The 516890-nt window shown below is 39.7% G+C and overlaps 2 protein-coding genes across 2 annotated transcripts; one reads left to right on the top strand and one right to left on the bottom strand.

Moving 5' to 3' along the window:
* Window positions 1-33353: 33353 nt before the first annotated feature.
* On the bottom strand, window positions 33354-398924 carry LOC124774951 (mediator of RNA polymerase II transcription subunit 12). The gene is made up of 41 exons (XM_047249660.1): window positions 398766-398924; window positions 398428-398676; window positions 397156-397273; window positions 396883-396984; window positions 383296-383487; window positions 383050-383209; window positions 375283-375530; window positions 362828-363081; window positions 341372-341492; window positions 335460-335611; window positions 325638-325911; window positions 322762-323011; window positions 310170-310435; window positions 307927-308022; window positions 307687-307839; window positions 283109-283262; window positions 259568-259714; window positions 259316-259416; window positions 250430-250559; window positions 245610-245903; window positions 243184-243363; window positions 242937-243062; window positions 235707-235781; window positions 224464-224574; window positions 224167-224294; window positions 203220-203419; window positions 200004-200193; window positions 191755-191847; window positions 173458-173710; window positions 172829-173025; window positions 152547-152731; window positions 152328-152459; window positions 133762-133933; window positions 117126-117368; window positions 114683-114835; window positions 107189-107495; window positions 88201-88351; window positions 71640-71743; window positions 58182-58477; window positions 46507-46677; window positions 33354-37100 (listed from the first exon to the last, which is right to left on the bottom strand). The coding sequence occupies exons 3-41, from the start codon at window positions 397243-397245 to the stop codon at window positions 36918-36920; spliced, it is 6834 nt and encodes a 2277-aa protein (XP_047105616.1). The 5' UTR covers window positions 397246-397273; window positions 398428-398676; window positions 398766-398924; the 3' UTR covers window positions 33354-36917.
* Window positions 398925-399172: 248 nt separating this feature from the next.
* LOC124776314 (presenilins-associated rhomboid-like protein, mitochondrial) lies at window positions 399173-505667 on the top strand. Its single transcript, XM_047251247.1, has 9 exons — window positions 399173-399388; window positions 406459-406660; window positions 426377-426502; window positions 435386-435548; window positions 451207-451302; window positions 466936-467060; window positions 484939-485040; window positions 493020-493117; window positions 505398-505667. Exons 1-9 carry the CDS (start codon window positions 399339-399341, stop codon window positions 505489-505491), a joined length of 1056 nt encoding a protein of 351 aa, XP_047107203.1. The 5' UTR covers window positions 399173-399338; the 3' UTR covers window positions 505492-505667.
* Window positions 505668-516890: the final 11223 nt, after the last annotated feature.

Here is a 516890-nt window from a genome sequence, read left to right as displayed (position 1 = left end):
ATGTTAGAGAGAACAGCCAAAAGTTTCTCAAAAGAAAATTTAAAAATCTGTTTGGTCTGCCAATTGCTAGTGAACCAATTCTCTCTTGCAAATGACATGTCACTATGATACGGCATTTATTGGAACCAAGGGAGGGCGAATCAAATTTCATTTGTTTTTTTTTTAAACAAAAATGGGTCATGGTACAATGTAGTAATATGTACATGATCCTGTCACATTAACGTGACCACCACCTACGTTCAACGTCAGTGTGCAATAACCACTCGCAGATGACAGGTGGTAGCACTAGCAGTGAAGGATATAAAGTGTGTCTGGGGTGTAATCGTCGTATTGTGGAAACAAAGTGATTTGTCTGATGTCCAAAATGGCATGATCATTGGCTTTCAGACCGAGGGTGGAAACATTTCCGGAATGGCCAAGTTTGTGAACTGTTTATGTGCTGCTGTGGTTAAAGTATACTGCACATGGCAAAATGGCAGTTTCCAAAACCAGCACCAAGGCAACTGTGGTGCATCACAGGCCATAGCCAACTAGGATTAATGACAGCTGTGAAGGTATGTATGGGTAAATAGACATGCAACTGTTGAGCAACTGACTGCCCAGGTGAACAAAGAGGGTACATACAGTGTCTCCACAAAAAACATGTGCCCCTAGCCACCTAACTTGGCAGATTTAAACCTAATCAAGACTCTGTGGGACCACCTCAACCGAGCTGTTCAAACCATGTATCCTCAACCAAGAAATCTAGCACAGCCAGCCACAGCACTGGAATCAGCATGGCCCCATATCCCTGTTGGCACTTTCTAGAATCTCTCTGACTCTTCCTGCAAATGTTGCAGCTTTCCAAATTGCAAAAGGTGGTTATTCGGGCTTTTGACAGGTGGTCACATTAATTTGATTAGATATTGTAATAATATTGATAATAACAACAATAAACAACAATATATTTGTCTGATGTGGCTTCAGGTCAATAATGGTGTTTACAGTGATGGCGACAAAGCCAATGAGGCCTAATGGTAGTGTAGGCGTGGGATAACGACACTGTGTGCAGTGATGGAGGATTGGCGCCAAGCTGCTGAGTGGGGGTGTGGGGTGGCAGTGCGGTGGCCAGTCTTTGTGTGTAACTGGCCGCAGGGCTGTAATACTCCAAGGAGTGGGCACTTTAGAGGGGATCAGGAGGCAGATTTCAGAGGAGGAGGGAGCTGACCAGTTAGACAAGAGCTTTTCTTTATATTTAACAATGAAGATTAAAGTTAATGAAACATGAAAAGTTGATGGTTCAATTTCTAAGCTCCTATAGAAGAATGATCTAATTGGCCATCGGACCAGGTGGTTTAATAGTACAATATCCCATCTACAGTTGATGTTAGTCTGTAGCATGTTTGCCCTGAAATTCACCATATTTAACCCCATTGTAGTATCTCATCCCAGTTACATATCACAGTATCAATTAAAAGAATATACTGTTATTACAGAATCAGTCTTTTACCATTAACACATCAGGATCAAAGTACAGTTAAAAAAATAAAAACATTACTGTGAATTATTGTTCCCAAACACACAATGGAAGCAATACTGATGTACCAGCACCTGAATTCTATGGCCTAACATTATTTGGAGGGCCATCCCTTCATGACAGTCCTCCCTATGGCTAGTGTTACACATTTAAGTGTGGTAGTTGCCCAGAGGTTGCTGTTCGGGGATGACAGGTTTTGGCGATCGTAGTCATTTACAATATCCCCTTTTATAAATGGTCCATACGGCCAGTACTAAGTCGGCTAGAGTGAGAGTAACAGATACAGTGCTTGGTACGATCACTATTCATGTATTCATTCATATACCTTTCAGCAATGGATTCAGTGGCATAACCCACCGTAATTTTTCACTGTTTGTGGGCTAAAAGCTTATTGATTGACTGAAGTAGGAGGTCATTTGAATGATTAGGTAGCATAGGTCAGCTGTCAGGCTGTGGCAGGACACAGGTAAATGCAATAGAAAAGACTATACAGGCATTTTGCACATAATTTAAATGAGCCGATAATCTAGCAGAAGGCCCTCCAGTATCTCCACCATATGATGGGTAGCAACTGTCCTTTTCATAGTACTGTCAATTTTTGTGATTAATTATGTGACTCCCTTGTTAAGTTCGGCTAGCTGCTACTTTCCTAGCTTTTACAGAAGTACAGGTTGTGCAGGGAAGGTTGCGTAGTACAGTGTATATTCCACCGTTTGTGCCTTTCCCTCTTTGCACTCTTCTTTCTTGCAGTGGTACTATGCCCAAAACCCAGCACGGTAGTCGTTCCATTGTGGGAGGGGGGTCAAGTATCTGGACATTGCTAGCCCTCCTGACCATTCAGGGATTGCACTGTTGGTGATTGAGCTGGAAACTCCCCACACATGCCAAGGAGTATTTGCCTGTCATGGCTGGGGCAGGGACTATGGGCAATAGTTGGCTAGATGGGGAGAGCACCTGTTCAGACTGGGTGGTTCCACGGCAGAAGATTCACGCATAAAGTGAATTAAACTTTCTTCCACTGGTGGCTGAACAGCCCCAGCAGTCTCTTCTGAAGCTAAGACATATTCCAATGCATAGAGATATGTGCCTTTCCCTGGACAGAGACAAAGTGAGAAATTGTCCCCAAATACTGGTTTTTTTCTAGAATGGATGGGTATTCCTTTTTTAATACAAAGCAATTGTTCTTCATTGAACACCTAGAGGACAGGTTTGCTGAAATGGCATCAATTTCAAAAATGAAAAGTGACTCAGTTCTGCTTAAAATGGCCTCCCCTGCTCAATCATGGGCACTGCTCACCTATCACAAACTGGATTACATCCCTGTCACTGTAACTCACCCATAAAAGCCTAAGGGTAAAAGCCTAGGGTATCATTGTCGACCGAGGTCTCATTTTACAGACTGATGACGAGTTGTGTGCTAATTTGGAGTGATAAGGTATGCATTTTGTCTGTCGGTCCTGTGGGGACCAAAAGATAACAGTGGATTCTAGAGCTTTCATGTTGGCCATTGAAGGTGACTCGTTGCCCGAGAATGTCAAGATGATGATGTATTGCTGTGATATCAAGCCGTATATTCATCCTCCCTTGCGGTGCTACAAATTTATGTGATTTGGGCATAAGTCTTTGCTTTGCAATGCCAGCCCCATCTGTAGGGATTTTTGCTGTCAGTTGCACACACACTCCTTATGCTCCACCACACCCACCCTCCCATTTGTGGCAACTGTGGGAAGCACCATTCTTGCTGTTCACCAGACTGCACTGTTTTAAAAAGAGGAAAGAAAATCCAAGAATACAAGACCCATGACTGCCTCACATATCAAGAGGCCAAGGAGAAATATGATCACCTACAGCCTACATGTATGACAATGACATATGCTACTGCTGTGATGACATCATCATCTGTAGTGACTGTACCATCGCCCTCTGTGTCTTCTACATGTGTCCCTCAGGGGCTGCTCGACTACATCTGCTCCCCTGGTGGTTGGAGGTCCTCCTCCTACTGCTTCCCCCCACACACATTTGGGAGTGTCGACTCACTATCCACCAGGGATGTCAGTCTGGAGGAGCATTGCCCTCCTTCAGCAGTTCTTACCAGGAGGAGTCCCACAAGACACTCCCTTCCCAGGACTCGGCTGACCTGCAACTGGAGTCAGCCAGTGGCTGAAGGAGCCACAGACTGCAGGTCAAAGGACTTTGTGTTCCTCGTCCGTCTCAGAATCTAGGGAAAAAAAGCCCTTGTGGAAGTCTCAATGGTCTAACAACAAAAAGAACTAGAAGAAGTCATCTGAAAAGAGGGCGACTGTTGTGGCTTCCATGCTGCAGACACCACATTTCACCTGTATATGCGAGGCAGCATTCCTGATGGCCCCAGAATCCCCACACATACCCTGATTAGGAACAAATATGTGTAGATGGTGACTCTTGCAATGAATGGCAGCAGGTGGCCCTGAGGCATGACCTACCTCCTTGGTCCCTTCACACCCCCGCAGGGTACTGATAGCATGATCCTCCAGTGGAACTATTTGCGGTTTTCTCCACCATTAGGCTTTTCTGTGTTTCTCGTTTTTTTTGCATCGCCCTCCAGGAGATGTGTTTCCCTGCAATGCGGACCCCGTCCTTCCGCAACCACTGAGGCTGTTTTAAGAATTGCACTGACTGTGAAAGAGTGTCTGATGGTATTTGCACGTATATTCAAGCATCCATCTACAGCAAATACATGCTTTGGAGGCTGTGGCGGTTCATATGAAGACATCTCTTGAATTTATCATCTGTAATGTGTATCTCACTTCCGACAATGGAGTATCTCAAACACGTTGCCTCCACTGTTTTTGGCATTAACATCAATGACGTGTTATCAACGGATGCAAATGCAATTGCCAAGGCAGTCTGCTGAGCACTATGCTCGAGCCTCTGTGTCAGAGAATTACCCCCCCAGCCCTCTGCACCCTCAAACGATGGATGGCAGGAAAAGTCCTCTCCTTCACTGAACGCCACAGTGAACCATTTACTGAGTGGGAAGCTCCTCAGCATCCTTGCACGTTGCCCCGACACAGCTCCTGGGCCAGATCGGATCTACAGTCAGATGATTAAACATCTCTTGTCCAATGACAAGCGACATCTCCTCATCATCTTCAACCGGATCTGGTGCGATGGCATCTTTCCATTGCAGTGGCAGGAGAGCACCATCATTCCAGTGTCAAACCTGGTAAAAACCTGTTTGATGTGGATCGCTATTGGCCCAGCAGCCTCACCAAAATTCTTTGTAAGCTGCTAGAACCATATGTTGAGTCGGTGGCTGTGTTGGCTCCTGGAGTCGTGCCTACTGGCTCCATGCCAGGGCGGTTTCTACCAGGGTTGCTCTACCACTGATAACCTAGTGCCCGTCAAGTCTGCCATCCGCACAGCCTTTTCCAGACGCCAAAACTTAGTTGCCATCATTTTTGATTTACAAAAAGCTTATGACACAATGGGGTCTCCGTGGCTCGCTCCCTATTTTTATCCAAAATTTCCTTTCGCTCCGTACTTTCCGTGTCCATGTTGGTGCCTCCCATAGTTCCTCACATGTGCAGGAGAACGGGGTCCCGCAGGGCTCCGTATTGAGTGTATCTCTATTTTTAGTGGCCATTAACATTCTAGGAGCAGCTGTAGGGCTGCCTGTGTCTCCTTCTCTCTATATAGACGACTTCTGCATTTCCTGCTGCTCCTCCAGCACTGGTGTTGCTGAGTGACACTTACAGGGAGCCATCCACAAGGTGCAGTCATGGGCTCTGGCCCATGTCTCCCAGTTTTTAGCCATGAAGTCGTATGTCATGCACTTCTGTCGGCGTCGTACGATTCATCCGGAACCAGAACTTTACCTTGATGACGATTCCTCACAGTAGTGGAGACATATTGATTTTTAGGACTGATTTGTGACGCTTGATTGACTTGGCGTCCTCATCTTTGTCAGCTGAAGTGGAAGTGCTGGCAGCACCTCAATGCCCTCTGCTGCCTGAGCAACACCACCTGGAGTGCAGATCGCTCTACACTGTTGCAGCTCTACAGAGCCATTGTTCAATCCCACCTTGACTATAGGAGTATAGTTGATGGTTCAGCGGCACCCTCATCATTGTGGTTGCTCGACCCAGTGCATCACTGTGGTATTCGACTAGCGACAGGAGCTTTCAGGATGAGTCCAGTGACCAGCGTACTGGTGGAGGCTGGAGTCCCTCCATTGCAGATCAGGCGTGCACAACTGCTCGCCAACTACTTTGCACATATTCATAGTTCTTCTGGGCATCCAAATTACCGTCTGCTATTCCCAACCATGGCAGTTCATCTCCCACATTGGTGTCTCAGATCAGGGCCTACAATTGCGGTTTGCATCCGATCCCTTCTATATGAACTGGAGTCCTTCCCTTTACCACCTCTACTCAAGGCACATTCATATACTCCTCCATGGTGTAATCCTAGGCTGCAGCTTCGTCTGGACCTTTTGCACGGCCCTAAGGACTCAGTTACTCTCGTGGCTGTCCGCTGTCATTTCCTCTCGATTGTTACCATGTCCCATAGCTCTGAAGTGGTTTACACTGACAGGTCCTTGCTAGATGGCTGCAATGTTTTCGCTGCAAAGCTGGTAGCCATATCTTGTGCTCTTGAGCACATCCGCTCATGCCCTGGCGAGTTGTTTCTTCTCTGAACTGACTCCTTGAGCAGCCTCCAAGCTATCGACCAGTGCTACACTCGCCATCCTTTGGTAGTGACAATCCAGGAGTCCACCTGTGCCCTGGAATGATCCAGTCATTCAGTGGTGTTTGTCTGGACCCTGGGACACGTGGGCATCCCGTCAATGAGCTTGCTGACAGGCTGGCTAAACAGACTACATGGAAACTGGTTATGGTGATTGGCATTCCTGTAACTGACCTGTGTTCATTATTACGCCGTAAGGTTTTTCGGCTTTGGGAGATGGAATGGCATAACAATGTGCACAACAAACTGTGTGCCATTAAGGAGACTGCGAGCCTCTTACAGGGACTCTGTGGTTCTCTGCTGGCTCTGCATTGGCCATGCTTGGGTCACCCACACCTATCTCTTGCGCCGTGAAGACCCACCTCAGTGTCGGTGCGGCACGCGATTGACAGTGGCCCATATTGTGTCGCGCTGTGCTACTTTGACTGCCGTGCGACGAAATTTTCGGTTACCGGCTTGTTGCTGTTAATTTTGGCTGACAATGTCTCATCGGCTGATTTAGTTTTACACTTTATACGTGAGGGCGGGTTTTATCATTCTACCTCATTATCAGCGCATGTCCTTTGTCCCTCTGTGTCCTCCACCCTAGTGCTTTTAGGCTGGAGGTTTTAATGTATTGCAGAATGGCTGGCATCTCCTCTTTATTCTCGTGGTCAGCCAGCCATGGTAATCTGCTTTCTTGTTTTAATCTCTTCTACCTGTTTCTTGCATCTCTGTGGTTTTCTTGCCCTCTTATGTTCCTTGTAGTTTTTGTTGACCTCCTGTCATTCATGTGATTTTTCCTTTCTCCCAGTTTTGTGTTGTAAGTCTCGTTTGTTTTATTCTCCATCTCGTGGAATTGTTTTAATCGGAACAAGGGACAGATGACCGAACAGTTTGGTCCCTTCCCCCCTCTTTAAACCAACCAACCTCCACTGTTTTCTCAGCTCTCCCTACCGTTATGGTGTATTGATAATTTTTACTTATGGACCGTCTGACAGCAACTGAATAAAACACAATTTTAGTGCCATACGCATTTCGCCTTTATTTTGTGCAAGGCATCATCAGTGGCAGGATGCATGAACAGAACAGAAACCAAAACATTGTGTTGAAACAAGGGTTCAGTTCTTAGTGCTGTGGAATGTGGGAAGAAAACTGCAAATTGGCATTCATAAGAAGAAGAACAACACCAAAAATGCAACGGGAGCGTAATATGTAAGAAATTGTCCATGCATCCTACCACTGATGATGCCTTGCAGAAAATAAAGGCAAAACACTTATGGCACTAAAATTGTGTTTTATTCAGTTGCTGTCAGACGGTCCATAAGTAAAAATTCTCAATATACCGTAATATGACATGCAACTGAGGAAGACAGGACTAAAAAAGTTGAAGATGTCTCCCTAGCATTTCTAATACTGGGTGACTTCAATGCCAGCAACTCTTAGTGTGGTGGAACTATGACCACTGGCCATAGTAAAGCTGTTAAAAACTTGCTTGCAGAGCTTGAGCTTTAATACTAGTGTTCCCACACACTTCACTGTGGCCTATGGGTCTTATTCGGTCATTGATCTTTGTACTCATAGTCCAGTTCTTCTCCTGTCCATCCTCTGGAGAGTCCATTATGACATGTGCGACAGCGATCATTTTCTGTTCTTTTTGACCCTGTCTCGGCATTACTCACCTGGGCGTCCAACTAGATGGGCTCTCTCCAAAGCTGATTGGGATGCTTTCACTACTCCCACTATGCTTTCACTACTGCCACTGCCCTTCACACCCTGCCGCATGAAGTTATCATTGCTGTTTTCAGAGCACAACTGCAGCCGTTCAGTTGGCAGATAATTTGAATTGGCAACCTCCTCTTCCTTGGGACCCCCTACCCCATCAGAAGACAGTACCTTGGTGGACACCTGAAATTGCCAAGGCCATGAGAGATCACAGGCAGGCTCTCTAATGCCATAAGTGACATTCCACAATGGAGCACATCATTGCCTTTAAATGGCTCTGTGCCCAGGTCTGCCGCCGGCCGGAGTGGCCGTGCGGTTCTAGGCGCTACAGTCTGGAACCGAGCGACCGCTACGGTCGCAGGTTCAAATCCTGCCTCGGGCATGGGTGTGTGTGATGTCCTTAGGTTAGTTAGGTTTAATTAGTTCTAAGTTCTAGGTGACTGATGACCTCAGAAGTTAAGTCGCATAGTGCTCAGAGCCATTTGAATCATTTTTGAACCCAGTTCTGCCACCTCACAAAACTACAGAAACAAGAATGCAGAGAATGGTATGCTGCTACCATTTGACAATGTACCCCTCCTTTGTAGACTTGAGTGAGGATTCAACACCTCTATGGACACCAGTAACCTGCAGGTGTACCTGGTAGCTCTTTGAGTAGAGATGTCTACACTGACCCAGACACTCTTGCCAAACATTTTGCTTTTAATTGTATTCAAGCCACTGTATCTGAGAATCATCAGCCTGCATTTTATGTCCTCAAACAGTGGGAAGAGCAACTCCCTTTACCATTTACTACATGTCACCTGGAACCTTATAATGCTTCATTCAGTGAGTGGGAATTTCTCAATGCCCTAGACCTTTGCCCCAACAAGGTTCCAGGGCCAGACTGCATCCACAGTGAAATGCTCAAACACTTGTCAATGAACTGCAAATGTCACATCCTTGCCATTCAATTCCCGATTTTTGTCTGGAACTTTCCGTCTCACCATACTCTCCGGGTTCAAGTTGATGCATTCCATGGTACTCTCCATGTACAAGAGAATGCCCCACCCTTCCATCTCTTTATTGAGTGTGCCCCTTTTTCTAGCATCTATCAATGGCCTAGCTGCGGCTGTGTGGTCTACAGTGTCACCCGCCCTACAGGCTGATGACCTTTGCATGTACTATTGCTCCTCAAATGTGGGTGTTACTGATCGCTGACTGCAGGGGGCCATGAGAAAGGCACTGTCCTGGCCTCTCACCCTCCATGGCTTCTGGTTTTCTGAAGCCAAAACATTTCATGCACTTCTTTTGCCGTCATACTGGCCGTTCCCAGTGCACTTCTGTTGCCGTCATACTGGCCGTCCCCAACCAGAACTCTTATCTCGATGAGCAAATGCTCAATGTGGTGGAGTCCTATCGTTTTTTGGGATTGGTCTTGTATGCCCGACTGACATGGCTTCCATATTTTGACATCATAATACTCTTTGCTGTCTCAGTAACACCAGCTGGGGTGCAGACTCGTCTACACTTTTATGGCTGTACAAAGCTCTGATCCTGTTGTGTCTTGATTGTGGAAACATGGGGTATGGTTCAGCATCACCTTCAACACTGCGTATGCTGAATCCAATACACCAGTGTGGGGTCCACCTTGCAACAAGTGTCTTTTGGACCAGCCCCGTTAATCACCTACTCATGGAGGCTGGCACCCTCCATTACAGATCAGGCCCTAACAGCTGCTGTTCAACTATGCAATACAAATTTACTTCTCTTGAGCATCTGAACCACTATGTCCATTTTCCTGGTAGGGATATCTATCTCCCCTAACAGAGGCCAAGGTCTGGAGTTACGATCGCAATTTGTATACAGAGTCTCTGCTCTGAAATCTATCTTTCCCCACTGTCACTTGTGATGTAGAAATCATGTGCATCCCCACAGTGTGTACCCTGTCCTCGGATCTGCCTCGACCTCTTCTTTGGACTGAAAGATTCAAAAGACCCTAAGTTTTTTGCCATCTTTTTCTGAATGTTCTATACACATTTATGGGCTCAGATTTGGTATACATTGATGGCTCTATAGTTGATGGATGACCCAGTTTTACCTACACACATGCAAGATGCAGTGAACTACACTCCATGCTGATTGGATGCAGTGTATTCACTACAGAATTGGTGGCCATTGCTCAAGACCTTATCCATCTTTGTTGTTGCACTAGTGAGTTGTCATTCATTGGCAATGACTTCTTGAGAGGTTGTCAGCCTGTCAACCAGTGCTACGCTCGGCAGCCATTGGTCGTGAATATTCAGAATCTCCTGCATGACCTCCACCTCTTTGGACCTTTGGTCGACACTGCACCGGCAATTGTTGGAGGCGTGGAATGCGGATTAGCATTCCCTGGTTTCTCCAAATAAACTGTGAGCCATAAAGGAGAACACAACCATGTGGCAGCCTTTCCTTCATGCTAGTGTCCTCTGTGCTTCGCATTGGCCTTACTTGGCTGATCCACTGCCGCACTGTCCGACGTGAGGATCCTCCCCACTCTGTCAGTGTGGTGCCTATCTCATGGTGCTCACATTTGAGGGATTGGAGGGCTGCCCCATTGCCTGCTCTGACGCAAGAGGCACATGGTTGCCCTTCCTCAGTGTATGGCCTGGTTCCTGCCCTTCTCACCTTTTTCATTCTTCTTCTTTTACATCAGTCATTAGTTGACAGACTCGTCATTGTTGTTCCTGAGATTTTATCTTGTCTGTGTAGCTAGTTTTCTTATGGTAATGGATGGTACCGAAGCACTGGTTGGATGCAGAAGGTGTTTGATTGCATAACATGCCGGGGGGGCTCCATCTGCTTTCTGGACAGGGCAACTCTCGCACCTTCACCCTTATACTCTATCTCACTTTTGTACCCTTCCTTGATGGGAACTATTCCCAGCTTGACATACAAAGGATTAGGGGACCGATGACCTTGTAGTTTGGTCCATTATCCCATCAATCAATCCAACAGAAGGTGCGATCAAGTCACTGCTGGGACTGTTAATTAAGAGTCCACTGTTAGTTAAAGTTAACGGTAGCTCTGAGACACAAAAACATGGCCATAACAGAGGAGTGCCACCACAGTGTTCTGTGGTACATTGTAAAAGCTATTATTGATACAGTGTACAATAAGATATTATTGACTGTCATGAACAGTGGAATGTGCACTGATACAATGATGCGAGAGTAAGTGGGTGTCCTTGTTTTTGCAAGGAAAAGGTCAATTTGACCATTTGTGACAACACACACACACACACACACACACACACACACACACAAAATCTGCTAAAGTGATCAGCAAAAAGATCTGTGCATTTAAGGTGCCAAGTTCAGTAACGTAAGGTTAACATAACCTATTGTTGCAACCCGATGAGGGATATACAGTAGATTGTTCGCCTGCTCGAACATTACACCAGTAATTAAATGATGATTTTGGAATGGTGGAGCACCAAGAAGAATGAAAACACAGTAGACAGAATAGACCTCATCTCCATTGACTGGTGACAGTACGCAAAGACAATACATCTCAGGCAGTTGAATCAAGTAAGGCCAGTTTTGGGTATGTTGGTAGTGTCACTTCTGTGAACTGATTACTTGGAAATGTACTAACATACAGTGTTAAAACATAAAAAGAAACTCTCAGGACTGGTTTACATTTAAAACAATAAAAAGGTGTATTCTCCTAGAAGACATCTGGCAGTAAATGAAGATGTTGGTGCTTATCTGTAGTGTTTTGTGGTGAGCAAGTAAAGATGGTTCAATGATGGTAAGTTTGTTGGGGTCTTGAACTTGAGTACTTGATCAATTGATCAAGAACTAGACACCATTTGTAATATATGAAAGGAATTTAAGGCAGCATAAAGGAGGAGGAGGGGGCACTTTCTTACTGAATAAGTGACAGTTGGGTTAACTGGATAGGTCAGGACAACTGGTCTTTGCTTGTAAATTGTAGTGGAAGTTGTTTCCTGTGTCTTCTGCCAGATGGCTCAAGAAACTAGTCAGATCAAACACCTTAAGCTATTAGAAACGGGTGAAAAGCAGCAAGCACGGTTTTGAGTGGCTTCGTTTGTTTCCAGAGATCAGAAGTTTTATTCCTGTTCATTTTCATTAATGTTTATTTGTTATTTCAAGAAGAGCATTAGAGAAGCCAAATAAACAACAAATAATTTATGTTTCTACTCTTTACATTAGACTGTTCTGGTTTTTATTAACTCCAGTTAAACAACTGTTTTAGCAAGTTAGAAAGAAAAAATGCGTGGTTAGGTTAACGGGGCACCAAGGCAGTTAGGTTATGTGGGCCGGTCCAGTTAACCCCAATATAGTTCTTTACTTTTGTGATTTACAGATCATTTTAATTTCAAAAGATTTTACATCATACAAATTGTGATAAAGTGTATTTTAGACCTATTTTAGTTGTGTTATAAGTGTTTACTTTTAGATGTGACATGTCAAACATGAACGACCAGGCAAAGAAAAGACTAAACTGCTTATCATTGACAATCATGAAAGCCACATGTCAATAAGGGCAATAACATTTATCAAAGAAAATGGCATAGTTTTATTAAGGATAGTACCTCACTGGGACCATAAACATGACCTCTGGATGTTGCCATTTATGGGTCTTTCAAACCCTATTTTGTACAACAAAGCTTGTGACAGGTGATTACTAAATCATCCTGGTCAGACACTTCGTTGCTCTGGTGTAGCAGGTTTAGTGGGTGAAGCATTTCCATGTGCTTTCACTCCTAGTATCAGCAAAGATTCAAAGCTACAGGAATAATGCGTTTCAATGATGAAACATTTGGTGAAACAGATTTTCTGTGTTTGTATGTGACAGACCAGCCTTTTGAGCCATCTGAGAATGAAAAAGTTGTTTCAGAATGTACTAATGTCCCTATTACAGTTCCTCCATATTGTCCAGAATCTTCTTTCTAGTGAGCTAGTTCCTTCAACTTATGGTACCTCTGCTGGTAAATATCATTCCTTCTTGTCCTCATGAACCAGAACTCGAAGCAGAATTTTTTCTACCTCCTTAAGCCTTGCTTCTACTCCCACAGTGCGGTCCCAAAAAAAGGGATAGTCACGGCCAAAGAAGGGAAAATCTCGTACTCTTACAAGTTCACCTGTGATGGCATGCCTGGGAGAAGAAGCCTCTGTCGGACTTTCAAAGAAAAATAAAAACGTGAAACATACTCCACAAAAACCAGATTCATTGTCAGATGAAAGTGCTCACTTGGTATTAAAAGAATCAGACTGTTCTTGGAATGAAGACTTTAAAGAAAAAAAGGATTTTTTCATAAATTAAGTCGGGGTTTCATAATAGTTAAAGAGCATGGAGTAAAAAGAGACTCAGGTTGCAATTTCATAGCTGTTGTGAAGAAATCTCTTCGTTCTGGCATTCAAGTGACTTTCTATAAGTGGCACATACCTTCCTCATCTACATAAGGACTAATGTCAAAGAAGACGATGATTTATTTCAGTGTTGAAACTTCCTGGCAGATTAAAACTGTGTGCTGGACCGAGACTCGAACTCGGGACCTTTGCCTGTTGCGGGCAAGTGCTCTACCAACTGAGCTACCCAAGCACGACTCACGCCCCATCCTCACAGCTCTACTTCTGCCAGTATCTCATCTCCTACCTTCCAGCAAAGCTGTGAGGACAGGGCGTGAGTCGTGCTTGGGTAGCTCAGTTGGTAGAGCACTTGCCTGTGAAAGGCAAAGGTCCTGAGTTCAAGTCTCGGTCCGGCACACAGTTTTAATCTGCCAGGAAGTTTCATATCAGCACACACTCCACTGCAGAGTGAAAATCTCATTCTGGAAACATCCCCCAGGCTGTGGCTAAGCCATGTCTCCGCAATATCCTTTCTTTCAGGAGTGCTAGTTCTGCAGGTTCGCAGGAGAGCTTCTGTAAAGTTTGGAAGGTAGGAGACGAGATACTAGCAGAAGTAGAGTTCTGAGGATGGAGCGTGAGTCGTGCTTGGGTAGCTCAGTTGGTAGAGCATTTGCCCGCGAAAGACAAAGGTCCAGAGTTCGAGTCTCAGTCCAGCACACAGTTTTAATCTGCCAGGAAGTTTCATATCAGCACACACTCCGCTGCAGAGTGAAAATCTCATTCTATTTCAATGTTGATCTGTATGAATAGAGCTTTCGCTAAGACTGCTCTTATTTAAAATTTCAGTCAGTTTTATTTGATGCGTCGACAACTAAGTGTTGTTGCATTGCACCTTTACAATGTTTTGAAGTTAAAATCTAATTTATTCAATGCATTTCCACTGATTTGACTAGCTAGACCAGTTAACCTTGCTGGTAAGGTTAAATGACCACTTTGCAAATAAATTAATTAGATCAGATTTAACAAAAGCTGGAAGTAATACAAAATCCTTGAACACTTCATTGTAAAATAAACATGTAACACATACGTCCCATAAAATTTAACAAATTGTAAAAAAATTAGCTGAGTTAACCTAACTCTCTCCTATGTTTACAACTATGGAACGGTTAACACTGAACAGGGGTAGCAGTTGTAACAGGATACATGGGGTCTGATCAGTCCTTGGGCCCAAATGACAGGTCAGCAAAATTTGTGATAAAACAGAGACCTTTAGAAATTCCACACTTAAACACGATGTCCACATAGCCTTACAGGGTTTATATTTATATAGAGCTTGTGAAATTCACACAGTCCTACAAGCAAGCACACTTAAGGCACACATGACTGCAACCTGCCAGAAATGGTGGTCTTTTGTGTATGAATGTGTGTACACTTTCTTTTCTGAAGAAAGCTTTGGCCAAAAGCTAAGTGTGTAACAGTCTTTTTGTTGTGCCTGTCTACAACTCAGTGGGTCATCTTCATGCTGCGTAGTGATCTATCCTGTGCCTAATATTGTTGAACTTTAAACCTTCTGTATCTACACTTTCTCTTACAAAAACCCTTGTATACAAAGCAGTTTGACAGATATTTTTAAACTGATGTTGCTCTGACAAGATCAAGACAAGAAGTTTTCTTTACACCAGCCAGTTCAACAGTCATTTGTCACGATGACCGTTGTAGCCATGATCTTTTCTCTTTTTCTCCTTGTCTTCTAAACACCTTCAAACCATGACCCCAAGAAACAAGCGGCCCTGCACAGCAGGTGGAGACGCTCACTCATCGCCCCGCCTTTTAGGTGTGATGGGTTTGAGATGTTCTCCCATCTGCTCATGTCATAATACTCTGGCATGTCCCAACACTTACTTACTGCTGAATGTCACAAACATTTGTCGTCACAGAAGCCTGGAAGTGGAACGTCATTTCATAAAAATGTCATGTCACACTTCAGTACTATTAACAGTACAAGGCATATTGAACCAGAGAAAACCATAACTGACTTGCATTTGTCTTTTATTTTAATCAGCATTTTAAAATTTGATCAAAGTATGAAGTCCCTTAAAATAACCATTGGACCAAGTACTGTATTAGGAGTAAATTCTTGGATTTTTTCTCTAAGTTTGTTTAAAGGTTCAATTGTTGGGTGCTATATGATTTACTTGTGACACGGGGGCCATCAACTGATTACGATAACCTGTTGACACGCTTCAAATACAGCTACATCCAAGTCCCTTCCCATTTACACATATAAAATTTTGCAAACATTGTGCCATCATTTCTGATGGGAATGCAACTGATAATGACGCTGACAAAATTTGAGCAAAAAAGGGAACTATAATATTGAGATTCATTAGTAAATTGATAGTGATTAGTGAATTGATATCATCATTTTTAGTAGAATGCTGGGACTAGCCTCTCCCCGCCTGTAAATAGGCTGCATGCAAAGTACGTACCAAAGTGACCGGTCTTGTTAAGAACATGCTCCTCTGCCAAACATGCCTGTCACAGGGGTAGCGAGACTGGTCGAAATCCAATAGACAGCGTTGCTACTTACTGAGCCTTTGGATTTCCTTGTCACCTAATATAGTTGACAACTTTGTCAGAGTAATAGAGAAGTAGTTGACAGTCACTATTCAATGCTCTAATAAAACATTTATATGGTTAGTACAGAATGAACCATTGACAAAACAGGTTTAACTAAATTCCTGTTTCTCTATCTCCTTCATTAGAGAGATCAGTAGGGTTACCAACCTAAGGAGGCAACACTAATTTTTACTACTGATAGCACGAACAGGTTTACAAAACTGAGTATTACATAGTATAACTGAAAAGCACAAGTGATTTTCATGTCCGTATGTGGAAAATCGGACGGTGACAAAGTAAAACAGTTCAGATAGCAACACAGGTGGCTGGGGCAGAGCACACCTATGGCTTCAGAAAAGTAATCCCCTGGACTGATTCATTCAATGGATACATCTCACTATGGGAAACTGCAATTATTTATTCCCATAGTCACACTGTAGGGTTACTTTTCCAAATCAATTACAGGCAAAGTTCAAAAGTTCCCAACAATGCCTGTTTTATGTAAACATGGGTCAGATAGTGGATTTATGTTCAGAAAACCACATAGCTATATTGTGCAAAAATTTCATTCCAGATCCAGCAGACCGTGTGCTTGAGTGAGAGGTGACACTTAGCGACGTGCAAGCTTATCTAATGCTCTCCGATTAGCCGAGGCCGGTTAAAAGCATGCCTCCCCAATATGGCCAATGGGTTGGCTGTGTGCTCTGTTAACAGATATCATCACGGCCGTCCATGTTTTAGTTCACCGTAACTGTTCTTATTTACCATTCTCTAACAACTTGCAAGTTTCCCTTCAGTGATTTATCACTATTTTACAAAAAACTGCAGTCTTCAGCCACAGATCATAAAGACAAAGACTTATCTTTGTTGTGTGTACTTTCATTTGTGCACAGAAACAAATACTGCACAGCAATTAGGATTATACACAAGACAACTTTGCTGTTGTTAAAGTAATGCTGTGTAAGTTGTTCAATGTCTGCTGAGGATCATCATGGAAGCTATCTAGCATGTACTAAAGAAAATCCTGCATATGTGTCAACAGCTGTGTTTCATGAGTATCACAAAAACATAGTGTATGTGATGTCGCTGACTTCATTCTCCTGTGTTGGAGATCTATGATTTTCACTGCACATAGCCAAAAGTAAGTGTACAGAAAATTCAAAGAGTACAGTGTAAAATCCCTTTATGAGTGCAATATAAATCTGGTCAGTGAACCTTGTATTACTACTATGTCTCTCATCCTTATGAGTGTAACTGAACTCCTAAAACTGTGTAAAACCATCACATTGTGTTTTTGTGGCATCAGCAACACACCCACATTTTCTATAGACCACTTACTAACAAACAATGTAGGAAAAGATAGACTGTTACTTACATGTAACGATAACATGATGAGTTGCAGACAGGCAAGCCACAACCTTCCCAGAAGAAGAGAAACACACACCATTCATCCACACAAGCAATGCATACAACTGCTAACTCTGGCAGCTGTGTGTGTGAGGTGTGCTTGCTTGTGTGAATGAATGGTGTGTGTTTCTCTTTTTCTGATGAAGGCTGTGGCCAAAAGCTTTGTGCGAGTGGTTTTTAATTGTGCCTGTCTACAACTTTACATGTCATCTTTACGGTAAGTAGCAACCTAGCTTTTCCTACATTGTAGACATTTACATCATAAGTATTCACTTCGCCATCACACATTAGACATCAAAACCAAGGGACGAGTCTCGACTCTTGTCACTTATAACTTATAGTACAGCATGACACAACACATTTACAAAACAGTTCATAAAAACTCTTTATCCTATGAGACTATCCTTTTTTTAGGAAAAAGGCAGGAGACTGATGGTAGCAACTGAGCTCGCTGAAAAACTTGCGGCTATATCACTTTCTTTACGATACAGGAGCACAACAGAATCACTAAAGCCACAGAAAGATCATTCACAATAAAACCAAAGAAGCAGGTTACACCACCAAATCAAATCACATCACCTTGTAACACAGTCAGAACAGTAACCATGACACACACAAAGCAATAGGTAGCAAAACTTATATGGGGATAAGGTGTATTTTCAGTCTCTTGACCTCAATGCCTGTGGACATGTGGACCTCAAAGCATATTTTGATGTGCAGGAGACAGTTAAATTGTCTTTTTTCTGTATTTTCCTTACAACAGAATCTTTATCTCGAGACAGTCCCACAACTGCAGCAGGAGATGGTGGAGCTTGTCAATGATATCGCTTTAATCTATCAAAATGGACAACTACAGTGTGGCTAGACAGTTGAATTTCCACATTGACAGTAAATGTTAAGTGTACGAGTGGATAAGGCCCTCCATGCAATGGTGAGAATTTCTTTGTTGTTCCTCTTTTTAATGGCTGGATTACGAAGCAAAACTAAATAACCCAGTCTGTAAAGGACAAGTATAGTTCCTTTATTACTTCATTGGACTTTCTTGGTCATGGCCCTGGCATTGTTTTGTTGCACTTTTTTCCAAATGGTTTCAAGGCATGTGCCACTCCTTTGACTTCTGTAAGTTTTATACCAGGTGGCAGCTTATAAAGTTTGAACGGAGAGTTCATTGGTTGCCTGTATACCACCTCATACAGTGTGTACTCAGTTGATTTGTGGATATGACTGTTATATGTAGAAACCACATAAGGAATACACTGGTCAGCCAGAACACTGTGACGATTTAAATCCGTCCAGGCGATAGCAGTGTCGCCTGGTGAGGAATGACTGCCAGCCAGACCAACACACAATGCATGTAGTACCAGTGAGCATGCTGTCTGTGCGTACAATGGGGAAGGCACACGATTTATCTGAGTTTGACCAAGGGCCATGGTTTGGAGGCTCAGCACAAGCATTTTGGAAACTGCATAGCTGGTTGGGTGTTTGAGGAGTGCTGTGGTGAGTGTCATCACATGACGAAACCAAGGTGAGACCACATCCAGACATTGTGGAGTTGGGTCCCCATCCATCATTACAGATGTTGGGCCTCATAGGCTGGGCAGACTGGTAATACAGGACAGGCGATGAACTGTGGCGGAACTAACAACCGACTTTAATGATGGGCAGAATACAAGTGTCTCTGAACACACATGCAGTGAACACTCCTATCAACTGGCCTCCACAGTCAATGACCCATGCCTGTGCCAGAGTTAACACCACAACGTCGGCAACTGTGGTTGAAATGGGCATGTGACCATCAGCACGGGATAGTGGGGCAGTGGCAGAGTGGTAAATGAATCAGGATACCCTCTTCATCATGCCGATGAGAGGGTGCCATTCCGTTTTCTCCCTGGGGAACAGCTCCTTGACACCTGTACTGCAGTATGGAGACAAGCAAGTGGCAGATCTATTATGCTCCAAGAAACATTTACTTGGGCATCCATGGGTCCAGTGGAGCTCATGCAAGTGTACACTGGTTGCAGACCATGAACATCCTTCACGACGGTCATGTTTCCCGACAGCAATCACATTTTTCAACAAAATAATGTGCCCTGTCACAAGGCCAGGAGTGTGATGGAGTGGTTCGAGGAACACAGTGGCAAGTTACAGTTGATTTGCTGATCCCCCAACTCACCAGATCTGAATTTAGTCAAACACATCTAGGAAGTGATTGGACATGGCATCCAGAGCTCATTGCCCCCTCCCTGGAATTTATGGGAATTAGGCGACTTGTGTGCAGATGTGATGCAAACTCCCTCCAGTGACCTACCAAGGCCTCATCACTTCCATGCCATGATGCTTTGCCACTGTTACCCATGCCAAAGGTTATTAGATGGGTGGTGAAAATGTTGTGTATTATTAACATACTAAGACAGCATTCAAACTGTAGTTTGATGGATATGTTTTTGACAGCCATTTGCTTTAGGATGAAAGGGGTTGTTCTCCGTTTCTTCACTCGCAACAGTTTGCACACCTGTACAAACAAGGCAAGCATGAAATCAGCCCCTGACAACTAAAAACAGCATAAGGCCTTCCGAATGGCAAGACTAACTGATTGATTAAGGCATGAGCTACTGTTTATGCAGCCATGTCCACAAGTGGTACCAAGATTAAATACCTGAAAAATGGTCATTGGTAGATGGAATATACTTACTTTCTTGTGCATTTTGCAGAAACGGTCCTACAATATCCAATGCAACAATCTGAAACAGTTTTGCAGCCTCTGGAAGTGTTTGCAAAGGGATCCGTGTTCTTGGGGGTTGTGCACAATGCATGTAGTCCCTTATATATTTCTCAACATCACTCTGTCTGTTTTTCCACCAAAAATGGCATAGCTATTATAGCATTTGTGGTTCTTTGTCCACTATGTCATGCTTATAAACTGTCATGACACTCTGCTATTATACATTATTGCAATTCTTTAGGAATTACTATTGTGTTCCCAAGAGGAGTCTTTCGGTATAAAATGCCACCCTCTGTAATAAATCTAGAAGGGAAGCATGTTGATGACACTCTATGTCTCTTTGCTGTGTCTCTTGCAAGTTTTCTACTGACACATCATTTGTGTGAAATATCCTGATTTTCTAACAAAGTGCATCCGCATTTTTGTGTAACCCACCCAGTTTTTTATGCAAATCATAATTATATTCTGACAGTTTTAAGGCCCATCTGGTTAAGTGACTACGGGGTCTTTCAAACTTAGCATCGACAAAAGAGCAGCATGGTCAATAACCTCAGTGAATTGTCTCCCATTCAAATAACATTTGAAATAGTTCACTCCAAATACAAGCACCATTAACTCTTCCTCTGTAATTCATGTCTCCTTGATTAAGTTGGTCACCATTTCTTGCCATTACATTCTTGACTAAAGATAGCTCCGACAGCAAGATCTGAGTCAGTTGAAAGGATAAAAGGCTTTGTAAAATCTGTATATATTAACAGTGAAGAATTTTTAAGGATAAACCAGCCATAAAAATCATGAAGGCATGCCAATACTTGGTTCCGATTTCTATGTTCATAAAAATTTAGTAGATAACATTACAGAATTCAAATCCAGTTCGGAAAGACTATCTCTTCTCACAGTTAAATGCAAAAATAAACAGTATACCTTTGTTAATTGTCATGCTCCAATCAATGTTGACAACAAGAAAAATCCAAGTGAAGTTGAAGCATTCTGGGAACTTCCAGAAGAAGAAATATCAAAAATTCCAAAATTAAATGTTATACTAATGGGGGATTTTAGTGCACAAATAGGGAGGGAAAAATTGTTTCAGAAAATAGTAGTATATTATCCAGTTCATAAAGGAACAAACAAAAATGGCACAAGACTAATCAGTCTTTGTAGAACGTTTCAGTTGAAGGTAATGTCAACTTTCTTCAAAAAAATTACGAAAAAAGGCAAAAACATGGATCTCTCAGAATCCAATGCTAGAGGAGTTCCAGTTAGATCACATAGCTATTTCTAAATGCAATTTTAAAGAAATCATGAATGTAAAAGTAGCAAGAAACAAGGAATTTGATTCTGATCATTACCTGACTAAGAATAAACTGAAACTTCTCTCCAGTAAAAACCAAAAGAGACAGCAAAAATTAATTAAATATAATAGAGACAGGCTCAGCATCACCAAAGAGGTAATACAAAATTTTCAGGAAGAAATTAAAGGAACTAAATCAGGGAAATGGGAAGAAATATCAAAAGAAATCAACAGGGCAGCGAAAAATGTATTTGGAACAACAAAAATGAAGACAAAAGTCTGGTGGAATGAAATCTATGAAGAAGCAGTTACAGAAAGAACAAAACAGTGGGATAAATTAAAATGTTCTGGGTAGCCTGAACACCTTAATGCATTTAGAACGCAAAGGAAAGAAACGGCAAGAATAATAAAGAGTGCTAAAAGATATTTTGAAAAATCACTTCTTCTTGACATACAAAACAACTTCGTAAAATATAACTCCCGGAATTTACATCAGATGTTTAAAAGTCATCTAAAGAGCTGCCAAGCTCCAAGTATTTGCTTCACTGATGATAATGGTAAAGTAGGCCTAAGCAAAAGCCAGAATTGTGAAATATTAAGAAAGTACTTTGAAAAATTATTGAACTGTGAAGAACCAAACTGTAAGCTAGAATTTCCAGATCTCCGTGAAAATACAGAAGCAGATCCACCACCTACAGCTGAAGAAATTAAAAAAGCAGTAAGTACCCTGAAAAACAACAAAGCCAGTGGACAAGACTCAATTACAGCTGAACTTATTAAATGGTCTCAACCAAAAATGATAGCTAACCTTTAGCTCATGTTTGAAGAAATATGGGAAACTGAAAAGATACCAGAAGACTGGAGAGTGGCTCTCATCCATCCCTTGCACAAGAAAGGTGATAAGCAAAAAGTAAATAACTACAGAGGTATATCTTTGTTGCCAGTGGGTTATAAAATATTTTCTACAATACTACTAAACAAGGTAGAGGCAACACTTGATAGCCAATTGGTAGAGTATGAGAGTGGATTTAGAAAGGGTAGATCTTGTGCAGAACAGATTTTCAACCTAAAGTCCATAATTCGTCACAGACTTACAAACTCCAAAGATATAGTTGTAACATTTATAGATTTTAAAAAAGGCATTTGACTCAGTTGATAGGGAAACACTAGATAAACTGATCAGAGAATTTGGCATCAAATCTAAATTAGCAAACTTCATTTGTGAAACGCTCACAGACACCAAATCAAAAGTAAAGTTTCAGGGTGAAATATTGAAGGCATTCAACATAAAAACAGGTGTAAGGCAAAGTGATGGCCTGTCTCCACTCTGCTTTAACTGTGTACTAGAGAAAATAGTAAGAGAATGGAAACAAAAACTAAAAGAAGAGAAGCTATCACCAATCACACTGGGAACTAAAAACAAAGGTCTGAAATTCACTGTTTAGCATTTGCAGATGATTTTGCCATTCTTTCTGAAAACCTAACAAATGCTGGTATACAAATCAATCTCTTAGAAGAAATAGCCAATAAAGCAGGTTTAAGAATATCTGTAGAAAAAACAAAATTTATGACAAATATAAAAAATGCTCCGGAATCTCTAGCAACAGATATTGACTAGATAAAGAGGATAAATAAATTGAAATATTTGGGAGAAAGAGTACATAAAATGGAGAGAGCTTATGGAATAACTAGGAATGTCTACAACAAAAGGTGTCTGTCTAAAAATTTGAAGACACAGCACTACAACACAGTAGTAAAACCAGAATGTCTTTATGCAAGTGAATGTTTAGTACTGAACTACAAATTACACAACTTGAAGTCCTAGAAAGAAAAATCATTCGAAAAATACTTGGACCACCAAAAAATACATAGGTATGGAAATTAAGAAGCAGTGAAGAAGTTTATAGCAACCTAGAAAACATAAATGAAACACTACGAAAGAGGCGACTGCTATTTTTTCGATACTTATACAGAATGAACACAACAGGTTAACCAAAGAGATTTTTAAATATCTTTGGCACAAGAAGTCAACAATAGCTTGGATTCAAGAAGTTAGGAAAGATTTGGAAAGAAACAACATAAGTGAAAAAGATGCAACGGAAAGAGGGAGTTTCAAGAGGAAAGTGTTAAAAATGGAAGGACTCCAAGGCAAGAGGGAGAAGAAGACACGGTCAAAATGGTCCGAGGAGAGAAAAAGGATACATAGTGAATAGATGAAAGAATATTGGAGGAAAAAGAAAGAACAACAAAGAAGGAAGCATTGAAATTGGTGTGTGGTCCTTAGATGACCCAAAGAAAGAAAGAAAGAAGAAGAAGAACAGTGAAGAATTTGTCAAAACATCCTAGATTTGCCTCATAGATCACTCACAACTCTTATGTCTACTCAAAAACTGCACCCCTTTTCAGCAACTTAGTCACTGGTTTAGCTGGCTTGGCATAGTCCTTCAAAAATCAATGGCTATAATGTGTGTGTCAGAGAAGTTTTGCAATTCTTTAACATTAGTGAGTAGTGGGAAACTCTGCTTCTGCTAAATGCTTCTGGGAGTCTGGCTTCATTCAGTATGAGATAATGATATGATATGCCCCAGGTACTGAACCTGTGACTCTTCAAAAGAACACTGCTCTGTCTTAAAACTTAAATGAGCACCTTTCAATGGCAGCTCATGCAAAATTTTACCAATGTACTATATAGCCTTTTGATCTGCAAGGGTGGTAATTGTAACTAAACTGAATATATTAATTTTGTGTGTATGAATTGAACTGTTTAAATACATTTATAATTAATAATTTAACATTGCAAAGAATAAAAAAAAGGAAATGGTGGTAGCAGTAGGAATCAAGCCTAAGCCTAAATTGCCAGTCAGTGTGCTTGACCACTCCCCCCCCCCCCCCCCCCTTTCTTTTACAGGGCCATGCTAATCTTCTCTGTATCATTCCAATTTTAGTACATGATGTACTGCCGAAGTGAGTACAACTTGTACATTAAATGTTCCTCAAAAATCTCTCATATTCTACACTTACACTTTCAAAGAAAAATACTGACCAGGTGCTGAGAGGAACAAAGCACTCGTAGCAGCAGAAGGATGATGTCATGTCAGAGCATGGCAGTTGAAACCAGTCAGCTTCATTCCTTTTATGAGTTGATCATAGTGTGGCTGACCATCATTTCAGCATTCGACATTGGTTTCTAGTTATCATGGAGAGTGTGCTACAAAACATATTTTCTCCTATTTTATTTGCATACCAACATGTATTCGAAGAGCTCACATTTGAAGGGAAATTGCGTAATTTCAGTGTGATATTTACAGTGTGCTGTACCACATGATAACTGAATGCCACAAGCACCTTGTAACCTTGAAAATATGTTTCTCAGCCTTTCTACATATTCCTCAATAGTCCGGAAGAACACAATAATGTAATCTAGATGAACTAAACAATAGTAGGCTTCAATGCTTGCAGCAACTTGAAATGTGACAGATGTGTTGAGAAGACCAAAAGGCATGCATAAAAACTCTTACAACCCCCCACAAAAGTGATTTTTGGCCAGTCTTGGAGAGCAATTGGAATCTTGTGGTAGCCAGAAACCATATCTCCAATGTTTTGGTGATTCCTTTGGCCTGAAGGCTGTATTATCCCTGCATCTAACTGTTGTCTGATAGTATTTTTTCACAACAGATTGTATATGATTAGGAATTTAGTATGGTTTCTGCACTACTGGCCTAGCATCTTCAGTCAGAATTTTGTGGTGCAAAAGGTCAGTTCCTGGCAAATATTGCCGTTTCTTGAACAACCAAGCAAATTACTCTAAAACAGGTTATAACAGATTTCGTTCTGACTGGGATAAATGCACTAACTTCTCATACATCTGATTCCTAGGCAGTGGCAAAACTGAACACATTTTTATCACTAGTAACCGCTTCTTTCTTCTACTTCCCAATCACTTACAAGTACTGTTCCACAGGGTATCTCTATTTCTCTCTGCCCAAAATTCAATGCATACTGGAACACACTATTTACTCACTACCGCTTCCACTTTGCTTATACTTCTCTTTACATGTATTTGTAACCTATTGAGAAAGTTATTTTAGCTAAACAAATAAACAAAAGAGACAGATCCTATCTGTTTTCAGGTTTTGATGCTTATCCAGAGAACTTTACCCAAGAAATCACTGATTGTAACAGGGGTGGTAGTTTTTAACGCCTGAGTTTTTGGTTGTGTGGAAACCTGGAAAACAGGCATTCTTTTGCAAGTTCCTCATGATTGTGAGGCATGACTGCTGCCAAAAAAACCGAGCTGCCTCACTGAATTGAACAGTTTGTGTCCTATAATCTATCACATCCTGATAATGATGTAAGAAATCATCCTTAGGATGACATCAAAATACTTTCTGCACTTCCTCACATGTTAAAACTGTAACTCCTACCTTCTATTTGCAACTTCACATGACACATCCCTGCTGACTCTATCACTTCCTCACCCAGCCCACTAATGCGGCAACATAGCAACTACAATGCCCGCTTGTCACAGTGAGAGACAAACAAACCACTAGTTTGTGCATCTGTATCAACTAAACAGCCCTATAATGGACAGGGTGCGCGCCACTTGTGGTTGTGGCGGAGAAAGAAAAGTCACACTTTTCCTGAGGCAGCAGGCTGCAGAGCTGGCAACCCTAGGGAGGAAAATAATCAATCTCATTACTTTATTGTCGCACCTCGGGAAGTTATTTTGGTTTGTGGTGTCCTTTATTCAATGGGGTGTGATTAGTTTATTTGTGTAGTGTTGTTTCGTTTTTTAATTCATTGTTATTAAGCTTGTGGCAGATCAGTAAGGTACAATAGTAATTTTGAGTTTATTTAAAGGAAAAATTAGTTTGTTTGCTGAGGCTTGTACATGACACCAGTCATCTGTTTAGCATTCTGAGTATTATTTGTGGCATATCTTGATTTCATTTTGGTTGGAGAAACACTGTCTTGATGATGTACAGTTGCAGTGGATTGGGCTAGGTGTGCACAAATAGTGGCCTGCAGGCCAGATGTAGCCCACCAATGGTTTTTGCGTGGCCTGCCTAGACAGTCAGAATTTTTATGTAACAATTTATAACTTTTCTAAAACGCTAAGTTAACTAAGGCATGCAGTCATTTTAAAAGGTGCGGCCCTTGAGCGAAACTATTGTCCACCCTGGTTTAGTCCATTCTGATCTCGAATGAAACGAGTGTTGCTACCGAAATGAAATTATGTACTTAGCATGCATTCTTCGCAAACACTATGCTCTGTGACCACAGAATGTTGATTTTTGTTTGTTTATTGTGTTTGTCAGACAAGTTTTGTGCAAGCACACCCACACAAAAACAAGAGTTCAGAAGCATTAGTTTACTAGGATCTATTTTGCTGTTTATGTTTTATTTACAGATACGTTCTGACTTTTTGGTATGAACACAGAGACATATATTCAAATAAGTGTAAGATAATTTTTAGGGTAGAAGATGCTGCTGCATAACTTACATGATAAGTTTTCTTAATTTTTTTCTGTCAAAAGATTTGAATATAATTTTGTGCGTATGTCACAGTTCTTGGTACTACTAGTGACACAGTTCACTGTGTTTGTTGAGTAACAAGTGGGGTTGAGAGAGTATGAACCTCTATGAATGACCACAAACTGTTAGAAAGGCAGATGCAGCCATGCATGTGCTTTTTGTTGTGATGTGAGGAGCAGGCGCGGCCAGACTAGTGTGTTTTGACCATTGAGACAGCATGGAGGCCACATTGGGCTGAACTCAGAGCCCTTTGAGTCTCAGTCATTGGCAGACACGCTGAGTACGAGTATTACTAAGTCCACAGAATGGCTAGCAGATGAACACATGCACTGGCAGTGTGGTTGGGAAAACCTGGATGTCTGGCTGTTATTGAGAAACATGGAAAGGTTAATTACCATGAATGGAGTGACCAGCATAAATATTAAATAAAACTAAATTCAATAAATATTGTACCTGACAAGTTACTGATAGGCTAGCAACATGGATATAAAGACAAAATTAAGATGCATATGTGGGTAAAACACACCCTCAATTGCTAAAGCAGTTCTGAAGTTATCTAGTATTAAATGTTTTGCATCTAAAATGATCTTAAGAAATTAATATCTCAACAATCCTTATGCAATTTTCACAAACGAAGTGTCTACAGACAGGTCTCATTGAGCACTGTTGAGATTGTAGTAGATTTTTTGTAAACATTACTATTTTAAATTAAAGTCATGTACATTCTGCACATAAAAACATGAATTTTCACTCAAATAATAAGTAAAACATCGAAAGTGGCAGCAGCTTTATGTAGTAAACATATATAGGGGTGTACGAATGAATTCATTTTAATTTTTTATATTTATTTGCAACAAAACAGCATGAAGTAATGTTTACCTTGACAAAATAGATTTTTGTTGAGGTATTATTTCTGAACAAACTATTTAAGTGAGGGAAAATCCAAGCTCAGCAACAGACAGCTGAGGAAACTTGCATACAAACTGTTGTATGATACATGAGTATAATGTTTAATTTATAGTTTTAAGCATGCTGTTGAAGTCTTAAGTGTGTACACTTGACTCACATCACAGAGAGGGCTCAAATAAGGGCAGCCATTTTGCGAGTGGCACTTTGCTTGGATTTGTGGAGCAGTCAGCTTGCAGATATAGCAGAGGCAGTACATATGAGGAGCAGCAGGTCATGTCTCTAGTGTGTTGAAATTTTCCTAAGTTTTGAATCTGGTACTTCTAATATTCGCACCTGATGCTAGTGAATACTCTGAAATATTTTCAACTTGTGGTCTTTGAATGTTTCACATTATTCTTAATTCTAAAACTTTACTGCGGATGTTTGTGAGTGATCTGCACTTTGAATGTAACTAGTTCACAACTGTAATCTTTTAAACTTGCACTAAACAGACTTTGATTTAATTTCCAAGATTTTTCTGGAAGTTTGTGTGATACATAATGTGGGATATGGCTCCACTTCGGTTTAAGCTCTCACGTAGACATTCATTAATAAACAAATATTAACACATGATAAGTGTTACAGTGAACTGAATAAACTAAGTTTTGCTGAATCCTAAAAACACTGTGAGTAATGAACACCACAGACTCTTGCCTGCATGTATTAGAACTTTGTTACTATTTTTCTAGTTGTATGTTGTTGTTGTTCTTGTTGTGGTGGTCTTCAGTCCTGAGACTGGTTTGAGGCAGCTCTCCATGCTACTCTATCCTGTGCAAGCTTCTTCATCTTCCAGTACCGACTACAACCTCAATCCTTCTGAATCTGCTTAATGTATTCATCTCTTGGTCTCCCTCTACGATTTTTTCCCTCCACGCTGCCCTACAATACTAAATTGGTGATCCCTTGATGCCTCAGAACATGTCCTACCAATCGATCCCTTCTTCTAGTCAAGTTGTGCCACAAACTCCTCTTCTTCCCAATTCTATTCAATACCTCATCACTAGTTATGTGAGCTACCCACCTAATCTTCAGCATTCTTCTGTAGCACCACATTTTAAAAGCTTCTATTCTCTTCTTGTCCAAGCCATTTATCGTCCATGTTTAACTTCCATACATGGCTACACTCCATAAAAATACTTTCAGAAACGACTTCCTGACACTTAGATCTATACTCGATGTTATCAAATGTCTCTTCTTCAGAAATGCTTTCCTTGCCATTGCCAGCCTACATTTTATGTCCTCTCTACTTCGACCCATCATCAGTTAGTTTGCTCCCCAAATACCTAACTCCTTTACTACTTTAAGTGTCTCATTTCCTTATCTAATTCCCTCAGCATCACCCGACTTAATTCGACTACATTCCATTATCCTCGTTTTGCTTTTGATGATGTTCATCTTATATCCTCCTTTCAAGACACTGTCCATTCTGTTCAACTGCTCTTCCAAGTCCATTGTTGTCTCTGACAGAATTACAATGTCATCGGCGAATCTCAAAGTTTTTATTTCTTCCCATGGATTTTAATACCTACTCCAAATTTTTCTTTTGTTTCCTTTAGTGCTTGCTCAATATACAGATTGAATAACATTGGGGAGAGGCTACAACCTGGTCTCACTTCCTTCACAACCACTGCTTCCTTTTCATGCCCCTCGACTCTTATAACTGCCATCTGGTTTCTGTACAAATTGTAAATAGCCTTTCGCTCCTTGTATTTTACCCCTGCCACCTTCAGAATTTGAAAGAGAGTATTCCAGTCAACATTGTCAAAAGCTTCCTCTAAGTCTACAAATGCTAGAAACATAGGTTTGCCTTTCCTTAATCTATTTTCTAAGATAAGTCGTAGGGTCAATATTGCATCACGTGTTCCAACATTTCTACGGAATCCAAACTGATCTTCCCCGAGGTCGGCTTCTACCAGTTTTTCCATTCGTCTGTAAAGAATTTGTGTTAGTATTTTGCAGCCGTGCCTTATTAAACTGATAGTTGGGTCATTTTCACATCTGTCAACACCTACTTTCTTTGGGATTGGAATTATTATATTCTTCTTGAGGTCTGAGGGTATTTCGCCTGTCTCATACATCTTACTCACCAGATGGTAGAGTTTTGTCAGGACTGGCTCTCCCAAGGCTGTCAGTAATTCTAATGGAATGTTGTCTACTCCCGGGGCCTTGTTTCGACTTAGGTCTTTCAGTGCTCTGTCAAACTCTTCTCGCAGTATCATATCTCCCATTTCATCTTCATCTACATCCTCTTCCATTCCCATAATATTGTCCTCAAGTACATTGCCCTTGTATAGACCCTCTATATACTCCTTCCACCTTTCTGCTTTCCCAACTTTGCTTGAGGGTGCTCTTGATAATCATACAAGTGGTTCTCTTTTCTCCAAAGGTCTCTTTAATTTTCCTGTAGGTAGTATCTATCTTACCCCTAGTGAGATAAGCCTCTACATCTTTACATTTTTCCTCTAGCCATCCCTGCTTAGCCATATTGCACTTCCTGTTGTCTCATTTACAGAACTTTTATATTTTCTCCTTTCATCAATTAAACTCAATATTTCTTCTGTTACCCAAGGATTTCTACTAGCCCTTGTCTTTTTACCTACTTGATCCTCTGCTACCTTCACTACTTCATCCCTCAAAGCTACCCATTCTTCTTCTACTGTATTTCTTTCCCCCATTCCTGTCAATTGTTCCATTATGCTCTCCCTGAAATTCTATACAACCTCTGGTTCAGTCAGTTTATCCAGGTCCCATCTCCTTATATTCCCACTTTTTTGCAGTTTCTTCAGTTTTAATCTACAGTTCATAACCAATAGATTGTGGCCAGAGTCCGCATCTACCCCTGGAAATGTCTTACTTTTGAAACCTGGTTCCTAAATCTCTGTCTTACCATTATATAATCTCTCTGAAACCTTCTAGTATCTCCAGGCTTCTTCCATGCATACAACCTTCTTTCATGATTCTTGAACCAAGTGTTAGCTATGATTAAGTTATGCTCTGTGCAAAATTCTACCAGGCGGTTTCCTCTTTCATTTCTTACCCCCAATCTATATTCACCTACTACGTTTCCTTCTCTACCTTTTCCTACTATCAAATTCCAGTCACTCATGACTATTAAATTTTTGTCTCCCTTCACTATATGAGTAATTTCTTTTATCTCATCATACATTACTTCAATTTCTTCGTCATCTGCAGAACTAGTTGGCATATAAACTTGTACTACTGTAGTAGGCGTGGGCTTCGTGTCTATCTTGGCCACAATATTGCGTTCACTATATTGTTTGTAGTAGCTTATCCGCACTCCTTTTTTTTTATTCATTATTAAACCTACTCCTGCATTACCCCTATTTGATTTTGTATTTATAACCCTGTATTCACCTGACCAAAAGTCTTGTTCCTCCTGCCACCGAACATCACTGATTCCCACTATATCTAACTTTTCTTAAGGGTAATGAAAAAATGCATTGGTTGGCCCCAAGAATTTAGCACAGCCAACTCTTAGAAATACAACCACACATTTGGAGGCCCTATAAACAATGGCTCTATTATTTATAATTGATAACTCGTGGAGGTGCATGTGGAGACTCATGAGCTAATTTCACAATGGAAGCAATAAAGAAAATCATTTTAGGGAACCATTTGCTTGCATCTAATTTATATACATGATGCAGAAACGAGCAGCAGCGCACAAAATTTCACAATTATTTGAGTGAGACAGTACTGCTTCTTGTCACAAATACACAAAGCTACATTCCAAGATGTAAACAGTTCAGTCACATTAAATGTGATGACCACCTATGTTAAACATCAACATGTGATAACCACTCACAAATGACAGGAGGCAGCACTAGCAGTGGGGGGCATACAAAGTACATTAGGGTCACAGGAAACAGTTCAGCTATCATCATCATAATTCGGAAACAGAGCAATTTATCTGGTATCCAAAAGGAAATGTCCATTGGCCTTATGGGCCAAGGACGGAACCATTCCCAAAAGGGCTATGTTTGTAAATTGTTAGCACACCACCGTGGTTCAAGAATACAGTGCATGGCAAAAGGCCACTATCCAAAACTGGCACAGAGGCAACTGTGATGCACCACAGGCCACAGACGACAGGGGTGAATGACAGCTGCGGAGATGTGTATGGCAAATACACTTGGAACTGTTTAGCAACTAACTGCCCAGATGAACCAAGTGGCTACCAACAGTGTCTCCTCAATGACAATGCAGTGAATGTTGCTGCGTACGGGCCTCCGTAGCAGGGGCCTGGATCACATACCCATGCTGATTAGTGACACAGGCTGGAATTTGCGTGCCAGTACCACAACTGGATGTTCAGTGAGTGGCAACAGACGGCCTTTTCAAATGAATCACATTTTATGCTCCACTGGACAGGTGGCTATTGGCTTGTATGGCATTGCAACAATTGTCATAAGGATTTAAGCTGGAGGAGGGAGAATTATGGTCTGGGTAATGTTTTTGTGGCATTCCCTGGATGATCTTGTCATTCTGGAAAGCTCACTGGATCAACACAAGTCCGCATCTATCCTTGGAGATCATGCTCACCATCTACATGCAGTTCATTTTTTCCTCGGCAGAAGGTATCTACCAGCAGACAATGCAATGTGCCATACAGCTCGCAGCATATGTGCGTGGTTTGAAGAGCATCAGGATGAGTTCCCCATACTTCCCTGGCCATCAAACCCCGTGGGTCTAAACCCAATTGTGGATCTGTGGGGTCACCTCGGTCAGGTTGTTTGTGCCATGGACCCTCAACTGAGAAACCTAGTACAGCTGGCCATGGTACTGGAGTTGACATGTCTCCAAATCCCTGTCCGTACCTTCCAGAATCTCAGTGACTCCCTTCTTGCACATCTGCACTGCAAAAGGTGGTTATTCAGGTTTTGACAGGCGGTCACATTAACATGACTGGACTGTGTAGTAGGAAGAAAGAAGGAAGATTAAGGTTTAACATCTCGTCGACATCAAGGTCATTAGAGATGGGCAACAAGCTGAAACTGTTTCAAGGTTAGGAAAGAAAATTGGCTGTGCCTTTTCAGAGGAGTCCAATGTGCTAACCCCCCCATCACTTTGCTTGGTGATATAGGAGAATGCCCTCAACCATCACACTGTGTGTTTTAACCATCACGTAAGTCTCAAATGAAATAAGTGATCTATTGGCAACTGGCACAGCATGGATAAGATCATGGAAGCCACTGAAGTGTTTGGTGTGCCAAGCAGCTTCCTGTGGGAAAAAAGTCCCAAATAGCCTGCAGTTTCAATATAAAGCAAACCAGACACTTCACAGTATTCTTGGCATGTCAATTTTTCCATGACTTTCTCCATCATTTCTATGAGCTTTCAGTAGGTCAGCAAATATAATGTTCCAAACAGCCTACTCAAATCTCCTGACGATGATGACAAGTGAAGTCAGTGAAAGCTTGAGACTGAATACAAGTCTGACACCACAATAACTCCATGAAACCTTTATTTAAGAATGTACCTACAAAAAAATATGTAGCAAATGACATTCACAAAATTCAGGCATTCAAACCTTGTAACTTGGTCAGCCACTGTCTGACACTGGCAAGACATAGTGTTCTGTTTACATTTAACTCCTGGTAGAAAGTGACACACAATATTCAGTTGCCTTGACATACACCTATGGAGGAGTTCTGAGGGCACTCACTGTGGTTACATACTTCAAATTACCTGTCACAAGCTGTTTTGAATGCAAAGGCTACGGTCTATTTAGGGGTTTGTCTAGAAAGGAGAGTTTCAATCCCAAAGGAAGACCAGTCTTCCTTTGCTTACATATAATCAACTAACAAGTACAGTTTGTGTGTCATTCTATTTCCATAACAAATTTTAAATACGAGCAAATGGAGATAAATAAGCAGAATGTATTGAGAAGCAATTTTTTTTGTAGTAACCTTTCTATCAGTAATTACACACACACACACCTCAAAATTGGAACAAAAAAGAGAAAAATATTTTTATTGGCAGTAATATGTTAAAGGATCTGACATGTTGTACAATGAACAGTTTAATGGTTTTCTTTCATTGAACTTTATTAATTGACATTGAGATCTGTTGCATCAAAAGGTCTTCTTAAATTTCATTAGTTATTTGCACTTTTCCCCATTATAAGAGAATAATCATAGGAACTGCTGTGATCTGATACATAGCTTGCTCAAAAGCAAGTTACCTATTTTAGAAAAATCTTGTGAAACAAAGTTACCTGCTGTATTACTTATAGCACACTCTGTACATTAACTGAAAAGAGGGGAGGGCTTATTGCTCAGTGTATGAACTTGGCTTCCTTGATAGCTATGCAGCTTTAGAACAACTGGTTAGAAAAAATTAAATATTCTGTGACCTTAACAACATACTGAATTTGTTACAAACTGATCCCTTGATAAATGTATGTGGAAAATAAATATTTACTTAAATACAAGAAACTCTCAGTATATTGACGCTATACATTAGTTTTTTTCCCCCACGTAGACTCTGATTTTATTATATGACTACTAACACATAAACGACATAACTACACAAATGTCATTAAATGAAGCCATACAGCTAACCCTTGCAATGGAGAATTGAAACAGTCAAACAATTCAATGCAAATTTTGGAGAATAATCTACAACAGCAGTTTCATGTTATGCTTTAAAGACAGAAGTACAGTTCAAAAAGCTCAAATGAAATTTAAAGATTTTTTAAAAGAAAGAATAGTATTGCTAATACAGACTGCAATAATGACACAGTTTGATTGAAAACTGTGTGTACTTAACTGCTAGAAATATGTCACATTGATAAATACATGTCTGAGCTTCAAAATGACTTTACAACAAGTCAACAAAAATAATCCATTTTTGAAAATATAATTCAATAGATAAAAAATCTGCTAACCAAGTGGCGGCAAGAGAAAATGCACACAAAAGTTAAGGGAATGTGCAAGCTTTCAGAGCAAGTGGCACCATCTTCTGGCAGAAGGGTTGAAGGCGGATGGAGGGAAAAAACTACTGAGATTTAGGAAATGGGGAGAGATTGAAAAGTCATCCAGAATGCTGGGTCAGGGGAGGGTTACCAGATGGGATGAGAAGGCTGATGATAAAGAGGCAGAGGCTGACAGCCAATCAGCTGTTGGTTTAGCAGCTTTTATATCAGAGAGACCATTTGATAGAATTATTGATAAAACAAAGCATTTGTGAACAAAGCCTTTGGAATGCTCTTGTTTTAATATGGAGGAGCTACAGTTGTGGACTGGACCAACACACTGGAAACTGCCAGAAGCAAAATGCTTTTATTTCAAAGATGAATGGCTGAAAAGGGAAGAAGTAGTAATCAGTCTTTCCCTCGTCATGTCAGGTAAGTCTGCCCTGACGTGGGGTTCTGAGTGACTTTTCTGTAACTTTCCCCATTTCCTACACCTCCCCAGTCCGTTTCCTTGATCCATATTTCTTCCCTTTCAACCCTTCTGCTAGACGACGGAGCCACTGAGTCCGAAAGCTTGTACATTTCCTTAACTTTCATATGTATTGTCTCCTACTGCTGCTTGGTGAGTAGATTTTTTAACTCTCCAGTTATATTTACAACAAGTCAGCATTGTTAAAACAGAAACTTGCGTGCACACCCACACACATATTTAAACTTGCTGATGTGGCAAATGGAATGACTGACTGGTTTAATCAAGACTGGGAACTGCAAGTTTATATGAGAATAAATTTTAGCAGTGGCCTTTCCATTCTACTAACACATGTCCAAGATGTGTCAGAATGGCTATTTGCTTTTAAATAAATAGTAGAGAGGATAGTTGAAAAATTAACACAACAGGATCTATCCTGGCAAGCACTATTCCATTCACATTATTGCAAAATGTGAGAAAATTAACTCTTACAATTCAATTAATGTTAGAGATGACCAGTATGAACAGAAATAAGATACACAAATGAACTATCCATCCATTTAACAATTAACATATTGCATAATTTGGCCTATCTAGCTGGATAAGTTCTTTTATCCATGTAGTGCCCCTGTCCTAACTACTAATAGCTCCCCACACCTAATGTGGTGCATGTAACACAATAAAACAAAATACTACTTTTTTAAAAAAAAAATATCACATTGTAATGACTTTGTTCTTAGTTTAATAACAATTATTTTGAGTTTTAAGATAATCAAGATTGAAAAGTTAGGTCTCATATGTATTAGCTGTTTCCACTATCACAGAAAAGGATGATGTACATTGCTTTACCCACTGATTAGTGAAAATTTCAGTTTTGAGTCCATACTTAACAACATCTGCTGATACAGACTGAGTGGAAAAGTATATTACAATCATAACAATAAGCGACTATTGGAAGAATTTCCTTACTACAGGTTCCACTTCCCAAGTGTCCTAACTGGGGCACTACATCTTCCACACAAGTAGTAGTTCTCCATCCCTAAATGTTTCAAGAGGCCTTACCTTCTTAAATCAGGTAGCGAGGGAAAAATTTTCATATATACAAAAATATGCTCCTCTAAATTATTTCTGTCACCAGAACATGTGTTTTCTCAAAATGACCTGAGTTTACCCAAATGTGAATCTAGTACTGTGTTCTAAAACTACAATACAGTGTCACTTGAGTGTAAAGTTGCAATAGTGATACTATAATGGAAGACAGTACTGACGTTTCTAAAATGAAGTAAATTCTTCATAGAGGACAAATTTCCAAAGTACAGACCTAGTGAATCTTTTCTTACAACAAAGTTAAATATGAAGCATGATGTTACCTCCTGCCATCAGAATGCTGTTTGCTTAATATAAATCAGAAGCAATAACTGTTTATATTGTTGAAGTAAATCGTTCACTGTCAAGAAATATAAATAAAATAAAATACCATGATCTTCACAATGTAAACAACGTCAGTACATAAACAGACATAATTCCTGCAAACATTTAAAATCCATCAACAAGTTTCTTTATCTACAATTTTCTTGATTCCCACTTCACGTCAGAGTCATGAACACGTAATGGTAAAATGATCCTTCATTCCTGCACCATTCTTCATACACTTCCCCAGTAGTATGGCATATAAAACAATAAAATTTGTTATGTATGTAGTTCAATAAGGTGGGGGTTGATGGGAATACTGATTAGTAGCACCCTGTGCTAATTGCCGTTGTAAATGTGCCACAAGTGCTGGTGTATGGCCTTGCTGAGCCTGCTGCTGCCCAGATGCTGCCACTTGCTGCTGCTGCTGTTGCTGCATCTGCTGCATCATCTGCTGCCGCATCCGCTGGTTAGCCTGTAGATATGCGCAAATGAAGAGAGTGATAACATATATTAACTGAAAAGAAGAAGTTGGATCGAATATCATAAAATATAAATAAGTAAATCAATTTGAATCAAAAACACAATAAATGTGTAATGTACTTAGTTTAAAAGCAATAGCTCTTAAGTACATAGGTAACAAAGGAAAATGTGGTAAATTAAATGATCATACGATACAGCTGGATACAAAGTGTTTCAAAGCAAGATTTTAAATTTATTTTAACGAAAATATGGTTCACTCATAAGTTTGAAAGGTCCTTTGCAAAATAAATGGTCTGAAGAGTTATTTTAATGGTCAGTTTATGACCTCAATGAAGAAACTAAGGATTAATTACAATGGACAACATTATAGAATACCTGAGAAATGACTAAAATGGTAAATTTTTAAAATTCTGGATGGGAGACCCAAAGTTTCAGCCAAATGATTTTGATATTAGGAAAGGAAGGACAAAATAAGGAAAGGGGGCATTGTGGTATTTTTTGTGGCGTATTCAGGGCATATACTGTGTAAGTAACAGTTTTTGTTTAAGAAATTGTTGTTACGGAAGTAATGCTTCAATGAATATCTTACTCAATTCATATTTAATAAAATGTGTTCAGGATGTCATGGAAATAATACAACTCACAGAGGTATGAGAGGAGGATGATCAGTGTCCTACAGCATTCAATCTGCAGTCTACTACAGATGATTTCCACCACAATTATTAACATGTATTTTTTTAATGGATGACAACTGTATTACTACCAATACTAACAGATGTACAGTTATATAAAAATGGTTAATAATGTATTAAAAATAATTACTATGTGGTTTTCTACAAAGGGCTCATCAGCAGCAATAATTACAATTATTATTATTGTTATTATTATTATTATTATTACTGCTGATGAGACCTTTGTAGAAAACCACATAGTAATTATTTTTAATACATTATTAACCATTTTTATATAACTGTACATCTGTTAGTATTGGTAGTAATACAGTTGTCATCCATTAAAAAAATACATATTAATAATTGTGTTGGAGAATAATAATAATAATAATAATAATAATTGTTATTTCCCGTGTGGAGTTAATAGTCTCCCATCCGGCGCCTCCCCACGTGGCGGATAGGGGAATGCTCTCCAGATATGGAGGGTACCAGGGAAATAAAATACCCGGGGTGGACCAAAACTATCAACTGAAATCCACTAACGTCTGCCAGGTATCCAGCGGTTAGGGGTCAGCGTCTGTTCGCCTAGATGGTGCGGCTGCAGCAACCTTCTTGATCTCAACAATCAAGTCGTATTCCTCGTGATCTTTCCTCGGAAGGACCACCACCAAGTTAGTTTTCAACTTGAAAACTAAACATGATGATAACACAAGGAATGAATCCACTAGACCAGGCACCAGTCGCAAGGCTGGCTTTACCTGGTCATTGGATTCCGGGGGACCAGAAGCATCATGTTACGCCGAAGGTTGAGAACCAGACGACGTCCGAATTATTACACACAAAACAAAGACACTTCATCGGTACACTTAATACTAATACTCTTTTCAAACTGGGCAAGATCAAACAACTTACAGACGTGCTGCAAAAATTCCAGATCAAAATCCTTGCAATCCAGGAAATACGATTTATGGATGAAAACCATTTTGATACAGACAACTACAGGATCTACAAAGGAAAACTAGCAGTTAAAACTAATGAGAAAGGACTCAAACAGTTTGGCACAGCATTTTCAGTCCACAAATCTATCAGCGACTCTGTCACTGATTTCCAGTCTGCCTCAGAATGTATATAAACGCTCTCCGTCAAATCGGCCAACAAAGCGTATACCTTGATCAATGCACACCCACCCACAAATAACTATAACAAGAAGAACCGCCAGAAAGTGGATGACTTCTGGAATGACCTTGAAGAGACGACAAACGAAATTGTTAGGCGACTTTAACGCACAATTAGGTAAAGGGAAAAAATACAGGAAAATCACCTGAATCCATACAGCTCACAAGAGAACTAACAAGAATGGGGAAAGATTGGTAAGCTTTTGTGAAAATTTCGGCCTCGTAATTATGTCAACACAATTCAAAAAACCCAACAAGAAACTGTATACTTGGAAGTCGCCCAACACAATGTTGGGTGAATTCCAGATAGACCATGTGGCCATCTCCAAGAGTAACACAGCAGAAATTCTGAATGTGAAGACGAGAAGAGGATTTTTTTTAACTCAGACCACCATCTTCTACAGATAAAGACCAGATTACAACCCAATAGAAAAAAGCCAAAACTAAACAAAGTGCTGAGACCAGACCCCGAATACATAAAACTCAACAAGGAAAACATCTTACAGGAAATTAGTCAGAGAAACACCACAAACTGGACAGAACTTGTGGATGTCCTCAAATCCATGATGAAATTGGGTCAACCCCCAAGAAGGAGAAAACACAGGTGGTGGAATATAACATGTGACCAAGCAATAGAAGAAAGGACCAATGCCTGGAAAAACTTCAATAGTCACAAAACACCAGAAAAATGGCAAAAATTTCTAGTAATCCGAAAACAAACATCGAAAACTATTCGGAGGGAAAAAAGAAATTATGACAAACGGCGACTATATGAGATAGAACAAGACTTTAAGAAGAACAACACCAGGAATTTTTATAAGACGTTTAAAGAACATATTGCAGGATACCAGCCACCCAATCTTTGCTTCAAGTAACCGGATGGTTCACTAGAAACTAACATGAAGAATAACTGCCAAATCCTCGCAGACTATTTCAACAAACTTCTCAACTGTGAAAGACCTACAGAGGATATTCACTACGAGATGTCTACACCAAATCCTGACGCTAAACCACCAACCATCAACGAAATAGTAGAAATTATCAAGACACTGAAAAACCATAGAGCCCCAGGAGAAGATGGAATTATTGCAGAACTATGGAGACTAAATGATGAAAGATAAACAGGAAAAATTCACAAAATCATATTAAACTTTTGGGAAACAGAACAGATCCCTTCTGAAAGGAAATGCACACTCATCCATCCACTCCACAAAAAAGGGGACAAAACTGAACCAAATAATTACAGGGGTATCTCACTCGTACCGGTCACATATAAAATCCTATCAAAAGTTCTCATGAATCGATTAGAAGAACAAGCTGACCCACAAATAGGAGACTACCAGGCTGGTTTTCGCAAGGGACGATCATGCATAGAGCAGATTTGGAATCTGAAAATGATTCTCCAGATGAGAAACACCCGAAACACAGTGGTTACTTTTGTAGATTTTAAAAAGGTCTACGACTCAATAGACAGTGTAGCGCTCTGTAAGACGCTGGAAGAATTCAGCATTGACAGAAAGACAAGAGCAATCATTCGAGAAACATTAACTGACACAGTCTCCAAGGTTAAATTTATGGGGGATATCTCAGAACCATTTGAAATCCAAACTGGAGTGCAACAGGGTGACGGACTTTCACCATTACTCTTTAATATCATTCTTGAAAAAATTATCAGGACATGGGAAAAAGAAGTCAAAGAAATCCAAATTGGCATTAGAAAAGATAATAGATTCAATGTGAAGTGTTTAGCTTTTGCAGATGACCTTGCAATCCTCACAAATAATAGAAAAGAAGCCACTAACGCCATAGAGAAGTTACACGAAACTGCACAAAGAACTGGCCTGCAAATCTCATATGAGAAAACTCAGTACATAGAAAGAGTGCCACAAGACAAATTGCCTATTGTGACAACCCATGGGAAAATCGTACAAGTACTACATTTTAAGTACCTGGGAGAAATCATCCAGCCATCAGGGACCAACCTAAAGGCCAATGAGGAAAGAATAAAAAAAACTACAGAAAGCATATAAACTCACGTGGAACTATTATAACAAAAAGTCCATATCCATTAACGCAAAATTGAGGCACTACAACACTGTCGTACTTCTGGAGGCACTGTATGCATCTGAAACAACACAAATAGGTGGGCAAACTAAAATCAGAGAAATAGAGAAACAAGAAAAGAAAATTCTCAGGAAAATTTTTGGCCCGATACAAGAGCAAGGAATCTGGAAGAAGAGGCCAACATCAGAATTATATAAAAACACAGACAAGATTACGGATACAATAAGGAAAAGAAGAATGCAGTTCTACGGACATATCCACAGGATGAATGAAAACAAAATTTCAAAGCGAATTCTTAAAGTCATCAACTCAGGCAGGGGAAAAACAAAATGGATAAAAGAAGTTGAAGAGGACCTCAGACAAGCACACATAACAGTAAACGATGCAGAAAATAGAACTGAGTTCAGGAACATCATCAAAAAACATAAATTTGACACCACAACACAGAAGAGACAGTGGAGCGAAAGAAACAACACAGTGAACACATGAAGAAAATTTGGACTCAGAAAAAACATAAACAATCATCATAAAGGAATTCAAGTTCAAACGCTCTCTTAAATGGGAATAATCGAAAATAATAATAATAATAATAATAATAATAATAATTGTTATTTATTTATTTATTTACACGTCAAGTTCCATAGGACCAAATTGAGGAGCAAATCTCTAAGGTCATGTTATGTGTCAGTACATGAAATTACAACCTAAACGTAATAACAGATGAAAATAAAATGTTTATGAACCTAAAAAAGAAGTCAAGCCATAAGTTTAAGTAAACACAATCAACAATACAACAAAAATCAGCTTAATTTTTCAAGGAAATCCTTGATGGAATAGAAGGGATGGCCCATGAGGAAACTCTTCAGTTTTGATTTGAAAGCATGTGGATTACTGCTAAGATATTTGAATTCTAGCGGTAGCTTATTGAAAATGGATGCAGCAGTATACTGCACACCTTTCTGCACAAGAGTTAAGTAAGTCCGATCCAAATGCAGGTTTGATTTCTGCTGAGTATTAACTGAGTGAAAGCCGCTTATTCTTGCGAATAAGCTAATATTATTACAAGAAATGACAGTATAAGGGGTTGACAAGGGGTTCGTGAACTTACGTCACTCATTGCCCGAATCACCCACTTCTGAGCCAAAAATATCCTTTTAGAAAGGGAAGATATACCACCATATGACATAAGCGAATGAAAATAAGCGAAGTAGACTAATTCTCATGTTGAACACTCACTTACTTCAGATACCACTCGAATAGTGAAAATGTCAGCATAACGTCTTTGAACAAGATCCTGAATGTGGGTTTTCCACAACAGTTTACTATCTATCTGAACACCTAGAAATTTGAACTGTTCTGTTTCACTAATCATATGCCCATTCTGTGAAATTAAAATGTCAGGTTTTGTTAAACTGTGTGTTAGCAACTGTAAAAACTGAGTCTTAATGTTATATTGTTATAACTATAATAAAAACAATAATCATAGTGTAGGTGGTAATAAGTAGAGCAGCATCCTTAAAAGTTTTTTGGTGTATGGATGGATGAGGATCGAAATTTTTAAAAAATGTGGCTTTCTAAACAACTATTTTCAACAACTTATCCACTCTTATCACAATGACTGCCTGAAAAAATACCAATAAGTTAATATATTTTATATTCACCTGAACATCTCAAATACTTCATTCTTAACACCTGGAACATTTCTACATTGCATCTAAAGTGCATCTCAAAATTTAAGAAAACAAACCAAATGTTACATGCTGCTTCTCCCATCTCTTTTTTTGGTCACTATATGAGTCTCTTCAAAATGCAATTCTATTTTAATGGAAATTATCTTTTTATTGGTGAGAAATTTTGATATGCAAGATTTAGTAACTTCATTTTTTTTCCTTTCAACCTGTATATTTTGCAGGAAAATCAGTCCTTTCCCTTACACTTTTCACACAATAAAACTGGGAACAGAAATTAATGAAACAGTAAAACTAGGAAGTATCTGTGAAATACAGTGTTTACGACTTGCAGAGGGGCACAGGTTAGTTTTGACATTTTGTTACTTCATCAATAAACTCAATCTTTTTGCTTCTCTTGTATTACATACAAGGACAAGTTGAAAAGTCCTCAGCCTGTCACTGTGATAGCACCAACAGCACAGAAATTTTGCATCTGTTATGTTGGTACATGTTGAGTAACAAAACTCGTAATGTATAAAATAGTTTTAGAAAATAGTTTTGGTTGTAAAGCTTTTTGACATCAGGCATGTAGTGTGTATTTCATGGAAATGACTAAATTAGAACACTGAGTTACCATCAAATTCCTTATTTTGGACAATTAATTGCCATCAGAAATTCATCTCAAGTTAGTGAAGGTACATACATACAAGGATGCATCTCATTTTTCAACAATTAAGATATGGTTTATTGAATTCAATCATGATGTACTTCTCTTGAACAAGATACACATGAAGGATGTTCTAATATTGCACACAGATATGAAAGTACTGTCAAATTACACAGTATGGTATTGTATGATCAGTGATTAAAAGGTTCATGAAATAGATGCTGCCAAAGACATATCAGAAGAAAGAGTACAGTACATTTTACACGAAGACATAAGTTTGAAAAATCTTTGTGCAAATTGGGTGCTGGAGTTCTTGAATTATGAGCTATAGCAAATGTGGAAACAAATTTCTCAATAATGTTTGGACTCCTTTAAATAGATTCCAACTACATTTTTGCACCAATCTGTTACAGACACTGGCACAGCACTTAACGCCAAAAATAAAACAATAACCAAAGAAATGGGTGGAAGATGGTGGCGCTACAGCAAAAGGGGCAAATATAATTTCATATGCCAGAAAGGTTGTAGTTATTGTTTCCTGGAATACAAAAGGGATTATTCTAATAAGTTTATTTGCAAAGGAAGGAAAAAACAACAAATGATTACCTAATGGATGACAAACACCATGAGAAGAGATCTGGACTGGTGAAGACAAAATAAGAGGAAACAATCTGCCATAGAGACAACACACCTGCCTGTAAATGTGAAAAATGGGAAACTCAAACAATGGAAAGTCCAAAATGGAATGTGATAATATTACGAAAAGGGTAGTTGCTACTCACAATACAGCGGATATGCTGAGTTTCAGATAGGCATAACAAAGAGACCGCCAGCTGGTAAGCTTTTGGCCACATGGCCTTCATCAGAAACAAACAATGTACACACACACACACACACACACACACACACACACACACACACACACACACACACACACACACGACCACAGTTTCTGGCTGCTAAGACCAGACTGAAGGATTTGAAGTACCTACTGTTGGGAGGTTCATATTATTCACCAGATGTGACATCCCCTATCTCACATACATTCTCACTTCTAAAGAAATTTATTGTTGGAAAATATTTTGAGTCCAATGAAGATGTTATGGCAACTGTAGATGACTTTTTATTTATTTTTTTATTTATTTATTTTTTCATAAGGATTACACTTGAGGGTTTGAATTAAGTCAAAAGAAAAGTATTTAACATATTTCATTGTCCTGAATGGGAAGTATATTGAAAAGCAGATGCATTTTTACTTAAAAATAGTAGTCCAATGAAATGCTAACAATCTGCTACCTTTCTTAGTATATGGACTGAATGAAGTGGTCATATTTAAACAAGCCATGTTACACAAACAAGCATCTGATTCATAAGGAACAGAGATTTAAATATTTTCAATGTTACTAGTTCAATGTAAACAACTCTGTCCCACCCCTCGCCCTCTCAAAGAGAAAGAGAGAGAGATTGTTGCATGTGTTTCCTATTATGTTGTAATGCATTAGGTAATGAGAAGAATGACCATAATAACTGCTGGGTCTTGGGGGAATTAATTTGGCATGCAACCAATGCTCTTCTTCTTATTATTATTCTCCTCCTCCCCCTCCTCCATCTTTTTCTTCTCCTGTTTAGTATGGGATCTATTTGTTTGTGATTTGGCAAATGTTTTGTTATTATTTAATTTTATGTTCGCATACCCTTCCTGATGCTACTGATGTCAAGGGAGAACAGTAACACAGTAACATGCATTATCTGTCCGTGAATCAAGAACACTTTGTCCTGTTTGCTATCATATTTTAACTGTTTGTGTATCATATCCTCTGATGTAGAGTTTGGAGACCAGCCCAGCCTTTGCCTACAAAAGTGTGGGAAACCACCAAGAGACCACACACTCAGGCCAGTCAGTTTACCAGCCCCCAGTTGTTAATCATACCATCCACCAATTAAACATTAATGCCATCCACATCATATACTGTGTGACTCATTACTCTATGAAACCTTATCCAACTGCTCCACTGACAAATTAAAATATTGTTCACACTCTCCAAGCAAATGTCACACATTTATTCTTGTAATAAGTGCCTTCTGACCAGCAGCTAAAAACCAAATGTTCTCTGATATCCAAACTGATATATTACTGATGGGTCGTTCTATCTCTGACATCAGTAACTGAGATGTAACAAGAGCCTCTGCAATAAGTGAAATGCATGTCAGACAATTGGTTTACAGCTTTGGCGGCCAGTGACAATGGTAGCTATGTGTATGTGAGTAGTGGTTGTGTGGATGTGTCTGGGGTTTTCTACTTCTGGAAATGAAATTTGTCCAAAAACTGAATATCTGTAACATTCTTTTTATTGTGCCTGTGTGTGACTTAATGGGTCCTCTATGTGGTGAGTAGCAATCTATCCTTTTCACATAGTTGTTAATTAGTTTATACAGTGTGTTTTAGGTTTCAGCAATTCCTATATGTTTATTTCTTTGACATACAAGAAAGATGATAAGATTAATGGTTCCTTAATGTCTCCATCCTGCAATAATTTCAGTAGCAGTGGACTTGGACTCGTTTATCTCCTATGTAATCTTTCTCATGGAATGATCAAACCTACGGCTTCGGCAGTAATTAACTTATGTGAATGTGTGGTGTCTGTCCTTGTGGACATGTTCAAAAGAACAGACACAATGCAAAATCTGCAGCTATGATGCCTTCATTTACATAATAAGTAATTACCTTCTCATAGTTGGTGTTGACAGTGAATAACATTTATGTTGGACATCACAGTCCCCTTTGACTGTAAAATTATTTATTTAAAAAATCCACTATTGCAATTTCACCCATGTGGCCATTATCAAGTACATTACTGTACACTTTTTCAATACTCCATTTGATAATGGCCACATGGCCAAAATTGCAATAGTGCATTTTATAAATAAATAATTCTACAGTTAAAGGTGATCATGATATACTTTAAAAATTCCACAGTAATATGTCATTTAAACTGACCCATTCTGAAAGAAAACACATGTGAAATGTTGATGCAATGCAACTCCCTTACACTCATGGAATTTTTCCAGTAGTTTGTCAGGACAGTTTTGGCTGCATGGTGCATAGTTATTTAAAAGCACAAATATAAGCAACATGATGTGCATGGCTTACCACTTGCTGCTGGAACTGTTGAGTCTGTTGCTGTGAAGGATGTGGTTGTCCTGGTCCCTGGGCTGCACCAGGGCCACCTGGGGTCCGGCCATATGGAGGAGCTGGTTGTCCCTGTGCTTGGGCCTGCTGTGCCATTGGGCCACCCATAGTTGTCATTGTCACATTTGGAGCCTGTAAGAACGAATAACAATAATTTCTTTTTTTAAATCCATAGCTATCAAAAAATATAAGGGCCTGATTCTTCATCAATACAAAAAAATAAAACAAGTTAAAGTGTTACTAACCACAGAGAGGAGCAGATAGACACAAAAAAAGAATGCTAGAAATATTATTCCGGCTTTAATACCTGGTGACATTGGCCCTGAAAGTGAGAGCCGCCTTTGTGTGTGTGTGTGTGTGTGTGTGTGTGTGTGTGTGTGTTCTACTTCTGAAGAAGGACTTTAAAAGCTGAAATATTTCTTGCATTCTTTTTCATTGTCCCTTTCTTTGACACAAAGCCACCCACATTTGGTGAGCAGCAATCTCTCCTTTCCAAACTGTTGTCGTTTCCATCTTGGACTATCTATTATTTAAATTATCAGATTAAATGAATTATGATAAACTTCGATATTATGACAAGTATAGATTGCTACTCGCTATATAGCACAGGTGTTGAGTTGCAGACAGGTACAACAGAAAGACTACTAAACAAGAAAACTTTCAGCTAGAAGCCTTCATTAGAATTAGACAACACACACACAGACACACACACACACACACACACACACACACACACACACACACACACACACATATATTCATGCAAACACAGATCACACGCACATTATGTGTGTGAGCTGCATTTGCCTGAATATGTGTGTGTATGTTGTTTAATTCAGGAGAGATCCTTCTCGCTGAAAGCTTACATGTTTGGTAGTCTTTTTGTGGCTCCTGTTGCTACTCATCTCCGCTATATGGTGAGTAGCAATGTATCCTTTTCATAATATTGTCATTCTTCCATCCTGAATTGTCTGAAAGATTGGCTGTTAAAGAAAAGTCATTTTTAAAGATGCTCATTGTTGCTCAAGACCACCTTTGTTCACAGTAAGTAATTATCTGTCTTCATTGATATTTGGTTTTCATACTGTCCACACTGCAAGTTCCTTTCCCACTGAGGGATGTGGTTGAGTGGTTAAAGCATATTCACGAGTTTGTTAGTTGACACCGTGTTTATTTTTCACATTTAAACTTTTCTCGTTTGCTTATGGACCCCACGTCACCTTTTCTCCCTACTTCTCTAAATATCCCTCACTGCACTACTCTCTTCATTCTTCCCTTTCAAAAAAGATGCGCACTATTTCTGACTAAACTGATCTCCATTTATCTTTGAGCTATGAATTCTCCACAATTTTCTTTTCAATTTTCCATAATTTCAAACTGCTTAGGCCATGTAACTCTGCACCAGCCCAGAAAGATGTGACCTCCTCTCACCTCAGAAAAAATATTTAATGATTATTTAAAATTTCTTTTGACTTTTCTTGTATCATTTTTACCCTCCCTCTTTCTGATGCAAGCTACTCAGAAATCACTAGATTATGCCAACCATGATGAAGAACTTTTGAAACAATTCATAATGGGTGATGAATCATGGATTTATGAATCTGCAGTATTGCTCTCACAAAAAATCCTTTTTTAGCTACACTGCATAAAGGTTGAAAAGAAACACTGAAGAACAAAACAAATTTCCTCAAAAACAGTATCATAGTCAAGAGTGAGTTGCATAGTGACCTATGCAGTTTAGAACCCATACCTCCTTTCTGTGATATCTGCTGGTTAATTACACCAGATTTCCATATGGCCCGGCACTCAGAAAAGTGGCTGAACCTTCCCTACTTTGCAGCAGAGGAATAGACTTAACCTGCTGTCTACAGCTGCAATGGGTACTCCTCAGGAGTCACTTGATTAAGCCAACAATGATGAACTTTTGAAGCATTTCATAACAGGTGATAAAATATGGATTTATGAATCTGGAGCTTGTTACCATGGACTCGGGGAATCTGATTGGATGAGCAGTTTTCACATCTGATCACATGTGATAAGCTCTGATACCATATGTATTGTTTAATGTTAAGTACAGTGCATTCATCAGGTAGGTGAATACTAAGACCATAGTCAGTTGAACTGATCTATCTCCAAATTATAGCAATTACTTAAAATATCATAAAATTTTATCTTAAACACTGAGCGTGATATGCAGAAAAAAATCTACACTCCAGAAAATCTAAAGTGACCCTGTATCTTATCAATAAGGAACTTTGATATTTGCCAGCCCGTTTGGTCAGATGGTTCTTTACTAGAGTCCCAAATGGGCTTGGGTGATCTGCAGATATGCTAGATGCCAGTAGAGGTTTAACAGTAGCTCCCTTGCCCTTTGCATACAGGTTACATGTGGAGCTAGTTCAATAAGGCTCAGTAAGAGATCTGATGTCTTCATCATTCAACTGATCCCAGCATTTTAAGGTACGGAGAACACACTGACTGCAATTTAACACAGCTATAAGCTTCAAGGGGTATGTGATTTGGTGCAGTAAATGAAGCATGAAAATAAGCCTGTTTGTGCAGAGTTAATAGTAATGTGTAACATCTTACAACTGAAGGCAGACAACGATACACACACAGAATAACCAGCAAAAGCCAAAGCATCTACAGAATGGAAGATAACACAAATCAAAGAAAAACAGTGTTGCTTCTTTAAGATAACATTAATGCTGTACCATTAACACCCTCCCTCTTTTGTTAATTATCAGTGTTACAACAACAAATTCTTAGCTCTAAGTAAGTCCTAACAAGGCTCTAAATTTTTCAAATTTTATTTTGACCTTGGGGCTTTGTTAGAACATCAGCTTGTTGGCCATTTGTGTTAATGTGCTTTAAAATAATTTTCTTAGTAAAAACTTTCTCTCTCACAAATAAAATTTTTGCATCTATAAGCTTTAGTTTATGACAGAACTGTGGGTTCTTGCAAAGGCTTATTACTGGCATATTGTCTTCATAAAGTACAACAGCTCTTTGACTGCCAGAAAGACTATGATACAAATTGCTGAGCCAAAGGCTTCACTAGTTACCATGCTTAAGGCTACAAATTCAGATTCTGTTGATGACAGAGACACTGTGGGTTGCTTATTAGATGCCCATGAAACACTACAACCCAAAACTTTGGAAAGATAGCCACTTGTGGACTTCCTGTCTACTCTGTCACCAGCCCAATCAGAGTCTACATAACCAATAATAGGATCAGTACACTTTTCTTCCCTAGCATATGACAGACTCAGTTTTAGGGTTCACTTAGTGTAATGCAAGACACGTTTCAAAACAATCCATAAAACCAGGCTTGCACATGATTGGTACCTGCTTAGAACACATATAACTACACAAGTATCTGGTGTGGAGCCTAGTACCTGCTTAGAACGCATATAACTACACAAGCATCTGGTCTGGAGCCTAACACAGCATAAATCAGTGACCCTATTAATTTTCTACACCTTATTCTCAATGTCTTCATCTTCAGGTTTTTCTCTTTTTAATAAACTGTGAGCAAAATTTTCCTCCATGGAGTTTAAACAGAATTACATTCAAACGTATCAAAAGCTTTCAACACTTTTTCAAGATATGTATTTTGGCAAATAGTAATAGTACCTTCCCTTAAATTGTGAACAATATTCAGTCCCAAACAGTTACTAATCATGCCCAAATCTTTCATTTTAAAGTTATCACTGAACAACAGCTTTAAATTGTCAATTTCACTCTGGGAAGTTGAAGCTATCAGCTGATCGTCAATGTAGACAAGTATGTATGCTTTATGGTGATTTTCTGTTTTAACATCCAAGTAATACTCAAAACCAGTTCTTACAAATCCTACGCCAGTTATTACTGTGTGAAATTTAAACATTCCAATTTTTGGGTGAGTCCTTTAAATCATACAGGGCCTTTTTAAGTTCACAAACTTTAACATTAATTTTACTGCAACATCCAGTAGGTAGATTAACAAAAAAGTCTCCAACTACCTCTCTACAGACAAATGCACTACAAACATCCAGTTGATAGATGGGAAAGTTATTCTCATTACAAAAAAACCAGAAAAGGCCTCACTGAAGTTAGTTTTGTACTGGAAGCTTCGATGGAAACCTTTTGCTACAAGATGAGCTTTATAAGAAACAACATTACCTTTTTCATCCCTTTTTTGCCTAAAAACCCACTTTGTGTCAATAACATCACACTCATTTGGCTTATGTACACCATTCCATGTGTTGTTTTCTTCCAGGGCTTTCAGCTCTCTTGCTATGGCATCTTTCCAATTTTTAGCTTCACTACAAGACACTGCTTCAGCATAGGCACTGGGGTCTTTATTATTCACTGCTGTCAACAGGCCCAGCTAATAATCCTCCAAGTAATCATGTGTTGAATTTTCCTCCTGGGTATGTCTTCTTGTCATCAAAAACTGCATCTTTTTCTGCATCCTCAAAAGACATGTCTCTGTCTTCACTGATTTCTTGTTCTTCTCCGGGCCGATTTGCATTTTGCCCCATCACTCCAGTCCTCATTTCATCTTTCTGTTTCTCTGAATCTGAAGCTTTATCTATGTTCTCTTCATCACAACAAATAGTATCTGATTCTTTTACATGAAGATCAGTTTTCTTCTCCCTTCGGGTACTGCTGGTGCCAAGAAAACTACATCTCGACGCACCTCAGTCCTCTTTGTGGAAGGTATAAATATTCTGTACCATTCACATCATTATCATAACCCATAAACATACTATCTTGTTTTTGGGGTCTAGTTTCAGACTCTTTTCTTTTGATACAAGGACAGGCACACAAGTTCCAAATATTTTCAAATATGCTACGGGTAATTCTCTGCCATTGAAAGCTTCAAAAGGAATTTTATCTTCTACAGGACTTGGACCAGTTCAATTTAGTACATAAGCCACTGTGTTGACTGCTCGAGCACAGAAATGTTTGGCTATTCCTAAAATCACTGAACGAGCAGCTTCAACCAAGGTGCACATTTCCCTTTCGGCTCTACTATTTTGCTATGGTATGCACACAACACTTCTTAGATGGATTATGCCATTCTCACTCAAAAATCTACCAAGTCAGTATTCATAAACTCCACTCCATTATCACTCAGTTTTTGTAGTGAAAGACCTAATCAAATCTTTAACTTCATTCTTCTGTTTCATTACGAATACTTTATGATAACCAGAATAGTCATCCTTCAAAAGCAAAAAATATCTTGCTCCTCCATGCAAATGCACCTCCATGGGTCTACGGATATCTGCATGAACCAGCATGGCATTAGCTCTTGACGAACTGACAGGGAAGGGCAAGCGATGTTGTTTACCTGCCAAACATTCTTCACAGGTGAAAAACTTGTCAATGAAGCTCACTCCTTCATGTGACATAAACTCTTTCCCATGCATAATGCTCTGATCACAAAATTTTGGTTGTCGTTTTGAAACCAATATTCGTTGGTCACTTCCATTTCCAGGAAAGATATTTGAAAACACAGCATATCAGGAACAGTAGAGTGACATGCAAGCTCTTGAATTTTGTAACTTTACCAGCAATAAATACATTTATGGAACCTTACTATGAGGAAACACAAAAATCGGTGTCACTGCAGATGAATGGCAATCAAACAGCTACACAATTATTGAATCTCTTTTCAGAATCATACCTGTGAAAGTATAAACACACATACATATCAAAAGAAAGATTTATTACTGGTGTATATACACTGATGGAAAAAAAATCACAACACCAAAAAATAATTAATGTTCTACATTAATGAAACATCAGAAACTCTTTTGTCTAGGTAACATATTTAAGTATGGATATAATGGAGGGAAACATTCCACGTGGGAAAAATATATCTAAAAACAAAGATGATGTGACTTACCAAACGAAAGTGCTGGCAGGTCGATAGACATACAAACAAACACAAACATACACACAAAATTCAAGCTTTCGCAACCAACGGTTGCTTCATCAGGAAAGAGGGAAGGAGAGGGAAAGACGAAAGGATGTGGGTTTTAAGGGAGAGGGTAAGGAGTCATTCCAATCCCAGGAGGGGAAAGACTTACCTTAGGGGGAAAAAAGGACAGGTATACACTCACATACACACCCATATCCAACCGCACATACACAGACACAAGCAGACATTTGTAAAGGCCATATTTAAGTGATTAACATTGCCAGATGTTGGTGCCAGGTGTCAGTTTGTGGGATAGAGTTCCTTACCTGTTGCATTTGGTTGTTCAAGAAAAGGACAGTTAATGCTATTTGGGGATGATCTGGAGTCGTCATCTGACAATGTCCCTTATGTGCACGAGTGGAGGCAGATCTGGTAATTGAGCAGGCCAAGGCGACATGTCAACACTCTGCAGAGCATTTTGGGTTATAACAGCAGTACGTGGGTGAGTATTATCCTGTTGGAAAAAAACCCTCGAATGCTGGTCATGAATGGTGGCACAACAGGTTGAATCACCAGACTGGTGACAAATTTGCAGTCAGGGTGCAGGGATAACCACAAGAGTGCTCCTGCTGTCATACAAATCACATCCCACACCATAATTTCAGGTGTAGGTCCAGTGTATCTAGCGCATAGACAGGTTGGTTGGAGGACCTCCTCCTAACCAACACAGCCATAACTGGCACTGAACTTACAATAGAACACAAGACAGACCTCCACCCTGCCCTCCAACATGCTCTCGCTTGACATCACAAACGATGGTGGTTTGAGGTCAGTTTTATGCATGGTACAGGGAGTCTAGCTTGAAGCTGCTCTTGAAGTAACCCATTTGTAACAGTTCATTGTGTCACTGTCATGCCAACTGCTGCTCAAACTCTGGCAGCAGATGCAGTACAATATGCTGTAGCCACACACCAAACACAGTGGTCTTCACTCTCGGTAGTGCCATGTGGCTGTCCAGAGCCCAGTCTTCTTGCGGCCATACATTCTCATGACCACCACTGCCAGCAATCATGTACAGTGGCTATATTACTGCCAAGTCTTTCTGCAATATCACAAAAGGAACATTCAGTTTCTCGTAACCCTATTACACGACCTTGTTCAAACTCAATAAGGAGTTGATAATGGTGTCTTTGTCTCCTTAAAGGCACTGCTGACTAACATCAACTCACCATGTCCAGTCACAAAGGTAACTAACACTGATGACTGTTACAGTGTGTATTTAAAAAACAGACATGATATGCATCTTCACAGTGGTGCTAATAGTGTCACTCTTAATCGACTCGCATGAAATTTAAACAGAAACCATCTTTCAGATGCAGAAACACGTCTGCCAAGTGTCATTTATGTCACACAACTCCTTCTTGGTGCTGCAATTTTTTCCATTAGTTATTTATGCCACATTCAATGCACACAGTCCAAGAAACACAAAGACAAGTACAGCAATATAAACCATTTCAGGGGACCACACCCTGCCTATCTAACCCGTGTTAATTTAGGCAAGTATATGACCCATTTCTGAAAAAAAACTATTTGATGCAGGACCTTAAAATTTTTACTATATGTTACATGGTGCTAACAGAGTCAATTGTACTAAAATCTACTTTAACCATTTTATAGTTTTTAAGGAATTCTTTTTTTAAATTTACTAACAAAAAATATAAAGTTTTTTCTGCAGAAAATATTTTTTTTGTGAACTTCCTAATGGGGGCTTTTTATGTTATGCAGAGTCTCTGAAAATTTCATTCATTCATCTATGATAGTTTCTGATATAATGGGGCATATGTACTGAAAATTTTAGTCTGTGGGAAATTGACTTTAAAGAAAAAACTTTTGAAATTTGTTACTTACAGTTAATTAAAAGTGTCCTGCTGCATATGATGGTCCTTCTTTGGCCTCTAGCAGGTCTTCCAGATTCTTTTTCACCTTCCTGGATGTTTGTCTTGCTTTCTTGGCCATATTAGATGCAGACCTGCCTGCATCGGTTATCCTCATTTTATCACAATGTTGCAGCCCAGTAATCATATTTTCACCAGGATTAATTCCCAACTTTTCCAGTACCCAACACTTTCCAATATTACCACAATTGAATGTAATAACAGCATCATGAACTCCTAGTTTCATTGTATGCATGCCTACAAATACAGTTTTAGGAAGGCAGTTCCAAATTATGCAGTTGAAACATTCATTTGGGTTCTGTGTCTCCCTACGGAGACATTTCCTTAGAAGGTCAGGATGAGCCAAGTGTCTGAAAAGAGGTTTAATTGCTGTAATAACAGCAGCAGGAAGAGAATGCTGATGAGAGTAAGATTCTCCAGTTGCCTGAGCCCTATTGTATTTGCACCACGAATTTTCTTCTGATGGACACAATCCATGACATGGCTTAACATCAGTAGAGGACTTATGGAAGAAAATGGCCCAAACATCTCTCTTCATTGCCTCCAGATTTTCTTTATTTCTCCTAATTGCCTGCCCATAGTATAACTGCAAGTTTTCTATTTCAGTTTTAGTTAACTGACCCTGTGCAGTCAACAATTTTCCATCATCTATTTTTTTCCTCTCATATCAGCCTTGTTCCCAAACGTTTTTGAACATGGCCTACACATTCTATTTTGCTAATAATGGCATCTCCATGTGGCTTAGAGTTCACCACATTGTTGTATGCCTTACTGTCACCATCGCCAAAATATTTGGTGTACCATGTGCTTCCTGTTTCTACAGAGCGATGAAATATTTGTTGTACTCCATGAACTTCCTCTAAAATTAGCCACACAGTTGTGTTCTTTATGTTCATCGACTTTACAACATTTGCAATATTTAGACATTATCTCCACATCTAACACTTTAGCGGTGTCTACACTCGTGACAGTTGCTACTCCAGTCAAAGAAGTATGTCCTCTTTTCCGCCAACTTCCATCAAGTGCAACTGCAACATCTGAACATCCATCATTTTCTTCCACTGCTTCCCTAGCAGCCAGTTTCATGCATTCCTCACTGACCTCACATACAGCTTTCTCTAATATTGCAGTCAGTTTTTCAAATTTATTTGGTGGTTGATGTAAGTTCATCACTGAACAAAGTGTTCTCCATGCAGCCATGCCCTTGCCAGTGGATCGTAAGGCATAAACTAATCTAGTATTGATTTCATAAAGGCCACTTGCATCTGGTTTTGAAGAACCCATAAATGAAATCACAGCTGAGCATTTAGTGCAAATTAAATCCAAAGCAATTGCTAGGCCTCTTCTCCCACTGGCACTCTCACAAATTTTCACACTCTGTGCCTCACCACATTGTCTACATTGCACAAATTTAGAAATTACATCTGATAATATTCTCAAATTTATAACAACATTACTGCACCCCTTGTCACTTACAGTAAATTCATTGTAACTCTATTGAAATGGTGAGAACTTTTTTGATGATGCACTTGTTGAATAATTACAATTAGAAACATAATTGCCAGGTGACATAACATCTTGTACAGAAAGCTTTCTAAACTAGTTTCCTCTAAATTGTCGTTTCTTGAAAATGGCTTTACGTTTCATTATCTTCAATAAACACAACAAAACACACACAAACAAGCACTGCAAATGTAAGCATAACAACTACTCGCAATCACACATGAACAAAACTGACCGTGTGTTTGAAAGCGTGTTGCTTACAAACAGCAGAAACAAAAGAATACCGACTGTTGCATTCCAAAGATAGCCAACACACTCGGGAGTAAAAAAGAAAATCCCTAACGTGCAATGTAGGTGATATAAAGATCTAAAATATATGCAGAAAAGTGGGCGCGGCACATAAACACACTTGGTAGGAAAATGCTAAAAAAAATTTTTTTTCAGCAAAATCCTTTTCAGAGTACTTAAATAAAACCTTAATCTATTGAAATATGATGAAAACTGAAAATCAATTTTTTTCGACCTGAACCACGGTGTGACCCCCTCAACTGTATGACGAAAATTATAAAAGTTACAATGTATCTAATCAGACAGGCAATAGCCAATAAAATTAACGTCACAGCTGCTAAACTCATGAAGCTAAAGAGCAACGAAATACCTTAAATTGAAGATCTCAACAAGATTAACTATGTATTGCAGAATCAAATCAAATGGTAGTACGGTTTGAACATGTGATTCGGAATTATACTATGACAAGCCTCAAACACTCCACTTACACAGCAGAGACAATAATACACATACCAGGCAACCATATGATTTACATACTCCCAGTTTGTACATTAAAAGCTTCTCTGTACAAATAGAGAGAGAGAGTATGAAAGCATTCTTGTCCAGCAGACCTAGGTCAGTTATTCACGTGCAGTCATAGGCAACAGAACTATATGACTTTTGTTTCATGATCTGGAATCTAATCCTGGGCCATGGCATGCTGCACTGCTATGGTGGTAGACTATTCCATGTAGCGGGACTTAAGAGACAGAATGATGATCAGCTGACATGCAGTTTAAGCACTACCTCGTATTATTGTTTTGAATGAGGTGGTGTGCTTTATAAAGTTATGTGCTGATTCCACATTCTGGATCTTTGATATTTATTAATTTGGGGCATGGGTCATCAATGTTAATATTTCGCGAAGTACACCACTGACTGAATTTTACTTACTGCATTCCAATACTTTTATTAAATAGTACTGAACTTTTCTATGAAATCACAACTAGACATCATGGTGCAATTGCACACAATTGCTGGACAGTAATTTGCTGAGTTTATGAACCAAACCCCCTTTCCCAATTCCTGACATAAAATAACAAAGCTAAATAACATTTTTATCAGTGGTGTAAACTCACAGCACTAAGCTGGTGGTGATCTTCTTCCGAGGGAACTTGTCTGCAGACTGATTCCCAACTCTGCATCCATAATAGCACTTTGTGATACAAGGATCCCAGTAGCTAGAGGAGGAGACAACAGGAGCCCTTTATAATGAAGCAAAACATGATTACTGAGTAATGTCATACACCTGGGGAGATACAAAAGGACCTTTAAGATGATATATGCACAGAAACGAATCTTGTATAGCCACCTCCAATAGTGCCAAACTGCTTAGAGGGGAGCTCCCTGCTTCTCTGTTATTGCAGAGCAGCACTGCTCATTCCAGCACAAGACAGGCTTTCTTCTACAATGTTCCAAAGTTTTCAGTGTTGATGGCTCGGCAACCTAGTGGAGTAAACTTTCAACAGGTTCTGCACAAGCTTTATGACTGTATTGCTATTCAAATGCAACCAGTTGGTTGTGAACAGCCCCAATTTCCTTACTCAGGATACATTTGGGCAGTCTGCTTTCAGGTTATGCTCTTTCAGGAAGGCTGCCAGATTGGCAAGTGATTTCTAAAGAGTATGTCCTCCATCACTTTCCATCAAACAGTATTTGTGAGAGAATGAGAGTGGAAGGTGGTACCAACTGTGCATGTGAGCATATCTGTATGTACGTGTTCACGCAAGCACTTAAGTGTGTATTAAAAGTAGAAAGAAGATCAGTCAAGGCTCAGAATCTAATGAGTTTGTACAACCTTTAATAAGTGTGCTTATGCGCCACAAATGATTCATCTGCAAGAGAATTTTCGCTTTTTGTCATTTTGGTATATTCTTCTCAACCTGGAATTTTCATCACTACTGTAAAGCCAGTATATACGATTTTCATATGATGCATACCTGCAGATAAGGAGGGCGTGCATTTGGTTGCCCAAGAGCTCTCTGTTGTTGTGCAGCGAGGGCACTCTGTGGACCAGTCATGTAATCGGCAGCAGTGCGCTGCCCAGCTATCATAGACTGTGGAGGTTGTTGCTGGGCCTGTTGCGGCTGTTGTGGTTGCTGCTGCTGCTGTGTTACAAAGCCTCCACCCTGGAATCCTGCCATCATTCCTTGTGGCTGCTGGCCCATCAACTGCTGCTGAGTCACCATTTGAGGAGCACCTTGTCCAGCATAGCCACCATATCCTTGATTCATGCCTGTAATCAGAAGTATGACAGTTTACAAGTATGTTCATTAGGGTTGGTAGGGAAGTGTAGGAAAAAAAATCAACAAAGCTCTTCTGCTAAATATCATACTGTCACCAGTTCACATAAGTTCTGACACGTGACAAGAAATCTGTCTGGTAAGGGGCTGCCACGACTCAGCTGCAACACCAAGTGGCAATGCATCACTTGTAAACAACTGTACCAACTGTAAATCAGCTGAAGTGATAAATGGGAATCATCTTGTTGAATATTCAGCATATAATACAGCTTTGAATTTTCATGTTGACTCTGAAAAACTATAGGACTGCCGCTTACTCATGTATATTTCAAAGCAAATGAACACAATGAGAGCAGCTGCCTTAGCAGATAGTGGTAGGGAGGGGGTAGGCAAGGACAAATGTGGAGAGGAAGGGGTAATGACATAACCCACTTCCCCTCCTCCTCTTTCTCCCTCCCCCTTTCCCACCCCTCTCCCTTTATCTCCTCCCTACCTACCTCTCTCATCTCCATATTCCTCTCCTTTCTTCCCCTCCCGTCCCCCCTCTCCCACTCTCTACCTCTGATATGCTCTCTAACTCAGATATGCTCCATATACTCCATTCCTTCTGTCTTGTTACGCAACCACCGAATCATCTGTTGAAAGACCTACCTCAGACTATCCCGCTGCCTCCTTCTTGCGTCGCGTGCCCTTCCCTACACCTTCTCACCTCCATCTGCCCAAGCAACTGCAATTGATAATCGACAGTCAGTCTCACCAAGGCTATGGTTGTGTGCGTTTAGGTGTCTGTGGGGTTGTGTGTCTGTGTGAAAGTGTGTACTTCCACTAGTAAAAGAGCAATAGCTTAAAAGTCAGTATAAATACTGTTCACTGTTGTGAGTTTGTGTGTGCCACCCATCAGTCAGCTATAGTGAGGGGTTGTCTTTCGTTTATTTTATGTAGTAAGTAAATATATCACTTACTTCTATCAATGGAATGAATAAAGATAATCACTCATAACATAATTGATGCACTGATTAGTGGACAGACTTATAAACAATATTTGGTACTTAGCTTTATGGAAACGTCCTCCTTTAGAGCTATAAAACAGGATTTTTCCTAAATCTAAGGGCCAAATCTGGTTTCGGAACCTGTTTACTACTCAACACATCAACTATACACTGAGTCGTTATCCATAATCCTGTTGTTTGTATTCCACCTGGGATGTTGCAGTACGGCATCAGTATCATGTACTTCTTTGTAGTGTACACCGGTCAAATAATTCTGACATTTTATTAGAATAAATCTGATTCATGGAAGTGAACATTATGTTAAAATGGTGGTGTGTTTACACAGATGCTAGGATAACATCTCAAGCTTAGCACAGTACTGATGGTGAAAGTGAGGTTATGAGATACTGTCAGTCAATGTCAGAATATAGCAGCAGCATTAAGGAACTAGCTATAATAGTAGAGTTTATTGATGACCAAAGAAAAATTAATAATTATTGTTTCTGAAAAAGTTATATGGTAAATTTTCACACAGCTGAAATGTGTCGACAAGACAAAAACTTTTATTAGCTTGTGAAAATACATACACATAAAAACACATCAAAGTGTCAAACAATGTAAAAAGAACAGTATTTTTCTCTTTTAACATAGCTAAATTTTCTCCATTAAAAATGATATATGGAGTAATCAAAAAGTTTCCATTCAAAGGCCGTACATTCCAGAATTGGTATTCCAATCAGATAAAAAAGCTTTAAGAATTAAGGTAATCATCCAACTAAGGTGCCGTATCCCACTATGTGAAGAGGTCCATTACTGCCTGCTGTGTATCCCAGTGTGACTGGAATCGTCAACCCTTCAAGGCCTTTGTTAAGGAACTGAATGTGTGATAATCACATAGAGAGAGATCAGGACTACAGGGTGGGTGCTCAAATGTCTCCCACTTGAGTTGGCATAACTTCTGAGTGACAACATTTGTGATATGGGGATTTGTGTGATCATAAACCAGCAGCACAGAACTTGGTGCACCTTCCACAATGGTGGTTTCCGACAGACATGCAGCCCCATACAAATTTTTTCTTCTCTAATGAATGGCTACTGGTGTTTGTCCTTCGGCAACTAAGATTTATTTATTTCATTTCATGTTCCATAGATCCTTGTAGCGAGTGAACCGCAAGGATATGGAATGTGTCAGATTCTACATAGTTCAAATATAACTTGTATAAATACAGTAGAAAGATACAATGTAAATAAAAATAAACTAAACCATAGCAGAATCAACTATCTGAAAATTGTGTTTCACATGTTAAGGATGAGTAATATATTTATGATATGGAATGTGTCAGATTGTACACAGCTGAAATATATCTTACATAAATAAAAAGATACAATGTAAATCCCCCCCCATGAACCATGGACCTTGCCGTTGGTGGGGAGGCTTGCGTGCCTCAACGATACAGATTGCCGTACCATAGGTGCAACCACAACGGAGGGGTATCTGTTGAGAGGCCAGACAAAAGTGTGGTTCCTGAAGAGGGGCAGCAGCCTTTTCAGTAGTTGCAGGGGCAACAGTCTGGATGATTGACTGATCTGGCCTTGTAACATTAACCAAAACGGCCTTGCTGTTGTGGTACTGCGAATGGCTGAAAGCAAGGGGAAACTACAGCTGTAATTTTTCCCGAGGGCATGCAGCTTTACTGAATGGTTAAATGATGATGGCGTCCTCTTGGGTAAAATAGTCCACAGGTAAAATAGGCCCCCATTCGGATCTCCGGGCGGGGACTACTCAGGAGGACGTCGTTATCAGGAGAAAGAAAACTAGCATTCTACGGATCGGAGCGTGGAATGTCAGATCCCTTAATCGGGCAGGTAGTTTAGAAAATTTAAAAAGGGACATGGATAGGTTAAAGTTAGATATAGTGGGAATTAGTGAAGTTCGGTGGCAGGAGGAACAAGACTTCTGGTCAGGTGAATACAGGGTTATAAATACAAAATCAAATAGGGGTAATGCAGGAGTAGGTTTAATAATGAATAAAAAAATAGGAGTGCGGGTAAGCTACTACAAACAGCATAATGAACGTATTATAGTGGCCAAGACAGACACGAAGCCCATGCCTACTACAGTAGTACAAGTTTATATGCCAACTAGCTCTGCAGATGACGAAGAAATTGAAGAAATGTGTGATGAGATAAAAGAAATTATTCAGGTAGTGAAGGGAGACGAAAATTTAATAGTCATGGGTGACTGGAAATCGACAGTAGGAAAAGGGAGAGAAGGAAAGATAGTAGGTGAATATGGATTGGGGCTAAGAAATAAAAGAGGAAGCCGTCTGGTAGAATTTTGCACAGAGCATAACTTAATCATAGCTAACACTTGGTTCAAGAATCATAAAAGAAGGTTGTATACATGGAAGAATCCTGGAGATACTAAAAGGTATCAGATAGATTATATAATGGTAAGACAGAGATTTAGGAACGAGGTTTTAAATTGTAGGACATTTCCAAGGGCAGATGTGGACTCTGACCACAATCTATTGGTTATGAACTGTAGATTAAAACTGAAGAAACTGCAAAAAGGTGGGAATTTAAGGAGATGAGACCTGGATAAACTGAAAGAACCAGAGGTTGTACAGAGTTTGAAGGAGTGCGTAAGGGAACAATTGACAGGAATGGGGGTAAGAAATACAGTAGAAGACAAATAGGTAGCTCTGAAGGATGAAGTAGTGAAGGCAGCAGAGGATCAAGTAGGTAAAAAGACGAGGGCTAGTAGAAATCTTTGGGTAACAGAAGAAATATTGAATTTAATTGATGACAGGAGAAAATATAAAAATGCAGTAAATGAAGCAGGCAAAAAGGAATACAAACGTCTCAAAAATGAGATCGACAGGAAGCGCAAAATGGCTAAGCAGGCATGGCTAGAGGACAAATGTAAGGATGTAGAGGCTTATCTCACTAGGGGTAAGATATATACAGCCTACAGGAAAATTAAAGAGACCTTTGGAGAAAAGAGAGCCACTTGTATGAACATCAAGAGCTCAGATGGAAACCCAGTTCTAAGCAGAGAGGGGAAAGCAGAAAGGTGGAAGGAGTATATAGAGGGTTTATACAAGGGCGATGTACTTGAGGACAATATTATGGAAATGGAGGAGGAAGTAGATGAAGACGAAATGGGAAATAAGATACTGCGTGAAGAGTTTGACAGAGCACTGAAAGACCTGAGTCGAAACAAGGCCCTGGGAGTAGACAACATTCCATTAGAACTACTGACGGCCGTGGGAGAGCCAGTCATGACAAAACTCTACCATCTGGTGAGCAAGATGTACGAGACAGGTGAAATACCCTCAGACTTCAGGAAGAATATAATAATTCCAATCCCAAAGAAAGCAGGTGTTGACAGATGTGAAAATTACTGAACTATCAGTTTAATAAGTCATGGCTGCAAAATACTAACGCGAATTATTTACAGACAAATGGAAAAACTGGTAGAAGCCAACCTCGGGGAAGATCAGTTTGGATTCCGTAGAAATGTTGGAACATGTGAGGCAATACTGACCTTACGACTTATCTTAGAAGGAAGACTAAGGAAAGGCAAACCTACGTTTCTAGCATTTGTAGACTTAGAGAAAGCTTTTGACAATGTTGACTGGAATACTCTTTTTCAAATTCTAAATGTGGCAGGGGTAAAATACAGGGAGCGAAAGGCTATTTACAATTTGTACAGAAAGCAGATGGCAGTTATAAGAGTCGAGGGGCATGAAAGGGAAGCAGTGGTTGGGAAGGGAGTGAGACAGGGTTGTAGCCTATCCCCAATGTTATTCAATCTGTATATTGAGCAAGCAGTAAAGGAAACAGAAGAAAAATTTGGAGTAGGTATTAAAATCCAGGGAGAAGAAATAAAAACTTTGAGGTTTGCCGATGACATTGTAATTCTGTCAGAGACAGCAAAGGACTTGGAAGAGCAGTTGAACGGAATGGACAGTGTCTTGAAAGGAGGATATAAGATGAACATCAACAAAAGCAAAACGAGGATAATGGAATGTAGTCGAATTAAGTCGGGTGATGCTGAGGGAATTAGATTAGGAAATGAGGCACTTAAAGTAGTAAAGGAGTTTTGCTATTTGGGGAGCAAAATAACTGATGATGGTCGAAGTAGAGAGGATATAAAATGTAGACGGCAATGGCAAGGAAAGCGTTTCTGAAGAAGAGAAATTTTTTAACATCGAGTATAGATTTAAGTGTCAGGAAGTCATTTCTGAAAGTATTTGTATGGAGTGTAGCCATGTATGGAAGTGAAACATGGACAATAAATAGGTTGGACAAGAAGAGAATAGAAGCTTTTGAAATGTGGTGCTACAGAAGAATGTTGAAGATTAGGTGGTAGATCACATAACTAATGAGGAGGTATTGAATAGTATTGGGGAGAAGAGAAGTTTGTGGCACAACTTGACTAGAAGAAGGGATCGGTTCGTAGGACATGTCCTGCGGCATCAAGGGATCACAAATTTAGCATTGGAGGGCAGTGTGGAGGGTAAAAATCATAGAGGGAGACCAAGAGATGAATACAATAAGCAGATTCAGAAGGATGTAGGTTGCAGTAGGTACTGGGAGATGCACAGGATAGATTAGCATGGAGAGCTGCATCAAACCAGTCTCAGGACTGAAGACCACAACAACAACAACAACAACAATGTAAACAAGATATCAGCTAAACAACAGCACATTCAATTAAAAGAACATTTTTGTTTCACATGTTAAGGATGTGTAATATATACAGGAGTCAAGATAAACTAAATATTCCAAAGGAAATACAGGAATACCAATAAATAACTGTCATGTGCCTATGATAGTACTCAAAATAAAATTAATTATACTAAGTTTACAACACTTACAAATTTATAGATTATACACATTTTCTTTCACATATTCATCAACTGTATAAAAAGATTTCTCTATCAGGTACTCTTTAAGAGTTTGTTTGAATGCTGGCAATCTTTTATGAAGGCATTTGATGTGTGGTGGGAGAGCATTAAACAGCTTAATGCTGGAGTAATAAGCTCCTTTTTGAACCATAGTGAGGCTTTTCAGTTCAATTTGCAGACTGTTATTGGTTCTTGTGTTATAATCATGAAATTGGCTGTTATCTTTGTCGATAGAAGGGTTTTTACAAAAGAAAGTCAAGAAGGAAAAGATATATTATGAGGAGGTGGTAAGGATCAAAAATTGTCTTTGCGAGAGGTTTGTTCCCCCAGAATATAATAGCACATGACATTAATGAATGAAAATAGCTGAAGTACAAAGCCTTAATGTTGTCTACTTCAGCCCCTGAAGCAATAATCCATAGTGCAAATATTGCTGAGCTAAGTGTTTTATAAAGATGAAGGATGTGTGCTGACCAGTTACATTTGCTGTCTATATACGCACCCAGGAATTTTGTAACTTCAGCTTTTTGTATTTCTTGACCTCTACACTTAATGTTAATTTCTTCCAGATTTCTTTCTGGAGTATGGAATCTCATATAAAGGATTTTATCTGTGTTGAGTGAGAGACCATTTGAAGAAAACCAGTTTACAATATCATTGAAAACTTTATTCGTAGTTTGTTCAAGATTGTTGTCTGTAAAATCGTCAATTATAATTGTAGTGTCATCTGCAAAAAGAGTAAATTTATTGTTTGTATCAGAACAAAGTCGGAGATCATTAATGAAGATGAGAAATAGCAGTGGCCCCAAAACAGAGCCTTGTGGCACACCACAACTTACTGAGCCCCACTCAGATGAGGCAGGTTCTCTGGATGAGCCATTCAGCATTACAGTCTGCTTTTGGTCCTTTAGGTATGATTGGAGCCACAAACCAACGGTACCACCCAAACCATAATATTCTGCCTTTTTCAAAAGGATTAGATGGTTTACATAATCAAAGGCTTTTGAGAGGTCACAAAAAATACCTCCTGGAGACATTTTTTGTTCATGGCTTCCAGAATTTGATTGGTGAAACAGGATACTGCTGGTTCTGTAGAAAGACCAGCATGAAATCCAAACTGACTCTCATTTAGGATATTGTGAAAGCTAGGAAGATTGACAATGAACCTGCGCATGAGTTTTTCAAGAATTTTTGAAAAAATGGTTAAGAGGGAGATTGGGCGATAGTTTGTAACATTGTTTTTCTCACCTTTTCTAAAGAGTGGTATCACTACAGCTAGTTTTAGCCATTTAGGGACTATTCCTTCTTGCAGAGATGTATTGAAATGGTGCATAAGACTGGACTTATATATTTACAGCAATATTTCACTACTTTACAGGAAATATTGTCCATACCACAGACTTTATTTTTTAATGAAGTAATAATTCTTTCAATCTCGTTTACTGTAACATGAGGTAAGGATAATTGTGGGGGTCTATTACTGATAGCTTTCTGTAGAAGAGCCAATGACTCGTCCCCAGAAACTTTACAGCCTGTCTTCTCTGCTGTTGACAAAGAGTGCCTGTTGAAGATTTCTGTAACCATTTCGGGTTTCTTTACAACATTGGTACCTGTTCCCCGTTTTTTTGCCAGTTTCCCGCTTTATTACATTCCAAATTGTTTTTATTTTGTTGTCAGACTTATCAATTTCAGACTTAATGCACATATTTTTTGACTTATTTATTACCTTCTTTAAGATGCTACAGTAAAGTTTGTAGTGGTGACATTGCTTTGGATCATTACAAGTTCTGAGGGAATAATAAAGCATCCTCATTGCTCTGCAGGATGTTTTTATTCCTGCAGTGATCCATGACTTATTGACAGTGCTTACATGACTGTTTCTAATTTTTTTTATTTTTTATTTTTTTTTTTTTGGGAAATGTGGCTTCAAAGATAGCCATAAATTCATTCAGAAATGTATTATACTTTTTGTTCACATCTGTTTCATTGAAAACTGGACTCCAGTCTATCTCTTGCAGGCTGGTGTTGAAAATTTGGAGGGTTTCACCATTTATTATCCTAAAAGATTTCCAAGAATTTTCAGAACTGTTGCACAGATTGATGTCAGTGAGAGTAAGCAATTTATCAGCATGATCAGAAAGGCCAAGAATTGGATGTACACTGATATTGTTGACTCTTGACTTATCTATAAATACACTACTGGCCATTAAAATTGCTACACCACGAAGATGACGTGCTACAGACGCGAAATTTAACAGACAGGAAGACGATACTGTGCTATGCAAATGATTAGCTTTTCAGAGCATTCACACAAGGTTGGCCCCGATTTATCATACACAAACAGCAACCAAACTGCGTTGCTTGGTGAAACGTTGTTGTGATGCCTCTTGTAAGGAGGAGAAATGCGTACCATCACGTTTCCGACTTTGTTAAAGGTCAGATTGTAGCCAATCGCGATTGCGGTTTACCATACCGCGACATTGCTGCTCGCGTTGGTCGAGATCCAATGACTGTTAGCAGAATATGGAAGTGGTGGGTTAAGGAGGGTAATACGGAATGCCGTGCTGGATCCCAATGGCCTCATATCACTAGCAGTCGAGATGACAGGCATCTTATCCGCATGTCTGTAAAGGATCGTGTAGCCACATCTCGATCTCTGAGTCAACAGATGGGGACGTTTGCAAGACAACAACCATCTGCACGAACAATTTGACGAAGTTTGCAGCAGCATGGGCTATCAGCTCGGAGACCATGGCTACAGTTACCCTTGACGCTGCATCACAGACAGGAGCGCCTGCAATGGTGTACTCAATGACAAACCTGGGTGCACGAATGGCAAAACGTCATTTTTTCGGATGAATCCAGGTTCTGTTCACAGCATCATGATGGTCGCATCTGTGTTTGGTGACATCGCGGTGAACCCACATTGGAAGCGTGTATTCATCATCGCCATAGTGGCATATCACCCAGTGTGATGGTATGGGGTGCCACTGGTTACATGTCTCAGTCACCTCTTGTTCGTATTGACAGCACTTTGAACAGTGGACGTTACATTTCAGATGTGTTACGACCCGTGCCCCTACCCTTCATTCGATCCCTGCGAAACCCTACATTTCAGCAGGATAATGCACGACCGCATGTTGCAGGTTCTGTAAGGGTCTTCTTGACACAGAAAATGTTCGACTGCTGCCCTGGCCAGCACATTCTCCAGATCTCTCACCAATTGAAAACGTCTGGTCAATGGTGGCCGAGCAACTGGCTCATCACAATACGCCAGCCACTACTCTTGAAGAACTGTGGTATCGTGTTGAAGCTGCATGGGCAGCTGTACCTGTACACGCCATCCCAGCTCTGTTTGACTCAATGACCAGGTGTATCAAGGCTGTTATTATGGCCAGAGGTGGTTGTTCTGGGTACTGATTTCTCGGGATCTATGCACCCACATTGCGTGAAAATGTAATCTCATGTCAGTTCTAGTATAATATATTTGTCCAATGAATACCCGTTTATCACCTGCATTTCTTCTTGGTGGAGCAATTTTAATGGCCAGAAGTGTATTTTGTCAATCAGACTTTGACAGTACTCGGTAGCTCTAGTTGGAAAATTTACAACTGTCATCAGATTATAAGAATCAAATAGATGTTTTAGATCTGCTTTACCATTGTTTTCATTTAGGAAATCTACATTGAAATCATTTGTAATTATTAGATCCTTGGATTCTGAGTTCACTTGTGATAAGACAGAATCTAACTGCCTCAGGAACACCTTTATGTTTCCTGAGGGAGCTCTGTATAGTGCTAACACTACAACTGTATGGTCACTTACAGTAATTTCTTTGCCACATATTTCAATATCTTGTTGAATATAGTGACTCTTTAAATTCAATGTTCAATATGATATGTTATTTTTTAAGTAAATTACTACTCCATTCTTCATGATAGATCTACAGTATGTGTTGCTAGACAGTAACCACTGAGCTGCAACATTTCAACATTTCTCATGTGGTGTTCACTAAAGCATAAAACATCGGCATTCTTTATCTCTTGTGGGTCATCTAAAAGAACAGAAATTTTGTTAACTTTGTTTATAAGTTCTCCTACACTATGGTGAAAAATTTTCATAGCTTTGGTATTTGCCGAAAGCAGCTGCTTTCACCTAAAAAATATATGTGGGCTAGGAAACGATAGGCTCATTGTTAACTGTTTCGTGGAAATTCTGAGCTTGAAAATTAGTCTGATGGGATTGCTGGAGCCATTAAAGGGAAATAGGTACCTAGTGAGGAGATATTTTGTCGATTTCTTTCATGATTGCTGCATTTAAAAGAGTATTTAAGGTTTGTTTACCTGACCTGTTAAGGTTCATGCCGTGTCTGGTAAACAACTCTCTTCGAAAATTACTCGTAGCTACAACACAAATATTGATAAACTGTTTACAAGTCTAACAGCATGTTTGTCCTGTTTGGATGCATTTTGTAATAACATCACCATAGTTCATGTTTCTGCATTTACTGCCTGCACATCAGAAAGACACGAATGCAACACTAATCCCTTGTCTATACATCAGTGCTTATATACGCACACTGGAGTCATGCTACGTTGCATATACACTGTGGCAACATCCTCAGATGGAAACTTTGTGATTGCCCTTAACATTTTTAATGAAACTTTTTATGTTCTTGTTTATGCACAGTGTAACCTTCTCTTTGACCAGACAGGGAAAAATGCTGCATCCTTCTAGAAACAATACCCCTGCTGCTACTTGACCACAGTTCCTCAAGTAACTTATCCTTGTCTTACATGAGTAAATTCTCCACTTTTTTGTACTGTTGGTTTTTGACACTTCTGTTTTGATAACACAATAAACTATTCACAAGTTGAAAACTTGGAGAACTGTCATAATTACAGAAAAGAGGTTTATTTACGAAAAAGATGCTATCCTGGAAGAACATTATTCTTGACAAACAGGTAATTCTGTTCCTGTTTTTGTTGTGATTTACATATTGGACTTCTTATAAATTATTTTAGAAATGCACAAAACCAACTGTTACCATAAATATCACTATGCATTATAATTTATTGCAGTTGTGGTAGATAAACACCTACTGCTGTCATCCACAGAGTTCAGATAATGTGCAAACATGTTATTCATCTTTCTGGTGTAATTAAGCAATGGTCAGCAAAGAAAAGTTGCAGTGTATTTGCTCTATAACCCAGCACAAAGATACTGTCAAAATGTATCACACACCAAAGCTAAACCACAACCAAGTACCAGCCGTAACACCTTCCACAGCAGCAGCCTGTGAAAGGAATTTTAACAATCATCTACTACTCCCTCTACACATTTCTTTTTTAACAACATCAGTACCTCTGGATAACGCTTGTAAAAAATGCAGAGTACTAAAAAACTATCACCACTTTTTCACATCCAAAAGCACAACAGAAAGAGAAAACTTCACGCTGTAAAACTTTGGATTTATTTCTTGATTGCTTTTGTCCAGTGGAGCTTCCACAAGTCATTGAACGTTTGATCTTTCAGCCAATCTGCTCTTTATTTAAACTGTGATGGACACTAATCTCAAAAATGAACATTTCTACTTGTTGCTGCCTCCTGTGAAGATTGAACACCCACTGCTTGTCATCCACTACTATTTACCTTGCATGAGTGCCGAGAAAAATTTCCGTTGACATTATGGGAAATCCTCTGATGCTTAAATAGCCCGGAAATGCCTGTAAAAGTATTCAGCTTGCTCTGAGAAAATACCCAGGTGTCACCTACATTTAAGCTTAGAGGAATACACCCTTTATTATGATGGGCCAAGTGCAAATGTCTCCTCCAGAAATGACTTAAATGCTTTCTTTCCAATGACTGCCAGCTGCTGTCTGAATATCATAGATTATTCTTCTGTGGCATCTTCCTTAAAAGCAAGGTAAATGAATGAAAAAACATCCCCCCTCAAATTAAAACATGGCTGCAGTAATCCACTACTGTGTATGCTTGTTCCTGTAATGCACAGAAACTGTATGTTCTGATACAGCTACTCTCCACAAGCCACATACGGAGTATGACAGAGGGTACTTTGTGTATCACTGTCACTCCTCCCCTTTCTCGTTTCTGTGCAGGAAGAATGATTGTTGGTAGGACTCCATGTGAGCTAGAGTCTCTCTAATTTTACATTCATGGTCCCTTTGCGAGACCTACATAGAATGAAGCAATATATTGGTTGACTCTTATAGACATGTATGCAATCAAAATTTTAACAGCAAACCGATGCAAGACATCTCTCTGACAGCGTCTGCCAATGGAGTTGGCTGAGCATCTACACAATGCTTTCTTTTTATGTCCTACACATGAAACACACTCTCAACTGAACTGACTAATTGTTTATTCACACAATTCTTATTATATCAACAAACAATTTAAATGTACCTGGAGATTCTTCTGGATTAAACACCAAATAAACAAACACTTTTTCCATAATTCATAGACGGCATAAAAGGCCATCCTTGCTACTGCCAAGAATGAAGTCACTTAGTGGGAAGAAAAGTTAAATTCTGAAATGCTATTAGTCGACTCATCTTTAATACTAAGTTCTTTTATGTGTATGGGTGATGTAAAAAATTTCCTCACTAAAATCCCCAGAATGATGTCCTGGACCAGACTCACCTAGCTGGTAGGGTACAGTCCCTAGTAGCACATCGTCTTGGTCAAAAAAGTGGCGGTGAACACTGGACTGGACGATGATAGCTACAGTGGCAGCAGCTCTGGTCATGATAATCAGTTCCAGGCAGGTGATGTCACTGCTTTCTGCTGCTTCAGCGAGAGCTTAAATCCTTGCTTCGTGGAGGATAACTTCATTTTGACTGGCTGCAGAGCTGGGCTGTGGAAGCACAACATAGTTCTAATCTGTGCACACAGATTCTAGCTGCATGCGACGATTGTGGAGTCAGCGTGACTACCGGAATCGCCCTCTGCTGGTCTCCCTGCTGACTTCTTTGTCCACAGCACTTTCGCACTTACTAAACTAACCTGTGATAAAATGCACTGCTCTTCTTTGACTCTTCACTACTTCCTGTATTAGTCCCATCTGGTAACAGTCCTACTCTTTCAAGCAATACTCAAGTTTTGGTCAAACTATGGTCTTGTATGCTACCTTCTTTCTTCCAATGAATCTATGTTTCCTTTTTAACAGAAAATCAATTTGTCTCACTTTCTTATGTTCGTTACTACACATTTGAAGTCATGAATATTACCTTGTTGGATACCACTGTACAGTGGCCCCTGCTGCTGTGGGAACATTCCCTGTTGTGGAGGTGGCTGCAAACCCGGTCCCCCATGCTGGGCTCTCAGTTGCTGCCTTTGAAAGAAAGACCCACCAATTAAATTTTGGTTATAATAAACAAATATTTACGTCACAAATTGCATTTGGTTTCTATTAACTCCAAATGGTATACAATGAGAAATGGAATGTGAGAATAAAGCAAAAGGGAAAATGGAATAAGATAGATCAGCAGGTGCCTATTAACAGAAGAATGACTACTTATCTGCTCAAAGGATTTTGAACACTAGTTTAAGAATTCATCTACCTTTTTAAAAAAAGAAAGTATTCCACAGATGCTAATTACTGACTGCATTTATCTGGCATGCTGGTTCCTAACAAGACAGTATACAGCTTATTTCAGTTTCTATAGTAATGTGTCACATCACCAACAACTTTAATCTTGGCACAATTCAGTGCACTTTTAACCAAAACGAACACAGACTCGTTTATTTTACGATTCCTTGTCCTAAGAACCAAAGACATTGTAGACATATAGTAAGATGAACCACAATCTCTGTTATACACTTCACATATCTGAAATGTACGATAAGCAATAACTTCTTGGCTGTTAAAAGTCTCTAACCCTGATACTCTCTCCACTTTACCACCACAAACTAGAGCCACAGTAACCCAACCATTACCATGTGCACTAGCATCAGTATTAGTAAGTGTAAAATTCAGTACGCATCCACAGAACACTGAAGGACGAAGAATAACTTGCGCATCTACTGCACTCTTCGTAGTAATAGATATATTATCAATAGCTTTATACACACGTGCGATGCTAAGTAATACTAGTAGCGTTGCGCTAGAATGCCCAATGGGCAATGCAAAGTACCTAGAATGCCGCACATAGTACACTAGCATATCGATGATATATATTATAGCAACCGGCAGCAAATGAATGTTTATACATATATAGTTTTGATTATACTGCGGCTCCCCCTATTGTCATGGTTCCCCTCTGAGATGTCAGTGGCTGTTGGTGAATCTGTATCTGGATGACTTGGGATGGGTCATTTACCATGACCCAATAGGTTTCTTTTTTGCTGTATTGTAATATTTCTTGGAACAGAACCAATTAATGATAGTAACAGTTACTCAAAACATATTAAATCCCTCTTTTAAGACTCCTAAAAACTCCAGAAGATTGAATGAACAATGGTGTCATGGAAATTATACCAAATGTCTCTCTTCCTTATTTTTTATATGCTTAGCATTTCGGAGTTTAAATTTGACTATCGTTTAGATATTTTGTAAAAGGGTAACAATTAGTGGAAGTCAAATGAAACCAAGACAGATGGAAAAATAGTAAGTAAACTGTTTATTATTTCAAAAGTAATCACCATAAATCTTAATACATTTATCTCACAATGAGACAAGATGCTCAATGCCGTCATCAAAAAATATTTGTGTTTTCCTGCAGAACCATGACTGTATCCAGGCATGCACCTCTTCATCCAAAGCAAATCGACAGCCACACATGTCTTCCTTCAGGACTCCAGAAATATGGAAATCACATGTGGAGACACTGTGACTATGTGGAGGATATGCGAGGGCTTCCCAGCAAAACTTTTGCAGTGTACTGGAAACAACCTTGGCAACATGGGTGGACCCACAAGCTTGTTGCTGCCTGATGTGAGTATATTCCTTGAGTTATCTATTCTGTGTGTCTTTAAATAATGGAAAAGTCTACCGGTACTGTAAACTAAAGTCACATCATATTCTCTAGATGTTTATAAGATTTTTTAATGTATAGTGTTTCTAAAAAAAAGAAAAGGAACTATGACACAATACAGGGTATCCCCAAGGACGAATAGTCAATATTCAGGGATATGACAGGAACATACATTTTGAAACAAAAGATTTCATATGGACATATTCTCTATTCTGAATGGTTTCCAAGATAGAGTACATTTAATATATATTTGTTTCTGGTCTAGTGGCTTGCACATATGTGTCTTACATGAACAGCTGGATTGGTCTTGGTAGTACAATTAACTGCCCACCAATATCGCCAGACCTTACACCATTTTTGTTTATGGGGTTGAATGAAATCTGCTGTGTACAAACAAAAGGTAAATAACACAAGATGAAATGCCTGATCACGTCAAGGACACTGCTGCCCTCATTAGGACATGTGCAGCGGTACTCAGATAAGCAACAGATGTTCTTCCAAGAGTGCATAAATGCAGTGAAGCTGATATTGGGATATCTAAACATTTCTTGTGAACTGTACAACAGCTGTAATGTGATAATGTATATGAAAATGCTCAGAGGTGAACGTGTTAAAGACATGTGCTTTCCAATTGATACATTGTAAAATGCATATTATAATGTTTACTATATGTTGTACATGTGTAAATCTGACACTGTACTGAATACTAACAATGTACATTAAATGAGTTCGATCTCAAAAACCATTAGGAACAGGGCATATGTCCATATGAAGCTTTTTACTTCTAATGATTGTTCTTGTCAGATCCCTGAATACTGACTATTCCGCATATGACACCCTGTATATGACTGTTCCTTAACATATGGCAGCAATTCACTTTATACCATCTTAAATGCATATAATATTAAACACAAAACACTTCTTAATGTTATGCAAAATTATATTTAATTAGTCACAAACCAGCTATCAGTTTCTTACCCCACCTTCAGGTGACAACTGTAGATCACTTAAGAAGCCAAAAGACAGTTCACACTAAAATAAATATAATCTGGCAAAATGTTAGGAAGTGATTCCTATTTAACCCTTGAATGGGCATGCCTATCTACAAAATGGGTCAACCACAAATATCATTGTATTGTACCATTCTATTGTTGTTTTACAACTGCAAGCTCATACCTATTCCATCACTACTGCTTCAGCTTACATAGTGCTAAGTTATCCTGTCATACATAGAAGAGAGCAGCAGTAACATAAAATAAACAGTGAGCAAAGTGAGGAAAAATTTGTGATCCTTGCAAGAAAATGACCCAGATTCTGAGCTGCCACAATGAGGCAGTAAACTACAAGATAATTAGCAATTGAAAAAGTGGTTGGCTGGAATCTGATGCAGCTGCACTGTTTAATCCTTCGAGTGGGTCATCACTGTGGGGTAATACTTGTATGGGGCAACAGAGTGATATAATGAAAATTTATTTTACTATTGTTTAATTCAACTATGTTTAGCTCATATAAGATGTGTTTATTTTATTATTGTTTAATTAAACTAAGATTCAGTTGTGATTTTGCTCATACATGTTTACCTTGGTAACATAAAGACAGCTATTCTTTACATGTGTACAAACTACACCACACACTCACTCGTGTTATAAAAACAGCACGCCTGCTCAGGTGTTAATATCATTATCCTGTTCTGCCAAGCACCAACAGAAAATTCAATTCATGTTAAATGCATAGCTTTATCATTTGATTTTAATCTCCATCCACATCAGATGTCTCACTGCTTATTTATTAATAATTACTCTTGTTCATAAGCACTACCCCTTGGTGACATGGAAAATGTCAAGAGATTTGTTGCTACTGTGGAATATGAACTTTAATGACTATTGTATTACACATTTTTATTCTATTTCCTCCTGCATCTGGGCTCTCTTCTAAGCAAACATCAAATATTTTCCAATACTTACTCTGAACTATTAGGTAAAAGTGCAGGTTTTCAGGCCTGGAGCATTTAAACACCTAATCCAAACAATGTGGGCTTATAAAGAGCTAATGAAGTCTATTACAGGCAGTGCATGTGTTACTGAATGTAGCAGGAATGTTTTGCCGCACCACCTGAGTTTACAGCTCTTCTTCCACCATTTAGTGAACAGTGTGAAGAGTGAGACAACACCAACAACTGTAATTACATTTTCAGGCTTGTCAAATTTCTGACCCAGAAAGACAGGAAACCCTGAACTGTACCATCTAATACAAAAATTAGAGACATAAATAAATCTGTTGGAATGTGAGTGCCTACATTGTTTTATATGCTGGAAGAACATCTGTTATCAAAGACACATATCACTGCAGTCAGGTCAGAATTTTGGTAGATGAGAAAGGGTCCCAATAAAATGTGTGCTGGCCTCCCAGGGTTTAAGTAGGAATTGAAAATATAAATATTTATGTGGACACAATTATGCAGACTCTCTAATCAGGGACATTATAGTGAGTGTTACCCCTAATGAAGAAGTGGTGAACTACATACTGATGAAATCAGGTCTGCCTCTGGTAGAAGCAATGTGAGCAGCTCACGCCTATGAAACTACCCACGTAGCCCAGAGTTTGTTTATAATGGAAAAAGATGTCGTAACTGTCAGCTCTTTGGCACCGGCCACGCAGGACATTACGCCACTTCTGGCTGGGGGCCCACCTGTTCTGCAGCTTGGACAACCTTATGAAGAGCCATGCCAGTGGTGGTGATCCATGCTGGCAGCAGAACCATTACCTAGCTGTAAACATTGCTTTATATGCCACACATGCTGTGTGCGCTGCCAATGGCGCACAAAATGTCACAGGTGCTGCAAAAAAGGGCATATGCAAGAGATAGTTTTTAGCAAGTCTAATGCAGATACATCCCAACTGATGGCAGTGCATTAAGTGAGCAATAATTTATGGAGGAGCAGTCTTCTCACAACAAAAGCCAGCACAGCAAATGTAGTTGAATGCATTCATAGCCAATACCCTAAAAAATTAGTTCTGGACTCTGGTACTTTCATGTCCTAGGTAAACTAATCTTAAACTGACTTATTTTTAGGGCAGCCACCCTTGCAAACAGTCTAGACAAATCTGTGGACCTAGGGATATCATAAGGTGGCTTTGGGAGGAAATTTTCCAGTTTTCTTACTTAGAACAAAGTCACACTTCCAGTACCTTTCCTTGAGGTACCTGACCCCACAGTGGACAATATTTTCGAGATAGACTCTTTTCATTCTTTGGAATATATGTTTCGTGAAACAGTGAAAGGACTCAAATGCAACTTGAGCAACAGCCAGTGATAGACTTGGATTTCAACTCTCAGCCAGTGGACTTAAACAGGTGGAAGATTAAGTCATGGCCACCACTTGTGTGAAGATGTTGCCCAAAACCGCACCTAAAGCACACTGCAGTCTTCTATAGTTGGAGTCACAAATGATAGAGGTCCAGTTTAGGCTTGTTCTGCACCTACATCATGCATTTTCCAACAGCCAATGAACATTCAGTAGTTTTCTGAGCACTCTGTTATGAATCTTTAGTCAATGCCAGCATTAAACCTGAGCACAGCAAATTATCTAGTGAATTTTTATTTCATTTGTTGCAAACTGTCATTGTTGGTGGTGGTATGCAACAAGTTCTACATACGCGAGCAAAAGAGATAGATTGTAGGATATGTACTTTCTTCAGCTGCAAAGCACTTGTATGTGCATACCACAACAGCCACTTGGAACTGACAACAATGCAATCTCTGACCATGCCTCAATCTGTGCAACCTGCCACCGTTTGTGAATTGGACTATAGCAACTTGCATAGTGCTTCATGCCTGCCCATCACCATACCATCTTGGCCAATGCAGCTGGTCACCAAGGCTTCACCATTACAGTTGGGCACCTCAGCATGGGCTTACAAGCTCATATGCTCCTCAACTAGTATCTGCAGGACAATCATCACTCGCCAAGGGTCCATGATGTGTCCCGTCACCTCCACCCATGGGCTTCTGCGGCATCAGCTACATCTACATCTACATCTATACCCACGCGTCACCATGCAGTGTGTGGCAGAGGGTAGTCTGTGTACCACTGTCACTTCCCCCCTACTCTGTTCCAGTTGCAAATACTTCGTGGTAAGAATGATTGCTGTTAAAACTCCATGAATATCTCTAATTTTATTTTCATGATCTTTTCACAAGACATATGCAGGAGAAAGCAGTATATTTGTTGACTTTTCTAGGAAAGTATACTCTTGGAACTTTAACAGTAAACTAAACAGTGATGCAGAACACATTCTCTTGTAGTGTCTGCCACTAGAGTTGGCTAATCATCTCTGTGGCACTTTTGTGTTTACTAAATGAACCTGTAACAAAAGATGCTGCTCTTCTTTGGATCTTCTCTATTTCCTCTATCAGTCCTATCTGGCAAGGATCCCGTACTGATGAGCAATATTCCAAGTACTGGTCGAATGAGTGTTTTTGAAGCTACTTTTTATGTTGACAGACTACCTTTACTGAAGTTTTGTCCAATGACTCTCAGTCTGGTATCTGTCTTACTTGTGATTAATTTTATGTTGTCCAGATTCCTGTAAATTTTATGAAAGTAACTGCTTCCAGTGACTGTCCCGTAATTATATAACCATACGATAAAGGGTCTTTCTTCACTATATTCACAATACATTACATTTGTTTATGCAGAGGGTCTACTGCCACTCCCTGCACCAAGTGACGATCCTCTGCAGGCCTACCTGCATTTTGCTTAAATTTTCTAGTAATAACTTATCAGTATACACTAACAATTTACTGAAAATATTTTGACAGTACAAGTGTCTGTACTCTGAACACAGTCTGATTTTGCTGCACGTTGATTGGCAAGTGTTCATCGGAGTACCCCAAACTACTGCCTAGCCTAAAAGACCCCCATGTGCACTCCAGAAGTACTCTGCTACCTGAGAAACTGCTTCCTTTGGGTAGTAAACACCTTATCTCTATCAAGGGGAGTCCTAAAATTCTTCACTCGATAATGCAGGTTCAAAAATCTGCAGTCAAGACCGTTGCAGAGTTGACAAAGCCTTTGGATGAGACCCTCCACTCAGCTCCAAACCAAAGGACCTCGATCAACTCTTGGAACAATGCTGCAAATTGCAGAGTCCACTTGCACCTCACACATGAGGCCAGCAGACTTCACTTCCACTGGCTGATGGTATGAACTGAGGATGGCCTCAGAACCCAAGTGACAGGCCACAACTTGCAGACGACAGCACCCTGCACGTTCAATAGCCATAAAGAAGGCCTCCTCCACATACTGACAGACATGATGAGTGCATTGTGGATTTCTTTCCATCCCTGAATGCTGTTTGCTAAGGGGCTCCATAAGGCACCAGACACCGGAGCTCTCCATAACTAGCAAAAATCCTGCCCCCCCCCCCCCCCCCCTCCCCATCGTGTGCCTGCTGAAGGAGTGACCACCTGTCCATGCACAGGGTGAATGGGTAAGGTCAGATGGCCAGCCTCCAGACTGACCCGCGATCCACCATGTCGGGTGCACTGGAAGGCGTGTTGGGTGAAGAGGCCTTAAATGAAATAAGCAGCACTTGAGGTGTCCCATGCGACACACAACATTTTCAACCACCACTATACCCTGAGGCAGCAGCCTGAAGATAATTGACTGTAGACGAAATAGTCTTCAGTTGTTCAAACTGTGGCTAGCTCCTCCTGCATCCGCACATGACAGGCACATTTCCTATTCATCCCAGCACGACTAACTTAAGACATAAATTATAAAAGCACACAGAGGAACCCAATTACCCAACTTGCTACCCTCCTAATGTGTCACCAATGGAGTCTGATGCCTTACTGAACTGTGTAGCTAGCTGTTCAAAAGGAATGATAACTGTGCTACACACTGCGCAAATATGCACTTCACAGTTTCTAAAACATGAGATTACACCACTTAAGTACAAATACAAGCATGGACTTTAATAATTAAATTATGAAGAAAACACAGAAAAAGCTAAATGTAACTTCTACTTTGCTGGGTAATAACAGGTGACTGCTGGAACCTGACTGGACCCCTGCAACTTGACACTGTATATAACAGGATGTACATGTGAACAAGGAAAAAAAAAATCCCAGATATCCTGGTCAAAAATACATTTTTTCCTTGGTGAAAATACAAATTTCCCAGGTGAAAAAACATATTTTCCCAGTGAAAATATACATTTTCCCACATGAAAATGCACTTTCTCTGTGTTAAGTGACAGCATACTTTCCCTCAGAACCGTAAAACTTATCAATCATTTGAACTGTAAAGGTTTTACACAACAATGTAGAACTTCCTGGCTCTTTAGGAAACAAAACCCAGCAAAAAGACAACATGTTTTGGGAAGATCCTTGATGTATGATGCATATTTTATTATTATGAAAGTATAAATACGAATTCCACCAAGCAAAGTATGTCAGTTTCCGAAGCACTACAATCTAGATTACAATGCATTTATGTCGGCCAATCATAGCTCACATCTCGTTGTTTCGCCAGCAAATGACAGCAGATATTCAGAGCATAGGACATGTGATGTAGTCAGTCAATAGCAACATCACTGTTAACCACTGTGAACACACAAACAGATAATGTTCATGGTTTAAATTAATGTGCATATACTACTGCTACAAGAAAAGCTAAGCTTTCACATATAATGATTTTGTTTTTGCTTGTGTTACCCTTTAAGTGCCAGAAAAATTTTAAACAGTGACATAAATGTCTGGTCTTCCAGACCCAAAATTTTTCTAAGAGGCTTGTCCTCAAAGTCTTAAATTTTTAATGAGAGTCAAATGTTCTGTGATTTAAGGAATTCATTGCACATTCTCACACATAACATAATTCATCTTGTGACAAGGAAATTTACTTTGCAAGTAATGCTTCTCAAAGCACAATCTTTAATATTTTCAAGCAACCTGTTAGGAATAGGTCATTTGCACAGTTGCCAGAGAGTATCAGAAGACAGGCGTTACTCTGCATGTGCAGCTACGATGACATAGGAAGCCCATGCCTGGTGTTTGCTCTGCTCATACACCTTTTGTCGCATTTGTGTTTGGAATTTTTTGTGTAGTAGGGCATCACGTGACCACATGCAGGAGTGCAGCATGCTATTCAGAGAGGGCATAAGGAGTTATTGCACTTAGGGCAACTGTTTTATCCTATCCTCTCCAGATAAGGAATGCAAAATTAGAAAGCAGTCCTTGGCACAATATTCGTTCCAAAACTAGACTTTACAACTGAAAGTATCCTAATATTTTGCTATATGGTGACTTTAACATAGATTTTTTTAAAATTCGTACTCAGCAATACTGTTACGTAGCAGGTTTACATTCACACAGCACTGAAAAAACTAGTAAGATGGAATGAATACAAATTCCTTGGGAAAAAAAACCAGTTGTGTGTGTACATCAGAACTAAGAGTCTGTATAAAAATTAACAAGGTTACCTGTGAAGCCAAGAAACTGAATAATTCGCACTTTACATTCTATTGCGGGAATACAGTGGTAAAACATGGTGTGCTTCCAGTCTATAATTTACTGAAGAATGACATTCTGTAAATTTAATATGTAAACAACACAAATTAAGAAATAACGTCAAGCCTAGAAGAGGTATCAGACAAGAGTTATAACATGTCTTATGATCGAAAAACACTGTGTTTCACGGAGAGTAGATATGTAAAATTCTGCTAAAGTTCTTCAGTGTGGTTCTTGGGGAGTCAATTTTGAATTATCATTACTGTATTACCGGTATCTCACGCTTGATGACATAATGCCATACATGCCATAAGATGAAAATTTGTGCTTGAAATTCAGCAAACAGTTCAAAGTAGCTAATAGTGTGGAATGAAATGCTTCATTTCAAATAAATTGACACTCTGAAGGAAAGATGAATAAAAGCCAAATTTCTTTAGCAAACTGACAAAAATAGCTACACTGTTCTGCAAAGCGATTAATGCTCGATTGGCAATAATTTGGAAATAAAATAAAATCAGAAAACTGAACTGTATTTTAGTCTTCTGTAATTATGTGAATATATTTTAATTCATCAGATAGCTTCCAGCCACAGAAATCCATTTTGTTTTCATTTGATGTGAGAGCTGTAAAAGAAGAGAGAACAACAAAACCATGAAACATAAATGTGGATCAGATGGAGAGTACTCCCCACAACAACTCGAACTTCTCTGTGCATGTGGAATCTGGTTGCTTGGACGCACCGGAAAAGTTTTTCCGGGTAGCAACTTGCTGCTTGCAGCTACTGCTTGTACATCTAACAGGCACACTTAAGCAGCAAGAAGCAGGCACAGTGCTGGTCATCTGTGACTTCAGCTCTGTGCATGCGCATGAGCCCGATGGCAATTGCTCAAAAGACCCTAATTTAAACAGTTGTGATGCCACGCTAATCGAAAGCAGTTTGTCGTTACAAAGTATTGCATAGTCTTTGTCCTAAAGACTTTGAAGCATTTTGCTGTTGGCAAATGATAATGTGTGCACTGTTTTTGTTGTTATAACAGTGCATTTTCTTTGCAACTTGAGTTTTATATTGGAGTCTTTCTCTCGTTTATGTTTTATTGCTGCAGTATTATTCTGCAGTTGACAGCTAAAATAAAATCCTTCGTTACAGTATCAGTTCTCACCAGTCAAATTTAACTCAAAACCAAAACAATGAAAAATTCCCAGAATTCAAAAAAATTCCCAGGTTTTTCCCAGGGTGTATACACCCTGTGTAGGTACTTCATATTTTCTGTTTCTAAATTATTGTTTTACAGCTGCAGTTAAAGAAATGGTTACATTTAAATAGCAGTACACACTACATCGCTCTAACAAGGAGAGATCCCTGGTGGTAGGATAGACTTTTTATAGTCATCTATATGGTGATGTAGGTTAAGATCCTGGCTAGAGCATCTTAACCATTCACCCTGGTGGGCCCTCATTTACAAGTTACTGACAAAAAGAAAAATTTCAGATTTTTTCATGACATTCAACAGCATAAAAAAAATAGTATCACACGGACTGGCTGCATGATGTAATGGATAGGGTAAGGCCTAGTTGTGCAGAAAGTTGTGGCTTCAAATCTCATCGGGTACTTTAAATTTATTTTATTTTATTTTTAAATTTTTATAGTAATTTCTTTTATCACTACTTTTATTCAATTAACTGGTTTAAATGGAATTTTTCATTTCAATTCCTTTGTCACATCATTTTAATCATCATATCAACTTCTCCTTTTGTGCTCATTTTTCTTACCATAATTCTTTTTCTGTGTGAAATCTTTGTTGATGTGATTTTGATTACTTTCACACATTAATTTTGATTTAATTTGTTTTGTCTTATCATCCTATTTTTTGACCATGTTATTGCATTCATTATATCTATTTCTCATTTTGCTTGAATGTCATTTAAATTATAATCCTTTCTTCTGTTTAAATTTTCATCTGTGTTCATTTGTCCAAAGTGCAGTAGGAATTTAGGCTATGTTTTAAATGTTCATACAACAATTACCATACAAAAAATACTCATCTTTAACCAAAAATACCTTTTTACACCACTGCACATTCAATATAAATAGATTATTTTACACAATATTGTGAACAGTATTCACTCTGAAATTTATGTTACAGTTTCAACCTAAGACAGTTATTTATTCATTCATTCACACATCGTATTCCATAAACTCCATCATGAAGGAGAGACTTCAGATATGCAGAATGAGTCAGGTTATACACTAACAGGCAAGAGAAACCACTGCTGACTAGTTCTGTAAAGTTTACCAACAACAAAAAATTGTGACTAGAGCTAATCTACAAAAGCTGATAATTCTGGTAAAATCAAACAAGGGAAAGACCACAATGTGAAGACTGTAAAATATTTCTACTTTTGACCAAAGTCCTTCTTCCCAAATAGAAAACACATGCATGCCCAATCACGTGCCCCCCCCCCCCCCCAACACACACACACACACACACACACACACACACACACACACACAAGCATCACATATTCACACTAGTGCAACTCACACAAACATGACCATTATTTCTGTTTCGGAAGACGCACTTTTTTTTGTCCAAAAGCTAAATGGTTAGCAGTCTTTTAGATTGTGCCTGTCTGTGACTCAACAATTCCTCTATGTGGTGAGCAGCAATCTGTTTTTCTCATATTGTTGATAATTGTGGTAATTACTTCTTTATTATTTATAAACAGCTACCTCGAAAAAGCTTTCATGGCCTATATGAGGACACTGTACACAAAATCTGTTTGGGTACTAGGTTTGGGAGGTAGGCACTCATGAGACATTCAATATATTGAGAACAGGAAATTCTCGTCACTGCAGGTACATCATCCCTGGGTGGCCAGGCTTTATGGAAGTGATTTTTTGGTGTGGAAGGGGTGACAGCTGACAAAATGTAGGTACTGTTGGTGGTTAGCGAGCCAATTATGGACAGAGGTGAGTCTTTGGAGCCATCAAAGATGCGGACGTCAATGTCCAGGAAGATGGCACATTGCATAAAGGAGGTCCAGGTGAAGCAGAACGGAGAGAAAATGTTTAGGTTGTGAACAACTAAGGATATGGTGTCTTGGCCCTGAGTTCAGATCTCAAAAGTTGAAATCCTTCGTGGATGAGCATCCCAGACACTATTCTCATAAATTGTTCAAACTGTTGACATCTTACTCCCACCTTGGCCACCACTACTCATCAACACTCACAGTGAACCCCCCTCATCAAACCTTCATTAGCATCCATATCCTGCCTAGCTGATCTTTTCAATTTGTCACATCCTCCAAAATTTCCTCCCAACATTCCATGAAATCCAGAACCCCAACAAACATAAAACACTGCTCTTAAACATTCCACCACAATCCTCAATCCTACATAAGTTTCACATCTACATCTACATCTACATCTATGTGATTACTCTACTATTCACAATAAAGTGCGTGGCAGAAGGTTCAATGAACCACCTTCAAGCTGTCTCTCTACCGTTCCACTCTTGAACGGCACTCAGGAAAAATGAGCACTTAAATTTTTCTGCGCGAGCCCTGATTTCTCTTATTTTATTGTGATGATCATTTCTCCCTATGCAGGTGGGTGCCAACAGAATGTTTTTGCAATTGGAGGAGAAAACTGGTGATTGAAATTTCATGAGAACATCCCATCGCAACGAAAAACGCCTTTGTTTTAATGATCTCCCCTATTTCTCGATAATACAAAACGAGCTGCCCTTCTTTGTACTTTTTCAATGTCATCTGTCAGTCCCACCTGATGTGGATCACACACCGCACAGCAATTCTCCAGAATAGGGCGGACAAGTGTCGTGTAAGCAGTCTCTTTAGTAGACCTGTTCCTCCTTCTAAGTGTTCTGCCAATGAATCGCAGTCTTTGGTTTGCTCTACCCACAATATTATCTATGAGATCATTCCAATTTAGGTTATTTGTAATTGTAATCCCTAGTATTTAGTTGAATTTACAGCCTTCAGATTTGTGTGACTTATCGCGTAATCGAAATTCAGCTAATTTCTTTTAGTACTCATGTGAATAACTTTACACTTTTCCTTATTCAGTGTCAATTGCCACTTTTCGCACCATACAGATATCTTATCTAAATCATTTTGCAAGTAGTTTTGATCATCTGATGACTTTACAAGATGGTAAATGACAGCATCATCTGCAAACAATCTAAGATGGCTACTCAGATTGTCTCCTATGTTGTTAATATAGATCAGGAACAATAGAGGGCCTATAACACTTCCTTGGGGAACTTCTGTTTTACTCGATGACTTTCCATCTATTACCGTTAACTGTGACCTTTCTGACAGGAAATCACGAATCCAGTCGCACAACTGAGGCGATACTCCATAGGCATGCAGTTTGGTTACAAGACACTTGTGAGGATTGCTGTCGAAAGCCTTCTGGAAATCTAAAAATATGGAATCAATTAGACATCCCCTGTCGAAAGCACTTATTACTTCATGAGTATAAAGAGCTAGTTGTTTCACAAAAACGATATTTTCTAAAACCGTGCCAACTATGAGTCAATAAATCGTTTTCTCAGAGGTAATTCATAATGTTCAAATACATAGTTTTAGTCTTATCCAAAGGCCTGATCTTCAGCCCTACACCAATGTTTAATCATGTTGGACTTGTCAAAGACCTACTCTTCTTCACCTGATTTATACATTGGAAACATCTCTTTGCTATCAATCCCTCCAATCAAAGCCACCCTAACCCTGAAATTGAACCTTGCCTCTCTCCCAGTTCATACCACCATTCAACTAGACCTTCTCCCCCACTTAACAACCACTCGGTAACCTCCCATGACCTCAACAGGACAAAGGTTGGCCATTCACATCCTCAAAAAAGATCTTGACATTACCAACCTTCCTGCAAAGGCTTCACCACTGCCATGATGAATCACCTTGACTACTTGACAGAAGGCTTCCACTAACTATTTGGCTCCTCCACCTCCAAGTTCTGCCATAGTGATCCTATCCCAGAAGTCCGACATAACCTCCAATCCCTGATGAAATCCTTGGGCCATCCCAGAACCTCTGCACTGAGTCCATTTCGCTCTTGATCCCAACAACAATCTGCACATCCACCTTTTACATGCTCACAAAGATCCACAAACCCAACAATCCTGAATGCCCATTGTAGCTGGTTATTGCTCTTACTTAAAGAATTTCGGCTTTTATTGACCAACATCTCTAACCAATTGCCTGAAGCCTAGCCTCACACATCAGTGATGCTAACCACTTTCTCCACTGACTCTACAACATCCCCCTCCCTTTATCTCCTGTATCCCTACTTGTCACTGTTGATACCACCTACCTGTACACCAACATCTCTCATGCCCATGGCCTTGCTGCTATCGAACACTACCTCCCCCAACATCCTACAGTCTCCAAACCCCCTACCTCATTACTCATACAAATTACCAATTATATTTTCACACACAACTACTTCTCCTTAGAGAGGAAAATACTCAAACAAATTCGTGGCACAGCCATGTGTACTCATACTGCACTCTCCTATTACCACTTTTTTTTATGGGGAGACTTTCCTAGGCTCCAAAATCATTAACCCCTTGTTTGGTTCAGGTTCACTGATGATATTTTAATGAAATGGACTCAGCACCAAGACATCTTATCGTCATTCCTCCACAACTCCGACACCTTCTCACCTGCCTGCTTCACACGGTCCTCCTCAACCATTACAAGCAACCTTCCTGATGTTGAACTCCCTCTCTTTAATGGCTCCATCCACATCAGTGTTCATATTGAAGCCACTAACACAACAACAGTAATTGGATTTCAAAAGCTGCCACCCTTTGCACATAAAAAAAATCACTTCCATTCAGCTTGGTCACGCAGGGACGGTGTATCAGCAGTGATGAAAATTTCCTGAAGGTCTCATGAGGGCCTACGCCAAAACCTAGTGCACAAACAGATTCCCCTTGGCATACCTTCACACACCCCTAATCCTCCCACCAACCCCAAGAATCAGCTATAAAGGAGTGCCCCCCCCCCCCCCCCCCCAAATCACCCTAGGCTGGAATAACTGAACCATACCCTTTACTAAGGGTTTGACGGTCTATAATCATGTACAGGAAAGAGGGAAATCCTACCCAAGATCCTTCCCACACCACCTGAAGTGGCATTCCATCACCAACCCAACCTACACAACATCCTTGTCCATCTCTATGCCACTTCCACACCCAAACCCTTGTCATGCAGGTCATAGCCCTGAGGAAGACCCAGCTGCAAGACCTGACTAATACACTCACCCAGTACTTCCTACTCCAGCCCTTTCACTGGCCAATCCTATGTCATATATATCAAATCTGCTGCAATCACTACAGTATTTCAGTATGATAATCAGCCAGCTGTCCACCAAGATCAATGTCCACTGCCAAACTGTGGCCAAGAACAAAGTTGACCAACCGGTGGCACAACAGGCAGCTGAGAACAACATGTTCAAGTTCAGTGGTTGCTTCACAACTTGTGTCATCTAAACCCTTCTGTCCAGCATTAGCTTTCCTTAACTGCACTTATTATAGGAGATATCCTTGCAACATATCCTTGGCCCCTGCCTCAGTCTCTGCTAATTTGCTGTCCCCACACCCACTAACCATCAGTTTTCCCTGCCCCTGTCATGTTACTCCCTCCCTATCCGCACCAAGTCCAAATATCTACTATCACATGCCTAGCCTGTGCACCTGCCACTCTTCCCTCCCGCATTCCTCGGTAACAATTCTGTTGCCTCCCTTTGAGGTGCCAGCTACCCAACCCAACCCCTCTTCCTGCCTCCCACCTCCCTTCCCCCCCCCCCCCCCTCCCCCCAAATGGTTTCTTTTATTCCCAAATCATTTACTCTGGCAGAACTTTCTCAGATCACTTCTAAATATCGAGCACTTTTGTGTGTCCCTTCACGAACTCCAAGTCATTAAAATAATTCAATTGGGGTCACAGTTGTTGAACATTCTTATTGCAGGAATCATAAGTGTAATGAGAATTACAATCCAGAGGAGAAACCTCCAAGTATCTTAAGTCTGTCTGTTAATGTATAACTTAACACATTCCATGCCTCCGAAACACTTACTTTCTCTCTATCTTGCCCTCTCAGCTACATACGTAGGACAAAGGAAGTATAACTGGAATTTTGACTTAAATTTTCATTTAATAAATAAAATACGCTTATGGTGGTTGTCATACCAAATTTCTTTTTACAGGCTTTAAATTATTCACTCTTGTTAACCATTCACACATGGAGAACTTTACCTGATGAATTGCTGGCGCTGCATGATTTGTGGGAAGCCAGGTGGTGGCTGCTGGGGACCCATAAATTGGGTTGAAGGCATACGGTTGCGCAACATCTGCGACAGTGCCTGCTTCGATTGGTTTAGAGGCCGTTCAAATCGTGGACCGCCTACTGGAACAGAGTTCACTGTTCACTAGTATCTGCACCTAATTAGTCTTATTAGTGACAATATTTATAAAGCCTTGAACCTGAGACTTTTGCCTTTTGTTGGTCAACACTGTAACGACTGCGTAATACAACTAAGACTCACAACCTGCCCTCACAGCTTTACTTCTTTTAACTCACACATCTTTTCTCCCTGAAGTGTTAGTCCTGCAAGGTGTGCAGGAAAATTATTGTGAAGTTTCAAAGGTAGGGGAAGAAGTATTGATGGAAGCATAGCTGTGAGGCTGGGGTGTGAGTAATGCTTGGATAGCACAGTTAGTAGAGCACTTGCTGCAAAATGCAAAGGTCTATGGCTTTAGCCCTGGTCCGGTACATAGTATTAATTGCCCAAGAAGTTTCAAAACAACACACACTCGAGTGCAGGGTGAAAATTTATTCTAGAAACTGTTATATTACTGACAACAATATCAAAAGGTACTGAAAACACATGTGACATGGAGTTCACTTTCACAATGTTACCAACACATTATTAAGGAAAGAAATAAGTAAATAAATAAAAATAGTTAACATATTACACACATGAGGATTATTTACTTACCACCTGTCAAAACAGGATAAACTGAAAAAACCTAGCAGACAAACAAATTCAAATTGTGCTCATATGTTTAATTTTAGCAAGTTAATTCCATCATTAGGAAGAAAAGTGGAAATAGAAAGAACTAAATGGTGCAATACACATATGCTGAAGTGAAGGAAGAGTCACTCCCTACCCAAAAATCAGGAGAGCCAAAGTACAAGAAATCATTTGGAAGTGACAGTCGAACTGGTTAGTTATCATTATACAATATGCCACAATAACGACTTCACAACTTTGGGACTGCATAGAAATTTACTGCAGATCTATTTTTGGTGTAATTCATAAGCAAAACATATCAAGTAGTTATTGATGTAGTAGCAAAGTACCATACCAGTGTTATTAAGCATTTGCAGCCATTGTTTCGATCACTACGTTCACTAGTTTTTCATAAGTCTGTCATAACTGTGAAATGTAAATGTTGTAGGAAAGTTCTCGCAGAAAATGTAAATGTTGTAGGAAAGTTCTCGCAGAATACACAAGCCTATGCCCCTACATAGAACCAGCTAGACTGACAGTGGCAATGCTGTTTTGTGCAGGTGGGCCGGTTGTGGTGGGGGCAGTGTCGAGTTGGGTGGGTAGAGGGAGAGGGTGGGAGGAAGCAGGGAAATGGACTGCCAGTGGGGGGCTAGTGGTTTGGAGGGAGGCCAGTTTGCCAGCTAGGAATGCAGAAGAGAGGGTTGGCAGGTATATGGGCCAGTACAATTGTAGTGGCTGGTGGGGAGCAGCACATGCTGAAGTCGATGTGGGGTCGTTAATTGGAAGGGGATAACATGGCAGAGGGAAAGGGAGCTGTTGGGTGGAGGGTGCGGGGCTAGTGGATTACGTCAGATCAAGGCCAGAATGATTACAGGAGCAGAGGATGTGTTGCAAGGATAACTCCCATCTGTGTAGTTCAGAGAAGCTGGTGGTGGTGGGAAGGATTCAGATGGTTCAGGTTGTGAAGCAGTGATGGAAATGAGCACATTGTATTCAGGTGGATGTTGTACCACTGTGTGGGCAACTTTGTATTTGACAACAGTTTGGCAGTGGCCATTCATCCTGCTGGACAGCTGGTTGGTAGTCACACAACACAAATGGCTGTGCAGTGTTTGCAGCAGAGTTGGTATATGACATGGCTTGCTTTCACAGGTGGTCATGCCTCTGATAGGACAGAATAAGCCTGTGATAGGACTGGAGTAGGAGGTACTGGGTGGGTGGGCTGGGCAGGTCTTGCACCTTGGTCTGTCCTGAAATGAGGAACATCTTGCTCAAGATCATTCCCACCCTCCAAAAGTGGTATTCCATCTCCCACCCTTAACGGCATCCTAATCCATCCTTGTGCCACTCCTAATCTCAATCACAACCCCTCGTTACAGGGATCATATCCCTGTGGCAGACCTAGGCGCAAGACCTGTCTAATTCACCCATCCAGCACCTCCTGTTCCAGTGCTGTTCTGGGCTTATCATACTCCCTCAGAGGACAGACCATTTGTGAAAGCAGACATGTCACATACCAAATTGCAAACACTGAGGAGCCCTTTATGTTGGTATGACTACGAACCAGCTGTCCACAAGGGTGAATGCCACCACCAAACTGTTGTCAAAAACAAAGCTGACCATCTGGTGGCACAACATGCAGCTGAGCACAACATGCTCAATCTCCACATCTGCTTCACAGCCCTAGCCAACTGGATTCTTCTCTCCACTACCAGCTTCTCTGAACTATGCAGATGGGAGTTACCCTTACAACACATCCTCTGCTGTTATTGTCCTGGCCTCAATCTCAGGTAACCCACTGTCCCTGCACCCTCCACCCAACAGTTTCCCCTTCCTCCATCCTGTCATCCCCTCCCAATTCATGTCCTCATGTCGCCTTCAGTGGTTGCTGCTTCCCACCGACTGCTCTAACTATGTCTGCCACCCCTCCCTCCTGCATTCATAGCCAGTAACCTGGCTTCCCTCTGAACCACTAGCCACTCACTCCTAGTCCCTCTCCCTCTACCCCAACTGACACTATCCCCACCACACTCAGGCCACCTGCCACAAAACAGCATTGGACAATTAGTCTCGCAGGTACCACATGGGGGCACAGGCATGTGTGTGTGTGTGTGTGTGTGTGTGTGTGTGTGTGTGTGTGAGAGAGAGAGAGAGAGAGAGAGAGAGTTTACTCAAGTTTGTCAAATGATAACTCTGAAAGCTGACACGTTTTCCTTCTTTTGTGTGTATCTATGGACAACTCAATACTTCTGCTTTTTGGTGAGTGGTCTCCTTTTACCCTAAAGTATTTACAACTGTACTATAGATTGCTTTGTAGTACATATAGTAGAGGTCTTCCCAATTACATATTGTTTTGGAATGATGTAATTGTTTTGTTGCAACCACCTGTTACATTCATCATAACAAATCCTTATGGCATCTTCAAGTGTTTAAGTGTCAAATTGTGTTGAGCAAGTACCAATCTTTGGCATGAGACAAGCTAGTACTTTCGGCTTAAGCTTTATGGATGTATGATAGTGCAAGAACTAAGGAAAACAAGTCCATCTTTTGTGATGACTCCAGTTTCCATACAAGACAAAAAGTGAACAGAAACACCTATCGGACTTGAAGCAACGAAATTCCAAGGACTTATTTGGAACACATTTACATCTACATCTATCCTCTGAAAACCACGGTGAAGTGTATGGCACAGGGTACATCACACTGTACCAATTATTAGGATTTCTTCCTATTCCATTCACTTATGGGGTATGGGAAGAATGACTGATTGAATGCCTCCGTGCATGCAGTAATTATTCTAATCTTATCCTCATGATTCCTATGTGAGCGATACATAGAGGATTTCAGTCTATTACTAGAGTAAATATTTATAGCCAGTTCTTGTAACTTTGTTAACAGACTTTCTTGGGATAGTTTACATCTATCTTCGAGAGTCTTCCAGTTCAGTTCACTCGATACCCGATATGATTGTACTTTTGACAATAAGTGTAGTTGTGGTACTGAGTCAAATGTATTTCAGAAATCAAGAAATACAGCATCTACCTGATTCCTTTGATTATATGAGAAAAGTGCGAGATGGGTTTCACATGTCTGATGTTTTTGGAATCCATGCTGGCTGGCATTGAGGAGGTCATTCTGTTCAGGATACCTCATTATGTTTGAGTTCAGAATATGTTCTAAGATTCTACAACCAACTGATGTCAAGGATATTGGACAGTAGTTTTGCGGATCACTTCTACCACCCTTCTTGTACACGAGTGTGACATGCGCTTTTTTACAAGAACTGAGCAAGGTTTTTTGTTTGAGGGATCTATGATAGATGATATGGTAGTTAGAAGAGGGGCTTAACTCGGCTGTAAATTCACTATAGAATTTGATAGGGTTTCCATCGGGTCCTGGAGCTTTGTCCAATTTTAATGATTTCAGCTGTTAATCAACATGACTGACATTAGTAATTATCTCGCTTTTTCATGATACGAGGATTAAATTGGGGCAATTCTCCTGGGTTTCTGTTTGTAAAGGGACAATTGAAAATGGAGTTAAGCATTTCAGCTTATGCTTTGCTACCCTCAATTTCAGTTCCTGTCTCATTCATTAGGGACTGGACAATGACTTTGGTGCCACTAACAGCCTTTACATACAACCAGAATTTCTTTGGGTTCTGCGAAATATTAAGATTATTTGATAACATTCTGCTATGATAGTCATTGAAGGCATCACACATTACTCTCTTGACAACCTTTCATTCAATGTATCTCCAGCACTACGCCTTGTTTTACATTTATTATGCAGTAATCTCTGTTTCTTTACAGAGATTGTATACCATGGAGGTTCCCTCTCATTATGAACTGTTCTACTGAGTACATATCTATCCAGCGCATGCTCAACTATTCTTGTAAACTTGAACCACAGTTCCTCTGTATGCTCCTGCCCTATGCTGAGTTCCAAATTCCTCTTTAAGGTATGACAATACTGATTTTTTTATCTAGTTTACTGAACATACACGTCTTTCTGCTTGCTTTAGTGTCCTTTGTACTTTGGTAATCATTGTTACCACAACTGTGTCATGTTCACTGATACTGGTTTCGATGTGGATATCCTCAAACAGTGTAGATCTGTTTGTTGCCATTAGATCCAGTACACAGTATTTCCATCATGAGTAGGGTTCTTAATTATCTGTTCTAGACAGTTTTCAGAGAAGGCATTTAGTAATGCTTCACAGGATGTCTCATCATGCCCACTACTAACAAAACTGTGATTTTCCCAATTGATTGTTGGATGATTAAAAGTCTCCACCAATGATTACAGTATGATTGGGGAACTTATATACAAGCGAATTGAGGTTTTCTCTAAAGTTTTTGGTTACATCAGGAGATGAATCTGGTGGACAACAGAAGTATCCATTTATCATTTTATGCCCACTCCTGATACTGAGTCGTGCCCAAACAATCTCACATGCATCCTCAATTTATATCTCAGTGGATTTGAGTTTCTTGTCTGCTGGGACAAATACACCACCTCCATTTCCCATTTGTATATCCTTTCAATACACACTTTTATTTTCCCCAAAAATCTCACTACTTTTCATGAGAGCTTCAAACTCTGGCATTTTGTTGTGAATGATTTGGTACTTTACCATTAGGATTTTAATACTCTCACTTGTGGGAGGCATTTCTTTTGCTCTTACACTGATACTTCTGGGTTTTCTACAGCTATTGTTATCTGGAATGGATGGAGAATTGTCTAATCTAAAAAACCCTTGTGTGCACCTCACACACAGTCAGCTACCTGTGTCACAGCCTCTGATGTGTGGTGCACACCTGACCCATTGGGATGTAATTTTCCTTCTTTCCCTGCTGTTGTTTATTTTGTGAGATTATGCCAGCACTAACAGGGAGTTGCATCCCTGGCCGATATAACAGAGCAATATTTTGCCAACTCCAATACACTACCAGATGAAAGTAGCATTACCTTTATCCTCTCTTCTCAAAGTGTGCCAACTCCCTGTCAATCCAACTGTTGTTGAGATCCCTTGAATGCTTCGGTAAGTTCTCTCTATTTGCTCTACTAAATAAATAGCCACATTTCTCACAAACAGGGGTATATTTTGCCCAACATTTTCATTATTACTTTTCACAACACAATTAACAATTGCTATGGTAATACCACTCACTTGAGTACATTCAAACGTCTGTACATGCATACTGTAGGACCCGAGAGAAAAACCAGAAAAAAAGCTACCACTCTCTAATTGTTCATTACACTCTTGTTGGTGCGTCATTTACTTTATGGCTCTCAGATTCCGGCACTTGCTGCACCATGGCACAAATGACTCCTGGATGATCAGTGGTTGTAATACCATTTTTACTGGTACCCTTCTTGCCAGCTCCATCACTACTCCACATTCACAGCACACAAGGAAGGAAAATACATAGTTTCCCTTTCCTACTACATTTATCATTATTCAATTTACTCATGAACATCTCTTGTTGATGGTTTTCCAATGGTGTGTTGGGATGTTTACAAACATCCCAAAACACTACGCCATTTAGGGGCATCCTATAGTTCTCCTATGGCACAAATCTAGGAAGTCGCAGTCTAACTTGTCACAGAACCTTCAAAGTCTCTGGTTCAGCCCTTCCACTTGACTCAGAATTAAAAGGCCATGATCAGTGCTGGGGGCAATGCTGCAGATTGTGAGCTTTGTTAAAACTCCATGTGCAAGGCTGGTCTTCTCAACCTTCTCTGCCAGTCACTGGAATGACCCACATATGATCTCGGAGCTCAGACGATAGGCATCATTTTTCGAATGTGTACCAAACTCAGCAGTTGGCTGGATCCTATTCCCTCAATGGTCGCTGGAATAGCCTCTTGAACATGTTGAATGGGGCCCCCAGGAATACACACTGAGTGAGTCTAGTGTCCTTTTCTGTCCCTTGCTGTGGTTTCCCCCTAAGTGGTAACACCATTCGCTGTACGTTTGAACTGCCTACAATTAATAGACCACTACTCTTTTGCATTTGCCTCCTCCTGAAAGCTGACAAAACAGGTTTCCCCAAAACAGACTGAGTCCCACTGGTTTAGTTTGAGTGAAAGACAACACCTCAAACTTGTTGTTTAGGAGGATCGAAATAACATCCTAAGTCCTCCCTGGTCCCTGTCCATCCTGTAAAGGACACCTGGATCTGCTACTGACATACCACTTTCAGTCAAGTGGACGAGTAATGACAGATCCACAGAAGAGGATAGTACTTGAGGTAGGTACCTATGGTACTGGTATTACAGGTATGACTCAGGGGATTTCTTCCAACACACCGATTCACAACAGTTGCTAACCATTTGACAGTAATTAGGGTGATTTTCCAGTTGCTTATGAATGTCAACCAACTCGTCCTGTGTTCGAGAACTGCATTCACAGTGGGGCTGCATTTAAGCTGGCACAATGTCTTACAAGGCAGTGAACAAATAACTATAAGTCTCCATTGATTATCTTTTATTCTATTGAGCTAAGAAGCTGCTAATTCCCAATAAGAATTGAAGCACATACACAAAATGAAATTCCTTTTAAGCTAACATAAAAGCCTGTGGTAAAAAATACTAGTTTCCTAAAATGTTTTGAGGCTAGTTATAGTTTTTAACAAACATGGAAACAGAGTTAATTGATAATAAATGCAGATAATATATAGGGTTATTCCTCAGTAACAGACAACTAGATGTAACATAATATATTAGTTAGAAAATCTGTGACAGGAACTAAATCACAAATGCCAATTTACTACAAATTGCTCATAGATTATGCAAAGGACAATGGTAGCTTCCAAAAATTCCCAAAAACACATGTTTATTTGCTCTGATACACAATGAAATTCAGGGGTGACATATTCTCTGGCTGAACTGTAAATCACAAATGCTGATTTGCTATGAAATAAATTATGTGTGGAAAACACTTGTATAGATTCGTAAGCGTCTGAAAATTCTCAAAAATAGCCTATTTGTAGTGTAACTGCACAATGAAATTAGAGAATAATTGTTTTGAATGGGGATAGGCCTATGATTCTCAAAAATTTTAGAAGAGCACTATTAAGTTTAAGCCTACAATTGGCGATGCAGAAGTGACACGGAACAGAAAATATGCAACTCTAGAACTTCAAATTGGCACACATATTGTGCACGCTGTCTCACACAAAGGAAAATTCTGAAGTTAACTTTGCAAATTGCTCAGATTTTCACTTAGCTGATTCTGTGCACACTTCTACACTGGCATGACAAAGAAGAACACTGCAGCATGAGTTTCTCTTGGACAAAATCACTAAAACGTGCAGCACCAACAAAGCATGTCTTCTACCTGTTGTAGCTAACAATTTGTGACATCTCAAAACTGCTAAAATTACTGTCAACTGAAGATGATGAAAATCTACGCCACCCAAATGTCGCCAAGTTTTAATAATGCTATCCAAAGCATTACCTATGTATCTTAGCAACAGATATTAGATTACAACAATCCTTGACAGAGAAGTCCAAGACCCCACACTGAACAACCTAAATACAGGGGGAGAAGGAGAAGAGCAATATTATGATCATAACATAGGTCAATGCAGATGAAACACTACTCCATTCATGAGGAAGACTGGGTCAATGTCCTGTCAATGATGAAGTCATTAACGATGGAACACAAGCTCAGGTGGTAGAAATGAGTAAAGGAAATTGGCTCTGTCTTTAGAAAAGGAAACAGCCCAATATTAATCTTTAGTGCTATTGTCTTTTGTGACATAAGGGTGAGCAAACTTTACAAACTGACTTCAATTAAGAGACTCATGTACCTCAAGCTTCAAGAAGTCTTTTAATTTCACATGACAACGATGATGATCAAGAACGCTGTATAGATGTCCAACAAAACTGTACAGCATTGTACTATCCTAACAATGGTTTCCACAGTGATCAATTTTCAAGTCAGTGTACAGTGCTTGACAATCTCATATGCTCAAACTGACATCACTTAATTTCTGGGGATTTATCATAAAAGATTTAGCCCAAACTGTAGAGACAAGATCACTGAACTTTAAAAAATGATGAGATACAAATTTAATGTATCCTGTTTAAGAAAAACTCTGTGAATCATCTCAATAAATTTAAGTGCAATTGCAAAATTGCAGTACCATTATTGCAGGATTTTGGATAGTTTTATAGCATTTTGGGCCATACTTTTGCAGTATTCATTATTTTGCCTGCATTTAAAAAATACATTGTAGGAAAAGCAGAAAATTATTTCTCTCAGTTATTCTTGATGCAATTCTCCTCCCTCCTGTGAGTTTTTCCATTCAACAGTTGTGCACTCATGTGCCACAAAGCTAAAACAGTGAAATGCCTTCTTTCAATGAATTTAGACACCTGGCCCCAAGTACCTCTGCTTTTTGTAGTGGAGAAGTTTTCTTATGGATCCTCTAGTTAAACATTTATGAAATGAAATATCAGTGGTTCAAGACAAAAGATGTGTTGAATACATTATTATGTATTCTGGAGTAATGAACTGCCTAGCATTGATACAGCAGAATATCGTAGGGAAAGAGGCGTAGCCACTATGCAGTATGAAGGCAAATTCTGAACATAAGAGCACTCATTCAGTACAATGATGCCATGTAATATATCTACCAAAGGGAAAACACTAGCCAGTTTGTCTCTCATAAATACTGATTGAATCAGAACCTCTCTCTCAGTACACATGCTCTCACTCAGTATTCAGATGTGTTTGTGTTTGTGTGTGTGTGTGACACCAAATGGTGCAGTCTATGGCAGCCATTAACTTTGAGATAGAGAGACCACTTGAAGTACAATGCAGTCAGTCACCTACTTCAGACTTTGGGAGCCATGGTGGCTTTTCAAAAAGGTGAGAAAAGTGACACATTACTTGTATTTCAGTAAACAGATATGGCACAAACAAACTGTTTTTATTTTTAATAATCCCATGCCAAAAGAGTTATCTATTATGATTCTGGATGGGATATGGCCATTTTTTTCCTTCACACAAATTCGTTACTACATGCAGGTACATTGGTAATTCAATATTGGTAATCATAAATCACAAACAAAATCTACAGTCTGTTTTTACAATGATGTTCTACACTACAATACTGGAAAAAGATTAGCAAAATATTTTTGAGTGACTGTTCCTTATGAATCTTAGAAAAAAATGAAGTAATCGTGCTCGATTTTCTTTTCTCAAGGTTTCTCTGAATGGTTTTTGCCTCCCTTTTTTTCATTCTATCTTCTACTTTTATGCTTTGTGCACCCTCAAGCATACTGTGGGCTGATTTTGCTGCCTTTAAATCATTTTAGTGCTTTTCCAGTTTAGCTGAAGCTTGAGAGAGAAGTTCTCTTTGTGCCTCCTTGGATAGCTGGTGTTCTTTTCGCCTTTCGTTCAGAGCAACAGTCTCATAGTCAACTGAGTTTTCATGTTAATCATCTTTTTAATCTCTTCTTCAAGATGCCTTTTGGTTTTGTTCCTCTTTTGGTTTTCTTCAGATTCACGTTTTCTTTTCCTTTCACATTCTACCTTAGAAACAGCATAACTTGCATGTGCTTGCTGTCCTTACCTTATGAGCTGTGAGTCATTGGGCACAAAAAGGAAACGAGGGTATTGTTCCAAAGTGTCCCTCATAGTCAAAGCACTGTTTGAATATATTTCAGTGATCGCTGTCTTGTCTTCTCCTAATGTGTGCTTCGAAGTGGAATACCTTCTTTCTATGTTTGCTTTTCCATGGGAAAAAGTAAGAGAAGCCTTAACAAGTTTTGAAACATTTGAATACCTTAAATCTATGGATCATGTTTCTCTTTTTGAGATGTGCTGCTGCCAGTAAATGTCAATATTGCTGTTGTCTAATGCTAGGTCATCTTTTTCAAACTGTAGAACCTTTCATTTGTCTAATAAGTAACCTTGCCAGATATCGAAAGGCATCATTTTAGATACACTTACCATGTCACTGCAGTTTCTGCTCTTTATTCTCTCTTGGGATCTAAACACATAAAACTTTTCAATGGCACACTTGATAAACATGTCTTTCCATCACATGTTTGCAAGCTGTGATGTAACATTTCTGGGAATTCTTTAGAAATCACGGCTTGTCATATTCTTCCAGTTTATTACGCTCTTCAGTTACCTGCCCATCAACAACTAGCTGTTTATGAGGAAGCAGATTCTCCAATGTAAAGAGGTCATTATGAAGCACTTAAGAAGTACTCTCAATTTTTCTCAAAGCAGAAACCTTCAACACATGACCCAAAAAACCTTGAAGTATGGTTTCTATTTTATGCAACTTTTGAATCAAAGGCGTTTGGCTTTCAAGTGTTTGTTAACTTACTGAATAGCTCTGCAGATGAATTCATCAAATGAAGTTCTGCTTTCATTTGAGACTTTTTTAAAGCACTCACAATGACACCGTGCAATTTGGACGGAACTGTAAAAGAATTCTTTTTTAGAAGTATATGCTTAAGAAAGTAATACTGAATACTATCCCAATGTTCCAGAACCCTGTTGGCTGAAGGTCATAAAGTAAGCCACCTTGTTGCTGTATGCCTCAAAACTTGTGATGTGGAACATCAACTTTGATTGAATTCCTTCAAATTCTTCCCAGCAAACAGGCCAACCATCAAAACAATGTTAAATATTAATCAAAAATTTCCGTGCTCCTTCATCTAAACACTCCAAAGGCTTCATACAGGCATTATGCAGTGAATGAATGTTGCAACTTTTGATGTTTATGAGTTGTTGCCTCAGGTATCCTGGCCATGACTATCTAAAAGCCTAAAAGCCTAAATGTTGGTCTGTATGATCCCAGCACAAGTCATTTATTTAGGGACAAGTTGGATTCAGAAGGTACTTTAAATAATTTCTGATGTAATGTCCACCGTCTGCTTTGCTGATAAAGGTAGTTCTTAGGTGATGTGTTGCTATGCAACACTTACTCTCCAACCAAAATGTAATGGTTGTTCGCAATTTTTTTTTCTTTAACATTGTAGTTTCATCAAAACTAAAGAATATAATGAGCATGCTTCATGCATAAGGTCCACGAAATACAGTGCCAGTGCATCAGTTATTGGTTATCTCATTTTCTTAGTTGTTGTTGTTGTGGTCTTCAGTCCTGAGACTGGTTTGATGCAGCTCTCCATGCTACTCTATCCTGTGCAAGCTTTTTCATCTCCCAGTACCTACTGCAACCTATATCCTTCTGAATCTGCTTAGTGTATTCATCTCTTGGTCTCCCTCTACGATTTTTACCCTCCACGCTGCCCTCCAATACTAAATTGGTGATCCCTCGATGCCTCAGAACATGTCCTACCAACCGATCCCTTCTTCTGGTCAAGATGTGCCACAAACTTCTCTTCTCCCCAATCCTATTCAATATTTCCTCATTAGTTATGTGATCTACCCATCTAATCTTCAGCATTATTCTGTAGCACCACATTTCGAAAGCTTCTATTCTCTTCTTGTCCAAACTATTTATCGTCCATGTTTCACTTCCATACATGGTTACACTCCATACGAATACTTTCAGAAATGACTTCCTGACACTTAAATCAATACTCGATGTTAACAAATTTCTCTTCTTCAGAAACGCTTTCCTTGCCATTGCCAGCCTACATTTTATATCCTCTCTACTTCAACCATCATCAGTTATTTTGCTCCCCAAATAGCAAAACTCCTTTACTACTTTAAGTGCCTCATTTCCTAATCTAATTCCCTCAGCATCACCCGACTTAATTAGACTACATTCCATTATCCTTGTTTTGCTTTTGTTGATGTTCATCTTATATCCTCCTTTCAAGACACTGTCCATTCCATTCAACTGCTCTTCCAAGTCCTTTGCTGTCTCTGACAGAATTACAATGTCATCGGCGAACCTCAAAGTTTTTATTTCTTCTCCATGAATTTTAATACCTACCCCGAATTTTTCTTTTGTTTCCTTTACTGCTTGCTCAATATACAGATTGAACAACATCGGGGAGAGGCTACAACCCTGTCTTACTCCCTTCCCAACCACTGCTTCCCTTTCATGTCCCTCGACTCTTATAACTGCCATCTGGTTTCTGTACAAATTGTAAATAGCCTTTCGCTCCCTGTATTTTACCCCTGCCACCTTCAGAATTTGAAAGAGAGTATTCCAGTCAACATTGTCAAAAGCTTTCTCTAAGTCTACAAATGCTAGAAACGTAGGTTTGCCTTTCCTTAATCTTTCTTCTAAGATAAGTCGTAAGGTCAGTATTACCTCACGTGTTCCAGTGTTTCTACGGAATCCAAACTGATCTTCCCCGAGGTTGGCTTCTACTAGTTTTTCGTCTGTAAAGAATTCGTGTTAGTATTTTGCAGCTGTAACTTATTAAGCTGATAGTTCGGTAATTTTCACATCTGTCAACACCTGCTTTCTTTGGGATTGGAATTATTATATTCTTCTTGAAGTCTGAGGGTATTTCGCCTGTTTCATACATCTTGCTCACCAGATGGTAGAGTTTTGTCAGGACTGGCTCTCCCACGGCCGTCAGTAGTTCCAATGGAATATTGTCTACTCCGGGGGCCTTGTTTCGACTCAGGTCTTTCAGTGCTCTGTCAAACTCTTGACGCAGTATCGTATCTCCCATTTCATCTTCATCTACATCCTCTTCCATTTCCATAATATTGTCCTCAAGTACATCGCCCTTGTATAGACCCTCTATATACTCCTTCCACCTTTCTGCTTTCCCTTCTTTGCTTAGAACTGGGTTTCCATCTGAGCTCTTGATATTCATACAAGTCGTTCTCTTATCTCCAAAGGTCTCTTTAATTTTCCTGTAGGCGGTATCTATCTTACCCCTAGTGAGATAGGCCTCTACATCCTTACATTTGTCCTCTAGCCATCCCTGTTTAGCCATTTTGCACTTCCTGTCGATCTCATTTTTGAGACGTTTGTATTCCTTTTTGCCTGTTTCACTTACTGCATTTTTATATTTTCTCCTTTCATCAATTAAATTCAATATTTCTTCTGTTACCCAAGGATTTCTACTAGCCCTCGTCTTTTTACCTACTTGATCCTCTGCTGCCTTCACTACTTCATCCCTCAAAGCTACCCATTCTTCTTCTACTGTATTTATTTCCCCCATTCCTGTCAATTGCTCCCTTATGCTCTCCCTGAATCTCTGTACAACCTCTGGTTCTTTCAGTTTATCCAGGTCCCATCTCCTTAAATTCCCACCTTTTTGCAGTTTCTTCAGTTTTAATCTACAGGTCATAACCAATAGATTGTGGTCAGAGTCCACATCTGCCCCTGGAAATGTCTTACAATTTAAAACCTGGTTCCTAAATCTCTGTCTTACCATTATATAATCTATCTGATACCTTTTAGTATCTCCAGGGTTCTTCCATGTATACAACCTTCTTTCATGATTCTTAAACCAAGTGTTAGTTATGATTATGTTGTGCTCTGTGCAAAATTCTACCAGGCGGCTTCCTCTTTCTACATCTACATCTATACTCCGCGAGCCACCTTACGGTGTGTGGCGGAGGGTACTTATTGTACCACTATCTGATCCCCCCTTCCCTGTTCCATTCACGAATTGTGCGTGGGAAGAACGACTGCTTGTAAGTCTCCGTATTTGCTCTAATTTCTCGGATCTTTTCGTTGTGATCATTACGCGAGATATATGTGGGCGGTAGTAATATGTTGCCCATCTCTTCCCGGAATGTGCTCTCTCGTAATTTCGATAATAAACCTCTCCGTATTGCGTAACGCCTTTCTTGAAGTGTCCGCCACTGGAGCTTGTTCAGCATCTCCGTAACGCTCTCGCGCTGACTAAATGTCCCCATGACGAATCGCGCTGCTTTTCGCTGGATCATGTCTATCTCTTCTATTAATCCAACCTGGTAAGGGTCCCATACTGATGAGCAATACTCAAGAATTGGACGAACAAGCGTTTTGTAAGCTACTTCTTTCGTCGATGAGTCACATTTTCTTAGAATTCTTCCTATGAATCTCAACCTGGCGCCTGCTTTTCCCACTATTTGTTTTATGTGATCATTCCACTTCAGATCGCTCCGGATAGTAACTCCTAAGTATTTTACGGTCGTTACCGCTTCCAATGATTTACCACCTATGGCATAATCGTACTGGAATGGATTTCTGCCCCTATGTATGCGCATTATATTACATTTATCTACGTTTAGGGAAAGCTGCCAGCTGTCGTACCATGCATTAATCCTCTGCAGGTCCTCCTGGAGTACGTACGAGTCTTCTGATGTTGCTACTTTCTTGTAGACAACCGCGTCATCTGCAAATAGCCTCACGGAGCTACCGATGTTGTCAACTAAGTCATTTATGTATATTGTAAACAATAAAGGTCCTATCACGCTTCCCTGCGGTACTCCCGAAATTACCTCTACATCTGCAGATTTTGAACCGTTAAGAATGACATGTTGTGTTCTTTCTTCTAGGAAATCCTGAATCCAATCACAAACCTGGTCCGATATTCCGTAAGCTCGTATTTTTTTCACTAAACGTAAGTGCGGAACCGTATCAAATGCCTTCCTGAAGTCCAGGAATACGGCATCAATCTGCTCGCCAGTGTCTACAGCACTGTGAATTTCTTGGGCAAATAGGGCGAGCTGAGTTTCACATGATCTCTGTTTGCGGAATCCATGTTGGTTATGATGAAGGAGATTTGTATTACCTAAGAACGTCATAATACGAGAACACAAAACATGTTCCATTATTCTACAACAGATTGACGTAAGCGAAATAGGCCTATAATTATTCGCATCTGATTTATGACCCTTCTTGAAAATGGGAACGACCTGCGCTTTCTTCCAGTCGCTAGGTACTTTACGTTCTTCCAGCGATCTACGATAAATTGCTGATAGAAAGGGGGCAAGTTCTTTAGCATAATCACTGTAGAATCTTAAGGGTATCTCGTCTGGTCCGGATGCTTTTCCGCTACTAAGTGATAGCAGTTGTTTTTCAATTCCGATATCGTTTATTTCAATATTTTCCATTTTGGCGTCCGTGCGACGGCTGAAGTCAGGGACCGTGTTACGATTTTCCGCAGTGAAACAGTTTCGGAACACTGAATTCAGTATTTCTGCCTTTTTTCGGTCGTCCTCTGTTTCGGTGCCATCGTGGTCAACGAGTGACTGAATAGGGGATTTAGATCCGCTTACCGATTTTACATATGACCAAAACTTTTTAGGGTTCTTGTTTAGATTGTTTGCCAATGTTTTATGTTCGAATTCGTTGAATGCTTTCATTTCTGTCCCCCAATCCATATTCACCTACTATGTTTCCTTCTCTCCCTTTTCCTACACTCGAATTCCAGTCACCCATGACTATTAAATTTTCGTCTCCCTTCACAATCTGAATAATTTCTTTTATTTCATCATACATTTCTTCAATTTCTTCGTCATCTGCAGAGCTAGTTGGCATATAAACTTGTACTACTGTAGTAGGTGTGGGCTTCGTATCTATCTTGGCCACAATAATGCGTTCACTATGCTGTTTGTAGTAGCTTACCCGCATTCCTATTTTCCTATTCATTATTAAACCTACTCCTGCATTACCCCTATTTGATTTTGTGTTTATAACCCTGTATTCACCTGACAAAAAGTCTTGTTCCTCCTGCCACCGAACTTCACTAATTCCCACTATATCTAACTTCAACCTATCCATTTCCATTTTTAAATTTTCTAACCTACCTGCCCGATTAAGGGATCTGACATTCCACGCTCCGATCCGTAGAACGCCAGTTTTCTTTCTCCTGATAACGACATCCTCTTGAGTAGTCCCCGCCCGGAGATCCGAATGGGGGACTATTTTACCTCCGGAATATTTTACCCAAGAGGACGCCATCATCATGTAATCATACAGTAAAGCTGCATGCCCTCGGGAAAAATTACGGCTGTAGTTTCCCCTTGCTTTCAGCCGTTCGCAGTACCAGCACAGCAAGGCCGTTTTGGTTATTGTTACAAGGCCAGATCAGTCAATCATCCAGACTGTTGCCCTTGCAACTACTGAAAAGGCTGCTGCCCCTCTTCAGGAACCACACTTTTGTCTGGCCTCTCAACAGATACCCCTCCGTTGTGGTTGCACCTACGGTACGGCTATCTGTATCGCTGAGGCACGCAAGCCTCCCCACCAACGGCAAGGTCCATGGTTCATGGGGGGGATTTTCTTAGATGAATGTGAAAAATGTTCAGGAAAATTATCAGGGAAAATCATTTCAAAAACATTACAAATATCATTTGGTGCACCGCACAGTAATTCAAAATCACTGACTTCATTGTGCAAATCAATTCAGCAATGGTGTCACTATCCTTTGTATTTAACATCCGTATTGCTAGCGCATGTACAGGAACTTGAGGCTGTCTTTGAGCTGAAGGTCTAAATTTAACTGATGAGGTCCACACTTTATTTCACAGTTACACTTACATTTTGTTGAAAGTGAGTTGTTAAAAACTGCCTGAAAACCTTTTGTCTCAAAGTTAACAGAGCAACAAAATATTTCACTTTCACTAATTTTTTCCCCTATTCCGAGATTTTACTTTTCAAACTGACTATCTTTTTAAGTTTATTTTCAAAATTGAACAAAATGTCACAGCAGCCATTTTGTTTTTGCAGCAAAATTAGAATATTTATCGAAAATAGAAGCAGTTGCAATAGAGGAATAGTTGACAGTAATAGCAGTAGTGCAAAATTTTATAAAAACTCAAAAAATCAAAAAAGAATAATTTATCTCAAATTTTAGAAGCCCCTTGGTTTAAATTTATCTACTTTTACCGCTGGAGCAGTACAAAAAGTTAAGTGAATCAACCTGTATATAGAAAATTGGAAGTAAAAGCAATACTTATTTTTTCCTTGGTGGCAAAAAAGGTAGAAAAAAGTGACAAAAGTTTAAAAAGCAGACTAAAGGTGAGAAAGGTGACTGGCTCCTGATCCTGAGTTTTAGGATATAATCAAGCTAACAGAAGGGACGGCTGCATAGCATCTTCTATTTATCAACATAAAGGAACATAATAGGGATAAAATTGCACTCGGAATGAAAAGAAGGTAGTAATGGACTCAGACATTCAGTCAACAAATGGGAAAAACTACAGGCAGATTAGTGGTGCAATTGCAAACAATATTGCAGATGTAAATAAATCACAAACATGTTTTAGACTATGCTATTTAAGGCTAACATTTGATAGTAAATATTGCCGAAGCCCTTATGTGTTATATTAACGGAATCTTCCGTCGGTTCTTGGTAGAACAACATTATATTAAATGAAAAGCACCAGTTTGCTTTTGTTCTACAATATTGTAGAACAAAAGCAAACTGGTGCTTCCCTTATGTGTTGCTAAAATTCATTTTGGCAGAAGATTAAGGTGATGACTGAAGACGATAAGCATTTGTTCCACTGAAATGTTGCAAAGTTTAAATAACAGCATCCGAAACAGAACCTATTGGATTGTGATAGTCTTTTCCAGAGAAGTCAGAGACATGACATCAAACAAGAAAATGTTGCTGAGATGTAAGAGGATGACAAAAATGTACAAGGGTTGTCTGTAAACAGATAATATATACATCTTGACATTTGACTATAAAAGCTAAATATTGGGGAGAAAGGAAAACAGGAATAATAAGAGTTTAACATGGGCCATTACAGATAGAACAGCAGTCCATTTTTAATAAGGATTGACGTTGAATGTCCTGTCAACGACGAGGTCATTAACAAAGGAGCACAAGCTCGTACAGCAGGAAATGCAGAAGGAAATTGGCTCCATCTTTTTTCAAAGGAAACAGCCCAACATTAGTCTTTAGCAATTTAGGGACGCTACAGAAAACCTAACGGTGGGTGGCCGGGCAAAGATTTCAACCATAGTCCTCTTGAATCTGAATCCAGTGTCTTAAGCACTGCACCACCCATTCGGTTAGCTCAGTTGGAGAAAGGATGATTTAAACTTGCTCAAAAAAACCAATCCATTATTTTCCAGATGTGATTTCAGAGACTACAGATAATGTTACCCTTGAAATAGATCCTTTCTTTTTTTGGTAGATCAAAATGTGGGCACTTGCATTTTACATTCAATATTTAATTGCATACCTATAATCTTACTGACTTTAAAACAGCAGCAGAATGTAATCAATCATTTGTTTAAAGATCACAGTGTATAATTTGCCACAAGACTAAGTAGTTTGCTTAATGGTCATAATGTGTAATGTGTCACAAAACCAACCTGGTGGTAACTGCTGCGAATAATACCCATGTTGTTGCTGCTGTTGCTGCTGCTGCTGTTGTTGTTGCTGCTGCTGTTGTTGTTGCTGCTGCTGTTGCTGTTGCTGCTGCTGTTGTTGTTGCTGCTGTTGTTGCTGCTGCTGCTGCTGTTGCTGCTGTTGTTGTTGTTGCTGCTGCTGTTGTTGCTGTTGCTGCTGCTGCTGTTGTTGCTGCTGCTGCTGTTGCTGATTGTATCCCCACTGGGGCTGGGATGGAAACATGCCTGGCTGACTTGGGTAGTTCATATGTTGAACCTGCGGTTGTGGCTGCTGTGGTAAATTAAACATCCATCTGCCATAAATCTCAACAACATTTTCAATCTCTATTTATAAAGATTTATTATGTGATGCTGATAAATCATAAGAAGAGTTAGACTTCACAAAATTTAGTAAAGCAGACAAATTTGTGATAGTTACAGCAAAATTTATGATATAGCAGCAGGGATGCAATAAAAATATTTTATAAATGGTGGTCCTTATACATCATGACAACAAAAGTCACAACCAGCCACAAGAAAAAAAAGAGAGCAGAAAAGTATGTGGAAAGAGTGCACAAACTCACAGAAAGAGGAAAATCAATTACACCTCTTGGTTAAGAGAGAAAAAAAAGTACAAGAGCTGAAAATATGAACAGAATCAAACAGATTTCACAGAATCTGAGTGTCCGTAACACCCATATAAGTCAAATAACATAAACAGGCAGATTTTTTCCTTTAAGTTCTACACAAGCCTCTTGTTTGTACAAACTTATGTATGGGAACTTAAAATGTCAAATAAATTTGAAATGGTGAAGTTTGATAATAGTATTGATAATTATGCAATGAAAAGGACATTACTGAATAAACATTAATAATGGAGATATTATAGGTATTTCACATAAAGTAAGTTCCTACATTACCAACACAATTGGGATACAATCTGGAATGACTTCTGAAGATATTGCGTGATTTTCATTTTACAGATCCAGTGTCAAACCTATTTACATCACTGTGCCATTAAAAAAATTATGTTTTAAAATAAAGTTAATGCAGGTAAACTGAGAGATGTGAGCAGAAGAACAGTGTGCAGACTTGTTTTCAGGTATGCAGTTAATGAACTAATATTCATTAGGACCCGGAGTTGCCTTTCTCAAGTGTTTTTCATGTTATGTTTAATTACAATATTATCTCTGCTGGCATGCTGGCCGGTATATTCAAACATTCTTGCTATGGAAATTATTGTAGTCAAACATTTCATATTAGTTTTCTTATGCTGATTCTCCTTTTTTTTTGTTTTCGCATTTGCCACACAACAGGGAGTCATTTATTGATAAGTGTTGCTCTGCCTCCTGTCAAAAACTTTGCTATTCATTGCTATGTAGAACGCATGGAGCAACGATCAACACATCTGATGAAACATACTGTCAGATTAAAACTGTTTTCTGGGCCATGGCCTAGAGTTAAAACCTTGCCTTTCACAGGCAATACTCTTATCAACTCAGTGTGCAGACACAGACCAATAGGCCCCCCACCTCTTATTTACAGTTTTTCTTCAGCCAAGAGCAGATGCAAGGCCAGGTTGTGAATCATGCTTGGAAAGCTATTTGTAAGACCATTACCTATGAAAGAAAATGTTGCGGGTTTGAGTTCGAGCGCATCAAACACTTTTAATATGCCAGGGAGTTTCTAAACGATGTACAGTCCACTGCAGAGTGAAACACTCATTCTGGTAAATTCAATGATGTTTGTCAATCTGAAATTGCACTATTCAAATAATCACAGGGAGAACCTCATAAAATAATAATATGTTATTGGCCAAATGTCAAGAATGGAAAAAACTATAATAGTAATGCAAATTTTTTTTACTATAAAGGACACACTGCTCAATTTTTTTATCTTACCATTTGTGTTGTCAAAAGGCAATCACAGACCTTTGTTCTTACTCATTCTGTAATACTTTATGTACAAATGAATGTTAGTTAATTTCACTCGAATGACTTGAGTGTGAATTCAAGTTTTCATCAAGCTGAAAATATTTGGGAAGGAGAGTGGTAGGCGCAACATTAATTGTGTAATTACACCAACAAAAATAACCAACTTTTGAAAATATAATATAATTTGATACATAAAAAAACGTACTCATGAAATGGCGGAAGGAGAAAACACGTACAAAAGTTATGGAAATTTACACGCTTTCAGAGACAGTGGTTCCTCCTTCCGGCACAAGAATTGAAAGGGAAGGAAGAGGAATGAAGTGAAAGACTGGTCAGTTTAACAAATGAGGAAAGTTATGGAAAAGCTGTGCAGAACCCCAGGTCAGGGAAGACTTACTGGATGGGATGTGAAGGAAAGACTCACCGTTCCTTCTCATCCCGTATGGTAATCTTCCCCTGACCTGGGGTTCCGGGCAACTTTTCTGTAATTCTCTCCATTTCCTAAATCTTGTCAGTCCTTTTCCTTCATCCCCCCTTCCTTCGCCTTAAACTCTTCTGCCAGAAGAAGCAGCCATTGGCTCTGAAAGCTAACTCATGTACATAACTTTTATATGTCTTTTCTCCTGCTGCTGCTTGGTGAGTAGATGTTTTTATCTATCCAATTAATTATTCACAGACAGGCACAACAGAGGCAGTGTTAATGTCTGTGTGATATGCATTCCTGTGAATATGTGTGTGTATGTTGTCCAATTCAGAAGAAGGGCTTTGGGCTGAAAGCTTACTTTTTTTACCAGTATTTTTGTTGTGCCTGTCTACAACTCAATATCTCCGCTATAAGGTGAGCAGCAGTCTATCATTTTCATAATATCATCATTATTCCTTCCTGCAGTCAATTAATTATTCATTGTCACAGCAACTGCACCTAAATTTTTGGCTTTTTAGTAAAGCACATAGAACCTAAGAATTATGGTTGCAATATATTTTTTTTCTATTCTAGATTTGAAACACAGCTGGCAATGAATATTCTACTTATTTTTTAATATAGAAATAAAAATGCTTTGTTAAGGAGATTAGCCAATTTTCTTATGTACCTGACACAATATAGCATAAATGTGTTTTAGAAGTGGAGTGAGTGTCTCATGTTGGTGAATTATTTATGGAAGTACTGAGAGCATACAGGGTATGATAATTACTAATTAGTGACTGGACATTGCTGAATGCATTATTCTGTTAACAGTTCAACATTTTATGCCACAAAAGTGACAATGTTCATGCATGCAATACATTGCTAATAAACATCTCATTCAATCATTTAATTTTATTTATGATTTATTTACACAAACATTCCACTGGATGACTGAAATAGGACAAAAACGCCCAGTATTAATAATTTCTATATTTTACTTTCTTTATAGCACTATTCCTATCAAAATGTTGTCTTTGTCTGGTGTGTATACTGAAAACTGAACTGAAACTTGTATCTTTGGTTGGGTGTCTTTCCAACAGCCACAATAACAGATTAATGTAAAGAGAGGAGCATTGTTTACAGCATCTGTGCATGAATTCTGTAAAGTCTAAAACATGTTTCTTTCTTTAATGGTTTGAATGTTGGTTCTTTTTAAGATATGAATCAAAGAGGGCTGGATGTGTTCTCAGAGAACAATCAGACACGTGATTTATAAATGAGTACATAAAGCATCAACAGTGTTTGCTGGAAGACTGTGACAAAGAAGTTTTTGACCAATTGTATCCATACATGTTTGGCTGTGTTCACAAGGTATGTACCGATGTCCTTTATTCTCCAAATGAAGTTAGTACATTCCTCCTCACACACTGCTGCAAACAGTGCTGCTGAAATATGACATGTGGCAATTCCTGAAGTAGGAAATCATCCAAAAGACATACAATTTGTCCCTTAAGACATCACTGATTGTGTTCATATGCTCATTGCAAGCCTGTACTATGGTCACATAGTGTGGTCCTGTGCTTACTGCACATATGACTTTTTTTAATCAATCAGTTCCACACATGTATCAATGTTGTAGCGGCATGTCCCTTACAAGGTGAAATGTCCTTGCTATGACAGAAATTTCCCAGAAACTAATCACTCTGCTTTGTTCGAACTCACTTGCCTGCTAATATTGCACTATTTGACATCAAGAGGCATACTGATACTTGCTTCCAAGGTCCAATTTCATTTCATACCTCTTCATTCACTGTACATGAAATAACATTATCCTTTCTGGTCTCAAAAGAGATGACACTGCAGTACATTTAAGTATGAAATTTCTTTGCAGTCTTATTGACTTCCTGTTAGTACAATATTTTACACATTCCCTGAACTTGTATTTATTCAGGCCATTCTTTCTGGAGTACGCAATTTTGATTTCAAATTTTTTAAATGTATTTCAATATACCTCATAATACAAATAAACACACTGGTTATTTGAGCTCTAAAATACCATTGAGAAAACAATAATGGAAATCTGAATTGCTCAGTCTTAAAGAATAAACTATTGCCTATTATGCAGCTTAGTAAAAAAGAAAAAAAAACTGGAAGATACAATGTATTGGAGTTTAAGTTTTGTATGATTTTTGTTGAACTAATAATGAAACAATAAATCACATACATGGTCACTTATGGAAACAATTAACAAATATAAGAAGGCTAACCCTGACAGAATACTTAATGAACAAACTGATTTTGTATCTAATGCATATTTTGGCATATTTGATAGCATATTGATGAAGTACCCAGCTCTTCTCTTGACTTCAGAGTCATAACGAGCAAGTAATTAAACTTACATATCCACCAACGGTATCTGTTACCAGGTTGATTTCAGTGTGTATTTCATTGATTACTGTGGGACACTGTAAGACAATGGTTGTATGACTACAGGTTTCTAAAAATGTAGCTTTTTGTAATTTATGTTTAGTGAGTTTCTAGATTATTCATGTGAATCTCATCCTGTCAGATTTTATACATCTTATTGTTTTTAGTCAATCTATTTTCTTTATATTTGTGTCTAAAATTGACTGATAAGCCAAAACACACCTGCTTAATAGCTTGTCTCTCTCTATCTCTCTCTCTCTCTGAAACAAAATACATCACTAATTCTGCATATCAGGATATCAGAGATCCTATAGTTTGTTGGTAGGTTTGTGGAGGTATGTGGCATTAGATGTCTATGTGCAGGTCATGTAATTCATGTAAATAATGGGCTGCTGATTTGTGTATGCGGTGATGGTGCCTGACAGCAACATAGATGGGTTCCATAGGATTACATCAGGCAAATTTGGTCACCGAGACTTCAACATGAGTTCACTATAATGCACCTTAAATCAATGTAGCATGTTCTGGCTCCGAGATGTGGACAATTATACTGCTGAAAGATGACACTGCCGTCGGGAAGACATCATGCGTGAAGGGATGCAGGTGATTTGCAGCTGTCAGAATGTCTTTGATCACTACCACAGTTCCCATGCAAGCACAGGAGTATGTCTCTCATAGCATAGTACTACTCCCACGCCCATGGTGCACTGCACATTCCGAGCCACCGTTCACCTGAGACTGGAATTTGTGGAGACAATTAGCGAGCGACCTAGTGTAGCAACATGTTTACATTGATGGTTGAATCCTGATTGTCCCATGTCCACTTCAATCATAAGTGACGATGCCACTGGGTCAATATATGAATATGTTGGCAGAGATGCCACAGATCACCATCTATCCTACTTTATGGAGCAGGTAAGTCTCCGAACCCCACATTCTGTGAAGAGTTGTGGGCATCCCACTATTTAGCACTTGGTGGTAGTTTCACTGTCCACCTACCTCTTTCTGTAGATGCTTACGACAGTAGTACATGAACATTCACCCAACTTCACCATTTGCGAGATACTCGTTCACAAGCTCTATGCAATAATGATCTGCCCTTTGTCAAAATCTCTTACATCAATGGATTTCCCATTTGCAGCCCCTATCTTCACCACAGTGGTTTTCCATCCACGTCTACACCGCTTACATACTTCTGTTACCGCATCGCATGCTTGCAATGTCACCAAGTGGCATCCAACATCACAGTGGGCAGTGTTTTGTGTGTATCATGTGAACTAATGCATACAACAGACAAACTTTAATAACTGTTAGCATATGAGCATTTGCCTTTTCAACTAATAGTCTGTCTATGTCATCAAGGAGAACGATATTTAATAGACTGTGATGTGCGCCAAATATCAGGTGATTATATATTGCCCTTTGTATACACTTCACCTATATTTTTTGTTTCATGCTACAGTTCTGTTAAGCAGAGTGTAAACATATCAAACCTCTAATACAATTTTGCACAGGCATAGTTTATGAGTTTGCATTTTATAGCTGTTTATTTAGTTATTATTGGAACTCCAGTCCACAGTTGCTGTAAACAACTGGCATGTAGGGCATTCATGCTAAATATAAGTTCTGTTGACAGTAGCCTCTCCATGCCATCTTGCATTCATGATATAGATAATTCATATTACTTTTTGCCAAAAGATAGACTCTCTTACTGTGCTAGTCCTACATGAAATCTTGGCCCATGATTAGCTGTTACATTGTCAAAATAAATCTTTTTTTTGAAATTGTGCTCATATTGTATTAAAATTGTTGCTTCAAATTGGCTTTAATTAAACCACTGATTTAAATACTGTAGTGTTATACTTTAACAGTCTGTTTTACAGTATTTGTTAATTCTATTCAATAAAGACTCTTTCCTCTTTCCAATTTTTTTTTTATATTATAATATGCTAGCATTCTGGTTAGCACATTTGTAGAAGGTTTTATTGACTCTTATTGAAACTGTTTCACGCATCTATTTACTCCATAAATTGCTAATGTATATTTCATGTAACCTGGACGAGCAATGGTGCGTTGTGCTGCAGACATGTCAATCATTGCTGCATGTCAATCTGCTAAGTTTATACAAATTCAACATGTTTGTTAGAGTAATGTATGTGGTGCACATAATTTTACATAAAATAATTAAACTTATTTGGCTTATTACTTTGACTGTACTGTATTTACATATGTTGACTAGATGTGATCAAAAAATTATTTGTACTTGGGTGTGTGAAAGAGTTATATACCCATAATTTGATTTTTGATATCCCTACTTGCAAATCTGATGCACTTTTTATGGCAAGATGCCCCCATCTTACTGTTTTGTGGGTCTGGAGATAGTCATTATAGACCAAAATTAATAACCTGATGTATAACTGGAATAATTGTAAAAATATCCATGTGGTCCATTCCATTGTCATACAGCACATAAATTTATGCACAGAATGTGCGCCTACTGCCACTCTAGCCTGTGGAGCTCTAATACAACCTATCACTCAGGTTCTCAGTTATTTAGGGGGAGGCAGAAGGGTGTAAGAGCAAGGGAAATATGACAGGCAATGTGAAGGATGGATAGGTAGTGCTGTGGGTGATACAAAAAAATCAAGGACGACACTGTAACTTGTAATATTGAATAACAAACATTATGCATGCTAAAAGTACAGCACTAACCTGAACTGGCTGCTGAATTGCTCCCATAACAGGTTGTCCTGGCCCAACTTTAGCACGTCTCCGATTGCGCTGTGCCTTCGGTCGTTTGCCTCCAGTTCCCCGCGGTGACTGGTCCGCCGAATTTGGTGTGTCTGCCTTGCCCTCATCCTTCAACTGGGTGCAGTACACACATGAACACTACACTTCAGGATTAGAATGAGTTCGCCCACACGGAAGCACACTACGCATTTCACACTGGTGCAGAGAGAGGAGCACAACACAAAAGCAGCTGCCTGAGCAAATGTTTAGCAGGAAATATTTAGATGACATCAAGAAGATAAGAAATATGTATCTCAAACACAAGTAGCTCTTCTAGAATGCAAAATGAAAAAGACACCAAATAAAGCCCGTACACTACTCCAAATTCAGGACAAGCCGTATGGGCAACACAGAAAACTTAAATGTGAAAGTCTTTTACAATAACAATCAAACAATAAAATAAGGAATTGAAAGCATACATGCTGCACAAAATTCAAATGAATAACACAAAGAAAAAACACTCACAGAATTTGTTTCACTATTTGGCAGATAAAGCAATAACTAGAACATTAGATGGAACACACACACACACACACACACACACCACACACACACACACACATGAATGGATTGTACAAATATAAATGAAATACATATAATTATCAACATGATGCATATTGTGTTAAATAACAGTTTTGTTCATTTCTTATTTTTTTTAAACAACCACCTCAACACATATAGGCAAAATGGAAATTGAACATTGATTTTATTAAAGTTAAGACCATATGCGTCCCTAGGCCTGCAGGCCTGCAAACATTTCACCTCAAAGTAACATTTCCCAATCTAGTTTCAATATTCTCTATTCACTAATTGTATGCAATAAACAGCTGTTACATAATGAGCTCTCACATCAGTATAACAACTTCAGAGCCTCTGCTAGCCATTTGGATGATGATAGCAAAATATCACTGGAGAATAAAGGAGAACTGAGAGAGATTACATCAGAAATTCTCCTACTCACCAGATTATGACTATAAGCCTTATATCATATGGGAGACTAATAAAAAATTTTTTGACACACAAGAATTACTGTAATGAATGAAAGTTTTCATAATATCACAGAAGCTGTTGATCAGACCACAAAAGAGCATTCAAACCAAACTACTGTCACTGTCAGTGTGATGACCAAAGGGAGCAGTGGGGGCCTAAATTACACACATTAACAGGTTTACAACTGCTCCTTCTCAATGGATTCTCCATTTTTCACAATATTTGACATTGTAAGAGGTTGTGACATATTCCAATGTGGCAAACTGTCACCTGAAGAAATCTTCCTTAATTTTTTCAACTTAATAAAAAGATACAGGGCAATGTCTTGAAGATATTTTCGTTCTCATACTTAAATCTACAAAATCCTACATGATCTGAGAATCTACTGAATTAACTGTCTCAACAGCTGCATAGGGAAGATCTACACTCAATTTCAGACTTGATTTAGGAGGTGTCAATCACCTGAATTGGTGAAGACCTGTCTAATTGTGTGGAGATTTGAACCATATTCAATCTGAATATACGTTGATTGCTGTCACTCAGCTAAGTATGAAGAAATTCAGGTTTAATGATAATGAAAATGGAATAGCACATGTATATGATCAAAGAGGAACAATAATTATGAAGTTAACATACTAAATAGCAACTATGTGCCAGCCTAGTTGTGTGCAGAACAACCATCAGTTTAATGGCAGCAGCAACTCATCATTGCACTGGCTGCACAAGATGATGTGGAACCATCCTGATTGATGAGCACATAAAGACAACAAAAAAGTAATGAAGGGTGACTGGATCTAATGCACTGTCAGACAGTCATAAAACATCATGTCCATGGAGAGATCAAATGAATGAAACATTTCCCAACTGATAAAATTGTATGTTGTTTTGCGCAATTTACGTTGTTAACAAGTTGTATGAAAAAGTAGAAGTGCTCATCATATAACAGCAAGTACTTGTATTATTTGTCTGTCAGCAACAACAGAAGACATATAAGTGTTACCATGCTATCTTATTTAAATATTTCCCATGTGAGGAAAAATGAAATTCCTCCCTGCTTGGTGAAATCAGGTGTATTGCCCAGCCCAAGCATAGGGTCTGAAATCCTCATAGTCCTGTGCAACAACAAAGTATTCCATTTTATGGATTGACTAGCCTGCTCTCCCTCCAATTTCACAAATACCTCTACTTTAACTATCCGCAATATATAATTCAAACCAATATCAGCCATTTACAGTTGATTCAACCATTTACTGTTAATTCAGGTTGCTACTGGGATTCCTGATTTTGCTGTATTTCATGAGCTCCTAAAAAACTGTTGGTGGTAGTTGACAATTAATCCATAAAAATAAAATATAACTAGAAGGCAGAAACTTACTGGTTTTTCCTGTGGTGGTTCCAAGTCTTCGGGTGGCAGAGGTGGAGCATCAAGATAATACGATACTGGCCAAGCAATAGCATGTGTATGATATTTAAGAAGACGATGTGTATCTTCATACAACAATGGTTTCCTTTCCATGCGCACTGCACCAAACCAAGCCCAAGATAAAGGAGCAGGATTTTTATGGCCTTCAAGAAGATCCCACGGGTTGACACGTTGTTTCTCAGCCACTTGAAGTCCCTGTGGAACCATTTTGCATAGTATACATGTATTAGAACAATTACATAATATAAACTATATATTTCTTATATATGATTTATATTTCACTGGAAACAAATATTTGGAAGAAAAGTTATTTTCAAAAGATAAAGATCTGACATCTTCCAACATTTGGTTTCTATGTTACCATTTTGGCAATTTGTACACTTAACAAAACAAAAATTTGCCAGACAAAGTAGGAGTCCTAAACACTGATATGGGTAAAATACAGCATTCATTTTTTTTCCTTTTAGTTTGTATTGAAGAAATACAAAAGTGGTAACATTACTTGAATATTATGCAAAAATGCTCAGGTTAATGTCTGAGACCTGCATTCAGAGGACAAAAGTGTATTGGTAGATGGAATACACAGACATTATCTACAGAAACAATTTATATCAACAGAGTAGATGGAACAGGTGTTATTGTCACTGGTGGATTCTAAAGCTGAATGCTTAACATTGAAAGTGATGCCCTTCCACACAGCTGACAATAAATCTGAATATACTCTGAGTTTGTCCAGGAATTGTAGGTTGCAGCCATTTGTATTGGAAGCTCTTGTCTTCTTCACGTTATTTGTAGCTATATCCAACAATGCCCTTCTATACAGGAGCAGCAGTAAAAACATCTAAGTTCGGTGTTCGGACCAGTCACGTTGAAATAATATTTTACACCATATTTCATTTCTACATGTTAAATGAAAGTGAGTGCTTAATGGAAGGACAATTATAATTAATTTCACTTTATGAAATGTTGGTGAGAGGCAATTTTATCCAAAAATATTTTCACAGTGAAGTTCTTGAAGGCATTCGGTTCTCATATACCTTATCTTCCAGAGATCTCCCAGATCTTATCTCCCAGGTAGCTGATGTCACTTGATCACTTGTGTAGTACATGGGTATTCTCTGGCACTGTAATGACAATCTTTGGCCATAAATGTGAGTCAGTACTCATTTTTAACTTGGGCATAACATGCATTATTGTTTTGCATGTAAAATGTCAACAATAAAACAAATATCAGCCAGTAAAAAAAAACAAAACTGTAAAGCTGGCCACGGTGGCAGCACTGTCATGTTTACACCCAAGAAACAGAAGTGTGTGTGTGTGTGTGTGTGTGTGTGTGTGTGTGTGTGTGGGGGGGGGGGGGGGGGGGGGGGACAGTGTATACAACAGTAATTCTTACAATTCAAGTGCTATCATACACTATTTCACATTGCACAGCATAATATTTAAAAACCAACTAGCACTTTCATTTGAGAATACTTCTTGTACACTGTCACTACAACTAATAACCTATGAAATATTGGTACTGTGCACTTTGTTTGTTATATTTTTGGGCATATACTGGAACCTCATTCCATTCAGTATTATGTCCCTATTGCGCGTGCGCGTGGGCGTCCGTATTAAACAGAACAGTACCTGCATATTGACAGCTGTCTCTCCTTTCACACCAAAAAGCCCCTCACATACAGCATGGTCACTCATCGATGGTTTATCTCCAGTGATGAGAATCCCTTGCCTACTTTACTGTAGGTTTCATGAGCGCCTTCACATAGAAACACTATCCCCAAACTTAGCAAGCAAACAGATTTCCCTTGCCATCTCTTCACACATGCCTAATCTTCTGACCACGCCTTTTATCATTCCCTAAAATGAGGGATATCCTACCCAAGATCCTTCCCACACTTCCTAAAGTGACATTCTGTTGACCACTCAACCTATGCAACATCCTGGTTCATCCTGATGTCACTTCCACTTCCAATCCCTTGCCACAAGGGTCATATACCTGTAGAAGACCCATGCGCTAGACCTGACCAATACAACCACACAGGACTTCCTACTCCAGTTCTGTCACAGGTTAACACTAGCCTTCAGAGGCAGGGCCACCAGTTACAGCAGCCATGTCATATACCAACTCTTCTGCACACTGCACAGCTTTTTATTTTGGTATGACGATCAACCAGTTGTCCACCAAAATGAATGTCCACCACCAACCTGTGGACAAGAACAAAGCTGACCATCATGAAACAACATGCAGCTGAGAACATGCTTGTGTTCAGTGCCACCTGGATCCTTCACTCCAGCACCAGCTTTTCTGAACTAAATAGGTGGGAGTTATCCTTGGATCACATGCTTGGCTTCTGCATCCCTCCTGGCCTCAGTCTCCACTAACCCATTGTCCCCACACACTCTGATCACCAGTTTCCCCTGCCTCTGTTCTTTCACCCTCTCCAAAAACCAATGACTCCTTTCATCCCTCTTGTGTGCCGCACCTCACCGGCTCACATGCCTGGCCCGTCCACCTGCCATCCCTAGGCAGCAAAGCTGCCTCCCTTATAGCCACTAGGTACCTGTTTGCTACCCCTCCTCTTGCTTCTCACCTTCTCCCTCTATCCACCCTACTCAATAAGACCCCCATCCCAGTCCACCTGCCGAATTGCAATCACAGTATTCGAATAGTAATCCTGGTATTGTCTATCCAACTGGCACAGTATGTGTGTGGTGTGTGTGTGTGTGTGTGTGTGTGTGTAGGGGGGGTGCACGCTCTGATAATTTGACATTTCTGCTATTCAGTGAGTGGTCTCCTTTACTCCTAAAGTATTTACTAAGTGATATGACAGGTATTCAACTGTATTTCATTCATACATATGTAGTTTGAAAGCTACCTTGTTGCTGTCAACAAGAGCCTCTAAGGTGGACATCAAAATAGAAATCTCCCCTTGTGAAGTTTTGTGTCTTATATGAGAAGCCCTGCAGGACTATCACAAAAATGTAGAAAAATGTACAAGAGCAGACATGTTAAGAAACTGAAGTACCAAACAAGTTATGCAATGTTTTTCAGCAATCACAAACTGAATGTTCACAAAAACATAAACTGAAAATTTTATCAGCTTATGCAGAAACAAAAAAAGTGTAGTATCCTACTGCTTTATGACTTTTGGGCAAAATTGTTTTGCACTTTCTTTTGCTTGAATAAACATTTGCTGTAAGCTAATAGTGATGCACCATGCAACTCATTTGAATATTTTATTCAGTTTAAATTCCAACATTGGATTACACAAAACTTACTGGCAAACGGAATCTTTGCCTTTTGCAGACAATGCTCTGACAAATGAGTTATTCAGGCACCACACACCACCCACCCTCACTGCTTTACTTATGCAAAAACCTCCTTCCTTTCTTCAAAAATATTTGAGAGTTGTGCATGGACAGCTCCTTCAGTACAGTTACTTGCTCGGGAAAGGCAAAAGGTTCTGAGTTGAAGTACCAGTCCACAACACAGTTTTAATCTGCCAGGAGGTTCCAAACTGGTGCACACTCCATTGTAGAGTAAAAATTCATTCTTGAAACTCCCCTAGACTGTGAAAAAGCCAGTTTTCCACAGTACCCTTTCTTCCAGGAATGCAAGCTATGCAAAGTATGCAGAACTGTGAAGTTTGGGAGTGTAGGTGAGGTGTCATCCAAACAGCGAGCTGCCAAAGCAAGATTGGCACCTCGCAATGAAACCACAGAAAATGATAGTCGCTGCATGCCACACCTACAAATGAGCAACGCCAGCATTGCCACACCCCCCAGAGCTTCGCTATGCCACCGCAATCAATGTTCTATTTACGGCTGAGCACAGGAATGCTCAGCCCAGTTTTTAGTCACTGTTCAAGATTACAGCATCATCTTAGATTAGGCCACCAGTGCGTTCTATGTCTTAGGCAGAACTATTTGTGAATGTAAGGTCAAATGTCCTGCGGGAGAAAAGTCTTGTAAGTCATTTATATCAAGTGATACGTTGATGTTCAGCGAAGGCTGTAAATATGCACAACATTCCTGTGGAAATGAATTGTACAAAATTAAGTACATCTTCTTATTATTGTTGTAATAAAGTGGACTAACATTTGATGTGTTGTAGTTTCTGCTCAGTCTCCTCTTAGAGCAAAGTATATAACCCATCATTTTACCAGTGAGAATATTTTTGTCTGGCACAAAGAAAGGCTATGACACTGCTCGTACCATAAGTCTTCACCTGATGTTTATTGAGTGCGCATCATACATGTGCTTTAACTGCCTGGTGTTGCCTTCACTCTGTTCTTAATATCTGTGTATCATATCAAGTGGTTAACTACGTCTGAGCTGCCACAGGAAATGTCTCTAAACGAAATTGTACAGTTTCAGGTGCAGCAGATTGAACACCTGTGGCTCAGTGTTCAGCAAACGATGACAGTACTCTCTCACCACACGGCACCACCATGGGTTGCTGCACCTAAATTTCACTGGTACCATGTAAGGAAGAAAAATGGTCAGAATATCAGGTGCAATTGGAGACCCATTTTGCAGCATACAACATTACAAATATGGAGCGCAGTGCATTCTTTTTGTTCACAGTAGAAGCCAACATTTACCGTGTGTGCGTAAAATTGTGTGCAGATACTTGTCCTGAATCAGTCAGGTACAATGACCTTGTTACGCTGTTAGACGATCATTATGGTAGTCAGATAGATATCACAGCATCAAGGTTTAAATATTTGATCTAAAGCAGCAGTCTTCTCAAATTCTAAAACAGTACAATGCCAAACTCAGAGGACTACCAAGGCATTGTAAGTTTAAGTGTTCTTGTGGAATCAGTTATAGTGATATCATGAATGTGACTCAATCACAAAGAACATATCAGACACGCGCATTCACACTGCAATTCTAAAACTGCAAGCTCCTGATCTAAGAACTGTTCTGTCTCTTGTGGAATATTAAACTATTGTGGACTCAACAGAGGTTGATTCTGTGGCTTCTTGTATTTATGCTGTCTGTAGTGCACAAGGCACTTTGTCTCAAGTACTTGGTAATGTTAAAGTGATTAAAAACAGGGTTCAGATAAACAGTAAATTTATAAGTAAAAATTTTCAGTCTTGTGGTGCATGACATGTACTACAGAATTCTGTGAGGAAGTCTTGCCCTCAGTGCTTTTCAAATCATTCTGGATGCAAAATGTTACCTGTGGGGATGGCATGGTCGCAATGAAACAGTTTGTTTACAAGGCAAACCAGGCACAGGCAATGGCTGCCACTGTGCGAGTGCACAGGCACAGCAAAGCTATCAATGGTGCATATGGTTATAGCAATGCCATTAACAATGGCACAAGCCAAGCCTCACACTTCCTCAATTCAATTACACTTGGACATTTGTGCTTCTGTTTCATGAACTAATAAAGACACATATGACACAATCACTAGCCCACTGTTACAACAATTACTTCTATTTTGTCTGCCTACAATGGGCATGAAATTCCAGTACTTGGCGTGTAGTTTGCCTGCAACTTTCCGTGGAATGATAAAATGTGTTTCATTCCATGTACCCTGTCCTAGAGACAGTGCAAACATATATGAGTTAGATTTGTTTGATGATTTGTGCAACATGTGCATAAACAACAATGCATTACAAATCAGTGCTTCAGTGCCTCACACTAATGTTTCTGATTTGTGTAGCAAGTACAAGAAACTGTTCCAATCAGGCTACGGAAGGGCTCAAGATTTTGAAGTGCACATTACAGGGAAAGACAATGCACAAATGCAGTTTTTTTTACACAGGGTTTGTTGCCCACACAATCTGTGAGCAAGCTGCTCAGGAACTGCAAAGATTGAAGGACAATATGGTTATCCAACCAGTTTCTGCAGGCAACTGGGTCTCAACCTTGTTCATTCTGAAGAAGCCATCAGGCAGTTTACATCTGTGTGCTGATTTTAAAGCAACAGTAGACCCACAAACAGTCACGGATTCCTTCCTCTTCCACATCCATAGGAACTGAGGGACGGATTGGGACGGGCAGATACTTTTCGAAGATTGATTTATGTGAGGGGTATTTACAATTACGGCTAGACAAGCAGTCAATGCAATACTTTATAATAAACATTCAACTACGTTTGTTCCTGTATCAAACACCACCATTCAAAAATGCTTCAGCTCCTGCAATTTTTCAACTGTTCCTGGAACAGTTAACAGCAAAAATCCCTTCTCGTACAAACTATTGGGATGATATGGTAGTCGTGCATCATACGCTGGCTGAACATTTAAAAAGTTTACACTGTTTGTTTTAAGTTCTCTCTGTTCTTGGCTTAAAGCGCAACAAAGAAGAGTGCTCCTTCTTGCAGGAAGAACTGAACTACTTAGGACACGTAATAAAGGCAAAGGTTATTCATCCTGCTACTTTGCACCTGTCTGCAATTAGAGATCTGTTGGTGGCCTGTAAGATTAAGGAGATCCAGTCAGTGATGGGGAAGCTCATCTATTGTATCAAATTTATTCATAATGTAGCACAAATTGCTACACCGCTCAAACTGACTGTTCCAGAAAAATGTTCCTTTTATGTGGTCCCAAGAATGCCAGAATGCATTTCAGCAACTGAAGGACACATTGTTAACGTGCATGCAGTAAAGGCGGAAACACGAACTGTGGTGATGTTATTACCAAATGCATCCAAACAGGATCAATGTGCTGTCATTTTTTTCTTGGATGCCAAAGGACAAACACCGGTACACATCGATCATAGAATGATGGATGTGCACTGGGCGGCATGTCTGTTGAAAACCACCACTGAGAAATGGTGTGTTGGTTCCATGCTGGTCATGATTTGACACATGATGCTGGTCAATCTAGGAGGCCAATATAGAAAAGCAGAAGTTATGCCAACTCAAGTGGGAGACACTCAATCTCATGCCCTATAGCCCTCATCTCTCTGCTAGTGATTATCACATCTTTGGTTCCTTAAAAAAAGGCTTTGAAGGGTTGTCAATTCTTGATGGATGATGACGTTAGGTGGGTGATGGAGTCCCTTAGGGAGATAGCAGAAAGGTTGGGGAAGAAGGCCAGTGTTCACTCTGTCTGCTTGCCAGAGGGTCTCATCCGAGATGTGGAGGAGGCCCTGCCAGTGGCGACAGAGAGCATTGGGTGCACCCAACTGCAAATCTTTGCTCATGTCGGCACCAATGACTCCTGCCGTCTGGGTTCAGAGGTCATCCTCAGTTCATACAGGCGGTTGGCGGAGTTGGTGAAGGCGGAAAGCCTCGCTCACGGGGTGGAATCTGAGCTAAGTGTTTGTAGTATCGTTCCCAGAACCGATCGCGGTCCTCTGATTTGGAGCTGAGTGAAAGGCTTAAACCAGAGGCTCAGACGATTCTGCAGAAATCTGGGGTGCAAATTTCTCGACCTCCGCTATCGGGTGGAGAAATGTAGGGTCCCCCTGAATAGGTCAGGCGTGCACTACACGCAGGAAGTGGCTACAAAGGTAGCGGAGTATCTGTGGAGTGCACATGTGGGTTTTTTAGGTTAGAGAATTCCCTCCCTAGGCCCGTAAGATGCCTCCTGAGACACGACAAGGTAGTAGTAGGCAAAAAACAACAGGGAATAACAATATTAATGTGCTAATAGTAAACTGCAGGAGCGTTTATAGAAAGGTCCCAGAACTGCTCTCATCAATAAACAGTCACAACGCCCACACAGTTCTAGGGACAGAATGTTGGCTGAAACCAGATGTAAACAGTAATGAAATTCTAAACTCAGATTGGAACGTATACTAAAGAGACAGGCTGGGCAGTGAAGGGGGAGGCGTGTTTATAGCCATAAAAAGTACAATAGTATCGAAGGAAACTGACAGAGATGCGAAATGTGAACTAATTTGGGTGAAGGTCATGGTTAAAGCAGGCTCAAACATGGTAATTGGATGTCTCTATATGCCCCCTGGCTCAGCAGCTGTTGTGGCAGAGCACCTAAAGGAAAATTTGGAAAATATTTCGAGTAGATTTCCCGACCATGTTATAGTTCTGGGTGGAGATTTTAATTAGCCGGATACAGATTGGGAGACTCAAACGTTTATAACAGGTGGCAGGGACAAAGAATCCAGTGACACTTTTTTAAGTACATTATCTGAAAACTATCTTGAGCAGTTAAACAGAGAACCGACTCGCGGCGATTACATGTTAGACCTTCTGGTGACAAACAGACCCGAAATATTTGAAACAGTTAATGCAGAACAGGGAATCAGTGATCATTAAGTAGTTACTGCATGGATAATTTCAGCCATAAATAAAAATATTAAAAAAGGTAGGAAGATTTTCCTGTTTAGCAAAAGTGACAAAAAGCAGCTTTCAGAGTACTTGACGGCTCAACAGAAAAGTTTTGTCTCAAGTACAGATAGTGTTGAGGATCAGTGGACAAAGTTCAAAACCCTTGTACAATATGCATTAGATGAGTGTGTGCCAAGCAAGATTATAAGAGATGGAAAAGAGCCACCGTGGTACAACAACCGAGTTAGAAAACTGCTGCGGAAGCAAAGGGAACTTCACAGCAAACATAAACATAGCCAAAGCCTTGCAGACAAACAAAAATTACGCGAAGCGAAATGTACTGTGAGGAGGGCTATGCGAGAGGTGTTCAATGAATTCGAAAGTAAAGTTCTATGTACTGACTTGGCAGAAAATCCTAAGAAATTTTGGTCTTATGTCAAAGCGGTAGGTGGATCAAAACAAAATGTCCAGACACTCTGTGACCAAAACGGTACTGAAACAGAGGATGACAGACTAAAGGCTGAAATACTAAATGTCTTTTTCCAAAGCTGTTTCACAGAGGAAGACTGCACTGTAGTTCCCTCTCTAGATTGTCGCACAGATGACAAAGTGGTAGTGGCAATATCAAAATAGATGACAGAGGAATAGAGAAACAAGTAAAATTGCTCAAAAGAGGAAAGGCCGCTGGACCTGTTGGGATACCAGTTCGATTTCACACAGAGTATGCGAAGGAACTTGCCCCCCTTCTTGCTGTGGTGTACCGTAGGTCTCTAGAAGAGCGTAGCATTCCATAGGATTGGAAAAGGGCACAGGTCATTTCCATTTTCAAGAAAGGACGTTGAACAGATGTGCAGAACTATCGACCTATATCTCTAACGTCGATCAGTTGTAGAATTTTGGAACACGTATTATGTTCGAGTGTAATGACTTTTCTGGAGACTAGAAATCTACTCTGTAGGAATCAGTATGGGTTTCAAAAAAGACAAGCATGTGAACCCCAGCTCGCGCTATTCGTCCATGAGACTCAGAGGGCCATGTTTCTTGACTTCCGCAAGGCGTTCGATACAGTTCCCCACAGTCGTTTAATGAACAAAGTAAGAGCATATGAACTATCAGAAAAATTGTGTGATTGGATTGAAGAGTTCCCAGATAACAGAACACGGCATGTCATTCTCAATGGTGAGAAGTCTTCCAAAGTAAGAGTGATTTCAGGTGTGCCACAGGGGAGTGTCGTAGGACCGTTGCTATTCACAATATACATAAATGACCTTGTGGATAACATCGGAAGTTCACTGAGGCTTTTTGCGGATGATGCTGTGGTATATCGAGAGGTTGTAACAATGGAAAATTGTACTGAAATGCAGGAGGATCTGCAACGAATTGATGCATGATGGAGGGAATGGCAACTGAATCTCAATGTAGACAAGTGTAATGTACTGCGAATACATAGAAAGAAAGATCCTTTATCATTTAGCTACAATACAGCAAGTCAGCAACTGGAAGCAGTTAATTCCATAAATCATCTGGGAGTAGGCATTAGGAGTGATTTAAAATGGAATGATCATATAAAGTTGATCGTCGGTAAAGCAGATGCCAGACTGAGATTCATTAGACGAATCCTAAGGAAATGCAATCCGAAAACAAAGGAAGTAGGTTACAGTACACTTGTTCGCCCACTGCTTGAATACTGCTCACCAGTGTGGGATCTGTACCAGATGGGGTTGATAGAAGAGATAGAGAAGATCCAACGGAGAGCAGCGCACTTCATTACAGGATCATTTAGTAATCGCGAAAGCATTATGGAGATGACAGATAAACCCCAGTGGAAGACTTTGCAGGAAAGATGCTCAGTAGCTCGGTACGGGCTTTTGTTGAAGTTTTGAGAACATACCTTCACCGAGGAGTCAAGCCGTATATTGTTCTCTCCTACGTATATCTCGCGAAGAGACCATGAGGATAAAATCAGAGAGATTAGAGCCCATACAGAGGCATACTGACAATCTTTCTTTGCATGAACAATACGAGACTGGAATAGAAGGGAGAACCGACAGAGGTAATCAAAATATCCTCCGCCACACACTGTCAGGTGGCTTGCGGAGTATGGATGTAGATGTAGATGTGCAGTGGGCAGTTGTGGCCTTTTTACACAGCAGGACATGGTATTTTACCAAATGCAAATCTGGTGCGTCGGTGGGGTGATTGCCTCAAATGCTCATGGTGATACTGCGTGATTGTCATAAAGATTCTGGATTGAGCTGTCTTCAAATGGAAACTTTTTGATTGCCCTTATATTACCGAGCTTTGATTAGCTACATACATTTAAAATACAACTTTTCAAAAATAACAGAGTAATTGACCACAAACACTGTGCTTATGCACTTATATGGCCTCTGGCAATGGACTGTTCAAGTGGCAGGGAACTTCCTGTACTACCAAAGCTGGACGGCCTACAGCAACTGACAGACTAAGAAAGCTCTGATAGTGGCCAGCCAGCAGCAATGGGAGAAAACTGACCTCTAATTGTCTGTGAATAGGTGCCACTTGATAAGCTTAAATCAGCAGTACAAACAATTTCAGGAATATGAATATGATGCTCACTACGCCAGTAGAAGTAATGTCTACCATAAAATCTTTAAAATACATGAATTCTTGTGGTTATAATCAAACATCAACAATGTTAATTAATGAAATTAATGAGTGTGTCTCTGAGTTTAATAACATATTAGGAATCTGAGTAACTAGTCATTATTCAATGGAACATTTCCTGAATGGTTGAAATGTGCTGAAGTTAAGTCTTTGTTTAAGAAATGAATGTTTAAGAAATGAGATAAATAAATACCATCCAAATTCAATCCAATTTCACTTTTGTCAACATTTTCAGATATTTTGGGACAGGTAATATACAATCGGTTTCCTAACCATCTGACAATAAATAAGATTTCTGAAGGGTTCTGATACTGGGAAGGCAATCCACACATACAGCAGAATGTACTTAATTCATTAGACAAGAAATTACTTGCCACTGGTATATTTTGGGTACTGTCCTTTCAAATAAATTACACTGAAGAGGGAAAAAAATAAAAAAAAATAAAAATGCAGGTACAACTGCCTAATATCATGTACGGGCCCTGCGAGCACGTAGAAGTGCCGCAACACGACATGGCAGTGACTCAACTAATGTCTGAAGTAGTGCTGGAGGGAAATGACACCATGAATCCTACATGGCTGTCCATAAATCTGTAAGAGTATGAGGGGTCCCATATCACTCCCATCACACATGCCCCACACCATTACAGAGCCTCCACCAGCTTGAACAGTCCCCTGCTGACATGCAGGATCCATGGATTCATGAGGTTGACTTCTTGCCCACACACGTCCACCCGCTTGATGCAATTTGAAACGAAACTCGTTCGACCAGGCAACATGTTTCCATTCACCATCAGTCCAATGTCAGTTTTGATAGGCCCAGGCAAGGTGTAAAGCTTTGTACTGCGCAGTCATCAAAGGTACATGAGTGGACCTTTGGCTCCAGAAGCCCACATCAATGATGTTTTGTTTAGTGGTTCACATGATGGCCCAGCATTGAAATCTGCAGCAATTTGCAGAAGGGTTGCACCTCTGGCATGTTGAAAAATTCTCTTCAGTCATTGCTGGTCCTGTTCTTGCAAGGTCTTTTCCTAGCTGCAGCGATGTCAGAGATTTTATATTATACCAGATCTCTGATATTCATGGTACACTCGTGAAATGGTCTTACAGGAAATTCCCCAGTTCATCATTACCTCAGAGATGCTGTGCCCATTGCTCGTCCGACGACTATAACATTACGTTCAAACTCGCTTAAATCTTGATAACCTGCCATTGTAGCAGCAGTACCTGATCTAACAACTGCTCCAGACAATTGTTGTCTTATATAGGCGTTGCCGACCACAGTGCCATATTCTGCCTGCTTATATATCTCTGTATTTGAATATACATGCGTACATCAGTGTCTTTGGTGCTTCTATGTAGAATATTATGGAGTAAGAGGAAATGCTACAAAATGGTTCAAATTATATATCTCTGACAGAACGCAAAGGGTGTTATTAGCAAAGAGACATGAAAGTTATCAGGAATCCTCCAACTAGAAACTAGTTACATATGGTGTCCCACAAGGTTCCACATTATGGCCCTTACTTTTTCTTGTGCATATCAATGATCTGTAACACTATCAGATGCCAAGTTGTTTTGTTTGCAGATAATACATACATTACAATAAGTAGCACATCATATACTGTTTTGGAAAGATTGGTTAATTAAATTTTATAGACCTTAATAAATACTTCATAGTCAATTCTTTATCACTAAACTTTGAAAAGCACTCTATATGCTGTTTAGAAATTGTAAGAGGTCTCCTGCAAAAATACGATGACAAACTGATAGATGAAGTTTACTGTGTTAAATTCTTGGGATTACAGCCTAATAATAAATTCAACCCGGAGGAGCATAGCACAGAACTGCTGAAGTGCCTAAACAAATCTCTATCTGCGGTGTGAATGCTGCCACACATGGGTGATACAAAAATAAAAGAAGTTTGCATACTATGTTTACTTTCATTTAATAATGTCATAGGGAATTATTTTTTGGCAAAACTCATAAATCCAAGCTAAAGTTTTCAAGAGCCAACGATGTGTAACAAGAATTATTAGCGATGTGAATCTAAGAACATCTTGCAGAGACCTTTTATTGGAATTAGGGATAATAACTACTGCTTCAGAATATATTTATTGCTGGTGAAATTTGTCATTAAAAATATATCCAGTTTTCAAACCATCAACTTAGTCCATGGAATCAATACTAGAAATAAGAATAACAACAATATTACGGAAAGGACAGATTGCTATTCACCACATAAAGAAGGCATTGAGTTGCAGACAGGCACAATGAAAAAGATTGCTAAAATATTTATTCGTAAGCTTTCAGGCAATGTCCTTCTTCCAAGCCGGCTGGAGTGGCCGAGCAGTTCTAGGCGCTGCAATCTGGAACCGCGCGACCGCTACGGTCGCAGGTTCGAATGCTGCCTCGGGCATGGATGTGTGTGATGTCCTTAGGTTAGATAGGTTTAAGTAGTTCTAAGTTCTAGGGGACTGATGAACTCAGCAGTTAAGTTCCACAGTGCTCAGAGCCATTTGAATCTTCTTCCAAACTAGAAGACACACACATTCACACAAACAAAATTTATGCACACATGGCCACTGTGTCCGGATGCTGGGGCCTGACTGCACCTGTGTCTGATGTGAATAGCAATCTGCTAGGAGGGGGTGGTGGGGATAAGGAGGCGGCATGGGGCAGGGAGGAATAACAGGGTGGGGGTGGTAGTTTATGCTGTGCTACCTGTAGGATCATATAGGGATGTGGAAATAAGAATAATCTTCACAAAGATTTAAAGTCGCTTACTTCAGTCCAGAAAGATGTCCATTATTCAGGAACACAAATTTCCAACAACTTGCCAACAGCCACAACAAGTTTAACTACTAAAAAAATTCAGTTTACTAAAAGCCTGAAGGATTCATTGGTGGCCAACTCTTTACACTCCACTGATGAATTTCTTAGTAGCACCAACTGATGCTTATATGTTATTAATAATATTTAATAATGCAAGTATAATCTGACTTTCTGACTTTGTACAAATTAAGTGCAGTGATGTGAAAATTTGTAAATAAAAGCTGTAAAATGATTTTTCTATTTGATGATGCATGGCTACAATAGTGTACGAATTATCATATGCACCTCAATGTACTGCACATTTACATGTTTTGTGCAAGTTATTTATTATTTTCTAAATGAAAACGTGTCTAAGAATTTTTGACTTTTTCCACATCCATGAGGATCATTTCTCTTGGCATCCATACATTAGCATATTATTTGTTTATGTATTCTGAAGTGTTCGACATCCTGGAGGATCTCTTCGGCATAGATCCCTTGAAATGAAAATTACATTTAATCTAATCTACAGCAATTTGTTGTCCACCTCATAGACTAATTTTCAAGGAGTATGCAGCTAATTGCTAGAGTCCAAGGCTTTTTATGAGATATTACATGGTGAAAAAATCACATGCTGTGCTCTCCCAAAATATCTTCCTGTAATGCTCTCTAAATTCTGCATTACCTATAATGAAACATACTGAAAACATGATAAAAGAAATCACTTGAAATGGGATCAAACCAAATACAGTAAAAAGTGAAATGGTAGAAGCCTGATGCTTTCTTCACTGAACTACTCGCGCATCACATTTTCCAGGACAACATCCAGGTGCTTTGTTCCACTGTTCATCTTTGTCTCTACCTCATTACATTAAGTGCATCCAGGTTGGAATCCTAGGAATCAAATGGCACAGAATTTCTTCCTTGTACGTTTTTACAGTTTGTGTCTTTATGGCGAGAATCAAAGTGCAGCTCCTTTAGTCTCAAATTACCAGTGCTCTTTACTTTTATTTACATAACTGTATTCATTATCATTTGCTTCTTAGTAACAGGGCATATAGCTCAAATTTCAGCTCCAGACAGTATCTGTGCTATTAAATGTAGTTTAATGTCCTTTTTATGTTTAACAAGGTGAATAATCACCATCTATAATATCCACGATGAATTTACTTTACTATCTTTATTTTGATAGTTTAAGTTCTCTTCAGTAGATGAATCTTTCTGTTGCACACACTGTTCTAATGATTGCCACTATGATGTCAGCAATGTTATGGCACTGAGCACATAATCTGTACCACAAACATCTAATGACAAGGTGCATTTGATTGCTCATTACTCATTATTCTTTGCTTTTATGCATCTCACACCACTTTTATGATATTATGAGTGCTAATTTGAAACAACTACTTGAAAAATTTATTTTGTAACAACAAAGTGAAGCTATGTGTTTCATATTTTGCTATTTGAAATACCACTTTAACTGAATAAGTAATTAAAAAAAAGCACTCCATCTTCAGGCCACAAGTGGCCCATCGGGACCATCCGACCGCAATTCAGAACCTGTAAGAGGTTGCCACCCAGCATACGCATACAGTACGAAGAAGAGCAGATAGAAGAGGTTGACACTCTTAAAATTCCTGGGATTACAACTTGATAATAAATTCAGTTGGGAGGAGCACACCACAGAACTGCAGAAACGCCTTAACAAATCTGTATTTGCAATTCGAGTGTTAGCAGACATAGGCGACATAAAAGTGAAAAAGCTTGCATACTTTGCCTACTTTCATTCCATAATGTCATATGGTATAATATTTTGGGGTAACTCTTCAAGTCAAACAAAAGTTTTCAGAGTCCAAAAGCGTGTAATACGTATTATTTGTGGAGTAAACTCACGGACGTCTTGTAGAAACCTCTTCAAAGAACTGGGTATACTAACTACTGTCTCTCAGTATATTTACTCCTTAATGAAATTTGTCCTACATAATATATCTTTTTCCAACAAACAGCTCAGTTCATACATACAATACCAGGAACAAAAATGATCTGCACAAGGACTTAAAAGCACTTACTTTAGTTCAAAAGGGGGTCCACTACTCAGGAGCACTCATCTTCAATAATTTGCCAGCAAACATAAAAAATTTAGTTACAAATAAAGATCAGTTTAAAAGGAGCCTGAAAGACTTACTAGTGGCCAACTCCTTCTACTCCATTGACGAATTTTTTAATAGAAACAAATGATGTGTTGTATATATTCATAGTATTAGTATTGTTATTTCAGCTTTTTTTTTTTTTTTAAAAAAAAGAGTAAGTGACATGTTACACATCCACGAGGATCTCCTCAACAAGGATCTATGGAACGAAAAACTAATCTAATCTAATCAAGTGTCATCCTCAGCTGAGGATGCTGATAGGAGGGGCGTGTGGTCAGCACACCGCTCCCTCATTATGATGGTTTTCTGTGACCGGAACTGAATAAGTAATAATCAGTTTCAGATATTAAATGATGACAATAGATTACAAAACAATGGTAAAAAATAACAAATTTTTCTGACAATATTCACAATAATGTAATATGACAAAGTAGAACAGAAAAAAAATTGTTATAATACCTATTACCTGAAATATACTGTCTGTGCAGTATAAGAAGTGTCTACCACATGCAAAATGTGCAAGTAGGCACAATAAAATGACCTATAGTTGATAAATGGAGAAGTCACAAAAAATCTGACACCCAAAAATAATGCATTACCTGTCTTTGCAGAGAGCATATGGAAACATAAAAAGACAGTATAATTAAAAATAAAGCACGTTAAAGTATTTCACGCCTTCCCTCACAAAAAAGGAAATGTTACTATATCTGATTTATTTACCTGTTTCTTATCGATGGAGTCAAATCCTGTTATTTTGTTACCCTTTGTGTCTGTGAGACAGCCCATTGGTTCACAAGCTACAACTTCTGCTGATACTTTTGTTAAGGGCAACAACTGTCGCACATGCTGGATAGATGGAGATGTTCGCTCCCCAAGTTCCTGAGGCAGATCACTGAATGAATTCTCATTTGTTTAAAAATACCTTGATAATACAAGTGTATTCATCTAAAATCTTGCATAAAGCATTTAATACTTACTTGATTAATTCAAAATATCACTTATATTATATTATACAGCTTTGGAAACCTTGCCAGCAACTGTAGTACCTTTGACCAGAATGCACACACTGACTGGATTGGGAAGGGCTGCTGTATCTCTTCCTGAGGCAATCTGTTTCACGGCTGATGTAACTGGACCTGATGTGTGAATTGGTCCCACACATTCTATTGGGGACAGATCAGTGATCTTGCTAACCATGGGAGTACTTCAGCATCACACATAGTTCGTGGAGATATGTGCATTGTGTGAATGAGCATTGGCTTGCTGACAAATGGCACTATGATAATCCTGCGCAAGAGGTAAGATGTGTGATACAGCTGTGCCTCTCCAGAATACTGGTAGAATGGGTCCTCTCCCCAGGTGCTGCCATTCTTGCTATCTGGCATAGTGCAGAACTGTGATTCATCACTGAATACAATGCATTGGCATTAATAAGCAGTCTATGCTTCCCAGTCACGGCTTCACTCCAAATGCAGTCATTTGTGTTGTGGTTCGGTAACTGCCTAACTCTGGTTGACACTACTCTCTGACAAACAGCGTGAGGTGACACAGAATGTTGCAGGAAGTTCTTTATTTGTTCTCGGATGGCATTCTCAAATGTGAATGGTTTATAATGTGGTTGGTGCACAATATGCTGATACTTCCTTGTGGTGGACATGCATGGTTGACTAGAACATTGATAATGAGTATGCTTATACCTACCTTCACGGTCCCATACAGAGCAACATTGGGGCTCTGTAACATCTAAACGCCACACAAATAGGGATATTGCACGTTTCAACTAGCTAACCAAATGGCGACCTACAACGAGGCCCCTTTCAAACTCTGTTAGGTGCTGATAACGTGGTCTCACACAAGTATGTGGCATCGCTGTACCCTTCACAGTGATCAATCAATGTGTGTTGTTCACACTCTGTATGTACCTCACGAGGCCGGATCACAACACTGAACATGAACAACACTAATGCACTCTGGAGGCTGTTCTATTTGTCACAGAGAAATGAAACATACTTGCCAAAAGTGTATACATGTACAAACTTACAATGACATTTGACCATGTCTTTTGGATGCTTCACTTTTTTTGACAGCAAAAGATTTTTGTGGCTTATTATGAAGTTATCATGAAGCACTTCAATATCAGTGTAAATATATCTTCAAAAAATAATTATCTATAGTTTATAGGAAGCCATCAGTTGTCATCTTACAACTGCTCAAGAGAGTTCAGCTGAAACCTTATGAAAATTTAACAACTTAATATGTAAAGGTCGTAGCCTAAGATCAAATCATCTTGGACAACAATTTCAATAACTTGTACAGTCTCTCCTAGTTGCAATACAATACTGCATTTGTATATAGAAACAATCACAAAGACATCAAATGTATTTTTGGAAGATATTATTCTACACCGCTTCCATTTTTGCTTTAAGCAGTCTAGGGATGTTGTCAGTAATGAAGAGAAAACAAGATGGTGGCCCACACAAACTTAGTGCGGAAAAGGTTTAGTGATTGTTGTGAACAATGACTTTGACGAATATATTGGAGAGAGGAGGAAAGAAGATTAGCCTTTAACATCCTATGGACCATGAGTTTGTCAGATACAGAGAACAAACTTGGATTGGACAAGGGTGAGAAATTGGCTGTGCCCTTTTCATACCTTTCCAAATACTTTCATTTAATTCAGTGTATTCCATTATACTCTTAATATCATTTGAACTCTCGTCATTACTTTATGGTTGCCTTGTTTTTTTGGCTTCTTCCATCTCTGCAACATTTTTTGTTGATACATAAGGACCTTCTTCTTCTTCTTCTTCTTCTTCTTCTTCTTCTTCCACTTCCTCCTCCTCCTCTTCATCTTCCATTTGAAGGAGCGGGTGTTGGCATTGTCTCCATCTTTTTGCTAGCCATCCTATATCCTGTCTTAGAGTTTAGTTGAAATGTAATACCTAGTCTCTTCAGTCGTTGTTTTTTCATGTCTAGTTGCTGTCTTATGTCTTCATTCATCACTCCATCTCTTAATGTTAGTCCAAGAAGTGACAGAAATCTCCCGTCAGCTGATTCAATCCTTTGTCTCTTTCTCTTTCTTAGAATTCAATTTTCACTACCATACACAAGACTAGCCTTAGCCACTGCATTGTGTAATCTTTGGCCTATCTCTTTTATGCAGTAATGCAAAGTTACATCCTTATAAAACCATTTACAGCATTATATTTCTGCAAATTTTGAATCACATCTGAATTAGGTTTGTATACTAATATCTCTGTCTCAAGATATTTAAATGATCTTACATATTCTATTGTCTTACTGTTTATCAGTATTTTTGATCTTTTGTGTTTTCCTTCCATTGCCACAACTTTTGTTTCATTTACACATATAATCATTTGATAAGTTTATAAAACACTATTATATTTACACACATTTTCTTGTAAATCACATACACTCTCTCCTTGGAGAAATAAAATAGTGTTAATAAATTTGTTCCTTCCCTTGCTCATCTTCCTGGGGCTTTTAAAATTTCATTGTTCTAAGACTTTGTTGATGTATATATAAAAAATGACTGGTGAGAGGCTACACCCTTATTTCAATCTCTGGGTTACAGTCAACAACTCTTTGTTTATACTAATTTTAGTGTTATCATAGAGTATAATTTCATTCTTCTTACCTTATTGTAAGCCTTCTCATAGTCTAGGATGAGCAGAAAAGTGGCTTTACTGTTTTCTATGAGTTGTTTTAAAACAAATGTTGCATCTGCAGAGGACTTGCCTTTACAAAAGTAGCATTGCTCCAATCATAAAAATATTTCTGCTATTGGCTGGAGTTTCCTTTTAATAATAGATGAGTATATTTTATAAGCAGCATTTAAAATGAATATACCACTGTAATTTGACCATTCTTTTTTTTAACTCTTTTGTTGTATATGCTTATTATTTTTACTACATTTCATTCCTCTGAAATTTTCCCCAAGCACCAAATATCATTCAGCAACTGCACAAATAACTTCTTCCATTTAATACTGGCACATTTTATAAGCTTCAGATTTAATTCGTCTGTATCTGTAGCCTTCCTGTTCCTGGCCTTTAAATACTTTCAATGTCTGACAGTTTGATTACATTGTATTCTCCAACATTCACAATATTTGCATATTAAGGCTAATCTTTCTTGACTAACAGTGCTTGTAATACTGTAACAATTCCTTTCCTGTTATTGTATCTGTCTTTGCTTTGTCATGGTTTTCACAACATAATATTTTGAATCCAAATTTTTGAGCCGAAGTAGAATCATACTCTTGTCTTTTACGATTTCTCTCTGTTTGTTTGCCTACCATGATTGCGAACTAGCTCTCTCCTTTTTTTTACTGTGTCATATCTTTCACTTTCTCCCTATTAATCCAAATCAGACATAGGTCCTTTTTTCCATTACAACTTTCTCAAGTTCATTACTACTTAATTTCAGCCAAGTTGATTTTGTCATTTTTTGCACCATGTGTACTTAGCTGTCTTAATTAAAATTTCCTTTAACTCATTTCAGCTCTGTTCTATATCTTCTGTCCTCCCTCTGACATAATTCTCCATTCTCATATGATACAGACGTCTGATTCCAGATTGTTCTAATAGCTGACCTTTACGTAACTGTAATTTTCACATACATTTATATGATCTTCATTTCCCAGAGCATCCAACTTATTGCTTAACTTAAGCGGGTACACCTCCCTATTCTTATATAAACTCTTGGTAATCTAAATCTCTGATTTCCTGTCTGGTTAATATGCATCTTTCCCGCTCTAAATTTATTTTTTCTTTGCATCTTACAAGTCTTATGATCATTTGAAATTCTAAAGTGGTTTATGACCATCACATCCTAAATAATTTCTTTATTTATTCATTTTTTGACTAAATATAATTGATTTAATTTTTATATAATAGAAAGAAACATTCCACGTGGGAAAAATATATTAAAAAAAAGAGATGCTGTGACTTACCAAACGAGAAAGCGCTGGTAGATAGACACAATAAAAATCACATTTATTGTGTCTATCTACCAGCGCTTTCTCGTTGGTAAGTCACAGAATCTTTGTTTTTTTAATATGATCTCAATTTTAGTTTTATGTAGGTCTTAGCAAGTCCTTGTTTACTACTAGAAGAATGAGTATGCTCTCTACAAATTCTACTTATGTAAGACCTCTACCATTTCTGCAAATATACCAAAATTTTGCCCTTGAAGAATCATTATTTACATTTTTCACACTTTTGCATTAAAAATATCCATTATAGGCTCCACTGTCCTAGATACAACAATAAAACAACAACAACAATCCAACAGAGGATTTTACAGTCATTTATCAGTTTCTGTAACTCTTCACAAGTCTTGTGCCTTCTAAAGAGAATACAAATAGACTGGTGATTTTATTCAGGTGTGTAAAACTTAAGGATGAAAGTAACTTTCACATGATGTGTAATGTAATGCGAGGTAACTTGGGCCATACACAGAAGAACTGCTACAGTGTAGCACAGAAGGTAACTCATGCAATGAGACGAACAGAAATGTCACTTTTATTCAAAGACACTAATTACATTGAAGTCGTCATGATGGAAATTACTAAAGGCGGGACACGGTTCTCAGTAGGGTGTGTGATCACCATGGACAGCAATGCATGCTTTGTAACATCCTCCCATGCTGGCCACAATCTTGGTAAGGCTTTCTTGTAGTAGGGTGTCCCATTCCTTCACCAGCGTATTTTTATGGATGGCAGTTCACAATAACGCTGAACAGACCCAGTGGAGGAGCTCTTAGAATGAGAGACTATTCGACTATTGGACTGGCTTGCCCATTCCCCTGACTTAAATCCCATTGAGCACATGCAGTAGTTGTTGGGGAGATGCATTTCAGCATACCCACATGTACCAATAACCATCCAGCAGTTGTCAGCCATGCTGGTGGAGAAAAGGAACACCCTACCAAAAGAACTCATTGCCAACCCTGTGGCCAGTACAGGAGTACACTTCAGAGCATTCCCTGATACCCATAGTGATCACACACCCTATTAAGAACTGTATCACACATTTTGTAATGTTCAGTGGACCATCATAAACTGCAATGACTTCAGTGTAATTATTGTCTTCAAATAAAAGTGACATATCTGTTTGTGTCACTGCATACTTTTTTCAGTTACCTTCTGTACTATAAAATAGCACTTCTTTCCACATATAGTCCAAGTTTCACTGAGCTATGTTACTTTCACAGTGACACATCATACAAAAGTTACTTTATGTATACATGATACTACAGTACCAGTGTTGCTCAGAAGTATGATGCAATGTTTCTCTGGACATGTCTGAAAGAACAGGCACTGTGGTGACTGCAGCTGTTATGAAATATGTGAAATGTATCGGCAGTTGTGAGTATGGACAACCATAGCTACATCATGGTAAGACAACTGCTCACAATAAGTGGGAAATTCAGGATCAAGTCTCAGTACAAAAAAAATTTCCATTGTTGTCATTCCACTCTACAGCTGATGGTTATCCACATTCACAACTGTGAATAATATTTGATGAAAATTACTTTCATTCTTATATTTTGCACACCAGTGTAAATGAATAATTTCCATGAAATATCTTTTGTTTATCATTAACACAAATATTGTTATTCTGTCTGTAATATTATTTTTAATTTTCTTATCCACAATGACGCCTATACTTGAATTGCTTCCCTCCTCTGCCCCTTTGTAATAAGACACTTGTCTTGAGATTCACATTACTGTTTACTTAGCAGGTGCAGGTGCAAAAATGGCTAGATTGGCCCCACGGACTAAAGCCATTGTCTGAGTTTCCGCATTCCGCTTTACCCAACGTTCTTTCCCCCCAAGCCAAAATATACTTACCCAAGAAACATGCACTTGGCAATAAAGGAACGTGAATGTGGCAATAGGCTCCTATCAATCCCACCCTTGGTACAATAATCTACCTGGGTCTAAAGAGTCTGTTGAGATACACAAATAGTGTTAAACATTTGTAGAGCAATGTTCACACTAGTCTCAGCCAAGTCCCGAGTGCCTTTAAGTCTTTGTAAGTGGAATCAACTAAATCATCAGTCCATATATTGATCATGGGACCGAAAAGCCACCACAAACTCACCTCATAACCCTCTCAAGTTTCAAGCCAATATTGTCACTTAACAGTCAGTTCCTCTTTGTGCGAGGCATAAAGCAATCCAATCAAGAGAGTTGCAAACACTAACTCCCCACTCAGCCTGCAATGTAAGTATGTGAGTAGCCCATCTGTATTGTTCTACACAAAGGTTTCCATCATTACAGTTACTTCACAAATACTAACAGATGAGTGGCATGACTATCTGGATTGCACAACAGGATGTACCCCAATCAGTTAAATTAATCCTTGCTAGGATTTCAATAACAATTCTAACCTGCTCAAGTTGTTAGTAGACAAACCTTTCACAGACTTCCAAAAGAAATCGTTGGTAGTTAGTGCATAACATGAACTATTGTAAAGATCGGGTTATATCGTGACAATATTTCATACAAACTACTGATCAATTTCTGCCCTATACCACATTAATTTGTCCCTCAATATTATACTTCAACTGTTTGACTCTCTGCATAAGTCTTCCAAGTCATCACACTAAAAATGCCATGGTGGTCCATTCCGACATTTCAAAACACATCTTGAAAATTTTCACGCAGATAGAACACACTGAAAGAAGTGCACTGCCAAAATTTTAGCTGCTAAGGTGCACTGCAAGTATTTTTTTAAAATTTAAAGTTACTCATTTTTGCCATACAAAGAGCCTCTTATAGCAGTGGCTTGTACAGCCCTTCTTGCCTAGCACTCAAATCAGTGAATAAGTAGATTGAGCTGTGAAAAGAGGATGTAGCACCATATAGCATGAAGTTCAAAGTGCACACAAGCAAACTTTAACCATTTAAATCATACCACTTCATTAGTTTTTCTAATAACTCGCAGTTCATGTAACAGCTAAACTGCTGGAGATGTAATTGTTACAACAGCGACTAGCAGAGGAAAGAAAATCAAGGCAGTGTATGATGTTACATTACAAACAACTTCCACACAGCAGGACTATAATTTGTCGTGATGCAAACTGATAATGCAGATACGATTGAAGTTAAACAATACTGTTCCACTGAAAGGCCTTAAAGACAAAGAGCTACTGGAAATTATACTGTCCAACAATGATCTGAAAATTGCATTAAACTGGTGAAAAATGTATTTTTTCAAGAGTCTGAATCACACTATTGGTTTTGGGTAGAATATCTGAATTATATTGACAGGCCAAGAGTCCAACAACAGCAAGGAATTATTATCTGCAAAAGTTAAGAAGACACTTTGAATGTAACACTGAAAATTATTCTCCCTGATTTTTCCAGATTTTGCTACGTCAATTAAAAGACTTTTACAAGTAAGCAATCTTGGTTTTTAATTTTTTCTCCTAAGTTGCCTAGATGTTCCTGGAAACAGAGATAATATTGAGAAAACAGTAATCCACTGACACTTATCACAAAAATGCTGTATACGAATGTGTCATAGTACTCATCAACTGCACAAGTGACTCTCTTTTTTTGGTTCGAAGTGATAAAGTGTGGTTTGCATGAAATCAGGCAGACTGGCTTTATATGCAGCTTTTAGGGAAAAGGAGAAGCTATGTCTTCCTGTCAGTTACGAATTTCTCTACAGTATCAACAATTAATGACATTTCCTCTACACATTAACTTTGGGTAACATTCATAATTTTGCAGCTTATTTTTCTGAATCTGTTTAACAACTTCAAAGAAGTCTGGAAATTAGTAATGTTCATTTCACTTGCAACAGAGCATCAAGTCTCATAGATCTCTCTCACTAATGGTGTACTGACTCTCATGTGCAGTTCTAAATCTTTTGAATAGCTTTTCTTTCTCACTTTTCTGAGTTTGTGTAAATCTTTCTTCCATTTATAAAACTGATGTTCAAATTTTATGAAATGAAACTGGCTTTGCACACTGCTTAAGTTTAAGCATTTTCTTTCTCCTTCATTTAACCAAAAAATTTAAAGTCCTTTCTTTGTCACTGAAAGCTATTGCTGTACATGTTTCTTTTGGGTTTGGAAGGTGCTCTATTTTTGTTCTGGAATTTAATTAGCACAATTATCATTTGATCCACAAGTCATGGAACTGAGTCTTTTCTTGCTCCTTCTAATGTTATCACAATTTCTAATGAAATGTTGACGTCACTGGAATGAATGTTCAAGAAATTAAGTAATAAGTAACACACATGCAGGTCTTCAGTAGGAGTGGGTGATTTCGACTGAATACCATTCTTCATATTATACCTTTGGAAGATTGAAAATATTAATTGGATTCCACTTTACCGCGAAACTTCAAAACATGCACAAAGACAGATGCTACGTTCAATCATACACCAAGAAATCACAGAGAAAATTAATTCAGTTTTTATCTCCATTGTTAACACTTAGTGATACCACAAAGGCAACTGCTAATTATTATGGATATTGAATGAGCTGCAAATTCGAGTGAATACTAACAGTGAACAGGAAACTGAAATTCGCTTTACAAATTATGAACGCTTTGTGCCATGGTATCTGTTCACCGATGTGCCATGTATCAAAGATATGTGACTGCCATGTTGCGCATGCACTGTCTGCTACAGCTATGGTAAGGATGTACATTTCTCGAGCTGCCTAGCTAACTAGGAATTTGGGAAATTTCAACATTAAAAAAAATACTTGCAGTGTCTCTTAGCAGCTAAAATTCTGACACTGTGGTTCTTTCAGCCCATTCTTCCTGTATAAAAAAATTCGGGGCCAGATTCGACATGTTGTATCAGACACTTCCCTAATAAGAGTCACACGGGTTTCCCAGAAGAGTAATTCCAAATCATGTCACAGATTACTGCAGTTGGCCTTGATATGAAGGGATGATTGTTATCAACATGCAGAATTAGCATTTTCATTGTTGGATGCAAGCATTATATTCTGGATGAGATCTTTGAGTCAGCATAGCAAATACTACAGTTTTTTTACTATATTCCTCTGGCACTATTTTTATGGCATTCCAATACTTAAGCATGGTAAACCATTTATCAATCAATACTGCACAACTGCATTCCACAAACCACAAAAATCTTTTTACATTTCTTTTCTTGCCCAAACATGTTTAGACGCATGTGTTGCATAATAAATGTTTTCCTGGAATCTAAAAATACATGCTTAACAATAAAATTCACAAGTGGAAAATTAGGCCTTACGGTGTACAGCAATATGTCTTTTAACATTTTATATCTGTTCCAAACCTTACCTTACATACTAATTGGTAAGACTTTGGAGGATCGTATTTAACTGAGCAGATAAATTGTCATCCACAGCAACTTGATGTTTTTGTGACAGTACATGGTCAGCCAACAAAATCAGATTTTTATTAATGTATTTTTGTTGCACAAGAATATTTTAAGAGTACTTTCTGTTAAAATGGCTATCATTGCCACCTTGTACATTTTCCTCTCTTGCAGATATGGATGCAGAAATAGTGAAGATTTTATTTTTAGTATGAGCACTCATAGCTTTAACCACTGAACTTTCAAAGACAACATTGATATTCATATTGTAAGCATGATCCCAGTTGATGTTAGACTGTTCTCCTGCTGGATCTACTGCATAATTTCAACCTATGTCCTAGTGTCATTTTCTCAAATATCCCCGAACATCTGGATCGCACAGTCAAACAATGGAAAATCCAGGATGGAATGTAACAATAATAGGAAAAGGGTAGTTGCTATACACACACAAACACCACACACACACACACACACACACACACACACACACACACACTTCTACAGTCTCTTGCCACTGAGGCCAGACTGCAAGCAATAGTGACTGGAGATACTGTTGCATATCTTGGGATGGGGTCACTGTGGCAGGAAATGTAGGTGGATGAATCAGACAGGTGCCGAAGTCCTATTTCCAAGTGATCCTTTGTCAGCAGGTAGGATTATAAGGTCAGGATCAGTTGTTGGGTGGTCAATTGCAGTTGTTTCTGCGAATGAAGCTGAGGCAAGTTTTGAGGTCAACAAATTCTGGGAAGTTAACAGGAGGTGATCTGGGGGGCAATGTGGGTGGATCACAGTTGGGTGGAGGAGTGAACTGAGTCAAGTAGGGTTTAACATTGGTCTTTGGTTGAGTCTCATTGGTAGGTTGGGGGCAAAAAAGTGTTCGCACTTTATGGTCCAGGAGAAGGAGTGGTCTTTGACAAGTTCTGCAAGGTTGAACTTGGGAGTAGGGCAAAAGGTGAGGCCTTTGTAAAGGACTGATACTTCTGCAGGGCTAAGGTTTTTGGACAAAATGTTCATGACTGTGTTTCGGGTCTGTTTAGATTCTGGATTCTGTATGGCAATGGGAAGGAGTTTTTGAGGATGGGGTAAATGTAGCATGCCTGTGAGGCAGAGTTTGTCAGCTATGAGGAGATTTTTGGGGAGGGGGGAGGGGGGGGGGTTTGGAGGATGTTGTAGAGGTGATGGATAGTGATAGTCCAAGATGGGAGTATGAAATGAACAGGGCTGAGACTTTTTTTGAAGTGGCGTAGTGCATGTTGCTCTAGTTCTTGGAGGGCAAGAGTTTCAATGTGTGACATGGGATCCATGAATTTCAGATTGCATAGCAGAATTTTCCGCATGGAGAGGAGGTATTGTAAGGAGGGTTGGGCCTGATTGGCATGTTTTTGCAGGATTATGTTGGTGAGGGTTAAGGACTGACAAAATCTGAAAAGGTGGAGGTCATTGTGGGAGAAAGGGGGGCACTCGGAGATTGGTAATTTGATTGGATTCCATGAGGCAAGCAACAACGCAGGAACAGTATGTGGACAGGGTTCTGGCTAGTGATAAGGAAACTTTCTGTACTGACGCAGATGGAAGGAACAAGGACCCAGGTGGAGACAAAAATTGCATAAAAATACATAAATAATGTAGAAATATGTCTGCGAAAATTCGCAAAAATATATCCAAACATTTGGGAAACAACCACAAAAAAAATCAAATGGATGAAGTAAGGGGGAAACAAGATGAAATCTGAGGGAATAGGCTGACAGTGAAAGGTGTCCGCCAACTGAAATTGGCATGAATACACAATGAGACCAAAGAAAAAAATAAAAAGATAGTAACATGGGTTGCAGGTCTGTGAGTGGATATATGTGAAGAAGGGGGACGGCAGATAAGACTAGTAGATTAGGTGAAGTTAGAAGGTGTGAGCTGGAATAAAGAGGAGAATGAGTGGGGGGGTGAGGAGGTGTTGATAGGATGAGACACAAGTTCGTGTGGTACAAGAAGGTCCAGGAAATAACATGTGAAAATACATGAGAATGATCAATTTGAAGGTATGTGATTAATGATACAGGTGGGAGTACTGTGGAACATGACATGTTGCACCAACTATCGGCATGGTCTTGTAGCCCTCTGATATCTGCAACAAAGACAGTAGGTACAGTGTGGCTCATAAGTACAGTATGTGGTGCAGCTTGTAAGGTGACAAGAGAATCACAGGAAGAAAAGGAAGAAGGGCAGACACTGAGTATAGGAATGCATTAGAAAATAGTAACAAAGGAAAGCAGCTCTGGGTTACAGGATGGAAGAATAGCTGTCAGGCAAAATCAACCAATAAAAAATCCGGGATGGAATGTATCAATATTACGAAAATGATAGTTCCCACTCACCATATAGCAGAGATACTGAGTCACAGAAAGGCACAACAAAAAGACTGTCGGGAAGTGAGCTTTCTGCCGACACACGCGCACGCATGCGCACACGGCCACAGTCTACAGCTAATGAGGCCAGACTGCGAGCAGCAGTGCATGACGGGAGAAGCAACTGGGTGGTGGGAGTAAGGAGGCTGGGGGAAGGGGGGCTGGGGAAGGGATATAAGGGTAGGGTTAGTGGATGGTAAAGTGCAATATTTGTGGGAGCAGACAGGGATGAGGTGGAGAGAGAGTAGGACAGGTAGGCGCAATTGGGAAGTTAGATGGAGGGCATGCGGGGGGAGGGGGTAGCAGAAAAGGAGAGAAGTAAAATAGACTGTGAGTGCTTTGTTGGAATAGAGGGCTGTGTAGTGCTAGGACGGGAACCAGGTAGGGGCTAGATGGGTTAGGACAATGACTTATGAAGACGGAAGCCAGGAGGGTTACGGGAACATAGGGTATTCTGCAGGGAGAGTTCCCACCTGCGCAACACGGAAAAGCTGGTGTTGGTGGCAAGGATCCAGATGGCATGGGCTGTGAAGCAGTCACTGAAATGAAGGTCATTATGTTAGGCAGTGTGCTCAGTAGCAGGGTGGTCCAGCTGTTTCTTGGTTACAGTTTATCAGTCGGACAGACAGCTTGTTGGTAGTCACGCCCATGTAGAATGCAATGCAGTGGTTGCAGCTTAGCTTGTACATCGCATGACTAGTTTCACAGGTAGTCCTGCCTCTGCTGGGACAGGTGATGCTTGTGACTGGACTGGAGTAAATGGTGGTGGGAGGATGTATGGTCTTGCATCTACGTCTATTACGGGGATATGAGCCACGAGGCAAGAGGGTTGGGAACAAGGGCACGACAAGAGGTAGTTGAAACCCTGGCAGAGGAAGTGATTCAGCTGCACCAGTCCAGGTTGTTACTGAGCCACGAGGGGAATACATCTCTATGGCTGGACAGTGGGACTTTGGGAGGTGGTAGGTGACTGGAGACATAAGGCATAGGAGATCTCTTTTTCTACAAGGTTGGGAGGGGAAATTATGGTCTGTGAATGCCTCAGTGAAACACTCGGTATATTTCAAGAGGGACTGCTTGTCACTACAGATGTGACAGCCATGGCTGGCTAGGCTGTATGGAAGGGACTTCTTGGTATGGAATGGATGGCAGCTGTCAGAGTCCAGGTATTGCTGGTGGTTGGTAGGTTTGATGTGGACAGAGGTATTGATGTAGCCATCCTTGAGGTGGAGGTCAACATTGAGAAAGGTAGCTTGTTGGGAGAGGTGTTGAGGTTCTGGGAGAATGTGGATCGGGTGTCCACATCCTCAGTCCAGATTGTGAACACGTCATTGATGAATCTGAACCAGCTGAGGTGTTTGAGATTCTGGATGTGAACTCCTTCTGCAGTATATCCTATATTCCTGTAAAACTCCTGGCCTCAACCTTTGTCAATCATTTACTTCTCTCTTTTCCAGTATCTCCCCCCCCCCCCCCCCCCTGTCTGCTCGTCTGCTCCCACAAGCAGCACTTATTATCCATCACCCCTACCCTACTATCCATCTCCTTACTCTCACCACCCTGCTGCTTCTCCCATCATGCACTGCTGCTTGCAGTCTGGTCTCAGTAGACAGACACTCTGGTCATGGGTGTGTGAGATGTGTTTGCATGAGTGTGCATGTGTGTATGTTGTCTATTTCTGACAGAGGGTTTGTTGGCCGATAGCTCATTTTCTGACAGTCTTTTTGTTGTTCCTATCTGTGATTCTGCATCTCCGCTATATGGACTGCTCAATGGTATATACTCTAATCAGTTATATTAATCCTTGCTACAATTTAATTAACACACATACGTGTGCACGTGTGTGTGTGTGTGTGTGTGTGTGTGTGTGTGTGTGTGTGAAGGGGGGGGGGGGGGGGGGAGCGTGAGTGCATGCGTGCGTGCATATGTGCGCACATGGGGACATGTGTGCTCATATTCTACCTCTCTCTTTTTTCTGTTAACCGTTTGGCTAGTCTTTTCATTTAATGTGCTAAACGATGAGCCACTGCATAGTGCGGTGTAATCACTTACAATATGTTTTCCTGCTGCTACTGCTCATCATGGGCAGAACTTTCCTGTACGGTAAACCTTTCGTGTAGGCTGTGACTGGATTTAAATATTTTTAAATTTGTTTCAATTTTTGTTGGATAGTCGTAGTGGGCAACTGGGTGGCCTGCAAATTTTGAATGTGAGCTGTTGCTTTTTAGGGTGCTGAAATGTTTAGTATAACTTACTTTAAATTTTGTACATGTGTGCCACACATTTACTGATTGACATATGTTACACATTAGTTGACAGATACTCAATTTGTTGGGAATGTAGCAGTGTGTCATGTGTTCAGAGTTTTTCTTGCATCTTGTTACATGTTAGGTATCTATCATATCTGAAGTACCAGTTTCTTTAACAGGTTGCTTATTTTTTTTATTGTAGATGACCATGTGCTATAGGTTTCGCATGTAGACTCCTGTTCTCCCTTTGACTTAAACAGGTGTGTTGTTGTCTTCATGTTGGGTTCTCCTGTGTACAGTCTTGTGTATCATATGGCATGTTCCTTCCTCATCCGTTTGCGTATTTTATTGTTGAGTTTTTTTACCCAGTGAGTGTTATAACCGCTTCTACCGTTCTTAATGTTTTATTGTGTTTAGTTCTAGTGTGTAGATCTGTTTGTTTCTATGTGTTCTGTTTAATTTGTGGATCACATACATGAAACTTTCTTACCTGTGCTGCACTGGATGATCTGTTTAGTTTTGTATGGTTGTGCATGTGATTGTGAGTTTTTATAGGAAAGTAATGTTATTATGCCTAAATTTTCACTCATGAATTTTATCATAAAACCTGTTTATTTTCACATTTCAATAAAATGCACCCTACTGATGATGTCAAAAATGTTCTAGAACATATTTGGGTAAGAAAAGTAACAAAAATATTTTGGGAAATGCATAAATGGATGGAACACAATTACCAAATTTGTTTAGCAAATACAGGTCAAGTTACAGCAAATCAAACAATGACTCTAACACGTCTCACAAAGAAGTGATCACTTTTTTTAAGCAAGGAAGGAATATTAGAGTTTACTATTCCATCAATGATGAGGTCATTAAAGATAGAACAACACAAACTTGGATTAGGAAAGGATACAAGGCAAACTGATCATGTTCTTTACCAAACAAATTATCCTCATATTTGTCTTAAATGATTTAGGGAAACCACAGACAACCTAAATCGGGGTGGTTGGACAGGGATATTTGAACCACTGCCTCAATGAATGTGAGTTGAGTCTCTTAACCACTAAGCAAAACTGTTTGGTTTAGTCTTTTCTGAACATAAAACTGCATGATTAATACAGCACAACCTGCTTGCTGAGCATCAAGACAGTCCAAGGACGTGGGCAGTTACACTGCCTGAAAAAAATAAAAAAAATGTAAAGTACTCACAAGGTGTTGAGGATTGAGAGGGTATGTTATGCTATTTCAGCAATTACAAAATTGAGTCAAATTTACAAAGAACTTGGCAGTAAGAGCTTACTTATCAATATGATACTGCATGCCCTCCGGCCTGGATGCATGCATCATCATAACAATTTTGTATTTTTTCCTGAGACACTTTTGTAATTGGTCCTTGATATCCTGGGTACTGACACAGGGATGGAGTTGATGTCTAAGCTGGATACACACATGTTCTATTGGGGACAGATCTGGGATCTTGCTGGTTACGGGAATACATTCATGTCACACAGACAGTTCATAGAGACAGGTATCTATCGATGAACATTCTCCTGCTGAAAAATGGCAACACAATTCTGTTACATAAGGGGGTAACATAAGGATACAGGATGTCCATGTTGTGCTGTCAAGATTTGCTCAAGTACTACCAGCCCTGACCTGAAGTCATACCCGATGGCTCACTTCATCATGATGCTAGGACTGACACTGTTGTGCCTCTCCAAAACACTGGAAAAATAGGACTTCTTCCTCGGTCAACATCATATTCACCAATGATGGCTATCCAGGGTAGTGCAGAACCACAGTTCATTGCTGAATGTGATGTCTCACATCTGCAGTCTATGTTTCCCTGTTATGGTACCACTCGAAACACAACCACTGTTTATTTTGTGGTGTTAATGGCCTCCTGGGACAGTAATTCCTTAGTCCTGTTAATACCAGTCTCTGACTAGTGGTAGGGGTAACACAGACTATTTTGGCGAGACCATTACTTGTTCTTGGATGGAAGGCACAGACACCAAGGGGTTACAATGTGCTGGGTGAACAATATGATGACTCTCCCTTGTGATGGTAAGATGCGGTTGAACGGAACCTTGACAATCAGCATGCATGTCCTCACATTCCCATGCACTCCAACACTGGGCCACTGTCACAACCGGACACCCCACAAATCTGGATTTTGCGTGGCTCAACCAGCTGGCCAAATGGAAACTCACAATGAGGTGTTGATAACGTTGTCTCACATGAGTACACAGGCTCCGTTTAAAGTCCAAGCAGCACAAGCTGCCACATGGGACAACTAGCTGAGAGGGGCACCAGGGGTGTAATAACTGTAAGGTATCTATATAGGATGTGTCACAATTAGTAGTAGATGCTTGGGGCACAAATGTGAGAGGGGCACCAGGGTTGCCCAAGTGCAAGATTTGAACACAGTGCTTATCACAATTAATATCAAAAACTGCTATTGGAAAAAGTGTACAATGGGAAAAGGGAACGGGTGGGGGGGGGGGGGGGGGGGGGCAGACGAAGAGGGGCACCAAATATGATAAATTGATTTATGAAAATGTCCTTCACAGTGATCACTCAAAATATGACACTGTTCACGCCCCTTATTTACCCTAAGAGGCGTAGTACGAGGGTTGTTTTTTAAGTAAGGGCCGTTTTTATTTTTAAAAAAAGATACAAATACTTTTGTAAAAAAACTTTTATTTTCTGATTCTACACACTTTTACCTATTTTTCTACATAGTTGCCTTGTTTATTTAAGCACTTGTCATACCGTACAACTAAGTTTTTAATTCCCTCTTCAAAGAATTCGGCCGCCTGCTCCGACAGCCAAGAGTCCACGGCCGCTTTCGCTTCATCGTCGTCATTGAAGCACTGCCCACCAAGATGATGTTTCAGGTACCGGAAAAGGTGAAAATCACTAGGAGCAAGGTCGGGGCTGTATGGTGCATGGTCCAAAACTTCCAAGCCAAAAGAATCAATCAAATCCCGAGTCTTTTGAGAGGTGTGAGGCCTAGCGTTATCGTGCAGGAGCAAAACTCCTTTTGTCAGCATGCCGCGCCTTTTGTTTTGAATTGCTCTGCGAAGCTTCTTTAGAGTTGCGCAGTAGGCATCTGAGTTGATTGTCGTTCCTCGTGGCATAAAGTCCACTAGCAAAACACCGCGCCGGTCCCTGAACACAGTTGCCATAATCTTGCGCTTTGACAGCGTCTGTTTGGCTTTGACCTTGACGGGTGAGGTTGTGTGTTGCCATTCCATCGATTGTCGCTTGCTTTCGGGAGTGATGTGGGATACCAATGTTTCATCTCCAGTGACAATTTGACTCAACATGTCATCCCCTTCTTCCTCGTAACAAATCAAAAAGTCCAATGAAGTGGCAAATCTCTTCCCTTTGTGGTCCTCTGTGAGGAGTCTGGGTACCCACCGAGAACACAGTTTCTTAAAGTTTAGGTTTTCAGACACAATTTTGTACAAAACCGATCTTGAAACTTGTGGAAATTCCAAAGAAAGAGTGGAAATTGTGAATCTTCTGTCCTCACGAATCTTTGTTTCGACTGCAGCCACCAAATCATCAGTGATCACAGAGGGCCGGCCTGAGCGTTCTTCGTCATGGACATTTTGATGGCCATTTTTAAGCTCTCTAACCGATTGACGCACTTTACCTTCACTCATTGCATTCAAGCCATAAACTTCTGTTAACTGACAATGAATTTCTGCAGCTGATAGGCTTCTCGCAGTCAAAAAACGTATCACTGACCGTATCTCACACGGGGGCGGGCGATTCAATAATCATAAACATTATAAAGTAGCACAGCGATGCGTACACATCAGCTACAGAGCTGCAACTTGCATCAGTGTGAATGGGAAGGATGCCGGCAAGTGGCGTGGTGGCTCGTTGCGGCGTCCGCGCGAACTACGGGACTATACGCGCGAACGGACCTTACTTAAAAAACAACCCTCGTAGCAACACAAAAATCAAACATTTTGATGGCCATTCTACCTGTCAGAGAATTGCAACTCTATAATCATTTAAATATTCGCATAGTGTGTACATGAAAGAAGTTACATTGACATCCTACCATGTCTTTTGGGTGCTTCACTTTTTTGTTCAGGTTTAGTATTTACATGGAACGTGATCCAGGCTTTTTGTTATATATATATAATAGAAAGAAACATTCCACGTGGGAAAAATATATATTGTGTCTGTCTACCAGCACTTTAAATTCAGAAAAGTAGACAAGAGAATATAAAATAATCATTTCTCATCACTTTATTTTATACATACCTTCTTTAGTTTTTTTCATTAGATTCTGATAGTGTTTTCGATTTTCATCTTTTTCAGACTGGTTGTCTGACACCAGTGTAGAATGGATAAGTGTTGCCAACATGTCAATAACAGTTGTGAACAGTTCCCTATAAGTTGAATACATTCATGAGAAATTTCTAATAAACACAATGCAAACATTTGAAAACAGTAAAAATAAAACATTGACATCTTACGCATTATTATTCAGATCAATGATTCCATAGCTGATAAGCTGCACAAGCAGAATTGCCCAGTCTGTTGTAACAGTTGTATTACGTTGGATTGTATCAAACATGCCACCAACAAGGCTGAATCTCAGCTGCAAGGCTCCTTGCATCATTGCTCTGCCCTTTGGATCTTCAAGAATCGTTAGACGTTCCTGAAGGAAACATACATATTAAGAAAGTAACAAACACATTAATTAATTAAAACAGCTGTACTGCATTTCAAGTCCAGCTATCAGTAATTAGTGGGATGTGGAAAAAGTCAGGTCAGTTGTGTTTTGGGACTATATTATAGTCGGAGTCACGAATGATGGCAGTCGAGTTTAGGTTTGTTCTGCGCACCTATGTCACGCATACTCTGACAGCCAATGAGCATTCAGTAGTGTTCTGCTCTGAATGCTGTAGCTAATGCGAGCATTAAATGTGATTGTAAGGAATTGTTTAGTGAGTTTCTATTTCGCTTGTGAGCTATCATTGCTGATGATGATAGTAAGTGATAAATTCTGCATAAGCGGGTGACACACATAATCTGCAGGATATACGCTTCCTTCAAGCACATGCGTGTACAGCAAGTGTTGCTTGTAATCGTTCCCATCCATGCCTCGACATGTGCAAACCGCCATCATTCATGGATCAGACTATAACACCCTTCATCCTTACAACGCTAATTATAAGTTTCCTTTATGGACATCCACAATTTCAGTACTATTTGTGCCTGGTGATACTTTTGAAGGAATATAAACTGAATTTATACTGAGAAGTCAGATGATAGGGGTTACTAAGTTTCAACTCTGTTACTTATAAAGTTGAAATACTTATTTTACTTTGAGAATAATTTTCCCAAACCCTCAGCAAGGATATGTGTTGACAGTGAATGATATGAGTTCCTGGAGAATTTAAACTTCATGACAGATTAAAATTGTATCGGGGCTCAAAACTTGGTGCTTGTTTTTCCACGTGCTGATGAGGCTATTTGGGCAATTTGGTTGTATTTTACACTTACTTTTTACCTTTTCTACAATTGTTTCTAGTCCTTCTCTCCTTCTTTACACCTCTGAAGCAGGCCATGAAGTACGTTTCGCTACCTCAATCATAAGAGAATTATCTAAGAAAGGAAAGGATCTACAGCTGATACCCAATGAAGCACCGTTTTAACCTATTAGAGAATTTATAACAACATATACTTCACTGGAGAATTAAAGATTAATCCTCAGGAAGTATTTTTTGTCAAGTTCTCTAGGAACTGGAAAACAACTGTTACTTTCCTGAAATATATTTACTCTAAAATTGCTGTATCAATCATTCCCACTTAATAGACAGTTTACTGAATTATGTGAACTTAATTATGATTTGTAATTTACATAGTACTGTTAACCATTTGAATGTGTCCATTTACATTCCACTCAGAAAAGATGGAATAATATAATGTACTACATGTCAATTAATCTTGTTTTCAAATTTACATTTATTCTATTTTATTTATTATTGGTTCAAATGGCTCTATGCACTATGGGACTTAACATCTGAGGTCATCAGTCCCCTTGACTCAGAAATATGTAAACATAACTAACCTAAGGACATTACGCAAATCCAAGCTCGAGGCAGGATTCGAACATGCGACCGAAGCAGCTGCGTGGTTCCGGACTGAAGTGCCTAGAACTGCTCGGCCACAGCCACCGGCTATTTAATATTCACACACACACACATACACACACACACACACACACACACACACACAGACAGAGAGAGAGAGAGAGAGAGAGAGAGGATGAAGCAAAATTCGTGCACTCGGGCTTTGCAGTGTGACTCCTCACGTGCCAGTGATACATAAATGCCAGTCTCACAATTTCGTCCGGCGAGTACATTTGGCAGGATGTTAAAGAGTGCAATCTGACAACACTGTAACCACATGTATGGTAACTACCTCTGTCAGCACATATTAGTTGTGCTGTACAGTTGGTGCAGTGGATAGAGTTTTGGGTTAGCATGCAGGAGGTCGATGGTTCGATCCTGGTTTGAGGCATATGTTTTTTATTTGGTAAATGTAGTCAAGGTGGTACACTATCTGGCATCTTAATCATCAACAGCGATTGCAGCGGGTCCTCTAGAAAACATTTGCACTTACATACTACAATCGTAGAGATGGAAGATTAGTCAGCTTTGAAAAAAGCCCTTTCCACATGTGGGCTTAAACTTATTTACACCACTTCATATGTGAAACCTGTTTTCTTTGTAACCTCCTCCAATGGTCCCATAGATTAGTACCAACTATTATTCTTGCCTTGTTCAGGTCTATTACATTTCATTAGGGCTTTACGTTACCAGTAGAACTAACAACGTGCTTTGTGAATAACATCCAAACTCGGTCATTATTTGTATGTGTTATCACCATAGTCTCACTAATGCCTTTCAACACCGAGTCTGGTAACTGCATGCTGTTTAGTGTGTATCTCAATGCATTATTATTACTATTATTATTATTATTCTTTCTTTCTTTCTTTCTTTTCTCAGATGTTATGTCTGGTCAAAAATGGAAAGTGACGCGGACTTTGATCAAGTGTGACTTCCTTTTAACTGTACGGTATATGTTATATTGCATTTAGGAACTTTCGGGTAATTGAACATGTATCAATAATTAAAGATTTCTGTAGTCGTAAATATAAGTTTGGATGTAGCTGTATTGCGTTGATGTACTGGTGGATATTGTGTGGTATGACTCCTGTAGTTGATAGTATAATTGGTATAATGTCAACTTTATCCTGATGCCACATGTCCTTGACTTCCTCAGCCAGTTGGATGTATTTTTCAATTTTTTCTCCTGTTCTCTTTTGTATATTTGTTGTATTTGGTATGGATATTTCGATTAGTTGTGTTAATTTCTTCTTTTTATTGGTGAGTATGATGTCAGGTTTGTTATGTGGTGTTGTTTTATCTGTTATAATGGTTCTGTTCCAGTATAATTTGTATTCATCATTCTCCAGTACATTTTGTGGTGCATACTTGTATGTGGGAACATGTTGTTTTATAAGTTTATGTTGTAAGGCAAGCTGTTGATGTATTATTTTTGCTACATTGTCATGTCTTCTGGAGTATTCTGTATTTGCTAGTATTGTACATCCGCTTGTGATATGATCTACTGTTTCTATTTGTTGTTTGCAAAGTCTGCATTTATCTGTTGTGGTATTGGGATCTTTAATAATATGCTTGCTGTAATATCTGGTGTTTATTGTTTGATCCTGTATTGCAATCATGAATCGTTCTGTCTCACTGTATATATTGCTTTTTCTTAGCCATGTGTTGGATGCGTCTTGATCAATGTGTGGCAGTGTTAGATGATACGGATGCTTGCCATGCAGTGTTTTCTTTTTCCAATTTACTTTCTTCGTATCTGTTGATGTTATGTGATCTAAAGGGTTGTAGAAGTGGTTATGAAATTGCAGTGGTGTAGCCGATGTATTTATATGAGTGATTGTTTTGTGTATTTTGCTAGTTTCTGCTCGTTCTAGAAAGAATTTTCTTAAATTGTTTCTCTCTCTCTCTCTCTCTCTCTCTCTCTCTCTCTCTCTCTTTCTATTCGTTTAGTCGGTTCCGACTCTTCATGACCCCATGAACCAAATCACGCCACTTTTTCCTGTCTTGCACTTTCTCCCGTAGACCTTCCAGGTTGGAACACATTGCTTCTGTTATGCCATCGATCCATCTCATCCTCTGATGTCCTCTTCTTCTAGTTCCTTCAATCTTCCCCAGCATTAATGTTTTTTCCAGCGAGGCATGCCTTCGCATTGTGTGTCCAAAGTAGGTCAGCTTTTGTTTTAAGATTAGACCTTCCAGGGAGAAATCTGGTTTAATTTGCTCCAATATTGATCTGTTGGTTCTCTTTGCCATCCATGGAACTCTAAGAAGTTTCCTCCAACACCACAATTCGAAGGAGTCAATTCTTCGCCGTTCAGCCTTTCTAATGGTCCAGGTCTCACATCCATACATCACAACTGGAAAGACCATAGCCCTCACAATACGGATCTTTGTTGCTAGTGTTATATCTCTGGACCTTATAACCTTGTCAAGGTTTGACATCGCCTGTCTACCGAGCAACAGGTGTCTCCCGATTTCATGGCTGCAGTCACCATCAGCAGAGATCTGGGAACTGAGATAACTGAATGTGGTCACTACCTCCATGGTTTCTCCTGCTATATCCCATGAATTGGTAGGTGTAGTTGCCATAATTTTCGTTTTCTTCACATTCAGCGTAAGACCAGCCTTTTCACTTTCGTCTTTTCATTTCAACATAACTTTGCTAGCATGTGAAATAAGTGCGATTGTTAAATTGTCTACCTGTCCATAATGTAGGTTTTTTATGTCGATAAATCCCCTTCCTCCTTCCTTTCTGCTTAATGTGAATCTTTCTGTTGCTGAATGTATGTGATGTATTCTATATTTGTCGCATTGAGATCGTGTACCCCAAATGAGTAGGTCAATATTGGTATAGCATAAGTATTTATAGCTTTTGTCTTGTTTCTTGCTGTCAATTCTGTTTTCAGTATTTTTGTTAGTCTTTGTCTATATTTTTCTTTTAGTTCTTCTTTAATATTTGTATTATCTATTCCTATTTTTTGTCTGTATCCTAGATATTTATAGGCATCTGTTTTTTCCATCGCTTCTATGCAGTCACTGTGGTTATCCAATATGTAATCTGCTTGTTTAGTGTGTTTTCCCTTGACTATGCTATTTTTCTTACATTTGTCTGTTCCAAAAGCCATATTTATATCATTGCTGAATACTTCTGTTATCTTTAGTAATTGGTTGAGTTGTTGATTTGTTGCTGCCAGTAGTTTTAGATCATCCATGTATAGCAAATGTGTGATTTTGTGTGGGTATGTTCCAGTAATATTGTATCCATAATTTGTATTATTTAGCATGTTGGATAGTGGGTTCAGAGCAAGGCAGAACCAGAAAGGACTTAATGAGTCTCCTTGGTATATTCCACACTTAATCTGTATTGGCTGTGATGTGATATTATTTGAATTTGTTTGGATATTAAGTGTGGTTTTCCAATTTTTCATTACTATGTTTAGGAACTGTATAAATTTAGGATCTACTTTGTATATTTCCAATATCTGTAGTAACCATGAGTGGGGTACACTATCAAAAGCTTTTTGGTAATCAATGTATGCATAGTGCAACGACCTTTGTTTAGTTTTAGCTTGATATGTCACCTCTGCATCTATTATCAGTTGCTCTTTACATCCTCATGCTCCTTTGCAACAGCCTTTTTGTTCTTCATTTATATTTTTTTTCTGTGTTGTATGTGTCATTAATTTCTGTGTAATGACTGAAGTTAATATTTTGTATATTGTTGGTAGGCATGTTATGGGGCAATATTTAGCTGGGTTTGCTGTGTCTGCTTGATCTTTAGGTTTCAGATAAGTTATTCCATGTGTAAGTGTATCAGGGAATGTGTATGGGTCTGCAATGTAACTGTTAAATAATTTAGTTAGATGTGAATGTGTTGAGGCGAACTTCTTTAGCCAGAAATTTGCTATTTTATCTTTTCCAGGGGCTTTCCAGTTGTGAGTAGAATTAATTGCTTGGGTGACTTCATGTTGCAAAATTATCACTTCAGGCATTTGTGGTATCATCTTGTATGTGTCTGTTTCTGCTTGTATCCACCGTGCATGCCTGTTATGTTGTACCGGGTTTGACCATATGTTGCTCCAGAAGTGTTCCATGTCTGTTATGTTTGGTGGATTGTCTATTTTAATGTGTGTGTTGTCTATTGTCTGGTAAAATTTCTTTTGGTTTGTGTTGAATGTTTGGTTTTGTTTCCTTCTATTTTCACTTTTTTTTGTATCTTCTAAGTCGTTTGGCCAATGCTTGTAATTTCTGCTTCTTTTCATCTAATTGCTCTATCGCTTCTTGTTGTGAGATTTTACCTAACCTATTTCATTTTTTCCTGACATTTCATTTCTTATAAATTGTGTTAGCTGTCCAATGTCTTTTCTCAGTTTTTCTATTCTGATCTGTAGCCTGTGTTGCCATGCTGGTTTTGTGGGTTTCTTCTGTGTGTTGGTTGGCTCTGATCTCTGCCTAGTGTGTAAATTTAGTGTAGTGAGTGCTCCTATATAAACTAGTAGTTGTAACTCTTATTATTATTATTATTATTATTATTATTATTATTATTATATCTAAGGGATTGTGGAAACATTGCATCTATATTATTACTATTATTATTATTATTATTATTCTATCTATGTGATTGTGGAAACATCGCATCTATTACCGTTAGGGAAACAGTGTAATTCTAAACCGAACATTTCATAATTAGCGGTATCTGAATGAATCATGCGGAATGATATCTGTCACAGGGATGATGCGCATTAGGTGGAACAGTATGCAGGACTAGTTGCGGGCGGAGTAACACGCCCATGACAGACTCCAATGTACATGCATACACTTATCAAATTTTCTCATTATAAACCTCTAAACCAGTATGGAAGACATATGGCAAACACAAACGATGGATATGTGGATATGCTTCTGGTCCTTGGTACATCTGAACCGGGCTGGTGTTGCAGCTAGCCAATATGCTGCTAGATATCCTCGTCGATGCTATCCAGATAAAAATGTGTTTCATCGTCTTGAGCTGTGCCTTTGGGAGTCACATTCTCTCCTTCCACAATCGCATGACGGAGGTCAACCATGGACTCGCCATACTTCAGCTACTGAGAAAGCTATTCTGGAGGTCATACACCAAGAATCTCAGCAAAGTACAAGCAGCATAGCAAGGCAGCTGTGTGTCTCATAATGCATGGTCATCAATGTGCTGCACGAGCTTGGGTTGCACCCCTATCATTATGCTTTCACGCAACACCTGCATCCTGCAGATGGCCATCAGTGGATGCAATTCTGTGTATGGTTCCAACAACAACAGGAAGCCAACGATAACTTCATGAACACTGTAATCTGGTCAGATGAAGCAGCATTCACTTGTGAGGGTGTCTTCAATACACACAATCCCCACCATTGGTGTGAGGTTAACCCGCATGTCACCTGTGACCATGGATATCGTGTTCGATTTGGTATCAACGTCTGGGCTGGAATATTGGGCGACATGTGTTTGGGCCCCTACATGTTGGCTGACCGGTTGACTGCACGAAGGTATCATGCATACCTCTCAAACTATCTGCCTGAAGCGCTGAAAGATGTTCCACTACATGTTCGGCAGAGGGTATGGTTCCAACATGATAGTGCACCTCCACACTCTGGAACTAATGTGCGACAGTATTTGGGCAGAACATTTCCAGGGAAATGGCTTGGATGTGGAGGTCATACACCAACCACACTCACCGGACATAAACCCCTTGGATTTTTTCCTAAGGGGACACCTAAAGGAGCACTTGTACTCTACTCCGGTGAAGAATGTGGAAGAATTGGTAGCACATGTTCATGCTGGTCTTGTTACTGTGGATACAGCTTTGCTGCAAAGGGTCCAGAGGTGTATGATCTGATGGGTTGCACAACGTTTGGACATGTAGGGAGGTCACTTCGAGCATCTGTTGTTCTGAGGATAACATATTCTGTTGTGAAGGTCATGTGGTCATTGATATGGCAATTATTATTTTCACTGGTTGCTAATGTACAACATCTGAGCGCTCATATTACATGTAGTATAAATGACAAGTAAATGTTGCGTTATTGTAATGTGCTATCACCTTTAGCATCTCAAAACTGATATTGTTTTGTAGTTATTCTGTCCTATGACATGGCATTTGTTTCAACTGTATATTTCTTATTTGTCTAACCCTGTATTTGCTATGTTCAGTGTTACAAAATGTTGTAAATTTAGGACACATGTGACCTAAGAAACGGTGTATATTACAGTATGAAAAGAAGGCTGCATGTGCAGAGAGCCTCAGTAATTAACAATGCTTCTAAGACAGCATTACATCACATTTCAGCAGCCACTTTCATTGTGATGCATGGCTAGCTGATCAAAGGGAGTGCTGTGCATGTACAAAGACTTGGTCTCTTTTGGCTCCACATTTTAAATCCCCATAAAAGTCTATGAGGCAATGCTATCATGAGGCTGAGATCAGCAAACCAGTGTTCACAGAAGTTTGCAGAGTCAGAGATGAAAGCCTTACATTCCAACACATCTCTTTACTCAGAACGAGGATGAACTGATAAGTGAATTGAATTTTGTTAGTGGTTCATCAACATGTATGAAGAAGATCTAGATTTCCAAGATCTAATTCTTTAGTCATATCAAGTGATCTTTAAACATACAGGAACAACTAACTGCCATAACTCAATGTGCTGGGATAGCAAAACTCCGTATGTAATTGAAGAAAAGCATGCTAATTTACCAAAAACATCTGTCTCTTGCCTGGAGGATTATTTGGGCCATCTTCTTTGAAGAGACTGTCACAGGCGACTATTATGTAGAAGTATTGCATGTAATAACTTCATCAATGAAGGTTATTACTTTCAGCAGGATGGAGAGCCAGCTCACTTTCAACTTGATGTGAGGGGCTTTCTCAACTGTACGTTTCCTGTAAGATGGATAGGATGTGGATGAAGTACTGTGGAGTATTCACCATGGTCATTGGATTTAACCCCTAAGATTACTTACTATCTTTGGGGTACTGTTAAGAGCACAGTATACGCCGTAAAACCACAAAATACTTGATGGTCTAAAAGAGTAAACTGAGCAAGCCTGTGACACTATTCCATTAGAAACAATACATCTAGTATGTCACTCTTTTCTAAGTCGTCGTCAACAATGTGCTGCAGTGGAAGATGGACGTTTTGAGCATATACCACCTTACATTACACCTTAATGTATAATACACCAATAACCTTTCATTTCTATCTGCTTTAATTACAGGCATATCAAGTTCCAAGGAGTCACTGCATTATTTTGGGGCACAGCACTGCCTTTTAACTTGAAGCAGAAGACATTAATATAATTATTTCCAAAAGTCTTTCTTTAAATCAATTTTTCCACAGGTATGACATTTATTCTGACCATGACCAAAGGATGTGTACACCACTTAATGAGATCCTCCCCCCCCCCCCCCCTCCTCCTGCCCCCTCCAATCCCTGCCCCCTCTCCCTCTCTTTCTCAAGGGTTCTGGGATGTCAAAGCATGAACTGTTCACCAACTGGGCTATGTTATCAGCTGCAGTCATTCTATATGCAACATGTACACCACAAACTGTTTAATTTTTGAAACAAACTAGCTGACGAATGATGATCGTGACAGGTGATGGATATTTATTAGTTAAGGCTGGACGAGGATTGCAGTCTACTACGCATTATGATACTTGCTGGTCTGGCAATTATTCCATGTTATAGTGTCCCAGCTTGGAGAAGCAAGGTATGCCATCAAACAGAGTGCACTGTGACAATTCTGCTGATGTCACCAAAAACATAGGATGAGGAGTGTTGTGTCAAATCTGAGAAAACTGTCACATGATTCTGTCAGAGAGAGTTTACAAAATGTCATTTCAAATGTATAAACACTAATAATGTATAAGCATGGTTCTTCATATTAACCAAATGTAACAGAAGAAACAACAGTTCTACGAAGAACAACTTTGTATTATTTAGTAGAAAGTTGCACACTTAACAAAGCTTTCAGATTCCAGCACACAGCTGCAATGGAGAAGAAGTCCAAGCTAATTTGGTCTATATGATTTCATCTGAACATTTATTCAAGATGCAGCACTTCAGAGCTGAAATGCAACAACATACTCAGTTAGTACAAGCACATATGTTACTCAAAAACTAACGACAACACTGAGTTCTCACATACTGCTGCTGGATTGAGAATAAATTTGTGCTGAGAATCAATGAAATTGCAGAAATCAATCAATCAACACCAATTACATCCGAGAAGAGTTTATAAAGTCTTTGACTCGCGTGATTGGTGGCCTATGTCATCTACTCCATAGCAACGCCACATCAGCCAGTGGTAATAATGTCTGCTGCTTACCATCCTACAGCGACACAGTTCACCCAGGGCAACAATCTGGTTTCCCAGTGGACACCATGACGCAGAAAGCTGCTGAACTGAGTTTGGTGAGCTGTACTAAAGCCAAATGTTTTGTTTTCCTTCCCACACATGCTTTCTGTCCAATGGAGACAAAGTTAATTTATTGTTAATAGAAGTTTTTTAGAGCATTTTTATGGCAACTGAAATTTGAGGTAGTGGTATTCAAGTATTAGGACTTTATGCCAGTGAGAACCAAGAAAATAGAAGTGAAGTTGAAAGGTATTGCCAACTTCAGTGCTAAACTAGATAAGTCAACTGCTGATTTAGATGTGAATTTAAAGGTCGAAGGTATCAGGTTTGAAGAAGTGCTTGACGAGACAAATGCAGAATTAAACAGGCCTATAAATACTCATGGGGTTGAGGTCGAGTAAGCTAGTGCTAAAATCAGTATGAAGTCAGACAGTACTAAATCGTTAAAATGGCTCTAAGCACTATGGGACTTAACATCTAAGGTCATCAGTCCAGACAGAACTAGTACCAACCTAGAAAAACATAAAATTGACTCACGCCAAGAAAAAGTAGAAATAAATAATATGATTTGTAAATCACAATCAGCAGTGTCAAATTTAGCAGGTGAGCTACAATAGGAGATATTACGCAGTATGATTTAATAAGGAATAAAGTTAATGAACAATATAGAGATGTGAGTAAAAATTTAAAACAAATTAAATATTTTACTGAACAAGAGTTTACAGAAGTGCATAAGCAAACCTAGGATGTGACTGTCTATTAAACATCTTAGAGCATAACAAAGATTCAGATGTAAGTGCAATATCAGTTTCCACTAATGCAACTTTGGAGGAATGTGCCTGATTTAACTGGCAAAAGGTTCAGGAAAAGAATGATTCATGTGTGGGAACAACAACTTTGTTAGTGGAGGCAGAAAGAACGAAATAAGAATTTAAAAAGTTATGGGATGAGTTGGCTAAAACAAGGGATGATGTTAACATAGAGAAATTTTAGGATAATCGTAGTTCTCTTATAGAATTAGTAGAGGAATTACACACAGAAGATGGACAATTTATCTATATGGTTCCCTAGATTTATACCAGAAGGAAATATTCTTCCTACTTATTTTTCAGAGGATTTTCTAAATCTTTGAAGAGTTGGGATGACTCAAAGAAAACTGATTTTGTCCTTGGCTATTTAGAATGGGATCCTACTAAATGGGAAACTGCTTATTCAGAATAATTCTCTTCTTGGGGGAGGGAGGTTGAGAAAAGTTTAAAAAGAAGTATTTGTCAGCAGGTATTCAAGAAAAGTTAAGGTACTATAATAACAGTTAGAGAAGGTAAAAAAATTATACTGAATGGCTCCTGACATGATCTAAATTCTCAGAAGATTCAAAAGAGGGGAGTGGTTTAATAAAAGCATTTTTTCAGCAATTACCCTGCGATATGAGGAAAGATATATGGTTTCAAGATTGGTCTATTTCAAATTAATTATTAAGATTTATAGAAGTATTACTTACATTAAATAAAGAATGAGGGGATTATAGTCATGAGGAAAACAATGGAAATCATTATCCACAGTATTTCAGATGTAAAAATGAGACAAAATACCATAATATCTGCAGACCTAATAACAAAAACAGAACAATTAATCAAGAAAGAAATAGAAGTGCAGTGTTTGTTCACAATAATGAAAACAGTGGATGTATAATTAAGCCTCCAAATAGGCAATTTGTACATTCAAGTCTGGAAAAATACAGGTTCCGTGGCAGTGATGATAGAGTCAAAGACCCACGAGTGGAAAAGTTAGTAGTCCTCACCTGTCTGATGTCTATGTATGAGTAGTTTCTGAAAGAAGAAAACCATAACATGGAGGGACAATTAAAACTGATTGTATCTCTTAAAAATTTTGGAATGGAGGTGTATTTTCACTTAGATTCAAGTATTGATATATCCCTAATATCCCAGGAATTAATACTAACAGTATGAAACAAATGTTTGCCTGACACCATGATCAGATTTTATGTCACACATGTAACAGGAAGTAAAGGGAAGCCTATAAATGAATAAACGAGATTACTTTTTATCAAACTTCGTTGACTGTTCGAATCTTAACTTAGCCGTACTTCTAGTTTTACATTGGCTACTTACCAATAAAGTGTCACTAGATTCTAATGAGAACAGAGTACTATGGAAAAGAGAACACAGTTCCTACAGAGTACTATTTAAAAATAATTCAGTACTTTTTAAACAAGAACATCAAATGGTGAAACACGTGCATTTTGTGGCTACAGCTAATACTGTAGAAGTGGAGGAAAAGAACACAGCAAGGAAAGAATTATTCGGAAGTTTAAAGTTAAAATTGTAGGAATATAATATACTGACAGTGGAATAGTAGAGATCTTAGTACCATATAAAGTAATATTTTTGATAAACTGAGTTTTATTGGCGAATATGTGTGTAAGAAGAAAAACCTTTCTTCTGTAAACCATAGTCTATCACTCTTAAGTCTTCGAGCAGCAGTACAGGAAGATGGTCAATAATGGTGTTATTGAATGTAATCTAAAAGGCTCCTCACAAGCTCAGTATTTGTTGTGCCATAATTTTGTGTCAACAATTTGTGTGAAAGTATGAGGCTGAGAATGGAAAAATTATTCTGCAACATTTATGCCTGGAATGTATAAGTTAGAACTCTGTCTCCATAGCGAATAAATCAGTACTCGATGTGAAACTTTCACATATCGGGATTAGAATCACGATGAGAAACAAGAGGAAGAAGCGACGGGTAAAAAAGTGGCTTGCAAGGCATTCTACACAGGACCATATTAACATGCTAAGAGAATATGCAGCAGAACCAGAAGGCTATTGGTATTTTTTAAGGATGAACAAGGACTGTTCCAATGAAATGGGGAATGTCATTACAACTTGTTTACACATGAGAGATACTGTTCACATACTCGTTGAATTCCACTTTTCACAATGCTGGAAATAGTCTATAAACCCGAAAAGAATAAGATCTGTTATTGTACAGGACTGGTAGACAGTGCTGTTAAGCTTTTCTACAATAACTAATTCATGCTTCTGAAACAAGCACGTAAGCAGTTGCAGTGTTATTTCCCTGCACTTAAACACTTTTGCCGAATGTTTCTATGGATAATTACTGAATAAATATTAAATATATAATCAAACTAACTACTCTTTGAATGCAATTCATCTGATGACTTCTTTCATCTGTCTTTCCTCATGTTCAAATTCATATGGCATTGCTATATCAGCTGCTTGCATGTCCACATATCATGAAGTCTTGGCAGGAACTGCCATGTATTGCACAATATCGCCCTCAAACAGTACTATATATTGAGCGAGTGTCAACATGTTTAGAGTTCTGCAGTCTCCTTCAATGTTGTTGTCTTCAGTCCAGAGACTGGTTTGATGCAGCTCTCCATACTACTCTATCATGTGCAAGGTTCTTCATCTCCCAGTACCTACTGCAACCTACATCCTTCTGAATCTGTTTAGTGTATTCATCTCTTGGTCTCCCTCTACAATTTTTACCCTCCACACTGCCCTCCAATACTAAATTGGTGTTCCCTTGATGCCTCAGAATATGCCCTACCAAGCGATCCCTTCTTCTAGTCAAGTTGTGCCATAAATTTCTCTTCTCTCCAATTCTATTCAATACCTCCTCATTAGCTATGTGATCTACCCATCTAATCTTCAGCATTGTTCTGTAGCACCACGTTTCGAAAGCTTATATTCTTTTCTTGTCTAAACTATTTATTGTCCACGTTTCACTTCCATACATGGCTACACTCCATACAAATAGTTTCAAAAACGACTTCCTGACACTTAAATCTATACTCGAAGTTAACAAATTACTTTTCTTGCCATTGCCAGTCTACATTTTATATCCTCTCTACTTTGACCATCAGCAGTAATTTTGCTCCCCAAATAGCAAAACTCATTTACTACTTTAAGCGTCTCTTTTCCTAATCTCTTTCCCGCAGCATCACCCAATTTAATTCGATTACATTCCATTATCCTCATGTTGCTTTTGTTGATGTTCATCTTATATCTTCCTTTCAAGACACTGTCCATTCCATTCAGCTGCTCTTCCAGGTCCTTTGCTGTCTCTGACAGAATTACAATGTCATTGGCAAACCTCAAAGTTTTTATTTCTTCTCAATGGATTTTAATTCCTACTCCATATTTTTCTTTTATTTCGTTTAGTGCTTGCTCACTATACAGATTGAATAACATCGGGGATAGGCTACAACCCTGTCTCACTCCCTTCCCAACCACTGCTTCCATTTCCTGTCACTTGACTCTTATAACTGCCATCTGGTTTCTGTACAAATTGTAAATAGCCTTTCGCTCCTTGTATTTTACCCCTGCCACCTTCAGAATTACAAAGAGAGTATTCCAGTCAACACTGTCAAAAGCTTTCTCTAAGTCTACAAATGCTAGAAACATAGGTTTGTCTTTCCTTGATCTATTTTCTAAGTTAAGTCATAGGGTCAATATTGCCTCACGTGTTCCCACATTTCTATGGAATCCTAACTGATCTTCCTCGAGGTCAGCTTCTACCAGTTTTTCCATTCGTCTGTAATGAGTTTATGTTAGTATTTTGCAGCCATGGCTTATTAAACTTATAGTTCGGATATTTTCACATCTGTCTACACCTGCTTTCTTTGGGATTGGAGTTATTATATCCTCTATATACTCCTTCCACCTTTCTGCTTTCCCTTCTTTGCTTAGAACTGGGTTTCCATCTGAGCTCTTGATATTCATGCAAGTGGTTCTCTTTTCTCCAAAGGTCTCTTTAATTTCCCTGTAGGCAGTATCTATCTTACCCCTAGTGATATGTGCCTCTACATCTTTACATTTGTCCTCTAGCCATCCCTGCTTAGCCATTTTGCACTTCCTGTCAATCTCATTTTTGAGATGTTTGTATTCCTTTTTGTCTGCTTCATTTACTGCATTTTTATATTTTCTCCTTTCATCAATTAAATTCAATATCTCTTTTGTTACCCAAGGATTTCTATTAGCTCTCATCTTTTTATCTATGTGATCCTCTGCTGCTTTCACCATTTCATCTCTCAAAGCTATCCATTCTTCTTCTGTATTTATTTCCCCCATTCTTGTCAATCATTCCATAATGCGCTCCCTAAAATTCTCTACAACCTCTGGTTCTTTCAGTTTATCCAGGTCCCATCTCCTCAAATTCCCACCTTTTTGCAGTTTCTTCAGTTTTAATCTACAGTTCATAACCAAAAGATTGTGGTCAGAGTCCACATCTGCCCCTGGAAATGTCTTACAATTTAAAACCTGGTTCCTGAATCTCTGTCTTACCATTATACAATCTATCTGAAACCTTCCAGTGTCTCCAGGCTTCTTCCATTATATAACCTTCTTTTATAATTCTCCTTCAATATATTGTGCAAAATATCAATACTGCTCTCAGATAGTCAATATTATTGTGCACTACTGATTACTGCACAATAAATACTGAGTGTATGATGACCTCTTAAGTGTGTGCAATAATCCTTTGCTGGTGATAAAAAACCTGCGGAGGTGTTTTGTTATTGTTAGATGTGTAAACTTCAAATAAACACATTGAAATGGAATGGGATAGGCCTGTCAGTATAGAATAATTATTATAGGAATGTACACGGATGATTTGCTGCTAGTTTCTAAGACCTGAAAGGATCGTCAAGCATTATTTATTATAACTTTAAAAAGATTACAGAAAAAATAAATAACAATAACACTGTCTAAGCCTCATTTTAGAAGGCAGGAATTAAAATTTCTGGATCACATAGGGGATACAAATGGGATCCCAACCAATCAGGATAGAATTCAAGCAATAAAAGAATGTTCTGAACCATGAAATGTAAAACAATTATGTGCACTTCTGGCTTTGTCTGGTTTCTACAGACATTTTTAAGTGTACAGGCAATGAACAATCTATGCCTACTTTGTCTACTGAAACAACACTCTAAGTGAATGTGGGATGCTGAAGCGTTAAATAATATCAAGCAAGCACTGTTAGATGCCAAGATTTAAGTCATCCTAGGATCCATCAAGCCTTTAAATTTGGCACAGATGCATCAGAACATGGATTAGGTTGTGAACTGAAAGGGAGAATATAGAAATATAGCCTTTGCCAGTGGAAGCCTTACTAAACATTAAATAAATCATACAGCTTCTGAAGAGGAATTATTATCTATTGTTTGGAGTTCACACAAGATCCAAACACTAACCTGGGATTCAAACAAAATAATATATACAGATTACCAAGCATTGCATTGTTGATGAAGAGTAGGCTACTAGAATGTAGGATAATGCAATGGGTTATATCTCCACAAGAATTTTACGTAGAGATAAATTATATTAGAAGTTCACCTAATATAATGCCCAACACTCTTTCTGTAATACCTATAGGCATGAATAAGGGAAGCAAAATAGAAGATCCTGGAGTAATATCAGAGTCAACTTTTTGCCTATTAGTTACATTAATAAGAAGTAAGATTACTAGTGACAAATATTAAAGAAGGATTAGAGATGGACAATTATTTTGGGGATACTATCAGGTCTTATGAACAAGGAACATCAAAAGAGACACATAACTGACACATTATGTGAAGATACTTCGTTTTGGAGAGTAAACAAGAACCTTGTGCCACTGGATGTTGTGTATTCCTCAAATAGTGATAGAGGATTTAATTTGGTTTTTAAATATGGGGCATGGATATTTTGCTACATGAAACTGTATTACATGTATGATAAAATAAAGTAGAGAAGTACGGAGAGTTTTTAGAACATGTAAATGATATCAAAAGGTTAAGAAAGACAATAGTTAAGTGACTTTATAAAACGTGTCCAGTAATATTAAAAGTTTTAAATGATTCAAAAGTGGTGGAGTTATTAGGATCTTTATCCAAAGGTAGATATGGGATACTGTTTATATTTTTTGCAGCGGAATGTTTGTCAAAATATGTTCAACTATATCCCATAAAATTGACAAACATGGCCACTATAGTTAATTGTTTAAGGGGGGTATTCTGTGTATGTAGGTGAGCCCAGTAGATGCTCACTGTTAATGGAATATAAATTATAAGTAATAGTTTCACAGAATTTTTAGCACGGGAAAGTATAAGACATATCACTGTTTTTACAAGTGCGCGCTGAAAAGTGATGCTTCCGATATTTGTATTCCGTTCTGAAGATTGGGTGATGTATTACACATTGTGCATATTATTCAGTCAACTTTCCTGCTTTGCTGATGGAAGTTGCAAGCCTTTGCCACAAGAGGACTCTGAACTGTAGTGTGTAACATGGTGGTGTGTAATCTATGTCAGTGTACTGTGAGACCTTCAGAAAACTTAAAGCATGAGTTTGAAGAGTTCATCCACACATGGAACAGTCTCTCCTTCAGTATGGCAATGCCAGACCACACATGAGCACTTTAACATCTGCAACGATCCAATGTCTTGAGTTCACTGTCATCGATCATCCTCCTAGAATTGGACTGACCCAATTTTCATCATTTACAAAGCTTAAAGAAGACCTCTGAAGACATCATTTTGATAGTGATGAAGCATTGTATGCAGAGGTGAGGTATCAACGAACTCATTTCCCATTGAGAGAAATGTGTTCATTGCCAGGATGACTATGTTGAGAAATAAATAAGTAGACTTGAAGAATAAAGTTGTAGAATGTTAATAAAGCTTGTTTTACTTAAAAATCTTCCAGAGTTTTCATATTAAAAATTCAGAGGAATTACTTTTCAGTACACCCTCATAAGCATCACTGCCAAAAAAAAATCTCTCAGAGAGGGTAGCAATACGGATTGGAAGATTTTGTTATACACTGTTTTACTAGGCATATACTACCTGGGGTCAGATGATGCTGAAATTTCAGGTTATTTTAAATGAACTGCATAATTTATCTACAGGACTATCACCAGTCAAGGTAGTAAACACAAAAATCCTTACGGAACCCTTATTAAAATTATTTAATTGGTCATACAGTAGAATTCAAGATGAAAGTAATATGCATGAGAACTTAATCAAAATGTTACAGTGCTTAAATTCCAGGTCAATGATAAGGTTCTAGTCAAAGCTTACCATCCTAATTCTAATGTGAAGAAAGAGACTAACAAGTTCTTCCACCAAATATGAAAGTCTCTGTATGATAATGAATGCATATTCCAAACACTAAAATGATATTTCTAATGGACCCACCAAATGGTAAAGAAAAAGTGTTGTATAAAATATACATGGAAAAAAAAAGTGTGTAATATACGGTACAGACCTCACAGGGTTCATGCCTTGTATGAACTTTGTAGAGTGATATCTTCAAGGCCCCAATTGCCTGTTATATTATCCCCCATTTTGGTTTCCATATAACGGTGTCTTCATCTTTTACTACTCTGTCTTCTTTAAATTATATTTCCTTTCACTATCCTGCCTATAATTATTAAATACCTGGAAGCTAGCTAAAGATACAGTAACAACACAGCTACTAGCAGGTTGCTTGCAGGTGTTTATTCAATGGCAACAGTTCACACATAGTTCGAGTATATCACGCAGTGTATTTGTGTGACCATTGTACTTATTACGGAAGGTGTGTCATCACTGTACATATCTGTGTGCTAGTAAGTAATTATAAATAACATATTGTTACATGAGCAGACACATACATTTTTACTATTCGAACGGTATCTCAAGTGAGTGATCGTTCGACACAAAAATTAGTCTATTTTGCTTATTTTCATTCACTTATGTCATATGGTATTAGATTTTGGGGTAACTCTTCCCATTCTAAAAGGATATTTTAGGTTCAGAAATGCGCAGTTCGGGTAATAAGTGGTGTAAGTTCACGAACCTCTTGTCAACCCCTGTTCACGAGTCTGGGTATTTTGACATTGGCCTCTAAATATATATATTCCTTACTGTCATTTCCTGTTAACAATATTAGCTTATTCCCAAGAATAAGCAGCTTTCACTCAGTTAATACTCGGTAAAAATCAAACCTGCATTTGGATCGGACTTGTGCAGAAAGGTGTGCAGTATACTGTTGCATCCATTTTCAATAAGTTGCTACTCGAATTTAAAAATCTTAGCAGTAATCCATGCACTTTCAAATCGAAACTGAAGAGTTTCCTCATGGGTCACTCGTTCTATTCTGTCGAGGAGTTCCTTGAAAAATTAAGCTTATTCTTGTTGTATTGTTGACCGTGTTTAGTTAAACTTATGGACTGATTTCTTTACGGTTCATAAACATTTATTTTTATCTGTTATTACTTTTATGTTGTAATTTCATGTACTGAAACGTTCCATGACCTTGGAGATTTGCTCCTCAATTTGGTCCTATGGAACTTGATGTGCAAATAAATAAATAACAGTGCAGGAAAAGACAGATTGATACCTACTGTAAAGAAGAGACGTTAAGTTTCAGGCATGCACAATTAAAAGACACTAACATAAAGTTTTCGGCCACAGTATTCACAGTAAAAGAAAGACACACACCACTCGTGTGTATGAGCGGTGTGTGTATTTCTTTTACCGATGAAGGCTGTGGACGAAAGCTTTATGTAAGACATTTATATAAAGCTTTCGGCCACAGCCTTCATCAGTAAAAGAAAGACACACACCATTAATGTGGTGAAGGCTGTGGCCAAAAGCTTTGTGTAAGTGTCTTTTAATTGCACCTGCCTGCAAATTAACGAGTCACCATAATACTGATGAAACTGCATAGAGGTACAGACAGTTTTCATGAATGGTCTCCAGTGTGCCATCAGTGTCAGCTGTGACTTGAGCAATGCCATCTTTAACAGGTTATGGTAATAGAAATTACATGCTGGAATTAATACATACAAATGGGGATAGACACACACTCGCATGAGGCTCTGTTTCTTATGATTAACAGGGACTAAAGAAACTGTGTTCTATGTGCTTTTTATATATGAAACAATACTTTTGTACCTTGTTTTTGCTGTACCTAGAGCAATAGAAACATTTAAAATAACAATGGAAATTCCTGGATGGAATAACACGCACAGAAAAGGAAAGGCAACCAAAACATTTACAGTTTCTCAAGAGCCCAGTATGATATTTTGAGGTTTGAAACTGGTTCTGTAACTTTTATATTTGCATTGCATTTCAGTCCCAAGAGACATTTACATGCAAGAAAATCAAATTAGTTTGATGGTATAAAGAACAAAGCAAATCTGCTGAACTTACTTCTTTTGTCTGTGAAAGCTGTGAATGAAGAGATGTCAGCAGACCCTCCCGCTGATCATCTTGTCCTTTAAGGCATGTGAGAACAAGTGAAAGGAAGGGCTGATGGCTGAGAAGAGAAGAACTTCGAGTAGTGCTTCCACTGCTACGCTCTTTTTCACTGCGGTTTTTTGACCAGCTGCCACTTTCCAACACTTGCCCTTAATTTTTAGAAAATCAGTGACATTAATGCCTGAAAAGACCTGTCAATAGTATAGCAAACTACTGTGTGTGTGTGTGTGTGTGTGTGTGTGTGTGTGTGTGTGTGTGTGTGTACATGCAGGCACAAGCATGTTAACACAGTAGAGGGAAATAATAGGAAACAAATTCTGTAGCTTATTTTCTCAACAGATAACAAGATGAGGCAAGCATTAAAGTTGAATTATATTAAAAACACACAACATTGATCCATTGATAAAATCATGAGCTTTGAATTTTCACTAAGTTAAGAGTTACCTCAATTATATGACAGGTCAAGTCTGTTTTCTCATCAATGTGTCATTATTTGTTATTTCCTTTTGCGTATTCCTTCTTTTTGTATTATTTCATATTAATGTAATGTGACTAAAAATAACTAGTATTTGAATTTTTACCTGCGACTTTAAGCACACGGCCCTGTACAGCACTGGGTAGCCGAGCAACAAGTGGTGCAACCAACCATATTGATCCTGAGCGCTGAGGTACAGTTGGTGGTCGCTGTTTATCTTCAGTCAACTGGAAAACATCTATGACGGCTTTAGCAACTGTATCCAACCAATGGTTCAATTCTGGTGAGTTGCTGGGAAACTGTTTGAACATCAACTGCAGATCCAACCATGACATGCGGAGTGTCCATAGGTCCAGATTCTGTACAGGCAACAACTACCATGAGTGGCAATTTACAATAATTTTTTAGTGTAAAAAATGACTTATGTCAAATGTGAGAGAAATCTTTTTATACAACAATGTGTAAGGGTGTGTTTTTGAACAATCAAAGTTTTAGTTGATGGTTATTTTGAAACTGTAGCTTTATGTGTGTGTGTGTGTGTGTGTGTGTGTGTGTGTGTGTGTGTGTGTGTGTGTGTGTGTGTGTGTGCGCGCGCACATGTGTGTTAAATCTCTCACTTGAAGATTTAAAGTGCATTTTTTTTTTCTTTTCTGCAATCCAAAATATGGCACATGTCCCAATACGTAAGCCTGTAATATTATTTGTTGCATAGGAACATAGACTGAAACCTGAAAATGAAATAAGCTCTCTTAATAAAGCAGTATGATTAAGAACATGCTACTTGAAAACAACGACGACAAGTCAGGTAATCCCCTAATTTTTTCCTGCTTAAATTCAGGGGCGTGTCCTCAAATTTTCAAACAATATGTTTGCAGTGTGGTTACACTGCTTTGTTCTGAAAAATGTGGAATATGTGACATGCAAGCAAATGGTTTAATTGGACAGGTAAAAAATCTACTCACCAAGCAGCGGCATTTGACAAAATAATTATTTTGTCAAATATTAATTCTTTCCATTGTTATATAAGCAAATGGGTACCATACTGCCTTAACCCTTCTCAAATTGTTGATGGAATTTATTTTATTTACTAGTTACAATCTGAGATCCTCTACAACTAATGATATTTATGAAATGCACACATGCTGTATTCATTAGATAGTGGTGAATTTGGACATCATATAATAAACTTTACGCTTTACTTTACAGTTTGTTTCTACTAAAATTTTATTTCTCTACTTTTTGTCTGTAGAACAGTCAGTTGTTGACAATGTCATAGCTTTACTTTACGTATGTGACAGGATACAAGGTTGTACTAATTGTACTTCTCTTTCCAGTAAAAAAAAAAAAAAGAGTTTAAAAAGTATAATGGCTTTACTCAGTAAAAAATTTAGAATGAGACATGACAATTTGAAATCTTCTGTTGAATATAAGCTTTTCTCTATCATAAGTGCTTTAATTTATTTTTAAGGTATTTAAATTAGCTAAAAAGAAAAAAGTTGGTATTGTATGTCTGCAGCCTTTTTATTCTTTACAATTCTGTGAATTCCTTCCACATATGTTGTGGTTATGTATATCACTGTTCATGCATGTTCTGGATTTAGTTTCACAAACATGGTTGCCTGTAGAGTGTACATAGAGTAGATAGTAAGTATTCTATATTGCCTCAAAATATATCTAAAAGGCTGTCTTTTTGTTTACTTTAGATACCACGTGCTGCAACACTTTTCATAATACTTGGATGTGCACCAATGCACGACACTGCTGGCGCACTGCACTCTGAATAATCTACCAACAGCATCTGCGTGAGCTGGCCATCAGAGGCCGCCTGTGGTGGACCACATGACTTGTGCACAGGGCACAGCATCAGCCACACTGTCTACTGGATGCCTCCTCCTTATAAGCACAGTGCAGCCAGCACTTGCTGTGACATTGTTTTCTTACATATCGTCAGTAACTGATTATATCAGTACCTGGATTGTTTCTACACTTGTGGCTATGTTCTCAACTGTTGTTCACTTGAATGTGGAAGAAGAATAAATTTTGGTTCATTGTGGCTGCTGTACAGTTATTTGTGTCTTCTATTGCCTTTTTTTTTGTAGTCGAGAAAGCCTGTCTATGTAAATTACTAGTGTCACACTGCGAATCTCAATACAGTACTGCAGATGCAGATTTATCAGTCCAAAATATACATGCCATAATGTATTCTGGTTTTGGTAGGCTAATACCAATTTTAATGAATACATGTTTGCACTGACTTTCTCAGAGATATAATCTACATGCTACAAGACATACATCTGCCCACAAATATTCTCAAAAATTATTAATATTTCTATAGATGAGAGGTAATGGATGTGTAATGGAGTGACATATTTAGATTACAGTTAAGCAGCCAAATGCATTGTCACTTCCTTCTCTTTATTTACTACAGGTTTTTTGCTATGAGGTAAGTTGACAGAATACTGAAATTGATTTCAGTACATATAAATGTAAACACAATGTTCAGTCAAGCTGCACTTGTGATGACAATTATTTAAGAGTTGCACTGACATGAGAAAATGCAGTAAACTCTTAAGCTCACAATCCTACAGCATTCATATATGAAAAAGTGTGCAATGATGTAGGGCTTTCTTGTAACATAAATAACACTTACATATAAGAAGATACTGTTTAAATTAACTTGCCTCCAACAAAAAGATGACAAATGTAAAAATCTTTTACATAATCATCCCTGGATCCAGTATTCTAATAAGTAGCACTGTGTATTTGAATGATTTGAAGAAAGAGATGTTTAAAGTATGATGGCGGCCTGCATCAGGAAATAAAACTTTAATTAAGCTATGGGGTGTCCCTGAAGTATAAGAAAAATTTCATTGGTTAGCTGCAGAGAAAATGAATTTCAGATGCGTTTCATTCTGAAGAAAAGCTATGGGAATTTGTATGCCTAATTATTGTCTATTTGCTAAGAGTTGGCATTACATTCAAAATTAGAACTTTCTGTAGTATGGAATTACGTAACAATTAGTTTGCTATAGCTGTGCAGTGTAACATTTTGTTAACAAGTGTTAAGAACAGTCCATTACTAAAGTCAGTTTATCCTTTGGTAAAACTGATTCACTGAAACATGTCAGCTGGTGTCTGTAAAAAGATGAATGGACAACCCAGTACGAGTAAGGAATACATTCACACTCGCACTATAAAAATTAGTCAGTGAAAGATCCTATAAACATCAGACGTCGTAATGATACAGACACAGCACTGCACAACAATGTAAAGATAAGTCACTTGAAGTGCAGCTTCTGTACAAAGTATATGACGATAAGAATTTTGCATTTTATTGTTGATGTAACAGTTCATGCAAAAACTGCTAAATTTTTTAGTAACAAACTAATATCTCATACTAATGTTACAACATTCAGATACAACTATTGAATCAGGGGTGCGTGGACACTTAAAGATATTTAAATTATTTGATATTTTGTATACTGTGACTTTCAAAAATTAATATGACACATATTGGCACTGAGGGTATGAAAGCTGAATATGTGGAGGTAGTTTCTAATGGCTGAAATAGAGGATGATTCTGATAATCTATTTTCCCTTGCATGACAAATCTCCAAAAAATAATTTTTTGAACTTAAGTTCAAGTATATCTGACCAAAAAGGAGCTCCACAGATGAGTTGGCTAAATGTAGCAGGGAACAGATAAGGACAGTAACGGTTTACAGTATGTGGTTCTTCAAAAATTAGCAGCAGCACATGGCAATTTGGGATGGCCTTAAATACAATGGTTCAATTCATTGCCTCTGATCAAAAAATGATTAGGAAGAGAAAATTATACTATTTGGCAGTTCACTATGCAAAAGTATCTGAAACATAAGCAATTGTGGGACTGTGTCAATGGCAAAGTGATAGATGTAACTAAAGTGTGCAAAGCAAGAGCCAAAATTATATTCTCCATCCATCTGTCAATACACGCTGATTTGCAAGACGTCTGACCAGTTAAACAAGTGTTTGACAAGCTAACACAAGTGTTATGAAGACTCTGGCCTCTTCCGATGAATATGGTCACTAAAGACACTGCTGTCAATAAAACTTGAAAATTGTTCATCAGTAAAAGACTATGAGTTGAAGATAATTTCTGCATCACTGTTTGGTCCCCTCCCCCAAAATCAACCAATCAACCAACAAATATTAAATAGCCTGAGCTTTGAAGTCAAAGAAGAATGACTTAGGTGTATTCTACTTCCAGGACTACCAGACCTTTGATCATGAGCTTAAAAAATTCAAACTTGAATCATGGGACACTCCATAAAAAATAAAATACTGCAAGAAATAAATGACACTGCCTCTAACAAACCATCAACTAGTGGCCCTGTTTTGCAAGTTCACAAGAAAATCCAGATCTTTTTACGTTCAAAAAAAGCTCCCACATGCTATAATTAAAAGTACAGGCATCTAGCAAAAAATTGGCACAGCAGGAGCAGAACTGATGGAAGAACTAAAGCCACGACAGCAAGCTACCAGGCATTCTTTCAAGCATGGCTGCAGGTACACAGATGGAATGGTACATGGACTCAAAAAATGGATAGTCTAGGACAGAATAACAACGAGTGCTGTTTCTGGCTGCTGTGGCCAAACTGTGTCGTAACTGCTCCTGATGGGAGTGGCAGAGTGAAGGATGAGACATGAGTTGAGGGGTGGGGTGGGGGAAGGATAGTGCTACTTTTGAGAGCACGTAGAGTTGTGCTGGGGACAGACAGGGCTGCTAGGTGCAGTCAAGAGGTTTGGAATGGCGGGGATGGGGGGGGGGGGGCGAGGTTAGCAGAAAAGGAGAGAAATAGACAAGGGGATGAGGACTATGAGTGTGTTGGTGGAATAGATGGCTGTGCTGTGCTGCAGTGGAAGAAGGGAAGGCGATAGTTAACTTGAGGCTAGGGGCATTACACAAACATAAAACATATTTCAAGGAGAGTTGCCATCTGTACATGTTTGTCCACCCTATTAGCTGAGTGTCCAGTGCTTCTGACTGCCATACAACGGACCCAGATACCACTCACCATCACTGACATGCATGTCACCCAATGTGACATCAACTGAAAGGACTTGCAACTCGTCGGCCAAACTTCCCCAAGTGGGGATTCTCGGCCATCGAGACCATATGATAATTTAATTTAATTTTACATGTTTTTATCCTTCACTACAGATCCTTGCATCTTCCATCAGCACTAATACAGAAAAGTTTTCCTATCCCTAGCAAGAGTACAGTCCCACATACTGTTCTTGATTTGTTGCCTAGCTCATTGAATCCCCCAAAATAACCTGACCATCAAACTAACCATCTTTGACTGCAACTCCTCCTTCCACAATGACCATTACTGTTCAAATTCTGTCAGTCCATAGCACTCACCAACACAGTACTCTAAAACCATGTAATTCACATCCAAGCCTCTTTCCAATACGTCCTCTTCACCCATAAAATTCTCCTTCTCTGCAATACCACATTTTCACATCCCATCTTTCAAACTGAAAATCTTGCCCTGTAGGAACTAGAGCAGCATGTATAATGCCATCCTGAAAAACATTCCAACCTGTTCACCTTCAACTCCTGCCTTGGACTACTATCTATCCACCACCTCTACAAGAGCCTCTGAACCTCCCCCATGTCCCTTCATAGCTGACAAAACCTGCCTCACAGACATACTACATTCACCACACTCTCATAAACTCACTCCCACCACCTTATAGAACCGAAAATGTAAACAGACCCAAAATATAGTTATGAACCTTTCCTCCAAAGGCCTTAGTTCCACAGAAGTAACAGTCCTTACCACAGGCCTCACCTTTTGCCCCGCTCCCAAATTCAACCATGGAGGACTTTTAAAGACCTTCTCTCCTTCTCCAGATCTCTACAGTGGAAATTTTTGCCACCAATTCTACCAATTGGACTCAACCCAAAACCAATCCTGAATCCTGCCTGACTCAGTCCACTCCACACATCTCTGGTCCAACACCACTGCCCCCTAATCACCCACTGTTAACATTCCAGGTTTCATAATCTCAAATTAAACCTTGCCACCATTCCCCAAATCTGTAAACAAGGAAACGAAACTTCCACCCACAGAAAGAACTGCAATGTGCCACCTAGAAAATGATCCTCACCTTATAATCCTACCTGACGACAAAGGCTCTACCACAGTGGTTTTGAACCTCAAGGGATTACCTGGTGGAGGGACTCTGTCAGCTGTCCACCTAAAAAAACCCTGCCCCTGTGACACCATTCCAGAAATCCAACAGGATCTCCAGTCCCCTCTCAAAATCTCAGGTCCATCCCAGAATCAGTCTCTCTCTCTCTCTCATTCTCTCTCCCCCCCCCCCTCCCCCCCCCCCCACCGCCACCACCACTTGCGACTTGCCACACTCCTACCACTCTTATCTTCTACATGCTTCCGAAAGTCCATAAACTTAATCAACCAGGATGCATCATTGTGCCTCACTGCTGTGGCCTCACTGAGAAAATCTCTGTTCTTGTGGACAAACACCTTGAGCCTCTTACCTGTAACATATCCTCCTACATAAAAAACACCAATCACTTCCTCCACCAACTACTCACAGTTCCTGTTCCTTTACCCCATGGCACCCTGCTCAACACTGTTGATGCCACCACACTTTACACTTCTGCTACTGAACACTACCTTTCCCCATGCCCAACTGACTCCAGTCCTACCACCCTCCTTTCTGGTCACCATGACCAACTACATCCTCACCAATGATTACTTTTCCTTTGAAGGCATCCTCTACAAACAATCCATGGTACAGAAATGGGCACTTGTATGGCACAGTAACCTATATTTATGGGCCATCTGAGGAATCCTTCCTAACCACGTAGAATCCCAAAACACTCAACTGGTTCTGATCCAGTGATGATATCTTTGAGATCTGGACCAAGGGTGAGTACACTCAATCCACATTCCTTCAGAAACTCAACATCATCTACCCTATTCACTTCACCTGATCCTCTACAACTCAGCAACCCACCTTCTGTGATGTTGACCAGCACCTCAAGGATGGCTACATCAATATCTCCAGCCACACAAAACCATCTCCGTCCATATCAAATCTACCAACCACCAGCAATACCTCCACTTCCCACAGGTGCCAGCCATTCCATATCAAGAAGTCCTCATACAGCCTAGCCATCTGTGGTTGTCAGATCTTCACTGATGAGCAGTCCTCCTCCAAATATACCTAGGACCTCATTGAGGTCTTCACAGACCAAAATTACCAACACAAACTTGTACAGAAACAGATCTCACATGCCTTGTCTCTCCAGTCATCATCTATCCCTCCACCCCACATACCCACCATCCAGTCAAAAAATGGTTCAAAGGGTTCTGAGCAGTATGGGATTTAACATCTGAGGTCATCAGTCCCCTAGACTTAGAACCACTTAAACCTAACTAACCTAAGGACATCACACACATCCATGCCCGAGGCAGGATTCGAACCTGCGACCATTGCAGTCGCGCGGTTCCAGACTGAAGCGCCTAGAACCACTTAGCCACTTCAGCCGGCCACCTTCCAGTCACAAAAGAACACTCCACTTATAACTCAGTACCACCCAGGACTGGAGCAAATCAATCATATTCTTTGACAGGGTTTTGACAACCTCTTGGCATCCTCTCCAATGAGGAATATCCTACTCTCTGTCCTTCCCAGCCCTCCCTCACTGATTCCACCACCCACTAGACCTATGCAATATCCTTGTCCATTCCTACTCCACCCCTATACCCAACCCCCTTGCCTTTTGACTCATTTCCCGGCAATAGACCTAGATACAAGACTTGTCCCATACATACTCGCACCGCCACCTACTCCAGTCTGGTCACAAGTGTCTCCTATCCCATCAAAGGGAGGGCTACCTGTGAAAGCAGTCATGTGATCAACAAACTAAGCTACAACTACTGTGCTGCTTTCTATGTTGACATGACAACTATCAAGCTTTCTGTCTGCATGAATGGCCACTGACAAACTGTATCCAAGAGATAACTGGACCACCCAGTTGCTGAACATGCCATTCAACACAATGTGCTTCACTTAAATTACTGCTTCACAGCCAGCACCATCTAGATCTTTCCTACCATCTCCATCTTTTCTGAACTGCGCAGGTGAGAACTGTCCCTAAAATATATCCCACTTATCTGTAGTCCCCCAAACCACAACCTCTGCTAATCCCTGTCACCTATCACCTTCCATGCTGCCATTCCAGATAACACAGCCTCCTATTCCATCAACACACCCACAATCCATTTCCCCTTCTCTACTTCTCTCCTTTTCTACCCCCTCTCCAAAAAAAGAAGAAAGCCTCCCGACTGTACCTAGCTACCCTACCAGTCTCCACTACATCCCTGCACACTCCTGCAAGCAAAGCAACGCTACTCTTTTCCCTGCCCCATCTTGCTAACCCCCTCTTCCAGTTCCATGCCTCCTGCATACCTCCACCACTGGATTGCTACTGGGATATGGTCACCATGCACACGTACACAGGCTGCACAACGGGTTGGCATACTCTGGATCAGGTAGTCGAGCAGCTGCTGGGGTATAGCCTCCCATTCTTGCACAAGTGCTTTATGGAGCTCCTGAAGTGTCGTAGGGGTTTGAAAACGTGCAGCGAACATCGGCCGAGAGCATTCCAGATGTGCTCAATGGGGTTTAGGTCTGGAGAATAGGCAGGCCACTCCATTCACCTGATATCTTCTGTTTCAAGGTACTCCTCAATGATGGCAACTCGGTTGGGCCGTGTGTTATCATCAATCAGGAGGAAGGTGGGACCCACTGCACCCCTGTAAAGGCAGACGTACTTGTGCAAAATGATGTCCCGATACACCTGACCTGTTACAGTTCCTCTGTCAAAGACATGCAGGGGTGTACATGCACCAATCATCATCCCACCCCACACCATCAAACCACGACCTCCATAGAGGTCCCTTTCAAGGACATTAAGGGGTTGATATCTGGTTCCTGGTTCGCACCAGATGACTACCCGGTGAGAATCACTGTTCAGACTATACCTGGACTTGTCCGTGAACATAACTTGGGACCACTGTTCCAACGACCATGTACTGTGTTCTTGACACCAGGATTTACGGGCTCTCCTGTGACCAGGGGTCAGTGGAATGCACATTGCAGGTCTCCGGGCAAATAAACCATGTCTGTTCAGTTGTCTGTAGACTGTGTGTCTGGAGACAACTGTTCCAGTGGCTGCGGTAAGGTCCCAAGCAAGTCTACCTGCAGTACTCCATGGCTGTCTGCAGGCACTGATGGTGAGACATCGATACTCTTGTGGTGTTGTACACTGTGGACGTCCCGTACTGTAGTGCCTGGACACATTTCCTGTCTGCTGGAATCATTGCCATAATCTTGAGATCACACTTTGTGGCACACGGAGGGCCTGTGCTCCAACCTGCTGTGTTTGATCAGCCTCCAGTCGCCCTAGTATTCTACCCCTCATAATGTCACCAATATGTGTTCCTTGAGCCATTTTCAACACATAGTCACCATTAGCACATCTGAAAACATCTGCACACTTACTCACTGCACCATACTCTGACAGGCACCAACACACCTCTGCATATGTGGACTGCTGCCAGCGCCACCGTGTGATGACAGCAGGTCAAATGCACCGCACTGTCATACCCCGAGGTGATTTAAACCCGCAAACCGCTCACCTGAGTGTTGTTTCACCATGTACAGCATTATCCTTAATTTATGAGCATGATTGCATATGGTGAATAGCAATCTATCCTTTTCACAATATTGCCGGTATATACACTCAGGCGTGTCAGTGTACATCTCCAAATATCCATGTAACAAAAATAGAGTTAAAACAATAGTAGCAAATAATGACACCTTATGTGTAAAAGGACTAGGATCTTCACACGTATATGTTCTGACAGGCAACAAAAAAAGTTAGAAGTAAAGTAGAGGATATTCTGTATGTCCTTCACCCAAGCACAAATCTACTATGTGTTGGTAAAATAGTACAACAAGGTCATAAAATTTTATTTAGCAGGCAAGGTTGTCATATTTACATCACATCAAAAATTTGATTGCTAGTGTGTCATTATCAAATGGAATGTACTCCTAGACCAACCACAGAGCAGAATTTTGAAGCAGAACTCATATTGCAATGAAATAGTGCAGACTTGCTGCATAAAAGATTCTCCTGCATAAAAGATTCAGTCATTTGCATTCTGAAACTATGCATGCACTACGCAAAGGTCTAGCTAGTGAGATCTCATATAAGAGCAACTTAAATAAACTAAGAATAATTTGCACAGGGACCACATGAACAATACCTCCCTTTTCAAGATCCAGCTCTAGGGTCACAAAAATACTTGAGCTGGTACACAAAGATTTGTGTGGCCTGATGCGAACTAGGTCAATTGGAGAAGCCAAATAACAGGTGATGCAGATGAAAGTAGGCTGTAGCACAAGTAAAGGAAATGCAGGGAAATTACAGAAACGAGGAGTTGAAATGTGCTTACCATCTATTTGCAATGAAAAATACAGTGAAAAATGCATTTATAGAAGATGTTGAAAGTGGCTTCCGGCAACATCAGTACACAGCTGTGTATGTCTAAGCATATTCAGATACATCTGGCATAAAGTTTGGATATCAATGGTGGCAACTTCATAGCTGATGCTCACTTTCAGTTCCTGCATTGTGTGTGGATCAGTTTCGTAGAACTTGCTCTTCATGTGTCGCCACAGGAAAAAATCACATGTTAGATTTGAGGAATGTGGTGTCATAAATGTTTGCTGACAGTGAGACATCATGGACTCATTCCGAGGCTACCTTAGCTGTGTGACACATTGCCCCACCTCACTAGAAGAATCAGTACTGTCTTTCATATACCATCATTGATGTTATTCAAACACTATGTTCAGTAATCTACATGTTTCTGACTGTCATATTTCTGTAATTGCTGTACAACCATTGCACAGTAGGGCTTCAAATTAAGACTTTTTCAATATCTGCTGGCCTGTTGGACCAATTTATGTATGGACTTCTTTGGCGCTGAATAATTCTTTGGCGAATGTCTGCAATAACTTCTGGTGTGTGAACTGAAGGAATTCTTTGTCATTTTACATTTTGCACAGATCTACAAGTACACCAATTTTTATAGAGACTCTGTATTGCTCTCTTTGCTTTTAGCCCTCTATCTGGATTCTTGACCCTGAAAATTTCCGAGTTTCCTTAATCGAACATTTCCACAATTTCAATTCTTTCTTCTATTGATAAAGTCATTTCGCAGACTGCAAAGAGGAACCTCTAACTTCACTGACGAAATAAAATGAAATGCTGACATAAGAATGCTAACAATTGATTATTCCATAAAACTGTCCATTGTTGTAGCTGTTTACTCCACTTCAGAAGCTGAAATATTGCATTTGGGGGTGGAGGCTACTTTTAATTAGCACCCTGTACTATGTTAATTTCATTGATGACTACTCCAGGAAAGTATTTGTATATATTCACAAAAATAAAAATCAAGTGCCACAGGTGATTAGAGATTTTAAAAATCTAGTTGAAAGCCAAATTGGAAAAAGGATCTGCACTCTATGCACTGAGAGAAATCTGATAATTGTTTCCAGACAAGAAGGGGTCCAACAATAGACTACAATGCTATGTACGCCAGAACAAAATGAAGTAGATGAGCACCACATCCATACAACAGTAGGAAAAGGAAGTTGCTTGCTCTTTAAAGCAAATTTGCTAAATAAATTCAGGGCAGAAGCAGTCTTCACTGCAGTCTGTCTAAGTACCAGATTGTCAACTAAGAAACTATAAAGCAAAACTCAACAAGAAGCGAGAAACAAGAAGCTGGATGTCCAACACCTCAAAATATTTGGAACTGGAGACTTATGTTCAAATTCTGTCAGCCAACTGTCCAAAATGAGACAAAAAAATGTACTGAGTGTTTCTTGGTAGGATACTGTGAAGAATAAAAAGCATATAGGCTTTTTGAACCTAATCACCAAACAACCATAAAAATCAGGGAAATTACTTTTGACGAAGGAACTTCTAAATAGTATAAAGAAGAAGCCGAGCCACAGGAACCAAGCAAATTCACAGAACACAAACAGAATGAAACAACATGTGAACTAAAAGAAATAGAACACAAAACTAAGACTATCACATAAGGTAGTAATTTAATGAATATTAGATGCAGTGAGGAATCAAGTCCATACAAAACAACTAATGATAATGGGCAACCACATAAATGTGAGCCATTATGAAAATCAACATAAATTGCAGTGCTAAAGAAGTGGCATGACTTAATTACTTTTCAGTCTAAACAGTCAATTGACTCCAATCCTTTGCCATTGGATAAAGTAATGACGTTGGACAAAGTTGAAACTGGTTGAAGGCAATATATGAAGAGTTACAATCTCACAAACAAAACGACACATGGGAATCTGCCATTTTATTTTCAAATAACAAACCAATAATTGCAAAACTGGTTTATAAAACCAAGGAAAAATCTGATAGGTCACACTGTACATTATAAAGTACTGCTAGTAATAAAATGTCATGCTCTGAAGCAAGATCTAGAATATGCGAAACATACGCATCAGTTATAAGGTACAGCTCATTAAGGTACTTATTTGATATGGCTGCTAAAGATGACCTTCACATTGGTCACATATTTGTTGTCATAGCCATCTTACAAGACAACTTACACGAAGAGATTTATCTGAACGCTCCACAAATAGATCCAGTTATGAAGACAGTACAATATACTGGTATTAAAAGACTACAGGAGGCAGTGTATGGGTTGAAGAAAGGTGACTGCTGCTGGAACTTGAAATTAGACAGTACACTGTTGAATCTAAACTACAGCAGCTGACCCTTGTGTTTATTACAAAACTCAGGATTCAGAGATTTTAATAGTTGCTGTGTATGCCGATGATATGCTAATTTTCACTAACAATACATGAGAGAGACGTTTTAAAAAAAAGTTAAGAGAATAATTCAAGCTGAAAGATCTTAGTGAAGCTGATAACTGTATAGGCATCTGGATTTGTAGGAACAGTGAATAAGGTTGTTTGTGGGTACAGCAGATACACTATGTGATACAAAATTCTCAGCAGATTCAATATGAAAATGTGTAATCTGACATCTATGTCACTGGACAATGACCAGGTGCACACTCATGATACAAGTTCAAAAACAGAACAAGAGCAAGAAGCTATGAAGACCGTACCCTATCATGAAGCAACAGAAAATTTGATGCATACTTAATTACAAACAAGTGTCGAGTGGACAGTTTTATGGAATAATCAGTTTTTACGATTCTTCTATCAGCATTTCAGTTTATTTCATCAGTGAAGTTAGAGGTTCCTCTTTGTGGTCTGCAAAATGACTTTCTTGATAGAAGAAGGAATTGAAATTGTGGAACTGGATCCCTAATTGTCACTGTTGATGCCACCTCCCTATACACCAACATCCCTCATACCCATAGTCTTACTGCTATTGAACACTACCTTTTCCAACATCCTTCAGACTCCAAACCCACTACCTCATTTCTCACACACCTCACTAACTTTATCCTAACCCACAACTACTTCACATTTGAAGGGAAGGTGTATAGACAAATCTGCAGCACACCCATGGATACCCTCCTAAACCAACATTTTTATGGGCCATCTAGAGAACACCTTCCTAGCCTCCCAAAACGCCAAACCCCTAGTCTGGTTCAGGCTCACTGATGATATCTTCATGATCTGGACTCATGGTCAAGACACCCTATCTTCTTCCCTTCACAACCTCAACACCTTCTCTGTCATCTACTTCACTTGGTCCTCCTCAACCCAGTGTACCATCTTCCTAGATGTTGACCTCCTCCTCTCTGATGGCTCCTTCTGCACCTGTGTCCAAATGAAACCCATCGACCACCGACCACCAACAGTACCTGCATTTTGACAGCTCTCATCCCTTTCACACCAAAAAATCCCTTCTATACAGTCTAGCCACCTGGGGACAGCACATCTGCAGTGACAAAAACTCCCTTGCTTAGTACACTGAGGGTCTCACAAAGACCTTCATAGACAGGCACTATCTCCCAGACCTAGTCCACAAACAGATCTCTTGTGCCATTTCCCTTAACACCCCCAATGCTTCCACCACCCCCAAGAAACAGCCACAAAGGAGTGTCTCCTTCATTACCCAGTGCCACCTCAGATTGGAACAACTGAATCACATCCTTTTTCAGGGCTTTGATTACCTTTCATCATGCTGTGAAATGAGGGACGTCCTAGCCAAGATACTTCCCACCCCTCCTAAAGTGATGTTCCATCCCCAATGCAGCTTCCACAACATCCTAGTCCATGCCCAAGTCCCTCCCAATCCCAAAACCTTGCCACAAGGACCATATCCCTGTGAAAGTCACAGGTGCAAACCCTGCCCAATCCAATCACCCAACCCCCTTAACCTGGCCTACCCCACCATGGGCTGGGCCACTTGTGAAAGCAGCCATGTCATTTATCAGCTCGGCTGCAATCATTGTACAGCTCTTTATATTGGTATAACTACCAACCAGCCATCCACCAGAATGGACAGCCATCGCCAAACTGTGGCCAAGAGCAGAGTAGACCACCCTGTGGCACAACATGCACCTGAACATAACACACTTGATACCAATGGCTGCTTCACTGTCTGAGGTATCTGGATCCTTCCCTCCACCACCAGCTCTTCTGACCCATAATTATCCGGGCCTCAGCCTATGGTAACATCTGCCTCCACCCCCTCCACCCAAAAGTTTCCACCTCCTCTGTCCTATCATCTCCTCCCCATTCTCATCTTGCACCCTGTTCATTAGCAGCCCTTCATCAACACATCTGCCTGGCTATCCTCTCCTGTTTTGCTCCTTTTTTCCCCACCTCCCTGCCCCACAACCTCTTGATGCTGCACCTGTTAGTAGTCTAGTCCCTGCACACTCCACCAGACAGGTTTGTCTCTCTCCCCATGCATACACTATTATCCCTTCCTCTTCCCTGCCCTCTCCAGGTTGTTTCTTGCATCCCACATGATAGTTGCACTCTGGTTCAACATGCTGGAGTTGGTAGTCATGAATGCGTGAGGTATGCTTGCTTGCTTGTGTGTGTGTGTGTGTGTGTGTGTGTGTGTGTGTGTGTGTGTGTGTGTGTGTGTTTTTGAAAGTTCTCGGAATCACTACGAGAGGTCAGCGCTAGCTAGAGTTGTTCACATGATATTCATTGGACTGTTGCGTGTAAACACGTGCCATGTCAGTGCTCTTGGAAGAGAGCTGTGGTAGTGATGTGGCTATGTTGTTGTTCTCATGAAGTGATTTGAGATGATGGAAAAAAAAATCAAGATTCGAGCAGTGATTAAGTACTTCGTAAAGAAAGGTATGAAAGCAAAGAACATTCATGCCGATTTCCAGAATACACTGGGGGACTCTGTTCCTTCATATCCAGCTATTGCCAAGTGGACAGATGAATTTAAATTTGGTTGGAAGAGATTAGCCGATGATCTGTGCAGAAGTCGGCCAAGATGTGTCTCTACTCCAGAAATCACTGCAAAAGTGCACAAAATGGTCATGAAAGTGAGTGAAATTGCTCACGCTTGCCAGATGTCATCTCAAAGGGTACATCACATTTTAACTGAAGAATTAGAAATGAAAAAATTATCTGCAACAAAGGTGCCGCAACTCTTGATGCTGGATCAATAACGCATGAGAATGGGCATATCAGAACAATGGTTGGCCCATTTTAAGAGAAACAAACAAGATTTTTTGCACCGGTTTGTGAAAACAGATGAAACTTGGGTGCACTACTATACCTCAGAGACAAAACAACAGTCAAATCAGTGGAAACATGCTGATTCTCTGCCACCAAAGAAAGCAAAGACAATTCCTTCGGCAGGAAAGGTCATCACATCATTGTTCTGGGATGTGAAGGGGATTCTGTTTATAGATTATCTCCCCACTGGGCAAACAATTACTGGAAAATACTATGCTAGCCTTCTGGACAAATTGCAACAAAAGATACATGAAAAAAGGTCAGGTTTCGCAAGGAAGAAAGTCATCTTCCATCAAGACAATGTGTGCCTGCACACGTGCTGTCGTCATGGCAAAATTACATGAACTAAGATGTGAATTTTTGTCACACCCACCTTATTCACCTAATATGGCTCCGTCAGACTTCCATCTCTTCCCAAAATAGAAAATTTTTCTTGGTGGATGAAGATTCACTTCAAACGAAGAACTGATAGCCAGAGTTGACAACTATTTTGCAGGCTGGGGGAAACTCATTTTCGAGATGGGATCAAGGAACTAGTACATCACCGGACCAAGTGCATTAATCTACAAGGAGACTGCATTGAAAAATAAAAGAAGTTTGTGATGTACGTACTTTTTTCTATTTCGTTCTGAGAACTTTTCAAACCACCCTCATAGCAATTTGTCTTTTCCTACATTGTTAATTAAGAACAAGGCTACACCTAGCTTAATTGATAGAAATTGTCAGCTGTTTCTGCAATAATACACATATAAAATACTGCCAGGCAGTCAAAAGTTTTCTAAAGCAGGGGACTGCCACATAATAGGTTACTGTGATGCACGTTAGGCTGGTGATGCCAAAGACAGAAAGCTGACATCTGGATATCTGTTTTAATCTCAAGGAGCAGTGATTTTCCGGCAGAGAAAGAGCCAGCCAGCAGTAGCATTATCTACAAATGTGGGGTGGGGGTGGAATGAAGACCCTCATCTCAATACGTCAGAAGGCTCTGAGTCTTCAAAGTTTAGACAGGGAAGTATTACCAAATTCCAAGAAGGATCCTGTCAAACTATAAAGTTACAACAAGGCAGCAATGATTTGTCTCAGAATAGTGGCTACATGGGGTAAACTAAACATATAAACACAAGACATGACTCTGAGAAAAAACAAAGTCTGCCATGTCACTGTCGAGCATATACATTCAGGCCAAACACTGGCAGACATGATGACAAAACTTTTAGCAAAGCCTTACCATCATCTGCTGCTACAAGATTTTGCACTGAAAATATAGGTTTTTTAATTCTTTGTTCGTGATCTTCTCAGGCATGATTCTATTGAGCGTACACAAATTTAGAACATATGCCTTGCTTCTTAAGTGTATTTAGTGTTGTTATGGTGTAAGACAGGGTTGTAGCCTCTCCCCGATGTTGTTCAATCTGTATATCGAGCAAGCAGTAAAGGAAACAAATGAAAAATTTGGGGTAGGTATTAAAATTCATGGAGAAGAAGTAAAAACTTTGAGGTTCGCCGATGACATTGTAATTCTGTCAGAGACAGCAAAGGACTTGGAAGAGCAGTTGAATGGAATGGACAGTGTCTTGAAAGGAGGATATAAGATGAACATCAACAAAAGCAAAACAATGATAATGGAATGTAGTCTAATTAAGTCGGGTGATGCTGAGGGAATTAGATTAGGAAATGAGGCACTTAAAGTAGTAAAGGAGTTTTGCTATTTGGGGAGCAAAATAACTGATGATGGTCGAAGTAGAGAGGATATAAAATGTAGGCTGACAATGGCAAGGAAAGCGTTTCTGAAGAAGAGAAATTTGTTAACATCCAGTATTGATTTAAGTGTCAGGAAGTCATTTCTGAAAGTATTCGTATGGAGTGTAGCCATGTATGGAAGTGAAACATGGACGATAAATAGTTTGGACAAGAAGAGAATAGAAGCTTTCGAAATGTGGTGCTACAGAAGAATGCTGAAGATTAGATGGGTAGATCACATAACTAATGAGGAAGTATTGAATAGGATTGGGGAGAAGAGAAGTTTGTGGCACAACTTGATCAGAAGAAGGGATCGGTTGGTAGGACATGTTCTGAGGCATCAAGGGATCACCAATTTAGTATTGGACGGCAGCGTGGAGGGTAAAAATCGTAGAGGGAGACCAAGAGATGAATACACTAAGCAGATTCAGAAGGATGTAGGTGCTGGGAGATGAAGAGGCTTGCACAGGATAGAGTAGCATGGAGAGCTGCATCAAACCAGTCTCAGGACTGAAGACCACAACAACAACATGGTGTACCTAGGGATGATCTGTTTCTTTACTCCATGTAATATATTGTGTTACCACATTTACCTTTTTAATGTTTGTGAAACAATGTATTTATTCCCATTAGATACTGCCTCTACTAACTGATATAAATATAGAGACTACAAGAGTAATTCAAGTATCTGACAGCCTTCACAGAAAAAACCAGAAATACTAGTATTAGCTTGCTTTTCTCCTGTTAGATACGTAATAAATCTGGCATCACATTACTAAAGTATTTGTGCTCAGAAACTGTTACATGTAAGAGAGTGAAAAATGTCAAATTACAGTACCTCTAGAATCCTTGTAATTATCTGCCGGTGGTCTAGGTCTTCATTGGCAGATGCAGTTTCCGGGTAACAGATCATGTGCAACAATCTTTGAGCCTGCAAGACACAAAAACAATTATGAATCTTCCACAAAATTTTTCTTTATGTGGTGAAACATTATTATTGCGCACTTTTTTCGTGCTGTGGTGATGTACCTAACAATATGAATGAATGCTTGCATATATTAACATAACTTAGCCATGAACTTAACCCTCAGATTTTTAATTACTTTTTAAAGCTCATTGCATCTTCACAACCCACAGAATATATTTCTATCTTGATTACAAAATGTTCACGTCAATGCTTCCTAAATGTATGTTTCTACTTCATGCTACTTTTTTTGGAAGTGCATTTAATACTATACAACTGTCCTTGGTGTCTCCTTATTCTATTCTTTGGTTCCTAGTTAATTTCGCATAAAGCATATGTATATATTTATAATCAATACCCAATACATAAATAAGCATTTGGTATGACCTACAAGGGTTGTTTCAAAAATAAGGTTCCACATTTTTTTTTAGACACAAGGAATTTTTTATTCGAAAAAACGATTACACCATTGGAAATGTTGATCTTTAAGCTATTTTTCCACATAGTCCCCATTTTTTTTCTATGCATTTTTTCTGTCCAGTAATCCACTTTTGCATTCCCACCTCAAAGAAGTCTGCCACCAACCCGTTGAGAAACTTGGAAACTTCTTCTTGCAACTCCTCATCTGTCTGGAATCGTAGACCGCCTAGGTGCTCCTTCAATTTTGGAAAGAGATGGAAATCGCTTGGTGCCAAATCAGGGCTATAAGGGAGGCGGTCAATGACATCCCAGCCAAATTTGTCGATTAACTCCTTCATTTGTATGACACATGTGGATGGGCATTGTTGTGGTGCAGCCTTACACCTTTGCTGAATTTTCCCCTATGATGATTTTGGATTGCCCGTTTGAGCTTTCTCAAGGTCTCGCAATAACCTGTTGAGTTTATGGTGGTCCCTCTAGGCATAAAATCAATGAGCAGTACACAATGCCAGTCCAAAAACACCGATGACATGTTTTTTCCTGCTGACAGCTGCTGCTTAAACTTCTTTGCTGATGGCGATCCGGTGTGTTTCCCTACTTTGCTGGTGGCGATTTGGTGTGTTTCCATTGGTGCGATTGTTGTTTTGTTTCCGGAGTAACGTAATGGCACCACGATTCATCCCCCATAACAATGGAATCAAGGAAATCTTCCTTATTCTTGTCACATTCTCCAGAACTTCCAAGCACAGTCGACGTGCTGCTGTTTGTGAACTTCTGAAAGCATGTGTGGCACCCAGCGTGTGCACACCTTGTGGTAGTCTACCTTTTCATTCAATATCCTGTCAACTGAAGCTTCAGAAGCCTCAGGAATTTGAGCAGCCAGTTGCTGGATGGTGATTTGCTGATCTTCGAGAAGGATTTGCTCAACTTTTGTCACAACTTCGTCGGAGATCGAAGACCACCCTCTTTGTTGTTCGTCGTAGACGCCCGTACAGCTGTTGGCAACCTCCCTACACCATTTGCACACATGTTGAATGCTTACACATGTTTCCCCATACACTTCACCCAATTGCTGATGAATTTCTACAGGTGGTAACTTTCTTGCATGCAAAAATCGGATGACTGCACGAATTTCACACCTGGCAGTGACGGCGATGACGGGCTTCATCGCTTATGGCTGTCAGGCTGGTACTGATCGTTGCAGAGTCACGCTGTTTGTTGGAATTGGTGGTGGGGGATCCGGCAAACATGGTGGTGTTGCCAGATTTTGCACTGCACCATGCACGGTAAGTGTACAAAGTTGGAAACCTTACTTTTGAAACAACCCTCGTATTTACTGTATATTCAGTTCTACCTGTGGAAGAATGTAGCCTGTTCCTGACTGACAGATTTCACATGGACTGCTGATGTACTTTTTGCTTTCTCTCCTTATCTCCCACTCTGGCAATGACATCCTACTACATTAACTCCAGCCAAAATATATTCTTCATGTGCTGACTGTCAACTATAAGTTAATTTGCAATGAGTCTATACATAAAATAAAATACCGAAACATTCATAGCAAATACAATCTACAGGTTGTATGTGTCAGAGACAATATAGTAAATCATACAGGCAAAATGGAGAAAAAATTTTTCTCAGGGAGAATAAAGCATACTTACTTCGGACATATATTCTTTTATACATAATGGAAACATAAAATCACTGCCAGCACTAAAATATAAAGTTTTAAAATTTTTTTTTGATGATGATGATGGGCCCTTAACCCTTGCAATACCAATATATTTTCAGTTATGTGTATTACCAAGGTTACTTTATTCCCAACATAAAAAATTTGTTGATTGAAGCCTCGAAATATCAAAGGGGCTAAGTGCCATTGTGGTCAACAATATATATTACCACATAGCTAGGTGCGATGTACCAATGCACACTACATATCAATTAAGTCAAGTGCCATGAGCCTTGTACGCTGTCGCACCGGCAAGGATGAAAGGCTTGTGTGCATAGTTCACAGGTCTTTGTAGTTTTGAACAGGGCATGTACCACTGTGCTGGCTGTTATATTTAGTGAGCTATAGAAATAGACCTGTCGGTAGTAAGCTTACTTGCGTTGATAACCAGCTTGTCAGGGACCACATTTAGTCCATTCCAAGAGATATCAGTCATAACATCACATCAAAAACAGAAAGAGTATGCCTTAGATCTGATTTACACATCAGTTGATGGTATGCAGCTTTCAAGAAAATACATCCAAGCTCTCTTTTGTCCTTTAAATGTTACTACACTGTACGAATGAAGGATTTTCTGAATCTGTCTTTTAAGAAACCTAGAATGGACACATGGAAGCTATGTGATTGTTTCCAGTGCCAAATTAGACTTCGAACCACAATGAGTCTGGAAGCTAAAAGAATCCTGGAATTCATCTATGCAAAACTGAATGAGCAAAGAAATGGTGAGAGAAAATATGGCTGCTTCGAAACAACCAGGTAGTGATGTATACTCTATCTATATTGACTTGGAACAGATAGTATACATGCCTATTCCAATGCTCTGTGAAATGTTTTCTGGAAGGCAGATTTCTTGATTCAACTTCTGTGTTAATATAAGTGATATCAGGCACTCATACATGTATGTATGGGATGAGCCTATTGATGGAGGAGGAAGCAATATGAAATAGCCTCTTGCCTTTTAACTGTGGTGAAAATGGGAGTCACCACAAAGAGACAACTGGCTATTTGGAGTGATAACTGCACAGATCAGAACAAGAATATAATGCTAGTATTTATTCTGGTGTACATTGTGTCTCTTGACCTGTTTGAATCTGCTGCACACAAATTCCTTACCATGGTCCACAATTTGCTCTCATGTGATCATGATTGTGGTATTACAGAGAAGCACAACAGAGTCACAAAGGTATACATACCTGGTGACTTACAAGATGTCATGACATCTGCAGAACTTTTCAAGCCTTTTTGTCTTTTGACACGAGTTATAACTATCAGTACTCTAAGACACATTCTGTGGTGTTTGTATACTTTCACTGGATAATTTTGATATTGCTCAGCTTCAAAGGAATGTGGGATTTTTTAAACTAATCTTTTGTACCCTGGATACTGGATGATGGTTAATAACTGAATCTGGTAGATGACTAATGGGACAAATAAACAGCTGATGGTCAAAATGCATTTTAGAAAACATATTGGTTTTGTTGTGATTATATGGATATCTTAATAGTTGCACACTTATCGGACCTCAAACATAATAGGATTTTGGATAATTTTGGCTAGTACAGGTAGTTTTCCACCATGGATTGTGGAGTCGTTATGATCAGTTAGAAGGAGCACTGGAGAACCAGTCAAAAAATGGCATTTCCTTCCCCTTAGAGATGCTACCGATATCTTCATATGCCACTTGGCCTAAAGAATGCACCAGCCATATTTCAGCACATGTAACATGGAGCTTTGCAAGTTATAAAACTGAGGCTATGTATTGTATACTTGAATGACATAACTGTTTTGCAAAGGATATTGAAGAACATGTGCTGTGGCTATGGGAAGTGTCCCTTCACAATTTTTAACTCCACACTTACCAGCAATACTAAAATTATGATTCCTTGATGTCTCTGAATGTGTCCAATCAAATGAAACCCCCCCCCCCCCCCTCTTTTATCAAGTTGTGCCACAAATTACTTTTTTTGCACAGTTCTATACAGTACCTTCTCATTAGTAATACAATCTACTCACTCAATCCTCAGCAGTTTTCTTTAGCACCACATTTCAAAAGCTTATATTCTCTTCTTGTCAAATTGCTTACCAAATAACATTATTTGTGGTAAATAATTTATGACTAAAGAACACCACTCACCAAATAGTAGAGGTGTTGAATTGTCAACATGTAAAAAATAATAATAAATAAATAAATAAATAAAAAACCTAGATATCTTTCAGGAAAATCCTTTGATGAGCACACAGGGACAATGGAGCTAGTCAGTCAGTGTGGTGTATGATGACATGGGGGTGTGGATTGGGAGAGTGTGACGGAACAGGAGGAGGACAGATTGCTCTGTAAAGAGCATGGGAACAGAGTATTAACAGAGATTAAGGCCATGAGGATCATGGAAGCGAAGGATGTGTTGCAATGCTAACTCCCATTTGTGTAGTTTAGAAAAGTGTGGAGGGAAGGATTGAAATGGAATGGGTTGTATAGCAGCTTTTGAACTTAAGCACATTGTGCCCAGCAGCATGTTCTGCCACAGGAAGAGGTCAACTCTGTTCTTGGTCATAATTTGGAAGTGGCTATTTATTCTAGTGGACAGCTAGTTGGTTGGCATGCCCAGCTGTGGAAGAATAGCAGCTGAGCCAGTATATGACACACCTGCTTTCATAGATGGCCCTGCCTCCACTGGGACAGGATATGCCTGTGACAGGACTGGATCAGGATATGCTGGGTGAATGAATTGGGAAGATCTTGCAGCTGGGTCTTCCACAAGGATATGTCCCTGATGATAAGATAGTTGTAGCCATGGCGAAGGACACGATTCAGTAGCTATGACTATATATAATTACTATCCCCCACACTCCAGCTGCTTCCCTCTGAGCCACCAGCTATCGCTCCCCATCCCTCCTTCCACTTCTCACCTCTTTCTCCCTCTACCCATCACATGCGACACAACACAGCCCCTTAGCCCAGTCCACTTGCCTAACTAGTCTTGCATGTTAAGAGGGCACAATGTAGCTGTGCAGCTTTTTTTTTCTTCTCTCTCTCTCTCTCTCTCTCTCTCTCTCTCTCTCTCTCTGTGTGTGTGTGTGTGTGTGCGTGTGTGTGTGTGTGTGTGTGTGTTGTGCCCATTATCAGCTTTTTAACTGCATATGTAAAATAACTTTTGAGTGTATGATCAGCTACCAGAAATCTGTGTAGTAGCATATGAACCCTGCGTAATGGACAAGTATGGTGCTAAAATTTCTTCCATGTAGTAAAAGTTCCCTAAAATGTAGGATTCCTAAAAGTATATGCCTAGTTTAGTTTCTCTCATGACAGTTCAAACACATCATACAACAAAACCAGTTATACTGTCTGTGACTCAATGCTTCCTCCATGTGGTGAGACGCTCTTTATCTATTTCATATCATTGTTAAACAACAGCAACAGCAATATGATTAATAAATTACATGCTCAATAATACTGGAAAAGATAGATTGCTCCTTACTGTAAAGAAGACAAGTTGCAGAAAGTCACAACTGAAAGATACCTACATAAAGCTTTCGGCCACAGCCTTCATCAGCATAATAGAAACACACACCATTCATACACACAAGTAAGCACACCTCATGCCCCCATGATGGCCAACTCTAGCATTATGATCTGAGATGCTATGTAAGTGTCTTTTAATTTTGCCTTTCTGCAACTTAACATGTCTTTTTTACTGTAAGCAGCAATCCATCTTTTCATACAGTGTTGATAGTCCTACCTGCACTTTCCATTGTTTAAATTATATCTTACTAACAGAAGGTCTGAACATTGCGCTTAGGCTTTGGACAGGAGATCAACAGAAACACCAAAATACCTACAGATTGTACTGGACCAACATTTGTAATATTTAGTAAATATTTGTACAAAGATATTAGTCAGACAAAATCTTTTGTCTCCGCTAGACCTTACAACAGATAGGCGTCTAGGATATGAGTGACTTGTCCATCCTTTCCAACTATGCCAAATTTATGCCTTTTTGCAAAAGCTAGTATAGTTGTTTCCTCTACTTTCAGCAGTATGTGGAATTTAGCCTCTTGAAGTTAGGTACCGGCCAGTCATTTCGACTCCTTATAATTTTAACAGCAGGATGAACCAGAAAGACATTACATAGAAAAGATTGGTCAATATATCAACATACTTCATAGGCACTAAAAATTTTTTGATAATGATAGCAAAGCATGAACTGTTCATAGTTACACCACTTAAATTACACATCATTTGCCTTTATAAATACATTAGTACCTGCATAATTCTTATATGTTTGCAATGCGATGAAGGGACTGAAAATTAAGCCCCAACAATGAGAATCAAATTAATGATGTCAAATTTATGCTACAATTCAGTAATCTTGCCTATTGTGCTACAGACACTCGACAAAATGCATAACATATCAGCTAAAATCTACACTGTAAGAAAAAAAAGGGTAAGAAAAGACACACACCATGAAAGAATTACCTGAATGAGACAGAAATCAGTAGATGTGATGTACATGTACAGACAAACAATTACAATTTCAGAAAAATAGGTTGATTTATTCAAAGGAAAGAGCCGCATAAATCAAGTAAGTCAATAATGTGTTGGTACAGTTCTGGTCCTCATGCAAGCTGTCATTTAGCTTGGCACTGATTGACAGACTTATTGGATGTCTTCCTGAGAGATATTGTGCCAAATTCTGTCCAACTCATGTGTTAGATTGTTAAAATCCTGAGCTGGTTGAAGGGCCCTGCCCCTAATGCTCCAAACATCCTTAACTGGGGAGAGATCTGGCGATAGGGTTTGACATGCACAAAGACAAGTAATAGAAACTCCTGCCTAATATGGGTGGACATTACCTTGCTGAAAAGTAAGCCCAGAACGACTTGCCATGAAGAGCAACAAAACAGGTCATAGAATACTGCTGATGTTTTGCTGTGCTGTAAGCAGCCGCAGATGACAACCAAAGGAGTCCCGCTATGAAAAGAAGTGTCGTCCCACACCATCACTCCCCAGTGTTGAGCTGTATGGTGAGAGACAGTCAGGTTTATAATCCAAAACTGTCTGGGCCACCTTCAGACATGTTCCTGGCATGCAATCTCATTGATTGGAGAATTGTTTTCAATGATGAGTCTGCTTCAAATTGACCCTTGATTAACACCTTGAGCAAACAGTGTCAAACTGATACTACAGTACCTCCATGTCAGTGGCATATGTTGATAAAAAATTCCTTATTCTAGCTTATTTTCAGTACAGAAAAAATCCATTCCTGCAGTTTCAGTGGGCCATTTACTGCTGACACCATACCACAGACAAACTTACATGGCATAGAGCCAGAGTCAACTGAGACATTTAGTGGTATTCTGTGGTATTTAGCAATGTGTCTAGTTCTGGTAGTGGTGGTCAGATCGACACAAATGTAACCATAGATAACTGGTCTAAATGTTACAGGAAACAGCGAATCTCAATACTCATACCTGTCCAACTCCTGGAATCATGATATGGGAGGCTACTGGATATGACAACATAACTGATTTGGTAATTGCTGAATGGGGTCTGAATGCTCACTAATATATTGAAAGTATGATAAACCCTATTCTCATATCCTTCATGATCAGGGCACCAAATGGGATATTCCAGTAGGACAATGTGAGACACAACACTGTAGTTCACACTACAAATGCTGTGAGTAAGTGGTCTTTTCAGTCGCCTGATTCGTCATCCATAGACCATGTCTGGGATGCAATGGGAAGACACACACTTTCACATCAACCTCCAGCCAGTGATCTTCATAAACTGACATGACAGTCTTTCATGCAGGGCAAAGAATCCCTCAAGATAACAATTGGAGGCAATTTCTTTCTATGTCCGAATGAATACAAAAGTGTATTTTTCCATAAATCATTACAAAAGTTCATCTAAACCTTATATGTTATGACTGAAATTAAATTCAATTAATAGAATGTCAAACTTTTGGCTTACCTGTTTTGGAGTTAACATGCTATCAAGTAACATATCCTGATGACACAATTCTTCAGGATTCTGTAAACAACGTTCAAGGACCCACTGTTGTGAACAAATCTGACGCAATACATGTTGAGCAAAGTGTGATAGACCAGTGTTAGCCGATTCTGGACCTGATGACACACCTTGCAATGTTGTAAGTGATCGACTGCAACAAAAATTATTTTAGTAAGGGCAATTGTTTCTGGAGAAAAACTGTGCATGTTGACAGAATTGAAATGGAAATAAAAAACTGGATGTTGTGCTACATTAATACTCCTAAATATAAACAGCTAATATGGAATACAAAGGGAAAACAAATAAAAAAGAATACATTGAACTACACAGGCTAGTACTTGCAAAAAATGACAAGGTGGTGAGGTAGACAAGGATGAACGAAAGAATACTGACTTACTTAAGGTTTTGGAAATGATATTCTAACTTCTGGCAAATAAGAAACAGGAGAAGAATGTGTAAACATGAAGATTTATTCATTTCAGACACAACACACCACTTCTCTTTTCCATTCATCTGCCTTTACTTTCCTCTTGATTCTGTTTCTTTCCTCTTGGTTCTGTTTAGTAAAGTAATCATAAACATATTATTTATCTACTGCTTTCACCCTATTACTATTCTAGCCTCACACACTTTCCTTTAGCACAGCTTTTATTCCCTGAGATGGCAATCCCCTCCCTTCAAAAAGCAATTGATATCATTTTCAAGAATCCAAATCTTGGCTGTGAGACTATGTTGTTTGATTACACGGTACAGTCCCATTAATCAGAACTAATTGGGACCGGACCTTGTTCGGATTACCAATTTGTTCGGATTAGCCGGAATTATGGTGATGAGTTTCTAGAATGAACTATACCAAGCAGATAAGTAGGTGTACCATGGCAACAAATGGGAATAAGTGTGGAAACAATGGCTCAATCTCACTCCCTGCCCTTGTTTTGTGCAGTGTTGAGACCTTTGTAGTGTCTGAGGTCAGTGCACTGACAGTTGGCTCACAAAGCACTTAGTTATGTTAGTTATCGATTGCTGGTACACGTAACATTTGTATTGTATTTGTTCAGGTGTAGTGGTGTACATATCTTCGTCATGAGTTAACAAAAACATACAATGTTGACTCTCAAATAAAAACTGAATGCTTTGAAGCAGACAGACAAAGGTGAGAATGTATCTAAACTGACAACGGAGCTGGGTATTGATAAAGCAACCATTTGTCATTGGAAGAAGAACTGAATGAAGCTTGAACAGTCCTGTGCAACGTCTTCTGGAAAAACACTTGAAATTCAGCAGACTTTGAAACAGTCCCAGTACGATAAAGTGGACGAAGCTCTTTTCCTTTGGTTTACACAGGAAAGAAAAAGGGAACTCCTTTGAGTGGAGAAATGGTTCGGGAGAAGGCTGTTTACCTGAACAAGTTAATGAATGGTGATGAGTCTTTTAGTGAGAGTACGGATTGGTTGGACAGATTCAAAAAATGTCATGGAATCTGCAGCTAATAATTACTGGAGAGCAGCTTTCTTCTGACCGTGATGCAGCAAAGGAATACTGGGGTGGGTTTGAAAAAATGATAACAGAGGGAAAGTATTCTCCCCAACAAATTTATAATGCTGACGAGACTGGCCTTAATTTTAGGGCATTGCAAACAAAAAGCCTGGCATCAAAAGCAGAAGACCAGGCTCCTTGTTTTAAAATGTGCAAAGATCATGTTACTTTATTAGCGTGCAGCAATGCTGCTGATAATCACAAGTTGCCTTTAATGCCAATCGGCAAATCTGCTAGGCCCAGAGCTTTTAAAAATTGCAACTTGAAGTCCTTGCCCGAATATTACCACAACCAGAAAAAAGCATGGATGGATGGTAAGCTGTTCAAAGAATGGTTTCACAGACAGTTTGTTCCATCTGTTTGATGGTTTTCTAAGGAAAATCATTTGTCTCCTCGTGCAGTCCTTTTGATTGATAACGCGCCATCTCACCCCAGCACTGATGAATTATGCGATGGAGAAATTGTGGCGAAGTTTTTGCCGCCAAATGTTACACCACTTCTACAACTGATGGACCAAGGCGTATTTAAAACATTAAAAGTGATTTACAGAAAACAATTTTTAAGAATGTTGATCCAAGATGATAGCATTCCTTTAGTGGACAAAATAAAAAAGACCAATGTGAAGGACGTTGTTCATTGGGCGGCTTAGGCATGGCAGAATATTTTAGAAAATATTCTGAGAAAATTGTGGAGAAAACTGTGGAAATCTCTTGAATTTCAGGACAACCTACTTGAAAATTGAGAGGAAAATCTATTACAAATGATACAGACAATCCCTGGCTGTGAAGAAGCTAGTGGAGGAGATGCAGATGAGTGGATGGCAGCAGATGGGGCATGTCTGGAGAACCTTACTGACACTGATTTAATTGCTGCTGTGACTCAAGACCAGGAAGAAGTGGACTGGTGTGACGGAAGTGACAATGAGCCTGAAAGTGACAAAGGAGAGCTGGTGTCACCCCACTGCTACACCTGCTGATTTGATGTTTATGAGACGATGACACAACTATGCATCATATAACAGACTGTCTTCATTATGCCAAAAAACAATGACTGAGTTTTTGTCATCTAAAAAGTAGGGATACAATGTCCACTGTATTTTAGTAAGTTTGACAGCTTTTCTTTCATTGTTATGCATTGTTTAAACATAATGTTTTCTTGCCAATTTTTCCAATACATGTTTACTGTACTGTGTAAATTAAAATAATGTGTATGTACAGCAGTTTATTGCACAGTTTTCCATACTTAGAATAACATTTTTCATGTTCACATTAACTGAACATTCGGATTACTGGGGATCGGATTAGCGGGACTCTGGTGTAGCTGAGGTGTACTACACAGATTCTTTTTAGTCTTGCATTTCGTAAAACCTATCCTCTGATTTATCAGCTTCAACCAATTTTCATTTGTTTATTAGTTCCAGAAGAAGTAATGTCAGCTTCCAGAAGATGGATTTCTTGATCTTTCTATTTTTCTGCCTCAAACTTTTGCATGTCACTTCAACAGCAGTTCTTATTTAACATAATTTATCATCATTTGAGTTTGATTTTGAATTTCTGAATTTGTGAGCAGTGTTTTTGAGGTTATTGAGTTAGACAGGTGAATAATAGCATAGGCTTTATAACATAATAGTGTAACACTTACGCCAAATCCATCAATGGATCATCTCCACCTCCTAAGATGTCACTAGTGCCCAAAATATGGCTGATGCTTAACTCAGCTGCACTGCCACCTTGCCCAGGAGTCTTATTTCCTACAGACCCATGGCTCTGTTGTGTCTGATCTGACTTCTTGCTCAGCATTTTGGAGTCACGAGCAGTGGCATCAGCCACCACAAGTATTGCCTAAAGTGAAAAATAAAGCCAAACAACTATGAAACATTCAGAAGAGAGCTTCAAAATAAAATAACAACATATTTGATCTCTTGTTTTAAATAAAAAGACAGTGATCAAAATAATGTATTAGAAAGTATACAATACCTGAATAACTCTGCTACTCAAATAAAGTATCTGTAAATGGTATACGAATAATAGTTTACCTCTAAATTAATATCTCTTCCTCACCTATGAGGGCAACATGAAAGATTCCTGCCCTGCCACATAAGTGAAATTTTTTTACTGCTGCGTTGATATGTGGGCAACAATGTGGTCACATTTTAACTTTATACGTGGAATAGTTTTGTTTGTGTGGCTTTAAAGTCCATGTGTTGTGCATGTTTCATTCAAACAGTTAAAATGGAAATTCGTCCAAAGTTGATGTGCAGGTGTATGATGAATATGCTCCATAATATTCAATGGTTAAGAAATCTGTTGTTTAATTCAAATATGCAACACTGTGTAATTCTTCAGGCTTTCTGGCGAGGCATTGTCATGCTGATTAATCGGATCTCTGCCAGTTAGTCACGTCTTTCCTGCACGATATTTCAACTGCATGACTCGCAATCTTCTTCAGGTGATGTCCGATTCTGATTCTAGTGTGGAATGAGTCCGGTATTTATGCCTATGTTATGCTAGGTGTTCCCTCTGCAGTTCGCACCACGTCTGGTGCTATGTCTGTGGTATGCACCGACCAATAGCAATGGCTGTAGCATTTTCTTCTAGCTGTGGCTGTTCCGAACACTGTGCGTGTAATTTTTGGTTATTATCCATTGTTAATATAGGTGAATTATATTCTGAATGGCGTCCAAGCTGTGCCAGACATTTTATCCTCCGATTGTTGTCATTTGAGTCCCTCTGTGAATTAGGATGTTTTGTTACCAAGGTGTGCTGTGTTAGGCACTCCGTGCAAAGTTCTTGCCCCCCTCCCCCCAGGAGCGGCTGCACTGCTATTTTCAGGCCGATTGTGTTCAAACTGACCATAATGTCAGAGTCCAGGGCATTGTAGGGAGTCCTCTGAGTTGCCAATGTGATGGGAACACTTCCCCACATATGGCAAGAACATCTTCTTAAGATGTTGTGCAGTGAGCAGCAATGGGCAACCCACACTCACCAGTGGTGGCCAGTCTGTTTATGGAAAGAGTTGATCGGCCCCAGATCAACCGAAATGCTTTTTTGGATACATGCATGACATCTTTGTCATATGGCCCCACAGGAGGGAAAAATTCGATGTTTTCTTGGACCACCTAAACTCACACCACCCTAACATTAAATTCACCATGGAACTGGGGAAGGATGGACTACTCCCTTTCCTAGATGTACTAGTTAAGAGGAAGGGAGATGGTACCTTCAGTCACAGTGTGTAATGCAAAACCCACTCACACTGACTTGTACCTGCAAGCCAGCAGTTGCCACCATTCGCACAGAAAAACGGTGTACTCAGAACACTGGTTCATCGGGCACGAACTCTGTCAGATCTGGATAATTTGGCGACTGAGAGAGAACATCTACAATCTGTGTTCTACAAAAATGGATATTCTTCTTGAGATGTTCAAAAGGCACTGCGCCCAGCTTCTCCACCAGAGGTTCCTGAAGAGATACAAGAAGAAATGCAAAAGGTTGCGCATTTGCCATATATTGGGCCAATATCTGCAAAAATCTGCAGAATTCTCCTCAAACATAACATTAAAAGCATGTTTGATCCACCCACCAAGATTAAGGCTCTGCAAGGGAGAGTGAAGGATGACCTGCATCTACAGAAACTGGGTGTTTACCATATACCATGTGAATGTGGTATGATATACATCGGCCAGATGACCAGGACTGTTGACATCAAGTGCAAAGAGCACCAAAGGCACACCAGACTGAGACAGGCAACCAAGTCAGCGATTGCTGAGCATTGTTTAAAACTCAACCATTCGATGAAGTATAATGATGTTGAGATTTTAACACAAACATTGAGATACTGGAACAGCAGCAGCAAAGAATCTATTGAGATTAAGTTTGTGGAGAATCTCATTAACCGGGACACCAGTTTCCAGCTGAGCTCGGCTTGGAATCCATTGCTCGATCTTCTGAGGACATAACATAGGCAACATCCAAACTCCAAGGCACACAAGTATAAAGATGGAATTACAGATAACAGCCCAGTACATGCAACAAAGGACTTACATGAAATGGTACACAACAGACACAATATCTCAGGACATTCTTCCAAGTCTTGAGTGACAATTTGAACACAATCGGACTGCAAATAGCACTGCAGCCACTCCTTGGGGAAGGGCGGGCAAGAACTTTGGACGGAACGGCTAACACAGCACACCTCGGTAACAGAACGTCCTAATTCACAGAAGGACTCAAATGACAACAATCGGAAGATAAAACATCTAGCACAGCTTCGACACCATTCAGCTATATTGACAACGGATAATAACCAAAAAGTATGCGCACAGCATTTGAAACACCCACGGCTAGAAGAAAATGATACAGCCATTGCTATTGGTCAGCGCAAACCATGGACAGAGTGCCAGATGAGGCGTGGACCCCAGAGGGAATGTCTAGTACAAAGTAGGCATAAATACTGGACTAGTTCCATACTGGAATTAGTATCGGACAGCACCTGAACAAGAATGCGAGTCACGCAGTTGAAATATCGTGCAGGAAAGATGCGAGTAACTGAGAGAGACCCAATTAATAACCATGCAACACTTTTCTTGAAGATACTGTTTGTGAAGGCTTTCAAAAACTGCATTCGCAAATGAAAACTGCACAATATCATACTGGATGACTGCTGATTAAAGTATGTGAAATAGCCGATGCAATACGTGTGCTCGAAGGGCAGCCTACATTTTACACTAAGAATTAACCACACAAAAGCTTCAGTTAACATGGGAGCCACATTTGTTGAAAGCAGATCAAAATCAGCATGAATATCTCATAATTGCTTGAACTGATTTAAAAAGAAAGTAACTGATCTTGTGTGATGATTTGATAGTGTCAATAAGACACCCACCCACCACTTCACACCACAAATGAAATAGTAATGATAGCAGTGGATAGAAACCAGTGGTCTAGCACCAAGAAAGCCATATCTCATCTGCCACAAAGGTTATGGCTAGTGTTTTCTGGAATGCAAAAGGAATTCTCTTATTAATTACCTTTCTATAAATCAATATCTTTACTCTGCAGTTCACACTTATGTGCTTCACAAGGGGTTCACAGAACCACTTTTAGAGTTTCCTCAACTGATCCACTCTAGCGTAGTACATGAGAAAAATGAGCACTCAAATCTTTCCATGTAAGCTCTTTTTTATCTTATTTTATTATAATTGTCATTTGTCCCTATGTAAGTCAATAAAATATTTTCGCATTTGGAGGAGAAAAGTTGATGATTGGAATTTCATGAAAATATCTCACCATAATGAAAAAATGATCTTGTTTTAATGACTGCCACTCCAGCTTGCTTATCATACCCGTGGCACTCCCCTCCATCTTGTGATAATACAAAATTAACTGTTCTTCTTTGAATTTTTCGATATCCTCTATCAGTCTATCTGGTTAGAGTCCCATACTGCAGAACAATATTCCAGAAGTGGATGGACAAGCATAGTTTAGGCAGTATCATTAATAGATTTGTTTCATCTTTTAAGTGTTCTGCCAATAAAACACCGTCTTTGGTTCACCTTTCCCACAACACTTTCTATGTGATGGTTCCAGTTTTAGTTGTTTATAATTATAATCTTTAGGTATTTAGTTGAATTAATAACTTTTAAATCTGCATGATTTATTGCCTAGCCTAAACCTAATAGCATTTGTTTTTAGTACTAATGTGGAGGATTTCACACTTTTTACCTTTTGAGTCAACTGTCACTTTTTGTAACATGCAGATAACTTCTCTAAATCCTTTTACAATTTGTTTTGATATTCTGATGAGCATCAGATGGTAAATGGCAACATCATTTGCAAATAATCTGGGGACTCCACACATCATTTCTGTTTCACGGATGACATCCTGTCACTTCCTATGAACAGTTCCTATCTCACTGAATGTCAGAAATCCAGTCGCACAACAACTTAGAGGATACTCCAGATGCACACAACATCATTAGAAGCTGCTTGTGAGGAATGGTGTCAAAAGTCTTCTGTAAATCTAGAAATATGAAATCAACTTGAGATTCTCTGTCAATAGCAGTCATTACTTCACTTAAACAGGCAGCTGCGTTTCACAAAAATGATGTATGTCCTAATCATGTGTCAATAAATTGTTGCCTTCCCTCCCCTCGGGATATTTCATAATATTAGGAAACAGTACACATTCTAAAATCTTACTAAAAATCGATGTCAATGATATGGGTCTATAATTCAGCTAATTACTTCTATTTCCTTTGTTGTGTACTGAGGTGACCCATGCAATTTTGGAGTCTTTAAGTACAGACTTTTAGTCGAATGACTGATACTACATGACTGTTAGAAATGGAGCTATTTCATCAGCATACTCCAATAGCAACGTAACTGTTATAGCTGCAAGTGACCAGCGAGCGGTGCACGGCAGAGAATGGAGATGCGAAGCCACCAGGTGGGGGAGCCGCTGGAGGCATCACTAACAACGAACAGACAGGACAGATAAACAAGTAGGGGATGACAGACACTACAACCAACTTGGGCACAACACGAAGCAAGCAAGCAAGAACTGAGGTGATGAACACGGCAAGACAACAACAACACAGGAACACTCCAAACAACAACAGTAAGTATCTCAAAACACTGAACTGGAATGCAGTATGGACGAGATGCATATGCGAACTATGGTGAGTACCAGACTGCTGGGGTAGTGCCGCGGACTTCACGTGGTACGGAGAGTGGCGCATTTGCATGGCAAGGCTTGTGGCGCAGGCATGCGCAGGAACACAGAGCCTTTGTGAGTATCCAGGTCCATACCCCCTGGCGCACGTTCAACTTTCGCAGCTTCCGACACCAGACTAACTGCCTTTATTGACTTCAGTTGCTTCACTACACAGAGGATATCTAATCCCAAATTACTCACGTAAGCAGCTGTTCTTGATTTTGTATTCTGGAATAGTATTTAGGGCATCTTCTTTGGTGAAGTTATATTATAACACTATGTTTAGTACTTCACTCAACTGGTACTGCCATCTGTCACATTACCACTGCTATCATGCAGTGAAGGTATTGTCAAGGCTTGCTACTGGTATACATTACATATGACCAGACTCTCTTCGGATCTTCTGCCAGATTTCAAGGCAGAGTTTTTTTTTGTAGAAACTATTAGTGTCCTTATCTTCTTTGTGTAATTTTTGAAGAGAGCATTTTCAGTACAATTTCAGATGATGTTTTACACTTACCACCGGCTTTAAACACATATTTTTGCCTACATATCAAGGGAAGAAACTCTTTCAATCCAACAATGCAACACACATAATTAATAATGAAAGGAGCACCACTTGCAGTTGGCTGCATCATGGGCTCTTCGTGGGATTCGAAAGGACCAGATCCACATCTGGGATGATTCTTCTCAGTATGCAAACAGAGTGCAAACTGGATTTCTTCCCCTCCTAGGCAGTCCCCGCATGCCTAATGCTGGAGCTCCCAACCACCAAAAATCCTAACCTCTGTGAACGCCCAGATCCTGCAGGCCAAGAGGCTTCCTCTGAAATAGCACACAACTGCAGTTAGCTTAGGATCATTATTAATCACAGGCAGCACTGGAAAACTGTTTCTCAGACAAATTGGGAGGCCTTTCGGTGCTCTCCACATCTCGAAACAACCTCCCACCTGACCAAGGGTGAGGGGTCAACTTCAATGTAGGCAGTAAAATTACAATGGACAAAAACTATCACAAAAAAGGAAAAGATTCACAAAATCTATAGTTCTTTGGTTACAATACATGAAGATATGCAAATATTTTAATATGTTATTCTACAAGTTAAACTACAGAGAAAAGTTCATATAAACATAGGTCCACAAATGTTTAGTTACAGAGTTACGGCTAATAAAAGATTTTGCCTGAAATTTAGCAATTCGCCAATATGAAGCCATCACAAAACTGTACGAGGATAAAGTAAAGCACAATTTCCATTTATTTTTTGTTATTGATCTGCTGAATCTAATAAAACATGTCCCAGATGTGTATCTGCAGTAGTTTTCCAGAACATCCAGAGAAGCAGGCATAATTTTGTAATTTTTTTAATTTATTAACTACTTGGCCCAATTTGTTTTTTAAATTCCAGACAATTGCACAAAGTTTTCAACAGAAGTTGTAGAGAATTTAATTTTGGAAAAATGATTGTAATAATGTTAACTGAAACTATGTGAATATGTCAGATAATCTGCTTTTATAAACGCCATAGCACATGTGAATTCATATTAAACCAGAAGAAACAAAGCTCAATGTTAAGGAAGTTGTACAGAGTACATACAATTTCACGATACATTCGCAATAAATGTTCAAAAACGTCTCCACCAAGTGCAACACATTTAGCTGCACTTGTATGAACAGATTTTGTTACTTGTTTCAGTTTCACAGGATTGTTCTTAATTTCGTCTATTGCATTCATAATGCGAGCAAGTAATGCCTCATGTGTACTGACTTTGTCCTCCTAAATGATGTCTTTCATCCATCCTCACACACAAAAATCCACTGGTGTTAGCTCGGGCAATCTGGGTGGCCACAGACTTGTAGCACTACGACCAATCCATTTCTGGGGAAAATGTTCACTTGAAGGTGTAGTAACAGTGTTGGCAAAATGTGGAGGCATGCTGTCATATTGAAAATACATTTGCAATCGTATAGCAAGTGGGCCATCTTCGAGCAAGCAGGGCATTTCTTCTTGAAGGAATTGTAAGTAGGCCTCACCAGTTAGACGTCCTGGGAAAATGAATGGTCCAATAAAGTGTGTGTTGATTACACCACACTACACATTTATGCTAAATTTCTGCTGGAAATTTCACTGGACTGTTGCATGTGGGTTTGCTTCAGATCACACATGCTCATTATGTAAACTGCTTATACCATCTCGAGTAAATTGTGCCTCATCAGTAAATAAAATGTATTTGTGTAACTGCCAATTAGTATTTAACCAGTTGCACAACTCCAAGCAAAGGACAGGATCTCCCGGATGTAAATGATGCACTTTTTTATGGTAAGGATGCAGACTATTGTACTTCAGTTATGCCATACCTTAGACTGTGAAATGCCTAATCGTTGAGAGATATGTCGTGTACTGGTACTTCGGCTACATTGAGCAGCATCCATATTATCCTCATCATCGTCTTCACGTATCGAGCGCTCATGCTGATTATGAACGCTAGGTAGAAAACCTGTCTCTGGTAACATTCAAAATACTCCGCTAATGGTTCGTGCATTTGGAATCCTCAGAGTTGGATAACATATGCGATATTCGTTAACTGCAGCCGTAGCATTACCATCACATTTGTCATAAACAAACGCCATATTGGCGTATTCCTGTGTCATAAATTTGAAAGGCATCCCTATTTCATAAATAATCTACAAACTACAACAGTTACTATGTGGTTTCAATTAAATAAACTGTGGTTATTATGTTATTTCACTGAAAAATACAGAAAATTAACTCATTTAAAGGTTAGGAAACAACTGAAACAACTTACTGAAGGTTGCCAACAATGACATAAATGTTTCTACTTTCTTAATGGAAAGTAAACAAATGTACTTGTATAATAATCTTTGCTTCTCTGGATGTTCTGGAAAACTACTGCAAATATACATCTGGGACATGTTTTATTAGATTCACCAGACCAATAACAACAAAAATAAATGGAAATCACGCTTTACTTTAAACTCGTTCAGTTTTGCGATGACTTTATATTAGCAAAGTTGGTAAATTTCAGACAAAATCTTTTGCTAGCCATAAGTCTGTAACTAAACATTTGTGGACCTATGTTTATGTGAACTCTTTTCTTCAGTTTTACTTGTAGAATAACATATTAAAATATTTGCACATCTTCATGAATCACCCTGTGTAGCTAGCCCACCAGCATATTTTGCTCACTGTCAATGTGTCAGATGTCACTGTAAACTGCTTGACAAAGCTGAGATGTTGTATTTGAAGCACCAGTTTGGTATGGTAATTATGGTGGCTGTGGTTAGTAAAAGGTGTAATGGTAAGTAAAAAGTGTGACTTACTGACTTGGAAACATTTGACAAAATTTTCTTACACAAGAGAGAGCTGCTTACAGGTTTTGGCCTTAAATTAATTCAGATAATAGACTGATGATAAACTGCTGTAAAGTCAATCTGATCAAAGGTGATGATGAAGCCACTATAAGATCTATATCTGTTTTTACTGACAGGTGAGCAACAGTTCCTACAACAGTGTCTTCTAAGTTCATATTGCTACAATTTGCCTTGGCTGTCTATTCTAAAACAGTCTCTGCCTTCAGATAACCAGTAGTATAGAGGAGATGTGTGTGTGTGTGGGGGGGGGGGGGGGGGGGGGCAAAGAGAAGAGGGAGGGATAGAAGGGAAGGGGTGGAGGGAAATTGTGCAGGACTGCTTGTGGGAGCGTGCACAGGCTTGTCAGAGACAGGATAGTGGACTGCTAGGTGCAGCAAAGGAGATAAGTAGAGAAATGGCAAGGAGTATGAAAGTGCACTTGGGGGGGAAATATTTGTGAGGCTGGAAAGGGAACAGAGAATGGCAAAGATGTAGGTGACAAACAGGGACTAGCAAAGATTGAGCCCAGGGGATTAAGAGAATGTGTCGCAGGGAGTATTTCCATCAGCACAATTCCAAAAAGCAATTCTTGGTGGAAGTACTCAGGCAGCATGCACAAGTTGTGAAGCAGTTGTTTCAGTCAAGCACATCATGTAGTGTTGCTTGCTCAATAACTGAGTGGCCCAGTTGTCACTAGGCCAGTTAGGTGGTGGCGTTCAAAGGGGACAGACTGCCTGCTAGTCATCATGCCCATGTAGAATGCCACACAGTGGTTATAGCCAAGTTGGTAGACCACATAACTGCTATCAGATGTAGTCCTGTTTTTGACAGAGTGGGAAATGCTTGTGACAGGACTAAAGTAGGTGGCAGTGGGAGGGGTGTGGGGGAGGTTTTACACCTTAGTCTATTACAGAATGTGAGCCATAAGGCACAGGTTTGGGAACAGGGATGGAATAAGAACAGATAATGATACTGATAGGTTGTGTGGGCAGCGGAATACCATTATGAGAGGGGTGGAAAGGATGCCTGTGTGATGCCCAAAGCCTTCTCTATGAGGTGAGTAGCAATCTATCCTAATTAACATTTTTCTACTCCAAATATACATTTAGAACTATTGATCACAAAACCATATTCTCGTAATTGGCTGGGTATGCTTTGGAGATGGTCTGCTTCCTTGCGTGACATAATGAGAAAGTCATCAACATAGACATAAAAGAAATCAAGATAGTGCCAGAACAAAATTTTCACTCTGCAGCGGAGTGTGCGCTGATATGAAACTTTCTGGCAGATTAAAACTGTGTGCCGGACCGAGACTAGAACTCGGAACCTTTGCTTTTCGCGGGCAAGTACTCTACCAACTGAGCTACCCAAGCACGACTCACGCCCCGTCCTCACAGCTTTACTTCTGCCAGTACCTCGTCTCCTACATTCCAAACTTTACAGAAGCTCTCCTGCGAACCTTGCAGAACTGAGAGCACTTGCCCACAAAAGGCAAAGGTCCCGAGTTCGAGTTTCAGTCTGGCACACAGTTTTAATCTACCAGGAAGTTTCCATCAAGACAATGCATTATGTTGTCCATGAAACAATAAAATTTTTGTGCACTGTTGTATAACTAAAATGGTGCCTGATTGAATTCAAATAATTCAAAACAGATGTGAATTCAAATAATTCAAAACAGATGGAATGTCTTTGGGGGCTGTGGGAAGCTGGTAAAAGGCACAGACTAAATAACTGGTGTCATTGTTGTTCACAGCAAAGTCCTCAACATATGGTATGGGACCATTCGGGCAATGAGTTACAGGAAATCATTACATGGTCATGAACCAGTTTTCTTTATTGGCACAACTTAACACAGGGACAAACAGCTAGTACACGAAGGTTGGCACATTCTTAGGGTGGAAATACACCACTTAGGACCCTTCAATTTTTGTCAGGCTGTTATGAGTACAAAATGAACAGTAACGAGCAGTGTAGGAATTGATATCACAACAATGGGCAAAAGATCTCCAGGAACTGGCAAAGCAGGTAGAGAGACGCACAAGCAATGGCATGGATGCTTGCATCACTGATACAGAGTAACTGCCCAGGTTTCAGGAACGGGGTTTTCAAATCAATAAAATGATGATGGTGGGTTTTAGCACTTAGTCTAAAATGAGATGAATAGCTCTTGCAATGATTCACAACATAAAGTCACATTACAAGTGGAAATGGAATAGCATTAGTGCAGCTCTTGGTGTCTGACTTATAGTGGTGTTGAGATGACTCATCTGCGTGCAATACCACATGGTGGATGCCTTGGAGGGCTCTGCAGCTGTGGAGGAAAATAATCCATCAGTTACTATGTTTTGTCCCCTGGACTTTATTTGTGGACTGATTTCGAGAAGTTTCTGACCATTCTCAATGGTGTATGAGACACCAATATGACCCAACACCACACACAACAGAGCCACCACTAAAAGCTCTTGTAAAACGCCTCACATTATGGTCTTTGGCCAAACACGATGCAAAAGTCATGCAGCATGTCACAAACATGTTTGCGACAAGTGACCATAATAAGCTCCATCTACCTCTCGACATCATCAGACTGTATCACTAATCCACACTTTCTTCCACAGTATGTTACAATGCAGGTATTTGGGCACAAAGGTCAAGATTAGCCAAATCTAAATCACTCTACACATATTGCAGAGAAACATACCACTGAGATTTACAGGTGCATACAAAACCACTTCTACCAGTGTTCTGCACATAATATTACAAATATTCCCCTCTGACTTTGCAACCAGAAAGAAGTGAGCCTATACTGGTTATAAAGAAGTGTTACATTCAAAATGACAGAGATATTAAGGCAAAGAGCACACTCCAAGAAATCACTTCACACAAGATGCACGAGTGTCAGGTTGACTGGGATGCACATACAACAGAACAATGCATTTCTGAATTCTTTCCCAGACAGGACTGCAGAGAAACTGAAATATCAGTCCACATTGGTTGGCACTGTATTGTTTCCAGGGAAATCAAATATGAAAGCAAGTACAGAACAGTACACATCATCACTCAGGATGAATCAAAGTTGCAAAAGTTAAATAAAATATCAGAAAAAATATCCAGGACAGAGCTGAGGATTTATCGTTAAAGAAAAGAAAAGAGTAACACTGGATGCCATAAAATAGCAAGTGTACAAATAAATGCAAGCGAATATTATGACATAGACATTTCTTGAGCAGCATGTGGTAGAGTGGTAAGTGTTGGGGAATGCCAGGAGTTAAAACTTCTTTGCACCCAGGAGCTGTCATTCATGACATGTTACAGTGCAGCAACCAAAGGATACTAGATGACTGGACCCTCGCCGTTCAGTTAGAGTCACGGAGGCAACTTCAGAACCAGAAAACACTGTGCCACAGAGTGTGATACGGCGAAAACGTATTGTCGATAAATGCGAACTTTTAAATAGAAGTTATGGGAACAGAATGAGATTTTCACTCTGCAGCGGAGTGTGCGCTGATGTGAAACTTCCTGGCAGATTTAAACTGTGTGCCGGACCGAGACTCGAACACGGGACCTTTGCCTTTCGCGGGCAAGCGCTCTACCAACTGAGCTACCCAAGCACAACTCACGCCCCGTCCTCACAACTTTAATTCTGCCAGTACCTCGTCTCCTACCTTCCAAACTTTACAGAAGCTCTCCTGCGAACCATGAAGAACTAGCACTACTGAAAGAAAGGACATTGCGGAGACATGGCTTAGCCACAGCCTAGGAGATGTTTCCAGAATGAGATTTTCACTCTGCAGCAGAGTGTGTGCTGATGTGAAACTTACTGGCAGATTAAAACTGTGTGCCAGACCGAGACTCGAACTCGGGACCTTTGCCTTTCGCGGGCAAGCACTCTACCAACTGAACTACCCAAGCATGACTCATGCCCCATCCTCACAGGTTTACTTCTGCCAGTACCTCGTCTCCTACCTTCCAAACTTTACAGAAGCTCTCCTGCGAACCTTGCAGAACTAGCACTCCTGAAAGAAAGAATATTGCGGAGACATGGCTTAGCCGCAGCCTAGGAGATGTTTCCAGAATGAGATTTTCACTCTGCAGCAGAGTGTGCGCTGATGTGAAACTTCCTGGCAGATTAAAACTGTGTGCCGGACCGAGACTCGAACTCGGGACCTTTGCCTTTCGCGGGCAAGCGTTCAATAGAGGGGTGACAGCTGTGGAGGCACACCAAAATATTTGTGACTTGTGTGCAGATAATGCCATTGGACAGAGCACAGCAAAAAAATGGTTTTCTCATTTTTAGGAGTATTGTTTTGACATTAGTGACTCTCCACTTTCAAGAAGACCTTTGGTGTTTGATGAAGACTGTTTAAACACATTAATCCACAATGGCAAATTTTAGTGTACTCGAGAACTGGCAAATGTGATGAACTGTGATCATTCCACCATCATACAAGATTTGTATGCAATGAGGAAGGTTCAAAAATCGAATGTATGGGCACCACATGGTCTAAGTCAAAATCAGTAGGTGGCCACATGTGCAGCTCTGTTTGCTCTTAATCAACTGGCATAATTACTGGTCATGAGAAACGGCGTCTTTATGCTAGCATAAGGAAAAAGAAAGAATGAATGAGTCCAAACAAAGCATCAACTCACCAAACAAAGACCTGCACTCATCCAGAAAAGATAATATTATTTATCTGGGGGGAACACCGATGGTGCAGTGCAAAATGAACTGCTACCTCGAGGTATAACCACCACTGTTGACATTTATTGTCAACAACTTGCAGATGTAATCCAAGAACAGTGACCAGGAACACTGTGTGAAGTGATGCTACTCCATGATAATACCCACCCGCATTCTGCCAGACTGACAAAAAACACTGTACAGGAATTGTGTTGTAAAGTCATTCTGCATCCACTGCTCACCTGACCTTGCACCCTCAGATTTTCAGCTTTTCTGTTCTTTATTGAACAACCTACAAGAAACTTTGTTTCTGGATGAAAATGCATTCCGAACATGGCTTCACAAGTTCTTCATTTCAAAACCACACAATTCCTACAGTCGAGGAATTGGACAAGTTACCCAAACCTCTGCAGACTGTTGTAAATAATGAAGGTGAATACATTATTGATAACCAAAGTCTCTATTATCTGTATCTGTTGTGTTCAGCGAACTTATGGAAAAATGCTACAAACTTATGCACCAACCTAATGTAATGATAATACAAAGACTTCAGAATCTGATTTTAAACTGTAAGACATTTCCAAGGGCAGATGAGGACTATGACCATAAATTATTGGTTACCAGCGAGCTGTCAGGGCTTCAAGCTGGTAGCAACACGTGTCTACAACCGGACAACTTGTGTAGCATAACAATAATTTTGCTTACGGCCCACTTCATGGAGTTATGATTAAAATTCAGAAACAATGCTATGTAATTGAGTATTATCATTTTCATATAACTTAAATAATTTAAGCAGTGCAAACCAAGAAAGTTCTCAGTAGGTACAAATGTTTCCTATTCTATATTTAATTGGTGTCTGGTGTGTGGCATCTCATGACTATGATGGAAGCTGCGATCTACTGCGAGCACCTGGTCTGCCTGACTGCTAAGCTAGTTCAAAGCAAGCAATGTCCACTTGTTGGGTGCTGACTTCAGTGCCAGTCTGGTGTGAGCTAAATTTACTGTTTGAATTTTCCTGCATTTCACAACATAGTAACACTACGAAGCACCTTATACCATGCAACATCAGTGCGATGTACCCTCTACCATAACACATTGTTACGAATTACCCTGTGCCACGTAAAATTGGTAAGAAACATTCTTCACCACACAACATTGGTACGACACACTCATTGCAATGTAAAATTGTTATGCAGCACCCTCAACCATGCAACAATGATATGAAGCACTTTCTGTCAGGCAACATTGGCATGAAGCACCCTCTGCCATGCAACAAAAGTGGTTGCACTCTCTGCCGTGCAACAACAGTGGTTGCACTCTCTGCCGTGCAACAACAGTGGTCGCACTCTCTGCCGTGCAACAACAGCAGGTTGCACCCTTTGACAAGTAACAACAGTAGGTTGCATCTTCTGGCACATAACACAGATACAAAGTATCCTCTGCGAGTCAACATTGGTATGAAGTACCCTCTGTCTCATACAACTGATACAAAACTACCTCTGTCACGCAATGTGGTACAAAGCATTCTCTGCCCAAAGAAAATCAGTATGAAGCAACTTCTACCACGCAACACTGGTACGAAGCACCCTCTGCCACACAAAACTAAGAAGGAAGGAAAGTAGATTAGGTTAATGTCTCATCAACATCATGTCATTAGCATACAATATTGCAGTGCCGCTCGTGATAAGCGGGAAGTCTGGGTTCGAGTCCCGGTCTGGTACAAATTTTCATTGTCGTTGTTCCACTCTACAGTTGATGGTAGTCCTTACTCGCAATTGCGAATTCATTTGATGTGTCAAGTCATTAGGGGCAGAGCACACCCTCAGAACGTTTCAAGGATGGTGAAGTAAATAGGCCAAGCCCTTTCAAAGGAACCATCCTGCCACCTCCCTGGAGCGCTTTAGGGAAATAATGGAAATCAAAATCTGGATGGTCAGGTGAGGATTTGAACCATCATCCTCCTGAATGTGAGTCCAATGTGCTAACCAATGTGCCATCTCACTTGATCAAAATTGGTTATATGCACCCTCTGCCACACAGCATTTGTACACAGCATCATTTGCTATGGAACACTGGTACAAAGCACCCACTGCCACAAAACATTGGTATGAAGCACCATGAAAGCTACCCCGATTCCAAAGAGCTCTGACATACACTGCTAGATGGCAATAGCATATTTTCACAATGGTGGAGAAATGTAACACATCACAGCTCAGCTAATTTACATGAAATACTTCCAAGTTATATACACAAACCTATATATACAGAGGATAGATAGATTAGAAAACAGATGAACAGCACACTAAAACTGAAGAAATTACAAAAGAGCTTTGAAATTAAGGAGATAGGCCCTGGATAATTTGAAACAATCAAAAGTTATTTTGAGTGTCAGAGGGAATATTAGGCAATGGTTGACTGTAATGCAGCAAAATATCAAATAGGTAAAAAGACAAGGTGTGGTAGAGATCGATGGATAACACAGGAGATACTGAATTTAATTGATTGAAGCAGAAACTATGAAAATATAGCAAATGAAAATACAGATGTTTAAAAATTAGATTGGCAGAAAGTGCAAAATGATTTAGCAGGAATGACTAGAGGACAAATGCAAGGCTGTAGAAGCCTGCATATATAGGTGAAAGACAGATGGCACCTATAGCAAAATTAAAGAGATGTTTTGTGAAAAGAAAAGCAGCTGTTTGAATATCAAGGGCTCAGATGACAAGCCAATACTAGCAAAGAAGGCAAATGTGGAAGGAATATATCGAAGGGCTATACCAGGGTAATGATACTGAAGACAATATTACAGAAAAGGAAGAAGAAGTAGATGAAAGAAGATTTTGACAGAGCACTGTTGGACCTAAGTTGAAACAAAGCTCCTGGAGTAGAGGACATACCCTCAAAACTACTGAGATCCCTGGGAGAGCCAGGTACAACATAACTAATCCATCTAGTGTACAAGACACAAGGGTTCCCCTGAAAGTAATGCACCACATTTTTTTCCCTCAACAATTCTTTATTGAACATAATGAGAATTACACACAGGAAACAATGGCGTTTTATCTACACACCCTATTTTTCCACATAATCTCCATCCCATTCTATGGTCTTCCTCCAGCGTGAAACAAGGGCGCATATGCCCTGTTGGTACCAATCATTGTCTGGTGACAGAGCCAGTGCTTCACTGTGTGAATCACCTCCTCATTGTCCTCAAAATGTCTTCCATGAATGGCATCCTTTAATGGCCCAGACAAGTGGAAGTCCAAGGGGGCTAGGTCAGGGCTGTCAGGTGTGATAGCTGTGGATGGTCTCCCTGACTGCTGCAAATTGTGGAGCTCCACTGAACTGCCTTCTGATGATCTCACCCTCTGTGACCTGCAACTAAATGTACTTCTGTAGACAGCAGATGCTCCACAGACTTTGGACAAGTGTTTGAGAATATTCCCCACAGTTTCTTTCTCTACAGTGAGAAATTCAATGACGGCACATTGCTTGTAATGTACATCACCTACAGATGCCATTTTGAAACTGCCCTGCAGCAATGCTATCTGTTGGAAGTGACGGAAACTTGGCCTGGCCACTCAGGAGACTTCAAATAATACATACGTAACATTTCACACATTCGTAGCATTGTTTTCAGCTGAGAAAAAAATGTGGTGCATTACTTTCTGGGTAACCCTCGTATGTGAGACAGACAACATACCCTCAGATTTCAAGAAGAATGTAATAATCCAGCTCCAATTACGCACATACTGAAAGTTGTGAATATTACTGAATTATCAGTTTGACAAGTCATGGCTGCAAAATACTGGCACAAATTATTTACAAGAGAATGGTAAATGTGGCAGAAGCCAATCTCGGGGAGGCCAGTTTGTGCTCTGGAGCAATGTAGGGTCATTGAGGAAATACAGAACCTGTAACTTATCTTAAAGATATGCTGGAGAGAGGCAAGCCTCCACTTACACCATTAGGTTTAGAAAAGCTTTTGACAATGCCGACTGGACAACGATTGTTAAAATTTTTAAGGTAGCAAGGAAAAAACACAGGGAGCAAAAGGTTGTTTATAGCGTGCACAAAAATCAGACTTCAGTTCTAAGAGTTGAAGGACATGAAAGGGAAGCAGTGATTGAGAAAGGAGGATTGTAACCTGTCCCCAGCATTATTCAATCTCTACGCCGAGCAGGCAATAAAGGAAACCTACGAGAAACATGGAAAGGGAATTAAAGTTTAGGGAAAAGAAATAAAAACTTTTGAGGTTTGCTGACATCATTGTAATTCTGTCAGAGACAGCAAAGGACTTGGATGAGCTGTTGAACAGAATGGATAGTGTCTTGAAAACAGGTTGTAAGATGAAAATCAACAAAAGTAAAACAAAGATAATGAAATGCAGTGAATTAAATGATGTTACGCTGATGGAATTAGGAGTAGGAAATGAGACACTAAAAGTAGTAGATGAGTTGTGCTATTTGGGCAGAAAAATAACTGATGATGGCTGAAGTAGAGAGAATTTAAAATGCAGATTGGCTATGGGAAGATAAACATTTATGAAAATGAGGAATTTAATAGCAATAAAATATTTAGCTTAAGTTTAACCTTGTATGGATGTGAAACAGGGATGATAAATGGTTCAGACAATAAAAGAATAGAAGCTTTTGAAATATGGTGCTGTAGAATAATGCTGAAGATTAGATGGGTAGATCAAGTAACTAATGAAGAGAAACTGAACCATATTGTGGAAAAATGAAATTGATGACACAACTTGAATAAAAGAAGGAATTAGTTGATAGGACACACCTTGGGATATCAAGGAATAATTAATTTGGTAGTGGAGAGAATTGTGGGAAGCAAAAATTGTGGATGGAGACCAAGGATGCATATATTACATAAATTCAAATGGATTTATGCTGCAGTAGTTGTGCAGAGATGATGAGGCTTTTACAGAATAGTTTACCATGGAGAGCTGCATCAAACCAGTCTTGGGATTGACGACTACACAATGTTAGATTTCAACTCTTTAGCCTGATTAAGACCTTCTGTTTTCCGGCTGTATTGTAAACCTTGGAGTATCCATTTAAAAGTACAGGGCATATTAGAAAGCATTAGGATCTTAATTAATAAGCAGTTAATATACCAATAATCTGATGGTAAGCAATGTTATATTAGTAATTAATAAATTAGCTGGAAATTCTTATTTGTAAGAAAATAGTTACGAAATAAAATTATACAGTTGTACTCTCCTTCTCTTGAGTCCTGCAACGGAAACACTTTTTTGCACCAAGCCCTACAATCAAAGCCAACCAAATTGCAACGCTGAACTCTGCCCCTTCCAGTTAATATCACCATCCAACCACAACTCTCCCACACTCAGTTGTAAACCATCCTTGGCTACTTTTCAAGAATTCCTTGTTTTCAACTTGGCCTCGCCCACCTTTCCCAGTTCCCTTTCCTCGAACATAAACCCCCAAACGGAGGACAGAACAACAATCCATAATCTAAAGACGGTCCATCATTCAATCACCCTCCCCGCAGACAAAGGTGCCACCATTATTGTGATGAACCACAGTGATTAATTGGCAGAAGGTACCCACTGCTGTCTGAATATTCAACCAATAAGCCCTGCCATTGTGATTTCATCCTAGAGGTCCAGCACAGCCTCCAATCTCCACTCAACTCCTTACGTTCATGCCAGAATCTCTCCCTCAAATCCATCTCCTTCTTCACCCCAAAGTCTGCTCATGCACCTACCTTCTACATGCTTTGCAAAATCCATCAACTCATCAATCCTGGACACTCCACTGTAGCTGGTTGTTGTACTCCTACCCAAAGAGTTTCTGCCCTTGTTGACTAACGCCTTCAACAATCTGCATGCAACCTGGCCTCATGTATTAAAGACACAAGCCCCTTTCTTCAGTAGCTCTAATCATTCCCAACTCATTCCACCTGGATCCCTGCTCATCACTGTTGATGCCACCTCTGTACACCCAGACATCCACCATGCCCACAGCCTTGTTGCTATTGAACACTATCTCTTCCAATGTCCTTCCACATCTCAACCCATCACCTTATTTCGTATACACCTAGCTAGCAAAATCCTCACACATAACTACTTTTCCTTTGAGGGAAGGATAAACAAATAAATTTGTGGCACAGCCATGGGCACTTGCACGGCTCCCTTCTATGCCAAGCTTGTTTATGGGCATTTAGAGAAAACCTTCTTAGCCACGCAAAATGTCAAACCTCTTTTTTGGCACAGGCTCACTGGTGATATTTGGATGATACAGACCCAGGGACGAGACACCATATCCTCATTCTTCCATAGCCTCAATACCATCTCTTCATCTGCTCTACTTTGTCCTTCTCAGCCCAATATGCCACCTTCCTGGACATTGACCCCCACTTCTCTGATGGCTCCATCCATACATCTGTCCGTATCAAGCTCCCTAACCGCCAACAGTACCTGCTTTTTGATAGCTGTCATCCCTTCCATACCAAATAATCACTCTCATATTGCCTACCCAAGCTTGGGCAGTTTGTCTACAATGATGAGAAATGCCTTGCCCAGTACGCTAGAGATCTTACTAAGGTTTTCACAGACAGACGTTATCCCCAAACACATTCCATAGACAGGTTTCCCGTGTCATATTCTCACACATACTTAAACCTCTGTCCGGATCCAAGAACCCCGCCGCCCACACACACACACACACACACACACACACACACACACACACACACACACACACACACACACACACACACACACCCCATATGCTCAACTTCAATGGCTGCTTTACAAACTGTGCCATCTCGATCCTTCTCCCCCCAAACACCAATTTTTTGGAACTAGGTTATGGATGTTTCCCTGTAACACTTTCTTGCTCCCATACTTGTCCTGTCCTCAATCTCCGCTAGCCCTGTGCTTCACACACCCTTCCAGCCTGCCCCAGGACCCAAACTTCACTCATCCTGCACCCACACACTCTTCTCAGCAGTCTCTCTTTGTTCCGTCACCCTCTGCCAATCACCTTCTCCACAACATCTTCGCTGTGTGCTGCCCAAAATCACTGGTGCCTGTGCCTGTCACACATGCTTATCACTGTATGTGCTGCATGACATTCCTGCATTCCTACCCCATGCACCTGCTGCCTCCCTCCATGCCATTACACACGTTTCTCCAACCCTCCCTCCCATTTCATTCCTTATTTCCTTCCTCCCCTCTCCTACTTCCCCTGAGACAGCCTCTTACCACAGCGAAGCTGCAGATCTACAGTCCTGGAATTGTATATTCAGTCTGCAGAGAGAGAGAGAGAGAGAGAGAGAGAGAGAGAGAGAGAGAGAGAGAGTGTTTGTGTGTGTGTGTGTGTGTACTCTACCTGAAAAAGAATTTGTCCAAAACCTAGTCTTGTTCAGGTACCTGCTGATGATTCAACACTTCCAATATTCAGTGAGTTTTACCTTTGTTCCTAAATTACTTACGCCAGAAAAACGATAGCTGCCAAAACTTCTGTCATTAGATGCCATGACAACCAAAAATTACTTAGTTTGTTCTGAGGGAAAATACTGATGTGTTGTAACTAAAATGTATTCATATGAGTAGAATCAGTTTAAGAAAGATATAGGGAAATAAATAATCATTATTTAACAAATAAGTCTCTATAATTGCATAATCATTTTCTTTTGACTTACAGAACGTGAGCCTCATGTCTACTCAATCTGATATAACTAAATAATACATCTGAAAATAAATGTCAACAAAAAAGATAGAGGAGGATTTAGAAAAACTGAAATTACAGCATCTTATTTCTACAATGTTGTAATGTGACTCACTTTAAGTACAGCAAGCACAGGACCGACATGTATATTATTGTGTGCAGCAGCCAACAGATGCCTGTCACAGCTCAGGTGAATATTGTAACCTATACCGCCAGATGGTGGCATTGGGTGTGGTGATGTTCCTAAAATGTTCACAAAACTGAAGTAATCACAAACATATGAAAATGACAGTTACAACCTATCCAAGAAAGAGAATATACATAAGATGCAAGTACTTACATATGACAATTAGAAATCTACAAGTGTTCAGTTTAGTGAGGATTGAATGGGGCTTTTTTAAATATTACTAACCAACTGAATACAAAGATGGCTGCGGGCATTCGACAGTCTTGAAGAGTCGCAAAAGCAAGTGACATGTTAGTCGAGCGCAAGCTTCTGCTCCAACATCAGCTTCACCATGACCTTAAACATATCAAAAAGACAGCAATATGTTAGAAGGTCGTCATCCACAACTATTTCTTTTGGCAAGAATATTTTAATATAAAAGTTTACAATCACTATTTCAAAGGCAAACTAAAGAATATGAATAATCCAGATAATAGCACAAAATTGGAACTACAAATTTTTTATCACAGACTTATTTTGAAGTCATTTGGACATTGGGTAAAAGGCAAGTATTGTGACTGCAAAGAGTGATGCAGTAGCTAAGACATGGGAATCATTCAGGAGGAATGGGTTCCAGTTTCCATTTGGCTACCTTGCTTTAGGTTCCCTGTGGCTTACTTACTCATTTGACACGAATGCCAAGGTGATCCTTTCATGACTGATTTCTTGCCCTGATCTCAATGAACAGTACTGGTGCTTTGTCTCTAATAGCCACAATGACACTGGTACATAAAATTTGGAATTTACTTCCTTCCAAGATCTGAATCAGGAGACACACATATTGTGGGAAACAATTATGTGGAAGCAATGGGTAAACATCTGAAATTCAACTTCAAAGTACTACTACTAATTTGATTTTGTCAGTCAGTATGTTATAGGTGAATATGCACAGAAAATAATGCAAGACAACAATGGAGATTCAAAACTCCACAAGATATAGCCATATGCATAATATAGAACTGATAGGGCAGGAGAAAGCTGCTGTTTCCTCACTCATATGAAGAACACAAATGGACAGGAAATTTTTCTAGGACATTGTGTGACATCTCCTGGAAAACTCTATAAAAATTAAACTAAATCTGTGCCAGACATGTAAATGTGGAAAGTAAAGAAAGGTCACAACTGAGTGTATTTCTGTCTATAAAATACAGTAGATAATTATAATAGAGGGAAACATTCCACGTAGGAAAAATATATCTAAAAACAAAGATGATGTGACTTACCAAATGAAAGTGCTGGCAGGTCGACAGACACACAAACAAACACAAACATACACACAAAATTCAAGCTTTCGCAACAAACTGTTGCCTCATCAGGAAAGAGGGAAGGAGAGGTACAGTAGATAATTATTATGATATATTTTGTGTTAAAAATGTTAATAAAATATGCATTTTAGTATCAAAGAACAACTATAAAATGTAAAGACATTCTATGTAACCTTGGAGATCCTATCTCATTGAGGTTAAAAAGACTTGGTTCAATGATCTAATATTACTTTTATCTCTGCTGTTGAAGCATTTAGTCACTTAGCTATTCTGATGCACTAGGTATTTGATGTACTTATGGTAAAACGTGGATTTCTCCTGTTCTCGTTCAAAACCTCTCTCTCCCTGCAGAAATATTTACGCGAAAATAATTATTTAAAGTGAGTTTTGTAGAAGATTGCCCATCCTGCTCTGTTGTTGTTGTAGGGAATGGTGCACAGGCGGCTAATACATGGAATTTAATTAAAATATTAAATATTGGGCTTCACCCTGAAATTAACATAACAAATAATTTGAGTACTGATGATAATTTTCAAGCATTAATATTTGCAAAATTCATTTTTCAGAATTTTTACAGAATTGCACAGATAAATTTAACTGCAGTAGGCGACAAGGCTTAGGTTTGCTTCATGATATCTTTGAGTCCACAATCAAATTTATTACTGTCAAGAAAATGCTTAACCAAACTGAAGCCAGTGTGATATAAATGAAATTATTTATCACGAGGAGAAATCCTTACATCTTACCAACAATTAATTTATCTGTCAATAACAGTAATAGTTTCATGCTACTTCTGACTGTTTTTGTGCTAGTCGTGAGTTTGGATAACACAATTAAACCATTGCAAGCAAAACTGTACCCGCTTTTACTAATATTTTTGCCCATGCAGCAACTTTGATTATCATTGGTGTACACGTAAGCTGCATTTACAAGCATGCACAATGTACACGTCACCAACATTATATTAAATATCCTTTAGCTTTTTCCTAAGAACCCCAACCACATCAAGAGACTTTATAACTGGTTCTTCTCCTCTACCTGCCCGGAAAATACTAGCAATTAAAATTTCTTGCACTACTGGTGTTTGACCCAGCAATCTCCAGTCCGAACACCACTGCAGTAGCAATCATTAACGATCTTGCCCATGTAGATGGGTGAAATGAGAACAGAAAATGCACAAATGGAAAAAAGGTTGAATTTTAGAAGGAGTAAAGAGAAAAAAAAAAGAGTCATAATGGAGGTAAATCATACACATCAGAAAGGGGAAGGCATGTTCTTACAATTATTTTTCAGCGTATGATCTGCATTTCTTCACAATTAAAAAATTGAAAAAGTAAAGTCAAATGTTTATTGAAATATTTGTCCAAAAGTAAGAAGGAAAACAGATAAGAAAAAAAATTAATGACAACATTATGAAAAGGATAGTTGCTACTCACCATATAGCCGAGATGCTGAGTTGCAGAAAGGTACAACAAAAGGACTGTCAAACAAAGCTTTCGGCCGACAGGCCTTCATCAGAATTAGACAACACAAACAAACAAACAAACACACACACACACACACACACACACACACACACACACACACAAATGCAACTCACAGATATGTGGCCACAATCTCTGGCAGCCAAGGTCTTGGACTGTGGCCATGTGTGTGGGAGATGCATTTGCATGAGTATAACACCATTGCCTCCGAATTTTACTGTTGGCTCTACAGAAGCTGCCAGATGATGTTCACCGGGCATTCGCTATACCCACACCACATTGTGTACCGTGAATCGTCACTCCACACGTTTTTCCACTGTTGAGTCGTCCAATGTCTACGTCCCTTACACCAAGCGAGGCGTCATTTGGCAATTACCAGCGTAATGTGTAACTTATGAGCAGCTACTCGACCATGAAATCCAAGTTTTCTCACCTCCTGCCTAACTGTCATAGTACTTGCCATGGATCCAGTGCAGTTTGGAATTCCTGTGTGATGGTCTGGACAGATTTCTGCCTTTTACACATTATGATCCTCAACTGTTGGCGGTCTCTCTCAGTCAACAGACAAGATCGGCCTGTACACTTTTGTGCGGCACATGTACCTTCATGTGTCCACCTCACTATCACATCGGAAACAGTGGACCTAGGGATGTTTAGCACTGTGGAAATCTCGCGTACAGCCATATGACACAAGTGACACCCAATCAACTGACCACGTTCTAAGTCCATGAGTTCCGCAGAGCACCTCATTCTGCTCTCTCACTATGTTTAATGACTACTGATGTCGCTGATATGGAATACCTGGCATTAGGTGGCAGCACAATGTACCTAATATGAAGAACGTATGTTTTTGGGGGTGTCCGGATACTTTTGATCAAACAGTGTAGATCACGTCACATTGAACAACCTTTTTCTCTCGAGACATGTTCACTGACACTTCTTCCTGGTGATGCTAGGCATCCTTTAGTATTTGCTGGCCTTGGGACCTGAGATTTCACTGAACCAGCAGGGTCTACTAACCAGGTGCACTGCATACTATCCCCACCAGTAAATTGACAGGAGTGATTTTCAAAAAGATAAGCTTAAAAAAGAGTGTCTCTAAGTGAAGAAAGATATTTTATAAGAGAATCAGCAACTTCAATTTTTCTGGGCCTACCATCTTTCATATGGAGCAGATGACTGGATTATAGGCAAGGGCATAAGCAATACAAAAGGACTCTGAACATTGCAAGGAAGTGTCATCAAACATTTTGTCTCTAAGTAGTTTCCCATGACGTGATCTATCACACATAGAAATTTGATGCAAAGACTTCGAAATACTCTGTATAATTCCCCTCCTGAAGGAAACTTTGTCTCATATTTGTTAGTTTTCATGAGGGAACTTTCCTGTGATGCAATACATTCTTTTATGTCACACCAGTCACTACACTTGACTTAACAATCCTCATTGGAACTGTCTTGCTACAAATCAGAACATTAAGAATATAAAGTAAGTGAACAACATGGACTGTATGTGGAACATTATTAAGTAGAAATATTAAGCACGAGAAGGAACAAATGTATAGAAAAATGTTCTACAATGGACCTCATCCTTCATTCAGTAATCAAGGGGTCTTGCCAGAAATGTGGTGCGTGCACGAAACACATGAGTAGAGTATGAAATTTCATCCAATGAGGCAGAGGAAGCAAAAATAAAATCTGAGCATGAACTGCATGTACAGGAGGCTGAAAGGCATTTTTTTTACAAGGAGGAAAAAGTTTATAAATGTTACATTTTATGATTCAAAATACAAAAAGTATCTCAATTTTCAATGCCTACAGCCCCAGTTGGATAGTATAATCACAATTTATGCAACTTCAAATTTGTTTGTCATGATCTGTTTAATGGGAAATTTTTACGACATATTTGTGATTAAACCCAACCATCCATACATCTCAAAGAGATAGCTTCTTTCTAACAAAGCTCGTAGAGCTGAATTCCATCAACAAAACACACCATTGCATCTTGCAATTCATGTATGGATTGAATAGAAACATACATGCATGCCTCTTGTGGATGAGGTTAGTTTGTAAGTTTCTTATTTCTGATCGTTCTTGCTTGGAAAATAACTTGCACCACAGAAATACTGAAGCTGCCATGAAAAGCTAAATTTACTATCTACTGTCTCAGCGAGCTCATGGAAGAATTGCTTTTATTGCTTACCCAATGAAGCAAGATGATTTTAGATCGGCCAATAAAAGAATTCAAAAATAATATTGCCTGAACTAAGAAATACAGATGGAGAAACAAAATGACTTCAGATTCAGTGAATTTGGTTTCACTTTAAAAACTATGTTCTACAGCATTTGCAAATAAACTTCTCGTGTTTGTCTCTGGATCATAGTGGGTAAATCCCACAATATTTCATCGATACAACTGCTTGTCATCTTCAGGTGGTGGCAGTAGCTGCTGTCACTCCTGCAATATGTGACTGATATAATCGCATGGGGGCACTGAAATTTATCAGGTCAGGAGAGGCAATACGCATGTGCAGGATGACACTTGAAGTTGGAAGAAAGCGGTGCTCCCGTGCTATTATCATCAGTCGAATCTTGCAGCAGTGACAGCAGCAACTACCGCCACCTGAAGATGTCAACCAGCCGTATCAATGAAATATTGTGGGATTTACATAAAACAATTCTGCAGCAAACCCGAGAAGTGTATTTGCAACAGATCCATCAGGAATGCCTGAAAAAATCACTTATGCTCTACTTTTTCACATCTAATCAAATGAATCTGGGAGAAAAAAATAGAGCTGACCAAGGCAATTCTTACCTGTGGCACACACTTAATTGTATTATAATCGGAGACTTATTGGCACAAAGAAGAAGAAATGTTGGATCTCTTGAAATTCCTACCATCTATCTATTACAGATATTGCACTTAATGAAAATGAAAAATGCTACTCATCATATAGTGGAGATGCTGAGTTGCAAGTAGGCACAAAAAAAGACTGTCACACATATAGCTTTCGGCAAGTAAGGCCTTTGTCAAAATTCGATGACAAACACGCACATACACACTCACACAAACGCAACTCACACATACGACTGCAGTCTCAGGCAACTGAGGCCACACTGTAATCAGCAGCACCTGTGCATTGCATGATGGGAATGGCAATGGGATGGGGTGGGGTGGGGACGAGGAGTAGGCTGGAGGAGAGAGGGCATGATGGGAGTGGCGACTGGGTGGTGGTAAGGAGGAGGCTGCGGCGGGGAGGGGGAGGGATAGTATGGTGAGGGTGGTGGAGAGTAAAGTGCTGTAGGATAGACAGAGGGCAGGGGAGAGTTGGGGAGGAGGTGGGGGGGGGGGAGGGGGGGCAGGAGCGGAAGTAGCAGAAAAGGAGAGAAATAAAAAGACTGGGTGTGGTGGAGGAATGACAGCTGTGTAGTGCTGGAATTGGAACAGGGAAGGGGCTGGATGGGGTGAGGGCAGTGACTAACAAATGTTGAGGCCAGGATGGTTACGGGAATGTAGGACGTATTGCAGCAAAAGTTCCCACCTGCAGAATTCAGAAAAGCTAATGATGGTGGGAAGGATACAGATGGTACAGGCTGTGAAGCAGTCACTGAAATGAAGGATATCATGTTTTGCAGCGTGGTCAGCAACAGGCTGGTCCACTTGTTTCTCGGCCATAGTTTGTCGGTGGCCATTCAAGTGGACAGACAGCTTGTTGACTGTCATGCCGACATAGAATGTAGCACAGTGGTTGCAGCTTAGCTTGTAGGCCACATGACTGGTTTCACATGATGTTAGTGACCGCACTGGAGTAGGTGGTAGTGGGAGGATGTATGGGATCGGTCTTGCATCTAGATCTATTACAGGGGTATGAGCCATGAGGTAAAGGAATGGGTGCAGGGGTTGTGTAAGGATGGACGAGTATATTGTGTAGGTTCGGTGAACAGAGAAATACCACTGTGGGATGGGTGGGAAGTACATTTCTCATTTCAGGGCATGACGAGAGGTAATTCAAACCCTGGCGGAGAATGTAATTCAGTTGCTTCAGTCCTGAGTGGTACTGAGTTATGATGGGAATGCTGCTCTGTGGCCGGACAGTGGGACTTTGGGGGGTGGTGGGGGACTGGAAAGATAAGGCACAGGAGATTTGTTTTTGTACAAGGTTGGGAGGATAATTATGGTCAGCGAAGGCTTCAGTAAGACCTCAGTATATTTCGAGAGGGCTGCTCATCACTGCAGATGTGATGACCATGGGGCTGTACAGAAGGGACTTCTGGGTATGGAACGGGTGGCAGCTGTCGAAGTGGAGATATTGCTGGTGGTTAGTAGGTTTGATATGGACGGGGGTATTGATGTAGCCATCTTTGAAGGAAGGTGGCGTGGTGGGTTGAGTAGGAACAGGCGAAGCAAATGAGGGAGAAGTTGTTGAGGTTCTGGAGGAATGTGGACAGGGTGTCTTCACCTTCGGTCCAAATAGCAAAGATTTCATCAGTGAATCTGAACCTGGTGAGGGGTTTAGGATTGTGGGTTTTTAGGAAGGATTCCTCTAGATGGCACAGGAACAGGTTGGCATAGGATGGTACCATGCGGGTGCCCAAAGGTTTACCCCGGATTTGTTTTTTGGTAATGCCTTCAAAGAACAAGTAATTGTGGGTGAGGATATAGTTGATCATGGCGACTAAGAAGGAGGTTGTTGGGTTGGAATCTGTTGGGCCTTGGGAAAGACAGTGTTCAATAGCAGTTAAGGCCATGAGCATTAGGAATGTTAGTGTACAGGGAGGTGGCATCAATCGTGATGAGCAGGGCACCGTGTGGTAAAGGGACAGGAACTGTGGAGAGTCAGTGGAGGAAATGGTTGGTATCTTTTATATAGGAAGTTAGGTTCCAGGTTATAGGTTGAAGGTGTTTAGTCTATGAGAGCAGAGATTCTCTAAGTGGCGGCATAGTAACTGGCCACAATGGGGTGTCATGGGTGGCTAGGTTTATGGACTTCAGGAAGCATGTAGAAGGTAGGAGTGCGGGGAGTAGTAGGGGTGAGTAGAGAGATGGACTCCAGAGAGAGGTTCTGGGATGGGCCTAAGGATTTGAGTAGTGACTGAAGATCCTGCTGGATTACTGGAATGGGGTCACTGTGACAAGGTTTGTAGATGGAAGTATCTGACAGCTGGCAGAGTCCTTCCGCCAGGTAATCCTTGCAGTTCAAAACAACAGTGGTGGAGCCATTGTCTGCAGGTAGGATTATACGGTTGAGATCTGCGTTTTTTTCTGTGGATGTAAGGTTAGTTTGTATGTTGAGTGATTTGGGGAATGTGCATAAGGCTAGGTTCGAGGTCAAGAAATTCTGGAAAGTTAACAGGTGGTGGTTTGGGGGCAGTGGGGGTGGATCTAGTTTGGATGGAAGAGTGAACTGAGTCAGGCAAGGTTCAATATTGGTCTTTGATTGGGTCTGACTGTTAGGTTTGGTGGCGAAAAAGTGTTTCCCCTTTAGGGATTGGCAGAAGGAGAGGAGGTCTTTAACAAGTCCTGCATCTACATCTACAGCTACATGGATACTCTGTAAATCACATTTAAGTGCCTGGCAGAGGGTTCATCGAACCACCTTCAAAATTCTCTACTATTCCAATCTCATATAGCATGCGGAAAGAACGAACACCTACATCTTTTTGTAGAAGCTCTGATTTCCCTTATTTTATCATGGTGATCGTTTCTCCTATGTAGGTTGGTGTCAACAAAATATTCTCGTATTCTGAGAAGAAAGTTTAGGATTGGAATTTCGTGAGAAGATTCCGTCGCAATGAAAAATGCCTTTCTTTTAATGATGCCCAGCCCAAATCCTGTATATTTCTGTGACACTCTCTTCCCTAATACAAATTGTGCTGCCCTTCTTTGAACTTTTTCGATGTACTCCATCAGTCCTCTCTGGTAAGGATCCCACACTGTGCAGCAGTATTCTAAAAGAGGATGGACAAGCACAGTGTAGGCAGTCTCCTTAGTAGATCTGTTACATTTTCTAAGTTTCCTGCCAATAAAACGCAGTCTTTGGTTAGCCTATGTAGGTTGGTGTCAACAAAATATTCTCGTATTCTGAGAAGAAAGTTTAGGATTGGAATTTCGTGAGAAGATTCCGTCGCAATGAAAAATGCCTTTCTTTTAATGATGCCCAGCCCAAATCCTGTATATTTCTGTGACACTCTCTTCCCTAATACAAATTGTGCTGCCCTTCTTTGAACTTTTTCAATGTACTCCATCAGTCCTCTCTGGTAAGGATCCCACACTGTGCAGAAGTATTCTAAAAGAGGATGGACAAGCACAGTGTAGGCAGTCTCCTTAGTAGATCTGTTACATTTTCTAAGTTTCCTGCCAGTAAAACGCAGTCTTTGGTTAGCCTTCCCCACAACATTTTCTGTGTGTTCCCTCCAATTTAAGTTGTTGGTAATTGTATTACCTAGGTATTTAGTTGAATTTATGGCTTTTAGATTAGACTCATTTATCGTGTAACCAAAGTTTAAAGAATTCCTTTTAGCACTCATGTGGATGACCTCACACTTTTCGTTATTTAGGGTCAACTGCCAATTTTCGCACCATTCAGATTTCTTTTCTAAATCATTTTGCAATTTGATTTGATCTTCTGATGACTTTATTGGTCGATAAACAACAGTGTCATCTGCAAACAACCTAAGATGGCTGCTCAGATTGTCTCCCAAATCATTTATATAGATAAGGAACAGCAAAGGGCCTATAACACTACCTTGGGGAATGCCAGAAATAACTTCCGTTTCACTCAATGACTTTCTGTCAATTACTACAAACTGTAACTTCTCTGACAGGAAATCACAAATCCAGTCGCATAACTGAGACAATATTCCATAAGCACGCAATTTCACTACGAGCTGTTTGTGTGGTACAGTGTCAAAAGCCTTCCAGAAATACGGAATGGATCTGAAATCCATTGTCAGTAGCACTCAAAACTTCATGTGAATAAAGAGCTAGTTGTGTTACACAGGAATGATGTTTTTTGAATCCATGTTGACTGTGTGCCAATAGACCATTTTCTTTGAGGTAATTCATAATGTTTGAACACAATATATGTTCCAAAATCCTGCTGCATATTGACGTTAACAATATGGGCCTATAATTTAGTGGATTACTCCTACTTCCTTTCCGGAATGTTGGTGTGACCTGTGCAAATTTCCAGTCTTTAGGAATGGATCTTTCGTCGGGCGAACAGTTGTATATGATTGTTAAGTATGGAGCTAAAGCATCAGCATACTCCAAAAGGAACGTAATTGGTATACAGTCTGGATCAGAAGACTTGCTTTTATTAAGTGATTTAAGATGCTTCACTACTCCGAGGATATTTACTTCTACGTTACTCATGTTGGCAGCTGTTCTTGATTCGAATTCTGGAATATTTACTTCGTCTTCTTTTGTGAAGGCATCTCGAAAGGCTGTGTTTAGTAACTCTGCTTTGGCAGACAATATGCAATTTGGGAGTGGGGTAAAAGGTGAGGCTTTTGGAAAGGACTGATATTTCTGTGGGGCTAAGGCTTCTGGAGGGAAGGTTCATGACTGTGTTGTGGGTCCAGAACCTAAACAGACCCGCAACACAGTCATGAACCTTCCCTCCAGAAGCCTTAGCCCCACAGAAATATCAGTCCTTTCCAAAAGCCTCACCTTTTGCCCCGCTCCCAAATCCAATCATGCAGGACTTGTTAAAGACCTTCTTTCCCTTTTTGCAATATTGTTACATTCCATTCTGGATTTTCCGTTATTAGATATTTCCCTTCATCTGAGATGTGTCCATGTGAAGCAAATGATGATACTGATGATGGCATTGATGAAGATTACAATCGTCATGAATGAGTTGTGTTTTTAAACAATTTCTCATTTTAAAACGATTGTTATCTGGACAGTAACAATATGTTTAGTGATTAATTTCCCATTGCTTGTCATAATGCAAAATAATTGGGAAAAATTATACTTTAAGTTTAAAATACATCCTCTCTTCTTTAATTACATGTAACTGCCTTGCTATCTTTAGAAAAATACTGCAAAATGTTAAATGTCTCAGTGGTTGCTTGAAAGGTTCAGAGATGGGCAGCCAAATACCAAAGGGAGTTGATCCTTTATTACATGAACTCCTTGCCATTCTCAATTTATGAGCTGGAAGTGGAATTGCTGGTTCTGCATAGTTGTTAGAGTGAATGAATTATGTCATTGTTGTATTGAATCTCCTGTGCTTCTGTTAACTTTCTTCTGCTTTCAGTTAGCACTCAAGGGAGACAGAGAGAAGGAAAAAGAGTACAGTAAAGACATAACAAATAAACTCAAAGAGTACACAGAAGAATATGGTTGAAATGGCTCTGAGCACTATGGGACTCAACTGCTGTGGTCATTAGTCCCCTAGAACTTAGAACTACTTAAACCTAACTAACCTAAGGACATCACACACACCCATGCCCGAGGCAGGATTCGAACCTGCGACCGTAGCAGCAGCGCGGCTCCGGACTGGAGCGCCTAGAACCGCACGGCCACCGCAGCCGGCACACAGAGGAATAAATTGTCATAATTTTGATGTCTGTTTCTGAAAGCTTACAGAACATCAACGCTGCCACCTGAACATGAAACACTGCTTTCATTTCTAATGTATATATGTTTATGAGTGAAATATCATCTACTCACCTTCATTACTTGCTGTGACAAGAGATGGAAGTGCAATATGCACTACAAAATCCTCCAATGAAAAACAGTGTCGAGCTGCATAAAGAAATGGAAAGAAAACTTATTGTAATAAACATTTCAGTGTCAATATTCCTTATTTCAAATTCTTAAATAGTGTCATTCTTGTACAAATATGTTCACTTATTCAAAACTTATTACTGGTTAAAACTGTGCACTACACTATGACTTGCATCTGGATCCTTGCCTTTCTGAGGCAATGCTCTTGCCAAGTGAGCTTATCTAACTTCAGGATTTCACCTGTTAGCAGTATCTCTCTACTATTTTTCCAATTGAGTTGAGCTATGAGGCACTTCTGACTAGCTCAGTCTGAAAACTGCTGATAGTTAAATGAGGTACTGAAGCTCAAGTCTTCATTTTCCATGCAGTTTTGTAGTGCTGTTACCTAGTCTTAGGTAAAACTTGCACGAATTTGTAAGAATGCCACCATGGAGCATTGCATTAGCTACAGCTGGTCGGTAAGCACAGTGTGGTAACATAAATGTTATGGCAACATGTACACACAAGGATTGAGAGATGGGCTGGCTGTGCTTGGTGAAACCACACCGGGCAATGTTAACAGCCAGAGTGGGCAGGATGGTGTCACCACACCATGGTTAAGAAACATGTTATGAGCTATGTGACTGGGTAATAATGCAACAAATGCATGCTGGAGCTGTAGAAATAGCTGTGAATTTTGAGGCAGAGTCCAGCAGCGCCACCACAATGGCAGGGTTACGCTACACAACAAGATGACTGGGCACCACCAGCTGCAGCCCTGAGTCAGAGACCAGGTTGGGTCAGCTGCCTCTCACACTAAGTCCACCCTGTGGAACTTGGTGCCTCAGTGCCAGTGATCTGCTTTCTGCACCTGCCACCGTTACTCATACCAGCAGGTAGCAGATCACGACCGTATGTGGCCGTCTCCTCTCCTCACTGCAATGGAGGTGAGCCAGGCCTGAGTCCTTTGGGCACATCCATTCAACAGTGGAATGCTTTTGCAGCACAAGAAGTACAGTGCTGCTGATGTTAGAGCCTCGGCTGACTGATGAGTAACTTGATTCCTGCTAGTTCAACGTCAGCATCACAAGGTGCTGACACGTGTATCTCTTCAATTGGGTAGAAGCTAGCTGTCTGCTGGCCATTACCTGCCTGCCATGTCATGGTGAGGCATGTCTGCCTTGCATTGTCAATGATGAGATGTGTAACTGAAGTCTAATGAAATGTTACTCTCAACCAACACAACAGAGAACTGTCAGGAGAGCTGGTGTCACCTCCAGTGGACAGCGGAGGGTGTACAATACCCACAGTGCAGCATCTGAATTGCAGCCTACGGCATCTTCGTTCTGGGTTGAGTGAGACTATTGTTTATGTTTTGGGGCTACATGTGTGGTTGAGAGTAAGTAACTGCAAAGTTACTTTTGTAAAGTTGGAGGAACCAGTGGATGTCTCCCAGTTCAAGGGTAACTGTAACAATCAGTTGTTACAGCCTGTGTGATGTGCACAGTGTAATTTACGTTGGTATTCTGCCCTTGCACCGAACCTGTGATAGTCATTTGTTTTACATGTCATCATTTTGGCCATATGGTATGGCAACACGGGGAGTCGAGGTGGCTCACCATTAGACATACAAAATAAGTGTGGTAGTGTTATTAACTACGAAGTGCTCTGTTCTTTTTATTTTTGGACTGTTATTGCTGAATTCGTAAATATGAGTAAGGGTGGTGCAATGATGAAATCAGAGACACAAGACATCATTGGCGAGGAAGCTATGCAATCCTAGCTGATCAGGTGGCATGATTAAGAAAAGAGAGTACATTTGTGAATAATAAGCTGGCAGAGAATGAAGAAGAGTTGAGGTTGTTGAATTCGCAGAGTCAGAGAAGTAAATCTGGCTATTACAAATCTTGGTACTCCCTCTTCCAGTAGGTCACCAGAGGATGTGTTACCATTTGTGATGGATCTCTTATCACTGGCTGACATAGGGGGTTGGTCGTACACACAGTTGTTGCAAATAGCACGACTGTATCTCTCAGGAGACTTGGAGTCCTTTGTACAATGCACGGAGGCACTGGATAAGGCAGAAACTTTCAAGCAGCTCAGGCAAGGATTGGTGCAAAGATATAAGAAGCAGATTAGTGCACAGTTTTTCTGTTAGCAGTTAAGTATAATTTTTAAGATGTCTAATGAAGCCATGGGGGATTTTGCAGAAAATATTACAAAAATTAATGTGCATGCATGTGAACTGACACAGAGTGATGAGCCAAAGGGCATTCGATGTTTTCCTGAAGGGTTTATCATCAGCAATGTCTATGAGGGAGCACACTGGTACACCTAGGAATCTGAATGCAGCAGTTAAGTTAGCAATGGAATTTGAGGAAATTTCTGTTGCAACAGGGGTAAGGGATTGAAAACATGTGTCTGAAGTGAATATAAGGTACTTAAACTGTGGGTTTATGGAGCATTTGCAGGGCCATTTCCAACAGCCACAGAATAAATTGGGTGGTATGAACCATCAGCGGTGTTATGAGAATAACAGTAGGGATGGTGTAAACCAACAGCATTATTATGGAAATAATGGTAGGGATGGTCTGGGGGTAATAAGCACCCGTTAAAAATGTAGTCAATGCTGATCTGTCACAAGGAGTGTCTGTTGTACAAGGCAATCTAATTAAACCATGAACAATGACATTAAGGCTTAATTCGCATGACTATATGTCAGGAGGCACCAGAAAGTCACTATGGGTGAGTGTGGAGCCAGATTTACCAGTTGGTGTGTTGTGTACAGTGGAATTGCTGGAGGATAGTGATTTATTGGGTACAGTGTGTTGTTTAATAAGACAAAGTATTGAATGCATATAGGAAATGAATGGTGGCAAGGTAATACCTGTTAATGCGAATAATTTTGGCACCAGTTAAACTGTTAGAGGGAACATTAGTGGCAATGTCAGAAATTCCGGAAGAGGAAGACTGCTGCACAGAAGGTGTAAGCCACGAAAAGACACAGGATGCCACTAATAAGACAGCATTGCATGACAAGGGTAAGGATTTGACAGGAACAAAGAGGGTACAGATGGAAGAATTGTTGTTTGAGTTTCAACACCTGTTCTTGGCTTGCAATGTCTGTGAAGCAACACAGGAGACTTATGGGGAATGAAGCACCGGTGTACCGGAGGCCATACAGAATACCATGGTCTCTGCAGGTGATTTTAGAAGAGTTTATCAATCAGCAATTAACTGAAGTCATAATAGAAGAGAGTAGTAGCCCCTGGAGGGCAGAAATTGTAATCGTACCAAGAACGTCTATGGATGGTTCAAGGAAGTATTGATTCTGCTGTGATTAACATTGTTTGAACAGTAAGACACTAACAGATGATTACCCCATTCCACACATAACACAAACTGTTGATAATCTTGGGCAGTGCTCGACAACGGACTTGAGAAGTTGGTACCATCAGCAGATCAAAGACTGCATTTTCAGTACCCCTGGGACATTATCAGTTTAGAACAATGCCATATGGTTTGCAGAAAGCACCTTCGACATGCCAGTGCTTGTTAGACAGAGTGCTGAAGGGATTAAAGCCTTGTCAGTGTTCAGTGTATTTAGACATCATAACTGTTTCTTCAAGGGATAAGCACGAGCATAGGCAGCGACTGAGGAAGTGTTCAAGAGGTTGTGAGCTGCACATTTAACAATGTGTGTTGAGAAGTGTCATTTTGCGTTGGAAGAAATAAATTTCTTGAGTCAGTTAATTAGTAAGGGTGGTGTGAGGACTGATCTGAGATTGATACAGGTGGTGCAACATTTTCCAGTACCAGGTACAAGCAAAGAGTTACAGTCCTCCCTAGGCCTCGTGAATTGTTATAGCAAACTTGTGAGGGGATTTATGGATATAACACACCTGCTTACACAATTACTTAGGAAAGGTATCAAATTTGTATGGTCTGAGGAGCTTCAAAATGCATCTGACAAGGTAAAGGAGGTATTGATGTCAAGTCTGGCAATGGTATTCCTGGATTTTCAGAAGGAATTTATATTATCATTGTTTTGAGCTATGAGGTCAAAGGAGAAGAACACCCTATTACTTTTGCCCCCAGACAATTGAATGGAGCCGAGAGGAATTATTCTACTATGGAGAGAGAGATGCTTAGCCTGGTGTACGGAGTAACATGCTTCTGGCATTACCTGTACGGGAGGAAGTTAAAGTAATGACTGCTTATGCTGCTTCGAGGTGGTTACTCAGCTTGAAGGACCCATCCAGTAGACTGACAAGATGGGCTCCAAAACTCAGTGAATTTCAGCACAAAGTAATCCAAAAACCGAGCTAGAATAGTGGATACACTAAGCAGGAAGGTGGCTGTGATACAAGCACTATGTTGGGAACTTGCTGAGCAGCAAGCATTACGGAGTGCTGATGCTGATGGTCAACATAAGCAGTACAGTAAGCAGAAGCAGTTCAACAAGTATGATGTGTTGTGATGTAAGGAGATGAGGTTGGCACCACTAGGGGTTGTACCAGTGAACCTAAGGGAAGAGGTGCTGAGAGAAATGAATGATCATGTTTTTTCTGACCATGGGGCATGCAGAGCAATGAATCGAAGAGTGATGGAGAAATCTTGGTGGAAAGAAAGGAAAGGTAGGCAACATGCAGATCTAAGTCAAAAACAAGTACGGCTGCAGAGGTTGCCAGAAGTGATGGAACCATTCGTTTTGCATTGAATATAATAGACCATTTTCCTCATTATATTGGTATGGTGCCAATGCCAGACCAGCAGGCAGTCACAGCTGCATAACCACTGGTGAATACATGGGTGTTGAAGTCTGGGGTGCCAGAGACAATAAAAATGGATCACTGGACGAACTTCGCATCAGAGCTGATGAACAAGTTGAGTCAGGTGTTGAGACTCAAAAAGTGAAGATCTAGTCTACTTCATCCTCAATCAAATGGCAGGGCAGAGTGGGTTCATTGGACAATTGGGAGGATGTTTAATTATTACGTTAACTCCCACCATACAGATTGGGACACCCATTTATCTACTGCGGTGAGTGCGTACAATTTGAAAGTATGCACCAGCATTGGGTTGTCACCATTCGAGGTGGTGTGTGATAAAAATATGCCACTGCCATTCAATACAATTAAGCAGAAAGGGAGCAGCAACAGTGAGTTAATGTGAGAATTTGTGAGAATGGTGTGAGAAGTTTGGCACTTGAATGTCAAGAAGAGGCAGTCAAGTTTGCAGGAACTATATCTCAATACAAGTTGGGCCAGTGGGTGATGATGTCAAAGCCATATACTCGAAATGGGGAGACAAAGAAGTTTGTAACATGGCACCAGGGCCCATATCAAGTGATTGAAACCATGTTATCTGTGAATTACCAACAAGATCAACAATTATACATGTCAAATGCTTATGACCATTCAAGGGTGCACAAGACTTGATCACAGGGGATATATTGGTAGAATAAATGAAAAGAGTAAAAGATAAGGAGTGAAGAGAGAGCAACAGGAAGAGCAGGGCCATGTATCTCGTATGCCACATTTGTTAAGGCCAAGGAGGTGGTCAATGCAGTTTATGTTTTCTGTGGTTCGTGCGTGCGTGTGTGTGTGTGTGTGTGTGTGTGTGCGTGTGTGTGCGTGCGTGTGTGTGTGTGTGTGTGTGTTGTGTGTGTGTGTGTGTGTGTGTGTGTTGTTAAAGTAGAATAAATGTTATCCTTAACTATTGTGTGTGAGATACATCAGACTTCTGGGTTGAGGGGAGATGATAAAGGTCCCTGTTCTCAGGTCGCCATTCTGTGAGTGTGAGGAAGGAAGAATGCTAATTTTGGTGGTGCTGTACTTCTTCGCCTGAGGTGGGGTAGGGGTGCTGCAAGACCATCACCTAGTTGGATGAGTTCTGTTTTCCAGCTGTAGGATGTGGTATCATCTAGTCAAAACTGGACATAAAGTTTAGTATTTAATGTAACGGAAATACAAAATGATATAAGGAAGTTGGAAAAGGTATTTTCAGGTTTGCAACAGTCAGCGATCAGTAATGGACTGCTCAGAGAGGGGTCAGAGAAGCACAGGAAGTTACACATAGTGTACATGTGACTGAAGGAGAAGATTAAGGAAATAGTAGGACCAGTACCACATGAACTGTGCAGGAAGAATAGGGGATGGATAGATAGATGAGGAAGGTTACTGAGGGAGAGCTACAGCAATGTCAAAGCAGGGTGGTCACCACATTACTTACAAGATCCAGATGGGAGGAAATGCATGCACCATGCAGTTGTTCAGGAGCAATGCAGATGTTGACCATGTTGAAAGAAGGTGGTGGAACCAAAGTAACACTTCCGATGAAGTCTACATTGGGTATACTTGGTGTGCGACAATATAACAGAGGTGGAAAGTTGCTCTGAACAAGGGAAGCTTATGGGAGCTACACAAAGAGATGACTAGGCAACACGAGTACCTGTGGGTTTGAGACCACCTCAGGGCAGTTGTCTCCCACACTAAGTCCACCCTGTGGGACTTGGCAGGGGACATGACACATATATGGCCTCTTCCCTTGTCACGAGGGGAGATGCGAGAGAGGCCTGAGTTACCTGGGCATTGCTTTCTACAGCAGAATGCAGTTGCGCACAAGAAAGAGAGCACCACTGATGTCAGAGACTTGATCGACTGACAGCCCATTGGATTGCTGCTGGCCTGATATCGGCACTGCAGGACGCTGATGCATGTACCTCTTTGCAGTGTGGAAGCTAGCAATCCATGGGCCACTGTCGTCCTATAGTACTGGAGTGGTGTGTGTCTGCCTCGCATTGTCAGTGACAAGATGTGTAACTGAAGTCTAATAAAATATTTATCCTGACAACCAATCTGTCACTGAGCCCCAGTAGCCCATCACTCCACTGCTGATCCTACAAAGTGGTGCCTGAAATCGATGTCACCCGAACAGAGTGCTGCCAGTGCATGATTGAGTGGTGCCAACAGCCAGCACCCACAAAAGTTTCAATGTCCGAAAGCTTCACCACATAATATACTTATTTTTCTCCAGTCTCACACAGACTTAAAAAGAACCATTTCATTTATGTAACATGGAATGTAGCAATGTTATGAAAAATGTAAATAAATGAGAGCATGCAAAAATTCATCACAGCTAGCATGTTTTCCCTAAAGAAAAGCAAATATACACAGATTACAGAATACTCACCTATGAGAATAGATGTAAAGACAGCCAAAGAGTTGTGAATCGCAACATCTCGAATGTCAACCTGAGTCAGGACATCAACAAAATGGGAAGAATGGTTAGATGAACAACAGAGAGCCATCAGCACACCTTTTGGGAAGCACAAAAACTGATTAAAAATATTTCGAATGTGACCAACCAATAAGTTGTTTGTCAGGTCCACTTAATCATAAATACAAAAATTTGTGTAAAACCAACGAAATCTATTTACCCAGCCATTCAGCAGATAAGGCATTGCAACATGCAGTGAACTCTGCACAAAGCACAGCAATGTCATTAAGCCTGTCACTGTCTGTTTCATTACAGACTGCCACTATTGCATTACAGACAAAACTGTAGCGGTTTGTTGGTGTTTCAGCCAGCTGGCGAGCCCACTGAGGCTCAATTTTACCTGTTGCACAAAATAAATAATACATTATGATAATGAAACCATACTCTCAATTTTATGTAACAAATAGTAATACAGAAGACATGTTGTAAAATAACAACAGGATAACTAAGTATGAATGGTAGAAAATTAATAGATTAATAGAACAGAATAATTTTGAATGCAACAATTATTTGCCATATGGATAAAGAAAACTGCTTCCCAAGCAGCAGCAGGAGGAGGAGGAGGAGGAGGAAGAATAATAGTAGTAGTAGTAGTAGTAATAGTAGTAGCAGAAGCATAAAAAGGTTTAAAATTGTTAGTTTTCATGATGGATACCTCCTCCTGTGAAAAGAGACAAAAGATTTGGAGGAAAACAAGATAGTATGGTACAAGGATACAAGTTATCCAGGAAACAGGATGACTAACTCTACTAATTTCTTTTCCTACAACTTCTCTTTTGCCAGCAGAAAGCTCCTATAGCTCCTGCGTATACAATTTTAAACCTTTCGATATGTTTCCATCTGTTGAAGACTATGAGAGAATTTGTCTCTCCATATGTCAAATATTTTCATTCCATGATTTATTAGCTTAGATATTAGTGCAAATAATTAGTTGTACTTTCAATTTCAGATTCTTCATTAGAACATATTTAAAGAAATCCATTGGCTTTGAAGTATGATGTATCTCGTTCTGGAAACAGCAACATGGTGGCAACTGCCCCCTCCTTTGTTCAGATGTAAAAACACTCTTTCTGGGCTGGATGGATGTTCTAGGAACTGTATACTAGCTTCAGTCATAACAAAATTATCACCTTTAACTGAATATATAACTATTTATTAGACTTTCCTTCCCATAGTTGCAGACATTCAAATGTTTTGTGAAAATACTCTTCTCTACAACTTTTTTAATTGAACTGTTACTACAGGTTGCTTGATGACATAGTACAAATGCAGACTCTGAATCCCAAAATATTGATGTCAATTCTCTGGTCTCATTTTTTTTTGACATTGCAATTCCTTCTGTTTTTTGAACTGATTGTTCATAATGCACTCCACTCATTTCAGTATCACTCAACACTCCCTCTGTATTGCTCTGCTCACTCATATGCTGTCACAGGAAATCTCTCTAAACACAGGAGTTCTCCTTTACTGTTCGAATAACATGGTAATGCTTACTCCAATAAGTGAATTATACACATTCTTCCAATATTTTCTACTCATGTAAGTCCACAGTATGACACATAGATCCATCTCCATGAATACCTGCACAGCCACCAACAATAAATTAAACAATATCCAACAGTCTTGATTACAACTGTGATTTCATCTGACAATGATAGCCTGCTGGATGCAATTTATTTACTGAGAGCTTGTTGACACATAGCCACCCTCCTAATTACACTGGGAAAGGTGCAAAAAAGCTTGTTTTCTTGTTTAAGTATTCAGTATTATTTTGATTTTGGAGGTTTTTAATCTCTGTACTGCCAACATGATTACTTCCATTCTATGTGTTCCTCACTTATATGCTCATACCACTTGTGCCAGTATCATCATAAAGTATGTGTCAGGATTCAAAACAATTTTACAGCTATAGGTCCACACAGAACTTCATTGAAAAAGTTGGTAAAAGTATTCTACATTTTATTCTACATGAGAATTCCTACTTTTTCATGAAACACCCGCTCTGGTCTACATTACTTTTCTTGGAGTTAAAATTTCAAGAGTTCTCTACTTAACCTCTTAAAAGTCTTATTTCCTGCAATCTTTTTCACTCGTTTGTCAAATGAAAGGAATCGGTGTTTATGTGACCCAATTAATCAGGGTTATTACAATGTTTAATTGCAGTAGGTGGCTCCACATTACATCTGATATACATTTCAAGATTTTCAGTTCAGCATTAATTGCTTGTGTGGTTTAGTAGTTAATGTCACTGACTACTAATCCAGAGGTTTCAGGTTCAGTTCTTGATGAGCACTTCATTCTTTTTCTGGGGCAGGGCAATTTGGAAAGTGATTTTCTTAACCTGATATAGTCAAATAAGAGGCTGCTATTTACCAGACTTCATTTCCCACTCTTCAGAAAGTCACATATTTGTTCACACATATTTAACTCCTGGAATGTGAGTTCAATAAGTAATTTTACATCTGTAACCATATATCACTACGATACTATGATACTACTTTCAGAAATTGACAGAATTGCTATTTAGTAATAAAAACAAAATAAGCAAAAGATTTGTATTGTTGTTTGATGCCACATGAAAGTTACCTCCTCTGCGTGGATTACTGAGCACTTCCACCATAAACTGTGTGTTGCAGACAATCATTGTGCTTGGTGTTGATGGTTGAAGTGATGAATACAATGCCTGGCGAATTTTTGGATATGCATTGCCGAATGGTTCCACACTATGAGGTTTTGACTTTAGTAGGCTGCAAGTTGAGTACAGGTCATACAAATGTGCTAAGACACATCGTTCTGCTGATGAACAATCTCCTGGATTCGTAACATGTTTAACAATGCGGCATAGACCTTCAAATACTGCTGTTGTCTGTTCTGGAAATACTAAAAAATAAAAAAATAAATAAAAAATAAAACTAAATTACGAGATTTTGCACAAATAATCTATTTAAATATACAACATTAACAGGGAAATACAACTACCAGAAATAACGTGTTCAAAGTAGAAAGCATTATATTAACCTACAAAGACCTAATCTAAGGCTAGAGATTTTAGTACAAAAACAACAGTTTAAATCAGAACTTATGTTCCATGTTGTTTCACAGCGATAAATATGGGTATAACATCTTCATCATTCTGTGCTTACTGTCATTCTCCAACAGGAGTGCTGCAAGCACAAAGCACTATCACAGCAGTGGGTGCTCCATATTCCACAAACAAAAAAATAGCAAAGGCCTTCAAAGATTGTTGATGATCTTCAAAATATCAAACACAATTTCAATTGTGTAATTGAATGGTGATATACTGACCAGTTCTATGGACCACTGAATCACATTTTCACTGATTTACTCCGCAAAAATCCAAACTGTCATTTCTTCATGACATGTAAGTCCGTCATAAACAAGTTTTTTCTAGTTTTCTTGCCCAGTACACCAATTAAGCAAATGATTAATACAATTTGGGAAGTGCGTGTGATTGCATGGTCCCATCTTTAATATTATCAATGACATAGTTATGATTTTCTGAAGTTATGCTCGCATCATTCAGAGCAACTTTGGATTGTCCTCCCAACCTAAACAACAGCCTTAACAATCATTGTCCACTCCTCGTCTCTTTATCACACTGGATATTGTAATACTTTGTAGCCTGATCCGCTTTGGACAAAAGGTTCCAGTTAAGCTACATCCTGTTATTATGAGACTTTCCTGAAAAACATCCTGAAAACTACAGAAGACAGACAGGTATGCTAACAAGTGTTGTGCTTTTGTTCTGGAAGGGGTGTCTCATTTAAAGACTGACTGACAGCTAAGAGGGGGTCACCAGGCTCAGATTGGGCGCAGCTGAGCACCCCACAAACCAAAATCAGCTCACCACCAGGCTCATGGACCTCAGATGCTTGAGCAGGGACACTTAAAGGCCTTCTGCCTTCTCTTTACGAATAAACAGACCTGTTGTTAAGTCGCAGCTCTCTTCATGGCTCAGCTTACTGAGAAATGCTTGGAGGCATTCTTAGTGGTTTTCTCATCAAAATTTGGCATGTAAGCTGCTAAGGAACTGCCCACGAACCGTGGCAGGCATCGCAGCAGGAAATGGGTGAGAATGCCACACGAAATACTGTGATCCATGCTAGCCACTGTCCAAGGACTTTTCAAAGCACAAAGCAAGATCAGAAAGGTTGGCACCCTGTAAACAAGACCAACAGGGGGACTTTCTCAGTGTCAATCATTCATTTAGGGGGGAGGGAGGGGGGGGGGAAGATGGGGGGAGGGAGGGGGGGGGGAAGATGGGAGGAGGGGGGGATGACGGCACTGCAAATTAGGCCCATCAGTAGCAAAATAAAAAGACAATACAATGGGAAATTACATGCTCTGAAAGGTAATGGTGAGGGAAAGAAGAATGAAACTGCTGGAATCTGTTTTCTGATCTTTCTGATGAACATTCTGAGCTCTTTCAGAGAATATTATCAAATTATTCAAGCTTTCATTCTGAGTTATTTTTATTCTAGTCACTCCAAGTTAACTTGGAGCTTTTCACAGATGATTCTGAGTTCATTTGGATTCGTTATTTGACAACTTAGAGAGATACTTTCAGGAGATGTTCATGCAAGGTCATGCTAAGTGATGGGCTTGCTTCTTTGTTCTGACTTTACATTCTTGAGATATGTCTGCTTGCCTTCTACTTAGTTTTGAGACCTCGATTCCTGCATTCATCCCAATATGACTTTGTGACAGACTCATTTTTCATTCCATGTTGAATGGTCTTTCTGTCAGTCTTTTGTTTGAGTATACATGTATTTGTCTGTGTTCCCACCATCCAATTCCCCCTTCTTTGGTCACTGCCCCTGCTGTCTAATTACTGCAGACAACAGATGCCAGATGTGTATTTGTGAAAACCCACTTGATATCGAGATTAGTGAACACACCGTTGTCATAGCGGGACTAAATACCGATAACTCTCAAATCCTCCAAAAAAGAAACAAAAAAGTACCTATTCAAGAAAGCATATAAAAATTTGCTTGACGCTCATTCTTGAGAGACAGTCTCCACTCCTTCCAAATTAACAATGTAAATGTAGACCAGATATGGCTTCTATTCAAAGAAATAGTATTGGCAGCAATTCAGAGATTTATACCAAATAAATTAACGAATGATGGAGCTGATCACTTTGGTACACAAAACAGGTTAGAACATTGTTGCAGAAACAACGAAATAGCATACCAAACTGAAATGAATGCAAAATCCCCAAGATTGGCAATCTTTAACAGAAGCTCAAAGTTTAGCACAGACCATAATGTGAGATGCTTACAACAGTTTCCACAATAAAACTCTGTCTCGAAACCTGACAAAAAATCCAGAGAGATTCTGGTCATATGTAAAGTATGTTAGCAGCAAGACACAATCAGTGTCTTCTCTGTGTGATAGCAATGGAAATACTATCAATGACAGTGCTGCTAAGAAAACAAAGAAAATATTGCAGATTTGAATCAAGAACAGCTACCAATGTGAGTAACTTAGAAGTATACACTCTCGGAGTAGCGAAGCAACTTAAATCACTTAATAAAAGCAAGTCTTCCAGTCCAGAGTGTATACCAATCACATTCCTTTCAGTGTGTGCTGATGCAGTAGCCCCATACTTAGCAATCATATACAACTGATCGCTTGACAAAAGATTTGTACCCGAAGACTGGAAAGTTGGCCAGGTCACACCCATATTCAAGAAAGGCAATAGGAGCAAGCCACTAAATTACAAGCCCATATCATTAACACTGATATGCAGCAGGAGTTTGGAACACATACTGTGTTCCAACATCATAAATTACATCAAAGAGAATGGTCTATTGACATGTAGACAACACGGATTTAGGAAAGATCATTCTTGTGAAACACAACTAGTTCTGTACTCACATGAAGTAGTGTGTGTTATTGACATGGGGTTTCAAATTGAATCTGTATTTCTAGATTTCCAGAAGCCTTTTGACACTGTACCTCACAAGTGGCTTGTAATCAAATTGCATGCTTATGGAATATCGTCTAAGTTATGCAAAAGGATTCATGATTTCCTGTCAGAGAGGTCACAGTTCACAGTAACTGATGGAAAGTCATCAAGTAAAACAGAAGTGATTTCTGGCATTCCCAAAAGTAATGTTATAGGCCCTCTGTTGTTCCTTACCTATATAAATTATTTAGGAGACAATCTGAGCAGCCGTTTTAGGTTGTTTGCAGATGATGCTGACATTTATCGTCTAGTAAAGTCATCACAGGATCAAAACAAATTGCAAAACAATTTATAAAGCATATCAGTATGGTGCGAAAATTGGCAATTGACCCTAAATAATGAAAAGTGGGAGATCCATTAAACTTCAGTTACACAATAAATCAATCAATTCTAAAGGCCGTAAATTCAACTAAATGCCTAGGAATTACAATTATGAACAACTTAAAGTGGAAAGAACACACTGAAAATTTTGTGGGGAAGACAAACGTAAGACTGATTTATTGGCAGAACACTTACATGATGCAACAGTTCTACTAAAGAGACTGCCTATACTACGATTGTCCATCCTCTTTTGGAGTACTGCTGTGTGGTGTGGGATCCTTACCAGATAGGATTAATCGAGAACATCAAAAAAGTTCAAAGAAGAGCAGCATGTTTTGTATTATCACGAAATTGGGGTGAGAGTGCCACAGAAATGATACAGGATTTGGAGTGGACATAATTAAAACAAGGCATTTCTCATTGTGGGGAGATCTTCTCATGAAATTTCAATCACCAACTTTCTCCTCTGAATGCGAAAATATTTTGTTGATGCCAACTGACATATCGAGAAACAGTCACCATAATGGAATAAGGTAAATTAGAGCTTGCACGGAAAGAAATTAGTGTTCATTTTTTTCTGCGCGCTGTATGAGAGTGGAATAATAGAGAATTATTGTGAAGGTGATTTGATTAACCTTCTCCTAGGCACTTAAGTGTTATTTGCAGAATATCCGTGTAGACATAGATGTAGATGAATAAATGTCAGAGCACTAAAAACTATATTTTGTTTGTTTCAACCCCATAAAAAAGCTAATGGTGACACGCCCTTGACTTGGTACAGAGTAACAATCTCAAGTAGAGTTTCCAAAACTGTAATTCCTGTTTTTACTAATGGAAACCTTTGTGCATTTTAAACATTAAATAAGACAGATTTTGAATGTGACAGGTACTTTGCAACTGATTGCATAATCATTCTAGTACGTAAGTTGTTTTATTTGTATCCTATCATGATTCTGGGATAAATTATGGTGTACAAAATCATGTCATCTTGCCCAGTTGACTACATCTCAGCACTTTTTTATTGCTCACTCACGACTTTGAAATTGTTCCTTACTGATGATGAAGAGCTGTTGAGAAGTATGTCTTTACTTACACAAAAGGCAAGAATGGTAACGACGCAATACTCCAACAACATACAGGCTGAGTGAAGTTGTGTAACTCCGAACAAGATTTGAGCCCTTTGCTGCAAGCTGGGATTCCACTTCTGGTAACTCCTTGAGGATCTGAAACAGTAGCATATATACTGTGTAATTATCACACTGAGAAACTGTAGAATTTTGTATGTTACATGTTCTGCATTTGGTATCACAATACATTTAACACAATGTGGCTAAAAGATGTATTAGACAGGCTCACTATACCTTAACCTTAAATACTATGGGTTTATGTCAATGTTCTTCACTTCAAATTTATTTAGTTGGCATTTACATTTTTATCTTACATTGGTAGATTGCAAGAATAAGTGCCTGACTTGTCATAATCACACTTTTTTTTTTAGGGGTGGGGGTTGCGAGGGCACAGGGGAAACTGTTATTTGATGTTTTAGTTCAATGTAAATGCAACACAGCTTCTGGAGAATGAAAACTAAAAATGGAACCTGACAATCCAAGAATGTTTTGAAAATGGTTGAGTGTTTACATGGGGGCAGAAATCGATTGTGTAAAGAAAATTCAGCAGCTATGTTTATTTCCAAAATGAATTTAATATTGGCATGATTACCTGAGCAATCATAAGCAGTACTGGGAAATCAATTCACAAAAACCTGGTTTGGGAGTCCTGTGTAAACATAGGAGCTATGTCAAGAATTATGCCCATGTTCAAAGTTGTTTTATTCTTCATCTAGTGCTGAATTCTATAACTGTGTGCATCCTTTCCACGTAAATTCATAAGCAAATATTCAGATAGTGAATTTCATATAACAAATGTGATAGACATTGCTTGATGAACTTGGAAACTACTGAACTCACATACAATGGCTTGGAAATATATGATATTTCAACAAAAAAGGAAAATTTGTTGAGCAGGACATGCCTCTACTGTTTGCACTGTGATTGATCTTAATAATATCTAGACAAGTATTGAAGGTGGCTTTGCACTGGGAGCTACAATGTCAGGTGGGTAACGGGACCCCTCAGTGAAACAATTTAGAGAATGAGCAGGAAGGCCAAACTGTACTTGGTATGTTTGTTGTTTGCTGGGGACTACCATACAAGATGCAGAAAGCGGACTGCCAACAGCTATAATGTGAACTGTCTTCAAATTGTAGCTCATGTAAGCATGAATAACACTTGCTCCCTGGCTACAGGAGCCAACCTCAGTTTCTTTAGATACTAGCTGAAATGGTGCAGACAGACCCACCACCCCTTTCCCCAGTGAATACGTCATCAGGCATGCACTAGATACAGAAAATGGATATTCAGGTAGCAGAGTATGTGTCGCACATGTCTTTAATTTTTATTTTTATTTCTTTTAATTCAGTCAGAAGAAGTACTGAATTTGCTCTTAAAAACTGTTACAATCATATTGGAAGAAATGGAAATGGCATCGTTGGCCGGGAGGCCCCTATGCGGGGAAATTTGGTTGCCAAGTGCAAGTCTTATTTCATTCGACGCCACATGGGGCGACTTGTGCGCCATTGATGAGGATGAAATGATGATAAGGACAACACAACACCCAGTCCCTGAGCAGAGAAAACCTCCAACCTGGCTGGGAATCAAACCCAGGCCCACTCGCATGAGAGGTGAGCATGTTACCACCCAGCTAAGGAGGAAGACATATTGGAAGAAGTAGTGTGGGATGGATGAGGAAGAGATGGTGAGACAGGAATAGGTTATAAGGCCTTATTCTGGATTGGCAGAAGTAGAAAGTGTTTCACTGAGAATGTCTCCAATACAGTTTTTGTTTCAAGCACTGCACAATTTATGAAATAAAAGATACTGAGATAAGTAATTGCAGATAAGAAAACCGAGTTAACTTGCTCAATAAACAAGAAGGAAAATGGGATAAATGGGAGAACTGCATTTTTCAACATAGATTATGTAACAATACTCATGCCCTTTACAGCAACAATTAACTATAGGTTACTGGACCAATAAAGTGTTCCAAATAACTGGGAAATGGTGCAGGTGATTAATGTTTTCAAGGTGAGTCATCAAAAAGACACACATACCTACTGATCTTTATCACAATATTTAATCTGTTATAGAATTATGAGGCAGATTATATGCTTGAGTATTATAAGTTGTTTAAAGATAAAAAATTCCTCTATAGGAATCATCATGAATTTTGCAAACATCCATGATATCCAGAAGGCAGAAGACAGGTACACTCAGCTTAATGTTGTGCTTCTCAGTTTTCATAGAGCATTTTATACATTTCAACACAGCCACTGACTTCATGAAATAAGAGTCTTACAGAATAATGGCCAGCTTTATGATTGGACTAAGTACTTTCTTGCAGATAGAACTCAGTATGTAATTTTTAATGGAGAGAAATCATCAGACATGAAAGTACCTTCTGGAGTACCTCATGTGTGTTAGAGGATCATTACTGTTTGTGATACTTACAATCCATTTGGTGGATAACATAGGAAGCTTCCTGAGCCTGTTCACAGACAACATTGTTGAATACAGGGCAGTGACAATGGCAGAACATTGTAACAAAATCCAGGATGACCACCAAGGGATCACGTGTTGCAAAGACTTGTAGTTAACCCTCAATATAAACAAATGTAGTTTATGGAAAGGATAAACTAGTTGCAGAGAGGCATGATGAAAAAAATGCTAGAAATGTTCAGCTTTTGGACGAAGTCATTCATCAAATGTAGAAAACTCACAAATATTCACACAATCAAACACATGTACATATGACCACTGTCACCTCCGGTCACTAGTCGGGCTTGTATGAATGTGTGTGTGTTTTCTACTTCTGATGAAGGACTTTGTCTGAAAGCTGAATATTTCCGGCATTCTTTCTTGTTGTGGGTGTCTGTGACTCAGTGGCTTCTCTATGTGGTGAGTAGCCATATACCCTTTCCATAATTGTATACAATGTGTACTTCATTATATATGGAGTTCCTCAGCACATGACCTTTGTGTTTCCATGTCAACCCAATGACACTGTCAATTATGATTGCAATGGGCTTGGGATCCTCAAGATTGGACCACAGATCAATAGACACGTGATGTTTGATCAGATGAATCATGTTTCTTGTTACACCACACACTGTAATCCAGGTAAATGGCTGCTCAAAACGTGTCATGCCATGGAGGTAGAATGATCAAGATAGTATTATGCTATGGGGAACACTGACCTTAGATTCTATGAGATCTGTGGCAGTAATTTAAGTAACTATGACAGATGTGGCCTATGTGAACATTATTGTGGACCAACTGCATCCCTTCACGCTTCATGTCTCCTCTAATGGCAAAGGCATTCATCAGCAGAATAACTGTTCAGACCAGAACTGTGCTACAGTGATTTGAGGAGCATAATAGTGAACTCACAATGGTGTCTTGGCTACCAAATTCACCAGATCTGAACCAGGTGGGACACATCTGGGATGCTACCAGGCATCAGCTCCATGCCCACAACCCATCAACCTGCAATTTGTGGGATTTGCGTGAACTATGTTTAAACATCTGGTGCCACATTCCTACAGAAATACACCAAGGACTTGTTGAATACATGCTGAGCAGAATCACTGCTGTATTGGTTTCTAAAGGTGAACCAACAAGCTATTAAGAGGTGTTCATTCTTAGGCTCAGTGCACATTTTCACTGTTGCAATAGGATGACAAGGTGAGTACATTTGAAAGTTGATGCTGTGAGGTGAGGAAAAAAAAAAAAAAAAAAAAAGGAAATCCATGACAGGCAATTTAGGTTTTAAACTAAAAGTTCAAACAAAGGGTAGGTACAAACAAAAGTGCAGTTAGTCAGTCACACAACAGCATAAGATTAAATGTTTCAATTTTAAATGCAAGTAGTGCCAGCTACTGGCTGGCAGCAGCTGTTATTTCTGTAACAGACTTTTGTGACATCACTGTGCGTGACAAAATTATAATAATATATAAGAGAGAAGAAATAAATATGTCTTATGAGAATTAAGTGAAATACATGCTTGGCATGTGAAGTAAAATTTCTGTTGTACCAGTATAATTCATCTCTTTGCCCCTATTTGTATTAATTATCGTCATTTATGTTCAGAAATGACTAGGCAATACTTGTTTGTGATCTAAACACGTTTTGACCTTTCATAGACAGTATACACTGGGGTGACAAAAGTTATCAGATAGCGATATATACATAAGCAGATGACGGTAATATTGCATATGAAAGATATAAAAGGGTAGTGCATTGGTGGAGCTGTCGCGCGTATTCAGGTGATTCATGCCAAAAGGTGTCCAATGTGATTATGGCCGCATGACAGGAATTAACAGACTTTCAACGCAGAATGATAGTTGCAGCTAGGTGCATGGGACATTATGTTTCAGAAATTATTGGGGAATTCAATATTCTGAGTTCCACAATGTCAAGAGTATGCTGAGAACACCAAATTTCAGGCATTACCTCCCAGCAAGGACAATGTAATGGCTGAAGGCCTGCACACTTAATGACCGAGAGCAGCGGCATTTATTTAGAGTTGTCAGTGCTAACAGATAAGCAACGTGTGTAAAATAACCATCAGAAATCAGTGTGGGATGTTATTAATGGCTTATGGCAGCAGACGTCCAATGCGAGTGCCTTCGTTAACAGTACGACATCGCCTGCAGTACCTCTCATGGGCTCGTGACCATATCGGTTGGAACCTACATGACTGAAAAACCCTGGCCTGGTCAGATGAGTCCTGATTTCCATTGGTAAGAGCTGGTGGCAGGATTCAAGTATAGTGCAGACCCTAGAAAGCCATGGACCCAAGTTGTCAACAAGGTACTGTACAAGCTGGTGGTGGCTCCATAATGGTGTAGGCTGTGTTTTCATAGAATGGACTGGGTCCTCTGGTCCAACTGAACTGATCACTGACTGGAAATGGCTGTGTTCAGCTACTTGGAGACCATCTGCACCCATTCATAGACGTCATGTTATAGATGACAATGCGCCATGTCACTAGGCCACAACTGTTAGCATATGGTTTGAAGAAAATTTTGGACAGCTTGGGTGAATGATTTGGCCACCCAGATCACCCGACATGAATCCCTTTGAACATTTATGGAACATAATCAAGAGGTCAGTTCATGCACAAAATCCTGCACTGCAACACTTTCGCAATATTATGGAGGGCTATAGAAGCAGCATGGTTCAATATTTTTGCAGGGGACTTCCAACGACTTGTTGAGTACATGCCGGGTTGAGTTGCTGTGCTAAGCCAGGAAAAAGGTGGTCTGACAATGCTTTTGTCATCTAAGTATAACTGGCAAAGAGTAACTGCCTGCATATTTATCTTAACAGTACTACATTTTCACCTAAAACATGTGAGGTCTGTTCAATAAATTCCAGAACATTCGTAGTTTCGTGCCAATGGTGTGTTGAACAACAATGTGGTTGGCATCCCTGTACATGCCTGTGTTCAATGTATAACTGTTGGAAGTTTCATTGTTGCATGTCTGTTAGTTGTTGCTCAGTGCTGTACTGAGTAAAATGTTGTGTCACACAGTTTGGGAATTTGCAGATGGCAGAGTTAGTGGAGCAACATGACTGTATTAAATTTTGTGTGAAACTCAAGAAAACCATTACAGAGATAAACCAAACGATGCAGGAAGCCTATGGTGATGAGTAGTAAGTGTTACAAATGCTTCACACGGTTTAAAAATGGCCAGATGGAATTTAAAGATGACTCTCATTCAGGACGCCCTTCGACGTCTACTGACGATGCACACGTCAGGAACATCAATGAAATTCTGCGTGCCAATAGAACACAGACTGTCCAAGAGGTTGCAGAAGAATGTAACATTTCAGTTGGATCATGTCACGAAATCATGTCACAGCATCTAGGAATGTATGATGTTGTCGCCAAGTTCGTCTCATGGCTCATGAGTCAAGACCAGAAAGACCATCGCCTGGAAATCTGTGAAGAGCTTCTAGATTCGGCAAATGAGAACGAGATGCTCCTTAACAGAATCATAACTGGCGATGAGACGTGGGTCTAAGGTTATGATGTTGAGATCAGGGTTCAATCTTTCCAAAGGCTCAGGTAAGGTTCTCCAAGACCAAAAATGCTGGTCAGGTCAAATGTCAAAGCCGTACTGAGAGTTTTCTTTGACTTTGAAAGATTAGTTCATCATGAATTCATGCCACAGGGACAAATTATTAATCAATGGTATTATTGGGACGTGTTGCAGCGCCTGTGAGAAAACGTCAGAAGGAAACAGCCTGAAATGTGGCGAGACAATTCATGTCTCTTGCATCACAATAATGCACCCACACAAACATCCCAGTTGGTGTGATTATTACACAAAAAACAAAATCACTGTGCTGCCTCATCCTTCATACTCTCCAGACCTGGCCCCTGTGGACTTTTTTTTATTTCCAAAGATGAAAACCCTGTTGAAAGGACAAAGATTTGCAACAATAGACCAGACAAAAGAAAATTGGCAGATGGCGCTTTGCGCAATCCAATAAGAGGCATACCAAGACTGCTTTCGGAAGTGGAAATGGTGTTAGGTGTAGTGTACCAATTGTGGAGGAGACTATTTCAAATGAGATCATGTACAATAAGTAAAAGGTAAGCATAAAAAAATTTGTAGACAAAGTTCTGGAATTACACACACACACACACACACACACACACACACACACACACACACACTCTCTATATATATTTACCATATATTATATTCTTCACATCACTGCTTAAGTGGTCAAAGATTTTTACAGCAAAATACCTCACTCCTTTCTGCAATACGATTTGACTAAGTGAGGGATAGTGTGAGTCATTTCCCCTTGAGGTAATGTATTTGTGAATGGTATAATTGTTCTTGACATGTGATTGATCACTTACAACAAACTTCCAGAGAAAGGGTAAATATAGCGTGAGGCTATTGCCAGTATGGTCAATTGTTTGAAAAGCTGTCTCCAAGCGATTCTAAAGTGGACACCACATAATATTAAAAGCTCCTATGCAACAAATACTTTCTTCTTTAATGAAGATTAGTACCAGAATATGATGCAATAACTGTGAATGAAAATAGGAGAGAGAAGCTTTTTCCTCCATAATGCAACAGTTGCAGAGCTTTCATGTTTAAAATCATCTGTAACATGATTTCTGGTTCAGGATGTTAACAACATAATTACTAAATATTTGGAATATTATTGTTATTCCCTTATGCATTATTTCCACTTGTGTGGCAACCCTTTGGCAGTATACAGTTGTATTTGCTGTATTTTTGCAGTGAGTAGTACAATGGATTAGAATCTGGGAGATTAAAACCCGCATCCAGCCATTATGATTTAGGTTTTCCAAGATTCTCCTAAATTGCTTCAGGCAAATGCTGGGATGGTTCCTTAGAAAGTACTTGGTCAATTTCCTTTCCCATCTCTCCCTAATCCGAGCTTGTGCTCTGTCTCTAATGATCTCATTGTTGATGGGACGTTAAACACTAATTTCCTCCTCCTCCCCCTACTGTATTTTATCTACGGTCAATGAAAAATCATTTGCAGAGATCTATTTATTGCTTGCCAAGAAAAGTTTATTTACATTTTCAAAAGAGTAGAAACATTAGCCATTGATAGATACATAAATAAGTCTAAAAACGCTGTCTGAAGGTGCTGTTCTGGGACTGCAGTGCTACAGCTTGACTAGGGTGGGGGATTGTGTGGGGTGAGGCACAGCAGTTCTGCAGCTTGACTGGAATGAGGGGTTGTGTTGGGTGGAGTGGGTGAGGCAAGGAATGAGGCAGCAACTGAGAAGAAGGGCTGGGAAAGGGTGGCTGATGACTGGGACGGAGACAGCATGTGCAAGGGAGAAGAATGCATGAGTGAGAAGCAGCAAGTGTAAGGGATAGATGTGTGACACCCTCTTCCCTGCAGTCTCCCCCCACCCCTTTTTTTTACTGTCACCTCTCCCAATGCACTTCCCCAAGTAATTGTATTCATGCTCAACAAACAGTGGGACACGTTACAAGAGAGATTATTTGCTTCTCAGAGAGCCTCATGCACAGAAGTCTAAGAGTTTTTTACCAAAATGGGCACAAAATATATGATTTCCTAAAACATACACCTTGCTCAGCGATTGCAATGGTAAAATTAGAGAAATTAAGGTCCTTATGAAGATGTACTGACAGTCTTTCTTCCTGTGTACCACCTGAGAATGAAATAGGTAAGGGGCAATGAGGCAGGTGCACTATGTATCCTAAATCACCAGCTGTATGTTGGCTTGTGGAGTATAAATGTAAACAAATCTACTTTTATGGTTATAGCATTTAGCGGGGATTATTTTTTCAGGTGAAAATAGCTCTAAATTGAAATTAGAATTATATTATGACCTTCAGCTGCTAAACGGAGGTTATGAAATCTAAATACAATGCATCAAAGTGTTTTTTTTCTCATTAAAATGTAATTGCAAGTATTGTCAGTCACTGTACAAAATCTGTTTATAGTGCTATTGCAAAGAACCGACAGGGGCTAGAGAAAAATACTTTTCAGACTGAACACAGACAAATACGAATGGAATTTACTATCTGAAATGGTAAAGACTTCACATACCTATTTATTTATGGAGATGACAGAAATCACAAGAACTATAACAGATTCAAGAGAAAAGGAGAAAGCATATGAAATACAGTGTGTGAAGTCCACCAGTATGTCATGTCTCTGCTACGATGCAAGCAGAGACTAAATATAATGGACAGCATGCATGGAGCATTTATCACAAAGGTTTTAAGCTTCTAAACTTAGAAGTTTATTTACGAGGAAGTACAAATTTAACTGGGCCTGCTCATCACACAAGAAACATATGAATTTCATGATCAATGCCAACCTCTTACCTGAATACACACGTCAATGAGATTGTAAATGCTTAAGGCCAATTCCATTAGATCAAACAAAAATGCCACATGTTCTTGCACTGGTAAGTAATTAGAATTTCCTGAAAAGAAACAAGTTCCTAAGTCAAGTTACAGATATTTTCATTTTATGATCCTATTATTTACTGAAATTTCATTTCAATGTTCTAAAACCTATGGAAATTTAAAGACTGTAACTAATGTTTCTAGCAAAAGCTAATGAAATGTACTCACCACTTGCAAAAGAACTCAGCATTTCAATAACAGTTACTGCACACTGCCATGTGACTGCATGTTGATCAAAAAATGACATACTTTGCACTTTGGCTGTCACTGCTTCAAAATTGAACTCTCCACGGGAATGCTTCTTCACTTTACCACCTAAAATGAGACACTTACTTCAAGATTATTTCCGCAAGAACATAAAAAGAATTACATTTGTTTTCAGTTTGGGACAGTACTCTGAGCCAGAGTTAATCCAATAATTTTTTGGATTAGTGCCTCTATTCACATAATCTGAAATAAATGAACAGTATATTGGAAAAAAACTTCTATAAATGTTTCTGACTGCTTCTACCCTATTATAAATTGTAATCAGATGTAAATAATTGATAACACAACAAGACACATGTACTTGCTTGACTACATTGTTCCAGCTGGTTACATCCTCTGAGGTCCCATAGCCTGAATGGCTCAGAATAAAATATGAATTTTTTTCTATAATTCATTCAATATGTTAAACTTGTACTTGTTTCACCCGAAAGTCTTAGCTCCATAGGTCCAAATTACCAAAACTCTGCCTGTGAAACAAGCCAGTCCTATTCAGTGCAGCGAAAATATACTATGTTAAGCAATTAATATAACATCAAATTTGTTTGTAATTTTATTTGTTCATTCATACACTGGCTTGTATAAAGTTTGAATATCGATTTTAAGTCCAATAATGTGTTGACAGAAATAGTATCCAAAGATACACGAAGCTGTCATTTGACTTCAGGTGTACTTTCCAGAGCGAAATGTGCATAATTAAGCCAAATGGTAAATGTGAGCAATGCAACAGTAAACATGCTCATTTCATTTCATATCACTCTGCAATGTTACACCCAGCTATTTAAAAAATGTGACCATGTCAAGTAGTACACAACTAATAATATTACGAAAAGGAAAGTTGCTACTCACCAAATAGCAGAGATGCTGAGTCGCAGAAAGGCACAACAAAAAGACAACTCACACATACATCTTGGGCAACTGAAACCACACCTAATGCTGTATCAAACATTTCAGGTTTGTTTTTCCTATTCATTGGCATTCCCCTCATTTAGAGCTAGCTACAATTTGTCACACCAACTAGAAATTTCGCTTAAGTCATTTTTGTATATTCCTACAGTCACTCAATTTTGATTCCTTACCGTAAACCACAGCATCACCACCATACAACCGCAGATTGCTGTTCACCCTGTCTACCAAATCATTTACGTATATACAGGGTGTTACAAAAAGGTACGGCCAAACTTTCAGGAAACATTCCTCACACACAAATAAAGAAAAGATGTTATGAGGACATGTGTCCAGAAATGCTTAATTTCCATGTTAGAGCTTATTTTAGTTTGGTCCACCTACGCTCAATGGAGCTCGTTATCATGATTTCATACGAGATCCTCTACCTGTGCTGCTAGAACATGTGCCTTTACAAGTACGACACAACATGTGGTTCATGCACGATGGAGCTCCTGCACATTTCAGTCGAAGTGTTCGTACGCTTCTCAACAACAGATTCGGTGACCGATGGATTGGTAGAGGCGGACCAATTCCATGGCCTCCATGCTCTCCTGGCCTCAACCCTCTTGACTTTCATTTATGGGGCATCTGAAAGCTCTTGTCTACACAACCCCGGTACCAAATGTAGAGACTCTTCGTGCTCGTATTGCGGTTGGCTGTGATACAATACGCCATTCTCCAGGGCTGCATCAGCGCATCAGAGATTCCACGCGACGGAGGGTGGATGCATGTATCCTCGCTAACGGAGGATATTTTGAACATTTCCTGTAACAAAGTGTTTGAAGTCACGCTGGTACATTCTGTTGCTGTGCGTTTCCATTCCATGATTAATGTGATTTGAAGAGAAATAATAAAAGCAGCTCTAACATGGAAAGTAAGCGTTTCCGGACACATGTCCACATAACATATTTTCTTTCTTTGTGTGTGAAGAATGTTTCCTGAAAGTTTGGCCTTACCTTTTTGTAACACCCTGTACAGAACAACAGCGGTCCTATCAAACTTCCCTGGGGCACTCCTGATGACACCCTTCATGTGTATCCATGGCCCATTTAATACATGTCCGGTTCATCTCCCTCTCCAGCATCTCTTTATGTTCTCCCCATCTCTCTGCGTCCATCTCCATTCTCTCGGACCATCTCCCCCTTCCCCTCACTGCATCAATCTCTCCCTCCCCCTTCCCCTCACTGCATAAATCTCCACCACCCCCTTCTCTCTGTACGTCTCCAACTGCCCCCCTCACTCTCCAACTCCTCCTTCACCCCCACCCTATCTGTCCCATCCTACCCTCCCCTGTCCATCTCCTAATCCCCCCTCTATCTGTCAACTTCCTCCTCCTCAGTCCCCCCTCCCTCTCTACTCAGCCTATCCTATGGAAGCCAGAAGGTTCTAAGCTCCACAGTGCCTATTCCCAGAGTAGTATGTGTACCAAATTTGCTTGAAATTGATCCATTGTCTTAGGAGAAGATGCTGGACATACATGCACAAAAAATGCATACATACTCATATTTTCTGTTTTCTGTCATTTCTTAGTTGCTTCTAAATTTACGAAGGTATGTTATATCTACCCAACTAAATGAAAGACAGTTTGTTTCTTGCCATAAGTGTTTCGATTCTTTTATTTATGAAACAGCTTCAGTGCCCTGTAATACAGATTTCTTTTTGTACATACAATAAATGGACTATTTTGTACTTACAATCTGTTACCATGTTACATTATTTTCTTTTGTTTTCCAGATTAGAAACAACATTTCTGGCACAAATTTTGTGAGGTTAAATTACTGTTTGGTGTTACTTACGATTTCCAGTATGGCTAGTCCATACATGTGCTCCTGGAGTCATATTCATTCGGTCCCCTTGCTCCAGCTGGCTGATTTATGGCATTTTTTCAGCCACATTTATTACAACACATCACCTGCATATTTAATTTTGCGATCGACATGTGTATCTTTACAGTATGTAGTACTGCCAATTGTCGCTGTGTGTCCATCTCCTGTTTCTTGTTCATGTTGTGTGTGGTTTGATATTTTTCATTTGGTGTGTGTGTGTGTGTGTGTGTGTGTGTGTGTGTGTGTGTGTGTGTGTGTATACGCACACAAGTGTATTTTGTTATGTGTGAACATGTTGTGTTCCTTGTTAAGTCTTGTTTTTTAGGGTCTCTCTCTCTCTCTCTCTCTCTCTCTCTCTCTCTGTGTGTGTGTGTGTGTGTGTGTGTGTGTGTGTGTGTGTGTGAGAGAGAGAGAGAGAGAGAGAGGAGGGGGAGGGGAAGGGTGATTCATTAATCACTTCTCTGTTTGTGTTTCAGATTTCTGTTTGTTATTGTTTTAGGGGCTAACATGATCAGTGAGTTATTGTTTCATTGATTTGGTCATTGATTGCTTTCTTTTTCACTGCAAAGGCACTTTGTATGTGAAAGTTTTCTTCTAATGTCTGGAGTTTTTGTTGTGCTTGTTCACATCTTTTTCCAATGTTGGATGGTTCATGTTCATGTTTTTATCAGGCGTTCAGCAAAGGGAAAACTGCCGTTTTCATCCTTCCAGCCTCTTATATGTTCTTTATCCCTAGTTTTGAAATTCCTGCTTGTCATCCCCAGATATACTGATTCTCACATTCTTGGCATTCTAACTGGTATACCTGCTCCTTGGTATTTATCTGCTTTGTCTTTTGTTGTTTGTAAATGTGACTGGACCGTGTTTCTTGTTCTGTAGGCAAAGTGTAATCCCTGTTTCTTTAATATTTTTGCTTTCCAGTGTGTTGATTTGTTTTTGTCTGTTAAAGCGTAGTCATGTCATGAGTGTTACCACTTTGTGTTTCTGTGCATGCTGTAATGTCTGTGGGGATTTTTGCTGTTTGTGTTCTCTACTTGCTTTACTTTTGTTTGGTTGTGTTTTGATTTTTTGGTTGAGTCTTTGTACAATATGGGTGTTGAAACCATTATTTGTGGTTATGAGTTGTACTGTTTGTAGTTCTTTTGTATAGTTTTCTTTGCTGAGTGAGATATTATTTGGTCTTCATAAGCTGTTCGTTTACTGAAGACGTTAAATGCGTGTTTATTGCTGTCCCTATTGTTGTATCCAAGAAATGTATTTGCTTTTGTGTTACTTTTTCCAGGGCAAACTGAACATTTTTATGTATATTACTTATGTCTGTGTGAAGCTTATCTATTTTCTCTGTTGGTTTATCTACCATACAAATTATGTCATCAACATATCTGTACCAATAAACAATTTTTTATTCCAATTCTATAACTGTATATTTTCTTTGTGATGACTGAATTGAACACTGTGTTCTCAATGTGGTTGATGAATATGTTTGCCAATGTTCCTGATATTGGAGGTTCCACTGGAAGCCCATATTTTTGTAAGTAATGTTCCTTTTCAACCTTAAAGTAATTTTGGTGTACGATTGCTTTGAGGGTTTTGGTTATTTTATTAATATTGCCCGCAGGTAGTTTGTTGTATGCCACCGAGTTTTCTTTCAATTAGTTTTACTGTGTCTCCAAGGGGTATCAAGGTGTACATGTTCTCTATGTCAAAAGAAATGAGTGAGGCCTGAACCACCCCAACATGAAACAAGACGTGAACAAGCACAACAAAAAACTCCTGACATTAGAAGAAAATTTTCACATACAAAGAGCCCTTGCAATGAAAAAGAAGGCAATTAATGACTGAATCAATATAAGCAATAACTCACTGATAACCTGCAAATAGCATTTCTCTCTTGGTCCCCGCTCTATGATTTTTACCGCCCACATTTCCCTCCAGTACCAAATTTGTGTTTCCTTGATGTCTTATAATGTGTGCTATTAACTGATCCCTCCTCCTAGTCAGGTTATGCCACGAATTTCTTTTCTCCACATTTCTGTTTACCTCCTCATTAGTTATGTGATCTACCCACCTAATCTTCAGCATTCTTCTTTCACACTACATTTCAAATGCTTGTAATCTCTTTTTGTCTAAACTGTTTATCGTCATGTTTCACTTCCGTACACGGCTACACTCAGATAAATACTTCAGAAAAGACTTCCTAAGACTTAAATCTATGTTTGATGTTAACAAACTTCTCTTCTTAAGAAATGCTTTTCTTGTCATTGTCAATCTACAATTTATATCCTCTCTAATGCTGCCATTATCAGTCATTCTGCTGCCCAAATAGCAAAACTCATCTACCACTTCAAGTGTCTCCTTTCCAAATCTAATTCCCTCAGCATCACCTGACTTAATTCAACAACATTCCATTATCCTTGTTTTGCTTTTGTTATGTTTATCTTACATCCTCCTTTCATGACACTGTCCATTCTGTTCAACTGCTCTTCTAAATCCTTGGCAGTCTCTGGCACAATTACAATGTCATCGGCAAATCTCAAAGTTTTTATTTCTTCTCCCTGATGTTCAATTCCTACTCCAAATTTTTCTTTGCTTTCCTTTACTGCTAGCTCAATGTACAGGTTGAATAACACTGGGGAGAGGCTACACACCTGTCTCATTCCCTTCTCAACCACTGCTTTCCTTTCATGCCCCTCAACTCTTATAACGTCCCTCTGGTTTCTGTACAAGTGGTAAATAGCCTTTTACTCCCTTATTTCATTCCTGCTAGTTCCAGAATTTCAAAAAGAGTATTCCATTCAACATTGGCAAAAGCATTCTCTAAGTCTACAAGTTCTATAAACTTAGGTTTGCCTTTCCTTACCCTATCTTCCAAAATAAGTCATAGGGTCAGTACTGCCTTGCGAGTTGCTACATTTCTCCAGAATCCAAACTGATCTTCCCCGAGGTTGCCTTCTACTAGTCTTTCCATTCTTCTGTAAAGAGTTCTTATAAGTAATTTGCAACCATGACCTATTAAACTGATACTTCAGTAATTTTCACAGCTGTCAGCAGCTGCTTTCTTTACAACTGGAATTATTACATTCTTTTTGAAGTTTGAGGGTTATCTTGTAGCATTTTGATACCATGGTTTTAAATATTTTATTGTACAGTAGAGAAGAGATTTTAGAAGACTGCATATGACACTACCATAAAACTCTTATAGTGATTGAAGTCCTCTGATTTTAATTCATTCAGTAGTGTTTTTTGATAAATATGTACATCTCTCCAGAATGAGATTTTCACTGTGCAGCGGAGTGTGCACTGATATGAAACTTCTTGACAGATTAAAACTGTGTGCTGGACCGAGACTCCAACTCAGGACCTTTGCCTTTCGCGGGCAAGTGTTCTACCAACTGAGCTACCCAAGCACGACTCATGACCCATCCTCACAGCTTTAATTCTGCCATTCTGCCACTAGCTCGTGTCCTAACTTCCAAACCTCACAGAAGCTCTCCTGCGAACTTGCAGAACCAGCACTTCTGGAAGAAAGGATATTGCGGAGACATGGCTTTGTCACAGGCGGGGGATGTTTCCAGAATGAGATTTTCACTCTGCAGTGGAGTGTATGCTGATATGAAACTTCCTGGAAAATTAAAACTGTCTGCCGGACTGAGACTTGAACTCACTTGGTAGAGCACTTGCCCGCGAAAGGCAAAGAACCCAAGTCAGAGTCTCAGTCCAGCACACAGTTTTAATCTGCCAGGAAGTTTCATTTCAGCGTACACTCCCCTGCAGAGTGAAAATTTCATTCTGGAAACATCCCCCTAGCTGTGGCAAAGCCATGTCTACGCAATATCCTTTCTTCCAGGAGTGCTGGTTCTGCAAGTTCTCAGGAGAGCTTCTGGGAAGTTTGGAAGGTAGGAGACGAGGTACTGGTGGAAGTAAAGCTGTGAGGACGAGTTGTGAGTTATGCTTGGGTAGCTCGGTTGGTAGAGCACTTACCTGAGAAAGGAAAAGGTCCCGAGTTCGAGTCTTGGTCCAGCACACAGTTTTAATCTGCCAAGAAGTTTCATGTACATCTCTGTATCCATTTCTTCATCCAAACATTCAGGTTTCTTAACTTTTAGATTTTTGTCACTATTTTTCTTCAATAATAATAATGCAACAATGAAGGTGGGCTGCTTGGGCTTTTAGCATGACACTGTAAACATGCACTTGCCAATCTCACAATGCATCTCAAGTGGAAACACTTCTGCAACTATTTACAGGAAGTTGCTGAAATTAACTTGCACAAGAGACTTAGAGAAGCAAACTTGTGCAAGTTTTTGTTAAATGTCCCTGATAGACTTGTTACTCAGGTGACATCCAACGACTAGTCCACGATCAGAGTCACTGAGCTCTCCTGAGCAACCCATCCTGTGTCACTGTTTCTCCACTGGCAACACAATAAGTAAGACCCTTGCTTATCTGTACTAGGTAGACCGTTCATATACTGGAGTTGTGTAAGTTTCTTTTGTTTCAGACTTGTGAAGCATATGAGAGCAGCATAACTGTGTAAACATTTCACTAACAACAGTTTGATTGGACTTGTTTGAGGCTGATGTTCTACGTAAACCATTAGTTTTTCCAGCTGTGCCATTGCCTCTACATGAGGCATTATTTTTTCTCCCGAGACACCACTTTCATTGTCCACTTTGCCATAATTGTCATTCTCTGTATTAAAACTGGTGGCAATGCAAATTTTGTCATCTCTCATCAAGCCATAGCCAGCATCACTGCCATTCTGCAACCAAACACCTATGTCAGTATCATCTGCATCGGAACAATCAGGAATGTTTGTCAGGAATTCAGAGGTGCTGACAACTTCACAAACTTCAGTAGTGGAATCATAAATAGCAGGCCATAATGTTTTTCCTGATTTCAGAATTGACAGTTCAGTAATTTGATCCGAAAAAGATGCAACCATACATATCACATCTTTAACATTTACTGATTTCAATTCAGAAAGCACACCAGCTTCTACCTCTTCTAGAATTAATTGACCCAGTAGCTGTCTTTTATATACCAATTTCATATTCTCCAGTGTACTTGATCTATTGGTTGTAGAAGAGGGAAGAACTTCATTCTGATGTCACCACTGACAAGCTGCTCTGCTCCCAGAAGTAACAGTGCATTGTCAACAAAAAATGTGGCCTTTGGTGTAAAGTAAAATAAAAAAAATATTATTATTTATTTAAAATTTTACTATCATCTTCATTAGAGTTTATTTAGAGCTCACTTTATTATTTAAATCTCTCTTCATCATTTAGCTAAAGTACAGGGTATACATAAAGTCCGGGAACACTTTCAATTATTTATTGCACAAGAACCAAACATTGTACAGATTCATACATATGTCATTTTGAAGAGAAACCCTGAAAGTTTTTTTCATGTATACCATCCAGCGTAGTTTGGTAATTTGCTGAAAGTCAGTGCTAGTCACAAACATGGCAAGTTCAGAGGCACGATTGCACTTTTCACACTAATGGGAAACTGAAAAGGCATAATTGTTGAATCAGGGGTACAAAGCATCCATAAAAATGCATTGAATTTGAGCGTGATTCCCCAAAGGTGAATGTTTTTTGTGCCTTGTCACGTCGAAAACTGTACTGACCATTCTTCTTCGCTGAGAGCACTATCACTGGATATTCCTACTTGGACATGTTGCAGCAATGGCTGATGCCTCAAATGCAATCGGACTCTCCATTCATCTTTCAGCAGGATGAGGCTCCACCCAATCTTCATCATAAAGTTTGTGGGTACCTGAACACGGAGCTGCCGCATCGATGGATCGGCCATGCTACACAAGGGAACAGCTGTTTCTCGAACTGGCCTCCCCGATCATCATATCACACTCCATGTGACTTTTTTCTGTGGGGACACATTAAAGATCTAGTTTATGTACTGCCTTTACCACATGATGTAGCAGAGCTCCGGGAGAAAATATGGGAAGCGACTGCCACAGTCAACAATGCCATGATATATCAACGGTTGCTTCATCAGGAAAGAGGGAAGGAGAGGGAAAGACGAAAGGGTGTGGGTTTTAAAGGAGAGTGTAAGGAGTCATTCCATTCCCGGGAGTGGAAAGACTTACCTTAGGGGGAAAAAAGGACAGGTATACACTCACACACACACCCATATCCACCCGTCCTTTTTTCCCCCTAGGGTAAGTCTTTCCGCTCCCGGGATTGGAATGACTCTTCCTCTCCCTTAAAACCCACACCCTTTCGTCTTTCCCTCTCCTTCCCTCTTTCCTGATGAAGCAACCGTTGGTTGTGAAAGCTTTTATATTGTGTGTATGTTTGTATGTCTATCGACCTGCCAGCGCTTTCGTTTGGTAAGTCACATCATCTTTGTTTTTAGATATATTTTTCCCACGTGGAATGTTTCGTTTAGTTCTTGTGCAATAAATAATTGAAAGTGTTCCTAGACTTTACGTACACCCTGTATATTGATATCATAAATGATGAATTGCTTTTGTTGATGCTATCAGATATCAAAAACTTGCTAGAAATCATCGTGCTGGGTTCCGAGTACCTAGCAATTCAGCAGTAACTCTGCTAAAATTTTATTGGTCACCAATAATCTAGAAATATGATTTATTGTCCATATAGAATCCACAGAGTCTGTAGAGGAATAATTACAGTTGTACAATGAGATTTGGATACATGGCAGCATAGGATTTCATAAATTATAAAACGGGACAATAGTATGTCCCAAAGAACAAATGATCATGCATGCATAGTTGGCCAATGAAATATCCAGCGAACATCGTTCTGAAAATTCTACTGGTCTAGTCCCAATAGTAAATGAGTCACTGGGTCTGACTCCAGCTGCTAGAGACTGTGTGTGTGCGAGTTATTTGCATGTGTGTGTGTGTGTGTGTGTGTGTGTGTGTGTTTTGTCTAATTTTGAGAAAGGCCTTGTTGGCTGAAAGCTAATTGTGTGACAGGCTTTGTTGTGCCTTTCTGCGATTCAGAATCTCTGCTATAGGGTAAGTAGCAACTATCCTTTTCATTATATTGTTACATTCCATCCTGGATTTTTCATTGTTTCATAGAAATGAATTGTTTTATACCATTTCACCAAGAAAGCATATTATTGAGTCCTTTACATTAGTTTGAAAACAAAATATTAACTGACACTATTTGTACTATTGAAACTAAATTAACTTCCTACAAACTTTAATGGCTGCTGGCAACAATATCCTAATTATACAAATTGAAAGAAAGCCATATAAGTGTACTCCCTCATCGAGTCTCAAGAAAAAAAGAGTGTCACTTCATCACGTTAACATGACAAGGAAATTTAATCTCTACAGGGTTCTGAGAGCGTTGACCTCTCTCGCAGGCAAGTTCTGTTTCTTGCACTACAGCTAGAAAAAACTGTTTGGCAATTTAAAAAAAAAGGTCACTTGCACTGCGTACATGCCACAGAAATCACAATTTACTTTTTCAAATAAACAAATGACATCGATACAATGGATGATGTACTATAGGTGGAAGGCCCTCTTCCTCTGAATATCGTCTAACACTTGACATAAAATCATGACAAAACCAGGTTTTAATAATCCAACCAACAATCCATCCATGAATTATTTTGTGATTCGTAGACTGATTAACATGTTTCAATGCATGTAGATGTTTCAGTTTTCTTGTTTAAAAGGAGAGCGAATTTGTGTCTTCCATATGCATTACTGGAACCCATAATTTTAACTTGACCTTTAAATTTCTTATAACTCCTTGCCAAGTCACTTAATTTGGAAGCCATTATGTTACTGGGTACCACCTGATTAAAAGGCCAGATTAAACTGCATTATAAATCTGACATGGGGCTAAATTTTTGGAGGAAATTATTTCTTCAAATTCTTTTTTTATGCATCCTGCATTCACTATACCCCTGAAAAACTTTCACCCATTACTGAAAGCTGGGATATGCCATAACAGGCTTTCCATCTTTCCAACGAATCTTGATGGGCTGTGAAGTTAGAATCGCCACCAGGTGCCCATTGTTTAAAGTTAGTGTCTTTCGCTGTAGGAATGATCAGATGTCGGAATACCACACTCTGTTCTCTCACTGAACAAAATGAATAATACTTCATCCAATGTTTCACTTCTTGCTTTCTTTATTGTACCGCAGTTCTGCAAACTGTCTTTAGCCATCATTATGAAGCAGAGATCTTCAATTTCTTTCCAATTCTTCTTCCTGTCCAACACAGTTGATGTCCCTGTGCCATATTCTGAAACTATGTTTTTTGGCAGTTCTTTGCCTATTCTGTTTAGTGTTTCTGACTTTTTTTGCAATAAAACAATTACTTTATTTTACTTCAAAGCCATTCCAGTCACACAAAACAAGTGAACAACTGATCAGATTCTGTGTAACAGTATACTGGCATATGTTAGAAACCTTAACATCATTAACCATAGATAGTTTGGTTTTCAAAAAGGGATTTCTACAAATCAAGAAATTTTCTCATACATCAATGATGTGTTACAATACCTAAATAGAAATAAGTTGCCAGTTAGTGTGTTGTGTGGTCTCGTCAAAGCTTTTGATTGTGTAGCCATGAGATATGTTTAGAGAAGGTATGTCATTATGAACTCACAGGGCCTATAAGCAACTGAATTTCATCATACCTTAAAGACGGAGGATAGTTACAGATGTCTCAAAAGGGAAATCGCAAGATGTGGTGGTCCCCTGAATGGGGCACAATAAAGCATGGAGTCCCCCAAGACCTGTTGCTTGTGTCCTTGCTGTTCCCAACATGTCTAACTGATCTGCCTCTATCCATTAACAAATATGGTTCAGAATAGTTGCAGATGCCCGAAGTATTGTGTGGATAGCATCTAAGAGGTTCAGTTTGAATCTGGTGTCAATGAAATCCTCAAGGAAGTTTTGGCTTGGTTCACATGCAACTACCCACCAATAAATTTAATGAAGGCTAATGTCATCCCTTCCACACTAACCACAAACAGCCAGAAGTAGTAGTTATTGCACATAACGATAATTCACCTCACTCCATAATATGTTATTGCACAATCTTTTGAAGCAAGAGCTAGTGTAAAAAATTCCTCACAGCACAAAAAAGAACACCTAGGGTCACATGTGAGATACAGCCTCCACCCACCAACCTCATGTTGTAATATCTTCAATCAACTTGGGACATTGATATCATCATTTCAGTACATATATTCTTCAATCTACTTTTTCAGCATTAATAACCCTGTTCGGTATGAAAATAATTGCTTACATCATGGCCATAACTCTAGAAGAAGAGATTATTTCCACCCTGAACTGAACCAGGTGGTACTTGTAAGAAAAGGGGTAAAGGAGGGTAGTACTAAAATCTTCAATGCACTCCCTAGTAATATTAAATGCTCAAGGGACAATGTGTTTTTGTGTAGAAGTAATTTAAAGAAGCACCTGCTTGACTACATTAGAATTCTTTTGCAGAAATAAATAAAAAATTTTCATTGAATTCCTCGTATGCTAATAGCAGTTAAGAGAAAAGTTTATTAAGTTAGTATTAACAAAAGTAAAAGGATGGATTGCTACTAACCACACAGGGGGCCCTTTGAGTTGTGGACAGGCACAATGAAAAGACTGGTACACATTTAGCTTTCAGCCACAGCCTTTTTCAGAAAAGAAACCACACACACATCCACACAAGCAAGCACACCTAACACACACATGACCACCGTCTCCGGACACTCTAGTCAGAATACAATGATACTCCATCAAATGCAAACAGCAATCCACAGTAGGGCGTGAAAGGGAGAGGGATAGCAGGGTACGGTTGGGGAGAGAGGAGTCAGCGTTGCCTGGTAGAGCATGCAGGGACTACTAAATGGTAGCTAGACAAGGCTTCCAGGTGCAGCATCAGGAGGCTGTGTGGGAGGGTGGGGCGGGGTGGAGGGGGGGGGGGGGGAACAGGGAGTGGAAAAGGAGGGGGCCAAAGAAGGGGAGAAACACCATTCCGTGCACTGGCAGAGTGCAGCACACTATGAGGGCGAGGGGATGTGGATTGGAGGGAGATGCAGGGCAGAGGGGGTGGAAACTGTTGGGTGGAGGGTATGGGAACAGTTAGTTGCCGTAGGTTGTGGCTGAGATTATTTTGGGAGTGGTGAATGTGTTGTAAAGATAACTCCCATCTATACAGTTCAAAAGAGCTGGTGGTGGAGAGGAGGATTCAGATGGTACAGGTTGTGAAACAGCTATCAAAATCAAGCATTTGTTCAGCTGCATGTTGTACCTCAGGGTGGCCCACTTTGCTATTGGGCACAGTTTGGCAGTGGCCATTCGTTGTGTTGGACAGCCGGTTGGTAGTCATACCAGTATCAAAAGCTGTGAAATGATTGCAGCAGAGCTTGTATATGACGTGGCTGCTTTCAAATGTAGTGTGACCTCTGAGCCTTAAGCCTGTGAAGGAACTGGGACAGGAAATGCTGAGTGAGTGGATTGGGTGGTTCTTGGACCTGTGTCTTCTTCAGCGATCCAGCTATCCCTCCCCCTTCCCTGCCTCACTGTGGAATGTTGCTTGCATTTGATGCAACAACACTGCATTCTGGCCAGAGCCATCAGAGATAGCAGTAATGTGTGCTTGAGGTGTGCTTACTTGTGTGAATCTGTGTGCTTCCTTTTCTGAAGAAAGCTCTGGCCGAAAGATAAATATGTAACAATCTTTTGCTGTGCCTGTCTGCAACTCAACGTGCAATCTTTATGGTGAGCAGCAATCTATCCTTTTTATATTGTTGTTATTTCTACTTGAACTTTCCATGGTTTTATTTTAACTTAATATCAAACTGCCCTCAGTTAAAACTTCACTTAATTATAGCTTTATATTATGCAAATGCTGAGCTAATACTGCATCATATATACTACTAACCTGCCTATATTTTAATACAAGAATGTGGAAAAATGATGATGAATATGACACTTTTTTAATGTTCTCTTTATTAATACTACGGCATTGTGGTATCATTACTATTTATACTCTGTATATGTATCTATTTTTTATGTATTATAGATTACTTATAGAGCTCTTTATTCTATGTAATGATATTATATTTTACATTTGGTACTGTTCTGGATCCAAATTATGAAAAGAAGGCTGGAAGGAAGCTTAGAATTTAACATCCTATGGACATCGCAGTCATTAGAGGTGGAGCACACAATTCAATTACGAGAGGATGGAGAAAGATCAGCCATGCCCTTTATATGTATAACACACACAGTTTCTGAATGTGAAGTTAAATAACAACTGTCCATTTATCACATCTGTGGTCATCACTAAGTTATCTATTATAGTACAACTAAAATTAACGCACCCAATCTGCCGCATATACAGGCAAAAGCTGTGAGGTGGGATTTTAGCGTGAGGGGGTGTCAAAAGTGAGCAAGTGGAGACAGAGTCTTTTATCCATAGTTGCGTTAAGAGAGTAAATGTACAGTGGAACTTCGATTTTACATTTTTCACAATTCTACGCCACAAATTCATAGCCCTTGCGAAAAACCCATAAGATCACTGCTGAAAGTTTCTCAATTTTACATTTCTTCCTAGTAAGGTTTACCTCGGTCTAAGTTCTTACTCGACATCTCCCTTGACTTCATCCCAGTTTCCCCCTATTGACATTTGATGTGACTGAATGAGTTATACGTGGTCCGATAGACAGATGGTTTTCTCCACGGGTGGTGGTGGAGTTGAGGGAATATTTTAGGTCACTGTGGAAAGGGGGGAGACATGAGAGAGGAAATGCTGATATAATCCATGATCAGTGTTGCCAACAGAACTTGCAATGTTTAGCTTCACCATACAAGCAGCAATGGAAAAACAAGACCGTTGATAAGAAGTGTTTCGGACCCAGTCAATATGGATGAAGCATACCAGTTGCCACCTTTTCTTGTGCCACTTATAACTGAGACTCATCTTGTTGCATGTATTTCTGATGTACTAAATTCAGCAACAATATTGATTATCAACCTTTCAAATTCAAACTCCGAGCCTCGAAGAATATGCTCAGTCATAATCGAGGAAATGTCGGCCATTTCCGGCTAGTGAGCTTTTATTGGCTGGTGACTTGTCAAGTCACCCAACAGCCAGTGCAGCCACCACACCACACTAACACATGTAAAAAGAGCTCGCCTGCTGGATGTGTGGAGAGAGGGAGTGGCCCTGCAATGACGGGAGTGTATGTAAGGGTGAAAGCATTTTGTGAAGTGCAGAAAATATACTTTTCATACAGGTGATGTGCTCTGGCACAGATGTCACACAGAAATAGAACAAGGTGTGGTGTCACCGCCAGACACCACACTTGCTAGGTGGTAGCCTTTAAATCGGCCGCGGTCTGGTAGTATACGTCGGACCCGCGTGTCGCCACTGCCAGTGATTGCAGACCGAGCGCCACTACACGGCAGGTCTAGAGAGACTTCCTGGCACTCGCCCCAGTTGTACAGCAGACTTTGCTAGCGAAGCTACACTGACAAATACGCTCTCATTTGCCGAGACGATAGTTAGCATAGCCTTCAGCTACGTCCTTTGCTACAACCTAGCAAGGCGCCATTACCAGTGTATATTGAAATGGAAATTATGTACAGTCAAGAGAGATGTACACCGATTGTGGATTAAAGTTAAGTATTACAGCAACTGCGTCCGTATTTCTAAGTTCTCATTTCCTTGTAATGTTCCAGACCTCACGCCAATCAGCGTGAGCTTAAAAGCGTGCATTTCGGCCTCCTCTAGCAACACGGTGTTGGCTCTTCTGCCAACACTTCACAAGGGTGTTGCGATAGCACATTTTAAAGACTTTCATGTTCAAATCTGACACGATACAGTTGTAACAACACCGACTACTCACATATATACTTTGCACCACACACTGTAGATCATAAAGATTGGCAGCAGTGATAGAGGACATGAAGTGAAACTGTAGCATCCGAGTGTTCGTTCAAATTTACATTTTACAAAGTATACAGAAATACACTACACCGACTTTTAATAAGCTTGTAACATCAACTGGGGAGGTAAACTCATTTTTTCACATCTCTGTTTCTCTCATCGAGCCTAAAATAACACTTTGATAGTGGTGAGCATCTGAAGCGTGGCTCATAAGAAAAGCATTAAACAATAACAGCAATGGTAATCACCATATTCATCAATTTTTGCTTTCTTCTGGGTGAGCACACAGAAAATATTTCTCAAAAACTTGTGTTTAGACTTATAATTTGTGGTCGTAGCATGTTGGGAAATACTTCAATTACCTTGTACCCAGATATCAGTTTCAATTCTGCACATGAATGAACTTAAATACACAAAATAATACAAAAACAAACACATGTTAACACAGTGAATCTTGAAAGCAGTCTTTGAAGTCAAATGAATCTCTTCTTTTAATTATCATAGATCTTAAAGATGCACATCTATTTCATGCTAGTCAACAACTACACATAATTTTCATAGAACAATGGGTATAAATGAATAGCAAATACACTACAGCAGGCAAATCACACAAATTCTATTTTTTTTCATAGTAACCATCTTTTTATTTGAAACATGAAACCCAATAGCTGCAAATGGAAGTAGATTGCAGTGTACAAAAATAAAATAATCACACATCATGTAGTGTTAGGCTGCATACATTTTATAGTTTGTATTTAAAGTATAGAAGGGGCCTAGGCTGAGACCCCCTATTGTTGTCAGGATGACGAAGCACGGAGTGCAGTGGAGCAGGCTGGTCAGTATGTTGGACACTAATGAAACAGCATTAGTGGAACAAAAATTTATTTATTAAAGTTTATAATTGTATACTCTTCTGTGGCAGCATCCAGGCCAGCAGCAGTGTAGTGCATGGCGTCAGAACATTCTGAAACTGTCTCAGGAGTCTCAGTGGATGTCGCCCCAGTGGTGTCCACATAAATATGGTGCTGGGTGGGTGGCAGGTCACGGTAGCATTCACTGTAGCCTGTACAGCAGGTGTTTTTGCCTGGGACAGCAGCTACATACTACCAGAGCACTCATGTGGACATTGAAGGGCTGTGTTTTAATCTCTTGACAGCTCTGCGCAGTGTGGGGTTGGACAATAACATACTCCTCAGACCAAGAAAGGCCGGGGTTGTCGACAACTGCTTGTAGGTACTAGATGTGAAGAGTAGCTGTTAGTGCGCAGCCTGAACACTGTAATAGGTGGGCAGTGCATCAGACATCATCATTTTGGCCCAGCAAGTCGGAGGTAGAAGACTCCAACTGTTCCCATCTGTGGCTGCGAGGTTGACAGCTCACAGTAAATGACTGCAGTAGACCAGACAGGTAACAGTTTTGAAGGCGGAAGTCATCTTGGCAAATGGTAGCAGCACATCACAGTTTGGCATCATAGCTGATGTTCCACCCAATCCAACATAGGTTATGAGAATGCTATTGTTGTCATACCCGTGATAGTAGCTGGAAGACGAAATTTTGCTCCTGCCATATCACCAGTTGTATCATTTATTAATATACCACTGTTTTGTAGTTCTATTTTGGTCATGTCCATGGGTTTCCATTTTGGTAACAGTTTATGACGACAGCTTCTGGTAAGGAAACTGAAAACAATCAATGTGCTCCCACTCTTTGAGAAAGTGATTGTGGGGTAGCACTTCCCTCTGACACTTTGATACTTCCGTTTTTCCTTGTAACAACTATACTTCACATGCCTGAACATTATATGAAGATGGCATCTGTTCTTTGGGACATGTCCAAAAGAACAGATCCCATCTTCATATAGATAAGACGTACCGGCCAATGATCTTCTTCAGTGCGGATGCACTCATATTGCCTGAACTCTTACGGGAATTGGTAGATTGACTGCCGTGAGTAAAGAGTATAGTGTGCAGGGGCACTACAAATGTAGTGTGTGGACAGTAAGTTGGGAATGTGGGTCTCATGGGGAGCATGCGAGAGATAAGTCCTCCTGCAATGACACTATTCTCTGTGTCCTCGGTGGCTCCGACGGATAGAGCGTCTGCCATGCAAGCAGGATATCTCAGGTTCGAGTCCCGATTGGGGCACACATTTACAACTGTCCCTGTTGATATTTATCAATGCCTGTAAGCAGCTAAAGGTCTGGATTTCATTGTAATTTCATGCCTGAACATTAGTCTGAAGCTCTAACTAGGCAAACTGTGATTTTTTTTTATTATAAATTCTTATAACTCCTCTAATGAAATGAGGATGTAAGCTTCTCTTTCTTCTGAGATTTATAATGCTTCTTGTGCTTGTATTTGGATCCACCTGTTTACCATTACCCATTTTATCAGACAAGGGTGAATTGTAAAACACTAGAACTGTGCATTCATGCCCTCTATCCAAAACTGAATGGAGATACATGCAGTTTTGCTCTATCAGAACTAACTTCAAGGGTTGCTGTATGGTAGACAAAGGTACTCCTTCCATGACAAAGCGAAGTGTTATCAGGACTACAATAACTTCTGGTACATCCATAGTGATAAGCCAGCTAAGAGAAAGGAATGTTTCATCAATTCTTACCCTATTTCGAAAATGTGCATACATGTAAAGAAAAAGAAAATAAACTCTCCTCTACTCAATACAAATTTCTGAACCCTATCATACATGATATTTCAACATATACACAACTACACTTAAGGATGACAAATTTACAGCAAACTCTAAAACAGTATAATACAGTTTCATCATAACTTCTTAATAGCAATCTTAGTGTGTAAGGCATATTGAATATCTCTTGATCATCATTATACACCTGTTTCCTAACATTTTTGGGCACCTTTTTACAGATATTGTGGTAAAGCACCAACAGTTCCTTTGAATGGTTTAAACCTGCTTATGTAAACAACAAATGTTTTCGCTGGCAATTGCAACTCATATTTACCAGTGATGTCATCGATCTCATCGAATTAGGGTAGGATGGGGAAGGAAGTCGGCCGAGCCCTTTCAAAGGAACCATCCCGGCATTTGCTTGGAGCGATTTAGGGAAATCACGGAAAGCCTAAATCAGGATGGTTGGATGCGGGTATGAACCATTATCCTCCGGAATGTGAGTCCAGTGTGCTAACCACTGTGCCACCTCGCTTGGTGTTCCTGATGTTCTAATGCCTTTGTATTGGCTCATTTTACTTTTTGCCAAACCTCACGTACACATTTTGCGAATTCTTTTACTGTCTCGCTGTCAGCTCCAAGCTTGGATTTTTATCATGGCATTTTTCTATGTATACCACCCTCATATGGTGAACTAGAGTGAACTTAAGAATTGTGTGCTGAAATTATCAATGCTTGGTATGTGTCCCATTTATTGCGTTGGCTGTTACTGTGAACCTTATCTGTTTGTCCATTTGCTTGTGACTGGAAGGAACTTGTTCTTAAGTTGCAAATGTGAAGCAAATCACACAACTGCTTCATTAGACCTGATACCAAATTTATACCTTGGTCTGTTACTAGGTATCTGGTATTCTGAACTTGAAGATCCAATTATTTAGCCAACTATGGCTTGTGCTACTGTGTTAGCTAGAGGGTCTGGGACTGCTTCCATTTTAATGTATTGGGAAAAGTTTTCTCTTTAGTTTGTTTGTTTCTGGAAATCTCTGCAATGGAACTTTTCAGTGGCTAAGATCAGCCTTCTGTGCACAAGGTATACAACTGTTATGAGGGTTGGACCTTAAATAGTGGCATGTTTGCACCTGTTACTGTCCTTCAAAGTAGTCACCAGCGTTGTGTAGAGCCCATTGCCAGCAATGTGAAAAGCGTAGTATACCATTAGCAGAGCCTGTTCTGTTGATGGTGTGCCATTTTTAGCCAAAAATTGACTAACCGAGATGGCTGTGTGTGAAGATGTGTTGTTGTGGTGGAAGAAACAGTCTCCTGTCTGCCCCACTTTTTTTTTTCACGAACACTGTTGCGCAATCTTCTTACAACATCTGTGGATGATCTGTGAGCACCAGCTCTCAAATTTTTTCAATATTTTCTTCAATTCCGGCAGGTGATGGATATCCAGAATGAAGTTTGTCGCCAATCAACATGTCGCCATTTTTAAATCAAGCAAACCACTTACACACTTGAGTTTTTCGCATAGCTTTATCTCAGTAAGCTGTTTTCAACAATAAAACAGTTTCAGCAGCATTTTGCCAAGTAGGAAACAAAATTTTACAGCTGAACATTGTTCAGGTCGACAACAAAGGCGGCACTGAACTGGCAATGAGTTCCGCTGTACACTCCGAGCGGCAGAAAGGCATATTACAGAAGCTCCACCAACCGCAATGTTATTCTGGTTTTTTTGGTTACCCCCTCGCACCTTCGTTGCTCTGAATGATGCGTAACAAGCAGCATTCCACCTCAATACATGTGTGTGCAGTGTTCTGTTCTACTGGAAACACCTTCCAATGGGTGATACATTCTTCTTTTTTTAACAGAAACTTTCCTGATGTTTCCTTCATTCTTATTCCTGCACTCTGTACCTTATGACCAACTCGACTGCACTCATAATAATATGGTTGGGGACACTATTCTGCGGATGAAACTTATGACCACACCTGTAGCATTTTACTACAAAAGTGAAGACATGGTGTTCACCCTGTCCTAGCAATACCAATTTCTTCCAACTGGGTGATCCTTACAGCTTCAGCCAGGTCAGATATATTCTGTGTCCTGACTCAGCATGACATCCCGCCACACATAACCTGTAATAAAACACCAAGAGCCCTATTTTCAGCTTCACACAAGGTAACTGCTTCAGCTCCTGCCCTCTGTGTAGCTCTTATGTCTGTACATTAATCTACTGGATTCTATTGAAAAAAGATTCCACTGATCCATTAGACCTCTGCACATAATCTTCATCTTTGATGTTTTGCTTATGGCAGCACTAGAGCAAACCATCAGCCAGCTCCTGGAACATTCCTACCTTGCTATGTACCTCACAATACATTAAAAAATGTTGTAGCTTTGTCCATTAACCGTAAGTCAGCTATATGCAATCATGTTTGATTTGTCCAACAGCATAATTTGGTGGTAGCTAATAATCTCTTAATGAACACTGTGAGATCCTGTGTTTTTCTGGAAAAATTGATCATTAAATTTGCTGTTGATGGATTGAGAGGATAGCAGGGTGTATGTAACATGATCTTAGCTTCTCATGACCTTGATTGCATGTACTATACAGCAGCCTGTAAGGTTTCAACTTGCTTATATATGTCTTATATTTTCCTGCACATATGTTTTCAATTATTCTGTTAAAGTAGCAGCAACATGTTTCCACCATTCTGAGGATTCTACTACAGCTGTTACAAAATAAATATACGGGAAAACTACATGTATATTACACACAACAATAAAATAAATTAATTCATACCAGGTTATACCACAACGTAATTCTGAACAGCCCTGTGTCAAGTGCCCAAAACTTCTACAAATATCACTTGTAGCTATTATAGTCCTAGTACGGGGCAATTCATGGCCTTATAAATTACAAACTTTGCACCTCACTGGCATTAAGTACGTTTCTCTAGTACTTTCGCTGGAAAAAGACAAGTCTGCTGGTTCCCACAGTTTAACAAATGACACTCTGGGAGTGGAATTAATGTCCGTACAATTCAACGTGGCCACTAACAATAACACAATCAGAAAGGCCAACAGAAAACTGCTCATTCACTGCACAGCACAGTGTTAGCATGGAGGTCCAGAAGGTGGTGGTGATTATGTTGTAGATGTGGCTCTGCTACAGTGGTGGGTGCGAATGTAAACACTTCTGACATCAATTTTTAGAGGTCTGGATTGAGACTGCTACTGTTGTTGGGATGACAGAGAATGGAGTATAGTGGTGCGGGCTGATCAGCACGCAGTGGAGTAATGATACAAGAATAGCAAAACAGGAATTTATAACCTTAACAGAACGAAATTTTCACTCTGCAGTGGAGTGTGCTCTGATATGAAACTTCCTGGCAGATTAAAACTGTGTGCTGGACCGAGACTCGAACTCGGGAGCTTTGCCTTTCGCAGGCAAGTGCTCTACCATCTAAGCTACCCAAGCACAACTCATGACTCATCCTCACAGCTTTAATTCCACCAGTACCTTGTCTCCTACCTTCCAAACTTCACAGAAGCTCTCTCCTGCGAACCTTGCAGAACTAGCACTCCTGGAAGAAAGTATATTGTGGAGACATGGCTTTGCCACAGCCTGGGGGATGTTTCCATAATGAAATTTTCACTCTGTGCTAACCACTGTGCCACCTCGCTTGGTGTTCTTGATGTTCTAATGCCTTTGTATTGGCTCATTTTGCTTTTTGCCAAACCTCACGTACACATTTTGCGAATTCTTTTACTGTCTCGCTGTCAGCTCCAAGCTTGGATTTTTATCATGGCATTTTTCTATGTATACCACCCTCATATGGTGAACTAGAGTGAACTTAAGAATTGTGCGCTGAAATTATCAATGCTTGGTATGTGTCCCATTTATTGCGTTGGCTGTTACTGTGAACCTTATCTGTTTGTCCATTTGCTTGTGACTGGAAGGAACTTGTTCTTAAGTTGCAAATGTGAAGCAAATCACACAACTGCTTCATTAGACCTGATACCAAATTTACACCTTGGTCTGTTATTAGGTATCTGGTATTCTGAACTTGAAGATCCAATTATTTAGCCAACTATGGCTTGTGCTACTGTGTTAGCTAGAGGGTCTGGGACTGCTTCCATTTTAATGTATTGGGAAAAGTTTTCTCTTTAGTTTGTTTGTTTCTGGAAATCTCTGCAATGGAACTTTTCAGTGGCTAAGATCAGCCTTCCTGGCAGATTAAAACTGTGTGCCAAACCAAGACTCAAACTCAGGACCTTTGCCTTTGCCTTTCCCCAGTTCCAGTCTCAACATAATTCCAGTCACAGAATAATCAATGCAATATTCCTTATGGCACAGTGAGTACCAAATGGTAAGTGAAGGTTTTGGAAGATGATTTCATCCCGATTGTCCGTAGTGACCTGATTTTGACAAGATGTGGTTCACGAAAGCCAGAGTTCAACCCCATCGAAGCAGGCGAGTGTTTGATGCCCTGGAGGAGCACTCTAGGGACTGCTTGCCTTAGCTTGCTGCTGGGTAGAGAGCTTTGAGCAAATTTTACATTTGCCCACAACGTATTTCTGTTATGTAACAGTATTATATGAATCTTAAGCATGGCTGCAGCAGCAACTGTGCATATGTAATAAAAATAGCCACCAGTCGTGGAAGGTAGTAGTCAAAAACTCTGGACCTAGGTTTCAGCCCATATAAATGAACCTTCTTCTGACGTCTTATTATGTTTTACATGCTGACCAGGATGTACTGCCAAAAGGCTTAGTCATACTGATAGTTGCACGTTTATCCATTACTGGTCACACAAGCCACATCTAATATGTGTATTATTTTACGTATGACAGAGGGGTGTTCTTATGGCTGTAAATTTTAATTATGACTAAGCCTATTGGCAGCACATCATGGTCTGCATATAAAATGTAATAAGACTTCTGAAGAAGGTCCATTTATATGGGCTGAAACCTAGGTCAAGAACTTTTGACTAATACCTTCCACAACTTGTGGCTGTTTTTATTACATATAGTATTATATGAAGAAGCTAGCATACATCTTAAACTGATAGTTAAAAATGACTTGAGTCAAATTTGTGAGTTTACCTTCAGCTACATCAATGCTGAACTTCTTGCTAAATAGCTTACAGATCTCCTTTGTCATGCGTTTCACCAAATGCCTGGCTTCATCACGGACTCTTCCCACTCCATACAGCAAGACATGGCGCTGATTGCAATCATGCATACTAAATGGTTCATCCTGAAAATATATTCGTAATAAATACAGATCAAATGGCAAAGGAATTTTATAAATTACAAGGATATCAATTAATAAAAATAGATCCTGTCTGAGGTCATTTGACTGTCTGACATGAAAAAAAGTTCTCTTTGGATTTCTGCCACTTCAGGAACTTATTAATTACTCTCAACATTACCAGTTTTGAATGATAACACTGAGGTAGTGTACTACAGTCACGCTCATAGAGTCTTGAGGGTTATATAGGTTATTAACTCATTGGACACAATATCAGCCAACCTGCTTCAAAGAGTACACTGGGGGCTTTGCAATGCTGTAGAAAGTATGAAACTGCAGGCAGTTTTGTGATAATCCACTGCTACTGTAAGTCATGTAGTGAACTGCTATGCATGTGCCAGTTGTTTGTATGAAATCAGTGCAATAAGAGAAAAGGAAAAAGAAAGTTAATAAAACTACAAGAAAATCACTGATTTCTTGTAAAATAATACATATTGAAACCAAATGGGTGCAAACAGAGTTTTACCGAAAATAAATCTGTGACTACCCATTATTAAATAATTTGTACTTATCTGGGTCCACTGCTTTGTATGTGTCATCCAAGGATATTGTCACATTATGTTGGGGGACCAAAGGCGATGCTTCTTTGGTCTCACAACATAACAAATAATGTCATTATATGACATTGTTAAATAGTCACATTATTCATAACACTGAAGCGACAAAGAAACTGGTACAGGCATGCATATTCGATACGAAAACAGGCAGAATATGGCGCTGTGGTCTGCAACCTCTATATAAAACGAATGTCAGGTGCAGTTGTTAAGATTGGTTACTGTTGCTACAATGACAGGTTATCAACATTTAAGTGAGTTTGAACGTGGTGTTATAGTCGGCTTATGTGGATGGGATACAGCAACTCTGACGTAGTGATGAAGTAGGGATTTTTCCGTATGACTATTTCACAAGTGTACCGTGAATATCAGGAATCCGGTAAAACATCAAAATTCTGACATCGCTGTGGCTGGAAAAATATCCTGCAAGAACGGGACCAACGATGACTGAAGTGAATCATTCAACGTGACAGAAGTGCAATCCTTCTGCAAATTGCTGCAGATTTCAATGCTGGGCCAACAACAAGTGTCGGCATGTGAACCATTCAATGAAACATCACCAATATGGGCTTTCAGAGCCAAAGGCTCACTCGTATACCCTTCATGACTGCATGACACAAAGCTTTACGGCTCGCCTGGGCCTGTCAACACTGACATTGGTCTGTTGATGACTGGAAACATGTTGCCTGGTTGGACAAGTCTCGTTTCGAATTGTATCGAGCAGATGGACGTGTATGGGTATGGAGTCAACCTCATGCATCCATGGATCCTGCATGTCAGCAGGGGACTGTTCAAGCTGGTGGAGACACTGTAATAGTGTGGGTGTGTGCAGTTGGAGTGATATGGGACCACTGATACATCTAGATACAACTCTGACAGGTGACACGTACGTAAGCATCCTGTCTGATCACCTGGACCCATTCATGTCCATTGTGCATTCCAACAGACATGGGCAATTCCAGCAGGGCAGTGCAACACCCCACATGTCCAATATTGCAACAGATTGGCTCCAGGAACCCTCTTCTGAGTTTAAACACTTCCACTGCCTACCAAACTCCACAGACATGAATATTATTGATCATATCTGGGATGCCTTGCAACGTGCTGTTCAGAAGAGATCTCCACCCCCTCATACTCTTACTGATTTATGGACAGCCCAGCAGGATTCATGGTGTCAATTCCGCCCAGTACTACTTCAGACCTTAGTAGAGTCCATTCCCATGTTGCGGCACTTCCAGATACTCGTGGGGGCCCTACATGATATTAGGCAGGGGTACGAGTTTCTTTGACTCTTCAGCATTGTTTTTAAACTACAGGTTCATCTTTAAGATAGCAGGAACATTTTGTTTGATATCTTTTACACTGAGTTAACAATTAAATATTGATATTCACCACAATGCTCAATACATGTTGTATGGGTCTTGGCCTAGAGAAAGATCAGATTTGGGGAAAATGATTATTTCCTTCCAGGGCTTATGAGCAACTGTAACAATAAACTGTGTTTTCATTGGAACAAATTATTTTCTTTCACACAGCATTTTCATTGAAAATATTGTGTTATTTCTGAAGTAATGACATTGGGTGTTAAACTATTTCATACCATACAGAGTAATAAATAAAAACAGGCTTCATTTGTTTCCAAAAGTAGAATAAAAAGGTATAAATTTTTGCTTTCTATTCCATGCAATAGCAAATATTCTGGTGTCAGACATTTGTCATTCAAAAATGACAAAGGGTCTTCAACAAAACCATTATTTGATGACTTCAAAAGCACAATATATTGTTACACTTAGTCATTAGACCTGGTATAAAATATGCTTTTTTCCTAATATCTGCTCTTGTTGTAGGGTAAGGCTACTCCAAAATTCTTTGACCATACAGGAAAACTTTCAACATTTCATTGCCAACTCACTGTGAAAAATGTAAAATGAAATATGTATGGTACTGCTATTTAACAAAATAATATTGTTTCTTGAGTACCAGATCTATTTTAATTAAACATCATAATTTATTTTCAGTAAATTTACCAGTCTCTCCAAACAACCATGATCTCATAATGCCAATTTTCAGCAAGATACCAGTGGATGTTTGCCTTTGCCTATCTGCCTCTTCCTTTTCTTTTTCTTATTTTAATATTATGTTACTCCGTTTATCTTGTCAGACTGAAGTGAAACTTATTTTTCAGATTCTTCTTTAGCTATCCAAACCCATGCTTTTGGACACTAAGGGTTTGGCACTCAAGAAATGGTTGTCCTTCACATGAGCAACTACTGTTACTCATCTGCATGTAGCTTATGTTAGCTTCATCAGTTCTCTTTGAATTCAGTTGCTTTTGGCATAAGTTATTGATAACTTTGGGACCAACATAATTCTTCTTCCTTTTTTTTTGGGGGGGGGGGGGGGGGGTGACTATAGATAATATAATCTGTAATGGGTATGGGTAGAGTTCACATAAGTACAGTTAACAGCTATCTATTTGAACAGTTGTGATACTAGCTTAAAAAAAAAAAAAAAAAAAAAAAAAAAAAAAAAAAAAAAAAAAAAACCAGCACAGTTAATGTCCCATAATGTGATTCTTGAGTTTCTCCCGGCGTATTTGATAACCAAAATATCCACGGGTGTGCTGCCGGTCTATAGTGTCCAACGGGCACAATATTTCGGCGATCAAACATGTCGCCATCATCAGGTGAACTGTATTTGCATACAGACAGCTGCCACCACCCTTCACAGAGGAATGGGGTACTTAAAACTCTAGTACATAGGGCACGCACTATCTCTGACACAGAGAGTCTACCCCAGGAATTGGAACATCTGAGAACTGTATTTCGCAAAAATGGGTACTCAGAGTGGCAGATTCAACGTGCTCTCCGCCCAACCACTGCAGCACAACCTGTTGAGATGGATGAAGTCATGGGGGAGGAGGTAGGCACTGCATTTATTCCATACACAGGTGCACTCTCGGGGAAAATCGCCCGCATTCTGAAGAAACACCGGGTCGGAACTGTGTTTTGTCCTCCAAATAAAACTCGTGCACTGGTGGGGAGCGCCAAAGATGACCTCGGTTTGAGGAAGGCCGGCGTGTACCAGATTCCGTGTCAATGTGGCAAGTCGTATATCGGTCAGACGATGCGTACCGTCGAGGATCGATGCCGTGAACACCAGAGGCACACTCGACTGATGTATCCGAGCAAGTCGGCGGTCGCTGAACATTGCTTGTCGGAAAATCACACCATGGAGTATGACCGCACGAGGATTCTGGTACAGACGTCGAGATACTGGGACAGCGTTGTTAGAGAGGCCATTGAAATTCGCACCAATGACGACCTCATAAACCGTGACTGTGGCTATAATCTTAGCAAGGCTTGGGAACCAGTGATTGGGTTAATCAAGAGTAAATCGAGCAAACGTATAGTTGTGACGACCACGGCGGACAGAGCCATCACACCGACGTCATCTCAGACGTCGTCGCAATCTGTTCCACCCTGCGACCGTGGCGCGGGGCGCGGAAAGCGGAGGGAGCGCGCCGCGGGCGGAGGGTATTTAAATCGGCCGCCGCCGCGACCGAACCCAGTTCCCTCTGAGCAGCCATAGCGTACGGATCTCCGTGCTGGCACGTTCACAGGAGCTCAGTCCGTCAGTTCACCTGATGATGGCGACATGTTTGATCGCCGAAATATTGTGCCCGTTGGACACTATAGACCGGCAGCACACCCGTGGATATTTTGATTAATGTCCCATAAGTTTCTCGCGACTGCTGTAGTTCAATCCAAAAGCTAGTCAGCTTACCAAAGTGTTATAAAGCACTATTAGGCCAAGTGAACTAAAATATCCAACAGAGACAACAGAAATGTGTTAAAGAGCAGATTTATGCTTATTTACAACAACAATAACTTATACACCACAACTGAGTTCATCAACAGAAATACTTGTAAGTGGTTAATTAAAAATCAAAATGTGTAAAATTGTCTTCAAACTTAGGTGGTAGTCCTCCTTTCCTCTGACTTTGGAACAACTTACCCACCCAATTATAGGTGGAGGGGTCTATAGTTTAATATGGACTCCAAACTATGGTGCAAATTGACATTTCTTTACAAAAAATCATTGCTAGAAGTGAAAGAAACGGTAGGTGGCACAAAAAACCACTAGTACTGACTGACAATTGAAACCTGAACCTTGGATTTCTAGTCTGTCACTTAAACTACTAAGCCACCAAGCCATCCAAGTAGACAGTACCACACTTGTAAAAAGCCAGCATATAGCCTATATACGTGTGTAAACTGACATCTGCAAAATTGCAATGACACAAAGAATAAACAAGACTTTAAATCACAGACTCACACATGACTATACAAAAATGATTATGATTACAGAACTGTACAGCATCCCTGACTTTGACAGTGCAGTATTGTGTTAATTTCACTTGCGGAGCAGCCAGAACCTCTAGACATCGTAGTTTGAAGTCAAAGGGGGAATGGATATGCTCCTGGAAAAACACTTTCCACTCTGTTTGTATGTGAGCCCATAAAATATTAATAGTGGTTGCTGGAGTACTTTGAGAAACCTGAAGATGAACAACCAAATGTCAAATATCTTTGATAAATGATGTATCAGACAAACATGCTGGCCAGAGAAGTAGCGTCTATTGAAGAAGACCTGTACATTCTTCACGACACATGGCTGGGAATGATCTTACTGAAATCTGGCATGGAGAGCTGTATGAAGGAGAGGTAGTATTTCACATTCTAAAACCTCCATGATGTAAAAGGTACTATTCATTTTCCCCTCTATACACAGGAGCTGTGATGAAAAGTACCTGACAGATCCAAATAATTTGTTAACTCTGAATGCTGGGATTTACAAAATATATTGCCAGTCTGGTATGGCTTAACGAGCCCTGACACAATATTGAGTAGGTGCAATAATATTGACACTGTCAGAGCAGTAATGATGGTTTTTAAAATATATTGAATTTGCAGAGTTTACTAATACTGATAAATGCTCAATATACTGCACAATACATTATCCTGTGTAAGGGAAGCATTGCACAATAAATGGCAATTCCTGCTGATGCTGAGAAAAATTCAAATTGCTCCTTATGAATTTTAGGAAAGTTGCTACTCACCATACAGCGGAGATGCCGAGTTGCAGATAGGCACAAGAAAAAGATTTTCACACTTAAAGCTTTCAGCCAATGGCCTTTGTGATCAATAGGTACACATATGTGCGCGCGCGCGCTCACACACACACACACACACACACACACACACACACACACACACACACACAAATGCAACTCACAAACACGACTGTACACACATCCTAGATTTTCTATTGTTTGATAGTTTTGATTGGATTTACTTTACATTTTAGAACTATACCAAGGGATTGTAAACTGAAAATCCAGATAGGGTCATTTACATCTGGGTGTATGAGGCAAGCCGTTGACTTGGTAGTAAGTATTTGATCTGTAGTGTAGTATTTGATCTGTGGGGAAGGAATTACAGCTGCCATTTAAGACATTGGCACAATATGTAAAGAAATATAAGGAATCACCCATGAAGAACTTGCATGACTCCTAATTAATGTATCAGACAAATCTTTAGTGATGAAGGAGAATCAGTCTTGGTGTCATAATTAATTACATGTACAAAAATGTTCTATGGGCTGCCATTTGTAGAACATAGAAAACCAGCCTATGAACCAGCTGTAAAGAATAATTAGAAAATACCCGAGACCTGGAATGCCAAAAAAGGTGCTTGAGTAAAATGGATACGGGGATTTCTTAAACGGCACCCAACACTGTCAATATAACGCCAGAAGGATGCAGACTGTCAAGGGCAATTGCATTCAACAATTACGATGTAAGAATGTTTTCTGGTAATCTAGAAGAAGTTATTAAGAGAAGCCCCAGTTTTGCTGATGAAACATAGATCTTTAATCTGGATGAAACCAGCACAACAACAAAACTGAAGGAACATATCAAGATAATTGCTGAATGAGGAATAAAGCAAGTATCCAAAAGTGACAAGTGCTGAAAAAGGGGCATTTGTAACAACTTGCTGGGTATTGAGTGCTGCAGAAACAGTGTTCCACCACTCCTAGTCTTTTCAAGACTGTGTTTTACAGAGCACACAATGAATGAAGCACCTCCTGCAAGCCTGGGTCTAGCTTCAACCTCTAATTGGATGAATGTGGAACTTTTTATGAAGCAATGAAACAATTCATAAAACAATCACCAAGTTCAAAGGAAAATTCTTCTTATTAATTTATGACAACCCTGAGAGCCATCTTGCTAGTATGTCTGAAACCAGGCAAAACATAGTGGCGTCACAACCTTCACATTCGATGAACAGGCTTCAGCCACTGGATGTCAGAATGTTTAAACCTTTTAATCTTACATATGATGTTGCAATTTATGCTTGGTTAATGCAACACCCAGGAAAACCAATCATGATCTATGAAATTGCTGCCAGTTGAGAGAGTACTCATCTGAAAAGCCTTACTCCTTCAAACATCATGGTAGCATTCAAGACATGTGGAATTTTGCCCTATGATTGCAATATCTTCATTGAAATAGATTTCTTGCAAGTTGTTACTAACAGACCTTTACCATCCATGTCACCTGGAAGCAGCAGTTCCAATTCTAGTTGGCCAGTGCCTTGTTGATCAAAGTATGGACTACAGTAAAGCTCCAACTACATCCGTCAGGGAATCAAAATTTGTGTAACTTTTTGTTTCATGTACTGATATAACTGAGGCTGAGTGGTGAGAGAAACCTAAAGGAGGGGAACTTAACTTTTAGTGTGCAGAGTCAATGAGATCGTTTCACAAAAACAGCAGCGTGGGCAAGTTAACATTTATACTTTTCTGATGCTGGGTTTCAAGTTTTAATCAGAATTGCTCACAATCTAGGGTGATAGTTTTAATTAGCTGTTAAGCAATTTTTTGACCAGAGAGAGTAATTTTTTTTTAATTTTGCTTGAAATTAGATGACTCACAATTTCAACAATCACAATAGGCATTGTGAGACTGTTTCTTGTTAAAAATTGATATATAGAAGGAAGAAGTAGAATTATGTTTTTGAAGAGTGAAATGTTACAAAGTAATTGTGAAAAATTTTAAATTTGCCTGATGGTAAGGACGCTTGCTCAGATGAACATTATGAAGAGAAGTGCAGGTACTATGGATGTGTCCATATAGTAGAGGAAAAGACTGTACAGCAAACAGTACAACCTACTCATCCATTAGAAGTATTATTTACAAACTGGAAAAGGTAATGTCTACACATCCCTAGTGTTAGAACTACTATGGGAGCTTACAAACAGGATGCCACAGCCTCTAAACAAGATGCAATGGCATTAGAATTTAAAAAAAGGGAAGCAAAGGATCAGAATTATTGAAAAAAAAAAAGAGGATGACACAGCCAACAAACAGGATGCATCTGAGTTATAGAAAACACAGGAGGCAATTATCAAAAAAGCAGGATGACATGGCTACTAAACAAGATGTAATTCAGGCTAAGCTTTTAGAATTGCCAGCAAAAAATGACATGGTGGCTAAAGAGCTAGCTAACGAAAAAGCTGTGTTGAAGTTAGTACATGCTGACATACCTGAAAGGGTACAGACATTATCAGATTATGCAGGCAGTGTAACAGAAGCATAGTCTGACTTATTGGGAACCATTCAGGAGGTATCGGAAAGAGTCAACAATTTGGCTGCTGAACAAGACAGGCTACAGAATGAGCAGAAAGAGCCTAACAGGAAATCGCTAAACGAGGAATTTACTTGTTGGGTTGCAGGCAAGGAGGAATGGTGTTTCCAAAGGCATATGCGAAGGTCAAAGAAGCAATGAACAAAATTTCTCTAGATTTAACTGAGGGGTGTAGTGTACCTCTTGCAGTGCTAGTCACAGTCTAGAGCCAACGGAAAAATTAAAACATGATGTGCCACTATGGTGTAGTGCAGTAGACAGACAATTAAATGAAATAAAAAGGGAATTATGTAATGTGAAGGATGTAATCAATGATAATAAAACAGTGATACAGGGTTCTGAAAAAACCTTTGTTCAGGATCCAACATGAAGTAAAATTCATCATGCACAACACGAAGTGCTAGCTTCTGTATAGCACGATAAGCCATGTGATATGAAGTCTGTGCCATGCTTTACGAGTTTAATGATGGAAGAAAACCTCGATAAGCATAGACAATTTCAAATTTTCAACCCTAACAAAAGGATGTTTCATCCAATTGTCTTCACAGAAGAATTTCAGGGTGTTAAGCCTAGGTCATGGTCCAAGGCTCAGGAGACAGAATTTCCAACTGGCTTTCTACTGGACAATGCAGCTTTATGGGCAACTGAAACAAGTGAATGCTGCCAGACTTATGATAAATTGGAAAAGGCTTTCTTAGCAAAACATTGGTGACTGGTATACAAGAGAGACTAAGAAAGGAAGTGTTTAATCTGTAAAATTTCCAGTCCCATCAAGGAAGTTTACAGAAAATCTTTGAGAAGTGCTGAACAAAACTAGATACTGGGACCACCCACTATTGCAGTGTGATGATGTACATATATTAAAAGCAAAAGAACCTATTCCCATTGGGGAAAAGTTAATAAATGTAGCAGACTCTAATATCAAAGAACTTCTGTCACTTTTACATTCAACTGACTTGATAGGCGAAGATGCCAAGTCATTTCCACATAATGAAAAGTTTCAATCAAGAGTATTTTAAACCATGCCAGCAATAGACAGTGGCAGCACACATCAGGGGATTATAATGTGATCAAGAATGGAATGACATGAATGTTGAGAGAATGGGGACAGACAATATGAACCAACTGTCAACATCACAAGAGGAAAATAAACTCAACTGCATTGAGTCCCGGCTGTGAGGTTGATTTGGGTGAAATAAAAGAAATCCAACTCACCTGGTATTATAAAGGACTCAATATAAGAGAAGACTTGGATGGTAATGACAATCAATGTAAGAATACACGTAAGACAGTGTGGCAGTCAGCACTCAGGTCTTATGTAGAGATATCCTCATTCCAATTATAATAGATATAGAAGCTGCAGCAAATAAAATATTGACTGAACTGTATAGTAGGATTTGTGAAAAACTTGACATATGCATCTTGCAATTGAGTAACTGTTGTGTACTGGGAGCTGCTGGCACCAGGTCCTGAAATACAAAATGGAAAGTTCACCTACTGTTAAAATTAGGAAATCAAGCAACACTAGGCATGTTCCCTCTTAAAATTAGGAAACTGAGCAACAATAGGCATGTTCTCCAAAGGCAAATTCCTTAGTGATGGACTGCATAATGGGAACTGATTTTCTCTGTGAGAGACAAGCTGTGACTGACCTCTCAACAGGTATTTGTATGCTAATAATTGATGGCACAGAGATAGTCATGGAACTGATTAAAACTGTGGTTGGCTAAGGCAGATATTACCAACACACACAAGTATAATACATAGCAAAAGAGAATTCTGAACTATGGTTGCAGCAACTGGAGGTTGAAAATATCAGTGATTTAAGAGAACAAATAAAACAAAAGAAGTTGGATTCAACTTATTCAAGTGAAGAGCAATGAGGAGACTCGCCAAGTGTTTTATTAAATTATATCACCATTTTTGAAGAGAAACTGTGTATAATCAAAGTGTATACATGTCATCTAAACGTAAGCCACATGAATCATTTTGCTATCTGTCGCACTCCATTCCTTGGGCTCAAAGCTCTGTTGTAACTAAAGATATCAGAAGAATTTTAACTGGTACACGATAAAATCTTCGATGAGCCAGTATTGTAATCTGTTATTTAGCAGTGGCAAAAGTAGGTGGTAGTATTTGACTGGTAACAGATGTGAGGGCTATCAACGAAATTAATGTACAAGTGAAAACTTGCTCAGAGAACACAGAAGTGCAGATTCAGAGAGTCCATAGTGTGAAGTATTTAACTGCTATTGACTTGTGCACACTGTATTGACAGTTCCAGTTGATGAGGATTCATGCAAATATATGGCTGTCATTTTTGTAGGAAGGAGTTATCAACTCAAAGTTCTGCTGTTTGTTTGAACGTAATTGTTGGTGTTTCTACTGCTGCACTAGATACTGTCCTTGGCCAGGAGTTATTACACAGGCTTACCTTATACATTGATGATCTATTAAAAGTGTCTTCCACGTGGGAGGAGAAAAATATTTGATATGTCAAATCTTCAAAAACTTTCAAGATTATGGAGTGATGGCAAAACTACAAAAATCGAAATTTGTTGTTGTTGTGGTCTTCAGTCCAGAGACTGGTTTGATGCAGCTCTCCATGCTACTCTATCCTGTGCAAGCTTCTTCATCTCCCAGTACCTACTGCAACCTACATCCTTCTGAATCTGTTTAGTGCATTCATCTCTTGGTCTCCCTCTATGATTTTTACCCTCCATGCTGCCCTCCAATACTAAATTGGTGATCCCTTGATGCCTCAGAATATATCCTACCAACTGATCCCTTCTTCTAGACAAGTTGTGCCACAAATTTCTCTTCTCCCCAATTCTGTTCAATACCTCATAATCTTCAGCACTCTTCTTCTTGTCTAAACTATTTATCGTCCACGTTTCACTTCCATATATGGCTACACTCCATACAAATACTTTCAGAAAAGACTTCCTGACACTTAAATTTATACTCGATGTTAACAAATTTCTCTTCTTCAGAAACGCTTTCCTCGCCATTGCCAGTCTACATTTTATTTCTTCTCTACTTCGATCATCGTGAGTTATTTTGCACCCCAAATAGCAAAACTCATTTACTACTTTAAGCGTCTTATTTCCTAATCTAATTCCTGCTGCATCACCTGATTTAACTCGACTACATTCCATTATCCTTGTTTTGCTTTTGTTGATGTTCATCTTATATCCTCCTTTCAAGACACTGTCCATTCCATTCAACTGCTCTTCCAAGTCCTTTGCTGTCTCTGAAAGAATTACAATGTCATCGGCGAACCTCAAAGTTTTTATTTCTTCTCCATGGATTTTAATTCCTACTCCAAATTTTTCTTTTGTTTCCTTTACTGCTTGCTCAATATACAGATTGAATAACAACGGGGATAGGCTACAACCCTGTCTCACTCCTTTCCCAACCACTGCTTTCCTTTCATGCCCCTCGACTCTTATAACTGCCATCTTGTTTCTGTACAAATTGTAAATAGCCTTTCACTCGCTGTATATTACCCCTGCCACCTTCAGAATATGAAAGAGAGTATTCCAATCAACATTGTCAAAAGCTTTCTCTAAGTCTACAAATGCTAGAAACGTAGGCTTGCCTTTCCTTAATCTATTCTCTAAGATAAGTCATAGGGTCAGTATTGCCTCACGTGTTCCAACATTTCTACGGAACCCAAACTGATCTTCCCCGAGGTCTGCTTCTACCAGTTTTCCAATCCATCTGTAAAGAATTCATGTTAGTATTTTGCAGCCGCGACTTATTAAACTGATAGTTCGGTAGTTTTCACATCTATCAGCACCTGCTTTCTTTGGGATTGGAATTATTATATTCTTCTTGAAGTCTGGGGGTATTTTGCCTGTCTCATCTTGCTCACCAGATGGTAGAGTTTTGTCAGGACTGGCTCTCCCAAGGCTGTCAGTAGTTCTAATGGAATGTTGTCTACTCTTGGGGCCTTGTTTCGACTTAGGTCTTTCAGTGCTCTGTCAAACTCTTCACACAGTATCATATCTCCGATTTCATCTTCTTCTACCTCCTCTTCCATTTCCATAATATTGTCCTCAAGAACATGGCCCTTGTATAGACCCTCTATATACTCCTTCCACCTTTCTGCTTTACTGATTTAATGACAAAAAATTAAAAAAAATTGGGACATATTGTGATACCACAAGGAATATTACCAGAGGAAAGTAAAATCAGTGCAATAAAAGTTTTTCAGGTGCATAAGACAATAACACAACTGAAAGCATTCCTTACATATTTTACTATGGAAGCAGGTCAACTGGTTCTGGTTTGTGGAAAGTCAGGTAGCTGTCCAACATGAATACCATCGAACATTTATGGGACATAATCAAGAAGTTAGTTTGTGCACAAAATCCTGCACCATCAACATATTCATAATTATGGATGGCTAGTTAGCGTGGCTTAATATTTCACCAGGGCACTTCCAATGGCCTGTCCAGTCCATGCCAAGTCAAGTTGCTGCACTAAACTGGGCGAAAGGAGATCCAACATGATATTAGGAGGTATCCTTTGAATTTTATCACCTCAGTGCAGTACACATGACAGGTTCATGGAACAGAAGGACTGTGACGAATTCTAACTTGAACAAGACAATTTGATCAGACTTCAAAACTAATCTACAGAGTATTGGATATTTTTACTATTAAAATCTTTATCCACTGGGTTAGAAGTCCTTTTAATCAGTAAAGGAAGCTTGATACAAGGGGGTCTGGTACGACAAGGGTATAAACGACAGTAAATGCCCTCTGAATTGTCAATGTCCGTGTAAATGGTTTAACCAACAGAGAACAGTGAATGAATGGCTCTGAGCACTATGGGACTTAACATCTGAGGTCATCAGTCCCCTAGAACTTAGAACTACTTAAACCTAACTAACCTAAGGACATCACACACATCCATGCCCGAGGCAGGATTCGAACCTGCGACCGTAGCAGTCGTGCGGTTCCGGACTGCTCGCCTAGAACCGCTAGACCACCGCGGCCGGCCAGAGAACAGTGTTCACTTTGAACATGTGCACTGAAAGTTTTAGAAAAAATTTTAAGGAAATTTTCAATTCATATTATGATCTTTTAAACACGAGATTTTTGTTGTAGGTGTAGGTTGATCTGCGATCATGATAGTGTCGAGAGAGTTGTCTAAGAAAACCGTATTATGCTCATGTGATATAAATCAATTAGGTGAAACAAACACTAACAAAGAGATAGAGGGGCTGGCCAGTACTTACCTCAGCTCAGTACAGCCGATAGATACACAAAAAACAGAACCGAAAATTTACGTTCCTAGCTTTCGGAATAAATGTTCCTTCATCAGGGAGGAGAGAGGGGAAAGAAAGGGAAGAAGGGAAAGTGGATTTAGTTACTCACAACCCAGGTTATGAAGCAACAGGGAAAGGAAAAGGAAAACAGGGAGGGTAGCAAGGATGGAGGCATGGTTGTCAGAGGGAAGCCAAAGATATTCTACTGTAAGTACTGTGCCAGCTTCAAACCAAAGAGGATGCATACAGAAGTAAAGAGGTATATAGTATAAAGATAAACACAACTATGTAGGATGAAAAGATGCGTGAATGGCTAAAGAGGAAAGGGAAAGAGGAGAAGACTGAAGAGTAAATGGGAGTGAGGTTGTTTAACGTAGGTTCAGTCCAGGGGGATGGCGGGATGAAAGGATGTGTTGGAGTGCAAGTTCCCATCTCCGCAGTTCAGAGGGACTGGTGTTGGGTGGGAGAAGCCAAATGGCACATACGGTGTAGCAGGTTCCTAGGTCCCTAGAATTATGCTGGACGGCGTGCTCTGCTACTGGGTATTGGACATCTCCCAGGCGGACAGTTCGTCTGTGTCCGTTATTGCGCTCAGCCAGTTTAGTTGTTGTCATACCGATGTAAAAGGCTGTGCAGTGCAGGCATGTCAGCTGATAAATGACATGTGTAGTTTCACACGTGGCCCTGCCTTGAATTGTGTATGTTTTACCAGTAGCGGGGCTGGAGTAGGTGGTTGTTGGGGGATGCATGGGGCAGGTTTTGCAGCGGGGTCGGTTACAGGGGTAGGAACCGCTGGGTAGAGAAGGTAGTCTGGGAATATTGTAGGGTTTAACAAGGATGTTACGGAGGTTAGGGGGGTGACGAAAGGCAACTCTGGGTGGTGTGTGGAGAATTTTGTCAAGGGATGATCTCATTTCAGGGGTTGACTTGAGAAAGTCATATCCCTGGCGGAGTAATCTGTTGATGTATTCGAGGCCAGGATAATATTGGGTGACAAGGGGGATGCTTCTGTGTGGTCTGGGGGTAGGAACATTGTTGTTGGACGTTGAGGAATGTATTGCTCGGGAGATCTGTTTGTGGACAAGGTCTGCAGGATAGTTGCGGGAGAGGAAAGCACTGGTCAGGTTATTGGTGTAATTGTTGAGGGATTCATCACTGGAGCAGAAACGTTTGCCACGAATACCTAGGCTGTAGGGAAGGGATCGTTTGATGTGGAATGGATGGCAGCTATCAAAGTGAAGGTACTGTTGTTTGTTTGTGGGTTTGATATGGACAGAGGTGTGTGGATGTGAGCTTCAACAAGATGAAGGTCAACATCCAGGAAGGTGGCTTTGGTTTTGGAGAAGGACCAGGTGAAATTCAGATTCGAAAAGGAGTTGAGGTTATGGAGGCAATTGAGGAGTGTTTCTTCACCATGAGTCCAGACCACAAAGATGTCATCTATAAACCTATACCAGGCCAGGGGAAGCAGCTGTTGGGTCTTCAGGAAAGCCTCCTCCATGCGGCCCATGAAGAGGTTGGCATAGGACGGAGCCATCCTGGTTCCCATGGCTGTTCCCCTGATTTGTTTGTAGGTCTGGCCTTCAAAAGTGAAGTAATTATGGGTGAGGATGAAGTTGGTAAGTGCGATAAGGAACGAGGTTTTTGGAAGATCTTCGGGTGGGCATTGGGAGAGGTAGTGCTCAAGGGCAGAGAGACCATGGGTATGTGGGATGTTTGTGTAAAGGGATGTAGCATCTGTGGTGACAAGAAAGGTTTCAGGTGGGAGAGGAGTGAGAATGGATTTGAGGCGTTCTAGGAAGTGGTTTGTGTCTTTGATGTAGCATGGGAGTCTGCGGGTGATAGTTTGAGGTTGGAGGTGTTGGTCTACCAGAGCTGAGATACGTTCTGTTGGGGCTTTGAAGCCTGCTACAATGGGACAGCCAGGATGGTTCTCTTTGTGGATTTTGGGTAATAGGTAGAAGGTAGGGGTACGTGGCTCTGGTGGAGTGAGTAAGTCTATGGAAGCCGTTGTGAGGCCTTGTGAGGGACCTTGGATTTTTAGGATTTTCTGCAGCTCAGTCTGGATGGAGGGAATGGGATCCTGGGTAACAGCTTTGTAGGTTGAGGTGTCGGAGAGTTGATGCAGTCCTTCTGCCACATACTCCACAAGGTCTAGTACCACAGTTGTGGAGCCTTTATCCGCCGGGAGGATGACAATAGAGCGGTCTGTTTTCAGCTCCTTAATGGCACGGGATTCAGCTGGGGTGATGTTGGGGGTTGTCGGGATGTTCTTCAAGAAGGACTGGGAGGCAACACTGGATGTGAGGAATTCCTGAAATGTCTGCAAGGGATGGTTTTGGGGGAGGGGAGGAGGGTCCCTTTGAGAAGGCGGTCGGAACTGTTCTAGACAAGGTGCAACACTGGGTCTAGTAATTGGGGGCTGTGTTTGGGTAGTGAAGTGATATTTCCAGTTGAGGTTCCGGGTGAATGAGAGGAGATCTTTAACCAGGGCAGTGTGGTTGAATTTAGGCGTGGGGCTAAAGGTTAAGCCTTTTGATAGAACAGATGTCTCTGGAGGAGAGAGGGATCTGGATGAGAGGTTTAGAACCGAATTGGGACTGGTGATATGTGGCATTTGACTGTGGTTATAGTTGAGATTTGGTCTGTGTGGGGTATGTGCTGGAATGGGGAGATTGAGTAGGGTGGCTAGGCTAGGTTTGTTGGCTATGAGGGGGGTTTGTTGAAGGTTCTGTTGTCACACAATATTATCCTGGCCTCGAATACATCAACAGATTACTCCGCCAGGGATATGACTTTCTCAAGTCAATCCCTGAAATGAGATCATCCCTTGACAAAGTTCTCCCCACACCACCCAGAGTTGCCTTTCGTCGCCCCTCTAACCTCCGTAACATCCTTGTTAAACCCTACAATATTCCCAGACTACCTTCTCTACCCAGCGGTTCCTACCCCTGTAACTGACCCCGCTGCAAAACCTGCCCCATGCATCCCCCCACAACCACCTACTCCAGCCCCGCTACTGGTAAAACTACACATTTCAAGGCAGGGCCACGTGTGAAACTACACATGTCATTTATCAGCTGACATGCCTGCACTGCACAGCCTTTTACATCGGTATGACAACAACTAAACTGGCTGAGCGCATGAACGGACACAGGCGAACTGTCTGCCTAGGAGATGTCCAATATCCAGTAGCAGAGCACGCCCTCCAGCATAATTCTAGGGACCTAGGAACCTGCTACACCGTATGTGCCATTTGGCTTCTCCCACCCAACACCAGTCCCTCTGAACTGCGGAGATGGGAACTTGCACTCCAACACATCCTTTCATCCCACCATCCCCCTGGACTGAACCTACGTTAAACAACCTCACTCCCATTTACTCTTCAGTCTTCTCCTCTTTCCCTTTCCTCTTCAGCCATTCACGCATCTTTTCATCCTACATAGTTGTGTTTATCTTTATACTATATACCTCTTTACTTCTGTATGCATCCTCTTTGGTTTGAAGCTGGCACAGTACTTACAGTAGAATATCTTTGGCTTCCCTCTGACAACCATGCCTCCATCCTTGCTACCCTCCCTGTTTTCCTTTTCCTTTCCCTGTTACTTCATAACCTGGGTTTTGAGTAACTAAATCCACTTTCCCTTCTTCCCTTTCTTTCCCCTCTCTCCACCCTGATGAAGGAACATTTATTCCGAAAGCTAGGAATGTAAATTTTCGGTTCTGTTTTTTGTGTATCTATCGGCTGTACTGAGCTGAGGTAAGTACTGGCCAGCCCCTCTATCTCTTTGTTAGTGTTTGTTTCACATCTTTATATGAGATTTTCCATTAATCATTTAGATCACCTATATGGTCCACATCCTTCATTGTTTTGTCCCTTTTGTTAGCTATCACTTACATCTGTCATCTAAACACTTTCTCTTCTTTAGTGTTTTATATATACATAAATAAATATTTTCGTCATCAACTGTGCTAGTTTCATTTTCCTCCTATTATCTTGTTCCGTTTATAATCCACTTCTCTTTTTTATTTATTGATTTATTTATTTAACATTCCATTGTTTTAATGTTCGTTATTCGCTGTTTTCCAGCCAACAATCTCTTCCACACCTACCATTATCATCTATTTCCGTCGATTTCGTGTTGCTGGTGATATTTTTGTGCCATTGGCTATCTTTCTCTGCCACACGAAAATTTTTTGGGACATTTCTGCGCCACCCGCGATCTTTTTTGCGGCACGCGCGATCTTTTTTGCGGCACGCGCAATCTTTTTTTCGCCACTCGCTATCTCTGTTTATGAACAACGTGTGTTCTTTTCCCCTGATCTGGACATAACTTGCATGGATTGGTCAAGTTTTTTCGCATTTTTCTTATTTAGTGGTCTTCCTTTGGTATTGAACATTACCAACACAATTCCTTACTTTCTCGCCTTTCCTTCCGTGTTTTATTCCTTCTTATGATTACTATTTTAACTTTAGTTATTTAATTTCCCTATCCACCAGTTACCCACTATGTACCCTAATCCTATACCACATTATTTACAGTCATTCCGGAAACATGCATTCACCATAGCCAAACTGCAATCCCACAGACTTTTCCTCCAGTCCTGCTTAACCTTTGGAATTAGCCCTAAAGGACTTACCGTAAAAGTTCCCATCTCTGGGTGCAACTCCTCCTTCCACCAGTCTCTCCTGGACTTCCAGAACCTTCAATCCTTAGCCCTTAACCAACTTGTCCTGAACCTCTACACTATTTCATGTAACCACCACTCCCAACAGCTCCTATCTCTCTTCAAAGTCCTCCACCTCTCAAACCCTTGCTTGGAGAACACACTCAGGAACATCATCCTAGAAGCCAGCTGCAAACTTGAGTTCCATGCCACACACCACCTGAAAAAATTATCCACAGTGCAACACCTAAGAAGTGGGGTCCCTCTCCCTATCCCTCACAAACACCAAGCACAACAGAACCTTCAACAAACCCCCCTCATAGCCAACAAACCTAGCCTAGCCACCCTACTCAATCTCCACATCCCAGCACATACCCCACACAGACCAAATCTCAACTATAACCACAGTCAAATGCCACATATCACCAGTCCCAAAACAGTTCTAAACCTCTCATCCAGATCCCTCTCTCCTCCAGAGACATCTGTTCTATCAAAAGGCTTAACCTTTAGCCCCACGCCTAAATTCAACCACACTGCCCTGGTTAAAGATCTCCTCTCATTCACCCGGAACCTCAACTGGAAATATCACTTCACTACCCAAACACAGCCCCCAATTACTAGACCCAGTGTTGAACCTTGTCTAGAACAGTTCCGACCGCCTTCTCAAAGGGATCCTCCTCCCCTCCCCCAAAACCATCCCTTGCAGACATTTCAGGAATTCCTCACATCCAGTGTTGCCTCCCAGTCCTTCTTGATGAACATCCCGACAACCCCCAACGTCACCCCAGCTGAATCCCGTGCCATTAAGGAGCTGAAAACAGACCGCTCTATTGTCATCCTCCCGGCGGATAAAGGCTCCACAACTGTGGTACTTGACCGTGTGGAGTATGTGGCAGAAGGACTGCGTCAACTCTCCGACACCTCAACCTACAAAGCTGTTACCCAGGATCCCATTCCCTCCATCCAGACTGAGCTGCAGAAAATCCTAAAAATCCAAGGTCCCTCACAAGGCCTCACAATGGCTTCCATAGACTTACTCACTCTACCAGAGCCACGTACCCCTACCTTCTACCTATTACCCAAAATCCACAAAGAGAACCATCCTGGCTGTCCCATTGTAGCAGGCTTCAAAGCCCCAACAGAACGTATCTCAGCTCTGGTAGACCAACACCTCCAACCTCAACCTATCACCCGCAGACTCCCATGCTACATCAAAGACACAAACCACTTCCTAGAACGCCTCAAATCCATTCCCACTCCTCTCCCACCTGAAACCTTTCTTGTCACCACAGATGCTACATCCCTTTACACAAACATCCCACATACCCATGGTCTCTCTGCCCTTGAGCACTACCTCTCCCAATGCCCACCCGAAGATCTTCCAAAAACCTCGTTCCTTATCGCACTTACCAACTTCATCCTCACCCATAATTACTTCACTTTTGAAGGCCAGACCTACAAACAAATCAGGGGAACAGCCATGGGAACCAGGATGGCTCCGTCCTATGCCAACCTCTTCATGGGCCGCATGGAGGAGGCTTTCCTGAAGACCCAACAGCTGCTTCCCCTGGCCTGGTATAGGTTTATAGATGACATCTTTGTGGTCTGGACTCATGGTGAAGAAACACTCCTCAATTTCCTCCATAACCTCAACTCCTTTTCGAATCTGAATTTCACCTGGTCCTTCTCCAAAACCAAAGCCACCTTCCTGGATGTTGACCTTCATCTTGTTGAAGCTCACATCCACACACCTCTGTCCATATCAAACCCACAAACAAACAACAGTACCTTCACTTTGATAGCTGCCATCCATTCCACATCAAACGATTCCTTCCCTACAGCCTAGGTATTCGTGGCAAACGTTTCTGCTCCAGTGATGAATCCCTCAACAATTACACCAATAACCTGACCAGTGCTTTCCTCTCCCGCAACTATCCTGCAGACCTTGTCCACAAACAGATCTCCCGAGCAATACATTCCTCAACGTCCAACAACAATGTTCCTACCCCCAGACCACACAGAAGCATCCCCCTTGTCACCCAATATTATCCTGGCCTCGAATACATCAACAGATTACTCCGCCAGGGATATGACTTTCTCAAGTCAACCCCTGAAATGAGATCATCCCTTGACAAAATTCTCCACACACCACCCAGAGTTGCCTTTCGTCACCCCCCTAACCTCCGTAACATCCTTGTTAAACCCTACAATATTCCCAGACTACCTTCTCTACCCAGCGGTTCCTACCCCTGTAACCGACCCCGCTGCAAAACCTGCCCCATGCATCCCCCAACAACCTCCTACTCCAGCCCCGCTACTGGTAAAACATACACAATTCAAGGCAGGGCCACGTGTGAAACTACACATGTCATTTATCAGCTGACATGCCTGCACTGCACAGCCTTTTACATCGGTATGACAACAACTAAACTGGCTGAGCGCAATAACGGACACAGATGAACTGTCCGCCTGGGAGATGTCCAATACCCTGTAGCAGAGCACGCCCTCCGGCATAATTCTAGGGACCTAGGAACCTGCTACACCGTATGTGCCATTTGGCTTCTCCCACCCAACACCAGTCCCTCTGAACTGCGGAGATGGGAACTTGCACTCCAACACATCCTTTCATCCCGCCATCCCCCTGGACTGAACTTACGTTAAACAACCTCACTCCCATTTACTCTTCAGTCTTCTCCTCTTTCCCTTTCCTCTTTAGCATTCACGCATCTTTTCATCCTACATAGTTGTGTTTATCTTTATACTATATACCTCTTTACTTCTGTATGCATCCTCTTTGGTTTGAAGCTGGCACAGTACTTACAGTAGAATATCTTTGGCTTCCCTCTGACAACCATGCCTCCATCCTTGCTACCCACCCTGTTTTCCTTTTCCTTTCCCTGTTGCTTCATAACCTGGGTTGTGAGTAACTAAATCCACTTTCCCTTCTTCCCTTTCTTTCCCCCCTCTCCTCCCTGATGAAGGAACATTTATTCCGAAAGCTAGGAACGTAAATTTTCGGTTCTGTTTTTTGTGTATCTATCAGCTGTACTGAGCTGAGGTAAGTACTGGCCAGCCCCTCTATCTCTTTGTTAGTGTTTGTTTCACATCTTTATATGAGATTTTCCATTAAGCATATAAATCAATTAGGTTAATACATGCTGAACATTGGTACTCATATGAATATCAAATTATTAAGCCATAAAAATATTTGGAAATTAATTCAATATTTGAAGAAACAGACTGTGGAAAGTGCAAAGAAATGAGCAAAGGACAGAACATAAATTTAAACTAGAAGTGTTACCATGGTGGATGTGGGCCTCTGATATGAGCTAATACCGAAGAACCAGGTCTTGATGTAAATTCCAATGTAAATGTGTGTCAGTAGATGATGTGCTCTGTGCAAGAGCGGCACACAGTCAAATGGAAGCTGTGTGTGTTGGTACAGCAACAAACTAGCTTGCTCACAGGTGATATTGTGAGTGGACCTATACACAAGAGCTGTCTGAAAAGTTTCTTGGCCTTGCCCGGATATCACACACTAATTGCCTGCCTTTTTTCCCCCTTAAGTTGGTATAAATGTTAGCCAGTCATTTGAAGCAGTTGTGGCATGTGTGGTGTCGAAAATGGAAAAAACTGAGTATTGTGCAATGATTAAATTCTTCCTGAAAGAAGATTTAACACCGACCAAAATTCATTTGCAGCTTGTACATGTGTTTGGTGGCTCTTCACCTTCAATTTCCACCTGAAAAATAGGGAGTTGAGTTTAAACACAGCCGTGAAAGTCTCCAAGAAGATATACATGAAGGACCCCCAACAAGTTCTTGAAATTGCTAATGCTCTAGGGTTATTAAAGGAACGTGTTGGTCACATCTTGCACCAGGAACTGAACATGAGAAAGCTTTGCCCAAGATGTGTGCCATGTGCGCCAACTGTGGATGACAAACACATTCACATAACACTTTTTCAAAAAGAGCTTAGTGCACATCAAGAAAAAACATAAGTGACTTTTTGCATTGATATGTGGCAGTGGACGAAACATGGTTTCACCACTATACACCTGAATCCAAATAGAAGTTTATTCAGAGGACGGAAGTCAGTTCTTCAGCTCCAAAGAAGGTAAGGACAGTGCCCTCGATGGGACTGATGATGGCATCACTGTTTTGGGATGCAAAAGGAAAAGAAAAAGATAAAACCATAACTGGAGAATACTGCTCTCAACTTCTAACAAAACTGGATGCAAGCATCTGCGAAAGTAGACCTGGATTAAAGAAGAAAAGAATGATCTTCCAGCAGAACAATGCACCTGCCCACAAAAGGTTCTCGGCAACGGTGCTACTGAGGGATTTGCACTACAAAGTGCTGGAACATCCACCTTATTCGGTAGATTTGGCTCCCTACGACTTGCATCTAGTCTCAAAACTGAAGACATTCCTCGCTGGTCAGCACTTTTGGTCCAATCGAGAAAACATTGTCACTGTAGATGGATACTTTGCAGCACTTACAGATGAATAATACAAAGAGGGAATAATGACACAGGAACAATGCTGTATAAAATGTATTGATATTACAGAAGATTATGTTGAAAAACAAAACTTCTTTGAAAGCACAAATTGTCGGGTCACTATCAGGCCGAGAACTTTTCAATCTGTCTTGGCGCATGCTGTGCTGGTGAAACCCTTTTAACTGACATTCAGATGAAATACTGTAACCAAAAGGATGCTAAACAGTACTTGTGGTTTCATAATATCAAGGTCTTACACATGTGGAGTCCACAATAAAGGCTGCACGGAAAGGAAAGAACGGTACTGTAGCAGCAACAGTAGTAGTAGTAGTAGGAGGAGGAGGAGGAGGAAGAAAGAAAGGGTACCTCTGCACTTGATAAATGATTAATTCATCGGTTTCTTCCCTCAGGAAGTATAAAGTTTTTCATTTTTATTAGATTTTTCAGGTTCCAAAACATCTGATGATAGATGGTGAGATGAGTCTTTGTAGTATCTTCTCTTTTGCTGAGCCTAAGAGAAATACCATCCAACCACACCTATTTGCTCCACCCAATGATCCACATGTATATTGATCCATATTATTTCAAGATAACACAATTCATATGGAAATGAAGCCAAAATTTCAGAACTGCAACCATATGGTCCAAACATCTGTATGTAAATCTACATGAACAAGATATTAACAATAGCCATGAAATCACTCTCCACTCAACCAATAAAATGGATCATGCAGAATTACAGAAAACAAAGTGTTGGAAGTATGTAAATATTTAGTGGAACATGAAATCAACAAAAACATAACTTTTTAACTCAGATGTTTTTTCTATGAACTGAGACATGACTTACTAAAGTCTAAACTTCATGAAAAGGAATTTACATATGTGGTTTAAATGTCTTATGAGATTGAAGGCCTCTTTTATTGCATTGCCAGTTTTCCGTAGAACTTGCCCGAATGGGAAGGCATAAGAAATTTATTCTGGACAAAAAAAGGATTCTAGTGTCAAATAGCTGAAGCTAAAATCATTGTAAGGCAAGTAGCACTGGGGAAAGAATAACTTTCTGAATAATGCCCAATCCCCCTTTCAGTATATTCAAAAGGGAATTAAAATCATTCTTAACTCTCAAATGTTTGTACTCACTGAATGAATACTGATATTAAAATGTAGCTATTCTTAAATGTAGGCCTAACTCTTCTATCTATACGATGTACTATTCTGAGGTGATTGTAATAGATATTGTTTTTGTAGCAACATGCTGTAAATTCAAATACCTATACTATGTAACAACTGTATGTTGCATTATGAAGTATTGTACCATATATTGCCAAGTGTATCACCTGTAAGCGGCTTCTTGTACATGTGAATTACAAATTGTATAAAAATGCTATGGCATTTGCAACAGTCATCAGTTGGTGACTATATGCAATAAAAGATAATAAATAAATAAATTTCTTCAACTAAACTGGTGGTAAATTTTAACTCTTGTGTGGGGACAAAACATCAATGAAGAGGTTAAATATAAATTGCCAGATTTTATAAAAGGTTATACTCTAAAGTAACACATTCTCATACTGAATTCATGCACAAATTTTACGAAGTATACCAACATAGATTGTCAACAAATGCAGATTGTAAATATATTGAAACACAGATATTACCTGAGGTAGAGGAAAGTGAGTAGTATACAAAAGATGACGAGATTGAGATTCTATACCACCCACATCAGTAGCTTCTGTATGAGTTACGGATGACATAGGTGGAGGCACTACAAGGTGCGGAACTCCATCATCTTTCGGCGAATCTGGTGCATCCTGTAAGTAAATAATTTTAAATCAGTTTTATTAAATTAGCTACTTAAAAGAAGTGATAAAGGCATCATACAAGAATTTAATTATTACCAAAGAATTCTGCTGCTCTTCTTTTATGTGCTGCAACAGCTTATCCAGTTCATCATCTATCTTCCTGTCATCATAATCAGTATTGCGACCGTGGTCCTACAGCAAAAAACTCTTCATAACTATGAGTAATTAAACAATAATAAAATGCAAATACTAAGACTTACTAAAACTTAAAATATCTTCTCTAGCAATGCCTTCAGCCAAGTAATTCACATCTAAGTTACAGTAATTATTCTACACCAACTACAAATCTGCCCTGGCTTCACACTGATAGCACTAAGTACTTACGGCTGCATAACTTGTTTCGCATGGTGGTAACTTTATTTACAGGGCACTGTATAGAATTATGATTGAATTTCAGGCAAGAACGTTAGGCAACTGAATATCTCTTTCAAATAACACAACACACACCAGGAAAATTCTCAGGAGGCACAAATGTTGTATGTTCTGTATTTAATTGGTGTTCAAAGTGACATCTCATGACAATGATGGAAGCTGCAGGCTATCGTCCATCTGGTCCACCTTAAATCGGTCTACATAATAGTAAAAACAGTATTAAAATCCCTACAGTAATTCCTGGGATTAACCTTCAAATATAAACCAAAAAACACAGCAGCAGACTTTAATTTGTAAAATATCTACCAGAAGAAGATTTGTACAGCCTCTGGTAATAACAGTTTTGTGTGGGTCAATGGCCTAGTGCAAGTCTTTCAATTAGGTGTCACTTCATGACTGTACTGAACAACATTGACTTCATCCATGAAGCTGCATGGACAACACAAAATGTACAAACCCCAAATGGAAAACAACAGGTCACACAAATGTGACAGTAGCATCTGAGACTGAGTTGAGAACTAGTGCTGCTGCAGGAAGCAGTGAAGATTCCTCATAAATCACTCTACATATTAGCAAAAACTGTATCAAAATTCCTGCAGTAGTTCCTCAGATTTAACCCAAAAATGCTATGAGTATTTGTAGATTGGTGCACAGATTTTGTAATTGGTGCAAATTATCTAACACAAAAGCATAAGGGAGAAAGTCAAAGAATGGGCATTGTATTTCATACATACGTAAAAACTGTTTTAGAAGAGGGAAGTTTCTGTTTTGACACACATATCACCTTTACTGACATTAATCCAAATTATCGAAGGTATTAGCTTACATGAAATGACATATGACAAGAAGTGATAAAAGAACAGTACACAACAGAGTCTCAGCCACAAATAAGTTCCTTCTTTATGTCATTATCAACAGAGATTTATGATGACAATATTGCCAGAGCTTCAGCATCAGATAACAGTGCCTCCTCGGCTGTTGTGGACTGTATCATTGTAGATCAAGATGACAGCAGCAAATAACTTCAAGATGACAGCAGCAGATAACTGGTAAAGTACACACCATTCTACAGTCAATGTAGCATATAAATTTCCAGTAGAGTGTATACATTAATTTTTGAATAAGTACTGTAATGCATATGTGTAACAGTGTATATGTGAGGCTTCTTTAATGTAATCATAGAACTTGTATTGTAACTTTCATTTGTTTAATATGATTGTTCATTATTGTAGTACCACCGCATTAGTTGCTTTTAAATTATACTGTACGGTATTTCATAGAACATCACAGTACATCTTGTTTTTGTTTAATCTCCATAATAAGCTGGAGGTTATATTTCTAATTATAGCTCCATAAACCTAACTATTTTAGAACAAATTTCTGGAACTCTCCTCAATTAGAACAAATTAGTTAGGTATCACTGCACTATATAACTTGTAGAAAGAAGTGAACTTGCTATCAGGATACTTAAATTAATTTTTATTTGCTTTCATCTTACATGTTTGTTTAATTAGAAACTTTAAAAAAGCAGGCAGGACAGATAACTGTTATGCAACATCAATTTTCAACATTATATACTAAACACAACAAAGAAATTACATAGAACACTAACAACTGACTTGGCATTTGACCCCACATTTTTATTTGTATGACATCACCCCAACACACACACACACACACACACACACACACACACACACACACACACACCTTGGGAATCAAGTGTAAAACCAATATGTGTAATTTAGAGATGTATAAAACCAAGTATATGCATATAGAACAAAGTGCATGGATTCTACTTTTGATAATGTTTCAAAATCCACTGTCCAGGAAGCTTCCAATTATTTCATTTAGGAACTTATTTTCTACAAAATAATGGATAGGTATCAACACTACACATTACTCACTGGCGGGGCATATGTAGAGCTTTCATCATCTTGAAGCATTGAATTTGGATGTCCTGTACGACCATCTGCTGGAGTGGCTGGTTTGTTGCTTGTAGGATGTGGAGTACCAGGAGGGTGAGTGCCTGGACCACTAGTATTCAGGTCACCACGAGAAATCAGTGTGCACAGGTACACATCATGTGAGAAGATATCATGCCTGATCAATTCAGCAAAGAGATGCACAAGATTTGTGAACATTGCACGATTTTGGGTTGATGGGTTGTCATCTGTGAAATTTTTTTCAAATATCAGACACTCATTCACTTGTTAGTACAGAATATGTTTGTGTTAAGACAAAAATATTGAACATTAATGCACACATCACAATAACAGCCTACTGACAATTATCAGTATTCTCAATTGTTCAAGGTTAATATTTTGTCACTTTGCCTTTTGTTTACTCGAATAAAATTACTGGCTAGGCAAACTGAACAGATAGTACTATGCTTTTTTATCTAACGCAAAAATATTGAACAAATTAATAAACACTTAAGAATGAGTAACATGTTTAAAGAACTGTCCACATTAAACCCTTTAACCACCAATAGTACCTGTATTTTAGAGCTACCATCCCCTTCCGCACCAAACCTACTCCACAAACAGATTTTCCATGCTATATCTTGACACACCTCCCCCATGAACCATGGACCTTACCATTGGTGTGGAGGCTTGCATGCCTCAGAGATACAGATAGCCCTACCATAGGTGCAACCACAATGGAGGGGTATCTGTTGAGAGGCCAGACAAATGTGTGGTTCCTGAAGAGGGGCAGCAGCCCTTTCAGTAGTTGCAGGGGCAACAGTCTGGATGACTGACTGATCTGGCCTTGTAACACTAACCAAAACGGCCTTGCTGTGCTGGTACTGCGAACGGCTGAAAGCAAGGGGAAACTACGTCCGTAATTTTTCCCGATGGTATGCAGCTTTACTGTATGGATAAATGATGATGGCGTCCTCTTGGGTAAAATATTCCAGAGGTAAAATAGTCCCTCATTCAGGTCTTCGGGCAGGAACTACTCAGGACGTTGTTACTAGGAGGAAGAAAACTGGCGTTCTACAGATCGGAGTGTGGAATTTCAGATCTCTTAATCGGGCAGGTAGGTTGTTGTTGTTGCTGTTGTTGTGGTCTTCAGTCCTGAGACTGGTTTGATGCAGCTCTCCATGCTACTCTATCCTGTGCAAGCTTCTTCATCTCCCAGTACCTACTGCAACCTACATCCTTCTGAATCTGCTTAGTGTATTCATCTCTTGGTCTCCCTCTACGATTTTTACCCTCCACGCTGCCCTCCAATGCTAAATTTGTGATCCCTTGATGCCTCAAAACATGTCCTACCAACCAATCCCTTCTTCTAGTCAAGTTGTGCCACAAACTTCTCTTCTCCCCAATCCTATTCAATACCTCCTCATTAGTTACATGATCTACCCACCTTATCTTCAGCATTCTTCTGTAGCACCACATTTCGAAAGCTTCTATTCTCTTCTTGTCCAAACTAGTTATCGTCCATGTTTCACTTCCATACATGGCTACACTCCATACAAATACTTTCAGAAACGACTTCCTGACACTTAAATCTATACTCGATGTTAACAAATTTCTCTTCTTGAGAAACGCTTTCCTTGCCATTGCCAGTCTACATTTTATATCCTCTCTACTTCGACCATCATCGGTTATTTTACTCCCTAAATTGCAAAACTCCTTTACTACTTTAAGTGTCTCATTTCCTAATCTAATTCACTCAGCATCACCCGACTTAATTTGACTACATTCCATTATCCTTGTTTTGCTTTTGTTGATGTTCATCTTATATCCTCCTTTCAAGACACTGTCCATTCCCTTCAACTGCTCTTCCAGGTCCTTTGGTGTCTCTGACGGAATTACAATGTCATCGGCGAACCTCAAAGTTTTTACTTCTTCTCCATGAATTTTAACACCTACGCTGAATTTTTCTTTTGTTTCCTTTACTGCTTGCTCAATATACAGATTGAATAACATCGGGGAGAGGCTACAACCCTGTCTCACTCCTTTCTCAACCACTGCTTCCCTTTCATGCCCCTCAACTCTTATAACTGCCATCTGGATTCTGTACAAATTGTAAATAGCCTTTCGCTCCCTGTATTTTACCCCTGCCACCTTCAGAATATGAAAGAGAGTATTCCAATCAACATTGTCAAAAGCTTTCTCTAAGTCTACAAATGCTAGAAACGTAGGCTTGCCTTTCCTTAATCTTTCTTCTAAGATAAGTCGTAAGGTCAGTATTGCCTCACGTGTCCCAACATTTCTACGGAATCCAAACTGATCTTCCCCGAGGTCGGCTTCTACCAGTTTTTCCATTCGTCTGTAAAGAATTCGCGTTAGTATTTTGCAGCTGTGACTTATTAAACTGATAGTTCGGTAATTTTCACATCTGTCAACACCTGCTTTCTTTGGGATTGGAATTATTATATTCTTCTTGAAGTCTGAGGGTATTTCGCCTGTCTCATACATCGTGCTCACCAGATGGTAGAGTTTTGTCATGACTTGCTCTCCCGAGGCCAGGTAGGTTAGAAAATTTAAAAAGGGAAATGGATAGGTTAAAGTGAGATATAGCGGGAATTAGTGAAGTATGGTGGCAGAAGGAACACGACTTCTGGTCAGGTGGATACAGGTTATAAATACAAAATCAAATAAGGGTAATGCAGGTGTAGGTTTAAAAAAAAGTGCAGGTAAGCTACTACAAACAGCGTGGTGAACGCATTATTGCGACCAAGATAGACATGAAGCCCACGCCTACTACAGTAGTACAAGTTTATATGCCAACTAGCTCTGCAGATCACAAACAGATTAATGAAATGTATGATGAGATAAAAGAAATTACTCAGATAGTGAAGGGAGAAGGAAATTTAATAGTCATGGGTGACTTGAATTCAATAGTAGGAAAAACAAGAAAAGGAAATGTAGTAGGAGAATATGGATTGGGGGTACGAAATGAAAGAGGAAGCCGCCTGGTAGAATTTTGCACAGAGCATAACTTAATCACAGCTAACACTTGGTTCAAGAGTCTTGAAAGGCGTTTGTATACATGGAAGAGGCCTGGAGATACTGGAAAGTTTCAGATAGATTATATAATGGTAAGACAGTGATTTAGGAACCAGGTTTTAAAATGTAAGACATTTCCAGGGGCACATGTGGACTCTGACCACAATCTATTGGTTATGAACTGTAGATTAAAACTGAAGAAACTGCAAAAAGCTGAGAATTTAAGGATATGGGACCTGGATAAACTGAATGAACCAGAGGTTGTAAAGAGTTTCAGGGAGAGCATACGGGAACAATTGACAGGAATGGGGGAAAGAAATACAGTAGAAGAAGAATGAGTAGCTTTGAGAGATGGAATAGTGAACGCAGCAGAGGATCAAGTAGGTAAAAAGACGAGGGCCAGTAGAAATCCTTGGGTAACAGACGAGATATTGAATTTAATTGATGAAAGGAGAAAATACAAAAATGCAGTAAATGAAGCAGGCAAAAAGGAATACAAACATCTCAAAAATGAGATCGACAGGAAGTGCAAAAGGGCTAAGCGGGGATGGCTAGAGGACAAATGTATGGATGTAAAGGTGCATATCACTAGGAGTACTGCCTAGGGAGAATATCAATGAATATCAAGAGCTCAGATGGAAAACCAGTTCTAAGCAAAGAAGGGAAAGCAGAAAGGTGGAAGGAGTATATAGATGGTCTATACAAGGGTGATGTACTTGAGGGCAGTATTATGAAAATGGAAGAGGATGTAAATGAAATGGGAGATAAGATATTGCGTGAAGAATTTGACAGGACACTAAAAGACCTAGGTCGAAACAAGGCCCCGGGAGTAGACAACATTCCATTAGAACTGCTGATAGCCTTGGGAGAGCCAGCCCTGACAAAACTCTACCATCTGGTGAGCAATATGTATGAGACAGGCGAAATACCCTGAGACTTCAAGAAGAATATAATAATTCCAATCTCAAAGAAATCAGGTGTTGACAGATGTGAAAATTAATGAACTATCAATTTAATAAGTCACAGCTGCAAAATACTAACATGAGTTCTTTACAGACAAATGGAAAAACTGGTAGAAGCTGACCTCGGGGAAGATCAGATTGGATTCCGTAGAAATATTGGAACACATGGGGCAATACTGACCCTATGACTTACCTTAGAAGATAGATTACAGAAAGTAAAATCTACATTTCTAGCATTTGTAGACTTAGAGAAAGCTTTTGACAATGTTGACTGGAATACTCTTTTTTCCAATTCTGAAGGTGGCAGGGGTAAAATAAAGGGAGCAAAAGGCTATTTACCACTTGTATAGAAACCAGAGAGACGTTATAAGAGTTGAGGGGCATGAAAGGGAAGCAGTGGTTGAGATGGGAGTGAGACAGAATTGTAGCCTCTCCCCAATGTTATTCAATCTGTACATTGAGCTAGCAGTAAAGGAAAGCAAAGAAAAAGTTGGAGTAGAAATTAAACATCAGGGAGAAGAAATAAAAACTTTGAGATTTGCTGATGACATTGTAATTCTGTCAGAGACAGCAACCGACCTGGAAGAGCAGCTGAACAGAATGGACAGTGTCTTGAAAGGAGGATATAAGAAGAACATCAACAAAAGCAAAACAAGGATAATGGAATGTAGTCAAATTAAATTGGGTGATGTTGAGGGAATTAGATTAGGAAATGAGACAATTAAAGTAGCAAATGAGTTTTGCTATTTGGGGAGCAAAATAACTGATGATGGTCGAAGTAGAGAGGATATAAAATGTAGACTGGCAATGGCAAGGAAAGTGTTTCTGAAGAAGAGAACAACGAGAATAGATTTAAGTGTCAGGAAGTCGTTTCTGAAAGTATTTGTATTGGAGTGTAGCAATGTATGGAAGTGAAATGTGGAAGATAAATTGTTTAGACAGGAAGAGAATAGAAGCTTTCAAAATGTGTTGCTACAGAAGAATGCTGACGATCAGATGGGTAGATCACATAACTAATGAGGAGGTACTGAACAAAATTGGAGAGAAGAGAAATTTGTGGCACAACTTGACTAGAAGAAGGGGTCAGTTGGTAGGACTTGTTCTGATGCATCAAGGGATCACCAATTTAGTATTGGAGGGCAGCGTGAAGGGTAAAAAGTGGAGAGGGAGACCCAGAGATGAATACACTAAGCAGATTCAGAAGGATGTGGGTTGCAGTAGGTACTGGGAGATGATGAAGCTTGCACAGGATAGAGTAGCATGGAGAGCTGCATCAACTCTGGACTGAATACTGCAACAACAACAACAACAACAATGTCCACAGTCTCCCAGTCCTCCCGCCAACCCAAAGAATCAGCTACAACGGAGCAACCCCCCCCCCCCCCCCCCCACCCCCGTCCCCTCTTCCCTTTGTCACCAAATACCACTCTGGACTCTAACAACTGAACCATTTCTTTCATCAGGGCTTTGATTGTCTCTCATCATACCCCAAAATCAGTGACATCCTATCCAGAGTCCTTCCCACCCCTCCTAAAGTGGTGTTCCATTACTCATCCAACCAACACAACATCCTCATCCACCACCACGCCACTCCCACTCCCAACCCCTTGCCAAAGGGATCATATCCCTGTGGCAGTCCCAGGTGCATGACATGCTCAGTCCAACCACACAGCACAGATTTATTCTACCCCATCAGAGGCTGTGCCATATGTGAAAGCAGCCATGTCACATACCAACTCTGCTGCAAACGCTGCACAGCTATTCACGTTGGTACGACTACCAAACAGCTGTACACCAGGTTGTTGAGAACAAAGTTGACTACACGGTGGTACAACATGCAGCAGAGCAAAACATGTTCAGTTTCAATGGCTGCTTCACATGCCAAGCCATCTGCATCCCTCCCTCAAATACCAGATGCTCTGAACTACACAGACAGGAGTTACCTTGCAACACATTCTTTGTTCCCATAATCATCCTGGCATCAATCTCTCCTGGCCCACAGCCCCACACCCTCCACTTAACAGTTTCCCCTTCCTCCATCCTGTCGCCCCCTCCCAATTCACGTACCCGCATCACCTTCAGCATGCACCACTCCCCACCAACTCCAATACCCGTACATAACATGCCTAGCTCATGCACCTGCCAAACCTTACTTCCTTGTTCCTAGCTGTAAAATTGGCTGCTTCCCTCCCTGCCACTACCCGTCCACACCAATCCCTTCCCCAGCCTCCTGCCTCTCTCTCACCTTCTACTCAGCACACTCGCCACGACATCCATCCCAACCTAGTCCACTTGCTTGAAATGAAGCACTGACAATTTGCGTCCAGACAGTGCCGTTTAGGTGTGTTTGTGTGTGTGTGTGTGTGTGTGTGTGTGTGTGTGTGTGTGTGTGTGTGTGTGTGTGAGTTAGTGCGCGCGCGCGCGCCTGTGTGTGTGTGTGTGTGTGTGTGTGTGTGTGTGTGTGGGGGGGGGGGGGGGGGGGGCTTGGCTTGCGCGCACCCTCCTTGAAAAGACATTGCACTGAAAGCGAGCATCCTTGAAAAAGGATTACTCTGAAAGCGAGCAAGTTTCCTTTCTTTTTGTGTGTGTGTGCACCTGTCGATGAGTTGATGCTTCTGCTTTCTGGTGAATGGTATCCTTTACTCCTAAAGTATTTACAAATTTTATTTCACACACATCTACATTTATACTTTGCAAGACTCATTAACGGTTGTAGTACATGGTGCTTCAGCTATCTCTGTCATTTGTTCCCTTTCTGTTCAAACTATCAGTAAGCCTCAGCAAGAGTGGAAATTTTTCATGTTCTATCATCATAGCCAATGCGGGATAAATGTAGGATGAAGAAATACGCTGCTTGATGCTTCTTCAACAATATTTCATATTAAAAATATTCCGGGAGCTCAATAACGAGTCCCTAATATAGATCTGCAGAACATTTTATGAAAAGGAAAGTCGCTACTCACCGTATAGTGGAGATGCTGAGTTGTAGATAGGCACAACAAGAAGACTGTCACAAATAAGCTTTCGGCCAGTAAGGCCTTAGTCAAAAATAGACAACACACAACACACAACACACACACACACACACACACACACACACACACACGTATACACACGCTCACGCAAGCACAACTCACACACGACTACAGTCTCTGGCAACCGAAGCCACACTGCAAGCAGCAGCACAAGTGCATGATGGGAGTGGTGACAGGGAGGGGGTAACGAGGAGGATGGGGCGGGGAAGGAGATGGATGCTAGGATAGGGGTAGGGGACAGTGAAATGCTGCTGGGGAGCCTGCAGAGATGAGGTGGAGAGAGGTTAGGGTAGGTGTGTGCAGTCGGGAGGTTAGACGGGGGGCAGTGGAAAGGTAGCGGAAAAGGTGAGAAGTAAGGATATGCTGCAGAGAAGGTTCCCATGCGCAACTCAGAAAAGCTGGTGTTGATGGGAGGGATCCATATGGCACAGGCTGTGAAGTAGTCATTAAAATAATGGTTGTCGTGTCAGACAGCGTGCTCAGCAACAGGGTGGTCCACATGTTTCTTGGCCACATTTGTCGGTGGCCATTCATGGGTACAGACAGCTTGTTGGTTGTCATGCCCACATAGAATGCAGCACAGTGGTTGCAGCTTAGCTTGTAAATCACATGACTGGCTAGCCCATCAAAGGCAGGACTACTTGTGAAACCAGATGAAGTCTAAAAAATGTCCATACTGTGGTCTCACAGTTATCTATGGCATTTTTAACTACATCAGATATTTCAATTCATGCAGTGTTTGTATCATGGTGTTTATGAAAACAGGACTGATATTTATCACATAGGTTGAATATGTATACAACCATCTAAGCATGAACAGTATCTTCTAAGGATTTTGATACCATGGGTAACATGCTGATGACTGGTAATCACAGGGTGACTGTGCATTTTTCTGCTTAAATATATGATGGACTAATGTTTTGTTTTAAGTGGGGTACATCCCATTCAATTCATAGAGGAAAATTAAATTTTGTGTGTGTGTGTGTGTGTGTGTGTGTGTGTGTGTGTGTGTGTGTGTGTCAAGACCGGTACTATATTTCTTTGCAACAAACTTGGACATGATTATGCTGAGAGCATCATTGCCTACTGCTTTACAAAATATTCTCATTATTATTATTATTTCTTGTTCTGTCTATTGTGATGTGTTCTTAGTGGAAAATGCCAGTGATGGATATGAGGCATTGGATTTCTGCCACATAATAGGCTCATTGCAGCTAGGGATTCACTGATCCTAAAGAAATTCAATGGCTGTTAGCTAAGATCCAAAAAAACTTTTTCTTTCAGACATGCAAACTACAGAACTTCTTCCACAACATATGGAATGACAAGTGCCTGATACTGGCAGTGTGTACTTATTTTGCCCTGTTTTGTATCTTTCTATATTCTTCATGGTGTTATGGTGACATGAGACATCATCTTCACTGTTCTGCATTTAACATAGTTCAGTAGTCAGCAATGGACTGGAGCTCTTCTCAGCCAGACTGTATGTATAGGGACATATTTGCAATATACAGCTGTGAGCAATCAGTATGTTCATGAACTCTGCCATATATTGTAGGCCCCTTGGTTATTTGGTAACACTGAAGTCCTGCATAATCAGCTAGTAAAGCATCACAATCCCAACATTTAATGTTCCATGTTACTTTGTGCAGTTTGACCTCTGAGCACAGAAAGTAATATAACACAAATATAACATCATGTGCTAAAAGTCAGTGTGCCAAAGTCTGACTAATATCTCTTACTTAGTCAACCTTTCCCAACAAGGTTATACAAATAAAGTGTGGCTGTGTCCCATTCTTTAGCCATTAGCATGTTAGTTAAACTGAATGCCATGTAACATTTAGTTTGAACACTGAATATATTTAAAGTGACACTACAACAATAACAAAACAAGAAAGAATCACAAAGAAAGTTAAATTCCAAAACTGCAAACCAACTGTGAGTAACATCATTAAATGAACATGATTACATGAATGAAACAACAAGTTTACTGTTACCAGTCACCGTTTTATTTTTTCCACGACGCGTTTCGAAGGTTTAAACCTCCATCATCGGGTGGATTTACATTTGTTAGTATTACATATGTGTGTATGTTGTGTTACGACATTTGGAGGAACTTGTGGCACTGCCTAGTGGAGAAACAAGACACTATTTCAGAATATGGTTTTGGATAACTTTTGACAAAAAATTAAACTGATATTTAATGGTAAACTTTAATAAGTAAACTAGAGTACCTCCAGTGGTCACAGGTTCCTTTTTCTGTCGTAACACTTCACATGTATACTGCCACATTTGTAAACAAATATGGCGTCTGGAATCAGCTGGGTGCAAGGTTCGTACATGATTACATGATTTTTACAGTGTCAGTGAGAAAAAGAGCCTCACACAATGCACACAGTTTATCTGGTACTTACCAAGGAACAATGTCTTAGAGTAAGCTTCTTGCCTGATATACAAATGAGGAACTACAGAAAATACAATATTTTTTATATTTCCTAATTACATCAGCTTTTCATCTTGCCAGCAAATCTCTGCCATTCTGGCCTGAGATGGGCCAACCAGGACCAACAGACCACCATGTCATCAGCCAATGTCAATATTTGGATGCAGTATGGAGGCCATGTGGTTAGTACACTGTTCCCGTGACCACTGTTGGCTTTGCAGGTCTTGGAGCTGCTACTTCTCATTCCAATAGCTCCTCAATTGGCACCATGAGGCTGACCACATCCCAGTCTTCCCACCAAGGAAAAACCCCTGGCAGAACCGAGAACTGAACATAGTTCTCCACATGGCAGCCTGCCATCCTGAACACTCAGCTACAGAGGTGGAATAATCATCCTGGCTGCCCAGTTATTTCTATTCTCTGATCTCCTCCACCTATGCATTTCTATCATGACCTCCAACACCTTCAATTTATCTACAAACTCCTTTCTTTTATCCATAAAACTAACTACTTTTTGATTATATAAAAATTGATGTCCACTTGAAGACCCACACTCATTAAGTTTCTGTAGTAAATGGCAACAGATCCAGAGCAGTGTGACTCTTTAATCTACATATTACACAATAATTTACACATTGCATATGATGAAAAATTGTTGATACAATGACACTAGACTTCAAATAATAATGTAGTAAGATAAAGCTATTATCAACCTGAAGACTATATTGAACACCAAACTGCTTTTGTAGGCAAGTAGACTTAGTGGAGGTAGTACGTTCTCACTTTCCTCTGATCTCTGCACAGATTTTCCCCATCACTTTAGAGCGACCTAATGTTTAACAAGAACTCAGAACCACTGTGCAACTTGGTATGTTCACTTTAAATTATCACTGCCAGATGTGCAAGAAATGATGTCACGGGCAAAAAAGCCAGGATCTGTTGAGGATTGACCCACAGACCTTTGGGTTTGTAGTGTAACAGGTCCCCCCCCCCCCCCCCCTCCCCCTTCCTCTTGAACCAAAGAGCCACAAAATACAGAGGAATTAATTATAAAAGTGACTTCATAAGTTTTTAATAACAGTAAGCACTACTGACAATCAGTATGTGAAATTTCAGGCCGTAAATGGAGGTTATCTGAGGTTAAGAATACTTTGGTTTCATCTACAAGCAATGGAAGCGTGTTCTGCAGCACAACAGGGCTCATAATGCAAACAAATTTGGTTAATATGTTGCTGACATCTTCAGTCCAAGGACTGATTTCATGCAGTTCTCCACACTAGCCTTCACTTTCACAAGCCTCTTCATCACTGCATAACCACATACATTTGAACCTTTTGACCACAGTCAAGTCTTGGTCTCTCTCTCTCTCTCTCTCTCTCTCTACAATTTTCATCCAACACACTTATCTCCATCACTAAACTAATGATTCCTTGATGCCTCTGGATGTGTGCTATCAATGGTTCCCTTATTTAATGAAGTTGTGCCATAAATTTCTCTTTTCCTCAGTCTGATTCAGTACCTCATTAGTTACCCAATATACCAATCTAATATTCACCATTCTCCTGTTGAAGCACATTTCAAAAGCATCTACCTTCTTCTTGTCTGAACCATTAATCATTCATGTTTCACTTCCACGAGGGGTTAAAATGCAGACAAATACCTTCAGAAAAGACTTCCTGACATTTAAATTTATATTTGATATTAGTAGATTTCTCTTTTTGCAAACTGCTCTTCTTATTCTTGCCAGTCTGCACTTCACATCCTCTCTACTTCAGCCATTGTCAGTTATTTTGCTGCCAAAATAACAAAACCATCTAATACTTTCAGTATCTCACTTCTTGACTAATTTCAACAGCCTCAACTCATTTAATCTGAATACATGTTATTGCTCTTGCTTTACTTTTGTGGAGGCTCACCTTGCAACCTCTTTTCAAGACACTATATGTTCAATTCAACTACTCTTCCAGGCCCTTTGCCATCTATGATAGAATTACAGGGTCTTGGCAAAACTAAAAGTTTTATTTTCCCTCCTGAGCTTGAATTCTCTTTCGAAATCTCTCTTTGACTTCCTTTACTGGTTGCTCAATGTACAAATTGAAAAACTTTGAGGATAAGCTAAAAATATGCCTCACTCCCTTCTTAATTAATACTTTCCTTCCATGTCCTTCAACTTTAATAACCTATTTCATTACTCATTTCATAATTTACGTTTTGATGGGAGGCTGTATAAATTCCTCTTCTGTCAAATATCGACAAAGAGCCTCAACAATTATTAAAACTGTTGGAATTGTAAAAAACATCTTTTTTAAATTGATATAGACAATCTACAAGGGTGTGCTGAAAAGTAAGGCCTCCAAATTTGTTATATGAAAATTCTTAAAGCTTTTGAGATAAAACAAATCTTATTAACATACTTTATTCTTCATGGTTACATACTTTCAGCCCTCTGACACTAGAGGGCACTGAACTGTAGTGTATGGTGCAGCATCATGTTGGTGCATGAGAAACAGCATGCTGTAATTGATGTTCGAATTCAGAGTTCCTCCACATATCGAGCACCCTCTCCTTCAACATGACAATGCCAGACCATACAGGAGCACTGCGACATCTCCAGCAATCCAACGCCTTGGATTCACTACCATCGATCATCCTATATACTGTCTTGATGTGGTGCCAAAACTTAAAGAACACCTTTGCGGACTTCACTTGGACAGTAACGAAGCAGTGCAAGCAGAGGTAATGTTGCGGGTTCATCAATAAAGTCAAACATTTTACATTGATAGTTTGAACAAACTGGTCTCTTGTTGGGAGAAATGTGTTCATTGCTATGGTGACTATGTTGAGAAATAAATATGTAGATATGAAGAATAAACACGTAAAATGTCAATAATGTTTGTTTATTTAGAAAGTTTTATGAGTTTTTACATAAAAAATTCAGAGGCATTACTTTTCAGCATGGCCTTGTAATATGGCAAATGTATAATATTTATGAGACCAAAACATATTAGATAATATTGTTATACCTGCCTCAGTACAGAAAATATGAATCACGATAAATAAATATCTTGTATTATGTTCAAATTATGAAACAGGCTTACCTAGAACAGGGGCATCATTATCCAGAAATTTCATGAGTAGATTTTGAAAAACTGGAAGTCCTGTTGGTGCACCATTTGCTGATGATATGGAATCTTTCTCATCAGGTCCATCAGCGTCACCTGACACCAAATCATTCTGACGCTTCTCCAACAATTTAGCAACAGCCATTGCACGATGTTCACCAGAACGCTTATTACTTACTGCCCACTCGCAAAGAATTTGGACAATTGGTTCATCCTGTTGTGCTGTCTGCCAATAATAAATCACACTTTTTTAGTATCTTGTGGACACTGAATAACATTACGATAGTCTTTTCTTTTAAAGTCAGAGAATTATTTATAGGAGCACAGTGTGGCCCATTTAATGTGAACACTTCTTGCTTACAAAATACAAGCTTTTGAAGATGCATCTGTTGATGCAAGTAATTGTGGATGGTGGGAACATTTCATACATTATCCTAAAGAATGATCAGTACGTACAACAGTGATAACAAGGAATGGAGTGGAAAACTTTCTTGGCCTCTGATTTCTTTATTCCAATCACTGTTTAGTTTTTCTTTGCCAACCTGCTTGATTCTAAGTATTGTGTGTCAGTCTTGTTAATCATTGTTCCATTCATAAGAATTATATATCTGACAGCCTCTTCATCCATGTACTAATGTACTGCTACTGGAGCTAATCCTTCCTTTGATTTACCCCTAGTTGTGTATAATTTGTAAAAATGGAGAGACCACTGTGAATCCTGGCTATAAATTTAATATACTGCCATTCACTAATTATTTCAATAACTCCTCTTAATATAAACACAGCAAACCTGTACTGTTCTTCTTGACACAATATTTGACTAAGTAAATCACTATCATCATCATCAAAACCATGCTCTCTGATGTGCTCACAGTACATACACTATGTGATCAAAAGTATCTGGACACCTGGCTGAAAATAACTTACAAGTTTGTGGTACCCTCCATCGGTAATGCTGGAATTCAATATAGTACTGAAGGAAGTCAATATGGTATTGGCCCACCCTTAGTCTAGATGACAGCTTCCACTCTTGCAGGCATATGTTCCATCAGGTACTGGAAGGTTTCTTGGGGAATGGCAGCCCACTCTTCATGCAGTGCTGCACTGAGGAGAGGTATCAATGTCGATCGGTGAGGCCTGGCACAAAGTCAGTGTTCCATAACATCCCAAAAGTGCTCTATAGGAGTCAGGTCAGGACTCTGTGCAGGCCAGTCCATTACAGCGATGTTATTGTCGTGTAACCACTTCGCCACAGGCCGTGCATTATGAACAGGTGCTCGATCGTGTTGAAAGATGCAGTTGCCACCCCCAAATTGCTCTTCAACAGTGGGAAGCAAGAAGGTGCTTAAAACATCAAGGCCTGTGCTGTGATAGTGCCATGCAAAACAACAAGGGGTGCAAGCCCTCTCCATGAAAAACATGACCACACCATAAGAGCAGCACTTCCGAATTTTACTGTTTGCACTACACATGCTGGCAGATGACATTCACCGGGCATTTGCCATACCCACACCCTGCCATCAGATCACCACATTATGTACCATGATTTGTCACTCCACAAAGTTTTTCCACTGTTCAATCGTCCTATGTTTACGCTCATTACACCAAGCGAGGCATCGTCTGGCATTTACCAACCTGTTGTGTGGCTTTTGAGCAGCCGTTTGACCATGAAATCCAAGTTTCCTCACAACCCGCCTAACTGTCACAGTACTTGCAGTGGATCCTGATGCAGTTTGGAATTCATGCGTGGTGGTCTGGATTGATGCCTGCCTATTACACATTACAACCTTCTTCAAATGTCAGCAGTCTCTGTCAGTCAACAGACGATGTCCGCCCATACACTTTTGTGTTGTACTTGTCCCTTCATGTTTCCACTTTCTATAGCATCGGAAACAGTGGACCTAGGGATGTTTAGGAGTGTGGAAATCTTGCATACAGACATATTACAAAAGTGAAACCCAATCACCTGACCATGTTCGAAGTCCGTGAGTTCCGCGGAGCACCCCATTCTGCTCTCTCACGATGTCTAATGACTACTGACGTCGCTGATATGGAGTGCCTGGATTTAGGTAGTAGCACAACGCACCTAATATGAAAAATGTATGTTTTTGGGGGTGTCCGGATACTTTTGATCACTTAGTGTATGAGGGCACACTATGTTGTTGATATATTGCCAAGAAGACGTAAGATCAGGCAGCATGCTTGCGAAGTCTTCATGAAACCTTACAACAAGCCTCTGACTTATCAACCTCCAGCTATCTGCCAATATAATAGTGGTTTTAGTCTACAATATTCCTTTCCCTTAAATTAACCTTCATTTAAATTGCTTTTGAAGACACTCAAACTTCTTATAAACAATGTAAAGAGTAAAAGTACCAACTCACAGTATAACTGAAGCACCCAACAGTCTACATACACATAAATAGGATTGTAAACAAGATTGTTCTCTTTCTTGGCAAGTTGAACTAAAATAAAATTCTCACGTTTCTGCCTGATGAGTTCCTTGAAATGGTGTGATGTTTCAGTGAGTGTCATTCTCATCATCTGATCAAGAAAGACAAATGTAGTTAAATTTTGTTCACTGAATACATTTTCATGACGATGCAGACCAAGAGAGGATGGGAAATGTAGCCATGTATCTATGTGTGTGTGTATTAAAACCTTATCTATATGGTGAGTGGTTACCCCTACTTCTTTCATTATACGCATTCCATACATGACTTTCCAGGACTGAACTTGCTAAATATTTTTTTATATTTGTTCTATGAATGAGTTTTCATGTGAACTACATCAAAGAAGAAAAAAGACACGTTAACTTAAAACATTTTTTATACCATGAAGTACAAACTCACATTGTCTGTCCTGGCTTCTCGAACATCAACACTGGGGCTGGCTTGGACATCTTTTACTGTGGTTGACTGTGAGAAAACTTTAGAGTAAAGTGTATCAAGGCAGTTAGTGCTATCAGTACGGTCAAAATTGTGCCTGTCAAGAGCATCAAGTGCAGCTAGGACTCTTGCTGTTGTAACGCCAGCAGATGACTGCTGCCACTTGTCACATGACCACCGGCCCTCTGCTGCTCGACTTCGTTGCCGCACATGCTCTTCGGCAGCCATCAGCTGACGTCTGCCAGTAGAAATACAAGAGACAATCCCATTAGGCAATATCAGTGTTATTTACATTTAATAGATAAGTGTTTGGAGCATCAATTATTGTACAGTAACAATATTACCTTTAGCAAAATACAAAAACTAAACAATAGAAAAATTATGAAGAGTTCTTGGATTTTAAGCTCTTTACAAGACGTACAGCAAGAGTTTGAATTTAGAACAAGGCAACTGTTGTTAAAGCAAAATACTGGGTACAAGTACAAACACAAAGTTTTCAGAACACACTAGTTCCGGCATGGCTCATGCTTTCTGTATTGGGGAAGGCAGCGGCATTTATCAATCGGAACTAACCTATACCTAAGGCTATGCTACAGATCAATCTGTCACACCACAACCAAATTTTAGAGAGGGGGGGGGGGGGGGGGGGGCAAAGGCAATCTCACACTCTAACCAAATGTTTACATACCGTATCTTCTCCCCATTTCACAATCAGCTACTAAATAAAATAAAATGCTAACTCCAAGACAAAATCTACAGTTAGCTTATTTATCCTCCAACATCACATTTTCTGACAATTTACCACAACAAATCAAACTAAAAGATATGTTTTGGAGAGAGCTTTAAGGATACAGTGTACTTTTCCGGCTCAATATTATGTAAAAATCAACATCTATTTATTTCAGGCACTGTTTATAATGTATATGTTTTGCAGATTTTTGTTGATATCAGGTAATGCAGCAAACTTTCTAATCAAATTAGCAGTATTTTGAATATTTTTGAACCTTCTTAGGGTTAATAAAAAAAATTACAAAGGAATTGATGCATTTTTTTTCCAAAATGCTTCCTCAAATTGAGGTACCATTTAACCCTACGTTATACATTTGAAGGAGACTAAATTTTTACCAGATGTACATGACATGATGGCTGAGGTATTAGACCTATTTAATTCCACCTATTATGTATATTACAAGGATAAAAAATATCACATCTTACATTTTAATTTTTATAATTTGTTTCCTAATAAAAAAGTTATTTTTTCTATAATTTAGTTGATTGTGCAATAAAGCTTAGGTCTACTACATAAGTATGGAATATTGCAAGTTACAGAAAAAAATTAGACCAGTGCTTTATAAACTTAAGGAAATATTTGTACCTGAATTCTGAAAAAATGCAACATGCGGGAAACTGCAAATGAAGATATGAGTCCAATAAAACTGCACCTCAGAGCATTCCTGAAGCATAGTCTTCATCCTGCAGCATTTCTTCATCTTCAAGCTTTCTCTTGGCATTCCTTTTAGCACTTCTAACTTCTTTGGTAACCTGAAGAGCGAATCTTTCAGCTTCATGCACCCGTTGTCTGTCACACATAAGCAACTGATATTCCACATTAGAACCACATTTTATGCCTAAATTTCTCAGGACTTCCAACCTCCCTATCACTGTATCTAGTACACCAAGTTTCAATGTATTTAGTCCTACAAAAACATTCTTGCGTAATCTTTCCCATCTGCAATGGTTGAAACTTTCATTTGTATTCTGAGTACCCCCATGAAGACATTTACTAAGCAAAACAGGGTCACTCTGGTCTCTAAAAATTGGTTTTATTCATTCATAGCCTCAGGAATAGAACATTTATGGTGGTATATCTGACCACTTTCTTTTGCTTTTTGGTAACCACATCAAGAATCTGCCCCTTTAGGGCAAAGTCCGTGAACAGGGTGGTCATCTGTGGACAACTTATGAAAGTATGTGGCCCATACAGCATTGCTGTAACATCATTCAGAGGTGCAGTTCATCTAATGGTCAGTCCATAATAACACTGAAGACGGCCTTTTTCAGTTTCTGTCAATCTGTCTCGGCTAAACAGAGATTTTACATCAGATAGCAACTTTCTACATCTACATCTACATGGTCACACTGCAATTCACACCCAAGTGCCTGGTGGAGTGTTCATGGAACAATTTCATACTACTACTCTACCATCCCACTCTCCAATGGTGCTCGCAAAAAAGGAACACCTAAATCTTTCCGTTCGAGCTCAGTTTTCGCTTATTTTATTATGATGATCATTTCTCCCTGAGTAGGTGGGTGTCCTTTCATTTCTCTTTGTAGGTTCCTCAATCTAGCACCCATCCTCTCTTGCACATGTCCACAACACTCTAGTTTCGTTACCAAGGTATCACCATAAATATTGAACTCATTAATTTTATTGAAAGTCCCCATCGCCTAGATACTTCGTACATCTAATGTTATAAACAGGCACTGACCTCTGAAATATTTGTAGAGCTCCATCACACTCCATACCTCCACTGTAACCATCATAATTCTTAGAACACTGATGTTCAATATTTCTGTTAGTGTTACCATGGCAGGTGTGGCAGTACTTAGATAAGCACTCAACATCAACAACTTTTCCATTCTCCAGAGACGTATCACTTACAACACCATTCAAGGAACAATGTCCTCAACGTTGCCATGTCCCATCAAGTGCAACAGCAACGCCCCTGGTTCCACTAATATTTACAGTTTCTTCTACTGCACATTTCATAGATCCTTTAGACACAACCATTAAAGCACCTAAAAGTATTTTTATGTACTTGCTGAACCTACTGGGAAGAGGAGGAAGGTCCATCAAACCACAAAACGTTTGAGCAGCCTTTTTTCCTTTTTTTATTGCTTGCTCTGCAGACACTAACATAAAATTCACATCATATCAATTATGCACAATGTTCGAAGTCATTTTTGAGGTAGATTTATTGCAGGATCTAAACAGAACAACTAATTTTGATGCTAAACGCTTCCTACTATTTTGTTGGTCAGTTATTTCCAGATAGCCTACACCATCACATTGTTTACATTCCACTTCCTTTATCAAAGAAGGTAATATAACCACATCAACAACAACAACAAATCCATTACAAACAGCATCATTGTTAACACAAAAATTTGAATCACCAGGAGGCGTGAATTGTGGGAGTTTCTTCCCTGAAGAACTGATACAGAGGTTACTTTCACCAGTGTGGCTTGCTTTGTCTGTGAATTCGTTGCCACGGAATTTCCTTTTATTGAATTTCTTGACGTGTGGCATAGTTAATATTTATTGCACACTAAAGGGTATACTTCCACAAATATATGTAGCATTTGGGCAACAAACATTCAATAACACGGGAACAAACTACTTCAGAGAAACGAAAGTAAATACTAGCAAAGATAATCATTTACGGACACGAAACCTGCACTTTTACCAACATATACAATGTATCATACGTATAATCGCTGGAAATAGAAAGTTCACAGTTCTTTTCGAAATAATTCTGGTTTCTGTAACAGAAATAAAGGGGGTGTGGTGGCATACACGACAATAACTTCAAAATTTGGTGTATATATAGGTCATTTTTCATTTGAAACCTTATAATGCATATATCAATGTAATCAGGAAAGACTATAGAACTCAATATCATAAAAAATTCGATTTTTCCACCATTTATAAGTACCCTGTACCCTTTATGTGGTGTACATCAGCTTCATTGCATGATTACAATTCTTTGTTTGTTCATTTCTGAACTTCAGAAGTTTAATGCTTTGTGCACTCAAACTGTGGTGCTCATGAGTTCACATGATGATACAGCGATGTTTTGACAATGTCACAGATCTTGTGCTGTGACTGGCTGACATGAGCAACTGCCATGGAAATGTACAGACTGTATTTGTCATATTTACACTTGTGTATTACAAAACTATGCATTTTAAGTGATATAGTGCACACAACCACTCAGCTGCATTGTGCACTTCTCTGTTAAAAGAGTGTGTATACTCTTGCCTGGATTTACACTGTCTTAGTTCTTGATTCATATTTACATCGAGTCTCGTTGAACGAAGTTTCTTCAATGTCGTCCTAATTGTATGTTCCAAAATTTTACCTGACAAAATTGGACAGTGAATTCATACTGTGCTGTGTTTGAACTCATGCATAATACACTCACAAAATGACACTTGCTGATAACGCACATTAGCCATAGTCAGCAAGCAAGGAAACTAAGTAACGGGACATATTTTGCACAAGAGGTATATTTTGTGCGCTCCTTCTCTAGTCAGTTGTGAAATTCTCGTTAGGTGATGACATTTATGTAAACATACTCTTGGTGAGACATTTCCAAACTTATTCCAGCAGTAGATAGAATAGCCAGTGGCAGAAACAAAAAACCTGTCCAAAACACTGTCAAAAAAATAATACTAAACGTCAATTAAAGGTTCATCAAAGCATAATAGCAAATATACAGAGATAGGGATTCGATAACAAAGTTTCACCAACTCTATTCATTCCCTTTTGACATAAGCAGCGGAACATGAAAATTGTGTGCAGATTGGTAGGACACCCTTAGGCTGAAAAACCAGAGCCTTCGGGACACCCATCAGACCTGTTCTCAAAGGAAACATACCCCAAAGCTCTGCTACATAGAGCTAAGTGGGATTTCAAGGCGTAGCCTTAAAACTAGCTACTACCTGTCTGAAAAACAGAGTGTGTAATCAGATATCCACAGTTCTAAAAACGAAGGCCAGCATTATTTAAATCTGTGTGGGAAATATGCGAAAGGCATTCTGATAATTTGAACTTTGTGTAACATAACTGAGAAATTTATTTTAATATATATTTTGGGGCAGCTCTGCCTCAGAGCCTTTAAATATCAGTCGCACCTGCTCTCACTGAATGTACGCTGTTCTGAAACCCTGCACTAGATATTAACTTGGAACCTTGCATCTTATCAGCAATGCTCTTACCAGTCAATCTGTCCAGATAAGACTCACAACCCGTGTGCATAGCATAAGTCTGCTACTTTATTTCTCCTAGCTTCCAAGCTTCACAGAAGCTCTAGTGCATGTATTTCTGAACTAGCATTCCTGGAAGAAAGGATGTAATACATGAAAGGTTGTTTCCTGAATAAAATTTCTATGTGGTTGGCAGTTTGTAGCTGCCATGATGGCTTTGATTACCATCACTGGTCCCACGGAAGCCAAGCTCAATGTTCTTGTAGCATAATAATGCTCCCACTGGTCTGTATCCATGGTGTGGTGCATTTCTGAGCAACCATTCATCTAGATGACAGTGTATCCAGACACTACCCTGAACTTGATGTAACAAGTATTATGATTCATCGCCTACTTGTGGTTTCACAGTCCTTCAACCACTTTACATAGATGCTCACAACAGCAGCATGCAAACAAATAACCAACTTGCCGTTTATGAGATGCTTGTTCCCGGAAGACTAGCTGTACAATCAGCCTTCTGTCAAAATCACTTATGTCAGTAAATTTTCCAATTTTCTCCCCATACCATTACCAGAATTATTTCCCATTCACCTCTGCTCTGCTTCTACATTTTTCTATTGCATGTTTGCAAATCAGCTGGTACACGACAAGTGTTATTTCACAGGTGGTTCTCCCTTTGTTAGTATATGTTTTGCCAGTTACTGGGTTGGTATAGGAGGTCGTAATATCCATATCAGACCCTATGCTCCTTCTGCACCCATTTCCCTACCCTTTGGCTTCCAGGCTCTACAACAGGCCTGCTCACCAGTTTGTTTGTGTGAGCTGGCTCATGCTAAAACCTCAGCAGTGAGCAACTGGCCACTCACGGTGAGTAACGGAAGGGGAAGAGGAGAAGAAGAGTAACAGCAACAAGGCACCTCAGCATAAGAAACTGTTTTCAACAAGTATATTCTATGACTGCTAACATTAATTCTACAGAGATGTATCATTTCACTGTGGCTAATTAAAGCATTTTGTGGCAAATTTATTTTCTAAAACTGTTGCATTGATGAGAAATGATAATGGAATGAAACTTACATTTCTTTTAATTGATGAGGCAAAGACCATGGAACAGTTAAATACAAAACATGATATTTCTTATGACTGATGAATGCAATTTTTGGACGATGTTTAAACTGACATCAACTTGTATTTTTTGATTAGTTTATTCTCACATTAAACAGAAAAACATTTGGTGTCATCAAATTGTGCTTATTTTGCTTTGCACTAAGATATCGCTGTCTGGTATCACTTTCCAAGCATTGCTAATTCGAAGATTAGCTTTTTAGTTCTGCTGTGATTGAGCTTTTACGTGTAGACGTCATTCTCTTCACTGTAGAAAAAAGTTGCTTGCACAAATATGTAGTTACAAATATCAACATAATCACAGCTGCAAAATTGTGAAGTTATGGAAATTTATAAGGACGAAAATTATTAAAGGATTCTGCGAGGGTTGTTTTATCACGAAATTTATCATGCAACTGCCTGTCACACTGAATATCTATAACTGTAGCTAGCCAACTACACTGATGACTTGTAAATGATGATGATGATGATATGCCTGACCTTCGCTTTGAAGTTCCTACACCCAGCCACAATGCTGCTTTTCTCTGATTTACAAAGAGCTGTTCTCCACTTTAATTACTGCGCCATTACATATGAGTATATTTGCTTGCACCTAAGGCTATGGCAAATGTAACACATGATAAGTCCTCTGAAGACAGCACCCAGTTTGCACTTCCCCCTGCACTACATAATGACGTCTGACCAGCGCATTTTCCGTGAGAGCTCACAACCCAGGCGGTGACAGAGTGCAAGGACTCTTGCTCACCTAGCCACTTCCTGAACAGGCCTGCTCTACAACATAGCAGTCGTGACATTGGCGTCCATTTCACCACATGTGCCATCTGAATTCTTGCCCCAGACACCAGATTCTCAGAACTCTGCAGTTGGGAACTGGCATTACAACATGTCCTTGTTTCTTCCCAGCCCCGTGGCCTTAATTTACATTAATTTCCTCAGTCTCAGCAATTCTTCTCAGTAACTATTCCTTTCTTTGTTCCCTTTTAGTTTTCTATATTTTTTATTTCCTGATATCCCTATCCCCCACCTCTACCATATATAATGCACTTAACTTTCCTCATTAATTCTTCCATAATGTTTTGTAAAGTAATCTTTGTGCTGCTTATTACCCTATCTTCCCCCCTCAAGCTCTCAGGTTTTCAAATCTCTTCCAGTGCTGTCCCCAACAATTAGTCTTTCCTTCTCCATCCAGTAAGTCTCCCCTGTGGGTAACTTTTCTGAACCCTCCCATTTACTATATCTTGATAGTCATTTACCTTCATCCCTCTTCCTTCCCCTTCAACCCACTGGCTCCAAAAGCTTGCCTATTTCTTTACTCTTTGTATATTTTGTCTTCTGAGCAGATTTTTTATCTCTCCAGTTAAAGAAAATCATGGTGTGATTAAAAAGAGAGAGCATTATGCTTGTCCAGAAATCTTTAATTTTCATTGCTCATCAGATTTTCTGTTACCTCTTGCAATGAAGTACAGCAGATTTCTCTATTGTGTCTACTGGGCAATGGACTTGTACATAAGGAGAGTGTAGTTTAACCCCACCTCCCCCTTTTTGTGTGTGCCATCTAAGTAATGGATATTACATTATCAAATGCCTCTTCTATTAAATGTATTACGATGCAACTAAAAGGAAGCATGAGTGTAATACAGGATATGGCACAAAGACCTTCTGTATTTCAAAAGGTAGTTACAAACAAACAAAGGTATTGAGAAAATATTTTTATTTGTGAACAACAAAAACTATGCCATTTTACATTCACTGGTTATAAAAATTATTTCCAGTAAATGACATCCTCCAATCTTGACACATTGAAAAAGCCTTTTCTGGAAGTTGTCCATGTTCTCTGTCTCATTTCCGGTGGAAAAGCAGCCACCTCCTGGCTGATTGCTTACTTAAGTGTTTGCAAAGTTGTGGGGCAATGTTTGTTCACTTGAGCCTTTAGGTGTCCCCACAAGACGGACACACACACACACACACACACACACACACACACACACACACACACACAGGGTGACCTTAGGGACCAGACAATTTCTCCACTAGAGAGAAGACATTCAGGAAACAACTCTCTCAAAATTTCTAGACAATGCAAAGTAGTGTGAGCTGAATCTCCGTCGTATTGGAGCCAGATTTCTCCTTCTTCATGTTCACCAACACAGAGCTCCAGGGGGAATGTTCAGAAGTATTTCCTCATGTACAACTCTGCAAGTTTCAAAATGTCTCTCTCTTAATTCTTGGATAACCATCATAATGCATGGGTGCATGTGAAGATCTCTGTGCAAGATTCTTCTTACACCCCTACCAGATAATTCCCAGACAGCCACATGTTTTAAGTGCTGAGCGCTATGGAAATTGCTGGATGGATGAGTGAACATCCTTTCTATCAGGAAAAGAATCATGTTGATCAAGTTCAAAGTGAGAGTGAAATGCTCTCTGAGTGGGACTCACAGAAGCATCGTTATGAATATACTGCTCCATAACAAATGCATGATGCTCAGCTAGCCAATATATTGTGCCTAGCTCAGCTAGCCAATATATTGTGCCTACTGAAAATAGCATGTACTCTGTTATCAACTGAAACCCCCTCCACATCAGTATCTCCACCACAGCAGCCCCTCTGTTTGCAGGATCCCATATATCGTAAATAGGGCTAGACCCCTGCATAGTTGGCCAATACTGTTTCCAGCATGATGTTTACATTATACGAGTTGCTGGACCTTGGCCCAGACAAGCTCCCCCTGCTTATGCGTCTCACTTGTTTTACTTTGGTACTGATCACAAATATTATGTTTACAGGTCTAATGCTACAGGTGCCACTAGGAGAAACCATCATCATTCATGGACAGCACATGTAGCACCTACAGTGGAACTTCAATATGAGACAAGTTGTGTCCATGGGTCATATGGTCATCAAGAGCCCATGGAGATTCCTCTACCACAGTGTACTTAATCAATGGTGCAACCTCCAGCAGAGAGCTGCAGGTGCAGCTCCTCTCCATGCTGCTCACACCAGTAGCCTATGACATCCCATCTTTTGGAGCTCCTGCTGAGTCCACACCATACCACATTGCTCTGCTACGTCATTCAGTAGCTGCCATACATCTTCTGTAGGACTCAGTGCTACAGCGAACTTTCTGCTGTATCTACCTCTGATAAAAGATGATCATTTCTTTTATTACTATCTTATGGCAGATTTTACTTTCTGTGGTCATACTACAATAAATGCACATTATAAGACTATCTATGGAATCATCATTCTTTGTTTTACTATTCACTGTCATCTTACAGGGTCACAACCGAGTCTTGGATATGCTATGCTGTTTGGACTTTGGTCTTGATTACACTAGGGCTAGAACACTGCTACTGACTTAGGAAGCCTCTGGATGTCACTTCCTTATTATTGTATTCTCTGCAGCCTCATGTTTGACTGTATAAACAATTAATTGGTCAGCTCTCTTTTGTACTGAGTGCTACAATAATGAGAATACCTTATTTTACAAAACTGACGAACTGAAAACTCAAAGCAATCAGATATGAAGTTTAATGTCTGTTACCCAAATGTTTTCATTTTTGAAATAAGAAAACCCCTGCACAATTAAACGTAAATAAATGTGGGAAAATCAAATTTGTCTTCATAAATGACAATAATGAACAAAGTAAAAGCTTTTCAATTCTGTTTACCTTACTTCTGGATTGTTTGCTCTCTGTGGCATTGGAAGCATAGATGGAGTGCACAATAAATGGTCAAGAGGTGATCCGTTGAGCATAGAATTTGACTTCCCCTCACCCACACAGTTCCATACTAATGCTGTGGGGCATTCAAGTGTGATGACCTATATAACATGAAGAAACTTCTGGATAAAATAGGTTTCTTCAAATCAATAGAATTGTATGTAACAATATAAGATCATTATAATACATAAAAATACACACACTACGAGTAAAATATAAATTACATAGCATTAGAACACAAACAATTATGAAAATGGATGCACACTGCGGGTCTACTATGTGCTGAATGGACACACAATGCTGAGATTGAAGTTTGGCAGGTGGACTAGGGTGGAGAGGTTGCATTGGGTAGAGTGGGTAGAGAGAGTAAAGGGTGAGAAGATGAAGGAGGTTTTGGGAGTGAATAGCTAGTGGGCTGGAGGGAGGCAGCATTCATGCTGGACAGGAATGCAGGATGGAGGGGTGACAGGCACACAGGCTAGACATTTGACATAAGAGCACCAGAGTCAATGAGTTGTGGCGCACGAAGTAGATGACATGGAGGCATCAGTTGGGAGGGTGACATGACAGAGAATGGGCAAACTGTTGATCTGAGGGTGTGGGGGCAATGAGTTAGTGGACGCTGGAGCTGGGAGTATTGTGGCAGTGAAGGATGTATTGCAATGATATCTCCCATCTAAGTAGGCCAGAAAAGTTGGTGTAGGAGGGAAAGATCTAGATAACAAGTGTTGTGAAGCAGCCACTGAACTTAAGCATGTTGTGCTCAGCAGCATGTTCTGCCATTGGGTAATCAACTCTGTTCTGTGCTAGAGTTGGCATTGCCCATTCATTCTGGTGGACAGTTGAGTGTCAGTCATGCCCATATAAAACTGAGTAAAAATTGCAGCAAAGCTGGTTTATGACATGGCTCCTTCCACAAGTGACCCTGTCTCTGGTGGGATAGGATAGGCCTGTGACAGGACTGGAGAGTAGGAAGAGCTGGTGTGTGAATTGGGCAGGCCTTGCAACTGGGCCTTCACAGGGATATGCACCCAATGGCTAGGGTTTGGGAGTGGGAATGGCAGAGGGATGGAGTAGGATATCGTGTTGGTTGGGTGGGTGATGGAATACCATTTTACGGCAGACGGAAGGGTTGTGGATAGGATGTTCCTCATTTTTGGGCATGTAGATAGATAATAAAGCTCGGTGAAGGATATCGTTCAGTTGCTCCAGTGTGGGGCCTCAATTTCTGTTACCCCACTGTCACCACACCCTTTACCCAACAGTTTTTTCCTTCCTCTGTCCAACCACCCTTTCCTAATCAATGCTTCCACATCATCTGTATCATGTGGTACACCTCACTGGCTCTAGTGGCTGTCTGTAACTTGCCTAGTTCATGTACCTGCCACCCATCTCTCCTGCATCCCTATACTGTATGCCTACTGCCTCCCTCTGAGCCACCAGACACCCATCCCCAATCTCTCCTTCTGCTTCCTGCCTCTTTCTTCCTCTGTCCACCCCATCCAACACAGTCCCCACTCAAGTCCACCTGACGAATCATACCTAAAATGTAGGATTCAGAATGTTTCAAATCTTCCATGGCTTGGAGAAGGAGAAAGAGATATAGAGATATGCTACAGGAGGTAAAAGCATGTCTGAATGAGCCATGGTTCAAGAAAGATACAAGGTACATAAAAATTTACCAGAAGTAACACACACAGACCAGCCATACTGTCCCTGTGACCATGTCAGTTGAAAGAGTCACTCAGTAACATATTCAAATAACCTGATAATGACTTGGCAAGAAGCCAAAACTGTCAATGATACCACTTGTGTGGGTTTAGTCTGAAATACTTAATAACAGTTTTAAAAAAGTAACAGCTGACTCAATAGGCAAGATTAAAATTGCAAAAAACTGACAATGATTGGAAGCAATTGATAAGTCAAACATGGGAGCAAAACTTGAAAGGAATGATAAAGTGTAAATGAAAGTAAAATATAAAAAGAAGTGAACTCTGAAAGAGGAGAGCAAGTTATGGTTAGAACATAGAGATGTGAAGGTACATTTGAAAGAGGAGGACTGGTACGGAGGGAGGAAGCAGAACAGTATTGGAAAGGAAACAGAAACTGATTGAAATACAACACACAGAATGTAAATAGACACAAGGAATAACATAGAAGACAAGTGGAAGAAAAAACATATTTAACATAAGACCAGGTGGATGATGAAAGCCAGAATGATATACAGACAGTTACCATAGGGGATTTTTGAAGCAGTATTTTAGGAGTTCTATGCATGTAAAACACTAACCACCAAACATATGAGTACAAAGAGGCAACAGTGGAACAGGAATGTTAGAGAAAGTGGACAACCCAATAATATGCAAATAAAACAGAGAAAACTTATTAGAGCAGAAGGTGCCTTCAGATAATATTCTCCTAGAAGTATTGAGAGGAGCAATGGATAGCAACAGAATGCAAGGCCTCAAAAAAGATCTAGAGGCAACACTAACAAAGACATAAAACAAACAGCATAGAAGAAAAAGGAATGTAAAATGATCATAATGAAATTACAGAGCAATCTTATGGTCAAATAAGCAATGTAGAAAATTGATGTTGGGAGTTGGTATTCAAGTGAAATTAATAGACAAGTCCTACACACTATGTTTCATATTCAGCAGTATGATATAGAGTGTTTCAAGATAGAGGATTCACTGTAGCTGAAAGATTAAATAGTGGCCATGCCAATATAATTTGCTGTCCCAACCTTGCAAATCAAGTAACAGACATTTTAATGTGTACTTTGCAAGTGGATAAGATGGTGTACATTGTTACGGAGAGATGAGAATCCTAGAAAATGTCTCCATATGGGGAAACTCACTTGAGCAAGGATTGTGGGCAGAGATATGCTTCCAGAGAATGGTACCAATCCTTAAAAGTATGTTATAGTGGTTAAGAGGATGGCACCCCAACGTTACTTTGAAATATGTGCAGTAGATTTTGAGTATTATCAAGTGTTCCATACAGTGTTAAACTTTAAAATCAGTAATGGATCAGTACCAGAGGGTGTTTCATTATTATATACTAATCCACTGCGAGCAGATTTGCTGGGACAATTAAATAGTAAAACATATGTAGGGACTAAAAAGGTTTTTGAGGGTGTTTGACATCATTAAGGGTGATGACTTCAAATTGGTCATCCAATGTTAAAGCTAGAAACCTCCTGAGACATAGCATTGAAAACTGGAATACAGGCAACAAGAAACAATCACACAACACAACATCACAGGTAGTACATCTCTCCTTCATGTATTAAACAGTGATTCACATGCTTGACTTCCTTAAACTCTGTAACCCTGTACTTGAAACAAGATTACATGATTGTTAGAAAACAGCAGGTAAAAAGGAATAGAAAGGGCCATCTTCATAGGAAGCATTACTCTTTATTGTTATCTCATAAATCACACCTATAGTGCTGTTGCATATGTCATGTGAAATGAAATCCTGACCAATGTCCATATTCTACAGCAATGGGCTTAGAAAACTATGAAATTACTAGGCCCTTCTATATCTCACAGTGTTGGGGTTGCCTACCTGTTTGCACTGTGATGACAGTTTACAGAGCAGACTTTTATTCGCTATGTGAACGTGGTGTGCAGCTGTGAGGGACTGACAAACATCTTATGCATGGTGAAGAATGTGTATTGTACCAGCTACACATCACTGAGCGGTAGCTACCACTCTGGGATCATACTGTAACAAGATAAATCTGTATTTCTAATACTGAATACTGGAAACCTCATTTAGTTTTTTCATTCATCCCACACTATCACTATTAAATAAGAGATTAACTTCCAGTGCATGGCTCAAAGTACGAACTAGGCTGTCAGTTGGTTACACCCCCAGCCTATGAATAACACTGAAATGACATCAGACCACACAGTACACACAACAGTAGAGAGGGCTGCATAACTACTTCTTTTTCACCAACAAAATGTTAGTCCTGTCTTAACAGTGAGGATTAATGCTTGCTTTGAAGTTCATCTTTGTTAAAGCGTTCTACATGCTGCTTCCTAACATATTGAGCAAACTTCCTTCAAGTCCCGGCTTGAAAAGTTCTAAGCAATTTCAGGGTGCTATTCCCATTTAATACATGAAAGGATGTAGTCTCCATGATTCTGTGTCTGTAGTAATATGGTTTATTGCAATTGGTTTCCGATTTACTGTTGAGCAACACATTTCAAGTCAGCACCTTTTGAGATGACAAAGTCTCTCAAAAATCACTTTAGATTTATGTTTCCATATTTATTTGTTGCATGGAATCTGCTCATGGCATCTTTGCATATAATGAAATACTCTATGTATTAAAATTGCTCATTCTAGTATATACCATATTATATAATGACTGTAAATTATGAACATGTTTGCTCAAAAGGTCTAGTGTTGAGAATGGGCACATTCAGCATGACATAGTAAACATAGTAAAGAAAAGAGCAAAATGATATTGCTGGCATTTCTGGAAAGCTGAGCTAATTAAAGTTCTCAGATTTCCCGGATGGTGAGTTCATCAAATGGCGCAACATTTTGCTGAGTATTGCCTGCATCATCTTCTGGCGAAGCTGATAAGAGAAACGCTTACTAAAATATCACCCTTTTAGCGTGTATGTTGGCTTCCATTTTGAACATGTTGTAATGTTCATTTTATCTGGTGAAAACATCATCTTTAGTATCTGCTGTTCCTTGTATTTTCAGGTTTGATTTTAATGTTTTGTGCCACAGCATAATATACAAACCAACAAACAACATGGCAGAGGTAAAGGAATACCTAAACGTGACAATAAACGATGGTAAATCAACAAGTTACCAAACTGGAGTTATATTTTTTCAGGACAATGCTATTCTTTCTAGGTAGATTATTGGGCATTTGTTACGTAGTGGACTTCGTTGAGATGAAACAGTAGTTTCAAAATTGAGGAAGCTCATTAATGGCTAGTGATATTATGAGCTGATTGTTTGTGTATGAGGAGAGCACACAACAATAATGCAGAATCAATAATAAAAAGAATATCCCATAAACATTCTCAAAGTTTAAATAAAAATGAAAAGTGAGTCTTTCAAAAATATTCTTAATAATGATAATATTACAAAAAGAATAGGTTGCTACTCACTGTAAAGATGGAATGCTGAGTTGCCGACAGACACAATGAAGAGACTGTTACACAGTGAGTTTTCAGCCAAAGCCTTCTTCAGAAAGGAAAACACACTCGCATTCACACAAGCAAGCACAGCTCATGCACACATGACTGCTATCTCCAGCCATTCCGGTCAGAATGCATAATAATATAGCAGTTTTAGGGAGCAGCATAGTGGAGGATCTTAATAATGATGAAGATAAAGGCAAACTAATGACCTAAATCAATGTGTTTCTTGAGCAGGGCTGTCTCATTATCTCATCCTGATATTGGTTGAAGTGGTGTGATGTTAATGGCAGTAGTGGTAGCAGTGAGGAATGAGCAGAAGTTAAAAATTCACTACCACTCCACATATTTTCTTTCTTCCTCTTTTTCACTAACCTCTCAGGTGAGAATGGTTTGGAAATTTACCTCATACCATAGTCAAATTATTTTCTTTTGTACAAGTACTTTTGGAGCTTTTATTTCTTATAAAACTGGAAATAAGTTTAATAATATTTGAGAAGAAAAGTTGCTACTCACCATATAGAGGAGATGCTGAGTCGCATCTCCGCATCTCAGTATCTCCACTATATGGTGAGTAGCAACTTTCCTTCTCAAATATTGTTACATTCCATCCTGGATTTTCCATTGTTTGAAATAAATTTAATGTCATTCTTGAACAGAGTATGCAAACTTAAGGAAAATTACCTGTAGTATTGCACTAAGACTCATCACAATATCACGATGATGTGGGCAATTCATGTATTCATTAAAAGTAACAGTGAGAGGGTTGAGACCAGGTTGAATGGTACTGGGCACCAAAACATTACTGTAATAAAAAGAAACCATGAATTGTCAATTTTATATGGACTGCAATAAAATCATAGGCAAACAGAGAGAAATATTTGGAATTATAAAACAAAATACATCTATACAGGTGGTCACATAAAAAGACAAAGCTCACAATGAAAAGATTTGTACACATTTTCTGACAAACCTCTATCTCAGCTTAATGTCCAATGCAGTATTCTGCTTGACAGAAAATAAATCTCAATTCAAATTCCACCTCTGTCTTACTTGAGGACAAACAGCTTCAATGTACTTTAAATTCACATAAACCTTAAATCCTGTGATTTCACCATGATACACATGTACAAAGAAATATCTGCCGTAAACAATGATGTGTGAATAAGTGGCTTTGGAGACCACTGTATTTCCTGTGCTTTAAGCTAGACATCTTTCAGTGAAACCATGTGACACTGCAGCTGACAGTATATGCACCATATTTACACTCTTACTGGCAGTTACATTACGTAAACATTCACAGAAGAGAGATAATTCACTTGCTGTTTTTGAATCTATTATGTATGTATAACAAACTGTATAAGTAATGAGTATATATTGCTGTAATTCTTACAGGTAAATTCATTTTCATATACTTAGCTGAAAAAGCCATTTTAGGAGTAATTGCGATACAAACACCACAAATATTGAACTTACACATAATAACTTACAATGTTTTTAAAGCTAAAGAGAAAATGCAAAACACAACGTGATAAGAAGGACAACTGACTGATAAATCTGTAAACAAGAAAATATAGATTTAAAGTTCTTTTTGGCATCTTGAAACTTAATATGAATTAACAATTTTATGCATAATCATTATTTCCTGGCACACAATTTTGTACTGTTTCTCACCCATCAGCAGCAGCTCTGCTATTTGTTGCTTGTGGACTTTCTTTATTTGGCCCCCCTCTGGTCATTTAAATTCTAATTTGTCTTTTCTGATTCAAACATTATTCTTATACCTGTGAATGAAATATCAGAAATTCTTTGTATTAACAATTTCTCTTCTTTTCATCCCAATTTTGTATATTATGTGCTTTCTCATTGTTTTTTCCTCACAAAGTTTTAGAAAGTAATAAAAAGTCAAGCTTTCATTACATGTACCCTAAGCTCCTTTGTAACAATTATTATTATTGTATACAGTAACAATTCAGATTTTACTCTTATCATAAATAAAGTCAATTTTATACTGTTTTCTTTAACTAAGGAACTATTTGTTATTTCACAATAGTGTGTGGCTGATTTTTGATACTGAATAGTGTCCTTATGATGAACAAGTGCCACCAAAATCAGTAAACCCTGTGGCAGTGAGTGATGTGCTTAGAACAAATATATTGTTACACTCTGCTAGAAAATGTCTTGATGAGGCAGTGGTAGTTGGTGGGGAAAAGAAAGTTCACAAAGAAAACAATTTAAAAAAAGGAAAGAAAATCAGTGCACTGGTCATGTCTTTATAATCCATGATAGAAACACATTGATTGCTCTTGTCATTGCAGCATTTACTCATAATGACACAAAAATGTGTACAACAGATGAGATATTATTTTCAGAAATTAAGATGAATTGCAATTCCATATACGCAGACAGTAGTAGGCCTGCCGTATTAAACTTTCTCAGTAGGACTGATATGATGTTTGGTTTGCAGGGCGCTCAGCTTTGCGGTTATCAACACCCATACAAATTCCCAACCTTTGCTCAGTCCAAACTTGCCACTTTCAGGAATGATGATGATGATGATGAAATGATGAGGACAACACAAACACCCAGTCATCTCGAGGCAGGTGAAAATCCCTGACCCCAGCGAGAATCGAACCTGGGGCCCCATGCTCGGGAAACGAGGGGGGGGGGGAATAGGACTGATGTTAATGAAATTTGATTGTATTTCTGTCATTTAACATTGTAGTGACCACCTGTAGAGGAATTTCATTCTTCTTTCCTTCATATTTGCAAATTTTTCAATCACTAAAGATTGAAGTCAGTAACTGCTGAAATGAGGTCTCATTCAATACAGTACAGTGCGAGTGGTGTTGTCTTTTGTGGTTCACAGTGTTACAAAAAGGTTATGATGCATTTCAGTGATGATAAACAACATTCTGCTTCTGGCATGGTATTGTAACTGTAATTTTTATTTGGAAGAGTTTCACAATTTGCTCAATGTATCACAAAGATTATACCCTTTATGTAATAAAGTAAGTTCAAAGGATACTTTCCTACTACTCTCATCTATAAGTAATAGGGAGTTCCCCTCAAAGATTCTTTGTTTAGAAAAAAGAACAGCATTTAATAGCTGCTCTGAAAGAAGTTGCTGAAAAAGTGGAAGAGTAAATGGTAAATTTCTCTTCTAGAAAGAGAAAGGAACAACTAAGGGTCCAGTGAACCTGAATCTTTCTTTCACCTCATAACTTACGTCATCACATAATTCTCTTGCCTCCTGCATTAGATTACGTGTCACTCCTCCATCTCAAATTCTCCCTCTTTTATGGCATGGGCCCTTGCATGCAAGTAATCGACGAAACAAAATTCTGAATTATTCATGATGCTCAATAGCATTAAAAAAGTTGTGTTACATACACTGTTCGTGTTGTGTAATAGATAAGGTAAAGGCTTCACATGCAGGAGGTTGTGGGTTCGAATCTAATCAGATGCCTTAAGTACTTTTGTTTTTAAAATCTTTATCGAAATGACTGTGACCATTATTTTTATTCAATTAATTGGTTGAAATGTAGTTTTTTACTTGTATTCTTTTGTCACATCATTTTAATCACTCTTGTTCCACTTGGAATTATTGTGAATGTAAATTTAATTATATGTATCTATTATAATATTCAATTACTTGAAAATTCCAATCTATCGGTTAAAAAACAAAAGACGAAATCATATATTTATACTGACTGAGCAATGATGTGAAATACAGATTTTTCATTACAAGATATGCAATTTTTTTTGCATGGTAATCGTCATAGTAATGTTTAATACATAGCATAATTTCCTACAGCACTATGGACCAAATAATGCAGAGGAAGATTTACAAAAAGAGGGGTTTATGAGTAAAATGAAACTCAAGCAAAATGAGAAAAAGATTTATGAATACAATAAAAAGAAATTATATCAACATTAACATATAATATTAATTAAAAACATATGAACAAAGATTTCAAGTGGAAAAAGAAAGATAGAAAGAAAAACGAGGGCAAATAAAGAAGTTGATGTTATGATTGAATAGGTGTGACAAAGGAAAGGAAATAAAAAATTCAGTTTAAATCAATTAACTGAATAAAACTGATGATCAAAGTCAGTTCTATAAAGATTTTAAAAAAATTACTGCACCTACCAAGATTTGAACCTATAACCTTCTGTGTGTGAAGCACTTACCCTATTGATTAGACCATGCAACCAATCTATGTAGCACACCTCTTTTGACACTACTGAGTGCCATGCAAAATTCTGAAATTTTTCTTTTTCATCAACATCTCACAAATGAGGGCCCACGAAGATGAATGGCTGCAGTATGTGATACCTGGTATTTCAATCTATGTAATGATATAGATGGTTTCAAAAAGTCAACCCCACTCCTGGGAACCTCTCCTTGCGATTCTAATTCTGCACTAAAATTCAGGCTATGTCAGGATTGGAAGATGATTCAGTCTCATCATGTCATCTGAGAGCAAGTTCCAAGGCACCACAGAAAAGAACACTGTTAATAATTAGATTTAGTATCTTCCTATAACTGGTAACTTTTTGGTTGCATAAGGGTTTCTTAATTTTGCCTTGGAAATGATAAATGTCATAGACTCTGTTTTTAGCCCATGAAAGCTCTCCTCCAAATTATAAACATGGAAAACAAAATAAAGCTCTTTCCAGACCACAAGCACATAGGTGTTCATACTTGTTCAACAATTTGGAGTTAAATTTACTACTGAACTGATGACATTTCATCTGTCTGCAAAACCGTTAAATTAGGAGTCAGCCTACCTAACCTCTTAGTTTCTAATTTTTCTTCACACCTGGGTAAATGGATGGGTTTTGGGTGTTTTGTTTTAGGACACAAGAGCAACTGAGGTCATATGCACCCATGTCATAACCTTAGCACACGAGTAAGTAGAAGTCAGAAGCGGCTACATGTTAAGCCGATGTGATGGAAGGAAAGAGCTAAAAACAAGGACTTTCCTTTGGAGAGAGGCCCACAAAATTTGCCATAGAGACAGCAGAAGTTCCCGACCAAAGATTAAATGTCCTTTGTCATATTGCTATGATGGATAAAAAGTAAAACATGGCCGACATCCTATGTGTCGTTTACTAGAACAGTCAATAACTCAGACAGCAACAGGCACTGGAACATAAGTGGTAAGAAAAAGGACATTCAGTTAGCAAATGATGAACCGTCAAAAGTTGATGAGAATAAGCACAAAGTGATAGGGGATCACCACTTAACAAATGATGGTGGCTAAAAAAGACAGTGCCCAATACGCAAAATGGCTAACATGATCTCATTGGGACAAGAGGGCGAGAGGATGTTCGATAAGCCACTGTGAGAGGTTTAATTCCCAGGAGCTTGTTCCCGTGTAGGGAAGACCAGTTGTGATGCCAAAGTGACAACAACTGCTCACACATGGCATCATGGCAATCATCCGAAGCAATGAAAGAGCGAGCAGGCCAAGGTAGGAGGACTGCAGCCTTGGTAGCAGTATCAACAGCCTCATTTCTCTCTAGGCCAACATGACCAGGAACCCACATGAACCTCACAGTGGCCCCCTAAACAGTGAGCAAGTGGAAGATTTCTTGGACCTGTTGTTGCGCTAAGGGATTGACTGTGTACAGCACACAGAGGCTCTGAAGGGCACAGAGAGAAGTCAATTGTATGACACAATTAAAAAGCTTGTGTCGCCAGATGTACTGGACAGCCTGATAGAAGGCGAAGAGCTCTGCTGTATAAATCAAGCAGTGTTCTGGAAGCCAAACTCGAAAATGGCCAGTGTCAATGACGAAGGCACACCAAACACCAGGATCAGTCTTGGAGCCATCAGTGTTTACGAAGGTGCTGTTGCTAAGTTGTGTGCAAAGGTCAAGAAACTTACAGCGACACATCAACTCCAGAGCAGTGTCCTCAGAAAGTGAATGAATTCCAAGATGAACATAGGTCACTGTATGAAGCCAAGGCGGTGAAGGGTTAACACTTATCAGAAATGTGGCAGGTAGTGTGAAGTTAAGCTGCCAGAGCAGTAGTCGAAAGTGAACTCCAGTAGGTAACAGAGAAAAAGGGCATGCCCCATACTCACGGTCAAGGGAGTCATCGACAAAGAGGGCAAAATATGGGTGACCAGGCATTGCAGACAAATGGCATGCATATCCACTGTGGAGGACATCACATAGGTATGGGAGTGGTAGTTTGGCAACTTCTGGATAGAGAGTCTCAACCGGGCTAATGCAAAAGGTGTCAGTGGCCAGAGGTATTCCACAATGTGTGTTAAGATGGTATAAAATGGAAGGACATACAGAGGAATAAACAAAACACACGCAGCCTAGTACCGGACAGACTACGGATCGGTACAAATGGAGGAAGGTGGTCTGATCTCTCCCCAGAACGTACTGCTTAGGACACATAAGATATTAAGGAAATGGGTACAGCATGCGGCCAGGTAAGACATGTGAGAGGATCAACAAAGTTTCCTATCAAGCATGAGCCCCAGAAATTTAGTAGTTTCAGCAAACAGAGGAGCAACAAACCCAAGATGTATAAATGGTGGAAGAATCCTATTGCATCACCAGAAATTTATCCAAGTGATTTTGTCAGAGGAAAAGTGAACAGCTGCAGGAGTAGAGACGATCGAGACAACACTGAAGACACCGCTTAAGGAGACAAGTCTGTGGGGAACTGCAATAGATCGCAAATTCATCAACAAAAAGAGAGCCAAAGATGCCTGGCAGGAGACAGTCCATGGTACAGTAAACAGCTATAGTAAAGAGCACGACGGTCAGGATAGAGCCTCAAGGCACCCCATTCTCCTAGGTAAAGGTGTCCAACAAGGCTGAGACCATATGTACCTTGAAAACTCAGTGCTTTAAAAATTCCCGAAGGAAATGGAGCAGGCATCTTCGGAAGCCGCACATATATAGAGTACGGAGGATACAGGTCCTCCAGCAGGTGTCGTAGGCTTTCTCCAAATCAAAAAACATGGCCATAGTCTGGTATACCCACAGAAAACTATTCATGGCATGGGTTGACAAAGTGACGAGATGGTCAACTGCAAAATGGCACACTCAAAATCCATATTGTGCAGTGGTTAGTAGAGTGTGAGTCTCGAGCCACCATACTAGCTGGCTTGATTCATATATTCCACCACCTTGCAAACACAGGTGATGAGAGAAATGGGGTGGTAGCTAGAAGCAAGAAGTTTGTCCTTATTGGGCTTAAGGGCTTCAAGCAAGCATCTGGGAAACATGACTTCTACCCAAATACATTGTATGTATGGAGGAGAAACGGCTTGCCAACATGAGAAAGGTGCTGCAATATCTGAGTGTAAATATCATCTAGCCCCAGGACAGAAGATCGGGATGAAGTGAGAGCATGGTCTAACTCTCTAATAGTAAATGCGGCATTGTACCATTATTCACAATTCTGAGAGGAGGAGGATATCACCCATACGTCCTTCACTCCTTTCCGAGGGAGAAAGGTGGGATGATAGTACGTGGAGTAAGAAATATTGGCAAAATAGTGGCCCAAGGTGTTGGAGATAGCAATAGGGTTTACAATGACTTCATGTGCTACATTCAGGACGAAAATCAGAATATGGACCTCAGTCCCAGAGAGCCAAAGAAGGCTGACCCCACACAACGGAAGAAGGAATGAAACCGTTAAAAGAACCAGTAAAGGAAATCCACTTAACTTTTTTGCTATCCCAAAGAATGCAACCACACTGCACATGCAACTGTTTATGATGAATACAATTTGCCTCATATGATAATGGTTAAAAATATGGAGAGCACGTCACCACATGTGTATTGTGTCGCAGCACGCATCAGTCCACCAGGGGACCACAACACAGCATGGTGAAGATGAAGTATGAGGTGTGGAACATTCTGCAGGGATATGGATAACATTTGTAAGGTCATCACAACTGGGGAAATGTTGTTCGTCGAAGGTTACCATGGAGGAGTAAAGCCTCCACTTGGCCTTAAAAAGCTGCCAGTCGGATTTACACGCAGGTGGGTAGGAGTCAGCAAATGGACAGTGCATGGGGAATGGTCACTCGAGTATGTGTCAGACAGAACAGACCATTCAAGATGATGGTCAAGCAGGGCAATGCAGAACAAGAGATCCAAATGAGAATAGATGTGTGTGGAGTCGGAAAGGAATGTGGGTGCTAGGTGTTAAGACAGATGAGGTTGAGTTGATGGAGGAGATCAGCCAAGAGAGATCCTCATGGACATTTTCTTCAAGAGCCCCAAAGGGGATGGTGGTTATTAAACATGTGTTGTTGTTGTGGTCTTCAGTCCTGAGACTGGTTTGATGCAGCTCTCCATGCTACTCTATCCTGTGCAAGCTTCTTCATCTCCCAGTACCTACTGCAACCTACATCCTTCTGAATCTGCTTAGTGTATTCATCTCTTGGTCTCCCTCTACGATTTTTACCCTCCATGCTGCCCTCCAATGCTAAATTTGTGATCCCTTGATGCCTCAAAACATGCCCTACCAACCGATCCCTTCTTCTGGTCAAGTTGTGCCACAAACTTCTCTTCTCCCCAATCCTATTCAATACCTCCTCATTAGTTACGTGATCTACCCACCTTATCTTCAGCATTCTTCTGTAGCACCACATTTCGAAAGCTTCTATTCTCTTCTTGTCCAAACTAGTTATCGTCCATGTTTCACTTCCATACATGGCTACACACCATACAAATACTTTCAGAAACGACTTCCTGACACTTAAATCTATACTCGATGTTAACAAATTTCTCTTCTTCAGAAACGATTTCCTTGCCATTGCCAGTCTACATTTTATATCCTCTCTACTTCGACCATCATCAGTTATTTTACTCCCTAAATAGCAAAACTCCTTTACTACTTTAAGTGTCTCATTTCGTAATCTAATTCCCTCAGCATCACCCGATTTAATTTGACTACATTCCATTATCCTCGTTTTGCTTTTGTTGATATTCATCTTATATCCTCCTTTCAAGACACTGTCCATTCCGTTCAACTGCTCTTCCAAGTCCTTTGCTGTCTCTGACAGAATTTCAATGTCATCGGCGAACCTCAAAGTTTTTACTTCTTCTCCATGAATTTTAATACCTACTCTGAATTTTTCTTTTGTTTCCTTTACTGCTTGCTCAATATACAGATTGAATAATATCGGGGAGAGGCTACAACCGTGTCTCACTCCTTTCCCAACCACTGCTTCACTTTCATACCCCTTGACTCTTATAACTGCCATCTGATTTCTGTACAAATTGTAAATAGCCTTTCGCTCCCTGTATTTTACCCCTGCCATCTTCAGAATTTGAAAGAGAGTATTCCAGTTAACATTGTCAAAAGCTTTCTCTAAGTCTACAAATGCTAGAAACGTAGATTTGCCTTTTCTTAATCTTTCATCTAAGATAAGTCGTAAGGTCAGTATTGCCTCACGTGTTCCAACATTTCTACGGAATCCAAACTGATCTTCCCCGAGGTCGGCTTCTACCAGTTTTTCCATTTGTCTGTAAAGAATTCGCGTTAGTATTTTGCAGCTGTGACTTATTAAACTGATAGTTCGGTAATTTTCACATCTGTCAACACCTGCTTTCTTTGGGATTGGAATTATTATATTCTTCTTGAAGTCTGAGGGTATTTCGCCTGTCTCATGCATCTTGCTCACCAGATGGTAGAGTTTTGTCATGACTGGCTCTCCCAAGGCCATCAGTAGTTCTAATGGAATGTTGTCTACTCCCGGGGCCTTGTTTCAACTCAGGTCTTTCAGTGCTCTGTCAAACTCTTCACGCAGTATCTTATCTCCCATTTCGTCTTCATCTACATCCTTTTCCATTTCCATAATATTGTCCTCAAGTACATCGCCCTTGTATAACCCTCTATATACTCCTTCCACCTTTCTGCCTTCCCTTCTTTGCTTAGAACTGGGTTGCCATCTGAGCTCTTGATATTCATACAAGTGGTTCTCTTCTCTCCAAAGGTCTCTTTAATTTTCCTGTAGGCAGTATCTATCTTACCCCTAGTGAGACAAGCCTCTACATCCTTACATTTGTCCTCCAGCCATCCCTGCTTAGCCATTTTGCACTTCCTGTCGATATAATTTTTGAGACGTTTGTATTCCTTTTTGCCTGCTTCATTTACTGCATTTTTATATTTTTTCCTTTCATCAATTAAATTCAATATTTCTTCTGTTACCCAAGGATTTCTACTAGCCCTCGTCTTTTTACCTATTTGATCCTCTGCTGCCTTTACTACTTCATCCCTCAAAGCTACCCATTCTTCTTCTACTGTATTTCTTTCCCCATTCCTGTCAATTGTCCCCTTATGCCCTCCCTGAAACTCTGTACAACCTCTGGTTCTTTCAGTTTATCCAGGTCCCATCTCCTTAGATTCCCACCTTTTTGCAGTTTCTTCAGTTTCAATCTGCAGTTCATAACCAATAGATTGTGGTCAGAATCCACATCTGCTCCTGGAAATGTCTTACAGTTTAAAACCTGGTTCCTAAATCTCTGTCTAACCATTATATAATCTATCTGATACCTTTTAGTATCACCAGGATTCTTCCAGGTATACAACCTTCTTTTATGATTCTTGAACCAAGTGTTAGCTATGATTAAGTTATGCTCTGTGCAAAATTCTACAAGGCGGCTTCCTCTTTCATTTCTTCCCCCCAATCCATATTCACCTACTATGTTTCCTTCTCTCCCTTTTCCTACTGACGAATTCCAGTCACCCATGACTATTAAATTTTCGTCTCCCTTCACTACCTGAATAATTTCTTTTATCTCGTCATACATTTCATCTATTTCTTCATCATCTGCAGAGCTAGTTGGCATATAAACTTGTACTACTGCAGTAGGCATGGGCTTTGTGTCTATCTTGGCCACAATAATGCGTTCACTATGCTGTTTGTAGTAGCTAACCCGCACTCCTATTTTTTTATTCATTATTAAACCTACTCCTGCATTACCCCTATTTGATTTTGTATTTATAACCCTGTAATCACCTGACCAAAAGTCTTGTTCCTCCTGCCACCGAACTTCACTATTCCCACTATATCTAACTTTAACTTATCCATTTCCCTTTTTAGATTTTCTAACCTACCTGCCCGATTAAGGGATCTGACAGTCCACGCTCCGATCCATAGAACGGCAGTTTTCTTTCTCCTGATAACGACGTCCTCTTGAGTAGTCCCCACCCGGAGATCCAAATGGGGGACTATTTTACCTCCGGAATATTTTACCCAAGAGGACGCCATCATCATTTAATCATACAGTAAAGCTGCATGTCCTCGGGAAAAATTATGGCTGTAGTTTCCCCTTGCTTTCAGCCGTTCGCAGTACCAGCACAGCAAGGCCATTTAGGTTAATGTTTCAAGGCCAGATCAGTCAATCATCCAGACTGTTGCCCCTGCAACTACTGAAAAGGCTGCTGCCCCTCTTCAGGAACCACATGTTTGTCTGGCCTCTAAACAGATACCCCTCCGTTGTGGTTGCACCTACGGTACGGCCATCTGTATCGCTGAGGCACGCAAGCCTCCCCACCAACGGCAAGGTCCATGGTTCATGGGGGGTATTAAACATACCGAGCAGAAATACGGAGTGTGGATGTCACCAGTCTGAGTAGCGTTACAGTGGAGTGAGGCATAGCAACAATGGAATGATAAGTGCAGGACGGTAAAATGCAGACCTTTTGACTCGTCAACAACTTGTGAGTGACAGAGTAGGACACTTTTTCCTTCACCTGGATGTCTTGGACAGGCCACTCATTGAGATATACGGGACATTCGTGGGATGAAGCGGCACAGTCACCATTACAATTGATACAGTGGGAAGAAGAAGGTGGGGAATAGCCCTCGTGAGCATCTCACTTGTGTTAACATACCTCTGCAATGCCTAATGCCTGTGTGACGTGGTTATAGTCACCGTTGGCAGTGCAGTGTTCCTGTCTACAAGTCATTGAAAGCAATAGACACTGACCCTGCTGGTCAATTCAATAAGCAGCAGTTTATTGGTGGTCCAAATGTCTTTTGTGGACTGAGAATGCAGTTCACGTGTGATGTATCAGCTGTGTTTGGAGGTGATACATGGTTGTATGTTGTATGGGGGAACCAAGCAGACTATGGTGGCCTTGAAGCTTTCCCTGATACAAACATTTTGGCTTGGAAGACTTGGAGTATAGCTGAGAGAGTACAGGGTTACTGGCTAAGGTTCCGTATGGTACTTTGGTTCCAGACAAGCCATTTAACTTGTCTACATGTTTTGACAGGAAAGGCGAGTGTGATTATAATGTTGACACTGGTTTCAATGCATCCAGTTTGGAATGTACAGTCTGACTGCGATGACTTCACAGCCTGCCTTAAAATTAAATGGAAGCACTACTCTATCAAATATGAGAAAAAGAGTGCATGTAGGCACTAAGTTTTTATCAATATTTTTCACTACCCAATGGGCAGGAGTGATGCCCTGATCACAGGGATAAGTCTGGATTTCTCCCTTTGTCAGACCATCAAACAGCCGAGTGTAAATAACACCAAGCAAAGAATTCAGCATACAATGGGTCTCGACACGAACAATCTGCAGCTCATGGTCTCGCACTTGTGTTCTTGCTTCCCGAGCACATGGTCCTAGCTTCGATTCCTGGCGGGGTCGAGGATTTTCCCTGCCTCGAGATGACTGGGTGTTTGTGTTGTCCTCATCATTTTATCATCATTCATGGCAGTGGTGAGAATAGACTGAGCAAAGGTTGGGACTTTGTATGGGTGTTGATAACCGTGCAGTTGAGCGCCTCACAAACCAAACATCATCATCGACATGAACAGTACAGTCTTGGAGGAGCGAAGGTGTAAACAGCTGTTGGGATTGAAAATTACAATTGTTCCATAAGCAGAATCCCTTTACATAAGTGAGAGTAGGATTTTGCATGGCCTGAAATTATATCAAAACCTTTCTGAATAATAAACAGATTAGCCGTAGCAAAGGTCTGATCTTCTTTGGTATGCAATACCACAGGAACCAAGTTGCGGCTGTGAGAGCCTTTGAATCTTAGCCTAATGCTGTATATGTTGGTTTATGCTTAGTAGATGCAGACTGAAATGGTGATTGGCACATAACGAGAAAAAAAAAAAAAAAAAGATTGCCAGTGTCTCCGATGGTGTGCTCCTTCCAACTGGGGACCCTCTCTGATGGGGGACAATCACCTGATCACCTGCCTTAGGGCCTTAGGTGATTGTTCACACATCAGGTCATACCTCCAGAACTCCTGACAAGAGAGACCAATTGGCAATTTGGGAAGGTAACAGCTCAGGCAATCACCCCTCCCTGAACCTGGCTTGTATCAGGTGGTACTTGCGAACCCTACCTGTCGACCCTGGTGTGGGAATTAATGTGTTACCCAATCACCTGTTATGGGTCAAATGTGTGGGCTGGTCTTCGAGAGCTCACAGGGAGGAAGAAGAAACGAAGAGAAATCTCAAATGCCAAAGTGGAGGATGGGGAGGAGATGGGGAAAAGAGAGAGAGGGAAAGAGAGAGAGAGAGAGAGAGAGAGAGAGAGAGAGAGAGAGAGAGAGAGGTAGATGAGGGTCTGTTCCAACACTGGACTACTGAAACTTCACAACACAGTCCTGAAACTATCCAAGACATGTTCCCCTAGGGAGGGGAAAAAGAAAAGCAGGAGGATAGACATGCAGCACAGAAAGGTTGGTTGATTTGGGGGATGGGACCAAATGACGAGGTCATTGGTCCTATAGGATTAGGGAAGGATGGGGAGGAAGTCGGTCATGCCCTTTCAAAGGCTTTTGCCTGAAGCAATTTAGGGAAATTTTGGAAAATCTAAATCAGGATGGTCGGACGCGGGTTCGAACCGTCGTCGTCCTAAAAACGAGTCCAATGTGCTAACCACTGTGCCATCTTGCTCAATATCATGGCAAGGGAAGAGACACTGCAAAGGCTGGGGGGGAGGGGGGGCGGGGCCTTGGTAGCCAAATATAAACTCACCAAAGATTGGAGAGTGGTGGACCCCTGAGGGGGTGGGGTGCAGGGTGAATTAAGTAATGGATGGAATGCATGGGAAATAGTTATTTTACTCACAGCTACAAGTAAACTGATAAGGAGGTGCCAGATCCCACTTTGTTAGAAGCTCTGACAGCTCCAGTTCTCTTCAGAAGGAGGGATGAAGGTGGGCCACTGCAGGCATCCACTCTATTGAGCCTAAGACACTAGCTACCTTAAGCTGTTTTGGTACTGTTTATTTATTTTTTAGGGTAAAAGGGAAGGCCTTTATTTTATACCTCCTACTTAGGGATTTATAAACAAAGACCTTGAATGGAGTTGCTAGTGTTGCCATCTTTGGTTGCTACCTAACTGCTCAAGGAGCAGTCACCATGGAGTCGCACATTGGGCTTGCAAATTGCTTCATCAATCACATCATGGTAGGAGCTACCAATGTCTTTATGTGATTTTGCAGCTCACTTCTGTGCATTCAGTCATCCTCATGGTGTGACGAGAAGGTGTTGTCTTGTCCACACATCAGGGATGAAAGCTGCTCAGCCTGCTGTTGGCTCCAGTCTCCAATCTCGTGTGGGGTATTTATACACCCAAATCCATATCTGAGTAAAGTTTTGCAAGCATTGCCTCCACACCCCACATCATTCCCACCTCCCCCCCCCTCCCCCCATACACACACACCTGACTGAACCAGACTACAAAGACTCTATGACAAGCTAAGCTGCAACTTCCTGTACTTGTGCCATACAGTTGAGAACTGCAGGGTCCATGTAAATTGGTCATGGTGTGCATAACATGTGGGATGCTCACAAGAGGTTTTCAGATTAGGCAACTCTCCATCCAATCCAGATAACAAACAATAGCTGTAGGAAACCCAGAAATATCTGTGTAAGATCTGAAGAAACGCCTCCTACAGGTGAGAGCATTAAAATCCCAACTGTTAACTGCCAAAGCATTTGCAATGAAGATCCAGAATTGGAAGCACTCCTGAACAGCAATGAAGTTCACATTATACTAGGTACAGAAAGCTATTTGAAGCCTGAAATTGATGGCAGTCTGATTTTTGGGGTAAATTTGAGTGTCTACTGATAGGATGAGCAAATGGGAACTGGAGGTGGTGTAAAAAGTCTGATTTTTGGGGTAAATTTGAGTGTCTACTGATAGGATGAGCAAATGGGAACTGGAGGTGTATTTAATGCAGTAGACAAGGAACTCAAATCCATGCAAATGAAATTAAAGTTGCAGGTGAGATTGTTTGGACAAGACTCAGTATGGGGGGTGGGGTGGGGTGGGGTGGGGGAGGGGGGGGGGGGGGCATAAAATGATAATTGGATCCTTCTCAGATTCATCTCCCAACGTAACCAAAAAGTCAGAGAAAATCTCGCTTCACTTTTATGTAATTTCCCCAATCATACTTTAATCATAGGTGGAGACTTGAATTATACAACAATCAATTGCAAAAATTACAGTTTTGCTAGTGGTGGGCATGGTAAGATATCCTGCATAACATTACTAAATGCCTTCTCTGAAAACTACCTAGAACAGGTAGCTAGAAATCACACTCATGATAAAAATACAGAGAATCTGGCAACAAATAAACCTGACCTCTTTAAAGATGTCCACATTGAAACTGGTATCAGTGACCATGACACAGTTGTGGCAATAATGATTACCTAAGTACAAAGGACAACTAAAACAAGCAGAAAGGTATATACGCTCAGTAAACTAGATAAAAAACAGTAGTGTCATATCTCAATGAAGATGTTGAGCATAGGGCAGGAGCATGTAGAGGAACTATGGCTCAAGTTTAAAAGAATAGTTGAACATACACTGGATAGATATGTACCCAGTACAACAGTTCATAATGGGAAGGAATCTCCATGGTATAGTCATTGTCAAGAAACTTTTAAATAAACAAAGATTACTTCATAATAGGTGTAAAACAAAGAGTATGGCTATAACGTAGATACAGAGATGCTGAATGAAATACCTTTAGCTGTCAAGAGAGCAATGCGTGATACCTTCGACGACTACCTTAGTAGAACATTGTCACATGATATCTCACAAAATTCTGGTCATGTGCAAATGCTGTTGGTGGCACCAAAGTTATTGTCCAGTTCCTAGTGAACGAGACAGGAACTGAAACTGAGGGTAGCAGAGCAAAAGCTGAAAAGCTTAACTCTATTTTCAAATGTTCCTTTACAAAGGGAAACCCAGGAGAATTAGCCCAGTTTAATCCTAATACTACTGAAAAGATGAATGAAATAAGTATTAGAGTCTGTGGTGTTGAGAAACAGTTGAAATCGTTAAACCTGAGCAAAGCTCCAGAGCCCGAGGAATCCCAATCAGATTCTACACTGACTTTGTGGCTGAGTTAGACCCTCTTCTAACTACAATCTATCATAGATCCCTCAAAGTCACATATGTCTACAAGAAGTGAAATGATCCACAAAACTAATGCCCAACATCCTTGAATCGGTTTGTTGTAGAATCTTAGAACATACTCTAAGCTCAAACATAATGATGTATCTTGAACAGAATGACCTCCTCAATGCTAGCCAGCATGGATTCTGAAAACACTGATTATGGGAAACCCAACTGCACTTTTCTCATGACTTACTGAAAGCCTTGATCAAAGCAATCAGGTAGATGCAGTATTTCTTGATTTCCAAAAAGCAGTTGACTCAATACCACACCTAAGCTTATTGTTAAAAGTACGATCATATGGGATATCGAGTGAAATTTGTGACTAGACTGAAGACATTTTCGTAGGGAGGATGCAACATGTTATCTCGGAAGGATAGTCATTGTCAGATGTAGAAGTAGCCTTGATGTGCCCAGGGAAGCGTGTTGGGATGCTTGCTGTTCACATTGTATATTAATGACCTTTCAGACAATATTAATAGTAAAATCAGGCTTTTTGCAGATAATGGAGTAATCTACACTGAAGTACTATTTGAAAGAAACTGCATAAACATTCAGTCAGATCTTGATCAGATTTCAATGTCATCCACAGACTGGTAACTTGCTCTAAATGTTCAGAAATGTAAAATTTTGCACTTTATGGAACAAAAATGAGTCACAATTTGAATCGACCAACTCATACAAATACCTGGGCATAACACTTTGTACAGACATGAAATAGAATGATCACATATGTTCAGTCATGGGTAAAGCAGGTGACAGACTTCGATTTATTGGTAGAATACTGGGTAATTGCAATCAATCTACAAACGGTACTGATGACAAATCACTTGTGCCACTGGTTCTGGAATATTGCTCAGTGTGGAACCAGCACCAGATAGGACTAACAGGGGATACTGAACATATACAGAGAAGGGCACCACAAATGGTCACAGGTTTGTTTAATTCTTGGGAGAGTGTCATGGAGATACTGAAGGAACCGAATTGGAAGACACCTGAAGATAGATGTAAACTATCCCTAGAAAGTCTATTAACAAACTTTCAAGAACCAGCTTCAAATGATAACTCTAGGAATATACAACAACTTGCTATGTATGCTCACAAAGGAATCATGAGGAAAAGATTAAAGAATTACTATACGCAAAAAGTCATTCAAATAATAATTGTTTCCGTGCTCCATCTGTGAATGGAACAGGAAGAGACCCTAATAATTGATACAAATACTAACAAAGAGATAGAGGGGCTGGCCAGTACTTACCTCAGCTCAGTACAGCCGATAGATACACATAAACTAGAACTGAAAATTTACATTCCTAGCTTTCGGAACTTTGTTCCTTCATCAGGGAGGAGAGAGGGGAAAAAAGGGAAGAAGGGAAAGTGGATTCAGTTACTCAAAACCCAGGTTATGAAGCAACAGGGAAAGGTAAACAGGGAGGGTAGCAAGGATGGAGGCATGGTTGTCAGAGGGAAGCCAAAGATATTCTACTGTAAGTACAGTGCCAGCTTCAAACCAAAGAGGATGCATACAGAAGTAAAGAGGTATATAGTATAAAGATAAACACAACTATGTAGGATGAAAAGATGCGTGAATGGCTAAAGAGGAAAGGGAAAGAGGAGAAGACTGAAGAGTGAATGGGAGTGAGGTTGTTTAATGTAGGTTCAGTCCAGGGGGATGGCGGGATGAAAGGATGTGTTGGAGTGCAAGTTCCCATCTCCGCAGTTCAGAGGGACTGGTGTTGGGTGGGAGAAGCCAAATGGCACATACTGTGTAGCAGGTTCCTAGGTCCCTAGAATTATGCTGGAGGGCATGCTCCGCTACTGGGTATTGGGCATCTCCTAGGCGGACAGTTCGTCTGTGTCCGTTCATGCGCTCAGCCAGTTTGGTTGTTGTCATGCCGATGTAAAAGGCTGTGCAGTGCAGGCATGTCAGTTGATAAATGACATGTGTAGTTTCACACGTAGCCCTGCCTTTAATTGTGTATGTTTTACCAGTAGTGGGGCTGGAGTAGGTGGTTGTGGGGGGATGCATGGGGCAGGTTTCGCAGCAGGGTCGGTTACAGGGGTAGGAACCGCTGGGTAGAGAAGGTAGTCTGGGAATATTGTAGGGTTTAACAAGGATGTTACGGAGGTTAGGGGGGCGACGAAAGGCAACTCTGGGTGGTGTGGGGAGAATTTTGTCAAGGGATGATCTCATTTCAGGGGTTGACTTGAGAAAGTCATATCCCTGGTGGAGTAATTTGTTGATGTTTTCGAGGCCAGGATAATATTGGGTGACAAGGGGGATGCTTCTGTGTGGTCTGGGGGTAGGAACATTGTTGTTGGACGGGGAGGAATGTATTGCTCGGGAAATCTGTTTGTGGACAAGGTCTGGAGGATAGTTGCGGGAGAGGAAAGCACTGGTCAGGTTATTGGTGTAGTTGTTGAGGGATTCGTCACTGGAGCAGATTGGCAAACGTATCTGCTCCAGTGACGAATCCCTTCTTCCCTTTTCTCCCCTCTCTCCTCCCTGATGAAGGAACAAAGTTCCGAAAGCTAGGAATGTAAATTTTCAGTTCTGTTTTATGTGTATCTATCGGCTGTACTGAGCTGAGGTAAGTACTGGCCAGCCCCTCTATCTCCTTGTTAGTATTTGTTTCACATCTTATATGAGATTTTCCATTAATCATAATAATTGATACAATGGGACCTATCCTCTGCCATCAACTTCATGGTGGTTTGCAGAGTATGGATGTAGATGTAGACACCCTGATACGTGTTTGCAAATACAGTGCAACAGAAGTCACTGTCAGCACGTTTGCCGCGCGGAATTAGCCGAGCGGTCTAAGGCGCTGCAGTCATGGACTGTGCGGCTGGTCCCGGCGGAGGTTCGTGTCCTCCTCGGGCATGGTTGTGTGTGTTTGTCCATAGGATAACTTAGGTTATGTAGTGTGCAAGCTTAGGGACTGATGACTTTAGCAGTTAAGTCCCATAGGATTTCACACACATTTGAACATTTTTTCAGCATGCTTTCATCCCATTTGACTGCATTTGGAACTTAGAGCACAGATATTTCAAAAGAAATAAATGGTGTGCTATTTCTTCTTTTGTACAGAAAGCTCAAAATGGAAATGCAGTTAAAAAAATATTACTGAGGGACATGCAAGCCTGCAAATCTGTACACGAGCCAGCCCTGGTAGGAAGCATGAAATGTAAGAAACAAGACTGATCGTAAAAATATTTGTACAGTATAACCCTTCTTTAACGTTCCTGCAATTAACATTTTCCCACTATTTATGACATTTTTTTTATCATTCCTGTCAAATTTCCTATGCCCACAATGTTAATTTGCACCGAATTTTGTGTCAACATATTTATAATTTTCCAGCGATTTAAGCAGTAGGAAAAAATGTTCGTGGAGAAAAAATGAGTCTGGCATTATGTTGGCCATCCAGTAGTCTTTACAAGTATTATGTGGTTAAGTTTCTTGACACCTGGACACACTACTCAGCGGATTTGAAACGGTAAACATGTAAAAGTTGGAACAATTTGTGCCATATCTCCTGCCGCTGCTAAGCTCTACTTGGTGTGGTGGCTGATGGGAGTAACTAGGTTCGTTTGAATGGAGATATCATGACCAATCACAACCATTTCCAAACTGTCTCTACTGTGCAAACGCAGTTTTGTGATTGTTGTGATCACTGTGACACCTTTGTCAAACCACTTTTAGTGTGTTTCGGTGTTTGGCCACTTGGAGCGCTAGTTGACACCGTCATTCACTTTGCATTGCTCAAATGTTTCCAGTTTAAACACAGTGCAAGTTATGTATTTTTTTCATGCTGAGAAAAACGTGTTTCAAGGATTTATTCTCATTGTCAAGTGAAGTATTTAGGTATGTATTTTTTGTGCTGTTACACAAACAAACAATGTAAATGATAGTTTGCACGTGTGTGATGATTTTCTACATAACTGAGGAGGCACAGTACCTGATAACCTCAAAAAGATGAGTACAGTGCAAGAGACGCAGAATAACACATATTCAAACACCACACAAAATACTTATGTACATATTTGCACTTGACAACAAGAAAAAAATCTCGAAACAAGTCGTGTTAAGCATGAAAAAATATGTAACTAGTGCAGTATTTCATTATTTAAATAATGAATGACAGCTACAGGATTTCAAAAACATCAATTATGACTTATGAAATTGAGTCATACATTCCTACTTTCCCCATAGTTATCAGTTCCAGTTACATCAGCAGTTTTTATTAGATAACAAACTTTTACTAGATAATAAACAAGTCTTTTGATGCCCGTTATGTACATATATCATACATAAGGTGCGAAAATGCAAGAGGGTATCCTGAAAACGTTATTTCCCACATTTTCCCACATTTTACACAATTTTTTGAAGCTCCTTGAGAAGCATAAAAGCTGGGTTTCATGGCACTTAGAAAATATGTTTGACTGGCACTGGTGGCCCTCAAGGAAGGAGTCCAAATATACACATGCAAGACTATTTTTACAAGGTTGGGCAGGAGTTATATGTGTTTTACTTTCTGACGGAGCACAAGAACATGTCTACAGTAAAATACTCACTCAATGCCACTGAGTTCAATTTTGATGAAACTTGTCACAGTTTTACGGTCATAGTTTGCAGTCAGAAAAGAGGCATGTAAATGTACTGATCACTGTATTAAAAACACTCTCTCACTATAAGACTTCAATGCTATTTATACATATGCCATCAAAATTACCTAAATAACCACACATATTAACATACTAGCAGACAAGCCATCACTTGGGCTGAGGGAAGGGAGGGGGAGGGGGGGGGGAGGAAGCGGGGAGAGAAACAGAGAGAGAGATAGAGAGAGAGATGAGAGAGAGAGAGAGAGAGAGAGAGAGAGAGAGAGAGAGAGAGAGAGCTGCTTCTTCAGTTATACTAATTAGTTGCTGTTTATGTTTTATTGCTAGCTTAATATTTATTTGGCTATCATAGTATTCTTCAGAGAAGAAGGAAAAATAAGAAAAAAAAAGTGAAGTGGCATTTTTGAACAGGAGTCCCCATCTGGGGTTGGGGTAGGGGTGGGAAGTTGAGCTGCCTGGTGCAAGTCTTTTCGTTTGATGCCACTTTGGTGACTTCCATGTTGATAATTATGAAATGGGGATGGGGACAAACACAGATCTAGTCCCAAGCAGAGAAAATCCCTGATCTGGCCAGGAACTGAAACTGGGGCTGATCGAGAGTCAGCAAACTGAACCACGACGCCATGAGCTGCCACCTTCAAACAAAATTATTACCTACACATGTAACACCTCCAAACAAAATTATTACCTACACATGTAACAATAGGACAGTGTTTACAATACACCTCCATTGACTTTAGGTAATTACCCTACTCCTTTCAAATACACATGCAGATGACGGCCTCCACTTAAGAATATCCCAGGTTCATTTACTCGACCTGATACAGGTTTTGTTAAACAACCTCAAAGGTCTCCTGAAATTTTTGCTTACTTATAACATTGGTAGAATAACATGAAAACGTAGGAAAAAGCCAAAACAGCCCTTCCAGAAAATTTCCAACTGCCAGGAGAAACACTGCAAAAATTTATATTTCAAAGTAAATTAGGCAGTGGATCTGTGTGGTATTTAAGTTTTTCCTCATGCTGAAAGAATACACTTATTTGACAATTACCAATGCAACAATAGCTTGATCCTTACCTTGGACTCTGTGGAGATGCAAGGGCAGGTGATGCAGGATCAGGCAGTGTCTGTGACATCTGTGCTAATTTGCGTGCGCACAGGTACGCTAATCGACGGGCTAGGAGTTCTGACTGAACATACTCATCAAGGTACTGAAGAGCGAGTGGAAGCAATAATCGTAGAACTCCATCATCTGTGCTGCTCGAAGAACGCATGCGGTCCAGAAGTTCCAGCACCCACTGCAGAAACTCTTGTCGTTCGAGAAGGCCCTCCTGCTTTGCATAATAACAACATTTTTTTTAATTGTAAGCTTTTGCTACCAGAAAAGGCATCGATTTAAAAATTCAACACCATCAAAATAAATTACACATTCAATATTTATATTTCTTATGGCTGGAACATCAGTCTTCACGAACAGTATAAGGTATCTCAATCTATTTCCTTAATTAGTGGTACAACTGTGCTGTCATGCTCCTGTGCAACATACATATGATGACAGTGTTAAGTATTGTAGTGGTGCAGCAAGATGGCTGATCACATGTCCAGTTGGGTGCCAAAATGTACCAGGGTCAGCGGTGCAAGACCACTACACAGGGGTGGAAGTGACATTCTTCTAGTGGTCGAGACAACGATAGCTCTCTCAGCTGGGCATTGTGGGTTCAATGGGTTGGCAAAGGCTACAGGATGCTGGCATAAGGAGAACGTGCCTGCTACAAGGCAGATGGCATGCCTGTAAACTATTTAGTACACCAACAAGTTAAAGCATTTACAGGCCTTTGTCTGGTGAGGGGACCCAATGCCGACCCATAGTGTCCATGCTCCATAGGCATGGTCAAGCATCAATCTTGCGTCCTACAGTGGCAATCAGCAGTGACAAGAGGACAATGGCCACTGCTGCCCCAATAGTGCCATGGACTTGTACAGTCACCGTACCTTGGTAGTGTTGCATCAGATGCGGCAGCCTTACATTGTTACACTGCTGACAGGGCAGCTGCATCCTACCCCGCTGTAGTACCAGGTGCTGCCAGGTGCCCAACGCCTCTGTGACTAGGAGGGCAATGGTTTGACCCTTGCCCCATCCGACAATGACGTGCACCAACATGAAGAACATTGGCGGCCTCACACCAGCAGCGTACACAGCAGATGCTGACAGGATGGCAGGCTGTATCAACATGCCCACCCTGGCAGGACTACCTGCTTTTATACAAGACAATGTAGGTCTTATTGCAGTTGAGGTCATGTGCATCACACACCAAGTGCTGTTGAAATACCCTGAAATGCTGGTTATTGCCCTAGAACCTGGGTTGTAATTGTGGAAATGTTGGCATGGCATAAATGCTGAACTTGCAGGTGTTGGTAAGCATTCTTATTTCCTTATTGGGTTCTGGCTTGTGCCCACACTGCTTCAGTATGTTTAATTAGCACAAATGGATACAGGTCATGTAACTGTATAATGTAACTCAGTACAGACTACATATTTGTCAGTTAATTTGGTCGGACAGGTGACAAACAGTTGAAGATATCACACTTCATGTTGGTTCATCACATGTGATTGTCCACAATAACTAGTATGATGTTTTGACATTGCATGTTTGTTTACACACGATCCCAAAAATATTATCCCCTGAAGAGATGGTGATCAATCCCACCGTCGGACGTGCACACTACAATGAACAGATGTGCCCACATAGCGAAAAGAACAATAGAAATTTATTAGACAGTACTTCAAGCAATACAACAGAGAAAAAGCTTTTGAAGTTTCAACTAAAAGATTGTCCTGGTCTGATAAGGGTTGAGACCAAACACAGTGACAATATCTTGAATGTATAAGCCACACTGTGATGCTAACACAACCACTAAGTACAGTGTCCATCCTAAAAGGGTAGTACTGACATAGTCAGAAAACTTTTGTATGTGGGCATAATCTGCGATTGAAGCACTTGCAAAGATTCTGTGGTCTGGACACAGTACGCAAGATTGCAGGCTCCAACTGGTGTGCACTGCACTGTGAAGAATTGAACTCTAACTGTGGAACCACTTGCACGGTCGGCTTCTGGCCCAGAGAACCATAGCTGCAAGCTCCCAACACCAACTGCCTGGCGAGGAGCTGAGTGGCATCCTCTATAGCTGTACAGAGGAAGAATAATAGGAAACTGCAACATGTGTCTTAGTGAGGCGAGCTATCACTGTATCCAGCGCACTTGGCACCACCAGATACCGCAATGCTTGCTGTAGACACGATGTGCTGTGGCCGAGTTGCAGGCACCTTGGTTGAGTGGCAACTCACGACAGTCTGCTGTTTGGTTGGTGGGTGGATCAAAAGCCATCAGCCATGGCTCCTGCATCCCTCTTGCCTATGGAGGAGATGCTGCTGCAGGCACAAAGGATAGCCAAATAAAGGGTAACATGACAGCAGGAGAAAAGTTGTAGTCAGCAGAGGGAACGAGGTGCAGTCAGCGGAGGGGACAAGGTGTGGTCAGTGGAGGGGACAAGGTGCGGTGATAGGAGGGGACAGAGGACTGACTGATGCTTCCACTGGACCAAGACGAGGAGGTCACAAAGGGGACAGGAGGAGAGGGCACAGGAAGCCCAAGAGAGGAGATGAGAGATTGGGGGGCTGGGGGGGGGGGGGGGCATCAAGGAGGCCGGCAGACAGGGTGCTGGTGGCACAAGAACCTGAAGAGGTGATGAAGACCGAGGAGGAGGAACTGGAGACTGAGGAGGTGCTGGGGCCTGTGCAAGTGATGGAGCCAAAGAGGAATAGCACACTGCTTGAGCTGCAAGAGGAGACAGAAGACAATCAATGGGGGCAGCTGTGCGAGGAATGTAGGCCATAAATTCAAGGAGGCAGAGTCTGTGTCGAACACACCTGGGCCAAAGCAATGTTGGGACAGGCAAGCTGCTGGAAGAGAAGCTTGGAGGTATGCTGTAATTGCCAGACTGAGGGCAGAAGCTCTGACGACATATCCCACACTTGGAAGTGGCACTGTCACTGCACACTACACGAAATGTATGTGGAGCAACAGCTGTATAGACCACCCTCATGACTGCACAAGCTGAGTCCGTGGCAGTTCCTGTGCTGGATCAGCCATGACAAATAAGTATATGATATCAGTCAACTTGACTGACAGGGGTCTTCTTGAACAACTATTCAGTCACGTAATGTCCAAGAACCATGAGAGCATAACCGGAAACCACTGAACAGTCTAACTGGCCGCAGAAATGCACAATCTCAAATTAACGAATGTTGAACTGTCTGCAGCTAGCAGTGATGAATCGTCTCTCTTAACATTGTTTTACCACAGACAGTTACCTCAACACAAATGAATAGCACACAGGACACACAGTAATCGATGCCCACATATGTGGCTAAAATGCGAGAAGCATATATATGGCATCAAAGCCATGTTCGCCTGAAAGAGTTTCTAACACTTACAGTAAAGCATTGGGAGCAGAACAGAAGCATTTAACAGTACAAGCATCTAACTCAGCAAAATACTGCAATAATAAATTAAATAATGTACACTATCACTAGCAAGGATCAAGGCATGAAAAAAAGGTATACAGCCATCAAACGTGTTAAGTGGAAACTGTGCATACATAAATGAAGATCAAAGCACTATGCCCTAAGAGCAAACAGTGAATAACAGGTAATGCACACAGTGCAAAGTCTCTCATAAAAAACTGTGTTAGCAAAGAACTGGAAAGCACGAAACAGGCAATTACTATGTGTAACTCAGAAGCAACAGACAATGAAAAAAAATAGACACAATGTCATAGAATGTAAGGAAGGGACACACAAATGCAAGTAAGCCAAAGGAAACAGCCAATAACTGGTCTATATCTGAATGTGGAGCAGAACCACAAAAAATACTGCACAGAGGGCACACAAATACAAGACAGGAGGGCTACACAGTTAAGCAAGATGACACAGGGAATGAAGTCTCGGGACCAAACAGTCATTACTAAAATGTTGCCCTCTTCGCCACAGTTGAGATGAGAGTATTACAGAAAATAAGCTTTTACCTTGTCGCCAATGCTGAATCATGCTGTGAGAGGTGCATGCTACAATGCACAGATGAGCCCAGGAAGCAAAAACAATAAGTGAACCTTATTATACAGTGCCTTAAGCAAGTACAACAGAAAACAGCTTCAACTAAAAGGTTGTCCTGATCTGATAGGGGTTGACATCTTGAAAGTACTAGCTACACTGTTACACTACTGAGTTAGGTACATCCTAGCAGGGTAGCACTGACATAGACAGGAAACATCTGTACATGGGCGTAGTCCATGGCTGACGCACTTGCAAAGACTTAGCAGTCTAGATGCAGTATGTGAGGCTGTAGGCTCTGACTGGTGTGCACTGCCCTGTAGTGAATGGAACCCTTTATTATGGGACCATTTGTGCAGTCGGCTCCTGGCCCAGAGAACCATAGATGTGAACTCCTGATGTCGTCTGCTTGGCGAGTCACATACTATAAAGCTGTCCAGTGGATATGTCATGTGGCACGCAGAGGGGAGCTAGCGATGGCTATAGCACCACTGTATTCAGAAGATGTGGTGTCATCAGATACCACAATGGCTCTGAAGCTATGATATGCTACAGTAGAGAAACAGGTGCCTTGGGATGCAGCAACCTGCAGCACTTTGTTGTTTGGTTGATGGCTGGACTGAAAGATGTTAGCCATAGTTACTGCAGATGGATGCTCAGATTCCAATTGAGAGTTATCTCACTGCAATGGAGGATGCAAAAGACAATTTTCTAAAATATGGTTCTTCCACTATAGCACCTATGCCAAACTGGTATTTCACCAAAGAAAAACACAGTCTCTCTATCTCATTCACAAGTGTGACATGGACTGATATGATTGCATGAAAAAACAGATGACTGACTTTTGGTATGATAAGGACAAACCAGGGAAGGAAGTGACAGCTATCACAAGTGTAAAATTAAATCTGTCCCCAACTGAAAAGTTGGTTTCACAACTGCAAAGATTTACTAGGTTTGTTAAGCTCTTGGTTTTATCTGGCAAGTAACTGATTTACCTAGTCATGACTAGAAGGGGGACCCAAGTAGTTAAATGTGTGTATCTAGCCTACTTCTTCATTTTCAACAATTAATAAATGGTGAGAGTTAGCTACTTAGGTACATGTTCCCTAGATCATTTGATTGGATCTTTTATTGAAACAATGTGGAATGAGTCAAGGACATATGTACCTTTTTTAGAGGCTACTGTCTCTTAAATAGAAATTCATCCATCAAATAAAATGAGTTGTCCAGAAGACAGGTTAGTTTTAAAACTTGCTTTGCTGCCTGTCATTTTGTGTTATTGGGCAAATGATCAAAAAATTTTTCTTGTTGCATATTGAACTCCTTTCTGGACCACAGACAGTTTTGATAATGGGTAATAAAAGTCATTTTTTTCTCCAGTGTTGTTGGAGTGGACATCATTATTCTCCACAGATTGCGATAAATTATTTATGATGAATTTCATTAGTAAATATGTGTATTGTGGTGGTACAATTAAAATGCCTAACTTTTTGAAGAAGTACCTACACCATTACCGCGGGTAAACACCACATTTTATTTTCACTGCTTGCTTTTGCGCAATCAAGTGAGTTAAGAAAATTATTCCCTACTGCATTATTGAGTGGAAATGTACAAAATATGTCTGCTGGATGATTCCCTTGGTTCCAAGACTAGCAGTTATAGAAAGATCAGATTTAGTTAAACTGAACTGTTAGAGATACACAGTAGTATGCTTCATCAAGTTCATGTTTTCATCAAAACGTACACCCAAAAATTTGGAGTCAAAATTAGAACAATGGAAAATCCAGGATGGAATGTAACAATATTAGAGAAGGAAAGTTGCTACTCACCATATAGCAAAGATGCTGAGTCACGATGGGCACAACAAAAAGATTCAAACAATTATAGCTACGACAAAAAGATTCACATAATTGTTGTGCCGATCGCGACTCAGCATCTCCGCTATATGATGAGTAGCAACTTTCCTTCTCTAATATTGTTACAAAAATGTGGAGTGTTTTACCACATCTACTGACTCATGTTCATATGCAACATTAATTATTGGTAAGACTCTGTTCATTATACAGAACTGGAAACAGTGTGTTTTCTCACAATTAATTCTTCGAGAAATGTCATTAAAATTGCTTCTGTTGCTTTCTCTCTAATGGGATTTATTATAACACTAGTATCATATGTAAAAAGTACCAGTTCTGCTCGTTAAATGTTCAGTGGAAGGTCATTCACATACATAAGGAATAAGATTGGACCTACAATTGAACCTGCTGTATTCACTTTGTGATTTCTCCCAAGTCACTAAAATTTTCTACCTTTTCAACATTGTTTGAATTATTCAGTACAATGTTCTGCATTCTGTCTGTTAAGTATGATTTAAACCAGATGTGTGTAATGCCATCTACACTCCTGGAAATGGAAAAAAGAACACATTGACACCGGTGTGTCAGACCCACCATACTTGTTCCGGACACTGCGAGAGGGCTGTACAAGCAATGATCACACGCACGGCACAGCGGACACACCAGGAACCGCGGTGTTGGCCGTCGAATGGCGCTAGCTGCGCAGCATTTGTGCACCGCCGCCGTCAGTGTCAGCCAGTTTGCCGTGGCATACGGAGCTCCATCGCAGTCTTTAACACTGGTAGCATGCCGCGACAGCGTGGACGTGAACCGTATGTGCAGTTGACGGACTTTGAGCGAGGGCGTATAGTGGGCATGCGGGAGGCCGGGTGGACGTACCGCCGAATTGCTCAACACGTGGGGCGTGAGGTCTCCACAGTACATCGATGTTGTCGCCAGTGGTCGGCGGAAGGTGCACGCGCCCGTCGACCTGGGACCGGACCGCAGCGACGCACGGATGCACGCCAAGACCGTAGGATCCTACGCAGTGCCGTAGGGGACCACACTGCCACTTCCCAGCAAATTAGGGACACTGTTGCTCCTGGGGTATCGGCGAGGACCATTTGCAACCGTCTCCATGAAGCTGGGCTATGGTCCCGCACACTGTTTGGCCGTCTTCCGCTCACGCCCCAACATTGTGCAGCCCGCCTCCAGTGGTGTCACGACAGGCGTGAATGGAGGGACGAATGGAGACGTGTCGTCTTCAGCGATGAGAGTCGCTTCTGCCTTGGTGCCAATGATGGTCGTATGCGTGTTTGGCGCCGTGCAGGTGAGCGCCACAATCAGGACTGCATACGACCGAGGCACACAGGGCCAACACCCGGCATCATGGTGTGGGGAGCGATCTCCTACACTGGCCGTACACCACTGGTGATCGTCGAGGGGACACTGAAAAGTGCACGGTACATCCAAACCATCATCGAACCCATCGTTCTACCATTCCTAGACCGGCAAGGGAACTTGCTGTTCCAACAGGACAATGCACGTCCGCATGTATCCCGTGCCACCCAACGTGCTCTAGAAGGTGTAAGTCAACTACCCTGGCCAGCAAGATCTCCGGATCTGTCCCCCATTGAGCATGTTTGGGACTGGATGAAGCGTCGTCTCACGCGGTCTGCACGTCCAGCACGAACGCTGGTCCAACTGAGGCGCCAGGTGGAAATGGCATGGCAAGCCGTTCCACAGGACTACATCCAGCATCTCTACGATCGTCTCCATGGGAGAATAGCAGCCTGCATTGCTGCTAAAGGTGGATATACACTGTACTAGTGCCGACATTGTGCATGCTCTGTTGCCTGTGTCTATGTGCCTGTGGTTCTGTCAGTGTGATCATGTGATGTATCTGACCCCAGGAATGTGTCAATAAAGTTTCCCCTTCCTGGGACAATGAATTCACGGTGTTCTTATTTCAATTTCCAGGAGTATATTTGATAAAACTTAAGTTTTTCTAAAAGAGTAAAATGATCTACACAATTTAACACCTTGGAAAGATAAAAAAAAATACCAACTGGCAAAATTCTATTATTTAAGACTTACAATATTTGGTGGGTGAATGTAGAAATTGCATTCTCAGTTCAGCAACCCTTCTGGTATCCGAACTGATGTGCTACGTAAATTGTTTCTGCTTAAATGTGAGGCTACTTTTGAGTACATTACTGTCTAGAGTATTCTGGAAAAAGATGTCAGCAGGAAATTGGGGGATAATGATTGTTGTCACCTTTCTTGTAAGGTGATTAAACAATTGCATATTTTAATCTGCCTGGAAAAATTATCTGTGCTAGTGATGTATTACCCATGTCACTGAGGACATTACATATCATGTAAGAGCAACTTTTCAGAAATCTGTCTGAAATTCAATAAATCCTTCATGAGCTATTGCTTTATAGAGTTTTTGTAATTCTATTAATTTCAGTGAAGGATGTTGATGCAACGTCCATTTCCTTAAAGTTATGTGGAAACTGAATGATTTAATGCTATTTTTGCTGCTAAATTTTGAAAGAGACTTAAGTACTCACTACTTGTGAATTTACAATATCCCGTATGGTTTTAATTTTATTATCTGCATTATTGATTTCTGTCAGAAAATACATACTGCTGGACATTCATGACTTTCCTTTAAAATACTTCAGCATTTTTTGTAGTATCAAAGTAACATCTGACCATGACTTATTTTCATCTTTATACAAATGTCCCTCTTCCTCTTACATGAGGTTTTAATCCCCCTGGTTGTTCAAGTCTTACTTGTTTTTGTAATGAATCTTCTGGCTAACTTCTTAGGAAAGCTACTTTAAAATACTGACACAAATTCATAATAGAATAAATTGAATTTGATATTAGCATCACTTTCACTATATAACTCATCCCCTACCACCTCTTTTAACTTACTCTTAAAATACTGTAGCCTATTCTCATTGCTCTGTACAAACTAGCTTCCGTGCTGTAAGGAGCTATGTCGTTTATTTCAATAATTGTGCATCATGATAAGATAGCCCATTAACAATTGGGTACACATTGTTGCAGCCTGAGAACTGTCTATAAATGTGTTATCCTGCTGCCTTGTTGCAAATCAGTTGGAAAATTAACTACTGAAATTAGTTTGAAACTGATTCCATTTCATTTTTCCTGTCTGTATCTTTTAAGAAATCTACACTGAAATCTCCACAAACTACTAACTGTTTCTTCTTGTGTGACAGATTTCTCATAAATATCTGAAAGTTTCCCTGCAGTAACATATCACAAGTATATGCCTCTAGATTCTGATTTGAACACAAACTGTTTGTTTCAATATTTCTGACTGTGTCTCCAATTTTTATGTGTGTTGCAACCCATCCTTTTTCCACATTAACTCTACATGAAAATGGTACTAGTTGTGCTATTTAAGTTATCCATTCCTGTGGTCACACGGTGTTCAGAGAAGCACAAAACATCTATCATCTCAGAATTTGCCACATCTTTTAGGCACACAAGAAGCTGATCTATCTTATTTTTTAGCCTCCTAATGTTCTGATGAAACATTTTAATTTTACTTTTCAGAAACTACCCAACATATTATGGTCCCGTTCTGTTCTAGTTTCTTTCAAGACTGTCTGTCAGATGTATTCAAATTAAAATTGGGGGGACATTTGATAAACAGCTCAAGATGTGTAGATGATACAACATTTACAGCACGCTGTGAAGAAGACATTAAAAGTATGGTAGTAAACAATACGAAAAGAAAGTGAAAAGGTTAGCTTAAGGCTAAAACTGAAGAAAACAAAAATTTTGACACGAGGAATGAACACTAATGTGGTGATAGATGAAGATATCATTGAGGAAGTCTACAAATACATATTTTTAGGATCAATGAAAACAAATAACAGCTTTTGTACTGAGTAAAGAAGAAAGAGGGTACAACTTGGGAAAACTACTACAATTAAATTAAACAAGTTTCTAATGGAAAGGGGACGGTCCCTACTGACTAAAATAAATATGGCTGAAACTTTGATCTTTCTCATAGTTTTGCACTGATGCGAGTAATGGAAAAAAAAGATTGCAAGAAATTTGACTCTTTTGAAATGTGGGTTTGGAGAAGGATCTCGAGTGTTTCATGGACCAAAAAAGAATAAATAAATAAAATGGCCCTGAAAAAAATAAAATCTAAACTACCTTCAGAGGTCAAAATACCTCAGATGAAATTAATGTACTTTGGGCATATTGTCAGAGGAGAAGGCTCACCAAGTACGTTCCGAAGAATGGAAGGTCAAAGATATGGAGGAAAACCAAGAAGAAGATGGACAATGAAAGCACTGGAATGACCTGGAAGAACTGACGACCAAGACAATGTCCAGGGATGTATGGAGGGGTATCGTTCATCATATCACCAGGAGTTGGAGATGACTTGATGGATCATAACAACAAATTCAAATGTAGACATATTTCTCTTAGAATGAGTCTTGTGGAATGCATCCCATAACTGCAACCACAAATGAAAACACTGAGAAAATGTATAATATGGTATCAGATTATCCATGACTACGTCCGCCCCTGGTAGCTGAGTGGTCAACATGACAGACTGTCAAACCTAAGGGCCCGGGTTCGATTCCTGGCTGGGTCGGAGATTTTTTCCGCTCAGGGACTGGGTGTTGTGTTGTCCTAATCATCATCATTTCATCCCCATCGACACACAAGTTGCCGAAGTGGCGTCAAATCGAAAGACTTGCACTAGGCGAGCGGTCTACTCAACAGGAGGCCCTCATCACACGACATTATTATTATTATTATTATTATTATTATTATTATTATTATTATCCATGGCTACAGGCATGTGAAATAACTGATACGATTTGCATATCGAAAGAATTAATATCATACATTCTACGTGCAAAATAGGCTTTTGTAAAAGATGGTTCCATACATGCTGAATGCTGACCAAAAGAAAGTGCAAAAACCATTACAACATTTGGCCTATTTTACAAAGATCCAACTCATTTAAGCGCTAATTGCTTACTGTGGTTCAGACTTGGATCCATGAATCCCTACCAGAAATGAAGCAGTGGTCAAAGGTAAATCAGTGGATGCAAGTCCGTGGCCCAGTACCAAAAACTGAAGCTGATTTCATCTGCCAAAAATATTATGGACAATATTTCCTGGAACACACTAAATCTGATGGAAAAATGGAAAAGGGACAAATTGTTGTGTACAGCCAATCTGGCAATTTATGACTTCCACAGACTGCCACATTTAAACAAATTTATGACTTGTAGTGATCCATGCCATCCATGGAAGGGCATTATCATGTACATCAAATATACAGCTTACAGTAAAAATGTGTGTGATCACACTTAGTTTGTAAACATCAGGCCACATACTATGGGAAAGTATTACTCAACAAGTGCGGAGTCTACCTCCTGGGGAGCATTTGTAATTCCAGTGGAGCAAGAAGTAATGAAGGCACTCTGGTACCATGGAAGATCTCTGGCCCCAAGGAAGATGAATATGACTATAAGCAGACTTACTATTCACAGACACATTAACGAGAGGTCTTCGAGAGAGTAATATTAGTTGTTCTGAGAGTAGTAACTTCCCACATAATGTTTAACCATTTGTGAAGGTTTACGACAATATACAGAGTCAAATGGAACCAGTCTACACTTTATTGGTGTATAGAAGCAGTGTTTTGTTTTATAGCTACTTGACTTAAAGAAATCATGGCTGGACCCTGAGATAAGTCACAAGAGTTGCAAGGTTGAATCTCTACACTAGGCTAATAAGGGAGCATTAAGGCAGTAGCGTTAGGTGTGGCTGCATGGACTTATACGTCTAGAACAGATGTTGCCCACGCAGTCAAAACATTGCCACACAAGTTAAATACAGCAGTCATCAGCCGTTAATAAACACTCTAGACTGAAATATGTTTTGTATCCAACCATGAGGTTTTGGCAGTCCTTTACAAACCTCACTTCAGAAATGGCATCTGCAAACTGGATAAAGGATGGACGAAGCGCACTGACATAAAAATGTACTATGTTGAAAACCAAACATATTTGTTACATATAAGAACATGGTCTCTCACTGGCAGACTGAGAAATTTCTTCCTGCCCTCTTACATTTGCTCTTGTAATAAACCCATGGCTTTAAAATATGCAGTAAGTCAGCATGGAAATTTCAGTAAAAAAATGTCAAATCTTATCAACACATCATCTTTTACCCAGAATGGAAATTTTAAGAATTCCTTGATTACTTCTTACTACAATGGAACAGTTTACATTATAAAAAAGCTTCTTTCAAATCATTTCAATGTCAACTAAGTAGGTAAAAACATTAAAGCCACAGAGCAAGCATATCATAAAACAAGTAGCTGGACTGTAATTGACATATTTTGAGTTACTGGTATAAAATCTCTATGCACACAAATCTTTATTATGTTTTGGAATCACAACAGCATATTGCTTGGCAGGTACTCCAATAAATATAATTATGTTTATCTTCCTGACTGCTCATCAATTGTACAGTAAACAAAAACAGAAGAAGAAATGTAAGAAAAAACAAACCTCATAAAGATACTTGGCAAGTTGCACGCAGTAATGCCACTGCCGTAAGTTGGTACGTAGTTCATCACTCATGGAGGAGCCCTGAGTTTGTGACTGCGATGTCTGAGAGGCAGGAGAAGCTCCTGGCTGAGTGCTTGCTGTTGTCGGCGTGGAGCCTGGACCCCCACCTCCTGAACATGACTGCTGATAATATTCTTGAAGCTTTGTTAACTGATCCTTCAGGAACTTGATGAGTGTTCCAGTCCATTCTGCAGACAAATAAATAAGCTTAAGGTGAAGTGTTCAACTCTGCAGACTTTTATAAGGAAAAAGAAGTTAAAACGTAACACTTAACTTCACATAAATAAAGTCAATTGAGAAACAAGTAAATAAATCTCTAGAGGTTTACCTGAGTTTGAAAGGTGCTTCACTGTGCATCTCCATTTTTCCAGCTAGTTGAATTGTACAATAAACAGATTTGTGGGGCATTTGGATGTGACAGTCGCCCAATGTTTGGCTGTATGGAAACATGAGGGCAGGAAGACTCATCATCAAGATTGCAGTCAACCATGATTGACCACCAAAGAAAAGATCACCATATTGTGCACCAATCACACTGCAACCCCTTCACATCTAAGCCTGCCATTCAAGAACAAGTAATGGACTCCATAAACATTCTTTGCAATCCTGCACCATTGGTTGGAGACTAGCTGCAGCCGGACTATGGAATTACCATCGCTTGCGTACGCCACCATTAAAACAACACAAACAGTTGTGTTTGGAGTGGTGCCATGACCAGGAAACATGAATTGCTGACGAACAGCATTGCATTGCGTTCAGCAATTAAGCACGGTTCTGCACTACCCTCCATGACCATCACTGATGAATATGGTGGCAACCTGGAAAGAGGCCCCATTCTTCCAATGTTTTGGAGAGGTACAGCAGTGTTATTCCTGGTGTCGTCATTTGGAGACCCATTGGGTATGAGTTCAGGCCTCAGCTAGTAATGACTGAGGAAACACTGATTGCACATGTATGTCATGAACATCATGCATCCTCCATGTGTTTGCTCTCATGCAATAGTATCATGGTGCCGCTTTTCAACAGGAAAATGTTTATCCACATGACACATATATCTACAAACTGACTGCATGATGTTGAGACACTCCCAAGGACAACAAGTTCTCCATATCTGCCCCAATAGAACATGTGTGGGTCAAGTTTCAACATCAACTACATCCCTGTGTCAGTCTCCTGGATATCACGGACCAGTTACAATGTTTATGGGCCAGTTTACCATGTAGAGGATACAATAGGTTCATGGCATCCTTACCAGCAAAATCAGTACATGCGTCCAGGTCAGAAGGGATGCGAAGGCACTCTGATAAGTGAGGTCACACTATCAAGTTCTTTATAAATTTGACTCAATTTTATAATCACTAAAATGACGTCACATAACCTCCCAACCAGTGAAGTTTCATATCGTTTCATCCTCCCCTTCTGGATGCCTTACATTTTTATAAGGCAGGGTACGCTGTTTTGTGTTGTTTTTGATCTGTAAAAGAGTCTCATTGCTTGAAAATCTCAATTATATAACTCTACAATGAAATTTTACAGTCCCCATATATTTAATGATCACATTCACACTCTTTCATGGGTCACTAAATTTCAAAAGATACAAATATTTCTTTACGATTCTAAACACCCATTTTTCACATTTCAGCCTTCATGGCTCTTAAATGTTTGATGTACAGACACATCTGCAAAATTTCACATGATGAATAACATCTCTCACACTGGCTGTCAAAATACTTTTATTAAAATGTCACTACTGGTTTCGCATCAATAGAAATCCAGCTTCGAGTGATGTGGTTGAGACCAAGCAGTTTAATCATGCACTACCACTTCTAGTGTACTATCTGATTCTATCTTGACAATGAACCTGGGACCTGGCTCTAAGCAATCACTCTGCCGCACCATGAATGTTAAAAAAACTGGCAGTGACATTTTATTAGAAGTATTTTAACAGCCAATGAGGAAGTTTTGTTTACCAGTTATGTCTGCCTTCAGTCTAAATGTTTCTCCCATTCTACTTGGATACAAGGGAGGAGAATAAGGATTATGAGCTACCACTTTTCCCTTACAATGGCACTACTGTATCTGCCTACAGTAGGTTTGCTCATTCCTTACACTATGGACGATAGAATAGTTTAGCACGCCATGTGACTGGAATGTCACCAGATCTTGTACTGGTCATTGCCATAACTGACGAGCATAGGATACACAAGGAGCAGGGTGTCAGCATCAATTGATTGCAACCAGGTCAGGGATTCTCAACAGAAAGGACATTCATTGATATGTCAGCGTGGGAACCATTCAACGAAACATCATCGATATGGGGCTTTCAGAGCTGAAGGCCCACTTGGGTACCCTAGATGACTGCATGACACAAAGCTTTACGCCTTGCCTGGGCCCGCCAATACCGACATTGGACTGCTGATGACTGGAAAGCTGTTGCCTGGTCAGATGTGTCTCATTTCAAATTGTATGGAGAGGATGGACATGTACGAATATGGAGACAACCGCATGAACCCATGGACACTGCATGTCAGCAGGATGATCAAGCTGGTGGAGTCTCTGTTATGGTCTGGGGTGTATGCAGTTTGAGTGATATGAGACCCCTGATACATCTTGATAAAAATCTAACAGGTGACACATACGTAACAATCCTGTCTGATCACCTGCATCCATTCATGTCCATTGTGCATTCTGACGGACTTGGGCAATTCCAGTAGGACAATGCGACACCCCACACATCCAGAATTGCTACAGAGTGGCTCCAGGAACACTCTTCTGAGTTTAAAAACTTCCGCTGGCCACCAAACCCCCCAGGCATGACCATTATTGAGCACATCTGGGATGTCTTGCAACATGCTGTTCAGAAAAGATCCCCACCCCCTTCTACTCTTACCAAGCGAGGTGTGCAGTGGTTAGCACACTTGATTCGCATTCGGGAGGACGATGGTTCAAACCTGCATCTGACCATCAAAATTTAGGTTTTCTGTGATTTCCCTATGTCGCTTCTGGCCATTGCAGGATGATTCCTTTGAAAGGGCGTGGCCGACTTCCTTTCCCATCCTACCCTAATCCAACAGGATCAATGACCTCACTGTTTAGTCCCTCACTCAAATCAACCAACCAACTCTCCTACTCTTACAGATTTATGGGCAGCCCTGCAGGATTCATGGTGTCAGTTCCCTCCAGCACTACTTCAGATATTAGTCGAGCCCATGCCATGTCATTTTGTGGCACTTCTGCATATTCACAGGGGCCCTACATAATGTTAGGCAGGTGTACCACTTTCTTTGGCTCTTTGGTGAAGGTTGCCATTGGTTCATTATTTTCATCCATAGGACTCCATCATACTTTCAGTACATTCATACACTTACTGTATATCAAAGAAAGAAATAAAACTAAAAAAGAATTCCTAATACTATGGCAAACATTAAAAAGAAAACACTTCCTCATGTTGCAAAATTACATTTATTTGATCACAAATTGGCTTTCAGCTTATCAGGCCATTTTCAGATGGCAACTGAATTTCGCAAACATAGATAAACATGATGTGCGAGGTACACAGATATTATATGTACAGAAGATACAAAAATGACACAGAGTGTTTACATAGGTAAACTTTGCATTTTTGCCAAACAAAAATAATTCCATAACTTAAAAATATGGGGAAAACAAAATTTTTTATGTGGCGATCCATTTAATAACTGACAAGAAATAAAATGAATTTACAGTCTGACTCTAGTATTTGTAACAAAAACTTAACTTAGCAAAGGGGAAAAAGGAAATTGAGTCTGCTCATTCAAAACTAAGCTGGCCCTCTGTGTCATATGTTTGTTGATTTCCAATACTTCCAGTATGGTTGTCGTTTAGCTTTTCTTAACAAAATGTAAAAATTTACATGTCATGTGAATGGTCTTCTGTGAAATGATAAACCTTTCTCCCTTAATCTCCCAATGCCCTCAGTTTAGTTAGCCTAATTACCACAGCTCTTCCTGACTGGTCAGTTTTATACACCACCAGAAAAAAGGACACCCTTTCAGGGGTTTGCTATTCACTCAAGATTTATTGTCCCTACAGTGCATATGGAGTACACAAAAAGATTATATTAACAGATCAATAGCATAAGGAATTCTGGTGTACCAGGTATCAATCCATCCTGAAACACCCATTGCCTCCACAGGTGGCAAAGCAGGCGTTGACTCTGGCAGCCATTCAATTGCACAAATGGTGAATACTGTCCTGGAATACATTATGCCACACCTGTTCAACCTGTTCACATAAAGAGTTGTTGGTTGACAAGTCACATGAGTCACTTCTTCTTCCATCTTATCTCATATGTGCTCGATAGGAGACAAGTCCGAAGACTGCTCTGGCCAGGGAAGTTACTGCATGTCTTGCAGAGTACATTCAGTTTCATGGGCAGTGTGTGGGTGAGCATTATCTTGCTGCAACAATACACCACCTTCCTGTTGCAAGAACAGCAACAGAATGGGTCTAACAACATCTGCACATATCAAGTGTTGGTTAGTGTCCACTCCGGAAATACGAGAGCTATCAGTTCCCAAAAGTTCATTTTGACACATCTGGGCTCGCAAGCTCTTTTGTCTGTGCTGTACAATCTGCCATTGCTGCCCTTACAATATGACGATCCTGGCGGATGTCTGTGCTGCGTGGATGTCCATAACATCATCTACAGGTGTGAGAATGTTCATGTGATAGATGCAGCACAAGCAACTTGTGTGGTAGTTCTCCAAAAGGATCAACCCACCACTCAGAAGGCCACAACCTGACCTCTTTCAAACTCACTCATTGGCAGTTCGGAGCACGAGTGTCTCCATGACATGGTTTCCTGCTTGCTTTACACGTTTTCACTACACTGAGCCTTCTGGCAGTGAGCATCCCCTAATACAGGGTAGACACAGATGGCAGTCTGGTAGCTATGTCTCTACGCTATCTGTTGGCAGATGATATTGAAACCATTTTCAGTACTCTACTATCCCCCAAGTGGCATATATTTCATCACATCAAAACTGACATCGTCTTTCCACATGTACTAATTTTTTTCCAGCAGTGTATTTTTCCACACTGTTTCCACATGATTTTGTACATACCACTCTATTCCAAGGGTTGTAATCTGTCTTTACTACTGAATAAAAATTGTGATATGCTACTGGTATTATAAAATGCATGTCTGTACTACGGGACTTTAACTTTTTTTGTAAGGTTGTCTGAAATATTGCGAATATATAGGACTTTGCGACAGGCTTTGTAACTACTGAGTGACTGCTGTTGGGCAGCATGCAGAAGTGGCATAATTTTATGCATTTCCTTTTTTCATAGCATATTACTGATCAGGGTAGCGCTGTAGTCATTGCTGGAAGTGATTTTTTTATGTAATTATTTTTATGCAGTAAAAAATGTAACACTTTACTATGAAAACACCGTGTTTCATTTTTATATCTTTCACACAAATACTACATGTGAATGTCACACATCATGTTTATCTGTGTTTTGACATTCAATTATCACCTAAATATGGCTTGAGAAGCTGAAAGCTGACTCATAAACAAATAAATATAATTTTGCAGACCATTAGGAAGTGTTTTCCTTTTTAATATTATTGACATGTACTGGCAAGCACCGATGGAAAATTCAAATAATATTATGGCAAATTACAATGAGGTTAATAAACAACATAAATTATAATGCACCCAAACAATGTGTGTGCCTAGTAATGACGGCTGAAGTGTGCCATACTGAGCTGTATTGTCAGAGGGGAAGCTACTTGGCTCCTCATTGTAAAACAGGAATATAAATTAGATTAGACTGCTGCTCACCACACAAGAGGCACTGAGCATCAACAGACACATTTAAAAGTCAACTGCCCCCCATCTTACACACACACACACACACACACACACACACACACACACACACACTGAAAACATACCTGTTTAACAACTTCTACTCCAATGAAGAGTTTTTGAATATTTAATAACATAGTGCTTTTTAAAGAGAGAGACTGTGTGTCTGTGTGTGTGTGTGTGTGTGTGTGTGTGTGTGTGTGTACACACACAAAAGTAACTTGAGATAATACATAAATGGTCAACCAATCCCCTATATCTCATTGAGAATGTACACCATAATTGTAAAAATGTAAATAACTAACCTAAACTAAACTAAACTTGGAGTAGTTTTACTAAAGTTGCTCTCCGCCTCAACTCATACAGCTCGTACTTATGGATATGATGACTTTAGAAGTTCTGAGGCCTTTTCTTTTGTGATGAATGTCACTCCATTCCCTGTTAATGTTTTACCCAAGTCAGGAAGGCAATACACCAATGAGCCAAAACATTATGACCATTTGCTTAAAAAAGAGTGTTGGTCCACCTTTCGAACACCATAAGGCAGCAATAACGCATGGCATGTACTCAACAACTGCTTGGTATGTTTCTGGAGGTATGTAGTATCAGATGTGTACACACAATTCCCATAAATCACAGGCCACTGGTTTGTGGGTGCGTAACTGGTATCGAATAGCATCCCAGATGTGTTTCAACAGGTTCCAGTCAGGCAAGTTTGGTGGTTCAGACATCAAGATGAGGTCACTGTCATGTTCCTGAAACCACTATAGCACAATTCTTGCACTGTAACACGGACAGTTATTTGTGATGGACAGTACCACCAATGGCAGGTAATACATCAAGCATGAGGGACTGCAGGTGGTTTGCAATAATGTTCACGTAGCCCACAAGTAACATGGTGCCTACCACAGTTCCCAAGCAAGCCCAGGTGAATGTCCCCTATAGCACAATACTGTTCCACAGGCCTGCATCCATGGTGCGGAGCATGCTTCAAGTAGTTGTTCACCAGGATGATGGCATAACAAGACATGACCAATGACTGGTGTAACAAGAAAAAAGATTCATCTAATGGGGCGATATGTTTCCACTGACCCAATGTCCACAGCAACTGTCACTGATGATGCCGTTGAACCAACATGGGAACACACTTGTGCTTACTCTAGCATTGTTTTTTGTCATCAGATGTGCCACAGATTGCTGCCTACCCTGCTTTACAGAGTGGGCAAGCTTCTGACCTACACAACCTGTGATGAGGTATAGACCTCCAACATTTTATCACCTACTCATGATTTCATCATCCTTTCCATAGGTGCTCATGACAGGAGCACATGAACAGTTGACCAGCTTCACTGTTTTTGAAATGCTCATTCCAGATGTCAAGCAGTAACAATTTGCCTTTGTCAAAGTCACATGTCAGTGCAGTTCCCCATTACTGACCTGTATCGTCACTAGAATGAGTCCCCATTAATCTCTGCTCTACTTACATACTTCCCCTATAGCGTCACATGCCTGCAATGCGACCAGGCAGCATACAGTTTCACGGTGGGCAGTAGTCATAATGTTCTGCCTCATCAGTGTAAACATAACAGGAAATATGCTCTACCCTGAAATATAGAAACCACTGATAAAAACTGGATATCTCATTCCCAGTTGGAACCAGTTCTTTCAGTGCTACTGTTTCCATTCACATTCTTCACATAAACACATTACGGTGATGAAGTGATGGGAGAAGGGACATTAGAGAGTAAGACAGAACAAAATGAAGCACTAAGTATTTCACTAGACACATTTCGAGTTGGAGTGAATGTCTTAACATAGTAAAAATGGCCCTCAATTTACCATACTGTACCTTGAGAAGGATCAGGAAGTTGGCGTTTTTTGATTTTGACTTCCGAAACAGCCACAGTATATGCATAGCTTAGTTTAATAAACCAGGCAGCACGAAGCATTGGAACTTGATATTCACACAGCATCATAAAGATTTCCTCCTTCTTATTAAAATTTGGTGCCTGGGAAAAATATAAGTAATTGTTTTATATTATATGACCGTAAATTAAACAGGCTAATAATATACTGATAAAACTGACTGATTTACCTTTTTTGATAAACTACTAAGTGGCTTACTACCAGCCAGGTCTTTGAACCATGCTTCAACAGCATTTTTTGTTCGAGCTGTGGCTGGCCAAAAATTGTCTTTCGGGTTAATCTGCTGTCTCTTCCGGCCAGTATCTGGTAATGTATTTATTTCTTCTTTCTTTGTAAGTATAGCATTGAAGTATGCACCCACCTGTAAAGATTAGTCACATTTTGTAAGCTCACTAACACCACACATTATTGCCTAGAAATTTATGATTCACAAAATTATGAGCCAGAATTGCTTGTGAGTATATACATTCAAGAGGAAAATTGTTTAGTACTGTCAATAGACACACATAAAAAAGTAAAGGACACAAAACTATCCCAGCCTTTGAAACTACCAGTCCCTTCGTTGGTGAGAAAAGTAGGATTTGGATGTGGGAAGTTATAAAGGAAGGTAATATCAGCCAGATCCCTCGATGAGAGGCACTCACCTGATGTGAGGATAAGGGGAAGGATGAAGGAACAGGCATCAGGCAGAGCAGGATATTAAAGACAGTACATTGGTAAGTACTGGGTCAACTTCAGTCCAGAGATGTCAAGGACAGAGTGAGATGTAAATATCAATTAAAAGGCAGTGAAAAAAAATGACTATTGCAATTAAGAACTAGGAGGGGGGGGGGGGGAGACCAATGAGAGAGGGAAGACGCTGGAGATTGGGGGTAAAATGAAGATGAAGAAGTAAACTGTGCCAAAGAAAAAATTAAAAAAGCCATAACAATAATAATAAATATGATAAATATACATAATTGAAAATACAAAAATAATGAAAAATGGGGAAATTGTATGTTAATGGTGGTTAAGACCGAAAGGATACCAGGATGCATAGATATGTTGGAAAGAAAGGTCCCATCTCCATAGTTCAAAGAAATTAGTAACAGGTAGGAAAATCCAAATGGCCCATATAGTGCAGCAGGAATGCATGTCTCTGGAGTTGGGCTCTAGAGTAGGTCATTCCAGCTCGAGTGCCCGCCACTGGGCAGCCTGGCACCTGCAGGCAAGGGCAGGCAAACAGCTGCGGTGTTGTCAAACAGGTAGACAGGCTATAGCATACACAACTATTCCACTGTGGCCTCGTGCCCATGGGCAGGGGCAGCCAAGTGGTTCATGCATGCACAGAATGCAATGCAATAGGGCTAAACCTATACTAGCTGTGACTGACCACAAGTGAGCTGACAAATGCTCCACAGCACTTTTGTCCCATAGGGCAGCTTTGGAAGACTCTATTGTGGAGCATAATCAGCAACTGGATACTGGGTATATGCTAGATGGACAGTTCTTCTATGTCATCAGTGCAGAGATGATAGAAGGGACGGGATGAGAAGTAACAGAGGGTTAAAGAGGGAGCTAAATGAATAATCCAACTGTGAGCTGACGAATGCACCACAGCACCTTTGTCCCATGGGGCAGCTTTGTAAGCGTCTGTTGTAAAGTATGTTCAGCAACTGGATACTGGGTATCTGCAAGGTGGACAGTTCTCCTACATTTTCAGTGCAGAGATGATAGAAGAGCCACGATGAGAAGTAATAAAGGGTTAAAGAGGAAGCTCAATGAATAATCAAATTATGAAATAGTAGGAAATGGAAAAAAAAGAAGGGGATAGGGGGCAAACTTAAAAAAGGGAGAGAAGGAAAAATAAAAATGTAGATGAGTAAATACTGAGTTTCTACCACTGGGAAAAGGTAAGTCCATGGGGGATGCAAGATGTGAGGATATATTGGAAAAAAAGGTTCCCACCTACATGATTCAGGGCATCTAATGACTTGTTTGGTGCAGCATGCATTCAGATTTCTTGATGCACACTGTAGAGAATTCTTGAGATCTGGGTACTAGATGTCAAACAATTTCTGTGTGTCCATTTCATGTGCACAGCCACTTTGGTGGTTATCATTCCTATACAAATGCGGTCAACACATGTTAGATAGTAAACAAAAATGTATGATTTTGCATATTGCTCTGCCTCCGAAGTAGTTGGATTTTCCAGTGGTAGGGTTGGAGTATGTGGCAGAGGGTGGGTGAATGGGGTGGGTTTAACAGTAGGAACGAATAAAGTGGTAGGAAGATTGGGGTAGGGGCATTGGTCTGGAAATGGCATAATTGTTTGATAAGGATGTTATGGAAGTTAGGAGGGTGCTAAAAAGCAACAGTAAGTGCTGTGGGGATGCTGTCAGAGCTTGACTAGGGACTCTTATAGCTTTGGCATTGTCTGTGTTCAGGCACTCCAAGTATGGACGGTACTAGGTAACATGTAAATCTCCAAGGCTATCTACTCACACGCCCCCTTCCACCCAAAATGCTTAAATGCATCATCAATACATTACACTGGTATGGTTATGATTTCCTCAAGTCAAGTCTCGAAATGAGATCATCTCTTCCTGACAACTCCCATTCCATTGTCTTCTATTGCCCTCCTAATCACCTTAAAATTCATTGTAAAACCAGATTATTATTCCTGTCTCCTGCATTTTTTCCTATGTAGGTCCACCTCGAACCCACTTACTCCACTCACCATTCGAAAATCTCACATTAAATGCAAAGCAACATGGTTGGTTGATTCGTGGGAGGGTACCAAACAGTGTGGTCACTGGTCCCATTGGATTACGAAAGAATGGGGAAGGAAGTCGGCCGTTCCCTTTCAAAGGAACCCTAATCACGATGACCGGGCGTGGGCTTGAACCACTGTCCTCTTGAATGGGAGTCCAGTGTGCTAACCACTGTGCCACCTCACTTGGTTACAGCAACATGTAAAACCATGTAAGCCATTAGAAGTAATATGTGCTCACTCCAGAGATTTTTATAGAGTAATGAACATGTCTAAACTGGCTGAATGCATAAGCAGACACTGAAGAACCATCTGTCCTGGGTAACCCAGAAAACTCAACAACACCCCGTCCCTGCTCAAATGCCTGCAAATGGACAGGTGGTACTTTCATTGAGTTCAAAGAATGAGTAGAAAATGAAACTGGTCAAAAAATTAAAATACTTCAAACCAGACAATGGAAAAGAATTTATCAATCAGTGTATGAAGGCGTTGTTAAAGGTGAATAGAATATGACATGAAACCATAATCCCTTGCAATCTCTTGCACACTAGGACAAACCGGAGTTGTAGAACACCTGAATTGGATGATCATTTATGAGGCAAGTCTGCTGTTAACAGATGCAGGACCAAGCAAACACTTTAGTGCTGAAGCAATGAAAACAGTAATTTACTGAAGAATAGATCTCTGACAAAAACTCTTCAAAAAATTACCCCTGAAGGGTAGTGGATCAGTCAGCAAACAAATTTGAGTAACTTACAAATCTTTTGATGTTGAGCATTTGTGCATGTACTGAAAGAAAAATGAACAAAGTTAGAAAACAAATCCAAAGCACTTTTTTTTCTTTTTCTTTTTTTTTGCTATTGTGAAGGTTAAAAAGTGGACTTTGTAATTTATCAACATTCACCAAAGACAATTCCTAAGGCCCTTGATGTGCAGTTCATCGAAAATTCGAATTGCAGCTTTGGGAATAACATCACAAATGGTAATTCGACCAACAATAAAGGTATGGACAGTCCTCAACTGGCAGCAGTAATTAACATAATTGAAAATAGCTTGACCTGACACAGTGACACTGAGCATACAGTGAATGAAAATGTCAACAGGGACTCTGATCAATGAGATGCATATCCCTTGTAAGCAGAAATCAGAAAGTCATCACATCAAAGAGAATTGAACTCCACATATTTTAATGATGATTTTGCTTGTTTTGCTAGTGTTACTGAGCCAGATTCATATGACATGTGGTGATTCTAAACAATGAAAGGAAGCTTTAAATGACAAATACCTTACCTGAAAATGAGACATGGACTTTGGTCAAATAACCATCAGGCAGAATGGCAATCAGTTCAAATGGGTATTCAAAGTCAAAGAAACAGGAAATGGTGAAACTGAACAATGTAACACTCATTTTGTCACAAAAAGACTATTCCCGGATATGTGGGATAGGCTTTAATGAAATATTCATTCCCATTGTCCGTAATTTTTTACTTTGTACCCTGTTAGCTTTCGCAGATGAATTTGATCCTGACATTGAACACATGGATGTTCAGACCACATTCCTATTTAATGATCTCAACGAAGAAGTTTACAATCATCAACCTGAAAGCTACATGAAGAAGGAGGAGCAGATGATGATTAGCAAACTAAAGAAGGCAATGTACGGTCGGAAACAGGCCTCACATGTTTGGTATTAAAAATTAGATATAACATTATGTAAAATGAACCTAAATAAGTCATATGATCCATGCATTTACTAAAGAACTGAGAAACAAATTACACTCATTCTCGGCATCTTCACAGACACTTTTCTGGAATAAGAATAATAAGTAGAAGAAAAATTAATCATGAGAGACACTGGTGAAATTGGTTGGTGTTTTGACATTAAAATCAGACGCGATAGCAAACAAGGTGAAATCAGAACATGTAGTGAATGTACTCAAGAAATTTAGTATGGATGACTGCAATCTGATTCCACATTCACCCAAACTTAGTTTGCGGCTCCAAAAATGTGAAAAAAATTGACACGCGAGGAAGAACTTATGTTACATCACATTCGTTACCAGCAAACCTTTGGTTTACCCTTATATTTGGCCCAAAGCACAAGACCGGATATTGCATATGTTGTTTGGACTCCAATTACTGAAAAATCCACAGAAAAGCTGACAAATGAAGTAAAAGTCACAGTCAACGTATGATTAACTTTGTGAAAAAGTGGAACAACTGAAACTGAAGACTTCAGTGATGCCGATGGCAAGTCGGATCTCAATCAATGATGGGATATAATTTTAGGTTAGCTGGGGGTGGCAGTTTTGAGTACTGCAACAGCTCATATTAATGAGTTCTGAGTGTGGCCAGAGAGCTTGTCACTTTGTTGTTAAGTGACAGATTTAACAGTATCCTGATAAGAAGCATGCAAAGATGTGGCTACAGAAATTTAATGCTGTATGTACCTGCTTAAGATTTCTTGCTTGATATGCGTCCTTAAAGCTCTTATTTGGTTACTTCTCGAAAAATGAATTACTTTTAAAAACATGTATCAAATCTTGTCTGTGGCGTTACCTGAACTTTTCTTTTGTACAGGGACTGACAATACATATATATTGTAATTTTCATGTGCTGTCATGTGCTGAGTATTGCTTAGCATGTAAGTATTTTTGAGTGGATCTCAAGTTACGGCTCATTAAATAGATGTACTCCTTTACACAATCACATATATGGTATGTGCACAATTCTTTTTTTTTATGTTGTAATTAAGTGGCTATTTAGCTTGGTGGGCTTCATAATTTGTCAACAACACCCTCACCTGTACGATGCCAACCTTGTTTGATGTATTGAATCAGTGGTCTTATTACAGAGAAACAGATTATAATTCAATTACTCCGTTTAATCACTGAAGTTTTATTCCTTCTGTTAATCGTGCCAATGGTAAAATAAATCTATTGCACTTCTAAATTCCATTAAATTTTATTGACAACTGCTTTTATAACTCCAATAAGTTGAGTGAAGATTCTCTCTCTCAATTCCTTTAGCTCTGATAAATTTAAATGAGCCTAGCTAGCAATTTCTTTTTCTTAATTGATATTAAAGTTTCCTTGAAGTCTGTCTTTTAAATTGTGCCATATTTCCTTTGTGGGCACCTCTCGCAAATTTTTTTTTTTTTTTTTCCCTGTAAGAACTTTACTTTCTAAAGTCTAGTACCTTATCACTCCCTGTTCCACACATTGCTACACCATTTCAATGGTAGCAGTGTGCAGTTGAGTGATAGGAAGTACATATGGGATTTGTCAAACTGACGAAATTAGGTTAATTAAATCCTGCCGCTTGGTACTGTTTCTTGAATTGTGTTACAGCTTATTACACTGTAAAGTATGGGTATGAAGAAGTGATTGGCATTTCCCATTTGAAGAATGAATTCCTACAAAATGAACAACATTTAAAGGCCAAGCCACTGAGAGAAGCACGACGGAACTAACATAAGCTTGCGCTGTACTTTGGACTGCCTCTTAAAGCTGAGTAAATATAATATAAGCAATGTTGGTGCAGCTGCTAACCTGTGCTCTGAATGCCCCTCTGTAGTGCAAGCCAATCGAGTTCTTATAGGACAACTGTCCTTTCTGCAAGCAAATATTGCATATTCAAACTCAATTTAGCCACTTTGCCAAAAGGGTTCAAGATTTATTCCAAATGAACATAGGTAGGGAGCAAATCCCAAATCTGGAGAAATTACAGGGTAAAGTGATGAAACTTCAGCTTTTAAGCACTGGCTTGTATTTGCAGGAAGGGTCGGAAGACTGGGTTAATGTAAGTGTGGATTGCAGTGGTGTGCTGGATAATAGTAATATGGAAGTACGGCAGTGCTTTTTTAAGCTTCTCAATCCAATTGCTAGGACACTACTCAGGGAGTAGAGTATTTGTCAGCTGAGTCTAGTGTGGAGATGGTGCAGTTTTGGTGGTTAGCTGTTAGATTACAACATCAAGATAATGTCCTCTAATTTTTGCCACTTCTTATATTTCAATGATTTATCCTCTTGCCAATGGCAGAGAGAGTAGATTTATTGAGCAAATTATCCTTGAGCAGAGGTACTTAGAGGGACTGTCTAGGGTAACTGTACATGAAAAACCTCTCCAGCAGATGAAGAAATGAATTAACTAGCAACTATTATTTTGGAGGGCAGGAGGTGGAGGGAGTTGGGAAAGGGAAGATTTGTCCATTATGAGGTGGACATCTGCAGTGCTAGACTCGCTATACTTCAAGAGTACTGACAGTGATACAATTAAGAATATTTTGGAATGCACAAGCACTGATGACCACTCGCAGATTGTTTTTGCCGGAAAACCTAAGAATTTCATGGAGCTTTATCATTTGGTAGTGGCCATGGAAAGACCCCCCCCCCTTTTTTTTTTTACCGATGGAAAGAAACAGGCAAGGTTCTTTTCACACAGGCGACTGTTTTCGATGTCTTTGGTTGTGGTATGGTACATTGTTACAGATAAGTCTTGGAGCACTGATCTTAAGAACAGGTCATGGTATCAGTGAGGCAGCTGACCTAGAAAAGGTCGTAAGTAAGATTGTAGGAGTGAACAGCAGCCTTTCTTTCAGTTGCACTGCTATTAATCAAGAGTGGGTTTGTAGCTTACTGGATTAGGGAGTAGCTGTTCTTTAACTGATTATCATTGGTACCAAAGTCATATGCACATTCCTAAATTCCTGCCCTTGCAATTTGTTAATCATAAATGCTGAACTGTGAATGGGGAAAGTGTGCAGCACAATGTAAAAAGTTCAGAATTTGTCTTGCCCATTGGAGTTAGCTAGATGGTCTTTCTTTAGGTGTTATTTTGGGCTGTGACATTATAATAAAGACACAATGTGTTCTGGATTATTCTGCAAAAAATTTCCTGTTTAAATATTGGTTGGAGAGGAAGTATAAATTGTGTGAGCATAATCACGTCCATGGTACTAATGCAGCAAAAGGGGTCAGGATTAAATTTCAATTAGATCATCTTAAACCACAACTAGCTCAGGAAATGCTAAATTTGGCAGTTCAGTTCCCTGGTGTTCTGATGGACCAGCTGGGTATTACAAACAAGATTGAGTATGACACTCAATTAATGGATCACGTGCCAGTATGGATGTCCTCTTACTGCCTGTCTCCATCCAAGATGCAGGAGTTGAAGCAGATTATTAATCAGTTGCTATAGAATGGAGTTATTAGGCCTTGCTTGTTGCCTTATGTAGCTCCTATGTTTTTTGTTCCTAAAGGGGGAGCTAAGGTATACTGGCCATTGATGGATCAACAGGCCTTGAAACAGAAGGTTGTACAGTAAAACTTTGATACTTTATGGTAACTGAGTCTGAGCAGAGTTTGAATTTCAGAAAGCTCGAATTACACAAAAAGAGACAATTTTAGACACTTTTTATTTAAAGACAAATTCAGAGCTTTATATTCATAGTATTATCAAAGCAAATAAATTTATTTCATCAGTTAAAATATTACTTAAAGTTTCTTACAGAAGTAATGTTCTAGTAGAAACTCAAACATTTCCCATAAACACATACATATCACATAAACTACTGTACAACTGTTGCTTTCGTACATACTTCATTTTTGGGAAAAAGAATCATCCGTTTTTAGTTTTTGTAAAGAATGTCTGTTTTTAGTGATGTTGTCTGGTCGTCTTCATAGAAGCACAATGTCAGCTGGTGTTGTCCCATTCTATTGCTTTGCATAGCACAGTGTTATTCTAATGCTGCTGCTTCACCTTTATGACTCACTTTGTAGGCACCAACAGCATCCTCTTCATCACTAGAATCTCTTTGTCCTTTATTTATCATTTCCACATCAGGCTGCTTCATACTGATTGTCTTGATTAAACCACATCTGCAATTCACTTCATCTGCATTTTCACACTCAGAAAAGTGTCAAATGAAATCCAACAATTGTTCACTTTTATTTCCTTCTGCTCCTTTTTAACAAAAGTGGCAACTCCTGATCTCCAGGGGAAGTGCAACAAGCTAGGATTGTTGTTCTATTTTTTGATTTCCTATCAGAAGCACTTCATAATTGAGCCCTGTCTGATCACAACTATACACTTGAGCCAGTAACAGATTTTCCTGATTTACTATATTTTTTATTTGTACTTGGATCACACCGACAGACTGGCACATCCCATATCTTTTCTTCCACCTATCCAGCCAGCCAGAACAACCAGAATAGCTGTTGTCTCCTTCCTCTAATTCTTCTCAAAATAAAAGTGTCTTCTCCTGAATCATCAGTCCACTTATTACTCTTACTTTACTTCGTTGCTGAGTAAACGACAAATAAAAGACTTCACTAGTCTTTTCATAATATAATGTTTTCATGGTTTTACAATATGTGAAATTTTATTTTTTCAGAAGAAAAAGATGCTTCGGTAAAATACCACTGGTCTAATTTGGTTCTGTTTTGCTGCCAGTCACCTACTGATACTCTGCATTCACTCAACTTTGCCAGCACTTCTTTTATATCCCCCTAGTGTCCAGTTTTTTCCGTGCTGAAATTTCTGTCTCCAAAGAAACAATTTTCCTCTTCTGTTTTGAGGCGTCAGTGCTTGTAGTGCCGAAAAATGGCAGAAATAATAATAAACATGACCCGACTAAACATACACATCGCACTGAGCATGAGCAATCACTGCCTGACAGGTGGCAGGTGAAACAATAGCTGCTATAGCAGGCATTATTGTAAACACTGTATCTGTGTGCATCTTTGTTGCTGATTAAACCCACTCCCTGTGTATTTTGTATTTCATCCACATTATTATTTTGGTTTTGTTCTAACACAGTAGTCATCCATCATCCACCTTGGACTAAAACGAAGCTTGGGTTTCTGAGGCACAAATCACCAAGATTTTACTTTATTAGTCAGTTTCATCACTTGATCCACACAACTGCTTCATTTTCACAGTACTAGATTTAAATCAGGCAAATCATTAGATATCTTTAATCAAAAGGTTTAAGACACTTCAGTCTTCTGTACAGACTCAAATCTGTTTGAAGTCACTAGAGTGTCATTTGGACTGGCAATGCGTGCTGCTATGGATTCCATCTATAGAAATTTAAACTTTCAGCTTGTACATAATTATTTGGATGACATGGTCATTTACAGTAGTGCCTTTGCAGTACATCTTGATCAGTTAAGAATTGTTTTGCAGTGTATAAGGGAGGCCAGTTTTCTTATTGTGAAGCCCAGCTAGGTCTATTTAGCACATCCTGAAACTTCCTTCCTGTGGCATCTCGTTTTGGCCCAAGAAATTTAAGCTGATCAGGAAAGAGGTAAAGCCATTCATAACTATCTTCACCACTCCCCCTGAAAGATAGAATGGGAATATCTCAACTTATCGATATGATCATTTTCTTCGAAAATTCACCCTCAGATTTGCACAGCGGCATGCGCCATTAAATCAACTTCATAGGAAAGGTGAGCTTTTTCACTGGTCTGAGAGCCAACTGGCAGTGTTTCACATATTAAAGATGGCTCTAAGTAATGCATTTGTTCCAGCAATCCCAGATTTTGGAAAGTAATTTGTATTTTAAATGCATACATCCAATGCTAGGGTAATGACATCTAAAACAGTTCTTGTTTATTATTCAGTCTCTGTTGCACTTTTTTAATTACATGACATGTTATGGTCACTCTGGACTACCTCCAGATCTAAGTAGTTGTGTCAGCACCTATCTTTTCTGATCAGAACATCATGCAGTACTCCCCTAGAAAGCGGATGACAACTGGTATCAATATCTGAGACCTGGAAGGTATTGTTTTTCTGTTTTGGTCCAACAAAGATGTGACTGTTCACAAATTCTATCTTGGCTAAGCAGTATGCTATGTCACCACGGTTCCCTATTACACGCAAGCAGGTTATGTTCCTGTCAGTGCAACCATCATCCTTTCTGGTATATGATGAATCAGTTGAAGATTGGGACTCCTATGAGACACAGCTATGCCAACATTTCCAGGTTTTACCTGTGGGTGATGCGAACTTGTGTCGGGCTTTCTTTCTATCCTGCCTTTCGTGTGCACTTATCAGTTGTTGTGCCAACTTGTGCATTTGCAAGAACCGGCCAGCTTATTATTTGATGAAATGTGCAAGCTTATCTCAACCTATTACTGTGACAGAATGCATATCATTGTCATGCATGTAGAACTTTGGGACTGTCACAAATGCCCAACCATTCTTACACAGCCTGGGCTGCAGAATTACAAGGGTTGAGCTGCTGTTGTAAATTTGTCACTAGTAACCATAACAAATCCTTTGTTGATCCCATGGTGCATGATGTTTGTTTTTATCCTTCATCTTAGTTTTCACAGTAGTTCAAAATTACAATACAGAGAGCTATATTGAAATAAAACATTTTTTCTTTAAACATATGTGGTGAATCATTGACACAAACAATGTCCACCACCTTGTCAAACATTCTGTCAATCAAAATTTCTCACAAACAAATCAAACACACTCTATGCTTGCCAATCACATCAAACAGTACCATTCATGGTCAAATGTTTGGCAGGCATAGTTAAGTTTGAAAAAATGCTTCTTGTCTGTAATATTAATGAGTCACTGTTGGAATCAGGCAACTCATACAAATACCTGTGTGTAACACTTTGTACAGACACGAAATGAATGATCACATAGGTTCAGTCATAGGTAAAGCACGTGGTAGACACCCGTTTATTGATAGAATACTGGGGAGTGCAATCTGATACTAAAGAGATTCCTTACCAATCACTTGTACGACCCATCATAGAATATTGCTCAAGTGTATGGGACTCATTTCAGATAGGACTAACAGGGGATATTGAACTATATAGAGAAGGGCAGTACGAATGGTCACAGGTTTGTTTAATCCGTGGGAGAGTGTCATAGAGATATTGTAGGAACTAGACTGGCAGACTCTTGAAGACAGATGTAAACTATCCTGAGACAGCCTATTAACAAACTTTCAAGAACCAGCTTTAAATTATTACTGTAGGGATATACTACAATCACCTACCTATCACTCACACAGGGATCATAAGGATAAGATTAGAATAATTACTGCACGCACAGCGCTGTTCAAACAAACATTCTTCCCAAGCTCCATAAGTGAATTGAACAGGAAGAAACCCTAATAAGTGGTACAGTGGAACATACCCTCTGCCAAGCACCTCATGGTGATTTGCAGAGTACAAATGTAGAAGTTTATGGGGGCCTTTATATAAAAATTGGTGAAGCACCGATATGTGCCAAAATTTCTTACAACTTCATTGCCCTTAGCTGCTCAATACATAGTAAAATGACAATGTTTTCCATATCTCAAACTTTAATTGCAACCCAGTTTCTAATCAAAGAGAGAATATATGCTATCATTGAATTTTGTTGCCTTCCATCAAGCTGTCAAGAAATGTGATGACAAAGGAGAGAAGAAGAAAATAGAAGGAATGCATGAATAAAATTAATAATTTAAAATGTTAACATTAAAGAGCTGAACTGAATATAATTTTCTTTTTTAGTAATTAATCAATTATATTACCATCCATTTATGTGAGAAAACAATTTTGGCAGCTAAGTGAATTAAACTACACCACTGTAAAGTGCACAGTAGAGGGTACTTCCCAAAGTACCAGTTATTACGGCTTTCTCCTGTTCCACTCATGTATACAGCATGGTGAAGAATTGTTGTTTAAATGCCTCTGTGATTGGTGTGATTAGTTTAATCTTGTTCTCAGAATCCCTATGGGAGTGATACTTAAGGTGGTTGTGCTATATTCCTAGATTCAGTATTTGAAGCTGGTTCTTGAAACTTTGAAAATTGTTGTTCGCAGGAAGTTTACAAATATTTTCAAGTGTCTGCCATTTCAATTTCTACAGCATGTCTGTGACACTCTCTCAAGGGTCAAACAAAACTTTGATCATTTGTGCTGCTATTCTCTGTGTATGTTTAATGTCCGCTGTTTGTCCTATTTAGCATTGGTCTCAAGCAATTGAGCTGTATTGTAGGATGGATCACATGAGTGTTTTACAAGCAATCTCCATTACAGAATGGTATTATTTCCCTAGTATGCTACCAATGAACCGAAGTCTGCCACCTGCTTTACCTACGACTGAGCCTATGTGATAGTTCCATGTAATATCCCTGGAAATTGTTAGAGCCAGGAATTTGTATGAGTTGACCTATTCCAACTTGACTTGATATTGCAATCACAGGGCACAATATTTTTTCAGGTCACTTTTTTTTTTTTACAGTACTTTCCTATAGATAAGTGTACCATCCAGATCATTACAGTTAATATTGTCTACAAAGTTATGAACAGCAAGGGTATCAACACATTTCCAAGGGACATAACAAAAGTTACTTCCACATCTGTCAATGACTCTCCATACAAGATAAGATGCCCCATCCTTCCTACAAGAAATCCTGAATCCAATCACATACCTTGCTTCATATCACATACGGTCTTACTTCTGAAATTAAGCATAGGTATGGTACAGAGTCAAATGCCTTTTGGAAATCAAGAAATACTACTTCCTCCTGAATACCTTTATTCACAGCTTTTGGAATGTTATGTGAGGAAAGTATGAGTTGTTTTTCACATGACTGATGTTTTCAGAAACCATGATGGTTTGTGTGGGTGAGTTTATTCTGTTCGCGACATGTCATAACACTTGAGCTCCAAATAAGGTTTAAGATTCTACAATAAATTGAAGTCAAGCATTTTGGATGGTAGTTTTGTGGATAATTTATGCAATCCTTCTTTAGGTGGGTGTCCTATGATTTATTCCAACTACCACGCATGATTCTTTTTAGAAGAATCCAGGGTACATTATGATCAATTAATATTACTCCTGAAGGTGTTAACAAAACAATATCAGAATTTTGCAGAAAACAAATGCTTTCTGATGTAATACAGCATTTGTTATACAAGTCCCCCCCCCCCCCTCCAAAAAAAAGTATGGCTACAACATCACCACATTTTAACATGGTATTACCTTTGACGCAGTAATGCTACAAGTGCGTGCAGTTCCAAATTCCTCTTGAAGCTGTGGGTATGTCTGAAATCCATGTTTTACATTTGTTGATGTCAGTTCATCCTGTAAATGAACAGAGAAGTGCCTCAGTCAAATAGTACAAAGTAAAATAAAACCCTTATAGAAATATACTACGGAAAAACATTATGACAGTTTTTCAAGAAACTGTTTAACTATATATTCTCTGTATTCAACAATTTCACAGTAAATGTGGAAATCTGACATTACACTCACCTCTCTCTGTTTTGGTTCTTGTGGATAAACATCTGGTGGACCTAGTCGTGGTCGTTTCAGAGGGCGTTTCTCGTATGAGAACCCCATCATAGTTTATTCACAAGTAACAAAATTGAGACTGCAAGAAAAGAACACATTCAAAACAGTTAGCATAATATTACAATCAGATTATTTCAGCTCAAGTGAAAAAGCTATTCAAAGACAGGTGGGAGATCAGACTATGCAACATTTTCAATACTTCAGACTATGCAACATTTTCAATACTCTGATCTTGCATAAATGCAAGTATGTCCATAGAGAAAACAACTGTTTACAATATTATTTTTTCTAGTGTGTTGCCTTTCCATTACTATATACCATTTTTTTTCCTACTGGTTCATTAACACAACACTGAGAAAATGAGTCTTCTGACTGGGAGATTGCATATCGTGACAATTACATTATCATATTTAGCTGTTTTTCTCAGAATGTCCTTAAGTGTCATATTTTCTCTGACTGCCAGGAACAAAATTTTCCATCCAGTCTATACGGGAAATATTACACTATTTTAAAAGTTGTGACTAAGGGCTTATGTCAGCAACAGATCATCCACAGACACATTAGTCAAGCATCTAGCCCATTATAATACTAATAAAAGAGAAAGTATCATAGAAAATGGAAGTACACAAAGATGCAAGAGAAACAACAGACTTGTCACATGAATAAAAAAAAAAATTATTAAGAAAACATTCATTTAAGACTCTAAATTGGTGAGTATTTCAGAGCATGTTATATCTAACAACATGCTACATGTCACCAGAAAAATAATTATCACTGATCTGCTTAAGAACAAACAAAAATTGAGAGCAACTAATCTATAACAGCAAAATAACATGAATAGTAAAGGAATTAATGAAAAATACATGCCACTAAGATGTGTGCTAAGACGATGAAATTGTAAGCGAGAAAAATACTGTGAGAGATTTAATGGTTAGAAAGGCTGTTAAATTTAGGCCTACCCACAAGAGTTTACTTGAGAAAGTAGATACAGTTCAAGAAACCGTTCAAAAGAATAAAAATAATGTCATGGTAAATTTTTAATGAAAGAGGTTCTGTAGCAAGGCCAAGGCATTTCTGTTTCAGTGCACATTAACATTTCATGAATACTACTCAGATATTTTCATACAATTATGATTGGAAGCAAATGGAACCACACGCACCTATAGACTACCCACAGATCAGACATACTAAGTAATAGCAATCACTACTAAGTAACTGATTCAATAGACTTACCTTACACCCATTTCCGCAAGTTTCGTATTTTACTATATGATGCTCTGTGATTAAATCATAACGCTTTTGACACGAGAAGTCACTATGAATGTTCTGATGGTCTCTTTCACAAATGTAAACTGTCAGAAAAATTCAAAACAAACAAACTTTTCTTTTTAAAACGGACAGAGTACATAATTGTGCTGCTTTAGTTTAGCAGATGTCTACATATATAACTAGGAAACCGACAGACATCTAAATACAGCGTCCCTGCAATTTATAATTCATAAAGAAGATAGTTTCAAAACTCCTTTCTGTTATTCGCATTCCGGTGAATGACATTTCGCACATTACCGTACCTGAGATATCGTTACCGCACATCCAACACATTCATGTGCTGCAATTCGAAAATAAATTAAATCTCTTGTCGCCCGCACCATTACATCCAAAGCAGTAGCATTTAAATATCATTTAAAATTCATTGTAAAGACCTTAACCCACAACCCCAAATGTTTATTTTATGTCCAGCATCTGTTTACAAGCTTTCGAACTTTTGATTATCCAATCTTTGGTATGGAAAATAGTCGATCAGAATATTTTATAATGGTTGCAATATTTTTGACCTTCATATGTCAATAAAGTTTCAGATATGATTCATACTAGCGTAGAAACAGCCTGAGAGTGTGACATTCATACTTCTGTATGTTATGGTGACTCTCGCATTTAATGAATTCGAGCCAACCTACAAATAGTAGTTGGCCACACTGACACATTGCGGGATAAACAAAACAGACAAGAGAAATCGGAAAATGACAATAAGGGGGAAGGAGTGTGAATTTAGAAACTTTCTCGTATTCTTGTTGAAGTGAACTTACTGCATTAAATGTTATTCCATAGTGAATTAAACTTAACAAACACATTGTTTGTTCACTATGAACGTCTGTCGTGGCTACAATTTGTATGGCGAAATCGTTAGTCTGTGGTAGGTAACCTGATAGAAAGTATAAAAAGTATCCGAATAACTAGTTTCGGACGAAGCAGATGCTTTATTTTATTCAATTGCATGTTAATATACGGGCCATCTATTGCTTCGGTCGTATCACATGTACAATTGAAAGTGAAATATCATCATGAAAATAAAAATCACATGTTTCTAATCTTTTTATAGGTAGACCTTAATACAAGCAACACACAGCCAAGATTTCATGAAACAAGCACTATTCATTTGTATGTGAAATGTAAGAAGATAGTGTTACAGACTAAACTAAAAAAATACTACACACATGCATTTCAGAATCTTATGTAATATCTGTGAGAGTATTTATTTATTAATTCATGTGTAGACAGTTTCCTTTGTATCGATATAGTCAGGACATACACAATTTCAATTGCATTTATACATACAACATAATCAAAACTTAATTTAATCGCCCTTAGATTGGTGTCAACACAAATCCAAGATTTCGTTAACATAAGTAGTATGAAATGAAAAAAAATTAATCACACTTTGATATTCACACACTCATCTTTAATTTTTTGCTGCTATACACACTCGTCTTTAAATTTTTTCTGTTATACACACTCACAGTTTCATTTTTACAATTGACTTAGTAGCATCTGGCACCTGGAAAAAAAGGCCAACTACATGCATTTTATGTTTGATTCCTTGTACATATACACACATATGTCTTAATTTCTTATTCAAAGGTGATCTTGTCTACTGTTCAGCTTCTTAGTCTTCTTTTAGAGTACATAAAGATGATGAGACTATAAAACATTTTAATTTATTTTTGAAAGTAGGTGTCTTTTCAGTTCATTTAGTTCATTTTTTCTGCGCAGAATGTATTTTGTAAAATGTGCCTAACAGTAATGGTATTTTTAATTTAGCTGCTTCCTCTGAATATGATAATTGTCCCTAGTTTTCAGATTATGGTGTATATTTCTATTTGACTAAGAAATAATATTTGTTTCGAAGTGCGTTATCGTTCCAAATACACATAGTGAAGGGACAGTCATGATATTACGTTCTCCGTTTATTTCTACAAGATTCTCTTGGTGTGAAATCTGCAATGAATGCCTTTTTCTGGAACTTTGCTAACCTATTTGTGTAAATATATGCTGCATTTCCTTGGTTATAGTAGAGTATGATTATTGCATTAGCACATGGTTAATTGTGTGTGCGCGCGCGCCTGTTTTTTTCTGTCATAGATATCATTCTCATTAAGAATATGCTTCTGCTTGTTTTTGAGCTTAGCCTACTGTGCTGATATGGCGATCTAATATCAAGTGTTGATCAACAATGATATCCAAGAATTTGTGATTCCCTACTTCTTTTAGAACTAAAATTACCCAGCTCAAGGCAGATATTATTGGTCGTCATAGTTTTGTTAGTAATTGTATATATGTTGTTTTGTTGGTATTTACAAACACGTTGTTTTCACTGAAATATTTAAAAGTCTAAAAACCTCTCTCAGAGTTGCAGAGGCACTTGATTCCAGTGCTTCTATTGAGTCACTTTTCTGCTCGTCTAATGCCCCGATAACATGAGGTACAAAGTTAGCTGTGACTGCTTGTCGACTTACATGTTCTGAACCGTGCTTTACCTCTCACAATATCTTACTCTTCTGTATAAAAATCTAGTATTCTGTGTTTCAAGAAAGTTCCCTCAATTTTAGATAATGTGGATGTGATATTGATTGGCATATAGTTTGCAGTATTTTTCAGGTCAACTGAGGAATGGGATACAACTCGTCAGCTTTGATCAATGACATCATTTTTTAGACATAGATATTAATTTGTGTATTTTCAAGTCACAGATAATAAATCGTTACCTTCTGATGCAAAGCATCATAATCGTAAATACAAATAAATGAATGTGTTATTAAGAGACAGATACTGTGTACGCTTTTTGTCACTTGTGATAATTTTAAATCATTTGTGTACATGTTGGATTATACCTTTGTGTGACATTGAATCATTCCAGATGCTGTTTCCTTTGCAAGAGATATTTGTATCTTGTACTATGTAGGTCACTTGAAGAATAGGATACAAGTCCAAGCGAAAGCAAATATAAAAAAAAGTGATGTACTAACATTGGTAGCATCCTGTACCTCAGCTGAGCTATGAAGTTTGTATCCTATTCTTCAGCTGACCTGTATAGGTCAGCTTAAGTGCAGGATACAAATTTGATGTTTGTCGCTTTTTTTCACCTTCATTGGTACTGGTATCCTATTGTTCAGTTGACGTATATAGGACAGCTGAAGTACAGGATACAAATTTTATGTTTGTCACTTTTTTCGCCTTCGCTAGTACTAGTATCCTATTCTTCAGCTGATACTAGTACTAGCAAAGAGCAAAAAAATTGACATACTTAAAATTTGTACATATGTCAACTGAGGTTCTCCAAGCCAATGTTAAGAATGTCGCATTTTTTGCTTTCACTGGTGCTAGTATCCTATCCTACAGTTGAACTACACAGGTCAACTGAAGACTGGACACTAACCTTTTATAGTGTGAAAAAAGTGATATGCGTAACATTACATTCGAAATATGGATGTTCATGATATATGTCCACGATCTGTTTTCTCTGTACTACAGTCGCTTGTTTCCCAACATTCATCTATGCTTTTCAATCTTTGCAGTGCTTCATCTGTTGTAACTTGTGATGTCATTGATCAAAGCCAACGGCTTGTATCCCATCCTTCAGTATTTCCTATTTTTCTTATCTCCACCCTTATAAACAGGCACAATCTTAATCTCATTTTAGATATGTAGGTAATATACCATTTTCCTTTGTTGAATCTATCAAATCAAAATGATTAATGGAAAATCTCATATAAGATGTGAAACAAATAATAACAAAGAGATAGAGGGGCTGGTCAGTACTTACCTCAGCTCAGTACAGCCGATAGATACACATAAAACAGAACTGAAAATTTACATTCCTAGCTTTCGGAACTTTGTTCCTTCATCAGGGAGGAGAGAGGGGAAAAAAGGGAAGAAGGGAAAGTGGATTCAGTTACTCACAACCCAGGTTATGAAGCAACAGGGAAAGGAAAAGGAAAACAGGGAGGGTAGCAAGGATGGAGGCATGGTTGTCAGAGGGAAGCCAAAGATATTCTACTGTAAGTACTGTGCCAGCTTCAAACCAAAGAGGATGCATACAGAAGTAAAGAGGTATATAGTATAAAGATAAACACAACTATGTAGGATGAAAAGATGCGTGAATGGCTAAAGAGGAAAGGGAAAGAGGAGAAGACTGAAGAGTGAATGGGAGTGAGGTTGTTTAACGTAGGTTCAGTCCAGGGGGATGGCGGGATGAAAGGATGTGTTGGAGTGCAAGTTCCCATCTCCGCAGTTCAGAGGGACTGGTGTTGGGTGGGAGAAGCCAAATGGCACATACTGTGTAGCAGGTTCCTAGGTCCCTAGAATTATGCTGGAGGGCATGCTCCGCTACTGGGTATTGGGCATCTCCTAGGCGGACAGTTCGTCTGTGTCCGTTCATGCGCTCAGCCAGTTTGGTTGTTGTCATGCCGATGTAAAAGGCTGTGCAGTGCAGGCATGTCAGTTGATAAATGACATGTGTAGTTTCACACGTAGCCCTGCCTTGAATTGTGTATGTTTTACCAGTAGCGGGGCTGGAGTAGGTGGTTGTGGGCGGATGTATGGGGCAGGTTTTGCAGCGGGGTCGGTTACAGGGGTAGGAACCGCTGGGTAGAGAAGGTAGTCTGGGAATATTGTAGGGTTTAACAAGGATGTTACGGAGGTTAGGGGGGCGACGAAAGGCAACTCTGGGTGGTGTGGGGAGAATTTTGTCAAGGGATGATCTCATTTCAGGGGTTGACTTGAGAAAGTCATATCCCTGGCGGAGTAATTTGTTGATGTTTTCGAGGCCAGGATAATATTGGGTGACAATGGGGATGCTTCTGTGTGGTCTGGGGGTAGGAACATTGTTGTTGGACGGGGAGGAATGTATTGCTCGGGAAATCTGTTTGTGGACAAGGTCTGGAGGATAGTTGCGGGAGAGGAAATCACTGGTCAGGTTATTGGTGTAGTTGTTGAGGGATTCGTCACTGGAGCAGATACGTTTGCCACGAATACCTAGGCTGTAGGGAAGGGAGCGTTTGATGTGGAAAGGATGGCAGCTATCAAAGTGAAGGTACTGTTGTTTGTTTGTGGGTTTGATATGGACAGAGGTGTGTGGATGTGAGCTTCAACAAGATGAAGGTCAACATCCAGGAAGGTGGCTTGGGTTTTGGAGAAGGACCAGGTGAAATTCAGATTCGAAAAGGAGTTGAGGTTATGGAGGAAATTAAGGAGTGTTTCTTCACCATGAGTCCAGACCACAAAGATGTCATCTATAAACCTATACCAGGCCAGGGGAAGCAGCTGTTGGGTCTTCAGGAAAGCCTCCTCCATGCGGCCCATGAAGAGGTTGGCATAGGAGGGAGCCATCCTGGTTCCCATGGCCGTTCCCCTGATTTGTTTGTAGGTCTGGCCTTCAAAAGTGAAGTAACTATGGGTGAGGATGAAGTTGGTAAGTGTGATAAGGAACGAGGTTTTTGGAAGATCTTCGGGTGGGCGTTGGGAGAGGTAGTGCTCAAGGGCAGAGAGACCATGGGTATGTGGGATGTTTGTGTAAAGGGATGTAGCATCTATGGTGACAAGAAAGGTTTCAGGTGGGAGAGGAGTGGGAATGGATTTGAGGCGTTCTAGGAAGTGGTTTGTGTCTTTGATGTAGGATGGGAGTCTGCGGGTGATAGGTTGTAGGTGCTGGTCTACCAGAGCTGAGATACGTTCGGTTGGAGATTTGAAGCCTGCTACAATGGGACGGCCAGGATGGTTCTCTTTGTGGATTTTGGGTAATAGGTAGAAGGTAGGGGTACGTGGCTCAGGTGGAGTGAGTAAGTCTATGGAAGCCGTTGTGAGGCCTTGTGAGGGACCTTGGATTTTTAGGATTTTTTGCAGCTCAGTCTGGATGGAGGGAATGGGATCCTGGGTAACAGCTTTGTAGGTTGAGGTGTCGGAGAGTTGACGCAGTCCTTCTGCCACATACTCCACACGGTCAAGTACGACAGTTGTGGAGCCTTTATCCGCCGGGAGGATGACAATAGAGTGGTCTATTTTCAGCTCTTTAATGGCACGGGATTCAGCTGGGGTGATGTTGGGGGTTGTCGGGATGTTCTTCAAGAAGGACTGGGAGGCAACACTGGATGTGAGGAAATCCTGAAATGTCTGCAAGGGATGGTTTTGGGGGAGGGGAGGAGAACAATATATCCTCTCTTCCCGTCATCCACCAGGCCTCAATCTCCGCTAATTTCACGTTGCCGCCACTCATACCTCACCTGTCATTCAACAACATCTTTGCCTCTACACTTCTGCCTCGACTGACATCTCTGCCCAAACTCTTTGTCTTTAAATATGTCTGCTTGTGTCTGTATATGTGTGGATGGATATGTGTGTGTGTGTGTGCGAGTGTATACCCGTCCTTTTTTCCCCCTAAGGTAAGTCTTTCTGCTCCCGGGATTGGAATGACTCCTTACCCTCTCCCTTAAAACCCATATCGTTTCGTCTTTCCCTCTCCTTCCCTCTTTCCTGATGAGGCAACAGTTTGTTGCGAAAGTTTGAATTTTGTGTGTATGTTTGTGTGTCTGTCGACCTGCCAGCACTTTCATTTGGTAAGTCACATCATCTTTGTTTTTAGATATATATTTACTATGTGGAATGTTTCCCTCTATTATAAACATATATTATTTATATGCTTCTCCGATGTCAAGAACCTATCCACTGTTATGCCCAGGGCTTTATAAGTTTCTGTCTCATTTAGATTCAAGTTTCCAAGATTTACAGTAGTATTGTTCAAATTAGGTGTTTTGTTTGCATGTATTTGCAAATATGTGGTTTTATTTACATTTATTAAAAGATTATTGCATTGAAATAATTGTTTCCATATTTAGAGATGCTTTCTTTTGTAAGTCATCTTTTGGCTGTGTATGCCACAACATATTATTAGAAAAGCTTAAGTGTTATGATATAAAGACAAAAACACCAAAACCATAAAATCATACAGTGTGCAGAAATACGACAAAATGTGAACAATGTTATTAAAAATGTCTACTCAGATTTTGATCTTGTTAATTATGGAGTGTCTTAAGGATCATTGCTTGGCCCACTACCTTTTATTTTATGTGTAACTGTACACACTGAAGCCTCATCAAAGTGTTCACACTTGAGTTTCTTCTTAGTCCACCAAGCTTGGCCCTGCATTGGCTGCACCCATGGCCCATCATTGTCACTCCCGGGTTACACTGGCTGCAACTGTTGCCCATCTGACAGAAGTCATCTCTCTGCATCATCTGCTGCAGGATGCTACTTCCTACTGGCCTCAAGTGCTGCCACTCTCCACCAATATGCCGTGATGATATTGCCCTTGTAGAACTCTCCCTGTGCAATGTCTGTGACTGTCGGTGAAATGGAACGAAATAGTGTGGATTCGTGTCCATATTACTGTGTTGTTGTATTCAGTATCTGAGTATAAATAAAATACATGTGTTCTTGCTACTGAGGCACATTGAAGACACCACTCTATCAGCCATGATACAAAACATTGGAATTTTATCTGTCTTTGTTAGTTAAAAAAGCATAACAACTTTTGTTTGTGTAAATATAAAATTATGGATATGGAGCGTATGTTTACACTTAATTTGCTATGTGTCTGTATGATTTATTGAGAACGATGAAATAACTAAGTAATACATTTTGTATCAAAATGTAATGTACTAAGAGTCATGAATTGTTATCCACTTTACTGAGTAAATCTTCATTAGTACTTGTTCAGTAAAAATATGATCTACATATCATTATGGTTTGATATATTGTATAATTCCAGAAATTATACATTCTTGTTTTCAATTTGCTGTGCAGAAAGACAAAATCTATTGAATTTCAAAATTTTGCCTTTTGGTTTCATTTTTTATGGAGTGAACCATTTGTGTACAAACAATATTATTTAATTGTCATGGTATAAATTTAACCTCAAACCATTTGTTGCAGTACAAGCCGAAGTACAACACAGAAATTTTCTGTTAGAGCTTTCCGAACCTCTACAAACAAGCAATCAAGATGGCCATCAAGAAACGGAAGAAAAATTCACCAAACAGAAGGTCCTGGGAATGCTTCTTTTGAAGGACTGAAGATAGACAGTGGACCTATACCTTTGTCACGTTTGTGGAAACCATTGGGATTTACTATAGCTGTGAGTAAAACTTTAATGCATGTATTGTTCACCATCAAAATTAGCCACTTGACATCCATTTCTGTGTGTAGGATTTGGCATTTGATACACATCTGTGCTGCTCCTAACATATCCATTCACCTTCAGTTAGGCCATTGCCTCAGTCTTTTCTTATCTCTTGAAAACCAGAAATTCTTGGCTCATCTACCATCCACTCTCTGGGCTGTATGCCCTGCCGACTCACATTTAATTTTCATTGCTTCATTTGACTGCTGAAATAGAGATCTTGAATGTGGTTAGATAGAGTTTAACATCCAACTACTGCTGATTAGATTTGGAAAAAGAGAGTTGCACATATGCTAAGGAATGTTAAAAAGCAAACAATACTCTTAAATTTTGCGGTATTGGATCTTCTGCTTGTGGAAATTCATAGAAAGTTGATTGGACTAGTCACAATAGGCAGAGCTCTGTCGGGTTATTTTGCGTTATTCATTAAACAACTTTGTGCATTATTAAAATATGTAACTTCTTTACAGATTAATTTAGTACTGACTGGAGATTTTAATTGAAATTTTCACTGTATGCAGCTTCTAGAGCTATATTACAATCCTTTGTCATTTCAAATAGGCCTAACATGATATAAGTAACAGAGCTCTGGGGAGCACCATCACTGCTATTGGTAATATTTTGTAGACATATCAGGATTGCAGATGCATTGTGTGAAATACACAATTTTAATACTCAACTCCTGACATGTGCTTCATGATGCATAATGTAAATAATACATGGTGTAGTGTAAAGACGTAAGTTTTGTATAAATGATTTTCTTTGGACATATGACCATGTGCAGACTTCGTCACCTACGTCAGTTACAACACACTTCAAAATTATTTAAACTCTTTTTAAATTGTCTCTGAATGGTTCTTGAACAAAACTATAATTAAAACATCATCATTTGAGTCGTATGCGCAGAATTAAGTCACTCAGTCCAATTGGTTTGCGCAAACTTTTTTCAATTTAGATGTCGTTTGTTTCTTCTCAGAAATTATATTAATGCAAGTTATCTGCTTTACTAGATATTAGAACCACATTGAATAGACTTTCAAGAATCAAACTCGCGATGAACACTGTCAAAAATTAATAATTTTGTTAAATAAATTACTTAACATAATTCTTCATAAATAAATTCTTGGAACACGTATTTAAACTTTTGCAGCATCCACTAATTTATTATCTTCCTACATATAAACGTGAAACTGAGCCTTGACAAGATAGAACTGAACATTTACAACATGATTAAACTTTCTATGACGTCATTGTTGTAGAAACACTATAAATTCTTAATTTTTAATTTTTAGAAGCACGACGCAACAACTCGGTTTCAGGATCTTCTGTTGCTCTTTGGCTGTCGACCCGCGACATGTAGTGGCCAGCAATTTTCTCTCTGGTCCCGGCAGCGAAGATGCTGTCTCCGTTCGTTGCGCCGCCCTCTCCGTACATGAAACATAAAAAATAAATACAAAACTTTATACAATTCACAACCATTACAAATATTACAAAAAATACATAAACAAAACTAACTTAAACTTATATTCGGCTGCAAACTGGGCTGACACTGGTGGATGGGTGACGCTTCAATGTCACGTCCCACTACAGTGGAAACTGCGAAGGGTAATAAAAAAAAAAAAAAGCTCTGTGTCAGGCACATATGGAGCTTCATCAATTGCTTCATTTGGTTTCTGTTGATACTGTTGGCAGATGTGATTTCGTAAGTAATGCCCAATTATTTATTACAACTCTGACACAATTGCAAACTGCTTAGCAGAGCATTTTGCTCAGAGTTCCGCTTCTGTGAATTACCCACTGGCCTTCCGCTCCCTGAAAGAGCGGTTGGAAAGTCGGAGCCTTTCATTTCACACCCTCCACCCTGAATCATACAATGTTCCGTTCGGTGAGTGGGAATGCCATAGTGCCCTAGCCGCTTGCCCTGATACAGCTCCCGGGCCCAATTGCATTCACTGTCAGATGGCAAAACACCTCTCCGTGGACTGCCAGTGACACCTCGTAGACCTTACCATAAATAAAGATCTGTAGCGTCAGCCACTAACCGGACAAGGGTACATCTAGAACCGGAGGCTCAAGGATGCAACAGTTGTGTTATGTAAACACTCTTATCGCATGGCCTTGGCGGCGCGCCAGCAGAGACGCGCACACTCTAAAACAACCTAGTGTGCACGTCCGGGATAACGTTCCGCTGGCCACTGCGAAAACTCTAAGTCCCATATGTAAGGTCAACGTTTTCGCACGCTATATAAGCGAGCGCGTTCTTGCGCTACGCTCAGTCTGTGTCTTGCTGCTGCACAGGCAACTGCATTGAACGCCGCCAACATGCCTTACAGGAGATATCGACCTCGTCGTCGCACAACAGTTTACAAAAATATAGAAAACATCGAACTAACAACAACAACAACAGGCGACAAGAAGAATCGCATCCCAGTGAAGAGTGTCGCCGCCAGCGCTCTCGTTGACGGTCCATGTGTGTTTCTTGGATGTACTCTTAATTTTAGTTTGGACATAAACGATACCTTCTCTCATGGTAATGGAGGTGGACAGCTACTGCCCCATTAGCCTCACCAATGTTCTCTTGAACAAATGGTGAGCCGGAGGGTGTGTTGGCTCCTGGAGTCTTGGTGCCTTCTGGCTCCATCCCAGGGTGGTTTCCGCCGAGGCCACTCAACGACAGGTAATTTGGTGTGTCTTGAGCCTGCCGTCCGAACGGCATTTTCCAGGCATCTGGTCGCCGTCTTTTTTGATTTACGGAAGGCCTACGACACGACCTGGTGCCACTACATCTTTGCCACTCTGCATGAGTGGTGCCTCTGTGGCTCACTCCCTATTTTTATACAGAACTCTGCCTACGTACCTTCCGTGTTCAAGTAAGAGGCTCCTTTAGCTCCTCCGATATCCAAGAGAATGGGGTCCCGCAGGTCTCTGTATTGAACGTTCCACTGTTTTTGGTCGCTATTTAAGAGGATGCTTTCTTCCTCAAATATGACTCTACTTCAGCTGGCACCTACTCATCACATGACTACCAGTCGCACTTTCATAGATATATTCGCAACGAAATCTCCGAACAGAATAATCCGCACCTCTCAAATATCTGCGCCTGGCATGTCTGCCTCTACTCCCCTCATGGACATGAACGACAAACTCCATGATTTCACTAACAAAATTACTCAACTATATGACAAATATGCTCCAATAAAGACCAGAAAAGTAAAAAGGCAACCTGCACCTTGGCTGACTGATGAACTAAAACAGCTCATGAATCTCAGAGATGCTGCACATCGAGCATACAAGATACACCCTACACCTGAAAATCACGCTGTATACAAGCAGAAACGAAACAAAGTCAGTCAAGTGGTGAGAAACGCTAAGCTCAGACATGCCCGTACATTAGCTGACAATAGATGTAGACCAGCTATCCTGTGGAAAAATCTCCGTAGTCTCGGTTTAGGCAAAATAAAAGCTGCAGAAAATCCAATGGTCTCAGCTGAAGAACTAAACCGATTCTTCACATTACCTGCAACCAAAATTGATCCGCAAAAAAAAACAGAGAATCATTGATTACTTCATGGGGATGAACGACTGTAGCAAAGAAAAATTCTATCTACAGCACGTCACTTGCAGTACTGTCAAGAAAGCCATAATGCGGATTAGATCAGCATCTACTGGACATGATGGTATCACTATCCAGATGGTAAAACTTATTATTGACCAACTACTGCCCTCTATAACAGACATTTTCAACGATTCATTAATCACAAGTGTTTTCCCTGAGGCTTGGAAACTGGGACAAATTAAGCCACTGCCTAAAAAGGACATCGCCACAGCACCCTCTGACTACCGCCCCATCTGCCTTCTTCCTGCACTATCAAAAGCCTTAGAATATATAGTTCATGACCAGCTCACCAACTACCTAACTACTAACAACCTACTAGACGAATACCAATCAAGTTTCCGTAAACATCGAAGCACAACATCCGCTCTGATAAAGGTGACAGATGACCTGAAACTTGCCATTGACAGACGAGAAGCGACTATCATTTGCTTCTTAGATTTCAGCAAAGCATTTGATACTGTCGACTTCGACATCTTACTAGCCAAACTTAGCGGTCTAAATTTCTCACCAAGCGCAGTGCAATGGTTTCGCTCATACATGACGTCTCGTCAGCAACGCGTCCTGTCTGGGAATATAAAATCACAATGGCGGCAGGTAGTGTCAGGCGTTCCCCAAGGCTCAGTATTAGGTCCTATACTCTTCTCTCTTTATGTCAATGATGTGTCATTGGTCCTGACCTATTGCAAATACCATATGTATGCTGATGACCTTCAGTTGTATCTAAGTGCGAAACCAAGCAAACTCAAGAAAGCTATTGAAAATTTCAATACTGACCTCGATGCACTGTCAAAATGGGCACAGGACATAGGTCTAAAACTAAACCCATCTAAAACCCAAGCGGTACTTGTTGGTCACTCTAAGCTCATTAGCCCAAAACATTGGGAATCTGTACCACCTCTTATCCTAAATGGAACAAATATTAAATTCTCTCCCTCAGCAAAGAGTTTGGGAGTAATAATAGATGAAAATCTAAATTGGACAGAGCACGTAACTGCAGTGTGCAAAAAAGCATCAGCATCCCTTCATGTCCTACAAAAATATAAAAAACTCTTCCCTTTCGATCTGAAAAAGAAATTAATACAAACGCTTATACTCCCAATCATTGACTACAGCGATATTATCCTACAAGGCCTCTCTCAGGAAAATTCCCGACGTCTAGAACTGGTCACGAATGCCTGCGTCCGATATATCTGTGACGTTCGACTTTTTGATCACATTTCACCAGCATATGCAAAATTGTCCTGGCTGCGTGCAGACAAACGCAGAGATTTCCATACACTCTGTCTTATCTACTGCCTTATAAATGTACACTGTCCCTCATATCTCTCCTCGTCCCTAACACTCATGTCGGAACAACATGACAGAAACACATGTTCCCATCATAATAAAATCCTCTCCGTTCCACTGCATCGCTCAGTCACCTTCTCCCAGTCCTTTACAGTAGCGGGAGCCCAACTCTGGAATAACCTCCCTCGTTATGTTAGAGAACTTAAAAACATGATCGGCTTCAAAAAACAGTTAATGACGTATCTACTTAAGCAACAGTAATGCCTTCCTCTGTACATGAGTGCACTTCACCTCATTAGTTCCCTCTTTCCCCCTCCTTAAACCTCCCTTACCCAAAACTCACTATACTAGTAAACATCTACTTTACACACCAAGATATTAATGTACATCTGCACAAACCTTCATTACTATTGCCAATCTTTCTCATGTTTGTCATTATTATTTGATTTTTTTTACTGTTATTATTATTGCTTTCACCATAATCTGTATGTATAGCACCTGATGTAAAAATACTGCCAGCATTTACTTTATTAGGTCTTAGTCATGTTTATCATTATTATTTGATTTTTTGTTTTACTGTTGTTATTATTGCTTTTATCATAATCTGTATGTATAGCAACTGTTGTAAAAATACTTCCGCATTTACTTTATTAGGTCTTAGTCACTACTCTTTATTCATATTGTCACTAGAGTAAGCTAATTTTCTCATTTAAACTATGTTCATGATGTAACTCTGATGTGTGAAATGCTGCATGTGTGGAACACTGGTCCGATGTAAGAGAGGGCCTGATGGCCCTAATCTGATCAGGTTAAATAAATAAATAAATATAAATAAGGACTCTGTCCCTCCTAAGGCACTCCGCAGTCACTTCTTCTCGATCCTTGACGAATCCCAGGGTTCTGAAGTCATCTATACTGACGGCTCGCTGGTTGATTCATCGTGTAGGCTTTGCCTATGCTCACTCGGCCCATATCGAACAGCGCTCCTTGCCGGATGGCTGCAGTGTCTTCACTGCTGAGCTGGTGGCCATCTCTCGTGCCATTGAGCATATTCGTTCCTGCCCCGGTGTGTCCTACATGCTATGAAGTGATTCACTGAGTGGTTTACAGGCCCTTGATCAGTGCTACCTACGCCATCCTCTGGTAACTTTTATCCAGGAGTCAGTTTATGCCCTAGAATGATCTGGTCGCTCAGTAGTCTTTGTATGGACCCCGGGACACGTCGGAATCCCGGGAAATGAGCTCGTTGACGGACTGACCAAACAGGCCACTCGTAAGCTGCCTCTGGAAATTGGAATACCCGAACCTGATCTCCGATCGGTTTTACACCACAAAATTCTTCGGATTTGGGATCCAGAATGGTGCGGCTTGGTTATGCCCAATAAACTCTGCACCATCAAGGAGAGCACAAATGAGTGGAAGTCTTCTCTGCGGGCTTCTCACAGGGACTCTGTGGTCCTCTGCTGCCTTCGCATGGGCCACACTTGGCTGATGCATGGCTGTCTTCTCCGGCGTGAGGCCCCACCATTTTGTCGCTGTGGTTCACATTTGACAGTGGACTGTCCACATCTAGCCACTCTGAGAGTGAATTTTAATCTCCCTGACTCCCTTCCTTCGATTTGAGGAGACGGTGCCTCCACAGCTAACTTGGTCTTAAATTTTCTGCGTGACACTGGTTTTTATTCTTCAATTTAAGTTTTAGTTCCTGTCCTTTGTCTCCCTGTACTTTCTACCCTAGTACTTTCAGGGTAATGTGTTGCAGAGTGACTGGTTCATCCTTTTTTATCACTGTGATCAGCCAGCCCAGGACATCTGCTCTACTGTTTTAAGCTCTTCTGCCTGTTTCTTGTATGTCAGTGCTTTCCTTGTCATCTGTTGTCTGTAGTGTGTTCAGCTTTTTTTTTTCCCCCATCTCGAACTCATGTCGTGTGTCCTGTATGTTTTCCGTTTTATCCCATGGACTTAGTTCGATGGAACAAGGGGCTGATGACCATGTAGTTCGGTCCCTTTAAAGCATTTAATAAAACACGACTTCCAGTCCAGAAAGCATACCAGTTAGATTCTTTTCAGAGTACTCTGATGCAGTAGCCCCATATGTATCAATCATATACAACTGCTCGTTCGATGAAAGATCCATAACAAAAGACCAGACAGTGGCACAGGTCACACAAATACTCATGAAAGAAAATAGAAGTAATCCACTGATGTCAGTTTGCAGTGGAATTGTGGAGCATATACTGTGTTCAAACATCGTGAACTATCTCGAAGGTAACTGTCTGTTGACACATAGTCAGCGCATATTCTGAAAGTATCATTATTGTGATACACAACTAGCTCTTTATTTGCATGATGTTATGAATGCTGTTGACAGGGGATCTCATATTGAGTCCATATTTCCAGAAGGCTTTTGACATCATTCGTCACTAGAAATTTCTAATAAAATTGTGTACCTATAGAGCATTGCTTTGGTTGTACGACTTGATTTGTGATGTCAGGAAGGTCATAGTATGTAATAATCAACAGAAAGTCATTGAATAAAACAGAAGTCATACTCAGTGTCTGCAAAGCAAGTGTTATAGTATGTCTTCCTTTTATTCTGCCCTCCAAGGCCTAGGTGCTTGTGCCTTTTCCATCTTCACTTTTCACTGCTACCTCATTCTAGGTCATCCTATGTTTCTTCTTTTGGCTGGTACAATATGGCAAGCTGTGGTATTCTCTCTGCACCCATTCTTCTTAGGTGATTTTGTTCAGTTTTTTTCACTTTCCTAAGAAATCATATTTCTGGTGCTTGTAGTTTGCTTTCTTTTCCCTTTTTTTAGAAAAAATTATTTTATTTCCTTTCGTATTTTATTTAGCAATTCACATGTTGACTGATATTTGCCAATCTTATTTTCTATGTCCTTATCTATGTCATAGCCTGTGTTGCATCTCATGGCTTATGTTGCCTCATAAAATATTAAAGTTAGAGACCTACTCATGAAGTGTATTATCCTTCACTATTTTCGGACGTATGGACTATTTCCCATGTGAGCCATGAACTTCCCTAATTGATGTCATTTATAGACCGCTTTTTGTAGCTCATCTTCACTTTCTTCCAAATGGAAACATCATCTGCGTACATGAAGATATTAACATATGGTTATAATAGAGGGAAACATTCCACGTAGGAAATATATATCCAAAAACAAAGATGATTTGACTTACCAAATGAAAGTGCTGGCAGGTCGACAGACACACAAACAACCACAAACATACACACAAAATTCAAGCTTTCGCAACAAACTGTTGCCTCATCAGGAAAGAGGGAAGGAGAGGGAAATACGAAATGAAGTGGGTTTTAAGGGAGAGGGTAAGGAGTCATTCCAATCCCGGGAGCGGAAAGACTTACCTTAGGGGGAAAAAAGGACGGGTATACACTCGCACACACACACATATCCATCCACACATATACAGACACAAGCAGACATATTTAAAGACCAATTGGTCTTTAAATATGTCTGCTTGTGTCTGTATATGTGTGGATGGATATGTGTGTGTGTGCGAGTGTATACCCGTCCTTTTTTCCCCCTAAGGTAAGTCTTTCCGCTCCCGGGATTGGAATGACTCCTTACCCTCTCCCTTAAAACCCATTTCATTTCGTCTTTCCCTCTCCTTCCCTCTTTCCTGATGAGGCAACAGTTTGTTGCGAAAGCTTGAATTTTGTGTGTATGTTTGTGGTTGTTTGTGTGTCTGTCGACCTGCCAGCACTTTCATTTGGTAAGTCAAATCATCTTTGTTTGAAGATATTAACATATTTATTTCTATTAATCTGTATACCTTGATTTACTTCCTATCTGTAGGTTTTAATCAATTCATTTATACACACATCAAAAAAAGTTTAGCATCACCTGGATTCCAAGAATTCCGGAACCTGTACAGAAAATTGGAATAGAGATCAGCGTAAACATCATTGCTGCCCTTTCTATTGCTCGTGAAAACCGCACATTGCATGTTGTACCACCATAGAGCGAGACCTTCAGAGGTGGTGGTCTAGATTGCTGTGCACACCAGTACCTCTAATACACACTGTAGCACGTCCTCTTGCATTGATGCATGCCTGTATTCATTGTGGCATACTATCCATGAGTTCATCAAGGCACTGTTTGTCCAGATTGTCCTCCTCCTCAATGGTGATTTGGCGTAGATCCCTCAGAGTGGTTGGTGGGTCACATCGTCCATAAACAGCCCTTCTCAATCTATCCCAGGCATGTTCGATAGGGTTCATATCTGGAGAACATGCTGGCCACTCTAGTCGAGCAATGTCGTTATCCAGAAGGAAGTCATTCACAAAATGTGCGTGACGGGGCCCCAAATTGTCATCCATGAAGACAAATGCCTCTCCAATATGCTGCCAATATGGTTGCACTATCGGTCGGAGGATGGCATTCACGTATCGTACAGCCGTTATGGCGCCTTCCATGACCACCAGCGGCATACGTCGGCCCCACATAATGCCACCACAAAACAGCAGGGAACCTCCACCTTGCTACACTCACTGGACAGTGTGTCTAAGACGTTCAACCTTACCGGGTTGCCTCCAAACACGTCTCCGATGATTGGTTGAAGGCATATGTGACACTCATCGGTGAAGAGAACGTGATGCCAATCCTGAGCAGTCCATTCGGCATGTTGTTGGGCCCATCTGTACCATGCTGCATGGTGTTGTGGTTGCAAAGATGGACCTCTCCATGGGTGTACGGAGTGAAAGTGTGCATCATGCAGCCTATAGTGCATAGTTTGAGTCATAACATGATGGCCTGTGGCTGCATTAAAATCATTATTCAACAGGGTGGCATTTCTGTCAGGGATCCTCCGAGCCATAATCCATAAGTAACGATCCTCCACTGCAGTAGTAGCCCTTTGGGGGCCTGAGCAAGGCATATCATCGACAGTTCCTGTCTCTCTGTATCTCCTCCATGTCACATCATCACTTTGGTTCACTCCGAGACACCTGAACACTTCCCTTGTTGAGAGCCCTTCCTGGCACAAAGTAACAATGTGGACGCGATCGAACTGCAATATTGACTGTCTAGGCATGGTTGAGCTACAGACAACACGAGCCGTGTACCTCTTTCCCAGTTGAATGACTGGAACTGATCGGCTGTCAGACCCCATCTGTCTAATAGGCGCTGCTCATGGATGGTTGTTTACGTCTATGGGCAGGTTTAGTGACATCTCTGAACATTCAAAGGGACTGTGCCTGTGATGCAGTATCCACAGTCAACGTTTATTTTCAGGAGTTCTGGGAACAGGGGTGAAGCAAAACTTTCTTTGATGTATGTGTATACATTAAATAAGATTTGTTGCAGGTTACACAGGCTTGTTTGAGTCCCTTATTGGTAGAGACAGGAAAACTCATTTTATATTTTGGCCAAATTCAGTGTCTTCTTCACCAAATTTGGTGTATTTTTGCCAAATTTGGTGTATTTCTTTGCTAGATTCAGTCTCTCTTTTGGCGTCATTTTCTGCCAAAGTCAGTGTTGTTTTTACCAAATACAATGTAGTTTTTTTACCAATTTGGTGATTTTTCTTTACCAATTTTGATGTCATTTTTTGCCAGATTCAGTGTTATTTTTTTCCATATTTTGTGTGTTTTTTTTTTCTTTCTTTCTTTCTTTCTTTCTTTCTTTCTTTCTTTCTTTCTTTCTTTCTTTTTTTTTTGCCAAATGTTTTGTTAGTCTTTGGCCTAATTTTGAGCTACTTTTTCACCAAAATCGATATTTTTATCCTAGAATGGATGTTAATTTTCTTTGCCAAATTTGGTTTTATTTTTTGCCAACTGTGTTGTTATTTTTGCCAAATTGAAAATTATTTTTTGCCACATTTGGTATCTTTTTCGCTATTTCCTTTTTTTTCTTCAAAATTTGTTGTTGAAATTTGCCATTTTTTGCAAAGTTCAGTCTTTTTTTCCAAATTTGATGTTATTTTTGCTAAATTTGGTATAGACTTTTTGCCAAATTTGCTGTTATTTTGTCAAATTTACTGTTGTTTATTTTGTCATGTTTGGCGTTTTTAATTTAGCCAAATTCAGTGTTCTCTGGTCAAATTCTGTGTTTTTGTCAAATGTGATATTAGTTTTTGTCTCATTTGGTGTTTCTGACCAAATTCTGTGTAATTTTCATTGTCAAATGAAAGTTCATTACACGGGGAATTAACTGCTAGTTTAAGATTACTCAGACTTGAGAGTATTAGAAGCCAAATTGTGGTTTTAACATTCAATAATTATTATCAGTTATGAATACGTGTGTTAGAACACTTCCGTTCCCAGATGTTCAACGCTTTTATATGGCAAAATTACAAATTTCGTAATACCTCATAAAAATTGCTGATTTTGTATTTGTTTCCGTACAATTTCTTATTTCATATTACCGCTTTTGTGAAGTATTCCTATCTGTACTTGTTGATAGTGATTTCTTCAGTTTTATTATTACCAACTTTTGTGTCAATGTATAAGCTTTTCATAGCTTCAATAAGATATCCAGCTTTAAACATTATGCCCCATAGTTTCTTTCTGTTCACACTGTCAAAAGATTTTTTGAACTAAGTAAAAGCTATGTTGTTGTTGTGGTCTTCAGTCCACAGACTGGTTTGATGCAGCTCTTCATGCTACTCTATCCTCTGCAATCTTCATCATCTCCCAGTACCTACTGCAACCTACATCCTTCTGAATCTGTTTAGTGTATTCATCTCCTGGTCTCCTTGTGCGATTTTTACCTTCCACGCTGCCCTCCAATACTAAATTGGTGATCATCATACAAAAGATAAGTGCATCTAAATTGTATTTTCATTATTTCTCTAAAATTCTTTTTGTGGTAAAAATATGCTCTCACTGCATGAATGGCCTTTCTGGAATCTACATTGCTCTTAGAATAGGAGAGTCTCTGTTATGATTCTTAAATGGTTATTGATTATTTTTGAAAATATTTTATATGCTGAGTTTCAGAGGCTAATTTCTCTATAATTTTCACATTTGTTTCTTTGAACTTTTTTAAAAAAATAGATATCACTTTAGATATTTTCCAAGAGCTTGGGATTTTACACCAGTGCCAACATTCATTAAATAAATGTAATAATCTAAAATCACAAAAGGTACCAACATATTTTAAAAGTTACACTTTAATACAATCTCGCCCATATGGTTTCCTGTTTTTCATACTTCTTAAACTACTTGCAGTTGTCCTGTTGTGATTGAATCCACCATACTATTATGTGATGTGATGCCTCTGCCCCCTCCTTCAGTTCTGGATCTTCTATTTTTTTAATAATATTTTTTCCACTGGTCTTTGCTAATCATATTTTGATGTGAAGTATCTTTCTGTCTAAATATTTCATTACTTTATAGCAAATATTTGCCTTCCGTGTGTATCTTGTTCTGCTTTAGTTATAAAATGATCCCATGACACTTGATGTGCTAGCCCCCCCCCCCCCCCCCCCTGGCCCCGCCCCCCCATGGTTCCCTTTTTGTTTATACTCCTTTTCAGTTTGTATTGTTTTATTCTGCAGGAGTTTTTTGTGGGCCCTATCTTTTCTTCAATGGCCTTCGTGATATTCTCGTTCTAAGCTCTTGATCCTTTCCTTTTCTTTAACTTCTTCGTTTTTCCCCACAGTCTCATATGCCACTCTTTCCATGCATTCTGTAATACTTAGCCATTCTTTTTATATATCGTGGGGTGTATAGCAGATAATTCTGTAGCTGACTTTTGATAAAATTTTGTAATACTTTCTTGTTCCAGAAGGTACACCTTAAAAGATAACCCCAAGCTTTGTTCGTCTTCGTGATCTGTGTGTGTGTGTGTGTGTGTGTGTGTGTGTGTGTGTGTGTGTGTGTGTGTGTACACGTCCAAACTTGATTACTTAGCTGGTCATTTGCTAACACGTAGTGTGTTAAAGATCTATAGCCCTAGCACTCCATGTAAACATATGTATCTCTTTTTTCTTAAAAAATGTATTAATGATATTAAGCTGGTTGAAGGTTGCAAAGTGTCTAAGTCCTTTGCCACTTTCATTGTTGTGTTGTCCTGTGAATGTGCCCAGAGCTCCTGAGATGTGTATGTTGCCTCCTCTCCACACATGAGAACCTGATCTATTTAGGACCATTTGCAGTTTGTCATAGAACAATTTTGTTTCTATTTTTTTTTTTTTTTTTTTTTTTTTTAATTTTATTTCTGTTTTCTTCCCTTCTTTTGGTGCCTCCATTTGTTATTTGTTAGGATTACCACCCAACATATTGCTCTTGTGTTTTGAAGTACTCCACTGTATATCATTTTATAGTATTCAAGATCTGTTGTGCCTTTTAATTTCTTTTTTGATTCTGTTGCAATAGCTGTATCAATTTGTTTATATATCAATTTATGGCCTAGCTCCATTTCTTTTTTTATAGTCCCTCTTCTGTTCCATGTGGCAGTTCTCATCCTATCCGTAATATCTAATTGTTTACCCTTGACTTGCCTAGGTTGTCACCATGATCCATCCTTTTTCATCCAAGGCTGTGAAATGTGAAGAGAGAGCCAGTGTGTTGATTTATGTGTGGTGTGAAAAGTGGCAATTATCTCTGAATAAGGAAAAGTGTGTGGTCATCCACAGGAGCACAAAAAAAGAAGCCATTAAATTTTGGTTACATGATAAGTCTCACAGATTTAAGGGTTGTCAAAATGCCTAGGCATTACAGTTATAAACAACTTAAATTGGGACAGTTACAAAGATAAATGTTGTGAGGAAGGAAACCAAAGACAACATTTTACTAGCAGAACACCTAGAAGATGCAACAGTTCTACTAAAGAGACTGCCTACACTATGCTTGTTTGACATCTGCTGTGCAGTATTGGATTCTTACCAGAAAGGACTGATGGAAGGGAGGGGTGGGGGGGGGGGGGGGGAGAGAGAGAGAGTGTCATGTATATGTTAAGCGAGTTTGGGTGGTAGTCATTAAAACAAAGGTGTTTTCAGTTACGGCAAGATCTTTTCATGAAACTTCAGTCACCAACTTTCTCCTCTCAGTGTGGAAATATTTTATCTTTGCCAACCTACACAGGGAGAAATGGTCATCATAATAAAATAAGAGAAATCAGAGCATGTACAGAGAGATTTAACTGTTTATTTTTTCTATATGCTGTTATGGGTGATCCCATGTGGAATCCTTCATGTTAGATGTAGAATTCATCTTTTAATCTGAAATAATTTTGTCCTTTGGTTACTTTCAAAGTGTTTGAGACTTCTTGTGGCTCTGGTTGTGGGATAATGTTTGTATTTTGTAGTTGTTTTTCAATTATTTTGATTGTTTCTTCAGTTGGTGTGTGGATGTACATTGATGTGAAAAAGAGAGAGAGAGAGAGAGAGAGAGAGAGAGAGAGAGAGAGAGAGAGAGAGAGAGCTGTGTTGGTCATTTTGATATATTTGATTTTGTCAGTAGGTCATTGGTGTTTTCTAAGCTTGTGTTGTTTGTGCAAGTGTAGTGTTTAGGTAGAAACGTGTGCATGTGTCTGGCTAAATGACATGTTGATGCAGTTGTGAAATCTACACCTCTGCAATCTTTGATCAAAGTTAATGGATATTGCCCATGTTAGATCAGGACAGGTTTAATGAGGAATAAAAATGACCACTCACAAGACCACGATAACTTTTTTTTTACAGACTAGTTTTTAAATAGAAATTCATCCATCGGACACAAAGAGTTTTCTAGGAGAAATGGTTTTAGGTTATTTATAAAATTTGTTTGCTGCATGTCAGACATTTTAAGTTATTGGGAAAATGATCACAATATTTTTCTTTCTGAGCATTGAACTTTTTCAGAGCCACTAACAGCTTTACTGATGGGTAATAAAGGTCATATTTCTCTCTAAATGTTGGAGGTATGGAACTACTGTTCTTTTCAAATGGTGATGAATTGTTTATCATGGATTTCATTAATGAACATATACAGGGTGTTCATTTCAACTTAAGACATTGACATATCTCCAAAACTACACATCAGCTCAAAAAAGTTATAATCCAATTCAAACAATGGAAACTCCAAGTAGGAATATCAACAAACGGCAGATTGCTACTTACCTTAAAGAAGACATGTTAAGTATAATTAAAAGACATTTACATAAGTTTTCGGCCACAGCATTCATCAGTAAAAGAGACACACACTCAACTCATACACACAAGCAAGCACATCTCATGCACACATGACCGCCAGCTACAGAATTCAGCATACGGCGCTGGAGTTGGCAGCCGTGTGCATATTTGTGTGTATGAAAGGTGTGTTGTCTCTCTTTTACTGATGAAGGCTGTGGTTGAAAGCTTTACGTCAGTGTCATTTAATTGTGCCTGTCTGGAACTTAATATGTCTTCTATAATTCTAATTTGTTTGTCGTGGAAGGTGACATACAACGATATCACGCTCGACCAGCCACCTCACCCCATGTGGGTGGCAAGGGGCAGCTTTAAAATCTCCAGTGGGAAACCCCTTTTTTTTATTGCAGATATGATTCTACAGTAAAATCTATGTACGTTTTGTCGGAAGCATTTTCTTTGTTTCGCCACAGATGGCACAGTAATCGGAGGAATAGAAATGGGTACACAATCCTAATTTATGACATGGCCCTTGAATATCCAATGGCATGTGGGACCCCCCTCCAAGCTGTAACGGGAGGACAGGCCCATATTTGATAACTTCTAAATGGAAACCCCATTCTCAACGTTGTATTCCTCCAACATATCAAACAAGGGACTACTCGATGTCCCAATATGCCCGTGGTTCCAGGTGAATGCTACTCTACTTTTCCAGTTAGAGTAAGTGGTCAAATGTAGCACTGCCAACTTCAAGACACTTAGTGATACACTTATGACTGTACAGAGGCTAGAAGCATATGTGTGGGAATGTCAGCACAGGTGTTCTGTTGGTGCTTGCAGGTGCACCTTATCTTTTAAATATCCCCACAGGAAGAAATCCAGTGATGTCAAATCTGGTGACCTAGTGGCCCAATTAATAGGGCCACCTCTGCTGATCCGCCGACAAGTGTAAACACAGTCTAATGCCTCCTATGCCTCAATTGTGTAATGCACTTAGCAACCGTCATGCTGAAACCACATATGTTGTTGAACATCCTGCAGTAATATTGGTAGTTCCTGTTCCAGAAACATTCAATATTTGCATCAGTTCAACATGCTGTTGATAAAATACGGACTATTGAGTTTGTTCCCCATGATGCCACACCATACGTTAACTGACCTAGGAAGTTGATGGTCAGCATGCTGCAATCAGTGGAGATTGTCTACACTCCAGTAATGCATGTTATGCCAGTTAATGATACAATGGTTTGTGAATGTAGTTTCACTGGAAAACAGTACCTCGGCAAAGAACGTGGGGGTTGTTTGTATTTGTGGAAGTGCCTGTTCGCTAAACACTACTCAGTTAAGGAAACTGGTGCCATTAAGTTGCAGTGACTCATGCTATGGGTGATACTTATGATGATGCAGTATTGTGAAAATACTACCTACAGGCGTACTAGAATTGTTATATAATTGGTGGATGCTTATCCATGGGTTGTAGAGCACCACCACTAGTACAGCTATTTCATTAGCTTCCCATGTAACACATTTGCTTAGTTTCCTTTTGTTGGTATGTATGCTGCCATCAGACGTAAAGGTGTTCACAAACTAGTAAAAGAAAGAACAAGCACAAGCTTTCCCTGGAAAACATTCGGCATACAACGCAACAGCAGCCTCAACATTTCTCCAACATTCTCTGTATATCAGGATCATTTCAGTTTTTTCTTCTGTGGTTGCAACATTCATCGTCCACTTGTACATCTTTTCTCCAAATATTAGGTAGGTGTGCGGGCAATAAACACTGTGCAAGTATTGTAATGTTTAGATCTGCTATCTGTTCTACATCTGCACGATACCTGAGCTCCAGTCATAGTGTACAATACATCATAGTTCACTACATGGCCACAGTGATGCATCAGGTAGTCCCCTGTTCAATATGGTGGAGGAATATAACATTGTGAATGTGTTTTCAGGTAGAGGTTATGAAATACTGATTTGTCCTACCCTCATTGCGTGGAGGTGGGGTCCACTTGCCACTGGATGTTCAAGGGCCATTGAGTAGCATGTTGTAAATTATGATTGTGTAACCATTTCTATTTCTTTGATTACAGTGCCATCTGTGGCAAAACAAAGAAAATGTTTCAGACAGAATATATGTAGATTTTGCCAAAGAATTGTAATCTTCAACAAAATGGGGGTTCCCATTGAATATATCACAGCTGCCTTCACCACCGACACACGGGGTGGGGTGGCGGGTCGAGTGTGGTATTGTTGAATCTCCCCCTCCAAGACAAACAAAGTGGAATAATAACTTTTTTTGATGTTGTGTGCAGTTTTTGAGATATTTCAATGTCTTCAGCTAAAATGAACACCCTTTATATTCTGACAGTGCGGTTAAAACATGTAGCTCCTTGAAGAGGACCTGCATGACATCCATGAATGAACACCCGTATTATCCTTCCTGCTCACTTTTGTGCAATCAGTTCTTTCTTTCTAAGTGATAAGTTGCCCCAGAAAATGATTCCATAAGACATTAAATATGCCAGGAGGTTAATTCGCCTGTTTCAAGATTAGCAATTATATGAAGAGCAAAAGTAACTGATCCAAATTGTTTGAGATGCTCAGTGATTCCTTTTAGGGTGATTGTGAGTAGCATTTTTTTTTTTTTTTTTTTAGGTTGGTGTTGAGTTAACGAACCTATTTCGACATGTATTTACTTTTCATTCATCGACCAGTACTCTAAAGAGACAGGTGGAGTTGGGATGGAAAACCTGTTGTCACCTGTTATAGCAAATTGGAAGACTTTTAAGAATGTGCCTTGGAGTTGTTGGCAATGAAATCTGCTTTGTAGTCAATACTGGTGTTGTGTGGCCTCATGACAGCGTTTGAACAACTTTTTTTGGACATCTGAATTCAATCTACCAAAATATGTGTTCCATGATGGAGTTGTAAAAGGATAGCTGTCTTCTCTTCCTTGGTGTGTTAGCCAGGAGGGAGGTGCATGGTACCTTAGGACATGCCTTTTATAGGGAGCGTACTCAAACTGACTTTTATCTAAAGGCTGTTAGTTGTAACCATCTGGCTGAGCTCGAAGGGGTACTTTTTACCTCAGTTCACAAGACAATTGTCATCTCAGATCCTCAGAGATTGTCAGCTGAGTTAGCCCATCTTGAGGTTATCTTTCATCAGAATGGTTATATTGAAACATGGATCAGATGTGCATTGTGATATTGACCAACTTTGCACTGGGTGAATGATGTACATATTGAACTGGCACCATTGCACTGGGTGAATGCAGTAAATTAGCACCTTAACCTATGGCCTTTTTGTCTTGCACATGGAGCATTTCCAATAAGTTTCATTTTATTTTGTGGAAATATGATGTGAAATGTGTTTTTCGACCAGCATCTAAGATTAAGAGTCCTTTTAGCTTCCGTTAAGGATGATTTTGGGTTGTGTAAGGCAGATGTCTATCATAATCCTTCCCATTTTGGCATGTCATATATTGGTCAGATTCTGGCATGCGCTTCCGTCTGTTGGGATAGCGTTATAAAGGAAGCACTTGAAATTAAATTAGCAGGTAATCTTATAAAAAGAGGTGGAGGTTTTTGCTTAAATTCTGCGTGTAATCTTGCTCTTGCACTTGTCGTAAACCAGAGGGACCAAGTTCATACTACCTAATTTGTTCGTTATTAATTTTCACTTTCGCGCACTTTGGTCATCTTTATTTGTGTGGTTATGCTAGTGTTTACAGAAAGAGTTTGAGAGAGAGAGAGTTCTTTCCAGAATTGATCTTCAAACCAAGGTTTTAAATTCCCTTTACAGCAGTTTACATGCTGCTGCAGTTTTGCCTTGAAAATGGCAGGGTGTGCACCTGTTGAAATATCGGCAGTTGTCAATGTCGTCACCTGGCTGAACTCCCATAACCTGTAGAACAGTGTTGAATCATTCACCACAACTTTTTGCATTCTATATGTGAAGTATTATTCAGACTAGCTGTGTGTAAAGCCATCAGTTCCATAAAACTTTATTTTTTTTTGGTAAGAGAATAATGTGATCTTCTCAGTCAAATGCCTTCAAAGATCAAAAGAAAATATCAACTGGTGATATTTTATTGTTTAAGGTCTGCACAATTTGATGAGTGAATGTATAAATAGCATTCTCAGTTGAATAATGCTCGTGGAATACAAAATCTGTGCTGAATAAATTGTTTCTACTTAAGTGATGATATTCATTACTTTTTCGAATATTTTGGAAAAAAAATGTCAGTAGAAAATTGGGTGATAATTGTTTGTCTTTCTTGACACTTTTCTTATGTGGAGCTTGGTATGCCTTTAACCTGTAAGTGCTGCAGATACTATATAAATGGCATTTGAACTATAAGTAGATGTAGAATGACAGCAATCCAATAGTATGGTCATTTGATCTTACAGCGTATGAATCTCTGTGTGACTCCCTCCATCTGAGTTAGAAAAAATGTTAAAGGGCAATAATAGGACATCACACTTCACTTAGTGTAATTTGTCACATTAGTCTTTTTTCGGCAACTTCTCCAGTTTCTTCTCTCCAGTAACCATACACACATAGCGTGTATCTCATTTTGACTTACTATTTTTGCTTATTGACTCTTTTGTCTGTTACTTATTTATTTATTAAAAAAGAAATGCTCATTTTAATCCCTGTTTGTGATCCAGTTTAGTTCTGCAAGTTTTGCTGGTGCAGCAATCTGGCAATATGAAAACATGCGTGCTCATGCTGCAGAAATGTTGAAACATCCTTTTGGATGGGTTCAAGAAAGAGTGTTTGAAAGCAGAAAAAAGGTAAATTTAAGTACTATGTGAAGTTGTAATGGCTATATCTGTTATGATCTGAAATTAATTTTGTCTTATTCAGTTTAACTGATTTGAATATGATTCTCCCTTTCTCACTTAAATGCTGAAGCACCAAGTAACCTACAGGATAAGTCACACTTTTAAATCTGCAGACAACATTAAGTACCAAATATATCTGTTGAAAAGAAATGCAACCATTATGTTATTTCATGGTGTTGTTCCTTAATCACTCCTGCATGAATTGTTTTTGAATTTGAAATATTGGCAGTGATTTGTGTCAGACTTTTATCTATTATACATGTACATTTGGACCGTAATTTTCATTTGTGCTTCTTGTCAACTTTGTTAAGAATTGTGTCATCCCTCTGCCCATTGAGGTTATCTATGCCTGTAACAGAAGAAATAGTATATTTCTTTCTTCTTCTTTCTCATAATTAGTATGTTAATGTTTGTGAAATTGCTGTGCCATGAAGAAATGTTAGAAATGAATTAAATTTAGTTTGCATATCACCTGAAGTTTTACATATAAATATGTAAATAAACAGAACATTTAAACAATAGTTCATTCACAAAATCAGTGTTTTGTGTACACAACAGAGTAATAAACCAATAGTTCATAGCCAAAGTGAGCAATAATGTAGATGTAGTTGAGATCATTTCTACGTGTGATGCAACAGCAGAAGAGCACTTGTTTATCTTGCGGAAGGCAGTGAAACCAAAAAGTTTCAGGCATACAAATCAAAAAAATATGTTGCAAGTTTTGCATTTATTGCATGAATGATAAATAATTCAGGAGAAAAGGAGACGACTCACCGATATACACACACACACACACACACACACACACACACACGCCTCTGTGCACCTGCATGTGCCAGGTGGACAGATAGTAATGTGATTAAAGTTTAACAGGTAGACTGGGTTTGGCGTTGTGTCAGGTATAGTGGGTAGAGGGAGAAAGAGGTAGGAAGCAGGAGAAGGGGTTGGAGAGCCAGCATGTGTGAAAGGCTAGGAACATTGGGGGGATGGATAGTAGGTACATGGGAAAAGCCTGTGGTCCACGGGTGCCGGAGCCAGTTAGCTGTGGTGCGCAGAGGTGATGACATGGCTCTGTGGATTGGGAGGATGGCAGGGATACAGGGAACCTATTAGGCAGAATATGTTTGGACAATGGGCTAGCAGAGATTGAGGGTGGGAGAATTGCAGGAGTGAAGAATGCATTGCAATACGTAGTTCAGAAAAGCTGTTGTTGGAAGGAAGGATCCAAATGGCATAGGTTGTGAAGCAGCCATTGAACCTGAGCATGCTGTGCTCAGCAGCGTGTCATGCTGGTCATGTGGTTAACTTTGTTCTTGGCCACAGTTTGGCAATGGCCATTTTGGTGGACAGCTCGTTGATGGTCTAGGCCATATAAAATGCTGTGTAGTAATTACAGTGTAGCCAGTATATGACATGGCTGCTTTCACAGGTGGCCCTGTAATTACGCGTTGGGACAGAAAAGATGTATGTATGATTATTTAGGATGTGAAAGCAGTAAGTTTGGTCTACTTTTTTCACCTGTAAGTCATTCCCTTTGCCAGTTCAAGGTGTCTAGATGCATAGCTGTGGGGAATCTTTATTCCTGTAGACTGATTTACACTTTGAGAGCATTCTTAATTAAGAAGATTTCAAAGGAAAACAATTAAATTCACATTTGTGTCATCCACCCCAAAGTAAAATATATTATTGTGCCTTGGAACAACTTAGTATTGTATTTGGGAAAGACACTTTAAATGAGTATTTATGCACATAGTCCTTTTAAAGTAGATTTAGTTCTGATACATCATAAAACCCTTTTTCAGAAATTTCTTTTGGATGGCTAGTGCTTCCCAAAGTGTTTCCCACAGGTATATCAGGATGCCTTCCATTTCTGGCCACATCCACGATTTCTTATGTGACATATGCTTTTATTCTATGTTTAACTTTCCCTAAAGAAGGAACTTCTTTCAAAGTCCTTGTGCCTTAAGCTAAAGTGACAAATCTTTCTTTAAAAGTTTTTTTTTTTTTTTTTGCTACTTCAACAAGAAGAGTCAATGTCATTATCCTCATCTAAGAATCACTACAAAGATTCACTTAATGTCTTCTTCACTGTCCACAACAATTTTCCTTGACACAGCTTTTTTGGTGGTTCATGGTGTGGGTTCCTGTTGTCATGTCCTAGTTCATGAACCACGGGCAATGTATGAGTGGCCAAGTAAGTGGTCCTGACAGTCATGATACCAGTTACTTTGGAATAAGGCTGGGCATCTCGGACATATTCTGAGTCGTGGTCACCTTTGTGCTCAGACGGCAAAGACTACCAAATCCACCGGTTAGTCCCACAACCGTTAGGGGTAAATTTCAATGGGACCCGGGGCAAGTAAGGCTAGCAACCTGCTTCGCTGGTACTTTAAATATGATGCTGGCAACAATCGGAGCAAAATGCCTCTGACCTTTGGAGGTGATGGAGACCCACCTCTAATTGACAAACCAGGGACTCCTAAGATATGACTCGGCAAATGAATGGTAACGAGATGGGGAGCTGTTAATATCAATGGGGGCTACTCTGGGAAGAAGGTAGAGCTGGAAGAGGCTGCAAGTAAGATGGGGTTGGACGTTTTAGCTGTTACTTTCAGGTAAGGGGTGAGAAAGAAAAGGAAGTGGGAGAATACAAGGTCTACCTGTCGGGAGTCAAAGCACAATGGGGTGTAGGGCTTTACATCAGGAAAGAAATGGAACCCAGCGTAGTTGCAATAAGGTATGTAAACGAACGACTGATGTGGGTAGATTTGACAGTGTCTAGCAAGAAAATTAGGATTGTGTCAGCATATTCGCATTGTGAAGGAACAGATCAAGATAAGATGGATAGTTTTTATGGCGCACTCAGTGATGTAGTTGTTAGAGTAAAGGACAAGGACAGTGTTCTGCTCATGGCTGATTTTAATGCCAGGATTGGAAATCGAACAGAAGGTATGAAAATGTTATGGGTAAATTTGGAGAGGATATGGAGGCCAACAGGAACGGGAAACAAATCTTGGATTTCTGTGCCAGTATGGGCTTAGTAATCACAAACTCCTTTCTTAAACATAAGAACATTCACTGGTATACTTGGGAAGGCGGGGGAACCAGATCTGTCATTGACTATATAATAACAGATCAGGAATTCAGGAAGGCTGTGAGGGACAAGCATATTCAGGGGATTCTTTGATGACACTGATCACTATTTAATCTGCAGTGAACTTGATATTGTGAGGCCGAAAGTGCAGGAGGTCAGGTCCATATGTAGGAGGATAAGAGTGGAGAAACTTCAGGATAAGGAAATCGGGCACAAGTACATAACAGTGATCTCAGAAAGGTACCAGTTAGTTGAATGTAGTCAATTACAGTCATTGGAAGAGGAATGGACAAGGTACAGGGACACAGTACTAGAAGTGGCTAAAGAATATCTTGGAACAGTAGTGTGTAAAGGTAGGATGAAGCAAACAGCTTGGTGGAATGACACAGTCAAGGCAGCCTGTAAAAGGAAAAAGAAGGTGTATCAAAAATGGCTACATACTAGAACTCAGGTAGACAGAGAAAGTTATGTTGAAGAAAGAAACAAAGCCAAACAGATAATTGCAGCATCCAAGAAGAAATCTTGGGAAGACTTTGGAAACAGGTTGGAGACTTTGGGCCAAGCTGCTGGAAAACCATACTGGAGTGTAATTAGCAGTCTTCGAAAGGGAGGTAAGAAGGAAATGACAAGAATTTTGGACAGGTCAGGAAAACTGCTGGTGAGTCCTGTTGATGCCTTGGGCAGATGGAGGGAATATTTTGAAGAGTTGCTCAATGTAGGTGAAAATACAATCAGTAATGTTTCAGATTTCGATGTACAATGGGACAGGAATGATGATGGAAATAGGATCACATTTGAGGAAGTGGAGAAAATGGTCAATAGATTACAGTGCAATAAAGCGGCTGGGGTGGATGAAATTAAGTCGGAACTCATCAAATACAGTGGAATGTCCGGTCTTAAATGGCTACACAGGATAATTGAAATGGCGTGGGAGTCGGGACAGGTTCCATCAGACTGGACGAAAGCAGTAATCACACAAATCTTTAAACATGGAAACAGAAAAGATTGTAACAACTACAGAGGTATCTCTCTGATCAGCGTTGTGGGTAAAATCTTCTCAAGTATTGTTGAAAGGAAAGTGCGAGTATTAGTTGAGGACAAATTGGATGAAAATCAGTGTGGGTTTAGGCCTCTTAGAGGTTGTCAGGACCAGATCTTTAGCTTATGGCAAATAATGGAGAAGTGTTACGAGTGGAACAGGGAATTGTATCTATGCTTTATAGACCTAGAAAAGGCATATGACAGGGTTCCTAGGAGGAAGTTATTGTCTGTTTTATGAGATTATGGAATAGGAGGCAAACTTTTGCAAGCAATTACAGGTCTTTACATAGATAGTCAGGCAGCAGGTAGAGCAACTGGATTCGTGATTTCCTGTCAAGAAGGTCGCAGTTCGTAGTAATAAACGGCAAATCATCGAGTAAAACTGAAGTGATATCAGGTGTTCCCCAGGGAAGCGTCCTGCGACCTCTGCTGTTCCTGATCTATATAAATGACCTGGGTGACAATCTGAGCAGTTCTCTTAGGTTGTTCGCAGATGATGCTGTAATTTACCGTCTAGTAAGGTCATCTGAAGACCAGTATCAATTGCAAAGCGATTTAGAAAAGATTACTGTATGGTGTGGCAGGTGGCAGTTGACACTAAATAACGAAAAGTGAGAGGTGATCCACATGAGTTCCAAAAGAAATCCGTTGGAATTCGATTACTCGATAAATAGTAAAATTCTCAAGGCTGTCAATTCAACTGAGTACCTGGGTGTTAAAATTATGAACAACTTCAGTTGGAAAGACCACATAGATAATATTGTGGGGAAGGCGAGCCAAAGGTTGCGTTTCATTGGCGGGACACATAGAAGATGCAACAAGTCCACTAAAGAGACAGCTTACACTACACTCGTTCATCCTCCGTTAGAATATTGCTGCGCGGTGTGGGATCCTTACCAGGTGGGATTGACGGAGGACATCAAAAGGGTACAAAAAAGGGCAGCTCGTTTTGTATTATCACGTAATAGGGGAGAGAGTGTGGCAGATATGATACGCAAGTTGGGATGGAAGTCATTAAAGCAAAGACGTTTTTCATCGCGGCGAGATCTATTTACGAAATTTCAGTCACCAACTTTCTCTTCCGAATGTGAAAATATTTTGTTGAACCCAACCTACAGAGGTAGGAATGATCATAAAAATAAAATAAGAGAAATCAGAGCTCGAACAGAAAGGTTTAGGTGTTCGTTTTTCCCGCGCGCTGTTTGGGAGTTGAATGGTAGAGAGATAGTATGATTGTGGTTCGATGAACCCTCTGCCAAGCACTTAAATGTGTATTGCAGAGTAGTCATGTAGATGTAGATGTAGAGTTGACGGTAAATTGAGTTCATGGTTCAGAGTAGTTTCAGGGGTAAGACAAGGCTGCAACCTGTCTCCACTGTTGTTCATATTATTTATGGATCATATGTTGAAAACAATAGACTCGCTGGGTGAGATTAAGATATGTGAACACAAAATAAGCAGTCTCACGTATGCGGATGACTTAATTGTGATGGCAGATTCGATTGAAAGTTTGCAAAGTAATATTTCGGAGCTAGATCAGAAATGTAAGGACTAAGGTATGAAGATTAGCATCTCCAAAACGAAAGTAATGTCAGTGGGGAAAGAAATATAAACTAATTGAGTGCCAAATAGGAGGAACAAAGTTAGAGCAGGTGGATGGTTTCAAGTACTTAGGATGCATATTCTCACAGGATGGCAACATAGTGAAAGAACTGGAAGCGAGGCGTAGCAAAGCTAATGCAGTGAGTGCTCCACTACGATCTACTCTCTTCTGCAAGAAGGAAGTCAGTACCAAGACTAAGTTATCTGTGCACCGTTCAATCTTTCGACCAACTTTTTTGTATGGGAGCGAAAGCTGGGTGGATTCAGGTTACCTTATCAACAAGGTTAAGGTTACGGATATGAATGTAGCTCGGATGATTGCAGGTACTAGTAGATGGGAACAATGGCAGGAGGGTGTCCAAAATGAGGAAATCAAAGAAAAACTGGGAATGAACTCTGTAGGTGTAGCAGTCAGGGCGATCAGGCTTAGATGGTGGGGTCATGTTACACGCATGGGAGAAGCAAGGTTACCCAAGAGACTCATGGGCTCAGCAGTAGAGGATAGGAGGAGTCGGGGTAGACCAAGGAGAAGGTACCTGGACTCGGTTAAGAATGATTTTGAAGTAATAGGCTTAACATCAGAAGAGGCACCAATGTTAGCACTGAATAGGGGATCGTGGAGGAATTTTATAAGGGGGACTATGCTCCAGACTGAACACTGAAAGGCATAATCAGTCTTAAATGATGATGATGATGATGGTGATTGCTTTTTTTTTCCTAACCTGTAAATTTGATCTTTGCAGCTCTGTGGCCTCCCCTTTTGGTGTGGCAGTTATAATAGTGGAATTAGCTTTCTTTCTTGTTCTTGAAGATTCCTTCCTTGGTAAGGGAAGATCTAATTTCCTACAGTGAAACAGTTCTAGAACTGCTACTTGTTGAAGGCGTGGATGGAATCAGAATACTTTCAGACTCAGCAACTGTTGGATCTGGGCTGTCCAACATATAACATGACAAAAACTTATCATTTAGAAGAAAAGTCCTTGTTCATCTACATTTACATACATGCTCCACAAGACATCATACAGTGTATGATAGAGGAGACATTTTACCTCTAGTAATCATTCCTATTCCACTCAAAAATGGTGTGAGGAAAAGGTGACTGTCCAAATGTCTCCATACAAGCCCTAATTTTTCTTATCTTGTTTTTTTCAGTCCTTAGACAAAATGTACATTGGTCGTAGTAGAATGATTAAGGAACACTGGTTGTAAGAATGAGTAAGAATTCAGCTTCAAATGCCGATTCTCTAAATCTTCTCAGTGTTGTTTCAAGAAAAGAACATTGTCTTCACACTAGCAATTTCCATTTGAGTTCACAAAGCAGTTCTGTAATATATGTGTGTCGACTGAATCTAGCAGTAACAAATCTAGTTGTACTCATGAATTGCTTCTGTGTCTTCCTTTAACAAGACCTGGTGGGAATCCCCAACAGTTTGGCAGCTGTACTCAAGAAATGGTCACATTAATGTTGTATACACAGTCTCCTTTATAGGTGAGCTACTCTTAGCTACACTGCTTCCAATAAACTGAAGTCGACCATTTGCCTTCGATACTACCCGCCTTAGGTGCTCATTCTGCTTTGTATCGCTGTGCTTTGTTAAGGCAAATTCTCTGCTTGTGTAGAAGAGAGGAAAATCTTGGCCCATGATCTAAGCAACCTTATAGATTGGCAACTGTTACCCTAGGTTGGAAGATGTCCAGTTGTTCAGAGAACTGTTGTAATTTTAAGAGTTCAGACACTGTCCAGTCAAGAGGCTGAAAACTTCATTTTTACTATTGTAGTATAGTATTTGAACCACTGAGATGTATTTTGAATAAAATAGTATTGCTGCACTTGGAACATTATCTTCCAGTGACGAGAACAGGCATTATCATACACATTCCAGTAAGGAGATTACCCACATGGGCAGCAATTCACTCACTGCGTGTGCCCATTTGGCACATTCTCTAGTAAATGGATTATAAGTTTTATAATTATTCTCCCTCATTCTTCCTGAGTATGACCTGAAGATCCCATGGGATTAAAGATGGAAACAGTGTGTGCAACAGATGTCTCTACAATGTTCCACTCATGGTCTGTGTGGTTAACATTACTCAGTTATATGGGTCATTCCATTTGTTCAGTGACCTCATTTTTCAGTGCTCCAACATGAGATATGTGGAGATGAGCTTTGATGAGTATGAAAATAGTAACTCCATATTGCCATGTTCCAGTATGTTTTTGATGTACACTCACTTTCCTGGTTCTTGGCACATTGGCTTGTATACCAGTTTACTAAGATTCATCTGGGAATTTAATGCTGGCAATTTTGATGATCACGGGTGTAAATCACTGAAATTGCCACACAGTACTGAGCTGCCAAGTACTGCACAGTTCACCATGAAATCTTTCTGTGAGGGAACATATATATCTGAAATGCCTCGAAGATAAGAAAGAATTTGTCTAGGAATAGTAAAGCTATATCCTTTATCTGTTTCACTATTCAGTGGTCTTCAGTACCTGTTGCACATCTTTGGAGACATTCTTGATGCATATGCACAAACTATATTTTTTTAACAACAGTTTTTGGAATCACTTGTCTTCCATGATCATAACTGCTCATATAACGCTTTGCGGGGGTATCTTCTGTCAAAGTTATTCGCTGTGTCTAGAAATATCACACCAAAACTTATTGTGTCCACTTTCAGTAATGTAGCGATTTACAATTTACGGAAAGGAGAGATTTTCCCTGGTTGGTAAGTGAACTAAAATGTGGTTATTGTGTGAACCCTTTCAGAAATGCCACTTGTCTTCTGTACTAGCAACTTCATGCTAATACATCACTGAAACGAGTGATAGATGCGGAAATCTTACAGCAACAATTGGCAAGCAATGTTTATGCACCTGCACAATGTTGCATGTACAGTGGAAGTTCAGCCTTCTGTATGAATAATTTTGTAAGGTTAAACCATATGAGGAAACTGGAACACAAATATAAAATGCAAACAAGCACAAGAGTTAATATCATTTCTTGTAATACTTAAGAAACATTTTTACTACAGTTTGAAATTCTTGGTGTAAAATATGAAATTTCTTAATGTACTTATTTGATTTATAGTTCCGATGGCGACAGGAGCTAAATGATTGGTGGAATAGACTCTCGCAGGGGGAAAAGCTGTTTGTTCCCATCTGCTTCGCTAATGTGTTGGTCTTTTGTGCATGGAGGATACCTCAGTTCCAGGGCACAATGGTGCGCTACTTTTGCTCCAATCCAGCATCTCGTGAGTTAATCTTGTCTGTAAGACTTCTGTGTTGATGTTTTTTGTTAGTTGTGAATTGAGCTCCTATATCTATACAATGGAACAGTGAGAATAATTGTGATTAATAACTCCCACAAAAAATATGGGATAATTAAATTGAAAAATCTTATAAAAATTATAAAATATTGTATTGACTTTTGGCTCTAGTAGCTTTCTGCTTTTATTGCTATACAGTCACAAAATTTATAATAGTATAAGATGTTAGCTATAAAAATATGATGTAAAATCTCAGTAACTATGATACAGTTTACAAACTGCTGAACTGGATGGCATTATTTCCACACACACATTGAAAAACTGGAGTGTCTTCAAGGAGACTGAAAAATTTGTAAGCTATGTTGTGTAGTTAAAGAAATTTACTGACAAATTGCTACAAATAACTAACAAAAACCATCAGATTGAATTTTTAAGTCAGGAAAAGGATGTTTTTATTCAGAGAAATTTACAGTGCGTTTTGTCAAATACAATCTCTATAGACCACAAAACTCCTTTTTCTGTAATTGATAACAATATATGTGAATGAAAATAAGTGAAAATCAGGCAGGCACTCATTCAAAGTAGCAGAGATGTTAGATCACTGAAAAGGATGAAACCAGTTTGGTTGCTGTTGTGCTGTATAACAAAAAAAAAAAAAAAAAAAAGATTCAGTAACACTGAGAAGTCACAGCTGGTGACAAGTGACATGCCAGTACATAAAGAAGAATAACACAGATAATACAGCTAGTAATTAACAACAGACATTGCTCCTCTAAATCACTAAATATGCTAAATAAATTCCATTGTGGAATTTCTGATATTATAATTAATAAATATCATCTGTGATTCAAAAGCAAGATTAAAAATTTATGGGAAACCAAACTTATCAAAGCACCAGAAGAAATTGGAAGCCAGAGACAAAGAAAATACTACTTTAATGAATTGTAGCAAACAGAAGGGGAAGAAGAAAAATACAGACATCTTTCATTTGAATTTCAGCAACTGTTATCGAATTCTGTTTCCGTATAAAATTCCTGTGATTTGAAATCATCAGTTCATTTACTGCTTGATCAGATTGATACAAAATGGAAAATGAAAATATGATATCCGGGTTTCCCAAATAAACTTTCAGCATCTTGTTCAGAGAAGAAAACCAGCCAAAGATTTCTGTTTCAAACATTGCAGAAAAAGGAAGTAAAGTGTTAATATAATCAGACACCTGTTAATGTATTGGAATACGAAATCATGTAAGTGGATGGATTTCCTCTTAGAACCTGAACTTAATGTGTAGCAGAATTTACTTGCCTTGAAGTCAGTGTTTTCTGGGACAGAATAACCCTGGTGATAGAGAGTGAGGTCATGCAACACAAAGTAGTTCCAGAACATTATGAACACATCTGTTATTTCCATCAGTTTACTGTTGTTGAAGAAACTCTTTTGTACTTTAGTACATTGCTGTTAAGGAGAAAAATCTATGTTTTATGAGTACAATTTACTTTGGAAATTGGCAGATTTTGTTTCTCCATTCATACAAATTTTTAGTGTAGAACTGAAACAGATGATGAGTTTCTAACTACAGCATTCCAAAAATACAAGGGTTGGAACTTTAATAGTGGCAACTATTTATTTACAGCTTGTACAAAATAGATACGTTTCAAAGTTTTATTGACCTTCAAACTAGTCACCAGCATTGTGTAAAACCCGTTGCCACCGAAATGGAAGTCATAGGATACTCTTAGCAGTGCCAGTTGTGTTGACAGTTCGAGTGGCGTGGTCTATTGCCCGACAAATTTGTAACAGTTCTGAAGTGAAGCCATGAATTGTTTCTTCAGTTTAGAATTTGAGTTGAGTCACTTTTAAAGTTCCAACCCTCGTATTCAACATGTTGTTGTTGTTGTGGTCTTCAGTCCTGAGACTGGTTTGATGCAGCTCTCCATGCTATTCTATCCTGTGCAAGCTTCTTCATCTCCCAGTACCTACTGCTACCTACATCCTTCTGAATCTGCTTAGTGTATTCATCTCTTGGTCTCCCCCTACGATTTTTACCCTCCACGCTGCCCTCCAATACTAAATTGGTGATCCCTTGATGCCTCAGAACATGTCCTACCAACTGATCCCTTCTTCTGGTCAAGTTGTGCCACAAACTCCTCTTCTCCCCAATCCTATTCAGTACCTCCTCATTAGTTATGTGATCTACCCATCTAATCTTCAGCATTCTTCTGTAGCACCACATTTCGAAAGCTTCTATTCTCTTCTTGTCCAAACTATTTACCGTCCATGTTTCACTTCCATACATGGCTACACTCCATACAAATACTTTCAGAAATGACTTCCTGACACTTAAATCTATACTCGATGTTAACAAATTTCTCTTCTTCAGAAACGCTTTCCTTGCCATTGCCAGTCTACATTTTATATCCTCTCTACTTCAACCATCATCAGTTATTTTGCTCCCCAAATAGCAAAACTCCTTTACTACTTTAAGTGTCTCATTTCCTAATCTAATACCCTCAACATCACCCGACTTAATTCGACTACATTCCATTATCCTCATTTTGCCTTCGTTGATGTTCATCTTATATCCTCCCTTCAAGACACCATCCATTCCGTTCAACTGCTCTTCCAAGTCCTTTGCTGTCTCTGACAGAATTACAATGTCATCGGCGAACCTCAAAGTTTTTATTTCTTCTCCATGGATTTTAATACCTACTCCGAATTTTTCTTTTGTTTCCTTTACTGCTTGCTCAATATACAGATCGAATAACATCGGGGAGAGGCTACAACCCTGTCTTACTCCCTTCCCAACCACTGCTTCCCTTTCATGTCCCTCGACTCTTATAACTGCCATCTGGTTTCTGTACAAATTGTAAATAGCCTTTCACTCCCTGTATTTTACCCCTGCCACCTTTAGAATTTGAAAGAGAGTATTCCTGTCAACATTGTCAAAAGCTTTCTCTAAGTCTACAAATGCTAGAAACGTAGGTTTGCCTTTCCTTAATCTTTCTTCTAAGATAAGTCGTAAGCTCAGTATTGCCTCACGTGTTCCAGTGTTTCTACGGAATCCAAACTGATCTTCCCCGAGGTTGGCTTCTACTAGTTTTTCCATTCGTCTGTAAAGAATTCGTGTTAGTATTTTGCAGCTGTGACTTATTAAACTGATAGTTCGGTAATTTTCACATCTGTCAACACCTGCTTTCTTTGGGATTGGAATTATTATATTCTTCTTGAAGTCTGTGGGTATTTCGCCTGTTTCATACATCTTGCTCACCAGATGGTAGAGTTTTGTCAGGACTGGCTCTCCCAAGGCCGTCAGTAGTTCCAATGGAATGTTGTCTACTCCGGGGGCCTTGTTTCGACTCAGGTCTTTCAGTGCTCTGTCAAACTCTTCACGCAGTATCGTATCTCTCATTTCATCTTCATCTACATCCTCTTCCATTTCCATAATATTGTCCTCAAGTACATCGCCCTTGTATAGACCCTCTATATACTCCTTCCACCTTTCTGCTTTCCCTTCTTTGCTTAGAACTGGGTTTCCATCAGAGCTCTTGATATTCATGCAAGTGGTTCTTTTTTCTCCAAAGGTCTCTTTAATTTTCCTGTAGGCAGTATCTATCTTACCCCTAGTGAGATAAGCCTCTACATCCTTACATTTGTCCTCTAGCCATCCCTGCTTAGCCATTTTGCACTTCCTGTCGATATAATTTTTGAGACGTTTGTATCCCTTTTTGCCTACTTCATTTACTGCATTTTTATATTTTCTCCTTTCATCAATTAAATTCAATAGTTCTTCTACTAGCCCTCGTCTTTTTACCTACTTGATCCTCTGCTGCCTTCACTACTTCATCCCTCAAAGCTACCCATTCTTCTTCTACTGTATTTATTTCCCCCATTCCTGTCAATTGTTCCCTTATGCTCTCCCTGAAACTTTGTACAACCTCTGGTTCTTTCAGTTTATCCAGGTCCCATCTCCTTAAATTCCCACCTTTTTGCAGTTTCTTCAGTTTTAATCTACAGGTCATAACCAATAGATTGTGGTCAGAGTCCGCATCTGCCCCTGGAAATGTCTTACAATTTAAAACCTGGTTCCTAAATCTCTGTCTTACCATTATATAATCTATCTGATACCTTTTAGTATCTCTAGGGTTCTTCCATGTATACACCCTTCTATCATGATTCTTAAACCAAGTGTTAGCTATGATTAAGTTGTGCTCTGTGCAAAATTCTACCAGGCGGCTTCCTCTTTCATTTCTTAGCGGTAATCCATATTCTTCAACTACGTTTCCTTCTCTTCCTTTTCCTACACTTGAATTCCAGCCACCCATGACTATTAAATGTTCGTCTCCCTTCACTATCTGAATAATTTCTTTTATTTCATCATACATTTCTTCAATTTCTTCGTCATCTGCAGAGCTAGTTGGCATATAAACTTGTACTACTGTAGTAGGTGTGGGCTTCGTATCTATCTTGGCCACAATAATGCGTTCACTAAGCTGTTTGTAGTAGCTTACCCGCATTCCTATTTTCCTGTTCATTATTAAACCTACTCCTGCATTACCCCTATTTGACTTTGTGTTTATAACCCTGTAGTCACCTGACCAGAAGTCTTGTTCCTCCTGCCACCGAACTTCACTAATTACCACTATATCTAACTTTAACCTATCCATTTCCCTTTTCAAATTTTCTAACCTACCTGCCCGATTAAGGGACCTGACATTCCACGCTCCGATCCGTAGAACGCCAGTTTTCTTTCTCCTGATAACGACATCCTCTTGAGTAGTCCCCGCCCGGAGATCCGAATGGGGGACTATTTTACCTCCGGAATATTGTACCCAAGAGGACGCCATCATCATTTAATCATACAGTAAAGCTGCATGTCCTCGGGAAAAATTATGGCTGTAGTTTCCCCTTGCTTTCAGCCGTTCGCAGTACCAGCACAGCAAGGCCGTTTTGGTTATTGTTACAAGGCCAGATCAGTCAATCATCCAGACTGTTGCCCTTGCAACTACTGAAAAGGCTGCTGCCCCTCTTCAGGAACCACACGTTTGTCTGGCCTCTCAACAGATACCCCTCCGTTGTGGTTGTACCTACGGTACGGCTATCTGTATCACTGAGGCACGCAAGCCTCCCCACCAACGGCAAGGTCCATGGTTTATGGGGAGGCGTATTCAACATAGTACCACCTGAATCATCAGAGAACCACATTAGCTTTGGAAGTCTTACTCTTCTATAAATGTTGTCTAAATGTGTACATCTGTGATCACGTACTGTTTGCCAGAGGCAAACAGTTGGGGAATGAGTGTATAGGTGGGGGAAGGGGGAACTTTCGGCATCCAAACGACATACATTAAGGAGATCGTGAGAGGGTATGTTGGTTCTTGAATATGTAGCTGCTAATGGTTTGATTTATTCTTTTAGTTCTTATGGCATCAATCTCTTCGTAATGGTGTTTTATTTATAAAATAACCTTCATTTGCAAAACAGTAATCACAGTGGCTGTTTTAGTAGTTGAGCTCATAGGTTTTAATTTTTCCTGTAAGTTGCATGGCTTTCTGAGGTAAAACGTGTTTCTTTTAGTGTAGAGAACAGTAATGACTGTATTGATTTCTGGGTTTTAAGAGCGTGTGTGTTATGACTGCTGAAGATTGCTGGGAATATAACCTGTGGATTCAAATGTTCAGAATATAGAATTTTAAGGACATCAAAACTTCGGATCTTAATTGTGGTGAAACACAGAAATGAAAAGCATTGGTACTAAATATACAAGTGAAATTTTGATAAATATGGTAATGGAAGATCATGGTGGAATGTAAATGATTTAAGGAGTAAAGAGAGAGAGGGACTGACTGAGTGAATGAATGAATGAATCTGAGTCTTAATAATACAGAGAACTTGTTGGCTAGCTTTCTGAGGAATGTCTACGTGGAACGAGAGAGAGAGAGAGAGAGAGAGAGAGAGAGAGAGAGAGAGAGAGAGAGATCAGCTGACAGACAGAAAGAATTTTCGAGTGGACGGAAAGAACAGGAATTTTTATAACACTGAGAACTTGGCTAGCCATCCATTTTCTCTCTCTCTCTCTCTCTCTCTCTCTCTCTCTCTCTCTCTCTCTAATTCCAAATAGATACTCCTCAGAAAGCCAGCCCAATGTTATTAAGACTCAGATTCATTCATGCTTGCATTCAGTCCCTTCTTCACACACACACACACACACACACACACACACACACACTTGCATCAGCATTGCAGCTCAGAGCCAGTACAGTGAAGTCAGATGAAATAATGCAGCGGTATATGTTTCACTCTGTAGGTTGAAGAAATACTGATTGGAAAACTAGTAAAGTTTTCGGTCTTGTTTATAATGTTTTCAGTGACTCAACGCATCCAATATTCTTTCTGTTCTGGACATTATCTGCTTTCAGTACACACATAATTATGCCATAACTAAATTTATTTCTGAAAAAGTATCTGGCATTGTTGCATCATCAATATGCACTATCAGGTCATTAAAGGAGCAAGTAAAAATAAATTTATAGTTAGTTTAAGAAATAGGAGTCTCGTCTGGGATTTCCTGTATGGCTCTGTTTGGTGGGGTGGGTGAAATTAACAAATTAGTGAGGAGGGAAAGGAGGCTGGCAGCTGGGAAGGAGAGGTGAATTGGATAGTAATGTGCAGTGCATAATCTCTCAAATTTTAGGTGCTGTAACACATGTCTTGAACCACACCATCATTGTGATGAAACTGACAACGAGAAATCATTTTTTACAAAATACTGTTCTGAAATTCAGATTTTTAAAACATAATTTCTTTTAATCAAAGCAGTAAAACCTCAAGATTTAATATAAAGTGGCACTTTGCTCCTAGTTCTGTATGGTACATATCAGGACAAGTCAGTAGTGTTTGTGACTATGATGTCTAGTTTTCAGCTGCTGCCAGCCGTAATGTTCAAACAATTAGATTGTAGCTGTTCGATGAATGTGTGTCCAGTATTAATTAATAAAGCATTTAGTGATTGAGGTGTACTATTTTCAATCTCTGGTGGTATCTTGTTCTAGCGAGTTAAAATAAATAAATAAATATATATGTGCAGAGACAGTGTCCCAGCTGAAATTAAGCCCTGGAATTTAAAACCAGTGAGTAGCCCCTGCTGGTATAGGCATGGTACACAGTGGAGCAGAGTTGTGCTGTTGGAGAGGTTGGAAAGAGGTTAGGGTGTAGAACACAGAAAGAGGAATTATTTAGAGAGAAAATGTGAGTGTAAATTAAAAGATTCACTTGGGGACAAGTGTGGAGATGGGTATGGGGCAAGAGCTAGCAGAGATTGAGGCCAGGAGGATTATATGACTGAAGGTTGTGCTGTAAGAACAGTTTCCATCTATGCAGTTCTGAGAAGTTGATATCAAAGCGGAGGAACCAGATAACATGAGTTGTGAAAAGTGGCCATTGAAGTCAAGCATGTTGTACTCAGCAGCATGTTCTGCCACTGTGTGGTCAGCTTTGCTCATTGCCTTAGTTTGCTGGTGACCAGTCATTCGACTGGGTAACTGGTTGGTGGACATATCTGATTGAGTGATTGTGCAAAAGTTGCAGCAGAGTTAGTGCTCCACAAAGAGAATAACACATACCCAGCATAGATTCAGAAAATATTGTCCTTGTGAAGCACAACTGGCTCCTCATTGACAGCCATTGACAGGGGGTCTCAGATTGACACCATATTTCCAGATTTCCAGAATGCTTTTGACACCATTCCTTGCAAGCAGCTTCTGACCAAATTGTCTGTGGATGTAATATTGTGTCTGCTGTACAACTGAATTTGTGATTTCGTGTGAAAAAGGTATGTCTGGTGTTCCCCAAGGATGCATTATAGGTCTTCTTTTGTTCTTAATCTGTATAGCCAATTTAGGAGACAAACTAAGCAGCACTCTTAGACGGTTTGTGGATGAGGCCATCATTTACCTTGTAGCAATTTCATCAGAAGATGAAAATGAATTACAACATGATTTAGCCAAAATATCTGCCTGGTGCAGAAAGTGGCAATTGATCTGGAAGAATAAGAAGTGCGAGGTTCTCCACATGAGTACTAAACAAATTCTGCTAAATTTTGGGTACATTATAAATCATAAAAACTGGAATGTTGTCAATTCAGCTAGATATATAGAGATTGCACAATTACAAACAACTTAAATTGGAACCATCACAAAGAAAATGTGGCAAAGGTGAAACAGAAATTATTTTATTGACAAAACATTTAGAAGCTGCAACAAATCTACTAAATAGACAGCCTACATTATGCTTGTCTGTTTGGTTTTTAAGTATTGCTACAAGAATGTGGGACCATACAGGATTGGCAGAGGACATTGAAAAAGTTTATTATCATGAAATAAGGTCGTGTGTGTCACAGATATGAGAAGCAGGTTGTGATGGCAGTCATTAAAACAAAGTTGTTTTTTGTTGCAGCGAGAACTTTCAAAGGAATTTCAGTCACCGACTTTCTCCTCCGAATGCCAAAACATTTTGTGACTCCCACATACATTAACCATCATGATAAAACAATACAAGTCAGAGCTTGCGTGGATAGATTTAAGGTATATTTTTCCCACATGATGTTCGGGAGTTGAACAGTTGATGGCTGGAGAGACGACATCACAGTTACAGCTAGTCTGCCTAAACCAGTTATGTTGGCTACTAATGCCTCGTTTATATGGATCATGTTAACCTCTTCGGCATCAACTAAGATCTGAAGATGGTGCATTGAAGTGCCAAAACTGGTAGCTGTACAATAAATGACATCTTAAGGATGGCTGTAGATGTTTCATTTTCTTATAATAGTCTGAAGGTGATTCTGTACATCCTCTGCCAAACATTTAAGTGGAAACTGCAGAATAGTCATGTAGATATACTTCCTAAGACAAAGAAAAGGGAGATGGTGCAGTAGTTAGTGCACTGGACTCACATTCGGGAGGACGACAGTTCAAACCATCCTGATTTAGGTTTTCAGTGATTTCCCTAAATCCCTTTGAAAGGTCTTGGCCGACTTCCTTCCCCATCCTTCCCTAAACCGATGACCTCATTGTTGGTCCCCTTCCCCAAAACCAAATCAATCAACCAACCAACAACGGAAATGGAAAGGAAATTTGTAAATGTGATGTACACATACAGACAAAAAAAATCATTACAGTTTTGGAAAAATTGGATAATTTATTCAAGAGAAAGAGCTTCATAAATTGTGCAAGTCAGTAATTCTTTGATCCACCTCTGGCCCCTGTGTGAGCTGTTATTCAACTTGGCATTGGTTGATAGAGTTGTTGGATGCCCTTCTGAGGGATATTGTGCAAAATTCTATCCAATTGGCATGTTATGTCATTAAAATCCCTCCAAGGGAGGGTCTTGTCCATAATGTTCCAAATGTTCTCTCTTGGGGAAAGATCCGATGACCTTACTGGGCAAGATAGCATTTGGCAAGCACGAAAACAAGCAGTAGACACTTTGTTTGTGTGCAGGTGTGCATTATATTACTGAAATATCAGCCTAGGAAGGCTTGTCATGAAGGGCAATGAAACAGGGCACAGAATATTGTCAGTGTCCACTGTGCTGTAAGGGTCCTGCTATGAAAAGAAATGGCAACCCAGACCATAAGTCCTGGCTGTTGGACTGTATGGCAGACGACAGTTAGGTTAGTATCCCACCGCTGTCTGCGGGATTTCCATACACATCTTTGCTAGTTGTTGGGGCTCAGTTCAAAGCAGGACTCATCATTGAAGACAATTATACTTCAGTCAATGAGATTCCAGGCCGAACATGTGTTCTAGAGGTGCTCCAGACAATGATGGGTTAACAACCTGATTGTCGCTCACTATATGGCCAGACAGTCAGGAGTGATGGTATGTGGTGACTTTTCTTTTTCATAGAAGGGCCCTTTGGTTGTCATCTGTGGCACCCTTGCAGCACATTAGTATGTTGACAATACTCTATGCTCTATTTTGTTGCTGTTCATGGGAAGCCATCCTTGATAATGCCCACCATCACACGGCGAGAGTTACTAGTGCTTGTCTCTGTGCTCATCAAACTCTACCTTGTTCAGTGAGGTCATCGAGTCGCACCGTAAGTGAGAATGTTTGGAGCATTATTGGCAGGACATCCAACCAGCTCAGGATTTTGATGATCTAGCAAGTCAATTGGACGGAACTTGACACAATATCTGTCAGGAGGACATCTAGCTCTTTCTGTCAATGCCGAGCCAAATAACTGCTTGCATAAGGGCCAGAGATGGACTAATACGTTATTGACTTGCTCAGTTTGTGAAGCTCTGTCCCTAGAATATCATCGAATTTTTTCTGAAATTGTAATCATTTGCTTGTCTGTGTATGTACATCGCATCTACTGATTTCCATTACGTTCAGATAATTCCTTTGTGGTGCATCGGTTGTAGATGGTACGTGACATGACTGCCTTCACTGGTGGCCCTACCTCTGATAAGGAAGAATATATCTGTGACCAGACTGCAATAACATGTGCTGAGTGGGTTGTAGGAAAGGTTTTGCAGCTGAGTCTTCCACAGAGAGACAACTCTTGTTGCAAGGGATTGAGTGTAGTTGGGCCATATCCGAGAGCCATCATGTCATACACCAACTCTGCTGTTAATTCTGATCAGTCTTTTTTATGTGAGATTGACTGCCAACTAGTGTGCAAAATCGTTAAAAGCTGGTGTGGTTCAGGGGGTTCATTTATCTTTACTGCATTATGTATAATATCAATATAATGGAAGGAAACATTCCACGTGGGAAAAATTATATATAAATACAAAGATGAGGTGACTTACCGAACAAAAACGCTGGCAGGTCGATAGACACACAAACAAACACAAACATACACACAAAATTCAAGCTTTCGCAACAAATTGTTGCCTCATCAGGAAAGAGGGAAGGAGAGGGGAAGACGAAAGGAAGTGGGTTTTAAAGGAGAGGGTAAGGAGTCATTCCAATCCCGGGAGCGGAAAGACTTACCTTAGGGGGAAAAAAGGACAGGTATACACTCGCACACACGCACATATCCATCCACACATACAGTTTGTCTTTAAATATGTCTGCTTGTGTCTGTATGTGTGGATGGATATGTGCGTGTGTGCGAGTGTATACCTGTCCTTTTTTCCCCCTAAGGTAAGTCTTTCCGCTCCCGGGATTGGAATGACTCCTTACCCTCTCCTTTAAAACCCACTTCCTTTCGTCTTCCCCTCTCCTTCCCTCTTTCCTGATGAGGCAACAATTTGTTGCGAAAGCTTGAATTTTGTGTGTATGTTTGTGTTTGTTTGTGTGTCTATCGACCTGCCAGCGTTTTTGTTCGGTAAGTCACCTCATCTTTGTATTTATGCATTATGTATAATGGTTTGGGAAGTTACAAGTACATTAGGTTTTTAAATGTATGCAATGAAAACATTGCCATTTTAAAAGAAAGGTAGATGCTGAATGAAAGTAAACGTACCTTAAACAAAAATTTTGTGTTCATGCTGCTCCTGCTCCCTTCTCCTTTCCTTTAGCAAGTAAGACTGTCTGCCGAATGATGTACAGAGGTGACCCATCTATCTGTAATAGTAAAGGCATTCCATAAATTCATTGTCTGCCCATTAAGTTTAAGTTTGTTAGAGACTAAAGTTTTGCACAAACAAATCATTTCTTTCTGCAGTTCTGATGCTGTGAGTCACACTGTAAGCTGGCTTAACACACCAGTTTACAGAGGCACTGAACGCAAAGCATTTAAGGTTAGAGAGCCTTACTTGTTTTCTCTCCATTGTGACACAGCAATGTCACCATCCAAACCAAGCAACTCAGCTGCTTTATATGTGTCAAAATTGCCGTACAAACTACTTTTACTGTTGATTTTATTTTCTTCAAAAGCTGAGAAACACTTTTATCATTTCACTTGAAAGAAACCTATTTTCAAATTTATGTCTTAAGCTTTGAATTATTTGTCCTCTTATTTTGTCATGCTCCCTGTTTTCATCTTCCTGTTCAGGTTGAAGTTTACAGTATGTTAAGTAATTTTCTTTGCAAAGACTGAAATAAATATCATCCTTAACATGTGTTTCTTTAAGAGTTTGTGTTGCAAAATTAATTTTATTTTCTATTTCACTGCCAGAATCACCCACTTTTTGAACTTTTCTAGCAATTAGAGACAGAGCACATGATATATCTAACAAGAAATACGGCTTATAAAATCTCACTGATTTACAATGATCCTTAATTAATAATTCAGTGCTTTCAGATCTTAAGTTTAGGAACTGCATGATACAATGAAAACCTTTCATTACTGCCAACAAAGCATCTGTCTCACAAGAGACTATGAAATGACTTTTTAACTCCAAATTGAAATGTTCACTCTGCAGCAGGACGTGTGCTGGTATGAAACTTCCTAGTACATTAAAGCTGTGTGCCCGATTGAGACTCAAACGTGGGACCTTTGCCTTTTGCAGGTAACTGATTTAACAACTGGGCTACCAAAGCACGACTTGTGACCCGTCCTCACAGTTTCACTTCTGACAGTACCTTGTCTCCTACCTTCCAAACTTCACAGAAGTGAAGCTCTGAGGATGGGTTATGAGTTGTGCTTAGGTATCTCGTTGGTAGAGCAGTGCCTGAAAAATTCAAAGATCCCAAGTTTGAGTCTCAGTCTGGCACATAGTTTTAATCTGTCAGAAAGTTTCATCTCTGCTTCTTAACTGTCAGACAACCCTTGATACGTATAGCTGTGACATTGTTTTTAAGTTTCGCAGCTGTATGTGGTTTACTGTAAATTTTGTAAAGGTCATCTAACAAACATTCAAAAGTTATGAACAGCATTTATGTCACTAAAAACTTGCTCATAAAAGAGGTCCATCCTGTGAGCCATACAATGTACACTAATCAGGTGTGGAGACATGTTTCTCCTAATTCTACCTGCAATATCTTCTTTTTTATCAGTAAACATTGCTGTTCCATCTGAGCCAAATCTTACAAGCTTTTCTTTAAGCATTTCCACAACTATGGTATTTTTCACTGCTACTAGTTGACAGAAAGAGCAGCTTGTGTTTTGTTCATTCACATACGTAACGTATGAAATCAAATGTTTTTCAGAAAACCTGTTGGCTGACTCATCCACAGAAATGGAAAAAGTCAGCCAGTTTCAAAAAATTAACTAGTTTTAAAAGTAATTGCTCCATAATAAAATTAGTCATACTTGCTGCAGTCTTATCTGTGTGAAGATGTGTACGTGTATCTACACCATTCACAATTTGTAACTGTGTAAGTTCTGGATGGCGACGAAAACTCCACTCTCTTTTTGTGGCCACATAAACTGATCTTAACACCTTAATCGTAACGCCTTAACAGCTGCATTTCATTTTTTTAAATATAGCTCTTGAGCATTTACTGCAGGAGTTTCTAGAATCTGCTTTTTGTATACTTATTCACGCCACATGCAGTCCAAATAAATAACACTTCTTTCATGTCTGTATATGGTGTCAATGTTCTTATTTTTTATTGTTCTTTGCTACATCATCTCTTGACCAAGGCAGATCGTTAGATGAAGCTGTAATTGTTTTACACACTTGCTGAGAATGTTCAAAACCAGCACTGCGCAACATCTTTAGTCCATCTTTTTCATTAGTTTTATTAAATATTCACCATAGTTGATTTTTCTGACAGGACATTGACAAGTTATTTTCTATTGCACTGTCACTCTTTTGATTACGTATGTTCACCTTTGCCATGACTTAAAACTTTATTTCTGTCTTCATTGAAAGAGAAATATTCCACTTCTGAGATCACTTTGTGACTTCTAGGTATTTTACTTAAATTTTCCCGCACAGTTTCACATATTGAATCGTGAGGATCGCGGTATATTAGTACTAATATTAACGTTATAATGTTTAAATAACTGGTACTTAATCCACGTTTTGTACATTTCATTGCATCCATTTTCAGTGTTCCCTCCTCTGTTTCAATAGATAGAGTGCCAGCAATCATTTACAATTTCTGTCACTGCTCCGTGCATAGATGCCAAGCGTATGATCTCAACCGTCACTCTGTATGACATTATCAGAGTGAATTTAATGTATCCCCTACATTGTTGCTGATATTTTAAACATGTAAATTATATTCATAAAGTTTAATGCATTATTATTAATTATCTAACAAAAAATTGTTCTTGAAATGGAAATATTTTAATTGTATATGTTGTGTGTTTTGTCTAATTATAATTAACCCTCTCCCTTCCCCTCCAAATATTTTAGTGGGGAGAAATTCTTGGGATAAAATAAAATGGCGGGCCGGGGGGGGGGGGGGGGGGGGGGAGGGTGTTGAGAGGCCCCCCCCCCCTCTCCCTGAGGATTTTGCACACTGCCTCCAACCATTTGTCCATCCACATTAATGCCACTGGCAAGAGCAAAGTTGACTGCCCATGTCAGGACATACTGCTGAACAATCATTTTTAACTTTAGTGGCTGTTCAAAGTCCATGGGCATTCATCTACATCTACTTATGTACTCTGCAAACCATAGTGTGGTATATGGCAGAGGGTAACATGTACCATTATCAGTCTTTTCTTTTGTCTTCCACTTGCAAACGAAGCAGGAGAAAAATGACTTATCTATATGCCTCTAAACAAGCCCTACCTTCTCTTGTCTTGTGTTAGCAGTCCTTAGGTAAAATGTACGTTGGTGGCAGTAAAACCGTTCTGCACTGAGCTGCATATGCTTGTTGTCTAAATTTTCTCAATAGTGTTTCATAAAAAGAACACTGCCTTCTGTCCAAGTTTGAGTTTACAAAGCATCTCCCTGATGCTCTTGTGTTGACTGAACCTACTGGTGACAAGTCTAGCAGCCCACCTTCAAATTGCTCTGACTTCCTTCTTTAATTGAACCTGGTGAGGATCCGAAACACGTGAACAGTGCTCAAGAACTGGTTGCACTAGTGTGCTGTAAGCAGCCTTTATTATAGATGAACTACACTTTCTCAAATTCTCTCAATAAACTTAAGTCAACAGTTAACCTTCTCAGCTACTGTCCTTATGTGCTCCATCCATTTCGCATTGCTTTGCAACATTACACCCAGTTTTTTTAATTGGCATGACTCTGTCAAGTAGCACTCCACTAATACCATATTGGAATGTCACAGGATTTGTTTTCGTGCTCATAATCACCATTAACATACATTTTTTCTATATTTAGAGCAAGCTGCCATTCATCACACGAAACAGAAATTCTCTCTAAGTCATCCTTATCCTTTACTCCTTCTATTATAATTTTGTGAAAGGAGAACTGTTAATCAGGGCATTCATGAACATGTATTGAGCTCAGAAGGAAGGGTGAGGGAGAGGGGGGGGGGGGGGGGGCAAACGCGATAGAGAGAGAGAGAGAGAGAGAGAGAGAGAGAGAGAGAGAGAGAGAGAGAGAGAGAGAGAGTGAGAGTGAGAGAGTCTTGAAAGAAGTTTGGTATGTATCAGTGACAGTCAGAAGGCAAGAACACATCCTGTTCAGTGTATAATTTCAGTAACGACATATTCTATTTTCATATCATTGTGTGCACACTGTAAATGGATTTGCAGAGTACAGACATAGACACATTATCTTTTGTCATGTTTCACTGTGTCAGTTTTTAACTGATTATATCAATTTCAGGTGCACTATGCTGGCCAATGTTTTTATCAACCTTCAGCCACTATTCTGCATTTCATCTTCTTGCAAATATGTATGTTCTACACAGCTTCTCTACAGGTGAGTAAACTTCAAACTAATTCTGTGAGCACGTTACACGTAATTGGCAATATTACAAAGTAAATTTATTTAGTAGTGCAGATTGATTTTATTCTTTTAAAACATCTGTGAGCATCTAAAATATTTTAAAACGTAAAAGAAGAAAAACAATTTTTTTATTTCTTTTGTTTGTCTTCTTTTAACAAGTAAGCCATTTCATCTACTAATTTTTTACTTGTTTTAGGTTTTTTAATGGAAAGAGGAGATCTTAGGGGAGGCACACAAATTACTTCATTTGTACCCTACCAGCATTGTAGCTGAATTAGCGATAGGTTTAACAAGTGATCATATTTCAAAAAACAGCAGGTCATGTAGCAAAAAATTACAGGTCAGGCACTCTTGCAGATTAAGTAAGATGATACAGTGGTAGCCAACACCAAATGCGTGGATATAAATGGAATCAAGTTATTTATAGTATTACAAAGTGACAGAATGACATGCCGTTACTTACCTTCGGCAGGTGAAATTCCTGTAGTGCGTGTGTGCTCAGTTAAAGAAAGAGAAAATGTTCGTAGCTATTTGAACTATTGGTTCCTTCCTCAGGCATGAAAGAAGAATAGATCGAGACATGTTAGAAAGGAGGGGCAGGTTTTCATATCATTTATATTTCCCCTCCTCCTCACTACACTTGGGTGCTTCTCATCCTGGGGTCTATCATTCACAGAAAGTCAAAGCATTGCGTTCAACCAAATTCAGTCATTGAATAACTGTTGTCCTTTGTAAAAGCCCTCATAAACGATGAAACATTTTGCCAATCTTGACTGTGCTTGCCAAATATTTGGCCGGATAAGGTGCAGTTTGATGTGTTTGTCAAGCATGATAGTGTTTGACATGTTTGTGAGAACTTTTGATTGACATAAAGGTTGACAAGACGGCAGACATTGTTTTTGTTGATGTCTCACTGTGTTTGTTTAGTGAAAATTTGTTTTATTACAGTTTATCTCTGTATTGCGAGTTTCCACTACTATGAAAACTAAGACCAAGTATAACACTGACAATTACCAAAATGATAGAGTACCACATCTGTTCTAGTCATATATTACGCATGCAGAGGTTGTGAACAAAATCAGTATTTTATGCATACAATGACATACAAGCAGAGTGAAATGAAACAAAAGAAATCGAAGCTCTCCAGTTCTTCCATGGATGATGTGGGCTATATGTTCCGTGCAACAGTCAGTCTTTCCTTGTCATCCTGTATGATAAGTCTCCCCTGCCTGTGGTTCTGTGTCTTCTTCTTCTTCTTTTTCTTCTTTATCGTCACCTTGTCCCACGTCACATAGGGTCGGCGTTGCTCTTCTGGATCCTTCTCCTCCTTAGTACTCTATCCATTGCCTCTTCCTTCTTCCATCTTTTCTCCCTTAGGTCCCTGGATATTTTAACCTTCCACCTCATCTTCGGTCTTCCTCTCCTCTTCACTCCTTCAATCTTTATATTTTCAACTCTGCTTCCGATATACTCTTCCCCTTTTCTCTGTAAGTGTCCGTACCACCTTAGTCTACTCTCTTGTGTCTTTCTTCCCCAGGGGTCCCACTTTCACAGCTCCACTAACAAATTCATTTCTAATCCTGTCCTTTCTTGTTACCCCACACATCCACCTCAACATCCTCATTTCTGCCACTTCCATCTTTCTTTCCTGGGCTACTGGGATTGGCCATGTCTCTGCCCCGTATATCATAGCAGGCCTTACCACCGACTCATACTTACCCTTTCAACCCAGTGCTCACCTTCTTGTCACACAACACTCCAGTCATTTTCCTCCAGTTGTTCCAACCGCAATTTATTCGTTGTTGTATCTCGCTTTCCAGTCCTCCGTTCCTCTGTATGTATGCATGAAAAGTGTCTGCATCAAAAGTAAGGTTAAATTGACAATCTTTCTTAGTACGCGTACTAGCTTGTTTGACACATCCATGACTTGACAGATAAGTTTGATCTTTCAGGAGGGCCTTAACAAGCTTTAAAAAGTTTCTTTGTCCATTCTAAGAAAGTCAGTGTAATCATCGGGTTATAAGAGTAGTCTTTTCTTTAGGATATTTTCATGAATAAATCTCTCATTTTAAGCTATTCCCTGGACCAAAGTCTTGTTTTCTTCTTCTTCTTCTTCTTCTTCTTCTTCTTCTTCTTCTTTAAATGCAGTGCCGAAGTCAATGCCAGGGCAGCTTTGTCTGCATGTGTGGCTGTTCTCACTACTATCACAATGCACACGAACATGAATAGCATCTGTTGCAGAGTGAGGTTAAGCACACAAACATTTGTTTGAATGTGTGTGGACTTGCTTGACAAACCTGTTAGCTAGATAAGAGTGCTTTTGTCACACACATTTTTTACGGTGGCCTTAAGTCTCAAATTGATTTTCAGAGACTAACACTCACGAAATTGTAATATATGAAACCGGCGTGACTTCTTAGCTGCTTAGAACTATTACCTAAGTGTTATACAGACTGTCATAGATCCTGAGTGACATACTGCAGAAGACCCCAGTGCTCACCCTTATGTGTGGCTGCACAAAGCCGTGCTTCAGTTGAATATTAATAAAATGGACCACATTTCATAATTACTGTAAGATTGATGTATAGCAAACACATTGGGAGGAGTGCTACACTTCACTGGTCTTCTTTTACCTCATACTTCATCCTGTGTCTAATAGTTCCTTAATAATTATAAAAATAGATATTTTGTGTACAAGTGCTTGGTATTTTAAACTACATATAATTAAATCTTACCATATGAATTAGCATAGTCTACTTAAATTGAGTGTCTTTCAGGTCTTTTCATTGGTGCTTCCAGAAGCTGAATGGGTTACATCATATTGAAATGATATCAGATGTTATCAGCAAAAATAAATAATTACTAAATTATTTATTATATTGTTGTTGTTATTATGATCTTCAGTATGAAGACTGGTTAGCTGCAGCTCTCCACACTACTCTATACTGCGCAAGCCTCCACATCTCCAAATAACTACTGCAGCCTACATCCTTCAGAAGCTGCTTACTGTATTCATCTCTTGGTCTCTCTCTCTATGATTTTTACCACCCCCACTTACCTCCAGTACTAAATTGATGATACCTTGATGTCTCACAATGTGTCCTATCAGCTGATACCTTCTTTTAGTCAAATTGTGCCACAAATTGCTTGTCTCCCCAATTCTGTTGAGTACCTCCTCAGTAGTTACATGATCTACCCAGCTTATCTTCAACATTCTTCTATAGCACCCCATTTCAAAAGCTTCTGATCTCTTCTTGCCTAAACCGTTTCATCATCCGTGTTTGACTTCCATACATGGCTACACTCCATACAAATACTTTCAGAAAAGACTTCCTAATGCTTCAGTCTCTATTCAATGGTGACAAATTTCTCTTCTTCAGAAATGTTTTTCTTGTCATTGCCAGTCTACATTTTACATTCTCTCTACTTCAGCCATCATTAGTTATTTTGCTGTCCAAACAGCAGAAGTCATCTACTACTTTAAGTGTCTTGTTTCCTAATCTAATTCCCTCAGCATCACCTGATTTAATGTGACTACATTCAGATATACTTATCTTCCTGTTGTTGATGTTCATCATATCCTCCTTTTTAAGATACTGTCCATTCAGTTCCAAATCCTTTGCTATCTCTGACACAGTTACAATCTCACTGGCAAACATCAAAGTTTTTGTTTCTTCTCCCTAAACTTAAATTCCTGTTCTAAGTTTTTCTGTGATTTCTTTTACTGCTTGCTCGGGGTACAGATTGAATAACATCAGGGGTAGGCTAAAACACTGTCTCACTCCCTTCTCAACACTGTTACCCTTTCCTGCTGCTCGACTCTTATAACAGCCATCTGGTTTCTGTGTAAGTTGCAGATAGCCTTTTCCTCCCTGTATTTTATCCCTGATATCCTCAGAATTTCAGAGGGAGTTTTCCCGTCACCTTTGTCAGTAGCTTTCTGTAAGTCTACAAATGCTGTAAACACAGATTTGCCTTTCCTTGACCTATCTTCTAAGATAATTCATAGGGTCAGTATTACCTTGCGTGTTGATACATTTCTTCTGAAACAAAACTAATTTTCCCAGAGGTTGGCTTTACCATTTTTTACATTCAGCTGCAAAGGACGGAAGAGTTTTGTCATGGCTGGCTCTTCCAATGCTATCAGTAGTTCTTATGGAATGTCATCTGCTGCCAGGGCCTTATTCCAGCTGAAGTCTTTCAGTGCTCTGTCAAATTCTTCTCAAAGTATCATATATCCCATCTCGTCTTCATCTACATTCTTTTCAATTTCTGTAATATTGCCTCAAGTTCATCTCCCTTGTATATACCCTCTATATACTCCTTACACATTTCAGCTTTCCCTTCTTTGCTTGTTTTCCATCTCAGCTCTTGATATATTTACACAGCTGCTTCTCTGTTCTCCAAAGTCCTCTTTAATTTTCCTGTAGACAGTGTCTATCTTTCCCCTAGTGATATGTGCTTCTAAATCCTTACATTTGCTGTCTAGCCATTCCGCTAAGCCATTTTGCACTGCCTGCCAATCTCATTTTTTAGATATATCCTGTGTTATCCAAGGGTTTCTATTAGGTGTTGTCCTGTTTGATCCTCTTCTGCCTTAACTATTTCTTCTCTTTAAGCTACACATTCATTTTCTGCTGTAATCCTTTCCCTTATTCTAACCCATTGTCATCCAGTGCTCCCTCTGAAACTCAAAACAACGTCTGATTCTTTCAGCTTATCCAGATCCTGTATCATTAATTTCCTACCTTTTTACAATTCCTTTTGTTTTAATCTACAGTTCATAACCAATAATTGTGGTCAGAGTCCACACGTTCCCCTGCAAATGTCTTACAGTCTGATATGAGGTTCTGAAGTCTCTGTCATACCATTATATAATCAATCTGAAACCTTCCAGTGTCTCCATGTCTCTTCCATGTATATAAAACCTCCTTTCATGGTCCTTAAACCAAGTGTTAGCAATGATTAAATCATTCTATGCGCAAAATTCTGCCAGGCAGCTTCCTCTTTCATTCCTTTCCCCCAGTCCATATTCAGCTATTATTTTTTCTGCTCTTCCTTTTGTCCCCCATCACAATTAAATTTTTATCTCCCTTAACTATCTGAATAATTTCTTTTATCTCATCATACACTTCTTCAATCTCTTCATCGTATGGAAAGCTAGTTGGCATATAAACTTGTACCACTGTGGTAGATGCGGGCTTCGTGTCTATCTTGGCTACGATAATGCATAGACTATGTGGTTCATAGTAGCTTACCCGCATTCCTATTTTATTGTTCATTATTAAACCTACTCCTGCATCACTGTTATTTGATTTTGTATTTATAACCCTTTTTTCGCCTGAGTAGAAGTTGTGTTCCTCCTACCACCAAACGTCACTAATTCCCACTGTATCTAACTGTAACCAATTCATTTCCCTTTTTAAATTTTCTAACCTACCTGCACAATTAACGGATCTAACATTCCATGATCTAATGTGTAGAACACCAGTTTTGTTTCTCCTAATGAAGACATCCACCTGAGTAGTCCCCACCCAGAGAGCCAAAAGGGGGACAATTTTATGCAAGAGGACATCACCATCATTTAACCATACAGTAGGGCTGCATACCCTCTGGAAAAATTATGGCTATAGTTTCCCTTTTGTGTTCAGCCATTTGTAGTACCAGCACGTCAAGGCCATTTTGTTTGATGTTACAAGGGCAAATCAGTCAATAATCCAGACTGTTGTCCCTGTAACTACTGAAAAGGCTGCTGCCCTTCTTCAAGAACTGTATGTTTGTCTGACCTCTCCACAGAAACCATTCTGTTCTCGTTGCACCTACAGTACAGCTATCTGTATCGCTGAGGCATAGGAGCCACCCCATCGACGGCACGGCAAAGTCCATGGTTAACGGGAATTATGCACATCTTAAATCTAAAAAAAATTGACCTATCAGGCAAAAGGAATTGAGTAGAACTGCACAGTTCTGCATTGATGCTGCTGTGTATGGAGAATTTCTGAGTTCTACATCTACATCTACATGATTACTCTGCAATTCACATTTAAGTGTTTGGCAAAGGGTTCATCGAACCACAATCATACTATCTCTCTATCATTCAACTCCCGAACAGCGCATGGGAAAAACGAACACCTAAACCTTTCTGTTCGAGCTCTGATTTCTCTTATTTTATTTTGATGATCATTCCTACCTATGTAGGTTGGGTTCAACAAAATATTTTCGCATTCAGAAGAGAAAGTTGGTGACTGAAATTTCGTAAATAGATCTCGCCGCGACGAAAAACGTCTTTGCTTTAATGACTTCCATCCCAACTCCCGTATCATATCTGCCACTCTCTCTCCCCTATTATGTGATAATACAAAACGAGCTGCCCTTTTTTGCACCCTTTTGATGTCCTCCGTCAATCCCACCTGGTAAGGATTCCACACCGCGCAGCAATATTCTAACAGAGGACAAACGAGTGTAGTGTAAGCTGTCTCTTTAGTGGACTTGTTGCATCTTCTATGTGTCCTGCCAATGAAACGCAACCTTTGGCTCGCCTTCCCCACAATATTATCTATGTGGTCTTTCCAACTGAAGTTGTTCATAATTTTAACACCCAGGTACTCAGTTGAATTGACAGCCTTGAGAATTGTACTATTTATCGAGTAATCGAATTCCAACGGATTTCTTTTGGAACTCATGTGGATCACCTCTCACTTTTTGTTATTTAGTGTCAACTGCCACCTGCCACACCATACAGTAATCTTTTCTAAATCGCTTTGCAATTGATACTGGTCTTCAGATGACCTTACTAGACGGTAAATTACAGCATCATCTGTGAACAACCTAAGAGAACTGCTCAGATTGTCACCCAGGTCATTTATATAGATCAGGAACAGCAGAGGTCGCAGGACGCTTCCCTGGGGAACACCTGATATCACTTCAGTTTTACTCAATGATTTGCCGTCTATTACTACGAACTGCGACCTTCCTGACAGGAAATCATGAATCCAGTCGCGCAACTGAGACGATACCCCATAGGCCCACAGCTTGATTAGAAGTCGCTTGTGTGGAACGGTGTCAAAAGCTTTCCGGAAATCTAGAAATATGGAATCAACTTGAGATCCCCTGTCGATAGCGGCCATTACTTCGTGCGAATAAAGAGCTAGCTGCATTGCACAAGAACGATGTTTTCTGAAACCATGCTGATTACATATCAATAGATTGTTCCCTTTGAGGTGATTCATAATGTTTGAATACAGTATATGCTCCAAAACCCTACTGCAAACTGACGTCAATGATGTAGGTCTGTAGTTCGATGGATTACTCCTACTACCCTTCTTAAACACTGGTGCGACCTGCGCAATTTTCCAATCTGTAGGTACAGATCTATCGGTGAGCGAGTGGTTGTATATGATTGCTAAGTAGGGAGCTATTGTATCAGCGTAATCCGAAAGGAATCTAATCGGTATACAATCTGGTCCTAAAGACTTGCCCGTATCAAGCGATTTGAGTTGCTTCGCAACCCCTAAGGTATCTACTTCTAAGAAACTCATGCTAGCAGCTGTTTGTGTTTCAAATTCTGGAATATTCCATTCATCTTCCCTGGTGAATGAATTTCGGAAAACTGCGTTCAATAACTCCGCTGTAGCGGCACAGTCGTCGGTAACAGTACCATCGGCATTGCAGAGCGAAGGTATTGAGTGCGTCTTGCCACTTGTGTAATTTACATACGACCAGAATTTAGTCGGATTTTCTACCAGATTTTGAGACAATGTTTTGTTGTGGAACCTATTAAAGGTATCTCGTATTGAAGTCCGTGCCAAATTTCACGCGTCTGTAAATTTTAGCCAATCTTCGGGATTTTGCGTTCTTCTGAACTTCGCATGCTTTTTCCGTTGCCTCTGCAACAGCATTCGGACCTGTTTTGTGTACCATGGGGGATCAGTTCCATTTCTTACCAATTTATGAGGTATGAATCTCTCAATTGCTGTTGCTACTATATCTTTGAATTTGAGCCACATCTCGTCTACATTTGCATAGTCAGTTCGGAAGGAATGGAGATTGTCTCTTAGGAAGGCTTCTAGTGACACTTTATCCGCTTTTTTAAATAAAATTATTTTGCATTTGTTTCTGGTGGATTTGGAAGAAACAGTATTGAACCTAGCTACAACGACCTTGTGATCACTAATCCCTGTATCAGTCATGATGCTCTCTATTAGCTCTGGATTGTTTGTGGCTAAGAGGTCAAGTGTGTTTTCACAACCATTTACAATTCGCGTGGGTTGGTGGACTAACTGCTTGAAATAATTTTCAGAGAAAGCATTTAGGACAATCTCGGAGGATGTTTTCTGCCTACCACTGGTTTTGAACAAGTATTTTTGCCAACATATCGAGGGAAGGTGAAGTCCCCACCAACTATAACCGTATGAGTGGGGTATTTATTTGTTACGAGACTGAAATTTTCTTTGAACTGTTCAGCAACTATATCATCGGAGTCTGGGGGTCGGTAGAAGGAGCCAATTATTAACTTAGTTCGGCTGTTAAGTATAACTTCCACCCATACCAGTTCGCATGGAGTATCTACTTCGACTTCACTACAAGATAAACCACTACTGACAGACACAAACACGCCACCAGCAATTCTGCCAAATCTATCTTTCCTGAACACCGTCTGAGACTTCGTAAAAATTTCTGCAGAACTTATTTCAGGCTTTAGCCAGCTTTCTGTACCTATAATGATTTCAGCTTCTGTGCTTTCTATTAGCGCTTGAAGCTCAGGGAATTTCCCAGCACCAACTACAATAATTTACAACTACAATTCCGACTGTTCTTTGATCCAAGCACGTCCTGTATTTGCCATGCACCCTTTGAGATTGCAGCCCACCCCGTACTTTCCCGAGGCCTTCTAACCTAAAACACCGCCCAGTCCATGCCACACAGCCTCCGCTACCAGTGTAGCCGCCAGCTGAGAGTAGTGAACTCCTGACCTATTCAGCGGAACCCGAAACCCTACCACCCGGCTCTGCACCAAAGGTTCTCAGTCGGTTCTGTCAATGATGCTGCAGATGGTGAGCTCTGCCTTCATCTTGTAAGCAAGACCGGCAGCCTTCAACAAATCAGATAGCCACTGGAATCCAGAGAGAATTTCCTCAATTCTTCTTCCGTGTGTTCTTGCTTTTGGGAAGCTTTAATTGTAGAGTGCTATTAACAGTGTTCCACAGATTTCGTGTTTGTTTTGAATACAGTCAGAGAGAGTCCCTTTAGTCAGCCATAGTGCCAGTAGTGTCAGTGTCGTCCTAACCGCCGTCTGCTTCACGTCTGCTGTGCAGCGAGCTACCTTAATTTACGTATTAACTGTATTTTTCTTACTTGTCACTTCTTCTTCCATGTGTTTTTGTTTTTAGGAAGCTTTAATTGTCGAGTGCTATTAATAGTGTTCCATAGATTTCGTGTTTGTTTTGAATACAGTCAGAGAGAGTCCCTTTCATTGTTTTCTACAAGAAGTGGCTAGCAATCGCAGTTTAGTCAATAATCAGCCACCTTTAGTGAATTAGCAGTCTAGTTAAAAGTTGATTAACTCTCTTCAGTAAATTGATTCCTTAGGATGGATAGGATGTGTGACTGCTGTGTACGGATGCAGGAGGAGCTGGCCACTGTTCGCGAACAGCTGAACGTGTTGATGGCCGCGGTCAGCCGTCTTCAGGCTGCTGCCTCGGAGTGTAGCGGCAGGGGGGGGGGGGGGGTCTGGTGCATCACAAGGTACACCCCAGGTGTTACAGGCTTCACCCACTGTCCCTGCTGTCGAGACATCTTCGTGGGTACCAGGTGCGGTTGGGCCACCCTCTCCCCAAGGGAAGTGGCGGGTTCAGCGGCGTTCGCGGCGCACGAGGCGGAGGGTAAATGTGGAGGCTGGCCGTGTGGCATCGCCCACTCTGCCTGTGAGTGGACATGTGGCTGCTCCTTTAGCAAGGTCCGAGCAGGCACATGGGGGGAGGGGTTTATTAGTTACTGGGAGCTCCAACGTTAGGCGGATGATGGAGCCCCTTAGGGAAATAGTGGAAAGGTCGGGGAAGAAGGCCAGTGTTCACTCTGTCTGCTTGCCGGGGGGTCTCATCCGAGATGTGGAGGAGGCCCTACCGGCGGCGATAGAGAGCACTGGATGCCCCCGACTGCAAATTGTTGCTCATGTCGGCACCAATGACTCCTGCCATCTGGGTTCAGAGGTCATCCTCAGTTCGTACAGGCAGTTGGCGGAATTGGTGAAGGTGGAAAGCCTCACTCGCGGGGTGGAATCAGAGCTAACTATTTGTAGTATCGTTCCCAGAACCGATCGTGGTCCTCTGGTTTGGAGCCGAGTGGTAGGCTTAAACCAGAGGCTCAGACGATTCTGCGGAGATCTGGGGAGCAAATTTCTCAACCTCCGCTATCGGGTGGAGAAATGTAGGGTCCCCCTGAATAGGTCAGGCGTGCACTACACGCCGGAAGCGGCTACAAGGGTGGCAGAGTACGTGTGGAGTGCACATGGGCGTTTTTTAGGTTAGAGAATTCCCTCCCTAGGCCCGACAAGACGCCTCCTGAGACCCGGCAAGGTAGTAGTAGGCAAAATGCAACAGGGAATAATAATATTTGTGTGCTAATAGTAAACTGCAGGAGCGTCTATAGAAAGGTTCCAGAACTGCTCTCATTAATAAACGGTCACAACGCCCATATAGTGATAGGGACAGAAAGTTGGCTAAAACCAGACGTAAACAGTAATGAAATCCTAAACTCAGATTGGAATGTATACTGCAGAGACAGGCTGAACAGTGAAGGGGGAGGCGTGTTTATAGCGATAAGAAGTGCAATAGTATCGAAGGAAATTGACAGAGATCCGAAATGTGAAATGATTTGGGTGAAGGTCACGGTTAAAGCAGGTTCAGACATGGTAATTGGATGTCTCTATAGGCCCCCTGGTTCAGCAGCTGTTGTGGCTGAGCACCTGAAGGATAATTTGGAAAATATTTCGAGTAGATTTCCCTACCATGTTATAGTTCCGGGTGGAGATTTTAATTTGCTGGATATAGACTGGGAGACTCAAACGTTCATAACAGGTGGCAGGGACAAAGAATCCAGTGAAATTTTTTTAAGTGCTTTATCTGAAAACTAACTTGAGCAGTTAAACAGAGAACCGACTCTTGGCGATAACATATTAGACCTTCTGGTGACAAACAGACCCGAACTGTTTGAAACAGTTAACGCAGAACAGGGAATCAGCGATCATAAAGCGGTTACGGCATCGATGATTTCAGCAGTAAATAGAAATATTAAAAAAGGTAGGAAGATTTTTCTGTTTAGCAAAAGTGACAAAAAGCAGATTACAGAGTACCTGGCAGCTCAACAAAAAAGTTTTGTCTCAAGTACAGATAGTGTTGAGGATCAGTGGACAAAGTTCAAAACCATCGTACAATATGCATTAGATGAGTATGTGCCAAGCAAGATTATAAGAGATGGAAAAGAGCCACCGTGGTACAACAACAGAGTTAGAAAACTGCTGCGGAAGCAAAGGGAACTTCACAGCAAACATAAACATAGCCAAAGCCTTGCAGGCAAACAAAAATTACGCGAAGCGAAATGTAGTGTGAGGAGGGCTATGCGAGAGGCGTTCAATGAATTCGAAAGTAAAGTTCTATGTACTGACTTGGCAGAAAATCCTAAGAAATTTTGGTTTTATGTCAAAGCGGTAAAAATGTCCAGACACTCTGTGACCAAAATGGTACTGAAACAGAGGATGACAGACTAAAGGCCAAAATACTAAGTGTCTTTTTCCAAAGCTGTTTCACAGAGGAAGACTGCGCTGTAGTTCCTTCTCTAGATTGTCGCACAGATGACAAAATGGTAGATATTGAAATAGACGACAGAGGGATAGAGAAACAATTAAAATCACTCAAAAGAGGAAAGGCCGCTGGACCTGATGGGATACCAGTTCGATTTTGCACCGAGTACGCGAAGGAACTTGCCCCCCTTCTTGCAGCGGTGTACCGTAGGTCTCTAGAAGAGCGTAGCGTTCCAAAGTATTGGAAAAGGGCACAGGTCATCCCCGTTTTCAAGAAGGGACGTCGAACAGATGTGCAGAACTATAGACCTATATCTCTAATGTCGATCAGTTGTAGAATTTTGGAACACATATTATGTTCGAGTATAATGACTTTTCTGGAGACTAGAAATCTACTCTGTAGGAATCAGCATGGGTTTCGAAAAAGACGGTCATGTGAAACCCAGCTCGCGCTATTCGTCCACGAGACTCAGAGGGCCATAGAAACGGGTTCACGGGTAGATGCCGTGTTTCTTGACTTCCGCAAGGCGTTCGATACAGTTCCCCACAGTCATTTAATGAACAAAGTAAGAGCATATGGACTATCAGACCAATTGTGTGATTGGATTGAGGAGTTCCTAGATAACAGAAAGCAGCATGTCATTCTCAATGGAGAGAAGTCTTCCGAAGTAAGAGTGATTTCAGGTGTGCCACAGAGGAGTGTCATAGGACCGTTGCTATTCACAATATACATAAATGACCTGGTGAATGACATCGGAAGTTCACTGAGGCTTTTTGCAGATGATGCTGTGGTGTATCGAGAGGTTGTAACAATGGACAATTGTACTGAAATGCAGGAGGATCTGCAGCGAATTGACGTATGGTGCAGGGAATGGCAATTGAATCTCAATGTAGACAAGTGTAATGTGCTGTGAATACATAGAAAGATAGATCCCTTATCATTTAGCTACAAAATAGCAGGTCAGCAACTGGAAGCAGTTAATTCCATAAATTATCTGGGAGTACGCATTAGGAGTGATTTAAAATGGAATGATCATATAAAGTTGATCGTCGGTAAAGCAGATGCCAGACTGAGATTCATTAGACGAATCCTAAGGAAATGCAATCCAAAAACAAAGGAAGTAGGTTACAGTACACTTGTTCGCCCACTGCTTGAATACTGCTCAGCAGTGTGGGATCTGTACCAGATTGGGTTGATAGAAGAGATAGAGAAGATCCAACGGAGAGCAGCGCGCTTCGTTACAGGATCATTTAGTAATCGCGAAAGCGTTACAGAGATGATAGATAAACTCCAGTGGAAGACTCTGCAGGAGAGACGCTCAGTAGCTCGGTACGGGCTTTTGTTAAAGTTTCGAGAACACACCTTCACCGAAAAGTCAAGCAGTATATTGCTCCCTCCTACGTACATCTCGCGAAGAGACCATAAGGATAAAATCAGAGAGATTAGAGCCCACATAGAAGCATACCGACAATCCTTCTTTCCACCTACAATACGAGACTGGAATAGAAGGGAGAACCGATAGAGGTACTCAGGGTACCCTCCCCCACACACCGTCAGGTGGCTTGCGGAGTATGGATGTAGATGTAGATGAACGTATGTATGTATGTTCCACATCTTCTGCTAAAGCACTGGACTTACTTCAACCAAACTTGGTACACATATAATCTAGATGTAGATGTAGATGTAGATCCAAAGCGACACACGTCATTAGTGCCGACATGTGCCACCACCTGCAGCTGGCTGCACCCTTTGCTCTTCATGGCATCCAGGAGGACCCTTTCCACATGAGGAATGACTCCACCTGGAATGCACACGGAGTGCACACTGGATTTCTTCCCCTCCTTAGCCGCCATATCCGTAAGGGGCCCCATTACGTGCCTAACATTGGAGCTCCCAATTACCAATAAGCCCACCCTCTGCAATTGCCCGGACCTTGAAGGCTGAGAATCATCCTCTGAAACAGGGCAGGCAGCTGCATCTGGCTCAGCCAGAGACAGTACCTGAAACCTGTTTGTCAGACGCACCTGGGAGGCTTTCTGATCAGCCTCCGGGGACGTCTTTCGCTGCCTGCCACGCCTTGGAATGACCTCCCAATCAACCACAGGTGAGGGCTCACCCCACTGTGGGCAGCAACCGGGGCAACCACAGCGGCAGACCGATCTGGGGTCAGATGAGACGAGGTTGACATCCCCATGATACCCAAGTCCGGCTCCCCACAGTGGTGCCCATTGGCAACAGCCTTAAGCTGCGCGACCGAAGTCAGCGCCGCCTGCAGCTGTGAGTGAATGGTTGCTAACTCAGCCCTCATCCGAACACAGCAATCACAGTCCCTGTCCATTCTAATTGATGTTGAACAACAGTTACTGAAACACGAGTCCGTGCCTAGATAACGCAAGGGAAACATGCAAAGAATGTATGAACTAACCTGTACAAATGCCTAACGACTGCGCTACAATCTGCCTGAATTTACGATTACAGTAACTAAAACTCGAAATTACACCTCCTATACAAAACTCTCACGCAATTTAAGTAAGAATCTACGAAGTGAACACAGAAAAGAAGCTATATACATACCTTTCTGTGCTGTCGATGTGCACCAACTGGGAGCTCAGGTCACACTGGTCTCTGAGAGCCTACTAGACAGACAAGTGCCACTGACGTACCAAAACAAAACAAATGTCTAATGCTCTGTGCTACAACCTGCCTGAATTTACGATTACAGTAACTAAAACTTGAAATTACACCTCCTATACGAAACTCACGTGCAATGTAAGTAAGAATCTACGAAGTAAACACAGAAAAGAAGCTATATACGTATCTTTCTGCGTTGTCGATGTGCACCAACTGGGAGCTCAGGCTGACGCATTTACGTAATTAGCAGTTATAACTTCCTTAATGTTTGTGCCAATGAAGTGATCTTATTGACATGATCATTTTGATGTATTTGATTTTTCATAGTTTTGTTGGAACATGGAGTGCTTGATTTCTCTTCTGTTGACAAAATTTTATTTCCATAGTTTTACGTAAGATTTACCATTATGGCTTCTCACGTGCAGCAGGAACAGATCATCAGTGCTCCTTTCACACTGTGACGTAGAAAGTTCTGGCCTCATAAATGTTGCTGCTGTCTGGCTCCTCAAGCTATCCATCTCCTTGCAGACTGTGTATCTATCACTGTACTATCAGACATTCTCCACACCGGGGTACCTTTGTTTGGTACCTCTCAGTCTTATGTTACCTTCAATAGACCACATTATGAATTTACAATCCTAGACCACCATCAGCCAAGAATTATAAATTACAGAACCCATCTGTCATGATGATTTTGGATTCCTATGTGTCACAGAATCACTTCATTGAGAACTGGTGTGGTAGACAGAATACTGTATCTGCTGACTAAAGCAAAGCTCAAGTGGAGTGTGGGATGCTGGACTCATAATTCTGTAACAGCTAAATCTACTCATCTTCTTTTAACATTATTGGTATTGTTACGGCTTTAACCAATCTGAATAATTCTACAAAAAATACTGTGTTGATGTTCTGTACCCCGTACTACAATTTCTGCCAGGTAATAAAGACTTGATATCAAAGGTGGAAGAGACGCGTATCCTATGTCATCTTATGCACTTGTGTTTTATATACTAGTATTTCTATCAAATATACAGTTTTAAATTTATGCCATGTATTACATAATTAACAGTTTGTGTCTATTTATCCAAATCAATTATCAAAGTTCACTGCTCAATAATTTGAGTTCTGAAGATGTTTTTACTTTATTTAAAACAGTCATTATTTTTCCCTCTTTTAGGAGCTGTTGCAGCACTCGGAAAAGAGCAATTCTTAGGTCTCTATTTGAGTGCAGGAGTCATCTCGTCAATGGCAAGCTATATTTATAAAGCAGTTACCAGTCAACCAGGACTTTCATTAGGAGCGGTAAGAAAAATGATGTACACACATTAGGTACTAACCTTCATATAGTCTGCTGTACCACATGGTGGTGTCCTACTTGACATCAATCAGAGATTTCTTGGGTGCTTCCAGTGTTCTGATTTTAAGTTTTTTCTTTTCGCTAATCTCTTTTTACAAGTGCTGCAGCCAATATGCGCCATTATCTGTTTGACATATTCCTGTTTTTGTCTCTCAGAACTTTTCCCATACACTACTCATTCTTTGCCAGTGCTAGTCTGCTTTTTATGTCCTCCTTGATTCATCCATCATAGTTACTTTGCTTCCAAGGTAGCAGAATTACTTTGTTTCACCTGCCAAGCGGTCACCAGTTTTGTTGCTTAGTCTATCAGTAATCTCTTTGCTACTCTTCATTACTCTTGCATTTCTTCAGTTTACTTTCAATTTATATTCTGTAATCATTTGAGCATTCATTCCATTCAACAGTTCCTGTAATTTTTCTTCACTTTCACTGAGGATAACAGTGTCATCAGTAAATCATTATCATTGATATCCTTTCATTTTTAATTTTAATCCCACTCTTGAGCCTTTCTTTATTTCCATCACTTCTTCTTCGATGTGTAAATTGAACAGTAAGAATGAAAGACCGCATCCTTATCTTACGCTCTTTGTAATCTGAGCACTTTGTTCTTAGTCTTCCATTCTCATTGTTTCCATTGGTTCTTGTACATATTGTATATTACTCATCTATTCCTCTACCTTACTGCTATTTTTCTTAGGATGCTGAACATCATGCACCATCTTAAATGGTCAAATGCTTTTTCTAAGTTGACAAATCCTGTGAACGTTTCTTGATTTTCCTGAAGTCTTGTTTCCATTATGAAGTACAACGTCAGAAGTGCCTCCCTGGCGCCTTTATCTTTCTAAAAACCGAACTGATCATCATCAGACAGATCCTCAATTTTCTTATCCACATTTCTGTAAATTGTTCGTTTAAGCAGGTAGGATGCATGAACTGTTAAGCTGATTGTGCAGTAGTTCTTGCACTTATCTGTCCTATATATCTTCGAGATTGTGTGGGTGATATTTTTCTGAAAGGGTGTTGGTATGTTTCCAGACTCACTGACACTGCACACAAACTTGAATAGTCATGTATTTGCCATTTCCCCCACTGATTTTAGAAATTCCGGAGGAATGTGATTTATCCCTTCTGCACTAGTTGATTGCAAGTCTTTGAAAGCTCTTGGATGCCCTATATCTTCAATATTGACTCCCATTTTTTCTTCTGTCACATCATCAGACAAGTACACCTCCATTGTAGAGGCCTTTGTTGTACTGTTTCCACCTGTCATTTCTCTCCTCTGTGTTTAACAGAGGAATTACCATTGCACTGTTAATATTGTGCCCTTGCTTTTAATTTCACCAAAAATTATTTTGACTTTTTATGTGCTGAATCAGTCCTTCTGACAACATATTCCTTTTTGGATTTCTTCACACTTTTGCTGTAGCCCTTTTATGTTGGCTTTCTGTACTTTCTATATATTTAATTCCTAAGTAACTTATATTGCTGTATTCTCATTTTTCCTTCTTTTGTTGATCAGCTGAAGCATTTCTTCTGTTACCAAAGGTTTCTTCAGCATTGCCTTCCTTGTACTTACCTTGGTCTGTTCAACTTCTGTAATTGCCCTTTTTAGAGATGTTCATTCCTCTTCAATTGAACTGAATACTATGGTATTGTACTGTGGCATTCATTACTGCAGTAGCTACAGCCTTGGAGTGTTTCATATTTAGTACTTCAGTATCCCACTTCTTTCCACATGGATTCTTCCCGACAATTCCCTTGAACTTCAGTTTACCCTTCAGTATTACTAAATTGCGATCTGAGTGTATATCTGCGCCTGGGTGCACCTTGCAATCCAATATTTGATTTCAGTGTTCTGTCGTACCATGATGTAATCCAGCTAATCTTTCCGTGTCTTGGGACTTTTTTCAAGTACGTCTCCTCCTCCTGTGATTTTCGAACTGTGTACTGTATTCACTGTCACTAGCTGAAATTTATTGCATAACTCAATTAATCTTTCTCCTCTTTCATTCCTAGTTTTAAGCCCAAATTCTCAAGTTTCTTTCATCTATTCGTTCTCCTACTACCATGTTCCATTCCACCATGATTATTAAATTTTCATCTCCCTTACTTACTGAATTACCTATTCAGTATTATCATATACTATCTCTACCTCTTTATCTTCCACTTGTGATGTCGGTATGTATACATGAACTAGTGTCAGTTTGCTGTCCATTCTGAGTAGAACAATCCTGTCGCTGAACATTTCAGGTACTTCCGCCTGTCTTCTTATTCATAGTAAATCCTGCTCCCATTATACCACTTTCTGCTGATGTTCATATTACCCTACATTTGTCTGACCATAAATCCTCATCTTCTTTCCATTCACACCACTATTGATTTGAATCTGTGCTGTCATTAACACTCCTGTATCACTGACACGACATGACTTTCTGCAGCATGGTGACATGATGAGTAGATCAGCAAATAACAGTCTGACAGTTGCTTATAAAAGGGCATCACAGCAGCAGTTGTTACCCAACAGTCAAGGGAGCCATACAAACGATAAAAAGATGTTAAGTCCCCATTGTTCTGAAGCAAACACACAACAGTGAATGAGCATTCTCTCTGACGTAAATGCTAGGTGTGTGTGAGTGGACATGATGCAGTGGCCCAAAGAGAATGTAAGTTGCTGATAGAAGAATACAGACATCATATGTGCTTCTGGTATCTAAAAGATCCACAGCACAAGTGCCATAGAAAAAGAAATATGATTGGTAGAAAATTGCCAAAAGACTCAAAGGTCCAACTGGGGACACAAGAAAGATGATAAATTCATTAGATGCTTGCATCAGGTGGGAATAGAGTGAATAAGCACAAGATTTGTAATACTTTTTAATAAGAAGGTAAAGAACAGTAAATTCCTTGAAAATAAACAAATGAAAATATGTATCTATTGTGCTGATTAAAACTAAAAATATGCGAAAGACCTTACTAATCTTATTTCTTAAGTTTATGATATCTGTAATTCCATGGCTGATGTATCACTGTTAGAGATTTTTGGTGATAAAAATTATTTATCCAGTATCATGCTATCTGCCCACTAACAAACTACATAGCAGATTTTATCAAGTAGCCTATCATTTGATATATAACAGCAGCTTTGTTGTTGTTGTTGTGGTCTTCAGTCCTGAGACTGGTTTGATGCAGCTCTCCATGCTACTCTATCCTGTGCAAGCTTCTTCATCTCACAGTACCTACTGCAACCTACATCCTTCTGAATTTGCTTGGTGTATTCATCTCTTGGTCTCCCCCTAGGATTTTTACCCTCCACGCTGCCCTCCAATACTAAATTGGTGATCCCTTGATGCCTCAGAACATGTCCTACCAATCGATCCCTTTTTATAGTCAAGTTGTGCCACAAACTGCTCTTCTCCCCAATCCTATTCAATACCTCCTCATTAGTTATGTGATCTACCCATCTAATCTTCAGCATTCTTCTGCAGCACCACATTTCAAAAGCTTCTATTCTCTTCTTGTCTAAACTATTTATTGTCCATGTTTCACTTCCATATATGGCTACACTCCATACAGATACTTTCAGAAATGACTTCCTGACACTTAAATCTATACTCAATGTTAACAAATTTCTCTTCTTCAGAAACGCTTTCCTTGCCATTGCGAGTCTACATTTTATATCCTCTCTACTTCAACCATCATCAGTTATTTTGCTCCCCAAATAGCAAAACTCCTTTACTACTTTAAGTGTCTCATTTCCTAATCTAATACCCTCAGCATCACCTGACTTAATTCGACTACATTCCATTATCCTCGTTTTGATTTTGTTGATGTTCATCTTATATCCTCCTTTCAAGACACTGTCCATTCCATTCAGCTGCTCTTCCAAGTCCTTTGCTGTCTCTGACAGAATTACAATGTCATCGGCGAACCTCAAAGTTTTTATTTCTTCTCCATGGATCTTAATACCTACTCCGAATTTTTCTTTTGTTTCCTTCATTGCTTGCTCAATATACAGATTGAATAACATCGGTGATAGGCTACAACCCTGTCTCACTCCCTTCCCAACCACTGCTTCCCTTTCATGCCCCTCAACTCTTATAACTGCCATTTGGTTTCTATACAAATTGTAAATAGCCTTTCACTTCCTGTATTTTACCCCTGCCACCTTCAGAATTTGAAAGAGAGTATTCCAGTCAACATTGTCAAAAGCTTTCTCTAAGTCTACAAATGCTAGAAATGTAGGTTTGCCTTTCCTTAATGTAGCTTCTAAGATAAGTCGTAGGATCAGTATTGCCTCACGTGTTCCAATATTTCTACGGAATCCAAACAGCAATCGAAATGCAGAAAAATCACCACAGTAATGTAAATGCCTCCAGTTCCTAATAACCAGAGTAACAAGTCTAGCATTTCTTCAGATAATGGTGGTCATCAGTAATTAGTGTTCAGCTTTTAAATTTGCTTCTCAGTTGTAGTGAGAAGCCAGTGAAAAGTGTCAACCTGACATGTGCAAAGTTTTGGACTAATGTTCAGGAAAGCTAAAGCTGCAGTTCAGCATTAAGTGTGCTACTTACCAACTTTTTACATATACATATACTGTAGAACAAAAGCAAAGAGGTGCTTTTCAGTTATGTACATACAAGTTGAGGCACCCAAATTCTTCCTTTCCTACACCATTTTCCTTTCATCAACAAAAAGAGTATGGTCGCCATGCAAAATAATCATGTATGAATATCAAAATTTTGCATTGTTGCTGTAACTATTCAATGGTAGGCATTGAAACCCTCATAACTCTATTTCTATGTGAAAACCTAGTAATTCCAGTAACCATAACTCCATTATTGAACAGAGATTTGAAAGTGCATGGATTTCTCTAATCTTTCAATAACTAGGCTTTACTATGTAGCTAAACTTTAGCAGCTTTATCTGTATCACTTTGTTATTATTTTTTAAGAAACAGTTTTTGCTTCTTCTCTATATTTAACAAATTGGAATTATAAGATTTTCATTGCCTACCATCAATGTAGTGTCTATTATTAGTACCAAAAACAACACCACAGCATTCATAGGCTACGTTTTATATCTCGTATTATCTTCTGTTCCCTCTAGTGTAAACACTTGTTCACAGACACAAGCGAATGACAGTGAACACCTGCAAATTGCCTGCAAATGAGGATTTGCTTGTGCTTGCTTCCGTTCATTCTGGACTAAAGGCAACTATTTAGTGGTCTTTATCTGGTTTTGTGACTATTTATTTATGTTATGAGTTAGACACCATTTGTAGATGCTTGATGTTTGAATGTAAGGCTGTATTTATGCCTGTGTAGACATTTGTACTTGAGAACTGCAATCACTATAAATAAAAAATAGGTTAATTGACTACCGTAAGTGCAAACATCCATGTATAAAAACATTGTTTTTATTTATATTGACAGTTGCCACTCACTTCACTTCAGAAGCCCTTTATCCAGAGATTTGGTTTGCATAGTGAATGTATTTGTTCTTTTATAGAGTTTGTTTGCAACATACATCCTGGATTATCACTGCAGTAAGTTCTTAAAATCATGTCATTAGTATGTGCACAAGCTGGTTTCCCACATCATCTTATCCATCTTTCTTGTTACACCTATCTTTGCTGTAAGTTACTGACAGTACAGCAGTCACAGCCAAAATGCGAAATGTGCTCACTCGGAAGACTCAAACCCATCACCATGAAGGCAGAGGGAAACAATAGTTCTTCAACTGTCATATGCACACCATTTCTTTTGTTCAATAATTTTTGCCTGCAAGTAAATACCACACCATGGCATCCACAACAAAGACAACCAAAATGAGAAATGTTGTGACACCAAAGATGCAAACTCATGACCACAGAGGCAGATGAAGGGGTAATTTTTCAAGTATCGTAAGCACCCTTTTCACAGCCATCCATAACATGATGAGCTGGAACTCCAACCTCAGTCAGTGACATCAGTTACTAAACAGAACACCACCAAACTTTGAGGCCAGGGAGGAGCGTGCATTTGGTTAAGTGAGCTCGGCAAGCAACTACGCTTCCTCTTGGAAGATATCGAGGAACTCGTCACTAGGATATGAAAAGCAGAGATGTTTAACGGGCAACAGAAATCTATTCTAATATGTGCATGGCTCAGTGCTTACCATCAGAAAATCATCAGTCGACATGACTCGTCTCCTTGATTGCCTAGACATTGTTGTATATGCTTGATTTTGATGGTCTTCTTTCCTGATTGGCATCACCCACGTCAGTGCAGCCTTGGTCAAATTGTTGGCACCATTATGGCTGCACACACTGTTGCATTTGGCTCATATAGTCCACTCAGTGAAGGAAAATTAATAGAAAAATAAGTGTACTCACAAATTTTTGTACTGTGGTAGGGGAGAGTGTAGTGAGTAACATATTAAAAATCCTGACCAGTGGGGAGTGAGGCGTGGGGGGGGGGGGGGGGGGAGCGTTGTGTTTAAAGGCCACTTTTTTAATCTTTCTTTACTATCTCAAAAATTGGGGCTTCTAGTGGAAATGTTGCTCAGTAAAAAGCCAAACTGCCTAACAATTCCTACAGAAAAGGTGCTATTCCATTTTTCTGTAGTTTATGCCTTCAAGGGGTGGAAAAATCACAGATTATTAAAAACATTAGTTTAATGTCATAAAAATAACTCATGTTGCTAAAGAATGAGGATTAAACGCAAATATTAAATGTTTGCACAACATCTAAGTCCAGTAGAACAATATTAAGCAATAAATTGTGTTTTGAGGATGTAACGGGGTGTAAAAGGGGGAGGGGGGGGGGGTGGAGGTTAGAAGGCTAGAAGTGTGTGTGAGAAGGTAGCTCGCCAAATTATGGCCATGCACATCCCTCCTTCTTAGGCCTGCAAAATGAAGAGTGAGCAGGCAATTCCCATTGTATCTGCAACTCTGTGTCACAGAAAGCAACTACAGGGTGTTTCAGAAAGCTATACCGACCCATCCGCAGCTTGCTTTATGAATCACTGGCAATGCAGTGTGCAGACAAGTCCAGGGGTGTTTATTTTCACAAAGTGCATACGCACTTCATGGAATATGGATATGAATTACTAATAACACTAACGAAAGACATACATATGGAAAGAATATGTGTAAATCTCTGCACACTTCTACACTGCTAGAGGGAAATTGATTCTTAGTCATCCTATATGGCAGGTGTTGCATTTTGCCAGGAAAGGCAACCTCCTCCATCACGAGTGATGCTTTGCTTTTCAGTTTACAGACTATACCTCCTGAGCATTTCCTGTCCAGTTCTCTCATGTGAGTAGACAAAATAACTCCACTGAGCTCGTGTTTATTTAGTGGAGTTATTTTCAGGTCATTAAGTGAGTATTTATTTGCAGTTGTTAGAAAAGCTGTTATGTAAAAAAAAAGCTCAACAGCTGGGGCTGTTAGTTGTCCAGCACACTGAAGAGCCAGCCCCATCATGGTGTGTCTCTTCTACCAATGGCTGGAATATTTTTCACAGCATGAGGGTATCAAGTGCATCCCTGTACCTGAGTTCTCGCAACATTTGAAGCGGCCCAGAGGCTAAAATTGGCTCCCTCTATTATGGAACTTCATAGATTTCAGCACAGGTCAGGCAGTGCAGAACAGCAGATTACTTTTCTAGTTTTGAACATGAACAGTCCTATTCTATCAGACGTATTGACACATACCTTGTAAGATAAAATTGGTAAGAGGGGTAAGTGGCTTGATTCAGTGCAATCGGCTCTACAAGTGCTAGCAATTCCTGACCATGGTAGATTAGTGCAATCTACCAGTAACACAATGAGTGGTGGGAGAAGTGCAGTAGCTTTCTGGTCGTTCATTAATTTACTACCAAGTGGCTACAACACCGTTACATGGCTTTCCAATGACTGCAGTACTGCTATATGGCTTTACAATATGCTGTCAGTGACAGATAGCAGCAGGATGCCACATTTACCAATCCAACCCTTTCTCACCAACATTATGTAGGTCACAGGCAACAGGACACTTACAGATTAAGCACTACTCAGCCATTTTTATAGGAAAGTACTTTAAATAAAAACTCACTTAATAATGGCAAATAAGAATTCCCGTAATAAGCTGAAAATAACTTTACTACATAAACATGAGCTCAATGAAGTTATTTTGTCTACTTACATAACTTGATAAGAAATGCTAGGGAGATATACTCCGCTTGTAAACTGAAAAACAGTCGGTGCTCATGGTGGAGGATGTTGCCTTTTCTGTGCTATGGCTCCCATACAGGATGACTAAAATAAATTTCCCTCTAGCATTGTACAACATTGTGCTGAGATTTATGTAGATTCCGTCCATGTGTATTTCTTGTGTTATGGTTATTAGTAAGTAATATCTGTGTTCCATATAGTATTAACACACTTCATGAAAAATAAACACTTCTGGACATATCTGCACACTGTAACATCAGTGATTTACATGGCGAGCTGTGGAAGGGTTGATATAACTTTGTGAAACTCCCTGTTGCTACTTTTTGTGGCATAGCATGGCAGAGAATGGGAAAATTGCCTAATGGATCTTCATTTTGCAGACCTGTGAAGGAGGGAAGTGCATGTTCACAATCTGGTGACCTACCTTACTTCTAATCTCTGTCCGCACCTTTCCACCCTGTTACAGCTCCAGAACACAATTTATCGCGTAATACAGTTCTACTGCACATGGACGTGGTGCACACATTTAATATTTGTTCTTAAACCAGTTCATTTAACAATAAACATCAATTTTATTCCATTAAGCCAATAGCCTCGTCATGTTGGTAACATTGGTTCCCTCCTGATGACCAAAGTTAAGCAGCATCAGACTCCTTCAGGACTTGGATGGGTGACTGTCTGTGGAAAACCAGGTGCCATTGTCTGAAGGGCACGCAAGTTGCCAAAAGGGTGTCCAATTGAAAGACTTGCACCAGGCCTGTGTGCCATACCACATGATTATTATTATTTATTTTATTATTATTATACAAATTTGGCCGTTAAAGACCGTGAAAACAGTTATTTCTTGCGCTTCTGGGAAGTCTTCTTTCTCTCAGTCCACACTTCTTTCATTCTTGCGCTGAAGGCGGCTTTTCTCTCTTCGGACCATTTAGTTCCACAAGTCTTCTTAATTTTCACACCGAAACCCATGAATGAATTCAGTTTTTTTCTAAAAAGGTTTCTGTTAAATATTGTTTCCTGATCTATGTCCATTTCTTTTAGATCTCTTTCTGTGTTGATAAACCATAAATTTTTATTTTTTAGATTTGCGATGTACGAAAATATTTGTTTTGTAAGCCTATTCGGGTTCATCCTCATGATATGAGCATAAAAGGAGCATCTTCTTTTTCTAATTTCGTCTGTAATTTTGCTGCACTTCGTATACACTTCTTTGTTGCTTTTTAGTCTGTATACAGGCTTGCCTTGATCATCTGTTATTTTCCTGTGTCCAAATTGTCCTCACAATTCTTCTTTCACGCTATCTGTTCTGCGTATGTAAAATTTGCCAGTGTTTCTGATGCATATAGTATCTGCGGTCTAATGACAGTCTGGTAGTGTCCGAGTTTAATGTTTTTGGATATACATTTTTTTAATACATTTGTCTGCAGTAGTGAGTTGCTGTCTCTAGTTTTTGTATTCTAGCCCTGCAGGCTGGATGACCTTTTGCCACAGGCCGAATTAGTTCACCAAGATATTTAAAATGTTTAGATACCTGTATTTTCCCGTATTTCGTAGTTATTTTCTTTGATGGATTTTTGATATTTGTAATGATTTCTGTCTTTTCAAATGAAATTTGCAAGCGTGCTTTTTCAGCAGTTTCTTTAAGTAATTCTATTTGTTTTATTGTGTCTTTTTGTGTGTAAGCTAAACAGGCATGATCGTCAGCGAAGGCAAAACAGTTGGTTTCAATGGCTTTGTAGCACTTCCCTCCAATTTGGACTTTCTCAACTCCATGTTTTTGCGCGAGTTTTCTCCATTCTGCTATGACTTTATCCAGAACACAGTTGAAGAGTACCGGGGACAGTGCATCTCCTTGTCTGACACCGGTTTTGACCTCGAAATGCCGTGAAATTTCTCCTTGGAATTTTACTTTTGATGTTGTATTTGTTAATGTTTCTTTGATTATGGTGATTGTTGTTTCATCTATTTCATATTCTCGAAGTGTTTTGATGAGTGTGTCCCTATTGATTGAGTCATAAGCTTTTTTGAAATCAATGAATGTTATGAAATATTTCTTGCTCCTTGTAGATAAATAGTTCATTGTTGTTTTGAGGTTAAAAATTTGTTCGGCGCAGGATCTTCCTGGTCTGAAGCCAGCTTGATATTCTCCAAGTTTTCCCTCTATAATTGGTGATACACGATTGAGCAGGGCTTTTGATAGAATTTTGTATGGGACTGGGAGAAGCGATATTCCACGATAGTTGTTAACATCCCTTTTGTCACCTTTTTTAAACAAAGGGTGAATTAGGGCAGTTTTCCAGTGATTTGGGATTTTCTTGGTTTCCTGTACTTGTTCAAGTTCTTTGTGTAGTGCTTCTACTGATGTTTATCCCCCAAGCTTGAGCATTTCTGCTGTAATTGTGTCTTCTCCACATGCTTTCCTGTTTTTGAGATTTTTGATTATGTTTGTGATTTCCTCTCGTGTCGGAGGTGTTGAATGTGTTGGTAATGTTTCTGGTTGCGTAAAACTGAGAGTCTGGATGGGTGTTTGGCAGTTTAGGAGTGTCTCAAAATATTCAGCCAGGATTTCACAGTTTTCAGTGTTGTTGGTGGCGAGAGTCTTATTATTGCTCATAAGGTTCAGGCAAGGGGACTGGTATCCTCGGAGTTTTTGGTTGAATGTTTTGTACCAAGCTGCCGTGTTGCATTTCTTGAAATTCTCTTCGATTGAGTCCAGTTGTTGTTTTTCATATTTTCTCTTGGTGTTGCAAATAGTTTTCGAGGCATTCTTTCTGGCTTGCTTAAATTCATCAAAGTTGTTTTCAGTTTTATGTGAGTTCCACTTTTTCCAGGCTTTAAGTCTTTCATGCAGAACTTCATTACAGTTGCTGTCCCACCACGGGTGTCTCGGTTTGCTCTTTTTTGGAAAGGTTGTTTCTGTTGCCTCAATCAAGTTGTTCTGAAATTCTTGGAGGTTTTGTGAAGGGGAGAATGTCTTTAGTTTTTTCTGAAAATCCTTGAGGTTAGAGTTGGACTTAAGGTTGTAATTTCTCAGGGTTGTAAGATCAAAATTTATTTTATTTCTGTTTTTATATTCACCGTTTCTGCTTTTGTGGGATCAGTTTAGTTTTTATTTTCGTGAGATAGTGATCGGAGTCGAGGTTTAGAGATTTTTGGACACGTGTGTTCAATATTTCTTTTTCACATTTGGAGGAGATGGCAACTTGATCTATTTGAAATTCTCCGATACTCTTTATCGGAGATACCCAGGTTTTTTGTTTTCTGGGAGGATGTTTAAAACGTGTTGACATTAGCTTGAGTTTAAACTGCTTACAGAGCATAATTAACCTTTCTCCATTTTTGTTGGTTCGTTTGTGTGCGTGAAAGTTGCCGACAATATCGCAGAATTTCTTTTCTTTTCCAATCTGAGCGTTAAAATCTCCTAGAAGTATTTTTGCATTGTTTTCTGGGATTTCGGATATATGATCCTTAAGGTTTTCCCAGAATTCATCTGTTTCTTCCCTATTTTTAGCATTATTTTTGTCATTTGTGGGAGGGTGAACATTGATTAATGTGTATTTTTTATTTGCACATCGAAAAGTGAGGAAAGATGTTCTCGATGATGTTGACCAAAAGTGTTCGACAGAGTTCAGAATTTTTGTGTTTACAGCAAAAGCTGTGCCAAGCTGAGGGCATCTCTTCATTACAATTTTTCCAGGTTTTCCTTTAAATATTCTGAATTTGTTTGATTCAAATGTGTTTTCATCAGTGAAGCGAGTTTCTTGTAGCGCCACAATTTGTATGTCTTCCGTGTGTAACTGGTCTGTAAGGTGCTTAAGTTTTCCCACTTTGAGAAGGGAGTTTATGTTGAGAGTTGCTATGTTGAAGATTTTTCTGGGTTTAATCTTGTTGGATTTGCATGGTGTTGCAGACTTCCCAGAATCCATGGGTCTGCTCGCGTCGTTGCTGATGGTGGATTGGCCACCTGGGGTAGTTTCGTTATTGAAAGACATTTCCATCATGCGTTAAGATTGTAACTGTTGAAATTCTTCAAAGTTTGGGAGATTACTTGCTTAACCTACCAGGGATACGACTAACGTTGTTAGCGTTAGAACGTTTTCTTGAAACAGCCGCCTCTAACATGAGGAACAGACGCTGCCCACAAGCCGCCCAATCTGGGTACAGACGCTTGCAGTTATAGATTTTTGATTCCTCCGCTCTCTCAGCCATTGGGAGTTAAAAATTCCTCATCCGCCTATGAGACCGTTGACCGGTTTTCACCCGTAACCCTAGGCAGGGGCCCTCACAGGGTGCTACCATCCGGAGCCAGATGGACCCAGGTTTTTTTACAAGGTTGTTACTCCTCCCCCTCCTCCTCCCTCATCACTTGTAAGATGAGGATCCAGGCTTGGGACCGGCAATGGCGGAGTTTGATTATTATTATTATTATTATTATTATTATTATTATTGCTCATTTTTAATACTCAGTGATTTTCCATCCCCTGCAATGCAGGAACTATTAATCCTAGAGAAAAAATGAATAGGACCTTTTATGTGGGAAATTCAGAGTAGTTTAATTTTGTACTGGGAAACTTTTTCACTAGATGCCATTGTTTTGGGGACATTCAAGAATAACATAGAAAAGAGACCTTTACACACCCTTTCTCCCCCTCCTCAAACCCCATGCTTGCACCACACTAGTCAGGATTTTTAGTATATTACTCATGACACTTCCCCCTTTCAATGTAATAAAAGTACAACTACTCAAATTTTCTCCCCCACTTGTGTTTCTTTGATCTTCGTTGACTGGCAGTATTACACTGCCAAAATTTTGCTGTGAATCTCTGTGTTATTTAGGTGTTCTGCCCATAAGAATTGTACTGTACCAAGTACTTCCTATGTATCCAGTTGCCCCTCCATTTCACTTGTGTACTGTGATGAACCTATCATACGCACTGCAGCAGGACTGTCTCCCCAGAACGTAGTTTCTTCTGACAGTGCACCACTCTTGTTGCGCTATGGTCTTAGTGTGGGATGAAATGTGTAACTTACTTTTTGAAGTCCTCTTGTTATTCCCAGCCACTCTCCTAAAATCATAAAATGCCAGTGAAGATTCTATATGTTCTTTCAACTCTCTATTCTTGAGTTACATTTCATGCTCGTACATGTCTGTACTTGAAAACATACTTAATGAAAAGAGGAGTTACCTTGGGTTCCTCTGAGATATAGTGTACTGTGTGTAGCCAATACTGAGCCTTCTATGTTAGCCTAAAAACCGTTAAGAAGCCTTCTATGTTAGCCTACAAACCGATAATTGTCTTTAGGAATGAATTGATATGGGGAGCCAGAAGATATCATTTGTTAACATTTTATTTAGCACTGTCAGAATGAATAATTTAACTGTTCCACACAAGGGTCATTCCATCACAACTGATCTTGGGCCTCCTGCTCCTTGAGCTTCAATTTTCCTGAAATTTGCTGTGGGTGTAGACCAACCCTAGAAATGAACCACTGCAAAATTTTAAATGAAAGTAGGAAACACTTTCTCGTCTTGGATAACTTTCAGCTATGAATCAGAAAAATATAGTGCAACAGGATGTGAAGCATTTTGTGAACCAGTATAATGCATGAAAGTGGCTCAAAAAACCTGTGGAGAAAGGTGCACAGATCTTTTTATCCCCTTTGGGGTCAGATATCTCCAGAAGAAAAAATGCAAAGGAACTACATCTTTGTTGACAAAGACTGGGATATGATTCTATTAAATATCTTCCTGCTTTGCCAATTATTTTCAGTTACAAATATGGCATCAAATGTAAAATTGCAATAAATGAGGCAAGTTCAGCTATAAATATTGCAAAAGGACCATTCCAGAAATTCTTCTTTCCAAAACCATTGGAAAGAGGACAATTTTCTGCACATCATGTTAGATCTTAGAGTCGTCTCAGCAAAGGTACAAAATATGAGGTTGAACTTCAACAAAAGTCATGCGTAATGTGTTAAGATTGCAACACGGTGCATGTTGCTGAATCTGTAACTTCAAGACTAGCAAGAAAGACAACTCGTAGATTAATGGTGGTGTTTCAGCTACTCATGAAAACCATGGACTCAGCCAGTTCAAAACCATTAGTTGAGTCAGTTTCTGTACCTATCGTGATAGTGGCCATGTGTGGTCGAGACAAGAGGAGTGTGATGTTGTCATGAAACATGCTTATTCTGTTACGTATAGATGGCTGTGTTTGTTGGTTTCTTCATCAATGTTACAAAGTTTCATTTGGGTTTTTCGCCTTGGTGCCCAAGCTGTGTTGGTCGTTTCTTCATTACAGTTCATTACAGTTCCAAAGCCTCAGTTGGATTTCTTGCCATGGTTCCAAAGCTGAAAGTATGTTTCACATTGGTCCCCAAGATGGTGCTATTTAAAATTAGTGCTTCACAGATGTTAATTTTTCTTCAAAAATGTTTAACATAGCTTCTCAAAAATTATTCGAATGTCCTATTCTACTTGCTGAAGATGCTGCAGTATTCATGATGATCTGCTATTCAGGATTCCAGCATTTATCTTATCTTTCACACTAATAGAATGAGCAAGTTAGACTAAGAGGGCACTTGAATTTGCCAGTGCATCATGTTCTTCAGTGTTAACTTCACACATGTCACCAATCCACCAGTGATTGTTGGAGATGCAGGCAATGTATTGGCCAGGAATACTGTTTAAAACTGACACAAAAGCCACATTGGTGTCAGTTGATTGATAAACCAAAGCCACAAAACAAGTTGTATCACTTGAAACCTGGCTAACTTGACTGTGGTTCAGATCCATTGCCAAAAAATGTTCCAGCTAAAGTATAGCCAGATGCAAATTGTTCTTCTTGTAGCTTTCCCTTGTCTTCTATTTCTAGACTTGTAACAAAAATTTGAATAAATCTTGTGGGGTTAAAACTTGATCATCTGTAGTTTGTTGCAGGCGTGCTCATGCTGATAAGCATTTACCCATTCCAACAATTCCATTGCACAGAGATTTAACGTGGCTTGTGCCCAAACAAATCCATTCAGCAGTTATACCAAAGTCCTTTTCATGGTAGCACAGGCTGATAAAATTTTTGTGGTTCTTGTATTGAGCAGTGGAATGATCACTGAAATAGTGATTGTGTACTGCTTCTTCCATCATGCTTTTCAAATCGTTGATCAGTTTGGCCAGAAATGTGTGGATGGCAGTAGTGTTATATCTGAGACCATCACTGATAACGCATAAGCTAATACGCTGAAGAGCTTTATAGTATGCAGCAAACAGGTGCAGTGTTGCTTGAGTGTTGTCTCAGTGATATCCTTGAACAAATCTTGGCTGATGGAAGAATAATTTTCTGTAAGATGTATTAGAATGACTAGTTCACTGGGCTTCAAATTTTCTTTGATTTTCTTCAAGTGTAAGTGAGGTGTTTCATAACAGTCATGAATAGGAAGCTTCAAAATTTTGGCAATCAAATTTTCATGAAATTCTTCAATAGATATGTGCTTTGTATACAGTGTATCACAATCAGTGTAGGTCCATTGTTTTAATTCAGTCACATTGACAAAATCACAGTTTTTAAAAACTTCTGTTAAATATTCCTCTAAGCCCATTCTTCCTGGGCAGTTTTCACATCACCAAAGCATGCACTCCTTCATATCTAAACTGCAGACAATCTTGCCAAGAAGGGCTTTGTAGTCAGTGTTAGTAGGGCTTGTGTTAAACATTAGCTTCACATTTTGATGGATTGTGCAAACACATACTGAATGTGTTCCAGCTGCACCAGTGGTAATGCACCATTTTGGTTGCAGATCACAAAATTTAAGAAACCCAATTTCTTGCTCTGTGTTTTATTTTCAATATTGAATAAACAACTCTTTCAAATTTACAAGAAAAAGACATTTCTGTTTTGTTCCATTAGGACTTCTAATTGAGACAAAATTATTCTTTCTTGGACAATATACGAGGGTTGGAACTTTAATAGTGGCAATTATTTATTTACAGCTCATGCAAAAAAGATACATGTTTCAAAGTTTTTCTGATCTTCAAAGTAGTCACCAGCATTGTGTATAACCCGTTGCCAGCGATGTGGGAATCTTAGGATACTCTTAGCAGTGCCAGTTGTGTTGAAAGTTTGAGCGGCGCGGTCTGTTGCCCAAAGAACTTGTAGCAGTTCTGAAGCGAATGCCGTGAAGTGTTTCCTTCAATTTAGAAATCAAGTTGAACTCAGGAGGGCTTAAGTCAGGGGAATGCAGTAGGTGGTATAGCACTTAGCAGCCCCATCAGTCAAACAAATCAGTAACATCTGCACAGTACGTGCTTGAGCATTGTCCTGCAAAATGATGGTCAGGCTCTGCAGAAAGTGTCATCACTTATGTCTTTATGCTGTTCATTTTTGGAACACAACCTACGGCCACTCATACCTTCATCTCTACAGTCTTCTTCCTGTGTTCTGTCTACCAATCAACTCCTACACTTCACAGTACACTACATAAAACTCCCCCTGCCTATGACAAGATCAAGGTCACTGATGTAACGGTCCTATCCCATGTGCCTGCCGCTTTTCGCTGCCAGACACTCTTCTTCATGTCTCCCTCTCTCCCCCTGCCTCCTTTTTCCTTTCACCCACTGCAGCTAACACATCTACTCAGCACAGTGTAGACGTGCAGGTGTTTCTGTATTCTCTTAGCTTTGAAGAAGAGTCATCCAAAGGCGTAGCAATATTGTTAATCTTATTTATGTATCTGTAGGTGACTCAACACGTCAACTATATGATGAGTTGTTGCCTTTAGTCCTTTTACTTATTTATGAATAATAGTTATAGTGATCAACTGTACTTTTTCACTTTATTGCTTCGTGTGTTTGTATACTACCCGGCTTATATCTGATGTGTAATGAAAAATATTTTTAACACAAAACAGTAACAGAAATTTCAGAATAAAAATAAAAAATAAAAATGATGGAAGGCAACCACAGATCTGTAGATGGTTGATGTGTTGCATGAAGACTCATAACTGAATAGAAATTTAACTAGCTTTGAAATTACTGCTCTTCTCTTATGTATGTACACATGCACTGATGCACGCATGACTCCTAAACCCTCTATTCCACAACTGTGTTTGACTGTCCTTGTGGTTGCATGTGTGAGATATTGCATTTGCACTAGTAGATGAAAAAAAAAAATAACTCAAAAACATGCCAAATTTTTGTGAAATTCCATATGCACGCATCACATGTCAGTCATCTGTAGATGAGCGGTTCCCTTCCTTCATGTTTATTTGGTATTGTGTCATAAGTAGACAAAGTTGGAAACAAATCTATATGCATTGGTCTGTGTGGCTGTTTCCAAGTGTTGGCACTAGATCTTTTTGTTAAAAATGTTTGTTACAAAAAGTACTATATCTTACATTTTGTGTGGTTTTGTTGACAGAAGGAACTGGATTCTTTATAGAACCTCTATGCCTTCGAAGCCCTACTGCTGTTACTCTGCGGAGCAACTTTAGTAGCATTTCTGAAACTGTGTGTTGTGAAGATCTAAAATTCTAGAAAATATTATTCTGGTTAAATACAGATGTATTATATAATTGAATGTAGTTATAATGTTCTCGTCAGCCTACATTTTCTTTGTTTCTCTTATTTTGCAGTCTGGGGCAATAATGGCAATCCTCAGTTTTGTATGTACGCAGTACCCGGAAACTAGGCTCAGTATAATTTTCTTGCCATTCTTCACATTCACTGCTGGCTCGGTAAGTCTCATGTCTTCTTTTTTGTACGTAGAATTATTTGATTTCTTATTACTGAAATGTACCTGAACTCTGAAGTTTTTGTGGTTAAGACTATGTAATGTACAGCTGCTAGGTAAAGCTTGGTATTGAGGCAGCAACCAGTTGATGATATAGCTTTGTGAACAGCTTTCTTTGAAATTATGAGAATGCAGTTGCTTTCTGAACTGATTCATTCTTTCTTGATGTCCTTAAAGTCCTGATTTTTGCACTGTCAGATAGATTTGATGTGTTTCTCATCTCTCTTCTTCCCATTTTTAATGTATCAGCCACCTCAGCATCTGCGTTTATGTGGCTAATGTTATAGCAGTAATACATGTCTCCAGTTTATGCTAGTCTCTAAAGTACACATGACTTAATAGTGACCATTTATGTGCCAGAGTCTGCTGCCATATCTGTTACCTAAGTTCCGCTAAACTCTTCGTAGCACTCCATAGCGCACTTGTTAACATACATTGGTTATAAAAAATAAAACAAATGCTGTGTGTAGTTAGTGATTTGAAACTGAGACAATGAAACTTCCTCACAGTCATTCACAGCTCTAAAGTTTGATAACTATCTTGCTACTAATACATCCAGTTATGGTTTGTAAATTTCTGCAATGCATCAAGTTTTTTGTAGTATCTTGCATCTTACTTCCTTCCTATTGTCTAATTATTATTTGTGCTGGATACATTGCCCTTCTGTAAAAATCTCAGTTTTATAATGCATAACACAGTCTGAAAATAGGTAATCTATTTTATTTTCTGTATTTTTCAGTAGAAGGATTTGAGGCTCTGAATCTCATCAACAGAGTAAATTTTAAATTGTAATTTGTGAAGTTTTCCCATTGTTTTTGAGACAGTGGAGCTGGGTTGATGAAACCTTTTTTGCACAAGATATTTCAGCCATTCACCTAGTTTTACTCATTAGCTACCAAATGACATGTATTGATAACAAATGATAATTGTATTACAATAAAATGTTGTACATAGTATTGGATACACATATAATTATTCTCCCAAAGTTGTAATGAGCAAGCAGCAGCACCCATAACATGCAAATATGATGTTGAGTCTTGAGCCACAAACTAGCCAGGATACATTCTTTGGTAGTAGAGGGGATATGGGAGAATTGGAGAGATTTAGAGAAAAAAAGGGCAGAAATTATAACAGGAAATACATGTCATGATAGATTCACAGGTCACAAGAGAACAATTTACAGCATAAGTGCTGAAAAAGATGTTAGAATAATGGGATCCAAAAACCAGCATGACAATAGAGAACTGCAAATGAAAATTGTGCAGATTAGACAGATATTATGAGCTTGTAGGAAATATGTAATTATTGTAAGAAAGTGTGATGTGAAATAGTAGAGTGTGAGATGAGAGTACGATACACAAAATACAAGACTGCAAAATAGAGATGATGATGGAAAAGGGGAGGCTGTCGATCCCATTTACGAGTAGGCTTTTTAAAGCTGTAAATCTCCCAAACAAGCTAATATTTAGTCACAGCTAGAATCATTATTGCATTCCGAGACAAAAGGATTGAATGCTGACTACCATTTACATCTGCATACATGAGTACTTTGCAAGCCACCATATAATGCATGACAGAGGATACTCTGTGCAATTGTTTCTCATTCCCTATTCTGTTCCACTTGCAAATGTAGTGAGGGAAAAATGTACCTGTATGAGCCCTGATTTTCTAACCTTGTGTTCATGGCCCTTATGTGAGATACAGTGTATGTTGGTGGCAGTTGGATAATTCTGCAGTCTGTCATAAATGCCAGTGTTCACGTAAAGTGCCTTTTTTCCCTTTGTTGATTTAATGTGCTGGTAACAAATCTAGGAGCCTGCCTCTAAATTGCTTTGATGTATTCCTTTAATCCAACCTGGTGCAGATTCCAAGCTCTTGATCAGTGTTTGAGAGTGTGTCTCACAAGTGTTCTGTATTTGAACTAAACTTTCCTAGAATTCTTGAAATAAATCAAAGTTGACCTTTTGCCTTCTCTACAATTGGCCTTGCATCCTCATTCCATTTCACATTGCCTTGCAGCGTTTCACATATAAGTCTAATAGATGTGGCTGTGTTAAGCAGCACATCACCATTACTATTTTTGAAGACTACAGGATTGTTTTACTACTCATCTTAACTAACATTACATTTTCTTATGTTTAGAGCAAGGTATTGTTCATCATGTCATCTTCATATATATCTATGAAAGTCACTAAAGACACTAAAGAGTGAATGAGAAAGAGTACTATATACTTTTATTAGCCAGTTTCTATCCTATTCTGTTCACGCAGTGAGGGGAATCGGACTGTCTTTATCCTTTCATACATACCCTAATATCTCTTACCATATTTTTGTGGCTCCAATATGTGATATAGAGATGTTCCATGCATGATGCAAGTTATGTGATTGGCATTGCCTGAGAAACAATTCCAGGCAGACAGTCTCCCACTGCTGCATATACTCCATCCTATTCCTCAACAGATTTCTCGCAGTTGGTGTATCCGATTCAGATGAGCTAGACAGGTTAGTGGTGATCTTAGAAAGAAATCGGAGAGGTCCGGTCTGTCAATAGCTTCTTTTCACAGAGCTGTTTGCAAACTCAGGCTGAAATCTTATAAACTAATGGCAGTGCACTGACTGATCAATTCAGATATTGTTTTGTGATGTCAGTACTGTAACTGGCTACAGCAATGTATGCATGATTGCTAGATTGATCTTGAAGTGTTTTTTTTTTTTTTTTTTTTTTTTTTTTTTTTTTTTTTTTTTTTTTTTTTTTTTTCATGAAGTATGGCTGCAATTATTGAAGTACATGAACTCGCAAAACAATCAATTTTGGAGTTCTGAATATACTTATCAGTTTGACTCTGTGTCATTTGTGTTCTGCCTTCCTACCAACTTTAAAAGTTAGTTCTGCAGAAATCTGGCCTGCTCTGAGTGATATACAATGTTCTTCAGCTAAGAAAAGCTATAAAAAATTAGCTGCACTACATATGTTGCCAGGATGGACAGATTTGTTTAACTGTTTTATGCTGAGAAAGTTAGTTAATTTCATTGGGTCTAAATGAAGAAAAGTCCTTACATTAAAATATCTATTCTGTATTGCAACTTTTTGTATACAGATTTGCTTCCATGTGCATTCTAGCATACAGTTCCAGAAATTAATGAACAAAAGTGAGAACAGTTTTCTCTATTCCTTATACACTTACTCTTTCTGTTAGCCAGTTTAAGGTTTTAACTCAGACCTGTTACTGATAGAATCACACTTTTCATCAGTTAATAAACAGTTTCTAAAATACTACGCAGATTATTGTTTTGGACTCTGAAAGGTCCCAAGTATGACTGCACTGCATGCTAGGCACAATTTGTAGCCCCTCAAAGAAAGTCTTAAATTTCATTTTGAAAATCCAAAATTTTTGTACCCTTTATCCATGAAAGATCGTAAAATTTCACTGATTAATGATATTCTCAAAAGAACTACTACTACTACTCAATTTTGATGCAAATGCATTGAGCTACATGACTTCTCATCACAAGAGCTGGCCACGTACTCTTCCCAACTCTTGCAAGAAATTCCTTTAGCAGTAACAGAGCATGCAAGAGTCTTGGATTAACTGAACAATACAGTTGCCTGTCAGCTTCATATTGCAATTCACTTAACCTGATACTCTTCTTCATTGAACCAATCCTGATTCAGAAATCAATTTGTGTGAAATTACAAAACAGCACATTTCCAAAAAGCAAATAAAAACACTCCGTCTTAAATCAGCTGATGGAATGAAGTAAATTTTACATTTGTGAAATACGAAAATCTGGTTGTTTCACAATTATCATTTTCCCCTTTGTATGTGACTCACATCAAAGCTGCTGAATCTGATTCCCACACTTATTCACAATTTCAGTGACTCATACTTCACATACATATCTCATTCATTCCCTCATTTACTCAGGCAACACAACAAATAATATTGTCCAGTAGAAATTATAACAACAATCTGAAACTGAAATTATCAGTAGATTTTTAGTGTTTTCATCAAAATGTTGTGTACTATGTTACTTAAAGATCAGGTATTTAGTTAACATTCTTCACTGAAACCCACACAAAACATATTACCATGTCAGAAAGTTATTTCTTAAATAAAGACATAAATTTTGTGTTTTTAGTTAATTTTTTGCATACCAAAAGTTATAGTGCAACATTGATTATTGGACCCATCTTTTTCCAACAAACCGTAACTGTGTTAGATATGTAAACAATATACTGCAACCTTTTTTTCAGAGAACTTGCAGTTAATTAAAGGACATTCCGTTATTTCATGCAGGACAATGCAAGAGCATACACCATCAAAGGGTCTGTAACAGTATTATGATTTGTTTTTGATGACAGTAACTATTGTATGTTAACTGCAATAGGGCTGGAGTGTTTAGGGCAATCGGAGATCGCCGCCCTGTTATTGGTTCTTGCATAATGCCAAAACGTACCAATTGTGTTGTACATGGAACACCCTGGTGCTGGAATACCTTTTCTCCAAATTTATCGGACAACAATAAAGTCGCCTTTCTTCCAAAAATTCCCATGAACTCCAAACATGGTAACTGTACTCTAGAACACAGTCAGCAACTCGCGGCTCATGTGCATACTGAGTGTCTTCTCCTGGCAGTGCACATCTGTTTTATTAATAAAGGTCTAATTATTCAGAATATTTTAATTTTGCACCAAAACTGAAATCAAATTAATAATGATAATCAAAAAAATGCCAAATGCAACAACAATTGCCACCTGCGCACCACCAGCACCAGCCAGTCTAGCGAAACGAGTAATTGTGCATTCACGCCACTGTATGAAACTAACAACTACATATTTTGTTTTGAATTTTAGTAAGTGTAAATGTATTGAACCCACATTAGTTCACAAAGCTAAATAGCATGTATGTGACAAAGTAATACTTCTGTTTCTGCAGTGTTCACTTTGTGTTGTGTCCTTGGCAGCCAGAGACTGTGGTCATGTGTGTGATTTGCATTTGGAGTAGTGTGTGTGTGTGTGTGTGTGTGTGTGTGTATCCTTTATATAATACTGTCATTATTCCATCCTGGATTTTCCATTGTCCAAGTGTTTGGGACCTGTACGAAATAGGACTAACAGGGGATGTTGTAGGTATACAGAGAAGGGCAGCACAATGGTTTGTTTGACCCATGTGAGAGTGTTATAGTGATCCTGTAGAAACATAACTGGTAGACTCCTGAAGACAGACACAACCAATTCCGAGAAAGTCTACTAACAAGATTTCAAGAACCAGCTTAAAATGATGACTCTAGGAATATACTAACGACCCCCTGTGTATCGTTTACATAGGAATCTTGAGGACAAGATGAGAATAATGACAGCACACACAGAGGCTTCAAATGAGCATTCTTCCCATGCTCCATAGGTGAATGGAACGGAGAGAAACCCTAATAACTGGTATAATGGAATGTACCGTCCACAATGCACTTCACGGAGGTTTTGCAGAGTGTAGATGTAGATGTAGATGACGTGATAGGGAAGAAAGAGAAAAAAAAGTAGTTTCTCTGCATCAACACACAAAGTACTTCATTTAATTAATAGCGTGAAAGATAGAAATAAAAAGAGACTGCAGACAATTGCTACTATACGAGTAACAAGGGAATGTGCAGTTTTTGGAAGTTTGTTTTGCAGTTTAAGAAATACAAAGATTCTTTTGTAGATGAAGGAAAAATTATGATTAAATATACACCTAGAAAACAGGAAACCTATTTTGAATTCTTTTTTGTGTTTTTGGTTCTATAGTTTGAGGCATTAGACCAAGAAAGGGAGATAAGCTTGAATATCATGTGACTGTAGCTTGTTGTACTGGAAATATTTCAATGAGTAGTGTGTGTCATGCTCTTCTTATCTGGTTATGTTTTCGTATCGAAGTTGGTGGTACTATCTTAAAAAAAAATACACATTTGACACCAATTTGACCATGGCAGAATTTTTTCTATGGACAGAAGTTGTTAGTCTAAGAAACCCTACTAGTATCAGTAGCTGAAGAGAACCTAGTTGGTAAGGTCCAAGCAGCCTGTTGCATTGTCCAACTGATGAAATTGTTGTAGACGAGTGTGTGGCAAAAATTTAGGTGCTATTGTAACGTATGAATTGAGACTGGCAGTTGTCTGTTTGAACAATTGCTATTAATGTTATTTGTTGTGTATAAGGTGTAAGTTGTTTGTCAATAAAAAAAGTAACAAAATAATCTAACCATTACTCCCATACCTCACAGAGCTCTCATGGAAAGGTCCCTAGGGGTGGGATCAATTTTTTGACACTACATATATAGTTGTGAAGATAGAAAGTCATTCTTTATGGTGGTTTGCCCTTGAAAATAATGATAATTTTTGAAACACCATCATATCAGAGCAGTTAAGTTATTTGGCTGGTGTGCTGAATGTTGTTGATTCAAGTCCCTTCAGGCACCAAGTATTTTATTTTTTGCATCTTTATCAAAATCACTGTCATTATTACTTTTATTCAATTAATTGGCTGAAATATATTTTCTTTATTGTTAATCCTTTTACACGTCATTTTAATCCTCATGTTAACTGTTTTATTCAGTCTCGTTGTTTCCCTTCATTCTTTTTTTCATTTGGAATATTTGACCATGTGATTTTTTTATTTACACTGATTTAATTTCTTCCTATTCTTGTTTACCAACTATTCACAAACAAGGCCCACCAATGTGAACGGCTGTAGAGAGTGATGCCTGAGATCACAGTTGTGTAATTGGTTTCAAAGTTGATCTCATGTCTGGGAACCTGTCCCTGACAGTTTAATATTTTTATGATCTTTATAATACTGAGTGCTAGTAAGAACAAATCATGAGGTATTACTTTTCATTGGCCGACATTGTTGTGTATGGGAGGCACCTGTTTAACATGTTTAAAAGAATTGGGCAGCAGTATGCAGTTGTTTGGTGATGAGGTTGTGGTGTAGGTAATGTGTCAAAGGTGAGTGACTGTAGGAAGATCCAAGACAACTTGAACAAAATTTCCAGTTGGTGTGATGAATGGCAGCTAGCCCTAAAAGTGGAAAACTGTAAGTTAGTGCAGATGAGTATCAAGATCAAAACTGTAATGTTCGGATACGGTATTACTAGTCTCCTTCTTGACACAGTCAAGTCATTTAAATATCTGTGCGTAACGTTGCAAAGCAGTGTGAGGAAGAACGAACGTATGAGAACAGTGATAAGCAAGGCGCATGGTTGACTTCGGTTTATTGGGAGAATTTTAGGAAAGAGTGGTTCACCTGTAAAGGAGGCTGCATATAGGACGTTGGAGCAACCTATTCTTGAGTACTGCTTGAGTGTTTGGTGTCCATTCCAGGTCGTATCATAGGAAGACAGTGAAGCAATTCAGAGGCAGGCTACTAGATTAGTTACTGGTAGGTTCAAACAACATGTAAGTGTTATGGAGATGCTTCGGGATCTCAATTGGGAATCCCTGGAGGGAAGGTGACATTTTTTTTTTGAGAAACACTATTGAGAAAATTTAGAGAATCGGCATTTGAAGCTGACTGCCAAATGATTTTATTGCTGTCAACATCCATTGCGCATTAAGGACCACAAAGATAAGATACATGAAATTAGGGCTCATACAGAGACATATAGACAGTCGTTTTCCCCTTGTGTTATTTAAGAGTGAAACAGGAAAGGAAATGACATGTAGTGATACAGGGTACCCACCGCCACGCACTGCACAGTGGCTTTCGGAGCATCTATGTAGATGTAGACATAGATGTAATGTAAATAGAATGTAGAACATAGTACTGGCTGGTAATTACTGCAGGTATAATTTTTGTAACATTGCAGTCAAATTTTTATTTTCTTTGTCTATAAGCACAGTCCGTAACTCTGTATTCCAAAAACTTGTTTTGTTTCTTTAATATTACAGGCTATCAAAGTAATAATGGCCTTAGATGCAACAGGTGTTCTACTTGGCTGGAAGTTTTTTGACCATGCTGCTCACCTGGGAGGAGCACTTTGTGGAATGTGAGTATATATTCATTGCATGTATACATGATTTAGGAGTAAAGGTAACAACTCATCAAATAGTAGAGGTTGAGTCATCCCCACCTTTACTGGGGAGACCAGTTCAATAAAGGATTCATCCAAAAAATAGTAAAGTTTTCCTGGGTGAGGACTCCACTAATTAGTGAGTTTTTATCTGTACTCTGAAATTATTTACATTCTTCCAGGATTTCCTATTATCATTACATACATATGATGATTTTCCTGTTCTCTTTTTAGAGCTGCTCAGATTATTGTATCCTAATTGTTTGTGATACAATAATCTGAGCGGCTCTAAAAAGAGACCAGGAAAATCATCATATGTATGTAATGATAATAGGAAATCCTGGAGGAATGTAAATAATTTCGGAGTACGGATAAATTTTTTTCGACCCTGACGTTAGATTTCGAGGGCTAGGGGTCTTTCTTTTCCCAAGCCTATACTTCCTTTGGTACCGGGCAGCAGTGGGCACCAGTATCGAATTGATGCACAGAGCAAATGATGCTTCAGATGGGTCAAGATCGAAGACTCATGGGCGAAACCAACCATAGTCTGGTTCTTCGGCCATGACACTGCGATGTGGAAAGGAAATGGAAAGACTACCACATTATTATATTTCCTGAACGTTGGAAGACGGAGGATAATGATGGTGTTTCCTGGAGTAAAATATTCCGGAGATAAACTCCCCCGTTCGGATCTCTGGTTGGGGAGTATTTCAGGTGGTGTCATCAAAAGAGATGAACATTTTAATTTCAGGATTGGAACATGGAATGTGAGAACACTTCAATGAGCAGGAAAACTGGAAATTCTGAAGAGAGAAATGGACAAATGTAAAGTGAACATAATGGGTTTAAGTGAAGTGAGGTGGACAGATAGTGGTGAAATAGTACCAGGTAATTACACAATTACACAATTCTGGTGGTAAAAGTTTTGAACGTGGCGTAGCAATAGTGATGGGAAATGAATTAGTGCAAAGTGTGAATAAAGTCTTGTGTCATAGTGACCATTTAATGTTAGTGAAAATAAGTGCAAAGCCAGTAGACATTCTAATAATCCAAGTGTACATGCCAACATCAGATCACAAATACGAAGAAGCGGAGAAAATGTATGATGAAATAGAAGACATCATTCAGTCAGAAGGAACAGGAGAAGTAAATACCATAATCATGGGTGACTGGAATTGTGTGGTTGGACAAAGCAATGAAGCAAACATTGTTGGACAATATGGATTAGGAAAAAGAAACAACAGAGGAGGAATGCTAGTGGAATTCTGTCACCGAAATAATTTGGTGGTGAGGAACACTTGGTTCAAGAAAAGGAAGAGTAAACTGTACACATAGAAGAGCCCAGGAGATATGAAAAGATATCAGATAGACTACATACTCGTCAAACAGAGGTTTAGGGGCATTGTGAAGGACACCAAGACTATGCCAGCTGCTGACATCGACTCGGATCACAACCTTTTGGTTGCAGATATCAGCACAAGGCTGAAGAAGATCTGACAGCGTGGGAGGAGAAAACAGAGATGGGACTTGGAAAAGCTATGATAGAATAACGTGGCAGTAAGAGAATCGTTAGAGAAAAAATTTAATGAAGTGAGACACAAAAATACAAGTGCAAGTGCGGAAGATCAGTGGCAAAATGTTAAAATGGTTTTGTTAAATACTCTGAAGAGTGAAGTTGGTAGGGAAACAGAGAGAGAGAGAGAGAAAACCCTGGATCACCAATGAGATGCTGGAGAAGATAGAGGAAAGGAGGAAGTGTAAAAATGTTAATGAAGAAGAATACAGAAGACTTAACAATTTCCTCAGGAGGGAAAAAGACAAAGCGAAGAAAAAGTACTTAGAAGAAATGTGTGAAGAAATAGAAGAACTACAAAGAAGAGGAAGGTACGACCTCATGTACCAGAAAACGAAGAAACTGGGAGAAGGAGGGAACAAAAGTGTAAGGACTTTTGGAATAGAAGATTCTAGAGAACAAGTGGTTACTGAACAAGTGGAAGTGCTGAAAACATGGGAAGAATTTATAAGGAAACTATATGATACAGAACATTGCCCAGATGACATCGACATAGAGCCAGAGGAAGCTATTGACGAAGGTGAAAAAGGGCCCAGTATACTGACAAGGGGAGTAGAGAAGGCAATAAAGGACATGAAGAGTAGGAAAGCTACAGGGGATGATGACATACCAGTGGATTTGCTTAAAAAAATCGGAAATGAAAGTTTGAAAGTTCTGATACAACTCAAACAAAATCTATGAAACTGGAGAATGGCCTGAAGACTTTTTGGATGTCACAATGGTTACTCTTCAGAAGAAAAAGCAAGCCGAGAAGTGTAGTGATTATAGAACAATTAGTCTGATATCGCATGTGGCAAAGATCATTGCAAGAATACTAAATAGACGGTTGGAAAACAAAATTGAAGAAGTGATGGGAGAAGACCAGTTTGGCTTCAGGAAAGGAAAAGGGACTAGAGACGCCATTGGCATGATGAGGATATTGTCAGAGTTTTGGCTGTTAACGAAGAAGTTTGCACTTGTTTTATAGACTGGCAGAAGGCCTTCGACAGAGTCAACTGAAATATATTGATGAAAATCGTTGTTGTTGTTGTTGTTGTTGTTGTTGTGGTCTTCAGTCCAGAGACTGGTTTGATGCAGCTCTCCATGCTACTCTATTCTGTGCAAGCTTCTTCATCTCCCAGTACCTACTGCAACCTACATCCTTCTGAATCTATTTATTGTATTCATCTCTTGGTCTCCCTCAACTATTTGTACCCTTAAGGAAATAGGAATCAACTGGAGAGATCGGAGACTTATAAGGCACTTGTACCTGGGACAAAGGGTAAAGGTACGACTGAACTATGGAGAAATGAACAGTGTGGAAATAGGAAGGGGAGTGAGACAAGGATGTTGTCTATCGCCAAGTCTCTTCAACCTGTATGGAGAAATGCTAGTGAGAGAAGCGCTGAAAGGATGCGGAAACTTCAAAGTAGGAGGACATCTCATCAACACCATTAAGTATGCAGACGACCTGGTAGTGCTCGCCAAAAATCAGAGACAGCTGCAACACATGATGAACAATTTAGAGGAAACGGGAAGAAAATACGGCACAGTAATCAACATCGAAAAATCAAAAGTGACGCACATATCAAAACGTGAGAAACAATTGAAGATAACTGTTGACAATCAGGAACTGGAAAACGTGAATCAGCTCAAGTACCTGGGAAGTTTTATCACAAAGGATGCCCACTGCACCAACGAAATCTGAGCAAGAATCGCCATGGCCAAAGCTGCTCTCAACAAGAAGAGGACTCTGCTGACCAGCAAGTTGAGTTTGTCATTGAGGAAAAAACTGATAAAGTGCTACATTTGGAGCATTGCACTGTATGGAGCAGAGACATGCATCATGAGAAAGGAGGAGAAAAAATACTTAGAGAGCTTTGAAATGTGGTGCTGGAGGAGAATCAAGTGGACAGATCGCATAAAAAAGATTATTACTGCGAAGAGTAGGAGAGAAGAGAAGTATTCTGCGTACAATTCTTCAGAGAAAGGCCAACTGGATTGGACATGTACTTAGACACGAGGGACTCATACATGATTTCATCGAAGGGAAACTCAGAGGAAACGCAGGATGAGGAAGAAGAAGAATTCAACATCTGGACGACATGAAAGATGGAAGGAGATACAACAGACTGAAGGAAGAAGCTGAAGACAAGGAACTGTGGAATCAGAAATTCTCCGTACGAAGACATGGACCTGCCACTAGGCAGAATACTACATAATAATAATAATAATAATAATTCTTTGTGCTTGAACCCAGTTAGAAAATACCCAACAAAGGAATTTTTTTATTGTAGCTTAATTGTGCAGATTGAGTTAAGGTTTTTGTTTGCACTCTCTCCAGGTTCTTTTTCCCTCTCTGTTATTGACTTTGGATGTCACGCCCTTCCAAGTTTCCCCTCGTACTTGGAACAAGAGGAATTTATTACATTTAGTTTCAAGCAAAGACTGATTTCTGTCATTTGTCAATGTGAGTAAGGCATGCTTTCAGTGAAAATTTACGCTTTTTGTAAACCTGCCTTAGAAAATGCTTTTTCATATTATCACAAATGCAGGTTACTGATAATTAATTTGTGCCAATGTGGACAGAAAACTATTTTCCGCATAGGTACTCAACTTGAATGATGTTCACACTGTGCTCTGCAGGATTGTGTTGTTAGTAGTAGTGTTAAGTGTCATGACTTGCTGTTACGCACAAGTACTGGTAATGATGACACGCATCAGTATGCATTACAGTTGCAGACATTCAACATGGATCTGGATAATGTGAGCAGGGCTTTACTCATAAAGTTGTTTTATCAAAACAAAACCAGTACTGCTGCTGGTCTTCATGAATATCAGTGTGTCAGTGCATTAAAGGAATACGGAGAGGTCCAGTCTCCGCACTCGATGACCAGTTGTGCCAAATTGTCGAAGAAGGCTGGGAATGCTGGACACAATATGCAATCTTCAAGCAGGTGCATGAGCTGTGTCATGATAGTTGAACATTCCATGGTCCACTGTTCAAAAAGTGCTGTGAATCATTGTGAAATGGTGTCTCTAATGCAGCTCCACATTCTTGCGGATGCAGATGATTGTCATCTTGAGCAACGTTTGTAACCTGGAACGTAAACATAGTATGCAGCCAGCCGGAGTGGCCGAGCGGTTAAAGGCGCTACAGTCTGGAACCGCACGACCGTTACGGTCGCAGGTTCGAATCCTGCCTCGGGCATGGATGTGTGTGATGTCCTTAGGTTAGTTAGGTTTAAGTAGTTGTAAGTTCTAGGGGACTTATGACCACAGCAGTTGAGTCCCATAGTGCTCAGAGCCATAGTATGCAGTTAAAAAATGTTACCCTCTCAATTGGAAATTAATGTGTGTCTTCCAATGGTTTATTGGTAATTTCTCTTCTGCGTGTCCTTATAAATGTTTCCACAAAATTTCATTGCCCCACAATCAATCGTTTTTCATAGGGGCCATCTCATGTAGTGAAACTTTAATTATAACCTCCCTGTACTTTAATGTAAACTCATTTTGAGGCAGTTCAGATACTTCTAATAACAAATGGGAGTGTAGCAAAGCAGAATACTATAGCTACAGAATTAACCTTGAGGGACTGCAGATAAATTTCTAATTCAATATAGAAGCTAAATTATTGAGTATGTTTGTTTGAATGGCCTGTTCCACAGTAGATGTTACCTATCAGTTACTACTACTACTAATACTACTACTACCACCATTATTACTATTTTCCTCTTTCTGAATTTGGCGAACTATGGACTCTGTAGAACTTTAGGCTTTTTGGCCTTTTTTCCCTCTCTTCCCAGGACATCTGCATTCTTTCATTTCATTTCTTCCTCTCCTCCTCGAAAATGTCCTCCACAGTAGATGTTACCAATCAGTTACTACTACTACTACTACTACTACTACTTCTATCATTATTACTATTTTCCCCCTTCTGAATTTGGCCAACTATGGACTGTGTAGAGCTTAAGGTTTTTTGGCCTTTTTTCCTCTCTTCTTAGGACATCTGCATTCTTTCATTTCTTTTCTTTCTCTCCTCCTTGGAAATGTAATGTGTGGACCTTCTTGTTAGTGGTTTCTTTTCAAATGATCTTATGGTGTTGACTTTGCTTCTGAATTCTTCTTTGTTTTGGGTCATCTCTAGACCAGTTTCTGTGCGTCCCTTTTCACTTTAATGATGTGATTAACTGAAGATCTTTCTGCTCAGTCGGTGTTCATCCATTCTTGCTAGTTGTCCATAAAATTTCAACTGTTGTGTCCGCATTGTGTCCATTAATTTCTTGATGTAGTTCTAGAGCTCCTCATTTTTCCTATTCTTCCAAGTTCCATGAGTAGTCTTATGAGGTCCCAGAATTTCCGTCCCCTTTGCACTGTAAAGTGTAGAGTCCCTTTTAGTTTTGTAACAATTATAGTGTCTGATTTTGGCCTTGTAGGATATCGCTCCTTCTCTCTCTCTCTCTCTCTCTCTCTCTCTCTCTCTCTCTCTCCCTTTTTTTTTTTTTTTTTTTTTTTTTTTTTTTTTTTTTTTTTTTTTTTTAGGCAAAGTCTTGACTGCCTCTTTATCCTGTCCATTGAGCTGGATCCATTCTCCTAAGTATTTGAATTTATTTGGCCTTCTAATCTTTCTATATTTTACCTCCAAATATTTCTCTCCTTGGAGTCTGTGTTCCATATATTAGTTCTTTTCATATGAGACTTTGAGACCCATTTTTTCAGCAATTTCATCTAAAATCTCCAGTCTTCTTCATGCACTTTTCTGGTTTCTGGCAGACAGTTTCAGGTCATTGACAAAAACTAAACAGTTGATTTCTAAGTTGTTTCCTTTCTTCCCAACATGTATTTCACTAATTCTTTCCATCTTCAGAGTTACTTCCCAGGTTGTTTGTTATTTTTAAATGTCATAAATGTACTGCAATTTTAGAATGTTATAGTCCAGATCCATTTTGCCACTTATAGATAAAAAATGTTTTTTGCTTGTGAATGTGTGGTACAGTTTACTTATGGTATTCATTACCAATTTTTACATGCATTGAAGTTCACAGGTTTTTTTCTCCCCCTCACTGTTAGCAGAGACTGTAGTTGAAACAACTAGGTTGCACTTTCACCTTCATGATTTTTTGGCTTTTAGGAATCCACTTCTCCTCTTGCTACATTCGTCTTCTTTTCATTTCATTGTTGTAAAACTTACACAATTCCTCTTCACAGAAATTTTACTGTTGTATCATCTGTATTTCATTCAGCACAATGTTTTTGTGTCTTCGTTGATTTGTGTGTGTGTGTGTGTGTGTGTGTGTGTGTGTGTGTGTGTGTGTGTGTACGCGCGGGCGTGCGTGTGCCCCCGCCCTCGCTTGTGTGTGAATTTCCATTCGCCCAATAATTCATTTTCACCTTTATCTGGAAAATCTAAGGACATATTGAAGATAGGAGTGGATGAAAGTTCTTATCCCGAGATAACCCCGGGTTGACAAAAATCTCTGCAGATATTCATTAAAACATGTTATTTATTACAAAGATTAATTTCTTGATTCAGATGTACAAATAAGATGGCAGATGAGATATACATGTGAGACACACACACTAGAATGATATTAGAAATCAGTTTGTGTGATAGGTTCTGAAGTATGATGTGATGCACAAGGGCCCTGACACTGGGGCATTGTCTCTCTCTCTGGACATGTGTCCCATGTGTATATTACTTCTTGGAGCAAACTACGCACACTTGTGATGATTTTCTCTTCTTCTCTGTTGGTCCAATGAATTCTAGGAAATGTTTTTCCATCAACGAAAGAGGATGGGGCATTTATCCTGGTTGGCCTGGCTTAGGAGAAATGATGCTCCCTTTGTACTCCCCAAGTATTTTTTCCAAGAGGTTCAACATAAATTTCAGTGAGTCCTTTTTCTCTCCAAATTTGCCATACAAAATAAATAAATTCCACACAGAAATTTCCAGCAAATGGAAAAAGATTTTCTTGTAATACTTTTTGCTTTGCTTTCTGGGTATTGGATATGATGACATTCTCTGATTGGCTTGATCCTCTCCTCGAATTGTGTCATTGTAATCAAGCACAAGCTTTGGCTTTATTATTTTCTTTGACCTTTTCTCAGTCTTCACCACATCCATAGAGTGGATAGCTGAAAGAAGTACCATGTCATTCTTGTCCATTTCGACGCAATGCTAGAACTTTTCATCATCTTTCAGCTGCATTTCTCCCTTTCGTAATTGCTTATTTCAGGGAGATTGTTACAGCTATTTCTGAGTCATTTTTACCATTCTGTAACTATCAGTGGACGTCAAAAGTAGGAAATCTGCTAAGTACAGGGATGTGTAAATTTTATTCCAAATCTTGCCCTTTTCATCAGGATATACTGTTCCTAACCCAATCGGCTCTTGTACAAAAGTAGACTTTCATCTACCGTAATGACCTGTTCAAAAATAAGAAGTTTTAAATTTACTTTCAAGATGCTGGTAAATTGGCCAGGTTTTGTTCAGCTTAGGATTTGGGTGAGTTGCTACACTGCATTATCAGAAAAGTGAAGATATTTTTTTGTTTGGCAGAACCTCCTGTAAGATATTACGTTATTGAAAAATGGAGTTCATAAGCTTGCCAGCTGCAACCATTACATCTACAATTCTGGTTTATGAACAACACATTGCAAAATGGTTAGAACAAAGAAAATTTTAGGTTCTTCGTATCACGGGCAAAAAGCTGGGATCAAAACACATTGGCTGATATACATTGCTGTTTCCAACTGTATAATTTCCAGCAAATCTCTGTCAAAAAAGTGTTCAAATATTTCAAGTTCATCATTGGCAAAAGGAGTTGTACAGTAAGGATCAACAGAAAACAGGTATCATGGAGGAGAGCAATCAGTATTTGGATCAACAAAATGCCATGCTCTCATCTGATACCGATCTATATCTGTGTCTGCCTCATTTAATGAACGTTCAAGAGAGTCATCATCAGATTCTGAAACAGAGATGCCTCCCCACTTCTCTACCTCATTGGAATAATCACTGTTCATTTTAGAAGACTGCAAGCAGTCATAATACTGCAACAACAGCACCAAAGTGGTACTAAAGGACACGGTAATGATGCAATACCAATGACTATTGAAACTCTATTGATGCAAGTTTTTCTTGTTGGAAATACATCCCTCAACTCCTAATCCTCCTAAAGGCTTCACGTGCACAAGCCAGTATCAATACACTGAAACAAAATTGCAAAAAAACACTAAATAGTGGCAGCAGAAGCAATTGCAATGATTATAGTACATATGCTGGTACCAACTAGTAGCAGTAGAAGGAACTACAAAGATTGTAATTGAGAAGCTGGTGCAGGGGCATGCAGAATTCAGGAGCTAAGTTACCTCATAATAATATTTTCTGGCTAAACAGTTTAACCCGAGTTATCTCGCTCCAGGACAACTGGGAAAAACCCAGGAATTTTTTCATCTGGAAAAAAATCTGGGAATTTTTTAGAACTCTGGGAAATTTTTATTACTTCTAGTTTTCAGTTAATTTTTGTAATTTTGACTGCTAAGAAATGATATTCTAACAAAGAATTTTACTTTAGACTGCTACTGCAGAGTAATACCTCGGCAATAAAACATAAATGAGAGAATAACACCAGTTTCAAAAACAAAACACAGTGCAGTACTACATAACAACAAACTCCTTTTGATGAGCATGACGCCACAACTGTTTACATTTCTAATAAGTCGGGGGAAAATATTTCAAATTATGGTTTGAGAAGCATTACTCTCATAGTAAATTTCCTGTTACACAAGATGAATTATATTACATGTGAGAATGTGTGATGAATTTTTTAAAGCACAGAACATTTGAATCTCATTCAAAACTTAACACTTTGAGGTCCAGCCACTTAGAAATATTTCGGGCCCAGAAGACCAGCCATTTATGTCATTATTTAAAATTTTACTGGCACTTTTATGTTTGATGTATCTTAAAAGAAGAAGCTTCAGGTTAGTTTTTCATACTTACTTTAGTTCTTTTGTAGATTACAAATTATGAAGTGAAGTGATAGTGGCAAAAAGTATAATTAAACCTTCAAAAAAAGGATGAGGTGAGTTGTTGAGCAGTTCCACACATAATTAGCTTTTCTGTGAAAAAGTCAAGGCATTTGGCAGAACATTTATTAAGCGAGGTAATCCATGAAATGTGTACTGCACTTCAGTGAAATTCACAACATGCTTGTCACAAATATTCAGCTGCTGCAATTTAAGCTGTGCTTTTAGGATCCTGCCTAACCACACTCTCAGAAAAAACAGCAAAAAAATTTTGATGACCAACACTATATGTGAAAACTTTGCTTTTCTAGTAACTATACGATATGTATAGTAATTTAAACCAATAATTTTTCCTATTTGTGTGTTCACGCTACTTGCCAGTGATTTGCTATTGGCTGACTACATCACGTCCTATGCTCTGAATGTCTGCTGTCATTGGCTGGTGAGATTATATGATGTAGGCAATGGCTGGCTGACAAAATGTCCATCACAGTCTCTTTTTCAGTGCTTCAGAAGCTACTACATCACGTCCTATGCCCTGAATGTCTGCTGCCATTGGCTGGCGAGATTATATGATGTAGGCAATGGCTGGCTGACAAAATGTGCATCACAGTCTCTTTTTCAGTGCTTCAGAAGCTACTGTCTGGTGGAATTCATATTTGTACTTTCATAATATGAAAATATGAATTGTACACATTGCTGTGCATCAAAAGTCTTTTTAAAATGTATTGTTCTTTGCTGGGTTTCATTTCCTAAAGTGGTAGGAAGTTCTAGGGTGGTCTGTAAAATCTTTATCGTTCAAAGGATCTATGTGTTTTACAGCTCTGAGGGGAAAGTGTTTATTATTATTATTATTATTATTATTATTATTTATTTTATGGCCTTTATTAGACCACTGTAGTCAAAAATACAAAGTTCTAATTAAGTTGTTACACAGGGATACAATTTGGTTCGACAATAACTTAATATGATATTTAGGTAATATAATTATTAGAGGCTATTCTTATATGAAAGGTGTTTTGCTCTTCTGTCTGGCCAATATTTCTTCATTCTTTCAGATATTTTCTTTCTCTCTTCATCTGAGACAACTCTTCCTGTACTCCTTTTATTGATTTTCATTTGTAGTCTGGTCTGCGGGTCTTGCAGTATTCTGGTTTTCTCTGTCTTGTTTTTTAGGTCATCTACTGTAATTTGAAGTTCTTTTATATCTTCCTTAATTTCTGTGATCCATTTAATGTCGCTCTTGCTATTCCACAATTTTTGTATTATTTTTTTACTAATTCTGTTTTCTGGAGTTCTCATCAGATGTCCAACGAATGAGATGCGTTTCTTCCTGATTGTGCTCATGATTGGTTCTATTTTCTTATATACTGTTTCATTTGATGCTATTCTCCAATGTCCATTTATTTTATACTGTTTATTTATACATGTCCTAATTATTCTTCTTTCTATTTTTAGTATTCTGTCAATTTCTGCTGTATTAGTTGTTTTGAAGATAGTTTCAGCTGCATACGTTATTTCTGGTTGTGTAACTGTTTTATAGTGTTTTAATTTTGCATCTATAGATAGGCTTTTTTTGTTGTATGTAGTTTTGGTAATGTAGTTTGCATAGTTCAGTTTTTTTATTCTGTTTTGCCATGATGGCTTCTCATTTAGATTGTATGTTATTATTTCACCTAAATATTTAAATTTATCAACAATTTTGATTTCCTGTTCTCCTATTGTAATTTTGTTGGCAAGTGGTGGATCAGTTAGCATAATCTCCATTTTTTCAAATGATATTCTTTATCGTTCAAAGGATCTATGTGTTTTACAGCTCTGAGGGGAAAGTGTATTGTCATTTAACATGGAAAAATTAATGTACTTTTAACTGGGATGTATTGTATTTTCACACAGGGAACAGTTTATTTTCACCTAGGAAAAAGTGTATTTTTAACTGGGAAATCTGGAATTTTTTGTTCTCACCCATGTATACACCCTGTAACAGTATAGCTGCACTCTTTTTTTGTCCATTTCTGTTTGCTTGTAATTTTGAGGTACAGAACTAAACCAACAAATTATTCCAAGCAGAGTATGGCATACAGCGTTCTGTTCTGCCTCTCAAAGTTAGGTGGAAGCCTTTCAGAAGCAGTGGTAAAAATGTTGTTTCCTGTAAGGACATGATTTTCTTTGGTTGATGTCTGCATTATAGCAATGTGTACTTCTACAGCACTTCACTGTTGCTTCAGTAATTTCTAGAAAACAATCATAACCAAAATTTCCTGTAGCACTAGTCTATTACAATATAGAATGTGTTTTCTCAATGGAGATTGCTCACATTTGCAAATGTGATAGCAATGCGCTACAAATGCAGAATAATAGCTAAAAAAAGACATGATAATGCTATGTAATGTTAACATAGTTATTAAAAAATGTGCAGTAAAACTTAACCATAGTATATTATATGTAGTGTATGTTCTACTTCAAACTTTTTCATAATAACAATCAGTATACTATTCCCAGTATGTAAGCCACATGTAATTCCTAATGAAAACGGGCATAGCTCTTCAAAACCTTGCAATAATAATAAATTTTTGACAAGGCTTTGTGCCGGCATCTGTACATTTATAATTTTCCTCTGTTTGTCCTTTGATTCTTTTAAACTGTATGGTTTTAAACAAAATTCTCTTCCAGTTTCTGGTGCTACTGGGGAAACACCTACATTTGGAAAAATAGAGAACCATTACTCCAGTGGTGGCATGCTCTACGTGGTCCACCAAAGAAGTAAGATGCAGACTGAAAGCTGTATCTCAATATACTTTCCAGCTCCCAATGTTTTCGTGTGGATAGTCCAGACGCCTAAATATGTAAATCTGGAAAAATGTGAATTATATTTTCTGAGTGTAACACATTGTTTTAATATGTAATTTAGGCATTAAATATCACAATTTTGACTTCCTTTTATCAAGAAGTAACATTTTCATTGTGACCTTTGTGTCCCCCTTCCTTAAGAGAGCCAGAACGAGTGCTTAAGACTCAATATAGGATTGAGAAGTGGCCAGAGGTAAGTAGGCAACTCCAAACATTGGGCACCAGTGTTCCTCTTTCCATGCTCACATCAAACACGCTGACACAGAACAGTATCTTAATTTTGAAGTTTTCCTCGTCAAGTAATTCCTCCTTCATACCATAAGAATCTGCAGATGACAAAGATTTTAATGGTTGTAGTCTTATCCCTCTAACATCACTTGTGGAAACACTTTTCTTCTTGAGCAAGATGATCATCCAAACATTAAAGTCACATAATATTTTACTGCAGCCCAGTGGTGTTTATCGACTGCTTATTTCATCAGAGCTTTATTTTATTCTCTTCAAACATTCAAAGTATCAAATGAATCACTTAAACCCCTATTGTAGATGGCAGTTTTTGTGTTGTATTATGGGTAATTTTGTTTCATCCTCTGGATTCCAAGATTCTTGAATTTTAAAGATGTTCATTTCATCTCAGATCTGTAATTAACACTTGCCACCCACTGGGACCCACTTCTTGCTACTTTTCTTTTGTTTTCTCACATGTTGCACTGTCCATTATGATTCCATTGCATCTGTTCTCTTTCACTCCTTCCCTTCTGATCCCAACTGCTGCTGAAATCTGCAATAGGTCTTCTATTTTTCTACTTTCAAACGTTGACCAGTCAGAACTTTATGACCACTGACCTATTATCAATATAAACTCATACTGGCAGTAGCAGCGTCACAAGGCAGAAATGACTGCTAATCAGACACATGCATGGTGCTTGTAATATGTGTGTGCAGTCCACATGTAGTATGCAGTGATTTGCTATTGGCTGACCACATCACATCCTATGCTCTGAATGTCTGCTGTCATTGGCTGGCGAGATTATATGATGTAGGCAATGGCTGGCTGACAAAATGTCAATCAGTCTCTTTTTCAGTGCTTCAGAAGCTACTACATCACGTCCTATGCGATCAAAAATATCTGGACACCACTAAAAATGTGTGTTTCATATTCGATGCACTGTGCTGCCACCTACTGGCAGGTACTTCATATCAGTGACCTCAGTAGTTATTAGGCATCGTGAGAGAGCAGAATGGGGTGCTCCACGGAACGTAGTCAGGTGACTGGGTGTCACTTGTGTCATATGTCTGCACACGAGATTTCCACACTCCTAAATATCCCTTGGTCAACTGTTTCTGATGTGATAGTGAATTGGAAACAGGAAGGGACGTGTACAGCAAAAAGCGTACAGGCGACTGTGTATGTTGACTGACAGAGACTGCCGACAATTGAAGAGGGTCGTAATGTGTAATAGGCAGAAATCTATCCAGAACATCATACAGGAATTCCAAACTGCATCAGGATCCACTGCAAGTACTATGACAGTTAGGCAAGAGGTGAGAGAACTTGGATTTCATGGTCGAGCGGCTGCTCATAAGCCACACATCGTGCCAGTAAATGCCAAACGACACCTCGCTTGGTGTAAGGAGTGTAAATATTGGATGATTGAACAGTGGAAAAACATTGTTTGGAGTGACAAATCATGGTACACAATGTAGCGATCCGACGGCAGGGTGTGGGTCGGGCGAATGCCCAGTGAACATCATCTTCCGGCATGTGTAGTGCCAACAGTAAAATTTAGAGGCAGTGGTGTTATGGTGTGGTCGTGTTTTTCGTGGAGGGGCTTGCACCCCTTGTTGTTTTGTGTGGCACTATCACAACACAGGCCTACATTGATGTTTTAAGCGCCTTCTTGCTTCCCACTGTTAAACAGCAATTCAGGGATGGCGATTGCATCTTTCAACACAATCGAGCACCTGTTCATAATGCACAGCCTGTGGCGGAGAGGTTACACGACAATAACAACCCTGTAATTGACTGGCCTGCACAGAGTCCTGACCTGAATCGTACAGAACACGTTTGGCATGTTTTGGAACGCCGGCTTCGTGCCAGGCCTCACCGACCGACATCAATACCTCCCCTCAGTGCAGCCCTCCGTGAAGAATGGGCTGCCATTCCACATGAAACCTTCCAGCGCCTGATACAACATATGCGTGCGAGGGTGGAAGTCATCATCAATGGTAAGGGTGGGCCAACACCAGATTAAATTCCAGCATTACCGATGGAGGGCGCCATGAACTTGTAAGTCATTTTCAGCCAGGTGTCCGGATACTTTTGATCACGCAGTGTATCTTGAGTTTGACTAAGGGCAGATTATGATGGCCCATAAGCTCAGTATGAGCATTTCAGAAACTGCGGAACTTTCGTGTTTGAAGAGTGCTGAGTGAGGGTCTTCAACACGTGATGAAACCAAGGTGAAGCCATGTCCAGACAGCGTGGGTTGGGTTGGGTTGGGGTGGGTGGCACCCCTCATTATACATGTTGGATGTCTTAGGTTGGGCAGACTGGTAAAACCGGACAGTTGGTGAACTGTGATGGAACTAACACAGATTTTAATGCTGGGCGCACAGCAGAAGGGTGTCTGAACGCTCAGTGCACTGAACACTCGTAACGATGTACATTGGCACAGTGGCAGAGCATTGCATGGTGTGATGAATCCCAATATCATCTTCATCATGCCAATGGGAGGTTGTAAATTCTTCATCTTCCATGGGAAAAGCTCCTTGAAACCTGTACTGTGGGATAGAGAAAAGCTGGTGGTGGCTCCATTATGCTCTGGGGAATATTCACATGGGCATCCATGGGTCCAGTGGAGCTCGTGCAATGCCCCATGATGACCAAGGAGTATCGTACACTGTTTGTAGACCATGTACACCCCTTCATGATGATCATGTTTCCCAGTGGCATTTTTCAATAAGATAATGCACCATGTCACAAGGCCAGGAGTGTAATGTAGTGGTTTGAGGAACACAATGGCAAGTTCTAATTGACATGCTGGCCTCTCAACTCACCAGATCTGAACCCGACGATCGAACACATCTGATATGCAATTGAAAGTGGCACCAGACCTCATTGCCCCCTCCCTGGAATTAGATGAGTTGTGTGTGCAGATGTGTTGCCAGCTCCCAATCTACCAATGCCTAATTGCTTCCCTGCACAATGCGTCACCGCTGTTATCTGTGCCAAAGGTGGCCATACCAGCTGGGTAGGTGGTCATAATGTGCTTGCTGATCAGTATAGTTGGACAATATAAAATAATTTGAAACATATGATTGAAAAATTTCAAGAACAGTTAGTGCATTCTATTTATCAATGTTGTGTTGCTTCACTAATAAATTCAGATGACATTGGACTGTGAAAGTGGGTTTCTCTGTATTGTAACAGCCACAAGAAGTGGAGAGTTCACTCCACCTTGTTCATTTAGTAATGCATGCTTTGTACTGAAAACTTGAGACCAGTAACAACAGATATCCAAGAATAACAAATGCTATTTCTTTAAATTTAAACAAAGTTAACATTTCTTCTACAAAGAAGAGTTGTAAGTTATACCTGTGATGTCAGGAATTTCATCATCACTCATTTTCATACCAGATGCTCAAAAAGGAGCACAATGAAACCATTGCACACAGAAATGTTACTGAAGCTGTTTGTACTGTTTGATCATCAATATCAGAAGAAGCTGAAGATTAGATATATTTGTATGAAGATAAAAGAACCAGGTGGCAAATCAAAACAGAACAAATTGCTGGCAGATGTTTGGCACTCATAAAGAAATTTTCTGCTTTGGTGTAACAGCTTGTTCCACCTCTTCCTCATGAATTTAGGTCGTTAGCATGTAGAGAATCTCCACTGTGCAAGCTTCAGGTTTGGTTTGTGTGGAGACGATGTGAGAAGCACGAGTACATCAACGAGGCACGATGCTGTCGAGAGTCTCTACTTGGTCTGGAGGTGACACTTATACTTTGGTGTCGCAACTTGTTTGTGTTTTGGAAGGCACACAGCAAGCGTCTCTGCTGACAATGTAAACACCCACAAAATGATAGGAATCCATGGAGAAATGTCATTCTCTTATGTGCTGTTCTGAGATTAACTTCAGATATGTTGTTCTGCAAGAGATTTGTCATCTACTGTTGTATATGTTAAATAAGAGAGCAACCAAATACAGAAGCAGTGTCTAAAGAAGGCAGTTACATAGTTTTGTAGTGAGTTGGCATAGATATGAAATCTTTTATAGCCCTCAAACCCCTGCAACTGGAGACAAAGTGACATGGTACAAGAAGTGGTACTGCAGAGCAGGTCCACTGCATCAAGGGAACAGGAAAGGGCGAGAATAAATCTTCCGTAATGTAAAACTGCTCATGAATGACGTTGAGGCAACATACCAGTTGGGAAATGAGGAATTACATCCAAACCTCCATATGTCAGTCATATTGGTACCAAACATTGTGTATTGACAGAGTATTAACCAAACCTCTGATACAATTTGTGCTATATGTCCAAGAAATATGCACAAACAGTAATTAATAAGTAACACCTGACCTGTGGAGCACTGGAAAGGCGTAACTGTGAGCCTCTGTCTTGTAGAGCTCATATGGAAAAGTCAGTAGAGCAGTTTGTCGGACCAAGCATCCCAAGTTCAAGCGCTGGTCATGCTAGTTTTCGTACTGTAGTACATGTGAAAGTGTTGTGTGGACCATCATATTCCTGACGTAAAAGGATTGTTCGAAGTTTATAGCAATGTTTTAATCACAGTCTACTTATGCTTCATTTATTTGAAAGCAGTAAACCTATAGAGTACATTTGTAGTTTTATGGAATAAGCAAATCATCCGAACAGAAGAATAAAGAAACAATATGTGCAGAAGTATTAATAGTAACACCAAAAAGAACAGATAATAACAATAATAATAATAATAATAATAATAATAATAATTGAATTCTTATGGCAGCACTGCCATCTATCAGATGTGTATGTTGTGGTTAGTCTCATGTCTGTGCACACATGAACAATTGGGTCTGAAATTGTTGTCCAGTTGTAATATTTCTGGCTTTGCAACCATCATATTCGGCTACAAGAAGCGCTTTTTAGAGCAGTTGAGAAGGCAGCTGTGGCAAGGTAACATAATGTGGCATTAGGTACCGATGACAGACTGTTTGTTCAGTATGGGTACCGTGAGAAAGACCACCTAAATTGTGGTCCTTTTCCGTGATTGGCTGCTGCATTCGGAAGTTGCACGCCAAAACAGTAATTAATATTTAACAAACTACACATCATATTTACTTGCATGTCATATTTAAAGCATCCCTCAATAGCATGCTATCATTCCATTATTTCACAAGTATTATTAAGCAGCAGAGTAATAAACAACTGCAAAACAAAAAGGCAGATGAAGCACTTCCGTGACCTCCGGATTGCACATAACTTGTATGGCGGGTGAAGTGGTTCGGCTATAAGATCAGAGCTGGTTCGGCGGTCTCAGAGGACGGACGTGTTGTCCACTGTGGTATCAGTTAAGACTTCATTTGTAATGTCTAGTTTGTAAAAACAAGGCTGGCAAGTGTCGGAGGACAGACATGTTGTCTGCCGCGGTCATTGTGAGTCAAGATTTCTTTAGTAATCCATGGTTTGTAAAGATATAGAGCTGGTTGGCAAGCCTTGTCTGTTGCAGACAGTGGTAGTTAAAACTTTATCAACAATTTATGATTATTTGGACATATAGTTGAGAACCGTGTGATACTAATTACAGAAATATGCCACTCATTAATTTGTTGAAAAATAGAAATCATTCATGACTCTAAAGTGTAATTTAATTGTGCAGTTTCTCATGTTCTGCTAATAAAAAGTGAGTGGATCCTGTATAAACAAACTGAGTGGAAAGTTAATTATTTCTAAAATAACAGTTCCTCACAAAGAGTTTCTTACAGCCTCAATATTGCGGATTCATGACTTACATGCTGTTTTCTGTGCAGGTTGGTGTACTTTTGTTAGAACTTATGCATTCCACTCAGGGCAGTGGAAGCAAATAGGCACCTTGCGTGTACTGCAATCTTAGTATGAACAAGATCAGTGACACCTCATCTGTGGTAACACAGAGGAGGTATGAAGGAGAGAAATGTTTTTGAGGGAAGGGGATTATACGCACGTATATCTCTCCCGCTCTCTCTTTTTCAACTTTCTGTACAGTCTGCACACTACTAGTACTGCTGCAGCTGACAGTGATGTTTTGAAATATGAATCCATGGAATGTTACCGATATTCTTGTCACATTGTTGCATAGTGACAGTTGTGTACCTACAACAACAGAAATTAATTAAGATGAGAGAAAGCATGCAGTATTCCTACTGGACATTACTGACCAGTGGACGGTGTCGAATGTCACCATTAGATATCAACATGCATGCACCAGATGGAGCAGAATCATTCATTTGTGACACAAATGCAAAAAAAGGGTCAAATATCTTTGATATGGCACCAGAAGGTCCTCAAGTGATGGAAATGATGAAATTCTATGAGAGGAGAAAAGGGAAGTGCTTTACTCCAGAAATGAGAAAAAAAAAGCTCAAATATTGGCTTAATGTCAAAAATCATCCAAAGTCAACGCAAACATTCACACATTGCACGATGTCTGCAACAAAAAACAGATTTCACACTAGAAGTCCTGCATGATGTATGTTGTATCAATGGGAACAGTGGTTGGAAAGTGGGGAGTTAATGTCTGTGAAAGAAGTACAAACATATTACAATGCATTTGATGGAGACCTTCAAACAGTGTCACCTGAAGGGTCAGTGTGTTCATGATGTAGACATCAAATTGTGGACAAAACCAAAGCAAGACAGTAAATTTCCCAAACTTTGACACAGGCAACAGTTGGGTCTTGTGCTGGAAGCGTAAAAACAATACTATACGCCATAAAATCAAATATTTTGTTATGGTGAAAACCCACTAGAACAGAAATGTTATAGGACAGGTAAAATGCAACTTGTGCACTGATGGCCTACACAGATGCAAATATCTCCGACACTGACAAAAGTAGATTCAACAAGATGTCTGTGGGCTTCTGCAGCTAGATGTTCTACAGAAATTGTAGGGGCTGTAGAATCCGTTCACATGAGAATCCATATGTACACAATTATTCCACTGCTTTCACAGACAGGCAGACTTGCTCCACAGCTGTGTGTAGCCCTTCAAGAGACACATATATACACAGTCCATGTACATAGCATCATATTTAATCATCTGCTCTCATTTCTTCAGCAAAGTGACCAAAGAACTGTTCAGGTGAATGTGGGCTGGTTCCCCTTATTCCGCCTCAGTTACACTATGTCAGCCTGCGCAAACATTGTCTCCACGTACGCGTACACCATAATTACTCTACCACGCAAACATTTGAGGTTACACTTGTCTGGTATGAGATTTTACTGGAGGGGGAGGGGTGGTCCATTGGGGGCCGAACCGCACAATAACCCTGGATTTGGTGTGGGGTGGCGGTGAAGCGGGTGAACTGCTGTGGCCTGTTATGGGGTTTGTGAGCCACTGAGGGCTAAGGCGGGATGAAATCTCTCCGCCGTTTCTAGGTCCCCAGTTTAATATACAATACACAAACTTATTTATGAACCCAAGCCCTTTGAAAGAGTTCTGCTTCAGACACATGCTTCCATTCTGCAGTCTACATACAGGTTGGATGTGCAGATAAGGGATTCATCAAATGTGCTGGGTTGCAAAGGTGCTTCACACACTTTTAATCAACCACTATCTTGAAACCTTTATTTCTGAACGAACAACACTTTGCTTGTATGGTGGTGGTGGTGGTGGTGGTGGTGGTGGTGTTTGTTTCGATTCCTCAACGTTATGCACTTAATAATAATATTAATGCTTCCACACACGTGACTCATTTGCTTCTTTATTCTTGAAACTGCAAACATTCTCTATGGATTTGTTACTTTCAAATAAATGAAGTGAAAGCAGACAGCTAATAGAACGTTGCTAAAACTCCTAATTACAGTCCTTTTACGTGTCATTAACATGTTGTCCCAAATAATATTTTCAAATTTTCTGCAGTACAAAAACTGGCATGACTAGCTCTTGAACCCAGGACCCTTGGTACTACTAACTAGCACTGTACCGACTTCCCCATTCATTCATTCATTTCTATGTCCGGTCAGCATTTCCAGAAGGTAGCAGTTCTGGCCTTGTTGTTTCCCTCTATCAGGTCCTGTGTTGTGCAGGGTTGTTCAAGTTGAGGACAAATTAGCAGGTGGGATGGGTCTCGTTTTGTTCCGCACTCACAGGATGCATCTCCATCAGCTGGAAGAATGCCCCATTTTCACATGTTGGTCTTGCAAAGAGGAATGCCCAGCCTAAGACGATTGAGCGATCTCCAAATTGGGTAGGGCAAGTCATTTCCTGGAGCTAGCTCTTCCTTTACAGGGATATCAGGTGGCAGCTTACTGTTCCACCTGGTGATGCGGTTAGACTCTGGTGTTCCCTCTAGTGGCTGAGTCCTGGCGATGACACTCTCTCTTGACTTCAGTCAACGGATTACAGCCAGGTGATCATGCGGTGGGTGTCAGGGATCGTAAGTTTGCTTAGTCCTCTCTACATCAGCAGCAACACACCTTCTAATAGTAGGGAGAGCTATTCCAACAATCGGGTAGATTTTATCGACTGGAGTTGGCTTCATACATCCTGACAAGATTCAGACGGTCTCATTGATTGCAATATCAATCTTTTTGGTGAGAATGGATGCACTCCACACAGGCGGAGCATACTGTGCGGCAGACACACACAAAGCAAGAGCCGAAATTCTCAGGACAAGAGGACTTGCTCCCCAGGTGGTGAATGCGAGCTTCCTCAACATGTTATTCCATGAACTAACTTTCAGCCTGGTGTTATGGCAATGTTTCTTGAAGGACAGAGTTCGGTCAAGGGTAACACCTAGATATACTGGTGTTGAGCAATGCTCCAGTCGTTTGCCTTGCCATGTAACGTCCAGTTCCCGCTGAGCTGCATTGTCCTTCAAGTGAAATGCGCACACCTGAGTCTTGTTGGGATTTGGCTTTAGGCAATTGGCTTTGTAGTAGGAGCCAAGCGTATCTAGTGCAGAAGCCAACTTTTCCTCTACTTCTTCAGTCTTTCCTTGAGCAGCCACTGCAGTATCGTCAGCAAAGATGAAAAGGCTGGAATTTTCCATTATGGGCTGGTCATTAGTGTAAACATTGAAGAGCACACGGATGAGCACACTGCCTTGAGGTAAGCCATTCTTTTGTATGCACCATCTGCTCTTCTTACCATGGAGACAGACTTGAAATCTTCTGTTCTGCAGGAGAGTACCAATAAGGGATGTTAGTTGGTAATCCTTGGCGAGTTGGTAAATTTTCCTCAGCAACTTCCTTTGGTTGATAGTGTCGTATGCAGCTGTTAGGTCAACAAAGGCAACTCCTGTTATCTTACCCTGTTCAAAACCATCTTCGATGTGTTGAGTGAAGTTCAGTATTCTGACTGCAGCATGACTTTCCAGGTCGAAAGCCAGCTTGTTGAGGGACGAACGATTCTTCGAGGATGCCTCTAATTTGGTTAAGGATAAGATGCTCAAAGACGTTGAAACAGTGGCATAACAGTGTTACTGGGCGAAAGATTTTAGGGTCGTTTGGCTCCTTACCAGGCTTAAGTAGTGCAACCACACAAGCCTTCCTCCAGAGCTTTGGAATTTATAACCTTGATACACTTTCATTAAACATTTTAAGCAGCCATTGCAGAGTGGTAGGCCGAACTTCTTGATCTGTTCCACTTTGATGTCATCGATGCCAGCAGCTTTGTTCAATTTCAGGGTGGAGATGGCAGAGTCTGGTTCATCCAAGGTGAATGGTTCTCGGAGGTTATGGTTCTCACACCCTGGGGTTTGTTCCAGTTGCTCCCGTGTACTCCAACCTTTAGTCTTCCCATTCATTAGTAGTCTGCTGTTATTGCGGTGATGTTTCTAGATTTCATTGGGTCACCGCTCAGGTTTTTCAAGAGATTCCAAGCCTGCCTACTATTTAATTTCATGTCAAGGTTCTCTACCAACGAGCTCCACTTAGCTTTACGATTTGCTGAGATAGTTTGCAGCAATTCCTCACCAACCTAGAAAGTGTCATCAGCAAATGGGTCTACCTTGAAAAGGTCTGTGTAGCGGTTCATTAGCTGTTTGCTGTCATCAGTCAGTCCTGGTATGTAACTTGTTTTACAGCCTCTTGGGATGGTCCTTCGTGAAACTGTTAGGACGCATTTGACAAGTGCATTGTACATCTCAGGTTGCGGCGGAATCTTGGCTATCTCTGTGTTGAGCTAGTTGGTGAATCTTTCCCAGTCGGCCATCTGGAAATTAAATCTTCATATGAAAGGCATCTCCTCTGGCATTACCATGGCATTCATTTTGCAGATTACAGGTCTATGTTGCGTGGATGGGATGGGCGTACCCATCATCTTGACACAGCTCCCAGTAACTTTTGATGACACTAATATATTATCAGGGTTGTAGCCTCTCCTCAACCGACCACTGTTGAAGGATGCCGGCAGCTTTGGATCATGAATTAGCTGAAGATCATGAGACTCTGCCCAGGTCTCAGGTTTTTCATGATTAGTTTCTCAATTTGGGTATCCCCATCATGTGCTTCGGCAGTTGTAATCACCAAGGCACTACCATATTTATCATGGGGCCGTTCCAGAACAAGTTCCTGCCTGAAATTCTGGGCTGACGGCTATTGTAGCCTCGGTGAGTCTCTTGTACTAAAAGGATGTCACATTTATATTGCGCACATAAATCAGCCAGTAAGGACTCTTTGGCACACAAAAATCCCTAAATATTTATCAAGATCGTAACAAGTGGTCTTAAAAAAGACCCTTAAGTAAGATCACTACTTCTGTGTTGACCAGTGATGGAAGAATCAGCCACTGCTAATGTGCAATGTTGCCCAGGGAGCGCCCAACTGTACTGAGGAGCTCTACACCCCAGGTGCTCACAGTTAAGTTTTTCTTGTGGTCCGTAGGTCAAGTGTTACTTATTCCTTGCCGTGTATGCGAGCTCTCCTGGACGACAGCACATAGCACAACCTTTATTGGAGTCCTAGTTATACTCTATTGAAATACAACATTTGGTACCGATTCAACTGACTGACGTAGGTTTGGTTGTTAGTTACTACCTGTAACTAGGGACTATTGTTTCACTTCACTATGTCATAAGAAGATACTAATATGATCTAACAGGACATATACCTATGATGACCTATTG

Source organism: Schistocerca piceifrons, chromosome 2, assembly GCF_021461385.2.
Source record: "Schistocerca piceifrons isolate TAMUIC-IGC-003096 chromosome 2, iqSchPice1.1, whole genome shotgun sequence".
NCBI classification, from domain to species: Eukaryota; Metazoa; Arthropoda; class Insecta; order Orthoptera; family Acrididae; genus Schistocerca; species Schistocerca piceifrons.
Note: the sequence above shows the minus strand (reverse complement) of the source record. Positions and strands in the feature narration are given on the sequence as shown.

Bases quoted from the DNA above. Each gene is read 5' to 3' on its own strand.
- LOC124776314 (XM_047251247.1), top strand. From the start codon at position 399,339: ATGAACGTCTGTCGTGGCTACAATTTGTATGGCGAAATCGTTAGTCTG. The intron at 435,549-451,206 runs GTGAGTTAATCT...TATCAATTTCAG, and splicing joins TTGCTCCAATCCAGCATCTC to GTGCACTATGCTGGCCAATG. The intron at 467,061-484,938 runs GTAAGAAAAATG...CTTATTTTGCAG, and splicing joins CAGGACTTTCATTAGGAGCG to TCTGGGGCAATAATGGCAAT.
- LOC124774951 (XM_047249660.1), bottom strand. From the start codon at position 397,245: ATGATGGGGTTCTCATACGAGAAACGCCCTCTGAAACGACCACGACTA. The intron at 335,612-341,371 runs GTAATTTTCCTT...CATGTTATATAG, and splicing joins GTCTTAGTGCAATACTACAG to GTCATCACACTTGAATGCCC. The intron at 325,912-335,459 runs GTAAACAGAATT...TTCTACTGGCAG, and splicing joins GCAAACAATCCAGAAGTAAG to ACGTCAGCTGATGGCTGCCG.